The following is a 435963-nucleotide window of genomic DNA, read 5'->3' as shown; positions in this document are numbered from 1 at the left end:
TTTGTCGAGTGTAAAAGCCGACGTGTTTGCATGTGCGTCTTGCTGCTGATTTATTTGATGGTGATGTTCTTGCTGTTGGGGGAGCACGTTGCAGGTTCTTAAAATGGGGCAGACGGCGAAAAGAGTCAGCCAGCTTTCCAACTGCCAATTAGCCAGGCTCATGTGTGTGTGTGGGAAAAGCAGGAAAAGTCCGTAAGCCTGGATGAAATAATCACATAACCACCCAGCGATCAAAGGGTAATGAAGAGATCCATTCCTTTCAGTGCTATCAGCAGGAGTATCAGTTGTCCTGGAGCAGTTTTTCGAGGACTATCAATCCTCGCGTATCTGGACAATCGGTTAACACTTCAGCATCGATGTGCCTTACAGTGCTGTCCATTGTTTTGGGTCAGCCTGCCTGCATTTTGGCCTTTTTTCGTTTTTCGTTATTTGTTATTTGTTATTTGCTGTTTGGGAGGCGAAGGAAATTTGCATTTGGCCTGTTGGCCAGGTTCGCGACTCCGTGGAAGTCGCCCGTTTGTCCCTGGGCTTTCTTTATGACCCGACTTGCAGTTTGCAGTTTACAGCTTGCCGTTTTTCTCTTCTTTTAGTTTTGCATCTTTTTGTTTATTTTTTTTTTGCTGCTTATTTATATGTATACATTTTTCACTGTGGCCTTTTGTTTGGCCGGCGCAGCAGAGAAAAGTTTATTTGATTCTATTTTCATTTTATTTGAATTGTGTTGTGGCTTTTATGGCTCGACTTTGCGCCGAGATTTGTTTGTGAAAGTTGGCCAATATCGATGAGGAGGCTCCTCTTGTCTTGTCTCCTTTGTTGGCTCTTGTTGCCTTGGTGGTTTGCTGCCTTGGTGGTGATTGTAAAACAATAAAAGCAACACCTGACTGCCGTTTGCCAACAATGGCGACGACTTTGTTGGTGGCCGGGCGGCCAACAAATGCCGGATAGATTTTATCTGGCTCTATGCTCCTGGCCGCAAACTCCATGCTCTGGCCATTTTTGGCCAAAAACAAAACATGCTTATTGTTTGTAGATTTCCCGCCGTGTTACCCCAAACATTTCAATTGCGTTTGGATGCGTTTTCTGCCATAAATCCGAATTTGAAGGTAATAAAGGCATTACATATCAACAATCACATTACATTCACATATTTTCGTTTAATGATCAATTTTAATGGCATCTTTCCTGGCAAACAAATTACTGGAGAGAGAGATGGCATCGGGCTGAGTCGAAATTAAATCTAAATCTAAATAAATAAAAATCGTGCACTGTTAAGTGAAAGGCATCGACGACGATCTGTGTGCAGTTGCAAATTTAATCAATTGATGAGGCAGTTGCAACTAGCAACTTGCAGGTTGCAGGTTGCTGGCCCGTTGCTTTTGTTTGTTGTTTGTCGATGGCTGCCAAGCAATTTGGATTTTGTGGCACCAACTGTAGCGGCCGCAAAATAACAACGATCCTGACCAGAAAGACATTTACATTCTACTGTTTTGGCTGATTGTTGTTGCTGCTGCTGTTGTTGCCACCGCTGCAAGTGTCGCTGGCACATGCAACAACAGCAACGGCAATGCAGCAGCAGCATCAGTGCAACAGCAACATCAACATCAGCACACTTTACACGCTGGAAACCGTGACTTTAATTTTCTTTTCACTCCCTCTCAACGTTTCAGTTTTTGATTTGTTTTCCCCCTCGTTTTCTAATTTTTTGCCATTTTTATATAATTTCAAAATTCATTTACCAATGGCCGCGCTTTTCATTAAATCGCCTCGCAATGTCGCCAATAGTTTTTTGTTTTTGCCCGTTTTTGCGCCGCTGCAACATGGTTTTTCGTTCCAGCAACTTGGCCATTTGGCTGCCAATGCTTTTAATTTGTAATTACATTGCACACTTTACTTTCGTTTGTCCGGCTTTGATTTATGGCCCACAGAAATAAAAGTCCAAATTGCTAAATGGCAGGAATTGGCCAAATGGAATCGTGAGTGAAGTCACAAAGCGCTTGTCAATTGAAGTCAGGCAGCAGCGATCGTAAATGGAAGATTCAGAATAAGCCAGTAGATGGCTCTGTGGGTCTTTCTCTTATTTAATACACTTTTTACATTTCCTTTCTGTGCTGGGAAAAAGAATGTTTTTGGTAAATGTAACACAAACTGTTGGCTGTAATCTGTTTTTTTATTGAACTTTATTTTTTTGCTATTTATATCAGTGTAGTTGCATACTAGGATCATATTTGTTATCTCAGCTTTCCACCTCACTTCCACATCCTCTTTAGTAAATATGTCATAAATGGTTGTACCTGCTGCGCTGTCGCTGCCATCAATAAATAAGCTCATTAACTGCTAAAATGTTGCTGTTGCCGTTGTCTTTCACTTGACACTTTGTGTTGCTGCACTGCTGCACTGCGGCAGCAACACGCAATAGCTGCAACTCAACAGCAACGCCCACTCGTTTTCAGAGTTGCAGCCAAGCGACAAACACACAGCAAACACACACAAAAGTGCAACAGTTTCAAATCGCTTCTATTGACAACGGCAACAAGCAATGCAGTTGCATTGCTGTTACGGCGGCAACATGTTGCTGCAACATCGCGTAGACCCATTGATTAGGTGACCCTTGTAGTGGTCGCAGCTTGTCTTCCCGCTGTCTCGTGTCTTGGCCCCAATTGTCAATGACTTTAGCTGGTTGCCAGTTGCCAGTGGCATGTTGCATGTAGCTGTAGCTGTAGCTGTAGCTGCAGCCGTTGTCTTGCCATTGATTGAATTACATACAAGCTCTCCCTTGGAGACCTTTAGACACCAACGCAAAAGGCGAAGAGTCAGGCCGGTTAGCCAGTTAATTAGCAGCTAGTTCCAGCTAGTTCAGCAGGCTGTCCTTGTGCCAAATGTGAGTGGGTTGCCCATGATGTGGGATCAGAAACTAGCCAAGAAAATCCAATCAAAGCCGGCTTAAGGATGTTTATATATTCGCCACTCAAGATTGTATCTTGATCTCTACTTTTTCTATACTGTTTATTTATATTTCAGTGAGCACTGCGCACATAATCCTGTCTTTTAGATAACTTTCAGCAGCCGTTTGCAATCCGCAATCCTTTAATGCAGCAAAAGCCGCTTTCAATGCGAATGGACAGCGGATACTATATCACCATTAGCATTGCCTGCGCCCCAATCACTCACTGTCCAATTACGTAAGGCATCAACCTCAGGTAGCCTGCTATTTTCCCGCTTTTCCTCCTCATTTTTGCGTTTTCTGCACCCGCTAGAAAACCGCATTCGACAACGAACTTGTCCTTAAAATGTCAGCCAAAGTGTTCATTAATCTGTGCCCCCCTCTTGCTCGCACATTGTCTATCTCCCTCGTGCTCCATTTTGTTTATGATTGCGGCGCGTGTGTGCGTGCTTGTATCTGTGTCTAGTCATTGATCATGAATTCCATGAGCTTGGCACTCGCTGCATGCGTCATTCAAAACGGCTACCCCGCCTGCCTAGTACACTGCAGGAAAATGGGATGCAAAATAAATAAATCGAAAACTACTTTGTATTAACTACTTCACTTAAACTATTTCCACATCTTATATTTTCATAAGATATATATGCATTTGCAATTTCTAAAAATTGTTATTCATACTGTACAAGCCAATGCCATTGTGTATATTTATTAATAACTATTTTCTGAGCAATAAGTTTTAAGTATTTTGGTTTGAAATCTATTAGTTGCAAATCTATATTTTCCGCGACTTTCGGTAAGTATTTTGTTTAGTGCATCCATATGCATGTGCCACCACCAATTGGCGACACAATTTTTGCTGGCTTTGGCATGTGCCACCGCCTCCCCCCTCCCTGCTTGCTAACCAAAAACAAAAAAAAAATATATAAAGAACCGCAGTGCAACCTACGCAAGACAAATAATCTCTTGCCTGTTGCCAGTAGTTTGTAATTTTCATGTAAAAGTCGCGCCAAATGCAAAATGGCCCTGCGAAAAGCGGCAACAACAACAAGAGCATTGACTGACTGACGGCCTGGCACGCCCCCTCAGGGTCCAACGCCCCCTTTACCTAAAGGAATAAGCCGAAGCAGCCAGCCAGCCAACCATCAATCTCAATTGCTTCGCGTTCTCATATGCGACTCTTCGATCATTTTGCAGGCTGACAGGCAACAGGAACCCAACAAAAGGCAACAACGGTAATAAAAATTGCAGATTTGTCACAGCAATTGTTGTTGTAGCTGCTTGCCCGATATTCTGGTTTATTATTTTTTTTTTTTTTTTGATTTGATTTTTCGCCAACATCGTGTGGCTGTAATTACTTTTTATGGTGGGTATTTTTATTTATTTCTTGAAGCTTTCGTACTTCGCTTGTCTTTTATTTTCTGACTCGTTCTGAACTTATCTCGCCCAAAATGTCTACGCGTGATTAAACGCTTAAATTGCCAGATATGATATATCCCAATCCCGGAGAGCCTGTCGCCGTCTGTTCTCCTCCGATCTGACATATAGGCAGATATAGGACCAGATAGCCGGGATTTGTCTTCTGGCTTTCGAAAGTCTGCGACAGTGGCTGCCTGTCGATGTTTGTTGTCTGTTTCTTGTCCCCTGCATAACATTTGTTCAACTAGAGCTATGAAGCTTAAAGGAATTGTAATAAAAGTTAGTTTAAATAAGATTGATCAGTGGAATATATTTTTTAAATATTCAAGAATTATATACACTTTATCAATCATAAGCTTTTAACAAGTTGCTAATCACGCCTTGCGATCATGTTAAAACAACTTTAGGGTATTATTCAAATGAAGAAATCTTCACACGCTCACCTCTCGGAATTCAACTGAAAATTGGGGACTTTTAGGCATAGTTTAAGGCTTTATTTAGCGCCCACATCTGACACCCTGTAAAGGCGTCACTTCACGCTTAATTAGGCGCATTGTACAAATGGCTTTATCGAGAGGCTTAAGTAGTCTTAAACTAAAGACATAAAACGCGCTCTGGTGGGAGAGATGTGGCTATGAGCCAGACCAAAAATGGTCAAAACATGAAATCCTATTAGACAAATTGAAATTACAAATGAGACAACAACGAAATTAATTTATTAATTAGTCACACTCCATTATGGTCAGACAAAAGTTGGTGAGGGGGGGAAAGGAGGGAAAAGACAGTAGCCAGCGACATCAAATGCTGCCCACATGCGTTGGTGTTTGGGAAAATGCTGGACAGATGGAGTTAAAGCTGCACTGGGAAAAATGAATTTTTAATGTGTTAATATCTAAAATGATATATAAAGCGTTCTGATGATTTTGATAATTCAGAAACAGTTACAGTCTGAAGATAAATAACCCAGATTATTTAAACATTTTCAACATTTACGTGTATTTTTCACTGTGCAAAGCTTACTACGAAGTTGGAGTTGTTTCAGCCATTTGTGGTGTGAAAATTCCAGAGATCGAATTCAAGGCACGCAATTCGAGTGGCTGCGAGTGCGGAAAACTTTCTGTGTGGGTTGCTATTCTCCCCAGCGGACTGACATAATCGACGATAAGCGATCGCTAATTAAAATTATTAAAACCAGAAATGAGCGGCGGACAATGAAAATGAAATTTGTGCCATTCTGGAGTCGCCTATCCGGGTATCTCACTGCGATCTGGGGTTCCATTTTGGCCCGTTCTCGGACAGGTTGTTGGCAAGACAATTGCCGGATCGCATTGCCAAAGGAGTTATCATGGGAAACCCAAAGCGAGCCAGCATTTGGTTCATTTCTATTTCAGCCTTCATCATTATCAAGTCGGCTCACAGAGATAGCCAAACTTGGGCGAAGTGAATGCTCGCCGCTCCAAGGAGGCAATTTGGCCAAAAGTGGCCAGAGAGTGGGCCAAAACGCTAATTAAGACTTTTTCTGGGTGTCAGGCTCTATACCTGCCGAGCATAATTCATATCTGGAAATCTGGGCCTCCTCATATTTCGGCTCAGTTCAGTTCGGTTCGGTTCGCTACGGAGTTATACAACATCATCGTGTTTGGGAGAGAAAGTTTTTTTGTGGGGTCTCGCAGTATTTTGTAGTTTTAGCGCCATAAATAAGCGTTTTTATTAATGGCAGCCCATTAACCCCGACTAATTAATTAACAAATCCCAAAATACATATCCACTGGCAAAACAAATAAGCCTGCTGCGGTCCAAAAAATAACATTCAAACTGACTGAAGACTGTCCGATCGCGAGATGTTGTTCCCATCCAAAGTCTGTGCCGATGGTGATGAGTTTTCAAATGATGCGTATCAATTTTATTTGAATTTTTTTCATATCAAATATTTATGAGCGCTCGTTAGATCATTCATAGCCGAAAACTACACAGAGTTTGGCTTTGAAATTCAGTTGGTTGGCTTCGAAGACAAAACAACCATCTTCACTGCGGCTATCAATGATTGGAGTTTGAAGATCCCATCCCAAACTTTGTACCACTTTTGTGTGGCAGTATCTTTTCAACATAAATCTGTAGAACGCCCACGTTCGTCTGAGTTCGATTTCCAAAGTTGCTTTTTGTTTTGTCTCAGCTCGACTAATTTGCGGTGCGTGGAATTTTCGGTTTTCTTTCATTGTCAAAGTGTCTTCTGTCGATTTGTGAAAAGCGTTTAATAAATGCTGTAATAAATATTTTCGTTTGCGGCTGACGCAGACAATGGGCCCACATTTCACTTCGATGGGCCCGATGAAAAAGGCCTGTGGATTATTCAGAGTGCGGTGGCTTATAAAAAATTCATTGAGGCAATTGTCTGCGTTGCAGATTATCTGCAATAAGTTCCCTCCCACAGGTCAAGCGTGCACATCAATTACTTTGGCACAGGCCCAAAAGATTTTAGGCCCGGGAATCTAGACAGGAAACGCACACACAGATACTGCTTGCACATATACCGGCACACAGCCACACACACTGTCACAGTCACACACACAGTCACACAACATCCAGCACTTTGTTGACCTCTCAATTTAACGCTTATAATGCCAGGAAATGCCAACTTTAAGCAAGACACCAAACAGAAGAGGATGAGCATGAGGCTGCGGAGACTGCAAGTACACTGGCAAAATTTGGATAGTACAGCAAGAATGGGTAACAAGAAATACATTTAAAATAAATAATATAAAATAGTCTAAAATTTCAAGAAAACCACAGCCTAGGTTTTAATGGTTTGAACTATTCTGTGAACTCGCTTTTAATAAATTAAATATTTAATTACTGTGAGGTTTCCCAATTTCTGTTTATTTTGTACGAATAAGTTGAGACCTTAAAAGAACTCCATCTTTCGCCGAGTGTTCACCATCCGCTGAGCTTGTCTGTTGTCTATGGAGAGTCACTTGATCTCGGTGTTGATTGTGCGTTGATTGTTTTATTATGAAGATGTTGATGGAGGCCCCAAAGTTATGGCTGTATTATTAAGCTTATCAAATGCAATCCATCGCGAATCTCCGATGAGTTGTCAATAGTTTGGCGAAAGCTTATGAAACCGCCTGACCTGTCAACTTTTGATGGAAACTCTGGGATGCTCACATTCCACTTGCTCGTTTGCATTTCCATCCTGCCTGCTGGTTACCATACCTAATTAGCCAATCCATTAACTTGGCCCAGGCCATGCTGACACCAAAGCGCCAACAAACGGCCATTAGGCGACTGTCAATGCTTTTATAATATCACTTTTTATAATTCTCGTTGCATTTTTCCAGCGCTGCAACATTTCATTAATCGAGTCACGACATTAGACATTCAACAGGCCCAAATGCAGGCAGCTGGAGCTCTATGGCGTATGGCGTATGGCACTATATAGCTAAAAATTTTACCCAGCCAGCCAAAAATTGCTTTGACAACTTTATCGCTGCACAGCATCGACAACAGGCGACGTCAAAAAAGCATTTGCTGACAGTGGAAGGGGAAAATCAGGGAGGAAAATGCTGGTAAAAACCAAAAAGTGGGAATATTTCCCAGCCCGTCGGCGACTGATAAACTGTCAACTGTGTGGCCCTCAGCACAAAAGGGAATCTAAATTAAATCAAATAATCGACCCCAGCGATTTTTCTGATTCACCAAACAAAAGACTCAGGCAACGAACTTGCCAAACATCTAGCCAAAAATGAAAAAAAGGCCCCACACATGCATTTTGCTTTGGTAATAGCTGGGCTAATGGATACATATCTGCTATATCCGCATGTATGTATTAATTCATGTATATATACTGCTTATTAATTGCAATATCAATGCCTGACTACCGTGGCCAATTGTTGTTGTTTGCTTATGACTTGGTTACTTGTTGTTGCTGCCTCGTTAGCGCTCAACTTTTAGTTTAAATAGGTTGCCAATGCTGTGTCTTTGGGTCTAAAGGAGCAACAAAGAGAGAAATACTCTACTAAAAGTGGTAAGGGGTATAGAAAAAACAGTTTTTCCTATATTTAAATAATACATAAACACTTTTATTGGCTTACATACAAAATGTTATCCGCTTGCATTCCATAATAAATGCTGGTTTTAAGCTAAATATTCTAAATTGGGTTTAATTGTTGCTTCATTTTATATTGTTATTTTAGATACTTTTATCGTTAATTTATTTATATCTTTCAGAGGAATTTCCGATACTTGTTTAGACTTTGCAGTGAATGCACCCGTTTGTAGGGCACAACAATAGAATTGAAATGCGGCGACTCCAATGTGGGGGCGTTGCAAATGAACTTTCCCACACACTCCACCGCACATTGATTCAATTACGTGTCGGTTTTCTATATTTATATATGTATGTATACCAGCTATACCATATCTATGGCTGTTTGAGTTTCTATGGGTGCCATTGCATGTTAGTTAGCATTTAGTTGGTACAACGCTCGGCTTCCTGTTCGCCGCATAATGAGTGCTGCTCGAGTCTCGAATGTGCTGCCCCCATATCATTATTATTATTGCAATTTTCGCACTTTAATTTATGCACCTGCAGCTGATTCGTGGAAATGTTGCTGTTGCATTTACGGGCTGGAGTTGAAGTTTCTGTTTGCTGCCATGGCCACACCCACAAAGCAACTAATCGATTTTGTCTAGCTATTTATGGCCAATAAATTTCACTTTCAGTTGGTCCCGACTTCATATTTAAATACACGCGATAATTTATATAATTTTTGTGGCTTTATTTAAGTCGGCTTTTTGGGGATTATGAGGAGCTACCTGAACTAGTTTGTTTGAGGAACCGGCAATCATTTGTAGTCACATAAACTTGGTATTTAATTTTTGTTGCTATATTTAAATGATTTGTATTTATAGATAACACAAAGCCTTTTTTTAAGACCTTTAAACTATGATGTTTAGTTAGTCAACAATTAGCCTTAATTGATCTGATTACAATAGTTGCGGCTAGAGTTTTTCGATCTTTGCAGTTTCCCCATGTGAGATCCCATCGATTCTCATAGAGGCAAGCACCTGGTCAGCGATTCTAATGCCTTGACCCAACCCATTGTGAACTTTACCAAACGGCAAATATCCGAAAATATTCGCAAGTAGAGGAAAACAATTGCAATTGGCAAAATGCAAGCCCGCAGTATTATTGGTTGCGTTTTCATAACATGACAGCCGGCCGAAAATGTTCTGCTGTTCATTTTTGGCTTTTCCTCCTGCTTTTTTGGCTATCAGTATCAGTGAGGTAGTAAAGCAAAGCGGCAAATCTGCAAAAGGTCATAAAATGTGTTTGTTGCCCCGGTCGTGTAAATTTTTACACGCCGGATCGCAAAAAAACTTAAACCTAAATGCGCTGCCAATTGTTCGGAAAATGGCTGACATGCAACTTTAGAGTTTTGGTTTCAGCTTTTTGGCCATAGTTAGAGTTTGAGTTTGAGGTTTGAGGTTTGGGGCTGACTGCGACGAGCATTCAACTGTCAACAGTTACTACCGAAACGACAAGAGCCGCTAAATGCCGCCAAATAACTCAGAGCTGCGCTTTGCAACTTCGGCAACTACAAATCACTTTTACTGCCTGCTAACTTGGCCCACAGTCGCTGCCAAGCGCCAAGTCAGCCAGTCAGCCAGTCAGCCAGTCAGCAAGTCAGCCGTGGCCATTCGAAATGGCCAAGAGGCCGAAAAAAATTATTTAAAGTATAAATAAAATTCTCTAAATATTTGCGCGTCGATTTTCCATTTAGCCGCCGCAGACAGGCATCGCCGAGCGGGCAATTAAGGTGCAATAATTTCGGATCATTAGGTTAAATTTGTCACGACCCGCTGCACGACTTCGTAGCCCCTACCCTCACCTGCCCCCACCAGCCACCCCTGAACCCTCTGCCAGCTCCTGTCCCGAAAAAGAGACCCCAAGGCAGTGGCGGCCACAACAACTGTCCGACAGAATGTTGAAGCCTAAGTCTGGACAAGTCGGAGCGGAGAGCTGTCCATTTGGCTAGTCGGTGTCCGTGGATTGGGATTTGAATTCGGATTGGCCCCTGGCAGCCATAATTTCGACTGCAGCCATGGGTTTTCTGAGCAGCACTTTAAAAAAATTAAAATAAATATGATTTTATAAGAATTCAGAAATTTGTAAAACAAATAGTTTTATTATGCAAGGAAATGCATGTTCCACTATTATCATCAGAGATAAACATCATCACAGATAAACAGTATTGCTAAAATATAAATTCTACAAAATTTAAGATACAAAATTAAAATAATCAATATTTTTTTATTTATATTAAATATTTTTCTCAGTGCCTCTTACCTTTCGCAGCGCTAGGTGACGCTTTTAACAAATTATGACACAATTTGCGGGCCAAATTTGGTAAGCAGTTGACATTTGGCCATGTTTCTTGTCGATTGTCATCGTCTATCGGCCAATCGGCCATCGGCGGATCGGCTGGCAAGTGAGCGCGCTATCAACTATCAACATGGCACGTTGACAACGCACGCCGGCAACATGCAACATTCAACATTCAACATTCAACATGCAACATGTTGCCTGTTCCGAAACGCGTCGCGAAAGTGACGCGTGGGCGATGCAAACGACTGCCATTTCATGTAATCTCAGCTATTAGCATGGCACTCGACTTGGAGACCACCACAACCACATCCAAGTGCATCCAAGTTGCATTCCACAAATCGATTTCGCTGCGCACACGCACTGACCGCAATTTTGCGGCTTTGCTCAATGATTCATCGCCGGCGGGGCAGCTAAAGATGGGAATATATACAAAGTTGTTGCGCAGATCGATAGTTGCTAAGAATGTTTGTAGAACTACACTCCTTTTTCAGGAGGTTTATTCAAAGCAATCACATAAATATTACAAAAATCGGGATATCTATGAAAATCTGCACATCTCTAGCAATTACCCGCAGCTCTCAAAGATAAAGCCCCAGCCTGCTCCCCCACTGGACAACTGGACAACTGTACAACCCCCGGGGCCAATGTGTGTGGCATTTCTGTCACTTGACGCTGAATTATTTTCACGCCTTTTTACAAATGTTTGGCTTGAAAAGCGCATGGAAAACCATGGCGGGGGCGACAAACTGCAGTGTGTTCCACTTATGGCCAACTTGTGGCCTCAGCTCGCAGACCCATTCCCATTCCCAAAACCAAAACGAAAACCAAAGGCAATGGAAAAAAAAACCAAAACGAAAACAACTCAGAGTCATAGTCGGACTGCAACTCAAACTCGGACTCGGTCAGCATGGAGATTTGCTCATAAATCTGACAAACTCAGCGCTAATATTTGCGGACTTCGTTAGACACACTCGAATGCATTTGATATGCCTTAAACGGGCCTGACTCTCCGTCGGAATCGGAGTTGGAGCACAGAGTGCTGGTCGACCTGTAGGTGGCTCTACCAGGTCCGCCTCAGGTTTTAGTTTTGGATTTGCCTCTGCCAAATGACAAGTGCAAAAGCTGACAAGGCGGCGGTTACTAAAATGAAATGCAGACAACATTTTTATCTGATTAAAGAGCCGGACGAGTGACCAACTGCCAGAGTAACCCAACTGCGAAAGGAAAAGTGATTTCGCTACGAGGGTACATACATTGTAGACGGCAGGAAAACTGTTGATTTTTACATTTAAAATAAACAAGTTCTAGCAACAAAAAAAAAAGGGATAGACATAGTTAGATATGGTAATTAGCACCACAAAACAGTCTTTATTTGTTATTTAGCTGTGCCGCAATTTTTGGCCAAGTTATGGCGAAAACGCCGATTGAAAATATCAATTTTTTTACAAAAATTTTGTTCTTCGATTTTTTGATAAAAAAAATCAGTTTTTTTTCGATAGCAGTAAAAATAGTAGTCCAAATGTGGAATGTCATACCACGTTGAATTCGTAACAAAATTCCCTATCGATCCATGTACATACATTGAAATGCTAATTTCTTGCCATTTATCGCAAATTTTGATGATGGTACCCCTTATCAAAAATGCAAAAATTTGTCGAATTTTTTTTTTGCGAAAACCGGAAAAGTAGGGACAGGCATAGTTAGCTATGTTTATTAGCAGCACAAAACAGTCTTTATTTTAGCTGTGCGTCCATTTTTGCCCAATTTATGGCAAAACCCCCGATTAAAAATATCAGATATTTTACAACATTTTTTTTTTCGATTTTTTGATAAAAAATAATCCGTTTTTTTTCGATAGCAGTAAAAATAGGTGTCCAAAAGTGGAAGGCCATACCTCGTTGAATTCGTAACAAAATTTCCTATTTAGAATATCCACCTGTGCTCAATAATGGAACATTTAATTTTTTGCAATTTTTCACAAATTTTGATGATGGTACCCCTTATCAAAAATGCAAAAATTTGTCGAATTTTTTTTTTGCGAAAACCGGAAAAGTAGGGACAGGCATAGTTAGCTATGTTTATTAGCAGCACAAAACAGTCTTTATTTTAGCTGTGCGTCCATTTTTGCCCAATTTATGGCAAAACCCCCGATTAAAAATATCAGATATTTTACAACATTTTTTTTTCGATTTTTGATAAAAAATAATCCGTTTTTTTTCGATAGCAGTAAAAATAGGTGTCCAAAAGTGGAAGGCCATACCTCGTTGAATTCGTAACAAAATTTCCTATTTAGAATATCCACCTGTGCTCAATAATGGAACATTTAATTTTTTGCAATTTTTCACAAATTTTGATGATGGTACCCCTTATCAAAAATGCAAAAATTTGTCGAATTTTTTTTTTGCGAAAACCGGAAAAGTAGGGACAGGCATAGTTAGCTATGTTTATTAGCAGCACAAAACAGTCTTTATTTTAGCTGTGCGTCCATTTTTGCCCAATTTATGGCAAAACCCCCGATTAAAAATATCAGATATTTTACAACATTTTTTTTTCGATTTTTTGATAAAAAATAATCCGTTTTTTTTCGATAGCAGTAAAAATAGGTGTCCAAAAGTGGAAGGCCATACCTCGTTGAATTCGTAACAAAATTTCCTATTTAGAATATCCACCTGTGCTCAATAATGGAACATTTAATTTTTTGCAATTTTTCACAAATTTTGATGATGGTACCCCTTATCAAAAATGCAAAAATTTGTCGAATTTTTTTTTTGCGAAAACCGGAAAAGTAGGGACAGGCATAGTTAGCTATGTTTATTAGCAGCACAAAACAGTCTTTATTTTAGCTGTGCGTCCATTTTTGCCCAATTTATGGCAAAACCCCCGATTAAAAATATCAGATATTTTACAACATTTTTTTTTCGATTTTTTGATAAAAAATAATCCGTTTTTTTTCGATAGCAGTAAAAATAGGTGTCCAAAAGTGGAAGGCCATACCTCGTTGAATTCGTAACAAAATTTCCTATTTAGAATATCCACCTGTGCTCAATAATGGAACATTTAATTTTTTGCAATTTTTCACAAATTTTGATGATGGTACCCCTTATCAAAAATGCAAAAATTTGTCGAATTTTTTTTTTGCGAAAACCGGAAAAGTAGGGACAGGCATAGTTAGCTATGTTTATTAGCAGCACAAAACAGTCTTTATTTTAGCTGTGCGTCCATTTTTGCCCAATTTATGGCAAAACCCCCGATTAAAAATATCAGATATTTTACAACATTTTTTTTTCGATTTTTTGATAAAAAATAATCCGTTTTTTTTCGATAGCAGTAAAAATAGGTGTCCAAAAGTGGAAGGCCATACCTCGTTGAATTCGTAACAAAATTTCCTATTTAGAATATCCACCTGTGCTCAATAATGGAACATTTAATTTTTTGCAATTTTTCACAAATTTTGATGATGGTACCCCTTATCAAAAATGCAAAAATTTGTCGAATTTTTTTTTTGCGAAAACCGGAAAAGTAGGGACAGGCATAGTTAGCTATGTTTATTAGCAGCACAAAACAGTCTTTATTTTAGCTGTGCGTCCATTTTTGCCCAATTTATGGCAAAACCCCCGATTAAAAATATCAGATATTTTACAACATTTTTTTTTTCGATTTTTTGATAAAAAATAATCCGTTTTTTTTCGATAGCAGTAAAAATAGGTGTCCAAAAGTGGAAGGCCATACCTCGTTGAATTCGTAACAAAATTTCCTATTTAGAATATCCACCTGTGCTCAATAATGGAACATTTAATTTTTTGCAATTTTTCACAAATTTTGATGATGGTACCCCTTATCAAAAATGCAAAAATTTGTCGAATTTTTTTTTTGCGAAAACCGGAAAAGTAGGGACAGGCATAGTTAGCTATGTTTATTAGCAGCACAAAACAGTCTTTATTTTAGCTGTGCGTCCATTTTTGCCCAATTTATGGCAAAACCCCCGATTAAAAATATCAGATATTTTACAACATTTTTTTTTTCGATTTTTTGATAAAAAATAATCCGTTTTTTTTCGATAGCAGTAAAAATAGGTGTCCAAAAGTGGAAGGCCATACCTCGTTGAATTCGTAACAAAATTTCCTATTTAGAATATCCACCTGTGCTCAATAATGGAACATTTAATTTTTTGCAATTTTTCACAAATTTTGATGATGGTACCCCTTATCAAAAATGCAAAAATTTGTCGAATTTTTTTTTGCGAAAACCGGAAAAGTAGGGACAGGCATAGTTAGCTATGTTTATTAGCAGCACAAAACAGTCTTTATTTTAGCTGTGCGTCCATTTTTGCCCAATTTATGGCAAAACCCCCGATTAAAAATATCAGATATTTTACAACATTTTTTTTTCGATTTTTTGATAAAAAATAATCCGTTTTTTTTCGATAGCAGTAAAAATAGGTGTCCAAAAGTGGAAGGCCATACCTCGTTGAATTCGTAACAAAATTTCCTATTTAGAATATCCACCTGTGCTCAATAATGGAACATTTAATTTTTTGCAATTTTTCACAAATTTTGATGATGGTACCCCTTATCAAAAATGCAAAAATTTGTCGAATTTTTTTTTTGCGAAAACCGGAAAAGTAGGGACAGGCATAGTTAGCTATGTTTATTAGCAGCACAAAACAGTCTTTATTTTAGCTGTGCGTCCATTTTTGCCCAATTTATGGCAAAACCCCCGATTAAAAATATCAGATATTTTACAACATTTTTTTTTTCGATTTTTTGATAAAAAATAATCCGTTTTTTTTCGATAGCAGTAAAAATAGGTGTCCAAAAGTGGAAGGCCATACCTCGTTGAATTCGTAACAAAATTTCCTATTTAGAATATCCACCTGTGCTCAATAATGGAACATTTAATTTTTTGCAATTTTTCACAAATTTTGATGATGGTACCCCTTATCAAAAATGCAAAAATTTGTCGAATTTTTTTTTTGCGAAAACCGGAAAAGTAGGGACAGGCATAGTTAGCTATGTTTATTAGCAGCACAAAACAGTCTTTATTTTAGCTGTGCGTCCATTTTTGCCCAATTTATGGCAAAACCCCCGATTAAAAATATCAGATATTTTACAACATTTTTTTTTCGATTTTTTGATAAAAAATAATCCGTTTTTTTCGATAGCAGTAAAAATAGGTGTCCAAAAGTGGAAGGCCATACCTCGTTGAATTCGTAACAAAATTTCCTATTTAGAATATCCACCTGTGCTCAATAATGGAACATTTAATTTTTTGCCATTTTTCGCAAATTTTGATGATGGTACCCCTTATCGAAATTGCGAAAATTTGTCAAATTTTTATTTTTCGAAAATCAAAAAAATTGGGATAGACATAGTTAGATATGTTAATTAGCAGCACTAAACAGTCTTAATTTTAGCTGTGCGGCTATTTTTGACCAAGTTATGGCGAAAACGTCTATACTTCATAGTTACTTGTATCTAGTTTATGAATTTACTTTGAATTTTACAATTGTTTCTTGGCAAGCAGCACCATAAGTGTTAACTAATTGCAAAGGCACCACACTCCTTTCATTAGCTAAAATTATGACATCCACTGGTGGCATCATTAATCTCCAGCTCGGCCAACTGCGGTGCACCACTCACTCTGGTGGCTTTTGACCTTTTTGGCTCGCTCTGCACCACTCACTTCAACTTGCCACACCGCGTTACTCCCCCGCCACCTGAGAGCGCGGATAGTACAAGCAACTAATTTAATTTTCATTTATCAAAGCGACTAATTAATTTCCCGCTGCGCTTTGACCGCGGCCAAATGGAGTTCGAACGAGCACTATATATGTACATACAAACATAGGTGGGTACGAGAACTGGACATTTTAATTATTTAAATGCAGGTCGAAGGCTGGAGTTCTAGAGATCTGGTGAGCAGCAGTCGCAGGCAGCACTCAAATCGGCAATCATAGCTCATAAATCCATCAAAGTGGCAATTGCGGTGGCCAGAACGTACAGAACGTAGGTACGCTAGAACAAGGAGGCCAGAGCCACTCGGCCAAGTGCCATGCAAATGTTGTTCGACATTAAAAGCTACAAGAAAAGAACAATTGTTTTAGTAGCAATTGTCTGTGCTCGATTCGGGCTGCCGTCCCAGCGGCAGCTTCGAGCTAGAAATCTCGGCCAGTTTCTGGGCTGCCGTTCACGATTCGCATTGAAATGTTACTATTCAGTTTTCCGTTTTTAGTTTTCCGTCTCCTTCGGTACACCGAACTGCTGCCCATTGTAAATGCCGTGACCGTGAATTGTTTAGAATAATTTGCAATTGCCATAATATTTATTATGATTTATTAAACGCATTCCCAACTCGATCGACTGCTTGATTGTCCATTTTTTTTCGCTGGTAAGGGCCCTCCACTCTGTCGGCGCAATTAAATTGTTTACTTTGGCTGGCAATTTATTAAAAATGCATTAAATAAATAAATCGCTTGCCATTCAAGATTTCATAAATTTCAGCCGCCAATCGAAAGACTCAGGCAGCGAACTCGATGGAAATGTCATCGAAGCAATTTGTCGAGGGAATTATTGCCCGCCTTTGGTATTTCTTATATGTTGTTTAGCACATAAAATAAGATACTTTTCAATTAGTTTGCTATACATATATGAATAAGCAATCCGCACTATACTTTCGCACTAATCCTGACGCTGTCTTAAGAGCACTCTTCAAAAACGATCAGTGTAAGCCGGAAAAGAACTAGTAATTCCGCCTCCAGCAGCATGCAACATCACTCGCTGTCGCAGAACCTCCGTGAAAATGAGTAATTGCCCCAGCGACAGCCTGAAAAAATAGGAGGTAATGGGCTCACGCGATGTTCGCCACTTGCAGGCTGTCTCGAAGAGGCCATAGAAACGACAGTTTGTTTGGCGAGGGAACTAATTAAAAAAGTGTCATCAAAGTGTGGCCACCACGAAGGAAGCCGCGCAGACAGCGTTGCGTGTCAGCAGATTTTATGGGGCAGCTTTTGGCCTTCTAATCTTTGAGAAGTTAGCGGGGTAAAAGTATCTATGCCCGCTGGGTGGCCAAAACAGCAGCCGCAATATAAACAAACACATGTTTGGACCATGGTCCATTTGGGAGCTATACTCGTATGTTATGGCTATGGACTATCCGTACGATCCATACTATACTATCCAGGTATGCAAAACCATATTCCCATGAACATGGTAACCACTTGCTACAAATTGTCGAACAAGAGCAGCGCGCTTTGGTAAAAAATGGCAGCGTTTTAAACGGATGCAGATAACGATCGTCGAACACAAATGGTGCAGAAATAAACACGAGTGTAGATGCAAATGATATGATAACGAGGAGGGTTAAGACGAGAGGGGGTTAGCTCCTGTGCTTAACCCATGGCTGCCCCATGTCCATCACGAGTGCAGCATAAATTGGCACTATGCAAATTAAATTATCAACTTGGTCGGCTCGAAACGAAACGAGTTTTCCACTTGGGCAAATTACTGTCAGCGACAAGTCGCCTCAACTAAAATGCAATGAATGCGTCCCCTAATCGAATGGAGCTCCTTAACCCCTCCGTGGGCCCCGGTCTTTTTTCCACCACTGTCAATTATGTGTAAGACGGGCAGCCTAACCAGCTGGTTAAGCACATAAACGATCCCCGGCATGCCGCATCATTATAATCACGTGTTGATTGCTTTTTAAACTCTGCCAGCCGGTTTACTTCTTACCATGCACCCCTTCATCCATCCTTGCTGCCAACATTCTGGCTCTTTATGGCGAACTGGCCTCTAATTTCCATCTCAAGAAGGCGCCATCTCTCCACAAACAGGAGCAAAAACAAGAGCAGTCTGCATTATCGCCGCAGACGGGCAGCTTGTTAAGCAAATTCTGATAATTAGATCGGCGATTTTGGGGTTGGGGAATACTGGTTCACACATAGGATAATGGGTCAGTCGACGGAGGAGCGATGTACACGGAGCACAGGAAGCCCGGCTGACATACAAAGCAAAGAGGATAATCGGTGGGTATCACGGCATTTATAACTATGAATATACTTAATCACTTCAGATTGCTTCATTGAAACTTAACAAGCTTGATGAAAGCTTGACTAATTTTACAGCACTGTTCATTATTTTTAAACTTAATTTAATTCTGTATATTAAAACAAAATGTAGCCAATAAATTATGTAAGCTTTGAAAAGCGCTGCATACAATTTTTTTTAATAAACATATAAGGAAGCATTATTTATATGACACTGTTGCGTGTTCAAATGTTGTATATTTAAATGTTTTACAATTTTTTTCAGTGAGCACATGGCAACCCATCCCTGACCCGACCCAACTGTGGCCAATTGCCAAAATAAAATGTCTTAATCACGGCTGGCGAAGACAAATGCCGAGCTAGCTGGGTAATCTAAAACAGAAACAGCCCCGAGTGGCGGTCCCTTCGCATTTGGGCTTAACCAATTTTCCACTTGGGCGACCCACGCTCTTTGGCCAGTGAAATTGTTTCAATAAAAAAAAAAAACAACAACTCTTCGTACACATATCAACATATAGAAATTATAATGAAGACATCAACAACGGGCCCAAAAAAAAAAGAAAGAAACACTGGGTAAATCGCCAGCCAGCCCACTTTGATTTTTATGGGCAACAAACACACACACACGGAGTTGGCATCCCAGAGGGGGTGGGATGTTTTACGGGGGGACTAAGTGGGAGTTACGACCTCTCACCGGTGGAATGGAGAATCCAAGCATTCGAGGAGTTTTGGAGCAGGAACCGAGTAGTAGGTGGTGCCCGAAACAAATTGCAGGCAATCGCAGAGCCGTAAGTATGCTAAATTATCAGGCGTCGTCTGCGCTGATGCGAGAATACCCTTCATTTGTGGGGGTATTTCTCGAAACTCTGGGCATTTAATCGATTAAATTGAGCATGTAAGAGGAAATCAACAAATACAAGCTTAAATCTCTATTGAGTAAATCTAAAATCAAAGAATCCTTAAGAAGTGTAATGCAAATTTAAACTTTTTTATATGATTTGAGTATGTGTTAACCGCCTTCGCTGCAATAGTCAAATGAAGAGCATCCCCAATTTCGATATCCACTGCATTGTTTGTTTAACATCAATATTTTTCGGAGTTTTCCGGGACTTTTCAATAATGGACTTTGAATGCTGGCGGCCGAATAAACAAACAAACCGCGGAAAAAGCACTGTGCGCGGATTTTTTCGGTCGAACGGTGTATTATTATGAGAAGTATTAACATTATTATTGGACGCTGGACAATTTCGGGCAATAAAAGACGCAAATTGCTGCTAATAATGATGCTGAATTGATGTCCCGTATTGACTTAGCCCCCCACCGCACTTCTTAATCCAGTCCTGGCCGCACTGTTAACCCACTCTTGCCCCAAAGTCCGACTGCAAGTTCGTTGCCTAAGTCTTTTGTTTTGTGCTATGTGACTATGTGTGTGTGTGTGTGGCTTTGTTATTATTTTACATATTTTATTTAATGCTACGATAGTTTCATGCTTGTCATGTTCTGCGGCTAAGAAATTGAACTTTTTTGCCGTTTGCGGCTGCGCTTTTTTGGTCGCTGTGAAACATTTGTCATTTTTACCATTTTTAGCCAAGCGTGACAAGCGTTTCTTGGCCATGTTGTTGCTATGTTTGTTGGCTGCTAGTTTCACCCACTGGCATGCAAATGCAACAAGACACCAACAATAGTCGAGTGTGTGTGTGTGTGTATGTGTGGATTGCTTTTCGATATGCGATAAAGATCTCAAATATTGTTAAAACAAACAAGAAATTTATTGAATATGCAATGTTTGCGTTTTTTTTGCAGCTCTCCGTTGCTTTGCATTTGTCTCTGGCCAGGTGAACACCACATACACCAACAATAAATGGTGGTTTATTGTTTTATTTATTGTAGGTGAGAAGTCAAATATTTGTGGGTGGCACAGTCACAGTAACAATCACATTCGCAGTCACAGAAGCGATTCACAAATGGCACATCTCGCCATCATGGCAGGTTGGCTTTATATCTTTTTTTTATTTTATTTTCGCCTGCAGTCTCAGTTTTTGTCAGGCGGATATATGCTTGTTGGCCATATAAGTCATAGGCGTATTAACGGGTTGCCCAGGCCGTGGAAATATGACTTGGACCCGAGGTTAATTCCAGCATTAAAAGGCAAGACAAGCCTCACATTTATATTGGGCGGAATGATGCAATCTGCGATCTGAGATGAGAATGCCCAGATGGAGTCAGTGGGGTTACGCCGGTGATATATTGTGGGGGAAGTGTTTTCGTTATAGTCACAGATCATCTGGCTATAAGAGTGCACAAGTTATAACGGAGGATGAGCATGTCTTGAGATCATTTTGCATTTTCTATTTCGGTTGATTCAGTAGGATATGTTGTAACTAACTAAGATCAGTGGCAAATAATAACATCTCTTTCCCCTTTGGCATTCTTGCCTTGATATTCGCAGATTAAGCAGCGATTTAAAACCCTCTAAGAATCCCCGCACACATTGATCGTCCGCCCACGTGAGGATATCATCCTCTTCTCGATTTCCGGCCATCTCGGCAACCCGTAGCCCCGGTCCAATCTTCTGGCACTTGTCTCCATATAATTTGCTGCACTTATTTAGCACCCACGCACCTGAAGGCTTTAAACAGCAACTGACAACGGAAAACGCAGACAAATTAGCCGCGCCAGACTTTTGGCCAGAGCCTTTCACACATATATACGTATACTTTTTATTTCGGCCAGCAGCAACTTGCAACTTGCAACTGGCAACAAGCAACATGCAACATGCGGCAGGCAAGCAAAAAGGAGACCCCAGAGGCGAGGTCAAGCAATGGAGCATGGGAGCGGGACAGATGAGATTGCACAACCGAAACCCGATTTGCATATGGCGATTTAGATTTAGTTTTGGCTTCGGCTTTTGCTTTGGCTTAGCTTAGTTTTTCCTTTAACCACGTTTTCTCTGGCTTTTTTCCCAGCCGATGTCGCCAATCCACCTGTTGACTCGTACAAAATGTGGCATACTTTGCATATCACAGAACTGGGTTTAATCAATGGGGCTATTGAAAGAACTAAGAGCATCGGAGCTTAAAAGAAACTTAGCTCTTTTTGTTTTAAGCATTTTTTTTTTGGCCATGTCTGGTGGGCGTTGACTTGAGATATAAGACAACAACTACAAATACATCGGCGGCCTGAGGAAGAGCTAAACAAAAAGCCAAGCGACGACGTGAGGCTCACCATTGTCTGGTGGAGATAATCTGTGATTCGGAAACTCCCACAGGTCAGGCGAGCACATCAATTACTTTGGCACAAGTCCAAGACAAGTCGACACTGCGGAAAAACTACTCAGAATAGTTCTAAAAACAAAAGTATAATCATTTTACGGTATACAAATTGTAAAACTTAAAAACACCCAAAGTATTAGATGCGTGATTCCGTAATAGGAATCTTTCTTTCTGAAGTTTTATTTCCTGTATGAAAGCTCTAGGTTTTCCCGTTTTCTGTCAGTGTGCAAGATTCCCGCTTGGGAATCTTTGGCGGCCAGGAGGAAGTCGCAGTGAAAATCTCGCATCGTGGCATCGCATCGCATCGAAGCGCCAGCGAATGACCTCTCAATTTATTGTGCAGCCTTTATCCTTTTGGCATATGCGATTTGTATCGACTTAAGCACACACACACACTCACACACACTTATCCCCTCTTAACCCGCTGTACGGTGAAACCCCCTTAAAGCAACAGAACCCTTTCTGCGAGCAGTATTCCCTCGCTACGAGTGCCTTACGTTGATTGTTTTATTATGATGATGTTAAATTATTGTAATCCAGGCGCGCAATCGCAATCGTTGTCGACATCATCATCTCGCCGGGTATCTGAGGAGGGGCTAGTGGGGGGAGGGGGGTTGGTCCATCCTCCCCCAGAATAACCCCCTTTAACCCCCTTTAACCCACTGCAGCCCCACCATCCTTTTTGGTGGGCGTTTCTCGGCATATCCTTTGCGTATGCGCAAAAAACAAATAAATGCTGCGGCTCCATCTCACTCTCGCGCGCTGCGAAACACTTACAGATTACGATCGAGTCTTGGCCAAGTTAAGGCTGTAGCCAAGCAAAGGCTAAAGACGGGCCCGATGCCAGGTCCGTGATAATTTCGGGTTGCACGCTTATTTAATATGCGAATTTTTACAGATAAATGGTGAGAAATAATTTGCGCTGCTCTGTCTCTTGATCTTTGGTCGCGCTTTGGCTTCAGCTCTGTCGGTGCCCAAGTCGCTTTTCTATAGCTATATCTTTTTGCAGGGGGCGTGGGCGTACTGTTTGTTCACGGGGGAGGGGGGCGTGGCCGGGGCAGCCCATGTGTGCGAGTGTCTGGCACATGTGATCATTTCATTTCCGTTTGCAGTTCAGGGAACCCTTATTGACCACAGATACATGCAAGACTTATTTACAGAATATTATATTAAATAAATAAAAATTTTTTATTCTGCAATAATAATGAAAACCTAATTCAGAATTGATCGATCCTAATCGCACTTAACCCAAATCGCAGCTCAGTGGACATGTTCATGTTGCTTGTCCGCTGTGAACTTGTCCTTAGACTGTCGCCCCACCGCAATGGCCACCAATGTTACTGCTCCACACTAAGCCCCACTTCGATCCCAGTGACTTGTCCACCTGGATTGGCCTTTGGCTCGAGTCGTTACATTTCCAGTCGATTTGGTCGCTGTGGGCTACTGGTTTTCACTTGGCATTTACCAATCTGACATTTACACGAGGCGACAATCGGCGACAAAACTGCAAGCTGCTGGGCTACGCAACGCCCACACTTATTCACAGAATAAAGCGATAAAGCCACTGATCTGGGAAATCGAGGTAGTCTATAAGTTAGGCATTTGGCATTTGGCATTGACATTCCTCAGAGGCGAAGAGGCGCCGCCCGAGGAATTCTCATTGGTCTCGGTGACAAGCAGGCATTTTAATTGTGAGAACTTTGCGGCAAATGGATGGGTTTGCATGTTGCGCTTAGGCAAATGTTGCATTGCACATGAACAAATATTTCGAGATGGCAGATATGAAACAGTTACACTCAAAGAAATGCCAAAGAAATGCCGTAGCGACAATCAAACAATCTGGCTGCGTTTGGCGCCAAAGAATCTCGCCACCCCACGGGCCCAAATCGATGCCAACTGCGACTGGGACTTGCGACTCGGACTGCGAATGCTAATCAAGATGCCGCTGTCGACTGGCCAGCGTTTGAGCACTCAGAAAAAGAATGAAAAGTTAGACAACTATTAATATTTAAATAGAATTATCCACTTTAAAGTGTTGCTTTCTATGGACTTAAAAATATTTTAATAATTTGTTCATTACTGCCTCAAATTTCCCAAAGAGTTGGCACTTATGCACAGTTTGTTTCTCGCAGTTTCTGACTGGATTATGCAAAAGTCGGCTCAATCGACCCTCGGTCTTCGGTCAGCTTCATGTGTGTGTCTCGGGATCTGCGGCCTTTTTCGCTGCGGGGGCTGGCGTTTGCTTTTGTTGTGCTGTATGCTGTGTGCTGTGTGATGCCCAAATAATAGCACATAAAACTATAATAGTAATTTCCAAACGGCGGAGAAAGAGCGATGCAATCGCTGGGCTTTTGGCCCCAGTTGGGGCACTTGGCCATTTGGTTGCCAGTTAGCCAGTTTTGCCAGCTGTGCGGGCTTAGTCATAGAAAGGCTGACTGGCTGACTGGCTGAGTGGCTGAAAGGCTGAAAAACTGACCACACAGCGAGCAGAGGGAATCGATGAGCTGGATGCCGAGTGCTGGACTTTATTTATGAGCAGTCAATGCCACAAGCTCCAGGCCCAAGCTGCGATCTCTTCCCAAAAGAAACCAAAGCAAACACTTTCATTTTTCATGTTACGTAGAAATAAAAGCGAAAAAGTTTTAATTTTTCGTGGCGACCTCACCCCCTGATGCTAATTTATTTGCCAAAGCCCGCGAAAGGTTCAAGTTTGAAGATTTTGCGTTTTCAGTTTTTGGCTTTCGGTTTTGGTTTTCGGTTTTGGTTTCAGGTGTAAATTAAATACACTTCCAGGCAAACACGCGACAGATCCGACTTCATTAGAACAAGAGAGCCTTGGAATGCCGCGATCCTCGCGATCATTTAAATAGCTATAAATTAATAAGCATCCATTAATTTGGCGCGCGGGCGTTGCGCATAAATTTCGCGATTTTGCGAATTTCGGGCTATATCCGATGACCGATCCGCAGTTCGCAGTTGGGCAAAGTATCCTTGGCTGGGGGGTCAAAGTCAGACAAATTATGTGGTTTGCAACACACGCGCCATAAATTTGTCACTTATGAAAGAGTCGGAGTTGGAGTCGTAGGATGGGGGATTGAGGATCAGTTTTGGGGTAAGATGATCAGGAACACTTTAGGCGGCTGTTCTCATGTTCAGATATATGCTTTTAATGACCCGAAGTGAGCAGGTAAATGTCGTAAGAATTTTATGCTCATTAGAACTCCTGTCACAGAACAGTGTAATATATTGCCTTGTGCGAGGGAGCAGTAAACTTGGTTGTTATTATTTTATGATTTTTTTTTTCAAACTACATTATAAGCCGAAAGTAATCTTCCTGCGCCTCAGTACGACTGCAATAATTACGGCTGGCAGGGAGCCCCATTTAGCGTTACAATGCTGACAAATTGATAGTTTCAAACTTAATTGCAGCAGTCAGCGGATGATGACACTCTGTGCAGCGAAAGACAACTTGGCTTGACATTTAAGGAGTTGACAACAGCGGGAAGTCGCAGACAAAAGGCCAAGCCAGGAGTGCATTATAGAGAGACTTCTTAGCCAGATAGGAAAAAGCCAACTTGGCGCCACAAAATCCAGCAGACTTTGCCCACAGTTTTGTTTTTTTTTTTTTAGCAGGTGTCAAGCTGTGCGTGTGCCTCCAAAAATAAGTTGGGAGTAAAAAACTCGAATAAGAAACCATATAAATGCATGTATGTTGTTCCCACGCGCCACTAAATCGCAGTCCAAAATACATGTAATTAGAACAATTAAGTCGAACGTCATGGCAATTGCAATCTCATTGGGCGATAAGAGTGCAAAACTGAAAACTGAAAACTGAAACTGAGACTCCGACTACGAGACACTTTTCAAGAAAACCCGCCCAGAGATGCCAACGCCGTTTCGTCATTTCAGATCCAAGCCGATCCGATCCAAACCGAGCTGAACTGAACTTAATTTGCATAATTGCTGCGTAAATATTGATGTTTGAATTTTGATATTGACCGGACCGCGCAGATATCGTTCCCATATGTATGCATGTATGTGGCGACTATACGAAGTTATACTGAGCTGCTAATGCCCCCCCCCCGACCAGAATGTCAGTCACTGTTTGCATTGCCCAATCGACTGTCAATAATTTCACATATTAAATATTGAATAAAACGAGGCGTTTAATCAAATGGCCCAGCTGCGTGTGTGCGACACTCGATAGCCCGTCAATTCCCACGCTCCCAAGTCCGAGGTGCGTGAAAAGCGCCTCACTTCACCCGAATCTCTTATATGAAGACATCATGGTACTGATTTCAGATTGATTTGAGGCAGAGGTGCTTAATCATAGTTCAAAAACATTGGCAGAGATTGTGGTAAACAAAAGGTTCGTAGCAATATGTTGGGGTGTTCTATCAACAAGGAAATGGGTTTCAAACATTGAACAGAACTATTCTAAGGTAGGAAGTGTTTACTTTTGTTTTGTTCTTTAAAAAACTACTAGTATGTATTTTGGAGTTTCCTTTAATGAAAAATGTCCATTAGAGTTTCCTGTTATTTTCATAAGTTGCGTTTTTCCTCTTACAAGTGCTCCACCAGAATTCGTTTAGTAAGAAGCTCTTAATGTTGCCCAGCTAAACAAAAAAATAGTTGTTTAAGCCTGAGAGCGTTGTTGCCGCAACAGCAGCAAAGCATTTCAAGTGGTTGCTGCTGCTCCTGCTGCAGTTGCAGTTGCTGCTGCAGTTGCTGCTGCTTGTGGCAGGCACATGTCCATGTGCCTTGTTGGGGGCAACCGAAAACACAACGTGTAAATTATGCTCTAACACAATTAGCCACTTTAAAAGTGGCCTGAACATAGCTGGCCTCCTTCTTGCGGCCACTCGCTCTTTCTCATTTTTGGGGACTTTTTTTTTGGGGAGGGTGGTGGTGCTGGTGGTGGGCCATTTGCCACTTACAAGAGCCGCAAGACATTTTGCAACATGAAACTTGGATAAAAATGTGCTGCAGTTGCCTAATTAAAAACTGAAAAACTGAAAAACTGAAAAACTGAAAAACTGAAAAACTAAAAAACTGAAAAACTAAAAAACTGAAAAACTAAAAAACTGAAAAACCAAAAAGCCAAACAAAAAAGATCGCAAGCAAAGAAGCTGAAGCTGACAAACAGGATGCAATGTGTAGGTTGTCTCGTGTGCTGCCGACTAAAATTAAATCAAGCAAATTACTTTTATCTCTGGCACGCATCTCAAAACGCAAAAGCCTAAGCCGCAACAATCTGAGCAGCAGGAGGAGGAGGTGGAGGGTATAGCCCCCCCTGAAAACTCTTGAGCCCCCAAGCTCACTGCATAAATTAAAGCCAACTAAGTGGCGGGCTTTTATTATTAAGCCCGCTGAGCTGCCTCAACTGCCAACCGTGCAGCTGATCGATAGCTGTCTATCTCGAGACTCCACTGCGACTGCGACTTCAACTTGGAGTTTCTATTGTGGAGCGGAAAATGTCGGGGCAACTGGAGCTTACGGGGCAGGAGTCGCAGTCGCAATGGCAGCTCAAGTTGTCTTTGTCACACAGCCGCAGGAATTCATCATGCGCACAGTGGTCTAAGATGTTTCTTATCTAAATATGCCAGTTCCAAGTGCTTAAACTGCGACTCCTTTCCACTGTCCTGGAGTCAGTATCAACATATGTGTATATGGCTATCCACGACACTTTGTGAGGGGCTCTTGGGTGCTGGCTGCATCTGGATCTGGATCTGGATGTGAGACTATGCTCTTGCTGGAGGAGCAGGAGTGATGGCGATTGCTCGCCGGCTGTCAAATTAGTGGCATGGCTATTGAAAAGTGAAAAGCGAGCAGCGGTGGTAATTGCAGCTCTGCTCGGCCCCGCCCTCCCGCATGCCGCCCCCTTTTCCACTTTTCCAGGTGGACTGGAATCGAGAGAGACTTCAGTACCTCCAAGATGCAAGATCCCAGATTCGTCACAGCTGTGTCGACGATTTTGATTTTGAAATTCATGCGATCGCAGACGACGACGATCGTCGATTGGCGACGTAATCGCATGCAGCAAACGAGTTTCAAGAATTTATTTTTATAATTTTTTACCCTGCCGCGTGCAAAAGTGTTGCAGGAGCCGCAGACGCTCATTGAAAGCCTTTGTTTTTTGCAGAGTTGTTGGTGGCTATATTTATGGCATATTGATTAAGTTATTAACATTTTATTAAGGCATTTTCAGTGCGCCGACGGCTGTGGAGCAGCCAAAACCGATTTTTAATTGTGGCTCTGTGGAAAAGTCGTCGTCGTCGTCGTCGTCGTATTGAAATTGTTGAAATGATTGCGGCGACATTGTTGCCAACTCAAATGCCAGGAATCCATTTAATTTAACTCAATTTGTTCGCTGGCTAATTGCAGCCACCGTAGAAATATATTTAGAAGTACATTATTTATATATTTTTCTTTATTTTATTCGCAATCATGTCGCGCGTCACTCCATTTCTTACTCTCGGTTCAGGCGCATTTTTAATTTATGTTGTGTGTAAATGTGTAAAATGTCAGGCACACCAAAAAGTGACAACGAAAATGTCAAATTGCTGTTGACAGGCCAGCTCTGGACAATGGTTTGTATATTGTTTTTACCTATATCTGTTTATATGTATGTAAGTTCTGGCATAGGGGGTCTATCGGGTGTCTGGCATCACCAGACAATGCCGCATTATATAAATCATTTCAAATGCCAACTCTTAATAGGGCCGCGGACACCTCGACACTCGGACACCTCGAACACCTCGAACATGGCCAACACGTCTCGCACTAAAAACCGAAACTCAAACTCAGTCGCGAGTTGCTCCAAACGATTGGCCGGCCAGCCAGCTGCCGCTTTTACGCTGCCCCTCTCTCCCGATGAAATATATATAAAAAGAAAAACATATATAAAGCTGATCCGGTACTTATCGCTTCAACGTCAATCACAGTCAGCACAAGCGTTTAGCTCGTGATCAGAACTGTCGCTATTCCTCGACCATTCCTAGGCCACTTTCACTGCAACGCTGTATAACTAATGAGGTAATATAAATAATATATGTAAATATAACTGAAATCCTTTCCCTTAAAAATATGTGAGTAACACACACACACTTAACAAAGTATGCCATTCATTTTATATTACATAAAATAAGTGACAAAGAGGGGGTTTTCCAATTCGACCTTGAACACCTCGACGAGAAGTAGTCCTGTTCCAGCCATTGGATCAGCCGAAAATGTAGGTGTTGGCCTCGTCTGCCAGATCCTCGTACCGCTTCCTCTCGCTGTCCTTGAGGCGTAAAAAGTCGTCCAGGGCCAGGACGACCACCTGGGTAACAGATATTTCCATTTCGTGCTCCACGACGTACTGGAGGTACTCCTCCAGGTACATCAGCTGCGGCGTGAATCCGAAGTGCGGGTTGTTTTGGTACTTCTTCAGGGCGGACTTGAGGATTTTCTCGTTGGAACAGAAACCATGGTGAGCCATCTTGTTCTGGTTTGGGATCTTTAAGTTGCAGGCTTGGGATTGGACCACGAAAGTTTTTCTTTTTCTATTGTTCTGCGCACAGAAGGAACCAAATGACAAAACGGGGCAGAGAACTTTGGGTCAGGGCCTGCTTTGACTGACATTTGTGAACCTAATTGGTTCCGAACTTCGGATTCGGATTCGGAATCGGTATTGGTATTGGCATCGACATCGGAATTGGCAACGGCATCCAAAGTGGCAAACCTAATGAAAAGCCTCGCAACACTATGTAAATCGATTTGTCATACGAGCGCAGTCAGTTAGTTGCAGCCAACGACTGGCTTCTTCAAATGAAAATAAAATAAAGTAAAAATACCAACGGGGCCCGTACTAAAATGAAAATCGAAAATGAAAATGAAAATGAAAATAAGTGTGAGGAGCAGTTGGAACACGCTTGTAGGTCGTCAAAGGTCCTGCCGTGAATTGTCATTGTCGTGAGTTGCATAATGCCGCACAAAATCGACACAACAATGCAGCCAGCTAGCAACTAGCAACTAGCAAGCGGCAACCTCTACTTGCAGCCACTTAATAGTGAAGAAAAATCGAATGAAAAAAAAGAGGAGAACAAAAATCTAGTGGCCTGGGCCCAATTCTTGAGCTTGCCTCATTCCTTTCTGGCCAATTTCAAAGCAATTTCCAAGCCCATGGCTCCACAGAGGCATCAGTCGTAAATCAAACAGCATTTCAACACCTTCGCTGGGACCTTGACTTCAGCACTATAGAAACCGAAAACGAAACCGAAACCGAGACTGAAAACAAAATCCAAATACAAATCCAAATCCAAATCCAAGTTCCAAATCCGAGTTCAAATCGAAAATCAGTAGCAGTGCAGGGAAAACAGTGAGTCTGCTAATTTGGCTCATTTTGTCTTTAAGTAATTTGTGAGCTGGCCTAAAGTGCAAATTTTAAGATTCCGCCGACCGACTGGCCGTGTCTGTGCAATATAATTAAGTTTCTGGCTTAGACCTTGGCTTGTGCGATTCTGATAAAATTGGCCCAAATAAAAAAAAAAAAAAAAAAAAACCAAAGTGGTAAAACAAAGCCGAAAGAGGGAACTGCAAAAACATGCCATTGACTGGTAGCTGATTTTGTCTGTCAGGGCAATGCCACAGACAGCCGCAGAGAGCCACAGCCGAATTAAAATTCAAAACTCGTGACTTATTTAATTATAATGAGTTTAGATTAGAACGGTTCCAAACGGGAGTCGGCAAAATGGCACAAAGTAAATCGGAGTTGGGGGGTTTTCGCCATTTGCCGCGGGTTATAGCCACAGAGTATGTGACCTGTTCTGATAGCCATCGACAATATGGTAATTTGTTCGAAAATTCGGTGAGAAAAGGCCACTAACGAGACGAAATATTTGTTAAACTTAGCTTGCAGCCAGTATTTTCATGAAATACTATTAGATAAAAGTACTACATTAAGAATTTACCAGTTAGATGGCAACTCTAAATGGAATCACTCTAATTTTTAGAAGAACCAAAACTCAGGTTACATTCACACATAAATGCTCCACTTTTGTCTTTGGCCAAACAATTGTGCAACTGCAACTGCAACTAGCACCACAAACTGCAATTGTCCATGTTCGTTTCGAGGTCGACAATTGCAACATCTTCAATCAAACAAGCAGCCACATACAACACCTACGTGCAACCAGCGACAAAAGCCATAAATCCAAATCCCATTTGTCAGCATTAGAAAATTATGCAGCCAACAAAGTACAAGCCACAAAATCAGAAAATCACAAGCACACACCGAAAAATCACAGCGGCCCAGGCTCAAATTCATAAATTAAATTACACGACAAGCACAATAATAATAAAAACGATTTGAGGCCCACACGCAACTGCAAAAACTACGAAAAATACGAAAACTACGAAACTACTGCGACCTGCGCAGAGATTCATTAAAGATTTGCCAGCAAAAAAATGGCAAATAAATAATAACGCAAAATAAAAAAAAAAAAAATGGCAGAACGAGCAGCAGCCGTTTTATTTATTTGATTGTTGTAATCTGCACAGCGACATGCACAAACCTGGCCAAAGGCAAAAAATAAACCATTAAAATAAAATAAATGATGATGAGGCAGCAGCAGCAGCAGCAGCAGCAGTTTGACTTTGTTACCAAGATCTGCACGCATGCGCGGGCGCCATCATCAGCTGCCATCAAGCCGCTTTATCTGTTGGCCAAATTTGGTCAGGTTTGGCCAAAAGCGAGCTACAAGCGGAAGCCGAGCTGCAGAAGTGTCATTCAGTCATTCACTCATTTGCAGCAAACAAAAAGCCATGGGAATCTCTGGCCAGCGAGTGGGTGCCAAAAGGCTGGCTAAGGTGTGTGACAAATGCTATCCCATGCTCAAATGCACCAACTGCACCAACTGCAGACAAGAACTCAAGAAATACCAGTTAAGTAGTAAAATAGCTTAAAAATTATATGCTAATATGTGAAGAAAGGATGAGTAATGAGCTATGCTTTATAGTGTTTTGTGCACAGTAAATATTTATTTTCCCTATTCATAACATATGATTTGGTACTGTTCAATTCGCTCAGTGCAACTGTAGCTGAGAACCTACTGCTGTGTGGCACTAAATCAAACAATCGGCTGACGTCAGAGTCGCGATTCGATCTGCAAATGAATCACCTTTGAGAGACTCTAGGATCCTTGCCTTGAGCCAGTTCCGCGATTGTTTCTGCTCTCGAATCGATCGAACGAATCGCTTGCAATTACCAATCAATCAGGTCAGCAATTGTACTTCCTCACCGCATGACTTCCTAGAAAAAAAGCCAAATGCCCAGACTCACTCCAAAAAAAAACAAAAATCAATTATATGCAGAAGAAACAAAAACTAAAGCGCCGTACGGACGCTCGTCACTTGGCCAAAATCGATCAATGTCAGGAAACGATGGCAAGGTTATGACAATTATCAACGGATTGGCAAAAAGTGATGCTAATTATGGCCATCGTCGCTGCAAAGGCACTTGCAATTGCAGTGGCTCTAATGGCGACTGGAAGTTGCCCAAGTGGTATATTAATTATACGCCACGTTGACCCATAAAGTGCTGCACAAAAAGGCAGCGACAATTGTTCGAAGCCCACCAGAATCTGTTTTTCATCTGGTATTTCTCTAGTGTCTGACTCACTGACCCGCATTCTCCACTCCGCTCCTCCTCCTCCGAAGCCATTGTGCGTTGCCTACTTGCAACTAAGGTGCGTTTTGTTTAGAACCCGGTTTTCAGAGCCAAGCCAAGCCAAGCCAAGCCAAGCCATTTATTGCCTTCATGGCACTCAATTTGTTTGGCCGGCGGCTGGCGGAGTTGCCGCCTCAGCCGCCTCAGCTGGCTCAATAATAAAATGTTTTTTATTATACAATTTAGTTGCTTTAACTTGCGTGTAAATCGCCTTTTGTATATTGGCACATAATCATTGTCTTTGCCAGCCTGTTGGCCAAAAACGGTGAGAAGAAACAATGGTGCGAGTGGCTTTAGGCGATCGAAAGATACTCTATCAACTTGGATATAAAAACTTCCTTAAAAAGAAATGCCATCACCTTTCTTCAATGCAAAGTTAAGATTAACTTTCTTTACATACTTCTAGTTGGCCTATTTCCCACTAAAATTTTAAATATTTATATATAATTGCTTCTGCCTATTTAAATAGCTTTTCATTAAGATTTTCAAGCTGTGTTTATAAACTTAACAAACCTTTACAAATATCCCAAATGCTTCTTATCATTTTGAGGGCATTCAATTGAGACAAAACTTATTACACGTTGCGCTGAAAACCGTTGCAAATCTAATGAACATTTTCATTTTCCAGCCTGCATTGTGTGGGTGGACTGCAGCTCTAACTTTTGGATTGGCTTGAATGGGAAAATGAGGAAAAAAAAAAAAGGTGGAGAGTGCCAAAATTCAACGATTCCAATAAGCCTCATGAATACGGTCTAGTTATCTCGTGGATGCATTCTCCATATCTGTTGGATGCATTCTTGGCCAATGAGGTTAGAAATGCAGCTGGGAAAACCGAGGACATTTACATGAGTGAGATGCCAACGAGTTTGCTACTCCAAAAAGGAGGTCAAGCAATCAGCAAATAATTAGAATTTCCTGCACTTAAAAAATCTAGTAATTTAAAGTTGGATGAGCTGTTAATCCAGCAGACATTTACCCATTTAAAATTCGCATAGGAGCTGGGATAAGCTGGTTTATCCTCCATTTCTCTCTGCTTTTCCTATCGAAAGTGTCTGCTGCTTGTTGCTAGTAAAGAGCATCTTGTTGCACGTTACCAGTTGCAAGTTGCAAGTTGCTGGTTGCTGGTTGCTGGTTGCTGGTTGCATGCTGACCTCCCGAGGGGTGAGCAACGTGCGTCTGCTTAGATTGTGCAAGCAACTTACATGCCGCAAATGCCGCATGTTGCAGGCTCATAGCTGCATGATTGAATTACATTTTGCACAGCAGCCACATCGGAGGATCGCAGCAGCAACATGCAGCAACAGCAACATGCAGCAACAGTATGTCTGCCAAACGGTAGCAGCTCTCCTGCCCCTTGCACGTGTTGCATGTTGCTGGTTGCTTGTTGCTGGTTCTTCGTTGTTGGTTGTTGGTTTGCTGGTTGCTGGCTGCTGAGCTTCGGTGCAACTAATTAGACGTCATTGTCTGGCCAGCGGATCGAGCTCGTTTGCCATTTTCCGGGCTGTCCAACAGTCCCGGCTCCATTGTTATCGCAGCCAGCGCTAAAAGGGGTCATTATGTCAAGGATTTCGCTGTGATCCGCGCTCCTTACATCAGACACACTGAAAAAAAATAATTAGTATAATATATATAACATAATGGTAAAGTTAAGACAACATTACTTAGGATTCTTGGGAAGGGAAAGGTTCCTTTTACTCTTTTAAAATCTTATCGTTTAAATAATTATTATAAAGTTTATTAAGTATTTAAATACAATCGTTTCTTTAATTCGTGCATATTTTAATATATTTCTAGAATATTTCCTATAATATAATTTTATGCTCCTAGTTTTTTTGCTCAGTGCTGCCTTTTTAGCCGGATCTTGGACAGCAGTCGAGTAGCTGTTGCCGCTGATAGGTTCGCCGGCTTCCTGATAGCCACATGGCCACCAACCAGTAACCACCAGTAACCACCAGCAACCACTAGCAACGAACTGCAGTGGTGGCTCAAAACTGTGACTCATGCCAGCGTTTCAGTGTCATTGTTTGGCTTTGGCTGGCAGTTGCCAGTGGCCCATTGCCGATTGCCAGTTTTATTCGAATTGCCAACTGCAATTAAGCGGCTGACAAAATGACTGACAATTCAACTGTCTGCATTGCCTCCTGCGCCTGCCATTTTGGGTAATTGCTAATCCCGCTAACGAGGCATTGAGCCACCGAACCACCGAGCCAACAAACGGTCGCACCACAGAGCCACCGAGTGTCCAGTGGGCGTCGCATTAGTTTTCAATATCTCAAAATAACAAGAAAAAAATGAAGTAAAGACCCAAACAGCCAAAAGTGGCGAGTTAATGTGGTCTATGATTGCGTCTAATGATTGATTGCCTCAGATATGCGCAGATTTTCCCCCTTTTTCTTTACTTAACCCCCCCGAACGATAGCGAAATTGCAAACGAAACCGAAATTGGTGCGCGACGAAGCCGCTGCAACTGCAACTGCAACTTGCAACTGGTTCCTGCGGATTTCTGAAGTCGCGAACGTGACGCTTCTGACCCACTGAACCCACCGAAACAGCCGGTGGGTGATGGGTGGCACACTCACACCGAAAGGAAACCACCAAAGAGCGTTGCAAATTGCACTCGGCGGTATCGAAATATTAAAATATCGAAATGGAAAACGCTCACAACGCTCGTGCATAAAAGTTTATTGATTTTGCGCGATATTAACCCCAGAGTTGCGTAATTGCTTTCAGCATGGTATCCATTTATATATATCCAGATATCCAGTGGGGATCAGAGAGCAGTAATTCAGCTGATCACGAGATTTGTCAATAGCAGAAACAAGTGTAATTGAAGACAGAAACTAATTTATCTTAATAAAAGCCAAAGAATAAAATTAAAATAATTTTAGTTAATGCAAAGGAAACGCATCCCCTTCATTTGCCTTGTCTTTCACCCACTTAACCCATAAATTGCGCTGAACACTCGATTGGCCGCCCGGCGACAACTTCATAAAGAGTGCAACTGGCAACTTGCAACTGGCAACGCCAACAGCAAACAGCTAACAGCTAACAACATATTGCAATTTGGCCAAATTGCTGCGGCTAATTGGCACGTGTTCAAAGAGCGACGGCAGCGAGTAAGAAACGGCCCAAATACAACCACAAATGAAGAGAATTCACTTAAAATGCAAATTCAGTATCGCTCCTCCGCCAAAGTTGCTGATGTGGCTGAATTGGCTGATGTTGCTGCTGCACGTGCAACATGCGACGAACAAGCGACCATAGAAGGTGTTGTTTCTCGTAATTTGTTGCCAACATGTTTACGCAATGGGGGAGGATGTGGTGCGGTGGTTCAGTGGGTGGTTGGCGGGTTGCTTGGTGGCTCCTCCACCTGGATAAAGACATAAAATCCAGGTAATTGCTGGCAGTGCGTGTTCTCCTTTTGCGGCATGTTAATGGCTTCATTTACTATTTTCGTAGGCAGATACTGAAAAATAGCAGCGAAAGCCTTAAAATCACTTTTAACTCTTTTTTTTGCGCAGCTCTCCTGCAACTCAAGACGAATGCAATTTATGCACAATACGTGTAAATAAACCAAATTGGTCACGTTTCGGCCATTGGAATTAAATTATTCACACACAGCGAAAAAACATAAATAGCCACAATTTATTTGGCAGCAAACATAAAAAACATTTTCAACTACTTCTTCATTATTCTCTCTTTTTTTTTTTCGTTGACTGCAACATGTGTTGTGGATGTTGCTTCGGGGTCTCAGGAGGTTAGTTGCTTTAATAACTTACCGAAATTTAATATAAAACATTTTGACCGCCTGCACCTTGCCACATTCATATGGAATTATCGGAGCTGCCAGCATTGAACAAAGTTTTGGTAAGAAAGAAACACGCCTGAAAGAGACATGAAATCCTTTTTATATATATCAATAATCCGCATTTTAAATTCTAAGAATGACTTTGATTGAAAATCGGTTAGCAGAGAATTTATTAACATTGTTGTCACAGTTCTTTTAGCATTTGAACTGGCAGCGTTTTGTTTATATATTTTTTGCTTGCATTTTTAGTTGTCACCCCGCACGACTGACAGCAACAACAATTGCTGATTAGTCGCCGACATATGCAAACCGAAAATAACATTTACCATGCTTACACAATTAGCCATTTTGTAGCCGGCAACATTTTTGTCACTCGCGCGACGCGTTGCATGTGTAGCAACAATGTTTGTCAACACAATTGTTGCAGCGTGCAAAAAGACTGCAGTTGGCAAGACTGCAATTCGAGTTCGAGTTTGGAATCGGAATTGGAATTTATGCAAATGATCGTCAGGCAATATGCGTTGACAATATGTCACATGTCACTTAGCCGACACACACATAAAGCCACGGCAATTCGAGTCGATCGATGGCCAGATAGATCGCTCGATTTTTATGTGGCCAAAGCACCCGCACGTTCTGAACCCGAACTCGAACAAAAGCCAGCCAATTGAACAATTGCACAAATGAACAATTGAACAACTGAGCCGCGGAACACTGGAGCCAGCGTAAAAATAGCAAAGGCAAAATCTTGGCAAGCATTTGACCTCAAAAACGACAGCTTTGGATCGACAACTTTGGTTACCCTTTTGGGTTGTGGAGTAGTTAGGGTTTTTTAAAGTACCCTAAAATACTTAACTTTAATATTTTAAAGTGGAAAATCATTGGATTAACCAGAAACTACTTCTTTTTATATAATAAACTTGTATCATCCTTTTAGGAATATAATTCTCATATAGAGTGGGTTATTTTATAATCCAATAAATAATCTTATTCATATTTTTTTGAGAAACTTATTTAATATAAAAGTTGTAAGAGTGTTAGTTATGAGAAGGTAGGGTATCTTTGTAAGGTATTTTCTTTCAAGTGCTTAGATTTTCCTCCTTTTTCCCTGAACTCAATGGCTGACTAATGCCCGATTGTGGTTGCTGCTGCTGCAATTGATTAATTGTGAAATTGCTGAAATGAGTGCAAAGACTTGTTCGCCTGTCGCAGCGCGTAAATCATGCTAGCTCGCGAATTTTCCGCCAGCTTTTCCACGAATCCCCTAATGAAGTTGTAGGCCGTTCGTCCCACTTTGCACCCACTTTGTGAACCCACTGGTTATTATCCTTAGACGCGCGTGCGTGCTGTCTTTGCGGATGATTGCAATCGACAATCGGGTGTATAATATATATAGCACACTGCAAATACTGCGAGCTTATAGTATGCAGTAAAGAGCAAACGCGACCTGGCTCGGAAATGATTTATGGGCAGGCGCAATCAGGCGAACGCGATATCCAGCGCCAGTGTTAGATTTTGATATATTGTATGTTTTGGGGGCACGCGCAGGATGTTGTTGCTGTCCCCAATGGTTGTGTTGATGTTGCTAGTTGCTGGTTGGTTGTTGTGTTGCTGTTGCTGTTGCATTGTTGTTGCTGCTGCCCCATGCCAACAATTAACGCATGCGTGCCACAAACCGCCGATAAGCATCAACCGCATTCGAGTCAAATGAGGTTAGCAGAATGACTGAATAGGAGACCCAATACCCGGTCGTGTTCAGCGGAATTTGCATTAAGAAATGCGTAATTTCAAGCTTTTAATTGGCTACATTTTATATATATTTTTTATAAGCAATGACCACACTACGTATGAGTAACAATAATCACTCATACGCCTAGTTGACATTGCAAGACTTAGCTAGGTATAGTATTTTCCTTCAGTAACTGACTTCTGCTTATATCCAAACCTATATCCCACAACCACCCTCTGAAATCTCGGAGCAAACGGGTTCACCCATATCATTAGCCCCTTCGCTTGGGAGCTGCTAAACCTTGCGCCATTATAACACAAATATTTGCTAACAATAAGACCTGCGGTACGCCATTAGCTGCGCTTTTGCGCTCTCCACCAACTGAATAGCATGAAGAGTCGAGGTCTCCTGGGCTCAAAAATTCAGAAACCCAGTGACTCTGAGACTCAGAAAATCGAAAAAGTGAAGCCGGTCCAGGCCGTAAGACTGAACTCTAACCCTCATTTGCGATCAATTCGTGGCGATTTAGCCGGCGTCTGAATATTTGCGCGCGCTTTCGTGCTGCGAACGTGCAGAAATCCCAGGCCGGCGAAAATTTAGTTGCTCACTTTTATGTAATTTCCCTTTTCTTTGTGTTGCCTGTAGAAATACCGTAGAAAAAAATAGTAGAAAAAAAAACCAAAAAGCCAGGGGCCGCCCGCTGCTCTAAACGGGCCCGAAAGTGATTGCCAATAATTGCATAATCAGCCGCAGCATTCGGGACTTAGAGAATCGGCCCAACAGGTTGCAGGTTGAAAAGTGAAACTTTGACATTGGCTCGACGGTGGAAAAAAGGTAAAAATGAATCGGCGGTGAATGGACGGGTCAATGTCCAGCGGAAAGTAAAACCAAAGTGGCAACAAAGAACGTATTGAACACTTTAGGCCCAGGGGCGAAAATTCTCACACGAAAGTCAAATAAAAGCGAATTTATCACGCACCATGACTAATTCCCCCCTGCGATTTACGACACTATACATATCGTATTATCGGTTATACACTCCGGCACACTCATGCCCTGCGATCGTAAAAGGCAAAAACAAAACAAAGTCGGTTGCACTTCCATTTGCATTTACATTTGTTGCAATGTTTGTTCCCCTGAATTTTTTACCGCATTTAAATTCAATAAATATTTTTCATTTTTTTATGAGACCCGCAATTTTTCGCTAAATTATTGCACAAGTCGACTTCAACGGTGACTGATGCAATCGAAGCATGCGATCGGGGAACTGAATTACGCGGAATTAAGCAATGTAGGAAATTCGAAGGTATGAGCTAAAGAAAATATTTATTATTTTCTAGAGGAATACTTTCATGCTTTAAATGAAATACATGTATTCTCGTAGCATTTCCAAGGCAATTGCCAAATACATATTCTGGCAGTCAGGCCAGAGTGAGACTGAATGAGAAATCCACTTTTGGCTCGGCTAACAAATATTGCCAATTGCAACGAGATACAACCGAAAGGTTTGGAAAAAAATAGAAAAAGAGCAGAAAATATCTGCTCAGAAATTGAACATGATAAATTCATAATTGTCCATTCAACGAACACGAACTATAATTCATGTTAGAATAATCGAATTGGACGCCATTCAGAGGGGCAATTGAGGACGGCGTCGATGGAAACGGCGGCCAAAGCCCAACAGCAAACTGCCGCAGCAACTGCAACTGCCGCAGCAACTGCCGCCGCAACTGCAACAGCAGCAGCAGCAGCAACAACATTAGCAACTAGCAACACCAGCAATAGGAACAACATAGGTCAGGCGTAACGAGTCATTCATGTTGCAGATATTGTTGGTATCATTTCGGCTACTTTTTGTGTGCTCCTTTTGGCACCCGCATAAGTCACACTCTGTTTTTTGAAAACCGAAAAACCTGAGATTCAAAAAGCGAGATTGAGAAATCGCCAAACCAATTTGGGATTTTCGCATTCGAGCAGCATCTTTAAATCAATTGGGGAACGAAATGCTTTCGGGTAACTCTATCCACCAACCACTCAAAGATGTTTTCTTCGGGGTTCGGGTCGGCAGGTGGCGCCACTCGATTGCCGTCACGTTCAACTCGATTGCAGGCAGCAACAGCATACACAACAGCAACAAGAGCTCGCTGCTGGCGATTAATACGCAAAACGCTTTGGCATCTTAAATATTGTGGCGTGAGATATTTGTTGATAGAGAATCTGGGGAGTGAGTCGACCGGGGTATTCGGGAGATTAATGTGAATATTGGCAATCAGCATTTGTATTTGCGAGCTTGGCATTTGCAGCCAGAGGAGTGGAGAACGAATTCCTCATGGGGTTTTCAGATTCACAGATACACGAGCTCCCCATCCTTTTTGCCTCATTGTGTCCTTTTCCACTGGAGAATTTCATGTTTATTTTTTTAATCACTGTCGTTCATGTAATTAGTTTGCAAAATGTTTAGTTCCCTTAAAAGACTCACTTGTATGGCTATATGTAGTTTATGTTCTCATCTGAACTGAGTTAACACATTTAATCAATGTCTGCTTTGCAGCAAATACGATCAACAAATACACTTAAAGAAAGAGATATAAATATCTCATATTTAGTTCGATTTGGTTTAATTTGTTTGTAATTAAACTCTAATTGCAAACTTATTATTTTGTAACGTGACGAAGCTATAAAAGTATAATTTTTTAACGATAAACTAGATTATTGTAAAGGCATTATTTGTATTATGTCATATTAATAATTATCAAATTGAAATCTTTGTTTATATCAATAAATCTTTTAAAGGTTAATAAACAATTGAATAGCAACCGACTAACTCTTTGACCTTATTTCTTCGCATGTATCGAACAACTTTGATATTCTGCACACGCTAATACTCGTAAATTATAATTCCCGAGCAAGTAATTGAATTATTTTCCCACCAAGCTGTCTAATTAGACCCAGTCTTTGGCTCCAAGTCTTTGAAGTGCAGCTGGAGATTTCCCGGTGCCTGGTGCATATTTATGAACTCAGCGGAATAACAAATTGAAATTGTTTACCAGATTTATTTGCCGCTATTAGCGCCCATAATTAGCGACTTTTGCCGTCTATTTGTGGGCCATAATTTCATTTGGTTCTCCGCGCTTTTCAACGCCACTCAACGAGCTCTTCCCTGTGTCTGTGATTAGAGGCGTGTGGGTGCCGCAAAAACCGCGACTGTCTGCCAAAATCTGCGGTAAATCCGGGGCCAAATATGGCCATCGATTAAATGATTTTCATGTGCCATAAACGACGCGCGCCTTTAATAAGCCCGATTTTAACGAGCTGCAGTTCGCAGTCTGCCGTCTGCAGTCAGCAAACTAAAAACCGAAATTGAATTGAAGCCCGCTCTTGCCCCTCTTTTTTCCTGCCACTAAACTGTCGCAGACGTCGAGTCTCCAGTCTTCAGTCTTCGCTCTTGGTCTTCCGTCTTGGCAGTTTTTCGCAGTCCTCGAATGCGACATGCTTAGATATGCGTTTGAGTCGCTTAATTGCTACTTTTATGGACAGTTCGACTTGCAGGAGGAGGGTTAATAACTTTAATGCATCTTTGATGGATATTGACTGTGCGCCGGGTGTAAACAGCATCGTAAATTCAACAGAGTTCCGCCTAATGAACGAAAGTCTTCGCAGATCGATAGCGAATTTGTCGCATAATGAAGCTGATCCCTGTCAAATCCATAGGTCAAATCGGGAATAATCGGTTCGCTATCAACAGGCTGTCATTAAATAATGCCACGCAATAAAAGCCTCGAGAAACACACTCACAGCTGTGTTCAAGCTTATAATAATAGTTTACTATAAGCATATTTGAAAACATTTGTTATTCGGCTATATGTGTGGGTTATCACCAGTTGTATGCCCGTATACTTAGTTATTGAAATGCTTGAACAGCATTAAAATCAAGTCTCTTACATGAGGAAATATCCTTCGCTCGGCATTAAAACTTTGATTTATAGCCTCTAAAGTATGTTTTCATGGACATTTTACAAGTTCCACAACTATTAATTTGAACACCATTGTACATATGAAAATGCAAAATGCTTTCAAAGCAATATTTCCACAATTTATTAAAAATTGATTGTATTGCCACGCCACAAAAATTGCAAACGGCCAAACACTTTGGGCCAGGCCAACTGCACTTGTTGAGCGGGCGAACATGGAGTTGGTAAAAGAGACAAACAAATAGTATATATGTGTCTAAAATATGGGAAAAATAGCCAGAGAAAAACCGCCACTCGCTATGTGAAAATGGCATTTTAATAAATTCAGATCGGGTCTCTTTATCGTTGCCGCTTGTTCGTTGTTCGTTGTTCGTGGCGTGCGATATGAGTTCCATAAATGATTTTAATGCGTGAGTGGGCCAATAAATTTTGCGGCCAGCTCTTGAGATAAAGCCCCGATCCGACCCGATCCAACCTGATCCTCGGGCTTTAATTAAAACCCCTGCACTTGACCCGCTTGCGAACTTATCGGCGAGATTTATCTTTCGATTTACCGAACGTCTAGTGCCGCCTGTCAAAATACAGAAATAATTTCTCACGTTGCAGCACCGAAAATTATGACAAAATATTAATAAACATTGCTGTCTCTGGGCTCAAGTTTATGTTATTTATCTGGGCTCTATCGATTTGACCCGCTCTAGAAATGAGCTCAAATCCAAATACAAATCCAAAATTTAAATCCAAGTCCAACCTACAGTTGGCCGTTTGCATGTACGAATTTAATTAAAATCTGCGCTTGCGTGCATATTTCATAAATAATTATTATCGCCCGATTCGCTGGCTGATTTCGTTGTTTATATTATTTATGAGTCGGCGGCGGCGGGCTGAGTCTAAATCATGTTCGGATGCTGGCCAAAAAATAATATTAATGAGAAACCGAGAGATTAAGGTTGTTAACACGGTCGCCGATAAACTTGATTCGGGCTTTTCGGCTTGATCTATTCGAGCTGGAATCTGTGATTTAAGTCTATTAGATCTGATCTGATGCAGAGTAAGAAATGCACACCAACCTGGGATGTGACTAAAATGTATTCAAATTACAATTACATTTTATCTAACATTAACATTTGACCATCTCATAAACATAAAATGAATATAAATAATAATTAAACTAGTTCCTTTTTTCTTCATGTGCTCAACTTCTAAGAACTATTTTTCAAGTGGCTTCATCGATACCTGGCAGTCATGCGATGCCAATGCATTTAATTAGCCATAAAAAATGTCTTCTGGTATTTGGTAATCTTTCCGCTCGACTCCACTTCACTTCGACTTCAGCTTCGACTTGGACTGCGAATCGGAGTCTGCTCCGCTGGTAAACTGGCAAATAAAAATGCCTCACTTGTTCAATGCGGACGCCCGATTAATTATGAACAGCTGAAAGCGCGCCATTAACATGAAAAGTCAAATCTATCTAAATATTTGCCATGGGCAACGAGTTGGCTCGGACTGTCCGACATTTTTTTTTTCTCGAGAGTTTAGAGGCTCCCCCCTTCCCCAAAAAAAACTCCGAATCCAAATCCGCGGAGAGCTCTTGGCCAAATGTGCAAGTTGGCAAGTCATTTTTATCGCCCCGCAGTAATCTGAGCTGCACGAATGTGCCGACGTTGGGGAAAAATAAAGGAGGACGGACGGAAAATATATAACATGGCATCATTTGCTGCCAGGCGCGCGTTTGCTTGTTGTACAATAGTTGGCTAACCTCCGGCCCCAGCCAACCCCTTCTTCATCCCCCAACTTTTGTATATACACCCCGCTCTTTTATCGCGCCTCCTCCGCAATGATGATGCAACTTTTTTGGACCAACAAGTGCTGCGAAGACCAGTTCCCGTTCCCGTTGCCCCCTTCTGGATCTCAGCCTTTAACTGCCAGCTAGAACATGTTTGCCAAAACAAGTTGGCTCGGACCTTTAACTGGGTCACTAAGCCAGCCATGATCCGCGGTTGCGGGCTGCGGAAGGGGGCAGGAATGGGAGGAGCGAAGGAGCGGAGGAGCGGAGGAGCGGAGGGAGATGTTGCAGAAGGAGCTGCCTAATTAGCACAAAAGACTTGGACAACGAACTTGGTTGGGCAAAGAAATCGAAGGGAAGACTGTTGAATACACTTTTGGAAGGGGTTCAGCAAACTTGGCATTCTCAACACATATTTAGTACTCATAATCAATCTAACAATTAATCCGAATAAATAGTAAATATTAGGGTACAGGTATATTTTATTGATTTCACGTTTTGTAACTGGTTTCACTTCTAATACTCGAGCAAATTATATTATTAAAATCTCATTTTATCCAAGCTAATCATATCGATCTATATATTTAAAATAAATTATGTTATTTCGTTAACTCATGGCCAATTTGAGTTAACGTCAGGAATTTCCTGTTTATGATTGGTGAGGGTATATTCGCTGGGTAGCCACCCTGCACTTATACGTGTTTTATGGCGGTCCACGAGCATGATTGTCAATTGGCCAGCGGCACATCCTGTCCAGATCCATGAGATTCCATGTGCCAGATCCCAGATCCAAGATCCCAGGCCTCAGCACGAAGTCGAACGGTCGACGGTCGACGGCCTGCAGCTTGTTGTCTTTATTAGCGTTTTGGCAATAAATCAAAGCGCCAGCTCTCAGCGACTGCGACTCACCTCCACCTCACATGTGGCCCTGTTGCTCGTACTCATACTCATACTCATTCTTCGCCGGCCAGCTTGTAGTGGGTATTTGTGTCCCCTAGAGATACCTTTCTACACCCCCCTTCACAACAAGAGGTTTCGTTTACTTTACATGCGCATAAACGACGTTTGACTGCCCGGCAATATTTCAAAATTAATCCAACTGCCAGCGATGACGAAGTGTGGCTCACTTTCCAAGCGTCGCGTATTTGTCTAGTTCCCCCCCACCGTTAGAAGAGAAAATAAATCAATTGTGAATTGCGGTTTGCCGGTTAGTCGGTTAGGTTATTACTCAATCTCAGCATCTCTGCGGTTCCATGGATTTCCGAGCCAGAGAGGGGATTGCAACCTCCGAGGAGGAGTCATGCTTGCCGTCACAGTGCCCTTTTATGGCACACGGAAAAATTAATTGCCCGACTAATGAAGCGCAGCATTGATCGCACTGTAAGATCTGCGATATCTGATATGGCCACAAACTGTCGAAATGGCTGAAATACGGAGATAAACGACAGCCTGGCCAATTGAAAGGCAGAATGGCTGTTTTATCTGGCCAATTGGGGGAGTAACGCGATTATCAGGAGCTAATCATTTCATGTGCTAGCCACAACTTGACTTTGATTTATAAGATATAAAATATGCTAACATTTTCTCCATTTAATTTTCTGCAAGTTATGTATATAGTGGTTCATTTCTTGGCGATCCATCATTGCCCTGCATATCGCCGACTTCAACTATCAGCATATTTGAAATGCCCCAGCTTCAAAATCAAACTAATTGCAAGCCTAGCTTCAACGTCATGCCTTAGTTAACTCAACATGGAACCTTTCCACATGAGGAGCTCCATGGGGAGGGGCATCTCCAAAGGGGGGTTTTCCGAGGGGCACCCAACTGCGTTGGCCCATGTCAATGGGTCCGTTTGTCGTGCCTCGAGACATGAAAAGCGAATTCAAGCCAAACTCAAACCGAAACTCCGGGCTCAAATCTGAAAAGCAAACGCACGTGCCGCACAAGCGAAACAACTTCATTTTCTGATCATTTGTGGAGCTGCAGCGGAAAACCTACCTCCTCCCCTGCCCCACCACTCTCCCCCTCACCCTCCCCCCTCACAATACCTTTCGAAGTGGAGCTTGTAGAGCACTATTTTTGACATTTCTGTGGCGCCAGCTGAACAACAACGGCCAAGATCCAGCTGACATGCGTCAAACAACAATCAAAATACATTCGCTGTTTGGGTTTTTTATTTTTATGTCCACTTCTTTGGGGGGGAACCTCAAAACGTGAGCTTGCTGGGCCGGCCATTCATTAGGAACTCGTTTTTTATTCCATTTTCGAGGCCCGAGAATCCAAACGTATCCAAACGAATATACTCAGCTACAAACTCACACTTGTGACAGAAAATCTTTGGGATGTTGTCGGCTGCCAATTAACCGAATGACCAAAAATGCGTACAACATTGTGGACAGCCCCATATGGCGCGTTGAATGTTGTGTTTTTTATTTTATCATCCGCCTTGAGATCTCACTTATGAAATCCCAGAAATCATTAGTCTCTTTATTTTACGTGACAATTTTTGCCCAACTGATAAGATCCAAAAGTTAAGAGTACATATGTTGCGTTTGCACTATCAAGTTGATATCTTATTAAATTAATTTTCGAATAGACTGCATAATTAAACGATTTTGCGACTTTTTTGGATAATAATTTCTGGCGGAAAGATTAACATCAAGTCCAATTCGCTAGCGAAAAAAATGCAGCTTGTGAATTATTAAGTTGTTTTCTCCGAAACCACGGGACTTAAGTTAATTAAAACATTTTTGATTTAAGTACGAGTTTCTCCCCTATTTTTTTTTTTTTTTGGCAATTTTCGGCATTTAGGCCTCTTGGCGCAACACTTTAGCCAAACAATTTCGGTGGAGTAATTTTGCTGAGCCGAAATCAACTGGCAAAAGGCCGCAACTCAAATGCAAAACAGGCAATTTTTCTATAAAATTGTTGGGAGGATTTCGCAGTACCCTGACGAAGAGTTAATCAAGTAACCGACGAATTCAGCGGCCTAGAGAAGTTCCTATCGTAGGAATCCCAGAGATAGAGTATCTCCAGCTGGCAGACTTGATCCGCTGATTTTGTTAATAGTTTCGATTTTCCTTTTTTTTTTTCAGCAACCCAAGTTATTTGACTTTCAAATGAGCTGAATGCGCTGCCTGCGGCGGTTTTTCAGTATCTGTTTTTTTTTTTTTTATGAGTTTTTCCGCAACATTTCCAACTGCCGCGATTTCTGTGGCAATTTGCAATGCAAAACTGCCGAAAACAAAGAAATGTTTTTCGGTCTGCCAAAACGGACGACAATAAAAAGCGACAGTTGACTCGTGTTGCAAGATATATTGTTGTTCCCATTGTTCGACAATGTGATGTGCGCAGAGCCACTGAAGTTAACTTGCGGATAGAGCTGGCAACCAATAGATAATGCTTTCGATTATATCGGTTATGTGGTTTTAAGGGTCTTACAAATAGGTATAAGTGAAACAATAGTCTTAGTGTTCTAAGGAAATATACATGTAGGAACCTACGAACAAGATGTACTATTGCAACTTAGTTGGCAAGAGCTGGTTGCTTCCTAGGCAGCAGTTGCCTCAACCCAAATACCATCTCTACCCAAAGACCTAGCCAGGAACCCAACTCAGTGGGTCAAAACGCATATGCCCAACAAAGGCGACCACAAAAATGAATGATTACGGGCGAGCATTGCCGGATAATGGCACATATTTATGGACCCAACGATGGAGTCGTCTCCTCGCTCACAAGAAGTAAGGTAGCAAAGTGGCAACTGGTAGCAGAAATATGTCCCGGTAATTTACCAAACATATTATCACAACAATGTTGACGGCATTAACGGTGCTTTCCATACGTGTAAGGCCGCTGCAAAAAACCGCCTGAGAAGCGCAAACTGCTGCCAAAAAAAAAGAAAAAAAAGCAGAAACCTGGCCGAATGAAATATTTGTAACACATTAGCGCAAAGCGATTTCTAATGGCCGCCACATTTGTTAGCCCGAAGTCGGGGATTTAGTCGGTGAACTGTGCAGTTTCGCCGAATGCCAGGCCATAACTCATCTGTTCTCCAGTTTGGATCTCTGCAGTAATTGATAGTTGGGTATCGCCGCTGTAATGGAGATATTTTCCTGAGAAATGTGTAAATTAAATGATTGCCATTTCTGGATCACAGCTGCGGTTGTTGTGTAAGTTGTATGGATAGCCGCAATCGAATTGATTTTGGGGAGTGTACAAAATTACATTTTACATTGGAAGATTTAAAATAAAGGAAATTGTATATACATATATACTCTGTAAAAGTAACTGAATGTAAGCAAATGTTGCATCTATAACTAGTAGAAACATCTTCTGAATTCATCTTTGATTGCATAGTGAAAGCATGGCGTTTTCCCATGGAGTTGGTTTGCACTCGAAGTGTCTGCAATTCGGTTGAATGCCCACTGCACATGCCACATTCCTCGCACCGACATCTCTGAAGCACTTTGAATGCCTTGCACTAACATGAGCATAATTAAACAAATATTTACACACTTTAGTTGCCCAGTCACTTACCGTTTTGCTTCTGCAGATGTACTCGTAGCTGCTGCGACATTTGTTTTCGTTTAACTGACAAAGCTGACCAAGTTGACCAAGTTGGCCAAGTTGTCCAAGCTGGCCAAGTTGACCAAGCTGAGCAAGTATCTAACGAAGTCTCGATGGGAGCCCTTTGAAGGGAAAATTTCCCTTTTACTTGGATGAAATATCAATATGCCACCGTGGAGGAGACAAACAAAATGCTTGTTTGTGGACACTGCCTAACTATGATTTTCCCACTCATTTTAATGGCCATATGAAGGGTTTTTTTTTATTGTTTTTTATTGGCTCAATTAAAACGAGAAAAGAAAAGATTCGTGGCTGTGTGCGCAGTGAGTGATATTCATAACCGAAATTCCAGCACGCTTTATGACGTCGCCCGATTTCTGTCCAGATTATTCACGGTTCCCCGCGACACTTTTTATATGGATTTTACTTTTTATATTTTTTATGAACTTTTTTCTTATTGCTCTTTTCACTGGAAATCGGCTTTCAGTTGATTTTTCATTGTGCCCGGCTCAGAAAATATTAAAATGAATCTCGTTGACGAAATCTTTATCGCGGGTAACCCTATATGTGGCATATATGGTATGGTTACTCGGTTGCTTGGTTTGTTGGTTGGTATGGGGCTACCGTTGGAAGTGCTTGACATCGTTTTGGGGACCGGGTGAAATCCATCCATCCATTGTGCCCATTAATTTGTCAATGATAATTCGCCGTCTCTTTATAATTGCTGAATGATATAACTTGCCGTCACAATCGATCAATTTGGCATACATAAATTTGCTTTGTCCGCACAGATCGAAGCGAGTGAGTTATATATCCCCGTGTTTATATATCTCTTACCCGGGCACGATCTGAGATCTCAACCACGTCATTTTGCTGTTGCTGCAACTTGAGTGCTGCACAAATTGCCAGTTGGCTGCTGCAGTCCGTCTTAAAGTAGCTTTAATTAAAGTGTGCGTTTTAAATGTCGACGTTTGGAATTTATTGGCTTTTTATGCTCGAGTCTGGCCGGGCGCACTCTCTAATTTTATTTGCTTTTACGTGGCCACACACTTTGCATTGTCCGTGTTCAGTGCGCCTCTCCTTTCCGATCCTCTGAACCTCCGATGAACAACCACCGATTCTCGATCTCTGATCCACTTCCCATTCCCAGTGCTATCGTTCTGTTTTTATGATATACCTAATTGAACTGCGCTGCTGTCGATGTTAAATTCGCGTTTAATTGTTCAATTGCACTCGCCGGCCACTTAGCCAATTCGCGATTCCAATTAGCCGCAATGGATGCACGCAGCTGGTGGCCCATTAGCCCCCAGTTGGCCAACTGGCGATCGCCGCTTCCCAGGAGCTAGGATTACCGCCAGGCCATCCAATACTCACATCCATCTCATGACTTCTCAACCAGAGTGTCAAATGCCCATATTGCACGCAGTGATTTATTGTGTGTGTAAAGTGTCACGCCGGCGACAACAGCCACCGCTGTGAATGTGACTGCGATTGTGACAGTGACTGCCAATAAATACTGCTCAAAAATCTTTTTAATAGATCAGTATTTCATGTACCCTTTGAGGTTAAAAAACATAGGTATTGAGCCTGAATTCCTAACTTATTTAGTCATGAAAGCTACCTTAAAACTAGTTAAAACAAGCTTTCAGTCATTTTTCGGTCATTTCAATTGAAGTATTGTAACCTAGTTTATGTACTTTTAGTAATAAAATGTAGTATTTTCTCTGAGTGCCACTTTGACATGTCAGAGAACGCGAAATGGGAGTCAGAAACAGCGAGTCACACTGACAACTGGAAATGTCATATTGCAATGCATATTAAACGCTGGCTAATAGGAATCCAAAGCTCTGGCAATTATGGCAATGGCAAAAGGTTGGCCCAGACAAACGATTAAAATCGCCGGAGTTTCCATCTTCGGTGTTGGCGTATTTCTTCGCCAATGTGCGGGTGTGTGTCAGAGATTGCCAGCCGCATGATTTGTGGCTGATTTCCCACGATTTGCGAATGCTCCTCCAAAAAAATGAGTCATTTTTCAAAACAATAACTTGTAAGAGCCATCGCAAAAAAAAAGCAGCCAAAAATCTAGATGCCAAAGATTTGCGATTTGTAAACAGCGGAGAGCCCCAAAAATATAGCAACAATAAGCGAAACTAAACCACAGAAATCAATAAGAGAAGCGGCCAAAAGGGAGCAACTGCAGCGCATATTGCGCAGGCGTAGCCAATGTGGGGTTAAGGGGACCAGCGGTGGGTTAAGGGGCAGGGAAGTGTGACTAGCTCCACAATTGGGCAATTGAATTCGCACGCTTGCGCGCCTTTTTTTTTTTTTGTGCCAGCTCTTGCAACTTTTTGTTGCTCTTGCTGCTGCCGCAACGGATGTCGCAGATGCATCTCGGAAGTTTGCTGTTGCAGTAAAAAGCCAAACAAAACTGAGTGCCAGCCAAGATATTACAAAAATCAATTACCAACACCTCAAAAAGCTGTTGCCATTGTAGCGCTTGCTGTTGCTGCCAGCGCAGACACAGCAGCAACATTAACAACGACGACAACACCAGAGCGCGGCTGCACTGAGAGAAATAGTTGGGACATTGTTTTAATTTATTATTGATGTATGTGTTAGTTCCACTATCGTACTTATGAAGACCTTTAAATTAGACTTAGATAAACTTATGTAGTGCAACTGCAGCTGGAAATCAAAATATGTAATAAAAAGTTAAGTATTATTACATGATTATTACAGCTCTAACTTATGTATTCCAGTGTACAATCAGACAATCCCCGACTAGGCAAAGGGAACCTTAAATACCCTTATAAATCTAGTTCCCTGAGGAAGGAGACCTATTCATCTGGGAGCTTGATCCCACAATCCCAAGCTCCAGACGATCAAACTCGTTTAAAAAACATCCATGCCCCGTGTCATTGGAGTTAATTCGAAAGACGGCGAAACGTGCGTGGTTGTTGGTAATAGACACAATCATAAAAATGAAATATATCTGAGAATCTGCCATGGGAGACGAGGCGAGGCGAGGCGCGACTTGCGCAACTTTGTCTCCGCCGCTAAAAAGACTATATCACAAATAAAAACAATTCAAAAAAAAAAAAAAAATCATAAAAACTTGGCTGCCTCATCAGCAGCAGCTGGAAAAGAAGCAGAAGAAGCTGGCAGGAGTGGTTAAGACTTGCAACTCGAGAGCAAAAATCGAAGCTGGAGGCTGCCCGCCAGCGCTCGTCGATGTCGATAGCCAAAAATGGTAAATGGGATAAGCCGAATCCCAGAGAGAGCCACGCGTGGGCTGTCAGTGTAGGATCCCCTCTGCCCCCCCCCCCTGGAAACGCCATTGCATAAGCCACTCTTGGGGGTGCTCACTGTAGCCTCCCGCTGCTGCCCGCAAATATTTAAATTATTTCATCGCGTAAGCAAAATGGCCAAAAGGCATGGCGAAATGGCTCGGCATGGGCGGCTAGCGGGGGGCAGGGGGGCTGGGGGGATCAAAGATATATATCCTGATCTAAGCTTCCTTGCCTCGCAGACCCATAACTCATGCAAACGCCAAAAGCCTTGTGCTCCACTCGCTTCCAACTCGTTTAACAATTATTATTGGTGATTAACACGGCATGTACAAAGGCTACAGGTGTTTTCCAGGGGGCTCTCCGCGGAGGGGGCGGTGCAGGGGTGCAGGGGTGCAGGTGGTGGTGCAGCGACAACCTTCGACACCTGCAGCCATGCCACCAAAAGCGGCGGCGGCGGCGGCATGTGGAGCACTCGGTGGCTCCCAGTCGCGACTCACGTTCGCCTTTTAATTAAAATATTAAACGAAAATGCAACTGCAAAACTGAAGTAGAAATAGAAATACTGCAAGTGGGGCAAGAGTGTCAAGGGGTTAAGGCGAAGGGGTGGTGTTTGTTGTTCTCTCTATTGCCAACAAATAAAGAACCACTTCGATGAGATATAGATAATGGGTTAGCTGTGTGGGAAAAAATCCATGAATATAGCTCTATATTGGACACAAATTACTTACTGGTAGTACATTCTACATTTCGTTTCGATTGGCTTACAAAATTCATCTAAAACCCAACTGGTTTTTCCCATATTTGATTTATGTAGTGAGCCATCTTTCACCGTGAACCTCTGCCGTTTAACACCCAGTCTTTGACTAAATTTTCCCCAGTGATCTCATGGCGAAGTGTGTTAACTGATAAACCGGCGATGGCGATCAGGTTCATCGATCGCCCATAAGTTCTCACTATGGGCCAAACATAAACCGAGACTCTCTCCCTGTGGCCCTGCGATCAAAGTTGGCATATCGATCTTCGATTAACATGCGCCGACAACTCGACAACAAATTTCCGATGTCTCTGGCATGAATAATGCAGTGATCGGGCCAGATCGTGCCAGATATGCGAGGCATTAACCCAGGCGCACAGCACTATCTTAATTTCGATCATAATTTCGCTGACAACACTTGACTATTTCTGTTTCTATTTCTCCTTAGGGGCGATTAGGGCCCACGCAACACCTTTTGTTTGGACTCCGACTTAAGCTCCGATTCGGGTTCGGATCTGTGCCAGCATTATGCAAATCGAGGTTGAAAGAACTCGCCACGGCGACCTCTGCGCCTATCGATCGGCTCTTCTTCGTTGCTCAGAGGGCTTTTTGTTCTCTCGGGGATTCAATCAATAAAAATTATGCTAATTAAATGCCATTTCATTGAGGGAACATAAAAATCCAAATCCACACGCCACGCCGTGGTCTCAGTGAAACTCGAGTCTTGGTTTGAGTTCATTCACAAAAATATACTAGAGGGTAAGCACTGACAGAAAAACTGATACACTTCTAGAGGGAGTAGCTTGAAAAAGATATAGGTCAATAAGAAAGTTATAGAGAGTATATATAACCATACATTTTTTCAACAATTCTGTACCATTTTGGAATTAGAATGTGTGCATATTCCACAATTTTTTTGAGTGTCCCAACACAATTGCTTTCCATTTGGAGTCCCAGCTCCCAAACACGACCGTTAACAAATTCTTACGCAGCCACAAAACACATTTTAAACGTGTCGGGTCGCCTCGCTTGGCTTTTGGATCGTTCGGGTTCGATCTCCAGCTGTTATTGAACTTGGCCAACTTTGCGGAGTGACTCATCGCTGAGGCAGAGTCAAGAGTTCTCCAGCTTTGGGCCTCAGTTCAGCCATCCAGATGGAATGGGCTGGGGGAAAAGCAAAAGTGTGCCAAGTGGTCAGCAAGTCAGCCAGTCAGCCAGTCAGCCAGTCAGCCGGCAACGGAAGTTTACTTGCCCGCATTTTTGCCGGCCGTCGAAGGCCAAGCTTTTGCACTCTTGGCCAACTCAATCAATCAGCTGTTAATGAAGAGAGATATTACCGAGGATGGGGGCCAGTGTTTCCCAACTCAGGTGCCAGGGGTTAGCCAGGGATCGTCTGAGGAATCGGCGGAGAAACCCATCAATGCTTTCGGTTTCTATCAGTTGCAGTTCCCTGTCTCATAATGATATTGAAATATTTCTATGATTTATGTTCTCTGATCTCTGCCGCCCGCTGCAATAAATCATCCGTCACAGAAAACTGGTAGCCAATTGGGTGAGTCGCAATCGCTGGTCTGTCGAACAGCCAAACGCACAACTTTTGGGGGAAAATTTAAAGAAACTTATGCGTTTTACAGAAAACACAGCAATGGTATTAATAATGCAATAATCACAGACGTATATTATTTCCATTAAATGGCCCAAACTGGTTAAGATCTCCTTATGTACAACAAGTCTAGGATCTGAAAATACATTAGGGAATTTACCAAGATAAAATGCCAAACTCTGCAGCAAACATCTCTTTTTCGCCACTTATCGCAGAGATAGCAATCTCCCGCAGAAATCACCTTCTCCCCATCAGTTGGCCAATAAAAGCGCTACAAGGCTTCCACTTTTTTGTCCCAGTTGCAGTCGCAGTTGCAGACCAAGTCGAAATCGAAATCGAGGTCCACCTTGGCCTGTCTCCAGTATTTTTGTATTTCTGCCTCGTTAATGTGTCACCTTTGAATTGTGTCTCCGCGGTGGAAAATCGGACGTGCACTAGTTTTCGCCTCGGTTTATTTTTATCTCTCCGTGTGTCAGCGACAACACAAAACGCCGACTCCTGGCGGCTCCCAGTAGTGGCCACTGTACAGTGTCCACTCGCCGCATGCACTGCCCCCGTTGATCAAACGAAAATGTCAAACCAACTGACAGTTTGACAAATATTGACGACGCTTCGCGCAAGGCGAACCTCACGACGACTGGCTGCTCCACTTTGGAGGTGCTCGAGATGGTGATGGTGGCTCCAACTCCAGCTCTGGCTGTGGATCTGGATGTGGCTACCGTTCCCGTTCCCCACAGGGTAATTAGTAGCCCCTGGTGGAAACTCTGGACCCACTTCGCAGCCACTTGCCAGCGATACAGGGGCTTTGATCTCCACCGGATAGCCGACCAGTTGGTCTGCTTAACAGACTGTTTTATTGGGGGAAAGGCCAAGGATTGCGGATTATGTGTGTTTTATTAGGTAATGCAAATGTGTTGCCCATTCGACCGACTGCCAGTTAGACACTCACTGTGGAGGGAAATGTAGCTTTAAATAATACAGTGGATGACTTAAGAATGCACTTAAAGGATTTTATTAGCTTAAGAAAGAAAGGAGTTTTGTTTTTTACAAAAATGTGCTTAATGAACAGCTCCCAGCCTTTTTATGATTCTACATGCATTGATTGCAGAGTTGGTTTACCATATATTCCAATGTCATTACAAGCTGCGAGATAGTACAGTTTGTAACTTGTTCAATCCTGCGATTAGCCACTGTACTTGCCTGCCTGTTTGGCCCACTTTGCAAAGTGCGGCATTTGGCTTTCGGATTGGCGATCTGCGATTTGTATCTGCGAGATACAAACATGCTTTTAGCAGCATTATAAACATTTTGTTGCCCAACATTTTTGCTACTATTTGTCATCGCTGCTAACGCATTCCGCGAATCAAAATTTCGAGAAGGGGCATTTTCGGGGATCTTTAATTGCTTTTGATAAATCGCCGCTTAATCCGCTTAAGTATTTCACCGCGGCTTTATTTTTGACTAATTTTTCAGTGCACTAATTAAACAAAGGACACACATTTTAAGCTCGGGTCTCGAATAAATTGGAGTTTGTCTGATTGGATTCGGATTGGTGTGGAGTGTAGTGGAGTGGGATACGTAGTCGGGGTCTGATTGGGCTGTGGGCTAATTAGCGTGGGGGGCAATCCATCATCGGGCAAAACACCGCATCATCACTTCCCCATAAAAGACTTCACAACAAACTCCCCCATTAATTCGGCATTAAATTTCATTTTCAATTGTGGCCGCAACTGGAAACCAAGTCCAAATCGAATCGGATGAATCGATTATTGGGCAATTTCGAGTACGGTAAAAATTACAACGTGTCCATTAGATTATTAACTTGGCTCGAAAGTCCGAAAACCTGCTGAGCGGCGGCATGTGTGCTCGGTCTTTGGGAATCGGAGTTGGAGTTGGCTCATTAAAACGCTCCAAACTGAATCGGAGTCGGCCGTCGCGCCTCCTTAGTTCAATTATAAAGCAATTGAATTAGCCTACGAGTATACGAGTATCCAAATGGCTCTCTGATCTCCGACCAATCCATCCATCAATCAGGTAATCCAGCGATTACGCAACTCCAGACTGCCAATTTTGGCGCGTGAGTTTCTTGGGCTAATTGAAGGCGAAGTACGCGGCGGCGTGATGTGCAAATTTTGGTATTCGATTTCGGTGTTTTTGTGTGGAAACTGGGTTACCGGCTTAGTGGGTTAAACAGGCCGCACGGGTTAAGAGGTCCGCACAACGGGGAGGCAACCGAAATCAAATTGCGCAACTCCCATTATTTGCCATTTTGGGAGCCACCTAATTGCAAGCCAATCAAAACACACATATGTTTCTAAATAATACCTTTAGTGGTTTTAATTTTCAAGCTATCAATTTACATTTACCCAGTTAAACACTACTTCTTTATACCGTTTAATATCCCACATAGAATGTGCTAGTCTCTTCAAATCACACATGTGTTCCTTCACCTTTGAATTCCCTCTTAATTATTCAGATCTTCACAGTTTGTAAGCTAACAGGAGTACGTGTATTCCTCGTATCCCTTAGTTGGCATATTGCGTGCCTCGATGGAGTTAAAACATTGACCACCTTTCAGAGTCCAGCGGCACGTGCCTCATAAAAAAACATAAACTTCAGTGTCGACAAAATGCGGCGTAATCATTTGGCAGTGAATTCGGCGGTGGATGGGGCACCCAAGTTCCCAAGTTCCCAAGTTCCCTGTTCCCTGTGTCCATGGGTCCAGTTGCCATTGGAAAGTCAGACGGTCGTAAAAACAACCCCAAAGGTCAAACAATTTTGTGGCACAGTTTTAACACCTTTTAGACCGGGACACGAGCCAACTGTCCGAAACTGTGGCGAAGGATCCTCGAAATATTTATGGGAAATGGGTATGGTATCTACTAGGATAACAGCAAGGACACTGGAAGAAAATATACCACTTGGCTAATAAATGATGAAATCAAAGATATCTTTTTGCTTTTAATAAAAATGAAGCTTAACGGAAATGATCTTTCGAAACTACATTTTTTGAAAACTCTTCTTTATAATTGTCTCTGTAAATAAAAACCACAATCTTTACCAGCAACCCATCTTTGTTGTAATATTTGATATTTTACAAAACCCAAAAAAAATATTCAAATAATAGCTAGCATTGTTTTTTCCAGTGCATGTATGTATGCATTTTAATGTATTTTTTGAGTCATCCGAAGTTGGTCAGAAATCGTGGCAGGACACGCGACCCCGAGCGCATAATTTAATTTTCAAGGATCCCCAGGACGAACTGAGGGTTGGAAAATGCGAGGGACGTGCGTGTGACATATGGTTAATGAAAACGTTAACTGATGATAAACTGGCAAACTGGCGGACGGCGGAGTTTTCCTATAGTCTCTCTGCATATTAGTTCCTGACATTATCATTAATTAGCGACGGAAAGGGGCCACGAAAAAAGGCGATAGGCGTAGTGTGATAAATGTTGGTCGCTCTTGAATTTAGCAACATTTAGCATGCAACAGTCACCGCCGACTTCCAAATGGGGTTCTATATTACTAGTGTGTTGCAGTAACATAGCTGCGCCTGGCAATCCGACGTCCAACGCATCTTCCGCGGTGACTCAGTTCGTGGGCTTTAATGTGGCCCCGGCTTTTTGGTTTTACTTCTTTTTTTTTTTTGGTCTTGGCTAATGTTTTTCACCCGGACGCCCATGTGCCATGTGTTTCTGCGACACTATATTGCTTAAGGTACTGCCATTTTATTAGACTTCTATTAATGACATCTGATTTTGCTCTCCAGAGCTGCAAATAATAATACAGACTTACTAGCATTTCTAATATATAAATTAGGCTATAATGAATAGGTGTGAATATGTTTTAAAACTGTATACTATTTATAGTATAAGCATGCTTTTGAGCTCTTTAGAGTGTATCTACATACTCGACTTCCTTGAGCAAATCTCGCCTGGTTGTCTTTAAGTTTGTTTCTTCCATGTAATTGGTCTTTGTTTGCCATTTGATGTCATGTTCTCTGGGCTTTGGGTTCTCGATTCTGCGGGCTTGTGTAGGCAGCAGGTTGTCTGTCGTCTTTTTATTTTTATTTTAATTTTTTGTGTTTTTTTCGTTTTCAACTCACAACGATTGTGCAACACGCAATTGCGATTGCTTTCATGGGCGCTGATTTGCCGCTCGCTGGCTGCCATTTGCATGGAAATGGAAACGTTTGGCCAAATTACGCGTGCTCTTGGCTCAGTTTATGGCCAATATACCCCCTTTCACGCCGCCCCTGGTCGCGTTTATTCGCGCTATATTGTTGTAAATTATTGCGGCTCCTTTGCAGCGCTGCAGCGGATGTGCGCAATTTAGAGAGCTGCCCGCGAGTGTTAGATTGTCACTCGAATGTGACTGAGGTGTTGACCTCACTTTGGGCCTGACTTATGGTACGATTCACGTACATAATAAACTGAACAAGTTTTCAGGTCATACGAACGCTTCCCTGTAGCCTTGCAGTGAAATAATTATTGCTTTAGCTGCAGTCATAAGAAGAAACAGCGAAAGTATAATTAATAACCATTGAACTGAACCATTTACACAGAAGTTATGCAGTCTGTAAGTAAAGTTTTGATATTTTACCTACTTGATTCAAAAAGAGATTCACCTTTATAAATACCATGCAATCATTATATGAATAAGGCGAATGTGAAGGAGAATGTGGCGACTCCTCCGCGCAGTAGCTATCAGTTTAATTGAGATTGATTGTGGCCAACTTCCGTTCCAGTGCCCATGGCAAGAGTACATTCCCCAGAAGCAGAACCGATACTTGCCCCCGATAAGGGACTCTGTGTGGGCACTGTGTGTCGCCCCATGACATCTGCGACTTCTGGGGTCGTCCGAAGATTTATGGCTGCTGTCAGTCGCGTCCCTTCTTCGCTCCTGTGCCACACTTGCTCGTCTCACACATTTGCAGTTGCATTGATTTTTGTCACTTGGGGCAGCCGATTGGCATCGCATCGTCGCGTGCCCCACAATTAATCACGAGTATCCGCGGGCATCGAACGGCTCCTCCGCCTGCGGCACAAGTATCGAGTATCTGTATCGAGCTCATAAACGACAATCCGCCTGACATATGAAGACTGATGTCCAAGTCGCCGGCTGTAGGATGCGATTGTTCATGGTGCCAGTCGTTCAGGAAGAGTGATAAAATTGTTTAAACTTTCAAAAGAAAGATTGTTTTACAGTTGTATTTAAAATTGGGGAAACAAATTCAAAGAGATCTCTTACTATCATCAATGAGTTCTTGCTGAAGAATAACAATTTATTAATAGGTTTTAACGTCCATCCCATTGTCAAATAACTAGTAAAATAAGATTTTTAATTTACAATTTATAATAGTAAATTTAAATAGTTTTTGGTTACTATCCCGACTCAGAGGAGAAAGTAGAGGGCAATGCTCAGCATCAGGGACATGGCCTTGATGGGATCGATGTTCATTAGGGTGTCGATTTCGGGGTTCACTATCATGGCCATCAGTATCAGTCCTCTGATGTCCTCCGGAAAAATCACGTTTCTTCCCATACGCATTGGTGGACTCCATCGAGACACAGAAGTGTAGCGAATTCGCCCTGGAGGGGCAGGACGAACTATTGGTTCTTGCAAGAGTACGGAGTAGACCCAAGAGTGCTCATTCGACAGATTCACCGGCACAAAGGGTCTCAAATTTTCCACTACAGGTCCGGAAAATATGTGAATGTCAGGCATCACACGGTTGGAGTTCCTCACATCTTCACTGGCAAATCTTGTGTCCAGAAATAACAGCATTCGGTCGGGATTATTTGATGGGTTTCTCAGAAGCCGCTGCACTTCGTCACGGCTAATTGGTTCATTGCGTCTATTTATGGAGCCCATGGTGGAAAAACTAGAATACATGTATTTGCTTCCTGTAAAATTCAAGAGCTTTCCCTGCCTTCTGGAATTTCCTTTGACTTATGGGGGTTTGCTGTCACAATCTGTCAGTGTACAACACTGAATCGAGACGACAACGAATCGTAGTAACTTTAACTTTGCAGTAGAAACTTGAAATTCAGTTTATGCTCGATGGTAAGTTGATACCTATTAAGACCTTGCTATTTCACCTATGTTCCCTTTATATTTCAAAGCATGAAAGTGGTCTTAGTCATAATTGCAGCCTCAAATGTCAGATGAACAACCTTATCACTTCTGACCAAAGCATAAAAACCTCGATCGATCTGAATGGGCTATAATGGCTATAGGGTTGCCCGTCCAAGTGTCAGATCCTCTCACTCTGCCACACTTGCGGTGCCACCAAGGCTGCCACCGAAGGAATAGGATAGGATTGCCAGCATGCGGCGCTAAATATGGTAAATATGGTCATTAGTTTTGGCCGAGCACGACTTGGCTTATTCGCCCGTTGGCCACTCTTTGGCCATTGAGCCTGTTTGCGCCTGATTATTATTATGCTTATGCTTATGCTTATGCTTATTATTGCGAAAAAGCGATTCCGCGCAGCTGCAGCTCATTTATTGTTGTTGTAGGTGTTCAATTAAATATGCAAACAGTTTCGCAAATGTGTCTCGACTTGACCGAGTTCAAAGTCAGCTTGCCAGCGCATTTGCAGCAAAGTCTAGACTTTTGTCTTTTTTTTTCGCAGCGAAAAGTTCATTGCCAAATGCAACCGTTTTCAGTTTTTCAGTTTCTGTTTTCTGTTTGCAGTTCGAATCGATCGGTCGATCAACTGCAGCTGCATTGAGTCACAAGCCGGGCTGAAAAGCCCAGGACGGCGGCCAAGTTCCCAACCTCCAAGTTCCAACTTCCCAGCTTCAGAACTGCCAACCGCTAACAACGCTTTTTTGTGGGCGGACACTGGCCAAATGGCTTCGGATACCCTTTCCAAAGGGTGTCTTGCCTAGGCTGTTAGTGGTGGGTTGTTAAGGTCCAAGATTTACGAGCTCATCGATTATCACGTTTTATTAAACATAATCATAGGTTGCAACATTTGTGGTTTATAGCGTTTTTCCTATATTTTAAATTCATTTTCATAGGCTAGTTTAGGAATTATGTGTTTTTCTTAGCTAGGGCATTTTATCTTTCGGTTTCTTGGCATCTGAATTATCCCCCTTTTCGTATTTTCGATTTCACTGTTCTGGCTCTTGTTTTCGTTATAAATTCTGGGCATAAGACCATATCGTTTTCATTTTGATTTTGATTTAATTTACGGTTCTCGGTCCACGGGCACTCGCTCGGACACATTGAATAATGTTTTGTCTATTTATAAATATGAATTATTTCGCAGCAGATTAGAGAGAACCGGGTAGCATTTGCTGTTTGTGGGTAGCATTGTGTAGCATTTAACCACCGATCGCTGTGCGCTGCATTTTTAATTGCTAATTAATTTCCCCGACACACGAAAAAACAATGAGAGTGAGCGATAAGTGCGCTTTAAGTTTTCAATTACCCAGATATCTGGAGCCACACCCCCGTGCGCCCCGAAAAACACCTGGTTAGGCTTATTTATCGTGTTGAAAGTCGCATTATAAATTTAATTTAATTATACGTGAAGTGGTGCGTGGGCGTCTGTCTCCATCTCCATCTCCGTCTTTGTTTTTGTTTTTGTTTATTTATTTTTTTCTGCAGCGGGAAGAAACAACAACTGCGAAAAGTTGCCCATACTCGCACTAAACAGCAATTAAGCTTAATTATAGTTGTCGCCGCTTTTAGCCAGCTTGTCTTGTGTGTTTGGCTGTCTTGTCTTGTCGCATATTGTTGTATGCAAAGCAGGCGCACGTCTGGCCAAAAGTATTGCCATTTTACCATTTTACCATTTTACCATTACACCATTTTGCCATGGAGTGGATCGTACTCGTACTCGTAGACCAGGCCAACATCTCAGACTAGTTAGCCTGGCCACGGTTCCTGTTTCGCGGTTTTCCGTTTATTTGCGTTTTTGGTTTTCGATTTCGGTGGTTGAAGGAGGTGCACGCAGAGAAAAACATAGCCATTTTGTATCCCGTTTAAAGGATTCGAATTCTTTCTATACCAAAGATACTGTTGTTAGTTATCAACATGGTACAAAAGGTATTTCCCAACTATATTGTAGGTTCTATTTTATTTACTTACACATTTTAAACATTTAGCACACGATGCTTGTTTAGATAGAAATTTCTTGCGGTGCATGGAGCTGGATGGCCATATCCCCCTGTCCGCCTTTTTGCCAATTGTCTGTCACGATTACCAGACGGGGCACGAGTGATGGCGTCTGCTGCCTCCTTTTGCGCCCCTACGCCCATGAAAAAAGACCAGCACCCCGGGGGGGTCCTCCCCCATTTGGCTAATGGGCGCTTTTATGTTATGGCCTGGCTTAAAATGGATGAGCCTGCTCAGGAGTTGCAGCATATGTATATATATCGGCACGTATCCGAATGTGGGTTTTGAGTCGCTGTGGGTGTTGCAGCAGCTGGACTCGTGGCCCAAACGAAAGTAAAAGGTGTTGCCAAATTGATGTTAGCGGTAGAGGAAGCAGGAAATGCTAACAGCCATAAACAAGAGGACATCTTGTGGGTTTTCAAAACAGAGTGTGCGGTAGTAACGTTTTAATATAAAACACAGTATAACTATTATAAATCAATTATTCTTAGAAAACTGAATTTGAATTATTATCAAAAAAAGAAAAGTTTCAATGACCATTAGGGGCAAGGCATTGACATTGAGTATTAAAGATCTAAAAATCCACCCAAAAGGTAGAGAAGTTCTTAATTATTGAATCACCTTTCGAATTGCCGAACATCTCATTTGTTATTCACTGTTCACTATTCACTATTCACAAATCCCTGTCGCTTGGCTTGAAGTCAATCAATGTTCAGAGAGCGGGCTTAATTAGCTGCAAATTAAAACATATTTCGTGTATATCATTATAAACTCCACTGATAAATTAACCAAGCTGGCATAATGAGTGCACTTCCCCTCGCTTTTCGCACACACAATTAATTGAAATCATACGATTTATCACATCTGCGATCTGACTGAATTCGAATCAATTTCACGAGGCTTTGTTGCCATTGAACAATATTGTATCGTACATATATCGTATCCCATGTGGCCAAGTGGGTGCTGTACACAATACCATTGTGCGACGTACTATATGCATAATATCCAGTTGTGGGGTCTCCCATTCCTACACGTACTTTAAGTTTATCCGCCGATCTTAAGCCAATTTAATAAGCGTTGTGGCCGCAAAGTTGAGCTGTCAGTCGGCCAATGATTAATCAGCAGGCAACGCACCGCAATTGAAGAGTGGTAGTGGTGCTGGAATGGAATGGCACTGGATGGATGTGGATATGGATATGGATGTGGATGGATGTGGTTGGGGATGTGTCCGTGGATGCCGAGATGCTGGGATGAATGAATGGGGCATGCCAATGTCTCAACGCCCACGGAAACGTCATAATCGAGTACTCATAACCTCAGCATTACACATTGGAAAAACAGCATTATAAAACACATATTTAGCATTGTATTTATTGTATAATTTATTTATTTTCATCTTATGCATCTAGTTAATGAAACTTCGACCTGAATCATATAATCCCATAATTAATTGCTCTAAGAGTTTCATAAATTTCTGATAAGTCAAACGGGTTCTCTTGTAAAATATGTGTATTTGGCTGGGTTTCTGAACTCCACTCTATAAATGAATACCCTATCGGAGGGGCAAAAGCGAAATTACTTTTATCAACGTTCCAATCAAAACAACATGACGCGTTCGAATCGAAATGCAGGCAGACAATTGAAATTATTATGGTTATTTTTAACAATTTTTTCGGGTCGCTTTCGCGGTATGGGGAAGGGGGGTTGGGGGTTGGGGTTCAAGACATTTGCTTGACATGTTTGTTTCGTGTACAAAATATTTTGATAATGATCGCGAGCCCAAGTACAACAAAACCCAATTGAGTTTCCAAGACATTTCGTTTGGCATGGGGTCACACTTATCGCGCCTACATTCTCATCTAAATGAAATTATTGTCTTTTTAGTCGATAGGAAAACTTATGACGGTCTTTGTGACGTGTGGAGCGTTTCGAATAGATCTCGAATCGAATGGGGAAAACAGTGAAAAGTGATTTGTGTTTGCTTTGCCAGGCACGTATTGGGGAAATGTTAGTAATTGTTTAAAGTCCAGGCGATAGCCATAATTTAGTGGCAAGCAAATCAGGCCATGAATCACAAATAGATGAAGCTTTTTGGTTTTGGAAACAGCAAATGTTCAAACTCTAACTATATAATGTGAAATTATAAGTGCTGCTCCATTTTAATTTGAGCCTAATATAATACTAAGTGTTCACTAACACTTTCTATCGATAGGAACTAGAGCAATTTGCAACACTGTTGAGAGTATCGAGTGAGCCATGCTTTTTAGTTTCCGGCCAAAAGCGAAAAGCAGTTTTCCTGTCTTTCCTGTGAAATTAAGTTGCTCGGCAGCAGGCTCTTTCCAAATCGGTTGCAAATGAAGTGCACTTCTGTATTTATTTAGATTTATCCCGTCGTGTTCAACTACAGATAATGCCAGCACGACGTAGTGAAAGGATTGCGGCCCGTGGGGAAGCGACTGCAGCTGAAGGAAACGCATCCAATATGCGGCTGGTGGTGCGACTTCGTCGTATCAGCGATTCTAGTGCCCAGTTGGAAGGACCTCGAGGTGGCCGGGTGCCCACCAGGGGCAGGGGCAGGAGCAGGCGAACCACTCACCTGGCAGCAAGTCACTCTACACCGGTGAGTTGTAAGATATACATATTAGCAAAGTATTTGATTTCAACCTTTGCTCTAAATCGAAGATTGTGCCAGCAGGACGAGTAAGTGAGAGAATCGCGACACGTGTGCAGCAAGCTAGAGCTGAGGCCACCGAAGGATCTACTGCCCAGGAAGCAAGTTCCTCCCAGTCTGTTTATTTTCCTGCCCAGTCTGGCAGCTCTCGAGGAGCGACTAGGGGATCCAGGGGAGCTACTGGTCGTCAACGCCGTGGCCGCCAACCGCACTCAACTGTAGCAGCTGGTCCTTTGAATCCAGGTGTTGCGGCCACTGTGGTGCGTCCTGTTCCACTCGTCCACCCAAACATGCCTTTACCCACTTCGGCTGCCTATGTGCCAATCGCAGCCAGTGCTGACTTCGAGCGGTTGCAACATCATTCTGTGGTGCAAAGCCTGTTTCGCTTCGAATCCGGGATACCCACCCAGGGTGATCCGCTCACCATCACAAGACTGCGTCGCGAGATCTCCGAGTTCGCAAGCGATCAAACGGAAGGGTGCAAGGTGGAGATGGTGGGCGAGAATCTGTTCCACTGGGTGGCCACGATCCCCGGTCCCTCGGAAACGGTTTATGAAGGTGGCCTTTTCAGAGTGGAGATAGTCTTCCCACGAAACTATCCATTCCAGCCGCCCTATGTGGCGTTCCTAACCAAGACATACCATTGCAACATCGCTTTCTCCGGGCGCCTTTGCCTGGATATTCTCAGCTCCAAGTGGTCGCCAGCTCTGTCGGTTTCCAAGGTGCTCATCTCCATCATGTCCTTGCTGGCGGACCCGAACCCAGACGATCCTATGGAGGTGGGAGTCGCAGATGTATTCAGGCGAAACCGCGTGCTACACGACCAGCATGCCCGCGAGTGGACCAAAAGGTATGCCAAATAGTGGAGGAAGCAATCGAATGCAATTGGTTTTTCAAATAAATTTATTGGATGTTTTTGTGCCAGCACTTTTTGGTGGTTTTTAAACGGTTTACGACACTAAGATACATACGATAGTGATATACAAATAGAATACATGGGACTACGGCTACTTAACCCACCTATGTTGCGAACTCTGATTAAACATCTATTGTAGATCTACTGTTCTATATGCAAAGAAGTTCATGTTTATACACAATAACGTAATCCTAATTTAGCCTACTTTCATTTGTGATTGTGGTGCCGAGGGTATATTTGCCTTATAGTGCCGGTTAGTTGGTACAGTAGGATGATGTTCGTCAAGCAGGTGGTAATTTCATTTACTTAGCCTACTTTGCGTTTGAGTTAATCGAGTGGGTGAGTTAATCGAGTAAACGGTGTACTCCCCACTCCCAATTGGTTAGCTGTTCCTAGAGTAGAGTGCGTACCATCTAGTAGTTAACCTTTCAACTAAACGAATTCATTTTATCTACGCTAAAGTCCTTTGGATTGTGGTATAGTTCAATTTGCAATTCTGCAGCTGGGCCCCCGACCCTGCGCCTTCCTCATTTGTTCTTGGGCAAGTGGCGCTTCATGTGCAGCGCCAGGTGATCGCTCCTCGCGAAGCTCCTCTCACACACGATGCACTTGAAGGGTTTGGCTCCCGTGTGCTTCCTGTAGTGCCTGGTTAGCTCGTCGGACCTGGCGAATCTCCACTCGCATTCCGGCCACTGGCAGGTGTACGGCTTCTCACCTGGAAAACGCAAATAGAGGATCTCAAATTAGTAGGGTCATTCATTAACTGGTTTTTAAGAGGTATTAAGTTTTCTAGGATTTCGGGAAATTACTGCGCTCAGAACCACTCTAATTCCCTTCACCGTCATGTCCCTATTGAAAACGACCTACGAAGTAATTGAAATATAATTGATACTTTATTGTTTTGGCAATTGCAAAATGACAAACAACAGAACGGCAGCTGCAGTAGTTCGCTACACAAGTTTGCATGTTGTGTGTTTTGTACTCTGTAAAATATATTACCATTTATGTTGCCGAGCCACAGACATTCGAAAAAATGCCAACGGTGAGCCAAACTCTTTGTTATTGGCAGCGCTGTATGACTAATTCAGACCCTCCGAAAACCCCTCAAATGCGACATAAACACAAACATTCGTGTTCAAACATAAACTGAAATTGAATGAAATAATTATTGCGGCCGGAGATTTCAGCGCGAACTTTACATTTTTGGCTGCCAGGCTATGGACTTGTATGTTGTGGAGCGAATCGAATGGTTTATCCATGGACATAATCCAATTGGTTTGCTTCGGGTGTGCAAAATTGGGATTTTGGTGCTAAAAAACAGCGATTTGAAGTGGTCTTAAAGTCGAAGAATTTTGAAATATGCTCGAAGATTTTAGTTGCGTAGTAAAGTTGAACTATTTATGTGATGGGTTGCTGTTTATCATTCCAGCTTTTGAAGTTTCTATGAAACTTAATGGGAAGAAGATTGTTCTCTCCGAACTTTCCCCTATTCATGCACTTTTCTAGCCACCTTTACCCATCTCAACATCGAGATCTCAGCCAACATCAAAGTGAGTAGACTCGTGAATATTGTTTATTATTATTTTGTACATCGAACAAACGCACAAATTTTGGTTTGGTTTCCTCGGAGTTTTTTGGGGGCTCTCGAGACCAAGAGATCTCGAGTGGCACTCAGCTGACACTTTGCTGGGGATTTTCGGATAGAAACCCAATGCCCCTCGACTCGTGGCGTGACTTATTGGTTTATTTAGATCTCTTTTAATGAACTTAAGTGCCCCAATGCGATGCGAACATAATCGCGGGTAACGCGAGCTTAGATGGACACGTGGTGAGTTTTTTCATTCAAAAATGGCCAGACGGGTACGGGTGAGTCAGCTGGCCCAGAATGTGACATTAAAGACCTCCCCGGCCGTGGGAATTAAATTTGGCAATGATCACGGCAGCCATTCAGCCGCAAAGCAAACAAACAAACCGACTAGCGAACAAACAAAAGTTATGTAAATGTTGTTTTGTAATGTGCGATGAACGCAATGCGATAAGCGCAGCGGAATTACTTCATAATTTTACTTACAGCCGCGATAAGGCAATATAAATAAATTCAGGCTCCATCGGGGATTGGAACTCCGAAGTACGGACCATAGCCCCGGGCTCTGGCCCATAAAAGACCTCCTCCAGTCTCTGGGCATAAAATCAAACTAATTTATGGCAGCGCGAACGTATTAGCAAACAAATCAGTACAAAACAAGCCAGTTCCAGCCCGAATCCCGCCACGAATCTGTATCTGTATCCGAGTCCGAATCCTAGGGCCAGGCTGCGGACTAGAGAGAGAGACTGGTTGTGAGATATGGCAAATTTATGCGTTCGCCTCCTGCATAAAGATTAGTTACCGAGTGATTTTCTAATCGACGCAGCCCGATAAAAACAAAAAGCCCAAATAAAAATGACAAATTTACGACCCATGAGGTTTACATATGAAGATGAGAGAAAAGTGGAGATGGCAGCAGTGAAGAGTTTGGGCGCGGAACAAAGGAAAACCGATTCAAATGTAACAAAACATATATTAATTAAGAAAAGGTGTTTTATCTTACAAAAAAGAAAGAAAGAAGTTGCACATTCCAATCGCCAACAGAATTGTGTGCTTTGACGGAGTTGACCAATAGTTTTCCTCTTGCTAATGGACCTCTTCACTTCGCGCAAACGAAAGACTTAGGAAACGAACTGCCGCGCACAACTCAATGACTGGTAAATATTTGCGGTGGAAATCTCTCGATGTCGTCACCATTCTTCCCCCCCTTAACGACGAAAACTCTCGAATTCTCAGCCCGGCGTTGCTAATCAGCAGAGACAACAGCCTGGTGGCGCCTCAAAAATGGCATGAAAAATGTGTGTGTGCTGCGCCGCGAGGGGAAAATAAACGAAAATCTATGAATGGAATGGGCTGGGCTTTTTGCCGGAACACAGCCAACTAACTCGAAAGCCAAACAAACCGACAGCCATCAGACGGTAGCAAAGCGTTTCTGTTTCTGTTTCTGCATCTCGGCCTGCCACTCGAGGAGTTGCGAAAGTCGGCTCAAATCCAATAAGCCCGGCCCGGAATTCGTGTTGGCCCGAAGCTGCTGGGTGTTACGATCTGAACCAAATCGGAACGAGAACTATTAGCATTTTCAAGGGAACCCACTTGAGTTCGGGGTTAACCCAAAGCTGCCGACCTCTCGTTGATGGGGCGTTAACTTTATCAGCCAAGTGAAAATCAGCGCTGCGCACAAAATCATAATAATAAAAATGTTTTTAAGCCAGCGCTTTAAGTTGCGCATAAATCAGCTGGTCATGTGCGATTAATAAAACGACGGAGAGATGGGATTCTGCCATTTTTTTTCCCCCTCCTTATTTAAGTATTATTTTTCCCTCCGCTTTTGTGGAGGCATTAAACGTGTGGCCCATAAAACGAAGACAGGTGATCTCGCTGATCGGTGGGCAACTGCAATGGCAATGGCAACGGCGAAGGCGACGGCAACGGATCGTCAAGTGTAATCCGAGCAAGGAGGAAATGCAGGCCAAACGTGCGCCCAGCTGATGGCGTTGGCGATTGGCGATTGCTGATGTTGCAACTGCCAACTTGCAACTGCAACTGACCACAAAGGCAGAAAAAACGGGGAAAAAAAGCGAAGCCAAAGCCGCAAAAACAAACCGTACGAATCACGATTTCGCTGCGGTTGCCTCCGTGGCGCAAAAATTGAAAATGAACTGCGCACAGGGAATAATTTCGGTTAGAAATGGTTCTTTGAAATCAAATATTTAAATGTTTAAATATTTTGTAGTGTGTGTTATTTTTATAGTTTTCTATTTAAGCTTCATTCCAAAAAATATTTAAACAAATCTTCCTTATCTCCATTTTTCTAATAGATCTTCCTTATCTCCATTTTACTAATTAATCTTTTTTATCTCCATTTTTCTAATAAATGTAAAAATTATTCCCAGTGTGTAGCACTCAAAAAAAAGGCGCTCGAAGCTCTCTGGGCCTTGGCAAATTATGTGCTGGCAACTACAAATATGAGCGCGCGAATTAATCAAAAGGCGACTGTTGCCCAACGTCCCGAAAAGCAAGCGGTGCAGCTGTACGCCGGTGGCTCATCGGTGGTTCAGTGGTGCAGTTGGGTCAGCCTTTTGCTCGGCGGTGCACAGCCCACATGCGAGCTGAAGGATCGCAATGGACCAATCTGAGGCAGGGGGTCAAATGCGAGGTCATCAAGTGGGTGGTTGGTTGGGTGGTAGTTTCAAGTGGACTATCTAGTTGAGGGAAACTCACCCGTGTGTATCCTTTGATGGGCCTTCAGATGAGAGCTCTTTGTGTACACCTTGGAACAACCTGAAATGAAGTAAAGGGAAGAAAAAATATTCAGTTTTGTAAACTTTTTTAAATCTAAATTTTTGTAAAACAAAAATATTTTTCTAATCCGTATCTTCAGAGTTTGGAACAAGACCTTTTAATTTTTTAACATTTAAATTTGTTAAATCGTGTAAACAAAACGATTGGCGCCTTGAACGGTAAGGTGTAAGGGTTTTGAAATATTGTAATTGACATATTCGTTAAAATTACATCTTTGTAAATAGAGTTTATTGCCAATAATCATTTATAGCTTACTGCATCCGAAGACTGTAGCGTGGTTTTAGTGCACTTGGCTATTGCGTTCACCAAAACCATATCAGATGTGCAGCACTACGAAGGAGTCGCGAGTATCAAATTCCGATAGAGAAGCCATTCCCATAAACTGGGTTAGTGGGCGTGCACTTTTAATTAGCGGGTGAAAGTTGCACGAGATTCGCTTGCAGGTACCTGTAGCTGCAACAAGCTGGTAGCGAGTGACATTTATGAGGCATTTACCGGCGGCGTTATTAGTGCCCCTTTTCCAAAAAAGGATTTCCCGGGCATCCCCGCACGTTCGGGTCTAATTGAAAGCTGCCCAAGCAACGTGCCTCGAAACACAATGCCTCGGTGCCAGTGAAGAATGTTGCTGACAACCACCAGCAAGTTACAGCAGCAACTTGGCTGCAGCAACCAGCAACGAACAACGAACAACGAGCAACATGCAACCTGCAACTTGCAGCGATCGTCGACAGTTAGACAGTTAGAGATACTGAAAAGCAGTGCCGAATCGGAGGAACTCCGCCAGTCCAGACATATCTCACTGTCTGATGCGTGCGCTTATGGCATAATAACTTCATTTGGACAGCGTTTCGGCCGGAGTTGCCTCAAAATGGCCATGGCCAACGTGTCAGACAATTGTCAATTATTTATTAGTGGCAACGCACGTAGTCGGTTTCGAACAAGCGACATTGGGACACGGACGGAATGCGTCTGGCTTGGAGTTTGGAGTTTGGATTTTTAGATTGAGTCAGACAGCGTCGCCTTAAAAGCTTTTTGGCTCGTAATAGTGATCGATGGCTAATGGATAGTATTTGAAGCGCTCGTTCTAGGCAGACTGCGGGTGATGTCGTGATCTCATCTTTGGTAATCTTCGCCGATCTCGACGAGATTAGCTACCTGCGGAACCTATTAGATATTTTAAAGTGATTCAAAGCTAAAATTAGATTTTCTATCTATACATTTTTACATTTTTCTATAACTTAACTCCTTTGGCACACTGCGTTGTATCTTTTACATTGATCATTGCTGACTCAACGAACTCTCGCCCACCGCTGACATTGAAAACGCATTTGACCAGGCTAAAATGAAAACAGCATGCAACTGTAACAAAAGCCCAGGAAAGGTGGCTCGCAGCTCTTACATAAATATGGCAATTGGCTAATTAGAATTACAAAGAAGGCAATTGAAAAGCGCCACAACAGCGACAGCCACTACGACTGCGACACCAGAAACCTGGCACTCACACAGCACTCAGCAAAACAGAAAACCGAAAGATAATAAATAAATGTATAGATAAATAGAGAATAAATAAATGCCGATTGGGAAAACGCAGCACGCATGCGCAATGAGGATCGCACGTGGAGCGGAGTTAGCTAGCCCCAGAGTGGGCGGAAAGTGGGGGGAGGTGAGTTTGTTACGAAAAGTGTCGCAAAGCGCGCCAAATGATAAACGATGCAGAGGCATGTTGCGACTAGTAACGAGCCATGAGGAAGCGCATCTCTAGAGATCTCTGAAATATAACTCTTCCAATATGGAGGTATTTCACTCTTCCTATATGAGATTAAATCCCATTGCCAAGTTGTTTATAGTTTATTATTTTTCTATTTACCCAGCTTAGTTGTTTCTTTTTACTCACCAACGAAATCACAGTGGTGTATGCGCCGCTTTTCCAGCTCGGGATTATTGCGGCGGTTGTAACGCACCGTTCGCACGCTCATCAAACTGGCGATGTGAGCCGCCGTTCCCGGTTGGTGGTGCGAGTGCCGGCCACGCCTCCCGCCCCCCGAGGAGCGGGGGGTGGGCGGTGGCTGTTGCTGTGGCACCTGTTGCTGCTGCTGCTGCTGCTGAATGGCACTGGCGGGTGTTAAGGTGGTCAGAGTGGTGGTGCAACTGCTGTTGCTGCCGGTGGCTGCACCACCCAAAAGTTGCAGCGTGGGCGGCGGGTTGAGGTGGCCCAGCACATGACCTTGCTGATAGGGCGGCGGTGGGGTGGTGCGGCGTTGGGCGGCTGCGGCAGCTGCTGCGGCCACCATCGAGCTGCCAGGACTGCCGGGATCCGAACTGGGCGGGGTCAAAGGTGGCACGAACATATGGCGACTGGCGGAGGAGGCGGAGGACGAGGAAATGGACGAGGAGGAGGCCGAGGGAGTGCTGGGCGCCGCGGGGGGACACAACTGCTGCAGCTGTTGCTGCTGCTGCTGATGTTGTTGCTGTTGAGCACCTAGTTGAGCTGTGGGCGTGGCAGTGGCGGAGGCGGTGGCTGAAGCGGCGGCTGATGGCGGGTGTATTTGGTATTTGGTGTGGAAAGACTGTGGATTAGAAAATCAAAAATGAAGGTTTCTAATAACTAAAGCGCTAAAGTAATTTAAATCTGATTAAAGTGTCTGCTGCACAAGTTATCACTTGTGTAATTGTAATTTTTAAAAGCTGAGTTAGAGGCGTGTATGCCAGCAATCACAGAGGCTGCAAATGCAACTCGCCGTCACTCACCTGACTGCTGTGCCAGCTGTAGCCGTAGGAGTTGCCGCTGCTACCGTTGAGATAGCCGCCGCCCGATCCGGAGACCAATTGAGATGCGTACTGTTGCTGATAGGAGGAGGTGTTGCCGCTGCTGTCGCCGGGGGTCGCCAGCTTGGGGCTGCTGCTGCTGCTGCTGCTGTTGTTGTGCTGCAGATGTTGCTGCTGCTGCTGATGCTGTTGCTGCTGTTGCTGCAGTTGCAACTCCACCACCTCGACAGCGGGTGGCAAGCTACCAGGCAGCGCCAGGCTGGGATGATGCTGGTACAAGTGCTGCTGCTGCTGATAATGTTGCTGATAGTGTTGCTGCTGGTATTGTTGCTGATGTTGCTGCTGGTGTTGCTGCTGCTGCTGCTGTTGTTGCTGCTGATGCTGCTGGTGCTGGTGTTGGTGGTGCTGCTGTTGTCGCTGCTGCTTCTCGGTCTTTATCTCCAGGGGACTGAGCAATGGGGTCGAGAATGTCTCGAGCAGGCTCTCATCGATCGCCTCCATCTTGACCTGCGGCAGCTGCGATGTTGCAGATTCGGCCGTGTTGCTGCTGCTGTTGCCACTGTTGCCGCTGTTGCTGCTGCCATTGTTGTTGCTGCTGCCAGTGCTGCTCAGCATGAGCGCGTTCTCCGGATCGATATTTTGGATTGAGGTTGTAATATCGTCCCAGAGGACGGGTCGCTGGTAGGGATCGTCCAGCGGATCGGCGTAGAGAGCCTCTTTGTTTTTGGTTTCTGTGCAATCGAAATGGACAGAAAATCGCCTTATAATCGCCTGCTAACACTTTATGCAAATCGCGGCATGGGGAATTATTAATGTACACAATGAAATCTCGCATATGCATGAAATTTCTAAACAGCTGCTCATTTGTTTGACTATTTTTAGAGCGACTATTTGGCGGGGGGGCCCACCATCAGAATTGAAACTTTTCGTCTAGGCTTGAGGTGTTTATTGATTGGCTTTGGTTCAGTGATTGATGGGAAGAAAAGCTGCCAATAAGAAGCTTAACAAATTTTAGGTAAAGAAAAAACCTATGGCATAATATACCATTCAGTTGAACAAGGAACTAACATATTCATCCATTTGCATTATTTCAAAGTTAGTTTATTAAAACTGCTTTATTGCTCTACAACACAAACCTTTAAAATGTTTTTCCAAATGTTCTTTTATATATTTGTTCAAATACTACAGCTCATTGCCACTTCGTGGCGACCCCAATCACTTTTCTGAGCAGGGTCTCCAGCTTGTCTATGTTTTTTTTTAGGCGGTTTCAGATTTCACATTTCGGCAACAAGCCGCAAACACGTTGGCATCGCTTGCTTTTCTCTACTTTGCTATTGACTTGCGAGATTTCACTGTGCGTGTAATTTTGTGTGCCCATCAAAGTTCCCACTCCCGTTTCGATTCCCCCCATTATACCATCATAGTACCCACCATATAGATACTCCTTGTCGCTGGAAGTCGCACCACCCGTTGACGCAACCACCGCACCACCATAGCCGAGTGCCACTTCGTAGGGCGCTCCATCGTAGAGTGGTGCACAGCCGTAGGCTCCGTTTGAGTTGGAATTCGGGGATCCGGCGGGCTGGAGTTGCTGCTGCTGCGCATGTGCAACATCGCTGGCGTACGAGGGGGCGGTGAGGTGGGGCCACGCCTCCGATGCACCACTTTCGCCACTTTGGAGGCTGTGCGAGTGGTGCTGGTGCAGATGATGGTGCTGGTGGTGGTGCTGATGGGAGTGATGGTGGTGCAGGTGGTGGTGGAACTGATGATGCTGATGGCCTCCGGTTGCCAAGCTGTTGTTGCTGTTGCTGTTGCTGTTGTTGCCGGTGGGTGTTTGGCTGCCGTTGCTGTTGTTGCTGCTGCTGTTGCTGCTGTGGTTGTTATTGCTGCTGGTATTGTTGTTGTTGTTGTTGTTGGCGGCTGCAGCGGCCGCTGCCAGAACCTCAAGCTCAACATCGGCGGGCTCGATTTTATGCAGACGACCCATCAGCTCGTGCCGATAGTCCAGTTCCGGGGACTGCCAATGAAGAAAAACACAGCGAGAAAATGTGTTAGCATTGGAAAAAATATAACGAAAAAATACAAAACAGCTTAATGGGTTTACGGACGGTATGGCCATCTATAAGGCAATAAAAATGTAGTAAAATATTATAATATATAAAAGAAAAGAATGTGTATTTTCTGCATATTTCAGGTTACTGCGAATTTTCTTATTAAAAAGTAAGGAAATGGCCAAGAATGACTTATATTTTATTGAAATAATTGCAAGACTCTTTTTTTCCATTGTGCAGCTACAGCAGATAGTCGTGTTGTATATGGCCCATTGGGCAATCAGTGCTCCAAAACCTTCTTCTCTCCGGCATCCAACTCTATCTGCGCCGTTTCCCTGCCATAAATTTTGATTAAACTTTTATCGCCCTGCAACACTTTCTGCTGCCACTTGAGCAATCTCATGCCCACTGCCCCCTGTCCGAATCATCCGAGTCTTATCTTTACGTTCATTTCTTTTCTTCGGCTTTATTTTTATTGCATTCTCCGCTTCAATTTCGTTTTGCTCGGCACCGAAATTTGTTGTTTTTTAGATTTGTCGTCTGATTTTTATTTTTATTTTTATTTTTATTTTGATTTTGATTTTTATTTTTATTGCCCGGATCGGGATCTTAATGCTCATGCGCTTTTAGGGGAATGCAAGTTCGTTGTCTAAGTCATTCGTTTTGAGTGCGGTATTTGTCGAATTTGAATATCTCACAGCAAGCTGTGCAAACGGGAACAAATAGAAACGCGCTAAATGTGTGGCTTTTGTCATGCTAAGACTATTTTTCTTTTTGTTTTTGTTTGCGGACTTGAGGCCTACAAATTGCTAATTCTGGAGATGATTTGCACATCAATTTTATCTTCCTTTTACAACGGTGTTTTAAGAAATGTTTCTTTTCGCTGAACAAAGTTGATTAAAGTTGTTTTAACTGTGCTGTAACTTACAAATGTTTTCCTTCTTTTTTTCATTTGATTGCATTTTGTTTTGGTTAATTTTTAGAGAACGGCGGACGGCTTATTTATGGCAACACTTTAGGTGGTTTAGGCAAACATAAAAATCATTTGGCAAATTAGTGAAATTTTTTATACACCAACGATCCAGGCTTTTCACATGCAAATGATGCGGCCAAGGGCCCATATATCAAATCAACTGTCGATCGGCGAAGGCTGAACATAAAAAATAGCAGAAACCAACGAAAATCTGACTCAAATTCGAGAAATGCCCGACACTGACTCACTCCCCCGTGAAACTTTGAAACTTCGAAACTCCGACAACAAATGTTGCCTCGTTTCTGTTTTATGAGCTGAAAATTTACGAGCGTGGCAAATTATTTTAGCTGCAATATTTTTGCGCCAGCATTTTTCATTTTATTGGCTGCGGTCGCTTTATTTTCTTTCTTATTTTTGGGGCTATGGATTTTTGCCAGACCCACTCGGTGCTATTTTCGTTTTTTGGGCTTTTGAGTAATGTTTGTTCGCCGCTGAGGTCAACATGGCGTGTGATAATTTTAATAGATTTTTGTGTTTCATTGCGGGTCGTATGAGTAATGTCTGGAGCAGCCAATTTCCACCGCGAAGTGGCGAGTGCGAGTTGCGGTTTTCCACGAATCGAGTTTTCCACTTGGCAAATGTTCAGGGCACCGATTGGGGCTTTTCATGGCTAGTTAGTTGGGGAGCTAGGGCGCATTTAGTGGGCTCCCCACGCAAATGACCTCATAAGAATGCGTGAGGCGTCGTGTTTGGAAGCCATCGGAATCTTTAAGTGGGTTCGATTGGACTTTGGGGCACCACCAGCAGAAAAACGGTAATTGTGTGACAGCCAACAGAACCACAAACATGAATTTCAATTATGAACTTTTTGTTCTTTTGGACATTTCTTTGGCCGAGGTAAAATTATGCTCAGGTACTTATAATTTCAGTTTTTTACACACCGACTGGCACGCCAAAGTATTTTTATTTATTTATGTTTTTTTTTCATTATAATGCCGTTGTCAATAATCACTTCTGGCGGCAGCGTCAATAAATGGGTATTATGTACGTATAAAAATTTGCATAAATTGTACTGGAGAAGGGAGTTCAAATGGCTTGTGTGTCCTGCTTTTTGTCTGTGAGTTATTTGCTCGATTGTGTTGAAGTCTTGGACATTTTATGTTATTGTTTATTGATTTGACCCATTTGGAGTGTTGATGAATTGGGTTTGGTGTCCAGTTTTGAGTTGGCTGCAATACAGCTTATACGTTCATAAATTGCAAGCATAATGTATTCACTAGGAGAAATTATAATTATTAAGCGGGTCAATTGATTGTACATTTACTTTTAGGGAGGTGTCACTTGCTTGAGTAGGAAGTAGTTTGTGTGTACGAAAAAACAAATTATTTATGAGTCAGATAACTAATAAATAAAAGGCATAGTTGATACCTTCAATAAGAGGATCTTTCCATTATTATTTCGTAACTTTTTGTGGAATTGGAACCAACATTTCCACTTTCCCTGCAATTCCACCTGTCGGCAATACCAAAAGGCATTCAAAGGCTTCGTTTTCACCGGCAATACTTGGATAATTTGAATGGATTCTCTCATATTCCGCAACTCAAATTCAACATGCCCCGTTTGCAGTGCATTTTGCGGCTGTTTAGCGATTCGTTTTGGTGATTTTTCATAGCCATCTCTGACTTTTATGTGGACTGACAGGCGACGGCGATGACTGGTGGCGGCTTCTGCCGCAACTGTAACCTGCAACCTGCAACAGGCAGGCAGCAAGCAGCCACATTGCAAGTGCAACTGCAACTGCAACAAAAACTGAGGTTGCTGCTTTGGCATTTCTCAGGTGAATGGCAGCCGAAACGTGAGGAGTTGCTTGGCTCTTAATGGCCAAGCGCGTTAAGTGCACAAATAAAGTTGTTAACTATTGTTTAACGCCACCGCCACCACGGAAAACAAGACATGGCCATACCAACACATGTAGTGGGGCTCCCAAAACAAGACACAAAAAAAGGGTAATATTTATATGAAAAACAAGCAAAAAGCATAAAAAATAATGACAAACATAAATATCAACTTTACGAGTGCAACGTGACTTCATTTAAAATCGAACAAAATATGCAAAATAAAGCACTGCCAGTCGGATACGCACGCACACACACTCACGAGTGCCTCACCAACACATGCAAACCACTCGCACGTGCGTGTTCGTGGTCAAGAACCTCAGACCAAATTTGGCACTTGTTGTGAGAAATGGAAACAAACGAGGAAGCAGGCAAATACCCCTTCAAACGAAAAAAAAAGCCCATAAAAATTAATAAATTTGATGTTCCATTATATTCGTTGTTACTTTTATTGTTTCTCTTGTCGTCTCTTGTGTCGTCTACCAACTTCGGCAGCCGCTTTGCATTTTAAAGAGCCGTCCAGCGAGAGCCTCGTTCATTCATTCAATCGGCTGACATTTCTTTTCAATTTAACTCTATCTATTAACGACCATCAATATGCCAAAAATAACTATATAAAATAGATGTCAAATTGCCAACTGTTTATTTGATATTTTTACCTCTATTAATGCGAAGCATTTTCTTAGCCTGCCTCGATGGCTTGATATTGAGCCATAAAATTGGCCATTTTGCGTTCGATCTCGGCGGCTGCGACAGCTGCGCATAAAGTCGCTCATAAATGTCGCTCCATAAAACTCGTAAGAAATGGGTCCAAATCATATCAATAACAAAAGCATTTGAACTGCGGGAAGCGATAAATTAAATGCCTAAATGGTTCGACCAGAATGGGGTTATAAAATGTCAAGAGATGGTGCCCACACAAAAGGCCCCGCAGATAGCGATCTAATTGGTGCTGTAATTCCCGAAAACATCCAAAATATCATAGTCTTTACAAGATTTGGGCTTTCTAAAGCGATTGCCCGACTTCATTAACGGCACGTGCCGAATATCAGTTCATCATCTCTGCGAGTGCTTCCCCCCACACACCCAGTGCAAAATAGCAGCAGAAACAATGAGCGCCTGGCTTTTGTGATAAGGCCAACAAAAGGCTGCTTAAAGCGAAGTCTGATTTATCTGGGGGATAAGCAGAAGCGGCCTTCAAAGTTGGCCAACAGTAATTGCTAGGCCAAGACAAAAAGCCAGAAAGAAAGAAAGGCAAGAAAGCAATGGTAGAAATGGTAGAAATGCTATTAAATAATCGATGGCGTATTGTTCGCGAATCGAATTGCCAATCGCGCCCCAGGGCCAAACTTGAATTGAGTGCAATAAAGAGAGATACTCGTACTCGTGTATATATAAAAACATATTTCCTAAAATCTGTTTAATGAAACGACGGCAAATGTTTATTATCGCGCGCCAGTGAAAGTTTCCATTAAGGCAGGAAGTAATAGACTTGACACATTCAAGTGGCCGATCGCTCTGGGCCAGAACAAGTTCGCTGCCTGAGTCTTTCGTTTGGCGAGAGTGGCGAGTGTGGCGAGAGCAAGTTCGTTGCCTAAGTCTTTTGTTTTTCAGCGTTGAAACCAATGTCAAACCCCAGGGCTGACCCTCTTCAAAGCCCACGGATCGCCGATAAGTCCCGCCAGCGAATTAACCCCAAACAACGGGCGCCATAAAATCTAAACGCTGGACCATAAAAACCCGAGTCGGATCTGGAAGATCGTAAAAATAGCTTAGTCCAAGCATATATGCATATAGACGATTTGTTTTGGACATGACTCAGCCAAGGAGCGAAAAGCGATTTGCATAAAAAATCGTTGGCAATTATTTTATTGGACCAACCGCACATAAATCTTGGCCAACAAGAGAGCAGTATGCAGTGAGAGGGGTAAACTATGCCAACTATGTTTTTCCGCATTTTCCGCCGGCCAAATCAGCATGGCAAATCAAATTTGGAACAGTAGTTGAATCGCTCTTTTCCTCGGAGACCAACGACAAGTGCTGCCCATGCTCGACATGCGTTTTGCATCGTTCCGTTTCGTTGCGAAATGGCCAACTCCCTGCTTCAACCGCTTTCCCTCTTTTTTTGGCCAACTTAAATGTCACCAGGGGACTTGAGGCCTGTGTGTCTCCTCCGCGCGACTTGCAGTCATTTTCTGGGAATTGAATTTTCCGTCCACTTTGCATTTGCTTAGAGGAGACTTTTCCCTGGCTGCCCCACTGATTTGCATCGAATATCGAATGGCCAATGCCCTGTGGGATGTGGACCCACAAATTTCAGTTAATTTTCGAGTTGCAAGGGGAGAAGGGGTGCTTGAATTTGGGGACTTTTCAGAAATTGCAATGCCGTTGTGTACTTTTGTTTTCCATAGTAATTCAAAAAGAATTTAAAGCATTATTTAGTTGTAATTATTTTCGTCTTAAATGAGGATTGCAGCATTTGTTCAGTGTATGCCCATTTTTGTATCGCCTGGTCTCCCTGCTCGTGGCATGCCACATGGGCTCTCGGTCCGCAGACAGGCGTGTAGGTATTGACAAGCCAAGCGCTACCTGCTACTCTATGTGGCCAAGAGTTGCACACCTCTGGCACACCGCCTCTTGGAAAACTAGGAACTCTTTACATGGACATTCCCCGGCGAGAATCATTTACACGCGAGCAAATCGCGCGAGAGGGTGGGAAACTCTGCGGGTTTTGAATCTGTTTATTTGCTTGTCGCCAGCCACAATTTGTCGGCACAGCTGGACGCGTCTCCTTCGCTTTGCTTTGGCACCTGCAAAAGCAAACAGAAAACAACCAACAGCCGACAGCCAACAGCCTACAGCAACCCAGTCTTCAGACTTGAGATATAGGGAAAACTGTGTTCGGTCCATCGAAGGCCGAACCGACATTAACACCTTTATCTGAGGCGAACTCATCAATTAGGTAAAAGAGCGCAAGACGGGCTCATAAATATTTAAAGTATATTAGGCTGCAGCAAACGAAAGGGCGATTTCCAAAACTCCAGAGAGTAGCGGCACACAGAAAAAAACGGGCTAAGCCTATTAACTTAGATTACCACTTAACGCACTTTATGGCCGATGTTACAAAACATTTTTTCAATTTATACATACATTCCCAGGACAGCAGACGTTTTTTCTGTATATGGTAACTTTGATAGAATTTTTCCGTGTGTAAATGAGGCCTGGAGAAACAGATGGGGGGACACACAAGGTGTCAATTTGACATAAATAGGTCTCGTATCTTCTACTCCAGCCACGCTCGTGTCGTTTACATAATTAAATGAGGTCTCTACCCCTCAACTTATTTTCTCCGATTTTTTTTCTAATCGTAAAAGAGGCGCTAAGTGGCAGGGCAAACAACACAGTACAGCACAAATCTCTCGAAAAGGTGTTAAAAGAAAAGCATGAAGCGTTTATCTTGCGTAGCTGCCACGCACCCCATCCCTCTCTATTTTCGATTTCTCAAAAGTCCATTAAAAAAATCAAATGTTGCTGGTCATTTTTAATAGGGGCAGCTGCAAATAACGTGAAACTCCAGCTCATCCATCAGCTGCGATCAAATTTGAGATCATCATCATAAATTTAGCTCAACTCGCCCACATATCATTTTAAAGGATCCCCGAGACCTTAACCCTATGCTGAGTTCGTTTTCTGTATTAACACCCTCTGCACCGCACTGCTCTTCAACTTTGACGTCATTCGCTGTCAGTGTCTCTTTCATTAGCGTTCGGGTTATTAACCACCACCTTAACCCCTGGCACCCCCTGTCCTTAAACAGGCATTCTGCCCTTTTGAGCCGGCATTTTAACACCTTTTGCGAAGGTGTTCCGTTGGCATTGGCGTGTGCTGTAGACGACGCGTGCGCGTCTTTAACCAACTTAACTTAACTCGCAATGTCTGTTTAAGTGCTTAATGCGAAATGAAGAGGGAAAGATTACAAGTAATGGAGAGGTGGAAGAACTTTTCTAGACTTTTAAACAATATATACAAGAAAGCGCCCCAAAGTGTTTACGTTTGTATATCTAAGCACAAATCAATTAGTGCTTAAATATCATAGAGCGCATAAAAACCAAAAATAAAGTCAATTATAGTATAAAAACCTTATACGTAAATGCATAATAAAGTGGCAATGAAGCTTATTGCCTTTTTATATTAGGAGTAATAAATGGAATCACATAATAATTAAAGACACAGGTCAATTAACTTTTGATTGGATAATTTTCGTGTAGGCTTAATCTGAGTTTTACAACAACGACGATTATTAAAAATCAAATTTAAGCTTGCGTTTTTATTACTCTTGTAAGTGTCCAATCTGGCGGCATACTAAATTCATTTTCTGGCAAGAAGTCTGTATGTTACACAGTTTTGTCAATATTCATATAAAATTCACAACAGATTGAGTGCAAGAAGGAATTTGGTAGAAGGATTTAAACCGAATCACTTATGTGTCCCATTTTTCAATCTCCCACCAAATATGCTAAACTTTGCTCCTAGTGACCCAGATTTTATTGGCGTGATTCATTTGAAATGCTGCCACATGTTGCAATGCCCCGGCCATATAAACTGTATATTCTCAATTGGCGATTCAATGGACCTTTTCAAATGCCATTCATTATGCCACTAAACTTATTAGCTACAAATGTGTCTCCGCAATGTGTCAGTTGCAGTTCCCCAACGGCGGCATAAATCACTTGCCAAAACGGCAGCTCCACCAGAAAAACAGAAACAGAAAACAGAAGCAACAACAATGGTGACCACAACAAACACACAATGCCGGACGGCCAAAGAAATGCGTTAATCAATGCAAGACCCACAAAAAAAATGGAAAAAAAAGAAGGAGGCTGCCCAAAAATGGTCAAAAGACCAGCCCACAAAAGTCAGTCGCACGTGAGTCCCAGATGATTTCCAAAGGGGAATTTGAGGGGCTATTTCACTTGCTGATACTTTTCAACTTCCTCATTTGGCGAGACCACAAAAATAAACTTAATACACATTTGCCGATCTCCTACACCCGCCTGCGAATCTGAATCGCACTTCATTAAGACTCCGAATATTTGTAAAAATAACAAAACCCAAAAAAAGGAATCAAAACAAAATGTAAGCTTAAAATATTTGCGCTTTTGTTAACGAGTCGCAAAAAGGCACTCACAATGCGGCAGCAACAGGCATTTTGCGTTAATGATGCACATTGTTCAGTGAAAATGAGAGGCTCACACTGAAAATCCGAGGCTGACACCTGCGAACTGAAGGATTTCAGATGTGAGAGGGCTGATTTGGGCTTTTGTATAAAAATTATGGGGTAAAAAATTAAAAAAAATTATGTTAAAGGCGCATTTAAAAATTGTACATGCATGTATCTTGATTTAGGTGCATATCAATTCAATGACATCACATGTTCCCTTTAATTTTCAGCGCTTCAGATCACTTGCACAGATTTGAATTTCCAAAATTCATTTAAAAAAAGAGATGTTAAAAATGTGTTATTTGTTATGTTACTGCCTGGACACTTAATTCTCACTTTGATTTATGCACATCTCAGCCCACTTTGACGTCAGATCGTTTTTTCCTGCAGGTGGGCGTCAATTGGAGCAGCTGCATCCAAAAAATAAAACCCAAAAGCTGAACGACAAACAACAAACAATAAAACAAGCCACATTGATTGCCCGCTTCCTGCTCAACAAAAAATGCACTGGAAAAAGGGGGCGGGAAGCGAATTATGCACTAAGCGATTGTCATTACAATAAATTTCGCATATTGTGCGCATAAATTTCGCAAATGCTTCAAAGGAGCCCAGGCAGCTGGGACATCCAAAACTGGAGTTGCCATGACTCATGGACTCATGGGTTCTTATTGTGGCAGAAACTGGGTCAAATTGCGGCAATGCGAGTGCGAGTGCTTAGAAGACAATGAGTCAACGCCGCGTATACGCAATGTGGGCCAGGCAGTAACTTCTTCGAAGTGACATTTCCAGTTGGGCTCCAGTCTCTGGGCTTTTTCACTATTTGACTATTCGGCTTTTCGGCTTTTTGGCTCTTTGGCTTTTTGGTCGTAGTTCGTTGTGGATTTTAGGCAGCTGTCAAGTTGTCAAAACGTTTGCCTTATCGACATTTCAATTAGGTTTGCAGCAGGGAGAAGTTTGCCACATTAACGATATGAATTGATAGTTGGCCTGTCAAAATCTTTTGGCACATATCTATTTCGTTTGACTGCCGTTCAAATATCAGCCGCATGTGTGCCGAGTTGGCAGTCGCATATGCAGATTGTGTGGCAAGTTAAAATGCCAGCAGACATCAACTGTTTAACATTTCTCGACTTCTGTTTGCATCGGCTACTCCATCCAGAAAACTCGGCTATATCACCTGCTCATTCAGCAGTCTATCTGTCCAATTAAGCATTTATTTTGCGACATTTAATTAGGCGAGATAGAGCGCTTAGTAGCTGACTGCGTTGAGTGGAAATATGACAAGGTTTAAGGAGTGGGAAAATGATACTAAAAAACACACAGTTATTTAATCATACAAATTTGGTGCTGCTGTACTCTTTTATTGACTACCAATCTTAAATTTGCATCTCGTGGAATTGAAACTTATTGAAATTTAATTAAACAACTCTACACTTGTATGCTGATTAACCTTCAATCTTCCCATCACATCTACTCACTTTCATTTTCGGCAGCGACTTATAATTTACATTCGGTACTAACTGCGCTTTGTTTATGGCTCATTTAGCTAATTTCACTTATTACCCCTTACAGCATCCCGCCTTCAATTTGATTTATTTTTACGATCCACCCAAATGAGTTTAATTAGCAGCGGAGGAATATATGGTATAAACAAAGCAAGAAATTCGCTTCCCAATTATTCGAGCTGAATTATTCTGCTGTTTATTTGCTTAATTCTCGTGTTAAATGCATTTAATTTAACTGTGACATATAAATTATCGGCAACCTTGGGCAATTCGCGTTCTATGCAATTAAATAAATTGCGAGGCGAGAGATTCGCGGTACGGAGAGATTGGTGGTGCTTTTTAAAAACAAATAAACTTAAGTTAGGATAGCCAGGGGGCGCAAATATTTTGACGATCGGCTTGCACAATTAATAAACAAAAATCGCGCAGAATACAGGGGCATAAATTATAAGGCTAACATATGTCTGGCCTGGACATTATAGCCCATAGTCGCGTTCCCCGCCAGCTGCCAAATGCAATCACGACTCGCAGAATCGGTTGGTAAGAAATCATAGCTCCCCAGCCTGAGACAAATGCGGCATGATGGCCCAAGGGGACGGGCCAGGCAATTACCCACAACTGGTAAATTAAAATGCATGTGCAGTGATTTTGAATGGTGGTTGAGGACGGGGGGATGTCTTATTCGAGGGGAACCTGGATGAATGCGTGTGGGGCTCTCTGACCCCTTGAACCGCCGACTACGTCGCATAAAATATGTGACAGCTTTGACACCAACAAACAAATAACCGCAGCAGCCCATGGAGAGCCCCTCATCCCCCATCCCAGCTCCAATCTTTCGTATTCACTCCACCCGAGGGAAACATCATGTCCGACAAGATTTTCGTTTAAAACGCGAACAGGTTTCGCTTTTATTTTCCCTCTGCGTGTGCCGCCTTTCAGGGAACACTGTGCTACAGGAAAGTCTTTCCAAGGCAATTTTACTTTTAAGTATGCTGGTAATTCCCATACATCATGTTTATTATTACTATTTAAATCATAAAGCTTGGTTAAGCATCAGGTATTCATATTTTTGTAAAGCATTAAGGATCTTAAAGTGTTAGCAGATAGTTTTCAGTTATCACAAACTATTTTGTAGCTCAGTGTAAGCCCAGCGAGAAAGGCTGGCGCGGATTATGCTAATTTTCGGCATTTCATTGAGGAAAAAGTCTTCGTATCTATGAGTATGAGTCTGTTTATCGGGCTGCGAGTGTGTGTGTGAAGGCATTTCATTGAGGCCAAGCGATATTTACGCAACCAGTTAACAGAAAACTCGAATCCCAAATGGACATGGCCGGCAGAAGTTTCTGGGCAAAGGGGCTCCAGGTGGGTGAGACTTGGACAAAGAGTTGAAACAAAACTCCCAAAATAGATATACAGTCCAAGAGGCAAAATGAAATAAATCAACGGCCAAGACGACGAGGGAATAAACAATAATTTGGTTAAATTAGAAAATCGGTAACAAAAATCAATGATGCTGAAAATTTTCATAATAATAGCGTTAATAGCCATCATAACAACGGTCGAAGACCAAACAATAGGCCAATATTTTCGTCTGGCAGGGAAAGGTGGGAAAAGATACTCCGCTGGAGTTTAGTATCGAATTGTTTTTGGACTCGAAATGAGAGACTAATGGTCGACAAATTGCTCAATGAAATTGATATGGGAATGGATTCGGTGCTGTAGTCTTCGAAAAAGCCACAGAGCCAAAATGTCTGTCTTAAAATCGGCAGAATACGTAAAATATTAAAAGTTTCATAACAAAACCGAAGCTTAAACACAACTAAATTACAGAAACATTGCAAATTGTACAATTAAATGCATTTGAATTGAACTTAATGACTTACTAATGACTCACCTAATTGATTCGAAATGCCTTTGTATTTTAAGTTATTCGGCCCTAAAACTTGTGGACATTTAAATAAATGTTATTGTAGCTATAAACCGATTTCAAAAGAGTCTTTTATTTTATTGCGTTTTTCAAACTTAATTTTATACACTTGAATTCCATTTGAACGTTGTGGCTTAGCCAAAATGGCGACGCGGAGAATAGATGAGATTTTCCGTTCTCTATCTAACGGTTTCAGCGCAATTGGCTTCCTAGGTACACACAGATACACACACTCAGTAAATAGATGGCCATTTTATATAGTCACTATGTACAGATACTTCCCGTCGAGCGGTACATGCGCAGTGTCACGCATTCGCTCAGTTGTTCAGCTTTTCAGTCCGCTCCGCTCGACGGCTGTTAAGCACCATTAAGCAGCAAAAGTCAGCGTCGCCATGTTGAGACCGCCCCCTCCCTCGCCGCTGAGCCCCTGCCCCACCACCCACCGCCCCCACTCCCCCCGCGCGATAACAGCCGCTGGAAGTGTCCAACCAAAAGTCGACGAGCTATAGCCTAAGCTCGGCAAGCGCAGCAAATCAAAACACATTTCATAGCTTGAAACAAAGCAAAAAACTTAAGTGGAGAGGAAAACAGCAGCTAGAGCTGCGAGAGAAAGGTCAGAGGTGGCGAAAAGGGGGATTATTTCAATATTATTTCAGAATATGGTTTAAACAACATTGCAAGTTTTTCTAGCTTACTTAAAAAAAAATTAATCATGGTTCTCCCTGAAAAAACTAATACCTAATAACTATGCCATTAAGCCTTTAATTATGCTTATGCGTATGGAAACTGTTGAGAGTGAGTTAATAGCTGCTGTACCGCTTTGGCAACCCCCCTGTTAAAATCCGCCCACCCCGCCACTGGCTAGCCGCCATTTGCCGAGCGTTTTGCCATACAGTTGCTGCCGTGCCGTCGATGTTGCTGCCGTCGTTCTGCTCATGTGCGCATGACGAATGACCGCAATTTGCGACAGTTTTTTTTTCCCCGGCTCCTAAGTATTTTATTTATATTTTTTCCGTTTTTTTTTTTAGTTATTTTACTTTACATATCTGCCTGGCTGACTGATGTTGTTGTTGACTATTAGCTGTCGATTGTGCTGCCCGCTGGTGTGTGTATCTATTTTCATTATTGGCTGACTTTAAATGTGATTCCGATTTGCCTTTGCCTATATATAAGTTTATTTATTCTAATGACAAGTCACTCGAAACTGACTGATATTGATATGGTTATATGGTTATTGTAGTCGCTATTTACTATTTACTATTTACTATTTACGGTTCCCGTCTAGCGAGCCATTTTGCTATTGAGAGCGATTTGGTTTAGTGGGTTTCAGCGATCGCTCTTTGAAAGCGGATTGAATAGATTCTATATGTGAAATTTAATTTGTTTACGTGTAAATTCTGCCGTAGAGAATTTTCAGATTTTGTCACTTCTTAATTTACGACTAAATAATTCCGCACTATTACTCATTTTTAAAGCGAAGGGAAACAGCAATTTTCCACCACATTTTGACAGTTTTCCGACGTCTCCTAAAAATAGTTTCCCCCAGAAATACAAACTCGTTTTCCACCCCCGCTCACTCATTTGCATAAAAACATTCGCACAGCTATTGCATATCACCGGGATATTGAATATCCCTGGATATCCTTGAGGGCAAACAGGAATGCATAATAAAACATTAATTGATGTCGCTGACGCATCGTTTGGGAAATATTCTCACAATTTCACGCTAGGCAATCATAATATTCGAATATATATTGGGGTGGCCAGTGAAGCTATGAACACACTACAAACACTACAAATAAACGCACAGGAAGTGCCCTGAAACCCAGGGCCTACAAAACCAATTTCCGATCAGAGCTGGAAAAGCGCTCAGCCATATCGAGGGGCTCTTAACCCATTGGCAACCGGCATGCGCAACATGTAGATTGTGTGGAATCAATAAATATTTGAAATGAAACTGTTGAATAAACGCTGATCGTTCGGACACAGGATTTGCGGGCAATTAATTTGTGTTATTCTGGAAATTAAAGGGGCGCAGAGAAGAAAGTTCAATGGCCAAAAGGCGTTTATTGACAGGCCCTATTAGTGGGTCAATTGCCCAGCAGAGATCTCAATGCTGAACTGGCCACCTTGTACCTGGCGCTTCTTAACGACTTATGGCCATTTCGTGTACCTTTCTGTACTCTGGCAATTAGCAGTGCGACCGATCGATCGATCGATCCGGGTGATAAAAGTTAAGTAAGCACAGAACGTGAATTGAAGTGTTTTTAGACGGAATATCGCCCATCGGTCCACGTACTATATATAATAGTGCCTTACGAAATGTGCTGTGATTTCGATTTCCATTTCGATTTCAATTTAAATTTACCATATGATGTCGTGGCGGACTGGTTCGTTTGAACCTTTGTTTGGTGCCTTACGACCGATCGAGCTGATCGAGCGATGGAGACCATCCGATGATGGCTTTATCATCGCCTCCAGATCAAATGTGTTTTTTTTTTCTCACCTTGTTGTTGAAATGAAATGAATTCGAGGCGAAATTGAAATTAACAGCGCCGGCATTTGACATCGGCTTGGGTCAACTATTCGAAGATTTCACGCAGATTTTGTTTCATAATCAAATAATTGATCTTAATGCGGCATCGGAGCTTTAAATGAAATTTATTTCATTCCATTCGCTGTCGTCCGCTGAGCTTTTGATCCCATCAAACTCGAAACGAATTGCGCTTCAATGTAGAGGCGGTTTTAGCACCTCTGTGAGCATAAAAGCCTTTTTTTCGTTATATATTTTCGGGCAAACTAGTTTCCGCAATAATTCGGCGAACTCAAACATGTTTCCCCTTTTTATTTTTGGGCCTTAGGCCCGGCAATCCGTCAAAAATTTGAGGTGATACTTTTGCTGAGTCGAAAAAATGTCGAAATTAGCCGGTCAAAAGGGTTGCCTTTGGTCAATAAATGCTCACTCACGTGCCATAAAATTTGGCCAGGAAAAAGGGGTTTAAGATTTCGAATTGGGTTAAATCAATAGCGAGGATTCTATTGAAAGGCTTTTAAAAAATCTCAAGTGATGGATAGTCGATTTAATGAGTTCAGACATTGTTTTCGAAAGCTCAACACAAAAGGTATGTGCAGAGATTGAAGAAGGTGTTTTAATACATTTAAAGGATAATACTATTATTCCTTGATTGCTACATCGTGATAGGTGCATTCCCAATAATATCCTATCCAGAAGACCGCAAGAGTTCCGCCAAATTCTATGTGCACCCAGTGGCTTGTGAGTGATTGATTCCCGCGGCACGATTGACCTCCAAGTTGGCCAGGCGGCGAATCAATCAAAACTGGCTGCAAATAAATGATATTTTTTCCTCAACTTTTTTGTGCCATTTTTGGCGCATTTGTGTGTCAGCTTTCGTTTTCATTTGCATGAATTGGCAAAATCAAAATAAGGCAAAGACTAGACACTAAAAACTTGGCATTGTGATGGAGGAAACAGAAATTACTGGCGGGATTTGCATAGGAATCGATCGATCGATGGGCGATCTCCCACTGGGCCTTAATGAGATTTTTGGCCAACTGTTTTCATGGCTTACTCCAGTTATTATTTAACTACCATTTTCTGGGCGGTGTGTAATTGGCAATCGGTGTTTTGTTCGGGGGCTCGATCCAATCTTGAACTCAATCCGAAATGGAAAGTCTACTAGCGACTAGGGACTAGGGACATCATTATCTTATCGCGCCATTATTCGGCCGTTTTCTATCTAATTTGCCACGATTTTTTATGGCTCAGATGAGCAGACAGCCAAGCAATTGCACGGGGCTGTAATTCTTGTTAAAATTCAGCAACGATTTCGATTCTTTGAAGGCGGCCGCCTTTGTCTGATTTCGATTCGCAAATGCAAATATTTTCTATTGATTCAGATTGGCTATAAACTCATATACGTTTATCATTTCGTCTATTAGAAAATGTCTTTTATTGACAAATCACTGGAGCGACTGCAAGTTTCGTTTAGTCTAAAATAATTTACATAATTCTTTGGCCCCTGCTGACAGTAGTTTTCCCCTGCTCTTAAAAACTCAAACTGTGAGTTATCTGATTTTTATCTATATTTAATTATTTACGATTGAAGCACAATGGTTCAGGGCCATTAATCAGAGCTGCAAAAGTCGGCGCTATAACCGCGTGGCTACGTGCTTGATTAGTTCCATTATTCACATTATTCACTCGGATACTTAGATACTAGATACTTGGATACTTCGATACTCATTACAGCTAATTCTGTGTAGGCGATCGTAAACTAATTTCGTTCTGAGCCATAAAATACGTAAGTTTTTCGTCATAATCGCCGTGAGTCGTGGGAATTACCTTACCATATCTCGTCATATCTGCTAAATCAGTTGAAAACGGAAGAAGTCCGCCCCCTCACCCAAGAGCTAACACTATGTGGCTATCTGGAGGAAATGGTGGGGATTCCAGGGGGCCAACGCTTTGTACTTTTGCGACTGTGTGTAAATATTTGACAACACATGCCTAATTAGTGCAGCCATTGATGGTGACAGGCGGAACAAGCACAACACTTGTCGAACACCCAGCTCTTTTACGATGCCTTTTTACCCGGAATCGCCAATGTCTCGGGTTTCTCGAGTGTATAGGTATCTATGTATATCTTTTTCCCTGAGCAGTTCGATCCTTATCTCTGGGGGGAAGGAAGTGTTCTGAGGCTAGAGGCAGACATCCCAGAGCTTTTGTTGAGCAAGTCAGAAGACGAAAGACTTTCTGCGGAAAACTGTAACTGAACTTATCAATGGGCGTAAGGCAGGTAGAAACACGATTGTAAAATGTTGAGATAACGCAATAAAACGGGGAACGATAGGAAAATTTAGGAAGATAGCCTCGACATCATATAATTTATAAGAGCGATAATCGGAGCTCATGCTTATTGTTAATGAAAAGGGTACTTGCAATTGAAAAATTAATCACTGCGATCAGTTTTACTACACCAAAGTATTTATTGCCATACAGCAATAAACAGGATAAACAGTTCGTCGAAAAGTCGTATTACTCATGCGTATTCGTAATTATGCTCTCATAGTATCCAATACCTTCGATCAATGCCACCCAGTCGATGATCGCGCTATTGCTGTACCTATATATGTACATATATGTTCCCGTGAAGGAACCGTGGTGAAACCAGCTCGTCAGTCAGTTGGGGACACTTGGCACATTGGCAAAGTGTTGTGGGCAAATATTTGCCCAGAGCTTCGCAAGTAAGCGCGAGTCAAACAATTGAGGCAAACAAGCCGGGAAAACAGAAAAACAGAAAAAACAGAAAAACAGGCTGCAAAAATGGCTATCGGAGGAAGGAAGGAGTGCGGATTGCATGGGATCGAATCAGATGGGCTGTGATCGCCACAGTTTCCCTGCGGAACGCGTGAAAAGTGTGCATGAGTTCAAAAGAGTTAACCGACCGTGTATTTGAGAACGGCTTAAAGAGCCGAGAGTTCCTGCAGGTGATAACAAGATTTACAAATCGATTGTCGCATTTGACAAACAAAAAAATAAAATAAAAACGGGGAAGAAACGGCGAAGGAACCGAAGCACCGAAACACCTGAGGAAATCCAAGGTGTTAATCTCTGGGAACACACACTCGAGAGTACACACAATAATTCTGCCGTTCAATTCCTCATCTCAATCGATAATCGAGCTAATTTGTTTTCGGTTTTATTGTAATTTGCGATTGCCGCGTGCGTTTTATTTATACTTGTACTCGAATTCGTACTCAAAAATCGCCAAAAATCTGGTCTGTTCAAGATTTGCATTTTGATAAGCGGAAGTTGTGGGGCTTAAGGTGTTTTTCATGTGTTTTGTAAGCTCTCGTATTTGTTGTGTGCTCGCTGTTTGTTGTCAAATTTGGCTAAAATTAATTTGCAATAAAAGCGGCTTAATTAGCGCAGTTTGTTATAATTATGGTTCGTAAGGCTTTTGTTGAATTCTTTTGAATTGGCTTTGACGAGGAACCAATTGCAAATTAATTGACTGATGTTTAAGATATTTAAACGCTTTGAGATGAGTTAATCTTGCTTTTGAAAGACATAATAAATAATGCTGTTTCTTATTGAGTTCCGATTAAGCTAGTGAATTTCTTATAAGGGCTTTAAAGGATATTGTTTAATAACACTGCGGTTTCTTTATTTCACTCTTATTCAAGGCTCATATTTTTTTGCTTGACTTATTTAATTAATTTCCTGTTTTTCTTGCTGTTTTTTGTTAGATTTTCTTTTAGCAACCGAACTCACCTGCATCACCCAGTAGTTATTGTTGGCGGCAAACTGATCACCAATTATGATATCCGTATGCATTTAAGCGGCGTTTTTCGCATGAAGCTTCTTCACTCGACTGGAGACCAGGGGTAATGCCTGGCGGGGGGAGGGGATGCCACCGATTCTGGCGATTCTACCGATATTCTACCAATATTTAACCCGACAATTTGCAACTGGGCTCCGTACTTTGCGTTTGTGTTTGCGGACAATTAAATGGCGCTGCTCTGACTCACGAGTCACGATCAGTTCAAGGCACAGTGATTAATCAATTTCGGATGCGAATTCAAAATCTTATTTGGAATCGTATAAGATTTCGGGATTATTATTGAATAATAATACTTCTGCTTGACATGGCACTGCGAGCGACAGACATTGCGGCACGTTTTCTTATTATTCAATTGCTTTTTGTTAATTTTGTTAAACGAATTAAATTTTTGCAAGGATATGCAAATGAAGGCACTCGATCACTTTCTCTCACTCTTTTGTTTCCCTTTGTTTGCACACTGATTTTCTTTTTTTTTTGCTTTGTATCCTTTGCGTTAATTGCAAAAACTTAATAAAAAAGCCGCCGGCTTTTGCTCACTTCCGCATTCGATCAGCTTCGGCTTGTATCTTAGTTGTATCTGTATCTCGTGTTCCTGTCGATATCGTGTATATATGGGCAGTAAATTCGTTGCGATATTCTACAGATAATGGTAAGGCACTTGCGGTTATTAATTTATAACTTATTTTCTGTTTTGTTTAAGTGGATATTTTTTGGGCAATTCACGCGCTCGTCGGCGAAGTTGTTACTGCGCTGGCGGGAACCGAGTTCGTACTGATTGGACGAGCGCGGGTTTCGCGCAGACGAGCCTCGAAAGTCAGAAAGCCAGTCAGCTAGCTGCCGCTTAACCCCCGCCGCTTAACCCTCCACTGCCCGCTCTGCCACGCTCTCGCTCACCTTTCGTATCTTTCAGATACTCTGCTCACCAGGTGTTCCGCTCACCTGGATCGCTCTCCTCGCGTTTTGTGCCCAGGCCCAGGTGATCTGTCGCTCTTATATCCCACTACTCTCAGGTGTGTGCCAGCCAGCTGATCTTATTGGAGGCACTGGCGTATAAGAGCTGCGATCGATTTTAATTGAATGAGCCGCCTGGGATTCGCCATTTTAGATTTGACCTGCGCTGGAGCTGGTAATGGGTGGAAATAGAAACCTCAGTTCAAAAAGGATCTCGAAAAAGGCTTAGGAGCTTAGAAAAGGAAGTCTTGAAGGCATTTGAAGTAAAGTAATACAGAATATATTAAATAAATAGATGGCAAATGAAAACAGGCAAACATAATTAGCAATGAATGTTATTATCATCTAATCAACTAGATCCTAAATTAAATTCGCAAAAATGAATAAAAAAAAGGATATAGTATTATAAAATCTGTGGTATTAAATGTGATTTTGATTGCACTTAATTCATTTTCTATAAAAAGCTTTAACTCAACAAAATGATTTTTAAGGGCCCCATGCTTACACTCGAATAAACGTAAAGTCCTTATACTTAATATAAGTCTTTAGCTCAAAGTATATAATTGGTAGCCTTTAAGGCGTAATAAATCACAAACATACAAAGCATAATCCCCGAATAGAACCTCCCAGCATTAAAACCGCTTTACTACGCCGTTCATTAGGTTTGACACATTTTAGATAGAGCCTAAACAAAATAAAAACTGTCCAGCTAACACGCGAATCTTGCACAGACCTCATGCAGTTTTGGATGGTAAAAAAAAAGCATAATTAAATAGAATTAAAACATAAATTAAGTCAGCTAATGTGCTTTTCTTTGAGGGAAATCAATAGAGCGACAATTAAAACGTATCTGTATCTACATATTCCAGGTGGAAAGCAGAAAAAGAAGAACGAGGACTGTCATTTCCCTGTGTAATTCCCTGAATCATAAAATTACCCCAACGCACGCCACCCATAAAAGCCATTTTCATTTCGCCCCATCCCCCAGGTTCCCTTTTTTCTTTTTTTTTGGCCATTAGGGAGCCACAAGTTTATGCTTTCCGCGCGGGGGGGGTAAAATGGTTGGGGGCAGGGGGGGTGGGACAAAAGTATCTGGAATAACACGCAAACGTGGTTTTCTAAGGGGGTTTTTAGAGGTGTGGCCTCTCCGGAAAGCGGCGCAGACTCAAAAGCCAGCCAATCGGCGGTCGACAAAATGAGCGAGAGACACCAGATACAAGATACAACGAGTGAGCGGGACGGGGCATGCGGTTAGAAAGAGAGAGAGCGAGCCACTTTTGCGTACACGGTGGCAGTAAGTGGAAAAAACAACAACACCAACACCACACGCAGGTGGAAAAACAAAAACAAAAACAAAAGTATCAACATTCGTAGTCAGATACGAATGTATCTACGTATGTATCTACACTCGCAGATACATTCGTCCATATTCGACGCCACCGATAATTGACTGTCGTATTCCCCGGCTTTCGCTATTGACTTCGTGCAAATTTGCCATTAATGCCACCGCAGACGTCTGCAGATACAAGCCGAGATACTCAGATACATTCGAATTTGTTTGTCTTCGCGCTTTTGTTTGCTCTCGAGCTGCTTGTCTTACGTTCGGCATCCGTGAGATATGCCAAAGACACATTTCCAAGCCCGTACTTGACTCCGTTCGCCGGTTGACAAATGCCAGCCAATTTATAACGCATTTGGCCTAGAATGAAGCGGTCGAGTGTGAAGATATGCACGCTCTGGGGATATAAATATGCATACTATGATTGACGGGCCTTAGAATATCTATGGCATTTTTTAAATAGCACATTAAGAAAAGGCTGAAAATAATAATAATTAACTTAGTAACTTACAAAATATCGCACTGCTAAAATTATTTAGCTGCTAACCACACAAGCTAATGACAAAAGTCACATGTAAGAAAGAATTTCACAAAAATACGCGTTTTTTGTCCGTTTTTTGCTATAACTGAGTCAAAATCAGACTTATAGTAAAAAGAAACACTGTTTTATGCACCTAACAACCTAAATTAACAACGCAAATCAACTTTTTAAAAAAATTAAAGAAAATTTTTTTTTCGAAATTTTGATTTTTTTGTAAGGGGTACCATCATCAGAATTTGCAAAATATTAAAAAAAAATTTTTTTCAAATTTCATGCCAAATTATTTTTTTTTTATTTTAAGGATAGATTTATAAACACAACGAGGTATAAATTTCCACATTTGGATGATTCTATCGATTTATATGGCCAAAAAACCCCTTTTTTATAAAAAACACTATTTCATTGTTCTATCAACTTACATTACATTTACATCTCTTTATAAGCTGATAAATGTCATATTTAAATTCTCCTTACTCACGTTTTCCCCAAAACTTCCCAAACAAAACCTGTAATGTATCAAATTTGGCGCTTTTATGTCGAGATTCGATCAGTTCACCATAAATATTCAAATTGGAGGCGCACATCCTTGCAGCGTAATTGATTTTCCCGCCAGCGATATCTCCGGGATTTATTGCAGCCCCTGTTTCGGCTCTTACCTCACACAAAGATCGATGTCGAAGGGTACTACCTGTTATAAGCCCAAAGATTCGAGGACTCTTAGCCCGAAATTCACTGCACTCGACCGAGCAGAACTTATCGGCCAGCTCGACATGATTAATTACCCAGCGAAGACCCTCGAGATCAGTTCGTTTGAATTGTGGCCAAAATATTGTCACGCTTCGGAATCGGTATGAAATGAAAAACACGATCTGAGAGCCTCCAAGGAAATGGTTCTCCGCTTGATTGATTCCACTTGGCGGCACTTGCCGATAAAAGAAGGACAAGTTCCCAAATGATTCCGATTTATTCGGGCCGTGTATTGTCAACCTGAAGTTGGTTGTTATTTCTGTCGAGTGCGAGGTACCCAGAGATTACGCGGCAATTTGTTTTGTCTGTGCATTTTCTGGGAAATATTTTCATAATTTCTTCGGCTTAACCTTATCGCTTGAATTTATTTGTTTGCATAATGAGAGGGTAATTGAAATCTCAGCCAGGGGAATTGGAATTGGAATTGGGACAGGGCCACCACGAATTCCATCTAACTGCGACTATCAAGATCAGAAACATTTTAGTTAATCCAAATAATCGGGGGCCACGAAATGTGCATTCTATGCAAATTCCGGCCAAGATGCAACTGCGAAATTTATGCGAATGCTAATCAAGTTAACACCAAGGCATAGTCGCTGTCGTCTGACAATTTTTAAGTGCGTATCTGTGTCGCTGCAGCGGCGGCAACAATTATTAATGATTTTGCTAAATGTTACAGAAAATAATGACAGCACTGTGCTGTGTGCTGCAGCTCCACAAATTACAAATGCACACAAAATGCCTTTTGGATTTCGGATTTTGTATTTTGTGATTCGGTTTTCGCCTCTTGCCTTTCAACACCTCGGTGCCCACATTTCGTTGCGTTGAATGAATGATTCGACATGTTCCAAGTGGGCGGCCCGCCTGAGGGCGTGTCACTTTCTGGTGAGGGCGAGGGGCGTGGCATGGGGGAGAGCGGCGAACAGCAGGCGGCTGATTCTTCCCGAGCTTCATGGGCACTTTTTTTTGACATTTAGCGCGTGCGCAAGCGCAGAAAGAAAGAGTCATGATCTAAGCATCTAACGATCTAATGCACAGCGAGAAAAAATAGCTTTATATTATCTTAATCCACAAATTATTCGTAGCTATTAAAGAAAACGCTCTAGTTGCGTGATTTCAATTTCCTTTGAAATAAACAAATCTACAATAAAACTCTTTTCTGTCATTTATGTAAAGTAGAGTTGGCTATCGATAGCTATCAACGTGCCCACTAAGGGATAGCATTACGATAGTTTTTAAGGAAGTAACATCACTAGCGTCGAGAAAAAATAGCGAGTGCAAGGCATACGAAGAGCAGAAAATTACCATAAGATCGTAAAAAGTTAGAGTCCAGTTGTCAAGTTGAAAGTAGTCGTCGAGGGATCAAGTCCGAGCATATAAGTTGGTGTGTCGGAGGGTCAAGTCGTCGAGTCGTTGAGTCTTCAAGTTGCAGCCATCGCCAGCAGAGCCGAGGAGGCGCCATCTCAGTTAATTGTCATCCCGCAAGCTTTTGTTACACATCCAGCATAATTCTATTAATAAACTGGCTTTAATGCCTTACATTTATATCCCAATAACCCCCCAGTACTATCTTAAAATTTCATCCTTTGCTGCTTAACGAAATTGTCATAGAGGTCTCGAAACATTTTTATTATTATTGATAGTAATTATGCCATTATTTGCCACAATGTAGAGTCCGCTTTCAGTTTCTGGGCAAATAAGATTTAAAGCGTTTGTTATTTACGACAGAAATCGTACTATTTTATCTGTTATTATACTACTTCGAATATGTTTATACAACTTTTAGTCACAAAGCTATACAGGCCCTTTATTTCAAACGACTGATGATAGATTGATTAGCATTTCGGCTAAGATTTTCTCCCAGTGCAGTGCTTCATTAAATTCCCGTTTCCCTGTACCACTTCAGGTGTTGGAAAGATGAGCCCCCAGTGCGGTACTCCTCCAACATCATTTCTATGATCGCGTTAATCACCTTTCAAGCCCACTCAAAGCGAAGTAAAAACGATATGGCACTTGAGAGTGGCTGGATGGTTTGGGGATCTCGATGGTATGGGGGCAACTTACAAACGATATTATTGCTTACTCAGCAGGTTTCGGGTCGCAACTATTTTCGGGGGGTACGTACTGCTAATGATGCGACTGCACAATTGAAATGAAATTAATTTTACGCAGCAATTAATTAAATCTCTGCTGTGGGCAGATGCAGAGAAAGCCAAGGCCTCCCACACCAAAAGCTTCATCATCTCCCCTAACTACAGCCAATAATAATAATTATTAATTGGGCTAACAAGTCTCTGGGTTTTTGATTTTTAGTTTTTGGATTGTGAAATCTCTCCGAGCATTTTGCCTTGGCCAAAACTCATAGACCATAAACAACTGATACACCATAAATGCGACGACGCACAAAACAATTGCACCGAAATAATATAAATTCGTGTGAAATTAAATCATAAAAGTAACAATAATCTGGCCAAACCCAGAAACCCACCAGCACACGTCAGACATCGCAGACATCGGCCAGACTTCAGACTTCAGGCATTATGCGATGATATTCGATATTCGGCACTGACACAGAAAGCAGGCGCAAACAGCAACAAATAACGAGCAGCCGAAAATTTCCATAGGCTTTTCTATCGATTTTTATGGCAAATCGGAAAAGTTTACCAATGCCGAGAACTTTTCTTCGAATGCGACATGCAAATTATGAAACTTGTTTGGTGAACCCAAATTCTGGCCAAATTTCCATATAAGGGCCTGCGTTTTCTATTTGTTTACTTCGTTTGTTGAAAAGTTCTTATAAACTGTCTGTCTTATCTATTTGTTTATTTGTCGTTTACGATGCTCTTTGTCAAACGATTTTCTGTCGATTTTTATGGCCAATTGGAAAAGTTTACCAGCCCCAGAGCAAAAGCCGAGAAGTTTTGATTAGCGCCAATTCGCCCTAAAATCATTTGGTTTTTATGGGGACTCCAAAATTTGATAAGAATGGATTTCTGGAGAAAAGCATTGAAATCTAAAATATTTTTAATATGTATATTCATTTGAAACATTGATAATAATGTAAGTAGAAAAATGTAGCAGTTGTCAATACTATAAATGCAAACATTTCATAATCTGAGTTACCTTTTAACACTTCCTTTTCCAACTTACCACTTGCTGATTTTATTATTTTAACTTGATTTCGTCTGAGGGGCCTGGTTTTTAGTGCCTACATTTTCACCAAATAGACAATCAGTCTTGAGTCTCCGATTAACGAAATTCCAAAATGAGTCCAAATTCACGGCGCTGCCTCATGCTGCTCATCATCGCATTATCCTTTCTAAGTCTGCGTGTAATCGACTGTTTCATAAGTCTAAAGGAGCGTAAGTTTTGGAGAACCAACAAAATTGTATTGCTATATTTTATGTTTATTATGTTCATTTGATTTAAGCAGCCGTTCTGGCCAATCACCGTCAGGCAATTCAGGAGATCCAAGACGACTTTGTGCATCTGGCAGATAATGTGAGCTAGGCCCCCAAAGTAATTTGATTGTTTCTTAATCCCCCGAAAGTGCTCCATAGAGAAACTGATGGTGGACGACTCCCAGGAGTATCTGCAGATCAGTTGCCATGTGGATGATCTGCCAGAGGGCTACGCAAGGAGACTGAAGCCCGTTGATTATGGCCGGAGTTTCTTTCTCAACCAGCGGATGCCGAGGCCTTTGAAGCGCCAGTGGAATTTCCGAGTGCCCACAAATGCCGTGAATGGACTCAGTCTGCTGACTTGATTGATTCGACTCCACTGGACTGATAAAGAAAATGTCAGAAATGAGCTTATCACTTTGACTTTTGGCGGGGGGAAAATGCTTGACCACCGGCGGATTTCAATTAATCCGGTGGTCAGCATAGAAGGAGCCGCTACCGAATGATCGGTAATGATCCCGGGGCCTTTGTCTTTAATGAGCTTATCCATCATCGCGGTCACAGCTCCCAGCGTCTTTAACTCATCTGTCACAGGGCTAATAGGTTTCATTAGTCATCTCCAATCGTTCGCTTTATCAGCTGCTTTTTTCTCTCATTTTTTGTGGTCATTTCTCAGAGTCTCTGAGCCGAAAACAAAAAAATGTATTTTCAGTTTTGGTTTTTGCCTCAGTTTGGCTTCCTTTTACCTTTGTGCCCTTCTCGATTCGTTTGGGCTTCGCGTGTCGACAGCAATTTTCACCTTAATTATTTCTGGTGGCAGGAGTCGTCGGGTGGCCGAGGATGTGTCCAGCACGCGCTAATGTTTAATATCCGCCAGGATAATGGAAAGGGCGGCCAGAGGGCAGCCAGAGGGTGGGAAGCGGAGGAGATTCGGTTGGGAACACCGAAGAAGACACCCAGTCCAAAACCAGACCAGACAGTTATGCAAATTTCCTACTTTATTTGTATATTAAAGGGAGAACGCAACCTCCGCCGCCATATTGATGAACCAAGGGAATACCTTATGACGTCTGGAAATTCGTGGAAAATTTTCATAAACTTTACTTACGCAAATGTAACGATACGCCAAGGTGTCAGTACAATAAATATAAACCATAAATATGTTAAAAAAAATATTCAAATTTTTACAATAGTTCAATAAATTGGCGCCACAAGGGCACATTGGAACTGATATATATGGCGAAAAAATAGCAATAAATCGGTATTTGAATATTCATAAAAGCAAATTCGTAAATACTATTAGATATTTAAATAATAAAATAGAAAAATGTACTCTAAGAACCTTGGAATATTATATTGAATTAGTAATATACATTTATTAGCTCATTGGTTTTTCAACATTTCTTTGATACGAACAGGGAAATACCCTTCGTTTAACTAAAGCCCATAGCAAACCAAATACTCCCCAAAAGTCAAAAAGTATCTAAGTATCTGTAAAACGGAAGCGAAGCGTGTGCTCGTAAATTATTGTGGCCACACACAGATACACCACACACTTACACACACCTACACCACAACCACCAGGATGTCAGCTCGATGTTCCTCTGTGTGTGTGTGTTTGTTTGCCCATTTGGGCCATCGTCCTTTCGTGTCCTGGCTGTCTAACGGTCTAACATTGTCCGTTCATTGTCTTGCCATGGCCTGTTTTTTTGAGAGCTGCAAAGCTGGAGAGTGGGAAAATGGGAAAGTGGGAAAATGGGGTCTGGGGTTTTCCTTTCTGTTTGCCATTCAATATTGGCGCCATTGTAGCCCCCCTCGCCGCGACTCCTTGCATATCCTGCCGCGCTTCCATTCCCCCTCCCTGACGGCCATAAAATGTTCAATTAGTTAATGAAAAATTTTCCAATTGGAAAACATTCGAGTTCAACTAACGACGTTGTGTGCAGGAGAGGCGCTGCAGAGGGACAAGGATATGGGGTCGGGGTAGGGGTCTTTCGCCTTTGTAGAATATGCCTTCAGGTTGGAAATTTATGCATGTGATTTATGCACAACAACGATTGCCAATTACAATATCATTTCTCTTCTTGTCTCCTCGGCTTTGTGTTTGCATATGTTCATTTTGTCTTGCCTTTTGCCTTTGGGTTCCTTTTTTTCCACCTTTTTTTACCTGTGTCTTTGGACGAATGTCCGTGTGTGGGGTGCCATTAAGAAATGTGTCAAAACATGTGAGGAATTATATAAGTTAAAGCACGACAGCGGGAGTTACACATTCCGGGCAGACAGTGTGAAAGGATAAGAAACTGGTTCATTAACAAATTCATTGTTATTTAAGCATGCAGTTGTATATCTCTTTAAACAACTTATTAAAGAACGTAGACGTTGGTCTTCTTCTGAAGCTTAAAAATTTCCAAATTTCTTACAGTTCTGATAGTTTTATACTAATGAAGCAAAGCATAACATTACCTTATCCCCCTAATAGCAGTTCCCGAGCTCATATTGCATATGAATTAGAGCGGAACATTGGTCATTGGCACGTACCCGCCGAAGAGCCCTCCTGGCCAAGAGCCCCTTAACCCCGCTTAACCCGCGACGACCCCCACCCACAAGGCACCCAACCATTCAGCCATCACCAGAATCAAAAGTCAACAACTCTCGCTTTGTTTTACTTTCCCAGCAAACAGAAATTAAAGCCAAAGAAAAAAGCAAAACGAGTGGCGGACAGGAAAAGCCAACGCGTGACACAAATTTCAGGGAAGGAAGGTGGTGGTGGCAGAACAAAAAAGCGGACTGCTGAGGAAATGGGAAAAATGCGTCAAGGGAAATGATGGAAATATTGAGAACGCATATGAGAAGAGCAAAAACCCAAATAAAAAAAAAAATAAAAAAATAGTCCAGACTTTGGCGCGCGGCACTCGGTAAACAAAGAAAAAAAAACGTTCAGCAAACATCAACGGAAAACAGAAACTCGCTGGTTGACCGAGCATCAATAGAGCGGCTAACTTGCTGGATTTTCACCATGGAAAAGCTGGGGAAAAACAAAGCAAAAGCTTGGCTCGAAGTGCGGGAGTTTCCTGTGCATAGAGGGGGTAATGAAGCCTGAAATCGATTTGTGGCATGATACAATGATCTATGCTCGACTTGAACGAAGGGTGATTCCCGACCACTGAACCACTTGATCCACCAGAGTCACCAGAACCACCAGAACCACCTGCAGCAACCACCTGTGCCACCCACCTTCAGCTTGTGTTTTCGGTGGATATCCGATCGACAGCCAGCTGTTGCCATCTCGAAATCCCCAAATTTACAGCATTCCAACTCCTTTTAGTGGCACTTGCCTCTTAGCCAGGAATTTACGATCGCTGCTTTTGTTTACGTATTCTCATTGGTATTCTTTTTATTGGCCTCACCTTCTATACACTTACCGCACGCATTTTCAACACTGTGAGAAATTGAGCAAGTTATGCTTTATAAATGTCTATACGGTTGTCAACTTTATTTTTCTGACATTAAACCATTTTTTGCAGTCAGAATTCCTCTAAAATATTGAAAGGTTTTCAAATAGTAATAAAAGTGCTAAAAGAAATTGAGAACATTAACGTAAAGATTGAAAAGGTTTAGGAATTTCTATCGGAAACGATGAATATATGTATATTCCAAGTGTAGTTGCCCGCTGGCAGCGCGAAGGAAACCAAAGTGGGGCCCAAACACCGCTGAACCACCGAATCCCCAAGCCACCGAACCACCGCACCACCGAGGCCGAGGTGTCAAGTGTTTAGCCTTATCTTCTGCGGTTGCTTCCTCTTGTTTGTAGGCCAACTCCTCTGCAGGTTAGGATCCCATCCAAGATGAAGGAGGAGGAGGAGGAGCGAGACCGCCGACGTGTCTGCCCCTCGAATTGCGTCAAAAATTATCGCCATTAAATGTAGATGAGCGTTTAGTTGTAAAGTTATTGGCCCATAAATAACCCCCGGGTCTGCAGTGATCCGCAGAATCCGAGTATCCGAAGAATCCGAAGAGGGGAACTGTTTCTTCTCTTCATTCATAAAATGGTTGTGATTTATGAGCCGTTGCGCTTGCGGAACTTTTGATTGCAGGTTCTAATAAGGATGATGGTCGCAGCTAATTGAAATTCATTTGCTGATTGAGCATAAAATAAGTGAAATAAAAAATGGGTAGCTATTGGAGGGGGAGTGAGGTTTTACAAGACTCAATTTATGTTTTAGAAAGGCTAAGCGTATCTTATGTCTCCTTAAAGCGCAATAAAGTTACAAGTGTAAAAACAAAACTTATAAAAGCAAGGTAGTTTGTTTAAAATTTAAAATTATTTCAAAGCAGTGGATTTTTTTTTAGAAATTTTGAAAATGTTTAAAGAATATGGGTCAATTCCATCATAGGTGGCTAATTGGCGCCATCTATTTCTAAGGCAATACATTTTTTCGGGCTATTACCGCCATCTATAGTTAAGTGTCAAAAGAAAACTCAGAAATGTGAGTTCCTGCCTTGGCCGTAGGGTGGCGCTCCATTAGTTTCCAAATAATAGTACAAGGTGGCGCTAGTAAGAAATTGAACAATACATTTTGGGTAATTGTATTAAAAATGCAAACTAACCTGCGGTTAACATGTTCGCCCATAAAAACAGTTTGATATTCATTTGCGTTTCCCGTACTAGCTTTTGATTTTTCCCTTAGGCAGTCCTCAACACGCCTACTTTTAATGGCCGCCAAGCTGCAGGAAATCGCTGGAAAATTCTCAGGCATTCCAACTGATTCGGCGAAAAACATGACAGCACGATTGTGACTGCAACTATCTAACAATTAAAGGTATACAAAATAATAAAAACAATAAGTAAAATAAGTAAATAAACAAAATCAAGCTTACAAGCTTCGTGGAGTAGCTTACTGGCTGCAACAACATCCACATTTTCGCATCCTGGTTGTGGAGCAAGTCCAAAATTTGGATAAAAGTCCACTGTTCCCCGAGGACGAATGTCCCCAAACAAAGGATAGTCCGTGTGAATCACATCCACGAATAGAGCGGCATTCGAGTGCAAACTGTCATCCGATCGGCTTGAAAAAAGGGGAAGAGCTGGATCCAAGCCCGTAACTCTGCCCAAAGATCCTTTGAAGTAACGCCCAATTCCTCCTGCGATGTGAGCTCCCAAGCTGTGTCCTATGACATGAACTCTTTCTAAGTTGACTCCATGGCGCTGAAGAAATTCTTCCAATAGTTTGGCTAGAATGCTAGACACTTTTTTCACAGCCAAGCGCGAGCTGGGATAATCTAGATTGGCCACAGGACCCCAGTCAGCCACCAAAACATTCTCATATCCCTGGGCAGTATAGGCTTCGCGTTTAATGGATTATCAAAGAAGTTAGATATCTATCGCTTGAAAGAACATTTTTCTCTATAAGTTCTCACCATTTCTCAGAGGCATGATAGAGCCATGTGTGCGAGATCCCAGATAACCGTGCACAATCAACTTGACAGACTCCACAGAGGCCAACTGATCCACATTCTCCAAGGCAACATCCCCTGAAGATTTCAGATAGTAGATGGTACTCTGATTGAGCAGGGAGTCCAGCAGAGCGGCTTGTAGTCCCAAAAATTGACAGAGAATCGGTACCAGACACAAGCTGGTCTTGGCCATGTCTAAAGTAATCCACATTACCCACGCGAATAACTAGAGACGCCAACGAAACCTTCCCTATTTATACCCAAAATATAGCATGCGTTCCACTAATCGACCGATTAGGGAAAATCTCCCAGAGATGACGTACTTTCAGGTGAGTACTCGTAAATTTACTGTATTATCTAGGCATTAAGTAATTTTCCATAAATATTACACACACACGCACAACGAGATTCAAAGCTAAAGCTAGGGTTAAAATGCAAGCAATCGATTGTGGGTTATCCCTGATTTCGGAGACGCAAGTAGGAAATGGATATCCTATCGTCTGGCATCATCTGATCCTTCGACCACGGGACGAATCAGCCAACGAACCCTTTTCAGCGAGTTCTGTCCTGAAAACGTATCCCACCACATCCCAGTTTCTCCAGCTTGGCCAATGTTCTGCGTGATGTATTCACCGAACAAGTTGCTCTTTGCGCAGTTATTGAACCATCCAGCGCCCTTGTGTCTCAGCGCGCAATTGCACTCGGGGCAGTTGTCGTTATCCTGATCCACAGTACTAAACTTAGCTCCGGCATGATAGGATAATGAATCTCCAGCTGAGGGAGTCAAATTGTCCTGGAACTTGCCCAGCAGAACGAGCGGATATAGTTCCTTTTCGCTGCCAATGGCAAACAACGAATATCCCGCATACGCCACGTTGCCCGAAAAGTCCTCCATCACAATTCTCAGTTCGTGCAGGGCCGATGAAGTGAGGGCATGCAGTTTGTTGAGACCAATGAAGAAGTCCCCGGCCAGATTTCCAAAGCCATCGCGATAATCCAGCCAGCCGCGTTCAAAGCTCACATCATCGGAGCTGCGGCTCAGAATAACAGTCCAATCCTCATCGCAGGACACGTAGAAGGATTCCGATTCGGGTGTGAGCTGGATTTTTAGAATTCCATGTTTGGCAAGGAAGGAATAGGCACAACTAGTTTGCAACTGCCGTGTAGCTGCTGGCCCATTTAATCCAGGTGGCCCATAGAATATTGAAGTCTGATCTCCTGGCGATTTGAATCCTTTTCCCTGGATCAAACGGCTTTGGCGCCTGAAAGATGGAGGGTTAAGATTAATTAAATTATGAATCAATAAAATTTATAGTATATTTATACTGACCTAATGACCCGTGAAAGATTGGCCACTTCAATCTGCACCGATCTGACACTGAGCGCAGTGGAAGTCAAGAGAGTGGCTAAGGCATCCAGGCGACTTGAGACGTTCAAGTTGGATTCGTTAGATGCACTAGTTCCCAAAATGGGATACTGTTGCTGCGAAACATCGCGCACATTGCGCGAGATATCTGCCGGAGGAGAATTGAGATTATCAAAATGTTGTATTTCAATGTGGAGCAAGCAACCAGAGAGACAAACACAAAACAACAGCACAACATCGACATTTCTATTATGTTACCCTTCATCTTCATGCGATTTCTTAGCTTGTGTTTTAGCTCCCTGATATTTCGCGGACCGAAAACCTGATCGGTTTCACCTTTGAGCTCATCTAGAGTGCTCCTCGAAAGTCGCTGGATGTGCTCAAAACTGTCCAGTCGCTGCAGAAAGTCCAATTGCTGCGCCTTCATCGATTCCATGCGGGCTGAACTGCTTTCCACTAGCTGATCCAATCTAAAAGAATGTTATATAAATAGTTAATAAATAGAAAACGATAACGAAACTATCACATCTTTCGAAATGACCCACTTAAACGATATTCCTTGGGCTGAAAAGATGATAAAGCTCTTAGATATATTTCTGTTTTTATTGTAGCGCTCTTTAATCAGCTAGGGTTTGCTATTGGCATTTCCGGATGCGTGGGAAAATCAACAGCGAATTTCTGCGAATCTTTAGCAATAAATTTGACCCAAAAACAACAATCACTTCATATAAGAACTACAATTATATTGGCAACGGATTGCGCATCATTAAAGATATAATTCGTCTGCCAAAAAAGTCGCTGTGTCACAAAAAAAATTCCCGAAGAGGTATTGATACGCGTTTTTTGCTCTACCGGTTTTACGGAAAAATTTCATATGATCTGTCTATGTCAAACCAGTTCTCACTTCTTATCGATGACTTCCAGGCGGTGGCGCTGGTCCTCGTCCAAGGTCACCAAGATGCCAATGCGATCGTGCAGATTGGTCATGAGCTCCTTGTAGTCGCATCTGGGAACACTTGTGGTGGTCGCAATACTCTGGATATTGGCATACAAATAAAAAGAAAGGAAGACGATACATTAAGCCAAACACGAGGCCAGCGCATTGAACTTGTTCTGGCCAAAAACGAAACCTGCTGGTTAAAAGTCAGCAGCCAGTCGCCAAGTTTAAAATTCACATTACAGTGGACGATCGAGAGAGCAAACATCACATTATGCTAAATAGGTTTTTGCATTTCAAACAAAGGGTTCATTTATTTTATTTTTCTTGTATTTCTTTTCAGCCACTTTTTAATGTTGCTTATGTCACTTGAAAACACTTGTTCAAAGCTTTTAGCTCATTTATTTTATATTTATCTCTTTTCGTTTCTGCTATGTTTTCGTTTTAGCATATGGTATTTATAGCGTTTGTTTCTTTTTATTATAGTCGGCATTTCAAATTAACCAATCGCGAGACTTTAATGAATCACTATGTCGTTTTTTATTTCTGACACTCAAATTGAATGTTCCTGGCATAACACACTATATATTTTAGTAACATTTTATATACCAAATATATCTTTTTGGGTTTACTATCTTATTATACAAGTAACGTTTATTCTGGCGATCGTCCGCTGTATTTTCACTGTACAACGCACTCGGAAGTTGTTGGGCATGCGCGACCGCGTCTGGTTGCCTCGGAGGTTACGAGGTGGGAGTGGTGGTGCCTGGGTGACTCCGGGAACTTCCACCACGGAACCAGTGGCAAAACCGCAGATCGCAGCCAGCACCACGGCAATGGCCATGGCCGCTAATTGGGGCCTCATCATGTCACTTTGTTTACGCGTCGCTCGAAACAAACAAATCGCTGGCAATCATTCGAGAACTTGACACCTATCCTTGATTCCACGCAAGATCCAATGAGAACCCGAGATCAATACGTCCGTTCCGGTTGAAATTTGCGAAGAAACTGAGCGTATTTCAAGACCCATTCGATGATCGCAGCTCTTGGAGAGGAGCTTTTCTCGTAGCAAAGCTTTTGTGAGATGCTTGAAGTGTATGTTTTTCGAGGGAGCGTCTTTGTTTATGCACACCTGTCTAGAAGACTGCGAAAAATCCCCCCGGCGTTTTGGAATTTTTTTTTTGGGCTGTCAATCAATTGGTTGTCTTCACGGCACGCTAATCATTCCAAAATAAATTTTAAAGGCTAAGAATTATAAATGGATAATTAAAGAAACGGGGGATGGAATCAACACTAAGAGCTACTAGTCTTGTGCTTAAACTATGGCTTTTAGTTCGTTTATCATTTAAATGCTAATTAGTTGGTAAAAGTATTTAAATTCAAGATTAAATGTGGCATCTTTATGGCAATGTGTTATTACTAAGAATAAGACTTTATTTAGTAGTGATTACTTCAAATACATTAAAAAGTTCTTTATAACACCACACATTACATACATTTTTTTTAGAAAAACGAATACTGTTAAAAAACAAAATATCAGCAACAAAGTGTACAATCACTAAGCAATTATTTAGATATTTTATTAAAGAAGCTATATTCAAAGATGTATTACTAAGGCTTAAAAGTGCTCAACTGCGTAAAGTGGTTAGGTAAACCCACATTTGAGGAGCTTCTTGCCTTAAGTCATCAATGCTAATTGCTAGATAATTTTATGCAACTGAAACGTATGCCCCGCTTACAAAATTCACTACTTAGTTTGCATGCCAATGATATGCAAAACTCATTCACTGGTCATTTGGCGAAGCCTGCCTCAACTTGGCATTTCCATTTAAGCTACTTATAGTGGTCGATATGAAAGGGCTAACCTTAGCAGGCGATGAGTAATCATGAGGTGGGGAATGCATGCCAAATGTGGTGGATTCCCCGATACGTTGACAATATATTTTTAGAACTTATATGCGTTTTTATTTATATGCATTTTGGCCTTAGCCGTCATCGGTTGGTTATAATGCAAGACTCACGAACAGAATAAATATGGATGCAAAAGCATTTTTCATGCGGCTTTACAACTTGCTCACGAGATTACCTTTGATTTTCCGTTGTTCCGCTTATGTCATTTGTAATTGTTTTGCTCAATTACAACGTTGATGGCTTTTATTGACTTTTGAAGGCTTACAGCTGCATCCGACTTGGTCATTGGATGTTGAACCTAGGAAACCTTTTCATCTGCCCAGCTGCAGATGAATCGTGCCGAGATGCTCGCCTGTTGATACCATAAAGGCAGGCACAATGCTCATCCAACTCTATTTGTGGCCAAGATGAATTGCCGGCATGATGACGCAACCGACGGTTGGGTGGCAAAAAAGTCGGCAGAGAAATAGGTTTCAAAATTTCATGTATATTGTTTGCCATTTGCCCGAAAAAAGAGTTGTGTCATTTACATAATTAATGCTTTGGGATCCCATGAATGCCACCACCCATTTTCCTCCTACATCATCATTTCAAAAACTTGTCATCCTCTAAATTATTTCAATTGCTCGAATTGGGGTTGAGTAAATTTCAAAGCTTGCCAACATTTCAAGCAATCAAAAATTATTGTCTTATTGTTATTTATGGCCAGAGAACTAGCCCATAAATCAGTTGGAAATTCTTGGGAGAATAAACAGCACTCATTACTTTTCATTGGCCTTGGCCGCTTTTTATTTAATATTAAATTATTGTACAGGTTGAACTTATTCAAATTGTATTTAGTTGCCATCCATTTGTTAAATAATAAACATTCAATATTTTTCCACTTTAAATATACCCATCGTGTCTGTTACTCTTGCCGAATATTGTTTTGTTCGTCTTTCGCTACTTAGAAATCAACTACAAATATTTACAAAACTTTCATTCTTATTTTGTGGGGGTTTGTGGGCCTCACCCAGTTTTTTTTCGTTTTTTTCTTTCGTTTAACTATACAAAAATGCTTACGAGGTAAACATAAAAATTGCATGCTCCATCTAAACTATCGCCTAACTGCATCGAGAGTTCGTAATTTGTGTTAATAGATTTATTTTGTTTTTAACAAAGGTACATTAAATATATTTACGACAAATTCAATGCATTAAAAATATTTAAGTTTCATATCGTTCCAGCCCTCCAGTTAAATGTCTTTTACCTTTCGTTCCCAGGGTTCCGAGGGAGGGATTTACCCCGCGCTTAGCTACTATACTATATAGAGTACGATCCGCTAAAAACATTCTTAGTTATTTACTCGTTTCGATTACGTTAGGGATTAGCTTAGTGTTCTCCATTATCTGATTTGCTTGCTTGCTCTTCACGAATGTTGTGCAAAATAATCAATTAGAGTTGTCCCGGAAAATGCACCGAAAAATCATTTGCGTTCGTCTGATAAAATTGCATTCAACGGAAACAAGAACGTTAACGATAACGAAAACCAGTTCAATCTTCGTAATTTCGTTCGATTCGATTTGTTCCATTGGCTCATTGGCTTATAAACTATGGACGTAACCTTCGGGATGGGAAAAGTGCAAAAGTGCGTTGCCATGCTTCGTTACCTTTTGTGTTGCGATCCAATAATTAATTGGGTAAAATTCGCAGAGAACCAAAAATAAAAGATGCCGTAAACATCCTCTTTGCCAAATTTTGAGTGCGTGCAAAATTTTGTTTCAGTTTAATGTACTGCTCTTCTTGGCTAGCAAACAATTCTAAACAATTTTGCTGGCCAGCTGCTAGATTTGTATTCTAAAGTGCCTAATTCTTTATCTTTATTAAGTTTTTGTTTACTTCGTGTTGTGTTTACCTTGCTGTAGTGTATTTCAGTGTGTGTTTTTGCATACTTTTTTCATAAATCACAGAAAAAGTTTATTCATTTGAAATATTTTTGGTTTTCCATTCGCCTTTGTTTAAATTTGACTTTTACTTTTGCTACAAAATATAATCTGGTTTTTTGGAGCGCTATTAAAACGTGGCCCTAATCGAGTTTAGTTCGAGTTATTTAAGTATCAACTAACTTAACGGGCTTGATATCTCCGTATAATCATGTCTTAATCAGAGAATCTTAGCAATTTGATTGCCTACAACTCAAATTGGCTCGTCATTCTCATAGATTTTTACGATATTCATAATATATTTTGTTCTACGCTTTAGTTTTCTCTACTCAAATCGTTTTTGATTCATTTACTTGTTTCAAAACCATGTGAAGTGTCTTTGATTTCAATTTGCACATTTGTTAGCTCTCATTTGAACTTCTCCTTAAGATTTGTGGAACCCGCATGCGGCGGGCGTCCTCTCTTTTTTTTGGCCAAAAACAGTACGTTTCTTAGATTATGGAAATGGATTGGGCTTGGTTTCGATTCTTCTCGCTACGAACTCTATGTAAAATACTTGGTTAGGTTACTTTAGTGTTTAGTTGATGGCTATTTTATCTCGAATTTACTTTTGGTTGATTGCTAAAAATTTGATTCTACTATTCTGCGTTCTTTGCTAGTTAAATTGTTTATCTATTCGCTTAAGTTTGCATCGAAAATGTTATGATTTATGATCCGTCAGCCTTCCTCCCGACCTTTGATTTTCTACTAAATGTTTCTAGGAATTCAATCATCATCCACACGTCAGCAAATCTGTGGAAAAAACCGAAAACTTAAGTAATGAAAAGAAAGAAAAAGAAATCAGCAAACATAAATGGTATAAATGGTTTAAATTTATTGTTTTACATATCTTTAAAGATTGATTTACTTGCTTTTTACATAAATTCATTTAATAGTTATAAAATTATCACTTAAACAGCGCGGCGAACTAATATATTTCATAATGACAAATCAAGCGTTACAAAATCATACAATCAAACATTTAAAAGGAGCTGTGAGCAGAAAAATAAATCTCTTCATTTGAAAAAAGTAAATAATTTTAAGTTGAGTAATTGCTTGGAAATAATCGTACATTTTTTGAGCACATTATAACTTGATTAATTGATTCATTTTTTAGGCGCATTGCTGCCATTTCATTAATTTTTATTAATTGCACTCTATTAAAGCAGTAACCAATTGAATTTTTATTTGCAATTTTAATAAACACTCCGCAGCCGAACATTCGCATTGAAATTGATATCGACTAAAAACTAAAGAAAAAAGAATGAAAACGAAATACACACGAGCATATCAGACATGATGATGATTATCTCTCACTCATTGCAAACGAACATATTGCGTAAATCCACAGAGGCAATTCACTCACTAAAAGCTACCATTAAATGTAAATTTTTTTTGTTAGCTTACAAAAGAATACAGAAAAACGTGTCTGCGCTTTGACTAAACTGAGTATCCTTTTCGACGCGGCTGCAGGATGGCGAGAAGTCTAATGAAATCTAAACTATAAGCAATTTGACTGAAAATAAAAATGCTGCCGTTCTGCTAAACTCCCTCAGCTAACTCAGCTAACTCACTGCGAAATCGAACTAATAACTAAAAAAAAGTATCATAGAATTATAGTACAAAACTTCTGCGCGATCGAGAAGTTCCTCTTGCATTATATATGGCTGTCGATTGCTGGATGATGCGATAGGTTGATTGACAGATTGATAGTCCAGGAGGATGTCGATTGGGTGATTGGGATCCTAACAGTAGAAACGTACGCCATCCACAGAGAGGACTTGCTTTAATTTTCATTTATTCTGTCGATTTGGCTCCGTGTACAGCTGCACGCCTTCCACGGTGAAAATTGAGGTTTCTGTTTTTATTTTTTTTTTTGGGCGAGAAAGAAACGAACAGTTGTAATTAGTGAAATAAAATAAAATAACATTTGTAATTAAAAAGTTTGAGTTATGACAACATGCTGGGTTCTGACCATGACATAATTTAATTTACGGCCATCGATGAGCGACAATTAAAATTGCCATTGGCGAAATTACATTTTCCAGCCGCATATGATGCACTCACACAGTTGCCAGGCAACCTAACCACGAACAAAAGTCACTCACATGTGTACAGTAGACGCTCTAATGAGTGAACGCTGTGTGATGAGAAACGGTTGGGTAACATGATTGAACCCTCTTTTATTACTGATATGTAAAATGCATATTGCATCAATTTCTCGTCCCATAAAAACTAGCTTAAGTTGTTTCTAATGATCTATGTGGATATTCCGTTTCCCAATGCAATGCTTACTGTATTACAGTTCGTAAAACACAGAGGCTATGCAAACCTAAGCCACAAAACCGCGGACGGGGTGTGATGACCTTTCCTGGCCATGATAAATGAAGCGCATTAGTTGCGTTTTAATTGATTCTATCTGTCCACGCTGCGTATACGCAATGTTGCAAGAGCAAATACTGGGGAAAATTCCAGGAAAAGTTCCACCCGTTCGTAATGAGTTGGGTTAGGGTTTTTGCCAACAGCGACTGTGATTTAGCCAGAAATTAGCATAGCTCCCCCTTTAGGATTTGTGTGCAGAAAAAATAGATCCAGTTTTGTGTAAACAAATCACGCGGTAATCGCATTTTAAGCACACTTTAAGCTGCCCTCGATTAAGTGCAAGTTTAAAGCGGGGAATTTGCACTTTATTCATTTATTTTCGGTTTTACCCACTGCATTCTCGAGTGGCTTCTGTGCCCCTATACATATATATGCATTTTTAAAGCCCTCTCTGTTGCATTTCCCCAGTTTTCCCCGAAACTCAGTGAATTGCATTTGCCAAATTGCAAAGTCCCCAACTCAATGCTGGTTTTTGGGGCTGACCCTTAAATTTCCTTTTTTCGGAAATGTTTCCATTTACCGAGTGGCATCCGATCTGCTAATGAATGAAGGTCCTCGGGATAAACGGAAGTTTATGTACCAGAAAGTGCAGTTAAATTGTAGTAGAATGAAATAAACAAAACATCAGATATTAGATATCGAATTCAGAGGATTTCCTTATATAGCATTTCACAATTTATAAATGCCCTAGTTATTTCCTTTTGGTGCCATATTATATACGATTTGAATTGCAAAGCGTGCCATTATTTACTTTTGAATGTTCACTTATCGCAATCTAATTAGTAGACCAGCTTGATTTTCTGTCTGTGGGGCTGTATTTGTCCAACAAGTTTGTCCTTTGCATTCGGCATTTATTTCCCCAACTTGTTGCAAACTTTTGCCACCACTTGAAATACAAATTAAAACTGGCAAATGCAATTACTGTTAACTATACCTCGGAAACACTCGCTAAGCAGACCCTCAATCCACGGAAAACTGTTCGAAAGGCAAACAAATTGTCGCGAAACTTAAATGAGTTGTCCCTTACAAAGAATGGGCTACCGTCACGGGATTTTTCCCTGACTTTCAGCCAACTTTGAGCAAACATTTTCATCCTTTTTTCCCCCCGATTTTTTTTCGTTGCCTTGCGTAGCTTTGTTAATTGGTTTTCCTTCCAGCCACACAGACAATGGCCAAAAGTTTGGGCTGTAAATGTTTAATGCATTAATTCAATTTGCGGCACTCACCGTCTGGCAATTCGTAGAGTTTCTTTGGCAACTGCGCAAAGTACGGATGCTGCAGTGCATCATCGGCGCCCAAACGCTGCTCCGGATTCAGTTGCAGGAAACCGTTCGCTATCGTCTCGCCCTCGATGATGTCGTATAGCCGTGGGAAGTTGTGACCCAGTTTCCGCGGTCGATAGAAACCTGCACCCAAAAAAGGTTAAGGGTTAAAAGGTATATACACACCAAATTAGCATCCAGAGTTCAGCCAGGTCGGTCTTGTGGCCCTGAGGCCAATTACTTACCCAGCTTGTGTGGCTTGTAGCCGGGAAAGTGGGTGACTCCCGGCCACGTGTCCTCGGTGGGCGTGCCCAGCAATTTGAATATCTTGTCCAGCTGATCGTAGGTATCACGTATGCCCGGAAACGTCGGCATCCCGGTCACCATCTCCACGAAGATGCAGCCCACGCCCCACATGTCCAGCGAGGTCGAGTACTCCGTGCTGCCCAGCAGGACATCTGAAATGGTCACGAACTCCACGGTAAGTAAATGCACTTCTGTGTTCTCCCACTTTTGTTGCAAAATAAATTGCCATTTTAAATAAATAAAAGGGAGAGAATCGGAGAAGAGAAAGTTCAGGGAGACCGGGAACTACAGGATGAGATAGTTCTCCACTTCCTGTGCACCTTTGTGTTTATCTTTGCTGCTGCTTTTTGGCCAGCAGCTAACAAAGTTTAGTCCTCCCATGGGCACACACGAGTTTCTGGGCTGGCTGCTATTTGTGTTTAAATACGAAGAGCTTAAAGTTTAAACTATAAACTATAAACATATTCAGTTAAAGGTGTGCGCACAACAATAAGCCAAACTAAAGCCTTCTTGAGATGGAAAAACCAATCGTTCTTTAGTATTAGTATGTATGTATCTCAATCTATTCCAGATTGTACCTACTGTAGGTACCTACATATGCATCTGTTCGCCTCCCACACCAATTTTCCGCGCAGGTGGCGACAGGTGCCCATGGCAACCACATCCTCATCCCCATTCGCACCCCATCCGCATCTCTATCCGCATATCCATCCGCATCTCCATCCGCTTCTAGCGCCTTTGTTTTTCGCAGGCTTCCGCTTTTTGCCTGCCAGCGCTGTCTGCCAAGAAGTGCAGATTAAATTTGTTTAACATGCTTCCCAACTATTCCCCAGCTGACGTTGATGCTGCCCAAGGGTCAGGGGTCAGGGGTCAGTAGTTCGGGTTGCGGACTGCACAGCGCAGGTATTCCAGCAGACACAAAGTGTTTATGCCCAGGGAATTGCATATTAGAAAAAATTAACTTTATTCCTCTGTCTACTACTACTCCTACGCTTTGGTTTTCCATTTAGCTGGCTGGCAAATTGATGGAAAAATCTTTGCCATGCTAAATGAATTGTTTACCCCATTGTCAAGGGAGGGATCTTAGTGAGGTATTAATTTAATACTCGCCAAGCTACTCAGCTGCTAGGCCAACAATTTTCAGCCTGCATGGACGTCAATTAATTGGCTGGCTTCGAGTGCACAAAACAAACGAAATATTTTAATGCGATTTTCAAATTGGTTCGACTTTGGGGCTTGGGCTAAGCTCCAAACTGCAAATTGTTTGCGCTGTGAAAAGTGTTTAATAGTTTTTTTTTTTGCTTGTTTTGGCTATGAGCAGCTTACATGGAAAGGCTCTTAAGCGTTTAAGTTTAAAGGGATTAAGAGATGGAAATTCTCTTTAGCAATGTGAAATTGATGTGTGAAAAGAAGGAATTTTCTATTCATTCCAGCCAGGTCTACATTTCGGCAAATATTCAGCATTTTAGGTAACCAAATTAAAAGTAAACAACATTCTCTGGTCTGAGGAATATGGCCAGATATTTAAATTAAAATACCCAGCATTTCTTATGGTCTCTACTCCACTCTCTACCACTCCGAATAATAGCACAAATTGGGGAATGCTCACCTGGAGGACGGTACCATAACGTGACCACCTCGTGGGAGTAGGTGTGGCTGGGCACGCTCTTGGCCCGGGCCAGTCCGAAGTCGGCCAACTTCAGTTCGCCGCAGTCGCTAATGAGCAGGTTCTGCGGCTTGACATCCCGATGGAGGACACGCCGCTTGTGGCAGTAGGAGAGTCCACGGAGCAGCTGGAAGAGGAACAGGCGCACGTTGCGATGGTCCAGGCCGCCCGGATGCTTCTCCATGTATTGCGACAGATCCGTATTCTGTAAAGCGAACATTTGGTATAAGTTCAATTACTTAGATTCAATAGATAACGATCAAAGGATAGTGTAGCAGTAACTATCGCTTTCGGATCTCAGTCAATATTTCAAGTACTCACCACATATTCAAAGACAAAGGTCAGCGTCTCGCGCGTGTGGACAATGTCGTGCAGCGTGACAATATTGCTGTGTTTCAGTTCTTTCAGCAGCGAGGCCTCGCGAATCGCGGTGAAGGGTGCTCCCTCCTCCTCCTGCAGGCGAATCTCCTTCAGCGCCACCCGCTGGTAGGTTAATCTGTGGGCAACACACACAAACGGGGGGACGGGGGAATTAATAAAATAAATACTCGAGCGGGAATGTCCGACAAGAACAACAATTGCACAGCTGCCGGCGAGGCAACAAAGAATTAGGCTCGCAATTTGTGGTAGGAGTCCTGCCGCCCACATTTAGCGTCCTTGCCAGAAGTCAGAACATGTTGGGTGGATCCAGCGGGGGCCTTTGTATATTAAACAGACATAACGACCCAACACGCAGGGAAATGTACGGCAAACACTTAAATTAGGCTAAGGGACAGGCCACAGGACATGGAAGGGAGGACATACAGCTTGGAGCAGTGCTGGCAGTTCAGCTTCTCTTTTAGGCAAATGTGGTTGAGACTTAAGGCCAAATAAGTGTTAGCCTTAAATAGTGGAAAGACTAGAAAATAGCAAAATTTGCACTACATAACGAGCGTATTTATTATAATCTGTTAAATGCTTTCTTCCATTTAAAAGATGTTGTATCAATTTGGAAAAGATGCCAGCACTGAAAGGATATAGGAGACAGGACACAGCGGAGGACATTTGAAGTGTCAAATTAGGTTAAATTATTTGACACTGCCGCACAGACGCTGCCAATTTATGCGGTTTCTTGCATTGCCAAGGAAAAATTCTAATTGGCAAGGCAAGAAGCACCCAAAATAAAACGAAGAACCCAGCAAAGCTGGTAAATTTTGCCATGAAGTAGTTGACTTTAAGCGCAGCAGCTCGAGTGAATTTGCGAAAGTTTTTTCATGGCGCAAGTTCAACAGCGCGAGGATGTCACTCGAATATGTCAAAGTGCAAGTTTTTAGGGGCCAAAATTTTATCACGCCAGTAGCTAATTGGGCAAGCGAGGGTTAATGATGATGATGAGGGCTCCTGATGACTGAACTCAAGCGCATCAATTTGTAGAGCAGCATCGTAAATTCTGAGAGGGAAGTAAATATGCGCAAAATACCCTAAACTTTTTATCGCACACATAAAAATTCGCAGAATATTCCCTATTCCTAAAACAAAATCGCCGGGTTGCGGCGAATTAAACCTTTTATATCATATCAAAATGTATTCTAAAATTCACTTGGTTAATAAACCTTTAGCATCTAGGAGCCTGAGAAAAATGCTATAAAAAGCTTATGTCCTTACCGCATCCTGAGCAATTTCCATGTAAACGGAAAACAGCTGCCAGGCAAAGAGAGTTTTCTTATGGAAAGTGTACATGGAAAAACAGGGAGTTGATTCAATAAGAAACAGGGAGTTGTAATCAGATTAGCTCCACAAATTAATAATGCGCAAATAAGATTTGAACATTAATTGTAGAATACTTTATCTTATATCTTCAATCAGTATCATAATGTAGAACTAAATACAGAAACATGATTTTTTATCAGTGCATTCAGGTTTAAAATTCTTGATGATTTGTCAAGTGCGAAATGGTGGGGGCTTGTGAAGAGGATTTGCTGGCTGAGATCAAACTTTGTCTTGTTAATGCTAAAATAATACGATTTAGTTAGGCATAAACCCAAATTGCGTGTGCCATCAAAGTTGAGGAAAACTTTTCGCAATCGAAGTTTCCCCCCGCCAGATGGCGCCTTTTCGTGACAGCTGACCTACTAAATGCTAATCAGCAACTTGACTTTCTGCTCGAGGACTCTCAGCTTGATTTCTTGCCCTTTTCTGTGTTTGCATAGGTAGAAAATAGTAGTCGAAAAATGCCAAGGTACATTGGGAAATACAAAGGAATCCAGGACAAGGCAAGGAAAAACGAAAGTCAAATAGAAGTGAAATCATTCATGAAATCTTTTACAATTGACAAACACAAGGATCTAGAGATGGGGGATTAATTTGGCAGTAGAAAGGGAAAAAAAACAGTCCGAGAAGAAGCATAAATCTTGGAGAAGGAAAGTGACCTAAATTTACATTTGAAAGGCAGGGAAAAAAAACAGAGCGCAAGGACTCGCAAAAAGGACTCTAAACAAAGCCAGGCCCAAGAAAAGTAAAAGCCAAAAACTGAGGGGTCACATTTCCATTTGGCAGATAAATTAGAGCGAATTAATTGCATTTCGTATAAACAAAGGCTAATTGGAACTCATTTCGCATGTAAGCGCCGTCGTGCATAGCAAATGAGAAAACGAAAGCTGGGAAAACTAGGAGCTGTAGGGTAACAATAGGGCGGAAAAGATGGAAAACTCGACGAGCAGGCGAAGAGGCTGTCAAACAACTTTCTGCTCGTTCTTCACGTAATGCCCATTGTACAAGGAAGAAGTTCGGGGCAACACCACAGCAAATGATTGTCAAATAAATCAAAAACAAAAGGGAGACAAAAGATAAAGTGTGTATGTGAGGGCAGGAGAAAGTGGAAAATGGGCTGGGAAACCAGGGGGCAAGTGGCTGTGACAGGCAGAAAAAAAAGGGGATTGGTTGGCATCTATCATCGGGAAAGCAGGACAGGGGTGTCCTGTCAAAAAGGTGACGAACCTGGCTCTCTCTTTCCCATCTTGCCAGCTCCATTTGTCAAATTATGAGCGAAAGATCCCAAGGCCCCAACTTCGATTGCAAACTCCAGCTCCTTGAACAGCTGAAATCAGTGCCAGACGAGGCGCAAATGAGGCAGCATTTTGTACTGCCATGTTTTTCCGGGCGGGGTAAATGAAAATGGGCCGTGGAAAACCCAAGGAAGCCAACTCAATTGTGGGGCAAGTTTTAACAAAAGTGCGTGTTGTGCACTGGAACAAATTAGATCGCATGCTTAGTGCTTTTGTTTAAGTGGCTACTGAATGAAATGTTTTTTCCATACTCGAATAATTACAAATTAGAAGAATAAAGAACTAAATACTGTTTTTGCTCTTCTTGTGATTTATCGCAGTGCAGAGTTAGACCAACTGAACAATTGGGGCCACAGGCAAAGGAAAAGGAGCTGTGGAAACAGGACATACCCGCTGCTCCTGCTGCAACTCAATCTCCTTCTCCCGCCGAGTGACCCACATTGCCCCTTTGGCAAACCACGCCGGCGACCCCTTCCTTTTGGCCGTGATTGATAGCCACATTTGCATGGCTCTGGCTGTAATGAGTCTGCCAACGGGGACAAAGGAATACGCTTTAGGATGGTTCGGGAGACGAAGCCAGCAGGAGCAGAGCTCCAAAAATAACTAAGGGAAAACGTCGGATGCACGAGAAAGGAAACTAGCGAATAAATCAAGGCAAAATGACGACACACATTTTTTTGCAGCTCAAGGAAAAGGGAAATCCATTTTGATCGGAGTGTCCATCAGAAAATTCAAGCTGAGCTATGGCTGGCAATAATTTTTTGTTTAACCCACTGACACGGCAACCCATTTTTGGGCGACCCAGGGAACCCGGCTACATTTTGGGTGCGGTACTCACTTGCTAAATCCTTTGTAGACCGTCGCATAGGACCCTTCGCCCAGCGGCTCGAGTTTAACATACGCCTCCTGCTTGCCAAATGGGGAGTCGCCCTGTGGGGAAAAAAAGGTCGCAAAATGGAGTTGAAAAATGTATCATGTTTGTTAATTAATTAAGCAAAGTTAGTTTGCTGTTGCGGTTCAGTTCGCATTACATTAGCGCGTGATGTAATCGGCGGGAATGAATACCCACTTCGGAAAGCCACATGTTTGTTTCCAGTTTGTTTTTCAATTACGCTAAAGCTGCCGTTGTTTTCAGTAGGCATACAGGGGGATTTTCTGTTTAATTAATTACTTAATATGAAGTTGACTCTTGGAGTAAAAAGTTGTATAAACTTTCCCCTTTGTTTTAATATGGTAAATTTAATTTCTCTGCAAACGTTCGGGAATATTTTTGGACTTTTTATTCAAGATATTATTATGAATTTGGCTTTTCGTCTTTCAGAGTAAACATTTGTTTAAAATTTTATTTGATTGCTTTTATAAAGGGCCACTTTAAATAATGACCAATATGCCTAAAAGTATGCAGTGTGACTTTTAAATTTATAGAGTTCATTGTTTAACCGTAGAATTTACGGATGGCGCCACAATGGCACGAACGGAATAAATGGTAAGATCCTTTTAAAAATCCATCCAAATATTAATATTTATTTACAAAATTAATCAAGAGATTAAAAAAACTTAGTTCAATTAAAAGCATACAAGTATCAGCATCAGCATATGTTTAACTTTCATTAGCCCTTTGTTAAATTAACTGACCAAAAAGCATTAAGTTAATATATAATTTTAATATTTATTAATCAACGGGAACACTCAATGCCTAGACAAAGGGTCCCAACAAGACAAATTTCAAAGAGAATAAAATTTTCAATACCAAAACATGCTCCGCATAGTGAACTCCATGCAAATGCAGCCAGAAGCAGTTGGGAATTATAGAGCCAGTAAATGAAAGCAATCTACGCACATATAAGTATGCTACTTTAAATGATTAAAAATGCATTTCGAAAGTGTAGTTGTATGCAGCAATAGTTAGGCCTGTTTATATATATAAAATCTTATATATAAAGATTACTTTTTAATGTCCTTTTAAGGACTCTTTTCTAACGCAACAATAAAACGGTGGAGTCAAAGTATAAACGTGAGCAATACTTACACCAAATGCACTGAATCGTTTCCGGCGCGGATGCGTTTCCTGTTTGTTCAGAAAGACCTCGGACTTGGGTCTGGGCGGCTTCTTGGGACGCATGACCACGTGGTACTTCATCTCCTCGCGGATGTCCTCGTCGAGCAACTTGCTGTCGGAGGACACGGAAAGCTGTCTCTGGACGCGATCGTGATGGTCGGTGCTGTCCGTGCTGCGCCAGTCTGTAAATAGTGGGCAAAACAAAGCGGAAACGGAATGCTTGAGTAAACGGCCAGGATAAAGTAAGCAAAACGGCAGCAGGTAAAGAAGGTAAAGAAAGTACAGAAGGTAAAGACCCAAGGAAAAGGAATGGCCAAAATGCAAAGGAAAAGCCGCTTAATGAGCAGCAGACCCACTCAAAAACCAAATTAGTGGCCCCGACAACAACCTACAAGTGAGTCGCAAGTGGATAGCAGCCAGCTCAAAGGACTATTTATGTACACTCGGTAACAAAAAGGCTGCATAAAACAAAGTTCACAGAGTTTTACTCAAGAAGCTGTCTTTAAGTGCAGCATTAAAAAACCAGCGCTTCACTGAAAGAAGACAGTTAAGTGTTTCTCACCTTAAACTTAGGAACCTTAATAATAAAATGTGTATTTTTGCATAATAATGCAACACAAAAGTATACTTAATTGGTATTTTTGTGCAGCTTCGGACGAATTTAAGAATTTTACTCAGCTCCCATTCGAATGCAGTTTTTGTCAGCGTAGGAAAATATTTGCCAGATGAACCTCGCATTTCTCATTTCCTTAATGAGCACAAAAGGTGCACGAACGAAAAAAGGGAAAAATACCGTCAGCCAACTCATTATGCACATCATCAATATAATGAAGAATAAGAAGAGCAAGAGAGTTGTCGGCATCTTTGGCCAAAATAAATCGAGTTTGGCCAACCTTGAAATGGCCGGATTGAATGAATGGGAGAAATCGGTCTGTGGAAATTGTGCCATGTTTACCACAGCCTCGTTATAATAAAATGTTTCAAAAGCCACCGCAGCAGCTGTGCGAAAGTTGGTCTAGGACAAAGTTTTGCGGGAGGCGTGGCGAATGCACAGGTGTGCTGCGTTGCCTGTTCAGGTGCAAAATCTGGGACTGGGTCACCTAGTAACCTGCTGATGATATTTCTTCATTCATTGACTTTGCGGGCGCCCTGGGTTTTGGGATTCCACCTGCGAGTTCACGCCGCTTGCTGTTTGTTTGGTTTTCTATTTGAGCACTAATTACATTTTAAATTATGTTTACTTTTCCCCCAGTTGCAGTTCGCAACGTAACCATGACTGACTTTTCCTGCTGGGCAGCGGGGGAGGGGTAAAAGTTTTCCAGCTCAGGTGCAATGGCATCATCTGCTTTCGTTTGAATTTATTTATATAACAAAGTTGCAGCAGCGCGGCAAATTGCTTTGCTTAAAGAGATTGGCTCTTAGAGATTGAAACTTTTGCCAAAGACCCACAGACCCACACATAGCACTAGCACAGGCACTAGCACTAAAATAAAATCCAAAATATCTTGAAATATTTTCCACTTGTGAATTCGCAACATGTTTCCCATTCGGCATTACTTTTTCGCTTATTTCTTTGCCGCCTTGCGCGCGCCTCCCGCCAAATCATAAAAAATTTAATATTCGCTCGCAAGATGTTCTTCCGGCCAGAGTTTCCTTATTCCTGCAGAATGCCTGAAAAATTACTAACATAAAAATTAAAAATTCAACAGCAGCTGATTGTAGAAAAGAAAACTTTCAGCGGCCCACTGAGAGCAATATCATGGATGGGGTGAATTTTCCACACGAGGAGGAGGGAAAAACTGACGAGCTGCTGTTGAAAGATGATTCATAGATCCAGCACCGAAAGAAAATTTGTGTTCAATAATTCTCTAAAAAGGATAATAAAGTTTACTAGTACATCTAGTTACATCTTAAATTTCCATTCTGAAAATCTCGTTACTTATAAAATACCAGCATTTTCTCTCAGTGTCCCATGAAAGGATACACATGCTTAGCTCCGTATCCTCTGTATGCTGACAGCGATTAAATGCGCAATATGCGCCATAAATGAGCCAAATAAAAGAAAAACTTCTATAAAACAGAATATATATTTCAAAATGTTCTCCTTTTTAGTCCTCAAATAGCTCCTTATTCTCCTTATTCTCCACATCTTGTCTAGTCGCTCGAGTGGAATGGCACTTGGCGTCGTCTACTTTACTTTCGTCCTGGCAAATCAGCGAAGGAGGAACAACAAACGATGGCAAGCATTTGATTTGCAAAATTGACTGAGCATTGGAAAAGTGCCTGTAAAATTGGAAAATGAGGGCGAACTCAAAGGGGAAAGGGCAGGATATCCGTTTGCCGCCATATAAAGTCTTTAAATTGAATTGCTGCTGTGTGCGAGTGCCAAGAGCATCCAGCAAAAGTCAGCCAGCAAATATAGCCTTTTGGCAACGATAATTGGATGCTAGAGCGCTACAGTGGCAATGTGAAAGTTGCCATTTCTTGGCATTAGATATTTTCGGGTCATCAAAACGATTATTATTATTTCCATTATGCTTGGATATGCTACAGATATCGATTTGGATTGCCAGCAGAATTAGGGCAGAAAATGAGCTAAAGAGCTTTAAAGGTTTTATTATTGTGTCTTGGCATGGCTATTTTCGGGGCATAAAAACTATCATTATGAATATTATTATTTTCCTCGGGTAACTCTAAGGCATAACAATGTTATGGAGGGAGTTCTTTTTTTTTGGGATTTTCTTCTTTCAGGATGTGAAATTTTGTGTGGAGACCTGCTGGTTTCCTTATCTGCACCTGACCCACTTTGGTTTTATCTGCTGTTCCTGCTGTTCCCTTAGTTACCTTTTGCCACACCCCATAAAGTTATTTAGTATTCCATTTTCCCCACTCAACTCTTCTTTTTTTATCGCCCTCGCTGGCTGCTCCTCCCCTATATTATGTTTCAACGCCTTCGTGTAAAGTTTTATTGCATTTCCCTTGCCCATACATATCTTGTCACAAAAAAAAAAGGATATGAATGTAAAAAATCTGTGACGCGAAAATCTTGAAATGCAAACAGAAATCAGCACTGGAAGCTGTCGCCAAAAAAAAGTGAAGGAACTAAAATAAGAGAAGATAAGTTGAGGGAAATTCGCTTGTAAAATGAAAACAATGAAAATTATGCAAGCGCATCAGGCAGAGCACTTGCACAAAAAAGATAAAAATAGCACGGTGGATACCAAAGGAACTTCGGGGGATTTGCTGGAGGCAGATGTCCGCGGACGCACTCGCTGATGTCTGGTATCCTTCTGCCCCCTCTCCCCCTCCCCAATTCGGCTCGTCCTTCGGCCAGGGTCTCTTGTTGATGTAGTTATGCAAATGCTATGCAAGGATGTCACGTCATCCCGCTGACTTAAAGCCACGCACACATGGGACAAATACCAAGTGAGTGTGCCAGGGGAGCAGAGAGCTTTTCCCTGTTCCCACTTTATTTTGGTACACTAAGAGAAATGTATAATGTATACTTCTCAGAACGTAGCTTCTTAAAAACCTAAGAACATCCATATATCAGGTTTATTTGTCAAATGTATATCTTTGTACCTTAAAAGGCCAATGACCAACTTCACCTTTCCTCTGTTTTCCATTTATTCGGAGTTCAAAATAAAGTAATACAATTGTTTCGAGTGTCCCCTATTTGTTGCGAATGTGTGTGCTCTCCGTCTGCGGCCCCATACGCCGTTGTCCTTTTGCATTATTGCATATTATTGTAATTTCTGTTTACTATTTGTTTTTGGCTTTGCAACAATATTTATGCCTCTCGGCGCTGTCTGGAGGCAGCATAAATGTCATAAAAAGAGCGAAATCACAGCGGCTTGTTGCATAATGCTGAGTGGGTCAGCCGCCAGCCACGCCCCGCAGTAGTGTGCCATAAAAAAGCATAAAAAATGTGCACATAAAAGTTTTTACTTTTCATTTGCATACGGATACGGTTAAGGGACGGTGGGGGGGAAATAGGCAGGGGAGGCACCCCATTCCTTCAAAAAATATTCTTTTTTATGCATGTGTGACTGTACATATACATATATTGTTATTCATATGCGCGTGTCGAGCATTTGCGTAAAAATTTAATAAAGCTACACTCGAAACTCGACACTCTGTTCCCTTTTGCGTTTTTTCAGAACTTCAGAGTTGCCTTGGCCAGGAAATGGCATACTGATAAGAGCGATGGCAACTCTGGTTGGCCATCGACAACGAATTTCAAATTGCCCCAAAATAAAGGAGTGCGAAAATGGTGTCTCCCAATATATTTCGCCAAAAAAAAGGATGTATCCATGGGTTCTTATCTGGCGACATCTCAGCCCCTCCACTTTTTTACCCAACCCACAATCGCTGTTTATGTTTGTGATTTATTATTCAGGCAAGAAATTAAATTTTCTCTTTTTACTGCAGTCCAGCATCGAACTCATCCCCTTCACTACCCCTTCCCAACGACTGTCTGCCCGTTTTTGGCATCGCTGTTGGCAGCAGCCTTAACCCCCTGTTGCCGATGCTTTTCCGTTTAGTGCCTAAATTTATTGTGTTGTTGTAGAATTCAATTACAATACAGACAACGGAGACCAAAAGGCGGCCGAGAGAAAGAGCCAAAAATAGACTTAAAATGGGGGAAGTTTTTGGGGCCTTTTGGGGTTGGCAGGATATGCAATGCTGCATCCTCAAATGTTTGCTTTCCATTTCCGAAGCTTCAATCAGAAATTCAGTTAGAAATGCCTGATTAAAGTGAAATTAAATTGCAGCTGGGCTGAAATCCATGCTTCAGTGCAATTTGCTGTAGGAGTTTAGAGTTTAGAGCTAGAGCTAGTTTAGAGTGCAAAGCTAAATGAACTTTCTCTTTAGGATCTCTATTCATAAGCTTATGAGCTTAAAGCGTTTAAGGAATCATATATTTTACTAAAAGGTTTGATTTATAATTTTAAATATTAAACGCAACTGGCAAAACTTCGACTTGTGCAAGTACGTTATAATTAAATCATTAAATCAATCAGGCGCTCAAAACTTTGCGCAAAAGTTGTTGAACCAAAAATATCTTTTGGTCTTTCGGAAACTTCATATTTGAATGGCCGCCCCACTTGTTTAGTATTCAAGATTTATAGGCGGCCAAAATTCAATTACGGCGATGACAACCTTTTTCGTACTCAGAAGCAGACTGCATCCTTGAATCCTCGGATCCTTGAATCCTGCGCTAAGCCAATGGGCTTGTGCAAATGTCTCAATATGACAATGGTGGCCCGCTGCGTTTTGTCATTACTTATGGCTGTCGCCTGCAATCGTCCTTCCCCGACTCACTTTTATTGACAAAAGGATACGGATACTGCGAGCACAACAAGCCGACTGCTTGACATCTATTTTAATGACATTCTGAGAGCTTTGGCGCATAAAATATGGCAATTTAAATTGCTGTCCGAAGAAAACTATTAAAAGTCTGGAGTATTTCTGGTGCGAGAGGAGAGGGAAAAAAGGGGGAGGGTTCAAAGGATTCAGGACATGCTGTGCGCAAATAAGAATATTCAAAGTAACAGATTTAGGGGAGAGTAATAAAAAGCATTTTACCTTGTGGTTTGTTATTATCATTTTTCGCAGACTCTTGTGCTAAAAATAAACAAAATAGAAAGAAATGGGGGGAAAAAATTGTAAATTAAAAGTGTTTCATTCGAGCAAGCAGTAAAAAAGTTGGCAACTATAACTAGGTAAACAAGTATTAAAGTACAAGGGCAAAAAGCGGTTAAAAGTGCATTCAAAATTATTTATGGCTTAACCCAGTTAAGCTCTGCATATTACCCAAGAAAAAATCCACTTGGTCACGGAGTTTATCAAAATATGGTTCGCATTTTATGATTTACAATCAATTAAGTGTGTGTGGGGTTGCGATGTTTACGAGGGTTTTTGCCCTCCGAACTTTGTTGACAAATAAAAGCATAAATCGCGCGTAATAATTGGTCGAAAACAGGAAAAGCCAAGCCAGCGAAGGAAAGCACATTTAATGGCTTATACACAAGCGCATTGGACATGGTCAGGAAAACGAACAATAAAAGCCAACAAAACAAGGAAAGTGCGCAAGGAGCACATAAAAGTCGTTAAAAGATTTACTCTATTCCTGGTTGATACACTGAAAAAATTCGAGTTATTTAAAGGAACTGTATATGGTGCTTAAAGTCAGTTCGATAACATGAACCTAAATCATTTAAAAATATTGAATATATATTTTATACAACTTTGTGTTTTATGTGTGCTTTTTTCGATTCAACTTTGTAACAAATATTTTTTTCTCAGTGCACAAGTCTCGCTTATAAGTATTTATTCCTCTTTTCGCACTCTTCCTTTAGCAGCGAACTTTTCTCGTATGTTTTCGATTTTTATTGAATAAGGAATTGACATTTGATTAGAGATTTCGGTTTTCTTCTGGGACCTGTTCTAGTTTTTGGGCGTGAGCGCGTGTCTGGGATTTAAGCTGGTGTCCCTGATGTTCATCACTTCCAATTACACTCTTATTTATGGCCAACGAGAAGTGCAGGACAATGGCGAAGAAGCTTGGCCAAATTGATTTGTGCATGTGGATTAGCAAGGGTATTTCATTTTTGGTTGTTCAAGGATTTAACGAAAACTGCTTTAGGTGCAGACTTGTCACTCGATGGTGTGTTTAATTACTCAAACCCGATCAAAACACAATCGAGAAGCGTTTTCCAATTAAGCAAGGGAAAGGCAACCCAAAAGAGTGGCCAACGATCACGTACAAACAATTTTCAAAACGTGGCAAATTATTAATTGCTGACACTGAAGGTCCTTTTATTTTTGCGATTCTTGAATTAATTACCCACTCCCAAAAAGTAGTAACTCTATTAGTGCCGGAATGTGGCAGATTCAACACTTGAAACCATTCTCCGACGAAGTGCTTGCCACATCGATGGGTAAATCCCTCACAAAAGGCTCAAGACTTCAGCAACAGACATCGACCACTTTGATGTTTTGTAATTAAGGCGAAACAAATCCTTCCTCGTTCGAACTTTTCCTCTTTTCCGCACTTTTCCGCACGCCACATCCTGTCGAGACAGTCGGACAAACACCCATGAAACCGTGTGTGTGTGTTGCCTAACAAATTACATACAAATTACTTTACTCCGTTTTCATCTATGGGGATGGGTGAAAATTTCCGTTTCCGTCTCCATAAACAAAGAAAGCGGAAATCGCTAAGCGATTATAAGGAATATAGACTAGTGATGGGACTTTCATTATTTTACACACTTTTCTGATTTAATGAAAGTTGTATCATTGATAGGATAGCATAGTTTTTTTTTATCCCTAGATTATCTAATATCTTAGATAACTTCTTTTAAATCACTTCACAATGCCATCTCTAATATATCGCTTAATATGCCGCTTGTCATGTCAAAATGTTTACTTTTGTTTCCCTGGGAGGCGGCTTCAACTTATTTTCCTTCCTACTTTCTACACATTTGTTTGTAATTCGCAAACAAAAACAAAAAACAATTGGCGGCTCATCATTCATCATGTCATGAGCTTTTTTTGGTGGGGTGTGGAAGCAAAACATATGACAGCATATTTGTCTGAGAAAAGGCAACCCTTTCTTCTACGCAGAGTAGACATTTAAATTGGCTGGGGGAAATGCGCTCGGAAAAATCTGAAGGCACCCAAAATGCCACACAAAACTGACGTTGATGGTAATTAAAAGCGAGTGGTTTTCCTTTTAAAAGGGTTGAGTGGCGTTGGCATGAAATGAAATTACTAACGGAAAATTAGCGGTACGGCACACATGGCGTATGCTTAATTTCCTGCCTTCTCCTTTGTCCTGCTCTGCAATGGCAAAGCGCTGCAAATTATGCTCATCATTGTGACACAATTAGCGGGGCGGCAAAAGCGGTAAAAGCTGCACGAGCACCACCGACTTGCAACTTAACCCTAACGGATGTCGACGCGTCGTCCTGCGGTTTGGTGGCAACTCTGGACAGCTGCACTGCGAGAAATGTCATTTTTAATGTTGACAACAAGTAGCTCCAGTGTTTAGACATGAAATATTCGTAATAAACATTACATTTCATGCATAAATCAAGTGAATTTGAGTATCATTCGTGAAATGTGCATTATTGTATTAAATATAAAGTACATAATTAAATATATATTTTTATATTTGGCAGTGCATTAACAGGAGACAGGAGAGGCCAGGATATTCTAGGCTAGGCCACTGCGCACACACTGCAATTTTGCCATTTCTCTATGAAAGTCATTTCATGCATGCGAAATTAGTTTATGTGCGCAATTTCAAAAGAAGTGCCACAACGAGGAAAAATGGCTGTGGAAGTGGGAAATTTTCACACTAAACGCTGGATATTATGCTACATTCTTGCTGGGCGTGTGGCGGCCCAAAAGAAACGGGAAGCGGAAGCTGGAATGCCCTAAAAATATTTTTAGGCATTTCCGGCAACGCCAAAGGAAGAACCAAGAAAAACTTTTAACTAGGAATGTTTAAATTAAACATTCCGAGCCAATCTAATTCTTTTTTCCGTAAGCCAGATTAATTTCAGCCAATTTCGCCTTGACCAAACCGCTATCGAATTGATTTGTCACAAATGCTCCATCAGAGAAGATTTACAACCTCAATTTGTCGTCTATTTACCAGCCAGTCTTAGCTGAACTCCTTGGACGTATCGGAAATTGCACAATAGAAGTGAAATGAATTGATTCCTAATGCGATTCCCCAGCCACAGACCCAGTTTTTCAGGTTAAAGGAAGAGGTGAAAAAGTTCCAAGATATAAAGTGCGGTAGGTAGCAACAGGAATCCAATTTATTTGCAGTTGCAGACTGGCTGCTTCTTCACTTCTCCATTCGAGCACATATTAATAAGCAATAAAACGAATTTATCCTTTCACTTCGCCGGGTAGATAAAGATTTTCAATAATATTTTTACAACTGCTCGTAAAAAAATTAAGGCCCATGAAAAAATTGAGCTGCTTGAGTAATTGAAAACGCTGCGCTGGCTGCCTCTCGTTTTAATTAACTTCAAAAGGTTTGCTCAATAAACATGCCCCAGAGGCATATACTCTAGCATGTAGCTGGGAAATATCCTTTACCATCAGTTTTCATCCCAGTTATTGGCCACTGATTTGCGGCAACTGGAAACAAAAGGCGGTAGGCGTGGCCCGTGCAATATATCATCCGTTGTTTGTCATTCCGGGCAGACGGGGAAAAAAAGAGCGAACAAAAAATGATATATACGCAAGTGCACAATGCTGCCGTCGGTTTCTCGTCACATATGAAAACGCCGCATTGTTTACCCACTGCGAATCGCTCAGAAAATAGCGAAAATAGAGTAGAATCGCTGGCCAATAACACAGCGAGCTTATGGGGGGAAATGGTATTGAGTTTCCCCTACAAAGGACACACGTAGTCGATTTTAGCCTACAAAGCGGGAAAATTCAAAAGAGATGTTGGTCAGTAAACAGGCCTGCGCTTCTATTGGGAATCACTCGGGGGACTGAAGTACTGCTGATTGATCTACAGGACCCACAGGAACAGGAGAACTACGAAATACCCTTTAATCCATTCTACAGTCGCTCAATACAATGGGGATTCACCAATTAACCAGCACCACATGCGAATGTAAAGTAACACATATATTTCTCTTATTATATTTTAGACTGAAATTCACAAGCCATTAAACCACAGAAATCGATATCAACAGATAACAGGTTATACCTAAACAGCATACAAAGCAACTAAGGCACTCCACTCGCATATGCAAATGTAACCACACATTTAATGATAAAATAATTGACGACTGATTGAAACGTTATTGCTGAAATCAAGAAACTCGTCTTGATTACCCCATTGCAAATGGTCCAACAGCCGCCTATTGCCTATTGCCTATTCCTATTCCAGAACTCAATCATCCAGCGAAGGACTCCAACCTCCTCTGCAAATCCAACAAGCCCTCGGTTCTTTGGCCTTTGCTCTGCGAAATGTAAACGACAATCAACTTGAAATGCAGCCCTCCAAAAACGTAATGGGAATAATTTGCAGCAATTTCATTCGAAAAGCCTCTCACACAGGATACAAAACGCACACGCACACACAAGCAAACACGCACACACCCACACACACACTCCCAGTCACGTAAATGACAATCAAAATTTGAAGTAGTCTGTGTGGCAGGAAGGAAACGGAAACGCCGCCTGACCAAATGAAATGCGTAGGCCATAGGTAAGTCAGTGGGGAAAAGCCGACGAAGGCTATAGCCGTGGCTATATGACTATGCGGCATGGCGATGCCCCAAGGCTGTCACATTCAACACACATAACGAACGTTATCTGCTCCGAAGGCCAGCAGCCAGGACAGGCATATGACGAGCGGTCAGCAGGAGGAGGGGAATGGGTCCACACACCAGGAGGATGTACTGAAAACTCTAGTCAGTCATTCTAGCAGAACAACATTTTTAATAATTTAAATTTTAAACAACTCCTTCCTAAACAGTAGCCAACATTTAGCACAAAGCCGTAATGAGTGTGACTGATAGATCTATAAGTTTACTGATTGAAGCCATATCCATATAACTTATTTAACAAATTAATCATTAATTTCACTACCATTTCCAGTCATACTTTTCGCTCACTGCAGAGGCTTAGAGGTGGAGTGTCGGCCGGCTTTTCCCAGTGGACCAATACCCAAATGCATGGGAATGTGAGCCTACGACTGTGTTTATGTATCGATGTGGACAGCCACATTTGCAAGTTGCTTATAATTTACGCACACCTATGAGATAACTGTGTGTGTGTGTCTCAGACTGGTGAATGTGCGGCAAGGATATCAGTTGGCACACACACAGAGACAGGACAATCTTTAGTTACAATTTGGGCAGAACCCAAAAGGCAAAATGCCACCCCCAAAGCATCCAACCCCCAACCCAACCACTTTATCATATTATGAATCCTAATTCCGTTCTTGGGGTTCGGGTTTTGGGGGCTCATGACCCGAGGTCCTTCGATGACGTTACGGATACTTCAGCTGTCCGTCAAAATGTGCGCTGATTGCAACTGAAATGCCCTCAAGCAGTAATAATTCCCATGATCCCATTTGAAGAATACACCAAGAAAAAATTATATTATTGCGGTATAATTAGAGAATTGTTATTAATTCGTGTTCTTCTAGTTTTACCTATTTTTTGAGCCCATATTCCAACACAAATTTATTAGAAAACGTAACATTTATTTTCAGTGCACCCTCATTGCCTTAATAACTCGAAGTAAAACCTTTTAAGGCTCTCTTGTCCATTTTTTTGTTGTTTGTTCGCCCATTATTATTTTTATGGCATCCTTTGGTGTTGGCCAAGGAATTTATAATGACAAGCGAAAATTTTAATATTGTGCCACTTTCTTGGACATGGGGGCGTGGCACCGCCCGTGGGGCATTGTTAGCCACAGCCAGATGCAATAAAATAGAAATACTCATCAAACCCACGGGGGTGATGGCTGGCCACTATTAAAAAGTTTTCCAGCACATTTTCAGGAACCGCCCTTCGTTTAACGAATAATAAAAAACGAAAAGAATGAATAAAAAAAGGATGTTCGCTGTGCTTCAAGTTGGCCATAATGAGCTTAGTATGCATAAAGCGGTGAATTGTCAAAAGAAATTTTCTGGACAATTTTCTTTTTCGTCATACGAACGCGAAGCTGGGTTTATGTGGCAAGTTGGACAATGGCGAAAATTGGCAGTGGTAAGCCAAAAGTTGGTGGGGCGTGGCTTGACTTTGGATTATTATAAAGCTTTCACTTTGCTTAGTTGGCCAGACAAAGTTTTCAAAGAAAATTGATTGCAACAGCGAAGGGGGTGTGCGAAAAAAAAGTAAATAGGGTAAAATTTATGGACATGATATTCGAGTTTATGGCACATATACTTTAAAGAGTTAAAACAGACAGAAAATACAAATACAAAAGTTGGAAAGTCTGCTTTAGGAATTTAAATTTTTTATATTTAACTATTCTTAATTGGTTTTGGATCTAGATTATGCTCTGAACCTTATGTTCATCTAAAATTTCAACATGTTGGCACCCCCATTCTCAGCTAATGAATTCAGTTTGCGGCTCAAAGAGTTGTTATACTTGTGCATTTGCCACAGTTATCCAGTGTGGTAGCACTCTTTTTAAACAAGCCAATTAGCAAACTTTTCATTTATCAAAGCTGAAAAAAAAGCCTTTGGCCTTTTGATAAGCTCACTCTCCTTTCTTTCAGCCCCAATTCTCGCACTCCTTTTTGCCTACAGACGTCATGCAAATGCTGTGCAGTGCTCGGAAAAACACTCGGAAAAAGGGGCAGAATAAAATCAAACGGAGAGAAAAATGTGGACCGCAAATTTTCCATGTCATTGCATAAGTCGCTTCATTAGCCCAACCAAAAAACGACCGAAAACCATCAAAAAATTGTCTCAGCCAAAATGACATCAAACGAAAAGGGAAAACCAAAGGAAAAGACAGAGAGTTTTACAAACAACAAAAAATTTAAGTAAATCATTAAAACAGAGAAAAGCGTTCTTTTCAAATGCGGCGGAAAAAACCAGTCAGCGAAGGCGACATGTTTTTGCTTCGTTAATAAACTGCAACGATTCTGACAGGGGGTGGAGGTTATGACCTCAAAGGGGTGAGTGGGTGGTGGGTGGCTGGATGGCAGGGTGGAAGCCACAAGAAAGACGCTGCCTAAACCGCAAGGCGTCGGGTAAATTCTGTGCAGGGATTCCGGTTGTGGCTGCCAGTTAGAATTTTAAAATGAACCGCAAGAAAGACCCCTAATAGACGTGGAAGGTATAAAAAACACGCCGAAAATTGTCAAAGGGTTGTTAAAAAAAGAAAATAACAGGGTAACACCACGCTCACAAGACACGTACACGAAACAAAGTGAAACAAAAAGATTTACTTTAAGTATTTTGCCAATAAATTTAAATCACAGACAGTTTTTCGAGGAGCAAAAAAAAAGGGTGGCAGAGAGAATAGGCAGAGGTATCCCTTCTCAAGGAAGCGGCATTAAAAACAAACAATGAAACAAACGCACAGGATCCTGCGAGTCAAGGAACAAAATAAAAATAAACAAAGCTCAAAGGACGAAAGACGAAGGATGGCACAGGAAAGCGCGTCAGAAGCCAAATAAAGCGTTAAAAGGATTTATGCGCAAGTTGAGTAGAGTTTATACAAGGACCTTCTCTTTCAGCCTATAAAAGTAGCTTACAGGTGGCATTACGCGCCTTTAAAAAAAATCCAGGGGCCCGGCAAAGAATGCCTCTCACACTTTATCATCGACTTTGAAGCCTCTGTGTATTCTTTTCCAGGGCAAATTAAATTTATTCCTTATATTTATGCTTCACGCATAATTGTAAAACATGATTTACCATCGTTGTTGGGGTGCCTTTTAAACAGTTTCATGCGAATTCTTTTTTACCAATATGTTTACGAAATTTTACACAGCAATGTTCGCATAATTTGCGCATATAAACAATAATCTTTTGCAAAAGCGTTGAACATAAATTGTTCATATCCTGCGCTGCTACCCCTATAATGGCATCCAGCGTTGTTGTTTTGCTAAAGATAACTTATAAATCATGTAATCAGAACCGCAGCAACAAAAAAATGGGAACAGCGTGAAAAACTGAAATTGCTTTTTGCTGATAGGAGAGGGGCTGGAAAATTCCGGGTGCGGGGAGGAGAATTTTCTCTGTTGCCTTTCAGAACTCTGTAATTTATTGTGCGTTACATAACTTTATGATTGCATGGGCAGTGGGTGGCTTAAAAAAAACTTTACGGAATTGATTTTGATAGATAAGGGAGTTAAAAGTTTCATCGATAGTTGTGAAAATTATGACAAAATAATTGCAAAGTTACCAATTGTACTATTCAATTTATTTAGCATTTAAGTGTGGAAATTAACTGGCACAAGAACTTACACAAGTGCTCATAAAATCGATTAGAATTGTTTGCCAACTTAGTAAATTCCTGAAACTAAAAGCAAACCGCTACAGTAAACACTTTTCCGAGCCTGGAAATGCACTTCCCTTTCACTAAAATAGTTTAACGACTTTATTCCACGATAATCCAAGCAATGTACCGATGGAATTCAATGTCAGAGGACATAACTTGGAGGAAAAGCGGAAAGCCGGGTGCAAAATGCTCGCTCATGGCAGTGAAACAGTAATGGCATTGAGTTTAAAGCCCGGCAAAGATATATGGAGCATGCACAATTTCCATTTGGTTATGAATAATTCCCTTGTTGCTGTGCACTTGCTTGTTAATATTTCCATTTCCGTTGTTTTATGGCCCGATTCCGAGAGGCCTAGACATCGGCAAGACAAAGGGTACATGTATATAATACAAGGAGGTACAAAATGGAAGTAAATTCGAGTTGAGTGCCCCGCCTTACAAGGACAATAACAAACAAGGAGCAACAGAGCTTCAAGTGCACGAGTGAAGCAACAAATGAATCCATTACATTCACAGGCTTATCGGCAATGTCAACGAGTCTACCTCGCTTTTCGCCAACTCCACAAACACCCAACAGCACCCATCCATTGTTTGCATAAAATTGCAATTTACAATTATGAGAAAAACAGCAGAAAGGAAAATGATGACAGAGGGCCTCGCTTATCTGCGGAAATTCTCGCTTAGATAAGCTCAAACGGCGAAATGGAACAGAAAGAACTTGTTTGCATTAGCTAAATGAGACAAAAATTTGATAAGTTGCCAAAGAGCGGGAGTACACATGGAAAAAAGCTACACCTTAAACACAAAAAGCCCGGGCACAAAAGTTATATATTTTTTATCACATAAACGTTACATAGTTCGACCATAAATACAGCACGTTCCTAAATTATTTTGGCAAATTTATTCTGTGTGCACAAAAAACAACGTTAAATCGAAGCAAGGGAATTCCCAGTTGCAGCAGGGGAATGAGAAAAAGTTGGGAAAATCTAACTTGCTTCCATAATTAGACACGCTGCTCACACAAGATGGAGGCATAAATTATTGCCAGTCAGTCGGCGGGGGAAAATCTAGAGAGTGAGGGACTTGGCATCTTATCATTAAATTAGTTTCGGCGGAGGAGGGCAGCTTAAATGAGAGATTATTGCACAAGCGGGCGATAAATTACGCAAAGCTTTATGAATGATCCTATTCGAGGGCTTAATTCGCTTGAGTTTTGGCCAGATTGTCTATAGGAAAATGTTAACTATCATGTGAAAAAAAATGTTCTTCGTTCCGTACACAAAAGGCATTTGTTATATTTTTTTTAGAGGTATTTTACGCATAGATATTATTTAGAAAATTCAATAGCTCACCTCCATATCTGCAATTTGTCTTGTCAGCGGGTATATTGCCATTCGGTTCGAGCCGGTCCAAGTATTCCTCCGAATTGTAGCCGTTGTATGGAACTTTGTTACCGTGGTTGTGGTGCCCGCCATGTCCACCGCGATGATGATGGTGGTGGTGATGGTGGTGCGTCGACTCGTCGCCATCTTCACGGGAAATTGCTGCAAGCAGGGAACAAAGGAAAAGCCACAGTTTAGTTCAAGTTCTCTTCAGGTTCACCGTTCGTTCTCCCGTGAAAACTCTGCCCTAATTAAATTACAGGGCTCGGCCATTGAGATGTCAATATCCATAAACGCTCAAGTGGCAGGAAAGTCACTTCAGTTTTTCGGCCCACCCACCACAACTTCACTTTACAGTTTTCACCCTTCGAGTCATTAGCCCTGACAGTGAGCTGTAGGTGAAAGACGAAAGAGGAGCAGAGGAGTTCGGGTCTCGGGTTTCGGGTTTTGGAATGCCAATCAACGCCTACTGGACAACCTCCCTTTTTTTTGGGGTCAATATGCCAAGCTCTTTGTGGTCTGTGGCTGTAAAACCACCAGATTGTGGTCCTCTTTTCCTGACTCCTAGCCCTGAATCTGACATTTGCTTGCCGCTGTTTACATTTGCTTCCAATCAACTTGAGGCAAGAATGAAAAATTTACAGAAAATATTTAAAATCATTTTAAAATCTGTGCCTTTTTAGGCCCAAGGAAAATAATATTTATTTTGTTATTTTCGTTGGAAGCGCTTTAAGAGCGGCTTAAACCAAAAACCATTAATAGTCACAGCTCATAAAGAGTGGAATGGGTATAAATTGTCAGGGGTCTTTTGCATGGGTGTCCAGGGCAAACATCGAGGGTATTTTGAATGTGCCGAATATGCAAATGAGTTCAGGACGACGACGAAGCCACTGGCAAACAAAAGGCGAAAAAATTGGCTAAGCTTTTGTACAAATTTATATGGCTGCGCCAAAAAACGGGTGAAATCAGAAAGGACACTGGAGAGGCGGTACGCGCCGCTTTCTGCCTTCCAATTTCTAAAACGGAAACACAAAAGGCTGAACCAGCAGGTCCATGTTGGCCAAGTTTACCTGCTCTGAATTTACCCCCTGATGGAAAAAAGGCGAAAACGCGAAGCGAGTCAAACGGAAATTGGTTGGATATTAGCTTACCGCCAGCACAGCTCTACACAGCACAGGACGCACATGCAAATCCTTTTTTTTGGGCGTCCTGGTGAGCCTGCAATTTGCTAACGATATGCATACAAGTGGGCGTGGCAGAGTCGCCAAAAGGGAGTCGAAGAAAAAGAAGACGAAACCAAGAGGATTTCCCCGGCAAAAGTCAATAAATTGTAATCAAGCCGAGTGAGGAAGCACAAAGGGAGTACCAGGAAAAAAGCTTCGATTCCTCATCAAATTCTTTGATTTTGGCCATTTCTTGCACTTCCCCAGTAATGACCATCATCTGGCAGCAGAAAAAATAAATTATGGCAAGCCATAAGCTGCGAGCCAAGGCAGTCAATATGTTTAATTAATAGCCAGGATAAATATGCAACCCAGGGGAGACTGAAACACAGAAGTTCCACAGTTCCAACCCTGTCCAAATGAATGATGTCACCCACCACAAATCACAAAATAGCCGCAAATCGTCGCTACAAATAAGCAATTTATTTGCCAAGTCAACGGCGGCATGAGAGGGAGCGTCCAGAATGCAATGCGAAGTGCCCCAAAATCATCTTTCGATGGTCTGGGGGAATGAAATCTCATAAAGTTGTGCCAACACACGCCGGAAAAGTGGCCGGAGTTGGCCATGTTGAAGTTGGAGCTGGAGATGTTGGAGCTGGAAATGTAATCAATAAAATATGTTCAACATAAAGTACAAACCAAAAGGGAGTTGGCAGATTTTTTGAAAGGCGGGGTATGTTACAGTTGGGTTCACAAATATATAACTAGGAGATACAATGTGAAATGAGAAGAAATCCCATGTTGCCTTATGTCTAAGCTTTTGAAGCCACTACTGGATGAGTTTACAAGTACATGCATTTGGTTCTTTAGAACTTTTTATTATTTTTGTTTTTGTTGTCTGTGTTTGTGCTATTATTTCATCCTTAACTGCATGCACATTATGCAACGCCACCGCAAAACCCGACTTGCCACACGGCATTACATCAACTCTGGTTATGTTCCTCCCCCGAATTTATGAACCACACACTTTTTGGTTGGATTGCCAAGCCGAAACTATGAAATGAGCATTATATGTGGCAGGCAGGTTGGCTCCAGTGCCAAAAAGAATCCTCTAACTTTAAAAGTTTTCTAAGCCGAGAGAGGGTGGGTGATTTAAAGTCCGACACCCAACAAATACCGCTGTCGCATGAGTGACAGGACATGGCGAGAACACAAAACTTGGACATTGGCAGGACCCCAGACCCAGAAAAGCCAATTGAACAAAGCTCGCAAATTGCAAGCATCCCAGGAAAAAGCAGAAAGAGATGGGGCGAGTCAGAGGGATAGAGACAACAGCAGCGGCCAAATTAAATCAAAGCAAAGCCACAAAAGGAAAAAGGCCAGCAGAAACGAAGAAAAAGTGCGCAAAACTTCATCGAGGAAATGCAATAAATTTGCAAGGATCTCTAAGTGAAGAGTAAGAGTGAAAGAGGAACATGTCGGAAGGAACAGAGATATATGGTTAAAAAGAGAGGGGACGAAACAAAACCTATCATGCCTGGGGCGCGTGAAACTCGTTTTAACTTTCGCCCCAAAGGACTTAACGGGTACTAAAACCTAAAAGGGCCCCGAAAACTTCCAAAACTCAGAGAGTGTTGAGCTGGCAAAGGATTGGCAATGTTAGAAAGCCATAAAAAGGGATAGTGCGGAAACGTTCGATGATTATGACGAGCCAACGGGTAATCAAATGGTTAGGACTCAAACATTCCGTGCCAGTTTATGCGATAAGTTTGCATTTGAAGATAGAGCATGCACTTGGAAAATAAAGAAAGAATATGTATGTAATAGTCAAAGGTGAGGAATTTTGTTGGACAAAAAGTGTGAAAACACATATAATTTAACTCCCAATCCCCACTATTTTTTTCTCTGCAACTGCATAAGCGCCTTTTCCAGATTATACCCCACTCTAGCCCACATTGACCAGTAGTAACTAACGCAGGCAACGCAGACAATAGACGAAATCAGTAATTTATCCTTCAAATTGACCAACGCCGTCGAAAGGAGCAGACAATGCCAAAGCCAATTGAATCCGGCATCCTGAACTCGGCATCCCGAGCTGATGTGACACTTCAAATGCTGACAAAATACATCGCATTAACGAAGCTTCCTTCGCAGAATCGGGGACAATGGAAGCAGGCAATGCAATTTGCCGAGTCAAATTAAATGTTAAATTTCGAGAGATTGCACTCTGTGTGACTGATGTGGTTGTGCAATTACGGCTTTTTGCAATTTAATCAATTTATCAATTAAGAAAAAAAAAAAAAAAAGGGGCCCGAGGACGACATTTTCAGTGGCTGTTTCTGTTTCTGTTCTTCGTTTTTCAGTTTTAAGCTTGCAGCTTCTGCTTTAAAAGGCAATTTCATTAGCATTTCAAAGTGCCGCTTGTGGGTCCTCCTTCCTTTTTACCATTTCCAGCAATTTTCCCAATGTGCCCGACGAGCAGAGTCAATAATGTTGTTAATTGCCCTCCTCCAAGTGGGCGTGGTCTTGTTGAACAATGCTGTTGCGCGTCGGCAATTAACTTTTGTAAATAATGCATAATTGTCGAGCGGAATGTGCAAAAAGTAAAAAAATAAAAACAGGGAAACAACGGGTGGATAAATATAAAAAATATATAAACAACTACAGCAGCGTCCAATGAACTGTTTAAACTTTAAACTACTGGAATCCACGGGGGGCCACTGGGTTCTCGGTTGATCAGTCTGCCGAGTTCAATTGAATCAGTTGGCGAGACGGGTTGGTTAATTGTTTAAATGATTTGCATTTCGAGAACAAAAGAAAGATGCTAGCATGGTGATGGAGTGTGCAAGGGTACGAAAAATGTTAAAGGTTGTTTATACTTGAAATATTGAAAAAAAAAATATTATTTACCCCTGAAAAATGTTATGTTAAATATTAAAGTATTTAACATAATTAATGCGAAATAAACATTTTTATTTTATTACCACCATGAAGCTGTGAATTCATTTGCATCCCCACTTAACAATTCTAATGCACAGATATTTAAATGGTGACAAGAACAAAGTTAAAACTGATCACCCTTCCACTTCGATTAGTCCTCTATGCATTCCATTTGATTATTTTTTTATTTTTGCATAGTTTGCATGCTGATGAGCTGATGAGAAGTGCGAATGGAAGGGGCATTCACGACAACGATGGCTGTGAACTTTTTAATTTAATTAATAGACGCTGCCACACCAACAAGAACAACAAAGAACGAAAACGAGACAGACGCCCTGGAAAAACAACAATATTAACGAGTGAAAAGCCAAGGCATTGAGTTACACAAAGTTAAGGGGAAGTCGGCAAAATCAGGCGGAGGTGGAGTAATCAACTAAGGTGGGCGCAGGTTGGCATGCCGACGCTCTTAAAACTTATTATTAATTAAGAAAAATTCTTGTAGCCGGGGGCGTGTGGTAATTTATGGATTTGAAGGATTTAAGCTTCCCAGTTTTTGGTGGCACACCGCAAAAATGTCAAACGCTGAACCATTCCATTTGTCGTTACACAGAGCAAAACACTATTCAATAAAGTAAAATGGTTATTGATTCGAATTATATAGACTTATTACCTTAAAATCAAAATTTTTTTACTTTTTATTTACTTTTAGCATATGTTTTTCTCTGTGTTTCTTAAGTGGCTGCTCCCGTTTTGCTATCTTTCCACACAATTTTCCTAACTACACAATTAACTTTAATGACTGCAAAAAGAGCCATGTACCGAGGCACTTAAGTTGGGAATTTTTGGTAGGGGACCGCAGACAGCAGACAGTTAAAATTGTAAAATTGTTTGTGGCATTAAGTGCGGTTAAGTGGTTTTCCCAAGGTGTCCTGTCGTCTCCGTTCAAGTTGATTCTTTTTGACAGAAATTGAAATTTACAAGCAGGCTTTCATACCTCGTCGTCTATTCGCACATCAAAGTGAGTTTAAGTCAGTCAGTTGCCAGCAACCGATTTATGCTTTTGTCAGCTGCATTTGAATCGAAGTTTAGTTGGCAGCGCCCGAGGCCCCGAAAAAGGTGAGCTAAGGAAATCAGCGACGACTTGTAAATCTTGGCCAAACAAGTTAACACTTCTCCAGGACACTTTCGGAACGAAGCGAGGGTAATGCGGTGTTAGACAGCCAGACAATCAGACAGGCCCGTCGGCTAAATAAGAAGGATTTACCAGGAGGGAGGACTTGGCGACACAACAACTGGCAGAAGGTTCAAATACCCGACATCGACAAGGCGCAAAATACACACATTTTCCTTACATTGTTGTTGAACGTCCGCAGATACCCTGTAAAGTTGGAAATCTTGCTAGGAACAGTCAGTCACAGAAATCCCTTATGTGATGAAAAATAAAGCACCCAACGGAATGTTTTACGTTAGCAAAGCTAAACTTGTAAGAAAAGTATATGATAGCTTTCTTTTAAGTTCCTTTGAAAGGGTATTTTCCGTTCGACTTGAAGAAAATCCTTGGGGCACAAGAACTTCATCCAATTCCTGTCAATTGAACACGCAACATTTGGGGTCTGAAAAGGATATCCATTGGCAAATAAAATATTTAAGCCAAACATTGCGCCAGGACATGGCCAAATTGAAGGCTCAATAAGGCCAACTTTTCTACACTTGCCAACTCCACCTTCTTTCGCCTGAAATTTCCCCCATCCTCGCCACTAAACCGTTTTGCAAAAATTGTCAGAGGCCTGTGGCAAACTTATCCTTTGCCATAACAAATAAGAAACGAGGAACAACGAAGCCTTTTTGACAAAAATCAATAAATATTTGAGGAGCCGGAAGGCAGAGCACAATCCTCGAGATTGCATTTAATTTAAAACTCATAAATACGAAATGCGCTCTCGCCGGCTTGATAATCATAATAAAACTGTGAATAAATTGCACAAGATATTGCTGTGTAGCGAAAAACAATTTGTCTGAACGTCTCGTCTCTTCTGCTGTCGAAAAATCAAGGATGAAATGTTATGGAAAATTATTGAAAATATCCCAAGTGTAATTGAGTGTTAAATGCGACTCATCGTTCGTGTTCAAGTCATCCAAATGTCAGCAGGAAATAATTAAGAAAATATTTAGCCAGTTTCATTCGAGGCAAATTGAAATTGTTCACAAAACCCAAATTGAGCATTGGAAGCAAAAGGGGTAGGACCAAAGAAAACTCTTGCAGTCAGCAGACACAATTGCCGCTCTACTTGAGACACTATTCCCGATGTTGGATGGGAATTATAATAGCTCCCTTACTGTCTGTTAACTTGGCAGATGAGCATGCTCCAGGATTTCATTTGTTGAAGGCTTCAGCTTCAACTTCAACTTCAACTTGACGTGAACTTCCCCTGTACTTACGCATATTTTAAATGCACAAAATATGCTCGAAAGGATTGTGAGAAAGCGCAAGGGACTTCGCCTTGGAAAACATTTTTGCAGCAATTTAATTTGCTCCTTTGCATAACAATCAGCGGGGAGCATTAACAGCAAGGGATAATCAACGTTTCCACTCGATAATGATAATGAATTTACGTTTACAAATAATTCCCAACTTGTTATGGTTTAATTTTCATTATATGTCCCCTTTGAGAGCCCATAAACTAGAGAGGACCGGAAGCTCCGTGGATTCAGCGGATGTAATTACTTAAATCTGCGTTGGTGCTGGCGATGTATTTTTAGCAGCGTCCAGGATGCTGTGAACCAAGGACCAAAACAAGGCAGGTTCGTAGTTTAAGAAATTAATAATATTTTTAAAGTAAGGACATCCGTTTCTTTGATAACCAAAATTTAATTCAATCAACATTAGATATTAATCAAACAATTATCGACAAATAATTCGCAATATGAATTGTATACAAATGGCCGATACCTAGCATAAAAATAATATGCTTTGTTGAACATTTAATTTGCTGCATAAAAACATTTATCATGTTGAATATTTATTTTTAACTTCCATCTTATAACTAAACTACATTTTGTAGATAGAATTCTTTTATTCTTGTCATGCATTGGACATTACATCTTTCTAACTCTTGGAGACTTTATCGTTTATTATAATTCAAAACTTATATCCATTACGTTTACAAATAATTCCCAACTTGTTATGGTTTATCGCTGAATTTTCTCTATCTAGCTGCGAATCGTCCTTCTCTTTATAGATATATATATGTATATATATCTGTATACTCCTATCTGTATCTCCGCGCCTTGAAGTGGCCTCTAGGGTCTTCAGCTAATGGCCCGCGGCGCCGGAAGTTTTTTTGTGTAGACTCCAACTCCACTATTACGGAGTCCATAGTGCACTTGACTTTACAAAATATAAGGCAACCCCTTTCAAGACACTCGGAAAAGTTTTTCATAATCTCCTTAGACTAAAGCAAGCTTTAGGTGTAATATAAATTAACTGTATAGGTACATAATTCAATTTGATAGTATTATGCATTGAATACTATTCTGCAATGCATCTAAAAATTTTAAATATATTGTTTGATGTTAAATATATTATTCGGCAAAATACAAATTGAATAATGACAATTTTTTTTTTGGTGCATATATTCTCTTTCCCTGCTTTATCATTTTGGTAGGTTTGTAAATATGAAGTTTGATAAGTGGGCGGCTCAGGCGGGGAGTGTCTCTAAGTGTTTGGCCTGGTTTACGGGGGAAACTTGGCAGCCGGAAAGGGAAAAGGCGGAAAATCGGAGAAAGGGCATCCTCCACTTGACTTGGCGCAGACGGCAAACGTCGCCGAAAAAGTTTTGCTAGGTGCAGATTCTTTATGAGATTACTTGGCTTTCATAAGATATAAGAATAAGAACTCTCGCCCCATAAAAAAAGTGCATTTATCAGAGGGGCGGGCACAAATTTCAACGCCAAATAATAATTTTAATGAATGGCAATGGCTGAACATTCCTCGAAATTCATGAATCATTAAAAGGAATTTATCTAATTAAGTTCTGGGCTTCTTGTAGCCTGCCCTTGAAATACTTCCCCTTCGCTTGTTCACTTTTTTGTGTAGATTACAGCCCACTGTTCGTAAGTTTCAGTGCCACCCAGTCACGCACTCGCCCACACCAAGTTTTTTCGCCAAACAACTTTAGCAGAATGCTTTTGTTTATGTTCTCTTAAAATGGCAATCGCTGACTCCTTTGGCTTTTCTTTGTATTTTTTTTAGGTTGCCACAAATGTCGTTACGTGCACAAGTTGCGCTTTTAAAATAATTACAAAGGGAGACAAGCTGAGAGTGCAGTCTTTTCTCCCTCAGCAAAAAAATGAAAATATGGTCAAAGTTTCCAAACAGCAAAAATGATGAAAAAAAGTGTAGCCTGCTTTTGTGCGATTTGCGGGGAAGGGGAAAAAGTTTCAGAGCCACTGAACGAGCAGCTGTTACACAAGAAAATGTCTGAAAAGACTGCATTGTGGCATCTATACCTATTTTTCTATAGATTGCATAACGACATCAGCTACCGGTTGACTCGATATAGAAAAAACCACGTTAAGCCAAGTGTGGCTAATGCGAAAAGGGCGGAGATAGAGGCTTTTGGATGCAGCGTCTTGGAAAATATACTGCCAGTACTTCCTACCACATGTCAATAACTTCGTAGCCGAAAAAAAAATGTAAATATTGCATAAGAATATACGTATCTAACAAAAAAAGAAAAAGAAAAATAAAGTTGAATACGCAGCAACAGCTAGGAAATAAGAACATCCATGGAGCTTAGACAAAATGTATTATGCACGGACGATAAAACGTTTTGTGTTCGTGGGGCACAAAAATAGGACAACAAAAAATGCAGGAAACAGTAGACAATGCAAAGCCTGAAGCGGCAGGGCACCGAGGTGTTAATACTTGGGGTGGCTATCCCTAAAAAATGAGGGTGGAATGTGGATAGGGGTGCTCGCATTAAAATGCCGCCAACGCAAGTTGACACTATTTCTTCAGGAAGGAACGGCGAGTAAGTGCCGGGAGTTGGGGACTAGGGAACAGTGGTATATGGAAATAAACAAAGTTTTACCGGTCAAATATATAAGTATATTTCCATTAATATTAAGGAAATTTTAGACTATTAACATTACAGTTAATACCGAAGCTAGTTATCAGATAAGAAACCGATTTATTGAATTTGTGAACCATAGATTGTGGTATTTTTCTCCAAGTGCTACCAGGTTCGGCCAACTTTCAGCCACGTCATCTGACAAACATTAAGCCAGCAGCCGCCTGAAACTGAACTGAGCACTGAGGCTGGCTTTTGTGGGGGCGTTAATGGGTTAAAAGTGCGCTTAGAGCGTGTATAGATTTTATAATGTGTTTGCTCTGAGTCTCACACCCGCAGTTTATCCCCCCCACCTTTCGCATCTTGCATGAGTTGCAGTTTTTTTTTGTTTCCAACCAAAAGAAAGAAAAAGGGGACGACACCTGCAAGCGACATTTTCTCACACGTCCTTTGCCATTTTCACTTCCGCCTTTGCTGAGCCGGCAAACTTTTTCCCAAGTGTACGTGTGTGCGTAAGTATGCGTCTGTATGTGTGTGTGTGTGGGTTGATTACAAAATACAGTTTAATGTTGATTACACATGCAAGGAGCACAGCCTGCAGTCCAAGGAAAGCAATTGGATTACACACGAATAAAAGATAACACGAAAAGATAACTCTTTTCCTCTCTCAAAATGAGGTATATTAATGTAAATTAAATTGCCTAAATATTTTGAATTTACTGTTTATGACTATCATACATTAGGGCTTCATTAACTTTGATATACATATTTTCCTTACAAATATTTGTTTCCGTGTAAATACCAACTGTTTCTGATGGTGACTTGGCTTATGGCGCAACAAAAGGCTTCTTCTGCCAGTGACTAACCATCTCTATATATCCCTATCTCTTTCCGTTCAAATCTTCCCTTCTCTATCCCTGCAGCTCAGTTGCTCTTAAGCCTCATTACTCATACAATGTTGACACTAAACTAGTTGTCTGGAATGCATGCATTAATACAAAAGTGTGAAAAATGTCTGTTCTTTCTTGAAGTTGCTTCGGAAAAGACACCGAAGAGCTTTAACTTGCTTAAGAAATTCTGGGAAATGCTCAAGTCACAGAGAAAGATAATAACAGTCTTGGAAGTATTGAAATAGCTGAAATAATTTGGCTAAATACCAAGGTAAATATAGTACACAGTTTTACATTCACTGACCAATCAAGCCTCTCATAAAAGCCGCACAAAACAATCACGCAATCAACTTAAGTATGCAAATTATAATAAATTTGTTTTGTTTATGAACTGCTAATGATTTGGTTACGATTTTTATGTGTTTCTGTTTTTTTTTTGTTGACTGCCACATTTCTTTCTGTTGTTTTTGCGTGTGCAGGAAATGAGGAAAACTGTCGCAAATTTGATTTACAACACGCCGGCGAAAGACGGAAAAAAAAAATTGTTGCAGCTAAATTTCCATGTCACCCACAGAGTCGGGAAAGACTTGACAATTGTCATGACAGATTATTCATTATTCAACAATGCGCGGCGAACGTGATGTAGCACTCAAAAGCAAATGATGGCGATAATGATAATGATGATGCTGCTGGTTGAGCGAGAGTTGCAAATTTGATAATCACAAAATTATATTAAATTTAATGCGATTTGGCCAAGTTTTAACACATTTGCTGAGGGCACGTGAACAAAGTGGCCGCATGAAAAAGTGAATGTTAGCTATGAATTCGATACTTAACACCTATCCGCCCTCCAAGTAGGTTTATCTGCTGCGCTCACGAAGGTGTTAACTGGAAATCGTATACCATTTTCTATGTCATGCAATGTGAATGGTGCCTTTCATTGGTGCAGAGATATTGTTTTTCTGAGGCTATCAAGTTTTGTAAATGGAAAGTATTGAGCGAAACATAGTTATGCATTGAACAACATTTTATAACTTTTTAGGGGAGTGTTATGCTTTCTGCCCCCCAAACAAGGTTTCCAAATTTCCCATTTTCATTAGCCGACAAAAACCATAAAAAAGGCAAAAATCTGTTTGTATCTGTTTCTGAAACTTTCCTCCATCACCTGAACATGTCAATCTAAAAGGACCACCCAGGAAGCGAAAGAAAATGAAATTGAATTTCAAATCTCCCCAACTGCAAACCGAGAAGAGTACCAACTTTCGGCAATGGAAATTTAAAACTTTCGACAGCTTTAATGAAAATAAATATTAATTTGCTTCTCGGGCCCTCGCGAAGCCTTTTAACCCGGGGATTACCTTATCGCGTCTCAGGAAGCTGCAAGTTGGGACAACTTTAATTGGTTTAAAATTAGAAACAACTCTAAAAGTGGATAAAGAAATGCAAATGGGGGAATGGGGAAATGGGAAAAGGAAAAAGTGTGAAACAAAATATGTTGAAGCAATATTTGTTGACAATTTCTGGTGGAAGTGGAATGTTGTATAAAAAACACACCCTAAATTCACATCAATGGCTGTCATTGGCAACCCGGCAATTTTCTACATAAATCATAAGCGAAAAAAACTGGGCAAATAAAGGAAAACAAGGCAGGCGAGCTCGCTTATCGAGTATTTAACGTTGCTTTGGAGTTTGGGTTCTTTTCAAGAGGTTCGGAGTGGGGCTTCGGTTGGAAGTCCACTTCTGGAGCTGGTCATAGCGTGGTGTGCCTACCGCAAACTGCAGAGGGTTCCCTCATATCGATTGCAGGTCCTAAAGCTCCCCAACTTCGCAACTTGGCCATTCGAATATTATGCAAAACCACCCCAATCACAGTGCTGCCTGGCTGATAAGCAACATGGCAACAAAATGTTGAATGTTGCAAATGCCAACGTGTGGCAGCTTGTGATAGCAGCACAGGGAACTCCCAAAAAGGGGGTTGCTATGTGGTGCACTGTAGAAAATAATAATAAATAGAATATCAAGCTTAAAAGTATAAAGAAATCTAAGCAGCTAAAAATTTGTTACAATTTCGTTTACCATGTAACCTATTTTGTGGTCAAATTTTTCTTTAAAAGTAATCTTTGAATTCTCCAATTTTGTTTTGTGTGCATTTTGTTATGCCCATTTTGAGTGATGTATGTGAGGGGTGGGTGGTTTTGAGGTGGTGGTGAATGGTTGAGGTGGTGGTTTCAGGTTTTGGTGGCCATGCAAATCCGTCACGGTGCGTTCGCCACTGGTCCACTGAACCACCGAAAATGCTACAACCATGCGAAAAAGAGGAGGCGACGACAACTGTCATGGTGGGGGCAATATTTTCGCAGCCACTGTGTGCGAATGTGGACCCATGATCCGGGAGACTGGGATAAAAAGCCCAGCGTGGCACGTGTCTGCACTTTGAGCTCAAACGAAGCAGCAGCCAACTCCATTAGCGGCATGGGGGGCAACGTGGGTTAAGGGGGTGGAAAATGCCATCACCTGCGGCCACCGAAAAACGAGACGAGAGGCCCGGTTATCGAGGGAGTCGAGTCCTTGTTGCACGATTGCTACTGCTCCTGCTGCGCCTTTGCCATTTTATGTTCGCCCAGCTTCTTTATTTTTTTCCAACTCGTTTGTTACCTACTGCACTTGAAATGCAGTCAGCCCTAAACCGGATTTTAAAGAACGATATGGGTGGATATAGCCTACGGTTATTCATTGACGATGGGAGAACTTTAATATTCTAAGAAGTTTTATATTAATGTACAGAAATTTTAAATAATTAGAAGCATTTGCATGATCCTTTTTCTAACAAATTGATTTCAGTATCTTAAAGTCTCTTAAATCTTTACGGATTTAACGAACTTGAACTATGCTTTCATTCTTTTCCTCTGGCTGTTTTTGCAGCTTAAATGCCTTTCCATCGATTCTCAATTTAGAAGATATTTCCTTTGGCATTTTCTCATTTTCAGCTTTGGTGCCCTGATTTCTCGGCTTTTCGCTCCCCCAAAATCAACGCAACTTGTGCTCACGTCTTGCTTCATTATTTTTTATAGCCGGGCCATTATCTATTTACATATGTCTCTCTTTTGCAGCTTTTCTTTTATTAGATTTCGCATTTCCATTTTATTGGCAATTCTCGGCAGTCGCCTTCAAACTGTAAATTCGCATTTAACGCACGATATTCACACTTTTCAAGTTTGTGTATTAAACATCCTTCAGTGGCATCGTCTCATGGCAAACAATTTGGCTTGCATTTCTCCTGCCCTTTCAGCAAACGCGGGCTTTCAAACAGATTTACATGCGATTTGCATAAATTGAGTGCTTCCTTTGAGGCCGCTGATGATGACGATGCGGATGTTGTCGCCCCAGCTCTTTGCAGTTGCTCATGTCCGGGTCCCCGAGGCCACTTCCTCGGAACTCCGCTTTAAGAACTCAGCTCCAACTCCTGGCCCTGCTCAAATGAATTTAAATCTCCGACAAAAAATGGGCTGCCGTTTTGCAAAAGTTAATGTTTCAATTATTCTATGAATTTAAGGCAACGAAGTGCACTGAGAAAGATGAGTTGAGTATAGAGTGGCTATGAAAATGTAAAGTTTACAAAATAACAAAAGGAAAATATACTTTAAATCGCCTAGATATTAAGCTAGATTTTACTTAATAATTTAACTAACAAATTTTAGATTCTTAAATACTTTTGCGCTCTACCAATTAGTTATAAACCACCCCTATTGATTTCTGCCCGCTGGGAATTATTTTGATTGGAAATCTTCTTGATTTTCGGTCACATTTTGTGGGGTCATTGAAGGGTTAAGCCTTTATTCTTTGCATTGAATTTTCCGGTGGCCTGAGAGTGAACAATTTGATTTGACATAATTGGGGTAAAGTCAAGCGGAAGCGATTATTTTGTGCATGTGAGTTTGAATGGGGGACAAAAAAGAACGGTGGGAAGTGTGGAAAGTGGGCGTGTGCACGAGCAAAGTAATTCAATTTCCCGGCTTACAGCTCTTTTTTTGCCGCTGGTCAACGAAAAAGAGAAGGGTTCGCTTTGGTTGGGCATGTGTAGCCCATTTTTTTTTTCGTACATTTTCCTGCTGTCGCATTGCGTCAGCGAATATGAAGCCACCCCATCACCCACTTAACACCCTCTTTACGCCCACTTACCTGCCACCCAACAACAGAAAACCAACCCAGGCAGTTAGTTTAAACTTGTTTGCCTCAACTTTTTTCCGTTTCTAGCTGGCCTTTGCATTAAAAATGCATGCGAAAGTCGTTTGACAAAAGTTTTCCTCTGCGGGAGACAAAAGGGTGGGTGAGAAAAGTAGGGGGCGACTTTTGGGTGAAGAGGCACCTTGAAGGCCAAAGGCAAAGTTGACAGTTACATGCGGGTTAGACAAGATTCTCCCAGTGATTTGCTTTAAAATGCAAAGTGTAAAGGGCAAAGGGCAAAGGGCAGATGTAAGGGCTTTACGACACTACCCAGACAATCGATAATTTCCAGCAATTCAATTACAGGTTTCCAGGACACACACAACGCACATGCCACAACAAATCGAAATTCCCACGCTCATTGAAATAACTTCAAGGCAACGAAACTATTATCATATGACAACGAAAACATTTCAGTTATGTCACACAAATGAACAAAATGATAAAGAAAATTCGTGGGCGAAAATTGTAAGGAAAATTCGTTGGCAAAATGTCAGGCAGAAATGTTGACATTGTTTGGCTTAAGATACAAAACACACGGACTGCAAAAAAGAGCAGGCATTGTTGGGCGAAGAAGTTGACAAATCAAGTTTTCCTCCTTCGTATTTTTCTTGTGCATAACGAGCTCAGAAATGTGTGTGTGTGCTTGCATTGCAACGAACGCAATGAAAAGATGAAAAGCAAACGAAAAGAAAATTATGAAAATGCACAAGATGCAGTGCTCTAATGGAAAGGCTTAAGGCAAGCCAACATGTCAAGTGGGGAAACTGTATTTAGTTTGTGAATTACGTGATAGAAACTAGCCAAAATCACAAAATTTACTCGAAAATCTTTCTTAAAGAGTTAGTAAATTCTTAAAGCCCAACAAAATATCAGCTTTTTTAAAAAATGTTAAGCTAGTAAAGCTAAACCAGTTTAATCAGTCCAGACTTAAGAAGTTAAAGCCCCATCTGCAATCCATTAGAGCTAGTCAAAGTGCTATAAATATTGTGTACTGACAATGCATCAGTGAAGGCAGACAGAAATACAAATCGCCATAGTTGTAGAGTTGGTAGCAAAGAGCACATGCTCACTGCACACCCATCCAGGCTTTTATTCAAATTGTCAACTCAAAAATGGGCTGCACAAAAAAAAAAAAAAAAAACGCACAAAAACCTAGGGAAAACTGAAAATCAGCACGCCAGAAAAGAACAGAAGCTGAACAGATCCAACTGTAAAGTTCAACTGAGCGTATGTGCAATGTTTGCGAATGACAATTTACGAGTGGCCAGGAAAGGACGATTGCCAGGACTCGCTTGCTCCGGCACTTCTCCGCTAATTGCCAGCAAAACAAGCCCTCAAATCGTCTTTACACACCTGGAAAAACAAGCCGCTGTCATGTAGCTAAATATATTTAATGTAAATAAAAAGTTATGGTAGAAACTTGTCATCAGTTCTTTGGAAGTAACTCGTTGTCAACTGCAATTCAACATTTTAAATGTAATTAAAATCTAGAATTAATAACTATTAATAGTTCTGTATATAATGTTTATATTTTTTTTACCTGCAAATACTTTACTGGCAAATAATAATAACTAAGTGCACTCTTTAATAATTTTAAAGTGATACTTGCTAGTTTTTTACTGTTTATTCTTAATGGCCTGGCCATCCAGAGTATGACTCATATGCTAATTTCAGCCACAACAAATGTTTGCGTCCCAACTTTGCACACCTTCAATTTAACCCACTGACAACACCTGTCCTGCTGACATTGAACGATATGCCGCCTCTTCTGCAGCCGAAGGAAACAAGATGTTGGCCCACTAGAACTTCTCACCTCCCTATTTTTTTTTTTTGACCAACTTTGATTGATGGCTATAACAACTTTTCGCTTTGGCTTGTCTGGTTCTTTTGTTTTACGCTTTTTTGTGGCAACACTCAAGGACATTCGAGAATAACTGGCGAAACACCGAAAAGCTTTCAGTCAAATGAGTTACGGCACACACAAAAACACCTAAGCACGGGAAAAATGAAAAAAAAAAGCCGGTAAGGTTTGGAAAGTTTGGCAATCTGTGTAAATCACGGCTTAGATTATAAAAAAAGGTAGTCAATAAAATATTTAACGTATGATGTCTTTCCTTAGGATTTCAATTACAAAGTTTTGATGCCTCAAAATGAGTGAGAAGCCGAAGTTCTAGAATTATTTATCATTTGGCAAGCAACTATTTCCGCAACGAACTTTAGTTTTTAATAAGCCAAAAAGTGTGTAGAACTTTTTCTCAAGTAATTCCCAAATTTACGACTTCCATGCGGCGCCCTAAGACAAAAACCTTAAAAAATATGCCCAAAAAGGGAAGTAAACCAAAAGGAGCGCACACAAGTAAAATAAAAAGCAAAAACTTGTTTATGACTTGCAAATTTCCTGTAAAAGCCAAAACAAGTGCAGCACACAAAAAAAAAAATTTGTACTAGAAATGAGGAAACTTGTCCAAGAAGCAAATCAACTTTTTCAAACTGCGAATGGATGGGAAAAACGAGATGCCAGAGGAGTCTGAATGACAAACGAACTAGAAATCCCCGCACTTGGCTAACTAAGACGGAAGTGTAGCCATTCGACCGGAGGCCAAAAGGCAGGACGAGATGAGGTGGGTAAATGAACTTTAAAATGGATATCCCTGAGGTGGAAAGCGGAGCTTGGGACTCTTGCAACTAATGTAATCAAATCAAAATGAAACGCCAGCCAAGCAACTAACCAAAGGCAAATTGCCAGCCAGAGATGAGCGAGTTGGGAAAAGAGTTTGCGAAAGATATCAAATTGTTTTGGAGTTAGTTTTCAAGTAGTTAGCGATGCGTCCTTTTTATATTACTAGTACTACACAACCATTCATTTATGCTAAACCATTTAGTCATGGTTAATCTAAGCGTTTTAAATACAATAATTTCTCAAGCGCTAGGCTGCCATTAAAGTCACATTAAAAGATATAATCACATCATATTGTACCATGATAAACCTATTTCATACTTCCTTACCTATAACAAATTAAATTGAAAGTGTAATTCCCATATCGCTGGCCATCTCTGGCGACCGGAGACCATTGGACTGACTGGAGGCAATCGGAAGATGGCGAAAGGAAATATTGTCATTGAAATGCAAGTCCTGTGCCACCGCTTCTCCACCTGGCCAAATGCAAATTGAGCGGCAGCCGTGGAATGGAACCGCAGATGGAGATGGAGGAGAGTCAACAGCAATAATAATAATAATAAAAATACAAATAATAATTTGCAACAAAAGTCAGTCAAGTGCTTGGCGGTCGGGTTGGTTAACCTCAAAAGAGAGTTCGTTCTTGCCATTGTCAATATTTGCCACCGCCATCTGGTTTGTCATCAGCATCGACGTGATGACTTCTCCGCTCAACTTCATCGATATGCAGACGACACAGAAATCTCAGGGCGAAGACAAATTTGTATATATATATTCTCAGCGATTGCTGGGGGATTTAACTGCAAGGCCTGAATGAGTCTTTTGGTCAGTAACGCAGTGCACTGCATTTGCATGCAATCATTTGTTTATTTACCTGTAAATAAACACATGGAGTTCCTGCTAATGGAAACGATAACTTTTTCCCAGAACACTCAGGCATGTTGCTAATTGAAGTAGTTTCCTTAAAGGAAAGTTGAGTCATCGTTGGGCTCAGGTTTACTAATTGAAAAACACTTTGGCCTCGCTCACACAAATGTATTTAGTTCAGATTAGTTTTTTAAGAACTTCAGGGAAATGAGCTGCTACAAGAATGCGTAGTAAATTACCTTAAGTTATTGGGAGGCGCAGAGAATGGGCTTTTTTTTTGCTTTTTCTGCACAACTGGGTAGTAAATTTGAATTAGCAGTGTTTGCAACTTTCCTGCGAAAGCATCAAACAGTTTCTGGTTAGAAAACAACTGACCCATGGTCAGAGTAAATGTAAAATATAATGGAAAATAATTTTCAATTTGCCCGGGTTCCACGTTCCTCTAACAATTTACTGGAATATGTTACTCGGCCTTTCCTGTTCTGTTTCTGTTTTCCCCCCCCCACTCAAGATTTATATGTACAACGGTAATTGTAGACGCTTGGTATGCGCCTTTCGTGGTTTATTATTACCCCCCACTCACGGCTTTTTGAGCAGCTTTTCCCACTCCAAGTGTATGTTTTGCTCTTCTTGAGCCAGGCAGCCAGCCAAGCAAACATTTCCACCAGAGGAAACACACAATAATATGTGAAAAAGGAACAAATATATACATATATATGTATATATATATAAAAAAGGGAAATAAAAGAAAATGCCGGCCAGACCCTAACAAGCGAGACAATAGCCAAAAGCTGTAAATTGTGGGCGGGGCTAAGCGGCAGACCAAACAACAAACTGGCACAATGAACAGAATACGGATGTCTAGAGGAATGTCTACTGCCGTTTTGGATCAGTTTCAGCAAAACTGTAATTAAAACTGTGCCTGCGAAACTGTGCAGCCGAGTCAAGAGTGTCAAGAGCAAAGATATGGAAAAGAATTTCCAAGGCGAGAGCTCGCTGAAAAACTCTGGCTAAGAAGGAAATCATTTTACGGCCACATGACAGACAATAAACGAAAAGGGGAAGGTTTTGAAGGTTTGATGGAAGGAAGAGTACAAGGAAGCCATTACCTCGATGCAGGTGCCACATTTGTTGTGAGCACACACATGCACAGAGTCAACACCTTGAACCAGTTTAAGTGAAAAGAAAGGAGAAATTATGGCAGAGTGAGTGCGCTGGGAAACTCAAAATAATGAAGTGCGAGGACGCCGACACTGACATTTTCCTGAAGACCGGGAAAGCCCCTTGATGACGAGGTGGCGACCTGCCCAGCAAGCAAAAGTCATTAGCGAAGCACATGACACGGCCAAAAGAGCACAGTGCTTTCAGGGATATGCAAAATTGAACCAAAATGGTTTGACTTCTTAAATGGTAGGCTAAAAGCCTTGCTACATGTACATAAATTAATTGAATTTCACAGACTTATTTTATCTATAATGAAAATGAATTAGTGCTTTCTACTAGCTCAATTTTTTGAGAAGCATGTTGATTATTTATACGACCTAAAAACGTTTTTAGTATTAAGTACTGAGTTGAAGTAAATTAGTTTTCCTCATTTCCAGACCAGTGTACAGCTGGGTGGGCTTTTTGGCTAGATTTGTGGGGTAAATGCCGACAGTCGGAGCTGTCAGGAAATGCAGCAAAGTTGCCAGCCTTAGGCTGAAGAAGAAATTCTAGACGTGAGTGGCGGCCACTCCTCTGCAATCTCGCCTCGTGTTGTCATGTGCCCCATGTCAAATATTTAACACTTGGTTTATTTTGCATTTGTTTCGCTCCCCGTGGCACATGGAAATTAAATGTTTACGCTTTTTGTGGCAGCAAGTGGGCGTCGACGTCCCCAACTCAAGCAGGCAGCGCTCAAGTGGATTTCACGGAGCACCAACCAAATGGCAACCAATTTGGAGAACTCTCAGTCCCGGTCCTGGTCTCTCGGTCCCCCCAAACTTCACATTTCCATATCCAGCTTTATTCGCCCACGCAATCAATGCGGCAGAAATATTTCACAATTGCAGAAATGCAATCAGAAATCAGGAATCAGAAATCGGGAATCGAGCCAAACGCCGACCAAATCACGTAGCATAATATTTTGTTATTTTGTCGGTCTGCACCGAGTCTGCATTGCATTGACAAGCATAAGTCTGTGAGATATGCCACGGAATGAAAATCTATATGTGAGAGCAGATTTTCAAAGTCACGCGCCACCAAACAGCGGAGAGCATGGGTTAAGGCCCGCGCCACCGCAAATGGCTAAAAGTCAGACAACAATCGATGATGAGCACATGCAAGGGGTAAGCGGTGGTGCTTTGTAGCATAACATAGAAATTTGCACAATGCTCTCTGCCAACCGAGCAGTGAATTCAATGATCTCTGATTAAAGTGGGAATAATTTTGCAAAGAGGTTTATATAATGTGGCTGACAGGTAAGCTAAACGATGTGAGAAGCACGGAGAGAGGCGGTTCTCCACAAGCCACGTTGTGAAATTAAAGATTGAAAGCCGTTCCTTGCTCTTTTCTATTAATGTTTATATTAAATTGAAAATACATTGCATAGTTTCCAATAACTTCCTTTTGTTTCATTTCAAATTTAGTGTACCCATAAGCCAAGTAGTGTACGCCCTATAAACTCTTAACCACACCCACAATAAGGGACCGTCAGTTGAGCTTGAGTCTTGGTTGGCGTGCAAGACGCCAGAACATTTCTATTAAAATGCAAAAAGCCTTTTGTGGCCAACCCCTACCAATTTTTTGGTATTTGCCTTGTTTATGCGGTGTCTAGTCTGGCTGTGTTTATCGCTGAAGCTATGGCTTCTGCTTTTTCTGCTGCTGTTGGCATTGCACTTTGCATGCAAAAAACATAATAATCGGAAAGGGAAACCCATAGTGGAAGACGTGTTAGAGTCGTCTTCCGATCGCAAATGTCGTGAACGTTGTTTGACGTCAGCGTAAGCCACCAAAAATAAACAATACAACGGGGGAAAAAAAATGCAGCGGCATAGATAAACAATAAACAAAGGCACGAACGCAGCATCAGCAGAAATGGCAAATTGAAAACTGCATTAAGAAATGGCAAAAGAGCGCGGCGGCGAAGAAGGAGGAGGATCCCTTGACATTCACTACAGAATTAGAGTCATTGAACGAGTGAAGAACGAGCTGAAGAAGCCAAAAATAAAGTTGTGCAGGAACAAAAATGAGAACCAGACGAGTTGGCGGCAAGCTTCCCAGTTACACTGATAAATAAGTTCTATAGCATGCAACAAAATTTTTCAAAATAAATGTTCAAATAATAGCTTAGCTAGATATTAGCGCGAGAAGAGGCTCTTTTTCAGTTTATATAGCATGCCAAATATTTCTTTAAACATAATAATAAACACTTTTTCTCTCTCTAATTGCAAATTGACTTCCAAACTATTTCAGCCTAATTGAATTCTACCCGCGTTGCCAAACAGCAAAACAGCCAACCAGTACACAACCGCCAAAGAAACCAAACAACGAAAATAGTAAAAGCCTCGTTGAAAACAGAATTTTTACGATTTACGTCGGAAGGTTGTGAATTTCACTTAAAATACTTTTATTATGGGCGGTGAGCCTCCCAAAGAAAATAAAGCGAAAAAAAACCTGCTCGCATTCAGGGCACGTTTTCCAGGCAACGTTGACGCTTGGCCTGGCATATAAAAAAAGATTTGGTTTTTTCTTCAACTCCAGACAACACATGTACCTGTAATGGGCCCATTCGACAAGAGTCGAAACAGCAGCAACATCAGCAACACCAGCAACAATGAGCCGTTTAAAAACAAATTATCGAACATGTACGAAACGCCTGTCACCGGCAGAGAGTAAAATAATAAAATGGAACCTGGGGGGAAAAAATGTTTATGGACAGTCAATGATAGTGGGCAAAAATGCAGAATAATCCCGAGCACGGTGTCCCAAGGGGTTAAGCTGTTTGAAATTGGAAAATGTGTTTGGGAATCGGTGAAAAAAGATAAACACACATAATTGACAGAAGTAGAACAAGCCGAATGATGTAATGCAACTCAGGGACTGTCAGGTGCATTTTAAGTGCTTCTAGTTGTCGGGTAATCAGTAGGTAGAATCTGTATTTATTTATACAAATATCATGCATTTTTTAGCTACTTAATGTTTTGTCAAGAATTTAAGTAACTATATTTAAATATTTTATAAAAATGTGTACAAAAACCAAACCTAATATATATATATTAATTTATTTTTCTCGAAACCTTTAACCCCTTCGCAATGTTGAACCATTAACCCCAAATGCAGTTCAGTGCCCAGTGCCACTCATCTATGTCACAAACATAAGCACGGAAAAATCGAGGAAAACCCTCCAACGGGAGAGGCCTCACTAAATTACTCAGAAATTCAGAAATTCGTGTAATAAAACACAGAAAATACCCGCATAAATTTCTTTTCAACGCGCTGAGGGCGTAAAAAAATCTTCCGGTTTATGGATTTTGCGCTGGCAACATGTATGAGTGTGAGTTTCTCATATAACTTATTTAATAGTGCAACATTTAGTGGGGGGTGGGGGTGACGGTGGCGGTACGGGGAAATGCATTAAATGTGCTTAAGCGAGCGAAAGGTCATGTGCGTGATTACTCATACGACGTGTGGCCATCGCGGAGATCAGCACACACATGCCGGAAAATAAAACTGAAACCAAATGAAAGAGGGTTTTCATATCAATGACATGACATATTAAACGGGCCACCAAAGCGGATTTGTCCACATATATGTACGTACTTCAAATCTTCAGATAAGTTGGGGAGGAAAGTTCTCGGGATGTGTGCGGTGGCCAGTGGGCGGGGCCGATGGCATCTGTAGCGTTTCTTGCTCTTCACAAATCAGAGCGTAAATACAATGCTGAAAGGCGATGGTAAAGCGAGACGAAAAGCGAGAAACGATGCGTGTTCTGATAGCGGAATCTGCTCGGTGGCACTTGAATGGACTGCGATGGTACAGTGATCACTGGAGTTAAAGAAACTTACCAGTACTCGCAGTATCATTCAGTCAAGTTTGAGAAAGACTTCGAACTTATTTATAGAAAGATACAACTGAAGTGTATAAGGATAGTAAGCTGTAAATTAGATTTAAATAGATTTTTAATCACATGAAAATCCGCATTCAAATCAATTTAAAGCTTAGGACCCGCATTTCTTTAGAGTAAGTCTACCCACGCCATGAATCATTCGCAAAGTGAACTACAGATCCACTCAGAGCAGTTATCACTGTATCAGCAGCTCATATGCGGGCAGAGTCCAGTTTAGTTGTTCGGAGGGCATTGAAAAGACCTGGGAAGTGAGTGGGGGAGATACCATATAGAGGGTGGGTGTGGAGCTCCGGGAGATAAAAGCGAGACGGTGGAGGAGGAAGCATCAACAGTCGGCGACCATTAGCTGCTTATCGCGCTTCGTCTTCGGCTGCTGATTTTTTTATATACATTTTTCTCTGTTTTTCCAGTGTTTTTTTTTTCTTTTTCATTTTACCATTGAGTAGGTCTGAAAATAGCAGCGACAGTGAGCTCAAGTGTAAAGTTATCAAGTGGCTGCGACTGGCAGCCAGATAGACGGACACCAGTCAAGGGTTAAAGGCATAGACAACGTCGAGTGTGTTTGGCCATGGCTTGTGACATAAAATGCTATCAGAAAGGATTATGACAAGCCTGCAAAAACGAGAAAAACATGGTAAAGAGCGAGGTGAAACAGTGTACAGAACTGTATCACTGGCACAAAGAAATAGAGTCGACGTCGACGGTGATGATGATGTTGATGCAATGGCGACGATATAGCAGCCATAGCCGACAACCAAGTGTCAAAGTCGGACATTCGACGCCATAAAATATTTACACCAAAAAGGAGCAAAGGAGCCTCGAGTTATCTCAAGAATCTCTCTTCAGTCGAGTAAAGTTATCCTCTATTTCTTAGGGACAGAACAGAAGTGGTAGGAGGGATAAGTGTCACAATTGTTGGTTAAATAAGTTGAGGATTTCTCACTTCAGCTGAGAGGTGTTTGTAGTTTTATCTATATCTCGAGGTGGCCAGATTTAAGTGCTTGTCGTACTTTTTTATTCTGAAAGAATATGACTCAAATTTCTTGTGAATTTTTTAAAATGAATCCCTGTAAGATAATCCCTAAGAAAACACAACTGCGAACATGTTTTTTTTAATCGTAAAACCGCTCTACAGAAATTATCAAAGAGCACGAACTCAAGAATGATGAATCCAATGAATCATTTCCAGCTCAAAAAGCAGAAGAGATCACAAAGAAATCTCCATCGTTGCAAGTAAACATACATAAAAGATATATGTATGTGATTCCGCTCTGTGCAATTGTGATCTATGAAGAGGAAACGCTGTAACTTTAAGCTGCACTGGAAAAAAGTTCAAGTGTTGTACCATAAAACGATTTTAAACACACTTCTTCTTAGTTCCTAAATAGTTTAGTTCTAATAGTTTAGTTTCGGTTCTTAAACAAACAGGAAGATACCATTGATTTTATTTTCCTCTATTTTATTAAGGGCAATATAACTTGACTGCAATTCAACGGAACTCTGCTTTTATTGTTTAGCGTGTAGGTACTTAATTTCTTGTGCAACGTCTTATAACTTCATAACTTTTATGGGCGGCGAATGAAGCAGTTTAGAAGGAGAAGCAGCAACTGTGAGTTACAGACACACAGAGCTGGGTATAATTAAAACGAGGCAACACAAGCGGCAGCTCGTGGGGCAATTAACGATAGTTAAGCTGCAAGTATCAGCTCGCTGACAAACAGCCAAGACAAGTCCAACAACTAGCAACTACAGTTAGTGGGTTTGTTGTAATGGCCTTGGCAGACAACTTGCAACTCGAGTGACATTCCTTGGTTTTATTTGTTCCCCCTTTTTTAGTTGCATCAACCAGCTGCTGCACACAACTATTCAATAATGCAAAGAAAACATTTAAACTTCTGCTGAAATAAAGCCAAACGCTACTAGATGTTTTACTTCTTTCTTTTTTGTTGGTTAATGCAACATTTATGAGCCGAGGCGAAACAGAAGCTCCCAAATGGCAAAATCGTGAGAAATTGTTTCAATGCAAGCTCAAGATGCATTTGAAATTGTTTCCGCTTGAAGAATTGCCCAATTGTTGACGGGGGTGCTGCTGCAACTTCGAGGAGAAAACTCTGACATATTGGGTGTGGTGGAGAAAATGCGCTGCAAATTTCATTCTTCATCGAAATGAAATAGTAAAATTGCTCACTGAACATGAGTTGAAATGTTGTAAAATGAGAACAAAATTCAGCAAGGAATTCATTCAGCCGAATTGATGAAGGAAAATCAGTTGGTGAATTAATTATTACCATTCAATACGAATTTAAAAGAGGTGGTTGTTTAAATATGACTACTTCCTGGTCATTTAATTATTTTCTGTACATCTAGATTTCTACGAAATCTGAAACGACTTATTTACCAACATATGAGCCCAATTAAGGCCATATATTCGGTATTTCAAAACAAAAGCCCCGACACAAAATGTCAATTAAATACTCAAGCCAAATATGGCTGCATTTCCAGCCAATCAAGACCATTAGTCAGATGTTCAGGGGCTTACCTGTGGCAATCAAACTATATTTTACATTTGGCGCCGCCGTTTCTTTGACTACGCCCCTGACTAGCTGGCAAAGCATACAAAATCGCTCCGATTATGGGAAGAAAAACAGCTGTTCGCCGAACTAGTTTCTGGAACAAGAAATGAAGGCAGAAAAAAAGCTAAACAAAAAAAACCGAAAATAAAACCGTTTGCGTGGGCGTTGAAAGACAATTAGCCGCATGCCGCAAAATCAAGCGACCGAAACGGGTTCTCCACTGAGTCAACGTGGTGCAAACTATACGGGTTTCCATGTCATGCCTAAATAAACCATCAAAATGCATGGCGAATTTTATGAAATCCAAAGATTAGAGGGGGGAACACCACACCACAACATACCGCACACATTCGATCAAGTAATTCATCAAAATATGTTTACACTTTCCGCAGTAGTAGTAGTTTTTGGCATATTTCGGGCTCTTTTGTCTGTCAAATTGCATTCGACGGGCAACGAGTGCATTCAATTACCCCAACGAAAAAAACTAAACTGACAACCCATCAAAATGCGTTTTTAGACCATTAAAAGCTTTTCCCACCATGCCAACGGAGAAATCGATAAGTTTCGGTCGAAAAATGCGATTGCGTTTTGCATTTATTTTTGCCTTTTGTATTTGTATTTCATGCGGTCTCGTCTCGCAGCATCAAAAGTTTTTTAACCAAAATGGCATTTTTGGATTTTCTTTTTATTTGAGAGTTGTTTGTGGGTTTCGGTCAGAAAAAGCTGAAGGACACAATAAAAGAAGTTCAGTTTTTGTTTTTATAAATGCAAAATTCGAGACGGAATGATGGGTCCCTTTTTTTTTTAGAGGCAAAGTTGATTGAAGTCGTGTTCTTTGGGGCAGGAAATGTTTTGAATTCATAACAGCTGAGAAAAAACTTGATGTTTTCAATCGAAAAATTGAAGCGGAATCGGTTTTTGAACGTTTTAGTTACAGGTATTAACAAGGAACAGTCAACGGTTTAACTGGAAATGCATTTTAACTCAATTTTATACTATTGTACGATATGTACATTTTGGTTTAAAATGAACATAAAATATTACTGAAGCTTTGATGAGTGATTAAATAAACTTTTCTTGCTTCAATACATATACTTTTACGTTTGACATTTTCAGCAACGCCCGCTTGATTTAAACAAGTTTTTTTGAAGCCGCAACTCGGATTGCATTAATGCACATATACATAAATTTATCTATGGACGATTGCATTACCATAACTAACTATTGTTTGAAAGAAACTGCGCCCACATGAAAACACAAATCACAGAGTGACTCAACTCATTGAGTTTTCCCGAGATCATAGACATGATCAAGGCGAAAATAATTAGTTTTCTCTTAGAATTCTGGGTACATAGTTATAATTTCTACTCACTTAATCTGCCGAAGCTGTGCGAAAGCCTCTTCTTGAGCTTTTGAAGGGCTCCTCCCTTTTTCTCGCGCATTGTGACGCCTGTGAATAAATAGGAGAAAATATACATAAATAATGTAGGCAAACAAATCACTTAATTGCGCTGAAATGTGAGAGATTTATTAAGTGACATTCGGTGATTGCGTAATGATGGCTCCAATCAAGTTGTCTGTTTTCTATATATACATTGGGAAAACTTCAAAACAAACAAACAGAGGAAACAAAACGCAGATTTCGTTGTTATAAACAAAATGAACATAAATCAGCCGAGCGTGGTCTCACATAATAAACAGGGTGACCCCAGAGATGGAAAATCGTGGCGACTGCATTTCCCCAAATGAATAATCAACAAATTTTACACCAACTAAAAATATTCCACCGAAAATAGAAAATGCATTTCTGAGTTTATTTTGGTATTCGAGGGGGAATCTCTCGTTCCCCTCCATAACGCAGCAGTATAATTAAGTTTTCTTTTTAATTCTGTTGTTTGTCGAAATGATCAAATAATAACATTTCGCAAAAGGCGCTTATTTGAATGTTCAGTGAGGCATGAAAATTGGTATTTGTTGACTTTTTTCAAGTGGTTTTCAATGGGAGGCGTGTCTGGTTTTCCTGGTTTGCTGATTGCATTAATGATTTCGAATTGTATTTTTTCACTATTATTAAAACGCATAAAAGTGCGAATTTGTTGTGGCTAGTTTAAATAAAGCAAGTGGGTCAGCAATTATATTGCAAAGTGGCAATAGGTAAACTAATTGACAAATATTGATCTGTGTTGAGTAATAAAATTGTGTGGTTACTCACAAAGCAATACATATAAATCGCTGTGTTATCTAACACCTACTAACACATATTCAAATTTCCTCGTTCTTCATTTACATTTAGACTTCTCGATTATACGTCGGCTTCTACTGTATTACCACCATCCCAATAAGGAAATTGCCACTTGAACAATCATTTGTCAAACTCTTCACAACTTTCAAGCCGCTGCACTGACACTGATTGAGATGACCACTCCAAAACGACCTCCACAAAGCCCCTACATTCAATAAATATCCGCTCTTTACCCGGCTGACCACAGTGCCCAAGTACCACCAACTACATGGAAACCAGTTTGGTACGAGAATAAAGGCGACTTTGACAATTGCATACAGAAAATAACTTAAATGTGTATCTCTCACTGTCCATATATATAAAATGTGTTTCTTTTTATTTATTTACCCATATGTGAGCTAAGCTAAATCAGGCGATAAAGTGTATGCTGGAGTGTTGAGATAACTTCTCGTTCGAACCCCTTGTGTATAGTTTGGCTTGTTGTCGAAAGCAATTTGGCTTAAACAATGCAAGAAGCAACTCAAGCCCAAGCAATTTATGGCCATGGAGTGCTTTGCATAAGGCCCCAAGTACCCAAGTACCTTCCTCCCATTTTCCACCAAACTGCAACTCAATTACTGGGGCCATTGGAGTCATAACTGTAAGCTGTTGTTGACTTCTAAAATGGCTATTCAAAAACATAACCCGAGGGCTTAAAAAGGGGGAGGTGATTTGACAACAAAGAACTCGCCAACAGGGAGAAACTAAGGGCATACCTATTTAATCAGGAGAAGGTGTGAAAACAAACTATATTAACTAAACTAGATTAAACTAAACAATATACAGGCTGCTTTTACTCAATGGTATATTGTCTTGTTATTTTCATCGTCCGATTTCCGACTATTAAAATCTTTCTCTCTGTGTATCCCCAACAAAGAGCACTATATAGCTGTGTTGTTTCTGGTGTTGTCTACATAAGTGAGCTGGAAATATGATTATGATGGTGTTGCTGATGCTGATGCTGATGCTAATGCCGGTTGACAGAGCCAGACACACCGATCCAGGCGATTGCATATAAATGACACTCACTGTGCACAGTGATTTGCATAAAATGGCGCCAGCCTTAATAGTTTTTGATAAATTGTTGTCAATATTGCAAGTGCCCCCCTGCCCCCTAAAAAAAAAAAGAAGAAACGGCGTTGTTAACAGAAAACTTATTTAATTAAATGCGTGGCGCAAAAGTTTCCTCTTTGCGATAAAGTTGCAATGCCAAAGTGCCACTGCATTAATGAGTTGCATATGCAAACATCAAAGTTTGCAATCAAAATCAATGTCAACTCCAGACGACGATGACTACAAATTGTGGGCAACCAAGTTTCAGATCAAAGGCGAGCGATATAGCGCCGATATACGCAGACAGGTAGAGTTGAGTGGCATTGAGTGGGTTCAATAGCCTAGAGGTTCCGACGCCCATTCGCCCATCCGCCCATGTTATCTACCGACTGGGGGCGTGGCCAGTCAGGCGTGCCACAAGCAAAAATAGCAAGGGCAACGAGAACTGAACAGTCACTCCTGGCAATGTTCGTTAATGTCTGTGACATCTAATTAGGGAACAAATAACGAGGAGCCACAGAAAACAGGCAAAATAAATAATCAAAAATGCAAAAGGTAGTTGGCAAGAAGTGTTCGTTCAGGTTGGGAGTTCTATTGCCTTGTCAATGAAATATGGAAATTGATGGGCGCAACTTGGGGATTGGATAACGATCCCCTATTAGGATAATTATATTTACTTGGAAGTTCTATATCAAACGATACCAAAGGTAGTCCTATAAATAAAAGGTGTATTTATATTACCTTGATTGAGTGCAATCGTTAAGAGTTCTATAAATATAATTCATAGAGCGTATTAAGGGAAAAACTTGTGATAATCAAACAATAAAAGAAATACCCATCAACTAGATAGACTATGTAAATTGTTAAATTAAATTAAAGCAATTAATGTTGCCTAATAGTTAGCACTCTGTGCAAATAATCAGCTTATTTATAATCTGTATTTAGCTACAACAAAGTGCCTCCTTTCGAAAAGCATTCATTACCCCAAAAACAGACCGGCAATTACCCCATAGAAAAAAGAACAGCAGCCAAACAGTTGACACAAGCCAAAAAGAAAATTCTATGACGAGCACTTTCCAAATTTCTTGTTAATGACGTAATTACCTACAGTCGAGCAAAACAAAAGCAAAAACAAAGCTAGCCGGCGAGGAAAAGTGGAAAGGCGGCGCGAGACAGGCGTGAAAATCGTGAAGGAGGCGAAGCAGATTCTGTGGCAGGCCACACGACGTATACGTGACATTTTGGCCACGACACACGGCAGCTTATCCTACAGATGTGTGCAAGATAATAGCAGTAAAGTAGTTAAAATAAACTAAAAATTGATGAATTTATTAAGTTATATATTAGGAAATTCAAATCATTGTAAAGCAGAAACGAAAACCGTTGCTTACATTATCAAATAATTTAGAATAGTTGAGTATACAATTTTAAGAAAGTAATATTCTAATATACACATCTATAATTATATATTCTTCCCCTTGTTCTCCATTCCCTGGCTTTTAGCCAACTTGCACAAATTCTCTGATTCAATGCAAGGGAAAATAGAATGCTGAGTAAAAAAATAAAAAGAAAAACCAAACAAAATAAGGAAAGGCAAAGCTGTTGCTAGCAAAAATATTTTGACACTTTTCGGCGACAAGCAGCTGACTAATTGCGAGAGTTTTGCTCTTTTGGAGAATGCCGCAAAAAAGCCTCTAAAAATAGAGGGAGACTCGAGTAAAATGCAGCAGCGACAGCTGACGGAACTGAAAGTCCAGGAATGCTCGATGAGTAAATGGCTTATAAATGACGCGGAGATTTTTTGCCGCCACAAACTTCCAGGCACCACAAAAAATTCATTGCCCAAAAATAGGTGAAAGATGGCCAAAAAAAAATTCACGTGACAAGTGGGAAAGCAAAATTGATGTAGCAAATGCACAGATTAAATCGATTTTCAACCTTCCCCTCAGTTTGTAACCCCACTGAACTCTTAAATTGAGTTCTAACTTTTAACTATATTCAGTTTGCTGGGCAAACAAGCTTTAGTACGAATTTTATTTGTTTGCGGTTCATTTGTATGCAGGAGAGGGAGTTGCAAAGTCTCTGTTTAATTAAAATGCATGTATAACTAATTAAATGTGGAAAATGGAATTTTCCAAGCCGATAAAGTTTCAACTAATTAAAATAACTCTAAGCCAGCAACATTAAAAACATGGAAAATAAATATAAAAAAAAAAGTTTAAATAAAATATGAGCTTACCACAGCAGGGAAAAAATAAATGATTAAAAACTTAAATTGCTGCACTCATTAATAGTATTTAAATGTTCAACTTCACGCATACACATGTCTAGTTCTGGCTGCCATTAACCCTTGCTGGCCAAGCTTTCTACGCCTTTGGCAGCCCCATCCATCAGCGTCGCCATAAAACACGCATCGTTTATTCACCAGGCAAATAATAAAATTAAAAAACCATCAAAACTACACCCTCGAAAAGCGGGTTATTTACTTTTTTTTTTTTAAATATTCACGCACGCCCGAGGGCAAACACAAATTTTATTACCATATAGAACTATTTTTTATCGCCAGCCCATGAAATCTAATCAAATTAATGTTGGAGAAAGGGAGAGTTTCCTCGAAAGATGGGGCGTGATGGATAAGAAAACTGGGTAGGAAATTAGTCAACCAGTTGCTACACATATATTTTTGGGTGAGTGTATTGGCCACCTGTTTTAATAGTTTTTGCACACGGCAGCACCAGCTTTTTGACTGGAGTTGCGTGTTTGCGAATCGTTCATCTGAAACTTGCCAAAAACCAAGAAACTTGACAGAAAATAGAGACCTGCCAAATCCGAGCTTAATTAAAATGGAAATACATTTTTACAAGGTAAAGAGACAGATGAAAAACTGTAAGTTTCGGACTGACTTTATAAAAACATAAAAATTGAAACTAGAGTTTATTAAGCAAATGAAGCATTCAAAGTCTGAGCATTAAATCTGACACTAATTAAGCTTCAATTATCAGTAGAAAATGCTGTAAAAAGCTAATTGCATGTATGGCCTACTTTACGAAAACATTAATATTTGGTTGAAAGAAAAACTTGTGCTGATTAGAAAAATAGGGATTGGGTTGTATTAAGATAAGAAAACAATTGAAAACAGGTTTAAAAAGCTTCAGATATCAGACAGCAGCTCATATTTCTTGAGAAAAAAAAACTGTAGATCTGTTTTTCCAATTTAGATATTCATTATTCTGCTGAATCATTGACAGACTTTTATGCGAAAAATCTCTCATTTATTTAAATTAAAATTTAAATAAGTTTTCGTTGGCTACAAATTGAAAGCTGTTATTTTAATTATTGAAGTGAAAGTGTGCATCGTATTCGCCCGATTTCAATATTGACCGTAAATCTAAGCTGCCGTAACTCTCTAATTGATTTAGCCATCGGTCGATAGCCTCAAAATGTAATCAATTTGACATTGTATTTGGCGATGTAAAGGCGGCATTCATAATTAGACAACCGAAAGCGACTTGGGAAATAATTAAATTGTATTTTGCCCAGAGGCAACACCAAAACTAGTTGGCCACAATCTAAACTAGTTGCACTAATAAATCAGACGGAGATAGAAATCGATATGCCATAATGAGTTTCGGATGCGTTTGTTTCATGTTTGCTTTCCAGATAAAGGGGAGTTTGGAGGTTGCGGCTTATCGCTGTCCGTAAACCATAATGTCTGATTAAATAAATGATTTCGATTTGCCTCGGGCCGTGACGTCAGTGGTTTTGTCGGCGGCAATCGTCTTGAGTTCAATGTTCTCTAATAAACAAAAATAAAGTTCAATTCGAGTCGAATTAATATCAATTGAGGAAGGAGAAGTCGCTTTTCAAACGGGTTCCCGAGAAAGAGGCGGAGATAGCTGAGTGAAAGAGAGGCCAGAATGTTCTGGATTGCACAATTTTTCAATTAAATGCCGTTTCTGCTTCTGGCAGTTGCATTTATATAACTCTTTTCTTTCATTTCTACCCGGCTTGTGTCAAAATGTTTACGCTTAATTTTAATAAAATTTACTTTGATGCCTGCCATTCTTCTCTCCGTATTTGTTTTGCATTTTAAACGGGGCTTTCGGTGCATATTTTAAATATCCACTTATTTATTTGCTTTTTTTATATGGCAACTGCAGCAAACCAAAAAATATATATACATTTATATATATATGGAGGTTTTTTGTGATTTTTAAGTGTGTATGACTGAAAAGGATGAACGGCAGGAAGTTGCAGACTTCAGTGTGTGTGCTGAAATTTAAATTGAGAGTTAAATTTATGGGAGAATTCTTTTCCATTCTGCCAATATATGCGAATGCACGAAGACCAAAATACAAATAAATTATTGACAGCTCCCCGAAGAATGTGTAAGAATATTGAACATTGAAAACCTGCTGCTGTAAGAAACAACATTAATTTAAAATCTCTTGCCGAATGAATAATTTTCAAAAAATGTTCCCTAGTCAAAATAATTATTTTTACTCATACAATAGATTTTCGTTATCAGCGTTAGCATCACAAAATAAACAAGCGCTTTTATTACACTGTGAATTCCGCCTAACTAAAAATAAACCGAGAAACCATCACAAATGCCAATTAAAGCCGAATCAATATAAATAATTTATAAAAAAGGTGAAGCCTTAGCTTTTTGTTTATATGCTCGATCAATTCCTCTGGGGCAGGAAATTCAAGTACCTACAACAGAGGAATTTCATATGCGCTCTATTGATCACTGATCAAACAAAAAGATACAGTCATGTTATGTGGATTATTTATGATGTGTATATACGCACCGGCACCAAAATTATTGTTGTTAATTTTAGTGGGCTGACTGATTAATTCGGCCATGTTGCTGCTTTAAGACGAATTTCGGGCGCACAGGTAAGTTTATTTCAATGTTATTCAATTGATTAAGTAGTTGGGTTAACACTCTCGTTTATGGCACACATATCTTTGGTTTTACTGGGTACACGAAAAATTCACTGGGTCACAAATCCGTTGGAGATATAGTACATATAAACTCCAAACACAGCACACACTATCGAATAAAATGTATGGGTTTATCAATTCTATTTTTTGTTTATCAGACGGCGACGTCGAAGTTGCAAGTAAACGAGGTCAAATTTTATCTGCAGACAAAACAACAATAAATCTAGCGACCACAGACAACAACAAGAGCCGCAGAAAAAGTTTGCCGCTCGAAAGACACTTTTTTGTTGCTGGACTCGACTTTTTCTACGGTGGTTGTTTGTTAGGGGTGGTTGTTGATTTTTATCCCTTTTAAGTGGTTTCACGTTCAGCAAAATATTATAAAAAGCGCCTAAGTAGTTGCAGCAAAGTCACACTTTTTACAATATTTTATTAGCGAAGTTCCACTTTGAAAGCAGCAACTAAAAATAATGCAAATAATATAACACTTTTTAATAGTTTTTTTGCTAAACAAATCAAAGACAAAAATCATAAAAGAAAGACAGCTTCTAATTGAAAAACTATCACACTGATGCTTAAAAATCAGAAATAAAAGCTGGTAAGGAAACTCTTTTACACTCTTTTTTTCTCCGAAAGTCTCGCAATTTGTGGGGTGTTATTTTCGGGATATTTTCGCCGGGACGCACAACCTGCCGCTTTGAGATTCGCACACGAAATGAGGTCAACGAGAAACGGGACAAAGGACGTCGACTGCGGAACGGCAGCGACGGCGACGGCGACGACGACGTCAGCGTTTTTACGTTACGCCTGGCGAGGAAGAAGAAGAGGCGGTAAAAGTAGCGCAAGGGCGACTAACAGTGGGCGGTGGGTGGTGTTTGGCTCGTGCCATAGAGTAGTGCTCTCTTGCGAGGAGAGCACAAGCCGGCTTGTGGAACCTAAGAGAGAGAGACAACGCGCTCTTAAAGGGGGTTGAAAGGGTCCTGCCGCACACGGCGTATACGCAATATTGCATGATTTACGATTTAAGGGTGAGGGCAGGTCGCGACTCAAAGGGAAAAGGTGGGTGGCACAATCAAAGGATAGGGGTTCTTGGCTTAGCTGGGTCAAAGGCAAATCTCGTTAGGAGATCAAACCAGACTGCAGCTCGAGCTCTGCAGTTTTGCAGTTTTACAGCCACTGCAAACGCAAGCATTTGCGTCACACTTTCCGGTGATGCATGCAAATTGCTCGAAAGTGGGTAAAATATCTTGAGTCAGCAAGCGTATGGAAATCGAAGCTGCGACGCGGCTGCTGATTTACAGGAATCTTCGCAGATAAAGCAACTGGTCTGTGTGACTATCTTCAATAGGGCTATTTCTGATCTCTTTGTACGCTCTGGGCATTTTTCATTCAGCTTCTGCGGGCACAGAGCACAGACACAAGTTCATTATCACGATTATCTCGCATTGCCGCCAAATGTTTACACTTCAAAGTCACGCACCGCCTTGAACTCGAACGAATTATGATACATATTTATTTTTGGTACAGTGGTCGCCTTTTCAGAATATAAGACGATTTTATTACTTTTGTTTACTAAAAGTCTAATAAAATAAGTTGATAAGCTTTTAATTACAAAAAGTATGTCTTTATTGTGGAATATTTTAAGGTATAAAATATTTAGCTTCCATAAAAAGTTTCCGATTTTTAATCAAATATTTAGTGGTTATAAACCATTAGCACATTTAATGGCAGTGCTAATGATATTCCGTCGTGGTTTGGCTATTCCATTCTATCTATTCAAGGTACCACTGTATTTGAGTTTATTATGAATTGGGCCTCGTTTAATTGTAATTGCCAAAAAAAAAAATAAGAAAAAACACCCGAAGATAGCAATAATAATAAACTGCTCTGCCACAAAAGTAACCTTCAGTTTTGGTTTCCTTTTCGCAGCTGAACGCACTTCAACCCGTGCAAAGCCTCGCAAATAAGCAGAATTCAAATAAATGTGGGGGTGCTAAGATCTCAAGGGGTTAAGCGGGGGCTGCAGGGGGTTAAGGGGCTGAATCGGACCCGAACTCGGACTTCTAATTGAAACTAGAGACCGCATTTCGTTGGGGTGCGCACTTCGCGCACTCCGGCTGCTCAAATAGCAAACAATTCAAATAAACAAACACAAAACACACACACGAGGCAAATAAATAAATAAGCTACACACAACAGCCACAATAAGGGTACACAAATTATTAAATATGATTATTATATTTATTGCGACCCTATTGTTGTTGCTGCTCGCTGGTTATTTAAGCTGTGATTTATGAGGCTGCGACAAAAATTCGAGCAAAAAAAACCAGCAGCAGCAATGTGACGTACAATATCTGCAGTTTGAAAGCCACTGGCGGAGTGAAAGAGAGCGGCGGACGGCGCGCGAAAGAGACGGAGAGTGAGTGGGAGCGAGCGAGAGCGAAACGTCAGCCGCGGCGAACGTTCGATTGTGAACTAAAAACACAACAGCAACATCGCCGGCACAGCAGAAATACAAAGCAACATCGCAGCGGCGCTAGCAACATCATAGCAACACAACGGCAACATTGCAGCAATTGCATGGCAGCAACATCCAGCAACATAGCTGCAGCAACTGCAGCAGCTGCGACGCCGGCAGCGACGTTGTGGTGAGTTTTCCACGGCTATTTGCGCTACTATGAAAATTCATTCAGGCCAAAAAGAGGAAAATACAAAAAAATGCGCAGCCGGCAAAGTTTGAACAGCTGAAGACGAGCTTTGCGTTCCGGCTTACGTCACAAATAAAAATACAGAGTAGCGAGAATCAGAGGCATAAGTGCACAGGGAAAAATTAGTAAAATTAAAAATTACTTTAAATTTGTATTCACAATCGCGGTAGCTTCCAAAGCAATAACGTTTAAGAGTTCCCCAAAATCGTAAATTAAGCGTTTATGGTTTTTAAAAAGTTGCAAAATATAAATAAAAACTAGCATTTTTTTTATTGCGCCCATTCAGCAGCCAAAACAAAGCACAACAAAACCAAAAAGTAAACAAAATAAAATAACGAAAACAAAACAGAACATAACAAAAAGAGAAACAAAGAGCAGAAAGAGAGAAAAATGCTGATGTAGCTGCCATGAGGAAGTGTTGGCGAAAATAAATAATTTAAGAAACCATTGTTTAATGCAGCAGTGGGCAAAAAGCATGAATCATCGGCCAAACAGAGGGAGATGGTGCTACCCGGGACGAAAGAGAGGGGGATGTGACGAGAGAAAGAGAGGGAGAGACGCGTGCAAAGGCATCCACAACAGAGAAACACGGAGCAAACGAGTATCCAATGAAGGAATGTGGCCACGCAACAAACAAATGAGAGAATAAAACTCTCTCAAATAACTTGACATCCACACCATTTTCACCACTCCATTGCCAGGGCGAGAGGGTGAGGAGGGGGGCAGAGGGGTGGGAAGAGAGGTTACCAACCATTGGGGCATCGCATATTTTGGTGCTCTATTTTAAATTATTAATGAGCGGCTTGTTCAGTTATTAAAAGCCTGGGAATATCGCCAATGTCTCCCCGAAAGAGAGCCATTCTCACGCTCTCACCCTCGCATTTTCGCTTCCTTTCTCCATTTCTCCGCTGGACAATTCCCCAGCGAGCGGGTTTCCGGCATTACAGGAGCTAAGCAAGAACTCCAACTCCCCATCAACAAAAAATTTGATTAGGTTTAGCCCTCGGTTTATTGGGTTTTGCTGGCAATAAAGAAAGGTAACCATCTTTAATGCCTTGCAAAAATTATAAGGGATACAACCACATCATCTACATAGGGATAGGTTCGGTAACTATATTTCAAGTTTATCAAAATTGCATTTAAATTTCATTAAATTGTGGATCAATAAGTATCTCTTGTTTTACCCTCTATTTCTATAAAGTCATTCCCTTTAAACAACAACTTATTTGGAGTATGGATTAAAGTATATTTTGCCTTTGACAAACTATACCTACTTTATAATAAATATACAATTTGTTCTGATCCGAGTATCCTTTTCAGACACCTAACATTTTTTTTTCATTTTTCATTTCGCAATACTTTTTTGCCCAAAAACACATCGAAAGTCTTGTAAACATGCCAAGCCCCAGTGGCTAGCCATTTTCCACACCCTCGACGCACGAACCCTTATCATGAGTTTGCCGCAAAAAATATCAATCATTTCCAGCAAGCTGACTTTTCACGCAGGACCTCTCCTCCTCTCCGCCCCGCCGTCCATTTCAATTACCCGAAACCGGGCTAATTTGCATTTGGATCGCCCCGAGGCCTAAAAAACCCTACCGCAAAAACCGCACCTGGAAAAACTTTTGTGGCTGCCATGCGAAATAAATTTTGTAGTCATGGTGCTGCTCTCTCCTTGGCCGACGAGACACGCACTCCCCCGGCGAGAAAACCTCGATTTTTCCCAGGAAAATGGCCTCCTGCCTCTGGATTTTCCTGCTGACTTTTTCCCCCAGGTGACCAAAAGGCGGAGCTGGAGCAACAGTCACCGGCTGAGCAAACAACAGTAGGCTAAAAATTGCGTGTGAAATGGTTTTAACTTTTGCTTTTTATCTCCAGTGCTGCAATGGCACGTGAGGGTCCTCCGGTGTGGGTCCTTAGAAGTTACGCATACGCCGTGTTAACCGATTCATGCTGCCAGCTACCAGTTTATTCTGCTTTTTATTGTGTACTCTGTGAACCGGAAAGGCGGAAAAGTTTCGACGCACTTAGGAAATGCACACTAAATTGGGCTCTTTGGTTCTTCAATAAATTCGATTTAAAGCATTTGTAAAATAATTGAAACTTATATTTGGTATTGCACTATAGATTAGAACAATTTTTTGCTTAAATTTAAAACCATCTTGTTCTAAGCATTTATTTCAGTGCATCTGCGTGTTTGTAGACAGCTTTTCTCCCTTTCTTTCGACTTTACAACTGGCGTAACTCAACAAGAAGTAAATCTTCTTTTCCCTTGTTGTTTTAGTTGACATTTTATTTCTTACTTTGCGTAGGTAAATTTAATGGAAAACGACGTGCCCTCCCAAACCTTCCGTCATGCTGCAAAAACTTTCGGCATTCGAAATGAATTGTATTTGAAAACGAAACGGATTAGGGCCACTAGAAAAATAAACTCCTTCGATGATCCAAACTGGCCAATGAATTCGGGTTCGGGGGCGTGTCTGTTTGTGTGTGTGTGTGTGTGTGTGTCGGGGGGGGCGGGGCAAATGGACCATCCAACTTAATTGACTTTTGAAGTGACTACCATCAATCCTGGACCCAAAGAACCCCGCTCTTAGCAACACATGTGGAACCCGCCCATAAAATCATTTAAATAATAAATGCTGGCGAAAGTTTATTCGGGCGAGCTTGGCATGTAATCAAAGTTGGGCTAATGAAAACATTTGCAAAATGTTTGCCCCAATTTTCCTTGCCACTCGTTCGGCTTTACCTGCTTAATGTGTATGGGCCCATAAAATCAATAAGCTTAAATAACTACAAATAACTGAGAAATTGGGCCACAGCCCAGAAAAGAGGGAGGTTACCCAAATGCAATTACCTCCCTCGTAATCCTCTTTCCACAGGATTTGCGGAGGACAAGATGAGCTGCAATTTTCCACACGTTCAGCTTTCTCTTTTTTCCGCTAGCCTCAATAAGTACATACATACATATATGCAAACATATTTGCTAATGAGATGGATTAAGGACCAAAAAGTTGTGGACAAAGTTGACCGGCCACCGACTCTTACCGAAAAAAAACCGCAATAATAATTCATGTTTATGTCAGCCAAATAAATATGCTAAATAATGTTTGCTTGTGTTTGTTGTGGTTTAGTTATGGCTTTGCGAGCAACGAGAAGGGAAATTGACAATTTCCTGCGCAAAGTTTTTGGGGGAGGGCGTTAAATCGGATTTAAATGTGTGTGGGAAATATATAAACCAATTAAAGGCATCGCATTGGACTACAAAGTATACAAACCAAAAGGTTGAAAAAAGTAATTACAATTCGAATTCAATAAATGTTTTTTCGCAGAGTATATGCAAATGAATAGCGAACTGAATAGCTAAATACGAGAATAACATTAATCTCTCCCCACAAAGAAGCAATTTTTGTTTTAAATTAAGTGTTAATATCACCCTTAATAGTTCAAAACTTCACACACTTCGCAGAAGCCATAAAATCAAAACTCCGTCTGGATCATAAAAGAGCAAGCAACTCAATCGCAAGGATAATTAAAATTCCCCTCGCCCAAGTCGGTGTATAATGTCATAACATTCCGAATACGCCATATAGCCAGCACATTGATTTCCTCCGTCGCCAGCATTCAGTCTCCAACATTTCCCTCTTGAGTAAACCAATCGACCATGAACTGCCCCTCCTGCAAATCCCCACCAAGTTCCCTATTCCCCATCCTATTCATATATGTATGTGCGAGAATGCCCCTCCACATGTTCCGGCAATCAACAATGAGCGAAGCACAAACTTCCGGTCTCACTTTCATTCAATTCTGCTCTGCACTTTATTGCAATGAAAAAAAAAAAAGAAGCAACTCAAATGAAAAAACAAACGAAAAATCGCATAAAATGCAAAACGGTCTCGGTTCCACTAAAAAGGTCTATAAACATTTTGAGTCATCAACTTGGCTGCTACTTTTTTTTCTTCTTTGCCGCGAGCAGAGTGAGAACCAATTTACAGCTATGCCCAAAAAGAAAATAAAATTAAAGCAAACAAACAGCACGCACAAGCATTTAATGGAGGCCAGAAACGAGGAAAATCGCATCTGATGGTGATGAAAAAATAGGAGGAAGAATCTCACATGTGCGAGTTCTGCAGCGAATCGAATTGGCATAAAATGGGCAAAAACGGAAATCATTTGCCGTGGAAAGTGGCAAATGTCTCAAGTGCTTTAATTGCCCGCAATCCGACAGATAGTTTCATTTGCACAAAACTAATTTGAGGGCACCACTCTCGAGTGGAATTAAATATATGAAAAATAGGGGGAGCTACTTGATGAATGTCTCAAGTGTTTGAATGGCGGGCTAATTTAATATATATAAAACTATGCAGTAAACTACACTCTACAGTGTACACTTTGATTGAATATCCAAAACAACATTTTCACAGTGTCCCTTTGATTTAGTTGGAAATCACGCAGCGCAATTTACATAAAATTCATTTCCATACAAATTGACTAAAATCTAATTAGTTCACACTTTTTGGTGCCAAAATATAAAAGATAAACTTAGGGCAAATATTGTATAATTTTATTAGACACGCAAACAAAGTTTAAAAGAGATTTTTTAGTTGCAAATTTTCTATGTAATTTAATTGCCTTAAAAGATCTGCAAACATAATTTTGGCAAACCAATTTGACGTCCAACTTTATGGAGCTGGCTTGTCTTGCAGACCAGTGTAAAGAGTAGTTCACTTTAAAATTTGCATAATTAGACAAAAGAGTTTGGCTTGAGAGTTGAGTCAAAGTCCTTGCAAGGAAATGAACTTCCTTTTTAACTGTCTACCCCTTTTCGCTCTCCCTCTTCAAACATTTTCCATTTAGCATTCTGTTTATTTTGCGATTGAAGATGCAACTTTTGCGGCTCACAAATCTTTTTGTTTTTGGCTTTTTGGGGTTTCCCGGGGAGGGCAGGCAGAACTGCAGTTGCCTTTTTGTTCGTTCTTTCAGCTCAGCTAACACAAAACTTGGCCGAGTGCAGAAAATGTGTATCTCTCGGAGTTATGAAATTTATTAGCCTCAAACGCTACACTCCCATATTTCTAGTTTTAATTGGAACTTGCTGCACATTTAAACAAATGTTCTTAAAAACACCAGTTTCTCGGAATATCGTGTGTGTTTGCTTTGCTTTGTCGTTTTATTTTGATTAATGGAGATGCGAGAACAAAACCCAAACAAATCATGAGGTTTCGTGGGAAGGGAATTTGAATGATTTCAAACAGCGGGAGTTCGCATAGTTTCAATGTTATTGAGTTTTCGGGTTGATTAAGCCTCCTGAGGAAATGTTTTAGCTGTGATTTAATTAAGTTATTTCAGGTTAATTACAAAACAAACATTCAGGTGATGTCATCCATGCAAAGGCATTGATTTTCTTTGAGTATGGCACTTGAATTCATTTAGCAGGCAGCGTTCGATTGTCAGAAGTTAATTAAGCAACCGAAGATGATGAACGTACGTAATTCTTCATTTTCCTATATGCAGAGCAGAAAATTTTATCTGGCCATTCAACGGTGAAAAAACCTGTGAAAAAGGGAAATAAAAACAGGACATGCCACCATCGCAATCCTGCTCGCAGGCGGTGAGCAAATTAAAACGCTGCGCAATGCACAAAAGGGTTAAATGGCTTAAGCGCTGGGCGGAGGGCGGTGGGCATCGAGGGGGCGTGGCCATTGAAAAGGCCAATAAAACTGCGTGAGTAATGTGGCAAATGGCGGCAGTCGAGCGAGTTGCAGGTCATAAATTGATTGAAACAAAAGGGAAAATTGATATAGCAAAAGAAAGTGGTGGGCAAAAAAGAAAAGAAAATTTTAAAAAGTCAAAAAAAATATGTACCATGTAATATGCCTATATAAAGTATAAGTTTTCAGTTACTAAGAAAGAAAAGCTAGTGCCTGTGCCATATTAGAGTTTACTTATTACTTATACCAGCAGATTTGGTTTCCTATAATAAATATTAAATTTTCTTTCCCTGCTGACGAAGAGCTCCCGAGCAGTTGGTATAGCGAGAACAAGACAACCCCAACTGCCCAACACTTTATGTGTGCGATACCGAACTGAGCCCACGTGGCGTATGAGTGACGTGAATTTATGTAAGCTGTCTGTGGCAGGAAAGCGGGAAGGAGGGGAGAAGGGGAGAAGGGAAACTGCTTAACTTGCCACACGTTCTAATCAGTGAATGCAACTGCAAACATTTTGTTTGCCTGCTGCCCAAAGTTACCTCACCCGGGAGGAGGAGTGGTGAATGGAAAACCGGTTTCAGTTGCAGTTGTTCACCTTCAGCGTCCTTTAAGCCAGTAAAACGAGAGTGACAGCAGGGAGATCGGAGGATTCGGGGGATTGGGGGATTGGGTGTTGTGCGGACACAGGCGGAGGGCCATCAGCCCAGCCAATGTTGCATGCCACACAAGCCCAAGCCAACCAAAGTAAACCAACACACAAAACGAACCGTACAACCAAACAACCGACAACGGAGAACTGAGAACCGAACCGAAGCGAAACAACAACGGCGGGAACAACAAAAATAAACCCAACAACGAGAAGAACAACAAGAAGTGTTTGGAATGCACAATTGAAATTGAGATTTATGTGGCCATCAGATACCCTGTATGCATAGGTAAGTGCGAATAAGTCCCAATAAATTTGAGAACCTTTGCCTTGATGAAGTTGAAAGAACTCTTTTTAAATCTTTATCATGTTTTAAATGTACATCAAAATTTTCATTAATACAAAGAATATTTTTAAAAGACCAATTTTTTTTAAGCAAGAATGAAATATAACATTTATAAATAGTTGACCAGTTTGTAAGGATTTCTTGTGTAACTAAATCCATTGCGGCATTTCAGTGACACTTTATTTAAGATAAGATTTAAATGTGCAAAATAAATTATTTGTGGCACCTTTGGCTGCACATAAATTCAATATTTGTATTTCTTTTAGTAAATGGTCACCACCCCCCACTCATGTTACTGCCCCAAAAATGCAGCTACCCTGGAAGTCACAAATCAGCGACTGCATTGGCCAAATGCTTGGCATGCTGCTGCTGTTGGTAACTGCTGGCACACAGCTTGGAAAACTCACAGCTCATGGGGATGGCGGGGGGAGAAAGGCGGCGAGGAACGGGCGGAAAATGGGAGTGAAAACTGAGGAAGCAGTCGCAGCTGGAAATCACTATGTATATGTGGGTAAACCAGTTGAGTGGCAGGCTGCTCGCGATTCTCATTCCGCTTCCAATTCCAAACTCCCAAATCGGTGACACAACAACAATAAAGCTCTCTAGCTGCCTGATGGACGACCGGAAAATGGGTGGCAAGGTGAGTGGGTGGGTGGATGGGTGGATGGTTGGGTGGTTGGATGCATTGTGGAAAAGCGTGGTACAGCGTCGGCAATTACAATTCAATTAATGCGCTTAGTGCAATTCTTCTTCGCCTTCATTCCTGCATTCTTCGCCTACTTATGCCCACTTATACTTTTCCTCGCCGTATAGTAAACACATGATAAGAAGCGGTAAGATTGCTCAAGCAGGGAAAAGGGGGCGGTGGGGGGGCAGCATGGCGGTATGAGTTGGAGTCCAAGAACTTGGAAATTTAATCGCCGCCGCACAAAGTTAAACGACCGCGCAAGTTGCTTAAGAAGCAGGGCGTAGACATGGGCGGTGGACGTTGGGATGTGAAGGCTATGATATGCTCATATGTGAGCATGTAAGTTAAAGTCTTGTTAGCTCATACAATGAATTTCATTTAAAGTCCACATTTAATACAGCATAACCGTCGATAAAATGTAATAAAATACTAAAATTAAGAGCCCTTACTGTTGTAGCCTATTTTCTTTCAAATCGTGTTCGTTGCTTTAAGTAAGTCTTAAGTAAAACCACTTCCTTGGCTCATTTTACACCTCCCCGTCTAGTCGACCCCTTTAACTTCCAGTTTACATTGCATCCTTATAGGTGCCCACACTGCGTGTTCTTCTACGTGTTCTCCACGTCATGGGTGTTGTTTTTCAGGTTGTTAAGGGGGCGATGGAAATGGGAATGGGGTCTTTGTTCCTTCAAGAAAAGGCAGCGATTGCACAATGAACGGTTTTAAATTGCATTTTATTTAATTAAGCTGAAGGCATAAAAGAAGAAATTGAGACAGGCAGAGTTGGGAAATATTCTTAAGAAGTTTTTCCCATTTTCTTTAAACAAGTGAAGTTCCACAACTTCTTTTGGGTATGCTGAGGATTTGTTTTGTGGGATCGCTGAATCTGCTTTCGACTGAGTAAAAAGTAAATAGGAAAAGGCAAAAAAAAAAACTTTGATCGGAACAAGGTAAAGTCAACAATGAATTAACAATGTCTTGCACAAATTATTGCAAACTCTTTCATTAAAAAAGTGTAAGAATAAGAGAGAATGTTTCAAGAATAACTTGAAAGAGCTCCATTTACCATAAATCTTTAAGAAAGTAATCTTAATTAATTGTGCAAAAATCTGGAAAATCTTAATGGTCTTTAAGTGTTACAAAACTCATATTGAATTAGTCTGTTTCTTTTATATTCTTTGTTGAGCTAAATCTTACTAATTAGCATACAAAATTTATTGCCCATCCTCAGTTAAGAAAAAACTTTTCTCAAAAATCCCAGTGTTGTATTACACTTTAAGCAAATGGAAAAGATAGTTTCCATCAGTTTTTTTTTTTTTTTGTCCTCTCTAAGGTCGCGTTGGACGAGACGAGTCCCCGAACTAGCATTAAAGTTACATAATAAAACTAATAATAATTATCAACGCCATTGTCGGGACATCAACCGAACAGCAAACCAAAACAAATATAGAACTGGCGAATAAAAACCAGAGAGTAGAGAATAGAAAAGTTGAGTGTAGGTGGCGGAACTCGAATGACAAATGCACCGTAAGAAAATAATTCTACACATAACTTTTGTGCCAATAAAATCCAGCTCTAAAGAGCAGAAATTTTCTGATCATTAACTTGTTTAAAATTCTGTTGTGCCTTATAAATTCCTCCTATAGATGTAATTTTTCTCTGTGCAGCCACCAAAAGCAACTTCTCTCTGGCTGGTGTTTGGTGACATGGTCTGAAAGAACAACAACTAGAACAAGCGAACCGGCAGCAGTTACACCATTCGCTTGTTGTCGAGGTCCTGGCACAACTCCCCTTCCATTTTCGCCTTTTCTCATCTCGGCCGACACTGCTGAGGATGCTGGGAATCCCGATTCGCCTGCCCATCATCATTGTCATTGTCTCCTGGCAACTACAACAACAACAACCAGAGAATCAGCCACAATGAGCGGCGCAAATGGCAACCAGGACAATAAAATGTCATAATGAAAGTTTTCCTTTTTTTAATGGTACAGAAAGAGCGCAGACAAACGACGAACGGCATTTTGGAGGGTTATAAATGGGACAGACTAATGGGTTTGTTGCCTGCTCTATATGGCGGTTATGGCCGACTATTTTATGGCGAGTTTAGTCTCGTGTTTCTGGGTATGATTGTCCTTGACAATGGACTCAAAAGGCTTACCAGAGGAGGGTATACTTGAGATATATGACTAGTTTCGCCAGGGGATTGAAAACTTACCTGGAATAGGAAAAAATAAAAATTATTTTAAGTATTTTCAAATAATGTGATAATTACATTAAAATCTGTTTAAAGTACATATTATATATTCCAATCCAAATGTTTAAAGTCTTCATAATTAAGCAAACAACTTACACAAAATGTGTTACAACTCATTTAACCTGAAATTGCCAGTTAACCCTTCAATTAATTGAATTCTCTGATTGTTAAACATGATTCTATTAATTGATGCCATAAACTCTGTTTACTTTTTATTCACATTTCAATACATTCCTTTGCGAATTCCAGATGTTTGCCATTGGGCCTTGAAAGCATTTTAGTACTGAACAAGAATTAAATTACTTAACTCTAATTAGTATTGGCATGACAGTGAGTAACTGAAGCGCCAACTGCTACTGTTAACTGCGAAAATTTCGCAGTTGATTAATAATGAAAAGGCAGCCCAAGTTTAGTCATGCAATACGACCTGCAGAAGACTTCTTTCCGCAGCTAACCTTCAGTTTTGGCTTGGTTCGTCGTCGGTTTGGTTCTCCAACTCGAGTGTTGAGAGTGGTGTCCCAAGTCTGCGACTGCCTTCACATCAATTAGTGGTTTCATGTTGTGCATGACAGGCAAAGTTGCTCTCAAGATTTATATCAAGCATATGTATAACTTCCTCTACGATTCGCAGCTATCATTTTCAAACTGCACAGGGCGAAATGCAGTATTTTACTACTGCAGTAAGAAAAATTTGTATTTATACGCCCTTTTAACTGATTCCACAAACAGGATTATATCGTGCTTATATTAATATACAGAAAATATTTTATTAACCAATATATTTTTCGAGTGTAAGAGTTGCATGTTGCCTTGGCACTCAAGGACTGCATCTTGCGCCTCCGACGAGGCTGTCGTTCATCAACGTCTTTTCCCAAGGAGCGTTCGTCTTCGTCTTCATTTTCATCACTGGGATCCCTGCGCTCCTGTACTTTCTTATCTTTGTGCTCAATTTTTCGGGACTCACAGGTGTTGCACACTGTCTGCGATTCCACCTGATAGACAAAGTGTGAAATGAGTAATGCAAATTGCAGGCAAAGGAGCAGCAGCTAAAGCAGCTGCCAAAAGGAGCTGCCAAAGGATCTGGCTGAACAAAGTGTTATGGAGCAGACATTTGCATATGTAGACCAGTGCATCTACCTCTTGGCAATTTCGGAGCTCTGGAGTTTTTGGTTAGTTAGTCAGTCACTTTGGCAGCGTTTTGCAGCTGTCATGCATATGGAAGTAGGTCGTAAATCTCTGCCACTTTCGGCTGCCTGCAACGCTGATTCCCCATTGCCTTTGCATATTTGATGAATGTGAGCACGGGGCTGCGACGCCCTTTTGATTAATAACTGCAAATTGCCATAATAGTTCACATGATTTGTTCAGTCTTCTATTTATGTATGTACGTCTGTTGTGTGAGTCATGAGAAAAGGCGAAATATGACGTCTGTATGGTGTGAAAATTAGGAGATGTTTGTGATGCATGTGGGAATATAAATCAAAAGTGAGAGATTTGTGGGAGGTATCGGAAGTTGTAAATGAAAGATAAAACTGCTTTACAATGCAATTATCTAATCATGTGCCATAATGACGTTAGAAAGAAAACAATTAAATATGGCACAAATTTTAAAATTATTTTCTATAGTTACAAGTATAGTTAATTCCAAGTCTTTAAGTACCTCCACAATTCTTAAGATTTCAAAAGCATTCTAAGCTTTTTGTTTTATTAATTTTTCATTGTTGTCGCACGTTCGTAATACAATCTTAAAATATTTCTTTGCCCCATTACCTATTTATTTAACCAGGCCTTGCTGCTTTTAGTTCGTAATGTGTTTAAGCCGCAAAAACTGTGTCAGTTCACTGGTTCAACATGGGCTCAATCGACCCACAATCCGCAAAACCTTCAACATCCAGCTCAACCCCAAGAAACCACCCATTCATCCATCCATCCATCCATTCGGCTTTCTCCTGGCTTGGCAATCATAATTGGTTGGACAATTTGCCTTGGGCAAACATTTACAGCATTTTACATGTCGGACGGCTTCCATGACCTCCTCTTTGGGTCCTCCGCTCTTCCTTTTGCCCCTCTCGATACTTTTTAATTGAATAAAGTGCACTTTGAACCAGCCAACCCAAAAATGCCCCTAGGCAACACGCCCATCCAACTTGTGACACTTTCATTGTGTAAAATGTCCTGCAAAGGAGTAAAGCGAAAGCGAGTGTACAGAGAAAAAAGGACTTTAAACAAGGAATTAAAAATTTTCATTATGGTATCTCCCTACACAAAATTTTGTGCTTTTTTATAATTATTTTAAAATTACTAGTAATTTACTTTTAAATTTATATATACATGTTAAATTATGATGTACAGTTATTAAACAAATTTTGTGAATTTTTCTTTGTGTATAAAAAAGTAGGAAAACGGAAGGCATGACCAAATGAAGCACGAGAAGTGAGAGAATCGTGCGACAAGCAATTTTTCTGGTAATAAAAGTGCGCCAATAACCCACTGCACTTTGCAGCACTCCACCCTTCACCCCCAAGAGTCGCCCTTCCCTTTAAAGCCTACCATACACTTGCCACACATAAAAACTGAAGGAAAAAGGAGGCGTTTAGATTGAGTTGTGTGTAGGCCACTCTGCTGATGCCCCCAGCCCGTATCCATTCATTTCTGTTAATTTATTGCCCTGTGATAGCCAAATATGGCCAAAAGGGGGACGGGATGGGGGGGCGGAAGCTGTCTAACTGGCGAGGTGGAAAGTGGGTGGTTGTGGTGGGATAAGGAAGAGGAAGTGGAGGAGCTGGGGAAAACCATTGCACGTCGCAAGTGCCAATGCTTAAAACTTTTTGCTACGTGACTCGACAAGTGGCCAAGAAAGGGGATGATGGCGTGAGGGGCGAAGAGAGGGGAATCTGGAGGTTCTGGCCAAAACGTGGCTCATATATGCACGCACGCACACATAAGGACGCACAATACAGTGAGAAAAAAGCAGGCAATATATATCTATAAATATAATTACAAGTTCAGAAACTACCTAAGAAAACTAAAAATGTAAGTAAGTCATGTTCATAGGACTTGTAATTACTTTTCGTAAGAAACTTAGTGGCTGACTTTGAGTTCTACCTGGAAACTAAGCTGACTTTCTTGCAGGTCAACAAATATCTACAAGTAAAAATGTATTTTAAGAGATTTCTATATACTTCACTTCTTTGTTCCATACAGAGTTTTATTTTTAGTGGGTAACTCCAACTCCAGCAGACGGTTGCCATCTTCGTGATTTCTTCTCTTCTTGGCCTGCCTAATTTCTTGCCGCAGCATCGCCACCCGCACTCACATAGATACACACGCACACATATGCACTTACCGGCTGACACCGACACGCATACATGTACATAAAAATCAGGTCATGTTCGCTGCTCAAAGTAATGGAATTTGTAATGCGTTCTCCCGCTTTTCCGACCCTGTTTTTCCGCCCAGCCAGCGCACAACTCCCCCCCTTTGATTGCCGCGGAATGTCGTTTTGTGTGCTCGTCTTCGTCTTGGTTTTTCCTCGCTCCCTACCGTTATATCCCCAAACTTTTCCATACCCCTTCCGACCACCCGAAAAAGCAGAAGCTTTTCCCCACTTCCCACTCTTTTCCCATGCTCGATTTTGCGTGCCCGTCGCTGCAAATTAACTTCTTCTACTCGGCGGGGAGGCGAGAGGCGGAAAATGGAGTGGGAGGGGCTGGAAAAGTGGGTTGGTATCTGAAGATACAGGAAAATTCGCCTGTCAATGCTCAAGTGGCTGGGCCAGAGTAGAAACTTCAGTAGCTTCGCTTGTTTGCCACTATTAACAATCTTTGTTGCCATTCTGTGCGAAGACTGCCATGTGTTTCACCCACCTTGCCACGCCCCCATCGCCCCTCTTACGCAAATGTATTCAATTAGTTAACTGAAGAAAAATTACATCATTAGCTGGAAGTTCGAGGGGAAGGACAAGGACAGGAAACGGTTTATTGAAATTAATAATTGTCCCGGCCTGACATTAGATGGAAAAGGTGATAAGGAGGGGCGAAGATGTCCTGACAATGGAAATTCTTTGTAATAAAAATATAAATTTAATAAACTACTCAATGATGAAAGGAAGTGATTTAGGGGGCAAGGAAATAATTAAAACTTTGCTTTATTGAAAGCTTCAAAGGATCTCAATTAAAAACGAAACAAATTGGGCATTCGAATAATCAAAACTTAAGAGAACTTTAATTTAATTATTATTATAACTTACAGGATTATTTACTTTGTGATTGATCAAAGGAGCATGTTTAAGCCTAAGCTCAGTTTCTTTTTTACTAATTTCTTTGGAAGCATATTTATATCCTTAAACATAGTTTATCACAGCAAACTCGATGTTATGTCCCCCCAATTTGCATTCGTGTCAGCTTCATTGTGGTTTCACTTCAAACTTGATCAAGCCAAGTTCTTGTCAGCCTCAGCTGACTTTCATCATAATTTAATTAAATTGTGTGAATGCAGGACCTGCCCACCCGCCTTTTGTGGTGTCCTTCAGTAAGTTCTACTCAATCGAGCGACACAAGCTCTCGGGCTCTTCATTATTTGGGTCATATTGGAGGGAAAATGCCGCACAAGAAAAAAACTTTTCAATTGGCCTAATGACGAGAAACTTCCGGGCACAAGCACTTGACTCTCGACTGGCTGGCAAATTGGCCAGCAAAATGAGCAAAAACTTAGTAAAAGTCGATATTCTTCGCCTACGCCCACCACTCCGCCAATTGCATTCACGTACGTTGAAGTTTCGGCGTTTGGCAAAATGTTTTAAAAATATCAAAATGCAAGTGCGGAAAGCACCAAGGAAATTAGGAAAACAAACAAACAAGCAAGCAAACAACAAGAACCACGAAAACAAACCAAAAATGTTGCATTCCATTGCTGGGCACAAAAGTTTTCTATTTTCACACATTCGTTGGCCAAAATCCAAGAACTATAACCGAAATATGCAACTTACATGTGATTTTTTTTTGTTTTATATCTATATCCAATGTGGCATCGAAAAGCGCGCAAAGTGCTGGTAAATTGTGGCAGAAGCTCGCCAAAAAAAAAATGGCATAGGGAGTGGTTGGAGTTTTTGGCGAATAATATGTGCGAAATAACTGAAACTAGACCAACACTATATAAAATGCACGTCACATTATGTAGTGACTTAAATAAGAGGTACATAAAGTATGAAGTAAGTTCCTAAATTTCGGATTTCAAATATGTAGAACATACGCTTGCACATTTTTATACCCGTTACTCGTAGAGTAAAAGGGTATACTATATTCGTTGAAAAGTATGTAACAGGCAGAAGGAAGCGTTTCCGACCATATAAAGTATATATATTCTTGATCAGGATCAATAGCCGAGTCGATCTGGCCATGTCCGTCTGTCCGTCCGTCTGTCCGTCTGTCCGTCCGTATGAACGTCGAGATCTCAGGAACTACAAAAGCTAGAAAGTTGAGATTAAGCATACATACTCCAGAGACATAGAAGCAGCGCAAGTTTGTCGATTCATGTTGCCACGCCCACTCTAACGCCCACAAACCGCCCAAAACTGCCACGCCCACACTTTTGAAAAATGTTTTGGTATTTTTTCATTTTTGTATTGGTCTTGTAAATTTCTATCGTTTTGCCAAAAAACATGTATTTAATCATATGAACTCCGCACCCCGCACCCAGCTCCCAGCACCCCGCACCCCAGACCCCGCACCACGGACCCCGGACCACGCACCGCGCATAAAAATTGATAAAAAACAAGAGAGAACGCTATAGTCGAGTTCCCAGACTATCTGATACCCGTTACTCAGCTAGTGGAAGTGCAAAGGATAAATTTCCACACTGACAGTTTTTGGTGCGGTAGCACCCCGCTGAGTAACGGGTATCAGATAGTCGAGAAACTCGACTACAGCGTTCGAACCCCGCACCCCGCACCCCAGACCCTGCACCCCGGACCCCGCACCACGCACCCCGCACCACGGACCCCGCACCCCGGACCGGACCCCGCACACCGCACCCCGCACCACGGACCCGCGGACCGGACCCCGGACCCGCACCCGGGACCGGACCCCGCACCCCGAACCCCGCACCCCGGACCGGACCCCGCACCCCGGACCCGGACCCCGGACAACGGACCCCGCACACCGGACCCCGCACCCGGGACCGCGAACCCCGCACCCCGGACAGGACTCCGGACCCCGCACCCCGGACCGGACCCCGCACCCCGGACCCCGCACCTAGGACCGGACCCCGCACCCCGCACCACGGACCCGCGGACCGGACCCCGGACCCGCACCCGGGACGGGACCCCGCACCCCGAACCCCGCACCCCAACCCCCGCACCCCGCACCCCGGACCTCGGACCGGACCCCGCACCCCGCACCACGGACCCGCGGACCGGACCCCAGACCCGCACCCGGGACCGGAACCCGCACCCCGAACCCCGCACCCCGGACCGGTCCCCGGACCTCGCACCCCGCACCCCGGACCGGACCCCGGACCCCGCACCCAGGACCCCGCACCCCGGACCGGACCCCGCCTACAGCGTTCTCTCTTGTTAAATCTAAAGAATGAGCTATACTACTTTTGGACACATTTATAAAGGATTTAAACTTTCTAATAATTTGCGTGGTAGTTCTACAAACATTTTCTCTTCGTCCATATTTTATTTCTAATTTCTACATAAATAACTTGGATTTTCGAATCACTCTTTTCAATCTTAGTTGATCCTGCCGTGTTTAAATTTCGATTCTTGGCATTCATCCTAATAGGGATTACTATTTCCCGGTCATTAGGATTTGCGCTGAAAATGCAATATGCATTCACGAAACCACACAGCTATAGCCCCATCTAAATCAGTCTAAGTCAGAATGGAGCCCCCTGATCAGACACCTCGAAAAGTGGCAGACAAAGTCGCACAGACGCATCTGCTTAGCATATCAATGTGGCGCGATTTGCATTTAGAGCTGCCACCAGTAGATATTAGCACCATTGTGGTGGGGGTGCCTCCAAAAAGTCTTAGGTGTTTGTTATTTATGCGTCTGTTTGCACTAATTCCACTCGTACAGTGTGGCCCCACTGATGGAGTACGGTGGTTTTCACAGCCACCACAAACGACATGGCCAGAGGTCAGTGAGCAGAGCAAGAAGTCCGTGTGACGTCCGTGTGAAGTGAAGTGACAGTCTGCAGACTTAAACGGGCTTATCAGAAATTCTAATTGAAATCAACAAAAGAAAAACAAAAGCAACGAAAGTGAAATATAAATTGAATTACATATTTTATGCAAACAAAGCCAGGCGGACAACCCGTATGGTAACCCCTTTACCCCGCACGCTCTAACCTCTTCTATTCAGGGTGATTTGCCAAAAACTTTTGCTTCGTGTCAACATGACGCCTCATGCGGTGTCCACAGGGGCACTGAAAAAACAACTTAAAAGTATTCGAAATAAATTCAAACATGAGAAGTTTTTAAGTTTTAATAATGATTAAAGCTTTCTAAACAAATATATGCCACCTTTTAATGCCAATATTTTATTATTTAATCTCAAGTAAAAACAAAGTAAATATTCTCAGTGTTCAAGCAAAGTGTAGCACTTCTTTTGAGCGAGTAAAAGTCAAAAGGCCACCCCTGGATTTCCCCATAAAGTCCCCCCACCCCTTGAAAAACCTTCTTTGCCAACATATGTCCTTGTTTATTAAATAGTTTCAGTGCAAATCCTTTGGCACTTGCTGCTGCCTTGTTGGAGATTATTGTACACGCTGATCTCCAGGACAACCCTTCTAGTCTTGTCCATCAATTAGTGCAGAGTGCAACTATTTTTATGGCTTACAAAGCAGTTTGTAACAAATCCAGGGACTTTGTTTCAGTTGTCCACAGCAGCAGGGATTATTTTAAGCTATTTTTTGTTAACTGCAACTTGACAGTGTTGCTACTTTGGGATTTCTGCTCACGTAGTTGACATAAATTGAAAGTGCAGAGGTAAAAGTAAGCAGAAAGCAAACAGTATTATATTTGGAGAGCTACTTGAAAAGCTTTGGGAAAATATTAGGAAAAAAAGCACACACACTTTTAAAAAATTCTAACGCTTCTAGCTTATTATTGCACCGAATCCCATTTGAAATGCCATCAAACCTCAGTTTGCATATGATAATTAGGCACGAGTTGTCGCCTGTGTTTATTTTTTTTATCTAGCAACACCTTTCACATAACGAAAAGAAAAAGGGAATATATTTAATAAAAACGAAATATATATATAGGTATCTGCATAATTTCGGAGACAACGTGAGGCGACTGACAAAGCTCTATTTTGCATAGAGAGAAATAACAGCTTAATAATCAAATCAAATCAAGTCAGAATGGAGTGCAAAATCAAATTAAATTTTGCTGCATATGGAAATATTTTACCCAACTAATTCAATTAACAGCACAATGCAAAAAGGGCAAAATATATATTACATATATACGGTGTGTCTGAAAGGATATTCCTTTTGTTGGACTCGCTGCGAATCACGGCGAAAAGACGGTCGGGTCCTTGCCCTCGACTCGATCAATGGGCCGCAGGACAAAGGGGCCGAGGCCAAAAGGAGTGCCGGACCAAGGTAAAATTTCCGTATACAAAACACGCGCCACATGTGCAACTGCCAGCTCACCCAAGAATGTGGTTTGGGGGCAGGATGTTGGTGCCGCTTGCCAGGACGCTGATGGTGACTCAAGAGCACTAAGCTCCAAGCGGCAACATCCGTTTCATAAACGCAATAGTTAGAAGCCCGAGACCTAAGCCAACTTACAGTGGTGGAAAATATGGTTTATAAGCACTTCAAGGGGCTAAATTAGGTTGTGCACGCCAAAAATAACACTGGTATAATGTTTCAATTCCAGTCAAGCAGTAAAACATAATATTAATCATATAAAAGCATATTCATACTTCTTAGCAACGTATTGCGATAACTTTATTGAAATAAATATAAACATGTTACAGCCATAAACTGCATCTTCCATTTATCCCTGTCAACCTTGAACCACAGTGCAACTTCTTTTCACATCAGGCCAGAGGACCAAACGACCTGCCACACAAAACGTTGCCCAGGAGTCTGTGAACTCTCTGCTGGCTCAAGTTCCTGTGTGCCTGTGTGCCTGTGTGACAATTTTCCATGACCCCTTCCTGGCTTTTCCGAGCCGCCTCTTCTGCCCCCGCCATCCCCAGTTTCCCATCACCTTTTGTGCGCTATTTTCACGCTTTTACGCCGCAATTGTTGTGGCAACGTGAAGCGCAGAAGGAACTTGCATTGAATGAGAAAAGCGAGCGACTTTGCCTAGCCATATGAAAGAAATGATGACTTTAAAACTAACCTACAATTGCCCGGCAGCCAACAAATTTAATGGAGTTCCATTGTGGCAACAGTTTGAGAGCGATTGCTGGCAGGAAGTCTATTTAGGCCGGCGTCTATTGTGTGGAGGTCACTGAATTTGTGCGCTTTATGCCAAAGTTCATGAACTTTTTTGATGGCAAGCAAAACCAAACGAGACAAACACCCAGCCTCCCACCAAATCGAACGCCGAAAGTCGGTAAAACTCATTAACAAATTGCAGAAAGTGTTTGCCGTCAAGCCAATTTAACCCCCACCTGACCATGTACACACAAGAGACAATCGCAGAATACTCAGACATGCTCCACATTTGTCCCAGGTTAACATGTCACGAAGTCGCCACGTCACGACTATGACAACATTGATGCGAACGGGGAATGAGCTTGGGATGGGCCATTCTGATGGGACGGGGAATGGGAATGTGATGCGCAGAGCGTGATGGAACACTTAGAAGCCATTAATAACTGGGTTATGTAATCGAGACAAGAGACAAGAGCCAAGAACGCAGAGTGAATGACGGGACAGAAGAGCCACATAGAGATGGAGCCACAGCAAGCGAAGCGAGGGAGGTCAAGAGAAAGCTGGCTGCGGTTGTCAATGAATGAATGTGGAGCACTCAATTGTCAGTGTACACTGAAAAGGCTTCCTTAGAGAATTACTACAAGGTAATTACAAAGTGGCACCAGAGGAGCGAGGATTCTTAAATTATGTAATTTTTCGATTATCAAAATGCTAAGCTAACCCTTAAAGTGTTTGTCTGATAATTTCCTCCTCTTGGAGAGCACAATTTACCACGTTTCATACAAAGGTAACCACTGACTGATATTTGATTGTCATTGGCTTTCAGCCTGACCACTTTACCTTCCCCAGCAACTTTGACTTCCCAACTCCCCTGATATTCCATCAAATCAGGAGTTTCCGTTACTGCGACCATTTCAGTTTCGATTGCCAAGCCACGCAGTGTGACAAGTGTCAACAATTATCAAGTATACGCCACCTGATCACGACTGCAAGCAACACCAGAGTCGCAAGCCCCCTTCTGCATGACACACGTGCGTCAATTGCCACCGAATTAATTGAGCGCACTCATGAGACTGTCAATTAGCAGAATCAAGCAAATTTATGGCGCACAGCAAGGCAAAATGTAACAGAAAAAAAATACAGATTCAAATAAATTCGAATAAAGACATATCAATAGACAAATAAATGGTGTACGCAAACGGAACATCAAATCGGTCTGTCAATTTGTGAGGTCGAGCAGAAAACGCGTGTCTGGCCCATAAAAAAGATGCTAAAAAAAATTCTCAACGAAGAAATATGATAGAATAAAAAGAAAGAAAAAGGAATGGAAAAAATACGACAAAATACTTTTGTGAAGAGCAAGAGAATGTCAAAAATTAGCAACGAAAATAAATGAGCCTCGAGAGATAGAAAAAGAGACATCCTATAGAGAAAAGAAAACTTTTCGTGAAGTTTATTATTATTTTTTTTTTTCTGCCCTTCCGTCCAACTCTTTATACATTTCGCTTTGCTCGGCCAATTTTGGCCGTATCTCCGCCTCGAACAACAAAAGAAACCAGAGAAGTGGACCGCGCAAAAAAATGTATTAAAAACTTGTCGCTAATTTTGACAACAATTTGCAATTTAGCCCTCCTCCGTCTTCTCGGCAAGTTTTTGAAGGCATCTTAATGATGGCTAATAAAAAATCTCAACTGCCACCGAGTTACGGTGTCAGTTTCTTTTATTATCTACAAACCTAAAATAAGAAAAAATAAAAATAAGGAAGAAAATATAAAACCAGATAAGTCTGTCATGGCAATTAAACAAAATCATGTTGTTGTGTTGTATCGCTTTGTGTTTGTTTGTTTGGAAAACAAAAGATTGTTTCGGCCGCGTTTAAAAATAGCTCGTTGAGATGGCCAAAAATATCCCAAAGTATCTTGAAGATATGTGGTGCGGCATGCGGATAGACAGACAGCCAGTCAGACAAGTGCTTTTGTTATATTTCGAATGGAAATTCTCGAGCAGCAGCTGAAAGCAAAAGTTCCCATTGCCGTTGCCATTGCCCACTCATTTTCCAGGAAAATCGAGGGTGGAACATTTTTGGGGGGTTGTAGCGGAAAAGGAAGCCACAAACAAATTGCTGCCTCACAATGACAGCTGTAGAGGAACAATTGCATCCCACAAAACACTCGCCTGCGTGTCTATAGAACTGAGAAATCTGAATTGGCAACGGAAAGTCAATAAATACTCAGCTATGCAAATAGCCTAGGAAAATCTGGGAAATTACTAAGTAAATATATGAAAATATATATTGGTTCCAGAGCTGGTTTTTAAGAGATATAAAATAACATTTTAAGATGATTGTCTGTAAATAAGACAAGACAGATTTTGTGTTGTGTTGAAAATATTTAGTTACAAAAAATGTTTCCTATTTTTGTGAGTATGTACTTATTAACATCTAAACAAATAACCCTTTTAAAAATAACAGCAAGCATTTTACTAAACTTTAAAGCTTTTTAAAAGACAAATTCGTCAAAACAAAAACCAACGAACACAGTGCCTTCTTCACAAGGACATCTTTCCTTTTTGGCCAGCAAAAATGAAAAAAGCTAAATAAAACCCAGAAGCAACCGAAGAGAAAGACCAGAAACACAATAACAAACTCAAAATGGCATAATAGGCTTTGTGGGCGTGGCTGCGGCAGGGGCGGTGGGGAAAAGCGCAATCAAGCGTTTCCAGATAGTTTTGATGGGAAAAAAAAAGTACAACAAATTTTCTACTACAATGCGTACAAAATACTGCCAACAAAGAGAAACAACTTTACAAACGGCCCACCGATATCATAAAAATTCCAGTGAATACGAGTGTATGAAACGCAATGCTCACAAAAATGGTTACGCACATTGGGCAAAGGCGGCATGTGTGTGAGCCCCAAGGATATCCGGAAAAAGGACCCACACCTGAATCATTCCACAGCCAGTCGGAAAGGCACCTTCTGTTGCTGTATGCAAAAATTGAAAAAATACAAATTTCCCATTACAGTTTGCCATTTTCATTCCTCTTTCTCTTCATATAGTGTTTTTTTGGGCAAAGCCTGCAGTTGGCAGTAAAATTAAATGAGAATTGTAGCCTTGCGAGAAAATTGTGTACAAGCCGAAATAAATATAAATTATAAATGCTGTGTTAAGGAGAACTAGATAAGCTGGGCTACAGAGACGAAAATTTGTACATTTGCATTTAATTAACGTTCATTAAATATTTACAGCTTGCGGTAAATTACTGCAAAATGTTTCTGAATGCATTTGAAAATGGTGTGAGTACGGGTGATGCACAAACGTGGGGCACACAGTAAATGCAACATTTTGTCCAATTATGTGTCAAACCATGGTGAATAGGGTGGTCAATGTTTTCGGAAATAACAGTTGCAATGAAAGTATAAGGTACAAACTAATTTTTTTTTAAATAACAATATATATATTTCCAAGCTTTGGTTGCTTTAAGTATTTATTCAAATAATATTCAACTACTGTTTAAGTGTGCCTAAGAGTTAATCGTTTTTAATTCATATTTATTCCAAAGTTATTCTATATTTGGTATCAACTAAACCTACTTAACTATACATTTTCCTAAAATCTATTTTGCAATAATTTAAAATTAAATTTCTAGTTGCAGCACACCCTGCTGACTGTGTTTGAATACCTAAGTGAGTGTGTCCGGTGCACTTCACATTCTGCGGTGCCATTCGGTTCGGGCGTGCGAATTTTCGGTTCTATTTGGTTCGATTTGATGCGTGTTCCGCTGCGGTTGGCACTTGAGGCTGTCATAGATGTTGGACATGGGTCCTTCGAAGGGTCGTTGGGGGTCAAGGGGTTGCTGGTAAGGGGAAGGGGTTAAGGGCCGACTGTGCGCAGTTACAGTGGTCAGAGTTGTTTGAAATTTCGGTTTTCATTATGGGCTTTGCGGTAAAAGAATCTCTAACTGACGTAAAGTCAACAGCAAAAAGTGTGAACTAAAGTTCATGGAGTTATTTCAATGCTCTTGGGAACTGCACTCAGATTTGGGAGTGATTTGTATAAGGTCCTAATCGATTTCAATGCAAGTTTAATTAGTTCGAGGAGCTGTGCACATGCAATTGGCAATTGCAGCTTCTTCCGATGGGCGAATAAATCAATCAGTGTCCCTGGCAGGTGATCAGATAAATTACATTTCTCAATTACTGCGGGTAAGCCGAAATTGAGACAAAGGCCATAAACCACTTTGGAGTCCGGCTCATAGTAAAATTTCAATGAGCGAGCCGATTTTCCGGCCCATGTGGTAGCTGTGCGTCAATGGCGAATGGCTAACTTAATTTGCAAAATATGCAAAACTTAATAATAATTACGGAATTTTGCTACGCCCCGCATTGCAATCGATTCGCCACTTAAACCGATTGCAATGGAAATGAAATACTGCCAAAGGAAGCACAAACAAAACCGAATTGCGAGTTTCCCATTTTGGCTCAACGATTTTTCGCCTTTATTTCCTTTATTTTTTATTTTTGTATTTTTTTTTTTTTTTTTTGTAAACTGTGTTCGATGACAGGCAAAACGAGGCGAGCGACAATTAAAAGCGAAATAAAAACAAAAATTGAGAGAAATTGTTAGGCGATGATGTCCGAGATGATTCCGCACGATACGTCACAGAACATTCAGCGTTATTCGAGTGGAAACTGTGCTTCACCTAATGGGAGGAGGTATTCCCCCCACAAAAAAAAGGGGACGGTCTGTGGATTCTTTGGGTTGGAGATCTTGGGTCTATAAGTGTGAGTCATGCTCACGAAATTCGTGATCTGGAAACCAGGTTTCGGTCATTGCAAAGGAATGTGGCATCGAGAATTTTACCTAAGCTTTAAACATTGTGTTCAATAGTCGTATGTATATTTTTGTAGTATACATATTTTAAAAATGTTTGAAAGAACAAAGAAATTTTTAATAGAAACCCATTTACTTCTAGTCACGTTCCCATCACTAATCGGAAGGACTCAAGCAACCAAACGACTGAAAGAAAACAAATTTTATGCGACCACGCGCCATTTGATTTCCCTCCAAAAAAAAAGGGGCGAAAACCAACAGAGTAAAGTAAAGTGGAAATTCAAATGGAAATACTTGATGCAGTTGCATCGACCAGTTTATCAAAAAGATGCTCCCGAAAGATTTCGCCCCCTCGAGTTATGCATTTCTTTCTAATGAACTCTGGGCCTTTCAGCGCTTTCTTCATCTTCATCTGCATTTCTTTTATATTTTTTTTGGCTCTTCAGAGCAATAAAAATCGTAATGAAGCGGGCAACATAAAACAGAACGCCAGAATGGAAAGCAGACGATTTTTGGAATGGGCTGAGGTGAATTTTATGCGCGTAATTAGCAGCAATTAGGGCGGAGGGGGCGGATATTCAATATTCGGTAAACAGAGCTTAACATGGACTTCTGGCCATTCATTAAGGTCTGACAGCAAATTACACTTTTTTTGTTTTTGCCCTGCGTTTGCCTCTTGTATCTTTTTATTTATTCACACGCCTCGAATGGCATTTGCGAAATGCAAATTACGCTAAGCAAATTAGCGCGGAAGCACCAAAGTGCAAGAAAAGAAAAAATAAAATATAGGAAAAAAAGCTAAAATGAAAATGAAAAGGAGCAGGGAAACTTAAGTGAGGTGTGCGCCAGGGAAATTCAAGACAAATTAGCTGGGAAGTGGCGGAGTTGTGTGTGTGTGTACAATAATGCAACGTGCGGGTGCACAATGCCAAATGAGCTGCGAACTTTGGTGCAAATAAGGAAACTAAATACCCTGAGTGGAGATATTTATGGAAATTAATGCAGGTGACTCACTTAACCAGGAAAGAAAGTGGAAAAAGCTTAGGAGTGAATTAAATGGGCTAAAATATTTTATTATCGTGAATTTCGGAAAAATAATCTGTCTATAGGGAACCATAAATACTATACAATCTTTAAAAATCCATTCAAAATTTAGTTCTAGCATAAATATTCCTTGTTACTTGTGGCTTAAAAGTGCCCTTGTTATCTCGGCCAAAACTGCAACAATGCACTTTAAAAGCATGCCAGTGGTCTTGAGCCGGGTTAACTTCTTGACACCTTCAAGTCGTTACAATTAAATGTGAAATATAACCGGGTAGCAGGCTGTGCAGTCGCAGCCGCTGAAGGCCCAGTTAAGTTGTTAGAATGCACAATAAACTCATTCATAAGTCTGGCGTAAAGTCTCACAGCAATTTAGCCAAAGTCTTCACACCGCGACTGACTCGCCCACAAATCAAATTGCAAACCCCCAGAGTCGGAGTGGAAACTAAGCTGGGTTGAGTTGGGCTGGGTCTTAACCGCGATGGGTTATATAGATGCACTCAAACAAAATTTTATAACTAAGTAAGTATCTAGAAAATAATATGGAAAAACGTATGTCTTACTAATTATTATATACTTGCAGCACAAAAATTGGTATGTGTAGTAAGAATTTTAAAAGACTTAAATATTTCTTAATATTCTAATTATTTTACAATTAATTAATTAAAATTAGTAGTTGGTATTTTAGGTTCCCAACAAAATGTTTATAATTCAATATTATAAAGTAAATAATGTTTCCCTACTTTTAGAGTGTTGTCGAGGGCCACAGGAAGCGCGATGAGCAGCGAGACACCTGGCCGCTTCGCTCATGACAAACTGCCACTCCAGGCGTGGCTGGGAAAGCGTTGGGAAAGTGCTGGGATAGCGGGGGAAATGGGGCTGGGGGGACGGTGGGCAATTGAAAAATGATGCCCGGCCAGCCGGTGGAAATGCATTCGGCAAATGAAGCCCAGAACGGCCCAGAAGCACGTGAACCGAGCAAACAAGACACAAAAAGGGAGCATCAGCAGCTGTGGGAATTCAGTTTGAATGCAACCGATATGTCAATATGCCAACTGCTGTTTGAGTTTACTTTTTTTTTCCGCATTTTTTTATGTGTTGCCCACTATGGTTTATTAGCGATCCACTAATTGCAAAAATTGGTTTCGCCTCTATCCGGCGAGCCAACGACAAATAAAAAGGCCAGCAGAGAGCACGCGTGTGTGGTTTTTTGCTGCTTTATGATCATTAAATATTTGAAAATGAAAAATGTTGTTATCAGCGATTTGGGAGCGCTCGGTTACCTGATGCTGAAATAAAATTATAGAGCATTTCGTGTTGACCCTCAGCAGTAGACACTAATTGAAAATGGCAACTGGGTTGGAGAAAAGTGGAAAAAAAGAATGTAACATGCTGTTTGTTTATTTTATTTGCCATGGGTAAAGTTGCATTTGCTGCGATAAGCAGCAAAATCACAACTGATAAAAGAAATAAGAGTCAAAAGAACAAACAGCACAGTCAAACAAAAAAATGTTATGTAAATAGTAATCAGATAAGGGAAAGAGTAAGCTGATAAAGGAGTATTTCCTTACTCCCGTTGATGACAATTTAAAAGAACCTGCATTTCATGCCCATGAATGTGGATTTGAATAATAAATATTTGAACAAGATCGGTCGCTATTTGATTAGTGTATAACTTTATTTAGAGTTTATAGTTCTCCGATTTGTGGTTTATATTGTAAATACTTGCAATCACTTGTGCTTATATATATGTATATTGATTCATTTAAGTGAAAATTCCAAAGTCCTCGCGTATTACATATATGCGAATCACTCAAATGAATCATGTTTCCCGCTGTGTCATTTGGCTTATCAAAGGTGTGCTTATTGTTTTACTTGATAAGAAACAACACAGAAAATTACTCCAAAAATGAGAATGTTGGGATAAAAATGGCAAGCACATAAAAATTCCCAACGCTATCTGAGCAAAAACTAAACTAAAGACAGAACAGCGAACTGGACTTTTTGGCCAAGTTTAATGGACGAAAACCGTTGAACGGCAACCGTTAGCTTTGATTTAATTAGCAGATTTTTGTGCGCCTGCTACAGTTTATCAAACCCCAAAAGACAACACACGACTCTAGCATCAAACTGCGGCCATGGAGGGGATTTGGGCTTTGTAGTCGCTGGACTGATTCGTATGCTTCTCTCGCTGGCTCTTAAAGCAGGTTTTCCATTTGGCCTTTGGCATAAGCCCCACACTGAACTACTCGAGTGCCCAGCAAAAGCCGCACAAGTCGCTCTCTATGTGTGTTTGGCGTTGTATGCCAGTGTTTGGGGCACACAAATATGAATAAAGGCTACAGTGGATGCTCGGGAAGCGGAACAGCGAACTATCCCATACCCGTTACTCAGCTAAAAGGAATGCGACTGTTAGCATGATTTCAAGTTTTTTGGCAGCATCTTTTTTGAATAGCGTTCGCCATAGCCAATAACCACTGTAACAGGTGTAGTGAAACATCGGGCAGAGAAATATGCATGATGTTGTAGCTGCCGTTGTTTTTTGTGATTATTTCTCTCTTTTTTGCGGCTGCTGCGTGTAAAATCAATAAATTCGAGCGGGTTCAAGAGGTGACGACAACGACCAAAATGCCTATGACCTTCAGGCCTCCAGCTGACCTTCGCCCTGGCCCCATACCCCCCGCTTGCCCCCCTCATGCTATAACTTTTCCGCCTTGGCAATTAAATTTCGTATGTAATTTTTTACACTTTTTTTTTTGCTGGCCAGCACTTCTTAATTATCGTTGTTAAGCTGGTTATGGTTTGTTTTGCTTTTGTTGCTTTGCGCTTGGCTTTTTGTTGAAATGTATTCCTCTTTGGCCAGTGGCATTCATTAATTTCTTGCCTTATTTGCTGCCCTCGCTTCGCTCTTTTGGTTATTGATATTAATAAAACTTTTCCTTCCTCCCAAAAAGAAGTCCAAAACAAATCTGCCAGCAATCGCAGTCGTGGTTGCTCAACAAGTTACGTCAGTGCGTTGGTGGGGATTTTTGTTTCAGTGTTGTTTTGTTGCCCGGATCCCTGATTCCGGAATACAAAACAAAAGATTAAGCTTTGAGGGATTTGGATTACAGCCTTGTGTACCAGGCAAACAAATGTGGAAGTCTTTGGTAAGACTCAGATAAGCGGGCGAATTATGGAATTTTAGTTTTTGCGATTAAATTATCTTAATCTAAGGCTAAGTTTAATTCAAAAATAAGAAGGAATGTTGCAACTATTGTTTTTTGTATACTTCTGAAAAGCTAACATTACTTTAATTGCCTTTAAAAGTCTGTCGTTTTTAGCCGAAGTTTATACTAATCTCTAGGTCGACCAACTAACTTTAGTTTAATTACATAGAGTGGCATTGACCGGAAACCTGCAATTTGAAATGCTCATTTGCCTTGAACTTTAACCGACTTGTCGTTTGTGTGTTGCACCCTTGCATTTGTGCCTCGCTTTTTTCTGGGTCACCATATTATGTTTTTATTTAAAATATTGTAGGAGGCGATTCAAATGCGGCCGTTCTCTCTTCTTGTCACAAACGAAGTGTTCTTTATTTCTTCGTTCCGTTCCTTCTTAGCCTATTACATGTATGTATTGGTGTGTCAGTTGCTGATCGTGCGAACGGGACGCACAAAGTAGTGTCCGTAAGCACGATCTTAACATTAGCGTAAAATTGTACTTAAAACTAAGAGTATGTATATCTAGGACTGTATGTACAATCACTGTGTGTATGTTACGGTAGTGTGCCTGCTTGCTACAATCGGCCATCCTGACCGGAGAGCTCCTGATCTCTACAAACATGTTAACTTTTACTTTTGTTTATCCATGGGCGCATATTTGCTACTGCCCAAACTCCCTTGTATGGAAGTCTAGACTGTTGAAAACCTTCAACGTCCTCCACGACATACCTATCGTTACGCAAAACTTTTGTTATTCTATATGGACCTTTGAACTTGGGGATTAATTTTTTGGATACGCCTATATGCGAGTCGAAATTCTTGATCATCACCAAATCTTCTTTTTCATACTTATAAGGATCTTTCCTTTTCGAGTCTGTTCGTAACTTGTTGTATTCTTGCAATTTATTGATGTTTTTGCCAGCATTTTCTCTAATTTTCTCAAAATTTATGTCATTATTTGTTTTATTTATTTCTTCTAACCTTTCTTTTAAACTATCTATAACTCTGCCTTTTTGAGATACTCCAAACAGAACTTTACTTGGATGTTGGTTAATTGATCTTTGCATTGTATTATTTAACGCATATTCGACCATTTCTAAAACAGTGTCCCAATGCAGTCCTTTGTCTGGTTCAGTTAACTTAGCTATAATGGGACCTATGCTTCTGTTCACCCTTTCGACCTGACCATTAGCCTGTGGAGAACCGGTAGCTATCTTTATGTGTTTTATTTCACTTTCTTTCAAGAAATCTTGAAATTCCCCAGAGGTAAAACATGTCCCGCGGTCCGAAATAATACATTTTGGCCTACTGTAAGCCCTAAAATAGTCCTTTAATGCAACTATTGCTTCCTTTGATTTTGTTGTTTTTGCAGGATATAGTCTTACGAACTTTGTAAACGCGTCTATAATCACTAATATGTGTTTGTTCGACCTACTTTTATCAACAGGACCATAATGGTCTATATGTACTACATCAAATGGAATATTTACTTTGGGAATGTTGTGAAGGAATCCCTCTTCTTTTCCAGACTTTTCAGAATAAGCTATACACTTCAAACAATTGCTAATGTGTATCTTGCATTTCTCTCTAACTTTGGGAAACCAATAGCTTTTTGAAATAACTTCTACCATTTTGTCTATTCCAACGTGTCCTAATTGATCATGATAATTAAACAACACGTGGCTTTCCATTTCGTTCGGTACATAGAATAAGAGAACTTCCTTATCCTTCTTTCGATAAACTATTCCATTACGCATTTCGTAACCTTTGAGTTCTGATTGTTGTAGCTGTTTAGCTATCGTTTTGATCTTCTCGTCTCTGCTTTGACAAATAATTAAATTTTCCTCAAAAGAGTTACAATCAATTGTTAGTATGTTTGTATTTCTACTTAGTGCATCTACGTGCTGCATGCGCTTACCGGACCTATGTTCTAAGATGTAATCATAATCTTGTAGAAACAGCGCCCACCTGGCTATTCTTGGACTTAAATCTTTTTTATTTAATGCTAGAGTAAAAGCACTACAATCCGTGACTATTTTGAACTCAATTCCTTGAAGATAAATCCTAAAACGTTGCAAAGAGTAAATCACCGCGAGGGTTTCTAATTCGAAACTGTGGTACTTTGCTTCAACATCAGTCGTTCGTTTTGAAAAGTAAAATACTGGATGAAACTTATTGTCTTTCTTTTTCTGCATAAGAATAGAACCGAACCCTAAAGCGCTAGCGTCGCAATGTAGTTCTGTTGGATCTGTAGGGCTGTACAATGCTAAAATAGGAGCTTCTAGAAGATTTCTTTTTAATGTTTCGAAACAATCTAACTCTGTCGCACCGAAATCGAATTTTCTATCTTTTCGTACAAGATCGTATAAAGGTTTTGCCTTTGTTGAAAAATCTTTTACAAATCGTCTAAAGTAGGAGCACAACCCCAGAAAACTCTGAACTTCATGAGTTTTTGTCGGCATTGGAAAATCTCTTACTGCTTGCATGCCTTTTGAATCTGGTTTAATACCATCACCTGATATTACATATCCTAAGTACTTTATTTCACTTTGAAGGAATTCGCATTTGTCTATTCTTAATTCCAGTTTGTTATCTACTAATCGCTTAAACACTTCTGTTAGTATTTCTATATGGCTTTTACTATCTTTTGTTGCTATCAAAATATCGTCCATGTAAATGAGGACCTTGTCCTCTTTTACCAAATCTGCGAAAATTCTATTTACAAATCTCTGAAAAACTGCGGGGGCATTTCGTAAGCCGAACGGCATTCTGAGCCATTCGTACTGTCCCATAGGTGTAGTGAACGCGGTGTATTTAATTGAGTCCTCGTGCATATGCACGTGAAAGAACCCGTTTCTAAGATCTAATTTGGTGAAAATTACTTTTTCAGAAAGTTTATCAATAAGGTCGTCTATCAATGGAGTAGGGTAGTTGTCTTTTAGCATGTTTTTGTTGAGAGTTCGATAGTCAACGCACATTCTTAATTCTCCTGACTTTTTCTTAACTAGAACAATTGGTGATGCATATTCTGACTCGCTTGCACGTATAATCCCGTCTTTTAAGTAATCGTCTAATAAATTCTGAACTTGACTTTTTTCTGCATATGATAATCGCCTTGGAGGATAATTGAATGGTTTTGTGTTGTCAAAATTAAGTTTCATTTCCCATTTTACTGCTGGGATTTCTGGACGTTTCGCATTCACATAAAGTTTATCAAATACGTCTATTAATCTGTTTCTTAGATTCGATTCACACTTCTCGTTAATATTTAACTGACTGCATTCTATTGGATCGGGGTATTCAATTGATAGTATTTCTAATCCGTCATAAGGACTACTTGTTTTGCTCTCATTTCCATTATTTATATTAATTGAACACTTATTTCCATAATTTTTGACATTAGCCACGTCATTTTCAGATTTTCTATCATTTAAACCATTATCTTCAGAATTTTCATTATTTAAAACAGCATTTCCGGAATTTGAATCATAATTTTCACAATATCTATCGTTTGCAATAAAATTTTCAACATTTCTATCATTTGAACGATCATTTTCACAATGTCTATCATTTGCAATAAAATTTTCAAAGTTTCTATCATTTAAACAATCATTTTCGCAATGTCTATCATTTGAACTATCTTTTTCCCTAACAATCTTAAAATTACTAATTTTCATAAAATCTCTTCCCAAAACTGTTCCATATGCCATCGATCTGTCTGTCACAATTAGTAACTCAAAATTTAGAATTTCTTTATTGATAATAACGAAACATGATATTTTTCCAATTATATCTAAAGGGCTACCGTTTAAGCCAAAATAATTTTTAAGAATCTTTCCATTTAACGTAATATCTTCCTTTTTCAAAATTTTTTCGACGTATGACTTCTTTATGAAACTAATTGGACTTCCAGAATCGATTAGGCATTCTAAAAACAGGCATTCATTAGGTTTTGAACTAAAATAAATCTTAAACGGTCTTACATATTCGTTGTCGGATACGAACTTCCTCTCAGTGCAGTTGTACACCAGATGATCCTTACTGCCACATGCGTAGCAGGCTCCATACTCGCGCTTGGGCTTGCGGCAGTCGGCGGCGAAATGCCCAACAGCATTGCAATTGAAGCACCTTTTTGGAGGCGCCGAACCAGGTTCCTTATCGAACGAAACCTTAACACGTCCAGCCGGAGAAAGTAGCGGTTTACGTAACGAGACCTTGGCAAATGCGTGCAACATCTGCGCAGACGAATTAAAACAGTGCATGTGTGCCTGTTGTCGTAGAAGGGAGTCGGGAATCCCTTCAATGATGTTGTCGATTAGCTCCTCATCGTCTATTCGAATCTGTGTAGCCAACAGCGTTTTTTCTTTGAAGTATGTGGAGAAATCTTCCGACGGTTTCCACTTGCGCTCTTGAAACTTGCGTCGAGATATTATTTTGCTCTCCTTACCGTGGAAAACTTCACCAAGTTGAAATAGAAGTTCTTGAACCGGCAAAGTCAGCAAACGTTCCGAAGAGTGCAACCAAATTTGAGCATGGTCCTTTAATTTGGACATCACTAGCATGCGAATTACATCGTCGCTTAGCTTAAACATTTTTGAGACCGCGTTGAGCTGGGCGACCCATGTGCTAACATTGAGTTTGTTGTTAGAAGCACCGTCGAATATCGGAATCATTTCCTTGGCCATTGCTAGCAATGTTTGTTTATTTACAAATGCTTCCTCCGATCTGGCATCTCCGCCAGCGACTTCTTGATCTTGAGTGGCATCCTTGTGTTGATTTGGTTTGGCAACACTGCTTCGAATTAGTGGGGTAGCCTTGTTATGACCCGATGTGGCAGCGCTGTTTTGATCCGATGTGGCAGCGCTGTTTTGATCCGATGTGGCAGCGTTATGGCGTCGAGCAGATTCCAATTTCAACATTTCGTTTTCCAATTGGAGCAGCCTTAGTTGACGCTGCATGGCGTCGAACTGCGTAGAAACTTCTGGAAAATGTTCCTCGCGTGCCAACTCCGAATCGCGATGATTGGTAGATGTTGAGGGCCTGGCGTCGTCATGAACATTCATGCTTTCAGCATTGGTGCAGTGTTCGCTGCTTGGCGGCACCACTCCAGCGGCGGCGTCCTCGATCATGCTCCTTGGGCTTTCCATGTCGACCTCTGGTGCTGACTCTCCGACGATTTCGTGCTCCAAATCATTGTTAGCGATTTCGCCTTCTAATTCGCCAATCACCGGGCAAACTCCTCGGGCTTCTGGGGGCACACCGTTCAATCGCGCCGCAAGCGTGGCCTTGTTACCGCTTTTCTGCATGCTGAGCTTTTCACACCAATTGCGCAGTTCTGCTGCTGTATAATCGTCCGCACCGATGGTTTCCATTTGATTATATTTAAAGATATTGTTTTTACTTTGCTTCGTAGGTTGAGTTTTTTGTGAAAAAAAAAAAATTCACAGTAATCCCACTTCTGAATTTGTAGGAGGCGATTCAAATGCGGCCGTTCTCTCTTCTTGTCACAAACGAAGTGTTCTTTATTTCTTCGTTCCGTTCCTTCTTAGCCTATTACATGTATGTATTGGTGTGTCAGTTGCTGATCGTGCGAACGGGACGCACAAAGTAGTGTCCGTAAGCACGATCTTAACATTAGCGTAAAATTGTACTTAAAACTAAGAGTATGTATATCTAGGACTGTATGTACAATCACTGTGTGTATGTTACGGTAGTGTGCCTGCTTGCTACAATATATTTGTGAGTCACCATTTTTCTTTTTTTATTTAAAATATTTAAGGGATTTGCTGGTGATATTTTGGGTAATTGAGAACGATCTTTAAATAGCTTCAGGAACAGCTTGAGTTCTACAACTCAATAAAATGCAGTTAAAGTTTGATTGTTTAGAGAAGAACGGGGTCACCAACGAATTCTGTGGACCTTTTGATATGTATCTTTTTGAGTATATAACTCACCATCTTTAGCATTTGTTGCTCCCGTTGTTGTTGTTGTTGTGGTGGTGGCCATAGTTTTGGTTTTTGATTTTGTTGTTGCTGGTGTTGTGCAGACAGAGGCCTCTGCCGACGCCGACGTCGCTGCTCTGTAGAAAGCAGATGTTGTTGTTGCCGATGTGGATGTTGTTAATTTTGTTGTTGTTGTTGCATCCACAGCGCCAGCAGCTGACAAACTTCGCGAGCAGTGCATTAGTCACCTGTTCTTCACAGGTGCAGGAAGTAGGGGGTGGCAACTGGGTGGGTTTTGTATGCGTGTGTCAGCTGATAAGGGGGAAAAACGCGAAATATGTTAATCAGCGCGGCAAGAGGTGAGGCGGGGGTTCAGGGGTTCCGTAACCAGGAAGTGCACAAAATTAAAAAGTAGAAATTAAAAGCTATATGTAGTTCTGTGACAGTTTTTGTTATCTTATTGGTCAGAAGCGATTTAATTCATTAGAAACTATTATGCATTGTATTTATTTGATTTTATTTTGGTATTTAACAAATTGTCCAGCAGTTAAGTTTTCTGCATGCTAGCAGCTTTTGTTACTTTTAGATATGAAATCTATATATTGATATTTGGGGCACTCTTCTGCTTCTCTACTTTTGGTTCACTTAAGTGGGCAAGACTTTCTATTTAATATTTTTTTTTTTTTTGCTTAGCACATTTTCTTGCGCACTTGCAGCTGCCTTCATTTATAATTGAATTTATCAAATTTATTTCTGTTATTATTTCGCTGGCTCTTTTGTTTTTATTTTATTTTTGTTGCATGTGCGTCGGTGTTTATGCATGTGTGCGCGCGTGTGTGTGTGCGTATGCGTGTGTGTTTATGCTAGTGTTGGTGCACTGTGTGTTTGTTGTTGTTGCTAGTGACGCGTACGCGTGTTTTTTCGCTCGCACCTGCACGTTTTCACTGGCCCGTATGGTTGCCGCACACTTCTAACGGTCGCTGCACATGTTTTCGCTAATTTTACGCGATTATTTGCTTAGTTTCTTGGGTAATTTCACAGTTGTTTTTTGACGGCGACTCGCGGAGCGAGCACGAATTTGGTCACACCACATCGCCAGTGTGGCCAGGCAGGGTTCGGCGCCAGTATACCAGGCGGCGCTACTGAAAAATACCAAAACATATGGCTTTGCAGAAAATACTGCTTGCTTTTAACAGCACACAATTAACAGCGTTCTGTTTAGTAAAATACAAATAAATAATAATAATCAAAATTCTAAAACAATACAAATTCTATACATGTTAATAAATAGTTAACTCCACAAAAGCTCTTAATTGCAACAGTAATACAACTAGCCAACGATTTTGTAATAACAGCCAAGACGAGTTGGCAACTTAACAGTACGTAAAAAATTCAAGCATACGGTAACGCCGAAATGAGCTACACAACTTTCTGGCAGCCCTTTTACAGGGTTTTTGAAACAAAAAAGTAACTGAAATTATTTATTTTTTTTTACCAAAAATTTGAGATATGTGGATTGCCACGATAAGTAAATAAACATCACTTTAACGTAAAAACCTCTTGCTTAAGCTTGCATACCATAAGTTACATGGCTTAATAAAAATATCACCTTTTAGGAACATGTTATCTTAAGAATGTTTTTGAATTTCACACATTTAGAAATTTGTTTCTTTTACCTCTCGAAACGTACTAATTTTTAAAGTTCCAAATTGTTAAGTGACCTTGGCAGAAATTTTGTTTACAAGTACGAACTATTGTCTAAGCCGAAATCCACCTTTTTAACCATTTGGCGAAATTTAGTGACCTTGACAGCAAAATATGACACAAATATTTCGACAATTGAAAAGGCGGCAACAACAAGCGGCTTATTTTGATAAGTGAGGTAATTTCGGATGACGGAGATCGCCTGAATCTCCCACTCGCTCCCAGTTTTTTAACGTTGTTGCTGTTTTTGTCACCCACTTTGCATGGGTATTTATTTGTTTTTTTTTTTGATTTTTTAATATTCCGCACGGCTGTTGAGTGAAAGTTGCCACCGTTTAGAGTAATGTGTTTTGTTGTTGCTGCTGCCACGCCCACTCCGCGCCCGCCTTATCGTCACCTGTCGCTGGATGTGAGTGAGGTGCTAATTCGACAGTCAATTGTGTAAAAAAGAGTACGGCTAACAATTGCATAATATCAAAGCTGAAACCGAAACTCGAGCAACATTTGTTTTTTGGGCGCCAGAGATCAGCCAAAAAAAAAGAAGAAAAAACAGAAGGCGATTAACCAACTCCAAGAAAAGCCATAAAAATCGACAGAACCGAAATGAGTTTTATTTCAGTTTGTAACTTGGGGGGAAACGTGTTCTGTCCATTGCCGAAATCAATTTTGTTGCAGAATTAAAAGCCACAAGCTGGGCTCATAAAAAAAACTGAAAAAGATCAGTTGTGCGATCCCAGAGCTTCAAGTCATTGTCCTTTGCAATCCATTTCGATCTTTGATTTCTCTTGATGCCCTCAAAAAAGGCATATTTAAGTAGGCATTGATTTGCACTTCAATAAAAATATCTAATAGCTCTTCTTGTGGAATAAAAATAATATAGCAATATGCAAAATATTAAACTATGAACAAATAAGATCTGTAACCTTACAACCCATTTCAAGCTGTACTCTTTATGATTCCTGAAATTGAAGGGTATTGAAAGCTTGTTTTTAATAAGCTATGCTTCCTTGTTTCTTCCTCGATTTGTGTTCTTTTTATCATCTTTGGCTGTAAATCGTCTTGGCCCTTGCAGGTTTGGCCTGTTTGCAGACCTCTTGTTGGCCAAAAGGGCCCAAGAACGAGTTCTGACCACCGATCGAGCTGCAAATGGATCGATCGATCAGCATATGAAAGTGGCATGTGGACAGGAGATAAGTTTCCTTCAATGCACAGCAACGTTTTCACCATCAAACGCTTGACCCATTTAACTACATTTAAATGGGCTCATTTGCATAGAACACATTTGGATATTTGTTCGCCGGTTTTGTGGGCGTTTTGGTTTGGTTTCTGTGCATTTCTAATGAATTATTAACCCAGAACCGGGGGAAAACGCATCCCAGAGATGCATCTTCCCAGCAGCGACAGTCGGTCCAAAGCTAATTGACTCTAAAAATAGCCGGAGCAGGTTTCTCCTACCAGTCGGCGTCTGAATCTCGAGTCTGCATTTAAGTCCGTCTGTGGAACGGGTTTCCATCGCAGAGCCAAAGATCCAAAGATCCAAAGAGCTAAAGATTCACCATCCAGCCAGCAGAACGAGCGATAGGGCCAAATGCGTTTCTTGTAGGAGCGTTTAGCCAAACAAGAAAACCAGAAAAATCTGCTGATCAAATCGAGTCAACAAGGAATGAGAGTGAAAAAGCGGAAAACCTGCGGAAAAAAGGGGGAGTTGCACCGATTGGAGGTAGCAATCGATGATCGAGGACAGACTGAAATCAAGATTAAACGCTGCACAGTTGGCCAATGTAAGATGTTTTGCAATCTTCAAAAATGTTTAACAATTATTAATTATTATTATTACTACTGCAAAATTGTAAAGTAAACACTGTTTATGATTCCAAGATAATGAGTTATCGGAAAAGTTAGGTACATTCCGACCAACTACAGTCCTAAACAAACATGGAAATATTACCATAAGTGTAGACATCAAAATAAATATTATGTTTTCAAGAGAAAATTAAAGGAACCATTTTCTTCTTATTCTCAAAACAGCTCCTTAGATTAAAATGATTAAACTTTATATTTGATTTTTATTTTATAAATAATAAACTTATTTCTGGCATATTCCTTGGGCAAAACAAATACTGATACTGCCGATAAAACAAACATGATTGATGATGCTCCCAGCCCTTTTTCAAGCCCCAAACAACATGGCCAATTACAAGTGCAGCTTCGTGGCCAAAACGCTTTGGATGCCCGATCCTTGTGTGCCATCCAAGACCAACTTGGTCCAGTTCAATGACACTCACTGCAAGAATTGGCCAAGACGATGGCAGTGATACTACCACTTTTACCCCACCCCTTTTCCATATCTTAGCCCTGTACGATGCTTGTGTGTCGGCCAACAAAGTCGACGGCGACTGCGCAGCCGGCGGTTTGTATAAAATGCGTTGGGCCTAAAGAAATTTCAAACAGTTGCGGCCGTGAGGCGCTAGTGAACGCATCTTGAAATCGAAGGAGATTTAGCAAATCGTCGCGATTATGAAGCCCGTTGCCTTGATCCTGCTCTTTCTGGCCATCAGCCAGGCCAGAGTGCTGAATTTGCCCCAGGAGGCGATCGATATTCCTGTGGCCATTGTCGAGGATAAGCAGCCACCAGTAGCATTACCTTTGGTCAAGGAGGAGGTGAAGGAGGCAGCTCAGCCAGAGGAGGGGAAGCCAATTGTCCAAGAAGAAAAAGCCAAGTATCTTGATGAGGAAGTGAAGCCAGAAATCAAGGAGATCAAGGAGCAGCTCAATGATCTTGAGACAAAACCCCTGGAGATTAAGGAAAAACCGCTGGAGATTGAGGAAAAACCCCTGGAGATTAAGGAAAAACCTCTGAATATTGAGCAGAAGCCTCGGGAGATCAAGGAAGAAGCTCAGCTGCCAGAAATCAAACAGGAGACTCCAGAAATCAAACAGGAAACTCCAGAAATCAAACAAGAGACAGCAGAAATCAAACAGGAGACTGAAGAAATCAAAAAGGAGACTGCAGATATCAAAGAAGAGCCTGCCCAGAATATTTTGAAATCTCTGCCAGCCGAAGAGGCCGTTGTTGTGCCCGCCGAGGAGCTGTCCCCGAATCCGTTGGAGCAGGAGCAGTCGGAGAACCAGGACGCCGCCCATCCTCAGGTCCGTCAAGCCACCCAGGCCACGCCCACCCAGCAGAGCACCACCCAGGGCAACTTTGTGCAGCAGTTGATCCAGAACTCACCCATTGGCCAGTTCCTGAATCAGTTCCAGCCGCAGCCAGCTGCTGCCGCTCCAGCTCCAGCTCAAGCCCAGGCGGATGATGCTGCTGCTGCTGCGGCACCTGCAACTCCGGCACCCACGGTGCCTGGTTTCCTCAATCCCCAGGCTGCCATCACCTCCGCCCAACAGGCTGTGCAAAATGCCGCCCAGAGTGCCGTCAATGCCACCACTCAGGCTTTCCAGGGCATCCAGCAGTTCGCCAGCAACTTGGGCAATCAGTTCCAGAACACGCTGTCCAGTTTGACGGGCCAGCAGCAGCAGCAGGCGGTGTCCACCACTCCGCGTCCACCGGGTCCCATCCAGCAGTTCGTCAACAATGTGTTTGGTGGCAACAACAATGCCACGGCCGCTGCTCCGCCTGCCCAGCAAAGTGGCAATCCCCTGCAGGGTATCATCAACTTCCTGGGTGGCAATCGTCCACAGAATGCCCCAGCTGCCGCTCCAGCTACTCAGGTCACCGACAAGCCCGCCGTCGATGACAAAATCGATCCTGCCAAGGATGATGAGGTGGCTGAATTTGTGCCGGATTCCGAGAATGAGGTGCGTGCGAGTGGCGAGAGCATTGATGATTCCTTCGAGGAGGCTGGTGTTCCTGCCAACGAGGTTATTGTGGTCAACGATGATGCCGGCGAGGATGGCAATGCTGTCCAGAATTATCCGGTGGCCACCGATGCAGTGGCTCTCTAATGGGTTAGGATTGCACTAGTTAAGACCACACAACCGACTGACGCCATTTTCGTCGACATTTTTTGATTTAAATTGAGAACGAAAAAGGGAAAATGCTTCTTTAGTTTTCTAAGTGCATGCACCGCAACAAATTATTTATTTCATACTCAGCCCAGGAACTTAAATATACAAATGAGCGAACACAAATCATTAAATAAAACAAATAACTTAAAAAATATTTATATTGAGTTTTTTGAATGGGTAAACCAGAGAACAACGCAAATGAAAAACACAGGCGAGGTTTATTCAAAAATTATCTCGTATTTATTTGAATTATTTCCATTTGTTTTCTTGATTTATTATTTCAATGTTGTCGTTTTTTTTGCGTTTCTTTTTTTGTTTCACATTAAGGTGGTTCAATAGCTCAAGAATGGTTACATCATGGTTAGTGTACACATTCATATAAGGCTAAGTATCTGAAATGTTTCGAACCTAGGCGATAGAACAAAGGCTTCCAATTTAAACTAGATGTCGCAGCTGAAGTTGAACTTATGCCCAAATATTTAAGCTAGTTTTCTTTTAATATATTTCGATTTTTTTTGCTGAAATTCCATTTCAATTTTCTCTTCGATTTGCTTTATGTATTAGTTATTTTTAGCTACGGTTTCGGCTTTTATTCAATTGGGCTGCCTTACGTAAAGTTTTGGGTTTTCTTTGTTTGTTTTAGGGATTTCTTGAGCTGAAGAATGATTCTACTTAAATTTAGTTTTGGGTTTTTTGGGGGGAAGTAGGGGAAGTGGGGGCAGTGATGGGGACTTGGGGCAGTGTTCTATTGTTTTAATGATCGTTTTGATATATACTTTATAATGCTGGAAAACTGGATCGTTGAGCAGTGAGTTACAGGTGAGGGAGCAAGAGAAAGTGGGTGATTATCGGAAATGATTTAGTTCCTTATCCAAGTTAAGTCTTTTTCGATATTGGTACATGAACTTAATAAGAGTTTTTTCTTTTTTGATTTTCGATAGTATCGTAGGATAAAGTGCATAACAGGCAGAGGATCTATAGAGCTATAGAGCTATAGAGCTATAGAGCTGGATCCCTTGATTCGTAGTAAGCAATATTAGTACGAGTTGAATTTATGCTAATTATACGTTTACATAAGTAGGCCAAACATAACAGTGTCTTAAAGCATTTCCATTTTAGCATTTCGCTCAGTGTATACATGGTAAAGTAATCGAGACATAGAGATATAGATAGCAGCCATACATGAGTGTAAATATCGAGTAAATATCATCGCATTCAATATAATTTCGCTTAATGTGGAGATGGTGATGGGTAGTACATAGAAAAGTGGTTCTTCTGAAGCCGTTGAATGTTGTATTGCTTGTTCTTGTGTTCTTGTGGGTCGGGTATACACGTATAAGATGAGAATATATGTATATATATATATGTATTTATGTTTATGTATATATAGATGTAAATATATGTATGTGGGTACTACAATCATATGTCTGTTCAGATACGTCTATAATGCAATGTGTTCGTGTACGCTTCTGATACTGATTCTGATTCTGATTTTGGTTTTTGTTTGGGTGTACGTGTATATAGCGGGGCTAATATATCTTTGATTTAGCAGCTTAGCAGAGGATTACAGTTCTCTATATGAAGGTCATCTAATGGGCAGGAATGAGTACAGTTTTTCGGGCAAAAAGGTACAATACTTGTATATATCTTCGATAGACAGATCTGTTTTTTTTCTTCTGATAAATAGCGCTAAGCTTTTTTGCGGCTGGACAAAATGCTCGAATAGAAAATATAAATCAAAGATCAGAAAACTCTCCGCCGTCGTTTTTGGTCGCATTTTATAAAAATAAAAATCGTAATCGTTTTTACGCTCGTTTCTCACACTACCAAAAAATATTGCACAATCGGAATGTAGAAAATATAACGCGCTTATCAAATATAAATCGTATATAGCATAATTATCTGTATACTCCTATAAATATAATTCATATATATTTCCGGTGTAACCTAAGTTTGCTTGGGCAAAGTTTGCGAATTTTCAAATTCTTGTGGTTTACATCAACATGCAGACATCAAAAAGTTACGCGATTTTTAGTTTGTATATAATTTTCGGTTATATCGTTAGTTGTGACCATATCATATGTCTTAGATTTGCTTTTGATTTGCTGCAATTGCTCTTGGGCTTCGGATTTCCAGCGTTGGTTTTACACGAAAGTGAAACGATCTTTAAGGAAGACACCTCAAGATACAAACAAAATTAAATGTAAATTGTGATGTAAAGGAAGACTTGAAAGGGTAATACATAATAGAAATGTATACATAAATATTATAAATAAATGTAGAATTACAACATTTGATTACAGCACAGAAACGCATATAAGAACTACCTTTAACCAACGCCTCAGATATTTTTACACCCATTTTTTAGGCAGCTTATCAGCATAGTGATGGCTCCAAAGCAACTTTAGCTAGCTTAGATTGTAGATTGTGGTTTAAGTATTACATTTATCGTACATATGTATAGTATTTCATTGCTATTAGCACGTTCTCTGTGTGTTTTGTGTATCTGAGAATCCCTCACCCAACTTAAGCATGGCTATATCGTATCTATATAGACCGTGGAGTACGAACTTAAAGTAGCAAAACTAGGCTAGAATACAATTTGGTTTGCTCATTGGATGTGTGGCGCATTCATCGACCCCGTGTGCTTATAAATTCGTTTCAGTTCTGTGGGGCGTCAGGTTGTTGGATGACTGGCTGGTGGTTTTGTTGGTTTTGGTGGCCACAGCTCCACCGGGCGTGGCCATCCTCACCCGCTCACCCACGCCAGGACCCAAAATCCTGCGCTGCAGCATGCGAGCAGCTGCTCCAGATCCTTGTAGCACCGCACTGGGAGTGGCACCAGCTGCTCCGCCATTCATGGACCACTCGTTTTGCTTCAGCAGGAACTGCTTCACATTGTACTCCATCTGGGCAATGTCCACGTTCTGGGTGGTCGTGTGCAGCTCCGCTTGCACGGATCGCGTTTTGTCCGTGTCATTGGGATAGTACTTGTAGTTGAGTATATCACACGTGGGCTGTTCGGGGCAGATGAGTGCCTCTGAACCGGAGGATGTGGACTCACCGGGCGGACTTGAGTCGACTGGCGCGCCGGCCACCGTGGTATATGCCACTGGTAGTCCCGATCTTGTGGTTCTCCGGTAGTACGTGGTGCACAGCTCCGTTTTCTTGGGCGGCACAACGCTGGCCGATGGATTTTCCGGCAAGGAATTGCTGGTGATGTCGGTCTTGGGCGAAAGGGAATCCTCCGTAGACTTTTCCGGATAACCATTGGTTAGTTGTTGCGGTGTGGTCTTGTAGCCGGAATCCATCGAGAGTTTCTCTATGGATATGGAGTCCATGCGGTCGAGCGTGGAGTACGAGGATTGTCTTTCCGTTCCGGAATTGGAGTCACTGGTGGGCGGAGCCTGCTGCAGATTTCTCTGCTCCAGCTGCTGCGTATTATGCTGCACCCATTCCGCCACTCTGCTAAGTTGCTGGCGCCTGAGAAGGACACTTTCCTGGTAGTCGATGGCATCGCTTATGGAACTGGAGTTAGCCGAGTGCTTGGGTGAGTTCACACCGGGATTGGTGGCCTGTTCACCGGGCTTGATCTCCACTGGCTCCAGCTCTGCAGTTTCCACCTGCGGTTCGAGCACCGGCTGAAGGGCGACATTCTCGTGTGGAGCGGCAGGTCCTTGCCATGCTTCCACCACCGACTGGGCATTGCTCTCCTTGCTGGTGATGATGTCCTTGCCATCGTTGAGCTCCTCGTCCAGCAGCTTCTCTCGCCGCTTGTAGATCACTGGCGTGTAGGTCTCTATGGACTCGAGATTGTCCAGCAGGATGTTGCTCTGGCCATTCTGCTGTATTCGCATGGCGCACAGACGAGGACCTCGGTACTTGGGATTCTCCGCCTGAGGAAAGGAAAACAAGACATTAGTAACTAAATAAGATAAGAATATTTCAAAAGAGTCATATGAATTTTCACTTCTTTCTTAGTGCTGTACAAAATTCTTATTACTTGCATTATACCTTGATCGTTTTGATGAGATTCCTGTTGAAAGTCTCGAACATTTTGGCGCCCTCGCAACTGCTGGTCTTGTTGCTCCACAGGCTCTGGACGCTTCCCGAGTTGGTGGACTTCAACTGCGTGCCCGATGGTGGGACAGCAGACGCAGTGCTTCCTGGAGGAGCGGATGGAGCAACTGGCTTATTGGGCTGCGGCTCGCAGACATCTTCCAGCTTAGCAGGAACCACCGATTGCTGAGGAGCAGTTTGCTCCGCTTCCAGCAGACTGGGTTGCGAGACACCCGACAGCAGCGGCTTGCTGGACTCATCCTCCAGCTCGCCATGGACTACGCCCACGGCACTGGCTTCGTATTTGTTTAGGAGTTGCAGGGCAGTTCCACCGCCGTCCAGAAACCGCCTTTGATAGCCATTCCGCAGCTGGCCAAGATTACTCGTCTCCAGCAGATACTTCTCCGCTGCATAGGCACCCAAATGTGTGGTGGGATACATCATCGTAGAGGTGGTCAGCTTTCCATTGCCAAACTCTGCACTCTGTCCCGCAATCGCAGTTCTTTCGCAGAGTCGATGATGTCCCAGTATGGGATTCACCATTAGGTCATCCTTCTTGGCCGGTATAAACAGCTTGTCCATGTCGTTCAGATCCGAAACGGAACTCTTGGTCTCTGATATAACGGAGTCACTGGACTTGACCATCTTCATCAGATATGGACTGTTGGTGCGCGACGGGGAGTTAAGATTGCTGTGGCATCTCAGGCAAAGTTGGGTTGTTGTCAGTGGTTCATTCAATCCGGATGCTTGGAGCTGCAACTGATGGGGCGTTTGGGTGGCCACCGAATAGGAACGAGACACATCGGCCAGGACCTGCAGATCCTGTTTGCTGCACTGACACGTATCGCAGTGTTTCACCTCATTCGCCTTCAGTTCGTCCTCCAAAAACTTTGCCATTATTGTGGGCGATATCATGTCGGGATTGCTGATGCCTTGATTATTATTGCTAATGTTTGTATTGGTTTGATTATTGCAGTTGTTATTGCTGTTGTTATTAACATTGTTGTTGTTGAGTGCGTCCTTGTTGTTGCTGGTATTGTTATTCGTGAGTTGATTCGACTGCTGTTGAGGATTCGTGGTCGTGTTCCCATTGGCGGCATCTAAATACAAGAATTTGAAAATTAGTTGGTCTCCTTTGACACTTGAAAGTATTTTAAATATTTTGAGCTATTTCATTACAACAATTTGGGGATAAACAAAAAATTTAAATTTGACTTATAAGTTTAAATATAAATTAAACATAAGCCAACAATAGTTGACTTTGTATTGCAAAGTCATAGTTCTAACAAAAAACATAGTACCCAAAATATTAACAATTAGAAAATATGTTTATTTTTAAAAATGTTAAATACTAATAAAATAGGGCAAACAAAATGTAACTAGTTTAATTTTGTGTGTGTGCCAGCAGGAAAATCATTTTTTGGCAAAAATGTTTCCCATCAAATATGCATGTGTTAAAACTAACCAAAAAAGGCCAAATTGATCAACAAAAAGTTGTTAGCCACTTTCCTGCCTTTGGTTGCATTCTGGTCTAAAAATATGCTTACAACACAAACATGTAAATATTTTCAAGACCGAAAGGAAAAACTGCAACCCTGAGTTATGTGGCAGTAGTTGGAAATTGCAATTATGGAAACAAAAACTGCACACAATCAAGCGAAAAAATTGCAATAATAAATACAAATTAAATTGAAATGCTGGCAATTAATGCAAATGAACAATAACCGAGTATGTACGAATGCCAATACAGAGCACAATGATGTGGAATGTATGCAATTACGGGGTAGAAATCAAATTGTAAACTTTTCACAGTCCCTCATAAAATGCCAATCAAACCAATAAAATCGAAACGTTCAGTTATGCTGGCAAAAATTAAAAAATATTATGGAATTTATTGTAAAACTATTTGAAGGGAATGAATTCAGCCAAAACCATTTTTAATCACTTTTTAAAATAAAAATGTTTGCGATGAATATAAAATGAATCATAAAATGAAATGTGTAATGTCTGAAAGTATACTTTAAATGCAAATAAATGTTAAATGAAGTCACGGGAAGGAAATCATATTGTTAACTTAACGCAGTCGTCGTGATTGAATCCGGTGCCTAGAAAACGCAAATCAATAAATCAAATAAAAAATTCGACAAAAAATTCGAAATCATGCGGAAATGGGGATAAAAATCATAGGGCTCAACATGGTCTACTAACACCTACCGATTCCCCTCATCGAATACACCATGGCCGTGGGCGGGAAGGGGCAGGCGGAGGGGGGCGGCGAATCGGAGGCCGGAAGCACTTTATAGGAAGCTGTGGTGGCCACGCCCACTCCGCTATTGCTGCACTCGGAATCGGAATGGGAGTTCGTCTCCAGTCTCATGTACGCCGACACCTTCGATTGAATATCAATCGGTAGCTGTGCATAGAGAAAACATCATTTAGCCGGATTTCATCCACAGGCGGTATATGATATTCGTATTCTATATTCCATTTTCCACTTTGGATACTCACCGATGACACTTTTTGGGACACAAAACTATCCGGCTTGCACTGCAGCAATTGTATGGCCAGGCTAATGTCGGCCTTGTAGCGTTCCTGGGCAGGAAGAGAGGGGAGAGGAGAGCGGTAAGGACACAGATAAGAAGGCGTCACGGAAGTGGCATAAACGAGCAGCACTGCACTGCGAGAAAACTACCATACGGTAGCAAATGAGAGGTATGCAATAGATAAATACATAACCCTGTTTCTTTTAATTAGATTATATTTCCCATTCCAAAAATACCTGCTTAAATGTTAATTACACATAAGTTTCTTTTAAGAGTAGAAAATAACAAATATATATTTTTAGAGCCACACAAAAATACCTGCTTAAATGTTTGTTACACACAAGTTTCTTTCAAGAGTAGAAAATAACAAATATATATTTTCAGAGCCACACCAAATAGTTCTCAGTGTGTTTGCGCTTGTGTTTGTGCGGTCGCTTGCTTGTGTGTGTTTGCATGGGTTAGTTTGGGTGTGTAGCTTCTTGGTTCTTTTGACACTTTTCGTATGCAAATGTCAAATATGTTTGCTTTTCGTTTTGTTTCACTCGACTCCTGCCACTGCAAAAGTTCACTTGCCGCCGTCTCCTGCCCCAAAAACCCTTTTACACATTGTTAAGCAAACTTTTTTCAATGGGTACTTTTTCGATTTAAGGGTGTAATGGGTTAGAAGGGATTTCTGGCAGCCTTGCAATGTAATTATTATAATTTGTGCCCATAACAAGTAGTGTGATTTAAAGTTCTGTATGAGAAAGTTACTACAGAAAATATTATTTAAAGCTCACTTTCCCACAGATAAACTTTAATAGCACTGCAAATTAAGATCGCAAAGTGTGAATAATTCTATAGAAATAAAAGTAAGTGATATAATTCATACAACTCTTGTGTCCTTGAAAACCTTTTAACTTTACGTTGCACTGCCGATTTCCAGGATACCTTGGTAACCGATATCCTTAACCCTCTAAGGACAACCATCTCAGTGCGCGTCGCTGTTGCTTTTGTGCATTTTGGTGTCAGCGGCAGAGCCTCAAAAAGTTCGCTCCTCTCTTGCCTTCTTGTGCCTTTTTTCGCCTTTTTTTATTTTTGTAGCACAACGCACACACATCGCAAACAGGAGCAACTTTCAGATGCCTTTTTAAATTTTCACAAATGCGATGCACTCGAACTTGTTAAACAAGCAACAACAGCAAGCAAAGAAAAACAGGGAAAACTGGTGGGGATGAAGGGGGGGTGGGGTTGCGAAAAGCTACAACTGCATTGGTGACCCAAATGCAACAACACCACACAACAGTAACAACAATGGTGGCAACAACGGCTGCGGGGAAAATGGAAAATGCGGCTGGCAGTAACGGCATTTTGCACCACGTTTACCAACACTTTCACGCCCCACCGCCCCCAACTATTTTTCCAGCTCTGTTTCGGTTCGTTTTCTTACGCTGCATTTTCACACTACTTGGGGCGACAAAAAGAAGGAAGTCCTGGAAAAACCACACGTGGAAAAAAGGCATATCATGGCATAATCACTTGGAATCACAAGGAAAACAGCTTTATAGTATGATAGGAATTACTTATAAATTATTAATATAATAAATGGTAGCAAGGGTTGTTTACTTTTAAGCTGGTACTTTTACTTTTAACAGATGTATGTATATGCCTCTGAAAACTTTGTCATAGTTTTCCTTTTTCCGTGTAGTGAGAGAGCAAGGAAAATACGAGTGAGCCTCGCAAGGAACTGCGAAATGACGCCGCTTGCATTTTACGTTCATTTTCTCTTATTTTTCCTTTTGCACGTCTTCCCTGGCATTTTTATTATTTTGTGTGCACTCCGGGCACTGTGCTGCTAGCAATTTTATAAATAGAAAAATGCATAAAAATTGCATGAAATAGGAATGGAATAAATTCCAACTGCGAACCGTAGGCGATGGCGTTTGGGGCATTGGTGTGGCATTGGGGGCGTGGCCAAGTGGCAAGTGGCAAGTGGCTCGACTTGGAAGTGGCAGCTAAATAAGCGGATGCATTGATTGAACTCGAAAATGTTGATTGTCAGTTGGAGCAAAGCGTGAAAGTAATTTCTCTAAGCGGGGCATTATTGTGCTTGGAAATGGAATTCCACTTTCAATTCGAATTGATGGATTACAGGAGCAGCTTACTAGCATTTTTTCTTGTATTTGATCGCCCGTTGCCATTATGATTTTCAGATTACTTTCTGTTATATCTTTTGGTGTGCTATTGTTGGGAGTCAAAGAGGTTTTGATCGCCTTGGCAATGATTGAGAACCAATTGAAAAGTGGCAGTAAGTAGGCTACGTATTTTGAAATATCTTGTGGAAGGAAGTAAACCGCTTCTAGCCAAGGATTTTAAATATTTGTACAGTAGTTTTACGGTTGAAATTGTCCTACTTTATGGCACATTGAGCTTCAACGCCACCCAGATCGTATTACTTTGATCCCCAACAGTTTCGCCAACTTGATTGACCTATTTTTTCCCGGCGATGCGCGTCTCTTCAATCCATTTTAGTGGCGCAGCTGGAGCCGTAAATAAACCCGGCCCGGAAACAACCCGCCCCTTTTCATTCCATCAACTGCCATTGGCAGCCCTTCAAAATCCATTTGGCCAACTGGCCTCAGCACGTTCGCTGCACGGCGAATGCAAAATAAATTCCCAACTTTACACCCTTTAATGAAGTGCTTGCAGCACTGAGCTCTGCGCTCTGAGCCTCGTATTCCAAGGACTCGCAGGAGCGCAGGACCTTAAATTTAAAACGTGCCACGGACTGGCCATCGATTCGAATTCCAATTGGTTTTAATTAAAAGCAAAGCGCCCTGCTCCACATGCGCCACATATTTAGCATTGCGTGATTGCAGCAGCGAGTGCATGCCAGGGAACTAATAAAGATAATTGAATCATTAGCGTGTGTAAGCTAATTGTATGCATTTAATTAGCAGCCCATAAAAACGACCCTTTCCCCAAAACGAACTTCATCTAAGCTTTATGTTCATGCTGCCATTGGACGCAATTCAAACATCATCAATGCGGCATTAATTGGAAGCGATGTTACGGCGAGTTACGTGCAGGTAAAGATAAATATCAATAAAGGATATGCTCTTAAATAGGATTTTGTAGTTTGCAAACTGGAAATCAAATCATCAATCGGTACTTTTGATTTAAGCATCTTGTTTCAGTATTAATTGTAGGATATTATCATATTAAGGATTAATTTTTGAATATATTCTAATATATTCTATGCCAACGCAGTTACCTCTTAAATAGGATTTTGTTTACAAACTAGAAATCAAATCATCAATCGGTACTTTTGCTTTAATCAACTTGTTTCAGTATTATTTGTATGATATTATCATATTGAGAACTAATTTTTGCCAACGCAGTTACCTCTTAAATAGGATTTTGTTTACAAACTAGAAATCAAATCATCAATCGATACTTTTGCTTTAATCAACTTGTTTCAGTATTAATTGTATGATATTATCATATTAAGAATTAATTTTTGAATATGTCCTAATATATTCTATGCCAACGCAGTTACCTCTTAAATAGGATTTTGTTTACAAACTAGAAATCAAATCATCAATCGATACTTTTGCTTTAATCAACTTGTTTCAGTATTATTTGTATGATATTATCATATTAAGAATTAATTTTTGCCTACGCAGTTACCTCTTAAATAGGATTTTGTTTACAAACTAGAAAACAAATCATCAATCGGTACTTTGGCTTTAATCAACTTGTTTCAGTATTAATTGTATGATATTATCCTATTAAGAATTAATTTTTCAATATATTCTAATATATTCTATGCCAACGCAGTTACCTCTTTTTCATGTAGTAACCGCTGAGTTAAAATTAATTTGCCCATCAGATTTCCCAACTACATATATTGAATGCGACACAGAATTCGTTGCATACTTTGCGGCTGCAGGCCGCGGAAAAGCCCGCAATAAAAGGGGAAATGCATTGGAATGGAAAACTAAGTGTGTGGAATGGTGGTCCGCAGTAAAAGGAAAACCGGAGCAGATTCGTAGGCCGCACGTCTGATTGCCTTTGTGGCGCTGTTTGTGCGGTTTTCCTTCCTACCCTTTTTTATTTAGGTTCCCTTTTCCGCTGGCTTAGAGTTCGTCACGGCTTTTCTGCAATTTCACGCTTGTTTGCTGACCAACAGCTGACCGCAAGTCAAAACCAAAGCTCCTGGAAATGGGGAAAAACGGATTGGGGGGGAAACGTGAAAATTGCGACGAGGTGACATGCATGTGTGTCTGCCATTTGCGGTGGCTTTTGATTCGCCAATAAAACGTGCTGACAGGCGACATGGTCGCAAGTTTATGAATAGCATGCGAAATTGTCACATAGCCGCGAGGTGCCAGCCTCATAATGAATAATAAATTCTTTATGACCGGGAAAAACAATCAAATTGGACCAGCGGTTTCTAAACTTTCCACCTGAAAGTGCGATTTTTCGGGATTGGGAAATTGGTAACATCAAATAATGGACTGCATGCGAGTAAAGTCATTGCAATCAACTATTTAAATGTTTATAACCCGTTTAAAGTTGACATAAAATTCCACTTAAGCACCTGGCGGTTGCGTTTTTATAGCTGAAGAGTTAATGCTTTAAATGGGACTTAACATTTAGATAAATGGAATTTTAGGGCATTGCACTTTGGCCTGCTAATAAAATCCGTACAAAGCTGAACATAACGCTTTAATTAGTGCAACATGAGCTACAAAACATGGAAACAAAATTAGCCAAGCTGGCCATACATGTTTTGGCCATTTAAATTACACACACATACATTGCTCCAGCATCTTCATTAACAACTATTCAGTTCCGATTAGGCCCGCATAAACGCTTAACCCGCCCCCCTCCCCCCTCCTGGTTTTGGGTGGAAAATGGCCGCCGGAAAAGCAAGTCGGAGCACTGTTTGTGTCATTTGGTCCACGAGAGATTTCCGCCTCAGAGACACACACAAATATGCCCACATGCATATGTACATACATATGTACATATGTAGATGTTAGCCCATAACTGACGATGCATGTGCACAAATATTATGGTTAATTATGTGGCACAGTTTTCCCCACTGCCACACAGTTTTCTACTGCTGCCTCACACGCCCACTAAACACGGTAATTTTCCAACTCTAATTAACAATTTTTTGCTTCGCATTTCCACGCTTCTATTGCACGTTTTTGCGAATGCGGTTTTCACCCGTCTTTAAGTTCGACCAACCGCAAAATCAAAACCACAAATGCAAATGCAAATGCCAACTAAATTATGAGAAAATTAATATCCACAGATGACAGCAGCAACAACAACAACAACCAGAACAAGAACAAGAGCAGGAGAATTGCATAGTAAATTAAGTTACTGCCAAGGGGGTTTTGGCTCAGGGGCGGCTGAATCTAATTAGTTGCTCAAAAGCCTTGCCAACGCAGCGCAGTAGAAGGGTTTAGTATGGGGTTCAGGGGGGGAGGTGGAGGGGTACAGTGGGTGGAGTGGGTGGAGTGCAGCACCACCCACTGCGGGTTGACTGCACCACCAAGTGGGCGGATGGACCAGCTGGCAGATAGACGGAGACAGGCATTTGAGTTAAGTGAATCTGCATGTCATTCATGTCAGGACATTTAGTGCAGCAAGATGCGTCGAGATGATGGCATTGCACTGCGAGAAATTGCAGTGTACACAAATAGAATAATTAAAATACTCAATTATGCTAAGATAAATTAGTAGTAGTGTCCATATTCAAGAGCTAATAACACTTCTAATCAGCTTAAAACATTCTTATTTAAATATTACTTAGCTTTTAACTTTCTTTTTCAAATATTACTTAGCTTTAATCTTTCTTTTTCAAATATTACTTAGCTTTAATCTTTCTTTTTCAAATATTACTTAGCTTTAATCTTTCTTTTTCAAATATTACTTAGCTTTAATCTTTCATTTTCAAATATTACTTTTTAAAAAGCATAATCTAATTTCTTCCACTTTTTTTCGAGCTGCCTATGAATCTGCCCAATTAGCTTGAGCTCGGCTGCACTCTGGCATTCGGATTTATGTGATTAATCTGGAGGTGCCTCCTCCACCGCCCGGAATTAGTACCACAGCTGCAATCCAAATCCGTATAATCAGGAAAGCAAGAAAAAAAGCGAAGCTACATGTGTTGGCCGGAAATTTGGCTGTGGTCAGAAGCACCGAGAAAATGCTGAAATGTCAACATTTGCCCATAAATACCCTCGCATTGTACATGGACCCAAAAATTAGCATAAGCGTAAACATTGCCAAGTGGCATTTAGGGAGAACAACGGGCGCGGGGGGGGTCGAAGGATTGTGTACACTTTGCTTTTGGGCCAAGTCAAACATTTTGGCACTGCATTAAATACACAGCATTTGCACAATGCCCAACTGGAGGCAGACATGGGCGGAGGTGCAAAAAAGGAGGGAAGGGGTGCTGGGACTTTGAGCATTGCCAAAAGCAAATAAATTGGCCAAAAGAACCATCAGAACCCACTGATGATTGGACGCTTTACTATACATACATATATGTATATGTTTTCGTGGCAAAGGGTTTAATGCTCGCTTGTGCGTGGCAAATTTGTAGAATTTACATTTTTATTTCTGGGCCAAAAGAAATATTATGCAACACATGGCGGGCATTAAAAGGGTTGCAGCTAATGAAGGCTAAAAGGGCGCTGGATACCCTTAAGATGATTGGTTATCACATTCATAGGGCGTATAAAAGTGTCATTATAGACAAATTTATTATATTTAAAGCTGAATTACATGCCACCATATATTGATATACGATTTATTGATAAATATATATATTCACCTTTTGTAATATGAATTTGATATTGAGCGCATATTTATTTGATATTTATAGCCACGAAGAAAAGCACTGAAGTAATGACACAAGCTATATGTATTGGAATACAATGAGCGCACCAAGTAAGTTCAAGTAAATTCCTTTTATGGGCGAAACTTCCGGGGAATGCAATCAATGCCAATATAAGACATACTCGTATATCAACAGTTAAACCCGAATCATTTCGATTCGTTCGTGGCGAACTTTTCACATTCCCATTCACAAAGTTAATGTACCTTTACCACCGCGCATATCAAAATCCGACTGCCTTTTGCTGGGTGGAAAGGCAAAACTAAAGCAAAATCATTTGAAAACTTGTATGGGGCGCATCATTTATTCATCACGCACAGTCTGAATGACAGAAGGACATGGTCGTACATTATTGTTAGCCACCCTCACTATATCCACATTGCGTATACATATCCCTATTCAAACACTCAAACATTCAAACACTCGCACCCATTCGAGTCGGTCAATCATGGAAATGGCCATAAATGTATATAGTATGTGTACTGTTTGCATTTGTGTTTTCTGTTTTATATTGCTTCGATTTGAAAATCCAGAAACCCAAGATCCACTTGGTCTAGGTGGAGAGTCCATAGTTTGCCAGCTTCTTGACTTCGAGAAAGTCAACCCCCGAAAAGATGAAGCTAATCTTTTTGTCCTTGCGAGTGTTTTTGTTGATTTATTCAAATACATCCATGTGCAAGGACATCTTTATCACAACTTTGACCACAAAATAGAAAACAAAAACCATTTTAAAGCTCGCCCGCCTCAGTACACAAAATGTGAATAGCTTAAATGTATAAAATCGAGTTTGGTTAGGACTTATTTAAATTTTCTCTTAACAGTTCTGGTTAATACCAGAGTGAGAAACCAGAATTTCTGCCTTTTCTTTTTACCCGCCTTTTATTTTCTTTTTGTGGGTTTGCGTTGAGGACGTTTTTTTTCCTTTCCATTTCTTACCAAAAGCAGATGTAATTATTTTTAATGAGCGACTGCAAAATTACACATGAAACACATCAAGGAGGGCGAAAGAAATGCTTATATGGGTCGAAGTGTGTCTGGCGAAATATAAATGAAAGAAAAATGTCCCCTTAATTCAGGCAAGAAAAGGCAAAAATCAGTGTGAAAAATGTGGAAAATCATCGTGAACGAGCATCAGCGAAAGCCCCAAAGGCCATCAAATCTTTCAATCTAAAATCCAAATATTGTAACATCATCAACCCAGTGACTTCATTAAAAAAATTTGTTTGGAAGGGGAGAAACTTATTTCGGTTTTCGGGTCAAGAAAATTGTATATGTGTGTTTGTGTTATGGTGTATGTGTGTGTGTGAGCACTAATTTGAGGCTTGTGTTTTAATTAAAAAGGACAATATATTTGCATGACAGGCACAGCGTTGAAATGCCCGGAGACAAACGCAACTGACAGCTGGCCCATAAAGCAACAGCAGCAGCAGCAGCCAAGGACATCAGGATATCATGACGGCAGGACACTCGCCAGGATTCCAGCATTCACCACACACAAGAAAATCAGTTAAGGTGCACGGAGTGTGAGGATGATGGCAACGACTATATTATGACTAAGAGGAAAGTTGGTAACACGAAATGAATTGCTTAATTTATATGAGTCTCTTGATTAACAGTCGCTTAGAAAAGGCTATTACTGCTGGCATCATAACTAATGAGCATTTCTTTAAAATAAATAATAACCCATTCTAAGTTCTAATAATTTCCCTGTTTTATTTTTATAAGCCTTTTATTAAATCCTGAATTTGCGCAAATCAATATGCTCCTCAATAATTCAGATACCCATTGGCCATGCGGGAATCACGTCAAAATTAAATTGACGGATCGATAAAATACAGATTTTCCATAAAATGCGTTTCAGCCGAAAAAACAAAAATACACAATATAATAATATAAAATCAAAGGGAACGGCAGACACAAAAAAAAATAATAATATAAAAGGCCGTCGACGTTGCGTTAGCGAAATATTCGAAAAGCTGAAAAGAACAAGCGAGCGAGTTCATGGAAAATGGGTGGAAAATCTGGGAAAAACATATCACGATGAATCATCATGCAGCCAGTTGGCGCCAAATGCCAAAAACAATGCAACCGCGCCATGAAAGCAACACAACAAATTATGATTTACAAGAGCAGAAGGGCAATCCGAAAAAAAAGGATACCAAAAGTAGAATGGAAGGAATCACTGTAATTACAAAGGCCGAAGGAAAACTCGGGATTAAGTATACGCATTGTTACATTCATACGTGCACGTGTTGCAGGGTTTGGAAACGAAATTGTAAGCCTTACACGCTAAAAAATGGGAATGCTATCTTTAAATAAAGAAATCATTCTTTAGTGGGAAATATGTAAAGCTCAAAACCTAGATTTGCTAATAATAATGAAAGTTCATGTTGAATAAATTAATTTTCATCAAAGCAAATGGTCTGAATTTTTAACTTTATTTTATTTGTATTATTTTTCCTGTGCACCCATACATTGTGTATGCGATTTGTTGTGGTTGTGTTCCTGGTTCCTCACTTTCAAAACGTACGTTGCACAGGAAAAGAAAATTTATTTGCGTGTCGAACAAAAATGGGAAAAAGTGGAAGTGGAAAACCCCCCGTGAAAATGCTGGGCATGGAAAACAATAAAGAAAACTCGGCGTATCCGCAGATGGAAATGGAGGCAGAGTGTTGCGCTAAGCAGTTGCAATTAGTGTGGAGTGTTTGGTTACGGTGAGATGGCTGAAAAGGATTCGAGGCGTGCGTGAATAACTTAGCCAAATTGATGAATGTGAGTGCGTGAGTGTGAGTGAGTGAGTGTGAGTGAGTGAGTGTGAGTGAGTGAGTGTGAGTGAGTGAGTAGGTGAGTCGACGAGCAACCATAAATCAAATGGAAAGGTACGAAACCCGGATCGTACTAATGAATAGTTAGGGTTCCAAACGAAAAGTTAGAGCAGCAGCAACAGTTTGATGAATGTGCGAAATGGTAAAGTTATCTCATCGCATTTAATAGACCTCTATGTTCTCAAAGAAGCTTACATACTAAAACAAGTAACTTAAAAATTCAGAAACGTTAGAATCAAGTAAATAAACAAATCTCTTAGAATAATTTTTCTTCATATTATATAAGCCTTTATTGATTTATGGCAAATATGGCAAACCAAGGCAGCTTAGCTATGCAAAAATTCATAACTCTTTTTGGCTGACTGCCTCAATTGCTGCCGGTCGGTCGTCTGCTCTATTTATTTAATATTTATTTCAAATTTATTTATTTAGCAGGCCGGCACACTTGAAAAAAGGCCAAAAATGAAATAGCACACACACTTGTGCTGAGAAAATTCTATGCCAAAACGAGGGACCACACAGAAAAATGCCCAAATTCGGGGGTTTTGGAACTTTGAAGCCTCAAAAATGGGGGATGAAATATATGTGTATAGATATATATATAAGAGGGGCCATTTTGTTGCTAAAAGGCCAACCAAAGGTGTTTCAAATGTGTTGGCAAAGTGCTTAAAGTGCCAGGCAAACTATTTGCTCACAATTTTCTTGTTTTCCCGGGGTTTTCCACGTTTCACATTTTGCGGGAAAAAGATCGAACAAAGTTTTCACCCTGGTAAGCAGCCAAGCAAAGTGATAATGTGCACAAAGTAAAAGTAGAGGCAACCGAACAACCAACAAATACCAAACGTACAACAACAGCGAGTTGTAAAGCTTTTACACTAAACAACAAAGTTAAGCTGGATATTTGTTTCCTACCTTCTGCAGTTGCACAAGTTTTATGACTTGAACGGAAGCCCAGAAATACGGGCAAAATCGGCAAAAAATGCGAACAACTGTTTTACAACACGCACGTGCAACGTGGCGTATGCGCAATGTTCGTCTCTCAATGGTTGTAAATGCATAAAGGATAAGTGGGATTGCGAAATAAAACCGAATAACATTATTTTAAAAACAAATCCGCTTACATTGAATCGAACAAGCGAAATGCAAAGAAGATTGCAGATTAAGTTTGAAATGAAAGAAACCGACCAAAAACAAAGAAAGAAAATGTAGAGATTTTTAATAAATTCCAATTACTTAAGGGATAGAAAAAACTCTTTGGTATAAAGTGCACGGCTTTGCAGAGATTCTCGCTGCATAAAAAAATTAAATAGCTTTAGGTACTTTCGTAAGAAATGTCCTAAAGTAAGCTTAATTCAAAGCAAAAACTCATTTGTCTAAAATGTACATAAAGACAATAAAATAACTTGAAATACTTTTCTTAAAAATGTCCTTCAGTCAGCATAATAAATGTAATTTCTTGGAAATTTGTCTTTAAAAGGGTTAAACCCGTTCCTAAACTGCACAACTAATTCTTGAAGTGCACAGGTACTGGCACTTTAGCCCGCTTGGACATTCTACGGAGGCCATCAAGATTGATTTATGTAAATGATTGCCACACTTTGCGCCAGATAATAAATAACCCCACGAAGCCAAAGGAAACTAATCAGAAACTAAAAGACAACAAAAGTGATAAAAACGGAGAGGGGTTAGCTGCTAAAGGAATAAAAACCCAAGGGAAACTTCCACCGTAATGCAGCACTTGGCTTTTGCCTTCTGACTGACTGACTGATGAACAGACGTTGCGAATTTTTTGCATGCCACTTAAGCCTTCTCTTGGCGTAGAACAAAAGGGAAAGAGTCAGCCTCTGCCGTTGTGAAAGAGACGGCTACAGTGGAGCACGGCTACAGCGGCAGACACAATGATATATTGCTGATTTGCGTGCCGCAGCCAGAGAGAAGTTTCCTTTCACAGTTCGGTAAGGGCAATTCGATATGCATACATCAAGTGCAGGGACACAAGACTACCACTTCTTGGATCCAAATCCAAATCCCGAGCAGCCCAACCCACCGGGTCCAGACCCCCATTCCACGGTAGTTAGATGGCAAATAGTACGCCTCGGATTTGACAAATGGTCGGGGCTGGGGCCATGCTAATGGGAAAACTCCAATCCGCCTAAAGATCTATTGTGCTTTCGTTTGAGATCTGCTAAGTTGGACTTCAAGTTTTCAATAGATGTTCGCACTAAAGTTTGCGACGATTACAAGCATATAATAAAAGTCACTTTTTGCCATAACATAGGAATAAAGTGTATGAATAAATCTTACAGAACTACAAAGCACTTTGGCCACATTACAGAAATTGCGGCTTTAATTGAATTATTTTCTTTAACTACAAAGCATGGTTCGCATATTCCTGAAAAGTTTGCTGAAAGAAAAACATTTTCTCTGCAGTTTATTGTAAATTTCTTGCCTCCGCCATGGACTAGTTTTGTCATCCAATTTGAGGGACAATCAGCAAAAAAGAGCTAAACAAACGCCAGTTGACACTTGGCTTTAATCGCCGCACTCCAGGAAGCGAGCAAATTAAAAAGCTGCCAACTAATGGTCCGCACCGAAAACTCATTTGTGCACATGGCCACACTGGCGCTGCCATTAATGGCTGAGCACTGGGCGCCGGGGAAGGAAAAGTTTGGAATGAAAATTGCATAACTCCAAGCCGGTCGTAAACCCCCTCCCACCCCCTCCTCCTCCCCCTCAGGAACTCAGACACATGTGGCAATGGGTGGCAGAGTGGGCGAACATGAAAGTTGCATGTAATTCCAGGAACTACGCTGCACATGCACTGATATACGAGTATATGCATATGTACATACATATATGCATTTGTATTTGCAGCTTTTGATTTGGCCATTTTTCATTTTGGTATTTTGTTTGCCTAACAGATTTTACATCCAACAATTTGGGCGCCTTGCATTGTGCAGATTTGCAGATTTCATTGTAAAGCGAGTGTGTGCTGTTGTTATAGAAATAATAAAAATATATGCCATGCTTTTTGGAAGGGCTAGTGCCTTTGAAATAGTTTCAACAAGTTTAAAAGTTTATGAGAGAATTGCAGATCTGTGCACAGGTGGGGTCAAAACTGGCACAAAATGTAACTGCCAACTTCATAGCTCCTTAAACAAATTACATTTCTGGAATCTGGATCTCTTCCAATACTTGCTGTTTCTGAACTCTTTGGCCAAAGTATCGGATACAATTTCCCTGGACTGTTTAATAGAAGCGCACTTGTTCAATTACGGTTTAGAAACCGGTTGATAGCCTTTCTAATTGGCTTTTATCAGATGCTTCTACTGATTTCGATAAGCGTTCGTCAACATCTTGAGCTCTAGAATTGGCCACATTTATGTAAAGTATACTTGAGCGTTTTCCCTCTACCTGCCACATTCATTTATCTATCCAGCCACTTGAGCATTTTCTGCTTTTGGCATGCAAATCCAACCACCGTTCAAAATCAACCCACTTCAGCTGAATTTGCTCTCAAAACTAAAGCTCCTGCACATGGAGACACACACACACATGTGAGGAGAATGTGTAGAACTAAATATAGCACCCCCGATGGCGATAGAGGGTTAAAATGTGAATTCCGGCCACTAAAAATAAATGAGAGACCAAAGTTGGGGCAAAGTAAGTAAAGCGGCTATCATGATTGATTCACCGAATTAAGGCTAATTGCATAAAAAATATGAACTGCACATGTAGTCGGCACTAGGGTTGAACCTCAATTAAGGCTAAAACAGCTATGAAATTGGACTGGAAAAAATCAATTGTTACTTACGCAAAATTAGTTTATTGTACATTAGTGAAGATTGATTTTTATTCAACAATTTTCTGTGTAATTTCCTTGCAGCTGTAATATTTCACACCTGATAATTATCCTTTTTTTTTTTGGGTAGAATTTTTGCCAGTGTACTTAAGTATATATAGATGGCGCCACAAGCACGGACATGGACATGGCTTCGGACACGGACACTCAACCCCGGGCACGTAAAAAGGAACTCGGAACTTGGCGCCAAAGTTTTGCGTTTGGCGCAGACATTAAAATGCTTAAAATATCGATTTGTTGCAAGGGCTCGAAATAAAAGGCCGCCATTTGGGCCAAAAACGCGGCGCACGAGCAACAGTCTGCCACTTAAATGGCCAAGGAAACTGGGTGGCAAGGGCAGAAATAGGGAAAATGGCATGAGAAAGAGATTTTACGCTTCTCTTGGGCTTGTGTATGTATATTTTATCTTATATTTCAGCAATTATAAACATTTATTTTTGGCGCAAGGAAGTTCAACTCAAGCGTTTGTGTTGGGCAAACGTTTATAATTAGAGGTAGGCTTGAATACCTAGCTATAAATGTTTTGAAATTTATTGTAGATATAGAAAGGTAATCTACCTTTCTAGATAGATTCCAAAATGAATGCACTAGCTGTTCTTTAATTTCCCAACTTCTTTGGCCATCAATCCACCTGGGAATCTATTAATCTGCCTGCTGATCTATATATCCTTTCACCTACCAGTGCAATTTCTCGAAACCATCCATCTGCATGGAGGTATCAGTCAATTTACCTATCCACCAACACCCACTTACTTTGTCGGGTTTTTTGGCTAGGTGTATATATGGCCGGATCCGTTTGCCTGCTTTCTTCGCCCGAATAGACATTTATAGCCCGAAAAGTTTGGTAGAATGTAAACCTGCACATCCTGGCCAGTTGCCTTGGCTATTTAGTGTGTGTCTATGACTTCCTTTCTATCTTTTTCCCTTTTTTTTGTCCACCACCCCATCCAATTCACCATTTTTTGGCCAAACTTCAGCTTTTTGCACCTGTGTAACCTGGGTAATTTCTGCCCACCGCTTATACGCTTTTTTTTTTGTAGCATTTAGGTTTTATGTGGCCCAAAACCAAAGGCAAAATGGATTCGTATCATGACTGAAAACTCGGCTCTGATTTTTCCGCACTGTTATTGCTGTAATATGAAACAGTCTTTTTTTCTCCCCAACTTCCATTTTTTGGCCGTGTTTTTTCCGTTTTCGAGCGGTTCAACATTCAGTTTTCGTGTGTTTCCGTGTGTTTTACGGTTTACGATTTTGCTCTACGCTCGTCTACGTGCATTTTGGCCGCATATTTTCCGGTCGTGTTGCTACTGCCACTGTCGTTGTTTTGCTTCATTTCACATGCACCCGGAACCGTTTCCATTGTTTGTGCGGGGAAATTAAAAAAGACCGAACCGAACACGCAAAACGAACTGGAAAATGTTTGCGGACATGGACATTGGGCATGGCCAGAACTGGATGAAGTGGAAAGGAATTCCGAATTGTTTACTTTTGCCTTCACTCGCAGATAACGTATAGTTATGGGTATTATAGGGGATATGCACGTGGGATTTATAGAGGCGACGATGCCCGTTGATTGAATGCCGGATTTTCGCATATTCTTTATGACAGTGCCGGTTGGGGATCAAGTGTTTCACAGCCAAAAGGGCGGAATATTTCTATGGATTTTGTGAAATTAAAACTGAACGTTTTATGGGAAATAACAATGGTTTGTGTTCCAGTTTGTTGAAAAATCCAAATGTTTGCGCATAGAAAAAATAACAATTTGTTTGTGCATTTAATTAAAATTCAGTGCACGTTGGGCTAGAATAGCAATATTACAGAGACTGAATCTGCGTTTAAATTAAAAGCATTTTCAAATTAAATTATTCAAAGTGCATATAAATTCATATCACAGAATATAAGCTATCCAAAATCCTACTTGAATATTTAATAAGCTTCGCTGTTTCGCTCATTTATTTTCTCAACCATCTGGCTTAATCTTCTGCAAAATTTCATTAAACAACTCGATGCGATGCCTGCCCTGTCTCATTAGCAACTCGAGAGCCCACTTACAGCATTTGATAATTTAATCACTACGGAATTTCTATTATTTGATTCGGCTTATTGTCGGTTAAATCACAGACAGATTGGGTTTTTGGGCCCAAAAAGCAATTTTAACAGGGCCCATCAACCCAAGAAGCCCACTAACCAACTGGCATGCCAAACGGCAGCCAACTCAACACACTTAACCACAAAAATCACCAACCACCCAACCACCCAACCACCCAACCACCCAACCACTACACCACACACCCACCTAAGCCGGCTAGCTGGCTGAGTGCTTAGTGGGGATGCCACATTAGGCAAATATGTAAATAACTTTTAAGGAATTAAGCGCACTCGCCCACAAAAGCTGCAAAGGGAAGCTGAGGAGCTGACTAGGAGAAAAACGTGTTTGCTAGACAATACATACTTTCTTGGGCCCAGCTTATCAGCCGATAAACAAGGCCTACAATACAATCGCTCATACGCCATGTTGCACCGGTACCGGTCTGTTGAGCAGCAAAGTGGGGCATGCAACAGGGGCAAATCCCCTGCAAAAGCGGACAGGCACTGCAAGAAATTGGCTATCAGCTATACTTAAGGTTAGCTGAATTAATTACTGAGCTTGGTTCACAAGTAATAATGAAACAACAAGGCTTCTGATATTCTGACAAATAGCGCCCAGCTTTCTTTATTTTCATGAGTAAACTTGCCATTCCAATTTCTCACTGTGTCTTAGGTGAAACCCATTAATTACACACACGTTTGCCAGAGGTCCAGGAACAGGAACAGCGCACAGGAGCCCAGGAGCATCCAGAGCAACCAGAGCAGCCAGACCAGAAGGCAAACCACAAGCGCGTCATTACCAAGCAGGGAAAACCAGCGATGGAAAAGTGGAATGAGAGGTATGCTATTGTGGAACGGGGGATAGGACTGGATGGGCATTGAGAGCCCGGAACGCAGAGATGTTGGATGGTGCCGGCGGGAATTGGGAATCGGTTCACATAGACCGCCACGTGAAGTCCTGCTGCATTTTATCTGCTCCAGTTGCAACGCATTGGGACACTGCGGAAGCAAAAGGGACGTTGACAGCCCCTGAGCATATTTACATTTGCTCGGCATTTAATGCAAGTGGGAATTACAAAAGGAGGGCGTGGCTAACGATGGTGTTGTTGTTGTCGTTGTTTTTTTTGTCCTGGGTGTCTGCCTCCTTCTGGCATTCGATTTAAAATATTCGAACGAAGCCGCAGAATGAGCCAGGATGGCAGTCATTTAAAAGCAGAAGGGGCCAGGTTTAAAAGCATAAACGGAAGCAGCGCAATATGGAGTACACAGTAATAAATAAAGCTAGACTAGCATAAAGTAAATCAATGGTGTCGTAAAGTATGCAACATTAAATTCAGAGTGCCACACAATTTAAATCCCTATCATTGCAACATTTAAATCGTCATATTTATATTAAATTTCTTTAAAAGCATCACTGCAACATTTAAATCGTTAACTTTAGATTAAGTTACTCTAAAAGCATCATTGCATCATTTAAATCGTTAACTTTAGATTAAGTTACTCTAAAAGCATTTTAAGCTGCACACAAAACTTAAAGTTTCAAAACAATCTAACTCGTTTATTAATTAGTTGACAAAATACAACTTTTTGTTTATCAAACTTCGATATATTGAATTAGCATACAACTATTCCCCACAGCCATCAAGTAGCATCGATAACTGGCCATGAAATTAATGACCGTGAGAGATAATATCATAACACAATTTGTCTATTTCTTCCTCTGTAATGCCCTGTGTTTCGAGCTCTTCAGCCAGCATTTTCCCGTAAGAGCGGTAAACAATAATAACAGGCAACAACAATGAAGCATGATGGCCCTGGGAGGATTACAGGACACATCCAGGGAAGGCAACTTTGCGATGTGCTCTGAATGGGGGACACCAGGACCATGAGCTCAAACTGAAGCATCGGGCGAGTATGCGACTAAGTGTTTTGCAACGGAAATGCCGAGCTATCATGCAAAAAGCCACTGTCAGATTAACGAACCATGGCCAAAACAGATGGGGGGGGGACAAAGGGGCGGATTGGGGAACCAGGAACGTAGGTAGCCAGAAGGTAAATGGCATCGGGAGATCCGCAGTCAGGCACGTGACGCAGCGACAGTCCATGACCAAGTGCTGATTTTTTATCAGCCGGAATCCGGAATGCGAAGGAAGTGACAGGAAGAGAACGCTGGCCCAACTGCTGAACTGAACGAAAACTGGCAAAGAGGTTATTGACATTGTTGTTTCCACGCTCCATACTCCACACTCCATACTCCTCACTCCAAACTCCTCATCCCAGACTGCACCACCGAAAACTCCCTATCTACATTTCTGTCTCGTCTGATTCGTTCACTTCGAAAATTCGTAGACTTGCAAGCAAACAGACGGCGAAAAAATGGCAAATGAAAAATGATCTGGAAACGGGGAATTATGAAGGCTAAAGTACCCTAACTTAAGCACAAACTTTATAACTTTCGACTGAAAAAATGTAAGTATTTAAAGGGGGTTTTCAGGGAAGAGGAGGAGAATATTAAGTATACGTAGTGCGGTTTTTCATTTTGAGTTATCGCAGTCTTGTTTAAAAGATCCAACACATACATATATTTCATACCAAGAATAAACGTAAGACTTTAAGCTCTCAACCCTTAAAAATTTGTCAGCAAATTCAGCATACTCGAAACAATAGCTCAATTATTTTTGATCACCAATAAAATGCATTGCCATCAAAATGCAGGTCCCTGCACTTGTGTGTGTGTGACAAAACCGCTTGAAAACATCATTGGATCCTTGAGAAGCGGGTCCAAAAACCGCTTAAAAAGCATTGCATACTTGCAGGCGCCTCCTTGAGAAATACAAAAAAAAGGGTTTTCCAAAGTGGCAGCCAGGACGAAAATAAAACGCTGCACAAAAACAGCAACGGAAAAACAAAGCAAAGTCAAGCGGAACGTAACAGAAACTGCGCAACTTCTGAAGAGGTGGAAATGCTTTTTAAGTATTAATTTGCGCAAACACTCGACGCAGCAACGGAAAAGCGATGGGGCAAACAACAAAGCGAGCAAAAAACAAGTTAATAAAGCAGTTGCAGCTGTAGCACCTCCTCAATTTCAGTTCAGCTTCTACTCTGCTCATTTCAAGCCACTTGTTTGTCTGCACTTAACACAAATGCAATGTTGTCATTTAAGAAATTAGGCAACTTTTTTATTCAAAAATTCTCTAAAAAGACAAAAGTCAGGCGAAGAAGATATATAAATATATTGCTTGAAATAAAGCTAAGTTAATTAAAAAACTGTAATAAAAATTTTCAGTTGCACAAGGAAGAACTTAAAAAACTAGAAATCGTAAAGTACCTAACATTAAAAAGTTAAAGGGGAATAACTTTTTGATTTTTACTTAGGCAACCCTTCAAACTTCAAGACGTACTCTAACTTTCAGACACTGAACTTAACTAGCTATTTTCTCCAAGTGCAACTCTTTGGCCAATGTCGCACTAATTGCGTGCAACATGGTCTATCGCTTTGCGCAAACACCTCGCCCAAAACACGTTGGACATCCACAGGACACTTGCTTTAAAAGGTTTCCCGGCCAACCCCTTCGATATGGTTCGTCGTCCTGCTTTCACTTCATTCCATTTTTACTGTTTTGCGTTAATTGAAAACTTTTTTTGCCAGCAGATATATTCGTATTTTTCGCAGCATGGCAAAAACAAAACTGAATTGGAAAACTTTTCTAGTTTTTCCCACGCAACAAACTACAAAACGGGGCGTGCAAAGTTGTCGTAAGTAGAAGTGCAACTCGGAGTTTTCAACGCTTTGCCGCCTTTCATTTGTTTAGACCTTAAGCGAACACCACCACCCCCTTCAACCCCCTGAAAGCTTTAAGTGCCAGCGGTCTACCTTCCTCGCCATCAAAAATATGGGCAAAAAAAACCGAAATTCACAGCCAGACTTAAAAGTGTTTGTGTTTCCTCTTAGAACTTCGGCGGCCAATTAGTTGGTTGCACTGAAATCCGACGGAGGAGCGGCATTTTTGGGGGCTTCAACTGGTTGTGGCAGCTGTTATATTCGAGACTTGGTCTTGGCCAAATCGGAAATCCACTCTAAGCTGTTTGGGCTTCCTCACTTTTTTTGAAATCGGAAAATTGTCACGGAAGGAAGGAAGAAACAGCTGGGCTGCTAAAAGTGACTTTTATAATGGATACCACGGAGTTCTTATTTTCGTTTTTTGCATAACAAATTAAAGAACTAATTTCTTGATAAGTTGTGAAGGAAACAAACTATATACTAAAAGCTTTTTTAATTCCGAATTTCACGTTAGCTGACGGCAATCATCGAAAATGATGTCAATGCCAACAGGTTCATTGTCTTCTCGCAGAGATAAGAAAACTGTGAGAACACTACAACAAACAGAATACAACACATTATGGTACGTTGCATACCCCTTTGTCACCTTTTTTTTTTCAATAACTTTCAACATTTAATATAACTAACTTGTGTACTTACGATTTCCCTCTGCAACTTGGCGATGTTGAAGTTTGCCTGGGCGAGTCGCACACTCAAAGTGGCCACATCGCTGGTCAACTGGGCCCTTTCGCCGGCATTTCGATCCACCAGCTTGAGCATCTTGTCCTCCAGACTCTGGTTGACCTTTTGAACCCGCTTGTGCGACTCGTACAGCCGATCGTACTTATCCTGCCACGCTATCACACTATCCTCCAGCTCCACCTGTCGCTCTGTTTCCCTCAAACAGGCCGTTTCCAGGGCATATAGCTGCGTTTGCTTCTCGATCAGCGCCTGTTGCAGCTGCTCAATTTCCGCTGCCGTGGGGGCGTTGGCGGTGGCAGGGGGCGTGGCAGTTATAGCCGTCGCTGTTGCTGCTGCTGTTGCAGTTGATATCTCTGCTGCCTTGGGGTTGCCCGCTGTGGCCGCCTGCAATTGAGTGAGCACGCAAAATGAAATTATGAGCTGCAAATATTTTGTAATTAATTTTGCTTCCGGAGAGCCAAATAAACAAAAACAAACAACAAATGGAAAAACAACAACGCATACCGGACGCAAAGTGTCACACGGTTTCGACTGCAGAACCCGCACTGAAAAGGCACGGACACAGCGAACTCCGTAGAATGCTGCGGACAGCTTCATTATTTTGCCAGTGGATCTCCTCTCCCGGTATTTTCTTTCATTTTTTTCATTTCCTTTTTTTTGCTTAATTTTAAAACCTCATTTTATAAAGCTTTGAGCGTGCTGTGTCATAAAAATGCTCGTCATGGCGGGGAATTTGTGAGCGGGGGGAACTTAACCCATAACGTGCAGCATCTGCTGCAGATAAGGTATTAATCAGTGGGTTAAGGTAGGGTGAAAGGTTAGATACCCTCTAAAATGCCTTTGCAAATATTATAATTGCTGTGATAATATTTGAAGAAAAGAAGCGTTATTTCATTTCAATTTCATAGTTCATATTAATAAAACAAACTAAATAACAGATCATACGTTTGGAAATTTTTCATATAAATCAAATAATTTATTTAGGAAATGCACAATAACCCAGTAAATCCATACACCCCACAATCCACAGGGTAGCGTATCGTATAGTACATGGATCTGAAGCTCTTGACAACTGATAAGCGCAGTGTAAATGTGGATTATACGCCACACAAGCAGGGAGTAATTCAAAAATCATTGAGAGTGTAATGAAACAAGAGAGATCATTTGAAGAGAACCTAAAAAGAGATAATACCTGAGAGCTTTGGCCTTTATAAGCATTTAATCAGTTCCAACACATTTACATACTAATGTAAAAACACTTTGTTGTATTCCCAGTACATAAATAACTATCGTTAAAAGTGAAACAATTTAGTCAAAATATAATACATAAACATATGGAAAGTATTTAACTGACAGTCACAAAAGACATTTAACAAAATAACCATCCCATTGCGTTTTGTCAATAAACCCATGTTTTCCTGGAGATAAGACACACAAATATTTAACTGACAAGCCTTGAAGAATTTTCTATTTCCTTTATCTTAATTAGAATTACAAGCCACAGTCAAAACTATAAAAACGCGGTGGTAAGTTCGAAAACCATTGTAGAACCATTGTGGTTACAGAAGTTTCTATACAAGATGGTTTGGATTTGGAGCCTAATTACACTGGGAATAATTTTTGGAGCAATGGGAGGCGTGATCATTTCTCCGGTTAAATATTTAAAATCTTTAGAGGAAACAAAACTAATTGATTTTTTACAGAGGCAGCTTAATGGTAGTAGCACCACCACCACAACGACTGCAAAGGTAAAATATAGGAATCCCTTTCCCAAAATAATAATTTCTGACTTAGTAAAATAATTGACTTTTTACAGAGTGAGTATTCTCCCAGCAGTGAAAGCACCACCACCTCAACGACAGCAAAGGTAAAATATATGCATCTTTAAAAACGCATTAAAGAATGCGAAATCCCTTTTCGAAAATAGTAATTTATGGTAAACAAAACGAATCAAAACTAATTGATTTTTTACAGAGCGAGTCTTCTCCCAGCAGTGTAAGCACCACCACCTCAGCGACAGGAAAGGTAAAATATAGGAATCCCTTTCCCAAAATAGTAATTTATGGTAAACAAAAAATACATATATCTTTTAGGTGACATCCCCAGTCGATCTGAAAACTAATGAAACTACACTGGAACCCTTAGCTGCACTCGATAAGTCAATAACCGCTGATCTTGAAAATATTCTAACTAAATATGAGCGTGAATGCATGGGTAATTCGGAATTTACAGAAAATCTCGACCTCATACGCAAGGCTGTAAAATGGAACAAGGATCAGTTGGAAGCCAAGATAAACGCAAAAATTAATTTTAATACGTATAATGGACAACGTATTTCACTTGAAAAACAAATTGATCAGCGCATAGAGGCCCTTAATAATATACTGCCTACCCAAGAACCGAATAGTCGTTGCTCGAAATTTTACTTGAAACAAAGAGAAACTCTTAAGAATGCCAAAACACTTTCGAATGAAGGAAAATCATCAGCTTTACTTCAAAGCAAAGAAATTTGCAAAACCAATGATTACAATTATGACGATTATTATTACTAGCAGAATCAGCAATCTAATATTTATTTATAATTATTATTACAACTGAGTGTATCAAATGTTGAATAAAGTGTAATAGTAATAGAGAACACTCAAATTGAAATAATGAACAATGTTTTGTAGAGTTACTTAGTTAATTTCAACTTGCAAAAATTGAAAAGAAGACATTTATTCGCCAAGTTAGCAGAGTACTGAGTACTCTTCCCTTTCTTTGTATTAAAGTCACGACCTCTCCTAATCCATAACGCGGTTATCAATATCAATACGAGTACTCATCCATCTTCGGTTTGTCCAATTAAGTTGGGGAATTTAGTTGGGGAGTTTAGTTGTGAGTCGCGACGCAGATGGCCGGGAATCAAAGTGCAAACTACGTTGGCAAACAACTAATTGGATTAACTTGACACAAAAACGAGAAGGAGTTGCAGCCAGAATGTCGCCAGTGGAAACTTTGTCTTTGCTTACTCCTTTGGACTCCTTGAAAGCGTTGGAAAACCGCATGAGTTTTCCTTTCGTCACATACGACGAGCGACATGAATTGGCGAGGGAAAGTCGAATGTCGCCTGTCGCTTGGGCTCAAACCTAAAAACTGCAAAATGTACAGAAAATTTAATTAAAAAAGGATTTTCGGCCTGTGTGCCAGTTGCTTGGCTTCCACTTCTTCGCTGAGCTGGCCCCTTTTCGATTTTTCCCACATTTTCCAGCTCGAGCCAAATAATTTTTCTTCGCACTCCATTTCTGCCAGCAACGCATAAGAAAATTCAATTTATAGTTTGTGTGTGTGGGCGTGGCAAATTGCCAAAGACAGACAATGCTATTAATTAATTTGGAAAGCATTTGCCGGGCGGAAGAAGGCGGTAACAATTAAAATGGAACCGGTTAAAGTGCCGTCGGGGTGTTTTTAGATGCCAAGTTGATGAAGAGTTGGCTCAAAAGTTTGCTTTTCGCCTCCACATGTGTGAGTTTCCGGTTCAGTTTAGGTACATACATTTATACATCCTACACACATTTCCCGGCATATGATATGTACTTGTTTTCCCTCTACGATTTGTTTGCCTTTGGTCATTAAAACCTTTTTCGTGTTTTCACTTTTTTCTGTTTTTAACCCACATTTATGTTAGGTTTTTTGCTAGCGGCCTGTTGTTCAATTATTTATTAAATGCTTTTTGCTTTGATGTACACAAATAACTTAACAAGCTAAATGAAGTTGTGTTTTTGGGGCCTAAATGGGGCAATTATCTGTTATTTTTTTCATTTTGTTAATAATTTTTAATTGATTATTAAGGATTAAGTTGTAAAATGAAAAATTGGCTGGTTTATAGTTTTTTTCACGTTTTATGGCAATAAAAAGTATCTTGTTCGGTTAAAATCGCATTTGGCACCTATTTTACTATCAGTAAACCAAAGTGACAATTTAATGTCGCAATATAAATGATGGATGATCTCCAATGAATTAATTAGCTATAAATTTAAGATAGCAAAGGAAATGCGTTTATAATTTGTTATAATCACATAGTTCTAAAGTCATTTGAGTGCTCTTAATTCTGAACCAGAGCACAAAACCCGCTTGTACCAACTTATTTCAACTTTATGTCAGATTCGAGCTATAAAAGTTGATTCAAGTACTCCTTTTTGTTTCTTGAAACTCACTTCAATCCTTTAGCTGCTCATTTTTCACAGTTAACGTAGAGCTCGAAGAAAGGAAAAGCAGCTCGTCGAGTTTTCCCACGCACGCTGATGACTCACCGAAGAGCCTTTTCTAATTGTCATCCTTCTTCTGCTTGGAGTAGTGCATTGGAAAACCCAGAAAGTAATAAGGAGAGCTTGAGAAAATGGCAAAAGAAAAAAAAAACAAAATGGGGAGTTCGGTGTCCCTGTCATCATTATTTATTATGTTGCTCAAGTCTTTCATTACACAAGCATTTTTGTCTTTCATTTGTTGCCTTTGTGCCGAAAAAATAAAAACGCAACAGGAAAACGCGGGAGAATTTCTTATCAGTCTTACCGAGGATGTTGCCACATTCCTTCACTGCTTATTTACAGTTATTCGGTTGCTCATTTTCCCCTTCATTTTCTTCCTTACCCACACAAGGACTTACAAGGATGTACGAACCGGAAGTGTGGACTCCAACTTAGACTTGCAACAGAGGAATAATTCGCATCATTACAAAGTGCGGGGCTCACTTCAAAACACATTGAATGGTGATGAGTAGGCAGGGATTTCTAATTAAAAATGTATGTAATTTTATAAATCACTGATATCATTCCCTGCAACCTTGAATTCGCATAAAAAAGGGTGGATAAAAGTATGCTTTATATTTTAAAGGCAAATACTTTTTGGCACCCTTAGAACCTTAAATTGTGTATTTCCTCTGCTTCATGAACTAACTTTACTGTTCAGCCTCATTTGAGGGGATAATTACAGATTACCCAAAGGCCCCGGCCACCTCGATTTCGAGCATGTTGTTTCAGTAACCCAAAACTCGCGACTTTTTCCCGGTTCAATCGATAAACAAATGCGGTAAACATCAATGGGCAGCGGAACTGCCTTCCCAGCGGGAAACGCACACAAGAGTGCTTGGGCAAACAACCTCGTTGGATGATGAATGGAAGGTCAATTGCCGTGACCCCCAGCGCAAAGGAAATAAAACTGGGGCCAGTAGCACCACTGACATTTAACGCAAAGCGACGCGAGCCTGTCAATGCCAATGTCCTGGATGTGAAGTCAGGATACGAGGATGCAGGATGCGAGAACGCGAGGAGGAAATGCGAGAAATGGAGCCGGGGCAACTCGAGATCCCGACGAGGAATGTTTATGCGAATGCTTGGGCACAAAAACATACGTGACGTTCCCCAGTTTTCCCACCCAATCTCGTTCACTTCGACTCTCCAGCCGCCCTTTCTATTCATGGATGTCCTGCAGTCGAAGAAACTTGACTTCAAATAATGAGCCTAGGCACATGGAGGAAAATTTCCACTTAAGTAATGAACACTTTTTAAATCATAATATTGATAATTTAAAGCATATGCGTATGCAACAATAAAATTTACAGCTTAAACTCATTCTTTTCTTCTTTTCAACAACATTATAAGTGATTTCAAATACTCAATACTTGATTTCTCAAAGTAAAATTATATCTAGTATGATTCTATAGACATTTATTTCTACATTATTTTTCCAAGTGTCCTTAAGCGGCGGAAGCGATGTGCACCGACTGACAGCTGAAGGAACACGAATAAACGAGAAGTCTGGGCTCTGAGTTCTGGGTTCTGGGTTGTGGCATCGGGAGAAGCGAAATCCCTCAGCTGGAAAAATGCCTCATCTTGGCCTGACAGTTCGCCGAGTTGCGTCAACTTGTCGTCATATTTTTCAGTCAACTGAAAGTTCTCTATGACTTCCTCGGTATGAGTATGGATGTATCTGCTGTGTGTGTGTGTAACGAGGCGACAGTGGTCCTAGTTGGGTGTGTGGCTGTGTAATTAGGATAATGGTTGCAGTGGCAAACCATTCAATATCATATTTATAGAATGCTCCGCAATCGCTTAGTGTTCTTTTTCAATTTGCAGAGCGATTTACCACGACACCTTCATTTTAAATTTATGATTCCGTTTGCTGTTTAATCAGGATCTTGTAGCTTTAGGAAAAGTCTGTGTATATACTATAGTTAGTAGATATGTGCATATAGTTGGTCTATAGTTAGTCATGCTTTACATTTGGTACTAAATTTTAGATGTTAGTAAACTGGTCTGCATTACTTTAACTTACGCTTATAAATCCAATACCTTACTAGTTCATGATATTTGCTTTATTTTCCATTTAAGCAATGTACTTAACCAAATTCAAATAGTTAGCAAAACCACTGTGCATTATCGTTTGGCGCACAGAAGGGCCCTAAATGTGAATTGTATGTATCCGGGCGCATTTCTTATTGTGCCTATCTGTGTCGGGTTGAATATTCCGAGCAATTTTCGCCTGACACATTATGTTAATACGCTTGTAGCTTAACGCTGCCAAATATTGAACTACATATGTACATATATACATATGTACTTACATGAGGCAGTTATCGTTTTGTATTCAAATCGAAACACGCACACACGTGCCCCACAAAAAAAAAAAGTCGCGCAAAATTTATGCACATTTTGATGACATTTTGAACGCATAACGCAAAATGTCAAATACATAAAAATGAAAAGCCGGTGAAACGAGTTACGAAGTGAAAGAGTAAACCAAATGTCGAAATCATTTCATACAACACACGCACACACGAAATTCCAAAAGTCCCTTTTTGTACAGAGCGAGAAAATATTTAAGGTGGTTTTAATATTTATTTTAGATTTAAAGTGTTAAAGCCCACAAATATCTTATTTAAACATAAACCTTTTTTTACTTGAAAGTGTGTTAATTTTAAATAATTCTACAATGCTAATTGACCGATTGTATCAATATGGCGTATGATTATTTTGTATCTTAAATCTTTTTTTATTTAAAAGTGTGTTAATTTTTAATAATTCTACAATGCTAATCGACCGATTGTATCAGTATGGAGTATGATTATTTTCTCAGTGTATTAAAATACATATCGAATAACGCGAAGCGGAAATCGATGACGGCCATTTGCCGTAAATTGAGGCATTTTGCCCCAACACTCTTGTAATTGTACCGCTGAAAGATGGAAAGTGACGATGGGGGAAAAAGGGAAAAAATGGGTGGGTTGCGGGGAAATGGCTGGGAAAATGTAGAAAAGGGGCGGGGGCAAGGCTATCTGCTCTGCGGCTGCGACACATTCAGCCGGCTATTTTTAGCTCGATTTTCATTTAATTTGCTGCCCATGCTGCATAACTAAAAATGGCGAACGGTAGTCAGGCTTCAAATGCAGAGAAGGGGGTCAGGAAAAGCACGGGAAAAGCGGAAAAACCAGGCGGCGGTTTATGTTTTTCAATTACTCTGGCCGCAAAATTTGCAATTTAGATAGCAATTTTTAGGGAACATTTCAGCGTTCAGTGTTTTTGCTTTGCTGCTTGTTTTTTTTTTCCACGCGCCCCATATTTATTTCATTTTTGCTTGGTAGTATCCGTGCAATTTGGCAAATTGTGTGCAGGGGGCAAAAACCACGTATGTGCGTGGCTAATACCAATTTCTAGTCAATTACGCAAAAATTTGAATGTTTAAAGAGCCAACGGTTTTTTTTTTTCATGCATGCAAGCGAACTCAATTTGTTGAGCGCAAACTTTTTGGGGGCAAATTGAAATTTCCTAAATCTCGTTAGCCGTAAACTTTTTGGATGGAATTTAATTGATCCTAATATGATGCATGTGGATAAAGTTCTTAGTGCAACGCTTTTCAAGTTCAATCGTTAACAAAATTACACATAATAAATCATCAACACATTTGCAAAGTTAAACCAGAGATTTTCTAATTAAATTATAAATACAAATAGTTTATTTTGGGTAAAATAACGAAGCATAAAATGGTTAGTTATTACATTAAATGAACCTATGAAAACATAATAACCACATCTGTTTCCAATTGAAAATAAAGATATACCAGTTATTTTGGGCAAATGATAAATAAATTGCTTACTCAAACAAATACCTAGTTTGTGTAGCAAATAACAATTTGTTGTACTTTTCGCACGATAATGCTGCAAACAAAACAGCCAACTTTTCTAATAATTTTAATTGGCATTTAAAATATTTGCTATGCAAATTGTGTCGCCATGGGTTGTAGAATTATTTGTCTTTCATCTTCCTTCCTGCCGGTTTTCCTCCGGCTTTCCTCGGGCTTTCCATATCCTTTGCACCTACCCTCCCCGTTATCTGTGTGTGTTCAGAGACTTGGAAAATCCGTGTGCAATGTCAGTTGCAAAGGGGAAGAAGGGGAACTACGAGTATTTATGTGGGTGCAACGTGGCGTATGATTAATGAAAAAGGGGGTAGGAAAAGCGCATCATTTATACATAGTGCATATGGACAAAGTTAAGAGAGCATTGCCACTGGCAGATAAAGAAAAAAGCTAAGGGAAAAGCGAAGGAAAGCTAGGGTAAAGAGGGGATTGCAATAGGAATCGATTAAAAACAAAACGTTGATTGAATTTTCCCTGGCCAAAAGCAGTTATGAGGAATAAAGGGAAATTGGACAAAAGAGAAAAGTGGGGAGCAGAAACTAAGGAAAGTCGAAAAGATAAAGCAGCAATGCAGCAGCAGTGGCATCAACAATAATAACAATCGGCCCCAACCCCCAAAATGCCAATATCCACTCCTGGTTCTGTTCTTTTCTTTTTTTTTTTTTGGCTAAAAGGGAAATAAGCAATTTCAGCAAATAAATCGTAAAAAGTAAAAGTAATAAAATCACGAAAATGAGAAAAGAAACCACACACACTCACACACATGTGTGCATGAAGAAAATGATGGCAAAATGAAAATACTCGTTGCTATCAAAAACAGACAGCAAACGCAATCGCAATCGAAGTAACTGAGAAGAGCCGGCGAAATTGGGTGACTACGCAGGAGGGCGGGAAAGTCAGGGGGGGTGGGGGAAAAGCCAAATTTGGAGCGTGAGATAACGCCTAATGTGGTGGAAATGGCGGTGCCAACAGTGGTGCAAAGGTCCTTGATTAAGAAAAGCCAAGAAAATGGGAGGGGAAAAACATCACAAATTAATGAGTAAATGTTGGCACACGAATGCCGAAATCGAAGCAGGTTATGAAAATATTGATTTTGGCTCAGCTTTATTACTTAGAAAAGTATTTTTCGTTTGAGAACTGAAACGCATTTTTAAAGCTCTCCTTTTTTGCAATATAATCGTGTTAAATACTTGCATTTGAAGAACAAAGAAGCTTACAAAAATGTGCAAAAGTATTGCCAATTTTCTCAGACAAAATGAATTTTCTCGCAATTATTTTAGGAAATCCCTAAGCCTTACAGCAATTTACATACATAGAAATCATCAAATTGAATTGATTCGAACACTTGCCCGCATTCATTCAAACATTTCCCATCAACTTAAGCAGCTCAAGACTGGCAATTTTCAATATAATTGATTTCTCGCAGAGACAAAGCCATTGCCAAATTAATCTTCCCATTTCTATTGGCTACAAGTGAAATGCTAATCAAGCCGGCCAAAACAAACCGAAATTCGAGAGAAAAGCGAGCAGGAGACTTATGAAGTCATACGCACTCGAAACTTTTCCAGCTATCCTCACAAAAGAGCACAAAGAGCAGATGAAGAAAATGCTGCACACACTACACACACTCAAAGTTTTCCGACTTTTCCGGCCGCACGAAGGAAATGAGCAAGACATTGAGTCACCTCAGATTGTGGGAGTGTGGAAAAGCAATCAAAATACGGCAGAGACAAAGGCGAAGATAAATAGAGGCAGGCAGACAAGGAAAATATTGCCTTTTCAGTGGCGAGGCAACAGGAAAAAGGAGCAACCGCCGTGGAAATGGGGGAAAAACCAAAAAGCCTTGCTTGAAAAATCACTTTTTCAACTATATGAAAGGCATGTAATTTGAATTCCAATTATGTAGCAAAACAAAATGTCCCTTTAAATCAGCAAAGGCTTCTGTATCATTTAGTTTTGCAATTCTTTTTTAAAGTGTCGAAGAGTTTGCGACAATAAAATAATATTTCAACTTGTAAGCCTTTGCCACACCATATCCTCAAATATATGCGGCAATAAATTAAATCAAAACATCTAGGAATTGACCTTGAGTGCCCGGGACAGATGAACACATCAAGGATGCACAAAGGGCAAGCAATTTTACGGCGTGCAGTCCATTGGCGGTCAGCTTGGGGCCATGAACCCCGCACATATCCTTTCGTTTTGTATGTGTGTTCATGTGTGTGTGTGTGTGTGGATGTCAGGACCTCGGGTGCAATTTCCACTCGCAGCATACACGGCACACACTCACTCACATGTTTGTGGGCGGGCAAATAAGCATAACGAGCTCCATTATCCTTGGGGAAAACTGGTTTGGGATGCAGACTTGCTTTTGCTCTTGCATTACGCATACGCCATGTGAGTCACAACGGAAAGCGCGGGGGGGAAACTGGGGAAAACTCTTTTGTTGCACCGCCAAATTGAAATAATATGCAGGGGACAGCATATATGAAAAGGAAATGGAAAAGCGAGTTCGCACAACCAAGAGATGAAAAAAGCATGAGTCAGCAGATGTTATGTATACACTTATCGCAGGATATGGCAGACCAAAGGATTAAGGGCGCTGTGGTCGCTCGCAAAATGGGAGATTTGTGCAATCGTAGAAATGTTGCTTTTAATAAATGCTCCAAATTGTAAAGTATGCTTTAGCAGTCATCATTTATCATTTATGATGCAGCCGTAATTTCTTGCCCTACAAAACAAGACTTTATTTAATACATTTTTGGTGCCTTTATAAAGTAGAAAAATGTTAACTTAATGACTAAAACAAGGACGCAGGACATCTGCCAGCCAGAGGATACAGATCCTGTAAACTAGAGGCCATTGTACACACGTAGGTCACAAGCGACAGTTGCTGCTCTTCTTTTGACTTTTGTTTTTGGTAGCGAGCTTGAAACGAGTTTCCCCCTTTGGCAGACCTTCCATTCACCCACCTGGGCTTTTCCCATTTCCCATTTTCCCAGTTTGCCGGCTGGGGCGGCATCATTAACATTATGTAAGCAACAACAACAACAACAACAACAACAACAACAACCGGCGACAGCAACAGACGGTAGTGCTTTCACCTTTCCCCGCCTGCAAAACTACACCTGAAGTTGTAATTTATGCTCTGACAAAATGGCGCACACAAAAAAAAACACAAAGAATTGGGGGGTGGAACGTGGAAAAGTGGGAAAAGTGGGAAAAGAGGCCTCTCGCGTAACAACAAATGGGGCTAGAAAGGTAGCCGAAAAGGGGAGCGCATAGTTGGCCTATGTGTTGCACTTGACGGGGTAGCTACTTTTATGTATTTATTTATGTACATATACTATATGTACGAGTATCTCAGGCGCTTGGCCTTTATGGCCGCATAAATTAAAGCATTGAAATATTTTACCATGAGTAATAGAAGAAGATATCAGGCAAAGCAAGACAGGCTTAGAAGTAAGTTGATTTTTAAAAGAGCTACACAATGTCCCTTATACTTATAATAATAGAATGAATCTTAATGATTTTCAAATTAGTTTCATAACTCGAAAGCTGAGCTTGTTTGAGTATCTTTGTTAACACTTTTCATATTCATGTTCAAACTTGGTTTAACAGATTTCCTTTCCTGAAAATTAATTTTACGACCGCAGCATTTGCCATCCGCATGAAAAGTATCTCCGATTTTCAACATTACAACCATCGCTGATGGCAGCAAAAACTTTAATGGCCGGCCATAAAGGAGGAACCACAGTGAATTGTGTGTCCTGCCGCCACAATTCCGAGTGGAAGAATGAGCCGAAGATACATAAGCCAGCACATGCATTCATTCACCTAGGTGAGGCAAAGTTTTGAGCAAACTGCATAAACGAAACTTCTTATAAAGTCTATAAAACGTAATGACTCGCGCTACATGCGCGCCCAGAAAAGTATGCAACAAAAGTTCCACTGACTTTGACTTGACAGGATGAAAATCAAGAAGAGCACAGGACTCGGGGAAATTCCAGCAGGAGAATATTAAGTTTTCCACGTTCCCAGATGGGGGAATTGATTAAAGCCACAGTGGCAGGGAATGAGACGGATTTGGTGCAGGAATTAAATGAAATTGGAAAAGTTGGTGGCGCGACGAGGAAATCTTTAAATCTGATTAAGTTGAGGCTAATTTAGCAAAGTACCGAAGAGTTTTAAATGATCTTCTAATTAAGGCTTTCCCAATTTAATTTAAACTAATATTTTAATAAATTCTGAAAACATTCCCAGTTATAAACATATTTACTTGGTCGAATTTTAAACGAATTTAATATAATTTATACGAATGCCTTTCGCCGAATGAATGCCAACAGCAATTTGGGTCAGAAGGTCTAAATTATATTGCATTGAATAAATTAAATTCTTGTTCAAACATTTACTTTGCCATTTGTAAAGAAAAAAAACACATTTGCTTTTTTAGATTTATTGGCAAATAGAAAGCAAAACTCAATCAATTAAACAATTTGAAAAGTATATTTGCGAGAAATATTAATATAGAACTTTGTGGTATTATATAATTGCTTTGTAATTGGAAAAACCACAATTATTGCAAATAGTAATGCAAATAGTATCTAAATTCATATGGACATGTTTGTCTTGCTAATTGACAACGATGCCACATTTCTGTAAGGTAAGGTAAACTTATAAATCCCTTTTATAGCTAGGTATTCAATATCATAGCTTGAAAGATGTATGCTTGCTGATAAGAACTGATTACTTAGTTAATCTATCATAGAGCTTCTCTCTTGTTGTAGCATTTCGAAGCTCCACTGTGGCGACCTCCTCCCTGTGCACTTACGACGTATGACGTCAAGTCGAGTCGATTGGGGAGTGTGAATGCACTTGAAAATCGCCCAGGGCGCTCGGCAATCGTTGGTTGAAGGATGAAGGATTTTGTGCAACAAAATGTCAAATCACCGACACCAGGCCACCGATACTAGGACACTTTCACCCACACCGACAAGAGCAAACAGCAAATTTGCAAGCTACGTCGCGCCAATGTGTTTGTATTGGCTGTAACTGTGTTTGTATTGTGCACATCTGTGTGTGTGTGTGCTGTGGGTGTGTGTGAGTGCTGTGGGTGGACGGGGAATTGAAAATGGTTTGCAAAATGGCAGCTATTTATATTTGGCCAGGAGTCGTCTGCACTTGTCACACTGATTTCTGCCGATTAGAAATTAATCGAATTTTACTGTCAAATCGAAAGCGGCGGGCGTTCAGGAAGTTGGCGTTACGTTGCCATGGAAATGCAAAAACAAGCAGGCACAGACACGCACGCATACCACGGCACAGAGGCGGGAGTATCCTGTAAGTTAGGGTGACTCCAAAAATATTTCCGCTTACTTCTGAGATTTATTTCGAGGCACATCCCCAGGGACTTAAAAAAAAAGTAAATTCTCATATTAAAATACCATTTTGCTATCAGTAACTTTGGTTCATTCTTGCAAAAAACAAGTTTTTATAAAAAATTACTTTTTTCAAAACTCCGTTCAATGAATTCCTTTACAAAGACCAAAATTCACGAACGCAACTTATCAGAGAGCAAAATCTGCACTTGACTCCTGGTTCGTCCTTTGAAATTGAGCCACCCTAATGGCCGCACACACACACCCACACTCTCGCAGACTGGCAGACACTGACACTGAATGTTACGCAGTCGGCGGTCTTATAGGCAAAATACCGTAACATTTCGCCCGATTGCTGATAATCTGCATTTATATAAGCTGGGAAAATTAAAAGGGGCTCCCATTAGAGGTCCTTTGCGATATTTGATTGGCATTACTTTGACTCCTCTCACCTGTTCCACAACTGTCGACATTTTGTTTTATGTTTTTATTTAACTAACTGCACTGCTCGATATATTTTGCTTCACTGTTTCGCTGGTGCCTTTAGCACTCTTTGTTTCAAAAAAGGATTCGAAAATTTATTTTTTAAAACCGCACCGCATTTTGGTTGTGTTTTCTTTTTCTTTTGCCTTGATTTTACAATTGTACGAGCTTTTGGGAGAGAATTCTTTAGCTTTGAACGCGCAACGAATCCGACGAGTTGCTGCTGCTGAAATCAACTAAAAATCCTTTTTTTGGCGAGCAGGATACTCACGGATTTTTATCCTTGCTTACGCTTAGTGTGACCACACGAATGTTGGAAATATACCGAAATATACCGATGCAAAGATTTGAAAAGAGGTGGAACACTCCGATATTTTGGTTTGCAGCTGTGCTTATGCTATCCTCTGTTAACTAACAGTTGTGATTATATTGCTGATGGAATATAAATAAAATTATATTTAAACAAAATACATCAACATGTTATGCCCAATTTGAATATGGAAGTGTTTTTATTTTGCTGAATGTTAACATATAGAACTATTTGCCGGACTGTATGTTTGAGCCAACCAGGAACGGTCACTCTAAAATACTTTTTCGGCGCAACTCGCACGTTTTCCTTGTAAATAAATAAATAATATATTAAATCAAAGATGTTCCGCTTGCAGCAGTCGCAACCCGATCCCGCCGAGGAGCAAAAGCGCGTGGCCTCCGAGGTCCGCTTCAATTTCATCTTATTTGGAACTATAATAGCCGCTGTTCGCCTGGGTAGGTGAAATTCTTATGTAAAGTCACTCATTTTCACTTATATTTGTCATTTGTTTTCCTTGTGTAAATAGCTCCCGTGGTCCTCAAGCATTTAAATACGGCATAGAAATAAAATTAACTATTAAAAGGATGATCAAAGATGACACATGAGCGTTTACCTATGTGAATACGTTATCAATTACCTAGTTGTTCAAGAAATTCTAGCAAAATCCTATGCAACTGGCACGCGAAATGCATTTATTTAAGAGCACTTTGACCCATTTGATTGTGTTTACAGTTTAAATCGAAGGCATATTTAATGTTTGGTGACTGTCGAGCAGATGAAAGGGAATAAAAAACAAGAAACGTAAATTACAATCCAACGCTATTGATTTTTTAAATACTAGGGGACTTTATGAACATATGAGATTGCAAATCATTTAACTGGCTATGGCTATATAGGGTTAAAATGCAAATAAAGCCCAACGATCTCTTTGTTAATAAAAGCTGTTTAAATAATTTTGACAAGTTCGCGCAATCGATATATCGATAACGCACACCCACTGGGCGCCAGAGCTGGCACATCTAGCAAAACTCGCTGTACTGCTCCTCCCACGCCAGTCAAATCTGGCGGGAAACAAGCTGAACGGCCATCACTACCTGTGTATAAACAGTTGGCAAGAAACGAAGTCGAAAAACCGAGTTTTGCTTGAAATGGCACCGTAAAAAGCCATTAAAAAACTTCCATTATTGTACGACCGAGTCTGAATACATATATGCATATAGAGTAGCAGCAGATAACAGGCAGAGGGGCTGAAAAGCAGCGAAACACCCGGAACATATTGATACATATGGACGTAGACTTCAAGATAACGAAAGAAGTAAGTTGCCGCGTCGCGTTTTTTTATATATTTACCTTTTACTAGCTGTATCTTTTGTTCTCAGGCATTTCCGATAATACATAATGGTGGCGGCCAAGTACGAGCGGCTGAATACCAGTGGTGAGGCGGGTGGCAACGAAAATGGAAATGCCAGCGATGCAGAAGACGAGGAGATCGAGCTCCATTTAGCCCAGCAGTCGCAGCTGAGCAATGGCCATCGTTTGCGGCAGAGCAACTTCAAGTACGCCAGCGGTACGACCGGATACGGCGAGACACCGGGTAGCACCGAAACGGCCACGTTGGCCCAGGACAGCATGATGATGCAGATGGCCGTGGGCACACTGGCCATTATCCTATTGTATCTGGCGCTTTCCATATCGCTGACATTCTATCAAACGCACATTAACCGGGAGATGCCCTTTCCGCTGACCATCGTGACCTATCACCTGGTTGTGAAGTTCCTTCTGGCGGCCACGGCGCGCAAAATCTACAGGATGCGAGTGGGCCGGTCGCGGGTTCAATTGGATTGGAGGCTCGCCCTGAGGAAAATGGCACCAACGGGAGTGGCCAGCGCCATCGACATTGGTTTCTCCAACTGGGGCCTGGCTCTGGTACCCATTTCCCTCTACACCATGACCAAGTCCTCCACCATCGTCTTCATCCTGCTCTTCGCCATCGCTTTTGGACTGGAGAAGAAGGTAAGCCAATGTGCTTTCCAATTAATATTGACTGAAATGGAGAACATACACGTTAAAGAGTTTTTATGAGCCTTATCTAATGAATTGTATAAAAAAACTCACATGCGCAAAAAGGTTTACAACTTTTTAAGCTTCTTATCTAGGTGGTAGAGTAATATGAGTTGAAAACGCTCGTCTCGAAATATATATCTTAATCTTTAACACAGTCTCTCTAATTATATTGATAACACTTAATGATTTTGAAACATTTTTTAATTCACTTAACATTTACCAAAAAAATCACTGAATGATAAAACATTATCTTACAACAGCAACACGATAAAGGAAAGATAAAAAACATTATCTGTGATATTATTTTTGTAGACCACGAATGTTGCATTATTATCAGTTAATTGTAAGCAATCCATATACCCAGTCATTTTACTTGTTGATAAGTAATTTGGCATATTTATAAACATGCGATGATTTGGTAATAACTTTAGAGCAGATGGCTATCAGTTAGCTAATAAAAACGGAAATAAAAATAGCACTAAACTGGTTTAGAAACTTGCTGGTCTAGTTTCTTTTAAGTAGATTAGAATTGTTGAAACCCCAGAATTGAAAGCGAATTATGCACCTTCTTTGTCCAATTATGATTATGCATTAATGGCCTTATTTACTTTCAGAGCTGGTCTCTGGTCTCGATTGTGGGCCTCATAGGCATTGGCCTTCTGATGTTCACCTACAAGTCAACGGACTTCAATGCCCTTGGCTTCTTCTTCATCCTTTTCGCCTCGTTGAGCAGCGGACTGCGATGGAGTTTTGCGCAGTTCATAATGCAGAAATCGAAGCTAGGCTTGCACAATCCCATCGACATGATATATTATATGCAGCCGTGGATGATTGCCTCACTGGTGCCCCTCGTAATTGGAATCGAGGGTAAGTTTGTAGCTCAGTGTGCAACAATGAACACTTAAATATGACCAATCCTTTCCAGGTGCCAACCTCATCGTGGTGATAGAAGATCTGCACAACCACACCTCGAATGAGATAACTTGGGCCATTGCGAGGATAACAGTGGGAGCTTTGCTGGCTTTTTTCATGGAGTTCAGCGAGTTCCTAGTGCTGTGCAAGACCTCCAGTCTGACGCTCTCGATAGCTGGGATATTCAAGGATATCTGCCAGTTGGCATTAGCTGTGACCATCAGGAACGACCACCTGAGTGTTATCAACACCATTGGCCTGGCCATTTGCCTGGCGGGTATCTTTTGCCACCTCCTGCACAAGTACTCCAATATGAAGGAGATGCAGAAGCAGCAGGAGTTGTCACTTGAAAACGACCATGAGGAGTCTTCTCCTGGGGAGTACAAATTCAACGAGGGCAGTGCCATTGTGGGTGTCCATGTGAAATCGCATTCCACACTGACGGTGCCATTGCTGGAGCAAACCGATTCGGAGGACGAGTCTGGTCCAAGCAACAAACAGAACGCCTCCGATGTGATCTTCGACGTGCTGAAGCGACGCGACATGCAGCGATGAAAGCCAATCCTTGTACAGATGTCCTGTTGATGTAAATGTTGTAAATTCAAGCTACTTTTATGTTTACCAGCACCTTTGCCCACGAAACTACTTACCACACTGGGATGGCAATGCAGGTTTAAGTAAGTTAGTTAGTTTGACACTCTTCATTCCTTCCGACACCGATTCCCCGACTTCCTCGATGCATTCCCGCCTTGTGCATTTAAGAGCTAGGCTAGATATGTGAGACGTCTATCAAATTGATGTGTGTGTGCTATCCTCTAATGAGTAACACTCATATTTAAATTGATTTCATTTTAACGACACGAAATCGTAGGTACAAAGGGTAATCTTTGGACAATCAATTAATCCTTCTGTGCACTGGCAACAATCTATTACATCCTTTAATATCAAATAATTTTGATCTTTTAGCATTTGTGAAGCTATAAATGTATTGAAACTGTCCAAAGTTTACTTGAGTACCGAAATCTATCTCGTTTCTTTTTTGTAAAAACTCAATCTTAAGTCATACAACCTATGTAAAAATAAGAAAGCCTTAAAGACCTTTTCATTGTTCCTTAACTGACATCTTTAATTTGGCATTCCAAATTTAATTGTAATCCTATTTTAGTTATAAGAAATTTTGAATTTGAAAGCTCCCGAAAATGTCTGATTAAATTAAACAAGGGCCATTGTTTTTTAGCAAATTATTAATAATGTCTTTGTTGTTTTTAGTTGATAATACATCTTTTTTGTTGAGTTTTTGACATTTTGTATTCATAAGTTTATAAGATAATTTCAAATATATATTAATTACATATATATTAACGCATAACATCACGATTATAATATGGGTGAGGTTCAACTCAATTGAACAATACCATATCTACGTAACCGATGTCATTTCACCTTTAAACCATTTGGATTTCCTCCAAATGGAAATAGCTTCTTCTTTTCCTTGTGCTACTAATCTTTGGGATCGCTTTCCACTTTGGCGTGTTTCAATGGGTGGAGGTTTTCAGCATCGTCTTCAAAGCGCGGCCGCTTCAAATTAGTTTGCTCTTTGGGAAGTAAAGTGGTGGAATGTGGAGGTGGATCCTGCAGCTGCACGGTGATAATGTTGTAGGTCTCTACTGTGACAACTTCATCAGAGACCACCACGTTAGTGTTTTCAGTGAAGGACTCTTCAAATCCAGAATCGGGACTGGCTAAATTCTGGTTGGTCTGAATGGAGGGTCCGTCGTAATCGGGCTGAATAATCTGGTAATAATGATAGTCGGTCAGGATGTTCATATACGGCTCCACTTGGGCCTCGGTGTAAGAGGTCAGCCCAACGAGGTACTGCGACCAGCACCGGACCCCGCTGACCTGTCGAACTGCAGCAATGCAGGCGGCTGCCAAAAGCGATGGCAGATCATTGGCAAATCTGGAAACTGAGGGTATGTTTGGTATCATGCTGCTTCCTCGGCAATTCCGTACTTACTGTGCAATGTGTAATCCGCCATGCGAAGCAGCAACTGAGCCAACATAGACAGCATCTCTTCGAAGCTTATATATCGCTGATATGGCTGGATGTAATGGTTCCTCTCGCACTCATCCAACATCTCGGTGTAGTTTTTAAAATCGGAGCGAGTGAGAAAACTGCAGGCGAACAGCTCAACAAAACTGGCAGTTGTGGGACGCACCAGCTCGAAGTTGAGGAAGCACAGGATCTTCCTTTCCACAGCCCTGTACTCGAATGCCGTATAGGCGTTCTTCACCATTCGGTTCATTTCGCTGTAGTGCGGAATAAACGCATCGGTGTTTTCGATCTGCGCTGCGATGTGAAGACAGGTGATGGCCACCAGGAACAGCTTGTCCGGACGGATTTTGTAGTGATCAACAAAGCGATCCATATAGTAAACGGCTGCAGTGAAAGGAGCATAAGTTACATACAGAAGTTACAATTAGCTGTACGTGAAGCGAGGCTCCACTGTAATGTGCTCACCCAGGTGCAGAGCACAGCGACTGAGCTTGTGGGCGCGGGTCACCAGTTTGAGCAACTGCAGCATTCTTTGTCGCTCGCTCAATTGCGGCGAAAGGAAAAACATCGGCCGCCGGCGGAGTTCTTGCTCCCTCATGGTCAAAAATATATCCCGGGCATAGTCACTGAGCCAATGTGTCTTAGCCAGGCGCTTTAAATTGATATTTAAGAAAATACATACATATGTACATAAATAAATTCTGACACGCAAAAATTAAGCACATGTCCGTTTACCTCGACATCTGCTTGCTGGGAAGTCTTCTTTAATTTGTGGTCGACGACGAAGATGTTCTGCTCGGCAGCCACATTCTGCTCCATTATATCGAAATATCCTGCAGATATTGAATGTCTAAATCACGGATTTTAGGCAACAACTAACTTTACGGCGGAATAAGCAAAACAAAAGGAGCGCTAACATGGCGGTATAACGGCTCCGGCCAGGGCTACCACACTGTGAACAGAGGCAGCCGCGTTGCCAGACTGCAGAAAGTAGAATGCAGTCTATTAAGTTACATCTGTACTTGGGAAATTAACCGTTTGGTAAAATTTTGATGAAAATACAAAGATTAGTTTTAAGCTTTTTATTTAGTCAATAACAAGTGGTTTCCTAACAATTGAAACAAAATAAACTGTCATATATTCATAGTTCAAACCAACATATTTGGATTAGTTAACCTGTAGTCTGTTGCTTCTTACATGCAAATAATACTTTTTGCACAGTTAACATACAGGGTACAATTTTTGGTAGTTAAGTTAAGGCACGAATGTTTCCAAGCGAACAGGGTCCTCATCTTCCTGATTCACCACCGATTGAGGCAGGTCACAGCCAAAATAAGCGTTATTGTTGGCACAGAACAGGATGAGCTGGCGCCAGCATTCGTCGACGGCTAGAAGATGGGGATTCCCAAAGATGATCATCATGGCCCGAGCTCGGGAAATGGCCACGTTCATTCGCTTGCTGCAACGAACGAAACCCAAGGATAACCGGGCATCCATGCGCAGGATCGATTCTGACGAACGCACCGTGGAGATGAGCATTATGTCTCGTTCCTGGAAATTTCGAACGTTTAATGTTATAGGCAACATCGATTACAATTCCGCCCACCTGTCCCTGAAACTCCTCGACGGAACCAATCTTCGGCATGACGACATCGGTGCCAATGAACATATTCCGCAGCATCTTCACCTGCTTCATATAGGGCGTGAGTATACCGATCTGGTCAGCAGTCACATTGGCACGGTACAGAGCGATGGTCATCAGGAACACTTCCTTGACCTCTTGGGGATTGTACCAAGAAGGAGAGTCGTTCTCCTGCCTGTTTTCTCCTGTGATTCCATAAAAGAAAGTGCCGTGCGCTAGTGGCATATCTTTTTCGGGCTCAAACACACACCGCAGTGTACTTAGCAAGCGGGACTCCCTTGAATCCTTTTCGGAAACCACTGGGATAAGTTCGTCATCGTAGAAAAGCTTGCTATAAATGTTCATAATCGACGGTAATGCTCGGTAATTGTACAATAATTTGGTCAGCACAGCTGGATTGTAACCCGAGCTATCGGGATATCTCTGAAGATCCCTTCGATATGGCGAACGTTCCAGCAATCTCTCCAGGAAGGATATGGAAAAACCTCTTTCCGCGGCAAAACGATTGGTGACAATAGGCTGCAGTTGGCGAGGATCACCTGACAAAATAACTTGACAGCGTTTCTTCGTTAGCATTACAGTTGGTATCATTGTTTCTGGTTCAGTGGATTGACCTGCCTCATCGAAAAGTACGTGAGTAAAATGACCCGGTGGAAATCCCATTTGTAAAAAGTTTCCCAAAGTTGTGCACGTGGAGATGGTAATTCGATGAGTACCCATAAACTTTGCTTGGCAGCGAAGCTTCAATCCCGATTCAGTGACCACCATCTAATAGCCAAGATTATTAAGTGCACAATCATAATGATTACATATTTATACTCACTTTGTCCTCGCAGGTGCCCACAGCACCGACATCAGTTGTGGCGCAGTAGCTCATCAGTTCTGGCGGAATCAAGTCTTTCTCCACTTGATTTTGTGACACGAGGCGAATAAAATCCCCCTGGAGCAGAGCTTTGCTATCGATGAGTCTCTTTGTCACCAAATCCGCTGAGCTGTTTGATGGTGTTCCCACCAAGATTCGGGCACCAGGCAGATTCCTAACCAACTGGAGTAATGTCTCCACCAGGGTCACTGTTTTTCCAGTGCCTGGGGGCCCAAAGATTACGTAAGGAATATCCTCCGCCTCACCGCGCAGGATATTGAAAACAGCTCGTTTTTGGATAGAATTGAGCGACTGATTATACCACGGTAATTTCGAATCGTACAGGTACATGTCATAACCCTTCATATGGACATCCAGCTGGGGATTCTCGCGCTTGGTTACCTTACTGGGAAACAGGAAATTCTCGCCCATTACTCTTACAATTGTCGAAATGGCATGGTGCTGCTTGCGATATGTGTAGCGCGAGAAGTAGAACTCTAGTCGATAATCCTCGCCATTATATTTTTCCTGGAAACTGGCGTGAAATTTGAGTAGTACCCGATTGAAGAGCACCTTATGGATAATGCCCTCGTAGGACTTGTTGCTCCGGGAATCGGGATCGGCCCAAGGGTTAATGGCTCGCACAGTATCGCCCACGACCAGCGAGGGACGACGCTCGGCTAGATTCTCGATCTGCAGCGCAAGGAACTCTCCGTCACGCAGAAAATGTGCTCGGTCCCTGTCGTAGTTGCGGAAGTTTACGAAGCACTCGATCTCCTCGAGGTGCAGGAGCAAGCTGAAACGCTGCATATAGTTATTAACGGTAAGAGGTTCCGTGAGGCATGGATGGTGCTGCTCGATGGCATCGAACATTTCTTGTCGCCTTTCAATGGTCAAATAAATTTGACGCAACTTCTCGGGCACCTTAAAGAAACCATAATATAAAAAACAAGCATAAAATTTAGAGTAAGCACTCCTTACCTCAAAGAAACCCAAACGCAGGGCCACAAATCTGCGCTTGGTAACAATGTGTTGTCCTGGGATCACATCCACCTTATTGCCCCAAACTTGGTTGGCGTAGAATCGGGACCTCTGGTGGATGTTACGTCCCGGAGCCATCAGAGCTTCAGCTGCTTTCATACGTTTCTCAGCTTCAGCGGCTTCCTCTGTGGTTTTGCACACGATCACTGTAAAGACGCGCCTCACCTTAAATCGATCAAAATTCAGCTCGAAATTTTCGATTGCTTCACCCAGAAACTGCGTGTGGATCTCAAAGGTCATCGTTATTTCGCAGTCGCTGCCTATGTCCATGGATTCGAGAGGCGTCACCACGCTCAATTGGGACTCACTGTCATTGCAGACGGAAATGCTCTCCAGGCGCAAAGTGCGACTAAGGTTATTGGTCAGCTTTAGAGACACATTCTGTTTCTGCCAGAGTTCTGTGGTGATAAAGCGATTTACACCAGTCACCGTCACTGCTTGTGCACTGCTGGAAGATGCCAAACATCTCTGCTGAATAACCTTGGTTGCCCCAAAATTCTTCTCCATCGGAGTAATCTTAATAGCGCGTCTCGTAAATTTTGACTGGGGGATTAAAACCCACTTATTAAGAGAAAATCTGAAGGTTTAATTTAGATACTTTTTACTTACATACTGGCACTCGATGAGGTCGGCGAGCACAAAGTCGCCCAGATGAAGATCTGTGCCGGTGGGCACGTCCGCCTTTAAAACGTAGGTTTCCGGACCCAGCACAGCTAGATCCGTGTATACGCGCTCCACTATGCACTTTTCGCCATCTTCAATGCGCGTGGGGAACATCTTGATCACCTGCAGGATTTCTCCCTGTTTGTCCACAAAACCGTCATCCAGCTGAATGTTGCACTCTAGACGCACTCGATCTCCTGTCGTTGGGATGAAGTTCATCTCGATATTGTCTAGCTCGACCGTAAGTTGTCCGTATTCCGTTTCCACGTCTATGGAAGATGCCAGACGCTGGCTTATCAGACCCAAAACGCTCCTTGTTTCGGTGTTAAAGTAGGTGGGCTTTTCGTTTTTTAGGTTATCCAAAGCTTGTTCAATCTGACAGCGATAGGGATTGTAAAGGCATTAGGCGTTGGCTTCAAAGGAATGACTAATACAACTACTAACGATGAGCCCACCTGATTTTGGTTTGTATCCTCCCAGCAGTGTTCAAGGATACGCGTCACCTTGACCACTCGCAAAGTTTCCCCCGTCTTAAAGGTCAAATATTCCACTACACATCCGACGTGTAGCTCCAAAAAGATATTCCCCGCCACCTTGCTTTCGAAGAAAACGTCCTTGTCGATGACTCCAACATCGCTGGCTAGACTGGTAATCACTCCCTTTCTGGCGGTGCAGGAACCCTCCTTATTGATGTCCATTTCCGAAAGTCCCTGCGTAAGCTGACCGATCTCGTTGCTTAAAACCGCATCCATTTTGTATGGATTTGCCTTAAGCTGATGATCCACCTTCTCCTCCATTAGTTTTTGATCTAGAAAGCGATTCTCCCGATCCAAGCATTCCAAGATATCCTCCCGGTCACGATCCGGGTTGGTGAAAAACTTGCGAACGTATGTGAACATTTTTGGGTTTCTACTGCGCTGCTTTCTTGTCGAGACTCTCGTACATCCAGTCGGTTTCGCTGAGGTAGCCCAATTCCTTGCGCAGATTCTGCAGCCGCTTCAAGTGGGTCTCCGTCGTCTCCGCCGCCTTCCCGCCCTCGGCTTCGGTATGCGATTCCGCCTTGTCAGCTCCGATCTCGGGTTTCTTAGCCTGGAAATGGGGACACTTCTTATTGTAAACATTTGAAAATGAAACTAGTAGCGTTCAGTCACACCGACGGATTAAGTTACCTATAATTTTCATTTAAAAATCATTTTTTGATAAAAATATTGAACAGTAAAACTTCCACGGACATATAGTAAAAAAAAATTTAATTAGACCATGGGGGTGGATTTGCGTCTTAAATTATGATAAAATATTAAACTGTAAACATACGAGGAAGGGAACTTACAAGTCGACAATGAAAAAAAAATATATCCGTCTCGAATTTTTACGAGTGCGATTGGAAACTGTATATTTTGTACGTACATACAATGTACATTAGAAATTCTGAAACAATAAAAACACTTAGTACAGTGAACATAGTGCACAAATTCATAAAGTATTGTTAGTTCATGTCCTCATAATAATACACATTGTTATGAAAGTGCAACGGAAATATTAAAACTACGAGTTAGGTTTTTTTTTAGTGTAACTTGTAAAAATAACTGTAAAAACGCAACAGATTGAATGGAAGACAAGCAATCACAAGTTTCATGAAAAGAGAAAGCAACAGTTTTTACAGTTATCCCTGCGTTGATTTCGTCTCTTTCTTACCCGCATTAACACACATGGATGAAATCAACAAATTCATACCTCTGCTTCGCCGGATTCTACGGGAATGTTGGTGGCGGTACCGCTCGTGGATGCTTCTTCTTTGATGGTAATACTTCCGGATGCTTCGCTGGACATTGTCCAATAGCCAATTTTTCCTCGATTTCAAGCTGGGAATCAAAAATCGGAGTTCCTTACCGGCTTTTTGAAAATTTACAGCCGGATTTGCACTGATTGCTTGTACTTACGAAAATTCGTAACGCAGTTGAGTTGGTGGATGCACTGCACGATAAGTCCTTGGACTACAGAATATAAATTGTCGTAGTATTCGAAAAAACTGGCGATCAAAATTTCGAGCATAAAGCGTCTTAGCGAACTTTTAAGAGTGACCGCATTTAATACTTCAGAAAATACTAAAGGGAGCAACCAGTGGTATTTTCATTGTATAGATGTTCAAATAAGTTTATTTAAACTATGGAAAAAATATTACATATATTAAAAATGTTAAATATGTATGTATGTACCTACATTATTGTTTACTTCTCTGCTGATAAGACATAAGCTGTAGAACATAGACGTCTGATAAGTATCAAGAGTACCTGCTACTTTTCTGTCATTAATCTTAAATAATTATTAATAGTTCTGAAATATGCTAAAAAACTTTCCGCAATCCGTTAAGCCTTTCGAGTATATGTGTACAGAAAGACCATAAATGGTTTCCTTATTTTCTCCAGAAATCTACTGTGTTCAATGAAATTCGAGAATATGTTCAATACTTTTCGCAGTTGAATTCGTATATAAAACCAACTGCCTTATGTGTAAGGAGCTTAAAACTGCGGCGATAAATGGTCTCCGAAAACAGCGCACGCCGGCGCTGTATATTGTAAATAGAAAATTTCTTTTAATGGTCAATTATTTACCTTCAAAACAAAACACCCTCTCAATAGGTAACTACAGGGTATAATCGATAACTTGAGTTCAGCCTCCGTGATTTTGAGCAATCCACCCCCATGGTCACACTGCCTGCGCAACCCCCCCGCACCTACACACTCGACCAACGTGTTTGTGTGCAGAATTTCCACGGCTAAATAAAACCGAAAATTGGCAAACCGCCGTGTCAGATTTAGCCGTTGATTGCTCAATTCCGTGGGAGCAGGACCTCGTCGAAGGAGCCACCAAAGCGGAGTCACGATCAGAAGATCACCAGCACCAGGAGCACCCAACGGAAAGTCTTCCTCCTCTTTTTTTTGGCTGCCGAGGCGTCGCGTGTGCGGATCTTTCAGCGGTGAATAACCCACGGCTTTTTGTTTTCGGCCAGAGGAGGAGCGTGTTGCAGTCGCAAGCGGGAAGATGGTTAAAGCTAAAAAGGGCAAGAAAGAGATACTGACCAAGGTCGAAGGCGGTTCCTCGGCGGACGAAATGTGAGTCTTGTGCAAGTGCATGCCCACCTGCCAACTTGGCAAACTTTCTAACGTCTTATTATTCAATCTTACAGCTCCGATGTGGACAGCGACCAGGTGAGCCTCAACAACAAGAAGAACCAACCCCTGAAGGGCAATAAAGCTGGCGACGACGATGTTCAAGCCGTGACCAAAGGGGTCAAGAAGCTTAATGTCAAGGGAAAAGGCAAAGCAGGCAAAAATGACGACTCCGATGAAGAGGAGGTGGTGCCCGCCAAGGGCACAGCTTCCAAGAAGTCCGCATTTGAGCTGCTAATGGACGACGACGATCAGGACGAGCCCGCCGCCCAGGAAAGCCAGTCTGAGGAGGAGGAAAAGGTAGTAGTCGCCAAGAGCCAGAAGAACGAGAAGAAGGGCAAAAAGGCCAAGCGCAAGGGTAAGGACGATGACGATGAAGATCTGGACAAAGTTCTGGCTGAGCTTCAAGCGGAATACGCCGGCGAAGCTCCTCCTGCTTCCACCACGGTTGTTTCCCCGGAAGAACTGGCCGATGAATTCTCCAAGAAAAAGAAGAACAAGAAGCAGACCAAGCAGGCTGCTGTGGCTGAAAACGCGGGAGAGGATGAGGCCAGCGAGGACGATGAGGGCGGCAGCACTGTGAAGTCAGCTGCCCAGAAAAAGAAGGAGAAGAAGGAGCGCCAAAAGAGGGAGGCTGCTCTCGCCAAGCAAAAGGCAGCTACCGAACCCAAACCTAAGCCCGTGGAGAAACCTGCGCCAGAACCCGAGCCTGTAGCTACCGAAGAAGTCCAGCCCGAAGCCGAAGAAGAGGAGGAAAAGTCCTCCAAAAACAAGAAGAAGGGTAAGAAGGATAAGAAGGCCGAGCCTGAGGAAGAGAAGAAGGACACCAAGAAGAAGGGTATGTCTGCCGCCATGGTGGCGGCGATGCAGGAGCAGCTGAGAAAGCGCAAGGAGGAGGAGGAGCGTCTGGAGCGGGAGGAGGCAGAGCGAATTCGCCTGGAGGATGAGCGCGAAGAAGCCCGTCTGGAAGCTGTGCGTCTAGAGGCCGAGAGGAAGGAGAAAAAGAAGCAGCGCGAGGCAGAGCGCAAGGCTCGCTTGAAGGCGGAAGGCAAACTACTCACCAAGAAGCAGAAGGAAGATAGGGCTAGGGCACAGGCTCTCCTGGAGTCTCTGAAGGCTCAGGGTCTCGAGATTCCGGATCCCAATGAAAAGCGACCCACGCGGCCAGGTAAGCCACCAAAGTTTGAGTATTACTGTTTTGTGACCTGATAATTAATTATATCTAGTTTTGATATAGCTTCGTATACAGTTGTTTTGCAAGTGAAAGTTTTTTAAACTTTTAAATACCATTATTTGTATATTTGTTGAATATCACTTTTTATGTAAATGGTTTTGCTTTCTCCATACATTTGTATGCAAAGCACTCGGTTTTTGTGTTCCTGTGTAACATTACTAGCTTATTATCTAAATATCAGGCGCAAATAGGATATTCTTAATTTTTCGTTTGCTTATTTATGTCCTCACTAACATTTAATGCCTTTCAGGAACTCGCATCCGTCCGAACAAAAAGAAGGGCCCCAAAGAGGAGACCACCGAGGAGGAAGCGAAGGCAGCGGAAGCCCAAGCGGCCGCCGCAGCTGCCGCTGCAGCTGCTGCCGAAAAGGCCGAGGAGGAGAGGGTCAAGGAGAGTTGGGATGCCACCGATAGTGAAGCTGAGCCGGAGCCCGAGGAGGAAACCTCGCAGGCTACTAACAATGGCAAGACCGAGGCTGCCGAGGAAGAAGACGAGGATACCGAGGACGATGAAGATGACGAAGATGAAGATGACAGCGATGACTCCGATGAGGATAGCGATGATTCCCGTGAAGTATCGGTGTTGGCCAATGACCCAGAGTCACGACGACTGCGTGCGGAAGCCAGAATCCTGAAGCGTCAAGCAGAGGCGGAAAAGAAGCGCTCAACCGACGAACTCAGAGCCGGAGTTGTCTGTGTGCTGGGTCATGTAGATACAGGAAAAACCAAGATCCTGGACAAACTGAGGCGCACACATGTCCAGGATTCCGAGGCGGGTGGCATCACCCAGCAGATTGGAGCCACAAATGTGCCCATCGATGCCATTAAGGAGCAGACCAAGTACGTAAAGGCGGCCGCTGGATTTGAACATCGCTTGCCTGGTCTATTGATCATCGACACACCCGGCCACGAGTCCTTCAGCAACCTAAGGAACCGAGGATCCTCCCTCTGCGACATAGCCATCCTGGTGGTGGACATAATGCACGGCTTGGAGCCGCAAACCATCGAGTCCATTCAGCTGCTCAAGAAGAAGAAGTGTCCGTTCATTGTGGCCCTGAACAAGATCGATCGTTTGTACGATTGGAAGCAGTTGGGCAGACGGGATGTGAGGGATGTGCTTAAGGAGCAGCAGAGCAACACACAGCTGGAGTTCCAGCAGCGCACAAAGGACGTGATTCTGCAGTTCGCCGAGCAGGGCTTGAATGCTGCTCTCTTCTACGAAAACACGGATCCGAAGACTTACATCTCACTGGTGCCCACTAGTGCAATTTCGGGCGAGGGTATGGGCAACCTGCTCTTTATGATCGCCGACTTCTGTCAGAATATGCTGGCCAAGCGCCTGATGTACTCCGAGGAGCTGCAGGCCACCGTGTTGGAGGTGAAGGCACTGCCAGGTCTGGGAACCACCATCGATGCCATTCTAATCAATGGAAAGCTTCGCGAGGGTCAAACCATGGTTGTGGCCGGCACAGATGGTCCCATAGTCACCCAGATCCGCTCTCTGTTGATGCCACAGCCCATGAAGGAGCTGCGTGTGAAGAACGCCTATGTGGAGTACAAGGAAGTGAAGGCTGCCCAGGGCGTTAAAATCGCCGCCAAGGATCTGGAGAAGGCTATTGCGGGCATTAATCTGCTGATTGCCCACAAGCCCGATGAAGTTGAGATTTGCACGTAAGTTTTATTTGAATTTTTATTTTATGTCTAAGACACCAAATGCATAATCCATTGTTGTTTAGATGGAAAGATAGATTCTATTATAATCTATGATATATGTTATACCCATGTCTAATGCTGTGTATTTGCATTATTTCAGCGAGGAAGTTGCCAGGGAGCTGAAGAGTGCTCTTAGTCATATTAAACTGGCTCAGACAGGCGTTCATGTCCAGGCTTCCACGCTGGGTTCGTTGGAGGCTCTGCTGGAGTTCCTGCGCACATCTAAAATTCCTGTAAGTACTCAGAATATGTTCTTAAATGTATTGTGTAGTTTAAAGTATTACGTTTTCAAAAGTTTGGTCCCAATGATAATTTGGTTTAACTGTTAAAATTTATTGCATACTTTCTGGCGACAGAATGCCAAATGCTATCGAAGAATCTCTTTGCATTTATTTATAAATTTATTTACTCACTTTTCTGCTAAATGAAATTATAGCTTATGCAAATAATATTTAACCAGCCAATCAAAGATTTCCCATCGTTTCTGTTGAATTTATTTGCAGTTAGAAATACAAGCATGAGATGCAATCCATGTTTGACCATATTTTCTGCCTAATTCATTAACGCCCTTTTAAATCAGTGCATCTGTTAGTAGCTTTGCACCCCCCTGATAAATAATTAAGTACACGTGCCTAGTGCAACAAGTACGAAATGAATAACAATCCCGACACAGAGGGATGGAAAAATCCCCCAGGGAAAAAGAACTCAGACGATGCGCTAACATAATTTCGCAGCGTTTGTTTAGACAATTAGCCAAGAGAATATTTTCGAGCCAACCAGCCAGCCAGCCAGCCACATAGTTCCCAAAAACGGAGGGAGAGATAACCTTTTAATAGGTGGGCTCTGCAATTTATGTACACATTATTTATTTCTGCCCATGGCGGGTTATTTCTAACAGCTCGTATAGTCCGACGATAAACAAAATCTCTTCCAAAAAAACCAAAGAAAAAAAAAAGCGCATAGTACGCAGTTTGGAAAATTTGCCATTTTCTTGGCTACTTTTCGATATCTCTGGCAAATTGAATTCGGTGCGGCGACAAAGTTGTAAATTTGCGCTGGCCAAAAAACTATTTCGGATTCGGGAATTATGAGTGCGTGAGGAGGCGGGGGACACGAGATTTTCTCCTCCTGTCTGCCAGACTACGCCGTAAACATAAAAATGCGTATTTTTGTAAAATGCAAAACCCGGCCGTTCTAGCCACCAAAATGATGATGATCATCATGATGATGATGGCGATGGCGATGGCGATGTTGAGGATGATTCATGCCAGAAGAAGGCGAATGGCGGGCGCCCAGCCAACTGAACACGCACTGTAACCATTTCATTTCGCTGTCTGCCCCCCAGTCTCGAGAAGATTGAACACCCAACTAAAAATACTGGCCGCTCTATATACTCTATATAGATAGGCAAACGCATGTATATCTCTGGTATCTGTTGTGTATATATGGTCGCAGCGGATATGACAACTCAAATTCCAATTTAGCAAATATTTATTCCCTAGCAAAAGGCGGCCCCAATCAATTTCACACGCCGTAAATGAATGAACCGATCGAGATTGCTTGGCTGCTTGGTTGGTTAATGGAAATTAGATAATCAGAATTACTTGCCTTATGTGATTTCCCATTTTATTTTTGGTTTTTTTTTTTGTTATGTTTTTTGCTTGCCTCAGCTGCGGAAATGTTGCAGCGGAAGCGCGGATAAAGTGAACAAAACAATAAGCAGACATATGGGCCATTTGATCCAAGACCCCGATATTTGAGCGTTCTGTTGTTTCAGCAATTTTCTATTTTCGAGCAAACTCTTTTCTCGCCCCACCACACACACACGCACACACAGAATGTTTTTTGTTTTATATTTTTTCCGTTTCTGCTGACACTACAAGCTCATTAGCGACAGCAGCCCACATTTGCTAAGGTTTCCCACAGTCTCATCATCATCTCCATGCAGCCATCATTATCATTATCATTATTATTATCATCGGCAGGCCGCAACACTTTCCCAGGCCTTAAGGTTCTCCTACCATATACACACACACACGAGTGATCCAATGCGATCCGGGCCGAAACGCCAACGCAATATAAAGCACAGCGAGCTGAAAAACTATGCAAATTAGCCACCAAATGCAGCCACAGGGCGCGTGGTTGTGAACTGCTGAACTGAATGAATGAGCGACTGACTGACTGCCTGACTGACTGACTGAATGATGAGACCGGGCCAGGGACGATTCAGGCCGCAAAGGGGTCATCGCTCAGATATTCTCGCTGTGTCTGTGGCAGCTCTCTGATGTAAGGTGGCTTTTAGAGCTCGATGGCTCGAGCCATTAGTTGGCAATCTCGATTCTAACTTATCCTCCCTCGCAAGTTTTTTAAAGTGGTCTTAAATCCACTGACTTGATCTTAAGCGGCTCTTGCCAAGAGTTTAATATCTGTAATAATTTCCCAGAGTTACTTACTTTTCTAGTTAACCCCTTGTTGGGAAAACTCCGCTCCTATTCAAGCTCAACCATGTGAGCTTCCTTTTGTCTTGCGGCCCACTGAAATGATTTCCAAGTAGTTTTTCTGAGTCGCGCCCATTCGATTTGGTTTCTATGGTTTTTCGGACGCTCATTTCGACTCTTAATGAATGAATTAACAATTTCTGCAGTCGCATGCACATGTTGTCCATATGGCCACCACTTTTTGTCGCTTTTTCGATATGGTAAGGTGTTGTCGGTTTATGCTTTTTATTTTTGTTTTTATTTTTTTTTCAGTTTTCCGATTTTGTCACATTTTAGACGAAAAATTTGTCGCCGTCATGTTTACTGCGCTCGTTTCGAAAATCAATTATGGTCAGCCGACTGACTGACTGGCTGACTGACTGACTGACTGATTGAGTGACGAACTGACAGAGTGACAGACTTCAGCTGGGGGCTATAGATTCATTCATGATTTGAGCCAGAGATGCTGACCATGTGGGCCGACCACCGGCCGGCTACGTAACAAGTTTCGCCTTCATTTAAGCCAAATTTAGTAACTGGCTAACAACATTCACAGACACTCTCAAGCTGGGGGCTCTACCTTTTTTTGGACCGACTAATGCTATGTAAAATGCCATAAAACTTTATGGTTATCGCTGCCAGAGTCATTTTTCTAGGCACCCACATATGATGGCGGCCTTTTCGAATCGAAATCGCTATTCGGTATTCAGTATTCGGTGCTTTTGCTTTTTTTTCCTGCGTGGCCGTTGAAATACGAGCAGGGTTGCCAATTTATTGGCACTGCCAAACTGACGGCCGGAAATTGTCATTTGAGTGGTGGTCGCTGCCGTTCAAAACTCTATATATACAATATATACATTCATATATGTGTATGATAAAAAAAAAGAATAAAAAAGAAAACCCGCTTAAGAGTTTTGTTTCGCTTAGCCCATTAATTTCTGACACGTCGCAGGTTGCGTTGATTGGCGATTGCCAATCAATCTTGCGCTTGCACCGTTCCACTAATTGGTATTCATGCGATCCAAATTGCACGGTTTTTGGACCTCTTCCGTCACCTGAAAGACGAAAAATATATTCACCCACTATGAATGAGAACAGAACAAGCAATCGGGGATTTTTTATAAGTTTAGTCCAGAAACTACAATTTATTCTTGAATATTTTGAGCTGAAAAGTTTGAGTTAATTGTTGCACTTGCTTTGGTTTTCTTTATAATATTATTTATTTTTAGAATCCATTAATTGAGTTGAGCTTTCAATTAATTAAGAATTAATAGAGAATCGAAAAAATAGAAGCAAACGGAATGCGTTAAATTGTATGGAAAACAAATCAATTACAACTGCTTTTATTCAACTTTTGTTTTCCTAATTGCGTCCCACATATTGAGCGGCATTTGTGGAATAGTCGCTTTAATTGTGTTGTTCCATTCATTCAGCAGATATATCTGCTTGTTTCCACAGAGATACAAAATATATGTGAAGGCAAACACGGAGGCAGATGCTCGTACAATAATTCATTTCATTGATCAAATAAACATTTGCTACACATATTGATAAATAAAAACACCCTGCCCCGCCCCCCTTTTTTCCCATACGCGAGGCAGCACAATAATAAGTACAACAAACACTACAAGAGCAACTGATCAATGCCGAGTATTCGATTCATTCATGAAAATTGACTGCACTCTTTGCCCAGCTTGATGGCCATCTGTTTTTTGCAGAGAGTGTGCGACTAACCATTTATCCTTATTTATAAAATAAATAATTACATTTAACTACTCAAAATAAACAATAAATTGTCAGATATTTAACTCTAAAAGTAATAAAATCAAAAATGCATTGTGCATTTTCTAAGCCTGGCTTGGTAAAACTGAGTCAATATTCTCTGGGCCAAATAACAGAATCGTTAAAAATCCATGTTAAAATGCACTTTTCCGCCTCCAGTCAATAGACATTCCTCGGTTACGTCATGGAAAATGTTTTCGCCAGATTTATGGTCCGTTGGCTGCACATTTTTATGATCGCCTGCCGGAAAATGCAAGCCAAAGACAGCATGAATGAGCGGCTGCTACCACTCACCCAATCGCCCCGTCTCACTCTTTGGGCCATTGCAAACACCGTTATGCATTTGGCCTGCAATTTCTTCTGACGCTTGCAGTGCTGGTAGTACCTGGGTACGGTACAAGATTCGGGCCAAAATATAATCAGGTTATCAAAGGTGCATTATGAACTTGTGCAGTTTTTCAGACTAAACGATAGATATTCATGATTCAAACCATTGGAAATCCTAAACCCTGCAACTTTCTCAGGCTTAATTCATTAAAAAAAAAAAAGTACCCATCTTCCTAGTAGTGTACACCATTCATTTAGTACCCATCGCTGACTGTTTGCCGTTGATGTTGCAGCGTTGGCTTCATTAACATTTGCACCTCGTAGCCATCAACGGCCAAATATAGCGGTGCTGCCGGCTGCCATTCATAAAAAGCTGTGTGCACCTCGCTCAGTTGGCTGGTTGGTTAGTTGGCTTGGCTCTTTGGCTGTTTGGCTTATACAACAGGCTGACTGCATTCGCAGTCACATTCGCATTCGTACACCCGCAACGTGGCTGCCTGGGTTCATGTTCATTCATTCAGTTTGGCAATCCACACACTCGCTCACACTTACCTGTATTTTCTTTGCACAACATTGTTTCCCGCAACTGTTTTCGTTTTTTGTTGTCTTGTTGCCTTTTTCATGAATGAAAAATATTGCGCACTCGCGAAATTGCTAGACTACTTTTATTACTGAGCAGCTACTGGTGTTGCCAAATAAGCTGAATTGTTCAGCTTCAGCTGATGGACATACATATGTTACTAAGGAAACGCGAATTCTTCAGGATCCTAAAGTTCGAGCTTAAACTATTTATGTACCGGGAATTCTAAGCTTCTATGAACATATGATTTGTCTTTAAACAACTGCACCTTCTTCAACCTGGCGACCTACCCCAATCCCTTTCTCTTCATATACATATATTATATATATATATATGGCTATATCATCCTCCATCCAGATGCTGTTGCTGCATTTGGGCAAAAATGTAATTATGTAGACATCAACTATTCGTATGCATTCATTGTGCTGCGGTCGCCTTTGCCATAATTGTGTGCCACTTGTTGTTGCTGGCTTTGGATTTGGTTTTGCTTTTGGTTTTCGTTTTTGATTCGGATTCGGATTTGGTAGGTGGGCCAGGTGGGCAGATATAGCTCGCAGTCGGCCGCAAATGTGTATGACCGACGTAATTTGATTCCCACATGCATTTTAATTAAAAGTAAACAACAGAAAGTTTCGCAAATACAGCTCTCGTCATGCTCGGCGACTTGTCGTCCGTTTGGGGCCGCCATTTGGCATCGCATTTGCACGTTTCCATGCGAAATGCTAAATGCAAAATGAAAAAATATTCCAAACTATCCACTGCCAATGATTGCGGTTTCGCCCACTCGCGGCAGAAGCTGCAGTAGCGGCAGATAAGATAATTAGCCACTTTAGTTGGCCATCATGCTGCTCGTCTGGGTGGACAGTCATTTTACATTGCAGGAGGTGTGGAAATAACTAGCCGCATTGCAGATCAATGTATGATTAGGAAATGTATGATTTACCATAGTATGTGTAGCTTCTACAACACACTACATTATCCTAGAAGATATCAACTAAAATCATCTTGAAAAGATACTTATTTACTCAACTGGAAACTAAATTAAGTTGATATTATAACCGATTGGATCAGCATTTTCCACTCTAGCTATGAAATAGTTCAAGTGAATATTTTGTTACAAGTTAATTATTTAATGAGAACTACTTTTCTGCCTTGCCAATTAGTTTGCACTTCAGAATGACGGAAAAACGACGCAATTAATGAGCGAAAAGCAAAAATACCACGCATATGTACACATATATCTTGGGAAATATTGACGGCACCGAAACTGGCTAAATCGGATAGCGTGACGTCTTCGGGGGTCCATTCATGAATAGCTCGATGGAGCAGGGTTCGAAGGGGTAAGATACGACCCCGAAGAAAAGACCGGACCCAGAAAAGTCCATTGTTGGGTGCTTAACCCTCTGTTCCGCCCCTATATTTGTGTGTTTTTTGTTTTGTTTTTTTTTCGGACGCTATTCGCTGAATTTCATGAATGAATTTGATTTCGCCGTGGTCGTGGTCGTGGTTCTCTTTCCCATGCTTAGCGTGTTTTGTAGTACTAGCTGGGCATTACGCCTCTTGGCAGGAAGGAAGTGGGGCAAGAAGCAGACAATGCCAATGTTTTCATTAATGCGACGCAGTTGCCAAAAACAACAAAGGCAATGTCACCCGTCTTGTGCAGAAGCGCAAGAAGACAGCCGAAATTGTAATACCCTTCTTTAAACTAGAAGAAAGTTGAATATACAGAACTTCATATAAATATAAAGTTATTTTTAAAGAAATCAGTTATGGTTTACTTATTAGTAATGAAACATTCACTTAGCTATTCAAAGTTAGTTGTGTTGTCCGAGTAAGTGTCATAAGTTTGAGATATAAATTTAAAAAAAAATACAATACTGTTGAGATAATGTATAATTCTTTTCTTCTGACTAATGTGATAAAACCCTCGGCAAGGGTATTAAAAAAGAAGGAAGGAAGAAGCGAAAAAAACAATGAATGAGTGAACCCAAGTGAATGAGTAAATGAATGAATGTATAAATGGAAGACGAAAATAAAAACAACAACGGAAGCAATTCTTCCTGTCCCTCACACACACAAACACACACTCATGCCCTCACACAGATACACTATCACTCGCCCACAGTTACAGCAAACACATCTCACAGATACTTTCCAGAGCTTATTGCTTAATTTTCATTCATAAACACGTAGCGAGCGTATTTTTGGAAGGCAAGGAAGTTGAAAATAATAGATTTGTGTTTGCATTGAAGAACCCCCAAAGCAAAGGGGAAGTTCACTAGCAACGTCCGGCATTTTCTTGAAATCCGCGCAATTTTCCAAATTCGTAACGAAGGTTTTCCTTGACATTAATCAGCTGTTTTGGCTGTCCGTCAGTCAGTTCAGCCGACATATGCCATTAATTTAGTTGGTTATTCATCCAAAGTGGCATTATTGGCAGCGTTTAAAAAAAGCCACTGAGCAATCGATCTATGCACTGTCGAAAAATTTGAATTTTTTATCAAGTACTGTGAAATCAGGTCTGATTTGGTTTTTAACCCCTAAGAATGAGTAGAAAATATTATGAATTACTTGTTCATCATTATGAAATACAATATTTAATACAAATTGTTTCTTCAGTGGGTCTCAAATATCAGTTAATAGAGTTTTAAATTTTTAAAATTTTTTTGCTGGAACTTTTCGCTCAGTGTGCCCACCTGCCTTGGCTTCTCGCCCGTGTCATCGATAACACTGAGTGGCATTGCCACTTGACGTCAGCAGCCAAGGGGGCGTTGGGCGGTGGGCGTGGCCTTGTACCTTTTGGCTTCCACGTTAGCCGGGCTCCCCAGCTAATTAGCCGACAGTCGGTGTGCGCTTTCATTTGCCACTTACGCACTTCCCGCCCACAAATTCTGAGCAAGAGTAAAGGCTAATGCCTTCTTCTGGCCTTTTTGCCGATGCCAATTGTGGAAATGGGATTGTGAAATTGCGGATTTGGCTGCGTCAGTCAGGCGCACGTTCTGATTGTTTGTGCGAAATGATATTCAGCTGGAAGTCGACTGCCAGCTGCCACGTGGAGAGGCCCCTCAGCATCCACAACCAAGTTCTATTCCCATAGAAACGCACTGAAAACTTAAATAAAATATTCAATTAAACTAACAATGTTTTGTTAATTTGGTAAGATTTGGTACATGCACCTTACATAAATCCACTACACTGAATTATTTCCAGCCTAAAAAAACGATTTAAGTTCACATTTCGGGATGTTTCAGTTTCATTCTTATACTTAGTATTAGTTTTCATTTTTTTGAGTGCACAAATGGGGGCATTTGGCTATCACTTCCGTTTGCACCCGTTTTCCGTTTCACATGCAATCGAATCGACTGCTCTCATTCTCGCCCGCTCAACGACTATGAGTTTTCTTGCTCGCTTTTTGTTGCCACTGTACTACAATTGCATACAACAATAAACTTCCGATTTCATTCATTGTTTTGCTGATTGCAAAACTCTTTCTCGCTTTTTCCCATTTATTTTTTTTTCGCATTTTCCCCATTTGCTTTCCGTTAGTTACACACAATTTCTTTTATAACAGCGTCGGCAGCTGAGGCGTTTCGCAGTAATGAATGAAATGCTCATGAATGGGTTAAGCTGTAATTGAATTCAATTTACAATCGAAACACTTGAGCAGCAAAGCCAGCAATTTTACATGACGTCAGTGGTACATTTGCAGTTTTAAAAACTCTTAAAATAGTCAAAGATACAATGTCTTTTTATTTAAGATCTTTTAAGCAGTAGCACTATGCCTCATATATCCGAAAGCTTTTTAGGCCTTTTAGCTTAAGTCTTGTATTTATGCTTAATTTATGCCTGCTATAAGCTGGCATTTAAATTAATCCGATTAATCTAGCCGATAAGCCGACATTTCAATTTATCAGGCAGCTGTAAAAAAAAAGAGAGAGTAAAACGGGTTGTACTGCCAGTTGTTAATGGGTTCAATCGGTAGCCTCTCATTATTTCGGTCTTATCAGCGGCGCGTGCATATCCGGTGGAGCAATTAAGTCGCTATCGACAGCAAATTCCATTGCCCCACTCACTGCAGCTCCCCAGGCGGCAGAAATCCAGCAATCCACCCATTTCACTCATTCCACCCCAGGCGCATTCAAACCATTCAAACCATTCGAACCACCCAACCAACCAACCATCCATCCATTCATTCATGTCAGACCCGCTCGCGTTGCTGCTGTTATTTTTATCAATGATCATTTGTAATCATCTGCTGGCGACGAACAAAAAAAAATAAATAAAATGAAAATGAAAATTGAACATCTTCGATGTGAATGAACCCATCGCCAGAGTTTTCCCGTCTCTTTCCAATGTCTCCTGGCCACTTGGACTTCTGAGAAATGTTTCAATTTGGTGGACTGCTTGTTTAGTTTAGATTTTGTGCCTCTCTTCGATTTTTTTCTGTTTCGTTTATTTTTTCTATGGCAATGCGACTAAAAATAGCAAAAGTTTTCTTTAGGTCAAATGCTTTTGGCCAAAAGAAGAGTGGGTAGAACATAAAAATTGAACTTTTTCGACAAAACTATGGTGAAGAAAAATGCTCTTCTGAAATAGGAAAAGGCCTTACATTTATTATGCATATAAATATACAAATATGAATAATATATAAACTTTGAAAAAAAAATATAATAAAATATATCGCAAATACTGTATAAACATTTCCTTTTATTAATAAGCCTTATCATTCAAATTCTTGAGTTTACCCCATTTTTAACGATTTGCAACCCCTCTATTTATTTTTTCTAGTACTCTGCTATCCGAATTGGACCCGTGGTGAAACGCGATGTGATGAAGGCCTCCACAATGTTGGAACACGAGGCGCAGTGAGTAAACCCAAACTTATCGTTACTATATGTTCACTTTCCCCTCCATTTGTTTGCGGATGTGTCATACGGAATTGTAGCATATCAGAGTTCTTAAGAATTTGCTGAATGCGGCATATTTTGTGTAACCGAGTGTAGTGAAACAACTTGCACTATCAAATTCCCTTTCGCGGGGGTTTATTGAACTCCCCCATTGAGGATTTCGCAAGCAGAAATCACGTCGACAGTTGGAAAATTGAGCCAATAAAAGTTGTCTATCAATGAGTATTACGATGAAACAAAAGCGATAACTTGGGTAATCCCATGAGTATTATGCGGCAGTATTACTTGACCCAGTTTCCTAGAAAGACACTTCCAGTTTTAGCGATTGCGCAGAAAAAACAATCATAGTTGGGATTTTTTTCGTAGATACGTAAAATAAAGTGGAATATATTAAATTTTTTTACGCAGCTTTTAAACTTGTTTTTTCCCTCACCATCTCTTTGGTTCCTAGCTTTAGTACTTCCTCTCGAGAACGTGTCCAACTCACATGTAACACCTTTGCAACAGCACACACATTTCATATGATCATTATATGTGTGTCCGACCATTTTTCGATTACATTGTAGGCCGTTGTCGGTTTATATTCGAACACTTAAAGCAGCAAGAGGTCCGCGAGACAGCGAGAATAAACGACTTTTTGATATATGACAACGAACAATGCAATTTTATTGCCGCTTAACTTCATTAACACAATTCCCCGCCCCCAACCCATTCCACCCGCCACTTGATAAAGAAGAACAACGCAATATGGTCGGATCTTTGAAGATTGTGTCTGATATTAGCCGACGAAGGAGCCGATGGTCGGGTTAAGTGATTCATTTAGCGGCAATCACAAAATGCACTTTACCCAGGGGGATAAAAGGGGGATAAAGCTAAGCGGGATGCCCATGATTTATTATAGAGAGCGAAACCTTTGGGCCGGCAGCTTTGTCTCATTAGCGGCCTTAAGTGCTGCCAAATAGCCAAGTCGCATCGCACCGCATCGTCTATATCTTTCACTTTTTCCGTCCTGTCTCCTTTGCCTTACTATACATATGCCGGTTTCCAATTGCAAACAATTTTCGTGCTCTGCTTGGCAACAATAAAAGCGGCGAATGCGAGACGCAGATACATTTACGGCCCACTCAAATTACGCTGTCACATGTGCAGAAAAACGAAACAGAAACAGAAACAGAAAAGTGTAAAGCTCGAATAGAGCAAATAGAAATGTAGCTACGAATGTATCTGGTATCTTGTAGCTTGTATCTACGCCCAAGACGGCGCATTTCCGTTTCCGGCCCTTCTGCGCATGCGTGCGTTCACTTTGAGTTATGCCCGTTTCTGTAGTGGGCCCTCCCTATACGCTCCACTATCTTTTACTATGTGTGACTGCTCTTCATTTTATTTATGTTTCTTACGCGTGTGGAATTTTCGAACCATAAAATTTTGCATTTTACGCTGCGAGCAGAGGCGACCATAAAAGTCGTCTGTCTGCCCCGCAAAAGAAGTGCCTTCGATGGGTTCTACTATATATGTATGTGCTATACATATATCTCCACTGTGGGGCTGTCGCCTTTACTAGTCCCATAAAATGCTTAACTGTTTTTATGTGATCTTTAATGCATAAAATTGGCTCGTTCACTCGCAAGTGATCGCCACCAACAATGGTTGCCTATTTATTAACCCTCTAGGGATTTCCAATCGATCCTCCTAAAAGTTGGCCTCGAAAGTGTCTAAATTCATAGATATATAGTTATACATTTGAATCCCCTGATATGTATATTTAAATTTGAGCATTCTCAATAATAATTAAGAATAAAAAACGGTCTTGTTTATTCAGATATCCCTTGCACTCAAAACATCCCAAAGATAACCCATATATCACAATTTAAAAAGGGGTTCTCTGCTTTCCTTTTATTAATCTTCTTGATATTAGCTCTCTTGCTGCCCAATTTGATCATAATTCATAGATCGATTAGTCGTGGATTCTATCCTAAACTGTTTTCGCCTCTACCCAACACACAAATTTAATCCCCAACCCATTTCCATTTTTATATATACCCATGAAGATCGAGAGATCCCAAAAAGAGTGCCCCTCATTAGCCGACTCCACTTTGGCGTTGGGACCTTTTCCTGTCGACGGAGAGTTTCGATTCTCGAAATGCCAACCATTTCCTGTCATTGAAAGCCCCACACGGCAAAAGTTAACCAAGCTAAACAAACAACATCTTGAGCTGTCCGACCGACCGTCAGTTGGATCTCATTCCGCCGCGGTTGTTTGTGATTTCAATTATTAACGCTTCCTGGTGCTCGGTGCTCGCCATGGATCGCCATGTGGCCCGATCCGATCATTAGGCCAACTCTTTGCCAGACAGGAAGACCAGCGACTGACGACTCTACAGTGTCATTATGGTTATTGTTATTATTATTATTATTATGCTCGTTGGTTGACCGCTCGTCTTGCCGATTGCATATACTTTTAATTGTTTTAAATTGCCGCCGACGAATCTCACTCATCTTACTTATCTTATTCTCCGACCCCCTTAGGTATGCAACGATTTTGGCATTCGACGTGAAGATCGAGCGGGAGGCACAGGAAATGGCCGATTCCCTGGGCGTGAAAATATTCCAAGCGGACATTATCTATCATCTCTTCGACAAGTTCACCGCCTATCGCGAGGAGCTCAAGCAGAAGAAGCGCGAGGAGTTCCGATCCGTTGCCGTCTTTCCCTGCAAGTTAAGGGTAAGTTTTCTAGGATAAATTAGAATCAATTAGAATAAGCAAATATATCCGCAAAAGAAAGAAATGTAGATCGGTATTTAACTGAGATTTAGTCCCCTGAGTATACAAAGTGATTATTAGTTGCACAAGTCTTTCTCATTTTCGAGTGTACGTATCAGGTGAACAAATTAAAGACGGAAACCCAAAAGACTCGGTGTCATTATGGGCATTATTTTAATGCGCCCATGTTCGTGTTGCATTTCCCTTTGCCCCGCTGCACCTACAGCCTAACTGCAATTACCCCCGAAAGCTACAGGTGTAAAATGCAATCTGCCGCGGCCTGAAATTGAGAATGAGATCGAGACTGCAACTCCAACTCAAACCAACCAACTCTGATTTCAAGTAAGAGCCAGAAATGGATCTCCAGCTGCGGCTTGTCTCGTCTTGACGCTGGCCTAATGATGCTGGCCAACAAGAATGAAACGGGCTTGAACTCCTGGGGGCCGTGGTCTGTGCCTGTGCGATATAACCGAACATACATATAAACCGGGCTAAGACAAGCACTCAACAAGCGATTAAAGCCTTAGATCCCAACAGACGCCTGCATCACGTCCACACTTCCTGCTCAAATAATGTTTAAACAGCGTATTTGATTTATAGGCAATCATTAGATTTTGGTCGTATGCAATGTGGCGACTCAACACGCCACACTCCACACTCCACTCGGGGCCACTTTGGTCCACTCTGGTCCACTCTAGACCACTTCTAGCCACTGGGCTCCCACTGTGCTGGTAATTGGACACACATCGCACAGCTGTTGGGTAGCATTCGTTCGATCTCTTACACTCGAAAGGTTGTACTTTGAGCAATACAACTATTTCGGATATTTGTGAGCTAGTTCATATATATATTGCTATATTTCTGTATGCTGAAGTATTGTTTAAGTAATTTTTTCGAGTGCATACGACCAGCTTGAACTTAACGATTCTCCAGAGTGGAAGTCCCAGTCGCAGGTCTTGTAATAACAATGACGTTGTTTAGTTTGAGTTATTAACTCGCCTTCTGTCTTAAGGAGTTTGCTGTGCATGTGGAGCTGTAGCTGGAGTTGGAGCTGGAGAAACGTGTTCTCTGGGCCACTTTTCTTTTTTCCTGGCAACGTACTATCCATTTTCTATGCCGGCTGATTCAGATTGTGCCCCATCCTCGACTTATGCTGCAGGCGGCTTCCCATTTGAGGCCATCTTCAACAGTTGACGCAACGGAAATTAAGTTGTTCTTGGCGCAGTCAATGTGGTTTTTGGTCTGAGGCTGCCTGTGCACTTTATTAATGGGCCACAATGATATGAAAATGCACTAGAAAAACACAGTTTCATATTTAAGGGGGGTTTTGTTTAAGCTAAACATGTAAAAAAAATGTTTTTTTTTACCTAAATTCATTTTGTTGTGAAAAAATTATAATTGATTTAACGCTCTTTAATTATGTGATCTTAAATATGAAATAGATTTCCATAAAAACTGGTAGCCCATTTGCAGAGTACCTAATATCATAGCAGACATAAAGTTGTTATGTTATCTTGGAAAATCCGTTGCTTACAGCGCCTAAGCCACCATAATTATCGGACATTATTTAAAAAGTAGTTAGGAGCGGACCCATCTCCATCGCTCTAACCCGATGAGCCGCCTATTAGTTAAGCCCCACATCATCATCATCGTCCATCTAACAGTCATTGGTCTAATTTCCCGTTCTCTGACCACTATCTTTTCGATTCCAACCCACAGGTACTGCCAAAGTTTATATTCAACAGTCGAGATCCGATCGTGATGGGCGTGATGGTCGAGAACGGCATTGTCAAAGTGGGCACTCCAATTTGCGTGCCCAGCAAGGAGGTAAGTGCACTGAGAAAAATAATAAGCTAATGATGTATAAGAGATAATGTATTTTTAATCAATTTTCAAACATCAATACAAGTTGAAGATCTTTAATCTAACTACTTGTTCTAAGATCTCTTTATGAGCAGGTTATAAATATTTAACTTTATATATTAATGATAGTTAAGTTAACTTTTCAATGCTATTTTTTTATGTGCTGTGGTCACAATCTATTTGCTGGCAAATATTTACCTATTCTGCGAGCTTCGCTCCACAAAAGGTTCCATTCAATAGGCACGCATTTATTTAGGAGTGCTGCAGATCGGCGGTGTAGATCGCGATTGTTGGGGACGTGGGTTTTCAGGGTTTTCTGGGTTTTGTGGGTTCTTCTTCTATGCGCACAATGGTGGCACAATGAAAGTCCTTGTCTCTGGAATACTCGTATATAGTGTGTGTTGTCTTGGGAATCGTGTCAAGTATCAAGTATATATGATAATAATAAGGAGGCACAGGGAGGCTCGATGAGTTGTTTGTTTGATTTGCTACCTCTGGTGGCGGGGCAGCTTTTCATTGTTGACACAGGTGGTGCGGTTTTATTTTCATTATATTCTCTCTGGATGTGGATGTGGATGTGAATGTGGATGTGCGTGATGCAATTGTGTTGGGGAGCTGAAAGCAAATAGTTATTAGCTCATCGCCCGAACGAATTGCGTCGCAAAACGCTTTCTGAATTCCATCATAATAACAACCATCGGACTGGCAGGCCCTCAATTATTGTCCTTCCGTTGATAATGATACAAACTGGGTAACGCAAAAAAAGAGAAGCAGGAACACGACGACGACACTCATTTCAATTTATGCGCAGACATGTCCTGTTTCCCGTTGCCAATGACCAAAGACCAAAGACCAGAGACAACAACTGTTTCCTTTCCACCTCTGTCGCTTTTTGTCGCTTTTTGTCGCTTCTGCGATCTTGTGCCAAAGGGTTTAAGTCCTCTTTTCCCTGCTGCCCGCACCCCTCTTGACTTCTTGCCAGGAGAAGGAGCTGAAGCCGGAGCTGGAGTTGGAGCAGGGGTATTAGGAGCAGATGGAGGAGCAGGAGCTGGAGCTGGAGCAGGAGGCATTCATTGGCAATTATAACTTCCTCAATTATCCAAGAGAGCGCTGCTAAGCTGTGCGCTTCCCGTCATTCATCGTCATTCTTTTTAACGTGTTCCTTCTCTTTCTCCTTCGCTCTTATTGGCCACTTCTCACTTTTTGCCAGCTTTAATACTGATTTTTAGGAGGGAAATACCCTACGATCTGTTTCGATAGATTATATTCGGCTTTTGGAACTGTATATAGTTGGAAAAGATAACACAAACTCCAGCTTCTAAAGAAATACTTTACATACCTTAGATTCCCTAGCATATTCTTAAACACCTTTTAATTAAGTTCTAGATAGTAGGTAGAATATGCATACTTAACCTACAGTAGCTCATCCAACAAGTCCCCACAATCTGAGCTTATGCGTCGTGGGCACACACATGTGATCGTATGCTAGCCCCTGCTCCAGACCCACATGTCCATGTCCATTCCCCCGACCTGATCCAATTCTACTTTAGATGTGCACTTCATTTCTGCCCAAGAATGCTGGGCCATTGCCGCATCATCGTGGCTGTTTTGTCGCTTTTGCCTGCTTGCTTTTTTGCCTCTTGCGATTTCCGTTGACTTGCAGCTGGGGGAGCTCTTCTGCGAAAGGGTTGGGGTTCTCCAACTCTCCAGTTCTCGAGCTCTTTCAAGACCCCCCCCCCCTTCACTTCGTTCCCCACTTCTGTTTCCCCTCTCTCCCAGCGACAACTTCCTTTCGATGCTGCTGCGCATGCGTGCCGGCGACTGTTTCACTGCCAGATGGTCGCTTCTTAGGCCCTTGTCTTTGCCTGGCCGTTGATTACATTTATTAATTATATAATTAAATCTGTAATGGCAGGCCAGTCCGATCACTTGGTTTCTGGCCTTTGTTTCTCGGACCGCGTAATTGTTTCAAGCTGGCCAAAACATCCGTTCTCACACGAAAGCAATGAAAGCAACGACAGCGCCTCAAACCACTTCCACTTCCCGTTCGATGGGCTTGTCATTACATTTTGGCTCCAGGGGGTTAAACAGGTGACCATTGTCGGCTGACCGACCGCCGGTGCTTCAACCCTTAACCCCTGAGAATTGGGGACACTGCATGTGTCAAAATGCGGTAACGGGATACGGGTTAATAAGGGTAAGGGATCAATGGATCAATGGACAGTCAGAGGGTTCTTTGGTTTTGGGGTTAAGCAGGGAAGGTGATTCAAAGTACGTTCTTTAGATTAATGTGTAAAGAAATGCATTTTGTATGCCTTTATACTTAAGGTATACAAAAGAGCAAAGCTCATGCCAATTGCCTGGGAAGTCCTCTTGATATTTAAAATGAACAATAAACACCTTAATTGCTAATCGAAAATTTCCACAGCTTTCGGGTAAACACAGAAAACAAAAACCCATCGACTGATCAGTCGTGTTTAGGGAAATGCTGATGATCTCAGTATTGTTTCCCATCTGAAAACCAAAAAAAAATAACTTCCCCATTGAATTCAATTAAAAGTTCCCCTTTTCACCGATCATCAGTCCAATTGTGGATGATCATCCACCTTTTGGTTACTTAGCCTTGAGGGTCACCGTGGCTAATTAAGCAGCGAGCCAGCAATCTTCGCTGCTCTTTTCTTTTTTATACATTTTAAGTCTGCAGCCGTTGTTTATCCTCCGGTCTCATCAGATCCGCCTCGATCAGCCCCCGTGCTCGTACATCAAAGAGTTTCACTTTATCGAAGGCACAATCTAAGCCAAACACGCCCCACTCTCGCACATCCTCGTTCTCATCCGCGTCGTCGTCTCCCACTGACATCACCATCATCCAAACGCCGAAAGGAGGAGCGAGTGGATCACCAACACCAGCACCACCAAACAGCACCATCACCATTGCTGATCATCTGCATCTACAACATCTACCGGGGAATACATTTATTTTGCCTCTTGTGCCTGCAGTTTCAAACCAAAGCCAAAACAGCAAACGGAAGTTGGAGGCGTTACCCACCGCCAAATCCAAATCCGTCAGTCACTTAACATATGGACGTTGCGATGTGTGAGTGTGTACGTGTCTACGAGCAATTTATACAGCGGGGTATCTAGCTAAGACTGCTACAGTCCTAATTCCCTAAACGAAACTTTACTATTGTGAAAGTAACTGACATCCTAAAGCTGCTTAATTTGAAGAGCTGTTTGACTGAAGAGACTTATATAAAGGGTTCTAGCGATCTATGAATTTCCGAGTGTAAAAACCAACTGAAATGCATGAATCTTCACTGTGTTTGCCTTCAATCTGTTTGCCTCCTAAAGACGGTGTTTAAAGCCGGAGAGACAGTCTGTGGCAGATCACTTGCAGATCGTCTTGCATATGTGGTATATAGATATTATTTTGCGGCCTGCTGTTGCCTTTGCTTTTGCCCAAACCGCAGAGAAACCAGAAATCTGGTGGCATAAAGAGTTTTCGGTTGCACCCGGGTTGGTGGTGGTGGCAAGTGAGATCGAATCGAAGACCGCCGATCCAGCGATCCGGCGATCGATATCTTTTAATATTTTCATTCATGCCCCAAGTGCCTGGCGGTTGTAGCGGAAATGAAAGCTCATTCGGTGCGCTGCTACTGCTGGTTTTTGTTAATTAAATGGCCCCTGGGCTCTTGCAGTTTTTTCGTTTTTTCGATTTTTCGATTTATATATACACGTATATTTATATAGTAGCAGTTTGCCTTGGTCGTCGCACCGATCGTCTCCTCCTCCCCGATTTTGTTGATCTTGCCTAATTTATGGGCTGCGAGTTAAGTTTAAGTAGGTAAGGGTGTCTCCACTCCCCTGCGGCCCCTTTTTCCCCCCTATTCCCCATTTTCGATTATTCTCGGACCTGATGGGCCATTTAAGTGCGAGATTTAAGTATTATTTTTTATTTCGCCGACTGCCTCAGTTGTTGAGCCTTCATGGCTTACGACTTCCGTTGTCGCCTCTATAAGAACCAAGTTGATCTACGCGGTTCTTTTTCTGTGAATGAATGAGTCTTCGCTGAGTGAAAGAGTCTTATGAGCTTTGGCATTGTGAAAGATAATTTTGTAATGGGGAAAAGTTTATATATTTCAATGGAAAATACACTATCTTGTTATTATCTATTTATTATTAATAAATTAAGATTTTTGTAATACAAAAGATTTCTATTAAATAACACTTTTCCATTTGTGATCCAATCTTTCAGTTCTGAAAACTGCTTATCTGTTCCTAGAGGTTAGATTAGTGTAAGATGATGCAAAGAAATCCTAATTATTCAAAAGATAAATCCATGGGTAACACATAAGTTAACACCCAAAAATCTCTTAAGATCTGTTTACCCATCGCATTCGAGGACTCGTGAAGAGTATTTCACTGTTCGGATTACAATCACTGATTATTTCCGGGCACTTCCTCTTGGTGCTCGGAACTGCGTCATCTTTCGCCATTTCGGGGTTGTTAAGAATTCGAATCGGTTTCTGCGGATACTACGTGTGCGACAAAAGAACACTTTAGACAATGCAACAACAAGGGGCACACGTAAAACAAACACAATGATGGTAAGGAGGAGGATGGCGATGAAGCGATAGAAACAGCGTTAAGAACCGGAACCAGTAATTAAATACAAAAGAAGTTGGGGTGGTTGTCCGTTAGTAAGTACTATACTATATGCGTACATATGTAGATGGAGAAAGAGCTGCGGAAGCGGATTGTCGGCGGTCCAAAGACAGCCAGCTGCAGTTTTTTCAGCTGGCCGAGGCAGAACGGAAGTAGAACGGAAGTGAATGCTTCCGCACGTAGGAACTAAATAATTGGCTGTACTGGGAAAAATATCTGGTGCTACATTATAAAACTTATAAAAACCTTAGTTTTCATCCATATCAACTAATTATTTGTGCTTACAAATACTGTAGAGTTCAGGAAGCTTCCCTTAAAAATCCACATATATTAGTAGTACAAAAATAAATCATTTCTGCAAGTGTAAGTCCACAACTTTATGAATGAACTGTCATTCCAAGCGGCGGAAGAGAGATAGCAAACGGAGTGTAGTACTCATGGCATAAGTGTGCTGAGGCAGCCAGCTGTTCAAAGTCAGGGGTTAGGGGTCAGAAGAATCCTCGAGCGGAGGGCATCGGAAGTGCAGGATCCGACTAGGAAGTGCCAACAGTAGGAAGCAGAGCTACCCCCGAGATAAGGCAGGTGTGCCTCCTGAACGTGCCGAAAGGCGGGAAAACGGAAGTACTCTTTATGAATGAAATGCGAATGCTGTGAATGGGCCAACACAGCACCTACTAGATACACTCGTATCTTATTATGATAAGAGATTTCGTAATAGAACAGTTGGAAGACATGTGGGCGCACTCTGGCATGCCGAATGTGCTTGTATCTATCGGATACGGCCGCAATAAAAGCTTTTAATATAAAATAGAGCAAACAGACCATAACAAATAGTGGCAGCAACAACACAATGAGCGCTCGCAACTTGTGAATGAAACCTACAAACACGAATTTCTACAGCAAGATTATCTTTTTTTGCGCTCACAATTGTAAATTGTAAATATCGTTTGGTTGGAGTGGCAAAAGTACGTGATTTATAGTACGTGTGATACCGACTATTGGGTTTTATAAATTTATTTTATAACTTCTGAAGCGAGTTAAAGTCCTTGGAACTTCGTGATGTTGTTAAATCAAAGAAGCTTACTATCTGAATGCAGATTTAATCTACTAGTGATCCAGAAATAACTTATTAAGCTAAGCATTTTGCACTAAACACTGATTGCCTTTATCCATGTATGAGTGTGTATCTACGTGCTTCTACATCTCTATTTGTTTGTTTGTCTGCGTCTCGCTTTCGTTTCATTCATAAAAATGCTTATTTCCTGTTGTTGCCTTGACTATTGCCTAGCCCATTTGCGGACGAGGGGTGTTGGTGGGCGGTGGGTGGTGCGGGTAGCTTTAGGTTTCGACGACCATTAAACACACACACACACACCCAGGCATTTGTACACACGATAAGATAGTAAAATCCGCTTAGATACGCGCTTTTTTGCCTTTGCTTCATGTATCTGCATCTACACGGCACATCTAATAGCTGCACATTAAATATAGATAACTGGATAAATAGAGATATGTATTCTCAGGATCATAATCTACAAAATGGAGAGGAATTATTATTATCTGAAATATTTTGTTACCTTTAGTATATTTTACAATAAATTTAAGATACTTATGTAAATACACAAAACATCAATTTGCTTAAAAAAAGTAAAATCACTTGATTATTTCTTTCTGTGCACGATTGCCTTATATATTTATTTTACTACGAAAATAAACAGGCAGCGCAACAGCAACAATGGCTGCTATTACAAATGGCAATTGCAATAAAAGCAGACCGACCAGCAACAACAAAAGAAATTAGCGTAATTAGCAAATTACTCGCCGCTCTCTGTATTTCTTTGGTTTTTTTTTGTACATTTTGTTGTTGTATCTTTTGCCTTTGTTTTTGCGGCTTGGAAATTGACGTCGTCGTTGCTGTTTTCTGTTGGTTTTATTTCGCTTTTGCTCGGTCAGTTGGTCGCCTTCGTCACATTTCAGTTTTTCTTGGCCGGAAATGCTGAATTTGCACAAAAACCGACGGAAAACTGGCATAAAAACGTTCTTATTCTCAGCTGCTTCTTCCCCCCTTTTCAACCAATTTACACGCGCACCCAAAATAAATATACTTAATTGACGTTTGTTTAATCGCTTAATGTTTTCGGGCTGCAGACCATAAAATTCATAAAAAAAAGGGGGGAAATATTATAAACAGCGGACGTATCACCTACGCAAAAATATTTCGACCAAGTGGAACAATAAACCGGGATGACAATTTGGCTAGCAAGTTTGCCATGTGACTGAAAGTTGTTTTTGCTTATCGCAATGCTGCGCAACTGTTTGAGATAGCTCATTATCTTGGGCCAGTCATCAACAGACTACAAGATACATTTTACGAGAAGTTGTCTGAGAGATAAAACGGTTGAATATGTTTGCGAGTAGTATAGGTCAGGATGAAGATATCATTTTCTCCGCAAAGCTAAAACAACGCTCCTCTAACGAATTCAAATAAATAAAAATAGTCTTTAGAACCCGGTATAAATCTATTATTTGTTTACACAACTTCAAGCAGATGGTGAAATAGCAAACTTCCGCGCACTCTACTTTCGTTGGCAATCGCGACCATCTACTTCAAACTTATTTTATTTGGCCAGGGAAAAACCGTCAAGGAAATAATATTTTATGGCCGCCTTGTGAGACGCCAGAACCTTGGTGACTCCTAGGCCAACAATCATAAAAAAGAAACCTAATAATAGTTATTAACTCAGGCATTGAACTTGATACGAATTTGGCTGATAGCTCACCTGCCAAGCCAAAAACTCGCATTCACTTCCTCCCGAACAGAGTTCAATTGCATTTTCGGCTTTCTTATCACTTTTTTGTTATTTTTATATATTCTTTGTTCGATCCTTATCAATGTTCAATCAAGAGAGGTTCCATAATCACATTCGCTTCAGTTTGATTCACGTGGGCGCATAATTGATTGTTTTGCACTCGCACTAATATGCATAATATGCATATGGACTGGCGACCAGGATACTTGGAACCACTTCATTGACACGGCTGATTAATGGCCATATGCCGAGCGGCTGGCGGGTATCTATCAAGTATTTCCGATGTCCGATAACACGACGTTAACCCAAACAAATTAAACAATAATCAATGGGCCTTAATTTTCGCTTTTCGAGTGGCGCAAACTACGAATTTAATAACAACTTCGTCCGCTAATCATTTCTAATCAGTGGAGCTTGCTGCCGCTCTTTAACACCTCACCTTGGCAACAGCACACAGACACCCACCTGGGATTTACTTGACTTTTGATGGCAATGAAGATGACGATGATGATGATGAGGTTGCCCACCAACTTCCTGTGAGTGAAAGATTTTCTTTTCGGCCTCCTACGAGCCGCGAGTGTTGATTGTGGGCGTTGCTGCACTGCAGCAATGGAGATCGAGATGAAAATGGAAATGGAAATGGAGATGGAGACGAAGATGGAGATTCGAGATGCTAATGAGCATGACTAGACTTCTGCTGCATGGGGTCTGTCTTGGCTCATTTGGTAGGTGTTGTGGGCATTGTTATTGCCGTTGAAAGCCATGTCGCATTGGCGTTGCATGACTCGAGATGAGCTCAGGTCCAACCAACTGGCAGTTTTGGGTAGCTGGGTGGAAAGGTTGTTATGCGCTAGGGTTGGATAGTACCAGAAAGTTAAAAAATATATATAAATATGTTTACTATTTTACAATTGTCTACCTTTGAACCCTGTGTAACTTGTTCTGCAACATGTAAACCATAGCATGTATATTTCCATCTATTTTCCTGTTATGCAGCCCTGCTGCCGCACACCCACTCGTCGCATTCCCCCTCTCTAGTTACTCAGCTTCCAAGATCTCCTCAGGTTGTTTGCCAGCTGCCATCTGCTCCACCTCCACCTCCACCTCCTCCTTCCGAAAGTTGTGGGCAGCTAGATGAGTGGGGTTATCTGGTGGTCCGTGGACGGATGGATCGTGATCATGTTCATAGCGATCACGGCGATGATGACTATATAAATGCTTCCTCAAATCTTGCGAGCTTGCGGCCCGAACTCGAATCAGCGACAAGTTCTTCGTTCTCCCTCGAAATACATGACGTAGGCAAGTTTGCGGCGCACCAGACTTCTCGATCCATTTGAAAAGCGTAGATCGGCAGCCCCGAGGGGCTGAAGATTTAGTTGAGGAGCATTCAAGAATCCAAGACCGGCAGCTAAGATTGGAAGAATTGATGTGGCTACCGTTTTCAATGTTGTATTTTTCGAGGCCACTCCAAGTTGCAGCTGCGCAGACTCAAAGGCCCTGAAAGATATGTTTTCGAGTCCCCCGCGCGACGGATGTTGCGAATTTTCGTCTTTGACACATATAAAATATATGTATATATATATTATGCGGTATATATATGGGGTAATTCTCTCTACGGTCAACTAATTTAGTGTTTCCTGCTGACAACAGCATAAACAAGCTGCAAAGAAATCAGAGAATTGTGTCACTAAAATGTTTGCGCTGCCCAAAAAAAAAAACAAACAAAAAAAAACATGAATAAAGATAGCACACAATCTATGTGTTTGTCCCTCTTCTGGTCGCTGCTCTCCATCAAACATTTTACAAAAAGCCAAATGGTTTTTGAATCTCGTTTTGTTCGCTTTCGATTTGTTGTTTTCGTTCATTCATACAAGCAGCGCTTTTTTTTTTTTTTTTTCGAAAATAGACGACATCCGGTCTGCACGAAATATATAAATCATATTTTTAGATAAACGCCGATACACTCACATGCACACACACAGCCAAACGATCTGGCAGCCAGAAAAAGTTGTACAAAAAATATACAAAATCGAACAGGGAAAAAAAAAAAGCGGAATGTAAAATGTTGTTTTCGTAGTCAACTTGTTTGGGTTTTTCGGCGACACGAGACGGCTGCGTCGTCATCGAATTTTTTCTTAATGCCCAATAAAGAATTCGTTTTCTTTGGCATCGAATGCAGAAAGTTTATCACACTTTTTCGGTTGTTTTATATTGAGATTGTAGTTGGAATTAAATTGAATCCGAAATACTGTTTGATAATCTTGTTTTCTTAAAAATTTGCACTTGATAATTTTATGTACAAAAAATTCTTATCTTACTTATTTTAAATTTTAAGTGATTTTATAAACAGTATACCAAAGTCAAAACAAAAAAATACGCACCAATAAAATTCTCCCAAAAGAACTGTAAATTTAAACCGATTTATCTCCTTCCAAGTCGGTTTTTTTTTTTGCCACTTGCATCAACAGGCCCATCAATTTCTCCTCTCATCATTTGGTACCAATTTGGTATGGGCCTGTGTTGTTTTTTCGCCATATTCCTACTCAGCATATATATGTATATGTATATATACCATATCTATCATAAATATCCCCCACTGGGATGATTTCGTTGCTCTCATAAAAGACGAAAATTGCCGGCTCGCACCGCAGAAGCGCAATGTTGAAAGAAAAAATTGTGTGGAAATGGAAATAAATTAACACATTTAATGAAAATTTCGAAGAGAGCGCGAAAAAGCGAAGACGCCGCAACGGAAGACGTGGAACGGGGCGTATGAGTAATCAACGACAGGAAATGGTGACAAATGCTCCCGCCCCCGCAACCCCTCGCCCTTCTTTCTCCTTCTAGGGGGTGTGTAAATGTGCTATGTAGCTATTTGCACCGATAGCAACAGGCCAACACAACAACAACAAGAACAGCAATAACAGAAAAAAAAAAAAGAAAAAAAAGAATTTCAATAATTTATTTGGTTTGAATGAAATACGAACGAGGGCAGCGACGTCGACGCCATTGGGGCGCCCACAGGAAACGCGACGTTGGCAACAGTTTCCTGTTTTGTTTTTGTCGAGTGCAAACGGGTTACGACAACAAACATGTTACAATTTGGTTCAATGACTTTGTTAGGCCATCGAGATAGGCGCCCATGCACTGCGAGAAAAGCAGTGGCCTGTAAGGGACTCACATTAGATTTCGTTCAAGCTGAATGTGGAAATATTTAACTGAAACACTCTTCAATCATACTCAAATCGAACACTCATGATTATTAATTTAATTTTAGTTATAAATGTATCTTCAAGTTTTCTTTTTCTTTTTTATATAGAAATGTAGCATAGATAGGCGCTGCAGTGTACTGTGTAGCCACCCACAAGTTTATCAGTGGAATTGAGGAAGTGGTCACCGCATATGAAACTTGCGCCAGATGCGCTGATAAGACCCACCCATCCACCACCACCCATTTAATTCCCCACCCACACGGCCTATTCTACTTTTTTGGCAAACCTTTTATTTAGCGCTTAACGTGGAGTTATTTTACGGCTTTCGCATATTAAACGAGCTGGTGAAACTTATCAGCGATTCAGTCGGCAGCACGCGGAAGTCTCAACCCATAAAAGTTCACTTTGGCCATTTGATTTTTTCTAATTTGCCGCAATATTACACATACGCCACGTATGCAAAAAAAAAAACACTTTCACAATTTCACTGACCAACACTTCTTCTCTTTGTTTTCTGTGCTTGCAGTTTGTGGACATTGGAATCGTGACTTCCATCGAATCGAATCACAAGCAAATCGAATTCGCGCGCAAGGGTCAAGAGATTTGCGTCAAAATCGATCCGATACCCGGTGAATCGCCCAAAATGTATGGTCGCCACTTCGAGGCCGAGGATATGCTGATCAGCAAGGTAAGTTTAGCTATCAATTTTCAAGTACCGTCCACTTGAGGTTACTCAGAACAATGGGCGCTACAATAAATTCATTAGAATTCGGGAGCGGAAGAGTCAACTTAGAACTCGAGTGCATTTGTGTCGGGAAGTGTGGGACTGCACAATCATCGCTTTGGTGGGCATGTGTTTATGAATGGATTAGATATCTGAAGTGGTGCATTTATACTTACTTTTGTTACTTTTTATTCGATTTTTTATACCCGGTACAAATTGAGTGCGTTTAAACCACAAATGTGTAACAAAGTTTGTCGCATTAATTAGATAGTTTGAACTACGCTTAGATGGCTAGAATAATATTGCATTTCAGTCAATTAATTTCGCGTAGCTTTAGGACCTTCGTTATCAAGGCGCTGCAGTTGAGCGAATGCCGGATGCCATTATTCAGTGCGATTTCGAGTGCCAATCACTTGAGCTCAACAGCAGCGGCAATCGAGCAATCGCAACGGGGAAGTGCCAAAGTTGTCAATTGCACCTGGATTGGGTGTGATGGTTCGATGGCCAAGTGCAGACCTTCAGACCTTCACAGAACCTTACCTTGGTCACTGCCACTTGGGCCAGCTGGCTTATCAAATTACATGGCCAAGTGTTAAGTGGCTACAACAGCAACGAACGCCTCGGATCGATGACTTAACTGGCTTAAGTGGCGTTGAGAGGTCTTTGCAACTTCCTTTCGCTCAATCATTTGATTAACAATTACTTACCAGCTCTGACGTCAAGCGCCCTTGATGAGTGGCAGTGGGTGTTGCTGGCTGAAAACCAAAATCGATAGCTAACTTAATTTTCGATTCATTTTTGTCCCTTATCAGCGGGTGACATCGGTGACGTCAAAACGCCAGGCGGCGCTAATTGCCCATTTTAGTTGGCAGCGCGCTTTATTCAATTAATGCTGCGTAAAAACCAAGTTGAATAGATGTATTTTTAGGCCTACAAATTGAATAAATATAGTTTGCACTGCCAAAAATCTTGTTTCGCCCACAATTTAATATCACGTACGCATAGAATCTCAATGAAATTTCATTGATAGGCATTAATGTAAGTAACGCAAGCAAAAGGCCAAAATTGTTAGACTGCCATTTCCAATTAAATCTAATTAGGCCATCACATTATGATTTTATCGTTCATCTTATGGGCTCTTTGCAGTGCAGGCAGGGCAGGCTCCACCATCAAAAGCTATTAGGTTGTATGCCACCACCCCGAATTGACAGACACCCCGACTATTTATAGACCTCAATGGCTTGGCAAGAACCTGGGAGCCATGAAGAAGGGGTATTATGTCATGGCTGACCTGATGATACGTACTTATGCATGCACATACTTATAGCCGCCATATAGCCATGTAGCTATGTATATAGCGCTGTATTTGACCCGAGTTGCCGGCTGACGTCACGTTTTACCTTCCACGGTAGTGCACTTGCATAGTTCACTGACCTCCGCTCCGGAGCATCGTCACCATCGAGTTAACCCAGTTTCCTCGGATGTCGACCCAGTTTTTGTGTGTGTGTGCGTTTTTGCAGCGGGTTCGGTTTACGGTGTTTTATGTTTTTTTTTGGCTTTAATTTGTGCACTCGCCGTTTATCAGCTATGACGCATTCGACGACCCAAAATGGAGCAGCGAGCGGAGAACACAGCCCAGAACCTCGTAGACCCCCCTTAAAATTGGAGCTGAGGTCAACCGTACACGACTTTGGTTTCGGCCTTGCGGGCTCAGTCAGTAATCTGTACAAGGTCTTTGTGGTAGCTAAAAATAGCTGCAATTAGTCGATATTTGGCTAAGAAGAAATCTCAATGCAGATTCAGTGGAAAGTAAGGGGGCTGCAGTTCTCAGAAGGTTTTCGTTCTTAAGCTTCATCCGATTGCAGAACTCAGAGAGCTATTAAACGAAATCAGCAAGTCAAATAAACTTTAATTTAGGCGGGTCATAGATAAGCAATCAATGTATACTTAAATTCAGGCTCGGTTTTTAACGACTGTATCCAGCGATATCCTTCAACTCTGGCAGTGCGGACAAAAGAGTCGCCCATTCTGCCATTTAATATGCATGGCCATAAATGGGGACTCCTTGAGGGGCTTTATGCCCCTTATCGTTTAGAGAAATCTTTTCTACATAAATACATATATACGGCTCCAATAATCAAAGCCATTGATCGAGCCTAATTAATATGCGATGCGCCAAAAATAAACAAAAAAAAAAACAAAAAAGAAGAGAAATGGAAATGAAAATAATTAAGCGGGGGAAAATGGCAGACAAAGGACAGAGTGTTGTCTTTATCAAGGGCGTGCTGTAATCAGACATTTTGGGGGGCCTGAAAGTGGAACTATTCAGACTGCTCGCCATAAACGCGAGGCATTAAAAAACGCATTAAAAAGGCGCCATAAAAATTGGCGACACTAAAATAGTTTCGATAAAGCGTTGCCGGGGCATAAACTCAAGCTGAATCGGATACGAAAAAGATGGAAAAAAGTGTATTGTTCAAAATGATTTTAATTGTTATGCGCCATATGTCGGGGTATGTGCGGAGATTGTGGAGCTGGTGGAGAACTGGAAGAGAACTGGAGGAGCAGTGTAGGAGCACTGGAGACCCCGAACTGGAGACACGTGCCGTCCCGTTGCTTGATTGATGGAGCAGCCGCCACTCTGTCCGCATCTCGAATCTCCCTTTGGAGTTATGACAATTGGCACGTTCCAATTATACATATTCGCTGAATTCACAATGCCAATGATTTATGTGTAGCGCAGCGTGTTATTAATATGCATTTATAGACACAGACGGGCGAAAATATTACCATTTCACTCAGCGTTTGTCATTTCGAAACCTAATGGACTTTTAATTAATCAAATTTCACAAGTTTTTCATGGCATTGTTTTTTGTTTTCAAACTTTCGTTGCAGATCTCCCGGCAGAGCATCGATGCCTGCAAGGATTACTTCCGTGACGACCTGATCAAGGCGGATTGGGCGCTGATGGTGGAGCTGAAGAAGCTCTTCGAGATCCTATAAGCGATCCTTTCGCTTGCCAAAATTGCAAACGTACAACAGACGAGAGATTTTCGCTGAAAGGACGAAGAAGCTTATCAAACTACAGACTGTGCGCTTGTGGTGTATCCTCTATAGTCCCGATAAAGAGGATCCTTTCTCTTAAGCTTAGTTTCATTTTTATGGTTTACAGCCGTCGTAGTCGTCGTCGCAGTTGTCGCTTAAAGAACTCTGTTATAATGGTTTTAAATCAAATTTTTGTAAAACGCATTTTGCGAACATCCATTTTGCCTGCGATTTTTGTTAGAGCCAACTTAGAAATAAATGCAAAAATGTTGTACAACGGAAAACTTTAGAAATTTTATGGGTAGAGTCAAATATGCAGGCTATGTTAACTGTGTCAGCGGTGACGTCACGCCAAAGGATATTGACCCACTTGGCATGCGCAGAGGTCCTTTTTTCCCATTCATAGCCAGTTCGCCGATGCTGCCACTGCTGCTGCTGCTGCCGCTGTGTCATTGAACGCGACAAGGATGCCGATGAATGGGGGAGATGCTGCTGCGGCTGCTGCTGCTGCAAACTGCAGCCAAAAAACTGGGTCATCCGCCGAGGAAGTTCATTCACCCAGCAGCCGCTGGAAGGACAATTGTGTCGCACTGTTTTCGCCTCGGCTGCTGCAGCAAAGTGTGTGGCAAGTTACGAGCCGCAGTTTTGTGAATGACGCAAATGCTGCTGCTGCTGCTGCCTGCACCAAAGTATCCTTCAAACGGTCTGTTTTACTGCCCTCAATGGGCTCAAGTGGTCCAAGTTCCAAGTGTGTGCGCCAGGATGTGCGCCCATGCCCATGCCCATCGTCATTCGTCCTCGAGGTAATGTTCTGTCAAGTGCCAGCCATTATGCACGAGGTGCTTGAGCCAGATATTGATGCCATGCTGGAATCGCCAAGGAGAAACTGTCGATTAAAGTTGGATAAGCGACTGAAGCAGGTCAATTAGGCACCAAGGTAAGCTTAAGTAAGGAAAGTTTAGTTTGAGCTATTTATAACTGCATTTGGCTGTTGGTAATTGATGACTATGGACTGCAATTGAGAGATAACCAAACATTTCATTTGTGCAATTCCCATTTAAAGCACCATTCAAGCCGGTCATATATTAATTCCAATTATTATTCACACACCCCTTTGCCCAAATGGTTGCTAGAAACTGTCAAACGACCGGACGCGTTGCCCAAAAAAATACAAAATAATATAAAGCTGGCTCATAAAAAGTGCAATAAAATTTAAAGCACCCAATGTACGTAGAAGTGCAGCGGTATTAAGTGGTTCGCAAAAGTTCCATTTGCAAGTGCTTTAGTATCGCATTACGTTATTTCTGGCACGTAATTCCGTCTTAAATGGCGTGAGGTGCTGTAAAAATTTCAAAAGGAAATTGTATTTTTTCCCTGCCAAACTGAATGCCCATCGAGCGTGTGCGATTTCATTGAGGAAAAAATAAAGATTGCATATAGAAAATCACATAAACATCCTTGGCTGGCTACGTGTCTCCACGGTTCATTCATTGATTTTCTTGGCCAACTTTTGCCTTGGCCAAAACACACACACACACACACAACAGCACACATGCGCGAAGCTGGGGAAAATCCAAGAATGGCATTCCCCGACCAGCGTGCCACAATCGGTGGCAGCAACAAATTCAACACCCCCACCGCCAAGCGAGAGAGAGAGAGAGCGAGAGCAAGGATTTTCATTCACAAGGCGCACTAATGGATGCCAGCATGGCATCCACACCAAAGGGCTGTGGAACTAGGGCACATTTTCAGCGGCTGTGGTAGGTAAGTGTCGCCACCCACCAGCCATTCCGCATCCTTGTATCCTTTCGTCCTGCGGATGCCGCTGCGAGGATGCCGATGTTGCCGTTCGTGTCGCTGCTGTGCTTTTTGTGGGCGGCATTTGACTCATTGAGAAACACGAACCGCATGGCGAAGGACTCGATGGCCACTTGAGTGTCCTTGCTTCGCAGTTGGTGGGGTGAATGAAAAGGTGAAATAAAAGTCAAATGGAAATTAACCAGATTTTAAATGGATTTTACAGGCTCAAAGAACATGTGCCAAAGTATTGCATATAATTATTAATTTGTAACATTTTTTAATACAATAAACAATATTTTTAAAATAGCTTATGCTTGCTGAAACCTAATTAATTTGTGGAAAAAGTTTAAAAGCAAAAGAAAATTGCTAAATTACTTGATCGCCACTGGCTGCTTCTAAGACGAAACGTGTTTTTTTCCGGAAATTCAGCATTTAAACTCCGAATAATTGCCAGAACACATCAATTGTCGAACGGAAGTGGGATTGGGAACGGATCTGCTTAGAGGAATATAGTAGCCACGTCAATTGCGGGCTTCTAAATAAATATTTTGCACGTGCGTCTCGCTGCCACTTGTGCTGTGAGTTTGATTTTTATTTTTATTCTTTTTGGCCGTCCGAAATTGCCCTCGAGTTCATGTTTAGACATTCACCTCGAGGCCAATGTGTTACCTCTGCCACTGCGGCGATTATCTAGGACACTAGTGACGTCAGGCGGGAAAACTGATGGACTGGGGTGGCATATTCATTGCGGATTGAATGCACGAAAAGCCATCAAAGCCAAACAAACCAGACATCAACTTGGCCAACTTTCATACAGATTTTCTCATTGAGCATTTTCGTTCAATGAAATCTCATTTATTTTTATTCTGTCCGTTCGCATTCACACTCATTTATTCGAATATGTTTGGCCAAGTGTTTCGGCCAATATGTGTGTATAATCGTATGGCAGGCCACTTTTTGTTGCCGAGTTTGATTTGATAGAATGATTCACATATCTGTTGGCATTTCAATTTTGGGTCCAAGCAAAGGCAATGTCCAGTTGTTCAACTCTCCAGCAAATCAAATGAAATTATTTTTGAATACTCTTATCCTTAAAAGTTATTATGATTGTTTACCTTCTTTGGAAATATTAAAAATTAAATGCAAATATTGCTATACAGTGAAATGATTTCCACTGGCTTATATCAATTTATTTATTATTGAAATAAAGAATAAAATAACTTTCCTTAGGGCCGAAAGAAGTGATCGAAATTCGTTCTGAAATCCAATTTAGCTTACTCAGCTTTCTTGTTAGACCTTAGCTTTTTATTGGACTTCATTCGGATGTTCCCTATATATATGTTTGCATATATATATATATATATATATATATTGTGATGCGTACCGCCCATATGTGGAGCTCGGCGAAGTGGCTGCTTTCCGCCAATTTTGGTGCCGCATTCGACCGGATGTCGTTGGAAATAATATTGAAATCTTTATTGTTTTCACTGATTAATTTATGGGGCAGTAAACGAAATGAGCTTTGAGGAGAGCGTTGTTCGAATTTAAATTGGATGGAGCGATGGAGCAAAGGGTGCTGGCTAATTTTCAAAAAAGCCCGCCTTCAGGAGGCAGGGCAACTCTGGGCGAACAGCTGATGGACGACGGGTGACCTTGGGGGTAATTGCAACAACCCCCAAAGTGGAAATTCACTGCCATGGCCAATGTCGAGGCGACGCCTACCGAAGGTCGTTGCCAAGGCAACTGTGTGGGCCAGAGACCAGCTCATTGGGCCAGGAAATGCAGGCGTGTTCGAGTGGGCGGCCATTGAACGTGGCGGTGCATTCAAAATGGCCGTCAAAACGGACGACCTTGAAAGCCGTGTCCTTATTGGCCGGGCCACCGAGGCCAGGATGTTGGCTGGATGTGGGGTGTTGGGGAGTTGGGCGGGGGGAGTTGGTAGGCAATTGAAGGGGGCTGCATGGCCATGCAAATGGATGGAACTGGGAGCCAGGCGCTGGGAACAGGAGCAACCAGCAGCCAGGAGCCTGGATTAGTCCTGCAGCAAAAGCCGAATACGGAAAACAATACGAATGGCGCACGAAGCCCACGCAGTTTCGTTTCGTGTTTTGGATTTGGGTGCCTTCGGTCGAACGAATGGCTATTCCCCTCCAGGACGAGATCCTATCGGCAATCTTCGGGTGAGGCTGCAGCTCCGATGCAAATGTCGTGCAACATTGGCTCAGTCACTGAACGATAGTCAGGCTGCATTCAACGTGCAATCTCCGAGAAATGGTGCTTGCAAAACTATTTAACAAATATATATATACCTGATATATATACAATTGTATATCCAAAGACACAACGCAATTAGCGATTAATAGATGCGCACACGGCGTATGCGTTATTTTAGTGAATCTAAGTAAAAGTGCGCGATTTCTTTTAATAATAAACAATCTTAAATAATAAACTATTCCATTTAAATAACATAAATATACATAGCATAAGCGAGTTTAACTTTATTCAAAATAATCGTGCTATTAATCAATTAACCAAGGCAGCTCGTTGAGTACAGTTGCCACCAAAAAAACAAAACAACTCAATCAACCCCAAAAACCTGAACGAACAAAGGCGAGCAGCACCGAGCCATTAAAAAAAAAAACTCTAATCAAATTATCTGCATTATCTGCAATCGAGTCGACCAAGCCGAGAAAAACTTTTAACCAGAACCCATCCATCAACAAACTTCCCCTCGCCGGTGAGTAGCTTCCTTGTCCCATGTCCATCTCTATCAATATCCTACCTTCGCAGTCGAAGAACACTTAAATGTCTTAAGTCATTCACATTGTCAATTGGAACTTTTGATCTTGACTTTTTGTTCCTCTTTCGAGTGCTAAAAGTCACCCGAAGGTTAAGTGTTCAGTGCTTAGCAGTAGAAAGGACATTAAAAGCAATTTAAATGCAGTGAGTTATCAAGGACTAATTTGTTCGGTATTATAATATAATGTTGACATATCCCAATCTTAAAATTCTAAGTAGAAACGCGTTTATATAGTTTGGGAATAGGGAATAACATTTCTGAAAAAATTGTGAATGCTATCTATCGATACCTGATCTACTGCCTATATCTTAAAATAACTTGATGATGTTGATCAAAAAAACCTCCACAAAAATAAAATAACAAAATAAACCTATGAAACCTACATTATCTTTGAGCTTTGTTTTACAATCAAATGAATAAAATATAGGGTGTTTTTTTTAGAGGTATAGAACTTTAAATTGCAATAAAACAACGATGGATTATTCGATTGACATGAATTTTATTGACATGAAAGATAATCTTGTGGCATTACATTTTAAATATGATTTCTGGCATATGACCGCCACGGCTGGCTCGGATGTAGTCCAATCTGGACGTCCAATTTGCAATGACTTTTTCCAACATTTGGCCGTATATCGGCAATAACACGGCGAATGTTGTCTTCCAAATGGTTTAGCGTTTGTGGCTTATCCGCATAGACCAATGACTTTACATAGCCCCACAAAAAGTAGTCTAGCGGTGTTAAATCACAAGATCTTGGAGGCTTATGAAAAATCGGGAACAACAGCAATCTCGTTTTGGGCCCATTCGACGAATCTACGCCTTGCTTGATGATCGTTTGGTTTCAATTCTTGCACGAGTTGGATTTTGTAAGCACGCATGACGAATTGCCAAACCAAACTGAGAATAAATCACTTGACAGCTGTTAAATCGGTCGCCATCTTGAACAGTAATGCCAACTTAAAGTTCTATACCTCTAAAAAAACACCCGTTATAAACTATAGTCTGGTAGATCTTAATTTATTGAATTTTTTATATGTACCCTTTTGCCTACCTAAAAAACAAATCCAAAGCTTGAGCCTTAGATCTTAGGCCTGCTGGAATGCCATAAATCATTTTCACTGCCCGAAATGTGGGGAAAAGGCGGAGCTGGAGAGGATGAGTGGGGCGAAGTGGATTGAAGAAGGCTCTTAAGTTAATTTAGTACTTTGTTCGCTGTGCCAGATCATTAAAATTATTTGGCGACTTTGAAAAATTCGAAACAGTAGCCCACAAATACCGACAGCTGAACGAATCTCGAAATGAAATTGGTTTGGCTGATGAGGATGGAGATCGTGTTTTCGCCGGCAACCCGCTGCGTTTGTCTGCAGATGTCTCATAAAACATGAAGACCAACCAGACCCTCCGAATATATATCTTTTTTCGAAATTTGTATAATCTGTATGCGAATCATAATGACGCGAAATCAAGATCGGACTGAAGGCTGAAAGCTGAGACACACTTTGGCCTTTTATGCCAGCTCACATGGAGGCTGCGGCTCACAGAGAATTTTATAAACTTAACCCATTTTGCAAGCGACTTAGCTCTATCAGTTGTATCAATAAATATAGCTGCTATACATTTTTTAACATTATATTTTATACTAAAGAAGAGAAGTCCCTCTTCTTTTTAAGTCCATTAATTGTTGAAGAACTCCTACCAAGCATATTTCAATGCAAGGCCTTGCTGCGTTTCTATAATATATGTATAACCTATGGCTTTGGGTATGACCAAAATATTTCGGAATTTCCTTGAAATCCCCTAGAATCCCCAGAGGGTTAAGGTCTCGCTGAATCTGTACCGTTCAATTAGCTCTGTCTTTGGGACTGGCGTTGACCAAGACTAATGCGCACATTTCATGCTGATCGTCGCAGGAATTCCAATTCCCTGCGAGTGAGTTCTGCTGGTTTTTTTTTTATTTTTATTTTAATTTTTTTTTTTTTGATTCTGGGTTGGGCTGGTCCGCTCAGGAGACCTTTTCTTCGGGTCGGTCGCGTAACATAATTGCGTGAATAACTGCGTTAATTTCCCAAAAGACTTGACAGCGGATGTGGCTACTGGTCTGCGCCGTTGGCTCCACCAGCCTCCCAAATCCTCAGTCCTTTGCCTTCTGCTTTGCATTGGCATTCCACGGACTATGCCATCGATATCGTTCCGATCCGATCCGAAACGATCCTCTGGGCCCTGTGCCTCTCGCATTTTTGGACACGGGTGTGCCAATGCTTTTTTTTGTATTGTATCTTATTTGTATTAATTTTTTTTAGCCATAAATGGCTTCCGCCGGTGTGTCCAGTTTTTGGCTCACGCTGCATACGCATATACATGTGGAGCTCCATTTAAGGTGGTTCCGGGGGCTGGGGCTCCTCCAATATAATTATGAATAGGCCAGGCCATGTGGGCATGGGCAACTCCCCCGCCTTCGTGGTCGCAACTACTCGAAACCAAAATATGAGCTATGCGTTCCAATTTCAGTTGTGGGCTTTTCTCAGATCTCAACTCGGCCCCTCTTTTCTCTCGCATTTTGCACCGCTAAAAAATTTTAGATAAAGTGGAATTATTGCTTAAATAGACAAGGGAAAATATTCAACATATATAAATATAATAATATTATAACATTTTTTTTAAAGATACTTTAAATCAAAGCTTCGCGCTTTGAAGCAATTTCAATTGAACATTTGTTTATTTCTAAATGTATAAATTTCGACTTCACAATATATATTTAAATGATTTACTATTTTTTTAAACATTAGCTTATTGTATATATTTCCAAATTAAAATGCAAAGTATTTTCATTTCAATTTGGTTAAAGTAATTTTTTGTAGTGTTTATATACCACTATCGATCGCAACGGAAGCGAGTTGGCCTTGCCATCGTCATTTTGCGTTTGTCACAAATTTGTTTAGCTAAAATATTGATAGAGAGTAGACATAAAAAATAAACACAACTCTTAAATAGTTTTTCATGTGGGGGTTCCGACGGCCAATGATATGCAAAGCTCCGACGGGAGGGAAAGCCGTCACTTCCACTTCGGAATTTGGTTTCAAGCCTACTTCATCTTATTTGTACATACATAATTTAAATATGCATTCTGCTCGCAAAGCGTGGTTTTATATGCCATGTGATAATTTTTGCAAAAATTTTCTTCATAACATGTTGTTTTATTATTTTATATAATTTACAATTGGCGGCTGTTCCATTGAATCGCTAGGGAATTTTTTATTTAAAGTAGCTTATAATCTTGTAAATTTCTTACTGAAATCTGATTGATAACTAAAGGCTTTATTATACTATGTAATTCCGTTTTCAAAATAGCTAGGAATTAAATATATCTATATTATAAAAACCTTTTTTGTCATCTTTCACTTATTGCCAATCTCTTTAATTTTACCTGTAATTTAGGCTTCTGCCAGTTTGAAAAGCAATCTTTTTGATATGTTTAATGGCTGAAAGAATCTGTAATTTGTTCCCGAGGTACATATTTATGCTCCGGTCAGCTTTCTACCCATCTATAAATAAATTCTTCATGACCGATTATAGGGAAAATTATTTATAAAAACGACTCACCTTATCAACCCAAAAATTATCATTTAGTTTATCACATATTTTTTAAACGCTATGGCTGTAAACATTCAACAGAAATCTTTTCAAGGAAATACATTTCCACAATAATAAATATTAACCGTCGGTATTATCAATATTGGCAAACAACCAAGACAATGCCCCAACTGTTTATTGTTTTGCATTTGATCAAGTCACGAGTTAGCCCCGTGACTCAAGCGATGATAAACCTTAGTTCTTATCTTTCAGATACAGATACTCGAAAATACTCTTGTTCTGGAGGAAATTTGCTCAGTGCGTAGAAAGTGGGTTTCTCTAGATGGGGTAAAATTCGATTTACATACGGACCAGCCCAATTCATACGGCCATGTTTGGGGGACAACTGGGGGAAAACCTGAGCAACTTGCTTCAAATGAGGCGTGTTATGTAAATGTTTCTCTTTTTCCCATCTCCATTTGATTTTTGCTTAGTTTTTGTGACTAGATCTGGCCAAATGTGATACGCCCACATCGCATGGCTGGAATTTTGTCAAGACTTAATTATGTCGAACAGTGGCGTGTTACGGAAAATGAATATTAAAATTATTTGCTGTTTAAAAAATAATACGTATTTTGCTTGTGTTTTAATATTTAAACTTTGGCCGCTTTACACAATTTTTTGAACTATTAATAAAACGTGTAAATTATTATTTTATTTAATGGAAAAATTCTTACAAATACAATTTAATTTGGCAATTAGCAGGCTTTAAATATTCCTACATATAGTTTTTGTTTTTTGTTCGCTTTTGCGGGTTTTAGGCATAAAAACCACACCTACGCCACTGATGCCAGTCAGTCTAAAAGTTTGAAGAAATTGCCATATACGGTGTATTTTTTCAGTATTGTAACGCTGATTTATGGCGACGACTCGTCTGCGACGAAGCCATTCAGTAAATATGTAACTGCCTTAAGCAATGAACTAAAAAAATGGCACACTAACCAATATTCGATAAAAATATATGGGTAAATCGAAAAAAATGAAAGATGAACAATATATTTAATTTGCAAAGTCAGAGAGGCAAAAGGCAATTTTGTGTTTGCCCACGAGGCCGGCAGAGCGTCGGGCAGACCTCCAATTCCATTCATTATAATCGGGGCCCGTTCATTTCATTCATAAAAAAGACGAAGCGAAACGAAACGAAGCGAAGCCGAACGGCCGGCGAATGTATCTGTAGCTGTATCTGTCGCTGCATTTGTATCTGTATCGGTGAGAGGCCACTTGCCAATTCGCCGTGCGGCGAAGTATTCTCTCAAAAGAGTTGAAATTGAGATATTTTGATGTGAGCGAGAAATTTGCATGTATCTGTGCCCATTTGGAATATGCCATTTATTTATTTTGTATTCTACAGATACTACGCCCCATAGTAACAAAAAGAAAAAAAAAAGAAAGAAAGAAAAAACCCATCCATTTCCCCATTTTTGGGAAAGTTCAAGCTTATCTTCGAATTCCGATGCCCAAACGCGAAACTTGACTTATTAGACAACACCCATACGATTTGATGTTATTTTTCACATTTTTTTTTTCTCTCAGAAAAGTGCTACTGGTTTTGAGTTGGAGGTTTCCAACCAGAGTTGTCGAGCTTGAAGCCGCACGCGCCGCTCAATCGTGTATCTTATTTATGGCAACTCTGCTCGAGAGCTACAACTACTGGGGAAAACAACAACATCCAGTTGTGTTGTTGTATTTGCTTTTTCAACATCATTCATACGCAAGAGCTATGAGTTGTAGATATCAGGGGTTATGTTTTATGATATGTCAGCAGTTTAGAATTAGTGCAAATGTGTGGAAGAATCATCTGGAATTGGCAAAATTCTACCTAAATTGGGTTCTTTACAATTCAGAGAATCTTTTTAGTTACAAAAATATTGAAAAATTTTTCGGAATTTTTTTTTAGTGTTTTGGGACAGGGCTGTGACCCTTTAGTGTGAATGATTTGCCACCTTCGTCCCACCTGAGCGAAGCATTTCCACGCACACATGGGCACACGTGGACACCACATCTTATGCTTACCTCATGCAACGTACACACACACACACACACACTCGCACCAACTGAATGGCTGGAAACGCAGACACACACATGGAAAAACTTCTTGAGTTTTCCCCCAACTTTCTCGCCTCTCTCTCTCTCTCTCTCTGTCGCTCTCACTGTGTGTGCGTAATTTTCATTCATATTGTCAGCAAACGCGACGAAGTCGGCAGCGCAGTCGGCGTCACTTATATTTTATATTTATTTTTTATCAAACTGAAAATGGTTTTTATACGAAACACAACATTTTCAAAAATTTCAATTAAATTTTCCCCATCTAAGTCACTTTTTATGGCGGGTGTGCTTTAATTGTTGTTCAAGCTGCTGCAGATCTAGTGAAAACTTGCTAAAGGAAAATTTCATTGAGGGAAAAACGCAGATAGTATGGAAAATGTGCAGAGCCGAGAGGTGATTGGCAAATTGGCGACGGGGAAAATTACCCAGTTTATGCACGCAACGGCCGGAAAAGCGACGACGACAGCACACCCATTCGTGGAAAACTTGTTTGCATCGGGGATTCGTAGGCAATCCAGCTGCTTAACCCATTGAAGACTATTACTATCTATAAAAAATCCTATGATTTTATATGAATAAATTTAAAAGAATATACTGGGACCTAATAAAAATAGGTATTTGTAAGGCTTCAAGCAAGGGAAAGCTGTTTAATAATTACAAATTAAAGATTTATTTTAGAAAATACATTGTATACAGCAAAAGGGTTAATGGTGGGTAGGTGCCAGTGGCGGCGGCGTGGGGGTCGCCGAGGGGCTCGCACATTGCGGGGGGCCCAGCTGTCGCTTGGCTTTGCCTGTGTTTGCCGCATTCGCTGTTGTTGCCTTTGCCTTTGCCTTTGCTCTGTTGTTTGTTTGCGCTGCGAGCCGTTCGCCGTTCGCTGTTCGTTGTTTGCATTTAAATTTAAATGAATGAAAAAGAAACTGGCATGAATTCGCCACGACCCCCATGCACCCCATCCCGAGCTGAAACCCCTTGAAAACGAGCGAGCGCGCCTACAAGTTGGCATATTTTCAATTTCCGTTTTTTACACAAACACAGCCACTAACACAGATAGAAATGGGCGTTGGGTGAGAGGGAGGGGTGGGGTGGGGAGGGGACGAGGCTCTGAGGGGGGCAGCGGTGGTCGTGAGGGGGCTATGGGGGGCGAGGGGCGGCAACGTCCGGTTGGTTTTTAGTACGAATAGTCGCAACAGCTGAATTCGCCGCGCGAGTGAGAGAGCATGACACAGATACATTCGCCTGAGTTTGATTTGAGAGCGAGCGTGTGTGAGTGAGTCAAGCAGCCGACAGCATTTCCTGTGCTTGTTTTTTAACCTTTTAAAAGGGTTTCCTTCGAGAATTTCTAATAAATAAAATATTTTTAAACAAAACTCTAGAATTCTGATTGAAAAGGTATTGTGTAAAACCTTGAATGCCCCTTCAAAAACGCCAGTAAAACGCCCATTCAGCAAACGCTCTCTCACACACATCCAAACGTTTTGAGAATGAAAAATTTCGTTCAATTAAAGCAAAAAAGAGGGAAAAAAGTGATCGCTGTTCGAATTTGCCGCCTCTCTCTCAGATTTTCGCCGTGAGTTAACAGCGAGCTCGTTTTGAGCCAACAGCGCGCTAACAGCCGTCTAACAGAGGGAACGTCGCACTAAAACGACTGCGGCTCATTTCGCTTCAAAACCTCGTGACGAGCGGTTGCCGCGATTGTCGCGTTCGCTGTCTTTCCGATTTCCTCAAAAATCAAGCCACTTTTTTGTAAAACTACAACATTTTTTTTCGAAGCAACCAATTCATTAAGCAAATCGAGCAACAATAACCTGCTAAACAAAACAATTCACTACCAGAACGCGCTAAACAACCCGCATATATATATATATTGAATATATATAAAACAAGCAATCACTTGCAAGTATTGTGTGTGGTGAAAAGTGAGTGTTTATTTTTGGGAAATAGAAATAGAAATAGTTAACCAAGCCAAGCAACCAATCGCTTCCAATGGAAATCATGTGCCTAAAAATGCAAATTGCTCGAAGAAAATCAACAACATCTATTTAAAAAACAAAAAAAAAGCAGTCAACTCAAGCCAATCAAATACAAAACGTGTTGGGAAGAAGTAAAAAAAAAAAGTAATATAAAAAATACAGCAAACACAAAATCAAACAACAACAGTCTCTCGCGCACACAAATATTTTTATAAATCTATATATACGTACATATATAAAATTGCATAAAAATATTTTTTACTCAAGACAACGACGCACACACACGCAGCAACGAGATACACAGATACATTCGCCGCTCGCATACACACGCACACATAGGCGACGACGTGGCCCCGCTTTCGGTGTGTTCGTGTATCTGTGTGTGATTGTGCGACGCCAGCTTCGCTGCTCCACCAACAAAAGCAACAAAAGCAACAACCACAACAACACTACCGCCGGTCGCCAAGTTGATTATTATTATTTTATTGGCACGCCAAAAAACCAAAAACCAAACCAAACCCAAACCCAGCGAATATATAAAAATACGAGTCTGGCAAAAATAATAACAAAATCAAACATCAACGCCGGCGTCGTTTTTGTGTTAATTAAATTTACTTTTGTGAATGAAATGCGAAAGAAAGCAAAGCGAAAAATCACCTTTAATAAATGCTAAATTAAAACCAGCAGTCGCGATCGCGAGTAAGAATCTGTAGAAATCCCCCCACGTCTCCAAATCGCCTTTGGATTACACGCAAAAAGAATCGAATTCATCACTTTGGATACATCTCGAAAAATAAGGATTACACAACACATTCAACACACATTTACGGTGATTAATTACGGAATTTGTACCACGGATTGCTTTTGAAAATCAATGTAAGTTCGCCCCCACAGCTGCCAAGATCTCTGGGCATATACATATCTCCCCGATCTCGAATAAATAGAAGCATATAGCCATATAGCCATAGAGCCGTAGAGCCGCGCAATTGCTGCAATTTCAGTTAATCACGTTTTGGCGTCCAACCTTCGGCCAAATGGATTGCCAGGAAATGCACAGTTCTTGATAGAAATAATTGGTGTATATGTTTATTCCATGCGAATATCTGATTAATTTATGACTGCATCGTGACATGTTTTTTTTTTTCGAGAAATGAACATAAGTAGTGATCGGAAATCAGGAAGAATTATGGTGGAAATGAACGTGTTTTTGTAGACTTGAAACATTACAGGAAAATAAGCATAAAAGGCTTAAGCATAAGATTTATCAAACTAAATCTAATAAAATGACAAACATTAAAAATGTTTTATGAATTATCTTTGTTAGACTTTCCACTTATTTATTTTTATTTTTTACGCTATAATTCATCCTGTTTTTTCACTGCCCTCTAGAATTTCATTGAAGAATACAAAACGTTCTATAGATAGAATTGCTTTGATCTCTCAACCGAGAGTGCTAAAAATAAATATATATAAATGCATTAACTGTCAAAGTAAAATCAAATAAATTTTCCTGTTTTTTTTTTGTGTATTATATTTTAAACTTATTGTTTTGCGGCTGGCGAACAAAATGTTTAGTTTAACTGACATTTCAAGTTGTTTGTTTGTCTGGCCTCGTGTCCCATCGGTATTTACTGATCGGACCAGACAGATAATCCCAATCCCCCAAATGCTCACACACACGCAGAGGAGTATATCAGTTTTTATTGAAAATAAATTGCTCTGCGATTCGGTTTGCATCTGTGGAGAAATTCTAGAATGTGAATTTATAAAGTTGTTTCATTGTTGCCCAGCCGATCGACTGATAATGCCCAGTCGATCCCATCCCATCCAATCCGATTCGATGGGATGCGCGATGCGATTCAATGCGATTCGATCGGATCGATCGATCGATCACAGCCGGTTCAGTTCGACAGAGAATTCCATTCACAAATCAGTCGACTGACGACTGACGACTGACTTTTAGCTAAACCTTCTAATCAGTTGCAGTTTCGTCATCGATACTTTTTAGGTGACTCGATAAGACGAAGACCCCCAGGTATTAGGCTCGTTTTTTTTCGGTTTTTCGGTTTTTTCGTTTATTATTTTATTTTTGAGGCTCTGCTCTTGCTTTTGCTTTCTTTTTCACGCTGACACACGCTTAAAAAATCAGACGAAGCGGAGAGAGGACGTTTATCAGTCGACGAAAAATATTTAAGTTTATTTACTTTTTGCTGGCTGTTAATTTTTGGGGCTAACCGAAACGAGAGGCAGAATAAATAAAAGAGGCGTAACAACTTTTCAACCGATAAGTTAACATTTTTTGATCGATGGTCTCGTCTCGCCTTCGTTTATTCTTTGGATTTTTCGGAAGAATTTAAAAAATTTGTTACCAATTTCCAATTGAATTAAGTGGCCTTTTTGTGCGGCTGGGTTTCTGTTTCGGTTTTGTGCTCTGAATTTATGTCATAGCCAAAAATACACAAATACAAATTTCATTCATAATGGAAGGAAATTCTGGCGTTGGCTTCATTTCTTTTGGTTTCGTTTCGTTTCGCTGCTGGCGAAAAACATGTGCACACAAACATATCTGAATAAATAAATTAAATGCTTAATTTTTATTAGCTAAATAAACAGCTAGGCACACAGCGAAGCACCACATCCACCAGATCCACAATGACGTTGATGACGCAGACGCCAAATAGACAGCCAGATGGATGGGGAAGTCGTGAAGGTTTCCGCAGGGGTATATCTAACATATACCATGTACACACCTAGGTTGTCGGTGCTCGAGCAGGAAACTTTGTACATCATTACCTGTAACTTTGTATGAGAGAGTCTCGTTTTAATCAGCCCCGCTCCCACCTGATTTATAGCAAATCGTCTATATATACACCGATGCCATGCATATATCTTCCCCTGTCTTATTTGGGATATATCAAGAATAGTCGGCGAAAAATAAAATTACACAAACAACAGCGAGAGGCCGAAATGACAGCAAATTAATTGCATTCGCAATCCCAAAAATAGATTATCACGAAACTGTTACCAAAATGTAAGGCAGCCAAGATCTGCTGGGCCACGGGGTATATCCTATATATGCTATAAGCAATATGCTATATGCTATATGCTATATACCATACGATTCTGACGACAACAACCGACGACATAATTGAAGCAACGGCTCATAGAACACCAACTGCTCGTTGGTGAGTGCTGGGTAATAACCAATCCAAATGCAATGTAGAGAGATACCAAAGTGATATATCAAAACGATCAAGTGGCGAAATTTTCACCCCACGTAACATTTACTTAAGCCGACGAAAAGTGGGGAAAATCCGGTGAAGGGGATGGGTTGGCGCACGCTTCAATGGGTTGAGATTTCAGATATGCCATGTAGATGGGCATGGCACATACATATGTATGTATGTGCATATATAGTAAAGTATCTATAAGATATGTGTGTTGTGCTGCCAGCAAAGCAAAACGCCAAATGACAGCCCAACAAGAACCGAACTAAACCAACTGAACTCAACTCAACTGAGAGCAGCAGAGGCAAAAACAAAAACAAAACCAGAACCAAAACCAAAACCAAAACCAACAACCATTTTTATGCCGCAAGCAAACATGTGATTTTCATTATTTTTGTCGTCGCACCGACGCTGAAAAAAAAGCCAACGAAAAATGGCCTTTTTATTTTTGAAAATTATAATTTTTAAAAATAAATACGACAATAACAACAACAAGAACAGCATCAGCGTGTTTGTTGTGGGGGCCAACACACAACTGCAATTGAAAGAGCTGACGACTGGCGAATTTATGAAGACTACGAAGTAAATTCAAAAGGGTCTATGCGGTTTTCCATTCTTTTCTGGGTTAATCATTAATTAATGGGTCTGCAAAGCAACTACTATTAACCTCATTTCTGTAATTACTTAAATATTTATTGTTATTCACTTTGACGGGACTAATTAACAGAGCAGTTAGTTAGTACTTTAGTCTTTAATCCCCATTATCGATTCCGATTACTATTTTTATCACAAATATTGCAATAAATTCCGCCAAAGAGTACATGCCAAAGCTCTTTTTCATGGCTCTAACTACGTTGCGAGACTTTCCCAGAAAATCTTTTCCATTAGCAAACTAAGACAATAACTGCACCCCCTTCTATTCTCCAGATCAACCCACGCCCATAGCTCACTTCCGTTTGTTGTTGCTGTTGCTCTTGCTGTTGGATTTGGTTTCAGATTTAGATGGCTTTCAGTTTTCGGGAACTCGAGCAGGGAAAACGAGGGGGGGCTTTGGGGGCTGGTTGACCACCCAGAAGGCGAGGCGGTGGTCGAGCAACGCATACAAAACGCTCATTAATCGAGCGTCCATAGAAATGGTCTAAGCACACAGCCACAGCTCTCTACACACATAAATATATATATATTTATATATATAGATATATCCATCGGTACATATCCGAGTTATGTGCGCAGCTAGAATTGTCGTCAATGAATGGCTGGCGACGACAACCTATGATAAACCCAAAGATGTTGATGTTGATGTTGATGATGATGCGATGCTGAGCTGATGATGATGCAGATGCACAGAGCAGTCAGCATGGATGAAGATGAGATTCTTGAGGGGATGGGCATGGGCATGGGCATGGATCTGGGTGGTGGCGCCTGCTTATGACAGTCCTTTGAATTGGAAGCGTAATGCAATTGCCTGGGCGTGACCTTTGCCACCAGCAGGTGACAACTTGGACACGTCCAAACAAATGCGAAATGCTGGCATTTCTTACGCTCCCTATCCCCACTTCGTATGCAAAGTCGTCTGCACGGGTGCACTGAGAAAAACAGTGCCTTACTGAAGAGTAAACAGCATGAATTGACAGCTTATAGTAATTGTGATAATATTATTTTTCAATAAATCATTTCAATATGAGTTTGTATTACTTTGTCACTATATGAAAATTACTTTGACCTTAACGCTGACCTATTGGCTTGATAAGGAAACTACTTTTTAATAAATAATATGATTAGTAATATTTTAAAAGTTAGGTTTATTAAAGGACATTTAATTATCTAACTAAAATGGCTGCTCCTTTTGCGCCGTGTGAGTGCGAAAATAGCCAACTGAGCGTGGGCCAGGACTCCATGTGTATTCACTGGAGATGTGTGAGTGTGTAAGTGTGATTGTGTGTGTGTGAGCGTAGGTGACCTCAAGACGGGCCCACGCAGCCTTCCTTGGAGACCTTCAGTGGGCGTGCTCGTCCACCCAAAACCCATGACTACACCAGCCCAAAAAAAAGCAGAGAAAAAAAGGAAAAAACGTGGAGAAAAAAACACTTTAAGCGTCAGTTTTCCCCCCATCAGTCTTATCTGAACGTTACAGGTGGGGCAGTGGGGCTGCATAAGGCTGTGGCTTTCCGCTTCTATTTTGTGCTCACTGTCTTGTGCGGCGTTGGAAAATCGGTGAGCTAAAAATAGATTTCGGTTGCCACGCTTCGTGGAAAATGAGGAAAATTAGGAGCGAGGCAGACGAGTCAAGTGCGTGTATCTCTGTGCGGCTTTTGTGGGCGGTTGTTTGGTGGTGTTGGTGGTGGTTGGGCTGTCATTTTGCTGGTGTGTCTGGCGTTTTGGGGGTGTGTTCGTGACACGATAAAGTTGGGCATTCACAGTATAATGATGGCTTTTAATTGGGCAAAACTTCTTTAAAGTTTTGCTCTACAAAAAATATGCGTTTTAATAGCCCCACTGCTGACTTGGTGGATTGTTATTCGGGTGAACCACTTAGAAGTTTCTCTTTTCCTTGTGGATTAAACTTCCTGCATATCTATCTCAATTTGTATCTGTGCCTTAATTTGGTTTCGGATTGACATCTCTAGTCATTGAGGAAAGTTTGCTGCCAAAGTCACGCACTTTTGGCCCTCATTCTTTGATCAACTTTGGCTTTGCCTTCGCGCCTGTGGGTCTGCCTATGTGTGTGTGTGTGTGTGTGAGTGGGTGGCTGGGAGGTGTTCATTTTGGGGGGTGTGCCTGTGTTTGTGTGTGAATCTGAATCTGTATTGTTGTACATTAGGGCGGGTCAGGTTGTTTACATTGCCTTTCGCCAATTTCGGGTCTCTTTTCTTGGGTTGGAAGTGGAATTGGGATGGTTTTTGCGGGCCTATTGGGGACCCAAATGTTGTTGCTATTTCGGGGCAAGGACTCTATAAATAGCAGCGAAATTTATATAGCAGACACAGAGACAGACAACCTGGCGTTGTGTGCGTGTGTGCGTTTGTGTTTTCGTGTGTATGTGTGAGTGCCATTGACGTCATCACCAGCATGTCATGAGTTTGCCGCCGTGCAATTCTTATTTATTTAGTTTCGTTGTCTTTTCATTTTTCGGGCCAAGCCAAGCCAAGCCAATGAGCATTGTCTATGTAGGTGTGCGTGTGTGTCGCACACACAGATACTCACCAATACACGCAACTTTTGCCAGCTGTCGCCTGTGCAGTCGACGGCGCAGTCAACGTCGCTGCCAGCTTCTGTGTGGGCGTTTGCGCGTGTAAGGATGTGAACGGAATTTTTGAATAGAACACGCAAATTAGATATAGAAAATTATGTGTATGCTCTATGCTCATGGCTCTATTAGTGCGCCCTGCCCTACCCTGCCCTTCCCTGCCTTCATTGTACCCAACATTATATTCAGCATATTCCCTGCCTTTGCGTTTCTCGAGAGGGTTGGGCCGTCTAGCGAAGTGTGGGCGTTGCTCGGGGATCCGGAGTAGGAAGGTTGGGCATAGGTATAGCCATAGCCATGATATCTCCGGCAGGAAGGTAACCGTATTATCATGTCGAAATTATAAAGCCAGACGACGGAAATGATGGGGTGTGTTGTGTGGGGAGTGAAATCGTCTCTGCTGCGTGGGAAAACCTAAAAGATATCTATGTGACTTCTTTAGATCTGCCTAGCTAGAGTAGGAATTCTGATTTAAAATACAACCAGAACATCGAAAGAACGCAATCCGTGAGATCTAGCTAACGAAAAGTAAACAGTCTTATTCGAAACAAAAATATATGATTTAGGTGAAGTTTCGTGTTTTTGTTTTCATAATCTGAATCCATTTCCCAGCCCCGAAGGCAAATAAATCATCCCACATCATTCCTTGGCAATGAGGCAACCGAATCCCCGACTTTCCTCCGATCATTCAGTTCTCTTCTGTGATAATACCCCATTTACGAGTGCACCACCTTTTCAAGAATGAAGCGAATGCAGGCGATTGAGAACTACAACAATGGAGGATGGGCAAAAAAAAAAAACAAAAAAAAATAAAAACCGAGCAATAGAAATCCAAAATGAAAGGAGAGCAATCACCCAATGAGCGGGACGGCTAGATATGGAAAAACAAGCTGGCGGTTGGGAAAAAGAGAAAATTTTTCACAATGAAACATAGAAAACATCTGTTGGATGTTTCTATAAGGCCGAGACAAGAGCTGGTATCGGAATCTCGACCGATGCTGCTGCTGTTGCAATACTGTTGCTGCCGTGTGTTTGGTGTTGCTGTTTGTTGTTCACTGTTCCTGTTGTTGTTGTTGTTGTTGCTGTTGTGCATGGCCGGACAAAAGGTGCAACACACAATGGAACACCACTTACGCACATGGATGGGGAGGGGGGCCAGAAAGAGAGGCGAGATGGTGAGCTGGTGAGCTGGTGAGATGGCGAGGCAACACATGTTGCAGCTTCCTTTTTGGCTGCCACTTAACTGCAACTCACTTCAGTCATTACAACGCACGGCGGAGAATTCGAATTCTACCTGAAATCTACCTACTTTACGCACACACAACACCATACACACTACATACACTACTATGCCATACGATACGATACGATGCGGAATACACGGCATGCTGTAGCCTAGAGAAAACCCCGATCCGACGGGATGAAGACAATCAGGCCGAGAAAATCTTAAGGTCGATCACTTGTAGTTTATGGGCTTCTTCTCCACCTCCTCTCCTGCCTCTTCCTCTCTTCCTCTCTTCCAATCTTCCCCTCTTCCAATCTTCCCCTCTTCACTCGATCTCTAGACCTCTAGACCAGATCAAACCAGACAACAAACCAGCGTTATAAGCCAGGGAAAACAGGGGAGAAGTGCTGATTAGTTTACGGAAACTAGTTCGTTTTCAATGGGCTCTTATAATACCCAATACCATTTTGTGTTTTTAAATGATTTAACTTTAAGTTATTTTGTGATACAGCTTCCAAGTTTATAGTTTTTCAATTTGCAACCAATTGGATAAGTATTCCACCGGATTCCAACTAAATACACTCTCTTGGGAATATGAGATGTTTATAAATATGAACTAAGTAAACTGCAATTATAGGGGTACTGCCTTTTACCGAACCAGTTCCCATTGGCGACATCTCTGAGCGGTCGACCGTTGTCTGGGCCTCCAGTTGATGGCATCTTCTTGGCTCAGCTCATTTGTTGGTGATTTGATCTTTTGCTTCTTCTCGGCTCCTCCACCTCCTCCTTCTCCTTCTCCCCTTTGAAACCCCCCACTCCACAGACTACACACCGATCTCAGCCAGAGTTGGCTTCAATGATTTCTATAAAAGTAAGGAAAACCCGAAGCGAACCATTCCAGACACAAGAATGAACATCATCATCATTATGATAATTATCATTCAGGGCGACTTTGGTGTATATATCATTAGCACACACACACTCACACAGATACTCTGCCTGGTGAGCTGGTGTGCGTGAGCCCTTTGCCACATGTGCTGCTCATTTGCTTTGAAAACTATTAGCTGATGTTGCTGCTGCTGCTGCTGCTGATGTTTCTGCTGCTGCTGCTGCTGCTGCAACATATGGTCGGTTGGGCATTTAAATAGTTTAATGATCTGTGCTCTGTGACTGGCTGTTGTTGCTTTGTGTTGTTGTCGTGGCAGCAGCAGCAACAGCAGCAGCAGCAGCATCAGCACCACAGCAACATCAAGCGATTCCCGTTTCAGTTTCAGTTTTCTCATTCGCGTTTTGTGCCCTCCGAGTTGCCTGCAGTCATTAGCGTTTCCTGTGTAGGTTTTTCATCTGTCGCTCTTCGCATTTCAGTTATCTACTCATGTGTGTCTGCCCTCGAAGCGTGTGTATCCGCACATATTTTTAGCAGAGCTCGAAAAAACATATTTCCAAAAGGGAGATATAATATTTAGAATAAACTCCTAAATATTCATACATATATTTATATATACGTAGAGTACTTTTCCCCTGGCAGAACTTGACACAAAATCGTAATGGGGGCAAAAAAAATGAAATAAATCAGAAAGTACGTTGAAACATTGTCTGAAAAGCCTAATTAAAATATAAGCACGATTTTCAGACATGATAAAATGAATTGCAACTCGTACTTTTTGTGTCGTCATTGCTGACAGTTTCAAAAACGCGTCAATAAACACTAGATCAGCACTAAAGTTAACAAAAAATTAACACAAAGTAGGCTTAGTGAAGAGTTCAGTTCATAGCCGCGTGCGAGAGCGATATATAAATAATTGTACACTGTATTTAATTTACCTACAGCTTAAAAGATCATTTTCCTTGTTTACTTTCCGTCTTGAACAGGCCTCTTAAATGTAAGAAGCGGCAATTAAGAGACTGAAAAATGACTTTGTTCGTCATGATTTTGTGTGGATTTTTTGTGAGTAATTTAATTGGGTCATGCTGGCATTATACGCTGGGCAATAACTTTTATTAATTCATTTGACAATTGGAACGGTAAACGTAGCCGTTGATAAGCCAAAGATCGGACTTCTCGGTCGCCAGAAACATTATTCGCCTTATTCGCCGGCTTATTAACCAGAATGACAGGCCGAGTAAGAAATAAAAACCTGTTTGCATTTGATTTTCGCCAGGGTTTATTTTTATATAAAAACGCTACGCATTGTGCTGTTGTTTTTGTTGTTGCTGGGCTGTCTGCCTGCCTTAAATAATTTTATTTAAATCGCAACTGGCAGTGACACTTGTTTGCGCAAACAGCCAAACAAACGGACAAACAAACGCAAACCAACAAAGGCGAATCTCTTCGAATCGTTTGAATGAATTAGCCGGGCGACAAAGACCTTCAGCCCCCCCTTCAGTTCCCCTTCAGCGCCCCTTTAGCCCCCCCCCTGTCGTATTTTCACTTATTAATGAAAACGCTTCAAATGCCACATTTCACATTTCGTGCGCCATTGAATCACACTCACTGCCAGCGAAATAATTTATTTTTTATTCAGGCACTGTGCGCTCTGGGCGATCCAAGGTCAAAGTTTGCCCAACGTAAAAATACTAAATACAGAATACAAAAAAAAAAACGAAGTAAAAAAAGAATCGGCGAGCAAAAAGAATTTTAGCGCAATTAAAAATAAGCGAGTGAACGAAAAAGCAACAAAATTGTTTTGAAATTACGTACAATGTTTTTGTATTCTATCTGCTGTGCCCAATTAATTTAAGAATGAAATCGAAATCTTGGCATTACTTTGGGCTGTGCGTCAAGCGGCCAACGAAAATAAACTTTGAATTATGTTTATTTATTTTTTTTATTGAGCAATTTGAATATGTTTCTTATGGCCCGCATTTACACCCTTTAATTGGAATTTTACTGGCTCAACTTGTAGCGAATTTATGGATAATTATGAACTCAACTTCGATTTGGAACGCCTTCCATTCGACTACGTCTATCTCTCCAACATCAAAGCTCTTCCCCCTAGAGTTCATTCTTAAAAAAAAGGCTTATAAATAGTTTACTACCGAGAATTTTGCATATCAAAGAACGGAAAATATCGAGATGATGCTAACAGATTTCCCCCCTCCCGAAAGAAAAGTCGATTGCCAAATATATAAAGAGGAGGGACCTGTGCCGCGATTTTCTTATTGGCAATCAGTGGCGATCCACTGCCAGTGTCCGAGAAAAACCCCCCATCCACTCGAGCCACGACGTGTGTTTTCGTTGATTTTCTATTTTGTTTTTCCCAATTGTGATCATTCTCGAAAATTGTTTTTGAGTACCGGACATGACGTCAATAAGTGGGCGTTTGTGTTAATTTTCATACCCACCGAAAAACACACACTTAACCCACTCGCATACCTATAGCTCTGCATATATGCATACATACATATGCATATTCTCTGTATTTATTTCTTTTGGGGCGTAGAAATTTTCGTTGGCGCTAAAAACAATTTTTATGCGGCACAATAATAATAATAATTCTTTCGGCTTTTTATCGCTAGATATCGGCACACATACAGCAATGGTCAAGTGAATAGTGAGCAACCACTACTCTTAAGCAGTTAAAATTATATATTATTATTTAGAGAAAGACAGTACAAAAAAGTGTTATAACTGTTATTTGTTTATGAAATACGTTCACATTTAGTTCTAGTAATTTGCCCTCAGCTGTCTGGTTGGCTGGCTCTTTTATTAATTTTTATGGAAGAGAGTCGCCATTTATTAATTTCCTGTATTTCCTTATTTGCCAGGCGAGGCACATCGTTGCCTTTAATTATGTGTAAACAAATATTTATCTAAACGCGACGTCTGGCGTGGATTTCGAAGTGCGCGGTCTATCGCATTACTCATACGCCGCGTTGACCAGATTAACTGCTGCATCGCTGCTATAAATCGCAAAGAACATGCCATTAAACTGCAGTTGTTTCGCCATAAAAATGCTTTATTTTGCGTGGCCCAAAATCGCGATAGCGATCGTGCCATAATTAACATGCTCATCATCAACGCCTAAAAATGTACTCAGTCAAAGTTCAATTAGCATCATTTTCTTTATTCATTCGCTTCGTTCTTCGCTCTCGATCGATTGTATATATACATATGTATATATACACATATGTATGCAGAGTGCAGAGATTCAAATGATTCGAGGTTCTCACTCCCAATCCAAATACGAATATGAATCCAAATTCGAAACGCTAATTTCTTTCTGATATGCCAAATTGAACAATTATGAAAGTTATTCCATTTATTTTTATGGCCCTACGTAATGCGGAGCGGAAATACATACGTGAAAAGCGAGAGGAGAACGCTGAATGGAATTTCGAAAATACATTTTTGTTTCAATATAACCGCAATAACCGAATCAGATTGGCGAGGTGAAAGCAATTAAGGCAGATAATAGGGGTTAGCAAAGTCGAGGGCGCCAACGTTTCTAGATCATAATACAATACAATACATATAGTACTACGAAACACTCCAACATCCATACATAAGTGAGCAATTTGATCTTAAACATTTGGCGGTGGGGACCAAGCCCAGTTTCCCTAGAAACTACGAAACACAATCGCCGAAAAATCATGTCCCGCCGATTCCGTTGAACCCGAGAGCATTATGAACCGAAATAATCATAATAATAATAATAATAATAATCATAAAGCCAGAGTATGTGTGTTTGCCCTATGATGTTTACATTAAAGTCATGCCGATAAAAAGGGGAATACAAAAATACAAAAATACGTTCTTTATCTTGGTACATATACTTTTGTATAATAAATATGACGTGCGACCTTCTCACACTTTGGTTTCCTAGCAGCGGAATTAATTACAAACATTAAAACCGTCGACGATGAAAAGTTCACTTCTAGCCATATTTAATCCAAACAAAAGCATCTGGGACTTTGGACCCAGAGGCACGCCCTCGTGCCGGACCACTTCTACTATTTCTGCTCACTATTTATTTTGAGTTTATCCATAAGCATGGCGAACCCATCTACGTGCCATTTTAGTGACGGCGAAACTGCAGAAACCAATTCGTTGTATTCTTGTACTTCCAATAAACGTGGATTACTTTTAGGCGTTCTTTATCCCACTCAGATTTTTCTAAATATATAAACTAATTTCCATTTCATTTTCCTGTATTTACAGAAAGCAATCGCAGCTGTCTGAATCTGCAAAAGGATGAAGGCAAATCGAGCTGAGTCCGGGCGCAGCAACTACGATCGACGGCATTGAGGATCTCGGATCTCGAGGTGGAGGAGCGATCTCGATATCGAGGTGGAGCGAGTAGCGTGGAGCGGAGGAGGAGTGGAGGAGTGCAGCTGGGGGAGGAGTCCTGGTTACAACACTACATGGATCGCAGAAATGGCGGCGATCCCTTGGCGCCACCCCGGCCCCCGAAGTTATTACCGCGCGTGCATCGACCAAGGGCGCCGGAGCCGACGTTAAGTGGTGTCGATCCGAACGTAGGAGCAACTGCATCCGCATCCGCATCCGCATTAGCATCAGGAGCATCATCAGCAACATCCGTAGCAATCCATAACAACAATTCACAGCAGCAACTTAGTATTAGCGCCGCCGCGAGCAACAACAATACGATATCGATAATACCCGCATCGCCGGACTTTGACGACTATCAGATCCACCACCTGACCTTCCTGCCCCAGCGTCCCAGCAGTCTGAGCCGGAACAGCAGTACGGCCTCCTCGACCACGGCGACGGGCATCAGTGTCTCCGGTTCGGGTTCGGTTTCCGGTTCGTCGTCGAGCTTCACGAGACGTCGACCGCCGGCACCTGTACCGCTGGTCAATAGCAACACCAGCAGCAGCAGCAGCAACAACAATAACAACAGCATCAACAACAACTTCCTTAGTCATTTCCAAAGCGCTGAGCCGGTGAGCAACGCTCTGGGCCAGCCGCCCGCCTCCCCCGTCACGCTGGCGCAACCGCGACCCGAATCCGAAAGGCTAACCAACGAGTATGTGGACACGCCGCTGCAACATGCGACGCGCTCGCAGCATCCGGCTGGCCAGCAGGATAATGGCCAGACGACCACCCACCATCTGTTGCTGCTGCCCCAGCGGAATCAGCACCTGCACCTGCAACAACACCAGCAGCAGTTGCAGCATCAGCACCAGCAGCAGCAACAACAGCACCTGCAACAGCAGCAGCTGCAGCTGCAGCAACACCAGCAACATGCGCGACTGGCGACGACGACGCAGGCGACGTCCGTTGGAAGCGACCACACCGATGGCTTACTACATTCGCACCTGCAAAATAGCACCACTAAACCACCCGCCTCGAAGCAGCCGACACCGCCCAGACTGGGCCTGGGATTGGGATTGGGATTGGGTCTCGGTCTGAACCAGCCCATCATCACCAAGCAGCCGACACCCGCCACGCAAAAGGAGCACATGCACGCGCTGGAGGAGCTGCTGCAACCGGGCGGTGCCGGCGGCAACGGTGGACCCCTGGTGATGGCCGGCGATCCCAGCCTGCTGAATCCCATTGTGTGTCCGCGTTGCGGTCGCTGTCGCTGCGAGCAGTGCCAGAGCCCCAGGCCGCTGCCCCAGTCGTGGGTGTGCAACAAGACGTGTCTGTGCAGCGCCGAGTCGGTCATCGACTATGCCTCCTGTTTGTGCTGCGCCAAGGCGCTGTTCTATCACTGCGCCCGGGACAATGACCTGGACTGCGATGATGGCAATGGCACACCCTGCGTGGATAATCCCTGCTCCTGCGGACCCTACAAGCGCACCCAGAGATGGGGCTGGCTTGGAGCACTGTCCATCTTCCTGCCCTGCCTGTGGTTCTACTGGCCCATGCGCGGCTGCATGAAGCTGTGCGAGAAGTGCTACGGAAGGTTCGCCGGACGCGGCTGCCGCTGTCAGGGCATCGGTGGCGGCGGTGGAGCAGGATCCGGCGGCGGTGTGGGTAGCATTGGATCCACCAGCAGCATGCTGCCCATTGTGCCGCTTGGGGTGAATGGCAGTGGGTTGGGTGGCGGTGTGAGCCTATCCGGCGGCGTGACGGATGGTGGACTCAACCAGGCCAATGGCAAGGCCATGGATCATGGATGCAGTGCCGCCAGGAGCATCCTGCGAAAGGGTGACCTCACCCCGGAGAAGCGACTCCTGGACTCCAGTCCCGACTATTAAGGGCACCTTTCCATGTGCCCAGTTTTTTACGCCAGCAAAAACCGCGAGGCACAAATGGGAAGTTTAACTAAATCGTGGGCTGGATCGTGAACATATACCCCCATATATATACATATATATATACGGAAAATATTTAATATATGATTTAAAAGGATATATAAAAGAATAGGGAAGGAAAGAAAGAAAGAAAGAAAAATTAAATAACCAAAGACTGCAAACAGATAATTATTAATTATTAGAAATGTTATTTAAAAAATAATTTTTTGCTTAAAACAAATCGAGTGGCGACGAGTGGAAAACAAAACTGACGAAACGAAAGCGATTAGGAATTATTTTTCGAACGATTTTTTTTTGTATTATTTGATTTTTGTTTTACTTGCTTAATAAAACTCTTCAGTTCAACGTTCAATTTCTAAGTCAAATTCTTACTTTATAAACATATGTAACTAGTTGTATGCAAATAATTCCAATGAATTTTCCACGAATGTAAAGTAAACGGGCGAAAGTTTTTATTATTTTCATATACAAAACTGAGAAAACTGAAAAAACTGAATAACTGAACAATTTGGGGCAAGCGTAACAAAACACCATATTATATATACCTATATACACACACGGGAGAACTTTTAGAGAAATATTCAATGGCGTAAATTAGTCAAATATTATATATACCAAGTCCAGTCCATTTTTGATGTTGTAGAAAGAACAGAAACAAAATAAAACAAAAACCGAAAAACAGAAAACCGAAAATTACACAAAAATATTTTAGAACTTTACGAATTTAAATCTTAAAATTGATATATTAATGTGTGTGGTGTGGTGTGTGTATGTGTGTTGAGGGCGACGAACTTTTCGATAAATTTAGAGCAACCTATAGAGCAGTCTAAATGTGCTTAGATACCGATCTAGATGTACTGCAAACCAAAAGTCAGTTAGTTTACTTTACCAACTACGAAGCCGGAACAAATCAGAGGAGCGAAAATATGGGATAACGAAATCGGTTGCTTATGAACTTATTTTATAGTTAAAGATCGGTGGGTTCGTAGTGTTTCCAGCCAGCAGCCCCAAAAATGTGAGCAAGATTGTAAATATGATGAAAATTTTTAAGCGAAATGCGAGATACAAAATGCAAGCAAATTCCAAATAATAGAAAAACAAAAAAAAAAAACAACAAAAAATACACATCTACCATAAATGCAGCAAAAATACAAAACAAACAAACAAACATTTTTTGTATAGAATATCCATATGAAATATGACAACAAAAACAGTGGCAAATTAGCAACTTAAAACAAATTTATACACGTAAAAGCAAGAAGCAAGCGAAAAAAGTAAATTAAAGATTAATGTTAAACACTAAAACACATTACTATATGCTATATATGTAATCTGTATATGTACTATATATAACTATATATATACGCCTAGATATACACACTGAAAACTATGCTTAAAACTCCTAACTTCTAAACAAATAAAAAAACGCAACAAAAAAGGAAAAAAGAAAAACCCCAAAAAACAAACTAAAAGCTGGAAAAACTCCTTAAAACCTAGCCGATAATGAAAATTCAAGAAGCGCAGACCTACAAACAAAAAACAGAAACAGAAACAGAAACAGAAAAAATATACACGCATAAAGATAAAGATAACGATAAAGATAAATATTAATATTTAAGGCACTCTATACATACAAAAAAGCTATGCATAATGAATATTTATTTTATTTGTACATTTCATTATAATAAAATAAACTGAGTAGAAATGAGGACGCGTTGAGTAGGACGAGTATGTGGGCTTTTCACTACGATGCCCTGGAGAACCAGAAGAACTTTATGTAATGTTTTTAGAATGTATGTTCCGTTGAAAACTACAAAATAAAAAAAATCATATAATACTAAAAAATATAATAACTTTCATGTGTTTCATTGCAAGTTCCAACGAAGACGGCAGCAACTGATTTCATATTTTATGGTACTGCGGGAAGTTGTATTATTTTTCCCTATAACTTGGGAGCCTTTTTCTCCTCCGATCTCGTGTTGCTGTGTATGTGTCTGTGTGAGAGTGTGTTTTCCCTCTGTATTGGTGTGCCAAATGGCTATGGCAAAACTAAAGCAGCTGTTTCCGGTATTTGATTGATAGTGAACTGGCAGTTTGTTTATCTCGAGCGCACACGGACCGACCGACCGGAGGCCCCGAGAACAGAACGCGATTCTCGTTTGGCTTCGGATTGGGGCTGCTCACACAGATACACACCACCACCAGTGCACCGCCATCCCGCACACTCACTCACACACGCACACACACACACGTGGCCATCCAGCGGCAAACGAACGACGATGCTGCTGCTGCATTTTGCGGATGCTATTTGGGGCCGCCGTCGGCGCACTTATTTTTAAATTACTAAAAACTGAAAAACGCTAAAAAAAAAAAAGAAAAAAAGGCCGAAAAAAAGAACAGAATGTTGCTGCCGTCGCCGATGTGTTGCTGCTGTTGCTGTTGCACAAACATTGCGGGCGGCGGCATCTCACCGACAACCTACGATGAAAATTTACAACGGAAGGCGCGCATCAAATGTTGCAGCCACATAAACACACTCGCACACACACACCAACACACTGGCCAGTGTACTTAATTTAAATTTAACTGCAAAATATTTTCACTCGCACTGGAGGGAAGTCGGAAAAGTATTTCGAAACCTCCTCCCACTTTTGCGCCTCCCAAGTTTGCCGGCAGCCTACAGCTGATCGAGCTGAGCTCAAGAATCTGTCTTAAATTAACCCATTTTGTGATAAATAAATTTCCAAATAACCATTAACAAGTAGAGATTATAAAATTACAAAAGAAAATTGCTTAAAAAACACTTATTTATTATGAGCTTTTTAAGACATATTTCTTATTTGAATGTGAAGTAGATAAACCAAAGTTTTAAGATTTGAATAATTTCCTAACAGCAAAAACTTGAATCTGTAGAGGAAATCATTTTCTAGCCGCGTACAAAATGGGTTAAGATGGGTTAAGCACGTGCAAAATTGTGTCAGCTGCGCGAATTTCGCTTTGTTTGCCCGTTTGTTAATTAATGCAAAGTGCAGTAACCGTTTTGCATAATTGAAGGCAGCGACTGACTGCCCATTGCCTATTACCCATTACCCATTGCCCATTGGGGCATTTCATTATTCAATCATAATTCGCGCGCTTAACGCGAATTACAAACAGTCGGTCCATATACAAAACTACATACATATGTACATACTACGGGCATACTGCTGTGCCACTAGTGCTATATAGTACTACATATGTACATATCTACATATGTGTGCGAGGGGCTGGTGGTGATAACCCGCCGGATCGACCGGGTCTGTCGGGGTCATCCGGGTTTTCGCAAAAAAAAAAAATAAAATAAGAAATGAAGAAAAAATGAAAAAGAAAAGAGGAGCACAAACAAATGGGAGGCACAAGAAAAAGAGAATGAAACCGAAAGAAATAAACGCAAATAAAACATGACATTTTTTTGTTGTTGTTGTTGTTGTTGTGCCTGTAATCAGTGGCGGGCAACCGCAGACCCCAACGCCAAAACGCCAAGGGAGGAGCTCCCGATTCGGGTCCAGACTATCCCCCGATAAGCCTTGCTGCACGAGACCTGCCAATTCGCTCGAAATTTGCCCCGATTGACACACTTTGAGTCAATCACTGAGAAAAAATCCAACCAACATGGTCAATCAGTTGAAAAATCTAAGATATAACTTTATATAGTTTAGTATCTTGTTTCATCAAATAAGATGTTACAGCATCTGTAGCTGGTGTTCTTAAGGAAAATCCAACAGCAAACAATATTTGATTTACAACTACTAGATAAATATATAGTTTCTCCCAGTGCAGCGAATGAATGAAGCAGCTGCACTGAACTCGAACTCGAACTCGAACTGGAATACTCGCCGGCAGTCGCCAAGATGCAGTTCCTCTGATTGAAGTGTGCTATATTTAACGAGCGAGCTGATTGCGTGCAATGCAATTCTGCCAATTCGAGTAGCTCCCTCCACAGAAGAAACCCCAACCACCGCCCACTGCCCCATCCCCTTGGACATTTTGGGGCTGCCCAGGCTGACAGTTCCGCTAATGAATGAAGTTGATAAGGGAGCTCCATCGACCGATCCAATGGGAAATGGAATGCACGGGCATACAGTGAGCCACTGCTATCTCCCATTGATCATTAGATTTCCGTATAAACTATTATTATGCATGCCGGCATTTTCATTTCCATTTCCATTTTCATTTCGCCTGCCCCACAACCCTTCAGTTTTTCCATTCGTATCGATATCGCTTTTCGGGCGAATTGCTTTGAAGATTCTCTCATTCATTGCACGCAATGAATCAACTTTCGATCGGTTCTGCGATATCTCTAGTGGACAAGTGAACACAGTGATGCCCCGCTAATTGGCATTATTATAATGCTTGTGAATATTTCAAATATCTTAAAGATTTAATCATATTTGTAAATATGTTACATTATCTTTCAATTAAAGGCAAAGGCTTCGAATAATCTAAATAGTTGATATTTCCATTTTCTCCAGCCATCTGCTCATCTGGCTGAGTAGTGATTGAGTTCCAGTAGTATTGTCACTGGCGGCTGAAGGTGAATCTCTCGGATTGCCGGAGGAGAAACACTGATACGATTGCCATTGGAGCTGCTCTAATGAGCAAGGAAGCGGCGGCGGTGATAAGCTATCAGTATCCCTATCAGTATCAGTATGCCAGTACATACATTCTATATAGACCCAGACACACGCGATGGCAGATGAGCATAGTTCCATAGACGGTGCAAGATTCGCACTCGCACTCGCACTCGCACTGCAGACATGCTGGAAGCTCTTGAATGACAGATCAATGAAATCATTATGGATTCGCTGAAACCGACAAACCGCACTCACAGCCTCGAAAAGCGCGGAAAAAACGCAAACTCACGGCAGCATTCGGGGAATCGGATTGGGATTCGGAATCGGGATCGCCAATCGCAAATCGCAGAGCACCGAATGGCATCTTGCATCCCAAGGAATGGGAACAGGTTCGAGATCTCCACTTCTCCAATTCTCCGATTCTCGGATTCTCTGATCCTGCGGCAGCGGAAGTTGCTTGTGGTTTTGTATTTGTATGCATCGCCCGTCGGTCGTTATTCGTGTTGTCCCTGCACTGCAAGAAAAAGAATGTAACTAATAGCTTAGGAACTCACACAACAGCATATTTATTTATTTAAGCGACATTACTACGACTGAATGAATTGTACTCACTTCAAATATCTAAAATAACTCCTTGGCCAGATCCCATTTCTTTCAGTGCACTGCGCTGTTTGCTCCTTGACTGCTGGTGCTGAGGTGCAACAGGTGCAAAAATCACAACAAATACACACATCCGCTGCGAGCTGTTTTCTGGTTTACTCTGCCCATTCGCCGCTGCCCCCCCAAAAAAGGGAACGGAAGCACCTGTGATATGGACGCGGATCGCACGTGATTTCCTTGGCCTTCCGCTGGAACTACGCCCCTTGCCACGCCCCCATCTCCGCCACTTCCTCCTGGGCAAACAATTAAATTGGTTTTTATGGCCCAAGTGCCTGTACATGTGTCCGGTGAGTTCGGGTTCGAGACCGAGTCGCCCCCTCCGATCTGACAAATTCATTTGACACTTTGCCAGCCTTATCGTCCCTCGATGTTGTTCTCGACTGCGCCACAGATCTGTGGAGCCATTGAGCTATAGTGGCATATAGCTATGGTGGCATAGAGCCATTGAGCTATAGTGGCATATAGCTATGGTGGCATGGAGCCATAGAGGCATAGAAGCATACAGACATAGAGCCATGGAGCTATAATGCTATAGTGCCATATAGCTTCGAGTATAAAGCACCAGCTGAATCTGAAGCTGGAAACTTGTTTCGGCTTTCGGGGCTTTCGAAGTCGCATTCTCAGCGTGTTTGCCATGTTGTCTATGTTGCTCGTAGTGTAGTTGTTGCTGCTGCTTGAAGCACATAATTACCGCAGCGCGTATTTAATCCGACAAATGGTTTCAACCTTAGTTGAACTTTGTCTATGGGCCGCACTCAACCCCTTCTATAGTTGCTGCTTGCTGCTTGCCGCTTGTTGTGGTGTTGCTGCTGTGATGTTGATGTTGCTGTTGCTGCCTTGGTTGGCATTTCTAATATTCCATGACAGCCGCTTGAAGCTGAAGCTGAGATGCTGATGCTGAAGCCAAAGCGATTTCTGTGGTTACAATGTAATAAACCTTGACAAGCTTCAGATGGGTTTTTCGTTGGTCGCCGTTGGCGGAAGGGGAGCTTAACCGAAAATCTCGGCTCACAAGTTGGATGATGTCAAGTGCTAGCGGTGCTTAAGTCTCAGCGTTCTGCGGGTATGCAATTTCAAGCTATTAAAATGTGAAAAAAATAATATTATATTTTCATATGTTGTAATTTAGCAGTGAAATCCATGTTATCTTTTAGCAGTGAAATTCTTGTTTACCTTAAAAGCAATGCGTTTCCGAAAACCATTTTGGATCTTTGCACTCTTTGAACTGCCAGACGGCGCACCTGTCAATCCCCCACCCCAAATTTTAGACCCAATACCATGACATGCCAACATTGCAACATGGCCACAGATTCCCTACCGATCGCAGTGCAATTTGCAACTGCAACTGCAACTGCAAGTGTGTGTTGTGTGCCATCCGAGATACTTTATCTTTTCCGCCCATCTATCTGCATAAATAGAGAGGAAGATGCTGCTGCTGCCGCCGCTCCACATGTTGCTTCATTCATTCCCGATCCGTATCCCAAACCCAATCCCAATCCCAAACTGACGGACTATGATAAATAAAGTAAAGTGCATTTCCGTCAAAACAAGTTTGTTCTATTAATATTTTCAATACTTCGAATTCAGACAGAGATGTTGTCGGCGGTTGTTGCTGTTGCTGCTGCAGTTGCGGGCAACTTTCACTGCAGACTCGACTGAAGATCACTAGAATCATTTTGTGGGGGCACTGAAATTAAAAACTATAAAATATTTAAAATTTTATTTAAGTTTACATTGGAAATTGAAACATTTATCTCTGCCAGAGAAACATTACTGCTCTGATTGGAAATAAATTGTAAGAATATATGATATATATTAAAGGTAGCATCCATTTCTCGCTGTGCATGTTTTGTGTCGATTTGTGGGGGGCGACGACGTGCTGGCATCGTTTTAATTTGGCCGATCTCCCCCTTTTCGGAAAAGTGCACCGCATTTACAGTTATTTTTATTGGAGCCAAGCAGCGCGACAATTCATCCATCATTTTCTGTTATGATTTTGAGTATGCCCCCTTGGCTTGGCTTAACCCATGGTCGCCCCCATGAGACCCCCGCTCGTATTTTGGCATCTGCATTGAAGGAGCGCGGGGAGCGGGGAGGGGACACTTGTCGGCTACCCCTGCCTCCCCTTAAAAAAAACCCGACCCCCCCCTGCCCATTTCGAACAGCATCCGGTAATTATGCGACACGCTGATTAAAATGCGTTAAACGCACACCAACACACTCGAACACACACCAACACACAACCACAGACACCAACACACACACTCGTAACGGAGGGGCACACATGTGCTTGTGTGTATGGGTGAGGTGGGTCTGGAGTCCAAGTGAAATCTTCGCCTGCATTAACGAGTTTTCCGTGACGCGTCGTTCCTCGCTTTCCTCAGCTTCTTCCTCTTCTTCTGCTCGTTTTCTTTGAGCCCGGTGCTCTTATTCTTTGGCCTCCGCCTTTCCTTTCCTTGGCTACACTTGATTTCCACAAGCACACACACCAACACAGAGACAGGTGCACTGGGAGAAATTGAGATCACATTTAAACAAGTAAAGGTGATTCCTTCAATATGTTTCTTATAAATACTTACCACATGTACAACTTAAATTAGCTAAGAGGAGTAAAGTTTATTTGTGAATATACATTATTTTTGTATTACATTGAAAAGTGCATTCATTTTCTGGCAGTGCACACTGAGAAGAGACTGCGTCTCCTGATATGCTGGCTCCGGCTTCTCCTCCTCGTTCTCCGTTCTGTTTCTTCTGTTTTGTGGCGATCAGGTTACCTGCTTGGCGGTTGGGGGGGTAGCAGAGTGGTGGTGATCAGGGGAGGGGAGGAGAGGGAAAGAGGCGAGGGGCGGGGCAGGGGCAGGTGTCCAGAGGAGGTTTTCGTTCCCTTCTGCGGCTGTTACCTTGCCGGTTGCATGGTTTTATCTGCGTTGGTTGCTTTTGTGATTGTTGTTTTTGTTTGCATACCCTAGAAAAACCGGCAGAAAAGGTCATTGGGTATATACGTTTAACATGGAATTGGTTTCAAAACAAAAGACTAAATTAATATTTATATAAATGAACAGAAGGTACGGAAATTTTTATTGTAAAATGCAAGACATTTTTTTAACTAAAATTCTTTTTTCAATTTATTGCATAGTTCTGTTTACACCAAATAAAATGTGGGAATAAATTCTTTGGCCTTTTTTTTCACTGTGCACGTTGTGCAGTTGTTGTTCCTCCACTGCGTTGTGTGTTGTTGTGTTTTTCTGCTCTTGCACTGCACATGGCATTCGTCCTCCAACAAAAAGCGAGGCAAAGTCGTAAACAGAACAACAACACCCCTTCAGCGCCCACCGTCCCGCCCCTTTCTTCAACACTTTATCCCCCTTTCTACAGAGAGAGAAAATTATAGTATTCTATATAAATTCTGTATTATCAATCTAATTTGATTTTAAAAGTATTGGATTAATTCCTTTTGAACTATAATACAGTTTTTTTCAGTGCACTTTCTGGAAGCACTCTTTGGTAATATAAAAGTTCTTCGCTTGCTTCGTCTCTGTTTTTTTTATCATATTTCTTCTAACTCGCCGTCGTCGTTGTGCGTGAATGTTGTTGTTTTTGTTGTTGTTGTTGATATTCGAGTGTTGTTGTTGTTATTGTTGGTGTAGTGTTTTGTTGTGATTGTTGTTGGTGTAGTTGTCAATGTTGTTGTTGGTGTGGTATATTTGTTGGTGTACTTTACTGTTGTTGCTGCTATTGGTGTAGTGCTTGCTGGAGTTGTTGTTGCTGCTGCTTGACTCGTTTATTGATCGTGTTGCTGCACATACACTCAAACGGACACACACACACACAAGCACACGCACACTCACACCGATAAAGAGGGACTAACCCACACAGTTGCAGTCACATACGCAATTCAATGAAGAAATGCTTCAAGTCAATGACCCGGAAATTGTGTCTAAAAAGCAAAACAACAACATCAGCAGCAACAACAACATCAGCAGCAACGGCAACAACAACAACAACACCAGCAACACCAACAGCAACAGCAAAAGCAACATAGAACTTTTACCTAGACATCGGCGCATGCGACTGACGTTGCAAGTTGCAAGCTGACTGCGCCAGTCCAATGAACCGACTGCAATTCGCAGCCCGCAGCTTTTTGCAACAATTGCACGCAGAGCGACAACAGCAACAGCAACAGCAACATCAGCAGCAACAGCAACATCAGCAAAAGCAGCAACATCAACAAGCAGCAAGCAGCGATGACAATCAACGCAATTAATGCTCATCCGGCCAGCAGAGTAGTGATGCTGCTTGGACTTCCTTCTCCATCCTGTTTAACTAACATATGTACTATATATCCACGGCCCTTGGAAATTGTGTGTGCACAGGTTTAAAACTTGCACCATTTCATTTATATACATACAACATATTTGCAAAGGGGAAAATATGATATGAAAACACAATATTAGTTGAGGTTGTTGAAACTTTAGTTGCAGAAGTAACTATTAGAGTAACTATGAAAACGTTAGAATAACAAATGCCTTTTGACCTGCAACCCAAAAATCTATCAAATACAAGCCTTTTATTCTTAATTAAAGATTCAAGTTACACTCTGATTTTGATCAAATGGAAAAGATGCTAAAATACTGCTACATCTGAAAGGGAATTCACCTAACTTATACCTAGAGCTACACAGGTCAACCCAAGGAAATCCCCACCCGCGATCGACATCGCATGGCCATCCCCAAACCATCCCCATTGGCCATTCTCAATTTATTGCATATCGAAAAAATTAAGCACAAAAGTTCAGTGCCATAGGCCAAGTCGTTGTCATCGTCATCGTTCCCACTTGTAATGAGAATTTATGTGCCGACAAGATGTGCATAAGTTTCCAAGGCGGTCAAATTGGGGAGTGGGGGAGCTCTATTGCATCGAAAGTGCCGGCAAACATGCAAACTGCAATAAGATTTGGGGGCAAGTGTGGCAAGTTCTCCGGCGATGGCCATCTGGAGCAGGGAAATCGAGAGGAACATACGATTCTGATTAGAACTAAAGTCACTACCTTGAAGTGTATTTAATATAGGGGGAAAATCGTCCAAGTTTCAGACCTAGTTCCTCTGATTTTCCCAAGGGTTCTAGAGCTATTCACCCGTAACCAAACGATGCGTGCAACATTGAATCACTTGGCCACTGAAGGGGGTCAAAGTTGCAGCGAGTCTCACGACACAATTCGCATATTGAGAGCAGTCGGAGGAGACTGGGGGGCACCTCAAGATCGGAACCAGCAGAAGAACCAGTGATTCTTCCCCCTGCAGAATCACCAGGAGAATCAAGAATGGAGAATGGAGATAGATGGTGATGGAGAAATGAGAGAACGAACACAGAGAGATGCGTGCTCGACTTTACGTTTCGCATTTAATGCAATTAACCTCAAACTAAATGGCAATCACTTTAATTTGCTTTAATTAAGCTTTATATGCCTATCGAGGGGGCGCAGTTTATCCGGAGATGGAGACGCAGACGGAGGATGAGGAGGAGGTAGCCAAAAACGACGCCTACATCGAATGACGGTTCTTTAATTAATTACGGCGAAAGAGAGATGGAGGCACTTGTCCTCCCCTTCCAGCTCTCGACGCCCACTGTGGTGCTGGTAACTAGGCATGTTTCCTGTTCTCCTCAACTCAGCGTGGCTCGGCTCAAGTGCCCGCCTCATAAGCCCTCCAGGATATGCCCCGGCATATGCCATTTACTATATGCTATATGCTATGCGGAGTGAGCAGTACTTCTGCCCCTCCATCTGGGACGATCCTAACAGATTCCATCCGATCCCTGGTTCGGTGGAATCGACAAAAGAGCTCCACGCATGCGCACACTTAACGAACGCTTAACGGATGTTTCGGCTTCCCCTCCCGCCACTTTATAAAAAATCCCTCATTGTGGGCCGACACTTGTAACACAAGCAACCCATGGGCATGAGTCCCGATCTCGGCCTGACATTTGTTTCCTACACTCTCCGAAAATAGCACTTCATTTGGAAACATTTTTGTGCAATTTTGTAGAGAACAATATAAATAAAATCCCTACACGAAAAAGAGCTTCAAGAATAAGATTTAAGAATAAATTATCTTAGAGTGGCTTTTTGGTAATGGACCCAATTTTCTTGCAAAAGTTGAAAGGATCTTTTAATTGTTAAAATCTAGTTCTTATGGCCAACACACACTTCTGATGATTTGTTGGATATTTTTTTTAAGTGCCCGCTTGCTGTTCGCCGTCTTCCTCCTCCAGCTGCATCTCCATCCCCATCGCCGGCTACTCCTACTCCACTTGAGATTCTCGTACGTGCCCAGATGCGTGGGAATGACGAGATGTCTGGAGAACTCTGCCAGAGGAAAAAAGAGAGAAAAGCCGAAGGGGAGGGGGGTGGGTTGACTGAAGTGTGTGAAGGGGGAAGCGGACTAGGGCAGTTGCTCATAACTCAACGCCAGGCGAAATTCGAGACTTGCTAATGCGCCAAATAATATGCGGCGACAGCCAGGGGAAACCATCAAGGGAAACAGCTCGAAAACAATTAACAAAAATCATTAATTTGTTGCCTAGTGTAGGGGCAAATTGAAAAGTCGAGGCATCTTGGCCATAAGAAATACACCGGGATCACGCCAACGAACCAAACGAACGAACGATCCTCGATGCGAATTTATGAATGTACGAGTATCTTTGGGTTTCTTTCACGAGAACGGGCACGCAATGCAATCTCTGAAGGATCGCGTCTGGAATGTGGCTTAAATTATGACTTAAATGGCGTTGGCAGTTTATGCGGCTGCCCGTCTTGTGTACCAGATCATGATCATGACTCGAATGATCATGATCATGATCGCGATCATCATTATTATAAGCCACAAGTCGAAGTAGAAGACGAAGACTTGGCGTTTTTTTTTCTTTTTTTTTTTTGAGCGGAAACGGCGCTCTCGAGCTGCGAATGACTCTTGAGTTGGCTTTTAAGCCGTTTCGCTGGCTTTCTTTTTTAATGCTGTTTCGCCCATTCTTAAGAGCTTCTCTGCTGTCTTCGCCCCGCCAGATCTCCTCTAGAAAACCCACTCCATGTTCCATGCTCCATGCTCCAAGCTCCATGCTCCATGCTCCATCCTCCACTTTCTTGACTGACTCTCCAGTTGTGTTTGCTTTATTTGGCTGACGCGAGGTTTCTTCTGCCCGGTTTCTTCGCGTTAGTCTTCTCGTTTTTGGTCGTGGCTCGCATTCTTGGTCACATCCTTCACAAGGTCATGCCAAACATGATGGGGAACAGTCTCCACATCCACGCAAGGTACTCAACATCCAGCATAGATACGGCCCAGCATGCGAGGCTTATGAGCATCTGAGCATTGAGCACACACATATATAAAATCGTATTTAAGCAAAGTAATCTCTGGACAAATAATTGTTGACGGCATGCGGTTTCTGTTGGCATTTCCATCTCCATCTCCATTTCCCCCTGGCACAGAGATCCGTTGTCATCAGTCCCCTAAAAACACTGAAACACAGAAATACTGAATACTCTGGTAATGAAATGTTGCCCGATGTTTGCACAAATTGTTAGCGACTGCCGCAGAGATACGGTTTGTTTTGGTTGTTCTTGTTGTTTGGCTCGCTTTTGTGCGCTCTGCCCCACGGCTGTGTACAAAAAAATTTAAGGAAAACCGTCCAATGCCAACAAATCAAAAAAAAAAAAGAAAAATGTAAAAACATTGTGTTTAATGCTGGGTTTAAGTGCAGAAAATGCTGACAAGATTAGTCGTTGGTAATCTTGGTTGACCAAGCGGATTGTGCTCCATTTCAGCAGGCTAAAGTTCTAGGAATTGAGTACCTTTTATCACTGCCAAATATTAAAGGTTAAAGTATTGCCAAAAGCAAAGCGTGAAACCGCTCCCAAGCAGCTGTAGCTCCAGGTAAAGTTCCTACCTACTTGAAAAGCCAGCGAAACCCATCACCTTCCAACTATTCCGAGTATGACACCCCGAGATGACAACAAAATGTTTTTCTTTATTTTGGTGCGCTTCACCTTTTCAGCTGTGGGGTGTTAATAAGATATCAAATATGCATGTGGCCGCGCACCCATCACAAAACCCAAACCCAAACCCAAGCCCAGATCCAGACCCATACTCAATCCCAATCCCGATCCGAGTCCCAGTCCCAATCCCAAAGAGTGGAGACCAGACCCAGTTGAGACTTTGGCCCGTGGCCGGCGCGAGATCTCGCTAACGAGGCGCGTTTGAAAATGCAGCATATAAAAATAAATAACCCAACGAAAATCGAAAAAGGTTTAGCACCGAATCTGTTAGCTCACTCTCTACAACCACAAAAAAAAAACTTTTTAAACACTATAATCACTGTAAGAATTCTACCCATCAAAAAATATTAAATAACTTCTCCTGGCTAAAAAATGTTCTGCCCTTAAAATTCCTAACTAACCAAGCCATTGAAGAACTGAACTAAAGTAGTATGATATTAAGCACATACCTATATAGAAAATCAAGGACCTAAGTGACCAAAGGTAAGAACAAATTTCAATACCCTCGTTTAGGGTATTTTCGAAACGGCAGCAGCCAAAAAGTGCGACACAGCCGACGTTGAATGTGCCCTGAAGTTTTGTTTATTTTCGGAGATAAAAAAAAAAAAAGAGAAAGAAAAACAAAAATAATAAATCGACAGAGGCAGCGATTCGACTGGGACAGCTCCATAATAAATGCCCCAAAGCACTCAAAGCTTTTCTTATTTATTTATTTTCGCGCACACAGATACGCCGTCGGATTTCTTTATTATGCGATTTGATTCGAAAATAATTCAAACGAATTTCGGCGCTGTCTGTCCATTTTAAGAGCGCGTGCGCAGCAGCCAAGCTACAAGCACTATGAAAAACCCTCTGCGCATTTTCGCCCAGTGTATTCCACATAAAGCGTAGCACGGTAGCCGAGCTACAGGTTCGAGTGCGGCTGTGTGTGTGTGCTTGTGTGTGGACGATGACGCTGGTAAAAAAAAATAATGAATAAAAGAAAACCTGTACACAAAAAACCAGACAAATAAACCAAATACAAAGGCCTTCTCCTCGCAGTCCGTCGTCTTGGTCTTTGGCTCGGTTTTAGTGCGTGCGGCTTAACTGCAGCGTGGCAAACTGGTCCGCCGAGTGGTTGTGCCCAGCTGCCCCCCAATCCCCTCCAACGTGCCCCCCAAATCCCAAGATCCCAATCCCAGCCAGCAGAGTGGTGCTGCACAGTAGCCGCACGCTGGCCAAAGTTCTCCCGCCGCTCCGCCAGCCGCAGTCTTCATCCACAGCACGATCATGCACTCAGCGAAAATGCAAGCAGTTCTAGCATTCAAAAATATATAGAAATAATCTACCTAATTTTAGTTTTAATCTTAGTTAAGTCCTTTTTGAGAACCTTTTTGTTTGAATCAGTTTCAAAGCTTATTTTTGTATTTTTCATCTCCTTTAAGTATTCCCTGACTAACTTTTCAGTTTCAAAGATTTTCTTTCCATACTAGAGCACTATTTCTCACAGTGCTCTTTGTAGCTCCGTCTCCAATTCTCCTCTGCAGATTGTGACTCCGACTCCGCGGCTCGTCAGCGATTGCAGCCTCCTGCGCGAGTCCTTCACGGCCCCCAAACATTATGGCTAATAGTTGCCCCGATCCCCTACACACGACCGCCTCCCTCCCTTCGCCCTTCAGCCCACAAAAGTGGGCGGGGCTGCACTTATTATTATGCGCTGGGTTCTGTTTATGTTTGTGTTTCTTGCGTTTTTTCGCTGCCTTATTTTTTTGTATTTTTTGTTTTGGTTTTTTGCCGTCTGCGTCTGCTTTGCGTTTTCCAGAGAAATCTGGCCAGAAGTTTTCCTTGTACATACGATACGTCCTTTAAGGTCATTAAACGAGCTTGGCTTGTTAGGCAGCGAAACTGAGTCATATAACGTATTTCCTTATTTTTTTTTTTTTTTGCCAAGCTAATGATTGGCTTAATCATCGCTCAAGTTCGGCGTCAAAGGTCGCGGAAGTTTGTAATCGTTTTTGAAATGTGCCAGTGCCGACACTTGGAAAAGGGTTGCGCTTTAATTAATTAATCAAAGCGACAGTAAAAATTCCTTACTGATCTCACTGACTCACGATCTTGTGAATGTGGAACAAGAAGATTACACCACCACCCCATCCACTTTAGCCTTTTTTAATGGTCAAGGGGTCAATTTGTAAGTCAACTTTGGGTACACTCACTTCTCCGAATTTTTTTCCATTTTCATTCCTCTCCACGAATATCAACTTAATTAACTGTTAACAGTAAAGCCGTATAAAAAATCCAAAAAAAAAACGGACGGGCGGAAATGATTGCGTATACGGCTCGAAAAGCCCATGCCCAAAGTTAATTCCAAGTCGTAAGTAATAATTATGTTGATGGAATATTCATAACAGGAAATCCCTCTTACAGTGCGAGTGCGAGTACGAGTGTTGTGATTAAAATTACATAGAGTCATGCACAATCAATGCAAATGGGAATGTAAATGTTGAATAAAAATTGTACGCAGCCCATTCACAATAGGAGTTGTTGCTGTAATTGTTGTTATTATCATTGTTGTTGTTAATATTGTTGCTGTTGTTATTGTTGCTGTTGTTGTTGTGGCGCAGTTGCTCACTGAATATCAAGTTACTGGGCTCGGATTTTGTGAAGAGGAACTCTTTGAGTGCACCACAGTGTGCACTTGAACACTTGAATGGGGAAAAGATGTGCAGCTAGCTAGTTTAATAATATCTTGAAGGTAGCAAAAGCAACAAAATAATTAACCAAACAAGTAGTTAGAGAGCATTAGATATGGTTTAGTTTATGGGTCATATATTTATGGGTAATATGACTGAGGAATGTTTATAGATATACGGATTTAGATGCATGTCTAACTTCCCTGCGCACCACTCAAAGTTATTAACTCAATTGAAATCTTTAGATGCCGTGAGTTTCTGAAGCTGCACGGATTAATTTAAATAACCATTAATCATTAGCACGCTCAAGTCAAGCTGGTGATATTTGAATAGTGCTCCTCGAACAACACCTACCAGCCAAAGTCGAGTGTAAAACCGCAGAGTGGTTGCCTTGCACAGTAGTTATCGCATCGCATAAGCACATGCACATCAAATGAGATTTATTTATTAGCACCCCACAACATCGGGCTATAGTCGCCAGCTATTACTTTATACAATGCCGCTGCCTATTTGGATAAACATAAAACCCCCAAAGAGCATTAAGCATGAGCGATCCATGCGAGGGCCACACACAAGCCAACATCCATATCCATCCAGTTAGTCAGTCAGTCATTCATCCAGCGATCCATGCCATATCCCATCCAATCTCAAACCATACCATACCATAGCATACTATACCATAGCATACTATACCATAGCATACTATACTATACTATACCATACCATACCATTGCGTCCCATCCGCTGCTGGGCTCATTCACAGGCACTCGGCGTCGTCGCTCGCCTATTTCTGTATGCGTAACGCAATCTATTCATAAAATAAAATTAAATAAAATAACAAAAAAAAAAATCAAGAGGGAAAAACAACAGCGACAGAGGCGGCAACGGCGGCTGAAAAATACATATTTTCATTTACAAGACCGGAAGAGCACTTCCTCCCTGATGTGCTAGCTGTACCATCATCAATCGCGGCACCCGCACCAAGATACTCGTATAGTGGAAACCAAAGCGACGACAACGCACTGCCCCATGTTGCTGGTGATGTTGATGTTGCTGTCGTATGCTAAATACTAAGTACTGAATGTATGGCCTGGCCCGTGTCCGCTGTTTGAATATGCAACTTTGACTGGGGGCCACCGACATATCCACCTCCACAGTCATCCAATCCACAGCCATCAGATCCAATGTGTTTAGGTTTGTTGGACTAGCAAACCGCTCGACTCTCCATATGTCCGCTTAACCACTTGTCCGTATGTCCGCTTGTCCGGCGGTTCCGTTGTCCGCTCATTGGAAATGCAATGCCATGTGTGTGATTTTTATTGAAGCACATCCAGATATAAAACAAGATTTATGCGAAATGAATATATTCATGTTTCGTCGGAGCTGGTTAGATCTTTTTCGGTAAATCATTTATGGCCCATGCGGAAAACAATTTCTTGTAAATATGGTTACCAAAGTATTACACGTTTCTAAAAATAAACTAAGCAGGTGACATTTTACCTGTAAACTAAATATTTAATTTCCATTCAGTTTTATATGACATTCTTGATCTTCCAATTAAGTTAAACACATTTTCTCCTGCTCTTGATTTAATTAGAAATTTGCCAAACGTGGCTGGGAAAATATTTGAAATAACATTTAGCGCAAAACTGGCGCCTTTGCAAATTGCCTTCAACTAACCCGAAGTGCTCATTAAATCGTGGCGTAAAAATTTTCGGGGGAAAATTCAAGCAACAATCTTAGTCGATCGCGCGGTGTGCGGAAAATTTTGGGGGGAGGGTGAAAATGGCGAGTGGGGCGAAAATAAATTCGAATTGGAAACCATGGCCATGAGGATATATTTACGGCATTCGATATTTATAGTTTGAACTCAAACAGGTGTAAACCGTAAAATAGCAAAACATTGTTTAAATCATTTCATTGTTAGCTCCGCGCTCCCCGTCTTAATTTGTTTTGTTTTCTGTTGTCCAAAAAAGTGTAAACAAAAGTGCCAACAAATTGCTGAGGAGAGAATGAGTAAAAGCGGCGATTGGGGATTCCAGGAAAATCCGAAAAACCCGCGAACGAAGAGGGGCATCCAAAATGGGGGGTACCTCGTTCTCATTTATAATGTGTGTAGTTCATCAAAATTTTTTGGCACGCGGCCCCTTGCGGTGGCATTGTTCTGGTGCTGAGATATCCAGCCGCAGATACCGATACTCGCGGATACAGATACATCAGCGATATGAATATATATAGTATATATGTATATATATACCAGATACTCCATACATGCGCACGGATCGCAGGCTTAATTTGAATTATTTGGCCGTAAATAAAGCACAATGGGAGCGGGAAATGGGATTTTTATTTCGCTGTCCGTCTTTGAATTGGTCTCCCCAACTGACAGAGCCCAGAAAAAGCATAAATATTTATTATCATAAGAAGCAGCAGCCCCTCATCCCAAATCCGAGATCCCAGATCCCAGATCCCATATCCAACATACAACATCCCAGCAACGGCAGCAGCATCAGCAGCAGCATCACTGAAAAGGAAAACGATTTCTCAATGTCTTTTATATCGCAGCCAGTCCAGAGAGCTGTGTTTCAGTCTCAGTTTCCATTGCCGGTTCTCAACCTTTTGTGCCACAGCCAAAATAAAGAAAAGATCAGCTTGCCAAGCACTGAAATCTGGCCAAGACTTAAGCTTACCTTGTATCTCAAACTTACATTCCAAATAGTTAAAAAAATACGTTATATAAGAAAAATACTACTAATTTCATTAAATGAACATACTTTGTTTTTATCAAAAACACTACTTACTATTTGAAAGAATTGCAGCATGGTAACATGTAATAAAATAACCGGTAATTATAGAATTTTAGAATTCAACTAAACTCCCAAAAGTATGCCACGAATTATAGCGCACTAATATAATGAGAAGCGAGCTTAAGCCTACTATTAGAAGCTTGCTCGTCCAAGTACCCATATACCTCTTCCGTGATTTCATTTACAGGGTATTCGGGCAAGACAAAAGACAAAGACGCGCTCTTGGAACCGATCGAGAAACTTGTTTAGCACGCGTTACAGCGGCTGCCTGTTTTTCAGAGCGGGGGCTTTCAAACTGTTTGCGGTCGGTCACTCTTCAGAAACCCACTCGTACCCCCTGAAACCCAGCTCCACACCACACCCCCCTCTCCTCTGTATACCCCCCAAAGACGAACCCCGCCCACTTGGCTCCCATATCGAGTGTAGTGCAGGGGTTTTGGGCATACGGTTTTACATATATTTGCTTATAGCAGCAGCACACAGAGGGCTCTCGGCTTAATCCGTTTGGCTAAACGTTGATTACTCCGATCCGGAATCCCAATCCCAATCCCCTCCGCCGCCATGCCATCTTGCTGCCCCCCAAAAAGGCGTCCCTGCGTGGGCTCATTGTGGAATTTCTACACTCATTCTTGATTGTTTCGTTTCGTTTTACGCTCTGGGCCAAATGTGTTGTCTTTTGGGCCTGCATTCCAGCTGAATTGGTTTTGGGCCGGGACCGAAAAAAAAAAATCTCTTTCGACCTGGACAGGCCCGATTTTGGACGGTTCAAAGTGGGAGAAGGAGATAATAAATTTGAATTTCAATAAATTATTTCGTTGCTACACGACAGCCAGCAGAAGACGACCCTCTTTTCCACTTCATTGTGCGTCGTTCCCTTCTGAATGGTCAAAAGTCCGATCTTGCGTGAATTTCATTCAACAAAACTTCTCTGTTTGGCAATTTCTTTTTGGCTTTGGCTTTGGCTTTGGCTTTGTCGTCTTCGTTTCATTTCTTATTTATTTAACTTTTTATTGATCGCTTTTTGGCCAAGGCTGTTCGAGATTGATGGCGGCGAGCAGAGGGCTTACACAGGTACACATGTACTTAAGATCCGAGATCCATCGTAGTTATGGTGCGATGAAGTGATCAGGCCTTGACATTGATCAAATGCCAAGAGCACACGATGGCTGTGGGCGTAGGAAACACACATTTCGACTTGTCAAGTTTTAAGCATGAAGAGGTATTTAGGAAATGGCTGAAACAGGGATCACCAAATTGAGATTTTTTAGAGGAAGTGTGCCTCGGAGAATATGGGTAAGATAATCTTCTTTATATAACAGATATAATTTATTGAATATTGCACAAACTGAGCAAGGTTAATGAAGCTTTTCCTGCACATTTTCCTATGCAAAGTTCAAGTTGTTTTCCTTTAATACCCGCAATACGGAATGATCACTATCTGAAATCTGGCAGTAGCCATCTACCTCATTTTGAGCTCTTAAGTTATACATTTGTTATAGGTTCGTTAGCTTCATGAATAATTACAAAACCGAATAATCAAATTAATAAGGGCTAATGAATGAGTCTGACCGATCAGTCGATCAGCTAAAGCTACTGAATTGGATTTCATACCTGATCAAGCTGATGATACTCAATCAGCTAAAGATCACTTAGCGATAAGAAATCCCCCGAACCGTGCAGTAATTCATAGGATTCCTGATTGCCACAGCTTGAGATCTGCTTAGGCCTACGACTTTATATCGGTATATGACCATATATAAGGCCACAAGTGCCGGAAACCTGAGGAGCGGCATAATCCGGCAGCGGCATTAATTCATGGAAATTCCGTCAAAAGAAATTTTAGCCCCCTCCATTCAGTTAGTCCACCATAGCCATCCACATTACTCTCTCGCACACACATGGTAACCAGTTTTAAGTTTCTTCTTCTATTTTGTGTATTTCATTTTAATTTTTCTATTTTTTTTTTTTTTTTGCTTTTTGGCAACGGCGTCAAGTCAACTGACAAAGCTAACAAACAACCTTCGTCATTAGCCAAACTATGGCATGTCAACGAAAATTAGCATTTTTTACAGCGGGAGGCCGGCAGCCACAACTATGTCTACGAGTACAGCTACACTTGGAAAAAAGTATAATCCACTAAGTTTATAAACTTGCCTCAATACAACGAAGTATTTTGTTATTTTAATGAGCATAGCAATGACTTAATTAATTGGATGTCCTATACATTAGCTCTGATTCGTGATAAACATTTATTTTCCTTGTAATTAGGAACCCCATATTTAGAAACATAATATAAAGAAGATAGAACATGTAATCTATTATGTATTTTGTAAGTCTTTGATGGAAGAATTTTCCTCAGTGTACGAGATATTTGCAGGGGGTCTGGAGAACCCGATTTACACTTGGATCTAAACACTGTGCGCTGTGAACTGTCGAGCCTCGTCCGATGCGTAGGTAAAAGGCCGACTTCGGTCCGCTTGATGAACTATATCCACTTTATACACATTTTATAGTTGTTGTTGATGTTGTTTGTGTCGCTGTCGCTGTTGCTGTCGACGGTGCTGCTGGCGTCTCTGCCGACGCCTCTGCCGCTGCCGCTGCCTACGCATCTTTTGCAATTTCGTTTGAGCCGCCCACGCATTTGAGTTTGCTTAGAAATAAACGGCAAAGCAGCCTACAAATTCAAATTAAAGTTGTATTCGCATTATTCGCTATATTTTGTCACTGCACAGAACAAAATAATGTGACATCTTTTGGGGGAAACTATATCATATTCATATCAGAATTCGCACGTCATAATTTTAAGTTATATATCAAAATCTCTTGACAAACATCAGAAACGATGGACAATGTCATAGGGAACTATAGCTTGAATGAGCTTTAAATGTCTAGTTACTTCAAGTTTGTTTTTTCCTGTGTATAGGCCAGTCGAAATCTGCTCTCGTGGGCTTTATGGCCACAGATATATAATACAGTTTAGAGCCAGCCCGCCCGAGTGTCTGCCACATTTACCACAGCTCCCAGCCGGTATCGAAGTATCCAAGTATCTGGGTATCTGGCCATGCTATCCATCTCAGCCTGCCTATCTGGAACTGTAGCTGTAGCTCTGTTTCCAGCTCCAACTGTATCTGTATCTCTATCTGTATCTGTATCTGTAGATATATCTGTATCTGTATCTATGCGGCCATCGGTTAAACCTCTAAAGTGCCATAGATTATTATAACACACGCGCTATGCGACTGTGCTGCGGTTAGCCGCAAAACTCAAAGCCGAATTAGACACTCCAAGCCAAAGGCCCCACACGAGCTATATAGCATGGCTCTATGGCTCTATGCAACTGCATTCGACTGCATTATGCATGCCCAAATTGGGGAAAAGGGAAGGGGGTGGGTGGACCCACCCATTGGTAGGAGGAACACTAGCGCGAATTAAAGAAAAAGGCTGTCAACAAAGCAACGGTAAAGAAAATGAATGAGAGGAAAGCCCACAACGGAAATGGCAATGTAAAAATAAGTTATGCTTAGTGGATGTGGTAAATAATTTTAACATGGGGCATGGGGTAAACACACCTTAAATGGTTCTATTACCAACTTTGCACTCATTCATCTGCAAGCTGGTTTAGATGTGTACACTCACATCTTTTTAGATAATTAACATTGTAGAGTATTTGTATCAAATGAGTCATTAGCCAATTCAGTCTTTTATAGTTTATTGTATTAATCGAAAGTCTGTTAAAAGCAAATTTAAAGCCAATAAACTATAGCTGTGCTCGCAAAAAAATTAACGACTATCAGCGGAAATTAGTGAATGGAATTGTAAAAGCCACAAAGTCTCGAGAAATATGACAAAAATCATAAAGTTGAAATGGCCACGCCTTCTTGGAGGCACATAATTTTCGAAATGTGTGTGGTGTGGTGTGTGGTTGAAAGTGCTGCCAAAATGCAGTTTAATCACCTCCGGAGGAGACAGCCCACATGGCGAACCCAAAACGCAGCCCACACCAAATATGCACATTAGAGAGCACGTAGAGAAAGAGTGGGTTAAAAACGGCGACTGTGGGCCGGGGGCAGGGGGATCACATCGATCAAGCAGCGGGCTGCAGATTTAATTACCAGACTGGGAAATGCACAGCGAAAAATAGGTGGTTACTATGGGGTGGCTAGATCCTAGAATGAGCAAGAACTTATATTTTTGTATTTTTAATAAATTATTTTGCTTGAAATAAAATCCTTTGCTAAAATCCTTTTAAATGTTATAACAATTTCAACTTAAACCATGAAAGGCCATGCAAGTAACAAATGTAATATTTTGTTGCCTGCTTCTAGGCGCTTTTAAAAAATGTCATATGACAAGAAGTATCTATTTCCATCCATCCATCTGTATCTCTAATTGTATCTCTATTTGTATCTCTATTTGTATCTGCAGATGCATCTGTAAATGCCGTTAAATTTTAATTTAGTTAGCAACGAAAATTCTTCAAGTGATTTTCTTTTCACTGGCATGGCAACAAGCCGAAGCGAAAATGAAAGCTCGAAAAAGAGTCGCCAACGTAGCCCCCACACTCCTCTCCCCATCCGCTCACGATTTGGGCGTCGACGGCGCTGCCGACGCCAACGCAGCAAGACGCGCGCCGCCAACGTTGAATGAAATTTCATTCATTTCATTCACAAAAATCCACCAAAACGAAGCCAAAAAGGCAATGGACACCAGTCACGCATGCGCGGCTCGCAGTGGATCGGATTGTACATATATTGTGCATATATAGATTGAATGGGAAGCTCCGGGGGAATGGGGATGGTGGGGCATCGCAGAAATTACAGCGAAAAATATGCAGCATGTCTGGGCGTCTCGCAAACGTTGTTGCCCAACCGGAAGTATTAAATTCCAATTATGGCGACAAGATATTTCGCCGTCTCGAGATCGTTTGTCGCGCTGCCTTTATTGCTTATGAATTTATTCAAATATCAGAGGGGGCTTCCAAAGGGGAAGGAACCCAGGATCACCGAGCTCCACTAGCTGCCCACCACCTCCATCAATCGCAAGCGGAGGCGCTGACGCACATCATCGTAGTGCGGCAGGGGCACCAGATTCAATTCCTCGCCAGAATCCAGGCGATGGTCGTACAACTCCTCGCCATACACATCGTGCCAGTCTGAAAATAGTAATATTTAATACATATATTATGATATGGTTAATTATTTAACGATTTATTAATATTATTAAATATGTATCCTCTTACCTCTGCTGAAGTTTTGCGCATGGAACCTCACCCACAAGGTATACCTATATATATCGGTTCTGAGACTATAGCCCATGATTTTGATATTCCGCAGCTTGGGCTTGTCGCTGTTTGGATGCTTTGTGGGCAGCATTCCGGGTCTTGGATATTGACTGAGGGCCACATGCTCATCCGCTAGAAGAGACCGAAATAAGTACGTAGTTGATACTATATGCAACTTACCACTTCCCAGTCCCATTAGTTGAGGGTAAAGGCTTTTTCCCTCGCCACAGGTCAACTTCTGGGATCTCTGGCAGTTGGGCAATTTGGGTAAGCCCGCCAGATCCACCAAGGTGGGAAAAACATCCAGGAGTTCTGTGATCCCGTGATAGTACCTTGCTTGGGCGACAGGGAATTGTGGAGTTCTTATGATCAGTGGAACCCTGAGAGCCACCTCGAAGTTGCTGTACTTGGCCCACTCGGCGTGCTCGCCCAGGGACCAGCCATGATCGCCCAGCACCAGCACCACCGTCTCATCCAGATCCAATCCTCCAATCAGCTTGCCAAACAGATCATCCACATAGGACACCGAGGCGTAGTAGCTCTGTCGTATCTGAGCAGCCTGGAGTGGCGATATCGGGCCGTAGGGAAACGATATATTGGTGTGCTTGAAGTCATCCCTGGCCCGCACATCCGTGTAGGGATTCCAGGCCACTGCCGGCATATCCGGCGGCTTCAGGCTGTCCTCCGTGTAGTTGTAAAACTGGGAGAGGTGGAATCTTGACAGAAATTGCCGTGGAAACCGGAAATTAATGTGAGGCTTGTGAAAACCCATGGCCAGAAAGAAGGGTTCCTCCTTCCGCGTGCTCCGTGACTCCACAAAGCGCAGTGCCTCCGCCACGGACTCGATGTCGGGCAGAGTTTTGTACGGCTGGGTTTGCAGCTCCACGGGACAGATGAGATTCTTGCGGAGAATGCCCTCCTTATCGGGACATACGGGCGAGTTCATAAACTGCTCGGTACGGGGACGAAATGCTGGAGCCGACCAACTTAGGGGATAGTCATCCGTGTTGTTGGAGGAGAGGCCAGGATGGAAGACCTTTCCGCAGCTATAGGTGTAATATCCGTGCTCCTTAAAGTACTGCGGCAAAGTGGTAAAATTTCCGATGAAAGTGCGCCAGTAGCTATAGAAATCGTACAGATGCAGAGTATCCGGTCTTCGACCTGTGAGCAGCGAATTCCGGCTGGGTGCGCACAGGGATTGCTGAAGATTCATTATATATTTTATTATTTCACATATCAATGTCCACATGCTGCCCACCTGACTGTAAGCTCTTGTAAAGATGTGACTTCCCCTGGCAAAGTTATCCAGATACGGAGTGCTAGCCAGTGGATCGCCATAAGCGCCAATCACTGGACGCAGATCATCGAAGATCACCATCACCACATTCGGTCGTCGTGGCGGAGCAGCTGCGTCCAGCAGCACTGGCATCATAAGCAGCGAGAACAGGAGACGAGCAGTGATCATGTCTACGGCAAAGGAAGCTCACAACTGTTTACTCGAAGATGCCGACACGGCGGATGTGGATGCCGGCGAGTTTGTTGTGCTACCCTGTGCCCATGAAATCTGATAAGGGGTTATATCGGCCACGTATACATTTTGATTGCAAAATTATTAAAAAGTAAAATCTACAAAAAATATAAAATTATTTTAAAAATCTAAAACACTTTCGAGGTATGAAGAGTTTTGTTTTAAATGTTCTGCTACACTTGAAGGGTATTATTGTGCCATTCCCATCTCCACTTGTTTGCTGTTTCGCGCGGTAAAGTCCAAAGAGCATGGATAAGAGAAATCCGACGGGCGGCGCAATTCAAAACCGCCCTCCATTATATTTCAATTGAATTTAACGGAAGCGCGCCTCGTCGACGCTTACAGTGCACTTTTCACAAGTACAGTAAAGGTTCTATAACCAGATAATCGCATCAGTACCTACACATATTCAAAAATAAATAATTAAACAAGTTATATACAACCGAGTTCATATAATCCGTAATTATAAGCTTGTACCATAAAATATATTGAAAAATGTTGCACAGCTTTTATTTAAATACATATATATTATCTAATTCGTTTGGAGTTTAAAAATTATGTCACTTATAAACCTTTTAAAAAGACAAAATACTCTTCCAATGGAAAACATTTCATAACAGATTTTTTTTAACATTTTTTTCATAACTAGGATTAATGTCTTGATTTCGAGATAGGCATATTTTACTGTACATGACCATTATCCGGACTGAAATGGAATCGGGTGCATTCCGCAGACTGGCATGAATAATATTTACACATAATATATAATGATTTCTAAGCTAAGGATTAACAATAACCAAAGAATGGATGCTTTGTGATATAGTCACTGGGTGCCAACAACGAAAGCCGAAATGGGGATCAAAATTGGGGGTTTTTATGGATAATTCCCAGGTAATCCACTTTAGAAAACAGTTCCGCAGTTGTAACAGCGTTTCTCGCGCATGGCCAAGCAACAGAGGATTCCCAGCGGGAAGAAGAAGATGGCGCAGCACAGTCCGCAGGCGGAATAGGTGTCCTCCAGATATCCAATCCTACAAGAAGGGCATCCGCCAACAACGATGATCTCCGTGGGCATAGCGACCGGAGCCGGCTGAATCACCACGCTCACCGGCGTCGTCTCAAAAGCTCCGTAGCTGGGCATGTGCATATTCGGTGGCGGTGCACTGGGTGCTCCCTGATGCACGCCCACGTTCGTCCGGGAATCTGAAATAGATCTGGATTTAATGGGAGGCCTTTAGTGAGCTCATTACTATTTACCCTGCGAGGGACTGTTCATGACTTCTTCGTAGCTCGGCGGCGCGGCATCTTTGTGGGTATCTGCCATTGTGGCCGGAAAGCTTATTTCCGTGACTCACTGCCTCCGTGTTGTTTAAAAAATCTAGACTTTTTTTACTACGCCTAATTGCGTTAACTTTTTCTCCGTGTTTTCTTTGTTTTGCCGCAGTCAGTTATGGTTGCAACAGCTGAGCGTGACTATCCTTATCGATTTGTTATCGTCTGCGCGAAAATACATATCGTAAATCGGTTATTTGAATTTGAGTCAAGAATTCTGTTTTAACAGCTTAAAATATATTTATTAATACAAAAGTAACAAATGCCATTGCACATAAATATTTTTCTATAAAAATCTATGAGCAAACTTATAGTATCCATCTATTTGGCTTTGAGTGAGTGAGGATTTCTGCTTGGCGAGAACTTTTTCAAAGTCCTGTAGCTCAATTTCAGTGGCCTCAAAATCACGCTGAAAAGCCTCGATGGCCGCCTCATTGCAGAGATTACACATATCCGCTCCGGAATACCGCTCGGTACGCGCAGCGATCTCCTCGAGAACCACATTGTTATGGAAAGGCATGCGTTGGGAGTGCAGTTTCAGCAGAGCCAGGCGGGATTCCTCATCTGGGGCTGGTACATGGATGAGCTTATCAAAGCGTCCTGGTCGCATTAGGGCATCATCGATCATATCAGGACGATTGGTGGCTGCAACCACAAGTATATGCTGCTGACTACCACCGCCCACAATACCATCCATTTCGGTCAACAGCGTGGAAAGAATTCTCAGCTGTACCTGGCCACCACCTCCGCCACTTGAGACCGTCCTTCTGCCCACAAGGGAATCTAGAAAATTGAGTGAATCAATGATTTGTAATGGCCATAAACTTAATGCGACTTACCTATCTCATCCAAAAATATTAGACAGGGTGCATTCTTTCGCGCTGTGTCAAAGATCCGCGAAATAAATCTTTCCGCGCAACCGACGTAGGGAGAGTAAACCTCTGCCGCCGAAGTGGCAATGAAGGTCATGTCAGCCTCCTTGGCCAGGCACTTGGCCACGGTGGTCTTGGCACAACCCGGAGGACCATAGAGCAGCACTCCTTTTGGCAAACTTAGTCCGAACCGGGCAAAAGCGGCACTTTGTCTTAGACCCGCTAAGACCGAGACTTGTAATGTGCGTTTTAGCGCTTCCATTCCTCCGATAACCTTAAAACCAGCCATCATCTTCGAGACCCGCACATCTGTTGATCGAGAGGCACTCGGTTGAGTTTGTAGCAGCGTTTGGTGGAATATTTGCTCCAAATTGAAGTTATCTTTAGATAGTAGTTGCTGTTGAACGCGGCGTAAGAGAAGTGTTAGATCCGCTATCACATATCCCTGAGTGTTTCTCGCTATGTGATCGAGTGAAGTCTCTGAGATTTGTAGCTCGTTGTCCTGACAAAGATGCTCTACAAGTTGTCTGCGCTGCTTTTCGCTGGGCATATCGATGGTCACCTCTCGCACAAACCGTCTGCGCGCGTGTTCATGCAAGGAGTCCGGTAATCCAGAAGTTGCCAGACATATAATGCCTTGCGGAAGTGCGTCTAGCAGTTTGTAGAGCTGAGCTGAAATCCGCAGAGAATTGCTAGAGTTTTTTGTGTCCGCGACACCCGTAAGGGGACAGAGCAGCTCCAGATCCTCAATAAGTATCACAATTGACACTGAAAAGAATGTAAAAGTATTAATATTTTCATGAAGTTTTAGCAACGCTGTTAAACTTACATAATGGACGCAGTTGCTCCTTGAAAGTTTCAGCAGCCTGAAAGATCCTCCTCAACTCCTCTTCGGTTTCGCCGGGATATGAGCGCAGCACCTGGCTAGCTGTAATGCAAAAGCAGTTGCAGCTATGACGACGGAGGAACTCACTGAGCAGACGACTTTTTCCACAACCCACCGGACCCACAACTAATGCTGTAGTTGGGAATCTGTGCGAAAAGCTGCTCTTAGAGGTTTCCAGGAGTTGCTCCAAATGCTCCATGGGTTGCTCGAAGCTCTGGGGCAGATACTTTGAGGTCAAGTCCAAAGGAAAGGGGGTTCCCAGTCGTATGTCCACCAGGAGTAGTTTAACATCACGAGCTATTTCAAAGCATTCGTCATCGGCAACTCCTGGAGCATCGGAAATCTGCACACTGGCAATGCCCAACTGCTCAAGGCGTCTGTGCTGCACGGAGCATCCTTTGGTTAGCTTCAGGTGGCGAAGAAACACCCGCACATCGTCCTCCAGATCCTCCAGGGACACCAGAGGTCGCTGCAGCATCTCCTGGGTGACTGTGACCACGCATGAAATTCTCTGCAGGCTGGAAACTAACTTAAGTGGCTCCACAAGCACCAACCGCTGATTGGTGGGGCAGAATGGCGTCAAGGAGGTTACGATTCCATCCAGGAAGCAACAAGTTTCACTGCCGACACGCAGAGTTACCCAACAAACTGCGTAGCTGCCGTCGCTAAGGTGGCAACGATACCATCCTGTTCCAGTAGAGTCCTGCTCCAGGGGAATATAACACCTTTGCGGCTGTAGATCGCTGTCGTCCAGCAGGGAAAGCGGAAAAGCCGGGAAATCCAACTTGTTGTGGTGCATTTTGTTTACCTCGCTTCGACTAGACCGATAACATAACCGATTACAGTGTATTTTAGCTATTTCTAGCTATTTTCTTCAGCTGCATTCGCGTATCGATAGTTGTCCGATAGTCGCGGCCTGCAGACATATAGCCGCACTCTTCTGACGCCATCGCCAATTCGTCGCCGCTGTGACGCAGAATTTGTGTGTAAGCCTTGTAAAATTGGTGTAATTTTGCGATATAAAAAGGTATTATTGCGGTAAAAGTGGACAAAAAGTGGCGCTAAACCGGTGTCCACACAGTTAATGCCAAGAGCAGCCAGTGAGTGTTGAAATAACCGTATTTTACAGACCTTTTCTTACCTTGCTAATCGATCGGCTTTTTTCTCTATATTTTTCTTGGCTTGCGTGTGTGTGCGTGTGCGTGGGTGCTCCATTCATCTGGTTCTCCGATTTCCGATTTCGGTGCAGGTAAACAAACGCTGCCGATGCGCGAGATGGCGGACTTGGATGCAGTGCACCTGGGCCTGGACGAGAACGAGGCGGACATTGCCGAGGAGCTGCAAGACTTTGAGTTCAATACAAGGAGTGAGGCTTCCGAATCGAATGGTGGGGACTCATCCGACTCGGAGCCCAGTATCAGCTCGGTGAGCACTGCCACATCCTCCCTGGTGGGCAGTGGTAAGCGGAAGACCAAGAAGCCGGCCAAGGAAAGCCCTCAACCCGCTGTCGAGACCAAATCCTCAAAGTCTTCCGCAAAGAACAAAGCCAAACGGGAACCCACTCCCGAGGAGCTAAATGGTGGCAAGAAAAAGAAACGCACAGGCAGCGAGTCGAAGAAAACATCCTCATCTGAGCCTTCCGATAAGGTCAAGGCCAAATCTCCGGATACCGAGGACCGACAACCGCCCGTCAAGAAGTCGCGCACCAAGAAACCATCTAATGCTAACGATTCTGCTGGCCACAAAAGTGATCTCAGCGAGGCTGAGGACGAGAAACCAAGTCTTCCAACTTTGGAGTCCGACAGCGAGTCCTCTGACTCGGATTCAGGCACGCAGCACAAGAGAAACGGAGGAAATGGAGGCGGCAACGGCCGGGGTAAAGCCAGCTCCAAAAGCTCCACGCCGGAAAAGGATTCGGTCGGCGGCGGTACGCATTCACATTCACAGAAGGGCTACGACTATATGACCAAGCTGAACTACCTATTCCGAGACACACGGTTCTTCCTCATCAAGTCCAACAATAGCGACAACGTCCAGCTGTCTAAGAACAAGAGTGTATGGGCCACGCTGCCGCAGAACGACGCCAATCTTAACCAGGCATTCAAGGAGGCCAGAAACGTCCTGCTCATCTTCTCGGTCAACGAGAGTGGTATGTCAAAGGAGTAAACAATGTTTCTCATTTGCTTAAAAATAAGACACACACTCAGTGCCAATAAATCCTGAATTGTAATCGGATTCTGCTTCCAGGTAAATTCGCAGGCTTTGCTCGGATGGCGGCCCCCTCACGGCGGGACATTCCTCAGGTGGCCTGGGTATTGCCGCCTAGTATTTCGCCCAAGGCACTCGGCGGCGTCATCGAGCTTGACTGGATCTGCCGCAAGGAATTGTCTTTCAACGCCACCCTACACCTGCACAACACCTGGAACGAGGGGAAGCCGGTGAAGATTGGTCGCGATGGCCAAGAGATTGAGCCCAAGATTGGCGGCGAGCTGTGTCGTCTCTTCCCCGAGGATGAGCAAATCGAACTCACTCCCATACTCAAGAAATCCAAGGAGACAGCTCGAGTTATGCGAGAAAAAGGCATCCACGTGATCTACAAGCCGCCTAGGAGTCTATCCTCGCGAGGCCATGGAGGAGGCGGTCGTGGCGGAGGCAGAGGAGCGAATCACGACCACCTCGGCCCGATGCGGCATAAGAGGAGCTACCACGGACCACCACACCATCGCCCGTATCGTCACCATCATGGCATGGGCCTTCCGCCGGGCGGTGGCTTTAAGAGAAGCGGTTCTCCCTACCGCCAGATGGGAGGTGCAGCAGGAGCACCACCCGGCGGACCGGGCGACATGGCCATACCATCATGGGAACGCTACATGTCCTCGGCTGCAGCTGCTGAAGCATACGTGGCGGATTATATGCGCAACATGCACGGCCAACTACCGCCGTTACCCTTCGTTCCTCCGTTCGCCCAGCTGCCGATGCCAGGTGCTGGGGCGGGAGCAGCTGGAGCCCTGCCACCGGGAGCAGCGGCTGCCATGTACGAGCAGCTGCCGCCACCGGTGCGGTACTACGATGGACCGGGTGCACCGCCTCTGCCGGATTATCCGCCTCCCCAGCGACCACCGCCACCGGGCTTCGACAAGGCGCCGAGCTACGAGGAGTTTGCTGCCTGGAAGAACGCCGGCCTGCCCACAGTGCCACCACCGGGCTTCCCTGTCTACGGCGGAGCAGCCAATGGTGGTAGCAATGGAGCTGGCGGTGTAGCTGCTGCCCAGGCAGCGGCTGCCGGCGGAGGCATGGGCGGCGGTGGAGGTGGAGGATCCGGTGGCGGAATGGGTGGACCCGGCGGCTATCGGAATCGGGACGGCAACAATGGTTCCGCGGGCGGTCGTCGACGGGAGTACGGAAATCGCAGCGGTGGCGGCGGATCTTCGCGGGATTCGCGACCGTTTCGCGAGCGTGGCGGCGGCGGCGGCCAGCGAAGCTATCGGGACAACAGGCGCTAGGCCGCATCGAGGTTTTAAACGAGATCGTGCTCCTGGCCTCGCTAGAATCGGAAAGTGTAATCCTAATCCTCTCGCGTGTGAAAATTTAAATAGAAATATTGAATGCGTTTACGGTATAAGCGAAAAGTTAATATGATAAAAACGGCTATCGTCTGAAGTCGATACAACTCTCTTTCCCCTTTCTCTCTGTCCCGCTCACCAAACACCCCCACCACCCACACTATGATTAAAAAACAAACTTACGACCTAAGCAAATTTCAATACAGCAGAGATCTTAATGCTAATTAAATATTTTAAACCACAAAAAAAAAAAAATACAAAATGAAAGAGAGAAAATGTGAACTTTATTTACCCCAAAACGAAAAGTAGCGAGAGAAAGCGAGAGAAAGAGACTTTAAAGAGACGCCCAACAACAACAACCACAACCAACAACAACACCATGAACGAACTTAAGTTAACATGAGAGCAGTGATCAATCAGTGATGTGTGTATCGTGTGTGCCAAACCCCACAAAGCCCCATTCTCCAACCCACCACCCCAAAAGTTCCAAAAACGAGAGTTGGACAAAGCAAAAGCAAACCGAAAATCAAAAGGGGCACTCTGCCCCCCCCAAGACTTTCAAAGACCTGAGCGGAGCCTAGCTCCAAATGGGGGCTATAAGTTATAGTCACTGCTACCTAACTTCAAGGACGAGGGTCGATCCGATCAAAGCTTCCTTATACGTAGTATAAAACTAATGCAATCATATTTAACAACCACATGTCTTGCCGACAGAAGACCATTTATCCCCGAAACAGACACACATCCGCCTACATTTTGGCCCGGAGTGATGCGCTCCGGGTCCCTTTTGGCCCAATAGCAATACGAATACGAACCGTAGCAATGCGAACTGTTTGGCCCACTAGCTGGGCACCAATCCCCCCCCATCGATTTCACTCAATGACTGCCACATTTTCACGCTTCACCAGAGCTCAGACCGTCGACAAACACTCAAAATACATTCCCGGACAGACCTAGGGGTTTGCTCTTTTTTCTTTGCAGGATCTCGATTCAACAAGGATGGAAACTGGACCGCGTTTGAAGCCCCATATATTGCATGAAGAAAGTTAGAGAGAAAGATTGATGGCTAATAAAGACTCAAGCTGATTGCAAAAACCATAAGAAGTTGTACCTTATTGGGGTGTCATCGTAAAAACAAGGTGTTAAGTAGGGATTATGGAAGCAACTTTACAAATTACTTCCTATTACGCAGTACTTTTTCGAGTTATTTATTTGCGAAATTCGCCAATGACTTCACACCAAACTAATTATCTATTTGTTTCAAGGTTTCGCTCTTGACAGGTAAAATGGATTTGCAATTGACTTAGGTTCTTCTAACGACTATCTAATCCTGGATATACATATATTGAGATAATTAGATACCTTAGCGAATTTTTCGCTATGGAAGTTCTGGACCATAAGTTCCTAATTACACATTGTTATCGCAGAACTCATTAATAAGTTAAGCTGCAACTTTTTACAGGCACTTAGAAAGTAGTTTTGTAAGAAAGTCAGGACTAATATTTTCAAAACTGAAGAATTAATGTACATTATTTTGTGTTTATTAGGTGTTCAATATTGCAGCATATAATATTTGTATGTAGGGAAAAGCTAAACGTGCTTAGCATCCTTCGCACCAGCACTTGAGACTGGGGCTGCAGTGGCCACTGGAGCGTCCCTCCTCCTTGCACACACGACGGCAGGTTTCGTTGTCCCAGACGGCACAGGGACCCTTGTATCTTCCGGACAGACAGTCGGCATCGGCCTCGTTTGCTCCCAGGACCACCAGCATCAGGACAGCGAAGAGGGCGAACAAGTACTTGATTTGCATCATATTGGAAAAAGTTCTCACAGAGCTTGGTGTACGATTACTGCTTGAATTATCAGCGGCTTATGGCACGAAAACCTCGCGGAGGAGCTTATATAGTTCACCGATCTCTCAGCTTTAGCCGATGCGTAGTCGGGTTTACACGAAGTAGATCAATAAATAATGTTGATAGATGTGCAGGTTTTAAAAGTACTCTACTCACTAATGACCAATTGAAAAAAATAAGAACATTAGCATTGTGTGCTTATCTTATATCTGTTGTTTGGCTCTGAGTTCACAGCAGTTTAGACTGACGGGCCCCAAGAATATATACATATAATACAGAAGTGCAATAAGTAAAAAACATACTTGCTATAGATTGCAAAAAACCCAGGTTAATCTTTAATTCAATGAAAAACCCAAGTAAAAGCAAAAGTAAACAAGAAAATACATTTATAATAGAAAATGGTAGGCAAAACATTCACCCTATAGACACAAAGCAGCTAGACTGTCAATTCAGGCAAAACAGCCAAAAAAACGAAACAACTCAAAGTCAATGGTAGATTAAGAAAATGTAAACAAAAATTGAATAATATTTACTCCAAGAAGTTAAAGATAGGTCAAATACTATATTATTTCTATGAAACGAAACAAAACAACAAAATTTAGTTTTGCAAAATTTTAGATAGACATTGATGATGATTCAAAGCAACTGTACAAATAGAAGATGTTTTCATGCTACGCTTTAAATATACTAAAGAAAGAACAGTAAGAGTTTGATTTCACAAAGTATAGTATTTATTGTTTAAGCTTTTTGTTTTACGAATATTAAATTTAATCATACAACGAACAAACTTACAGATACATTTTATAATGCAATTAACACATTGACTTTATATATATATATAATATTTCGTTTATACTCTCATTTGTCGCTTTAGTTTTAAATCGACACGTTAATGTTTTAACTTTTTCATATCTTGTCTCGTTTAGTAGTTGGTTTTGTTTTGAATTTCTTTGCCCTTGGCGAATACAAATGAAATAATCATGGTGTTTATAAAATATACAAAAAACAATTCGGCTTGGCTCATCTGTTGTAACGGTGGCGCTCCTTCTTATTGTCCAGAACTTGAATAGGTTCTCACTGTGGCGGGACTTGACTCGACCGGCGCTTGTCCTTGTCCTTTTCCTTCTCCTTGTCGCCCTTGCGTCCGAAGATGCGGAACATGCCGCTGCGGCGCTCCTCCTTGGTTCCCTTGCTGCCCTTCACTCCGGACACGGATGATATCGACTGGGCCTCACTTTCGCTTGAACTCTCGGCCGAAACACGGGAGAAGCTGATGGAGTCGGGCTGCAGGGATACCGGTCGGTTGCTCTCGAAGCGGGTGTTTCCCCAACCTGTGCAAAATATCAAATATGAGTGGTTGGAAATCTTTAAAATACGAAGACAGCATGCAAATGATAGTGTTCATAGTGTGGCATAACATTAATTAAGGTGCAGAGCAAACAAAATATCATTTGCTTAAATTTAAAAATATGAGTAAATTTTGTTAAAATTAAAAAGGGTTTCGTTTTTGTGATTACATAGAGAAAACAATCAGTTCTGTCGTTTCGATTAGGGATAGGATAAATATGTAAATAATAAGAAAAAGACCCATTGAAATACTTTGCAAACTCGTTCGCAGATAAGATCGCCGGGTTATCTTCACTGGCTTAAAAGCTGAAGAACCTTTTCCACAAAGATGCATGCATTAAAGATATAAAGAAAAATTGAGAATTCACAGAGTTCAGATCAGCCGTAACCAAGGATCATTCTATGGCATGCGCTTAAGACTAATAATGTATATATACAGATTGTTAGGATTAATGAGGTTCGTCTAACCACCGAGTCCAATTCCAATTGAATCGTTATTGTTATTCAGATGCAGACCCATGTAGCTTGGATTACTGATGGCATGGCTTGGCTCCCCGGAGCCGCCGGTTGATGATGATTTGGTCGATGAGGTGGGCGATGAGGTTAGATGCCACACCGTGCGACTGCTCGAGGTCACTTGGTGTGTGGTGGTGGAGGTGGTGATCGTAGTCGTAGACGAATTTCCCCCGCCTATCTTCACATTACCGTTGCCATTGCTGCTGGCCCCGCTGCTGGAATAGTTGATGTTGCTTCTCTTGGGACTGCTGCCCGTGCCTCCGTTATTGTTATGCGCCTCCATCTCGATGAACTTCCTCGTGGAGTCGATCCTGCCGGATGGGATCCTCTGCGGCTGCTGCCTGGCTGTGTTGTTGTTATAGTAATCTGGCTGATGCTGCTGACTCGCCGCCGCATTGAAGGCATTAATCCTTTGCTGAACCTGCGCCTGATGCTGAGTCTGATGGGAATGGGAGTGCTGGGGATGCTGGCCACCCACCGGTGGCATCGTTGTTGGCAATGGCGGCGGATTATCTAATACATACGGCATTGCGTTGTTGGAGGACAATTTTACAATGTGAGTGTGAAACAATGTGGAGGAGAGGGTGTATGGACAGAGACACAAATGGCTAGCAAATGGGAATGTCACCCAGTTTGGAGAACTTACCCGATTGTCTGGCCTCGCTGTTGCGCGCCAACAACGCGTTATCATCCTTGCTGCTTCCATTTTGCTGGACTCCAGTCAAACCGGCGGGCAAAGTGGCGGATTGTTGCAGGTCTTTAATGGATTACATTATTGATTGAATTAGCTATTGTCTAAAAGTGTTCATACCATTGGAACTTTGGCGATTGCGCATCACAACTAGATTCTCCTGGCTTTGGCGATGGCTGGCCACTGGAGGAGCTCCTCTGGGCGGGATTGGTGGCTTCTGGTCGAACCCGGCGGTGGGGGAACTGGGCTGGGACTGCTGCTGTTGTTGTTGTTGCATCTGTCGTTGCAGGAATGCCATTTGGGGTGTGGCTGTTCCGTCAAGAACCTGGCTTCCGCTAGCTCGACGCTGGGAGTCGGGAGATGAGTTACGGGAACTAACTGGCGATTCTACACTGCTGGTGACCTTGATGTCTGGGGAACTGCTTGACTGTTGCTGTTGGGATATTATGGATTAATTTTCATTTCTTGTTTGAATATACAATCTTACCTTCATGGACTCGTCGTAGCTAAGCAGTTGCATGTTCGGCGGCAGACTAGCGTGGAATGATATCTTGCGCACCCAATCATTTAGGATGTCCAGGGAGGGAGCCTCAAACAGGAATTCCGAACCGTCGGGTAGTTTTAGCCGGAAGACGTACTTCTTCTTTGTGTAGTCATCCGCACGTTCGCACTTGGCACCGAGGATATTGACAGGCGCTGTGGCCGTTTTCTGTTGCAGGAAATCGTTTTCGTCCTTGAAGAAGCACACCAACTGGCCACAGAGGACAGTGTGGAATTGCTTCCAGGATCGTACAGGAGCCTTCTTGCCGCCAGATTGCAAGCCATGTTTACGCTCCAGACTGCCCTGAATCTCAACGGGCGGCAGGTCGAATCCTTCACCCTTCTGGTTCTTCCTGAAGGACTGAGCACGTCGCCTGGTGGTGAACGAGGGTGTACGCTTGGCCTGCTTGGGCTGTACCTTCATGCTTTCCGCTCGCTTTACATTGGCATCTGCCGATCCGCGACGCAGTCGGTCACCGAACATTCCGCTGGAGCTGCTCTTCTGCAGAGCCAAGTGCTCGTTGTCATCTCCGAATGGAGGCCTCAACTGGGCTTGACCCAAAGCCGGTGACTGCGGGCCACTGGTCTGCGCTGGAGTGACCATCGGCGAGGAGAAGATTGGAGTCTTCTCCTGCGACGCCGCATTCTGGCGGTGCTCGTGCTGCTTCTCCGCTCGTCTTCTCTCGTCAGCCAGGCGCTGCAGCTCACGCTGCTTCAGCTGCTCCAGACGTTCCTTCTCCAAGCGCTCCTTCTCCTGCAACTTGCTGATTTTCTCCTGCTCCAGCTGGTGACGGAAGAGCTGCTCAAGCAGGGTTATTCTCTTAATGGCCTGGAATTTCTCCTCCTGGGCAGCCACTGTCTTTTCGAAGTCCTCGTGCCTGCGAAGCAGATCCTCCACCTGTGGAATGGAGTCTCCCAGTTTGGTATCCTTGAGTTGGGGCTCGCGACTGCTGATCCATTGCTCCAGGATTTCGGCATCCTTCAAGAACAATTGGGTGTCCAGATTGAGTTCGTAAATCTCACGACGCTTGCTGAGTGTATGCTTAAGAAGTTCGTGACGCGCTTGCAGAACCTTGATCTTGTCCTCCACTTCGTGGGCAAGGAAGTGCTTCTCCTTGATCAATTGCTGACCATTGGCGGCGAACTTGGCAAAGGTTTCGTCCCTGCTGCGAATCTCCGTGTCGTGGTCCTTGGTGCTGGCCAGTAGGAGTTCTGCTCCCGCCACACTGTTGGCTAGTTCAGGGGCAGTGATCTTGGCCAACATCTCGTTGATCCAGGCAATCAGATCGCGGTACTCGTCGAAGTACGACTGCAGCTGCTCTGCTTGGCTGAGCTTGTTCTTCCTGGCGGCGGTTTTCTCCTTTAGATCCGTCCAGGCCTCCACTGTCTCATCACGTTTGACTTCAATGTGTTCCTTGGCATCTGGGTAGATCTCGCCCAGTTTTGCTGCCTCGGCCAAAACGGAATCAACCTGTCCATGGATGCCAACCAGCTCAGACTCAAACACTTGGTGCTTTCGGCCCAAGGCCTGAATGCTTTCCAAGTCCTGACCGTAGTCCTCAGAGATGAGGGAAGCGTCCTTTTCGTTGATCAGCTGAATGGTTTCGTCTGCTACGCGATCGTAGACGTGGACTTGCTTGGCTCCAGCCAAGGCATCTTGACGAGCGTGAACCAGATCCTTGAGCTCCTCCCACAACTGTTTCGTCTCATCACGCTTCGATTTAATGGAACTCCTGTAGGGATTGTTCTCCTGGATGAGGCGGTCGCCGCGCTCCAAGCAGGCCTCAACCCTTGCCTCGTTGGCATTCAAGTTGGAAACGAAGGATTCGAAGGCCAGAATGAGCTGTTCGACGTGCTCCACATCCTCACCATAATCCTCGCTAGCGGTGACCGCCATCTGGTCACCCACCCACTCGTGCAATTCCTCGGTTTCCCGCAAGTACTCAAAGAGTTTTTTGCATTCACCAAGTCTCAGCTCTCGCTCCTTAGCCAAGCGAAGCAGATCTTCGTACTGCTGACCCACCTGGGCGTTCTTTTCGGAAATGTTGGAGCTATCGAAGTGATTTCTCTCAATCAACCCAGTGGCCAGTTTGGCCACCTTCTCTATCGACGGCTTGAAGGCAGTTAGTTCCCTTTGAAGGACTTCCAACTTCTTTTGGTGGCCCTGCACTGAAACCTCATCGCGACCGTAATCACTGCTCGACAAAACCGGGCGTTTCTCTCGCATCCAAGCATCCGCCTCATTGGCCTCAACGTAGAACAGCTGGCTCTCTACAGCGTCCAGAAGACGCAGACGTCTGATGGCAGCCAGATCCCTTAACTGGACAAGCTGTTTCTGGAGCAACTCAGACTTGTATTGCAATTGCTCGCTGGCAAAGTGATTGTCACGGATCATTTGTTGACCTCTTTGGAGGAGCGCCTGAATCAAAGGTTCCTGCGATGTTAGTTCTGCCTCCAGGGAGTTGTGCTTCTTTTGGAGGCCTTGAACGGACAGCAGACTGGTGCCCAGATCCTGGGAACCAGCCACCAACTGCTTCTCCGCCAACCACTGAAGTTCATCCTCGGCGTCCCGCAAGAACTGCTGCAGACTCAGGGAGTCCTCCAGGTTCTCTCTACGAATGCCCAAGGGCTCGTGCAAAGTGTTGTACCTACGGATACTAACGGTGGCTCTTTCGTGGATTTCGTGACGCAGGAAGTGTTCCGCCTGGAAGAACTGTTCATCCTTCTGCTTCAGCTGCTCAGCCAGTTCGCCATGATGGGCCACATCCGCTTCCAGGCGTTCGTGTTTCTTTAGTAAATTGCTGACAGCAGCCAAATCCTTGCCATAATCTTCGCTGCTCAACTGCAGCTCCACCTCGTCCATCCAGTTGTTAAACTCATCCACACTGCGATTGAAGGCCAACGCATCGTAAGCCTGCTGGAGCTTATCCTTTTTAGTTTGGGAAGCGGCCTTCAGTTTGAGCCAATCTCCCTCGAGGAGTTGCACTTGCTGGGCAATCTCATCCTTAGCAAAGTGCTCGCCTCGGATGAGGCGCTCACCTTCGTGGATTACCGACTGAACGCGTGGAGAGTTGCCCAACAACTCGGCATCGAAGGCAGCGTGTTTCTGGATCTTACTCTGCAGATTACTCGGTTCCCGGTAGTTTTCATCCAGGGCCACCTGCAGCTTCTGCACCAGCCAACGGTCAATCTCGTAAAGACTGCGCAAGAACTCCTGCAATTGGAGAGACTGTGTCAGCCTTTGCTTTCGCTCCTCTGACAGCTCCAGCAATTTCTGCTTCCTTCGCAGGATGTAGGCCAGTTTCTCACGGATTAGATCCGCATCCTTGGGCTCACCCTCTAGAATGCTCTTGGCAAACTTCTGCAGGGTGTCCACGTGATCAGCATGGAGCAGCTTCTCAAATTCATCGTGCTTCTTAAGCAGCCTTTCCACAGCCGTGTATGAATCACCCAAATCGTCGTTGTTGAGGAAGGCCTCCTTATTGGCGAGCCATATCTCGACCTGCTCCACTTGAGCCTTGAACAACTGCAGCTGATGGGCCTCAGTTAGATCCCTAGCCCTTTCGCTCCAGGCTTCGTTCAAAGTTTGATGGAGTTCTTCCAGGACAAGGAGATACTTGCGGACATTCTCCGGCTGCTGCTGCTGGGGTCTTGTGGATAGCTGCTCGCCCTGTTGTTTCAGTCCAGCGAAGGCCTCCTCCCTGCCCTCGATTTCTACCTTGCGTTCCTGGTGCAGCTCCAACTGGGTCTCGCAATCATTGATAGTGGATGGCGACTGTGTGTTGTTCATCTTTTTGATCATATCGTTAACCCAGAGTTCCAGTTCCTTAACGTCCGACACAAACTTGTGAGCCAGGTAGGCTTCGTTTAGGATACTCTGCCTCTTAACGGACAAGGCCTGCAGATTGCCCCAGGATTTGTGCAGCTCCTCCAATTTCCTCTCAATATGTTGTGCTCCGCGTTCAGGATACTTCTTAATCAGGAACTCGGCAGCGGTTTCGTGCTGATCAATCTTTTGCTTAACCGCAGACATGTCTCTTTCCAGAGCCTCTTCCCTGCGGATCAGTGCTTCCACGGCAGCCAGATCTCTACCTGTATCGGTGGAACTCATAGCCAGAGATTTCTCAGCTATTCTGTCTGCAGTATCATCCACATCGCGATTGAAAACATGGATCTCGTTGGCACCGCCCAGCAAAGCGCGGTACGCATTGAGTGCTCCTTGCAGCTGACGCCAGTTGTAGTTAAAGTCCTTTCGCCTCTTATCCACACTTTGTGTATCCGCTGGCACTTGGGCCTGGTTGATAAGTTTGTCGGCCAGCTGATTGATGTGCTTCACGCGCTGATCGTCCACCCTCATGTCAGAGTCAACGTCATCTAGTTTTCTCATCAGGGCATTGCAGTGCTCCAAGTCCCGTCCGGTGTCACTTGCCTGCACCATCATCTCCTTGTCGCGAATCCAGGCTTCGATCTTGTCCAGCTGGCTGTTAAACTCAAGGCTGTCCTGGGCCTCTTCCAAGCCTCGACCACGCTGCTCCAGCTCCGCCAGTAATCCCTGCCAGGCTTCGAGGACTATTTCGATGGCCCGCTTGATTTCCGGCGAGGATTCGTGCTGTTTGCTTAAAAGTATCACTCCAGTATCTTGAATTTCTTGAATGCGACCCTGGTTGGCAGCCACCTCGGCCTGGAAGGCCTGGTGCTTCTGTAGCTTCTTGATTTTCTCGTCCAGATTGGTTACCTCCGCATAGCTGGCAGCATCGGCTTCCAGTTTCTTTTGCTTCTCGTTGATCCAGTACTTAGCTTCGGCGCAATCTCTTACGAATTTGGCATAGAGCAGAGCATCTTCCAGTTTGTAGCGGCGCACGGCACACAGATCCTTGACCTTCTGGCGGCGGGCAAGCACTCCCTGAAGGATCGTCTGTATATTGGCGCTGTCGTAGTGACGCTGCTCAATCAGCTTGCGACCGTGCTCCTGAAGTAGAGACACCTTCTCCTCCTGTGTTTGAATCAGTCTTTCAAACTCGTCGTGCTTCCTGATCTGGTTCTGCACATCCTCTACCGTCTGGCCAAAGTCTGAGCTACTCAGAGCCGCCTGTTGGGAGCTAGAAAGGTTGTCAATCTGCTTGGCATCGCGCAGGAAGCAGAACAGATCGATCTTTTGCTCCAGCATGATCTTCTTTTTGTTCCAAGCAGCATGGAGTTTCTGGCGCTCATCCAACATGGCGGCACACTTCTCCTCTACATCGGCGGCGGCATAGTGTCCTGTTTGAACCATGGAGTCGCTCAATTCGTTCAAGTACCGGAACTTATCCTCTCTGGCCTCAATCTCTCCGTATATGGCATCGTGTTGAATCTTCAGGGCAGTTGCTCCGGCAGCATCGCTCACATGTTCCTCAGCTTGAAGGGCAGCTCGCAGGTTTGATGACCAAGAAACTATATCCCTAACATCTGTAAGGAAGGTCTGTAGGTCAGAGCTGGCAGCCAGTCGATCTCCGCGAGCGGTGGATCGCTCCTTAAGGTCATTCCAGGCGGCCACCACCTTATCTTGCTGTTGGGCAATTGCAGCGGCATTAGAGGGATACTTGGCTTGCAGGCGAACAGAATCCTCCACTAGGACTTGAAGCTGTGCCTCCAGGGCCACCAAGTCGTTTTCAAAGCCCTCATGCTTGCGTAGCAATGCTAGAGCGGAGTTTAAATCTCTGCCTAGTTCTTGGGAAAGCGCAGCGTTCTTGTCTTGGATGCGGAACAGTGCCTCTGCCACGTCGCGATGGAAGCGATGGATTTCGCCAGCGGCATGAAGCTTCTGCTCACGCTGGTTGAGGAGCTGGAGAAGGTTCTCCCAGGAAGTTCTATGTGCAAGAGAACAGGGAATGTTACTATAATCCTTATTGTAGAAATTATGCCCCACTACTCACCTGAGTTGTTCCTGTCGCTTCTCAACCTCATTGGCATAGGGGCTCTCCGAATCGATCAACTTCTTGGCCAACAGCTCACACTGATCCACTCGATCTGCTCCGACTTCCACGCGGTGCTTAAGGTCATCGAATTTGTTCTGCAGCAGCTGCAAGTGCTCGAAGTCCTGACCGTAGTCCTCCGAGGAGGCGGCCTGCTCTTGCTCCCGGATCCATTGCTCGACTTCGTCCGATTCTAGGAAGTATTCGTGCTTGTAGAGGCTCTCCATCAGGCGACCCTGTCGCTGGGAGGCCAGTTTGTGCAGGGATTTCAACATCTTTTCGATGAGCTGCTGCTTGGCGGCCAGGACCTTGCTGTCCGGATGATTGGCGGCCACCATAGCAGCGCAGCTGTGTCCCATTTCGGTTACAATGCCTGAGTAGGTGTCCAGCTCCAGCTCGATGGTCTTGTGCTTGGTGAGCAACTTGGCGGCGGAATCGCGATCACGGCCATATTCCGTGGACCGCAAGACGTTGTTCCGCTCACCTAGCCAGGACTCGATCTCGCCAGCGTCGAACAGATACTGTTGAGCCTTGAGGGACATGTCGAGTTTGCGGGACCGTTCGCCACAATGGCGCTCCAGATCCTGCCATGCCGCCTCCAATTGCTGACACAGGCTCTCCACTTGCTCTCGCTCCGGATGCTGTTGCGAGATCAATGATTGACCCGCAGCCAGAGCCTTTTTGATCATTGGCTGATGGCCCTTGATCTCCGCCTCCAACTTCTTGTGCTTCTTGTGCAGGGATTGGGCTTGGTGCAGATTCTGACCCAGTTCATTGGACTTAGCTGCCGGCAGGTGTTCGTTGATCCACTGGAACTCCGAATCCAGTTCGAAAACAAATTTGTGGTAATTCAGGCTCTCTTCCAACTTTGCTCTCCTACGCTGGGTAGGATCGCGCAGATCCTTGAAACGCTGCTGCAGCTCCTTAGTTCCTGCCTCGATGTTCTGGGCATTGAAATGACCTCCGTGGGCCATATCGTCGCCAGTTGAAACTAGTTCAGCTACCTTCTGATCCCAGATGGTGATTTCCGACTCGAGGATTTGCTGCTTGTTGATTAGGTCCTTGCAGCTGCGCAGATCATTGCCCACATCTCCGCTTCGCAGAGCAGCGTCCAGTTCATCAACCTTCTTCTTCGCATCCTCGAGGGAGCGGTTGTGCTCTCGCTGAGATGCGGCCTGCTCTAACTTGCGACCCTTGTCCTCGGACAGGGTGAGCAGATCCTTCCACCGCTTGTTCAGATCGGCCACCCGGGATTCCACCTCGGGCACTCGATTTCCAGCTTGAACCAGAGCCTGTCCGTCCTTGGTTACATTCCTCAGCTGACCCTCGTTCGCGCGGAGTTCACGCTCGAAAGCCTGATGTTTTTGCAGCTTGCGTGGGAGATTGCTCAGGTCGCGGTAGTTCTCATCGCCGGCAATCCTCGTCTTGTCCTGGAGCCACACTTTGAGGTCATCCGCCTCGGCGGCAAACTTGTGGAAGTCCTTGGAAGCTTGCAGAAGGCGTTTGCGCTCGAAAGCACGATCTTTAACGGCCTTGCGCTTGCCCAGCACCTGATTTCGGCGATCTCCGATACTGTAAGTTAATGGATTGGTTAGGGTTTAATCATGTATCTTGGTTTTTATAACTTACTATTTGGAGTCGTAGTGATCGTTAGAAATCAGCTTGTCTGCATTATCTGAGAAGCCTTTAAGGATCTTGTCCTGAGCCATTAGGCTCTTCTCAAAGTCCAGGTGACGCTTAAGAATGGCCTCCACTTCATCCAAAGAAGACTAAATGGGAAAACGAATTAGCTACCAAAAAAAGTAAGCCAAAACCAAGCATATCTTACCCCAAGGTTGTTGTACTCCAGGAAGGCCTCGTGGCTCTTGGTGGTGGCATCGATCTTATCAGCCTCCCGGTTGAACATTTGCAGATCGACGCACTGCAGCAACCACTTCTGTTTCTCGGCCCAGCCGCGATGGATGGCATCTTGTTCGGCCTTCAGGCGTTCGATCACAGCCACCGTCTCTGCCATGTTGGGTTTGCCATCGGACAACTGTTTGCCCAATTGAATGACCTCCACGAATTCGGTGTCATGGGCACGGATATCATCGCCCAGATCGTTGTGCTTCTTCAGCAGGTTGTTAGCAGTTTCCACATCACGAGCGGACTCATCGGCATTCAGTTGATCCTTCACGGAGTCGATCCAGGCTAACAGGACCTTGGCACTGTTGTTAAAGACCTGCTGTCCCACCTCGCTTTCGATGCGGTTGCGAAGGTCACTACCACGTTGTTGCACCTGCTGCCACATATCCTGCACTTCCTGTTGGCGCACGTTGACATTGTCTTTCTCAGCAGGATAGGCGTTCTTCACCGAGTTGCCCAAGTAGGTCACCCGATTAACCTTGTCCTCCACGGGAGCCAATTCCCTTTCCAGGTTCTGGTGGCGCCTCTGCAAGGCTTGAACGGTGCGGAGATCAGGAGTGATGACCGCGGTGTCCAGCTGCAACATCTTCTCGCTCATCCAAACCTTGGCTTCGTCGCAGGTTCGGTTAAATAGTTCCACACTGGATGCTCCTTCTAAGCTCTTCTCCCGCTGGGCCTTGGCATTATTGAGACGCTGCCAAATCTGGTGGATCTGGCGCTGGCGGGCGATGATCTTGTCCAGCTGCGAGTGACCCTGCCGGCGGAAGGTATCCACAGCGCCATCGATCTCCTCAACCCTTTTCGAGGCTGCCGAGAGATCTGTGATGAACTTTTCGAACTTACGCTTGGCGTTGTCCACACCCTCGCCGTCATCCGACTTGATCATGCGCTCCTTCTCCTTCATCCACTTTTCAAAGTCGTCGCACTCCCGATAGAAGCCAAACAGGTGAATGGAGTCCTCCAGAAGGGCATGGCGTTTCTGAGCCATTTCCTGCAGCTCGTCGTATGTCTGGTTTATTCTTTGCTGCCGTTTCTCCACGCTGTCTGCATTCTCATTGATGCTTTGGGTGGAGGTTCTCCTCTGGACCAAAGGCTTGGGTGCTACGCTCACAGGTTTAATCCTCTTGACGGGTACCACCTGTCGGACCAGTATGGTCTTCTTCACCTTCTGCAGGGACTTGACCTTCTCAGCTTTCGGTACAATGCAGGCCACTGGTCGCGGTTCAACCTCACGAACATAGTTGGCGGGCACGAATCCCTCCACGCCATTATCCTTGCGCACACACCACCAGTCGTCGTTGGTCTTGGACTTCAGCAGCATAACCTCGCCCTTGTCCATTTTCATGCCTTGTCCTTCGAAGGGAAACAGAGATTTGACATGTGGCAACATCTTCGTCTCCGTCACCTTCTTGTGCTCCAGCTTCTCCACCCACTCGTCTTCCCACACTTCCTTGGGCACCAGGCGAGTCTCGTTCACCCACTCCTCCTGTTCCACTTCGGGCAGTTCTGGCTCTGCGGCGGAAAGTTCCAGTGTGCAAATGCCCGCCTTAATCAGCTTATCCGCCTGCTGGTTCAGATTAAGGATATCTCCGGAATAGGCATTGAGTTCACCCTGCAGATCGCGGTGACGCTGCAGCAAAGCCTGAGCAGAAGGCTCATCGTTGCCATAGTCCCGGGAGTTGACCAAAGCCATCTTCTCGTTCAGCCAGGATTCGGCTTCATTGGCATCCGTGTAAAATTGGTAGGCCTCGGCAGCGTCTTCCAACTGGCGACGTCGCAGCTCCACTAGTGCCTCTAGGGCTTGCCAGTGTTCCGCCAGGGAATCAATCCTGCTCTGGATCTCCGAGGACCGTGGGTGCTGTTCGCCAATCAGCCTCTTGCCTGCGGTCGACATCTGACCTGATTTCGGTTTTCTTGACTTGATTTCATCCTCCAAAGCCTTGTGTTTTTGCTGTAGGGAAAGGACTGCTCGCAGATCCTTGGCGGTGATGCCAGTTTTGCAGATACGCTGCTTGTCCACCAGCCAGGACTCCTCGTTGTCGTAGTCCTCCATGAAGTGGTGGAAGTTTCGGGCCTCCTCCAGACGAGCTCTTCTCGCCGCCGAGCGTCGCAACAGTTCCGAGTAGGCCTCTTCCAAGTCAGCAAGGCGTTGGGCCAGCAGAGCGGCGTCCTTGTGCTCAGAGCTCTTGTAGGGCAGTGCTTGGCGATTGAAGCGCTTGAGAGTTTCTCCATAGGTATTAACCTGGAGCTCTTGCAGCGAGTGCGCCTGCAGTAGTTCTTCCACTCCCAAGAGATGGGGACCCACATCCTCGGAGGCGAACTGTTGCTGCAGTTCTCGCACTGCTTCTGTAGTGCTGGCAATTTCGCGGAGCAAGTTCATCAGGTTGCTCATCTGGGAGAGGTTGAGGCGTTGGTTCTCCAGCAGTTCCAGCAATTGGCGCCACTTTGCCATCACCTCCTGCTCTCGGCGACGGACTCGCTCCTTGCCATGGTAGTTTTCCCTGTCCAACTCCTCGGCCATGGCGGTCAAGTCATTGAATCGTTCCACGCGCGCTAGAATATCAGCAGAGATAGCCTCATGCTTCTTAAGCGTGGCATCCACTTGGCGCAGGTATCGTGGATCGGACAGCACTTGGATCATCTCCTTCAGATAGCCCTCACGCAGCACCGACTTCTTCTCGAACTTGTAGTTCAGCTGCTCCAGTTTCTCCTGGCGAAGCAGTTCATCGCGCAAGGCCACCTCGCGATGATGCTCGGCATACTCCAGAATCTGCCAGGCTTTCTCGATGTCATTCACCAGCTGGCCGTCCTGGGGATTATACGGCGGCTGATTCAAAGCCTTCAGCAGAGTGTTGATGGTGAAGTACAGGGCCTCGATCTCACTGCGCTCCTTGTATCTGTTGAGGGAAAGAGCATCATTAATAAATGTACTATGGGTCACATAGGTCTCTGGGTATTTGATCAGTAATCAGTCTAACTAAAATAGTTTGCATCATTTCCGGCTGGTCATAAACCTCTACTCACTTGGGTGGCTTCTCAATGGTGCGGTACTCCTTGAAGGCCAGCAGTTCTCGCTGGATGCCCTCCAGCGAGTTGGGCAGGTCGCGTTGCTCCAGCTCCAGCGTCTTCTGGCGGATCCAGCTCAGCAGGTTTGTGGTCAGACCCTCGTACTGCATCTTCTTGCGATCTGCGTCCATTAGTTGCCCAACAATCTGCGCGGGAAACGAAAAAGAGAGCTGGTTGAGCAACTTTCTGGGTTTAGGTCTGGACCCCACCCGAATCCAAATCCGATCGGGGTCCAATCCATTGTGAAGTAGAGCGTTAACTGTGGGACATCGTTACGCTGCAGCGACTTCTACAGACGATGGGACTCTGCCAATGGCATCCACATCTGCCTTCATAGGCAGGTTCATTGCTAAGTCCCGGGTGCGACCCAGGTCTACTTACATTTGCTATGCGCTTGCCGCTCTTCTGCTCGTTCTTCATGCGTGCAAAGGTGTGATAGTAGGAGGCCACATAGGTCAAGATCGACTTCTCATCGGGACGGGCCGAGTCAATGTCCTCCGCATCGAGCAGGCTAAGGGAGGGCAAAAATTACAATTAATTATTATTGACACTCCATTCCTTATTTACAGGATCCTCACCTGGGAATGCCCAATTCGTTGGCGGCCGTGTCAAAGGCATGGTTAAGGTTGTCCAGGTTGGAGTTCTTCGAATTGACAATTGTACTGTACTCAAACAGATCGGGACGGTGCGAGTGGATGAGCGCATTGAAGCCCAAGCCGGAGCGCCAGGAGTTGGTAAAGTCCGTGATGTTGACGCCCGGATAGCCATGCGTCTTGCGCTGGCACCACAAAAGCAGCGCATCTTTGGCGGAACGCTTCTCGCTGGACTCGTTCTCCTCATCCTAAGTAATGAAACGTAGTTGCATTACAAATGAATCACTTTGTTTATGTGACTTCGCTAGGCGACAACTTACCACATCGATTTCAATTTCCTGAATCTGAAACCGCAGAATGATGGTCCAGATCAGACCGAGAATGAGACGGGGGTTGCCATCGACAATGTCCTCAGCACCAATGGACTCCAGACGGACCTAAAATGCAAGAAACCATCATGCATTATTTCCATTCACCACTCCACACCACTCCACACTATCTCTTCTGCATTTCTTTCAGTTCCAGTTTGGTGAATGGAGTGGGTAAGCTGCATATTGGGTTACCAAGAGCTCCACATCCCACAGATACCGATACATCCGAACTGGGTCTGTGCCTGTCCAGCCAGCCAGTCACGCTTTATCAGGTGGAGGTGCTTGACCTCCGGCGGGTTCATGTGGGTCGCCCGCCTGCCATTTGCATTTATAGTGGGTCAGGGCGCGGACAGGTAACACGCACGATAATCCCAGCGAGGAAAGCATAAGTTACTAGCTGATACCGATCTAAATCGCATTATCATAGCTACAAAGTGACTGGGCTGATTTATGCCCGAGTGGAAAATTGAGATGGAGAGCTCTCATTTACTCCAAACTAGTTTACGAATTAGAATTTTAAAAGCGAATTATGGAAAATAAATAAATTATGGAAATAGAGAAGAATATGGGGCAGTTTAGATATATTTGAAGAGGGTTAATGCTAGATTTATGATCGATTTTGTACATAATTATAGGATTTTAACAACATATAAAAGGCAGAGGCCTTTCATGTACGCTATTATTTTAAATTTATGAATGCCAGATTATCGTTATTAAAGATTCATAGTAAGGCAGTCAGCTAACTCTATTCAAACACCAAAAGACCGTTCGCTTTAATAGACTCGTTCGGAATTATTGTGGTACATTAGTGTTTAGTACGAAGCTACGCCTTTTGGTTCTTCTAATGGACTGGCAACTGGCAATTCCGAGACTCGTGCTCCGCTGAACGCTTCAATGAGTCCCCAGAGAGTCGTGGAGGATCCATGGAATGCTCGCTTGTGCGTAAATCTTTCGCTTGGGCTTCTTTCAAGCCTAAAAACCAATTAAAATGCACTCAATACCCGTGTCACACACAAACGACAAGCCCGAAAAGCAAATAAAATACAAAATGAAATGAAATGAAATGGTGAAAAGTAAAACCGAAACCGAAACCGAACTTTCACTGCTTCGGCGCTTAAGAAACAAAGTGAATTAGTTGTGGGACAGTGGGACAAATGGCTGCGTTTTAATTGCTTCTAATTAGATTAGTCCAGAGCCACCTGACTAACCAGAAGATTCGAAACTATGTCGCACGCTAAGCTCCCCACTTTGCCCAATTCAAATCAAATGCACACGAGAGCTGCAAAGAAAGTACACATGTAACATATACGAGTATGTACGTGGCTGAGGTGTTGATGGTGGTGCTGGAAAATGTGCCAAGCGCAACAAAGTGAAGTGAAGTCAAGGAAAAAATGCATTAGAAAGTATGCAAATATTTCAGAAATTGCCAAGAAAACGCGGTGCCCAGGCAAGGTAATTAAATATATACTTTTTCGCCATGTCTCCCGCCTTTCCACTTAACCGAGATCCGAGATCCCGACTCCAAGAGCCACATAGATCCGTGCACCTCATACGGCAAACATAGCACGCAATGGCCACGCGCAGCTGCGCAGGCGCGACTTGCACTTTCTACAAATGCGTAGAGAGCTCCCCACTCTCCACTCTGCAGTCTTTGGTCTTCAGTCTTCGGTCTTTAGTCTTTAGTCTTCAGTCTTCAGTCTTTGGTCTTCCAGCAACTGCATCGCCTTCACTCCCTTCACTCCCGACCATTTACGCGGTATATCTCACCTTGGTGTGCAAGAATGCCAGACTCTTGTTGACATTTTCGATTTTATGGACGCGCATGCGTCCGCTGTTCGGCTTGCCCAGTTTCTCCGACGATATGATCTCCAGCAGCTTCAGCAGCTTGATGCCATCGGCCAGGTCTGTGAATAGGTCTTCGACCTCCATTTTGGCCTGCAAAGAAGACGATAAGCCCAAATGTGAGTTGCATTCATAAATTGGTGGGGCCATAAAGCTTTCTTCCAATCAAAATTTCATGTGAATGTATAATTTCAAATGTCACATGTGTCGCTTTCATTTGATTACTTTAGTTTGATCAATAAATTATGACTTTAAACAATAAAATCTTTAGTTTCTGAGCAAAACAAAGCATTTCTTTGATTATTAAAATAAAATTAATAGGTGTGAGATGAGTGACCTAGCTAATTAACCCACCTTGATCAGAAAGGAGTTCATCCATTTTGTGAATGTCTTCTTCTGAATGTGCAACCGCTCCTCCTGCAGCGTCTTGATCCGCTCGTTCTCGAACTTGATGATGCCGTCCCGCTGGGTCATGTTGGCGGAGTTGCGATTGGATGGCGTTTGCGTCTGCAGGGCGGAGTAGCCTCCCGGCTCATATTGTGATGCTAAGTGGAGGGAGGGGAAGAAAATAAATCTCGGATTAGTTCGAAGTCATACAAATGCAACACGAAACGTTTAGCTTTAGTGTTTGTTTTGATTTTTCTTTTTTTTATATTTTTCCTAGGAAAGAGAAATGGGTAAACCACCTGACAACAGTCCAAAATCAATAATGGGCATAGGGAAAATAGAGGAAAAATACGAAAGTACGAAAAGTATGTGGTAGAGATAGGGAAAGCACAACCATGACGTACACACCTATTGATTTAGAGATAACGAGTTATCGCCAACATAATTGCCGCTTTAAAAAAATCCCTGGCTAAAGTTAGAACAACATTCCAAGGCAGTTTATTTGTAGTGTGTCGGGGTTCTGTCAAACGTAATACCTAATTTTAAATCATTCTATCAGCGGGTTCTAGTAATGCCAACAATCACTTCTTATTCGAACACCTCATCACGTAGCTGTGTTTTCTAGAACCGTACAGATAAGCCATGCCGATTGGCATTTAACTTTTAGATCTTAATTGAACAGAATTGCAAACACCTTTTGAGTAAGCTTGATTACAGTTTTCAAAAGATCGTGAAAGAATTGGAAGAGTCGGCGTTTTTTAGTAACTTTACCTTATGAAAGGGAAAGGTAAACTACATATTTCTTAACTAACTAACTAATTATCACCACCATTTAGTAGTTTCGTGCTTTGTTTATAGTTGATCGAGCTATAAACAAACCCAGCTGTGACCAACTTTGCGACACAGTAGATATACCCCCAGCAAGCGTATCGAAACCAAAACAGTCGCTGCCCAGCGATAGTGATTCTTTGAGCTTATCTGTCGACTGCCAATGTTACTTCATACGCATGGAAAATGCTTCGCAACTTTGTTACTTTTTTTTTATCAACGTTTCGCTTTACGTAATACTGGCCAAGAGTATATGTTAAAAAACTGGACGGAAATGGAGCGGAAACTGTAGAAAACGAACCCATTCTGCTAGGTGGCTGACTCATTTGCCAAATATTCGCGCTCTTATCAGCCAAAAATGAAGTTCCACCCAATTGGTAGATAAGAACAAGTCACTTTCGTTGCGGGATTGTATAATATAATGATGGCGAGTTTCCAGGGGAAAAGTTCAAGTTCAAGAAACCTACCCAACGACTGACGTTCGTAGGATATATATCGGCGATACTCGTTGCGCGAGAAATTCGAGCGCAACACACTATTGTACTCCATGGCCTTAAATCGCTGATTTCGAGGGGGTTTCTCAAGATATCCGGGCTTTCAGCACCAAGTGCTGTTTCTTAAACTTAATCTTTCGTTTTTTATTTCGATTTTTTGATGGGCACTAAATTTCGTTTCAGCAGTGAGATGTTCGCAGAGCCCGCGCCGTTTGGTCACTAAAAAAAAATGTCTGCCTAAAATTTTGCTGGCCGCAACAATTTAACGTGGGGGAAAGCTTCCACCCCTTTTGGCTGTGTTTATCAGATGAATTAAAAGCCAGAGCCAAGAGTGGCAGCAAAAATGCTTTAACTGGCCTATGGTGAATTCCCTTTATCGCGTGCACCGATAGCAGTATGAGAAAACGGTTAAGGTATCTGGAAAATCTTTGCCTTCACAAATAGCCAATAGGCCCTGCAGCTTATCTAATCTATAGCTCCATAAATCCCGCATACCTCGGACATATGTTGTAGAGTGGGGAGTGCACTTCCAATATCAAGTTATTTATGGCGTTCTGTCACATTCCGCAGACTAATGAATGTGCCATTTAATAGCTGCCAAATTCGATCATTCCCTTCATATGACATCAGTGCGAAAGAGTTATAATATGCTGCCTACTCGGGTGTCATAACTCCGCTAATTTATAACTCCGATCATTTATGTGCCGGCAATGGCGCTGAGGTCACCTGGAAGGCATTCGCGGCTAATTGGCAAACAGAACACTTCGCTTTGGCAAATAGGAAAATCAATTAAAAAAAGGTGAAAACTAAACAATAAAAAACCAACAACACGGCCGGTGTGACAATAAACTTTACCATACCGCGATAACGTAACGTACGTCGCTTATCACTATCGAGTGGCAAACAAAACCTGGCAAATGCGGAGTGCGGCATAACTTTAGGCTTAGCAGGAAAAGCAATTAAAACTGGGACTCCTTTATCCCCAAAATATAACATACCCCCCACCCAACTCACACACAGCTGTCTTGGGCCATAAACTATTTATACGCAAACAACTGGAGGATGGAGGCAAAGTCAGGGGCAAATGCGAGCGGAGGGTCGAATTCCGGGCATCCTGTTTACTTCAATAGGGATATGAAATGCTAGCAGAGCACATGCGCAGCAGCTGGGAGCAGGAGCACTCGGATTCCGCGCCTCTTTCTATTTTTAAAACACCACACTTCACTCATCGCAAACACTTCAAACACGATTTTTATAGTTTTCTGACTTCTTGGCGGCTCTGTAGCAGATTAAAATCTCGTAGAGTTCCACAAACACGGTTAGCTAATGAACAAGGCGTGCAACAACCTCGGAATCGTGTAAAAATTTGCATAAATCAATAAACATTTAGCATTTTGTATGCTTAATTTTTATGGCCCATATGCTAAGTCACACATATCATTTAGCAGTTTCAGAATTAAATGATACTTTGAAGTATATCAACAAGAAGTTAAGTATCTTATTTTTTGTAACCTTTTTCTACTCAGATAACATCCGAGGTAGTTACTTGTTTTAATTACTTTTGCGTGAGCGATGGAATATGTCTGATAAAAGCCCAATTTTTCTGTCATCTCCGCGTTGAACGGAAAATAATGAGACCTATAGCTCTGCAAATTAGGGAATTGGTGGGCTTTGTTGTCACAAAATTTCTATGCATAAAATTACCTCATCAGTGGCTGGGAATTAAAATTCAGTTTTCGCCTCTGTCGAAAAGAAGAATGCAGATTGACAAAACAAGTAGAAACCCACAGTGTTATAAATTCTTTTGTTTGTGCCTGGCATGCTAAACAATTTTCAAAATCAACGAGAGAAAATAACAAACAATTTCAAAGAGAAAACAGCAACAGTGGGGAGGAATAAGCTACAGACTTGGATTTAATTTAAACAATAGATCTCAACTGGAAATGATCTATAGGGTTTTTTGCTGCTTCTTCTTAAGTTAAACAGAGATTTATGATCACTTAAGCATTCTCAAGCTCTAGATGAACAGAAATGTATCTATCTGCACTCTTTTCTCATCAATAAATTGAAATTGAAATATTTCCCCAACTCCATTCAAATCCAAATCATTAGGTGGAGCTTCAATATGGCTTGCTGTTTTAAAATGATTACCAAACATTTTGGCTGATTATTGTCTCATGACGATACAAATGCCAAAGAAATATTACATACCCCGTAGTTTGCTTTCATGGCTCTTGGTTGCCTTTTTCTTTTGCTTTTGTTGAAATCGAAATTGTTTATAGAGAGCTTCAGTCCGTTTCAGCTCGTTTTCAACTTGCTTGGTAAGTTCGTACGTGTGTTGCCGTCCATATCTACTGTACTATGTATGTCTATGCGATGTGCCCCAAAAGTTATTTGCGAAAATTAGTCAATGCTGAGCCCCACTCAAAAGCCCCTAGCTCCTCGTGCCCATTGCCTTTATTATTATGGCTTTTTGGCATTTGGTCACGCCCCCCCAGAGGGGCTGTACCACATACGATAGACACACAAAATACAAAATACACAATATACACCCGCAACCGATGTTGTTTTGATGACATCATCGTACCTCGAATCTGAGTTTGATTCAAAGCCCAAAAAATTCGTTATGTTCTTTGGGGTTCTGCGCATGCGCCACCGGCTACCGAATTCGAATCGGTTTTCTCCCAGCTTTCGCATTCTGTTTTTTGGATTTTTTTTTGTGGATTATGCAAATGCTGGGATTCAATTATTTGGGGCGCCGCTTCAGCGGTTTTAACTGATTTTTACGTGAGACTTTGGCAATGAAAACCGTTTTCAATTGACGTTTTTCAACTGTTTGGCGCTTTTCTCCAGGCTGGGAAAATTGAGTTCAGCATTGAGCTAGATTAGAAGCCAAAAATTAAATAGTCAAGCGATGAGATCACGTTTTAATGAATAGAAATCTCTGGGGACAAAAGAAGCAGATGAAGATGACAACGGGTGGGATTTGTAGATTTCATAGATATGGCACAAATTCCTCGAACAAATTTCTCTAAATTCATCTTTTGAGCACAATAAAAATCAATTAAATGTGAAATTCGCAGGGCGGTACCTAATTCCAAATAAATTTTAATCGATTGGAGATGCGAGTCAACGAAATATCCATTAATTTTGCGACCAAGGGGAAACTAGGCACGCGTCTTCTTTTAATTGTGGTGTAATTAAGATTTGATATGGCGGATATAGGCCCATTAAACCAGATGGTTACTGTATCAGTTGAGATCGGCTAACGAACAGGTTTCCAAGCACTCTGATTGATTTCCTTTGATTGTTGGGGAAGTGCCAGGCAATTATAGATTTCGCAGATCCAGGAGCGTTAAGTGTGACTAAATCGTTTTGATTGATTATCTAAAGCCGTATTCTAAGATTTTCAGATATAAAACAGAAACATATAAACGGAAACAGACCATGTAACTCGATAATTACACTGAACCATCAAGCTGAAGTTCGTTAATCTCTTATGGGAAAACTTGAAACTTTCACTTGAATGACACAAAGAAAATTGTCGAAAGCCAGCAGAAACTTTCAAACTATTCAAAAGTCGAAGCGACGCTGTTCTACCAATTGTATTTCTGTTTGTTTTCTTTCCCAAAAAAACAAAAAGCTGGTTTCTGATTAATTAGTTTCATCTACCCACTTCCTATTCGAATAGCGCAAAAAATATGACTTAATCGCACATGATTTGCATATGGGGGAGACTCAATAAAAGCCGTCACACGTGTGAACCCAAAATTTTAAGCTCAACTCAGTTTGAGTCATCGATGAGCTATCTGGATGTGTAGTAAATAAATGTGTTATATAAGCCAGCACTGATGACAAACACGTACCACTCACGACTAAGTCCAATATTTGCACAACAATCTAACACTTAGCAGGGGCTATGACTTATTTCCGCCGCGTTTCGCAGGAAGCCTCCAAAAGTATTTTCCCTTATCGTCTCAGTTTCGGTTGGTTCATTTTCCCGTAGAGTTCAGTGGGTAAAGGTCGGTGCTATCGGCAGCAACCCTCGCAACGCTTTACTTTTAATTAAAGTGTACCAAACGGCATCGGCAATCAAATGATCGCCTGACAAGAGGGAGAACAATTCAATTTCATTTCTGACAGCCGGGGACCCGAAAATGTCACAAAGACAATGGCAATAGAAATGTTTCATCTAGTCATAACTCATATCTTAAACATCGATTTCAAAGACCCTAATTGAAATTGAAATCATGTGAGAGGCCGAGTAGCCCTTGATGGAGAGTTTACCCATTGAATTTTTAATTGGCTAAGCCTGAGAACCGAGAGACAACAAATGTTTACTCAAGTGTCGGGCCATAAAAATAAAATCGTCATCGAAAAAGAAATATAAATTTGTTACTTCGAAGGGAAGGCAGGGAATCTAAATTTGAAAGTTCTGGGGCTTGCGGCCCATCAGAGTTGTTTAACATCGCTGATAGTAGTACTCGTATATGATTGCTTATAATGTATGGATTTTAAATGAGTATCAAACGATTTTGATGTGTTTTTTACGAGCCACGAACTCTGATATGGGTTTGTTATTTCAGACAGCCCAAAAGCGAAACTGCATTCCGACTTCAAAAAGCACGTTGCGCAAACCACAGACCGAAATCGGGCAGCAAAAAGTCAAGTTTACAATTACACGACAAAAATTCAGATTCGATGACGTTATAAGCACATTGGAGAACACTTTTTTTGCGGTTTTGTGTGTGCAAACATTTCATGCATAATTTTACTCTCGAGTGGTTTTTGAAGGGCCCTCGAAAAGAGAGCTCTTCGCATAAAAATAGCTTGGGATGGCTTATTATTAAGTGAAGTTTTTTTTTCTTTTAAAGGTTTCCAAAGCTTCTCTTTTCCCCCTTAGCCTACAAAATAAGTTTGAATTTCTTTGCCTCGAAAAGAGTTTATTTAAATCACAAAGCTTATTGAGCAGAAAAATAAAGTCCGCTTATAATTTTCTTGCAAATAAGATTTTAGTGTAATCCCTAAAATATTAAGATAGGTAAAAAGAAATCGCTAAGCCTGTTTGCGTCGTTGTTTGTATGCAGACATGAGAGTAAAATTTAAAAAAAATTCCCTTTATGGATAATAGGATTTTCTAGTAATCTCCAGATGTATCTGATTGCTACTTGCGGCCATTGAAAAAGCTCTCTCCCAACCAACATTCCCCAAACTTGTGGACTGTAGATTGCTTATCATAACAATTTGGCTACCATTTTTCATGGTAAACCCCAGACACAAAACTACTTTGCACATTCTTCTAATTAAATCCAGTGCCCTGGGGAACACTCTTTGGATGCGAATCTGCCGGGTGGCCAAGTGAAGGAATGCGAAACTCGTTTCTGCCTTGCGGCATATGCAAATTCACATTCGCAGATCGCAGATCGCTGATCGCTGATGAAGACTTTGCGCTTCTTGCTCGGCGCGTCATAATCAAAATCGCAAATATGAAAAACTAAATAAGAAAAATATGGGAAATAAAGATCATAAGACTTCACGCTACAATGCTAAACAGTCGCAGCAGACACATATTTTTTTCGGTCGGAAACCGGTAAAAATTACAACAAACAGAACCCCAAAAGAAGAGCAGAATTCTGGAGAATATCTTGTTTGGAAAGCTCCACGTAGCTGTTCAACTTCCCCTCAGTTTTTTTTTTATTTCGCCGCTTTCCGTTCATAACTTGTTGATTGTCTGATGTCAGCGTTAAAGTAAATATTTTCTCATTTATGCGTGTAATTTTATTTTCAGTCGTCGCGGGAACATAACCTTTAAGCAATTTTATGTCGACTTGGTTTTAAATATAGTGTTATATAAGCGATCTCAAGGTTACTCGTCCTGCTTTTTGCTGCATGCAAATGTAAAACATTCTGTAACCCACCAGTCACGACTGTAAAACCGCTTGATCATTGACTCCGAGAGCTGATCTGCGTTCCCAGCTAATTAATATGACAAGACACAGTCACTATTCTCGGAATTTTTTAGTTAAAGTAAGGCGTCGATGGTTGGATAGACATTTGTCATTGTGATAGAAAACTCTTGTAAAATTCGATGGAGCCAACATAAGACATTTACTCCCAGCTTGTTTTCTCATATATTTAATAAATTAGCTTTACAACTTTGTTCTTTACAGCTCAATTTTACTGTTTCCCAAGCCAACCTGTAACTGATCAGAAAAAAAAAAATTAAAAGTCTGACTCATTCCGGGCTCTGACATCATAGAGCTGTTTCCATCGATTCCTGCATATAACCAAAGTGCATTTAATCAGTTTTTATCGCCGTTCGACAGTTGATAACTACCGTGGGACACTATCTGCACCTTATAGATAGCTTCTATCTGCAAATTCCGCCTTGTGGGCCATAAACTTTGTGAATCGCTAAAGAAAGTCATAAATTGCAGGGACAAATTATATTTAGACAAGTCACCTCTTTCCGTTCGCCTTTGAGGCCCCATTAGGTTGGCAATTCAGTTAGCCACTTCAGTAATTTACTCAAAGCATTTCATTTGTGTCATCATCATCATGCGGAATCTCGAGTTCAAAATGGCTAAACTGGCTGGCTTTAACTGATCGCTTAGCCGCTTAGCAAATCCATGTGAAAGAACTGGAACGCATAACGCTCATAACATAAATAACAGCACAACTCACGCACTCACGAAAATCCGAGGAGAAAGAACCATTTACAAAGTACGCCAAGGAATGCCAAAGTGAAAGACGAACAGCCGGGCCAAGCCAAGCCAAGTCAAAGCCAAAACCCAAAGCCCCTAGCAAGGTAAGACGCGATTGCCGCCTCGAACCGGGCTCAAAAGCCCAGAAGAGGAGGGCTCAGGACGTACAGTGCAAGAAATGGGGATATGTCTAAGCAGATTATACAACAATGCCATTTATATGCTTAAGAACACATTACTATGCTCAAGTTATGGGATTTGTGTAAGTATAACATTAATGAAGCTATTTGCTATCGTATTACTTTGAAATTGATTCTTTCATTTAATAACTTTCATCTTTAATAGTTTTATTAGTTTTTTAAATATCACTTTACTTCGAATTTCTGCATATGTTACATCATGTTGAGCACAATATTTTGGCTAGTGTAAGACCGCTTGGTCTTCTGACAGCCTTCAAGCCTTCACAGCTGTGCTTTTGGGCCGCTTAAATATTTGGCATTTCTGCTTCGGCTCTGTTACGCTTTTTGATTCCGATCGATTGTACGCAGCCAGGTATGCAAACCAGAGTAACGAGGTTTTCGGTGGAAAGACAAAGACGGGAACAGGGGGACCCAACCCCAGAAACAATTTACGAGTAGCACACATGCGCATTGTTCTTCGGGATGCCAGCTGCATGGGCACTAAAATGCGAAATCAATGCCCCACACCGAGTGTATGGTAATGTGGGGTATACTCGGGGAATGACCATCAACCATCAACCATCAACCATTGGAAAGCAGTCATCAACACCTTCTTCTGGGCTTCAAGACCTGGCCGAAAACATCGACAACCGTTGCACCACAAACACAAAAAGCCAACAGGCCAAGAACCAGCGGCACTTTTATGGCTTCATCTCTTTATCGTTGGTAACGAAGCGATGACATCCCTTAAGAATTTTCCCAAACACATTGGTTCTTAACCTTATATACCCTACACTTACAAGGTGCTTATACCAAAAAAAAAAAAAACAAAAAAAAAGGTAATGAAACCCAGACAAAGGAGAAGAAATAATTACAGCACAGAGTACAAAATTCTACCGCTTCCAGTCAGCGGAAACAAAGTGCGCAAAATGTAATTAATTGCCACAGGCCCTCGGCCCAAGAAGCGAACTCATATGCAGCCACAGTGCGGTTCGCAACTGTAAAACTATCTGGGGATCTTCGGTTGCTGATGAGATCACAGAAAAAAGAATACAGGATGAAGTCATTTGTAAGCAGAAGTCACAATAGCTTAAACTTCGAAGATTTACACATACAAGCATGCTGGGGAAGCACCTTTGGCAAGTCTTTGAGGTGATAAAAAACTTAATAGATTATTAGTGAATTATACAGACGATCTATATATTCACTTGAAGCACTGTCTCCACAAATACATAAAAAGATCTAAAGACTCCAAGGGTCTTTGCAGCTCTCACGCAGCTCCTTTGATGAATGAAAGTTTTGTTTGTTTGACTTTGACTCGGCTGTTTGTTGATCTTTTTCGCAACTAATAAGCTAAATATTTTGATTGGGCTCGTGGTCGTAAAAACAAGGAGAACTCAATGCAAAGAGAATCGCGAATCTCACTCGCTGGCAGATACATGATTAAAATGGCATTGTCTTTCCGTTTTCGAGGGGTAAGGAGAAGTTCCTCTGATTTCGGACTCTCTCGAATGATTGGCAAATTGCTGAAATTTAAGACCCCAGTCAAGGCTATATTTAATATGTCTTTCTTATTTTGTTTTCTGCTGATAAGATTTCTATTCCTACGCTACTGGTGGTGCCAAGCAAAAAGCGAAAAACTACGCTATTGGCTAACCGGAATTTCGACCACTTCCGCTGGATAAGTCGAGTTCCATTGACTTCGAGCACCGAAAGCGAAGCCACTCTCTGCGCCAAACACTTGACTCGATTAGCCAAATTCCAAAGATCCGCCAAAAAACTCCAATAAAGCAGGCAAAAAAAGCTAGACAGCTTCATAATAAATAAGCTTAAACGCGAACAACCTGCTGGCTGGCAATTGTTTATGGCCCAGGTCCGAAAACTCGAAAGCCAGGCCAAAACAAAGACCAAATCTTTGGAGTCTTTTTTGCTGGCCGTGGAGTGAAAGAGAGCCACCTCTTTGGCCGAGAAATTTCACCTGGCAGAAAGGAAGGCAAGAGCAGGTTTCAAGGTTGCCAGCGATCCCCTCCTGTCGCCTCCACGAACCGAGTTAATGGCATCCAGGTGGGAGCGATTCGCTTTGGCATCGGCATCAAATAAAGTGGAACCCAACAATCATAACTTTGCGAATAAATGATTTGAAGTTTTTAGGTAAATGTAGCGAGAAGAAACCTTGCTGATCTGCCAATTTAATTGATATTTATCTGAAGCGAAAGAGCTCCAAAAAGCTGCCACCTTGAAATTGAATTCTTGAAATACCAAAGCACACTTCAAAATGTCAGTAAGTTCACAACACAACTTTATAATTTGGCACGAGTACAGAAAATCTTGGCTATAACATTCTATCTAATCATAAAAGCGGTTTAATGTGATCCAGTACAATATAGTTTAAATAATTTACTAGATAATCTACAATGCATTTTTACACATATGAGGCCAGAATTAACGATCTTGCACTTTGAACTTTGAATGGGAACCGATCTCAGTAATCGCCTAGCCACAGAGTAACGACTAAAATTCCGCCAAGCCTCGACGTTCCCAAGAAAATAAATAATTTCCCTCTGAAGCGTTTTGTGTGGGCACATTTCCTGCGTTATTTATTGTTGTGCGAGGGACCCTGGTGATAAGCAGATTTTTTTTTGGCCAACTCAGTCGACTCACTGAGTCTTCGACTTACAAGACCCAAAATGAGAAAAAGAAAGCAAGTCGCGAGTGCGAGTACAAAATACAAAATATAAAATACAAGCCAAGAAGAAAACCAGTTCCTGAGCAAGTTTACTTTTAGTTGTTGTTACTGGCTTATAGCCTTGAATGTGCATTTCACGTTGTTGCTGGTTTTCGGTTTTCAGTTTTTGGCGCGCGCTCAGGAAAACATAAAAAACTGGTTGAAGTCGGAGTTGACCAAGTTTTCCCAAGCCTCCAAAACTAACAAAACCGCACAATTGATAGACAAGTGAAATGAGTAGCCAAAGAGAGCGAGAAATTCTCCAGTCTGTAGCGGTTTATTTTTGCACACGACTTACGGTTATTTTCTAATTACTTCCCAAGTAATTTGCATAAACAGAAAAAAGATGAAGATTTCAAAATGAAGCTATTTCTTACTTCCAAGAAATTGACTACAAATCTTACAGATACCTATTATGTACCTAGTGGATTTAGTTCTTATAGTACAGTACAATACTTTAAGTTTCAGTATTTAAGACGTATTCATTATTCATAGTGTAAGATATCACCAATAATTTAAGCAATTAGTCAGTTCTTAGAAACTGAACCGATTCATAGGGAAAGCCTTTCCGGGTACTTTGCTCTCTAGAAATACTTTTCGAGTCATACATCATAATAACATCATTCACACCGATCGTGCCAGATAGGATCTGTTAGCAAAGGGGCTCTCCTTTCCTTATCAATTTGGCAAGTGACATTAGTTATTTTTAATGTTTTCCGAATAGATTGCTTACAATCGATGATGTTGGACTTGCACCCAGAGATAAGCGCAAATAGGTTAAATAATATTAAATGCATGTGAGTGACATTGTCAACTGAAACGAATCGGAGAAGGCAGTGCTCCTGCATCGAGAAAAGAGTTCAACAAGTCAATTGCCATTACCTCCGGCGGCCTTTCATTTAATTTAGGGGTAATTACAATTACAACTCCCCCAATCACTTGCACTTGAGCAATTGTTTTATCTCCATGATTCAGTCCCTTTGATTTTATAAGCACTCGAAACTGACCGCAGTTCCAAAACTACAGATGGTATTGCCTAATGCATGACGTTAGAAATATTTTATTTTTCGAATACTGAAGCATTTGATTGCATAGTTGGATACAAAAAAACATACATATTTCAAAATGCAACAATACAGCTTACAGCTAAAACAGAGTTTCCTTTTACCAGTTTTGACTGTACACGCCTCATAAATGCTGACATAGCGATAAGACCCATTTCGTAAAATCACAAAAGTTCGTTCTAAATTCGCTTTATGGCCTTTGATTGATGGGTGGGCGGCGTTGGTCCGAAATAAAGCGGTGATTGATTGATTGACTCTTTGGCTGATTTTGAATGGGATTATGCATACTTTACACTGGTTGAAAAGGGGAAAGGAGTCACTTGAAAAGGGAATCGATGGAAACGAAAAGTACAGCGCGCAAATTGCGCAAAATGCCAAAGAATGCCGCATTAAAAACTCCAATAAGATTATGGCCGCAGCAACGAGAACAACACCGCCCAGCTGCAGTGCAGACATCTAATTGGAAAAAGCAACAACAAAGAGCAAAGATATAAACAAGTCCATGTGCAGTTATTTGTTTGTGTTGGTGTCTTTTTTCGAGGGGAATGTAAAAAGAATTGAAAAATGGACCAACTGGGTCTCCAATAGGAATTCTACTTGTATCGCTCGCAGTTTGGCAGCCACTGGACGACTGCTGCCTATTGCTGGTGTTGCACTTTTCCTGCAGAGATCGGCGTCTGTTTACAAACAGCAACACTCGGGGTGCTAATTATAGGGCCTCCTACATTATTGTTTACTTTATATATTACTTTGGTCTCAAACAGATTCAGTGATTCGAAAAATCGTTTTCACCAATAATACTAATCCACTTTAATAATTAAACTCTTTGTTGTAATGCAAGTTGCCTTCGTAATGAGGTTAAACGCTGTGGTATTATTATAACACCACTTAATCAACAACTCATTTAAGCAATTAAATCATTACAAAATCAATACCATCTAACAGACCACATTTAATGCGGCTAATAGTGTGCCTATCGAGTTGGCCGCAACTGTATGCAAATGGGCTGCTGCATTGGGGGCGTTGGCTTTTCCCCCTTCTCTGATGCCCACCCTATCCCCTTCACCCTCCCGCGACGCGATGCCTTGGCCTTGTTGATAGTCGTTGGCCTCTTGGCTGACCCGTTGAGTATAATTGAATTTAAGCGGCAATTGTCTTGCGAATGCATTTATTGCCATTGCACTTTGCAAATCACGCTGCCGAGCCAGTGGCTCTCAAACGTTCACGCCTAACGGTGCTGCAGCATGGCTAATGAGCGAGCGAGAAGACTGCAAGTCAGAGCGAGACCACCTCTGAATAGGAGGAATGCGGTTTAAAAATAAACCAAGCCCAAAGCGAGACGGCCCAAGCGGGAGAGGGGGCCAGCGAGCAGGCGGGGGGGCCAAAACGTGCTTCGCCTTAGACCCTATTTAGCCCAGTTTACGACTGGCCAAGCCAGCACAGCCCAGAAAGAAAGAGAGCCTGCTTGAGCGACACCTGTGCTTGGTTGGGTGGAAAAGGGGGAAGGGAATCCCCATACCCCACACCCCACACCCTCGTTATGCTAATTCACAGCAGAACTACAGGCAAGCCTCCACAACTAGGACTCTTTCGGAAGTCTCTTCTGAAGTGGCAAGGGTTTGGCAACAATTTACAATTGTGCTTATAGAAGTTACTAGGTTTTATAACGTAAGATACTTATAGATTGGAAGTGCTCAATAATTCCCACGTTTTAAATGAGGTCCTCCCAGCCAGGCTAGACTGTATGTCTGTATATGACAGCCAGGCAGTTTTTACGACCAGTTTGCACGCAACTTGACCATAGTGGATTGGATGCTGGATTGGTGGTAGCAGATGGAAGATCGGGCATCATCGGGAATGCCCTTTACCGTTTACAGTTTGGAAGCCGCAGCGTTGTTATGTAACACCTTGCGTCGGGTTTATTGGCTTATAAAGTGGAGCATCGGACCGTAAAACATCCCATATTGTTTTTAACGATCTTCTCTTTGCCATTCCGGTTTTAGTACTGCGCTTACCTTTGACAGCCTCGTAGTATCCCAAATCCAGCGTGAATGATTTACGTTAGTATCCTGGCGCACAAGAAATTATATTTATTCGCCAGATTTCTGGATTTCTGGATGCCTCCTGCTTTTCAGCTTCTTCTTTGCGTTCCCGTTCTCGTTCTTAGCCGCTGCAATTAACATAAATTCCCGTATTTATTTGTTTTTCGCCGACTGTTTTCACTACGATCTTTCTCCTCCTTTCGCCACTCTTCCCACTTTTCTTATTCACGCACACACACACGCACGCACACAGTGTAAAATCGAAAGATGCAGACGAAGATGGTTATAAAAAAAACCAGAGAACGCGAACGAGGAGGAAACGGAATGAAGGAGGATGGGGAGCAGAAGTGGGAGAAAAACCGGAAAGTTGTTTTTGTTGTTCGACCATAAGCGGCGTTCTTTGGTTTTCGGTTACAAAAACAAGCCGAAAAAGTGTTAAAACCAAAGAAATCTTAACGTTTTTCAGCGATTTTTGGGGATTCTCTTTTTTTAATTTATGCCATAGAATTTTTGTCACTTGTTGCTGCTTTTCGACCTTAATAACAAATTCCAATGCACACCAGTTGCTTTCACACGCAAAAACCAGATTAGTGGGTTTTTTCTATTGTTTTTTTTTTCGTTTTCTTTTCTATTTTAGGGCAGTAATTAGAAATAGCCGCGTTTTAAACACCGGTGCAACAGCAACAACTATGGAATAGTTCTAATTAGCACAAAAACTACAACGAAAAGAACAACAAAAGCAGTGTGAGCGGCTTAAGAGAGCGAGAGCGCAAATGAAAGAGAGAATTGAAACGCTGATTACGTTTTACTTATTGGCCCGCTTGTTGTTTCTTTACTTTTTTTTTTGCACGGCTTTATTTATTTTTGAGTTAGCGGTTTTGGCATCCAACTTTTTAGTCCGCGCGCACGTCTTGTCAAATCGCCGATCAGAGAAAAACTGGCTATGGAAAATAGCCGATCCGGTTCTCAGTTGAATACGAACTTTGAATTCATGGTATTTCGGGCTAATGCCAACATGGTCACACCACGTATTGACACGTTTATTTTGGATTCTGTTTTTATTGTATAATTTATCCAGACTCAATAAATAAATGAAATAATAATACAATAGAAATCGAACGACGCTGGCAGCGATATCGACTAGTTTAGCCCTATAAAAGCTCATCGAAAGGCACTTGAAAACCAAATTGATTCGAATTTCAATTGATTATAACAACCTCAAAAGGACTCAAAAATGATGCAGATCAAGTTCCTGTTCACCTTCTTCGCTCTGCTGATGCTGGTCGTCCTGGGAGCCAAGGAAGCCGATGCCGACTGCCTTTCCGGCAGATACCGAGGACCGTGTGCCGTCTGGGACAATGAGGCCTGCAGGAGGGTTTGCCGGGAGGAGGGAGGAGGACGCGTCAGTGGACACTGCAGCTCCAGGCTGCAATGCTGGTGCGAAGGATGTTGAATGCAAGATCCTATATTATTTCCCCGAAACTGGACAACTTCTATGAGCTCTTCTCTGCATGAATAATCCAATTCCCTTAATATTCGCAACTGTTTAAAATAAAATCAAGTCAAGATCCAATACTTTTTGTTCCGCTGAATGTATTGTTATATTCGCCTCGTGTTGGCATTGTAAATTCAGCCCTAAAGCCTTGGTGAATATATTTATCTCCCCGAGATTAATTTCACCACAGCGTCGTTAAACTTTCAGATTGAAGGGTATATAAGCTCTTAATAAGAGTGGAGAGCTATCAATTTCTTGTGGGTTTAAATTCGTTAATTGCCAAAAGTCACCAGAACTGCTACCGAAATGATGCAAATCAAGTTCCTATTTGCACTGTGTGCTGTCTTGATGCTGGTTGTCCTGGGCGCGGATGAATCCTTTGCCGACTGCCTTTCCGGAAAATTTCGGGGTTCCTGTTACGTATGGCACAAGAAGAAGTGTAGGGAGATTTGCCAGAGGGAAGGACGAACCGGTGGTCACTGCAGCCCCAGTCTTAAATGTTGGTGCGAAGGATGCTGAAGAAGATGTACATATAAACGCACTTCAGTTGGACAAGTCTACCAATGTGCATTGAGTAATAAATAAACTAACTCTCCTGACCTATTTTTATGTATTATTTTCACCATGGGAACTGGATTAGTAACGGAAAAACCCCAAGTTTTACTTACCTCTCGATAATCGATCAACTCTGTTGTTTTGGGTCATCCATATCTAAAAATATGTATTTAAGCATTGCAACTTCCCCGCATTTATGCATCTACTTATGTGCCACACTTAGCCTTCCTTCATTGAAATAATCTCATTGTGCAAGGCTGCATACAGATTTTGCACAAATCAACGATGAACAATGCTCAGAGTTTGATCAGCAGTTAAGATCGATCAGCAGTTGCCTAAAAGTTAACATTGCGATCTATTTTTGTAATGACCTACTAAGCAATTTAGAATCACTAGGAGGGAAATTTGAATATGATTAAGGAATTAAAATCCATTTTAAAATAAATTTACAATTTAGGAAAGAAAACTGCCAAATAGCCGGCAAAGAAATTTAAAAGTTCGCGCCATATTTCTAGCGCTGCCAGATGTTGCCAGCCTTCATGGCGGTTCCTCACTAAAAAAGAATCGAAGTACCAAAGGCCCGATAGTTTTGGAGGAGTGCAAGCTATTGCTTTTGTTTTGTTTATAAATTACACAAAATAATTGTTTCTATTGCAAGAAGTCAACTATTTAGTTTGCAAGTAACTGAATTTCGACAGCATATATTCATACTTTAATGCCTCCACTCGAAAGCCAAAGGCAACACAAAGATATACGCAATTTTTAAGCTTAAAGTTAAGTTTGTTGCATTCTTAACTAACTTTATTGTGCAGAAGGTAAGAATGTGAGTTTTGCTATTAATGCCAACTGTTAATCACACGACAATCACCTCCAGATAGGCGTATCATTACGCAGAAGAACTTGCTCGGACGAAAAGGAAGCACTCGAATCAACGCACCGAAGCACCAGGGGATTCCCCGGCTTTCCATTCTTCCGGTTTTCTACTTGGTCTCCAACGAAGCACAGCCAAAGATGGGGAGATATATTGCAATCTTGGGCCTTATCCTAACCCTAAGTGGACAGTTTAACGCGGTGCTGGCCGTGAAGAATAAAACCTGCGAGAGTTTGCTTCGCGAACTTGCCGATGCGCAGAGCAAGTTCATCTACTGCGCCACCACAAAGTCGGTGCCCGTGAATCTGTGTGAGGGATGCGTTGATCTCTACCGGGCTCTTAGCCACGATTATGGAAACCTAATTGCGGACGCCAACTGTTCCAAGCGGTATCTGAACTCGGACAGGATCAATATAGTGGCCACCACCCAAGGAATCCTCACCAGCCTGTGGCAGAAGGCCAACTGCGAAAGTGTGCATCAGTACTTTACACTTTTGGCAGTCACTCATCTATTTCAACCTTTCAGATTGCTTCAGGGATAATTTTTGGAAAATATACGATGACAACGCAACAAAGTTGCAGGAATGCTTGGACTCTACTGGGCCGGATCTGGTTTGCTACACCTGCAAAAGCGATTACGTGGGTCTGAATGATTTCTACCTCAGCATGGAAACGAAAGTCGGCGGAAAGGTGTGCTTTGATCTGCAGGACAATGTAAGTCAGGCCTTATCCTTACGTGTGCCTGTTATTTCACTTTTGGGCTTCACTTGTAGAGACTTAATTGTTATACTTTATTTATTCATATTGCACAGCTGTATGCATAATTGAATATTATCATCTTTTCCTATTCAGATGAACCGCACTCGTCTCAACTGGTCGAAAACGCTGAAATGTTGTCAACGCGAGGTAAAGCTGACCAACTTCCTCATCGCCGTGGGCGTAGTTGTCCTGCTCCCCATACTAACCTTCTATATCACGGCAATCGTAGTGACCAAGCGGCGGGAAGCCAATCATGGTTTGCTTAATGAGCAGGGTACGAAACATCATCATTGCTTAGAATTCATAAACTGATTATTGGCATTTTAGAACCTGAACTGGACGCGCCCTCCACGTCGACACTAATCACGGCTGCCGTGCTGTCCACTCCAGTAGAAGATCCTGCTGTCATCTCCGCCCGAACGGAAAAAATCGCCAATGTATTGAGTGGAGCGGGAACTCACCTGCTGGACGAATCGAGTGATGAAGAACCGCCTCTTAGAAAAAAAGTTCCTAAGAGTAACGAATCCGACTACTCCAGTGACGATGAGCCGCTTGCTAAGACCAAACGAGCGTAACAAAACCAGGTAGAGTGTCCATAAGGGAACCTTCGATATCAGTGTAAGGATATTTATAAATTAGAGGATCCTGGGGTAGCAAAGCTCTGCGCATTTAACAGATTTTTTATTCTATTACCTAATAATTGTGCGGATAGCTTTTGTGCTTCTGATATGCCCTCTATTACCATATATTTCGAAAAATTATCTCCGCCTTGTGCCTAACCAAATATAATACACTTTTATAAAGCAAATGTATAGCCATATGCATTGTGATATCATATTTATATTAAAGTCATTGCTGTTAAAGCAAAATGTTCAAATGAACACTAGATGCATTAGAAAGTGGCAGGCTACTTTAAAGTCGAAAAGTTTCTTTTTAGCATTTTGTATGCGCTTTATTGTTGGCAAGTAAAACTGCACGTAAGCCTAGGCGTTTAAATCGAATTAGGGCGAAAGAAGATCAGGGTCATGTCATCATGGAAAGGGCCCTTCCACCGGATTTGCGTACTAGCTTAAGGAACTAACCTAACACTAAGATAACGATTAACAAAGGAAGTGCATTGGCCGTGTACGTTCGTTGGTCGCCTTCGGATTCTTCCCTAATCCTAATTTATCCATATAGATTGCCATGTGCAGACGAGGTCTGGTAGTGGACCAAACTCCCGTGGGTCTGCAGCGGCGGTTGGTAGTAGGCCTGGTGGTAGTGCGAGGGCGGAGCCGGCTCGTTCACCTGAATCTGGTGGTAGTTGGTGAAGGGTTCGTGCTCGACCACTTCGCGCACCGTCTGGAACGGATGGTTGACAACGATGCGACGCTTGTGGAAGGTCTCGCTGGTGGCCGAGGCATCGGTTGGCGCCGCAGTGGCTGCGATCACCCGCTCGTTGGGCTTCAGATGGCCAGCGGCTCCATTGAGCGATACATCCACATCGGGCTGCGGCTTCGATTGGGACGGAGTAGCCTGGGTGGCGGACACCTCGGCACTGGGCGCTTCCATCAAGCGCTGCGACTTCTGCTGCCTCAGCTCGGCTCTCTGCTGTCCCCTGTCGCAGTCGGGCGCAATTGTGGTGGCCACCACAGCGGATTTCTCCTGGTCACTGGCTATCTGGATTTGGATGTGGGTGTTTTGCTGCTCCTTCTTGGGCTGCTGCTCCTCTCGTTTGGGTGCCTCCTCCAGCCGGGAAGACTGGACGAGTCTGGAGGAGTGATTATCCGGGCTGAATCTCATCTGGGAGTAGGGCGCACTGTAGTCCAGCTCCTCGGCAACGCGCTGTCGGGATGGCTGGTTGTAGTAGGTCCTCGGAGTTTGAGACTTGGCATACAGCACGGTGGGTCCAGCGTGGTTCCGGAGGTAGGGCTTTATCTCGGTCACCTGGGCGGGCACCTCCTGGATCCTTCGCTCCTTGAGGGGAGTCTGGCTAGTGCGTCCCAGATAAATGTTGTGCTGCGAGGGCGGCAGATGAATCTTGTGCTCGTGCTTGATTATCTGCGTGGGTCGCTCGTCCTCCTTCTCCTCCGCCAGTTCCAGGCGCGCTGGCTTGGCGTCCACACTGCCGGCACTCACATTGGGCAGATATTCCCCCGAGAAGTAGTCGTCGTCCTGGTTGTATGGCTGGCGGTTGAAGTTATTCCTCTGCTGATAGACCCGCTGGCCGGATCGGGAGTAATCCTGCTCCGGTTCCGCGCGCTGGATCATCTTGGGTGAGAGATGCTTGGCGTTGATCTTCACCGCGTTTCCACTGGCATCCACACCGGATATGAAGGAAGGTGAACTCTTGCCACCATCGGTGACATCTCCCAGGGGCTGCTGCTGTTGCAGCCGGGACTCCACGAAGTCATCCTTGGGCTGCTGATCGTAGGAGGGCATCGTGGTCACACTGGAGCCGATGGTGGTGGTCTGCTGATCCTTAGCAGCTGGAGCTGCATCGTAGGATGGCCTGTACTCGGGCACATTGTTGTTATATGTCTGGGATTGGATTTGACCAGTGTTGCTGTTGCTGTAGGCGGACGCCACTGCGGGATGAGGATGTCCCAAGGGCAGCAGGGTTTCGCCCTTGGGTATCTTAGCAACCGGATGCTCCAGCTCGACGACCAGAGTTCCCGCCGGCTTGATCACCACGCGCTCCTCGATGTCGTAGAACTCCTTTTGGATGGCCGGATGACGCACCTCGTACTTCTTGGCCTTCAGAGCTGGCTGCACGATCTGAATGGTTTTGGTGACCAGGGGACGCTGTGGCGGTGCGTAGCTCCTGGGTGGAGCTGGTGGCAGGTAGCCAGAGCCGCCTTGGTAGCCCGACTGATCGGCATAGTCCTCGTATCCCTGGCCATCATCCACCTCCGGCGGGTACTGATCCTGGTACTCCACGTCCTGGGCATCCTCGTAGCTGAAGCCATTGGGATCGTAGCTGGGGCGATTGTAGCTGGTAGCGGAGTCGTAGCCGGATGACGAATCAGATGGCAGGGCGGGCGCAGCGGGAGCAGGTTGACTTGATGCAGGAGCGGACGAGGAGGCGCTGGAGGCGGAGGACGAACTGGAGCTCACCGGCGGCGCAATGTTGGCCGTTTGAATGGGCGCCTGCTGGGGCTCGTAGATGGGCTTGCTGTCCTGGGCCGCCTCCACATTGGCGCTCTGTCCCTGGGTGGAGACGGGTGCAGCCACCTGGCGCTCGAACATGCGCAGCTGCTGCGACCGATGTCCTCCAATCGTGACCAGTTTCTGGGGAGCCGCATCCTCCACTGAGGAGGACGAACTTACTCCGGAGCTGGTTTGAGTATAGCGCTGCGGGGACGGATTCGATGACTCGTAGACCTGGAAAGCCGGTTAGGTAAGTTACGATTTACAGTATTACCTCGGTACCACTTACTGTCTCCACGGTGGGTCCATGGCTGTGGTAGGACTGGATGTAGCGCTCGAACTCCTGGTTCTGGCGCAGCTGCTGGTTGCGCTGTCGGAACTGGCCACTATGAGCACTAAGCGGTGGCTGCTGGTGGATGGCGGGACGTCTGCTGTGATTGCGGCGACGGGGCAATCGTCCGTTCTTGGACATGGGTGGCTGACTCTGAGCCGGCGGCTGCAGTCCCAATCCCTGGCGAGGAGACAGCTGCTGGGGCTGCTGTTGCTGCTGCTGGGTTTGAGACACCTGTTGCTGCTGCTGCTGCTGCTGTTGCGGATGAGATTGGGACTGGGCTAGCACCTGCTGCTGTCGCTCCTGGATGCGCTGGAACTGCTGATCCTCATCCCGCTGAGGACCCGCCCTCAGTTCCGCCGGAGCCATGCCATCCACGTACTTCACATCCGCCGGATTCGTGGCCGGTTGCTGGGCAATCGAGATGTTGACATGGGTGGCCGCATCCACCTGGCACCAGGCCACCACCACCACCACCAGCAGGAGCACCAGCACTCCTCGAAACATCCTGTTCTGATCCTGTTTCCTGCACCAAAGTCCAAGCACCTAGCTCCACAAAACCTAATTGCCAGTCCAATCACTGCTGACCACCACCAAAGCTGACCGCTGACCGCTGTCTGATCGATCGTGGAGTGTGCTCCGCATATTTATACGGATTTCGGGTGGATTCGGATTCGAAATTGGGGGAGCGATCGCATTCGCAATCGCGATCGCGATCAGTGTCAAAGTCAACTGCAGCACTGGGAATAGCAATGCATGCTATGGCTATGATAGCTCCACTAGCTCCAATAGCTTCGATACTGACCTGGGCCAAACTGTTTAGGGATGAGTCTCAGATGCTTAACCCAGTTCTACAATTAAAGGCATTCGAGCGATCGCATTTGATCGATGATGCATTCAACAAATTGCTGTCATCGCTTCACACTTGTGTGGCACGCACCAACACTGAGAGAAACTGGGAGATACAGTTGATGGAAGCACTTATAGCTCATATATATCATTTGATTTCAAACATGGTTTTTCTCCGCCTGATCTCGACAGCGAATTTCGATGGCATCCGTAGATGGTGAGTGCTGCATTTTCATGTAATTGTCGGAAGGTCGGAATCGCCGCTCCGTTGGCTACTGGTTTGAACTTGAAATCCGGCCGAGACGCTGAACTGCTCCAATGGAGGAGGAGCAGCTCGAGTTTGGCGCCCCAATGGGTTGATGGATTCGCATTTTCGGTTTTGGGGGTGCTGGTCAGGCAAAGTTGCGCAATCGAAGTTTGGTGAGCATTTGGCGAATACTCGAGGCACTCGAATTCGGAAAGAAGGTAAAGGTTAATGTAAAGTACTCTTGTTTTTTCAGCACTCAAATTTACCAGTAAGGACAAATCAGAAAAGAGGGAGTACTATAAATCAAAGATCTCCTTACTACTACTTATTAAAAAAGCAAGACTTTAAGGAATATTTTTTATAGCTACCTTGTTTTGCACATCATAATATGAGTATGGGCAAAGTCAAATATGGGTTTGAAAATCTGAAACTCACACTAATTGATCGAGGTCCTTTCAATGATTAATTAGTTCAAAAACACTGTCAGCTTGGTCATAAAGTTGAACGAAAAAGTTTAAATTTAAACTTTAAACTTTACAATTGAAAACATCATTACATTTATGTTATAAGGTAAGCGCCTTAGTTTTGTCAACTTCATTTCTCGCCTCAATATGACAACTCCAAATTTTGCAGTCACCTAAAAAACATATATCTACCTTGGAAACAGAAAAGCTAATCCCTCTTCGACATTTGTAAGGACCCGTGAAAGCTGTGGCGCCATGCAAGAAAACTGCGACCGCAAGAACACCGCGCGATCCTCGAAGATCCAGTCCATCCAATCGGGCATCAATGTGCTCAACAGCATTGCTGCTTCGAGTAGGCGACTTGAGCGCGCTTCTCTTGACACGGTAAGTGCGCATTGATACCATTCCAAATCTCGATCCGCGTACGTGCCCAGCGTCGCCAAACACCCATGTGATAGTGTGGTAACCACGAATGGCGTTTATTAGGTTTGCGGGTGGGAATCAAAAAGCCATTAGGGAGTAGACAATATATATACCATGCGGTGCATGCGGCCAGCCACAAGACTATCTGTGGCCAGGCGGTTAACAAGCTAAAGCTACGCGAAAACACAGTCCAAAAGGGCAGCTAACGACTAGGGCACATCTACAGCAGCTTCTCAATGTCCTTGGCGATGTCCATGGGATCGGTGGTGGGCGCATATCGGTTGATGGGAATGCCCTCCTTGTTCACCAGGAACTTGGTGAAGTTCCACTTGATTCCGCTGCCCAAAGTGCCGGTCTGCTTGGCCTTCAGGTACTTGTACAGCGGCGCAGCATCGTCTCCATTCACGTCGATCTGCAGGCAGGGCAAGTTATTACATCGTTCTCGAGCAATCAACCATCAGCTTGAATAGCCTTACCTTGGCGAACACCTCGCCGATGTCGGCCTTGGAGTCGCGCAGATGGCACACCATGGCCTCGCCATCGGCCTCCGGCATCTGGGAACCGAACTGATTGCACGGGAAGTTGAGGATCACCAGGCCGCGCTCGCCGTACTTCTCCTTCAGATCAGTCAGCTTCTGGTAGTTGTTCTTGGTCAGGCCGCACTTGGAGGCGATGTTCACCACCAGGACCACCTTGCCCTTGTACTTTTCCAGCGAAATATCGTTGCCATGGGTGTCCTTCACGGTGAACTCGTAGATCGAGGCGGCGTTCTTGTAATCTCCGTTAGCAGACATGTCGATCTGGAAGCAATGGAGAGTGGCAGTTAGCACTGGATTCTTATTAATGGGTGTGAACCATTCCCCATGGTTCATTGGGGAACAGTGAACAGAAAACAGAGAACACAGGCAGTGGCAAAGATATAGGCAAAGGCAACATAGTTTAGTTTGGCGCAGAGACAAGCAACTGAGTTAGTCAACGGGTTGGCATCTAGTCAGCTAGGGAAACTAGCAATCAGCACTACTCACGGCAGCTGCTGTGGAGTGCCGGGCGGCTGGGGAGGAGGCGGCGGCGGAGGAGGGCGTGGCCGCACAGCTCACGGGAAGCAGAACGGTGCAGAGGCGGAGGCACTGCCTCTGACCCCGGCTCAGCTCGAGGACGGGGCCCATGGTCCGCCTCATGGAGTAGCACCTGAGGGCCTGGCGGGAAATGTTCTGAAACTGCCTGAGACTCATTCTTTAAACGCTGCAAATAACCGGCAGAATTAACAAATTAAGTGACAAATTAGGCAAGGAAATTACTGGTGTGAAAGTGTACTTATAAAGTGGAACAAGAGATTCAACAACATTCGATTTAAAACAATTCAATAGGCAGACATAAAAATCAAAACATTGCTACTCATATACGGATAGTTAACAAAGTGAAAATGATTATAGTAAGTACTAGTAAATGTTTACTAATTTAAAGCTAATCTTATATCCGATTAAGAAGGTGCTCCAACGTCTGTGGACTATGTGGTGGGTGTATAGATGGCATTTGACAAGCCAACGATAAGCTTTCCAGAATATTTCGCATTGTGATATTGGGTTGTTATTCCCTAGATATGTAACTGCTATCAGCGCCCAATACTACATCACAGTTTACAACCTGTGACTTCTGGTCACAGTGACACTGCATAATTCAACGGGGTCAAAGTCAAGAACTATATGTACATTAATCGCCATGAGTCACGCCAACCAGTGGACACGCACTGTAACCTTCAATCTGGCCAGGATTGGGCCACGTTATCGGGTGTGCCACACCGCTCATTGCACATGCAAGCGATTATCCGAGTTTCGATGCGAATCGATACGATTCCAGTAGATTCGAGTTGATTGGACAGCAATTTGAAGGGATAGTTAGTGTCGTGGGTAATTACTTGCATGGTGAAGTAGATGTACGATCCCAGGGCGATAGCCACGGATCCCAGAAAAAAGTGCGCGATGGAACGACCGGCCATTACTCTGCTTTACAAGTATATAAACTATGTGATGTGATGTGTTCGATTTCACAACGATCTGCGCCGAGTTTCGGATGCAGGGATATACAAATATAGAATGGGAATGCTGCGATTCTGCAAGCTCACGCTGATATGTGCGGAAATCGGGAGCAAAGTACAGATTTCCTTCTTTATTTATGTACATATATGTATATTCTTGTCTGATCGGACCAGCTGTGTTTTTCGGCTGATTAAGGTGCGCTTTATCTCGCTGGGTATTATTGTTTGGGCTTACTTATGTCGTAATTGCAATGACTAATAGCACTGGGCACTTTCTTACTTTCGAAGCGTAAATAAAACTGAAACCGGCGACTTGCGAAAAGCCTTATTTATATGTGTAGGTGAAAGCACTTGATAATATAATCAGCTTATTCGCATATGGTCACACTAGGCATGCAACTTTTCCAGAGTAGCCAAGTGTGGCGAGAAAAGCCCTACATTCTCATATATATATAAAAATAACATTATAAGCGGTGTAATATGTTTCGATATGACTCTTTATTTGTGTGGGCATTCATCATAACAAGGTTATGAAATCAGAATAATGAATAATCATTACTGCCATTAGTCATCATTGACAATATTAATTATAATATATATTAATATATTTAGCTCGAATTTTGGACATAAACCTAGAGTAAGCAAAAACACTATTTCAAATTTAAAATAGCGGCAAAATTGACGCAATCACTGTCAGCGCTGCCACACCCGCCTCTACAGCGTTGCCAGACGGCCAATGCCATTTTGGTGTTTAGTATTTTCCACCCACACCGCAAACGGTCGTACGAATTTTCTTCTTTTTCCATTGTGCGTTTTTGTTGGCGAGAAACAAATTGTAGACGAAATTTCCCAGTGAAATGCAGTGCGAATTGCTTGGTATGTCCATGGGCTACTAAGACATTGGCAGAGAGAAAGCCAGCGAGCAGGAGCAGCCACGCCCACGCCAGGCGCACCGCCCACCGCCGCAGGATACACATACACGCGTAGCCCACACTTACGCACCTACACACACATACGCTCGCACACACACAAAAGAGATCCCTGGGTGGCGAAAAAGGATTTCCGGAATGATGCTCACATCCATAAACAACTCCTTCGAGCAGGACACCCACGATGCGGACGCCAACTGCGATGGGCCCGACCTGGACTTCGTGTACTCCGACGTGGATGGCTACCAGAACGAGATCGCCGAGCTGTATAGCTACACGGAGTTCAGCGAGTTCCAGATGAACGTGAAGGCCTTCGAGGACCAGATGGAGCTGTACGATCTGCCGCCCAACTGGCAGAAGCAGGACTCCGCCTCGCAGCGCGGCATAGTGATGAAGCTGGTGGACCAGCTGGAGGTTTCCGATCGATCATTTCGCATGCAGGCCGCCCGATGCATCCTGTACCTGGCTCAGGGCTGCTGGGCGGAGGTGCAGTCGGACGAGGAGCAGCACCAGATCACCAGGGACAACGTGCTAGTGCTCTACCAACTCGGTGTGTTCGCCTCCTTCATCGACCTGCTCAACATGGAGATCGAAAGCGCCTGCTCCCCAGACATTGTGGCCGTGAAGATTACCAACGTCACGCTTGTAGACTCCACGGACATACGGGTGATCCTCTCTGTGCTCTACATCATCACGGAGACGATTCGCGATGAACGGGAAAGGGGCAGCGAGGACTACAGGGAGCTGGCCGACTCCTTTGTGCAGGAGATCAACTCGCCACTACCAGATGGCGAACTCTTGGCCGTTAAGCTGCTGGGCATGATTACAAGGTTTTGCAGTGGCGCAGCACCGCAGTTTCCCATGAAGAAGGTTGTCCTGCTACTGTGGAAAGTCTCCCTGCTGGGACTGGGCGGCATGGATGTGCTCAAGAATCTCAAGAACGAGTATCGATTAAAGGTGGGCTTGGAACCCATCACCGAGGACACGCTGGAGGTAACTAAGTGCATGCGAGCCAGCTCTCCGCCGGCCACAGCCACTGATATACTGGAGAACCAGTATCCCAAGAGGAACTTCAAGTAAGTGGGATCTTAAATCACTTATGTGGATTCACTAATTCATTTTATTCACCACACAGACGCTCTCTGATGAAGCAGCGCTTCCTAGACGAGCCGGAGCAGATAGACATGGAGATGGGCGGCAACGAGGGTCAAACTAATGCCAACAATGGGAGCGGCAATGGCGGAAACGGAGAGGAAGAGCTCTCTCAGTACTACAGACCCTACGATGATCCCTCTTCATCAGCATCCACCACCTCGACGGCAAATCCGAACAACCAGCCAAGCCTAACACAGCCACCCGTTGCTGTGCCTCCTGTACAGATCACGGCTCGCCTGCCCTGGACGCCAAAGGTGCGACAAAAGGACATTGATCAGTTTCTGGACATTTCGCGGAATAAGTTCATCGGTTATTCGCTAATTGGTGACCACGAGAGTTTGGCTGGACTGCCGCAACCCATTCACGAGGGCTTTAAGACGCTGCAGCGGCACATGTATATGAGTCTGGCCGATGTGCAAATCAAGAAGGAAGAGGACATAGCTAGAAACCCCATTTCCACGCACGAGGACGAAATCAAACTGACCCCGGCGGAGGTGCTGTACCAAGCAATTCTGCCAAACCTGCCGCAGTATATGATCGCTCTGCTCAAGGTCCTGCTGGCGGCATCGCCAACATCCAAGTCCAAGACGGAGAGCATCAACATAATGGCCGATGTGCTGCCTAGGAAGATGCCGCTGACAGCAACCCAATCAACAAAGCTAACTGTCGACATTGGTCGGCACAAAGAGATCATTGTGAAGGCTGTCTCGGCCATCATCCTGCTATATTTAAAGCATTTCAAGATAAACCATGTCTACCAGTTTGAGTTCATGTCCCAGCATCTGGTTTTTGCCAACTGCATCCCACTGGTTTTGAAGTTCTTCAATCAGACAATCACCGAGTACGTGAACACCAGAAACTCCATTCCCCTGCTTGATTTCCCGTCGTGTGTGATTGGTGAGCAACCGGATTTAAGTGGCGAAAGCTTTGTGTACGGCGGCGAGATGTCCGATAAATCCTACTCCTGGCGAAACGTGTTCTCCTGCATTAACCTGCTGCGCATCCTCAACAAGCTGATCAAGTGGAAACACTCACGAGTGATGATGCTGGTGGTGTTCAAGTCGGCACCGATCCTAAAGAAGACGCTTAAGGTGCGCCATGCCATGATGCAGCTGTACGTGCTGAAGCTGCTCAAGATGCAGACCAAGTATTTGGGTCGCCAGTGGCGCAAGTCCAATATGAAGACCATGAGTGCAATTTACGCCAAGGTGCGGCATCGTCTTAACGACGACTGGGCCTTCGGCAACGACCTGGAGTCGCGTCCCTGGGATTTCCAGGCGGAGGAGTGCACGCTGCGGGCCTGCGTGGATCGATTCAATCTGCGACGCTATCCGGAAGCCACCCAGAAGTGTGGAAACAACGGCACGGCAGCTCAGAATGCGGAGAACGCCCAGCAATCCAACATGATGGCGGGCAACAATGGATGCGGCAATAATGGCGACGCAAATGGCTACGGCAACAACGGTGGCGGAGCCAATGGCGGTCACAATCAGCAGCAGCAGCTCAACGATTATGGTGTGGAGGGTGGCTTCCCCAGCGACGAGATCCTAACTCACTCCGATTTTGCCTTCTTCGGTCACTCGGGCTGGTGGGATCGCAAGGTCGAGCTGACGGATTACTTCAAGGCCAACTACGCGGTCTGGCTGGAGGAGGAGGTCTACAACAGTCAGACCGACTGGGACGCCCTCTAGGGCAGGGCTGCTGTCGGTGAGCAACTGCATCCCGCTTCTGCCTTTCCACACTTGTATTTACATGTGTCCTTTTTGAATTGCAGCTGTCCTGTAGGATCCACATATGCGTCATATAAGCGAAAAGTTATTAACGTAATTGTAAGCACTAAGAAGTACATTGATATAATCCATGTAGCCCGACCACGATTGGAACACCAACTACTCACTGAATTGGCAATAATTTGGCAAGCCACGCGTCTCCGCTGCGCCCCTCTTCACTAACTAAATAACTAGCATACGCGAATACCCCATAGCGATGACAAGGGTGTATATGTAATGATTGTATTTTTTAATTTATATATTTATTATTTTACCTGTTCCACGAGCCCTTGAAACGGATCGCGGCAATTGGCTTCTGTAGCGGAATAAACAAATTTGCTAGTTCGAAAACGATACTTGGCTTGAGGTTAAATGTCTGTTTATTCGTATGTGTGTTTTGTTTCGCACAAGAAAAAAATATAATTCATTTAGGTCATAGTCTTAAAGCTAGGTTTAATTTGGTAAATATACACTACGGTATTTACAAGGTGCATATATAAATATCCATTATATAGTACAATAACTTTTCGACTCCATTAAAACACGCCCCGACACCAAATGCCTCGTTGGGGTTTTGCAAAATTCCATGACGTAATAGTAAACAATACAATATAATAGTTAGCACAGCTAAATATGAATTCCTGAACCGAGTTTCTTCATTTCACAATCTGGTTACAAGAGCATTCTCCACAAGAGAGACCATGTCACCCATAATAACTATCTTAATACGAAATAAAGACTAACTAATAATAGTTGTATTCTAGGGCGGGTCGATTTCTTTCAATTTGTGAAAAGAAGCTAGAAACTGTAAGCAAATTGGCCTGGGAAGTTGTAGGTTGGGCAAAAACAATCAAAATATTCTCTAAACAATACTGCACTTTTCTTTGGACTTTGCGGAGGTTAAATTTGCCCGAGTTCCAAAATACACGTTTTTAATTTGAATTCAATAATAAGTGGTTGTAGATGATATTTTTTAAACAATTTAAAATCGAACCACCCTAATAGTAGCTTACAACTACGCCGTAAAATGGGGATTTTAGTCACGATTCGGAGTAATAATCCAAACAACTTGGAACCGTTTAACATCCTACTACTATACAATTTTCATTTATTGTACGCTGCATCCACGGACAATCTATTGCTCCATGGGACACGCTGTCGGCATGACGTTGTTATTGCTCGGACCCATGTAGAGCATGCCGAAACGCTTCTGCTGCGGCGGACAGACGACGGGAGCAGGAGCTGGGACCTCGCAACGCTCCTCGAAGTAGTGGACAATGCGCTGGAGGACGAACTTGAAGATCTTCTCTTTGGCGATCTCGCCATTGAGGAATGTGATCTCCTTGCAGTCGCGGTATTCGCTAAAGTTCTTTTCGTAGTGCGGCCACACACAGAGCTCGAAGTATCCCGTGACATCGGGTGGATCGTAGGTGCGCTTACTGCGTCGCTCGAAGCACTTCTCATAGGGCAGATGGAAGTGGTACTTGAGGTTGCACAGGGCCAGCAGCTCCGGCTGGTTGAAGATCATGAAACCCTCGACCAGGAGGAAGTTTATCTTCTTGTCCCTCAGCTGGGCGGCAATCTGGGCATTGATGCGCATTATGTGCTGTTGCTGCTGCTGCTGCTGGATTTGCTGCTGATGGTGGTGCTGCTGGTGATGGTGATGATGTCTCGGGTGCTGCTGTGGTGCATATTGGTAGACCCCACCATTGGCCTGTTTGTAGTAGTTCGCATTGTACTGGTACTGCTGCTGGAACTGCAGGGCATAGTGCTCAAAGTTGGCATAGGTTACAAGCTGCTCCGGTGGCTCGGGTGCCACATGGCGCCCCTTGATAATTTGCGCTATGTCGTTCAGCATCTTGGCCATGTCCAGCGAGGTGATGAGCTCGAAGTTGATGGCGTTGAGTGCCTCATTCCGCTGATGACGCTTGTCCTCCACGGGCAGAAAGTAGTCATCCTGCGAGATCAGACGCACCTCGCCAATGGTGTACGGAGAGTTCCACAGCGGAGCTCCACTCAGACCTTTGAAATAGTCGTGCAGGCTGTGGGCTAGCGTCGTCTTGCCACCACAGGTGACGCCCGAGATTCCAATGACCAGCCACTGCGGCATCTTGTCCTGAACTGACTATCGCTCTTCCTTGTTTTTCAGTGGAATCGTACGTTCGCACCGCGCAAGATAACCTCCGGATAACCCCCTAATCGCGTTTCACTCTCAGGCTCCAGATGTGGTAAAAGGAGAACGCGGCGATGCCGCCGATGAAGATCACCCCGAACACGGTGGGCACTATGAAAGCGTACTTCAGCGGTGGAAAGAACTGCCGAATGGGATTGCCTGTAAAAGTTAGTAAAATAAACTCAGTCAGTTTTATAGATATTATCTTTGTAAAATGTTAATAGATTGTTTTTTACGATTACGCTTAATAGGAACAAATTGGAATTGTCACGGAATGGCAAACGTTCAATCGTTAAATGTAAAGTGAATAGTCATTACCTAGGAAAAATCAACTACCGAAAATAATTAACCAAATACACACCCAGATTTGGTTCAAATGAATACAGTTAGCAACAATTATAAAAACCTTTTCGTTTTTACTGCCGAATCTAAACCTAATTAATAAAGAAAGTCGGTTTGAGTGCGCACTTATCAGGTGACTACTGTACTCGTATTATCACTAGTCGTCGGTGACCTTGACCCAAGCTTAGAGCATCGTACAGCCGCATTCCAGGTACCACCTCTGTGAAACGCACGGGTTCATCCGCGAACACCGCCGACTATAAACGCTATACATATATACATACTGGAATATCGTGGCCAATTTACGTCGCGGCGTCACTTTAATTACTGCACAAAAGCGCGAGATTATTCAATAAAACTTATGTATGTAGGGGGGATGGGGAAACGGAAAGAGTGGAGAACTCACCTTCATCGATGAGCATAAACGGGAGGACGGCCACCCAAAAGAAGTAGTAGAAGAACACGGCGATTGCGGCTATCAAAATGATTTTCCCGAGTTGCGCATTCGAAGCCATAAATAGCTATTCTCAGAAATTCTGGGGTTTCTCGGGCGAGGGAACACGCGACCGGCGATTTGTGCATAAAACTTCTCATGGGTCGTTCTCCCCGGACGGACTGCTCCACTGTCCACTAATCCTTGTCCCGTCGCACGAATCCCTAATACTTCCCAGCTCCCGGATTCACTTCCGTGGTGTAATTGTAAACAAAACAAACAAGTGCGTCAAAAAATTTCCGAATTCAAGATAGTGGTGGTTTAACCACTCGAGAAAGTATCGATAGGTCAAGTAATTGTTTTGCGCGACATTAGCGGATTTTTATGTCGATAGTAAGCGATGACAGTCCTACTTATGGAGTACAGTTTTTTTAAATTTAAGATATCAGCATAGCTGGCCTATATTAACCATTTTTAGGGTAAAGGAACCAAATAATGAGGACCTTTGATAAGTATTTAAATTAAACTGCCTGTATGTGACATCGATATTTATACCGAAACTTGCATCACTAACACAGTGTGAGCAGTAACTTTAAATCTAAAAATACCGCAAGTGTTCTAACTTATTGGTATATACTGAACAGCAAATTACGTTAAGCGTAAAAGATACTGACCGTGTACATAAACAATTTTTAAATGACTTAAAAATGGTAAAAAAGGGTCAAACGAAACGGCAGCCATGGGTAAAGAACCTTTACTCCAACCGCGAATATCCGGACAACTACACGGATGCCAGCTTTCTGAAGGATTTGCGGACGAATCTACATTGTAGAATATACACATTATCCGAAGCGATTGCCGGCATTACATTACTCAATAATCAGATATCCTGCATCACCGGCTTCCTGATACTCTACCAACTTATGCTCAGCGACAGCGTATCGCCCACCACGATCCTGGTGCCCAGTTGCGGGATCACGGGCATCGGATACCTTTGCTACCGAAGAAGGAGTCTCAGCTGGGCCCTGCTGGGCGAGGACTCCAAAACCCTTGTCACGGTGGTCCTCTTTGGCTACCTGTTCTCTCCGATGCTGCATACCCTAACGCAGGCCATCAGCACGGACACCATATACACGATGACCTTCTTTGTCCTTTTGGGCAACCTGATATTTGGGCACTATGGATTGGATGTGGCCATGGTTTCTAAGGTAGGGACTATAAACACCTAAGATTCCAATATAATACAAATACTTAATATTCCATGTTAAGCGCAGGCCATCTCGCTGAATGCCGCCATATTTGGAGCCATTTGCCTGGCCTCCCGCCTGCCGACTTCGTATCACGCCTTTGTGCTCCTCGTCGAGGCCGCCGTCTTCTTCGTCCTGTATCCCATAATGACGGAAGCGAATTGGCATGCTGAATTCATGGTGCCTATATTTGCAATATGCTGTATGGCGCTGTACTGTATATCGCGTCCGGTACTCTATCTGTACGCCTCCACCACCATTTTTATCAACTTTGTCTGCCCGTTCATATTCGTGTGGCAGCAGCAGTACAAGTTCAACATCCACGGACCCTGGGATGAGGCCATTGTGGAGGAGAACACCGAAGAGAATCTGGATGATAACTTATAGCGGCAGCTCCGCTTCTCAGAACAGTTGCCGCCACGACTGGGTGACGGCGACGTCGGGGAGCACTTCACTGATCACTAACCCTTTGCACGCTTATTTGTATAACTTTGTAAACTCATTCCAAACTATTGTTGATGTTTATCTTTTTTAACATGTTATGTCTGTTAGTTTGTAAGTAGCCTTTTAATAAATTATACTTTTCAAAAGTCTGTAAGTCTCGTGTTTTAATTCATGTGAAAGGGTTTTAAGCATTTGCAAAAGGCATACCCTACCCCAACAAAAAAGATTTTAGCCATTAATAAATTAAATTTTAAATGCGGTAGTTAATTCCTTCTAAAGAATTTATAAGAGGGGTTAACTCAGGTTAAAAATGCGTTAAGTCGAGGCTTGCTTATCGTTTGCGGTTTAAACTCGTTTTAAAGATAACAATTAAAAATTCGCATGTACATACATTGTAAATATTTGACCCTACCTAAAGCAAATAAATTGAGTCAATTGCTTTAATCATAGACTACGGAATATGGATGAGTGACAGAAGCTACTTGTTTAACCAGAAATAGAATTATTGTTATATTATGCGTTTAATTGTTGATGTAAACGTGTTGTCTTTTAAGCTTCTACCGCAGTTTCAGTTTGCATTCTTAAAAGATAAAGCTTCCTGATTATATCATATCATATGACTGATAAGGTGTCGCCTTACGCAGCGCACTATTTTCTGCAATTATTCATTGTATACATAGAATGACCTAAGCCGTTTTTATTTGTTTAAATAAAAGGGAACGATTTTTTAATGACCCATCTTAAAGAAGGTTTTGAATTTAAGCTAAACATGATAACGTTTCAAGAAATCCTTTTTTGTAGTAACTACATATTACATTAAAAAGTTATAGATTAGAATCTTGGATTTTGTCTGACCACAAAAGTAACAGAGTCGATCGAACTAGGAAAACCCAGAGCAGTTTCCATCAATCAAGTCTCTTGTATAATTGAGATTCACTTAAACACAATATGTGATGTTGTACTTAGAAAAACAGAAAAACCCAGAATAATAGCGTTCAGTTCGTTGCAATAATATGTTTATTAATAGTTATCAACCAATACACAAACTATAATATTTAGTAGTTTTTCTAGCAATTTAGAGCAACGAAGATGGATTGGAGGATGGCTTAGCATCCCTCGCACCAGCACTTCAGACTGGGACTGCAGTGGCCACTGGAGCGTCCTTCCTCCTTGCACACACGACGGCAGGTCTCGTTGTCCCAGACGGCGCAGGGTCCTCCGTATCTGCCGGAGAGGCAGTCGGCATCGGCTTCCTTGGCGCCCAGGATGAAGATGGCCATCACAGCCAGGAAGAAGTACAGGAACTTGATCTGCATCTTGTCAGTTTCGAATCAGAGTACTGCTGTCGGAACAATTCAGACTTGATTTATGAGTCCAAACCCCCAGCAACCGCTTTATATAGGGATCGGGATCTCTCTGCCCGATGATCTGGACTCTGCCAACTTCGGCGTACTTATGGAATTGATTAGCAGATAATTTGAGATAATTATGGAATTGTTTTTCTTCAAAGGGCGTACTTTGGGGCTGATAACATCACGAAAACTGACTCAAAAAAGTATTCGTTTTGAAATAACGATCATTTTGGAAAATGTCCTAAGGAAACTAGTGAATCACAAAGTTTCTTCTGTAAGAATGCTATTTATCACGAGACTTCTAGGAAACTAATTAAACCAGTTGGAATAATAAAATGTATGCATACAGTGTACAACTGTCGAGAAGCCAAGGAAAACCCAGAACCAGATTCAAACACCAAACTTGCACTTGCCGCTGTAACATGTTTGATTTATTAAAATATTAACACGTTAAGATGTTGTTTATTTCCCATAGAGAGGGAAATAGTACAACTTGAACAACCAGTTTTAGATATTTTTCTGCAGGTTATAAAGTTTTGAGTTCAAAAAAGAAAATTGATTTTCTATCTACTGCTAAGAATGAAATATTCTATGGCTGTTCTTGTTTTTAAATGCTTATTATCTGTTTAATTATTTATTTCAATCTTTTCCAAATCTTATTTCAAAAGCCTCAGATTAAATAGTAATATTTTCGAATTTTAATTTTTTAGAAGTTAAGAAGTAGTATACTATTTTGTATTTTAGAACGAGTGGAAAAAATCTGTATTATTTGTCGTTATGTATTTTCTTTATTTTCTGTTTTAAAACAATAAAAAATGCTTGAAACATGTTTGGACATTCCAGAATATGAACACGTTGAGAGCTGAGGGGATCTCAGCAGTTTTCGCACCAGCACTTCAGGCTGGCGCTGCAGTGTCCACTCACATGTCCTTCCTCCCTGCAGAGGCGACGGCACTGCTCTCCATCCCAGGCCCAGCAAGGACCACTGAATGTTCCAGATAGGCAATCCACGGCCGAAGACGAGTCGGCGGCCAAAAGGACAATGGCCACCACAGCGAGCACAGCGAACAAGCCTTTCATCTGAGCCATGTTTTACTATTAAGTCTTGGTTACAATCTTAACTTTTGAGTTTCTTGAACCGGAGTGCGCGCTTATATAGGCCCGGAATCTGTGTGTCAACCGATTAGCATAAAGGTGAAAATGCAAATAACTGCATTATACTTTCCTAAAGGCATACTTTTCGGCTTTTCACGCCAGAAAAACTAAATAAGATATTGAACTTCACCTACCTGTTTTAATTCTGTATAATATTCAGCATGATTATGGGAAGATCAGTGTCATTGAGCTAGAATTGGTATACCTTCTAGTTCTTTATGCATTTTTTGTTTTATATACTTTCGTTACTTACTTATAAAATGAAATTAAGAGACAACGGTTCGTATGAGTGATAAACTGAAACTATATTTGCTTGAAATAATATATACTGTATACACTTTTGAAATTTAGGATATTTAGCATCCTTCGCACCAGCACTTCAGACTGGGGCTGCAGTGGCCACTGATGTGTCCCTCCTCCTTGCAGATACGACGGCACATCTCATTGTCCCAGACGGCACAAGGACCCTTGTATTTTCCGGAAAGGCAATCGGCATCAGCCATGTTGGCCGCCAGGACAACAATCGTCATCACAGCCAGGAACACGAAAAGGAATTTGATCTGCACCATTGCAACTGATGTGCTCAATGAGTCTGGTGTTTAGCTTGAGTTCTTGAAAACGTTTGGTATCGACTGCTTATGGGAACGCTTATATAGGACTACACCCCTTTGCATTGCCAACCATCTTTTTCAGAATGTTTCAACATCCTTTGTGATGCATTTCCTACTGAAATAGGTGAATTAATTGTTATGTCACACAGGCACTCTTATCCGAATTCGATAAGCTTCCAGGAAAATTGAGACAGAGCTCGCAATCTTGCGTGTTGGAGCAATCCACAAAATGAGTCAAGGAATGAGATACTGTTGAACTTTGAAGGCAAACAATCGTAGGTACTTCACCGCTTGTTTTAGGACTGTTCAAGTGGGCATTTTGATCAAAACTGCATTCTATTCGCTTGGTTTGATTATGTTTGGCGTTTATTTACAAACATATACATGTGAAAGGTAATGCAGATCATAAAATAATACATGATGTTTGCATTAAATGTATATTATAGTCATTATAAAGTTCGATACGATTAAAATTAAATAAAAACTAGGTTCTCGGTTGTGGTAAAAACATTTACAGATAGCATTACAACTACTAAGATTTAGGGACTATGCCTAACCATACACCAAAACACACATGCGCGTGGACCTATGTATTTTGTAAACTGTCTTTAGTCATTTGCTAATCCGTAGGTAACTATTGAATACAATAATTTATTTCACGTATGTATAAACTTTCTCAAAATGTAAAAAACGTAGTACATATGTATTCTCTGCTGGTTGGGCTCACTTATTGATCTAAACTAATGCAATTAACTACAATCGAATAGGTTTAACATACTATATAGTATATGAATGACATCCTTAACTGCATGTTTCTTTAAACTTTGTTTTCTGCACTAATAGATAATCGTGTTCTTCAATTTTCATTTTTGATTTTACTTTAATTAAACTAGCTCAACGGTCAGTCGACCGTACTTGTCCCACTCTCATTTACGCCTAAATTCCACTAAGAACAAATAATGATACAAACACTAAAAACACGAAAGCTGCACCATGGCAGACCAGTCTCCATTGCAGCGGTTTGCACAATTAACTTTAAACTAGGCTCCTAATTAGAGTGCCACCTCATCGCCATTCCTGGTACTCAGTGGTGACACCTGCTCCTGATACTGTTGTTCGGCATGCAACTGGAGCTCCCGTCGCCGCTGGGCGGTCACCGTCAGGCCGAGATTGACGTCCACCTGTGCGCTGGAGACCACTTGGTTGTTGGCGCTTGGCTCGTACATTATATCACGTATTGATGTTGCTGCTGCTGCTGTTGTGGCGGCCTTTGTTGTTGCGGTTGCGGTTTCCGTTTTGGTCGTGGCAAAGTGTACATGTTGTTGCGCCTGCTGTGGCTGTCGTCAAACCAAATCGCTCTTCGGCGTTGACGTGGCCCCTATCGCGGTCGCGGGCACTCCTGCGGTGGAGGCGCCAGAGGTTCCCTGATTGCCACTGGACGTGGCCTCCAGCAGGGAACCCGCCTCCACATCGCCGGCCTGTCGGGCGGCATTTCGCTGGCGGCACAGATACGGCGAGCTGGTGGGTGAGGGCAGTTGATTCTACAATTTAAATTTAAAATTTATTACACAATTCTACATGTTCTATATGGACTAGGAAAACTTACCAATTTGTTGTTGTTTTGGCAGCACGTGGCCTTGACACATCCTTCATCCGTAGTGGGACAATCCAACGCGCAGCAGTCGGAGCCGCTCATGTTGATGCTGGAAGTCCCATCGGACATGTTGCAGCCTTCAATCTCGCTGAACTCCGGCTGGATGGTGGTGGAATGGATGCCCTCGTTGTGGAAGAACTCCTTAACCTTTTCGGCAATCTTCATGTACTCTGAAAGGTTGCGGCACCTACAATGTTTAGAAAAGATGGATCAGATTGCATTCAAAATGATTTCTATATGGTTGCTTCTTGTCATTTCCCATTTTAAGCAGGTAGTAGTAACTCTTTTAATAAGTAAATCTCACCTAATGTGGGCAGAGGCGATGATGCGGTCGCCGGCCAGTTGCCACACATGGAACTCGTGCACAGCCAGCACGCCATCAACTTTCTCCAGAAGTCTCTTCTGAATGGCGTCCACCTGGATGTGGGTGGGTACCGTTTGCAGAAGAATCAAAGCGGACTCGCGCAGCAGCGGCCACACAGAGTGGAGGATCAGGACAACCAGAACGATGGACAGAGCGGGATCCATGTAGAATCGGTATTTCCACTCCGTCTTCCACACCACCACAGCACTGATTACGACAATAATGCTGCCGAGGGCATCGCTCAAAACGTGCAGGAAGGCGCCGCGCATGTTCATCTGGCCGGGATCGTGACTGTGTCCATGGCTGGATTTCTTGACCGGGGGCTTTTCCTTCTGCTTCTCGTAGGCAAAGTCGTTCTGCTCATCCTCGCCCTCGTCCATGTTGGCCAACTCAGTGAGGCGGCTGTGGTTACGTGTGAGTCCGCCGCCATGTGAGTGTCCATGGTGACCGCCGTGCTCTGCAATGTAGATCAACTTGTAGGACGGCTTACTCTCATTTGTATCTGTTGGTCTTACCGTAAAGCAGACAAAGTCCAATCACATTTACCAGAAGGCCCAAGGCTCCCACGATAACAAGCAGTTCAGGCTCGTGAATCGGTTCCTCCTCAATGAATCTGTGATAAATAAAAATGTATTACTTTATTTAAATTGTATTAAAATTGTAGCATAACGAAAACACTTATAAAATCCCATGTTAGTTATTATTTTTGGCAGTGTAGTTGGCTTCTGCAGGGAATCTATAGCTATTGGCAAAATAATCACCTGGTAAAGCTTTCGATAAATATGCACAAAATGTGACCGGAATGTAAATGAACAAAGCGTATAATTCACATAACCCAATGCACAAATACAGACTGAAAGGTGACGATATAATGTGAATGTATCACAACAAATTAACTCACAGACGGAGTCGAGTAATTCAAGAAAATTTAAACAAATCACGTTAACACATGTCGATGCCAAGGCAAGCCTTTTGCTCATAATACGGCTTACTGCTGTCAGATCATCAAACAAGTGGGTATTGGGCACGGATCAACGAGCCGTAATGAGTGGAAATATTAAAGCCATTTGCGTTTGGGGAGTTACGAAGTTAAAGGAGAGCGAGCTATAATCCGAGTTAATTAGTTTCAGAGCCACATTTAATAAGCAGTTGGTACCAACAACAAATCCATTTGAATGCAAAACAAAATGCAAAACGGCCGAATAAAACTATGTTAATTATTCTAAATGGGGAACAATCTTGGAGTATTTTATCTAAAAAGCTAGTTGAGTTGAGATTTTCGCTTGATTCAAAATTGATTCCATTGAAGCTTGTCTTAGTTTAGTGCTTTTGTTATTTTAAATATTTTGTAAATTCTGCCAAACAGTTTTAACTGATCACCACCTCACACTCACCTTTTGCAAGCCTCGATGGTGATGCTGAAGCAGAGGGCCACCAGGAACACGGCGTTGACCAAAGCTCCCAAGACTTCTGCCCTGGCCCAGCCGAAGGTGTTCTTCGACCACTTTTTCGGAGACATCTGTCGAGATAAAGTGATGAGGTGAGTGATACAAGTTGTATTTTTCTGGTAAGACAGGGACTTACCTTCACAGACAGGAATGATATGACCAGGGCCGCGATGTCGCCCAGCATGTGGAAACTATCCGCCACCAGAGCCATCGAATTGGTCACATAGCCCACAATGATCTCCACGAAGAAGAAGAACGCCGTAAGCCACATCATCGATAGCAGCCGGCATTTCTTGCCCGAGTACTTGGCCATTTTGGAGAAACTGCAAGAGATAAGAACGTCGCAGGTTAGTTAAAAATTCTATTTTTTGAAAACACTCACACTAGAAAATTGGAGTCATGGAAACAATTTATTTGCCAAAGAAAACCATTATTCGACTTGTAGAAGTTTTCCTATTATTCCCCCAACTTGAGAATATTCCCTCAATATGCCTTTCGAAATATCAATCAAAGTTCGTTCTCAGTTCATTCAACTGCCTCTTTATGCAGTCAACAAATAGCCTGCAATGTGCCAAGCTCGGAAATTGTTATTGCACGCCCAAACAAATTACCAACAAATTGAGTTTTTCAATTGTTTTCCATTGTTGCTGTGCTGCTCGCTTCAGTTTTTCATTTAGTTTCATTGAGCCCTTTGTTTAGGCAAAAGTTTTAGTGCCCCATAGGGGAGGGATTTAATTGAAAGCGGCTATAAGAAGAATAGGGTTTTGAAAAAGGGGCTTGTCGATGTTTGATGTTTGAATTGTGTCTCGGTTCAGTAGAGCTGGGATTTCCATATCCGACACTCACGCAAATAACTCCATTTCGGCTTGGAAGACTCCGGAGGACTGTGGCTCCTCCAGAGCTGCAATAACTTATATGGCTGGCTTTATTTCAGATCGAGAACGGCTTGCAAGCCAACGAGCGCGTTGTGTAATCAAAAATAGAAAACATTTTCAACTGAATCGACAGCGTATAAAAGTGTATCGGCATTGGTCGAGAAGTCGCCCGGTTGCCAGGCGAAATCGGGGAATATATATGGTGTATATATGGCTGGGTTTACGGGTTGGTAAACACAAAAGGGTGACGTTGCTTAATTCAGCTACTGTGGCGACGGGACGTGCAAGAAAACAATTTGCATTTTCGGCCAAGAACCCAACAAATATTGCCAAGCAACCAAAATATAAAGGGAAATTGACATCCACTCGAAACAATGCTATACTAAATCGTAGATAGTATTTCCCAGTCCAGATTATTCTGAGCACTGACTCACTGCTTAAAAGTAATATTTTAAATATATAAACATTCAGTTTGCCATGAATAAAGCTTGCATTGCCTGCTTGTATTTACAACATTTACTTTTTATGACTTAATAAATTGTAATAACGACTTAATTGCTTATACGATGGGGATCCTTAAAAGAATGCACTTGTGTTTAGTGAATCTTTTTGACCTTATCCTGAACCTTTGAGGCACTAAACTGTGCGATTGGATAGAATCCACTGTATGGGAAACCGCATCACGACCAGCATTTTCCCGCCCCAGCAATCCCAACAATCGCCAAAGCGATTACACAATCTCCTCGTGTAGCTGTTATCTCGAACTGCCCCTCCCCATCCGCCGACTTTTAGAATAATCGGCACACGAGACGCCAAAAACAAAGGCGCTTTTGCATTTTGATTTTTATCTACGCCACAAACGATTCTATCGCATGGTACCGTGCGCAGTAATGCCAATAAATGGGTAAATGGGTACCCCATTCACGTACTCACAACCCGATCTTTTGGGCCCACGTTCTTACATCTTCTCCATATGCGAAATGCCATATCTATATGTACATATGTATATCACCGAACTAGATAAACATGGCCGATAAGCCGCCGGCGGTCGCTTTTATTTGGCAGCCTGTGCGCAAAAAGCAAACAATTCGCCGCTTATCGGATGAACTGGGAGCCGGATGGGCAGAGGGAGTGGGTTTGGATCGACGGGATGAGCAGCCGAGACCAGGAGTCATCGCTGCATACAATGTGCCTACTAAGTAAGCCAGCTAAATATTTAAACGAGCGAGAAAGGAAAATACTCAGATATTACAAAGGGTTTCCCTCAGGTGCACTTAACTTGATTCTTGGATGAAATCTGTGGCTTAATTGCACGAAATTAGAAACACAATATTATCGGGTATCCTTCACGGTCTAGACGGTTCTGCTTGGAAAAATATACACTAATAACTCAATCGGAACACAAAAACACCTTTCGAGAACACTAGACATTTGTGCTATAGATGAACTCACTCAATACTAAATTAAATTATATATATTAAGCATTGTTTAACATGGTAAACATAACTTAGCTTCAACATAATAATGAGAATGAAATCGCATATTTCCCGAGTGTATTATTGATATACAAAGATCTGCAAGCAAAACTACAATTGAACAAGTGCAGTGCGCAGCAAGCGAATTAATCTAGAATCAACAATGAGCAATGAAAGGAAATGAGCTGAATCACAACTTACATGTGGCGAATGCGATCTGAAGAAAATCTTAATATATATATGTATATATGGTTGTATATATCGCGGAGGAGCGTGCGGAAAACCTCGTCCGTTCACACACGAATGGTCACTGCTCAAGTGCCTGGGCCAAATGGCCCTACCTGGCCTTTACTCGTTTCCACGGGCTTTTGTTGAACACACAGGTACTGGCACCAAATGGCAGATAGGCGTTTTTGGCCCGGGCAACGAAGTGGTCAACTGGCGTTGGCTTAAAATGTGTCACTTGCCGCTGATAGTGGAGTGGATACCCAATACCCAAACGATGCGATAGCCACCTTCGCCCCGGAGAGCTCTTAATCCCCTCCAGGCAGTCCGCGATAGGCGAACGTGCTCCGCATAAATGTGACGAACGAACGGATGGGTGGATGGACAGGTTCCCAAAGCCAAATACCAACTGATTGTGGCCAAGTCATTGATGAAATATCAAAGTCTCTTTCGGCTGTTGGATGACCAAATATTTGGCCATCTACGGCGACTTGTGTTGTCACAGGCCATCAAGCAAACGTTTAAAACGTGGCTTGAACGTAACTGATTTTAAAGCCCTTGGTCAAAAACTAAAGGGTATTGTAAAGTTTGCAGTTTATCTCACCTTCTTCAGGTTCTAATACTTACAAAGTTCTTTGAAGAATATTTATTATTAAAAAGTACTATATTTTATCTCTTATTTATACCTAGAAATCTCACGTCTCTTTTACTTGGTGGCATTAAAAAAACAGTCAAATGGAATATCCCATTAATATCACTTGATTTATAACAAATACTTTGACTGTCTCGTCAATTTCATTTAACGACGCCTAATCACTATTTTAGCTGCCTTTAATAATTCCCTTTAAAGACAGTTAAAGTAAAACTTGACTTTAAGGCCTTGCATTTTGGCCTCGGCTCCAAACGGACGTGATGTGCTCTACAATCACATATAAACGTATATGAACAGGGATATTTGGAGTGTTTACTTTAAATTTCCGGCTTGGCTGGGCTTGGCTTTGCCCAAGGACTTTGTGGGTGTAGAGGGGAGAGTGTATATATACGAGTATATATATAGATATAGTCCTATGTGAAGTGCACGTGACATGCGTGGCCTACGCAATTAATTCAAACCATTTAACATGCAGCTCACAGTTGAATGATTCAAAGTACGAGTTTGCCAGATCTAAGCATCCGAATGTGAGTGTGCCGTGGCATGTAAAACATGTGCACTCTCGGCGGACGAAACTGGGCTACAAATATTCTAGGTCAGGTGCTTTAATTGCCCTCTCCAGCTCCAGTTGCACCGAACGGGTATTCTTCGCCCAATTGCCCCCGGACAACTGGGACTCGGATTCGGTGGTGTTTATGTGGGTTACTAAGCCAGTTTGGCTTTGCTTACTTTGCAACAATGGAGCATAGAGTTTATTTTGGCCCAGTGATAAGAAATAATTCGACTGGAGATAAGCGGAAATCGATCGCTTAGGCACAGAATGTTGTACAAAGTACTCAATAGTAGTCACTGCGATAACGCAAATTGTACGCACTGTTGATTTATTGATCAGCAATTTGTGGAACGATTTATTAAGCAGGAATTAAAGTAATTTCGAGATTGGCCAAATCTCTTACTACGTAAGTGCTGAAGTGCAGCACTGAAAAGAATTTTAGCATTAATATATTATGAGTGTTTGAAAGCTTTCTGAGGTGAGTATATGGATCTCATTATGTAGGTATTTCCCATGTACATTAATAAACATTTCATTTACTCGATGCGTTCCACTAACTCAAAGTTACTGCATTTAAAAGCAAAATGGCAATCAAATAATTATTTTAATGGCAAAAATGGCAGTTGACCCACTAACGAAAAAGAGTCATTTGTTCTCCACGACGACAACGTGGCGACGATTAACCCGGTTCTTTTTCCAGACCTCCGGGAACGGAAGGCGGACGGAGGTGCTCTGCAAAAAGGGGGCGTGGCCCAGAGAAAGGCGAAGTAAGAGCCGGAATGGGCGATGGGTGTTGGGTGGTTCAACCTGGTTGTGTTTGGCGAACAGAGGGAAAAATATACAAAAGAATTTCATCAGGCTGCCAGAGAGGTGAATACTATATATGCACTAGGGGCATTTGCAAACATTGCATGGATGTGTCAGCTAAAAATATATCCAACTGAATTTCTGCAATTTGCATGAAGTGGCGTCGATAAACAAATAGCGAAATCAAATTTCAATGGATACGGCAGTATAAATGGGAAACCCTTTTTCCAGCAGAACAAGTGAAAACCGTGTCAAGGTCGCATGTGCATGATGCTTCTCTTGGAAAGCCAGTTACACAGCCAACTTTGGGATTAGAATTCGCTATCGCTGGAGATGTAAAACGTAGCAGTTATCTGGACCTAGGGTAACCTACTTTAGTTGCAGTCGTAAATCAACGCCAGTTATTTATATGCTGGTTTATATGGTGGTCGGGGCAAACATAACCCACTTTTCGCCCCATTTTCAGTTCGGGCGGTAGTAAATGTGCATTACCCACAAATCAAATTGGCCAGTATCAAATATTAAAGTGCTGCTGCTCAAATATTCACCACTGAAAATGAACCGAACCAAATCAAGTGAATAAATATGGGTATATGGGTATATATAGCTAAATAAATCAGAGCAGAGCGACGTGCTGTTTTGTATGCTTTAATTTGTTTGCCACAAAATTATATTAGCACATATTGATTTTCCCCTCCTTCACTCCACTCCTCCGCGATTTTACTCAATTTTCGCTGATGAACTGGGAACCGAGAACAAAAAGAGTTGGAAAGTCACTTGGGTGAGTGCTGGGCTCTGACCTTTATATCGAATTATTTCAGCCACACCGAGCAGGCTTTTAATGTGATTTAATTAGGGCCAGAAATACACGGGCTTTATGCAACAGTGAAAATCGCTGCAACTCACAATCTCGCATAAAATGTTTAATTTATACAGAAAATCGAATAACATATGCAAAACTAGAGGAGGCCGCAAATAAATGGTGAAATGAATGCGTGATCGCTAAATGGGTTGTGAAAATCTCTATACAAGTTGTGGAAAATGAAATTTAGAATAATACGCTTCAACAAATAAACCCTCAGCTATACTGCATGTTTAGTTTGTTTTTAAAACGAAATATAAATAAAATAAATAAACAAAATATATCAAATCGATTTATTTTGCTGGAAAAAGAAAAACAAAAAACGGGGATTGCCACGCCAGTAATCTAAACAACTGCAGTGAGTCAGAAAGATTTTCTGATAAAATAACCAGCGAGAACCGATGATTAAGTCGAAACAACCGGTTTTCGAGGATGGGAAATCACGGGAAGGGGCCATAAATCAAGTATAACAAGTCCTAGACGAAAGGAACTCAAAGGGAAGCGTAGATTAAGATCGATTGTTGAAATGCAGATATGCCTCACTACCTGACCACGCCCACCCGCCCAGTTCGGTGACCCACGTGCGACAATAACAGACGTGCTTTTACACGTCTGCTGCAGGGAAATTCCCTACGTCGGATAATTTTAAGATTACGTTAAAACAATACTAGAATAATAGGACTCCCCTTAGTTGGAATTTTATTGGTGGTGTATAAATGATAAGATGTGCAATTTACTTACCGTAGCTAAATGTCTGGAAGTTGGTTCTTTGGTTGTTGATGTGCCCAAGCAAAAACGCGACTCCTATTGAAGAGGCAAAATTAAAAACACACATTTTTGGAAATTAATTAAATTTAAATATGTACATATATCGATTTAATAACCCTAGGTCTTAGACGTTGATTAAAATACAGACGACAAAGAAACCACTTCAAAATGTGTATTCATATCGTGTACTAATGCGGTTGCCGTATTTTAAACTTTGTTTTGATAAGACTATTAACTTTTTATCAACAACTCAAATGCAAAGCTTTCTTGTATTTTCTCTGTTCCTGACTAGCCGATATTCACTGTATTTACAAGGACGCGAGGGAGAGCGGGGAGGGTGGTGCACGGGCAGTGTTGCTGTCGTTTTGCGATAAAAGAGTGGAGAGAGAAAAGAAAATAACTTCCGATTTTCGCCGTTGTTGGTTTCGTTGCTGCAAGCGCAAAGTGACGAGTGAAATGTTGGCAAAATAAAATTATGAAAATAGCACAGTTATCTTGGATTTTGCAGAAATTCCTTCGCTTTTCCCTGCTTCCGCCTCAATTGGGGGTGGCACGCATACATACAAACAGAGTGTGTGTATATATACGTATGTATGCAAGTTAATTGTGCACAGTCACAATGGACGAGAGAAGAAAGGGGGCGGGTCGGGAAAACCGAGAACGATTCACAATTGCACGTGCACTGGCCGCGATTTTCGTATATCTCCTCACTACACCGCCGAAAATTACCGATTGGCTGCCTTCTTGGTTGCTTTTTGCCGCACTCGAAGCGGAGGGCACAGCACAGACAGAGATGTACAGCGCGGGTCCACGAATTTTTAATAAATAATTATTTTCCCGAGTCAGTGTGACTGCAGACGCAGCGATCGAAAATACCACCCGGCCAGTTAGAAAATACCAATTTGATATCGATAATGTTTATGTCGCCCTATCGGTTTTACAATAGAGACTATCGACTGTTACAAGGGGTCTTTTTAAAAGCTAGTACAACAAATTACAAATTACAATTACAAAATATATAAACATAATTGTCATCTATCGATTGAAAGCAAACCCAAGTAAGTACAGTGGTATTAGTTATCATAGTAGTTTTCATAATAAACTTAAAAAATAGTTGCAGTTTACTTAAAATTGATATCATATCGGAGAATTGATTCGTCTCCAATAACATCCAAAATGTTGATGCCATTCCTGCCCAGACTCACGCCTTCCAGATTGGAGCCCCGATGTTCTCGCAAATAGATCAAAAACTGGAGGATCACGTGGAACAGATTGTTTCTGTCGTATAGGCAATCCTGCACCTCCTTTCCGCTGATAAAGTTAAACATGGGATCGGATTCCAGATTTCCAGTGGCCAGGATGGCGCAGTTGGCCCTGTTGTTCACACGTGACACGATGTCCTCGATGGATGGATGGTCTGTATCCCTTTTTACCACATAGCGGGAGTAGAAAGGCCTTCGTCCACCTTCCAGCGGAGTTGGCATCAATTGACTATCCATGTAGACGCAAAACAGGTGGAACACAATGGCTGCATCTGTAGGCAAGTGCTGCCCTTGGACAAACCACCATTGGTAGGTAGCCATGTAGGCTCCCTTCGCTAGCTCCCTAATGCGCTTAACCAGGTTATTTTGGTTGGCAGAGATGCTTAGAAAAGCCAACACCGTGGACAACGTGGGAATACAGGTCTCCACGAAGCGCTCTTCTTCTTCGGCCAACAATCGTAGCATCTCCAGACTTGACTCTCCGATCTTAAGATTTCTGAACCCCAGTTCTTGAAATGTCTTATCCACATGCTCAAACTCCTTGACCAATCTATGCAATATGGTCGTGGATATCCAGTACCTTAAGTTGGTCACACATTCATATAATTGACTCGGACAGTGTGATTCAACGACCTTTGCATTTTGAATGTACCAGTCTACCGAAAGTGGAAAAAAATCGTTAATAAGTTTTCTATTATAGTTTTCCAGTATTTGACACATCTCTTTTTTTTTTAACTCATTTATTATGTTGCGTCTGCGTTTAGCACGCCTAAATAAAGCGGGTAACTTCCGATCATCAGTAATGTATTCATAATCACAAAACTGTTCATCCCAAGATTCGCTAGTGATATTGAAAGATTTTTTTTCCAGCATTGGCGGTTTCTCGTTTTCCGAATACCCGCATTGATAGAATAATACGTGCCAGCGATTGTTTATTAAGTTGATTTCTGATTTTTGATCCGGAATTGCGTACATTGTTCCAAAAGGGGTGTCTAAGGAACAATTTAATCTTAGCTATAAGATGGTACTGCTAATCCTTAGGAAAAAAGAAACCCTACCTTCTTCTCCATCCAGCAGGCGCTTTTGGGTCTCTGTTCCGATCACCTGATCTTCAGTAAAAGATAACCATATGTACTTTCCGAAATGCAGCAGTGCACTCAAAGCAAACACGGCTAAAACAAAACGTTCCACCAGAGAATACCAGTACTTTCGAGTACAGGGGTTTCCATGACAGATATCCAGAATGAGTATCCAAATCATTACCACTTGAACGCAAAATATTTGAAGGCATTTCGTTGCCTGTGATCTATGAAGTCGAGTATCGAGGCTGCGTTGGACCACCGAATTTGTTTTCAGCGGAGAACACTGGATACTATCGCAATTCATTATTTTCTCGGTTTTAAAATATATACAGACGAAAAATAAGAAGCCAGAATTGTAGTTAAAATAAAAAAGTTGGCATGCTTTTTGATACAACTTGGGAAACAAGAAATTCTTGAAGCGCTGCTTTTAAATAGATCCATTTATTTATTACAATCATTTTAGCGGCATTCCAATATTTAAGTTTATGATAATAAACCTCTTTAAATATTATATACCTAAAACTCTTTAATAAACCTATTTTAATATTATATAGCTTAAACCCTTTTTATATCGAACAAAAAGCTCGATGGCAATGAAGCTCAAATGTGGTTTATGTATTGGATGGGAAAAAAAGGTCTTGCTAGTGATGTCATGGCTTAACAAAAACAAATGTTTTAAATAAATAGGGGAATGAGGCAAAAATAAAATATTTTGATAAGTAAATTATCAAAGCAAATATGAGTAAGTAGTTGGAGCAAGCTTTGCAAAGTTAAAAACTTTTTCGAGATTGTGATAATGGCTAAAGCGGCATCACTGAACACGATCGTTGGGCATTTCGTTAGTAGCGCGTTTGCCGGCCGACGAAACAGGTGTACAAGAAAACAAAGCCACCACAAAATAGGTAATTCCAAAGTGACTACCCCCCATAATCAATTCGGAAATCAGTGGAATTATTTTGATGCCGTTTACATATTTAGTACAACACGAGACCTTATAACCGTTTTTGGCCAAAAACCGAATACGACTTTTACTTATTTTACCTGCGCTGAATTCCCCGCGTGCGTGAAGTAGTGAGTGATAAGATTAGACACATGGGTAAATGTTCCTCCGTGTGATAACAGGCAATTGGAACTTGAAATAAAATTAAAGTGAATAATGTGTAAATAAAAGAAACTAAACTTGGAGAATTAGTCATTGTGAATGGAAGGGAATTAGTGCGAGCTCCACATACGCAAATCTATACATATGTGCGACAAATGACAGTCATCAGCAGTGGCCGTAAACAAATTATGATAAAAAAGATAAACCTATTATATGGACAGAGGAGATATGCTCATATGAGCAGCTTCCGGCTCTCGTACCGCTTAAACTGAAATGTCCAGTGGAAAATTATCTAAATTGGACTGCGAGTGCTATTGAACCTGTCGCTGATATTGTTATTGTTATTGTTATTGTTATGCTTGTTGTATAATGATACTATCGAAGATGGGGAGAAAATATAGAACTAATATTTATATTTACATATATAGCTTACCTTTTTCAAACAAGTTTCAAAACTAAACATTCGGTCATAACCCAAAAGTAAACATCGATAAGGAGACTACAAAAGTGAGCGTAAAGCGGAGACTTATATTGCTATAAATTGGAATAGCGTGGCGAACTTTGTAATGGCTAAAACAGCGGGCTTCAAATGTGGTAATATATCAAATGCAAAAGCCATGAACGTGATTTTCGTGAAAATCTGGAATCTGGATCAGGGATCTTGTAAATGGCGTTAGAAGAGCGCACAATTAGTCGTGGGTTTTGTGTCTACTACAGGCTATTGTCACTAGTTATTCGCTTGGGTCATTGGCATTAAAATTGTAGTTACCATAGAACAAAGGCCTAAAAATTATTGTTGCACAAAGAGTTCCCCCTCTCTCTCTGTCTCTCTCGCTCTCTCAAATGACGTCACTCAGGTGAAATGCATTGCAATGAATTTATTTCCATTCGTTTCAGTTTTGATTTTAATTCGGTTTCCCTCGTCGGTCATTAATTGGCAGACATGCAACTATTGCAGCATGGCCATTGTATTACATACGTATATATATAGTACATATGTATATCCGGTATAGTGCTCCTATATTCATTCGTTGGGCATTTGAAGTGGTCAACGGGCTGCGTGAGGAAATATTAATAATGCATTTCTAATAAATAGTGTGCAGCAAAGAGTGCGTGTGGAAAAAGTGATTCAACAAGTTGCTGATCGAATACCCTGCTTGAGTGGCGTTGACTGGGTTATCAGTTGCAACATACAACATACATGAGTTAAATTATTTTATGACTAGATTTTAAAAGCTTGACCACTGGCGGGTATTTCCGTCGATCCACTAAAAAAAAATGTAGTATATCAACAACTGTTATAAATACAAAATATAATAATAATATTACTTATTGCTCCATAAGAAAAAATGTAGTATTACTGTTACAAATACAAAATATGATAATATAAATTATTAATCCATAAGATAGATGACTATTTTTACTATTATTACTTACTCATCCTTAAGATATATAACTAGGCTCTTCAAGCAATAATTATTTCCTTTCAATACTTATTTTTCTCAGTGCCCGATTGTGGCTTCTAATATCAGTTGCTTGTGTGCTTAGGCAGCGACAGCGCGTGAGAGAAAAAAGTTATCTGAGCACTGCTTTTGTTTGGCCCATTTGTTTTGCCTGCGCTCTTTTCCGCTTACCTCTGCTGGAGTGGGAGGGGCAGGGAGGGGCGGCCAGGTGGCATTGGGAGCGAGTGAGAGGGGGAGTGCAGCTACCTGGGGCACAACTTGCGACACCTTTTGCCGCCGATCGCGAGCTCAGTAGCAATCGGTAACCGGCGACAGCAACAACAAGCCCAAACAGAACCATTACTCGAACCCACCGATATTCAGCGGACTAAAAATATATATTCACATATATAGGTTTAGAAAAGTGCACCATGTAAAGTTCAGCGATTACGGTAGAGATATGGTAATGCAACGGTGGACGTGAACTCCGTAAGATACCGCTTGAAATATCGCCCAGATACATTTAATGGGAACATTACTCAAGCTCGTGTTTTTTGCGCCCTTTCAGTTGGCTGTGAATGCGGTGAATGCGTTCAACGGCGGATCTTCGCTTGCACCTTTGGCGATAGACGAGATACGTATACGGATACAGATACAAATAGAGAATGGCCTCTAACAACAGCAGCACCACCGATCTGGACAGCCAGGTCAATGTGGAGGATTTGCCCATTACGTTCAAGGTGAGTGTCCACATTGCGAAATGCGTTTTCAAATTTTAAATGCTGTGAAATATGTGGCGCAAGTTCAGGTACCAATCCGCATAAATACCTCTTACGTGTGTGACCGAAAATACACGGAGAAAAATGAAGTGGTATTAGGTACATTTAATTTCAATGAGCTAACTCATTTGTAAAATTAACTATCAAAATGATTTTAATTCAATGCATTAAGTGTGCTCAGATTTATCTTTATATATCTTGATTAGAATAGTTACATAAATTGTTATTATGAAAACTCAAATACTTTAAATAAATCTCATTACTTAGAACTTTTGATTTGGCTATACTCACAGTTCAAATATGTCTCTTAATTTTTTAATGAACCATTTTTCTGAGTGCATAAACGAACAAAAGCAGACAAATGAACATAATACCTCCCGCACAAGAGACATGGCCAAAAAAAAGAGCCAGACACGCATGCGTCACGCCCTGCTGAACTTCAGTTGGGGGCGGTGAGGGGAAAGGGGCGTGGCCGTGGCACCACATGAGCAACAGCAACAGCAACAGCTTTCTGGCTTGGCTGTGGACATCCGGTCGCAGGTCGGATGCAAATGAGGCGACTCTAACGGCAACGCATGCCCAGCGGAAACCAATGCCACCGATGAATAATCCCACATCATCCATGAAAACATATTATCTTACTCACGTAAAATAGGAATAATATTTGGTTATGCAGTGAATGGTGAATTTTTTGGATAAATGTCATTTCACTAGATGTTGCAGCCATATAAAGTATATATATTCTTGATCTGTCCGTATGAACGTCTAGATCTCAGGAACGATAAAAGCTAGAACGATAAATGGCATTTAGCATGCATACTATAGTGATATTTCTGGTTTATATTTAACTCGTATTAATATGACGCACACATTTTCTTCCTGCAGGTGAAATACATTGGCTCCGAAGTGGCACGTGGCTTGTGGGGCATTAAGTACACGCGTCGTCCGGTGGACATAATGGTGGGCGTGGCCAAGAACCTGCCACCCAACAAGGTGCTGCCCAACTGCGAATTGAAGGTGTCCACCGACGGTGTCCAGCTAGAGATCATTTCGCCCAAGGCCAGCATCAATCACTGGAGCTATCCGATCGACACGATATCGTATGGCGTACAGGACCTGGTCTACACAAGGGTCTTTGCCATGATCGTGGTGAAGGACGAGTCGAGTCCGCATCCCTTTGAGGTACACGCCTTCGTTTGCGACAGTCGTGCGATGGCGCGCAAGTTGACCTTTGCCCTGGCCGCCGCCTTTCAGGATTATTCGCGACGGGTGAAGGAGGCGGCCGGTGAGGAGGAGGGCGATGCCACGCCCAGCGACACTATTACGCCCACGCGGCAAAAGTTCGCTATTGATCTGCGAACGCCGGAGGAAATCCAGGCTGGTGAACTGGAGCAGGAAACGGAGGCGTAGTTATCCTGGTGATCCTGCGTTGGCTACGTCAATGTGTTGTGATGTGTTAGTTACTTAACGTCCAGTGTTCACTGTATCTGTAAATTGTGGTTCTCTCACCTGGTAGTTGCCTCATACAGCTAATTACCCAAAGCCTAAGTGTTAATGCGATTTGTAAACGATTTTCTATAATAAATTACGAATATTGTATGTTTGACTATTGAATCTGTTGCAATACCCTTCGCAGTTCGTTTCCTAAGTCTTTTGTTTTTAAGCACATACTTAAAAATGCTTCAAAAAACTTTTTATGATTATGGAATTACTATAATTTGACCATAGTTAATTTATACTTTATTTAGGTTGTTTCTAAGCGTACCATCTCTACCGTTCAGAAATTGAATGCGATTAGGCAACACACAGGACACTCAAACCTCTGCACGATGGAGTTGATTAGCTGAACAAAGAATATAATTTGCTTATTTTACCCACCTATGGCAAACAACTGTATTAATTAATTTTTAATATTTTTATTTTAAGATTTTTTGCAATTTTTTTTTGTAGTTTGTTTCTCTAACTGGTCGGAACAACAATTCTAAACTTAAATTTCAACGCTCGTCCGCAATTATCCTTTGAGAAATGGCCATAAAACTAGGAAATCAAAAAATTATTAAATACAACTTGCCTAGGTGCAAACGAGTGGGATAGCGTATTGGGAACTAGGAGGTGAACGGGGTTCCGGTTCGGGCTAAGTGGGAGAATAATCCTTGCCAGGATTGGTATCTATTCCTCGCTATATCTCCCCATATTCCTTTTTAGCTGGCATCGGCGCGGAACAGGAAACGTCGCTTGCGGGCGTCCATCTTGGGTTCCCGAACTTCAGGCTGGGATTCAGTTTCCGGCAGAGCTTCCGTATCCACTTTGCTCACCGTTACGGGCAGCGTTTGCACCTTGGACATGGCGGGTTCGGCGGCGGAGACGCGCTTGTAAATGGGCAGGATGACCTCCTCTTTCTGCTCGGCAGTGGACGCCGCCACCTCCGTGGTCTGAGATTCCGGCTCCAACTGATCTGGATTGCTCTGAACCAAGGACATGGGCTCATCACCACCGGGCGTGAGTATCAGCTCCATGGGAGCCAGCTGATCCTTCTTGGGCGTCTGATCCAGGCGCTCTTTCACCAGCTCCACGATGTCCTCAATGGAGGGCATGTAGGCGGCTGTGACTAGACTCTCCTGGGCGTCATCGTCGTGGGAAGCAGTCTGCTCGGGCGTGGCCACCAGCTCAGCCTCTGACTCTGGCGCAGTCTCCTTGATTTCCTCGGGAATGCTTTCCTTGATTTCTTCAGGAGAAATTTCTATGGGCTCCTCTTCAGGGGATTCCTGGATTTCTGCACTAGGAATTTCTTTGACTTCCTCAGGAGATGCATCGACAAGTTCTTCTTTAACTTCTTCTGGAGCACTTTCCTCGACCTTCTCAAAGGCAGATTCGGGTAGCACTTCGGGAACGCTTTCCTTAGCGACCTCTGATTCCTCAGAGATGGCGGGAACAGGCTGGATTTCCGCGGGAATTATCCGGACTGGGATTCTATAGTCCATGGGCATATGCTGCACCTGCATAATGTTGATGATCGGAGAGTCCTGCATCATCTCGGTCTTCTGGCTCTTCTTGTCTTCGGTTTCCTCCAACAACTGCTCCTCAACTGAGGCAGTCTTGTCCACGACCTCGGGCTCCGGAAGTTTGGCCTCCTCAATAGACACATCTGCATTATCCGCTGGCAATATAGTTTCAGCCATATCTGCATTATTCACCGGCAATATACTCTCAGCCAAATCAGTCTCTGGTTTCTCTTCGTTCTGTTTCAGGGTATTCAGAAAGTCGGTGATCAACTGCTCCGCTTCGGCGGCCATCACGGGATCCACTGGCTTGAAGCCTCCCAGGGACTCCTGCGCCTCTCCATCGTGAGTGTTATCCAGGATTTCTTCCACAAGAGGACTGTGCTGTTCCATTTCGGGAGTGGCTGCCATGCTCTCGGGGGCATCTGCTGGCTTAGCGGCCTCCAGAGCTTCCAGATTGACCAAGGGTTCCTCATTGGAGGTGCTGGCCTCCATAATAGCTGGCTCCGATTTTATTACATCGGGCTTAGCTTCAATGATCTCCTCCACCTTGGCTGGCACTTCAGGCTCTTCTTCGGCTTGGATTTCCTGGGGCTTGAGCTCCACCTCCGGCTTAGCAGCTTCTTCTGGCTTGGGATCTTCTTCGGGTTTGGGCTCTTCTTCCGGCTTGAGCTCTTCTTCCACTTTAATTTCTTCTTCCGGCTTGGGCTCTTCTTCTGGCTTGGGATCTTCTTCTGGTTTGGGCTCTTCTTCCGGCTTGAGCTCTTCTTCTGGCTTGGCCTCTTCAGTTATCTTAGCTTCCTCCTGGGCTTCGGGTGCTTTCTGAATTTCCTGGGGCATTGTTTGATCTAGACTTTCCACTATGACTGCCGGAATTTCCTCGATGGCTTCAATGGGCTTGACATCCTCGATCCTGGTATCAATAGCCACCTCCGAAGGTACCACCTCTTCAGCAACGGGCTCTGGCTGAACGAAAGTCACTGCTGGCTCGGAAGCCTGAACTTCTGGCTCCTGGACTGCCACAGGAATAACTTCCGGTTCCGCGAACAAGGTCTGCAGTTTCAGTGTGGGCTGGGGCTCACTGAGTTGAACCACTGCCTCTGTGACCGCCGGTTCATTCTCCACCACTTCCTCCACTGGTTTCACAGTAGTTGGTGGCTTATTGAAGATTGCTGGACGCTTTCGGATGCCATTAAAGAGCTCATTTCGCATGGGTGGAGCAGCAATTGCAGGTCTTTTCACCTGCGGCCTCTCCTGGTTGGGTCTGCTGGTGAATCTCTGTGGCTTCATGGGCTTGGACTCCACTTCGACGGGGGCAACTGGCTCGGGAGCAGCTTGCACCTCCGGTGCAGCAGTAACCGCCACTGGAACCTTTCGCTGAGGCTGGGGCTTCCTTCGGTTGGGTTTGGGCTTTTGGGCCTTGACTGGCTTCATGGGCTTGGCTGTCTGGACCTCTGGTTCCGCCGGCACCTCTGGCTCTGACTCAACGGGCTCGGGTTCGGCTTCGGGCTCCGATTCCTCCTTCTCCGGCTCCTCACTCTCAACGGGAGTGGGCTTGCTTTCCTCCTCCGCAGCACCACCAAAGTTGCCATTTAGTTCGTAGTATCTGGAGCTATCCTCGCACTCAATGGTCATGTCCTCGCGTCGCATGCAGGTGAACGATTCCTGTGATAAAAGTACAAAATATTTTAAGTAAATCAACAGATGCTTTCAGGGAACACCCACCTGACTGAAGATGGTCTCCTCGGGGCAGATGAAGCTCCAGCGGAAAGTATTTTCCCTGCCATCGGCATAGGTAACCGGCAGGCACACGTGGAAGATCTGGCAGTCGTTCTCCACATCGGCATAGTAGCCATAGGTTTTGTTGGCGCACGAGAAGTTATCCGTGATGTCCGACCGTATGGAGGTGGCGTTGCTGGGCAGGGTGAGGGTGCCCAGGGAAGCTGCTTCCGCTGGAGCCGACTCATCCTCCGTTTCGGTCTGTTCCGGCATTTCCACCTCAGCTGGCACAGGCTCCTCGCGCGTCACGGGCGCTTTTCTTTTCTGTTCGATTTATGAAAAAAGAAAAATAAACATTTTATATTAGCTTTAATTTGTTAATATTTATTATATCCATTTATAGAGGATAGTGCGATCTAGTTTCTGAAATCTACGCTGGCTGGTATCCTATTCTGATTTCGTATCCTATCTTCAAGCCAGCTGTACGATTCATTCGGCTAACGAGCTACGTGATGCGCATGGATAATCGCGTGATAGAGCACGTGACTCTGCGATCAACTAGGCACCCGAAAAATTTCACTTGTGTTCTAGTTTTCGTCTACGAGGCGGCCAGTGAAAATTAAATTGAATCGAAACGAAACGAAACGAAACGAATGGTTTTCAATCAAAAAGGTGAGTTAAAGCCCAGCCCACTGTGCAGTTCGCACCTGTTGCAGCCCTTTTATGGGTCGCGCTGCAATTGAAGTCACTTTCGAATGGAACGCTCACATATTATCACATAATATGTTAGCCATATGGATTTGTTATTAACTTATTATTTTGGGCCTTGCATTTCAATGAGTT

The 435963-nt window shown here is 42.1% G+C and overlaps 39 protein-coding genes, 1 long non-coding RNA gene, 1 other non-coding gene and 1 pseudogene across 63 annotated transcripts; 16 read left to right on the top strand and 26 right to left on the bottom strand.

Moving 5' to 3' along the window:
* Positions 1–59602: 59602 nt before the first annotated feature.
* Positions 59603–60260, bottom strand: LOC120449427. The gene has a single exon (XM_039631889.1). It carries the CDS (start codon positions 60171–60173, stop codon positions 59673–59675), a length of 501 nt encoding a protein of 166 aa, XP_039487823.1. The 5' UTR covers positions 60174–60260; the 3' UTR covers positions 59603–59672.
* Positions 60261–64651: 4391 nt separating this feature from the next.
* Positions 64652–66006, top strand: LOC120449426 (NEDD8-conjugating enzyme Ubc12). Of its 2 annotated transcripts, XM_039631888.1 has the most exons (3): positions 64652–64755; positions 64816–65028; positions 65091–66006. In XM_039631888.1, the coding sequence occupies exons 2-3, from the start codon at positions 64819–64821 to the stop codon at positions 65940–65942; spliced, it is 1062 nt and encodes a 353-aa protein (XP_039487822.1). In that variant the 5' UTR covers positions 64652–64755; positions 64816–64818; the 3' UTR covers positions 65943–66006. The 2 variants fall into 2 exon arrangements, with proteins under 2 accessions (XP_039487822.1, XP_039487821.1); XM_039631887.2 differs by having other exon boundaries at positions 64678–65028.
* Positions 66007–66141: 135 nt separating this feature from the next.
* Positions 66142–93832, bottom strand: LOC120449425 (dendritic arbor reduction protein 1). The gene is made up of 6 exons (XM_039631886.1): positions 93016–93832; positions 74580–75165; positions 73131–73879; positions 72277–72949; positions 70302–70361; positions 66142–66710 (listed from the first exon to the last, which is right to left on the bottom strand). Exons 1-6 carry the CDS (start codon positions 93076–93078, stop codon positions 66523–66525), a joined length of 2319 nt encoding a protein of 772 aa, XP_039487820.1. The 5' UTR covers positions 93079–93832; the 3' UTR covers positions 66142–66522.
* A 2525-nt stretch (positions 93833–96357) lies between these two features.
* LOC120448555 lies at positions 96358–97815 on the top strand. Its single transcript, XR_005616113.1, has 2 exons — positions 96358–97280; positions 97343–97815. It is a non-coding gene; the product is annotated as an uncharacterized LOC120448555 (long non-coding RNA).
* A 1957-nt stretch (positions 97816–99772) lies between these two features.
* Positions 99773–100473, top strand: LOC120448847. 2 transcript variants are annotated; one of them, XM_039631051.2, is made up of 3 exons: positions 99773–100025; positions 100094–100164; positions 100214–100473. In XM_039631051.2, exons 1-3 carry the CDS (start codon positions 99929–99931, stop codon positions 100427–100429), a joined length of 384 nt encoding a protein of 127 aa, XP_039486985.1. In that variant the 5' UTR covers positions 99773–99928; the 3' UTR covers positions 100430–100473. The 2 variants fall into 2 exon arrangements, with proteins under 2 accessions (XP_039486985.1, XP_039486986.1); XM_039631052.2 differs by having other exon boundaries at positions 99780–100025; positions 100097–100164.
* A 3147-nt stretch (positions 100474–103620) lies between these two features.
* Positions 103621–105734, bottom strand: LOC120448322 (lipase member H-A). 2 transcript variants are annotated; one of them, XM_039630271.2, is made up of 4 exons: positions 105483–105734; positions 104964–105407; positions 104673–104871; positions 103621–104616 (listed from the first exon to the last, which is right to left on the bottom strand). In XM_039630271.2, the coding sequence occupies exons 1-4, from the start codon at positions 105727–105729 to the stop codon at positions 104544–104546; spliced, it is 963 nt and encodes a 320-aa protein (XP_039486205.1). In that variant the 5' UTR covers positions 105730–105734; the 3' UTR covers positions 103621–104543. The 2 variants fall into 2 exon arrangements, with proteins under 2 accessions (XP_039486205.1, XP_039486204.1); XM_039630270.2 differs by having other exon boundaries at positions 103623–104616; positions 104943–105407.
* Positions 105735–105841: 107 nt separating this feature from the next.
* On the bottom strand, positions 105842–109001 carry LOC120449782 (fibrinogen-like protein 1). 2 transcript variants are annotated; one of them, XM_039632422.2, is made up of 5 exons: positions 108519–109001; positions 107789–107919; positions 107143–107354; positions 106849–107032; positions 105842–106780 (listed from the first exon to the last, which is right to left on the bottom strand). In XM_039632422.2, the coding sequence occupies exons 1-5, from the start codon at positions 108687–108689 to the stop codon at positions 106012–106014; spliced, it is 1467 nt and encodes a 488-aa protein (XP_039488356.1). In that variant the 5' UTR covers positions 108690–109001; the 3' UTR covers positions 105842–106011. The 2 variants fall into 2 exon arrangements, with proteins under 2 accessions (XP_039488356.1, XP_039488357.1); XM_039632423.2 differs by having other exon boundaries at positions 107221–107354; positions 108519–108999.
* A 1492-nt stretch (positions 109002–110493) lies between these two features.
* On the bottom strand, positions 110494–209480 carry LOC120447470 (cyclin-dependent kinase 14). Of its 5 annotated transcripts, none has more exons than XM_039628857.2 (12): positions 209306–209480; positions 208387–208686; positions 164693–164770; positions 137775–137966; positions 128002–128040; positions 122383–122594; positions 121192–121283; positions 117631–117805; positions 117253–117514; positions 115583–115795; positions 115302–115481; positions 110494–113551 (listed from the first exon to the last, which is right to left on the bottom strand). In XM_039628857.2, the coding sequence occupies exons 2-12, from the start codon at positions 208613–208615 to the stop codon at positions 113487–113489; spliced, it is 1737 nt and encodes a 578-aa protein (XP_039484791.1). In that variant the 5' UTR covers positions 208616–208686; positions 209306–209480; the 3' UTR covers positions 110494–113486. The 5 variants fall into 5 exon arrangements, with proteins under 5 accessions (XP_039484791.1, XP_039484793.1, XP_039484792.1 ...); XM_039628859.2 differs by lacking the exons at positions 208387–208686; positions 209306–209480 and adding exons at positions 171469–171804; positions 173954–174058; XM_039628858.2 differs by lacking the exon at positions 128002–128040 and having other exon boundaries at positions 208387–209480.
* On the bottom strand, positions 122033–122097 carry LOC120450676. Its single transcript, XR_005616323.1, has one exon. It is a non-coding gene; the product is annotated as a U7 small nuclear RNA (small nuclear RNA).
* Positions 209481–212537: 3057 nt separating the features above from the next.
* Positions 212538–214185, top strand: LOC120448291 (20-hydroxyecdysone protein). Its single transcript, XM_039630229.1, has one exon. The coding sequence runs from the start codon at positions 212596–212598 to the stop codon at positions 214033–214035; it is 1440 nt and encodes a 479-aa protein (XP_039486163.1). The 5' UTR covers positions 212538–212595; the 3' UTR covers positions 214036–214185.
* Positions 214186–214315: 130 nt separating this feature from the next.
* On the bottom strand, positions 214316–255145 carry LOC120448290 (ras guanine nucleotide exchange factor B). Of its 3 annotated transcripts, none has more exons than XM_039630226.1 (6): positions 254898–255145; positions 240854–241279; positions 220666–220749; positions 220366–220570; positions 218113–219257; positions 214316–217994 (listed from the first exon to the last, which is right to left on the bottom strand). In XM_039630226.1, the coding sequence occupies exons 1-6, from the start codon at positions 254916–254918 to the stop codon at positions 216747–216749; spliced, it is 3129 nt and encodes a 1042-aa protein (XP_039486160.1). In that variant the 5' UTR covers positions 254919–255145; the 3' UTR covers positions 214316–216746. The 3 variants fall into 3 exon arrangements, with proteins under 3 accessions (XP_039486160.1, XP_039486161.1, XP_039486162.1); XM_039630227.1 differs by having other exon boundaries at positions 220372–220570; XM_039630228.1 differs by lacking the exon at positions 254898–255145 and adding an exon at positions 241400–241478.
* Positions 242426–243512, top strand: LOC120448292. The gene is made up of 5 exons (XM_039630230.2): positions 242426–242547; positions 242599–242643; positions 242712–242762; positions 242870–242920; positions 242989–243512. Exons 1-5 carry the CDS (start codon positions 242476–242478, stop codon positions 243445–243447), a joined length of 678 nt encoding a protein of 225 aa, XP_039486164.1. The 5' UTR covers positions 242426–242475; the 3' UTR covers positions 243448–243512.
* A 356-nt stretch (positions 255146–255501) lies between the features above and the next one.
* LOC120447546 lies at positions 255502–256050 on the top strand. The gene is made up of 2 exons (XM_039628992.2): positions 255502–255693; positions 255765–256050. The coding sequence occupies exons 1-2, from the start codon at positions 255579–255581 to the stop codon at positions 255797–255799; spliced, it is 150 nt and encodes a 49-aa protein (XP_039484926.1). The 5' UTR covers positions 255502–255578; the 3' UTR covers positions 255800–256050.
* A 269-nt stretch (positions 256051–256319) lies between these two features.
* On the top strand, positions 256320–259455 carry LOC120447543 (solute carrier family 35 member C2). The gene is made up of 4 exons (XM_039628989.2): positions 256320–256553; positions 256618–257251; positions 257917–258169; positions 258228–259455. Exons 2-4 carry the CDS (start codon positions 256637–256639, stop codon positions 258767–258769), a joined length of 1410 nt encoding a protein of 469 aa, XP_039484923.1. The 5' UTR covers positions 256320–256553; positions 256618–256636; the 3' UTR covers positions 258770–259455.
* Positions 259441–261210, bottom strand: LOC120447544 (cyclin-J). The gene is made up of 4 exons (XM_039628990.2): positions 261006–261210; positions 260736–260922; positions 260232–260654; positions 259441–260181 (listed from the first exon to the last, which is right to left on the bottom strand). The coding sequence occupies exons 1-4, from the start codon at positions 261087–261089 to the stop codon at positions 259715–259717; spliced, it is 1161 nt and encodes a 386-aa protein (XP_039484924.1). The 5' UTR covers positions 261090–261210; the 3' UTR covers positions 259441–259714.
* Positions 261211–261337: 127 nt separating this feature from the next.
* On the bottom strand, positions 261338–265377 carry LOC120447542 (probable RNA helicase armi). Its single transcript, XM_039628988.2, has 6 exons — positions 264934–265377; positions 264425–264853; positions 263756–264358; positions 262736–263698; positions 261877–262680; positions 261338–261821 (listed from the first exon to the last, which is right to left on the bottom strand). Exons 1-6 carry the CDS (start codon positions 265375–265377, stop codon positions 261525–261527), a joined length of 3540 nt encoding a protein of 1179 aa, XP_039484922.1. The 3' UTR covers positions 261338–261524.
* Positions 265378–265387: 10 nt separating this feature from the next.
* Positions 265388–266334, bottom strand: LOC120447545. Its single transcript, XM_039628991.2, has 2 exons — positions 266213–266334; positions 265388–265567 (listed from the first exon to the last, which is right to left on the bottom strand). Exons 1-2 carry the CDS (start codon positions 266306–266308, stop codon positions 265388–265390), a joined length of 276 nt encoding a protein of 91 aa, XP_039484925.1. The 5' UTR covers positions 266309–266334.
* A 491-nt stretch (positions 266335–266825) lies between these two features.
* LOC120448075 (eukaryotic translation initiation factor 5B) lies at positions 266826–300031 on the top strand. Its single transcript, XM_039629846.1, has 10 exons — positions 266826–267053; positions 267118–267591; positions 267666–268816; positions 269133–270552; positions 270695–270827; positions 280549–280625; positions 283194–283389; positions 285148–285255; positions 296505–296666; positions 299598–300031. The coding sequence occupies exons 2-10, from the start codon at positions 267521–267523 to the stop codon at positions 299703–299705; spliced, it is 3426 nt and encodes a 1141-aa protein (XP_039485780.1). The 5' UTR covers positions 266826–267053; positions 267118–267520; the 3' UTR covers positions 299706–300031.
* LOC120448076 lies at positions 293276–294542 on the bottom strand (annotated as a pseudogene).
* A 4115-nt stretch (positions 300032–304146) lies between the features above and the next one.
* LOC120448666 (protein sprouty) lies at positions 304147–328775 on the top strand. Of its 2 annotated transcripts, none has more exons than XM_039630802.2 (2): positions 304147–304284; positions 324860–328775. In XM_039630802.2, exon 2 carries the CDS (start codon positions 325063–325065, stop codon positions 326863–326865), a length of 1803 nt encoding a protein of 600 aa, XP_039486736.1. In that variant the 5' UTR covers positions 304147–304284; positions 324860–325062; the 3' UTR covers positions 326866–328775. The 2 variants fall into 2 exon arrangements, with proteins under 2 accessions (XP_039486736.1, XP_039486735.1); XM_039630801.2 differs by lacking the exon at positions 304147–304284 and adding an exon at positions 311699–312875.
* A 21862-nt stretch (positions 328776–350637) lies between these two features.
* Positions 350638–352548, bottom strand: LOC120448497 (iduronate 2-sulfatase). 2 transcript variants are annotated; one of them, XM_039630529.1, is made up of 4 exons: positions 352264–352548; positions 351189–352206; positions 350964–351137; positions 350638–350876 (listed from the first exon to the last, which is right to left on the bottom strand). In XM_039630529.1, exons 1-4 carry the CDS (start codon positions 352468–352470, stop codon positions 350737–350739), a joined length of 1539 nt encoding a protein of 512 aa, XP_039486463.1. In that variant the 5' UTR covers positions 352471–352548; the 3' UTR covers positions 350638–350736. The 2 variants fall into 2 exon arrangements, with proteins under 2 accessions (XP_039486463.1, XP_039486462.1); XM_039630528.1 differs by having other exon boundaries at positions 351186–352206; positions 352264–352547.
* A 511-nt stretch (positions 352549–353059) lies between these two features.
* LOC120448257 (brain protein I3) lies at positions 353060–353996 on the bottom strand. The gene is made up of 2 exons (XM_039630174.1): positions 353791–353996; positions 353060–353736 (listed from the first exon to the last, which is right to left on the bottom strand). The coding sequence occupies exons 1-2, from the start codon at positions 353855–353857 to the stop codon at positions 353435–353437; spliced, it is 369 nt and encodes a 122-aa protein (XP_039486108.1). The 5' UTR covers positions 353858–353996; the 3' UTR covers positions 353060–353434.
* Positions 353997–354083: 87 nt separating this feature from the next.
* On the bottom strand, positions 354084–356473 carry LOC120448225 (spermatogenesis-associated protein 5-like protein 1). The gene is made up of 3 exons (XM_039630120.1): positions 355567–356473; positions 354705–355505; positions 354084–354648 (listed from the first exon to the last, which is right to left on the bottom strand). Exons 1-3 carry the CDS (start codon positions 356420–356422, stop codon positions 354152–354154), a joined length of 2154 nt encoding a protein of 717 aa, XP_039486054.1. The 5' UTR covers positions 356423–356473; the 3' UTR covers positions 354084–354151.
* Positions 356474–356562: 89 nt separating this feature from the next.
* LOC120448224 (YTH domain-containing protein 1) lies at positions 356563–360275 on the top strand. Its single transcript, XM_039630119.2, has 3 exons — positions 356563–356723; positions 356873–357772; positions 357871–360275. The coding sequence occupies exons 1-3, from the start codon at positions 356708–356710 to the stop codon at positions 359124–359126; spliced, it is 2172 nt and encodes a 723-aa protein (XP_039486053.1). The 5' UTR covers positions 356563–356707; the 3' UTR covers positions 359127–360275.
* Positions 360276–360705: 430 nt separating this feature from the next.
* LOC120448288 (drosomycin) lies at positions 360706–361071 on the bottom strand. The gene has a single exon (XM_039630223.1). The coding sequence runs from the start codon at positions 360997–360999 to the stop codon at positions 360787–360789; it is 213 nt and encodes a 70-aa protein (XP_039486157.1). The 5' UTR covers positions 361000–361071; the 3' UTR covers positions 360706–360786.
* Positions 361072–361747: 676 nt separating this feature from the next.
* Positions 361748–393215, bottom strand: LOC120448925 (spectrin beta chain, non-erythrocytic 5). 5 transcript variants are annotated; one of them, XM_039631158.1, is made up of 16 exons: positions 393087–393215; positions 392258–392412; positions 378216–378406; positions 377787–377954; positions 375969–376085; positions 375634–375896; positions 375437–375566; positions 375014–375201; positions 371913–374886; positions 371714–371853; positions 370046–371656; positions 364081–369979; positions 363714–364026; positions 363549–363659; positions 363092–363415; positions 361748–362370 (listed from the first exon to the last, which is right to left on the bottom strand). In XM_039631158.1, the coding sequence occupies exons 3-16, from the start codon at positions 378333–378335 to the stop codon at positions 362114–362116; spliced, it is 12615 nt and encodes a 4204-aa protein (XP_039487092.1). In that variant the 5' UTR covers positions 378336–378406; positions 392258–392412; positions 393087–393215; the 3' UTR covers positions 361748–362113. The 5 variants fall into 5 exon arrangements, with proteins under 5 accessions (XP_039487092.1, XP_039487093.1, XP_039487090.1 ...); XM_039631159.1 differs by having other exon boundaries at positions 393121–393206; XM_039631156.1 differs by lacking the exons at positions 392258–392412; positions 393087–393215 and adding an exon at positions 379544–379757 and having other exon boundaries at positions 362855–363415.
* A 104-nt stretch (positions 393216–393319) lies between these two features.
* LOC120448430 (drosomycin) lies at positions 393320–393857 on the top strand. The gene has a single exon (XM_039630432.1). It carries the CDS (start codon positions 393519–393521, stop codon positions 393735–393737), a length of 219 nt encoding a protein of 72 aa, XP_039486366.1. The 5' UTR covers positions 393320–393518; the 3' UTR covers positions 393738–393857.
* Positions 393858–394085: 228 nt separating this feature from the next.
* On the top strand, positions 394086–394298 carry LOC120448907 (drosomycin). Its single transcript, XM_039631130.1, has one exon. It carries the CDS (start codon positions 394086–394088, stop codon positions 394296–394298), a length of 213 nt encoding a protein of 70 aa, XP_039487064.1.
* Positions 394299–394920: 622 nt separating this feature from the next.
* On the top strand, positions 394921–396845 carry LOC120449749 (osteopetrosis-associated transmembrane protein 1). The gene is made up of 5 exons (XM_039632383.1): positions 394921–395149; positions 395209–395676; positions 395732–395919; positions 396058–396238; positions 396292–396845. Exons 2-5 carry the CDS (start codon positions 395346–395348, stop codon positions 396537–396539), a joined length of 948 nt encoding a protein of 315 aa, XP_039488317.1. The 5' UTR covers positions 394921–395149; positions 395209–395345; the 3' UTR covers positions 396540–396845.
* Positions 396846–396915: 70 nt separating this feature from the next.
* LOC120450190 lies at positions 396916–400976 on the bottom strand. The gene is made up of 2 exons (XM_039633055.1): positions 399383–400976; positions 396916–399327 (listed from the first exon to the last, which is right to left on the bottom strand). Exons 1-2 carry the CDS (start codon positions 399929–399931, stop codon positions 397132–397134), a joined length of 2745 nt encoding a protein of 914 aa, XP_039488989.1. The 5' UTR covers positions 399932–400976; the 3' UTR covers positions 396916–397131.
* A 135-nt stretch (positions 400977–401111) lies between these two features.
* Positions 401112–407651, top strand: LOC120450191 (striatin-interacting protein 1 homolog). Of its 2 annotated transcripts, XM_039633056.2 has the most exons (4): positions 401112–401368; positions 404546–405447; positions 405507–407233; positions 407301–407651. In XM_039633056.2, exons 1-3 carry the CDS (start codon positions 401240–401242, stop codon positions 407215–407217), a joined length of 2742 nt encoding a protein of 913 aa, XP_039488990.1. In that variant the 5' UTR covers positions 401112–401239; the 3' UTR covers positions 407218–407233; positions 407301–407651. The 2 variants fall into 2 exon arrangements, with proteins under 2 accessions (XP_039488990.1, XP_039488991.1); XM_039633057.1 differs by lacking the exon at positions 401112–401368 and having other exon boundaries at positions 404213–405447.
* On the bottom strand, positions 401440–403825 carry LOC120450195 (probable phospholipid hydroperoxide glutathione peroxidase). 3 transcript variants are annotated; one of them, XM_039633060.2, is made up of 4 exons: positions 403678–403806; positions 402433–402649; positions 401884–402207; positions 401440–401819 (listed from the first exon to the last, which is right to left on the bottom strand). In XM_039633060.2, exons 2-4 carry the CDS (start codon positions 402637–402639, stop codon positions 401628–401630), a joined length of 723 nt encoding a protein of 240 aa, XP_039488994.1. In that variant the 5' UTR covers positions 402640–402649; positions 403678–403806; the 3' UTR covers positions 401440–401627. The 3 variants fall into 3 exon arrangements, with proteins under 3 accessions (XP_039488994.1, XP_039488996.1, XP_039488995.1); XM_039633062.2 differs by lacking the exon at positions 402433–402649 and having other exon boundaries at positions 403678–403825; XM_039633061.2 differs by lacking the exons at positions 402433–402649; positions 403678–403806 and adding an exon at positions 403323–403480.
* A 6-nt stretch (positions 407652–407657) lies between the features above and the next one.
* On the bottom strand, positions 407658–409405 carry LOC120450192. The gene has a single exon (XM_039633058.2). The coding sequence runs from the start codon at positions 409403–409405 to the stop codon at positions 408431–408433; it is 975 nt and encodes a 324-aa protein (XP_039488992.1). The 3' UTR covers positions 407658–408430.
* Positions 409406–409490: 85 nt separating this feature from the next.
* On the bottom strand, positions 409491–410578 carry LOC120450196 (dolichol-phosphate mannose synthase subunit 2). Its single transcript, XM_039633064.2, has 2 exons — positions 410217–410578; positions 409491–409627 (listed from the first exon to the last, which is right to left on the bottom strand). The coding sequence occupies exons 1-2, from the start codon at positions 410323–410325 to the stop codon at positions 409491–409493; spliced, it is 246 nt and encodes an 81-aa protein (XP_039488998.1). The 5' UTR covers positions 410326–410578.
* Positions 410579–410872: 294 nt separating this feature from the next.
* LOC120450193 (phosphatidylinositol N-acetylglucosaminyltransferase subunit C) lies at positions 410873–412088 on the top strand. Its single transcript, XM_039633059.1, has 2 exons — positions 410873–411451; positions 411518–412088. Exons 1-2 carry the CDS (start codon positions 410951–410953, stop codon positions 411875–411877), a joined length of 861 nt encoding a protein of 286 aa, XP_039488993.1. The 5' UTR covers positions 410873–410950; the 3' UTR covers positions 411878–412088.
* Positions 412089–412933: 845 nt separating this feature from the next.
* Positions 412934–413318, bottom strand: LOC120448392 (drosomycin). The gene has a single exon (XM_039630380.2). The coding sequence runs from the start codon at positions 413248–413250 to the stop codon at positions 413041–413043; it is 210 nt and encodes a 69-aa protein (XP_039486314.1). The 5' UTR covers positions 413251–413318; the 3' UTR covers positions 412934–413040.
* Positions 413319–414051: 733 nt separating this feature from the next.
* LOC120448313 (drosomycin-like) lies at positions 414052–414406 on the bottom strand. The gene has a single exon (XM_039630260.1). The coding sequence runs from the start codon at positions 414373–414375 to the stop codon at positions 414160–414162; it is 216 nt and encodes a 71-aa protein (XP_039486194.1). The 5' UTR covers positions 414376–414406; the 3' UTR covers positions 414052–414159.
* A 391-nt stretch (positions 414407–414797) lies between these two features.
* LOC120448684 (drosomycin-like) lies at positions 414798–415040 on the bottom strand. The gene has a single exon (XM_039630822.1). It carries the CDS (start codon positions 415008–415010, stop codon positions 414798–414800), a length of 213 nt encoding a protein of 70 aa, XP_039486756.1. The 5' UTR covers positions 415011–415040.
* Positions 415041–415391: 351 nt separating this feature from the next.
* Positions 415392–418831, bottom strand: LOC120448531 (zinc transporter 1). Its single transcript, XM_039630572.2, has 6 exons — positions 418655–418831; positions 418465–418589; positions 417586–417683; positions 417011–417527; positions 416659–416893; positions 415392–416593 (listed from the first exon to the last, which is right to left on the bottom strand). The coding sequence occupies exons 1-6, from the start codon at positions 418829–418831 to the stop codon at positions 416396–416398; spliced, it is 1350 nt and encodes a 449-aa protein (XP_039486506.1). The 3' UTR covers positions 415392–416395.
* A 7025-nt stretch (positions 418832–425856) lies between these two features.
* On the bottom strand, positions 425857–427444 carry LOC120448530. Its single transcript, XM_039630571.2, has 2 exons — positions 427056–427444; positions 425857–426989 (listed from the first exon to the last, which is right to left on the bottom strand). Exons 1-2 carry the CDS (start codon positions 427381–427383, stop codon positions 425857–425859), a joined length of 1461 nt encoding a protein of 486 aa, XP_039486505.1. The 5' UTR covers positions 427384–427444.
* A 433-nt stretch (positions 427445–427877) lies between these two features.
* LOC120449831 lies at positions 427878–432001 on the top strand. Of its 2 annotated transcripts, none has more exons than XM_039632480.1 (3): positions 427878–427981; positions 430192–430363; positions 431288–432001. In XM_039632480.1, exons 2-3 carry the CDS (start codon positions 430289–430291, stop codon positions 431810–431812), a joined length of 600 nt encoding a protein of 199 aa, XP_039488414.1. In that variant the 5' UTR covers positions 427878–427981; positions 430192–430288; the 3' UTR covers positions 431813–432001. The 2 variants fall into 2 exon arrangements, with proteins under 2 accessions (XP_039488414.1, XP_039488415.1); XM_039632481.1 differs by lacking the exon at positions 427878–427981 and adding an exon at positions 430032–430112.
* Positions 432002–432302: 301 nt separating this feature from the next.
* LOC120450155 (probable serine/threonine-protein kinase kinX) lies at positions 432303–435749 on the bottom strand. Of its 3 annotated transcripts, XM_039632997.1 has the most exons (4): positions 435555–435749; positions 435127–435444; positions 434644–435066; positions 432303–434580 (listed from the first exon to the last, which is right to left on the bottom strand). In XM_039632997.1, exons 2-4 carry the CDS (start codon positions 435391–435393, stop codon positions 432604–432606), a joined length of 2667 nt encoding a protein of 888 aa, XP_039488931.1. In that variant the 5' UTR covers positions 435394–435444; positions 435555–435749; the 3' UTR covers positions 432303–432603. The 3 variants fall into 3 exon arrangements, with proteins under 3 accessions (XP_039488931.1, XP_039488929.1, XP_039488930.1); XM_039632995.1 differs by having other exon boundaries at positions 432303–435066; XM_039632996.1 differs by having other exon boundaries at positions 432303–435066; positions 435687–435704.
* Positions 435750–435963: the final 214 nt, after the last annotated feature.

Source organism: Drosophila santomea, chromosome 3L (genome assembly GCF_016746245.2).
Source record: "Drosophila santomea strain STO CAGO 1482 chromosome 3L, Prin_Dsan_1.1, whole genome shotgun sequence".
Taxonomy (NCBI): Eukaryota; Metazoa; Arthropoda; class Insecta; order Diptera; family Drosophilidae; genus Drosophila; species Drosophila santomea.
This window is presented reverse-complemented; position numbering and strand designations above follow the sequence as displayed.

What these genes read in the sequence shown, in the direction of transcription:
- LOC120448292 (XM_039630230.2), top strand. Translation starts at nt 242,476, where the DNA reads ATGGTTTGGATTTGGAGCCTAATTACACTGGGAATAATTTTTGGAGCA. An exon ending in CCACCTCAACGACAGCAAAG is followed by an intron (nt 242,763 to 242,869) that starts GTAAAATATATG and finishes GATTTTTTACAG; the next exon opens with AGCGAGTCTTCTCCCAGCAG. An exon ending in CCACCTCAGCGACAGGAAAG is followed by an intron (nt 242,921 to 242,988) that starts GTAAAATATAGG and finishes TATATCTTTTAG; the next exon opens with GTGACATCCCCAGTCGATCT.
- LOC120448288 (XM_039630223.1), bottom strand. Translation starts at nt 360,999, where the DNA reads ATGATGCAAATCAAGTACTTGTTCGCCCTCTTCGCTGTCCTGATGCTG.
- LOC120448290 (XM_039630226.1), bottom strand. Translation starts at nt 254,918, where the DNA reads ATGTCGACAGTTGTGGAACAG. An exon ending in CCAAGTTGCAGAGGGAAATC is followed by an intron (nt 220,750 to 240,853) that starts GTAAGTACACAA and finishes CTTCCTGCCCAG; the next exon opens with GAACGCTACAAGGCCGACAT. An exon ending in TGTCCCAAAAAGTGTCATCG is followed by an intron (nt 220,571 to 220,665) that starts GTGAGTATCCAA and finishes CTCTATGCACAG; the next exon opens with CTACCGATTGATATTCAATC.
- LOC120448907 (XM_039631130.1), top strand. Translation starts at nt 394,086, where the DNA reads ATGATGCAAATCAAGTTCCTATTTGCACTGTGTGCTGTCTTGATGCTG.
- LOC120450155 (XM_039632995.1), bottom strand. Translation starts at nt 435,393, where the DNA reads ATGCCGGAACAGACCGAAACGGAGGATGAGTCGGCTCCAGCGGAAGCA. An exon ending in AGGAGACCATCTTCAGTCAG is followed by an intron (nt 435,067 to 435,126) that starts GTGGGTGTTCCC and finishes CTTTTATCACAG; the next exon opens with GAATCGTTCACCTGCATGCG.
- LOC120449782 (XM_039632422.2), bottom strand. Translation starts at nt 108,689, where the DNA reads ATGATGAGGCCCCAATTAGCGGCCATGGCCATTGCCGTGGTGCTGGCT. An exon ending in CTGGAAGTCATCGATAAGAA is followed by an intron (nt 107,355 to 107,788) that starts GTGAGAACTGGT and finishes ACATTCTTTTAG; the next exon opens with ATTGGATCAGCTAGTGGAAA. An exon ending in AAATCGCATGAAGATGAAGG is followed by an intron (nt 107,033 to 107,142) that starts GTAACATAATAG and finishes CTCCTCCGGCAG; the next exon opens with ATATCTCGCGCAATGTGCGC.
- LOC120447546 (XM_039628992.2), top strand. Translation starts at nt 255,579, where the DNA reads ATGTTCCGCTTGCAGCAGTCGCAACCCGATCCCGCCGAGGAGCAAAAG. An exon ending in AATAGCCGCTGTTCGCCTGG is followed by an intron (nt 255,694 to 255,764) that starts GTAGGTGAAATT and finishes TTGTGTAAATAG; the next exon opens with CTCCCGTGGTCCTCAAGCAT.
- LOC120449426 (XM_039631888.1), top strand. Translation starts at nt 64,819, where the DNA reads ATGCCAGCACGACGTAGTGAAAGGATTGCGGCCCGTGGGGAAGCGACT. An exon ending in CAGCAAGTCACTCTACACCG is followed by an intron (nt 65,029 to 65,090) that starts GTGAGTTGTAAG and finishes TCTAAATCGAAG; the next exon opens with ATTGTGCCAGCAGGACGAGT.
- LOC120449427 (XM_039631889.1), bottom strand. Translation starts at nt 60,173, where the DNA reads ATGTATTCTAGTTTTTCCACCATGGGCTCCATAAATAGACGCAATGAA.
- LOC120448530 (XM_039630571.2), bottom strand. Translation starts at nt 427,383, where the DNA reads ATGAATTGCGATAGTATCCAGTGTTCTCCGCTGAAAACAAATTCGGTG. An exon ending in CCTGCTGGATGGAGAAGAAG is followed by an intron (nt 426,990 to 427,055) that starts GTAGGGTTTCTT and finishes ATTGTTCCTTAG; the next exon opens with ACACCCCTTTTGGAACAATG.
- LOC120448430 (XM_039630432.1), top strand. Translation starts at nt 393,519, where the DNA reads ATGATGCAGATCAAGTTCCTGTTCACCTTCTTCGCTCTGCTGATGCTG.
- LOC120450196 (XM_039633064.2), bottom strand. Translation starts at nt 410,325, where the DNA reads ATGGCTTCGAATGCGCAACTCGGGAAAATCATTTTGATAGCCGCAATC. An exon ending in GTTTATGCTCATCGATGAAG is followed by an intron (nt 409,628 to 410,216) that starts GTGAGTTCTCCA and finishes TAACTTTTACAG; the next exon opens with GCAATCCCATTCGGCAGTTC.
- LOC120448313 (XM_039630260.1), bottom strand. Translation starts at nt 414,375, where the DNA reads ATGGCTCAGATGAAAGGCTTGTTCGCTGTGCTCGCTGTGGTGGCCATT.
- LOC120450193 (XM_039633059.1), top strand. Translation starts at nt 410,951, where the DNA reads ATGGTAAAAAAGGGTCAAACGAAACGGCAGCCATGGGTAAAGAACCTT. An exon ending in ATGTGGCCATGGTTTCTAAG is followed by an intron (nt 411,452 to 411,517) that starts GTAGGGACTATA and finishes TGTTAAGCGCAG; the next exon opens with GCCATCTCGCTGAATGCCGC.
- LOC120448925 (XM_039631156.1), bottom strand. Translation starts at nt 379,625, where the DNA reads ATGGAGTACAATAGTGTGTTGCGCTCGAATTTCTCGCGCAACGAGTAT. An exon ending in TGGCATTCTTGCACACCAAG is followed by an intron (nt 376,086 to 377,786) that starts GTGAGATATACC and finishes CTTGCATTTTAG; the next exon opens with GTCCGTCTGGAGTCCATTGG. An exon ending in AATTGGAATTGGACTCGGTG is followed by an intron (nt 362,371 to 362,854) that starts GTTAGACGAACC and finishes TATTTTGCACAG; the next exon opens with GTTGGGGAAACACCCGCTTC.
- LOC120448225 (XM_039630120.1), bottom strand. Translation starts at nt 356,422, where the DNA reads ATGCACCACAACAAGTTGGATTTCCCGGCTTTTCCGCTTTCCCTGCTG. An exon ending in GGAGCAACTGCGTCCATTAT is followed by an intron (nt 355,506 to 355,566) that starts GTAAGTTTAACA and finishes CATTCTTTTCAG; the next exon opens with TGTCAATTGTGATACTTATT. An exon ending in AATATTTTTGGATGAGATAG is followed by an intron (nt 354,649 to 354,704) that starts GTAAGTCGCATT and finishes TCAATTTTCTAG; the next exon opens with ATTCCCTTGTGGGCAGAAGG.
- LOC120448075 (XM_039629846.1), top strand. Translation starts at nt 267,521, where the DNA reads ATGGTTAAAGCTAAAAAGGGCAAGAAAGAGATACTGACCAAGGTCGAA. An exon ending in TGCGCACATCTAAAATTCCT is followed by an intron (nt 270,828 to 280,548) that starts GTAAGTACTCAG and finishes TATTTTTTCTAG; the next exon opens with TACTCTGCTATCCGAATTGG. An exon ending in ATGTTGGAACACGAGGCGCA is followed by an intron (nt 280,626 to 283,193) that starts GTGAGTAAACCC and finishes CGACCCCCTTAG; the next exon opens with GTATGCAACGATTTTGGCAT.
- LOC120448666 (XM_039630802.2), top strand. Translation starts at nt 325,063, where the DNA reads ATGGATCGCAGAAATGGCGGCGATCCCTTGGCGCCACCCCGGCCCCCG.
- LOC120448497 (XM_039630528.1), bottom strand. Translation starts at nt 352,470, where the DNA reads ATGATCACTGCTCGTCTCCTGTTCTCGCTGCTTATGATGCCAGTGCTG. An exon ending in TTACAAGAGCTTACAGTCAG is followed by an intron (nt 352,207 to 352,263) that starts GTGGGCAGCATG and finishes ATGAATCTTCAG; the next exon opens with CAATCCCTGTGCGCACCCAG. An exon ending in TGCGCAAAACTTCAGCAGAG is followed by an intron (nt 350,877 to 350,963) that starts GTAAGAGGATAC and finishes TACTATTTTCAG; the next exon opens with ACTGGCACGATGTGTATGGC.
- LOC120449831 (XM_039632480.1), top strand. Translation starts at nt 430,289, where the DNA reads ATGGCCTCTAACAACAGCAGCACCACCGATCTGGACAGCCAGGTCAAT. An exon ending in ATTTGCCCATTACGTTCAAG is followed by an intron (nt 430,364 to 431,287) that starts GTGAGTGTCCAC and finishes TTCTTCCTGCAG; the next exon opens with GTGAAATACATTGGCTCCGA.
- LOC120448322 (XM_039630270.2), bottom strand. Translation starts at nt 105,729, where the DNA reads ATGTGGATTACTTTAGACATGGCCAAGACCAGCTTGTGTCTGGTACCG. An exon ending in TATCATGCCTCTGAGAAATG is followed by an intron (nt 105,408 to 105,482) that starts GTGAGAACTTAT and finishes TTAAACGCGAAG; the next exon opens with CCTATACTGCCCAGGGATAT. An exon ending in GGCGAACATGTTAACCGCAG is followed by an intron (nt 104,617 to 104,672) that starts GTTAGTTTGCAT and finishes ATTTCTTACTAG; the next exon opens with CGCCACCTTGTACTATTATT.
- LOC120450191 (XM_039633056.2), top strand. Translation starts at nt 401,240, where the DNA reads ATGCAAGAAAACTGCGACCGCAAGAACACCGCGCGATCCTCGAAGATC. An exon ending in AGCGCGCTTCTCTTGACACG is followed by an intron (nt 401,369 to 404,545) that starts GTAAGTGCGCAT and finishes TCCTTCGAGCAG; the next exon opens with GACACCCACGATGCGGACGC. An exon ending in TATCCCAAGAGGAACTTCAA is followed by an intron (nt 405,448 to 405,506) that starts GTAAGTGGGATC and finishes TTCACCACACAG; the next exon opens with ACGCTCTCTGATGAAGCAGC.
- LOC120448531 (XM_039630572.2), bottom strand. Translation starts at nt 418,831, where the DNA reads ATGGCCAAGTACTCGGGCAAGAAATGCCGGCTGCTATCGATGATGTGG. An exon ending in TATCATTCCTGTCTGTGAAG is followed by an intron (nt 418,590 to 418,654) that starts GTAAGTCCCTGT and finishes TTATCTCGACAG; the next exon opens with ATGTCTCCGAAAAAGTGGTC. An exon ending in GCCAAAACAACAACAAATTG is followed by an intron (nt 416,594 to 416,658) that starts GTAAGTTTTCCT and finishes TTTAAATTGTAG; the next exon opens with AATCAACTGCCCTCACCCAC.
- LOC120449425 (XM_039631886.1), bottom strand. Translation starts at nt 93,078, where the DNA reads ATGCATACGGATATCATAATTGGTGATCAGTTTGCCGCCAACAATAAC. An exon ending in CGACAAGGAGTATCTATATG is followed by an intron (nt 73,880 to 74,579) that starts GTGGGTACTATG and finishes TCGATTGCACAG; the next exon opens with AAACCAAAAACAAAGAGGCT. An exon ending in ACACCACTGTGATTTCGTTG is followed by an intron (nt 70,362 to 72,276) that starts GTGAGTAAAAAG and finishes ACTTCATTTCAG; the next exon opens with GTTGTTCCAAGGTGTACACA.
- LOC120450190 (XM_039633055.1), bottom strand. Translation starts at nt 399,931, where the DNA reads ATGTTTCGAGGAGTGCTGGTGCTCCTGCTGGTGGTGGTGGTGGTGGCC. An exon ending in ATGGACCCACCGTGGAGACA is followed by an intron (nt 399,328 to 399,382) that starts GTAAGTGGTACC and finishes CCGGCTTTCCAG; the next exon opens with GTCTACGAGTCATCGAATCC.
- LOC120448291 (XM_039630229.1), top strand. Translation starts at nt 212,596, where the DNA reads ATGAAGCCCGTTGCCTTGATCCTGCTCTTTCTGGCCATCAGCCAGGCC.
- LOC120447470 (XM_039628857.2), bottom strand. Translation starts at nt 208,615, where the DNA reads ATGCACTGCTCGCGAAGTTTGTCAGCTGCTGGCGCTGTGGATGCAACA. An exon ending in TGATAATAACAAACCACAAG is followed by an intron (nt 122,595 to 128,001) that starts GTAAAATGCTTT and finishes CACTATTTACAG; the next exon opens with ACTGGCGCAGCACGGACAGC. An exon ending in GTTATGGTACCGTCCTCCAG is followed by an intron (nt 115,796 to 117,252) that starts GTGAGCATTCCC and finishes TGACCATTTCAG; the next exon opens with ATGTCCTGCTGGGCAGCACG.
- LOC120450195 (XM_039633060.2), bottom strand. Translation starts at nt 402,639, where the DNA reads ATGAGTCTCAGGCAGTTTCAGAACATTTCCCGCCAGGCCCTCAGGTGC. An exon ending in GGCACTCCACAGCAGCTGCC is followed by an intron (nt 402,208 to 402,432) that starts GTGAGTAGTGCT and finishes CATTGCTTCCAG; the next exon opens with ATCGACATGTCTGCTAACGG. An exon ending in TCGGCGAGGTGTTCGCCAAG is followed by an intron (nt 401,820 to 401,883) that starts GTAAGGCTATTC and finishes CCCTGCCTGCAG; the next exon opens with ATCGACGTGAATGGAGACGA.
- LOC120448224 (XM_039630119.2), top strand. An exon ending in CTTCTCGGTCAACGAGAGTG is followed by an intron (nt 357,773 to 357,870) that starts GTATGTCAAAGG and finishes TTCTGCTTCCAG; the next exon opens with GTAAATTCGCAGGCTTTGCT.
- LOC120449749 (XM_039632383.1), top strand. Translation starts at nt 395,346, where the DNA reads ATGGGGAGATATATTGCAATCTTGGGCCTTATCCTAACCCTAAGTGGA. An exon ending in GCAGAAGGCCAACTGCGAAA is followed by an intron (nt 395,677 to 395,731) that starts GTGTGCATCAGT and finishes TCAACCTTTCAG; the next exon opens with ATTGCTTCAGGGATAATTTT. An exon ending in TGGTTTGCTTAATGAGCAGG is followed by an intron (nt 396,239 to 396,291) that starts GTACGAAACATC and finishes TTGGCATTTTAG; the next exon opens with AACCTGAACTGGACGCGCCC.
- LOC120447542 (XM_039628988.2), bottom strand. Translation starts at nt 265,377, where the DNA reads ATGTTCACATACGTTCGCAAGTTTTTCACCAACCCGGATCGTGACCGG. An exon ending in TGCGTTTGGGTTTCTTTGAG is followed by an intron (nt 263,699 to 263,755) that starts GTAAGGAGTGCT and finishes GGTTTCTTTAAG; the next exon opens with GTGCCCGAGAAGTTGCGTCA. An exon ending in TCGAGGAGTTTCAGGGACAG is followed by an intron (nt 261,822 to 261,876) that starts GTGGGCGGAATT and finishes CGAAATTTCCAG; the next exon opens with GAACGAGACATAATGCTCAT.
- LOC120447545 (XM_039628991.2), bottom strand. Translation starts at nt 266,308, where the DNA reads ATGTCCAGCGAAGCATCCGGAAGTATTACCATCAAAGAAGAAGCATCC. An exon ending in TAGAATCCGGCGAAGCAGAG is followed by an intron (nt 265,568 to 266,212) that starts GTATGAATTTGT and finishes CCCCATTTCCAG; the next exon opens with GCTAAGAAACCCGAGATCGG.
- LOC120447544 (XM_039628990.2), bottom strand. Translation starts at nt 261,089, where the DNA reads ATGGAGCAGAATGTGGCTGCCGAGCAGAACATCTTCGTCGTCGACCAC. An exon ending in CCCAGCAAGCAGATGTCGAG is followed by an intron (nt 260,923 to 261,005) that starts GTAAACGGACAT and finishes ATCAATTTAAAG; the next exon opens with CGCCTGGCTAAGACACATTG. An exon ending in TCGCTGTGCTCTGCACCTGG is followed by an intron (nt 260,655 to 260,735) that starts GTGAGCACATTA and finishes CTTTCACTGCAG; the next exon opens with CCGTTTACTATATGGATCGC.
- LOC120448684 (XM_039630822.1), bottom strand. Translation starts at nt 415,010, where the DNA reads ATGGTGCAGATCAAATTCCTTTTCGTGTTCCTGGCTGTGATGACGATT.
- LOC120450192 (XM_039633058.2), bottom strand. Translation starts at nt 409,405, where the DNA reads ATGCCGCAGTGGCTGGTCATTGGAATCTCGGGCGTCACCTGTGGTGGC.
- LOC120448392 (XM_039630380.2), bottom strand. Translation starts at nt 413,250, where the DNA reads ATGCAGATCAAGTTCCTGTACTTCTTCCTGGCTGTGATGGCCATCTTC.
- LOC120448257 (XM_039630174.1), bottom strand. Translation starts at nt 353,857, where the DNA reads ATGGCAGATACCCACAAAGATGCCGCGCCGCCGAGCTACGAAGAAGTC. An exon ending in CATGAACAGTCCCTCGCAGG is followed by an intron (nt 353,737 to 353,790) that starts GTAAATAGTAAT and finishes GATCTATTTCAG; the next exon opens with ATTCCCGGACGAACGTGGGC.
- LOC120447543 (XM_039628989.2), top strand. Translation starts at nt 256,637, where the DNA reads ATGGTGGCGGCCAAGTACGAGCGGCTGAATACCAGTGGTGAGGCGGGT. An exon ending in CTTTTGGACTGGAGAAGAAG is followed by an intron (nt 257,252 to 257,916) that starts GTAAGCCAATGT and finishes ATTTACTTTCAG; the next exon opens with AGCTGGTCTCTGGTCTCGAT. An exon ending in CCTCGTAATTGGAATCGAGG is followed by an intron (nt 258,170 to 258,227) that starts GTAAGTTTGTAG and finishes AATCCTTTCCAG; the next exon opens with GTGCCAACCTCATCGTGGTG.
- LOC120448847 (XM_039631051.2), top strand. Translation starts at nt 99,929, where the DNA reads ATGAGTCCAAATTCACGGCGCTGCCTCATGCTGCTCATCATCGCATTA. An exon ending in TTTCATAAGTCTAAAGGAGC is followed by an intron (nt 100,026 to 100,093) that starts GTAAGTTTTGGA and finishes ATTTGATTTAAG; the next exon opens with CAGCCGTTCTGGCCAATCAC. An exon ending in TTGTGCATCTGGCAGATAAT is followed by an intron (nt 100,165 to 100,213) that starts GTGAGCTAGGCC and finishes ATCCCCCGAAAG; the next exon opens with TGCTCCATAGAGAAACTGAT.